Here is a 576,716-nt window from a genome sequence, read left to right on the forward strand (position 1 = left end):
CATGCAGGCCTAGGCTGTAGGGAAGGGACTGTTTGATATGGATTGGGTGGCAGCTGTCATAATGGAGGTACTGTTGCTTGTTGGTGGGTGTGATGTGGACAGACGTGTGAAGCTGGCCATTGGACAGATGGAGGTCAACGTCAAGGAAAGTGGCATGGGATTTGGAGTAGGACCAGGTGAATCTGATGGAACCAAAGGAGTTGAGGTTGGAGAGGAAATTCTGGAGTTCTTCTTCACTGTGAGTCCTAATCATGAAGATGTCATCAATAAATATGTACCAAACTTTGGGTTGGCAGGCCTGGGTAACCAAGAAAGCTTCCTCTAAGTGACCCATAAATAGGTTGGCATACGAGGGGGCCATCCTGGTACCCATGGTTGTTCCCTTTAATTGTTGGTATGTCTGGCCTTCAAAAGTGAAGAAGTTGTGAGTCAGGATGAAGCTGGCTAAGGTGATGAGGAAAGAGGTTTTAGGTAGGGTGGCAGGTGATCGGCATGAAAGGAAGTGCTCCATTGCAGCGAGGCCCTGGATGTGCGGGATATTTGTGTATAGTGAAGTGGCATCAATGGTTACAAGGATGGTTTCCTTGGGTAACAGACTGGGTAAGGATTCCAGGCATTGGAGAAAGTGGTTGGTGTCTTTGAGGAAGGATGTGAGACTGCATGTAATGGGTTGAAGGTGTTGATCTATGTAGGTAGAGATACGTTCTGTGGGGGCTTGGTAACCAGCTACAATGGGGAGGCCGGGATGTTTGGGTTTGTGAATTTTAGGAAGTAGGTAGAAGGTGGGAGTGCAAGGTGTCAGTGGGGTCAGGAGGTTGATGGAGTCAGGTGAAAGGTTTTGTAGGGGGCCTAAGGTTCTGAGGATTCCTTGAAGCTCCGCCTGGACATCAGGAATGGGCCAAGTATCCTGTCACAAATGGGGCACTTATTGTTGATAATTCTGATTGCTTAGTGGCCTGTGTCAGTCATCGTTTCGTTACATAATTTACCATGTGTTGAACTTTGTTACTCTACAGAATGCTGTTAAACAGGAAAACATAAAATTTTTATTAAATTCTACACTACTGTTCCTCCACATCCCATTGCTGAAAGTGGGATTGTGCAGACTGACGTACATCTGAACACACTCTAGGGCATCAAATACTCCTGTAATTGTAGGTCGCCTTTGTCATTCGTTGTTAGCCAAGTAATCTTGCTTACCACTATTAATCTAAACCTCTCATGCTCCAATCTACAAATAGCAATATGTTCTCACTGAACAATCATATCATTGAAATATTCTCAGTTGTTGAACAACTATAAACTCACAACCTTGCATTGAGACCAAGGTACTATCACAACTCTTGCCAAGGGCATAATTCCACATACTACAAAATCCATCCCTAAATGCTCTGTCAGCACAGACGAGAAACAGGAACATGTACATAACATTACCTACCAGCTAAAAGACAACCTAAATAATCTTCAAAATATGATACCTGCTTATTAAGGATCAGTATCCAATCTCCTATTCATTAGTCAGTCTTACACAGGGTGTATACAGGGACAAGGAAAAAAAAATCCCGGATTATTCCCGGATTTCTCCCGGATATCCCATTTAAAAAATATGCTTTTTCCCGGGCGAAAATACACTTTTTCTGTGCTAAGTGACAGTAGTTTTTCCGTAGATTTTCCCTCGGAACTGTAAAACTTATCAATCCTTTGAATGGTCAACGTTTTATACAATCGCATAGAACTTCCCAGAAAAAAAAAGAAAAGACGGGACAGAGAAGTTTTGGAGAGACTTTTAATAAAAAAGGAGAGAAGTTTTGGAAAGACCTATGATTTGCTGCAACATATACGCTCCATATTTTCGTATTACAAAAGTATAAATTCGAATTGCACCAAACAAAGCGCGTTAGTTTCCGGAGCATTGAAACCATGGAGGTAAGAATAGAGGGAGACGCCGTGACGTCACAGCTGTGAAGCTATGTGAAGCCGAGGGTAGCCATCTCAATCCGACCAAAACATTGCTGCTGTAAGCTTGTGTGCATAGGCTTGTTTCTCGCTTTTGGAACGATTTTGCGCTATTATGGTGACTTGTGTGGTGTTCGGATGTACGAATCGTTCTGATTGTGATGCAAAATCGAAGGGAATAACATTTCATGTTTAAGTTGTCTCGTTAAGTGTGATTTTACAACTTCATTGTGAATGAACGTGTGCTACATCGGTACTTTTACTATAACGTGTTTTTCTCCTGTATGATTTTAGATTTCCTAAAAATGAAATTCAGAAAGCTCTGTGGGAGAATGCCGTGAGGAGGAAGAATTGGCGTGCGTCTAAATGGAGCACTATATGTTCTCAGCATTTCCGAGAAGAGGACATAGACCGAACTTCCCTTTCAACAGTAAGGCTCTGAGAAAATGCTGTACCATCAGTTTTCCCTACACACCCAAAACATTTGCAAAAGGTATGTTAATTCAAAGAATTAAATTCTTACTTTTCAAGTCCACGTTTCAGTATAATACGTACGTATCGTCGATAATCGAAGTGTTGAGTAACTCACTTTGTCTTCATCATGTACCAAATTAAAAGCTAACACTACATTATCTGGCGTAAAGTATAGGCCTAAACAGGACACTGTGTAGATTTGCCATTCTATGTACCGTATTTCAGTAAATATTGGTGGTAATGAACAGTGTTTCCCAGTAGTGTAACGTAACTGAAATGTCCCAGTACGTATTACAAACAAGATGTATTTATGGGGCTTTGGAGGGAGGGTATAGCTAACTTAGTTTTCAGTTTCTATTATTTAGTTTGTGATACACGTTTATTACTGAATTAACAAAATTGTATCGTTTACATTGAAGGTTAGCTATTTGTAATATTACATTAAAAACCATTTTTAATCAGAAGAAACACGGAATTTCGCTTTTACAAGATTTTATTTTAAACAAAAACTTTGAAACAACCAATCTGATGACGTTACATGCGTATATGGTGCAATTAGCGACTGTAATACACGCAGCGCTATAGCACACTGGCAATGTTTTGGTCAGAGTGTCATGGCAGCGAGCCACGCCCCCATGGCTTCAAAACATAGTATGGCTGGGATACGTAGAGCCATCTCCCCTTATTCTTACCTCCATGGTTGAAACCGAGGTTGCGATGTCCTTTTGTAAGCGAGTCATATCTCAAGCCACGAGATCTCGCCAGCCGATGGCAGCAGCTATTCAGAGCATAGGACACGTGTTACAGTCAGCCAATACCAAGATCACTGGGTATATGCGAACACACAAGAGGAACAGTTAACGGTTTACATTAATGTACACAGTACCATATATCTACATAAAAAGCTAAGCTTTCACTTATAATATTGGTCTCTAAGATTAACACTCTGCAACAGAAGCTAAGCTTTCATATCTAATATTGATCTTTTTTGCGTGTGTTATTCTTTAAGATACATCACACAAATGTGCCAGTAAATTTAAAATTATGACATAAATGTCTCGGCTCGAAATTCTTGTAAGTGGCTCGTCCTCAAAAAGTTCAGTTTCGAATGCTCTGTGATTTAGAAATCCATCCCACTTTCTCACACGTAACATAATTCACCTTGCGTAAAAAGAAATGTACTTTGAAAGTAACGCTTTTCTAACCACCATTCGCAATACTATCCGGAGACTTAGAAATAGGTTCGATTTACCAGTTGCCAGAGAGCGCCAGGAAACAGGCATTATTGTGCGTGTGCAACTACAGTGGTGCAGGAAGCCCGCATATTCGTGTGTATAAAGCACTAAGAGAGCTTACATTACACAATAAAAGAAACAGGGCATCAGAGGATACTCCAAAGAGCATCGGAATTTCGTAAACCACACTAAAATGCATAATTCGGCTTGAAGCGCAAATTGGCTTTTTCCAGATTCACAATGAAGTAAGTCCCATCTGATATTAAGCTTTTCAGTGTGGTTTTTGGGATGTAAATTTTCTTGGAGTACCAGTACCCTACGATCTCATTTTTGGTTCTTTATTACGGCATAATGCAATATATGGCAGAAGATGGTACCGTGCACTTGAAATTCAGCGAACAGTTGGAACTAGCCAATACTGTAGAATGAAACACTTCGTTTCAAATAAAATGATTGCCTCAGCGGAAAGATTAATAAAGCCAAATTTCTTTAGCAAACTTGCAAAAATAACTTCACTGTTCTGTAAATGCTTGACTGCTACTAACTTGGAAACAAAATAAAATCAGGAAACTGAAATTAATAATATATTTTTGCCCTCCGTAATTATGTGAATGTATTTTAATTCGCTTGATAGCTCCCGGCCACAGAAATCCGTTTTGTTTTCATTTCACATGGGAGCTGTACACGAAGAGAAGCAGCGAAATCACTTAACGTTAACACGGCTAACGTGGAGGTTAACTCCCTCCCCACAACTCTGTGCAAGCGTGAATCTGGCAGCTAGGGCGCGCGACAAAAATTTTTCTCGTTTGCATCTGGCTGCTTACCGATACAGCTAACAGCCAAACTTAAAGTAGCGGGAGAAGGTACTGCTTAATACGCGAGTCAAATGCGCATGCGCAACAGACCGCTGGCAACTGGTCAAACGAACCTAATGTGAACAGTTGTGACGCCATGCTCATAGCAAGCAGTTTATTGTTACGAAGAATTACAGTCTGCGCCCTACGGCCTTTGACATATTTCTGCTATTTGCAGACGCTTGTGCATGCACGGTGTTTTGTTGTTGTAAATTGCACATTTCCTTTGCCACTAAAGTTTTATTTTTTTCCCTCTCGTTTATATATTGCTGCAGTATCATTCTCCAGTAGCAGGATACAATAACATTCTTTGCTAGAGAATCAATTCTGCAATCACAACTACAAAAATTTAACTGAAAGTTAAAACAATGAAAAATTCCCGAAATTCCGAAAAATTCCCGGGTTTTCCCGGTTTTCTCCCGGATGAAAAAATTCCCGGGTTTTTCCCGGATTTCCCGGTTGTCCCGGGTCGTATACACCCTGCTTACACGATGTACAAATCCCATTCATAATCTGACCCTAGTATCACTACATCCAGGGAATCACATTCCCGTGATATCCAAGATATATATACACATACGTGCCTGACATCAGTGCATCTCATCACACTTGTGTAACTCTCTCTAGATCAGACCTAAATCTTTATTTTAAGAACAACAGCACACTGAGTGTGGACAAACATATTTCCCACAGGGTCCCATCATAGATGCATACAATGGATTAAAGTTATGTAAACCTCTGTTCGAGCTTCTGTACAGTAGAACAATATTGTCTTCATAAATACTTCCTTTGCATTTTGCTGCTCCATCTGATTTTATAGCTATTTTATTTATTATAAAAGGAATTTGAGGGGAGTAATATGGTGCATACCAACAGATCTCTTTGACCTGATGGTCTCCAACTCAAATGCATTTGCATGCACAACTCTTGTTACTCTTAATGGCCTGGTGTGCATTGAAAAGAATTTGTGGTACAATTTCTTCTGCTTATTCAAAAGCCAGAAGGTCTTTCTTGCCAACTTCGTAGCCTCTCACTCCCATCTTCTCATCACCCTTTCCTATCCCTTTGCCCCTGCTTCTCATATTCTGTGCAACACCACATCAACCAGTTCATAATGCTGTACTCTCATCCTGGGTGGATAATCAACTACTTCCCACTGGCCATTGTGGCCGAGCGGTTCTAGGCGCTTCGGTCTGGAACCGCGCTGCTGCTACAGTCGCAGGTTCGAATCCTGCCTTGGGCATGGATGTGTGTGATGTCCTTAGGTTAGTTAGGTTTAAGTAGTTCGAAGTCTAGGACTGATGACCTCAGATGTTAAGTCCTATAGTGTTTAGAGCCATTTGAACTACTTCCGTCAATGTTCCTAGCAGCTTATGATTCTTCAATAGAGTTAATGGAAGCAGTACCATTGAACTCTGTGGGAGACTGTTTATCACATCTTCGAACTCCCTCAAAAATAAGTCCCTTATGGCATGCTAGTATTACAGTATATTCTACACAGATTACCGAGATTTTCCATGATGTGTTTCATGGGGTTCGACTTATGGTGGTATGTCGAGATATATATAGGCTATATCCTGCCTCTTCTGTGCAGCGATGCAATGTTCTGATTTGAATTGTGGCCTGTTAATGGTGATGGTATTGTCAATGCGAATAACTTGTGTGAGGAAATCTTTGCACAAATCCCTAGATACAGTCAGCACTGTAGCTTTGCTCAATGATGCGAGGCTCATGAACTTTGACATGTGTTCTACTACTAATAACCCAAAACAAAAACTGTGCCATGTTATTGAGAGAACCCATTATGTCAACTGCTCCAAGATGTCGCAGTTTAATATAAAGTTTTCAGCTTTAGGAGACACTTTCTTCACCCAAAATATGCGTAACTCAAGCGGATATAACAAATAATCTTGTTTGTTAACCCCTTTGGTATACATAGAGGTCACAGTGAGTTGGTAACACATCTGCAATGAAAAAGGATTCCCTTTCCCAATAAGTTGTATTTCCTAATTGTCATCTGACTTCAATCTCTCCACTTGTCTATTAACTGATTGAGTGCTGGATCCTTGTTCTGTATCTTCTTGAGCTCTCTCACTGAAATTGCAATGTAGTTTTTAAAGGCCATATTTCTTAAATGTCATAGGCTGAAGTCATTATCCTCTAAATCTTCACCTATTTCTACTTCTGATCTCAATGGCAGACGAGACTGTGCATCTGAGATGATATTCATCTTGCCTGGCACATAGGTCACAGAATAACCAAATTCTTGGAGAAATAACCCCCATCTCGTTAACCTTTCATTCATTAGTTTAGTAGACACACACTGGTCTGCAAAGTGTTTAGTTTTGCACCCAGATAGGAAATATCGAAACTTCTTGAATCCCTTTAATATATCCAAGGCTTTGTGCTCCACCACAGAATAATTCCTCTCACTTTTGGACAGAATGTTACTTCCAAATGCTACAGTCCTTCTTACACATTTTCCATTCTCCTCAAATTCTTGGAAAATCATAACCCCTAACCCTCTCTTGGCACTGTCAGTGGCCTTACAAAAACCTTTCATCAAGTCGGATGTGGTAGTATAGGAGCTCCATGGTCATTAGTGTATGAAGCTCGCTCTCAGTTTCAGCATCCCTCACCCACTGTGTTTTCTTGCCCATCTGTGCACAATAATGGCGTTTCATTAACTGCATGGCTGATATCTTGTTTTATTGCCCCATCATCTTCTTCTTATTGTCTTTCTTGTTTCCTGTACCTGTTCACTCTTATTTCTACACCTTCCTCTTGTTCAGCCCATAGCTTCGAGCAACTCATGGAGATTTAAGCTTGTTCATCAAAACGAATCTTTGCTGACTTTTTTAGAATCACCACTTCTCATTGTCCGGTAGGCACTGAAAAAGTCCATCCCAAAAATTAAATTTGTGGTTAGCTTGGGCACCACCAGGAAGTTGCCTGTCAGAATATGTCCTTAATGAACCAATTCAACACCTCTAAATTTGCCCACTATGCCTCCCTTTGTTCTTGTTTTCCTTACAATAATACTGACCAACTGGAATTTTCTGTGAACCTCTCAAATGCTGTCTCAGCCATGGTCAAAATCTGGCTTCTACGGTCCAGAATTACTCCAGTTTTATGTTCATATCATGAATTTAACTACTGGATGGATGAAACTTCCTGGCAGATTGAAACTGTGTGTCGGACCGAGACTCGAACTCGGGATCTTTGCCTTTTGCGGGCAAGTGCTCTACCAACTGAGCTACCCAAGCACGACTCACGCCCCGTCCTCACAGCTTTAAATGCGCCAGTACCTCGTCTTCTACCTTCCAAACTTCACAGAAGCCCTCCTGCGAACCTTGCTGAACTAGCGCTTCTGTGAAGTTTGGAAGGTTGGAGACGAGGTACTGGCGGATTTAAAGCTGTGAGGACGGGGCGTGAGTCGTGAATGTGTAGCTCGGACGCCGGCACGATAGCTCAGCGTGTTCGGTCAGTGGGTTAGCTGCCCTCTGCAATAAAAAAAAAAAAACTGAGTTAATCGATCAATAACGAACTTAAACGGATGTCTTACGACGTCCGCCCTGGCAGATGCAACGAACAAAAGCGAACAAAATGAGATTAAAAAAAAAAAAAAGTTGGTAGAGCACTTGCCCGCGAAAGGCAAAGGTCCCGAGTTCGAGTCTTGGTCCAGCACACAGTTTTAATCTGCCAGGAAGTTTCATATCAGCGCACTCTCCGCTGTAGAGTGAAAATTTCATTCTACTGGATGGATGACCTTTAGTGTTGTTGTCTCTTTCTCATCTAGTAGCATTTTGGATACGTTTTCGTGGTTTAGTACGTTTATTTGGCTGGTTCTGACTTATATCATGGATGTAGTGACGGCTTCTCCCACATCTTCACATAGTCAGTGCTATTCCTGTGATTCTCAAATCGTGGATTTGGCGATGTAATTTCCACAATTTGCACATGTTCTTTGTATCTATCGCCTGCTGCTCCATTTTACATGAACTACTGACCATCGTTGTTGCTCTGGTGATTGTTCCAGCTGCCTCGCTATGGTCCACAATAATTGTGGCATTATTTTGCTCCTCTTGATACATCATGGAAAAAATTACCACCGCCACAGGTCCATTGTTATTAATGTACCTGCTATTGTTAGGATGACGCTGACGTGTGTTGAAGTGCTCTTATGGTCTCGTCTGCTTTCTCTACTACTGTGTTCCTTGAAGACAAACTCCAGTTCATGAAGTGTGTTTCGAAAAGTTTCTGCATCTTCGTTACATTGCCCCCTCATACGCTTTGCACAGCAGCGCAGTGGGAGCGCACAGAATATCTATAAATCGATTCTTCTTCACCATTGCATCTAGGAACTTCTCTGGTCTTTTGAAACTGGGACCAGCATAATCTTTGCATACAATCATCACATGATTTATCGTCTTGTCTCCTGTGACCAGTGCTTGGACAAGAACGTGTCTCTAAACTTCTTGTATGATATACAAGTGGCAGCGATTCCCATCATGGCCGGCCGGAGCGGCCGAGCGGTTCTAGGCGCTTCAGTCTGGAACCGCGCGACCGCTACGGTCGCAGGTTCGAATCCTGCCTCGGGCATGGATGTGTGTGATGTCCTTAGGTTAGTTAGGTTTAAGTAGTTCTACGTTCTAGGGGACTGATGACCTCAGAAGTTAAGTCCTATAGTGCTCAGAGCCATTTTTTGATTCCTATCATGTTCTCTGCTTCTGTTCCTTTGAGGTGTCTGCACATGAGTTCTATTGTGTGTAGCTACTAATGGCCATGATTGAGGCATCGACAAAGCAAATTGTGAAATACAAGTCTTGAGATGAAGTGTGTATTTATACAGTAATTCTGAAACTCCTGTACTTGCATGAAATGCCTGAAATCAAACGGTTCCACTCCGTTTGCACATGCCCTGACAGTTGATTCTGTAGTTCTCCTTGTCCTTATCTATCTGGGCTTGCTGTGAGTGTTATCACTATTGAACGTTTCCAAAAATTGCTGCAACCAGTCAAATTTTGCTTTATTCTTCAATTTTTATTTTCCGTTGCCAGTTTTAAATAGCCTAGTTATTCATCATAAGATGGTACATATTTACTGGGTGTTTGCAGCAGTGTGGTTGTGTAGAGTTATTATGACATGTTGGTTTGTTGTTGGAAAATATAAAGTGCGTTTTCCAGCGACATTAATTATACAGCACTTCAGAAATTTAGCCACATACTTTAGAAAACCTAAGTAAACCAAAGAGATTTTGTATAGTGGTTCAAAATTAACGTCAATAGAAAACATACATTGTTTTCCAAAACAATGCGTGCACTAAGAACAAGCCAACAGATACTAATAATTCTGCACAACTCTCACAATGCTACAAACACAATAACTGTGTACCATCTGATAATAAATTGCTAGGCGATTCTAAACGTAGTGGAAAATAACAGTTGATGAATAAAACAAAAGGCGAATGGCTTCAGTAATTTCTGAAACCCTTCAGTCATAGCCGCAGTATTTTATTATCACTATTGCTTTGACCATAATAGCGCTCCCTCCCACCGTGTGTGTGATTACTGTGTCGTGCCACACTAAATTCTGATTCCTTGCCTAACGCAACTCTGACTTTACATTGCAGATTGCTGTGATTATTATTTGCCTCTTCATTTCTTTTCCACTGCTGCTTGTTGATACTTTCTTGTTGGTTCTTGAGTACAAGAAGTGTCTGTACCTCTTGCGTTTCTGCGATTCGTATCAGAGTCATCACATCAGACCTTACACCAAGTATGCGAATTGCATGTTCTGTTTTCTCATGATCCTGATCTTGTTATTGGGTTTGTTGTTCTTTTAACCTTTTATCAGAATGCTCTTCAACCTACCCAATGGGTCCTCGTATTATTAACCCATTTCTTTATCTTTTCCTGACACTACTGCAGCTTCAACTGGCTCAGCTGCACATCCGAAAGTTTTCCCTTTTCCCCTGTCCATGCTCCACGTTTCCAGCTCTACTGGGTATTATCTTTTTATCTCATGACTTTCCCTTACTGCTTCCTTGCAGTTTTTTTTTTCGCTTCTTGAGCTACTTTTTTGACTTTTTGTGCCCCATTCTTTGACTCCTGAGCTGGTTTCTTCAGTTCTTCCGTTAATTACCTACTTTCTTTTGTCTCTCCATTTACCTCCTTTATTTCGTTTTGTACCTTTTCTTCCCTTTCCCTGGAATCTTTCCCCATTTCTGGTGTTTCTTTTCCCATTTTCCAAAAATTCTATGATGTCAAAACTATCATCTGCAGCCTCACTATGACTGTCTGGTGAAGATGTGTGTGGACGCAATGGAGTATCATGTGTCACTGGCATGTTTGGACACTCATTTTCTTTTTCTTCACAAAAACGAATCCTTACTATTGCTTTTACAAGTCGTGGAAAGGTCTGGCCTGACCTTTTATCGTCACTAGTGCTCACTTTATTTTACAGATTTCCTACCTGTGTACGTTACACTACCTACGTTATTGCTACCAATGGGACTTGATTATTCCTTGGGATATGTTATGTTCCTTTCCTGAATCACAATCACCCATAACTTGATCCTGTTCCAAGATGCAAACTGTTTTGCTTTTACACTGCTGTAGTTCAAGTTGTATTTAACTTCTAGTACTCATTCAAAACTGGATACTGTCTGCAATGTGAAAACCAACCAACTGAAGCTTATTACAGTTAATATCTTTTCTCATCATAACCTATCACAAATCACAGCAGTATAACACTTAGCCCCTTCCAAAATTTTACAACACTGAATTAACAACTCCGATAATCAGAGGTGGAACAAAATAACGAAACCATAGACATGATAACTACACATCTTATTTATTCGCAACCGCAAATTACTATAAACAATAAGGGATCTAAGTATTTACCCCTGCCAAGTCATTTACAAAAAACACGAAAGGTAATGCCTGACTACGTCACAGAATATCCTATATTGATATGATCTAGGCAAGGTCTGTCAATTTATTCACAAAACCATGCGTGTTGAATGTAAAAAAAAACCTGAGCCAGAAAATTAATTGTGAAGCAGTCACACACTCATAAGTGATGATGATGTGGTCCCATACACCGAGGAGGGCAGGGGACGATGCGGAAGACCCTCATCACTGTACTAGGCAACGTCCTAGCGGAGGTTTGCCATTGCCTTCCTCCGACCGTAATGGGGATGAATGATGATGAAGACGACACAACAACACCCTGTCATCTCGAGGCAGGAAAAATCCCTGACCCCGCCGGGAATCGAACCCGAGACCGCGTGCGCGGGAAGCGAGAACGCTTCCGCAAGACCACGATCTGCGGACACACTCATAAGTGTCCAGCTAAATTACTGTATGCAAACGGATTCCTAAACGCAATGGGATGTTAAGCCCTATCTGTGGACCTTAAAGTGGCAGTTGCCTACTCAATATTTATTTATATTATGAAAGTGAGTGTATAATGAGCGTGACGTTAAAACTCAGAAACGAGTCCCGGTACGATCAAGGTAATTATATGGTTTGGTAGACCTCTATCCTCCATCCATGAAGAATGTTCCCGCTTTTACCTGAAGGGCGTGCTTTTGAAGATATAAAGGCTGAGACGTTTCGCTCTCTAGAAATCTGTAGAACATTCGAGAGTACCTGAGGACATTGCAGAACAGTTGACAGTATTCGAAAGCATTCCACAACATTCCACAATGTTCCGGAATGTTCGCGAATAGTCTGGAACATTCGGGAAGGTTCCAGAATGTTTGGGAACATCACAGATCATTGTGGAACATTTCAGAACACTCTAGAATGCTGTGGAATGTTCTGGAACACTATGGACCATTCGAAGCCCTTTTGGTATGTTCTGGAATTCGCCGGTGATGGGGCTACCTATTGGTAGCTGTATATAAAGCAAAACCCGTCGTGGATTGAAACATCAGTTTCCTAACAGTGACGAAGAGAGGAACCGAAAAAGTAGTGCAATGAGTGAATAAAAACTAACAGTGAAATTTAAGTGGTCAGAGTGATACAATGACTTCATATAATTAGAAAATAAAGTGTGTAAAGTGTACTTAGGGTATTTTTTAATAAAACGTTGATTTGATTTATATTTTAGACACTGATGAAACGTAAAGGAGGAGGAGCTCTTGCAGTTCTGAAGCAAAACGGCGAAAAAAAAAAAAACACCGAAAAAACGAAACAGACGAAGAGTGCACGTCGAAGTTTCCAACGGACGAGAATGAGCACTGTGAGAAGCAGAGAAACCGAAGATCAACGAAATGAACGGACTGAAGGATCAAGAATCTCGACACAATCTTGTAATAAAAGACTACGAGCTCGAGCCAGCTATGAAAATATGACCTATGAGAAGTGCGGACGAGGATAAGTAAACAGTACAACCTAACAAATGAAGCCTTCCACTACGACCCGACGAAAGAATATAACAAACGCAAACAATCGTAATAGGAAAAATGGATAGCATCTGCCAATTTTGCAACGTGAAAAAATTCAGTAGAGAAACATCAGGCTTCTATTGCATGAATGGAAAAATTCGAATACCATCACTGGAAGCACCTCCGCAGGCATTTTTACATTGCATGAGCAGGGAAACTATAGAATCAAAACACTTTCTCCAAAATGCAACAGCGAACAGCGACTGCTTCCAAATGACTTTTTTATGTGTCGCTTCGATCAACACTACCAGAGATGAAATCGATTATGTTTTTCCCATCCAAGGATAAATCTGTCACAACATGGGATAATTACTACCACTGTACATCGAAGACCATAAATTTCTGCACGTATATTTCATCGGACATGAAGAAACAGAAAGTGATCAACGATGCACAAATATCAATGGATTGGGATGAGAGTTAGATGTACAAAGGATCTTACACGAATACAATCAGTTGAGTCACATATCCAAAACAGCACGAGACCGAATGATTTCTGATGACTATAAAGTTATAATTCGAGCCGAGAAAGGATCACATGGAGAACACAAACGTCGATTTAGTGCACCTCAGACAGACGAAACCGCCATCGTAGCTGTGAACAAAGAAAACACAACCTGTGACATAACTGTACAACGAAGAAGAGAAGGACTACAGCGCACTGCAGAGACACACCATCCATATGATGCCCTCCAGTATCCATTAATATTTCTGCACGGAGAGGACGGATATTATTCGAATGTGAAACAAATAAACCTGAAAGAGGCGGAGAAACAAAACAAAAAACTCACTTCCAAGGAGTTATATGCTTACCGCTTAATGATCAGAGATAGTGAAACATACGATCACATTCTCAAATCTCGCCGTTTATTCCAACGAATTCTTGTAGATATGCATGCAAGAATAGAAGCAGAACGGATGCTTTTCATAAGACTGAATCACGAACACAATCATAAAAGACGCAAACACTGACGAGATTGGAACAATGATAATCTTACCCTTATCATACATAGGAAAGTTCGAGACATATGCACGAATACACTCAAGATGCCATGACCTATATAAGAAAATGTGGGCGACCTGACTTCTTTATAACGTTCACATGCAACTTAACTGGCCGTGGCCGGAAATCAAAGAATCACCTAAAATACGGACAAGCCCGCATGCACCGACGCGGCATAATAGTCCGAGTTTTCCATCAAGAACAAATGAGATTTATCGAAGTCATCACAATTTTGAAACGTCCCCTTAGAACAATTTCAGAATTACTGTGCTGATAAACCTCTTACATTGTTTGCTTTTCAAACAGCTGCGCAAAACTGAACGTACTCAAACATTGACTAAAGTGACACACAGTATTTTTAGCGCAACGCAATCTGACTTTCAAAAATCCCTACAAAAGAATGGCCCTGACTAACATTAACCTATACCTTTCACAAATCACTTACCTCACAAAAATCTTCGTTATTCAAGCTACAGCAATACAGCGAGCGCCACTACTGCCAGCTAAATAACAGATTCAAACTACGGAAGGCACTAACTACTAGTAGGCATAGTTAGCAAATGAAAGATTTTAATAGAGAACAAACAATGTATTTACCTTAATAGTCATCAAAAGTCATAATATATACAGCAGTTCATGACATCCAGTCTTACAAATTTCAAAATTCCGCCATTTCTCTCCCCCATCCACCACTGCTGGCGGCTCACCTCCAATGCAAACTAGCCACAGACTGCACACAGCACAGCCAGTGATTTTCATACAGAGCGCTACGTGGCGTTACCAATAAGAAAACCTAAACAGCCTACTTACACAATATACCACATCTTTGGAACCGTTATATGATGGATGTACACAGTCGAACGGCAAAAACAAGGACTGCTCCACTCACATAATGTCTTAAGGCTACACGACAGAATTGATCCCGCGTTTAGGCCTATCGACAAAATCATACAACCTAAATTTCCCAATCCACAAGAAGATAGTAGTGAAACACATTATTCACGGTCTTTGCGGGCCGTTAAACCCCAATTCGCCATGTATGAGTAATGTAAAACGTACAAAAAAAATACTCAGAACCGTACTTGGCACACAAACAGAAGTTGATGGCTATTCCAAATTCAGAAGACAATCGCCCAAAAACGGTGGCTTCACAGCAAAAATACGAATACGAGGCAGCAACTAACTGGAAATAGATAATCAGTGAGTAGTACCACAGTAACACACTACTTTCCAGAATGTTCCAAGCACACGTAAATGTAGAACACTCCAAATCAGTGAAATCCATCGAATATGTCTGTAAGTATGTGAACAAAGGGAGTGAAATGGCAGTATTTGACGTAGCCAAAGACAGCGAACACCAAAACAGAACGACAGATCTTCATGTATCAGAGGGGAAGATATATCAACAATAACGAAGCAGTTTGTTGGATTTTCGGTTTTCTCATACACGAACGCGAACCAGCTGTGCAATATCTAGCAGTACATTTGGAGAGTGGTCAGGGGGTTTACTTCACTAAAGACATCGCTAGAAAAATGGCAAACAAACCACATCAGAACACAAGAAACACAACATTAACTGCTTTTTACCAATTGTGCCAAATGGATCCATTTGTGAAAACATTACTGTATGTCGACGGCCTTACCTTTTATACGTGGAACACAACAAGAAAAATCGTTCAACGAGGAAAACAAGGAATTGCTGTAGAAGATCGCCCACGAATCCTGAAAACTGACGCCCTGGGCCGAATATACGTCGTACATCCGAACAATGGCGAATGTTTCTATCTCCGGATGTTTCTACACGAAATACGGGAACCAACAAGTTTCACAGATCTCAAGACTGTTGACGGGTACCTATGCCAGACGTACCTAGAAGCATGCCAACGCTTAGGACTGCTGGGAAACGACAATCACTGGAAATTAACACCACAAGAAGCCTCAGCTGAACAAATTAGAGACTTATTCGCCATAATTCTGACAACATGTAACCCACGGAATCCAAAACAGCTATGGGGCTCCGTCAAAGAGAGGATGAGTGATGACATACGAGGTGTATTCAAGTTCTAAGGCCTCCGATTTTTTTTCTAATTAACTACTCTCCCGAAATCGATGAAACTGGCGGTACTTCTCGACGTAATCGCCCTGCAGACGTACACATTTTTCACAACGCTGACGCCATGATTCCATGGCAGCGGCGAAGGCTTCTTTAGGAGTCTGTTTTGACCACTGGAAAATCGCTGAGGCAATAGCAGCACGGCTGGTGAATGTGCGGCCACGGAGAGTGTCTTTCATTGTTGGAAAAAGCCAAAAGTCACTAGGAGCCAGGTCAGGTGAGTAGGGAGCATGAGGAATCACTTCAAAGCTGTTATCACGAAGAAACTGTTGCGTAACGTTAGCTCGATGTGCGGGTGCGTTGTCTTGGTGAAACAGCACACGCGCAGCCCTTCCCGGACGTTTTTGTTGCAGTGCAGGAAGGAATTTGTTCTTCAAAACATTTTCGTAGGATGAACCTGTTACCGTAGTGCCCTTTGGAACGCAATGGGTAAGGATTACGCCCTCGCTGTCCCAGAACATGGACACCATCATTTTTTCAGCACTGGCGGTTACCCGAAATTTTTTTGGTGGCGGTAAATCTGTGTGCTTCCATTGAGCTGACTGGCGCTTTGTTTCTGGATTGAAAAATGGCATCCACGTCTCATCCATTGTCACAACCGACGAAAAGAAAGTCCCATTCATGCTGTCATTGTGCGTCAACATTGCTTGGCAACATGCCACACGGGCAGCCGTGTGGTCGTCCGTCAGCATTTGTGGCACCCACCTGGATGACACTTTTCGCATTTTCAGGTCGTCATGCAGGATTGTGTGCACAGAACCCACAGAAATGCCAACTCTGGAGGCGATCTGTTCAACAGTCATTCGGCGATCTCCCAAAACAATTCTCTCCACTTTCTCGATCATATCGTCTGACCGGCTTGTGTGAGCCCGAGGTTGTTTCGGTTTGTCGTCACATGATGTTCTGCCTTCATTAAACTGTTGCACCCGCAAACGCACTTTCGACACATCCATAACTCCATCACCACATGCCTCCTTCAACTGTCAATGAATTTCAATTGGTTTCACACCACGCAAATTCAGAAAACGAATGATTGCACGCTGTTCAAGTAAGGAAAACGTCGCCATTTTAAGTACTTAAAACAGTCCTCATTCTCTCCGCTGGCGGTAAAATTCCATCTGCCGTATGGTGCTGCCATCTCTGGGACATATTGGCAATGAACGCGGCCTCATTTTAAAACAATGCACATGTTTCTATCTCTTTCCAGTCCCGAGAAAAAAAAATCGGAGGCCTTAGAACTTGAATGCACCTCGTACTGTACCAAATCCGACAAATTCATCCTGAAATTACCTTCAGATTCAACGACGACACCGTCTATGAAACACTCATTCGACTAGAAGATAAATGTCTAGCAATAAACAACTAGACCTTAGTACAACTTGGGATGCAAGCACCACGATAAGATGCTATCAGTGAGCTAAACTTCAAAATTACAAAGGAAAAAAGCTACAACATCAACGAACTACAATATATTGCTTAAAACAAACCACTCCTCAAAGACAATCAAAAGCAAGTTTACAATGCTGTCATGGATCGGATCGACAACAACTCTGGCAGCACTGGGAAAACGTTTCAAATAAATCTGTCGCTGGCGGAAACACGCGAAACAACACGTCGCTCTTGCACTAGCATTATCCTACATTGTAACCACGCTAATGGAAGGAACCAATTGCTCATTCCGCCCTACAAATACGTTCCCAGTATGTAAAATCTCAAGGGCATCTGGACGGGGTGAACTTCTAAAGCAAGCTAAAACTATCGTCTGGGGAAAATGCACAATGACACATAAAAAAATCATTCGAAGCCCTGGACAGAACGGTATAAGACTTGAAAGGAAACTTTGAAGTATGGGAGAAGCTCTATTCATGCTCTCAGGAGATTTTCGACAAATACTTCCAGCCATCCCCAAGTCAACACCAGCAGTCGAGATGAATGCATGCTTGAAAAAAAAAAAATCACATCTCTCCCCACACATACTGCGACTAACAAAAAATATGAGAGAAAACTAGCGAAAGGCGAAACAACAGCACATTTTTCTCAACAGCGTTTACAAATAGGAGAAGGCACATATCCTACTGACCAAACGACCGGCCGCATTAAACTCAAAAGTGATTTCTGTGACATAGGCACTGCTGAAAACGAATTCGTCGACCAAATTTATCCAAATATTATTCACAGTTATGTCAATCCGGACTGGCTAATTGAAAGAGCAATTTCGGCAACTAAAAATAATATTATCGACGAAATCAACTTTAATATTCAAAAGAAAACACTCGGTGAAGAGATAATTTACAAATCGATCGACACGATGGTAAACGTTGAAGAAAGTGTGAACTTCCTACACAATTTCTGAACTCTTTGGAATACCAGGAATGCCACTACACTGCCTACGACTTAAAACTGGATCTCACACCGTACTACTGAGAAATCTCAACTCACCAAAACTATGTAATGGAACAAGTATGATCGTCAAACAGCTATCGAATAACTTAATCGAAACCGAACTTATCACTGGGAAGCACAAAGAACACACACTATTTATCCCCAGAATACCACCGATCTCTACTTGACCGCTATTCCGATTAAAAAGACTGCAATTTCCAATCAAATTCGCCAACAGTTTTACAGTTAACGATGCGCAAGTATAAACTTTAAAATATTCCGGCATTAACCTCAAACACTTCTGCTTCTCTCACGGTCAACTGTACAGAGCTTGCTCTCGAGTCGAGTAAGAAATTCAAAAAAAATTTCCATATAAAATGGCTCTGAGCACTATGGGACTTAACATCTGTGGTCATCAGTCCCCTAGAAATTAGACCTACTTAATCCTAACCAACCTAAGGACATCACAGACATCTATGCCCGAGGCAGGATTGGAACCTGCGACAGTAGCAGTCGCGCGGTTCCGGACTGAAGCGCCTAGAATGCATATAGGGTGTTTCACTAAATGTGTTTGCCTGTGTCAGTTACGAAGTAATAGGCGACGGAAATATTTATTGCGGAAGGTCACCATAAGAAACGTTACACTGTTTGCGGAGCTATGAACATAGTTTATTGTGAAACTTCCTGGCAGATTAAAACTGTGTGCCCGACCGAGACTCGAACTCGGGACCTTTGCCTTCCGCGGGCAAGTGCTCTACCATCTGAGCTACCGAAGCACGACTGACGCCCGGTACTCACAGCCTTACTTCTGCCAGTATCTCGTCTCCTACCTTCCAAACTTTACAGAAGCTCACCTGCGAACCACGCAGAACTAGCACCCCTGAAAGAAAGAATATTGCGGAGACATGGCTTAGCCACAGCCTGGGGGATGTAAAGCTGTGAGGACCGGGCGAGAAACGACCACGTCGCCACTATGCCACTATCACTGCACTCCTTTCCTGTTGCGTTCGTTAATACCGGGTGCTCCAAAAAGATACAAAGAATTCAGTTGTTGAAACTTCCAGGCAGATTAAAACTGTGTGCCCGACCGAGACTCGAACTCAGGACCTTTGCCTTTCGCGCGCATGTGCTCTACCAAATGAGCTACCGAAGCACGTCTCACAGCCCGTCCTCACAGCCTTACTTCTGCCAGCACCTCGTCTCCTACCTTCCAAACTTTACAGAAGCTCTCCTGCGAACCTTGCAGGACTAGCACTCCTGAAAGAAAGGATATAGCGGAGACATGGCTCAGCCACAGCCTGGGGGATGTTTCCAGAATGAGATTTTCACTCTGCAGCGGAGTGTGCGCTGATATGAAACTTCCTGGCAGATTAAAACTGGAGAGCTTATGTAAAGTTTGGAAGGTAAGAGACGAGATACTGGCAGAAGTAAGGCTGTGAGTAATGTGCGTGAGTCGTGCTTCGGTAGCTCAGATGGTAGAGCACTTGCCCGCGAAAGGCAAAGGTCCCGAGTTCGAGTCTCGGTCGCGCACACAGTTTTAATCTGCCAGGAAGTTTCATATCAGCGCGCACTCCGCTGTAGAGTGAAAATCTCATTCTGGAAATAGTTTATTGTGTTATTATCCAAAGAGTTACAGCAAAGTATACAATTTTTTAAATGGAACAATAGTTGTTTCTATCATGCACTAGAATCAGTAACACCAGTTGTGTATATATGAATTTAAATTACAATTTTATCACTATTGGCTTGGGAGCTGCAAACCTTCAAAGTTTCAGGGGCAGATACCTCACACGCTGTGCATAAGTAATGCGCCTTCTAAATGTGGTGCGGCCGTGTTGTAACATCGCCGGTGTCACGGAGCGAGAAGCTTCCTCGATGCGCTGTTAAGACTGCCGACAGTTGCCGCACACGGCCGTCTACCCGACAGCTCGAGCCACGAAAACAAACGGGGCTCAATGTACCACAGATACTGACATCGGATGAAGATGGCATACACGAACAACGAGTACGATGACCTGCTCATGCTCGGCGAGTGCCGACTCGATGCCACTGAAGCAGCCATGGCGTACGCCGTGAGATATCCTAGGCGAAGGGCTCCGGCAGCCATTACGTTCTTATGTGCCGAACAGCGACTTCGGGTAATAGGCGTCGCAGGAACAAGCGAAGAACTGTAAGAAGTGAGGAGACGGAGGTGTTTGTTTTAGCTGCAGTACACCTCGATCCTCATGTCAGCTTACGAGCCGTTGCTGCAGTCGCTGGTGTCAGTCTCACAGCTGTGTGGCGTATACTAAGAGGGTTGTTTTTTAAGTAAGGGCCGTTCGCGCGTATAGTCCCGTAGTTCGCGCGGACGCCGCAACAAGCCACCGCGCCACTTGCCGGCATCCTTCCCGTTCACACTGATGCAAGTTGCAGCTCTGTAGCTGACGTGTACGCATCGCTGCGCTACTTCATAATCTTTACGATTATTGAATCGCCCGCCGCGTGCGGGATACGGTCAGCGATACGTTTTTTGACCGCGAGAAGCCTATCAGCTGCAGAAATTCATCGTCAGTTAACAGAAGTTTATGGCTCGAATGCAGCGAGTGAAGGTAAAGTGCGTCAATGGGTTAGAGAGTTTAAAAATGGCCGTCAAAACGTCCATGACGAAGACCGCTCAGGCCGGCCCTCTGTGATCACTGATGATTTGGTGGCTGCAGTCGAAACAAAGATTCGTGAGGACAGAAGATTCACAATTTCCACTCTTTCTTTGGAATTTCCACAAGTTTCAAGATCGGTTTTGTACAAAATTGTGTCTGAAAACCTAAACTTTAAGAAACTGTGTTCTCGGTGGGTACCCAGACTCCTCACAGAGGACCACACAGGGAAGAGATTTGCCACTTCATTGGACTTTTTGATTCGTTACGAGGAAGAAGGGGATGACATGTTGAGTCAAATTGTCACTGGAGATGAAACATGGGTATCCCATATCATTCCCGAAAAATCGATGGAATGGCGACACACAATCTCACCTCTCAAGGCCAAAGCCAAACAGACGCTGTCAAAGCGCAAGATTTGGCAACTGTGTTCTGGGACGGGCGCAGTGTTTTGCTAGTGGACTTTATGCCACGAGGAACGACAATCAACTCAGATGCCTACTGTGCAACTCTAAAGAAGCTCCGCAGAGCAATTCAAAACAAAAGGCGCGGCATGCTGACAAAAGGAGTTTTGCTCCTGCACGATAACGCTAGGGTTCACACCTCTCAGAAGACTCGGGATTTGATTGATTCTTTTGGCTGGGAAATTTTGGACCGTGCACCATACAGCCTCGACCTTGCTCCTAGCAATTTTCACCTTTTCCGGTACCTGAAACACCATCTTGGCGGGCAGCGTTTCAATGACGACGATGAAGTGAAAGCCGCCGTGAATTCTTGGCTGTCGGAGCAGGCGGCCGAATTCTTTGAAGATGGAGTTAAAAACTTAGTTGTACGGTATGACAAGTGCTTAAATAAACAAGGCAACTATGTAAAAAAATAGGTAAAAGTGTGTAGAATCAGAAAATAAAAGTTTTTTTATAAAAGTATTTGTATTTTTTTAAATAAAAACGGCCCTTACTTAAAAAACAACCCTCGTACACGGCCACAGGTTTCACCCGTACCACCTGTCACTGACCCAGGAGCTGCATGGGAACGATTTCCGTGCGAGAGTTACATTCTGTGAATGGGCCATGCGTAATTTCACGCTGGAGTCTCTACAAGGTGTTATGTTCTCTGATGAGTCCACGTTCACAAATTATGGTGCAGTGAATCGCCATAACTTACACTACAGGGCCACAGTCAATCCTCGATGGGTACGATCTGTCGACCGTCTACGCAGGTGGTCTATTAATGTATGGTTTGGAATCCTTGGGGGTGAAATCATCGGTCCACTCTACTTCCCAGGTCCACTGACGGGTGAGTTATATCACGCGTTTATAGTCGACAGTTTGGGTGGTCTCCTTGAACTTGTGTGTCCACACACGAGAGTCCATATGTGGATGCAGCACGAAGGTCACCCTGCCCATTCTGCACATGCTGTTGTGGAAGAACTAAACAACAGGTCTGTAGGAAGGTGATTGGGGCGCCATGGTCCCCATTCACGGCCCGCAAGGTCGCCCGATTTAACACCATTAGATTTCTTTTTGTGGGGATGTCTAAAGGGTCGTCTTTATGTCACTGAGCCCCCATCCCCAGATGAGATAAAACTGCGCATCAAGGACGCATGTTGCTCCGTCACACCGGCGATGTTACATCTCGTCCGCAGATCCTTTAGAAGACACATTACATTGCGCATTCAGGAACATGGACACACATTTGAACATCTCATTTAAATCAATTTCCCACCGCCAGAACATCCATCACCCACCGCACAGCCATGTATTATGTACAGCGTGTGGTATCTTCCTCTGAAATTTTGAATGGTTGTAGTTCCCAAACTAAAAGTGATACGAATGTAATTTAAATTGATGTATACACAGCTGGTGTTACTGATTCCAGTGCACGATAGAAAAAACTATTGTTCCATTTAAAAAATTGTATGTTTTTGCTGCAACTCTTTGGATAATAACACAATAAACTATGTTCATAGCTCCGCAGACAGTGTAACGTTTCTTATGGTGACATACCGCAATAAATATTTCCATCACCTATTACTTCGTATCTTACAGAGGCAAACACATTTAGTGAAACACCCTGTATATACTGTATATCCCGGATAACAAAATGAAAAATGTTATTTATAAACAAGTGTTGTAAATGGTTATCACAATATGTTTGCAATAATTTTTTCACCTCTTATACTGTAAGTTTATCCTTTTATTCCAGCTACTACGCAATCTCATATCAACTCTCTGAACGAAGACGAGTACCCCAGCTGCAATCAACATGAAAATATTTAAGGTGTCAATAAAAATACGATTTGAATGGTCATATTAATTTATTCAAACAAAGCACAAATATGGAAACGCATCTGACTGTCAACGAACGAAGTGACAAACATAAAATACACTGAGAGGAAAAAATCTCAGCACCAAAAGATAATTAATCTAGAGTAATGAAATTTCTGTAATGCATTTGTCTAGGTAATATATTTAAGTGATTAACATTGCAAGGTCACAAGTTAACGTTGAGATAAGCCACTGCAAATGTAAAATGCTGGTACATTAATAATCGATGTAACTGCAATCACAATTATATCAATCCGGACTGGCTAATTGAAAGAACAATTTCAGCAACTAAAAATAATATTAAACTTCCTGGTAGATTAAAACTGTGTGCCTGAACGAGATTCGAACTCGGGACCTTTGCCTTTCACGAGCACGTGCTCTAATAACTCTTTTTTTTTCTTTTAGGTCTCATTTTGCTCTATATTGTTCGTTGAATTTGTTCGTGGCGGACGTCCGATGACACTCGTTCAGGTTCTTTGTTGATCCGTTCACTCAGTTTTTTATTACAGGGGGCAGCTAAACCCTCTGACCGAACACGCTGAGCTACCGTGCCGGCTTCCAACTGAGCTACCGAAGCATACTGGCAGAAGTAAAGTTGTGAGGACCGGGGTTAGTCGTGCTTGGGTAGCTCAGTTGGTAGAGCACTTGCCCGCAAAAGGCAAAGGTCCCGAGTTCGAGTCTCGGTCGGGCACACAGTTTTAATCTGCCAGGAAGTACCATATCAGCGCACACTCCGCTGCAGAGAGAAAATTTCATTCTAAAAAGAATATTGTCGAAGAAATCAACTTTAATATTAAAAAAAACTCGGTGAGGAGAGAATCTACAAATCGATCGATACGATGGTACCGAATGCAAGCATGCAGACTCTGGAGTTTTCGTCCGATGATGTCCTATATGTGCTCGATTGGAGGCAGATCTAGTGTTCAGATAGGCGAAAGCATTTCGACACTCGGTAGAGAGTGTTGGGTTACAACAGTGGTATGTGTGCGAGCGTTATCCTGTTTGAAAACACCCACTGTGATGCTGGTCATGTTTGGCAGCAGAACAAGTCGAATCACCAGACTGATTACAATTCTGGAGTAAGAGTGCGTGGGATAACCTCGATAGTGCTCCTGTTGTAGTATGAAATCGCACCCCACACCAGAACTCTAGGTGTAGGTCCAGTGTGTCTACCACGCGGACAGGTTGGGTGCAGACCCTCAACTTGCCTGCTTCTAACAAACACACGACCATCACTGGCAACGAAGAGGTATCAGGTTTCATCAGAAAACACGTCAGACCTCCACCCTGCCCTCCAATGAGCTCTCACTTGACTACACTGATGTCGCAAATGGTAGTGGTTTGGGGTCTGTGGAATAAAACACGCTACAGGGCGTCTGGCTCGGAGCTGTCCTTGAAGTAATAGATTCATAACAGTTTGTCATGTCACTATGGTGCCAAGTCCTGGTCAAATTGCTGCTATAGATGCAATATGATGCTACGGAGATACGCGCTGGACACGATGGTCTTCCTTCTCAGTAGTGTCAGCTGCCTGTCCGGAGCCCGGTCTTCTTGCGACCGTACATTCCCGTGACCACCACTGTCAGCAATCGTGTCCAGTGGCTACATTCTTGCCAAGTCATTCTGCAAAGTTGCAGAAGGAATATCCAGCTTCTCGCAGCCCTATTACACGACGTCGTTCAAACTCGTTGGGCTGTTGATAATGGCGTCTTTGTCGCCTTAAAGATGTTCTTGACTGACATGAACTCAGCACGTCCAATCTCAAAGATAACTAGCGCTCACGGCCGTTACAGCGCATATTTAAAGCACACCCGATTTGCATCCTGATAGTGGCGCTACTAGCGCAACTCTTATGCGACTGGCGCGAAACTGCAACAGATATCATCTTTCAGATGTCGTCTACAAACTTTCGTTTATGTCGCACAACTCTTTCTTGGTGCTGTAAATTTTTTCCGTTCTCCAAACAAAATGAATCTTCCTGTTGTCAAAGTCACTTAGAAAATTAAAAGGAGCAACTATAAGTGCAACTGACGTTTAAAAATAACTGACAATTTGCTACCGCTCGCTTACAGTAACTGCTCGGCTGAATGTTAAACTGAAAAAGACTCACGCATCTACCGACTCGTGAGCGTACTACTGCTGCTATAAATAATAAACTATCAAACAGGGTGCTGGCTCAGGCTCTGGCTTCTCAAGCGCGATGACAGGATCTCGCTGCTGCAAACTGGAACACAGGAGCCCCGATTTGCTGCTACAGTGAGGATTGCAGCCTACAGAGATGGTTCAAATGGCTCCGAGCACTATGGGACTTAACGTCTGAGGTCATCAGTCCCCTAGAACTTAGAACTACTTAAGGGGCTCCGGAAAGGCTCAAAATCAGGAAAAGTTCAATTTTTACTTTTTTGCGTTTTCTGAATCTGCAGACTATTACCTTTTAATATATATATAATTTATTCAATTCCGAAGACTACAACTATTTTTAAATTTTTTTTGAAATGTGTTCTACATGGGCGTGACCCACTGTGGCGCTGTTAAACTGCTGTCAAATGGTGTTATTATTAACGTCCGTGTTCATCAGGTACATTTTAGTGATGTGAGATAAAGTATGTGTTGTGGCTAACCTGTGATGGTTCAGTATATATCGCTGGTGTGATTGTCGATTGTTTCATGTTTATTTACTCTGTCGTTATCTCGAAAATATTCGTAATTAATTCTGTTTCTTGAGTCTCTGTTTTGTTGAAGTATAATAATGAGTAAAAGTAAAGTTATTAGAAATCCTCTGAAGGCCTTTAAGAAAAGGAGAAATGTTGGAAAGCCAAAGGTATGTGTTATTACTGTAAATAATAACATTCTAACATGGTACGAGCGATGCTTGCTTTAGACAAGGAACGCCTTCGGGCTGCAGACAGGGCTGTAAAGAGTCTAGAAATACAAGCAAGAGTAAACAGGAGGAGGAACAAGAGGAAGCTGGAGAAGGAGTTTGCAGAGGTTGAAGATAATCCATCCTATGGACCTGGAATGCACTAAAAAGTTAATCCAATCTTTGTCGCTCGATTCCCAAAACCTTTATTTTCTCATACTAATTACATGTTTTCTAAGGATCTTCCAAACATATTTGTTTCAAACTTTCAGTAAATGTTAAACAGTACCTTCTGCATAATTTAACACAGCCTTTTTCCAAAAAATTGTATATTTTCGAATATATAAATAAAAAATTGCAAAAAAATGTTGTGAATTTTCATTACAATTGAAAAAAATCATCTTTAATAACTGAACTAAAATTTTGTAAGATCCCTGTGTTAAGTTGTAGCCCGTATTCCAATAAATAATCTGTAAAAAGTTCAACTTCCTGCCTCAAATACTTTGTGAGGAAAGATGTAATTTATAAGCGTTATTTTAACATTGCAAGTATAGGGCGTTCCGGAGCCCCTTAAACCCAACTAACCTAAGGACATCACACACATCAATGCCCGAGTCAGGATTCGAACCTGCGACCGTAGCTGTCGCGCGGTTCCAGACTGAAGCGCCTAGAACCGCTCGGCCACAGCGGTCGGCCTCACACAGTAACAGCAGCCTTTTTTTTTTCTAGATCCTGCCTCCTCACTACTCTCTAGTTGATATTTATCATCATATTACGTATAAGGAGACCAACCGAATGGCTTGGCCTCTTTCAGTCTCGTATATTCGTAAAACTTGTCTGGTTATTCCAGCAACTGAGGAAAGAATGTATAGTACGTGCCGTGTTCTTTTCGAGACAGTTAAAGCTCACTGACATGCAGTCAATATCTTTTTAATAGCAAAATTCGCAATGCAGCATTCGCCCACAAGCATTGATTGTCGTGGCTTCCATCCCGCCCGAGGAAGTTGATACAAAAGATTCTAACCTAACGTAATCTATCTCCCTTGATACCGTCAATAACCTACAAAGGAGATCGAAAGCTTTGTGACCAAGCTGTCGGCCGATGTCATCGGGACCTCAGGAGACATGTCTGCCAACCTGTCGTCGGTGCCACTGTGAACACGGTCTTAACCCTCTATCGCATGGCATTGTCATTCCGCAGCGAACCGTAAATTTGCGTATAACGTCAAGGCAACCACTCGTATATGAATGTTGTTGCCGTCTGGTAACACACAGTATGGCTGCGTCCAGCTAGACTGTGTTTAGTATTATTGAGTCGGAGAAACAGTTCAAAGTCGATCATCTTTGCTGAAGGACGAGTGTACCTAAACACATGCGAAAACAGCTGAAAGTGTGAATTTCTTCTGCCACTTAGGTCACGTCTAGTTAGATTTTCAAGGCATGTAAAATGATGCTTAATGATAGCATACATTATTTTCCGTGTCTCTGTAACTGAACGAATAATAATTAATCAATATTTTAGGCTTGTTTCCGTAGGGCAACAAACTTAAAATATTGAAGAAATCAAAATTAAATTAAAATTCCAGTGTTCAGCCAGCCTGTTACATAATATATTTTGTATGTCAACCCTACCGCCAGAAATTTTTTTCACTGAAACTGGTTTCGCTTAGCAAAAGTCAGGCAACAGCGAGATAAGGACCCCGTACACAATGAAACAATTTGCCAAACTTTACTATGTTTGCCTAAATATTTCATGTGTACGTCACTGTTCGAAGACTATGTCAAATGTAAAGCGTGCTTTACGAGTTTGGGAGAAATTTTGACTGATGAAAATTTTTACAAGATGGCGGACAGTGTTTGTGTTGATGTTCCGCTGCATATGTTTAGTGAAAAAGCGATTTATTATTCTTTATCTCCCTGTATCGTCAGTTTCCACAGCTATGGAATTATGATCAAGAATAAAAGCAAAATAGCACTGACAGCTATCAAATTGTAGAGACGTCGCATCTTTCCCATCCACATATTACGTAGGAAGAGATTATGAAGAAAACTTAGACCATAAATATAATAGACTGGCCCTGACGTCATTTTCGTGGCTCCAACATCTCTGGGCTGAAGTCACGTGAATGTTGGCAAAACATGGTTGTTTCGTGTAGCGCTTATGGTTGTACTCAGCGGTTTGTCGGGGAAATGGCATTACATTTCACGTGTAATTGTGTCTAAGATAGTGCAGATGCGTTTATTGAAATCTGCTGAAGTGACTTTTATATGTTTTTTACACTTGAAATAGAGTATCACGTAAATTAAAGTGTTGAAAGTGATGCCTGTAAAGTCAGACTCATATTACATTTTGGAAAGTATCTGTGATAATTCGGTTTCAGAAGTAAGTATAATCGTTTCTCGTTCCTACTCATAGGTTCCGTAAGGATGAAAACCGAAGGCAGCTTTGGATACAGGCCCTGAAACGGAAAAACTTTAAGCCGACTGCACATACGCGCCTTTGGTCGAAGCACTTCGCGGAGAAGTGTTTTGATAGGTTAGTTATTATTTACATTGTAAATCTATAATTTGTATTTACAGTGTCTGTCATTTTTAAACCTAGGCTCCAAAATTATTTTCTGAAACTGCAAAGTCTCATCTTTCATCTAAAATATTTTTTTGAAACTGATAGTTTAAACTTTAGTAAAAATAGTGGGAACTGAACCTTTGAAGTGCACCTAAAATTGATACTCTAAAATTGACCTGCTCCTAAAGTAAACAAATTTGACACCTATAGTTGACATAATTCCCATGGCCCATTTTCTTTTATAAGTCACTAAAGCTCGAAACGTGGCGAATACAATGTTTAAAGTTTTGACACGAGCCCACTCTTACTGTTTAAAAGAATTTTAACGACATTTTACTATAATTGATAGTTTATAGTAATTTCGTCCCGCTGCCCACCAGAGTGGCGTTCGATGTATTTGTTAGATTTTATAAATAGTACTTTGAACAAATACAGGTCAAATGTAGTTCTGGCATAATTTTTCACAAATAAAAAAGTAGTTTTTGTTGGAAGCGTTTGGCAGTCAATTGAGAAATGTGGGGAAAATCCGATACAAACATAGGATGGCAGACCGCTGATTTGAAATCCCGCCACGTTTTGCCAACAGTCACGTGGTTTACGTTGGAGCCACACTAGCCCCATAGCTTCTGCACAGCAAGGCCAGTCTACTAGTATCTGTGGTCGAAGGAAGAAAATCAGTATCGTATGAACAACATACAAGCAAGAGTGCAATAAAATAAACTAACCGAAGTTATCCGGCGCTTCTGCATATGATGTAAGGTGTATGTTTCCACGTTGTTGCCGAATCGGCTGATATTCTCACACAAGAAATATTGACTGTGGGAAATTGACAGTTCAGTCCAAGAAAAAAGGGGTTTCTGGCATCCTGGGGATAAAAAATATCATAATCAGGATATAGCTCGGAATCTACGAACTGAAACCGCAGCTTAATAGGAACCCACAACCAGGCAAATTCTTTTTCAGAAATTTTAGGCGTAAATTAGAACCTCAAAAAAGTAATTAGTTCACGAAGTATAGCGTATAATATGCTTAAAGTTACTGTAGCGAACTTTTTTGGATTGTAGGAGGGCATTAGCTGTCTGAGAATTATTATTATTACATGTGTTTTTATGCCAGTAGAGTGGTGTTTTCATGGCTTTAAAGTTTGTTTGGAAGTAGTGGTACATCAGATACTATACTATCGTTCCTTTTTGCTATCAGTTGGTATTTTTTATCACGTAGTTTGAATCTTTGTAAGGATTCTGGTTCATCTTTAAATGTCATTATATGAAAGAGATAACTTCGTCTTTTACGTCGGTAAATACATGTCGTCATTTCAGACAGTACAGAGAGTATTGTTATTCAAGTTACGAACGTTACTCTTTGCTTAATGGTGTAATTTACTGATACCATTTCTGACGAGGTTACTAGTTTGGCTACCGTGTTGAGTATAAAGTGCAGGGATCTATACCATAGGAAAAGAATTCCACTCTTCATATCATGTATTCGTAAAACCTGTCTAGTTATTGCAGTAACTGAGGAAAGAGTATACAGTATTCGCTGTGTTCTCGCCGAGACGGATATAGCTCATTCACTTGCATTCTGTGTCTTTGTAATAGCAAAAGTTGTAATGCAGCACTCGCTTTAAAGCATGGAATTCGCTCCACTCGAGGAGGTTAAAATAGATGCTAACAACCTTTAGACAAAAGATTTTAATCCAACGTAATCTCCTTGATACTGCCAAAAGGTGAGGGATGAGAACGGATCCACTGCGACCAAGCTGTCGCCTCATGTTAGCGAGCAGCTTGTAGCGGTTTTGTGCGCAGTCCATTGTCAGTATCACTCTAAATACAGCCTACTTGCTCCGTGGCAATGTTCGATCGAATGTTCGGCAGCCGAATATCCTATCTGGCATATAGGGTGGCCGGACATGCGGTATCCGGTCAAACAGGTATCCGTTTCATCTCTATAGTCCGATTCACGAAATATGGCCATTCGCGCAGGTCGAGCCACAGACAGGGACTGCATTGTTGCCGGTTCCAAGCGACAGTCGTGTTATGCGCCTGCACATGCCTTGCGCTTGGAGAAAGCTTGTATTCTGTAAATCATGCCCTCACTTGTTTGAGTAGAATCTGTCGCTTACCACTACCATAAGCGCTGAAAATCACAACAAATACACACATCAAAAAGTTTTCCGTCTCCCCGGTTTCCAGAACTCCTGAAGATAGACATTGACTGTGGATATTGTATCACAAACACAGTCCCTTTGACTGTTCAGAGATGTCACTAAGCACGACCAAAGATGTAAACAACCATACATGAGCAGCGCCTATTAGACGGAGGGGGACCGACAGACGATCAGTTCCAGTCATTCCACCAGGAAGGAGGTACACGACTCTTGTTGTCTGTAGTTCAACCATGCGTAGATGGTAAATACGGCGGTTCGATCGCTTCCGCATTGTTACTTTGTGCCAGGAAGGGCTCTCGACAAGGGAAATGTCCAGGCGTCTCGGAGTGAACCATAGCGATGTTTTCCGGACATGGAGGAGATACAGAGAGACAGGAAATGTCGATGACATGCCTCGCTCACACCGCCCAGGATGACCGCTACCTACTGATTATGGCTCGGAGGAACCCTGGCAGCAATGCCACCATGTTGAATAATGCTTTTCGTGCAACCACAGGACGTCGTGTTGGGACTCAAACTGTGCGCTATAGACTGCATGATGCCCAACTTCACTCCCGACGTGCATGGCGAGATCCATCTTTGCAACCGCGACACCATGCAGCGCGGTACAAATGGGCCCAGCAACATTCCGAATGGGCCGCTCAGGATTGGCATCACGTTCTCTTCACCGATGAGTGTCACATATGCCTTCAACCAGACAATCGTCGGAGACGTGTTTGGGGGCAACCCGGTCAGGCTGAACGCCTTAGACACACTGTCCAGCTAGTGCAGCAAGGTGGAGGTTCCCTGCTGTTTTGGGGTGGCATTATGTGAGGCCGACGTACGCCGCTGGTGGTCATGGAAGGCGCTGTAACGGCTGTACGATACGTGAATGTCATCATCCGACCGATAGTGCAACCATATCGACAGCATATTGACGAGGCATTCGTCTTCATGGACGACAATTCGCGCCGCCATCGTGCACATCTTGTGAATGACTTCCTTCAGGATAACGACATCGCTCGACTAGAGAGGCCAGCATGTTCTCCAGACATGAACCCTATCGAATACGCCTGTGATAGATTGAAAAGGGCTGTTTATGAACGACGTGACCCACCAACCACTCTCAGGGATTTACGCCGAATCGCCGTTGAGGAGTGGGACAATCTGGACCAACAGTGCCTTGATGAAATTGTGAATAGTATGCCACGACGAACACAGGCATGCACTTAATGCAAGAGGACGTGCTACTGGGTATTAGATGTACCGGTGTGTACAGCAATCTGGACCACCACCTGTGTAGGTCTCGCTGTATGGTGGTACAACATGCAATGTGGGGTTTCCATGCGCAATAAAAAGAGCGGAAATTATGTTAATGTTGATCTCTATTCCAATTTTCTGTACAGGTTCCGGAACTCTCTGAACCGAGGTGATGCAAAACATTTTTTGACGTGTGTATAATATAAATTCACTAAATAGCTCGCTACGATCATGCTTTCATTTGCTGTAACATTCACAGCAGTGCAGTGTGCGATTTGCAGGGGGGGATGGGGGGGATTTCCCCCCCTCTGCATCAGACCATCCCCTCCTCTGGTTTTATTTTATGCATCCCAGCCTGGGATGTTTATTTCCCATGCACTGGAGTAAAACTTTACATATAATTTTATTTGTGGAGCCGAACACTGAAAGTTTTTAATAAGTCTTAGTATTAATACTATCAATATGTTTCAGTTTTCTGTCATCAGAATAAGTACAACTTTTCACAAATGTGCCTCTACTTTTTTAATTCCCCTCGTATATCTGTACCCGTATGTAGATGGTTTTGTAAATAAGCTTTACCAATAATGTACTTTTAAAGATATAACAAGGGATGGCTTTTCTGATAGTGCATACGCGTCAATAGTGAGATTCGGCATTAACATCTATTTATAAATAGCTGTTTAACCATGTGTAACGCCATGGTCCAAGCTAGTAACATATATAATTCTACTAACCCCCCTAAGACATCCCCCCCCACTGGCAAAAGCACAAATCGCACCCTGCAGCAGTGCGCCCAGGCACTACTGAACGCTCATTGGCTGTCGAAGAATGCTTGACGCAGGTGCGCAGAACAAGCCTAAACTTGACCGCCATCGTTCCTGACTCTGACTGTAGTATGTATGTAGATATAGATGTGGAAGGAGCTCGGTGGTATATGATTAGCTGGCGACGCCACTATCTGCTGTTTCTGTGCATTCACTGTCTTCAGCTTACTCAGGATTGCAAAATTTGTTGATCATTGACATCACTTACCCCCTTGCGTTGTGTTCGGCCGCTGATTTTCACGCAGGCACGTGGTCTGCATGCACCACGAGTGGTTGATTTTGACCGGGAAATCGCTCGCGTAAAACGTTCTTAAACGAAGCAGTTGCCTGTGGCGAGCACGTGTGGTGGAGTGTTGTCAGAACGCGTGTAAAGTCTGGCTGAGAGTCAGTAGCCAATGGAGTGCGGCCGGCAGCGAAGGGTGGGGGGGGGGGCGTGGTGGGGAGAGGGCGTCGCGCCTGACAGGCAGTCAGTACCGCTCCGGCTGCGCGTGCGAGCGGTCGGGGGCGACGTGTTGCGTGTCGTGTGCAAAGTGTCTGCAGACGGCAGCGCGCAGACCGCGCGCCCGCTGCCATGGCAACGGTGCTGCTACTGCTGCTCGCCGCTGCAGCGTCGGGTAAGCGTGGCCAGCTACCGTGTCTGCGGCCTGATAACGTTACTTGAACAGTGTCATTGCTTAAAGTAGTCTATTTCACGGTTATACTTGTTGTTATGATGCGTTCTATCGTGTGCGTTAAACTGTCGCCCTAGCTTGTATAGGAGTGTGTTTGTATGTAATGTATGTGATACATTGAAGATACACTTAACAATCGACTGAAGTAATTGAACTATGGATTACTAAGGATGTTTAATTGTAACGTCTTGTGGCTACTACTTCTGCACTGACAAAAATTAATCACGTAACTACACGAAATTTTTCTCGTTTATTATCCAAGGACTAAACTAATGTAGCATGCCCTAATGTATCTGTATTATATCGTCAAAGCCTCGAAAAACGCAAGCATTAATCGCGATGTCTTCGCCAAAACGGCGTGATGTACTGTACTGAAATAACATTATGACTTGCCAATTATAGTACAACTGCAGTTTTGGAAACTCGTCGATAACGTAGTGTAGAAGCAGCCGCCGAATATCTCCAGTCGCCTGTGAATTTCCTGTTCATAAATAGGGACTTATATAGAATCCTCGGATACGGTGCTATTTAGTGCGCATTGCATAATATGATGCACAGTCGTAAAGCAGATTTCTCTTAATTGCAGGAAAACCCTTCACGAATTTCCGTGACCGTGCTTGCAGATTCACCAGCAAATGTCACCGACCAAATGTTCGAAGGTTCTTGTATAGAAGCTTAGCACACATTCACTTTCCAACAAACCTCTGGAAATATTTTAGACTCTTAGAATTATCGTTTAACATATCAGTATATTCTTCCGAAAATTAACACCAATGTCTTCTTTATATCTTTCTATACTCGTCAAATAATTCAGTTCCAATCTGTTTTGCAAATGGGGTCCAGCCAAAGATAGTTATTAGCAGCAGTATCATACACATATACAGGCTAGCGTCTCTTGTAACAAGAGTACCCATTGATCGCTAATTTTTCACCTAAGTGGTCCGCTCACACCGGAGAAACTGTGTGTCACAGAGTAAACGCATTTCTCTCGCAGGCGAAATGTGCCAACTTGCTATATTTAATAAATTTTCAATTACAAGTTGACTCGTCAGTTGATCAGTTTAGTATTTAAACAGTATAGTAGCATAGGCTGGGGCTGGCATCCATTAAGAAGCAAATGCTCACGAATGTTCCAGGATCCGTCTCGAACGATACATATAGCGAACTAACAGAGGCCAGGGCTGCGGTCTATTACGAGAGTGACTATTCCTTAATGTCTAATCAAATTCGTAATTCCCTAATATCTAGTCAGCGCTTCCCTCCTCACAGTCAATTTCTGACATAAATTTATATTTTCTCCGATTCGGTTCAGAACCTGCTCATTAGCTACCCGAGATTCACATCTGCGTTACTACTCTGCAATTCACGTTTTAGCGCGTGGATGGGGGTTCATTGAATCACCGTCAGACTTTTTTTCCATCGTTCCACTCTAGAAGAGCATGAGGGAAAATCGAACACTTACCCTTTCCCGTGGGAGTTAAGATTTCTCTGAACACGCCTAGTGCAGGAAATCCTTCGTCTCCCTCCGCAGCCTTCACCCTTCATACCTCCAACCATTACCAACGTGACTATTCCTTAATGTCTCTGGATCTGCCTACTCAACGTGTCCTACCTTTTAGTCAAATTATGCCTTATGTCTCTTTCTCCAGATCCGGTTCAGAACGTATTCATTAGATACTCTAGATCCATATATACATGACTACTCTGCAATTCACATTTAAGTGCGTGGATGGGGGTTCATCGAACCACCGTCAGACCATTTGTCTGTCGTTTCACTCTGGAAGAGCACGCGGAAAAATGGAACACTTAATCTTTCCGTGCAATTCCTGATTTCTCATATTTTATTACGATGACAGTTTCTCCCTATGTACGTAGACGCCAAACAAATATTTTCACATTCGGGGGAGAAAAGTTGCTGATTGAAATTTCGTGAAAAGATCTTGCTGCAAAGAGAAACTCCTTTATTTTAATTTCTGCCACCCCAATTCGCTTACGATACCCGTGACACTCTCTCCCTTATTTCCCGACAATACAAAACGAGTTGCCTTTCTTTTAAGTTTTTCGATGTCCCCCGTCAGTGCTATCCGTTAAGGAGCTCATACCTACATCTACATCTACATTTATACTCCTCAAGCTGCCCAGCGGTGTGTGGCGGAGGGCTCTTTACGTGCCACTGTCATTACCTCCCTTTCCTGTTCCAGTCGCGTATGGTTCGCGGGAAGAACGACTGCCGGAAAGCCTCCGTGCGCGCTCGAATCTCTCTAATTTTACATTAGTGACCTCCTCGGGAGGTATAAGTAGGGGAAGCAATATATTCGATACCTCATCCAGAAACGCACCCTCTCGAAACCTGGACAGCAAGCTACACCGCGATGCAGAGCGCCTCTCTTGCAGAGTCTGCCACTTGAGTTTGCTAAACATCTCCGTAACGCTATCACGCTTACCGAATAACCCTGTGACGAAACGCACCGCTCTTCTTTGGATCTTCTCTATCTCCTCTGTCAACCCGACTGGTACGGATCCCACACTGATGAGCAATACTCAAGTATAGGCCGAACGAGTGTTTGGAAGCCACCTCCTTTGTTGATGAAATACATTTTCTAAGGACTCTCCCAACGAATCTCAACCTGGCACCCACCTTACCAACAATTAATTTTATATGATCATTCCACTTCAAATCTCAGATATTTTACAGAAATAACTGCTACCAGCGTTTGTCCCGCTATCATATAACCATACAATAAAGGATCCTTCTTTCTGTGCATTCGCAATACCTTACATTTGTCTATGTTTAGGGCCAGTTGCAACTCCCTGCACCAAGTGCCTATCCGCTACAGATCTTCCTGCATTTCGCTACAATTTTCTAATGCTGCAACTTCTCTGTATACTACAGCATCATCCGCGAAAAGCCGCATGGAACTTCCGACACTATCTACTAGGTCATTTATATATATTGTGAAAAGCAATGGTCCCATAACACTCCCCTATGGCACGCCTGAGGTTACTTTAACGTCTGTAAACGTCTCTCCATTGAGAACAACATGTTGTGTTCTGTTTGCTAAAAACTCTTCAATCCGGCCACACAGCTGGTCTGATATTCCGTAGGCTCTTACTTTGTTTATAAGGCGACAGTGCGGAACTATATCGAACGCCTTCCGGAAGTCAAAGAAAATGCATCTACCTGGGAGCCTGTATCTAATATTTTCTGGGTCTCATGAACAAATAAAGCGAGTTGAGTCTCACACGATCGCTGTTTCCGGAATCCATGTTGATTCCTACATAGTAGATTCTGAGTTTCCAAAAACGACATGATAGTCGAGCAAAAAACATGTTCTAAAATTCTACAACAGATCGAATAGATATAGGTCTATAGTTTTGCGCATCTACTCGACGACCCTTCTTGAAGACTGGGACTACCTGCGCTCTTTTCCAATCATTTGGAACCTTCCGTTCCTCTAGAGACTTGCGGTACACGGCTGTTAGAAGGGGGGCAAGTTCTTTCGCGTACTCTGTGTGGAATCGAATTGGTATCCCGTCAGGTCCAGTGGACTTTCCTCTGTTGAGTGATTCCAGTTGCTTTTCTATTCCTTGGACACTTATTTCGATGTCAGCTATTTTTTCGTGTGTGCTAGGATGTAGAGAAGGAGAGTGCGGTCTTCCTCTGTGAAACAGCTTTGGAAAAAGGTGTTTAGTATTTCAGCTTTACGCGTGTCATACCAAGCAGCAATACTCCTGATGATGGACAAGCGTTAAGTAGGCAGACTCTATAGTAGATCTGTTGCCGTCTTGTAAATGTTCTGCCAATAAAACGCAGTCTTTTGTTCTCCTTCCTCACAACATTACCTATACGATAGTTTCCAGTTATGTTGTTAGTAAACTAGGTATTTAGCAGAACATTACAGCCCTTATATTTGTGTGATTTATCGTGTAACCAAAATTTAACGTATGACCTTACACTTTTTATTGTTAGAGTCAACAGCCATTTTAATCAAATCCTTTTACAAATGGTTTTGATTTTCTGGTGATTCATAAAACGGTAAATGACAGCATCATCTGCAAACAGTCTAGGAAGGCTATAATACCTCGTTGCCGAACGCCAGGTATCACTTCAGTTTTACTCTATGACTTTGTCAGCTACTACGAAATGTGGCCTTCCTGACAGGACGTCACGAATCCAATCGCACGACTGAGACAATACTCCTTAGAAAAGCAACTTGATTAGAAGCTGCTTGTGAGGAACGCTGACAAAAGCCTTCTGGAAATCTAGAAATATGGAACATTCATCTAATCTTCAGCATTTCTCTTTGACATTCCGAAAGGTTCTGTTCTCTCCTTGTGTGTAATCTTTGTGGTACACGTTCACTTACCATACCAATATTTTCACGAAAGAGTTTCTAAAACTTAAAGTTCTACATCTACATCTACATCCATACTCCGCAAGCCACCTGACGGTGTGTGGCGGAGGGTACTTTGAGTACCTCTATCGGTTCTCCCTTCTATTCCAGTCTCGTATTGTTCGTGGAAAGAAGGATTGTCGGTATGCCTCTGTGTGGGCTCTAATCTCTCTGATTTTATCCTCATGGTCTCTTCGCGAGATATACGTAGGAGGGAGCAATATACTGCTTGACTCTTCGGTGAAGGTATGTTCTCGAAACTTTGACAAAAGCCCGTACCGAGCTACTGAGCGTCTCTCCTGCAGAGTCTTCCACTGGAGTTTATCTATCATCTCCGTAACGCTTTCGCGATTACTAAACGATCCTGTAACGAAGCGCGCTGCTCTCCGTTGGATCTTCTCTATATCTTTTATCAACCCTATCTGGTACGGATCCCACACTGCTGAGCAGTATTCAAGCAGTGGGCGAACAAGCGTACTGTAACCTACTTCCTTTGTTTTCGGATTGCATTTCCTTAGGATTCTTCCAATGAATCTCAGTCTGGCACCTGCTTCACCGACGATCATCATTATATGATCATTCCATTTTAAATCACTCCTAATGCGTACTCCCAGATAATTTATGGAATTGACTGCTTCCAGTTGCTGACCTGCTATTTTGTAGCTAAATGATAAAGGATCTATCTTTCTGTGTATTCGCAGCACATTACACTTGTCTATTATTCTCATTGGTAACACATTTCTTTTTCTTTTTTTCTTCAGGAATGGTTTCTTATCTTTTTACTTCCTCTGTCGTATACTATTTTGTTGCCAAAATAAAAAAGAAACTATTCAACTACTTTCATCGCATCGTTTTCTCATCTGGTTTCCGCAGCATCACTTAACCCGACAACATTACATTACTCATGTTTTACGTTTATCCGTGTCCACATTGTAACCTTTTTTCGAAACAGTACCCTTTTTCTTCAGCCAACTTTCCTAGTCAACGACCACCACTGCCGGAATTAACAGTTCATGGGGAAATCTTCGTTTCCCTATTTCTCCTTCCTGTACTTCAGTTCATGTTCCAGTTTCCGCTTGGTTTCCAGCATTCAAAATGGTTCAAATGGCTCTGAGCCCTATGGGACTCAACATCTGTGGTCATCAGTCCCATAGAACTTAGAACTACTTAAACCTAACTAACCTAAGCACATCACACACATCCATGCCCGAGGCAGGATTCGAACCTGCGACCGTAGCGGTCACGCGGTTCCAGACTGAAGCGCCTTTAACCGCACGGCCACACCGGCCGGCTTTCCAGCATTGCTTGCTCAATGTACAGATTGAATAACAGTGCGGATGCGCTAAAACTGTGTCTGACTCCGTTCTCGGCTAAGTCTCCCTTTCGTGTTTTTGACTCATAATCATAGTCAGCTTCCTGTGCAAGTGTAGACAACCGTTCACTCCTTGTATTTTAAGTGTCATATTCACGGTAAACGTTATCATTTCGAACATGTCAATAGAACAACCCTTGTTTTTAGTAGTAGTAGTAGTAGTAGTAGTATGGTATTCTGCCTTGTTCCAGTGATTTACCGCACATTCCTCTATCATTTCGTTTACAGTCACCGAATGTACGCTGCAGTCTTCCAAGTAAGAAACAGGCAGCTTGCAGCGGAGCATTATGAATCAACACTCCAGCCCAAAACTGGACTGTTAAATCACGGCCTCTGTTTTACGCAGTCAAAGAGGCCGGTTCTAGCGAAATTTGTGTGTCTGTCTTAAGGAAAAAAAAGGGGCTGCCCCCATTCTCTATCGACAAACTTTCAGGTGAAGATCGGAGTTGTTTGCTGAGGAATTTGGTAATAACGACCTCTCGTCTACCAAACAATGCGATTTGATATGTTTAGGGCGTTTGCAGTTTTTCTGTTTGTATCTTTCCGTTGTGTTGTAACAAATATCGTGTAGTTGACGTTTGTGGTACGTCGATCGTTTGATATCGTGGCAGCAACGAGTCACAATCGAGTTGAGTACGTGTCACTTAAGAAACATGTGGCACATTAACCTCGCGAAGTGTTTCAGTAAGTAATGGTACTTCTTGATAGGTTTAACTATGTAAACTGTTTCGAGCTCGAAAGTACCAGAGTCATGATATGGATCTACGTACAATATGTTGCAAGAGGGCAGCATGGCTATATTTCTCCTTAGGAATGATTCCGCATTTATAATTTGCATCTAGCGTATTTCAAAATAGCATGAAATCGAAATTGTATAATTGTACTGACAATAAACCAAGAAGCTGACACATGTACGTGGTTATGGAGTCAGGTGAAAAATATTTCTAATGTATGCTGTAGGTTCAAGCCTTGCTTATTCCTACATTTTCCTGGAACTGTTATAGTCATCAGATATGTTTTGGATCGACATATAACTGTTGCAGGAAGAGACCCGACTACCACCAAGTAGTTGCTGCTATTAAGTTGCCTTATTCCCACGCGGCAACTACAGGGCTATTACAAATGATTGAAGCGATTTCATAAATTCACCGTAGCTCCATTGATTGACATATGGTCACGACACACTGCAGATACGTAGAAAAACTCATAAAGTTTTGTCCGGCTGAAACCGCACTTCAGGTTTCTGCCGCCAGAACGCTCGAGAGCGCAGTGAGACAAAATGGCGACAGGAGCCGAGAAAGCGTATGTCGTGCTTGAAATGCACTCACATCAGTCAGTCATAACAGTGCAACGACACTTCAGGACGAAGTTCAACAAAGATCCACCAACTGCTAACTCCATTCGGCGATGGTATGCGCAGTTTAAAGCTTCTGGATGTCTCTGTAAGGGGAAATCAACGGGTCGGCCTGCAGTGAGCGAAGAAACGGTTGAACGCGTGCGGGCAAGTTTCACGCGTAGCCCGCGGAAGTCGACGAATAAAGCAAGCAGGGAGCTAAACGTACCACAGCCGACGGTTTGGAAAATCTTACGGAAAAGGCTTAAGCAGAAGCCTTGCCGTTTACAATTGCTACAAGCCCTGACACCCGATGACAAAGTCAAACGCTTTGAATTTTCGGCGCGGTTGCAACAGCTCATGGAAGAGGATGCGTTCAGTGCGAAACTTGTTTTCAGTGATGAAGCAACATTTTTTCTTAATGGTGAAGTGAACAGACACAATGTGCGAATCTGGGCGGTAGAGAATCCTCAGGCATTCGTGCAGCAAATTCGCAATTCACCAGAAGTTAACGTGTTTTGTGCAATCTCAAGGTTTAAAGTTTACGGCCCCTTTTTCTTCTGCGAAAAAAACGTTATAGGACACGTGTATCTGGACATGCTGGAAAATCGGCTCATGCCATAACTGGAGACCGACAGCGCCGACTTCATCTTTCAACAGGATGGTGCTCCACCGCACTTCCATCATGATGTTCGGCATTTCTTAAACAGGAAATTGTAATTGGATCGGTCGTGGTGGAGATCATGATCAGCAATTCATGTCATGGCCTCCACGCTCTCCCGACTTAACCCCATGTGATTTCTTTCTGTGGGGTTATGTGAAAGATTCAGTGTTTAAACCAAACCTCCTCTACCAAGAAACGTGCCAGAACTGCGAGCTCGCATCAACGATGCTTTCGAACTTATTGATGGGGACATGCTGCGCCGAGTGTGGGAGGAACTTGATTATCGGCTTGATGTCTGCCGAATCACTAAATGGGCACATATCGAACATTTGTGAATGCCTAAAAAAACTTTTTGAGTTTTTGTATGTGTGTGCAAAGCATTGTGAAAATATCTCAAATAATAAAGTTATTGTAGAGCTGTGAAATCGCTTCAATCATTTGTAATAACCCTGTATATATAACTTACAGATCTGTCACAGAGACAAACAGGATTTGGCAACAGCTATTGCAAAGCTAGGTAGCGACACAGATGAGCAACACTTTACAATGATTCACTGATAAAAGTTCTACATTACTTAACTAGAGTATGAAGACTGGCAATACAGATCAATGTTCACTTGCAATGGCACCCCCGTATTTTGAGAAAAATTGGACGATTATTCAAGGCTAAGTGCTTCACAAATTGATCAACTCAATAACGCTTTGGTGCACGTCTGGCCGTTACGCAAGCAGTTATTCGCCTTGGCACTGACTGACAGAGTTGTTGGAGGTTTGCCTGAAGGATATCGTGCCCAATTCTGCTCAAGTGGCACGTTAGAGCGTCAAAATCCCGACCTGACTGGAGGGTTTTGCCCATAATGCTTCAAAAGTCCTCAATTGGGAGGAGATCCGACGACCTTACTGGTGAAGATAGGGTTTGGCAGGCGCGAAGACAAGGAGTGGGAACACTCGCCCTGTGGGGGTCGGGCATTATCTTGCTGCGACGTAGACCCAGGGTGGCTTGACACGAAGGGCAACAAAACGGGGCGTAGAATATCGACGACGTACCGCTTGTTGTGAGGATGCCTCGGATGGCAACCAAAGTGCTCCTGCTATGAAACAAAATGGCACCCTAGACCAGGGTCGGGCAAACTTTGCACGCGGCTCACGAGCGCACAGCGCTGCACGTGTGCTGCTCGCGTGCAGGCGTCGACCGGGGCTGTGGCGACAGCCGGCAGGTTGCGGCAGTGTAGTGCCAGGCTAAGCTGCGGACGTTGATGCGAAGCGAGCACTATGTAGTGAACGTTGTATTTCAAGAAACGGAGAAGTGGAGATTTGCTATCTTTTAAAAAAGTAATGGGAGAATCATTTTTTCTTTGTGCAAAAACGTGAAAATTCGAAATGTTTAATATGTGGCAGTATTTTCGCTGGTCAACGGAAGTTTAGTATTGAAGTCCATTATAATAAATTTCACAAGGACGAGTACAATTTATTGTCGGATTCTGAGCGGATGGGGAATTGACTGAGCTTAAGAAGAGCGATCTGACGATACCAGATGAATCTGTCGTAGTTGGCCGGCCGGAGTGGCCGAGCGGTTCTAGGCACTACAGTCTGGAACCGCGCGACCGCTATGGTCACAGGTTCGAATCCTGCCTCGGGCATGGATGTGTGTGATGTCCTTAGGTTAGTTAGGTTTAAGTAGTTCTAAGTTCTAGGGGACTGATGACCACAGCAGTTAAGTCCCATAGTGCTCAGAGCCATTTGAATTTGTCGTAGTTGCTTTTGTCACGAGAGATCTGCGACTTTCTCTCGTCATCTCTCTCATCTAACTGATTCAACATTTTATGGAGCACTGTTTTCAAGTTTTCAGGAAGACACAAATAATAGCCCAGCGGTATGTGCAAGTTATAAGACTGCGCTTAATATAGCGAGAGATGGAAAAGCATTTGCTGAATTAATAAGTCTCGGTTAAGAGCAAACATCAGTGATGAAAATACGTAACTGTTTTTGTTTGTCTGTATGTAGAAATTTTGTTCCAGATATTAAACGTATTGTAAACTCCACCTGCGATAATTAAATAAAACGTATCGTAGGTAAAAGGTACTCTTTCAAACCATGATTCCTTTCAAGCACTCCTACTAACCTTATTCATTCACTCAATAAAGCAAGCTAGGAAACAAAACGCATTACAGAGGAAGGAGCGGACAGAAGGTATGGTGGGGATGGGAGTTTAGCGGGTGGCCAGCTTGCCCCTGTGTGCACGCGGAATACCTGTTAACTGCACGCGTGCAAGTGCACCGCACACGTGCAGGATTCCTGCCTGCCCCTGCCCTAGACCATCACACTTGGCTGTCGGGCCGTATGGCGGGCGAGAGTCAGGTTGGTATTCCACTGCTGTTCGGGGTATTTCCAGATAAGTCTTCGCCGGCCATCGGGGCTCAGTTCGAAGCGGGCCTTATCGCTTAAGACAGTTCTACTTCAGTCAGTAAGATTCCAGACCGCAGATATGTCTGGAGACGCCCCAGACAGCACTGGGATTCCTGATGTGTTGGCAGATGTGCCAACACCTTGTAGTTAGAGGAGGCCGAAATGCACGCGTCAACTCACGCCGGCTTGCGTTAAGTCTGAAACAGGATACGTAATGAATGCTATAAAGAAAAGTACGTAGCTTCTGGAATACTTAACTTTAATCCATCATTTGTATACAGCATTCTTGATGATACAAGTGAGACTCTCTCTAGATATGGTTAATGGCGCCTTGCTAGGTCGTAGCCATGGACTTAGCTGAAGGCTATTCTAACTGTCTCTCGGCAAATAGAGAAAGGCTTCGTCAGTGTAGTCGCTAGCAAAGTCGTCGTACAACTGGGACGACTCCTAGTACGTCTCTCTAGACCTGCCGTGTGGTGGCGCTCGGTCTGCGATCACTGACAGTGGCGACACGCGGGTCCGACATGTACTAATGGACCGCGGCCGATTTAAAGCTACCACCTAGCAAGTGTGGTGTCTGGCGGTGACACCACAATTCCAACCTCACTGTCACTCACCATACGGCCCGAGAGCCAAGTGTGATGGTCTGGGGTGCCAATTTATTTCATAGCAGGACCGCTTTGGTTGTCATTCGCGACCCCCTCACAGCACGGCGGTTCGTCGACGATATTCTGCGGCCCCTTTTTGTTGCCCTTCGTGGCAAGCCGTCCTGCGCTTCCATTTTCAGCAAGATAATGCCCGCTCGCACACGGCAGGAGTTTCTGCTGCTTATCTTCGTGCTTGCGAAACCGCATCCTGGCCAGCAGGGTCACCGGATCCCTCCCCATCTGAGAACTTTTGGAACATTACGGGCAGGGCCCTCCAATTGGACAGAATTCGGTGCCATGTCCTTCAGAACATCCAAAACATCCAACGATTCTGTCAGTCGATGGCAAGCCGAATAAATGCTTGGGGCCAGAGCTGGACCAGCGCCTCATAAACTTGCTGAATTTGTAAATCTCCTTCTCCTGAATAAAGGATCCAATTTTCCTGAAACTGTAATCATTTTTTCGTTTGTACATGTACATCACATTTGCTCATTTCCATCCCATCCGGATAATTCATTCGGGATGCGCTTTTTTTTTTCCTTTGAGTGCATAATGACCAGTTTGGCTCTTCCTGGGAGCGATAGTAGATAAGTCCTTAGGTACTATCCTATGGTACTATCTTGAGGTATTATACTGTGGTACTGTCTAATTAGTTGCTAATTGCCGTACCACAGTGTGTAGTGGAACGAGGTCTGGGTTACTGAAGTGCAGAACGAAAGTTAAAAAATATATTAATTAAATACATACAGTTTGATAATAAAAATTATTTAAGAAACAAAGCTTATTTACGAAGGTATCGAGTAAATCAATCTACATAAATATAATAATACAACGAGCAGCCCAGGTTGCTACCTAGATATAGGCTGCTTCCGTAGGGTATAAGTCGTAATTACTAGGCGCTTCAGTCTGGAACCGCGCGACCGCTACTGTCGCAGGTTCGAATCCTGCCTCGCTCATGGATGTGTGTGACGTCCTTAGGTTAGTTAGGTTTAAGTAGTTCTAAGTTCTAGGGGACTGATGACCTCAGACGTGAAGTCCCATAGTGCTCAGAGCCATTTGAACCATTTTGAAGTTTCATACTGGCCACTCAGTAACTCCGTCGTCAGGCCACGAGTGGCGTAACGGGACCATCCGACTGCCGTGTCATCCTCAGTGGAGGATGCGGATAGGACGGGCGTGGGGGCTGCACATCGCTCTCCCAGTCGTTATGCTGGTTGTCTTGAGCGAAGTCGCTACTGTTCGGTCGAGTAGCTCCTCAGTTGGCATCACGAGGCTGAGTGCACCCCGAAAAATGGCAACAGCGCATGGCGGCTTGAATGGTTACCCATCCAAGTGCCGACCACGCCCGACAGCGCTTAACTTCGGTGATCTCACGGGAACCGCTGTATCCACTGCGGCGAGGCGGCAGGTTATATAATTATTACAAGCAGGAGAATATGCCTCAACACGTAACTCATGCAGATCAAGACTCAACATTTTACAAGCATATGGATAATATAACTTAAAACAACACTGCGTTACATTACTTTCACGAGATGCCCCGCTTACATTCTAATACCCAAGATATAAAATAACTCATGAGACGGAATTACTAACCACTACAAGACCGAGTGAGGTGGCGCAGAGGTTAGCACATTGGTCTCTCAGTCCGAAGGACGACGGTTCAAACCCGCGTCTGGTCATCCTGATTTAGGTTTCCCGTGATTTCCCTAAATCGATCCAGGCAAATGCCGGGATGGTTCCTTTGAAAGGGCACGGCCGACTTCCTTACCCGTCCTTCCCTAATCCGATGGGACCGATCACCTCGCTGTTTGGTCCCCTCCCCCAAATCAACCAACCAACCACTGCAAGATACTTCTCAAAATATTCTACATAAAATTTTCCCATCACACTCCTTGGCCACCTCAGTGGTCCAGAATGTTAATACAGCAAGTATTAGGGTAAACCGTTTGTCAAGATAACACTCCTCACAGTTTGACAGCACAACATTAACGTCCAGCACCCGCAGTGGTAACAACTTCGTAAACACAAGCCCCAATGTCTGGTTAGGCACGTCAGTAACGGCCACCGCTAAACTGGCGACGCCGCCTGCGAGCTCTGAACACATTTCCTTGTTTAAACCAAACCACATGTGTTCGGAAACGAAACCTCAAATCATCCAGCATGATATCCAGAATTCTGGAGAGGGAATACACTCAAACACAGTCTAGATTAAGAAGGCAACTTTACGTAACAACAGGAAAGTATCACTCGTATTTAACATTTCTTGGAATGCCGTTTACCCATTCACAAGAGATTTCCCCTCCTGGGAGTTCAGCTGTACTCGTAAATACTACTTCAGAGTATCGCAGATAATTACAGTTCACATAGTGCTGGGTGCTAAACCGGATTCTGGTACAAATGCAACCCAACAACCCAGTGCAGAGAACGTGGCCAGAGGCCAGACCACTACCTCGGCACACTTCACTTCCCGTAGCTCCGCCAGCTGACCGCAGCCGGCAGTTTGTAAGTACGGCCTGTATTTTCCTATTCGTAGGCCCACAACAGGCTGTCCGCCCTTGTCCCCTACCACTACTCTTCACAGTAGGCCAGTGATACACTATCAAATTTCTTTGTCAAAGATTCGATCAAAGATGTGATCAAATATTCGTCAAATATATTTGACAAAGATCTTTGACGTGGCGCTAAAAAGGGGTATTACACTGTCATCAATTTTTTTGTCAAAGTTCAAGATGGCTGACAACGACAACTTGTTATTAACCGCAGCAGTTGCATGTACCACAATTATTGCTCTGTGTGCACATGCGGAAGAGAAGCAGGGTAAAAAAAGGAAACGTACCTGGGTTAAGTCGTGGGTTTTACGACAACACGATAAAAGCATTCAACAAAACTTGTTACGTGAGCTTACAGTGGAGGACGTCAAGTCGTACATCAGTTGCTTAAGAATGGATGAGCTTACATTTCTGTATGTGCTTAGTGAAGCGTATCCTCATATCACAAAGCACAATACTCACTTAAGAACTGCTATGTCTGCAGAAGACAGGCTCACTGTAACACTCCGATTCCTTGCTACAGGAGAGAGTTAGGTTAGGTTAGGTCAGGTTTCCAATCTTCTTAATCTATTTTTGTATTCCGGGTGCCTCAAGTTGTTAAGCACCTCATCAGCTTCATACATTTCTATTAATGTTGTAGTTGTCGGTACTCACCAATTGCATTTACTGGCAATGTTTATAAAAACACTGCAGATGACAGAACGCTCCACGTAGTAACATGTCACATTGCAGTGAACAGAAGACAAGTGACTTCTTTGATCAAATCTACAGCGAGGCCCTAGATTTGATCAAAAATTTGACGACATTTGACAAAGTTCCCTATTACACCATCGAATTTCTTTGACAAAGATAATGGACAAAGAAATTTGATAGTGTAATACCGGCCGTAACCGCTTACAGGTAGCGCCACAGCACGGGGCCAGAAACCCCCATGACATCTAACATATGTTGTCAAGTCCCTCACTGCTGGGTGCAGCCGCGTGTTTGCCTATGTCCACTTTTGCTGGAACTACTTGTGTGACGTAGGGCGGAAGTGTAGCATAGTCCCTTTGTGCGCGCCCTGTCTTGGAGCTTTAACTAAGTTGCGCCTGATCGTAGGCAGTTTGGCGGTCTTCTATGTAGGCTGTTACATATTATTTTGTAAAGAGGGCAGCCGCAGCTAAAAGAGTAAAGTGTTATTATTTCAAAACCTTCAAACCGTTTTTTACTAAAAAAGTTCTTATGATTTGATGGGATTCACAGTGAATGAAGACTCCTCAGGCCACGTTAGTTGTTTTGCAGCCCTTTCTTGGAATCGCTACCGGTTACGCACTATTACAGGTGCAGTAGGTACTGGGAGATGAAGAAGCTTGCACAGGATAGAGTAGCATGGAGAGCTGCATCAAACCAGTCTCTGGACTGAAGATCACAACAAACAGGTGCATCATGAGGTGATCCACTGTCAGTTAAAACGCAGTTTTTTGGAATAGGATTCTATGAAAGGGGAACATTTTGTTATAAAAATTTTGAAAGATATAGTACTGATGCTTAATGCTAGTTTTGCCACTGACAACAGCATACAACGGATCAAAATTTTCGATTTGCAGCTGAGCTATAGGACATCGTAGTCTCCCGATTGTTTGAGGACTAATCATGTGAACATTTTTTTTTTTTTTAAAAAGTCACAATTTTCCAGCTAATGCACGTTTGACAAATATTTTTAAGAATTTAATGTTCCCAGTAAAGGACTACACGACGACTGAAGCTGTTTGAAGAGTCTTCATTCACTGTGAAAAAGACGGTTTGAAGATTATTAAGTATTAACTGTGTAGACTGTGTTTCATGTCTTCTGGAAGACAGCAGGAACCAAGTTGATGTTCCCCCAGGCCGACTTATATCAGTCGTTCCATTTTTCTCCAGATTGTTGATGTTAATATGTTATTCCATGTCTTATTAAACGATGGTTCTGTAATAAACCTATCAGCATCCATCCTCTTTGGTTTTGTGGATTACTACATTCTTCTTGTAGTCTTTCAGGGGGAACCCGCCATAGAGAACGCTCTCTGATGCAGTCGAAACTTGTGTTGAGAGCAGGGTGAAAGTAATTTCGGCTTAGGTGCCAACATTTTGCCGGATTCCTGATTTTCACGGTACACTTGGTTCAAATGACTCTGAGCACTATGGGACTTAACATCTATGGTCATCAGTCCCCTAGAACTTAGAACTACTTAAACCTAACTAACCTAAGGACAGCACACAACACCCAGCCATCACGAGGCAGAGAAAATCCCTGACCCCGCCGGGAATCGAACCCGGGCGTGGGAAGCGAGAACGCTACCGCACGACCACGAGATGCGCGCATGGTACACTTGTTACATGGTCAAGTCCCCACTTCATCGTTACCTCGGAGATGCTGCGTACTATCGCTCATGTGCCGAATATAACACCACGTTCAAACTCACTTAAATCTTGATAACCTGCCATTGTAGCATCAGCAACCGATCTAACAAATGCGCCAGCCACTTGTTGTCTTACATAGGCATTACCCACCGCAGCGCCGTATTCTGCCTGTTTACGTATCTCCGTATTTGAATACGCATGGCTGTACCAGTTTCTTTGGCGCTTCAGTGTATAATGTTAACACTCAGTTTATACGATTTATTTAGATTCGTTTCATATGATGCAGTTAACTTGAAAGGGTCTCCTAGGTGAGGCGTACAAACGATGAAACTTGCCTCATATTCCTGGTTAATCTTCGCTTTGTATTTGGTTTGTCTCCAGTTCGTTGTGCGTTTCTGAAGACCCCATTTTGTTGAGTTAGTTAGTTGCATGTTCCGTATATCATTTGAAAGATTTGAACGATGATTTAGAACGCGTCATTTTACAAGACATGTATATGTGATTATTATTGGCAACAATGAACATCTAATTTTTTAGTCCCAATCATGTAACTATATTTAAAAAGAAGGTTGTTTTACAGGCTACCAGTTTGTAAATAAAAATTCGTCCCTGTAATAGAAGGAATTATCCAGGGAAAATGATTTTAGCGTGGATTTAAAACTTGCTTTGCTACCTGTCAGATATTTTGTGATACTGAGCAAATGATGAAAAATTTTTGTAGCTACACATTGAACTCCTTCTGAGCCACTGCCAGCTTTAATAATGGGTAATAAAGATCATTTTACTCTCTAGTGTTTTGGATGTGCACATCAATACTCTTCTCAAACTGCGAAGAATTATTTATGACGAATTTCGTAAGCGAATACATGTCTTGCGGTGGTGCAGTTAAAATGCCTAACTTCTTGAAGAGGTTCCTATGTGATGACTGCAGGTGAACATCACATATTATTCCTACTGCTCGCTTTTGTGCAATCAGTGCTTTCTTTGTAAGTGATAAATTACCGCAGAAAATTATTCCATAATACCTTATTCACTGGAAATATCTGGAGGGTGGAATGTCTGGAGGCTGATTGGTTTTCTTCCAGGACTAGCAATTATACGAAAAGCAAAAGTAACTTAACTTAATTGTTTGAGGTGCTCAGTAATAACCTTTTTCCAGTTCAAATTTTCATCAACATGTACTTCCAAAAATTGGGAGTATTCTTCGCTGTTTCGTGACTCTTGTTCATGTGTTACATAAATTGTTGGTACGTCTGCATTTGTTGTATAGAGTGTGTTTCTCAAAATTAAGGGAATATCCATTTTTAGAGAAACACTTAATAATTATTTTTTTTGCAAAATATCGTCAACAGTCTCTTCACTTGATTTTTCTTATGGAATTTATTATAACACTAGTATCGTCTGCAAAAAGTACTATCGGCTGGATCGCTGTTAAGTGGAATGTCGTTCATGTATACACTGATGGAAAAAGAAATCACAGCACCAGGAAGCTGTGCGACATAAGCGAAAGTTGTAGGCGTGTTTCTACATTTACAGTATAAAGAACTTGTACGACATAAACGGACTTTGAGGCGTGTTTCTACATCTGAAAGATGATGTCCGTTCAGATTTCATAGCACTCGCATAAGAGCAGCGCCAGTAGCACCGCTATGAGGATGCAAGTCAGATTGGCTTTAAATACATGCTGTAATGCAAAATGCCGCCCTTGAATGTGTGAGAGGATGGAATCATTTTAATTAGTACTGACGTGAGTGAGAAAAGTAAACAGTTTCTCTAGCTCTGTCTATAGTTGGAAGGTGATAACAGTGAATTCTCAATCATACCACTGGAGCAACTTAATACTTTGGACCTCCACCATTCACAAGCACGAAGACGAGTGAAAACTAGAAAATTTCAATCACAGTTAATGAAAGTTTAAGTAATAACCTAGCTGCTCCATATGATGAGATACTCAACTTTGGTATCCATGAGGGTTGTTGCTTCAGGAAGTCCCAGAATTCGGCGTCAATGTTGCGCTAATTTTTAAATAAAACACAGAGTATATCACTTTCTTGTCTTATATTGTGACGGATTATCATGTACATTGGTGGTATATACATTGGCCGTCTGATGGCCTCCGAAAGACAGTAATGCAGACTGACTTCGTGGCTCATGCGCCACTTCCTTTCATATAAAACTAAACAATCGAATACATTGATAAATGTAAGATTTACAAAATAACAATTAAAAGTCATGAGATGACTTTAGTTACAACAAAACATGGACGACACATTGCCCTACATGTTCTAAAAATCAGTTTCGAAAAGTTTACTTAATTTCATATAGAGTGTCAATTAATTTTGCAGTACAACAATTTAAATTACATTTTATTTAATTATAAACAAATCACTTTGTAACGTTGTTACTTTATTTTATTCTGCAAGCGGTGCTGCTATTCAAGACCATAAAAGTGGGTTAAAAGCTGTGAGCTGACTGGGGAAGTTAACCTTGCATTACTGCGCAAATGTTTCACCAGGTATCCAGTCCAGCTTACCAAATTCCCAACCAGACTAACATTAATTATAATCTTTTAGTACTCATCTTACGATAACCGGTGATATATATATAAAAAGACGATTTAAATAAAAAGAAATAAATCAGTTTATATTTGGACATTTATTTTAACATTGATCATTGTTCCGTTAAAATTTCAGCATATCAAACTTGATTCATAACTAAACTGGTGCCTTATTTAGGATTGTGAAAATGTGAGTTTGTAATCTTACGGAACACATCAAATATGGAGCCAAGATTGGGAGACTGCATACAACACTGCATTCATAAAATAACATACGAAGAAAGTTGAAACATATGCAAGAGGAAATTAACCACAACCAACCGATTCAATTTTCACCCAAAGAAGTTACGTTCGTAGCGCAATCCTGTCCGTCATGTAATTACCACACACTGGTATACTAAATTCATACTAACTCTCTGTGAAATCTTCCCAAACAGAATAGCTGAGGGCTACTTTGATGATTACACCACATGCTTCACGTGGTCAACTTGGTTTACACAAAGAGTGTAACTCCACAATAATTTTGATAATTAAAATAAATTAGATCGAAAAGCAATTTACAAAAGAAAAACCTCGAACTGGTTGCTACTGTCTTACTATTAACCTGATGGGTCAAACAATTGTATAAGCACGTGGTACTGGTCTCACAAAGTACACACCACATGGGTTGAACATAAAGAAAAGTTGCTATATTGAAAAATATTGTTAAGACGAGACGTTATAATCTCACGCACATTCGCATTTAAGATTGATGATCTTAGTTAGAGTTACTGGTCAACACGTGGTTCCACTTTACTCACAAAGTAGTGACAAAGCAACTACTGGAAGATATTCTGAACTTCACACTCGAAATACACTGCGTTGCAATTTAAGATAACATTAGATATTTTAGAGCTAAACCTGAAATAAAGGTGATTAAATTTTCAGTTAGGCTGAACTTAAGAAATCCATTGTGCTACGGACTTAGCATACATGCGCTTAACCGGAGATCTTACCACTTCAGACGCTCGCCGTGGACAGACTGACCTGGTCCCTTCCTGATGGTGCCTCACAGATACAAACGGAAGTGACCAGAGAGGCAGCTTCCTATACCAACATGACAAGGGACGGACAGAACCATACTAAGAATAGAAACCTCTCTGCTTGTAGAAAGCGTAGCTACCTGTTCCGACGTTGGTCCCACTGTTCTCTAGCAGACAGGCTTGTCTGCTACCCTCAAGCATGCAACTAGAAATACATTTGCTCATTCATCCTCTCACACAGAAAGGAAGGGGGATGACAGTATCTTACCATATACAGTATATAAAAGAAAGCGCATGTAGGTTCCGTATGAGACTGTGTGACATGAATTACATATAAACTGTGTTTTAAAGTGTAGTAGTGTGGCAGATCGTTCTTGTTTATGTGTAAAAGTGACACGTTCCACTGCTCAGTCTCCTCCCAGATAGTCAGAAACACCACAGTAAATTTAGAAGAGGAATTTATGCCGCAAATGACAACATATTTAAGAAATTAACATGTAAGGAATCCAACAGAGACCTTTCAACTTTGAATAAAATATTGTTATCTGTTTATTGGTTTGCTCTCAAGTAGAGCTATTATTTTAAATAATCATAGTGAATAAGTATCGCAGCTTTTCAGAAACAGAAGAGAAGTAAATTTTCAAGAATATGTGGTGCCATATGACTGCACAGTTCATATCGCGAAATTTCAAAGTTGTATTATTAACAAACGGCTTACTCGCCTAATTTGCCAATATAAATCGGGCGGCATATTAAGGGGACATTGTATGTCCTATGCCACCAATGTTAAATTATCGAGTTTTGTGACCCATTGCCGCGTGGGGTAGCCGTGCGGTCTTGGGCGCCTTGCCACGGTTCGCGCGGCTCCCCCGTCGGAGGTTCGAGTCCTCCCTCGGGCATGGGTGTGTGTGTTGTCCTTAGTGTAAGTTAGTTTAAGTAGAGTGTAAGCGTAGGGACCGATGACCTCAGCAGTTTGGTCCCATAGGAACTTACCACCAAATTGTGGACGACACATTGCCAACTTTTTAAGACACCAACTTACAATTTTCCATAATTATTGAAAGCACTTACCAGATACACTGAACTAGAATTATTACTAAATTTGTATTGTGGGGCATGTTCTCTTTTTTTTTCTTCAAGCACTCAATTTTTTGACAGAATTTTGTAAGTAAATGAACATAAAACCAAAAAACTCGCGATATTTTAATTATTTTAGTTGCATATGTGTTGAACCTCACACTTGGCATGCTGTGAAAATTTCGTATCTCCTCCATCAATACTATTTTAGAAAAGGGTGATTCATTGCAAAAATTGTAGTTCAGAAATACTGAGGTTTAAAACTTTCTTTATTACAAATTCTTATACAGACTTACATTTCTGCGTCTTTTATGCACTAGAATTGCCCTGACCCATAGTCTGTGTCTTCTTCAGTGTCACAACAGACCAGTGCTCGCCGCCTCTTCTTTCTTTCTTCTTTTGCCATTTGCTGAGCAGCTAACTCTGCTTCACATACACAAAGCTCATCCTGTTCCCACAGTCCTTTAGCTGTGTTCTGTCCAAATCTTACCCCTAATTTCTCCAGAACCTTAAGTCTTTCATAGTTCCCACCATTAAAAGTTATTACAGCATCAGACACTGCTAACTTTAGAGCCATAAGAACGACAAGTACATTTTTAGGCACACAGCACCACACAACATTACTGAAGGATTCATTCACATTCTGTGTCTTCCCATGTAAACACTTCTTTAGTGGCTCAGGATTTGTCAGATCTCTGTAGATTAGATTAGATTAGTTTTTCGTTTCATAGATCCGTGCTGAGGAGATCCTCGTGGATGTGGAACATGTCAATTTTTTTTAAAGCTGAAATAACAATACTAATAGTATGAATATATACAATAAATCATTTGTTTCTATTAAAAAATTCGTCAATGGAGTAGAAGGAGTTGGCCACTAGTAAGTCTTCCAGGCTGATCTTTATTTGTAACTAAATTTTTTATGTTTGCTGGCAAATTATTGAAGATGAGTGTTCCTGAGTTGTGGACCCCTTTTTGAACTAAAGTAAGTGCTTTTAAGTCATTGTGCAGATAATTTTTGTTCCTGGTATTGTATGTATGAACTGAGCTGTTTGTTGGAAAAAGAGATATATTATTTAGGACAAATTTCATTAAGGAGTAAATATACTGAGAGGCAATAGTTAGTATACCCAGTTCTTTGAAGAGGTTTCTACAGGATGTCCGTGAATTTACTCCACAAATAATACGTATTACACGCTTTTGGACTCTGAAAACTTTTGTTTGACTTGAAGAGTTACCCCAAAATATTATACCATATGACATTATGGAATGAAAGTAGGCAAAGTATGCAAGCTTTTTCATTTTTATGTCGCCTGTGTCTACTAACACTCGAATTGCAAATACAGATTTGTTAAGGCGTTTCTGCAGTTCTGTGGTGTGGTCCTCCCAACCGAATTTATTATCAAGTTGTAATCCCAGGAATTTAAGACTGCCAACCTCTTCTATCTGCTCTTCTTCATAATTTATGCATATGCTGGGTGGAAACCTCTTATAGGTTCTGAATTGCATATAGTGAGTCTTTTCGAAGTTTAATGTCAGCGAGTTGGCTTTAAACCATTTATTAATATCCATGAAAATATCATTAGCAGATCTTTCTAGAACTACACTCGACATACTATTTATTGCAATACTAGTGTCATCTGCAAACAAAACGAACTCTGTTTCTGGCAGTGTAACTGATGAGAGATCATTAATGTACACAAGAAAAAGCAATGGCCCTAAGATGGATTCTTGTGGGACACCACATGTAATTTCTTGCCATTCTGATGATGACTGATTACTTAATTCACTAATCCCTTGCATTGACACCCTTTGTTTCCTGTTACTGAGGTATGACTTGAACCATTTTGCAGCACTGCCCATGACACCATAGAATTCTAATTTATTTAAAAGGATTTTGTGGTTCACACAATCGAATGCCTTTGACAGATCACAGAAAACACCTGCTGCTTGTAACTTGTTATTTAATGAATTAAGTACATTTTCACTGTAGGTGTAAATAGCCTTCTCGATATCAGAACCCTTCATAAATCTAAACTGTGTTCTTGATAATATGTTATTTGTAGTCAGATGGTTGAGAAGCTGCCTGTACATTACTTTTTCTAAAATTTTTGAGAATGCTGGCAAAAGTGAAATCGGTCTGTAGTTTGATGGTATCTCTTTATCCCCTTTCTTGAATAGAGGCTTAACATCTGCATATTTTAGCCAGTCAGGGAATGTCCCAGTTATAATTGACTGGTTACACAAGCAACTTAGAATTATACTAAACTCACAAGAATATGCCTTAATTAACTTTGTTGATATTTCATCGTAACCACTAGAATGCTTTGTTTTTAAAGATTTTATTATTGAAATTATTTGTTTTGGTGAAGTGAGTGACATATTCATGTACCTGAAGCTATTTGTAAAGGCTAGTTTCAGATATTCAAGGGCATTATTTACTGATCCTGACGTTCCCATTCTGTCAGTAACGGATATAAAGTACTTGTTAAATACATTTGCCACACTATGCCTAGGTTTGATTCCCTCCATTACTGCCAAAGGAAGAGAATGTTTGTGTGTAAATTCATGCAGGGCGCCAGAAAATTCAGCTTGCCCATATTTACACCAAGTGTTTGGTGGAGGTGGACACAAAGCATGAGATGGATTTTCATCAGTTGATATTCGACGAAACAAAGTGCTCCACACAGCTCGTATCATCTTCTCTAAATTGTCACAGCTATGTCTAATGGCCTTCCCATACGTAAAAAAAGCAATAGAAGTTAGCTTACTACAAAAATAGCTGAGAATCACTCTACTTTCAACGAAAACTAATATCCGATCAAAGGACTGATTTGTTTATTCGTAATGCCAACTTGCGAGACGTAGTAGTAGGTGCAAAACAAAGCAATTCACAACCTTTTAGACTGCGTAATTTCCTAGATATGACTGCTCAACCGTGGCAGTATATGCGTAGCCACGAATTTTGACAGTCACACTTCAACATTCAAAATGTTATTTGGTCTCACAATTGTCTGACTTTAATGCATTATACACTCCTGGAAATGGAAAAAAGAACACATTGACACCGGTGTGTCAGACCCACCATACTTGCTCCGGACACTGCGAGAGGGCTGTACAAGCAATGATCACACGCACGGCACAGCGGTGTTGGCCGTCGAATGGCGCTAGCTGCGCAGCATTTGTGCACCGCCGCCGTCAGTGTCAGCCAGTTTGCCGTGGCATACGGAGCTCCATCGCAGTCTTTAACACTGGTAGCATGCCGCGACAGCGTGGACGTGAACCGTATGGGCAGTTGACGGACTTTGAGCGAGGGCGTATAGTGGGCATGCGGGAGGCCGGGTGGACGTACCGCCGAATTGCTCAATACGTGGGGCGTGAGGTCTCCACAGTACATCGATGTTGTCGCCAGTGGTCGGCGGAAGGTGCACGTGCCCGTCGACCTGGGACCGGACCGCAGCGACGCACGGATGCACGCCAAGACCGTAGGATCCTACGCAGTGCCGTAGGGGGCCGCACCGCCACTTCCCAGCAAATTAGGGACACTGTTGCTCCTGGGGTATCGGCGAGGACCATTCGCAACCGTCTCCATGAAGCTGGGCTACGGTCCTGCACACCGTTAGGCCGTCTTCCGCTCACGCCCCAACATCGTGCAGCCCGCCTCCAGTGGTGTCGCGACAGGCGTGAATGGAGGGACGAATGGAGACGTGTCATCTTCAGCGATGAGAGTCGCTTCTGCCTTGGTGCCCATGATGGTCGTATGCGTGTTTGGCGCCGTGCAGGTGAGCGCCACAATCAGGACTGCATGCGACCGAGGCACACAGGGCCAACACCCGGCATCATGGTGTGGGGAGCGATCTCCTACACTGGCCGTACACCACTGGTGATCGTCGAGGGGACACTGAATAGTGCACGGTACATCCAAACCGTCATCGAACCCATCGTTCTACCATTCCTAGACCGGCAAGGGACCTTGCTGTTCCAACAGGACAATGCACGTCCGCATGTATCCCGTGCCACCCAACGTGCTCTAGAAGGTGTAAGTCAACTACCCTGGCCAGCAAGATCTCCGGATCTGTCCCCCATTGAGCATGTTTGGGACTGGATGAAGCGTCGTCTCACGCGGTCTGCACGTCCAGCACGAACGCTGGTCCAACTGAGGCGCCAGGTGGAAATGGCATGGCAAGCCGTTCCACAGGACTACATCCAGCATCTCTACGATCGTCTCCATGGGGAAATAGCAGCCTGCATTGCTGCGAAAGGTGGATATACACTGTACTAGTGCCGACATTGTGCATGCTCTGTTGCCTGTGTCTATGTGCCTGTGGTTCTGTCAGTGTGATCATGTGATGTATCTGACCCCAGGACTGTGTGAATAAAGTTTCCCCTTCCTGGGACAATGAATTCACGGTGTTCTTATTTCAATTTCCAGGAGTGTATATCAATATGTTCAGGAAAGTCCCAAGTATGTTGTGGAGCAGAAAACAGTAAATGTCAGATTTCAACGAATTTTACGTACAGTGCCCTCTTAACATGAAATCTCATTTGTACCAATTTTTTAAAGGGCTGTTTCTGCTGGAACTGGGTATAGACACAACAGTATAAAGTCTAGAAAGTTAAAAATTCGAGCTAAAATGACGTCTTCAGAGAATACTGACACGAGGAATGAATTTCAGATAGGAATGGGAAGGTAGTCCCATTTCAAACGGTCGTCAGCGTTAGTTACCTTTGAGATTAGATGTGGTGAACTGATGTTAGTCAAGAAAGCCTTTAAGGTGACAAAGACGCCATTATCAACACCCACTGAGCTTGAACGATGTTGTGTAATTGGAGTGCGAGAACCTGGATGTCTCTTTCGTGATATTACCGAAAAACTTGGCAGCAATTTAGCCACTGTACATGTTTGCTAGCAGCGAGGGTCACGAAAATGTGCGGCCGCAAGGAAACCGGGACCCAGACGGCCACGTGGCACCACCAACAGGGAAGGTCATCGTACTCGGCGTACGGCTCTGGCGCATCGCACTGCATCTGCAGCAGCAGTTTGAGCAGCAGTTGGCACCACGAAGTGTTACAAATTGGTTACTTCAGTAACAGCTCCGAGCCAGACGCCTTACAGCGTGCATTCCATTGACCCCAAACAGCCATTTGCGAGTTAAGTGGTGTCAAGCGAGAGCTCATTGGGGGGCAGGGTGGAGGTCTCTTGTGTTTTATGATGAAAGCTGATTCTGCCTCGGTGCCAGTGATGGCCCTTTGTTGGTTAGGAGGTCCGGTGACGGCCTGCAACCAAGCAGTCGGCGTGCTACAAACACTGGACCTACACCCGGAGTTATTGTCTGGGGTGCGATTTGGTATGAAAGCAGGAGCACTCTCGTGCTTACCCCATGCAGCTGGCTGAAGATTTGTACGTCAGTCTGGTGACTGGACCTGTCGTGCAGCCATTCATGAACAACATTCGAGGGGGTGTTTTCACTAGGATAACGCTCGGCCATATACCGCTGTTGTAGCCCAACATGCTCTTCAGAATATCGACATGTTGCCTTCGCCTGCTAGAGCATCAGATCTGACACCAGTGGAGCACATATGGGACATCATCGGACGAAAATCCAGTCTCATCCACATACAGCATTAATCGCCCATGTATTTACCGACCAAGTACAGCAGGCATGGAAATCCATCCCACAAACTTACATGTGGCACCTGTACAGAACAATGTATGGAAGTCTGCATGGTTGGACCCTACATTCTGGCTGTTAAACCGGTTAATAACGCACCAGCACTTCACATTTTCAGTGGCTTACATCGCGCTTGCATTAGCCTGTGATCATGTAATATTAATCAGTTAAACTGTACAAATGTATTGGTTCAAATGGCTCTGAGCACTATGGGACTTAACTTCTGAGGTCATCAGTCCCCTAGAACTTAGAACTACTTAAACCTAACTAACCTAAGGACATCACACACATCCGTGCCCAAGGCATTAATTAGATTTTGGAGCTGCGATTTTTTTCCCTTCAGAGTACAAGGAATAACAGTGAACCAGGATTAAACCTTGTGGGACTGCCTTCGTGATTTGTTCCCAGGCACCAAAATTTCCAATATTCTTTGAATTATTCAGCATACCATTTTGCACTCTGACTGTTAAGTATGAGTCAAACTAGTTGGGTGCAAAGCCATGAATTCCAAAAGCTTAAGTTTTTCTGAGAGAGTAAGATGGTCTACACAGTCAAACGCAGTGATGCAATTTCTTTCAACACTTGCACCACTAATTTAAACAGTTTGCTTTACTCAGACTCTAACGAAATATGTATAGATGGTGGCATTCCCCTACTCCCTCTCGCTTCATGCTGATGTCATGCACCCAAGGTAATGTTATAGGCCCTTTGCTGTTCGTTATCTATATAACCTATTTGGGAGACAATCTGAGCAGCCGTATTAGGTTGTCTGCAGATGACGCTGTCGTTTATCGACCAATAAAGTCATCAGAAGATCAAAACAAACTGCAAAACGATTTAGAAAAAATATCTGAATGGTGCGAAAAGTGTCAGTTGACCCTAAATAACGAAAAGTGTGAGGTCATCCACATGAGTGCTAAAAGGAACTCGTTACACTTCGGTTACACGATAAATCAGCCGTAAATTCAACTAAATACCTAGGTATTACAATTACGAACAACTTAAATTGGAAGGAACACACAGAAAATATTGTGGGGAAGGCTAACCAAAGGCTGCGTTTTATTGGCAGGACACTTGGAAAATGTAACAGACCTACTAAAGAGACTGCCTACAATACGCTTGTCCGTCCTCTTTTAGAAAACTGCTGCGCGGTCTGGGATCCTTACCAGATAGGACTGACGGAGTACATCGAAAAAGTTCAAAGAAAGGCAGCACGTTTTGTATTGTCGCGAAATAAGGGAGAGAGTGTCACAGAAATGATACAGGATTTGGGCTGGACATCATTATAAGAAAGGCGTTTTTCGTTGCGACGGAATCTTCTCACGAAATTCCAATCACCAACTTTCTCCTCCGAATGCGAAAATATTTTGTTGACACCGACCTACATAGAGCGGAACGATCACTACTATAAAATAAGGGAAATCAGAGCTCGTACGGAAAGATATAGGTGTTCATTTTTTCCGCGCGCTATACGAGATTGGAATAATAGAGTATTGTGAAGGTGGTTCGATGAACCCTCTTCCAGGCACTTAAATGTGATTTGCAGAGTATCCATGTAGATGTAGATGTAGATGTACATGAACATCGTCTTTTATTTGTCCCTTTTCTCGTAGTGGTAATACGAGGAGTATTTCGTTTTCCTGTGAGCTTTCAATTTCTGTGCCAAATTTGTAGCTTTCTAGCATGCTGCGTGGTGTCTGTTTGTTCTATATCGTGTCTCCCTACCACTTTCGCGCAACGACGCTCTGAGCGTGTTTTTTAGGGAATTGTCTACTTTGATCCTGGGACATGTTGCTAGTAAGGAGACGCCAGACCACACATGACATGTAGAATTCAGAAGAGTTCAGTGAGACTAGCGATGATATAACCAAATACTTAATGATTTCAGCGTCAGCTCCACTGCACTCTCTGGAAAAGAATCTTGAAACTAACTAAATTTAGTGGAAGGTGTTCAAGGCTTTCCTATTTTTAGTTAGCTGGTAAAATAACGTCGAAAAAGCAGTTAAGTTTACCATTGGAAATTTTATTCTACTCACAAAACATTGTTTATAAATTGCACTATTGATAAAAGGAAATGTTTTAATACAGGATGGTAAAAACCAACTGCGTTCAACAAAAATGTGAACGAATATTCCCTGAATGGGTTTCCAAGTTCTACAATGGATCGAAGGATGACCTATGCCATATCACTTCTATAATCTAGGTTTCAATTAAGTTTCACAAAAGAGAAAACTATCAAAATGGTCTACAGTGACCCTCAATTATCTTTAATTACTTATCTAACTTGTCGTAAATTACAGTGGCTGATGTGGCTTCTCAATAATTATATAACAGAAAAATCATGGCGTTTCAGATTTTTACTTCAAGTGGCAAATGTGAACACCATGAGCTTTAATTGACGATCGACACTAGTATTAGGCAAAAAGGGGGTGTAACAGATGAGACTTCTGCAGTTCTGAGTGAAGCTTTATGCGCTGTTATGCGGCATCGCGTGTGTTCATTACCTTGTCGCTGTTCGTCAGGGGGCGGAGGGCAGCACAGCTCTGCTCACCTCGTCATCTCGGAAGCAACTCTCTCCTAACTTCTCCTTACCACAATTTACCGAAGTTGGTTTAAAAAAACTATCTGGCTGTGTTTTCATCTGACCAATCAGGGTCTCAATGTTAACCTTAAGCTCCGCCTACAAAAATTCTGTCTATCCAATGAGAAACGTTATACTTTTCTTGGTGGGGCAATGTTTTTAAAGTTTGCAACGTAACAGAGACGCGAAAAAGTCTCACGCTAAAACTTGCAGCTGGTGTGGTCCTTTTAATGTTATCGTAAGATCTATACTGTTAACATGGGCTGGGGGTGGTCCTGACGTAAACTTGCAGCTGGTGTGGTCCTTTTAATGTTATCGTAAGATCTATACTGTTAACATGGGCTGGGGGTGGTCCTGACGTAACAGAGACGTGAAAAAGTCTCACGCTAAGGCTCTAGCTTTTAACATGGGCTGGGGGGGTGGTCCTAACGGTTAGCTGGCGATGTGGGTGTCCGTCCCTTATCGTAGGGCCTTCTAACTTAACACGGTTCTGCTCTCGGCTTCTGTTCTCGTTTCTCCCCTCGGAACTGCGTCTGTCTCACGGTGGGAAGGTATGACATGCATTTAGGCATTCTTGTGTTAGTCTGTGGTATTCCATTTGCTCACTCGTTACTCGTATTACTTTGGTTAATTTAATGTCACGATTTATTCGGAGCTATGTGACATGCTACTGGATTTGCTTATCATGTCAAGGTTTTCATGGAAGGTGTTGGATTTGCCTGACACCTTACAGCTTGCCACAATAATACACATGATGATGCATCTAGGACAGTTCACTGCAGATACACTCAGAACGAATAATTACACTGTGCAACACAATTAAAGGATCACTTTTTCGAAACCGTGTAATTATCTCCCATAGAGAGGCAGAAGTTCGACACTTGGCACAAGCTGGCCTACAGCTTTTCTGTGCAACGATACAAAAGCGTGGTGCCCTGTAATGGCATCCTCGAGATCGGTGACTCTTTAAACAGCAAGGTGTCGGCGCATGAGATCAGAAGTTGACGTGAGGTGTACGGTGTGTTAATGATGGACCACTGGCACCACACTGCACCACGATTCTGCCCAACGCCGTCGTGGATGCGTCACACGATGGGAAGGTTGCAACATCCCCTCTCTTCCTTACATTCAGCTCTTCTTTTGACGCCTCTGCGATGGAGGTCAGAACCGCGACACCTAGCATTGATACCACGCAGTTCTTTATGGGTTGTCGAGGAAAACGTATCAGATGCACCGCCGCCCAGAATCGACAGGGAAAGGCCTCAGGGCTTAGCAAAAAAGGTGTCAATGAAACCAAACCTTTCCTACGGATGTCGGTTCCCTCACATTTCGTGTCGTTCTTTGACAAAGATTTGATCAAAGATATGATCAAATATTCGTCAAATTTGTTTGACAAAGATATTTGAAGTGGCTCTGAAAAGGGGTATTACTCTGTCGTCATATTTTTCATCACATTTCAAGATGGCGGACAACAACCTATTATTATGCGCTGCAGTTGCTAGTACCACAATTGCACTGTGTATGTGTGTGTGTTTGGAAGAAAAGCGTCAGAAAGTATTACGTCGAGATAATAAAAGCATTTAGGAAAATGTGTTACGTGAGCCGCTTGTGGAGGATGTAACATACTTACGAATGGATGAAAGTGTATCTCAGTATTTGCTCAGTAAAGTGGCTTCTCATATTACAAAAGAGAATACTCTTTTGAGGAATGCTATAAGTGCAGAAGACAGGGAAGCTGTGACACTGGGATTTATTGACACATGAGAGAGCTACTCTAGTTTACAATACAGCACTCGAATATCACATCGCACATTAACCAAAATAATTCCAGAAAGGTGTGATGCGATATATGAAGCACTTAACGGGTAATATGTGGATGTAAATAAATGTTTGGTACACTATCTGGGCGATAAGAACTATTTTTTATTTGAATGATTTAATTAATGGAAGTAGTGTTTCAACAACTACAAAATTAATAGAAAGTACGAAACAGATGAAGCGCTTTTTAACTTGTGGCATCTAGAGCTCAAGAATAAACAAAATAGAATGGACAGTTAAGAAAGAATTTTTTATTTTGTATTCTCTATTCCGGCTTGCTGAAAAGCTGCCTGGATGTTTCCAGATGTAGAGGTGGATGGCTGTAGCTGTGATTGTGGACATGACGTCGCCTGCAGCATATTCCACTTACCTATCAGCACACAATTAATAGCATGCACTGTGCCCTTTGCTTACCCCCACCCTTTTCGAGGCAAGTTTATTAAAAAAAAATGAGTCGAAGGAACACACCAACTTTGAAGCTATATTTACAGACTCATTGCAGAGACGACAAATAGCTGTAGCGACGCCAGCGCTCCAAGCGGTTACATTTCACGTTGCAAAGAACAGAAGACGAACGACTTTTATGATCAAATCTACGACGAGGACCTGGATTTAGTCATATTTATTTGACGACAGGCGACATTTGACAAAGTTCCCTACTACACCATCAAATTTCTTTGACATAAATATTTGACATATCAGCTTTGACAAAGAAATATGATAGTGTAATATCGGCCTAAGGACACCATGTGCCAGAAACCCAAATGAACGTGATCAACGCTTTGCAGGGCATTGCGAGCTCTATTTTTTCTGTGGTGGAACCAGGAAGAAGCGTACAAAACCAATCGACAAAATTTAAACATGATCCAAAGCAGTAAATGGTGCGTATGCTTTTTCTGCCCTTCTGTTCCTCTCCCTCCTGTGGCTTGATCCCGGGCAGGAGGGAGGGGGACAGGGCAGAGCGACATTGACACGTCTGAAGGTGTGAATGAAATGGCACGGTTCGGTGTCATTGACTCCAGTCAGCGAGATTCCAGGCCAAAGACGTATCTGGGGACACCCCAGACAGTGGTGGGATATCAACCCGACCGTCGCCCACCATCAGGTCCGACAGCCAGGACTGATGGTGTGGGGTCCTTTGGTTGTCACCCGCAGCAGGTTTACAGCACAACAGAACGTCGACGTCATTCTACGCCCCGTTCTGTTGCCGTTCGTGGCAAATTATCCTGGCTTCACATTCCAGCAAAATAACACCCGCCCGCACATCTGCTAGCCTAAAGGCCAGAGGAGGACCAAAATGTTATTGACTCGCTCAATTTATAAAAGTTTTTCTCTTGAATAAATCAGCAATTTTTTCTGAAATTGTAGCTGTTTGTTTGTCTGTACTTGTGCATCGCATCTACTGATTTCCGTCCCAAGCAAAGCAAAGCAAAGCAAAGCAACTAAGTAAGCGTTTGCGTTTTGGATGGCTGTGAGCAGATTTTTTTGGGCTTGCACTTAAGTATTATGAAACGTCCCCTTAGAAAAATTATTGAAATACTGTGCTGGTAAACCCCTTACGTTATTTGATTTTCAAACAGCTGAGCAGAACTGAACGTACTCAGACATTTCGCTCTTTACTTACTCTGATCAACACTAAACTGACACACAATACTTTTTAGCGCAACGCAATCTGACTATCAAAAATCCCTACAAAAGAATGGCCCTGACTAACAATAACCTATACCTTTCTCGAATCACTTACCTCACAAAAATCTTCGTTACTTGAACTACTGCAATACAGCGAGCGCCAATACTGCCAGCTAAATAAAGGATTCTAACTACTGATAGGCATAGTTAGCAAATGAAAGATTTTGATAGAGAACAAACAATGTATTTACCTTAATAGTGTTGAAAAGTCATTATATATATATATATATATATATATATATATATATATATATATATATATATATATATATATACTCCTGGAAATTGAAATAAGAACACCGTGAATTCATTGTCCCAGGAAGGAGAAACTTTATTGACACATTCCTGGCGTCAGATACATCACATGATCACACTGACAGAACCACAGGCACATAGACACAGGCAACAGAGCATGCACAATGTCGGCACTAGTACAGTGTATATCCACCTTTCGCAGCAATGCAGGCTGCTATTCTCCCATGGAGACGATCGTAGAGATGCTGGATGTAGTCCTGTGGAACGGCTTGCCATGCCATTTCCACCTGGCGCCTCAGTTGGACCAGCGTTCGTGCTGGACGCACAGACCGCGTGAGACGACGCTTCATCCAGTCCCAAACATGCTCAATGGGGGACAGATCCGGAGATCTTGCTGGCCAGGGTAGTTGACTTACACCTTCTAGAGCACGTTGGGTGGCACGGGATACATGCGGACGTGCATTGTCCTGTTGGAACAGCAAGTTCCCTTGCCGGTCTAGGAATGGTAGAACGATGGGTTCGATGACGGTTTGGATGTACCGTGCACTATTCAGTGTCCCCTCGACGATCACCAGTGGTGTACGGCCAGTGTAGGAGATCGCTCCCCACACCATGATGCCGGGTGTTGGCCCTGTGTGCCTCGGTCGTATGCAGTCCTGATTGTGGCGCTCACCTGCACGGCGCCAAACACGCATACGACCATCATTGGCACCAAGGCAGAAGCGACTCTCATCGCTGAAGACGACACGTCTCCATTCGTCCCTCCATTCACGCCTGTCGCGACACCACTGGAGGCGGGCTGCACGATGTTGGGGCGTGAGCGGAAGACGGCCTAACGGTGTGCGGGACCGTAGCCCAGCTTCATGGAGACGGTTGCGAATGGTCCTCGCCGATACCCCAGGAGCAACAGTGTCCCTAATTTGCTGGGAAGTAGCGGTGCGGTCCCCTACGGCACTGCGTAGGATCCTACGGTCTTGGCGCGCATCCGTGCGTCGCTGCGGTCCGGTCCCAGGTCGACGGGCACGTGCATCTTCCGCCGACCACTGGCGACAACATCGATGTACTGTGGAGACCTCACGCCCCACGTGTTGAGCAATTCGGCGGTACGTCCACCCGGCCTCCCGCATGCCCACTATACGCCCTCGCTCAAAGTCCGTCAACTGCACATACGGTTCACGTCCACGCTGTCGCGGCATGCTACCAGTGTTAAAGACTGCGATGGAGCTCCGTATGCCACGGCAAACTGGCTGACACTGACGGCGGCGGTGCACAAATGCTGCGCAGCTAGCGCCATTCGACGGCCAACACCGCGGTTCCTGGTGTGTCCGCTGTGCCGTGCGTGTGATCGTTGCTTGTACAGCCCTCTCGCAGTGTCCGGAGCAAGTATGGTGGGTCTGACACACCGGTGTCAATGTGTTCTTTTTTCCATTTCCAGGAGTGTATATATCAGTTCACGACATCCAGTCTTACAAATTTACTGTCTTTGATGGAGACACGTCCCGTTCATCCGCTCTCAAAACTCCGCCATCTCTCTCCCCACATCCACCACTGCTGGCGGCTCACCTCCACCTGCGCAACGATAAGCGCTGTTAGCAGCCAACTGCCCAACACTACAATAGCAAATTCCAACAATGCAAACCAGCCACAGACTGCACACAGCACAGTCAGTGATTTTCAAATAGAGCGCTACATGGCGTTACCAAAATAAAAACCTAGACAGCCAACTTACAGTATAACTGAAGCTCATCAGCGTATGAATGGTATTTGTAATGGGAGATAGTAATCTAGTAATCGACACATCATTAACATATTATGAGAAAAGTAATGGGTCCAGAACTGATCCTTGTGGGACCCGTCATACTACATTCTTCTTAAAGGACAGTCATTACGCAGCAGTTCAAGACAATATACCACTGAAACCTCCGTTCCACAAAACAAACTACAGCACCTCCAGTTCAGTGAGGTTGAGGCCAAACCATGGGGATTTTTTAAGCCCTTTGTACTGCCTCGGTCTTCCTGAGGCACGTTATTGTGAGTGCGGAAATGAGGTAGTTGCTGGTGTGAACCACCTCCTGTTTGCGTGTCCCCTTTTAAGGATTCACGAGTAAGAACTACCGAAGACTCTGTTAAGGAAAAATGTACCTCTGCGTGCCTTACCTAACCTAACCTATAGCACTCTCTTAGGATCAGGAGTTGTTGCCAGCTACGACCTATTGATACAACACCTTAACAAAAGTAATTTATATGTATAGTGCAAGTTCACAGTAAGAAAAGTACCTATACAGTGGGTATAGTAAGTAATGGCGTAAACGCATGCAGCTGAAGGTACACGATACTGTACGCAAAAAACTCTCTAAAACACATGCCTTAGAACCATGAGCACTTTTTCGTCTCCTGTGCTGTGAAACAAATCTCTCTATTTCAAGCTCTTAGCTTTCCATATTTTGGGAGGAGGTAGTACGGACGTAGCCAGCGGTTCGAGTTCCCGTCAGATCACTGAAGTTAAGCACCGTTGGGCTTGGTTAGCACTTGGATGGGTCACTGTCCGGATCTACCGAGCGTTGTCGGCGAGCGGGGTGCACTTAGACCCTGTGATGCCAATAATGAGGAGCTACTTGACTGAGAATTAGCGGCACCGGTCACGAAAACTGACAACACCGGGAGAGCAGTGTGCTGACCACATTGAGACGGATTTTTTTTTTTACGTGCGTGCGTGCGTTGCACCAATTGCGACGGATTATACGTTGCTGCTGCAATGCAATTTCTTTTATAATTTTTGTTCACCTACCTCTTTACAGCGGTAGATTTTAGCACGTAAAACTCCTGACTGCAGCTACTTACGAGATCACAGAAAAGCAGTGTTGCGGAAACTAACCTCATAGCTACACGCCGGAGGCCGCTATAAGTAAAATTTGCTGAAAATTGTCTATGTACTTTAAAGAAATGATTCGGAAAGGGGGTGTCACTCGTACTTTAAACATGAAGTTCAAATTTAAACCTTCAATAGATGTTTATTGCCGTTTAGCAAGATCATCAGCCCACATTTACGAAAATTATTTAAGTTTCTGCTCACAGTTATCACCATACCTAAAACAGCCATAACTTTTACCTTCCCAAATTCCGAAACCAATTACTTGTAACGCAGTCAATGATCGACCAATTACTTCTGCACACGATATTCAGTGGTTGTCTTTAGTTAAAGTTTATGCTCACCATAAAATACTGAGTAAGAATATACTCAGTACCGCCACGCTATATAATTCAAAGTTCACTCGCGATTTTCGTCGGAACGAATTATCACAACACTCTAAAGTTTTCATAAACAGTTTCTGGTCACTACCAGATACCATTAACACTGGACCATAACGCGGAAGTCATCCCAAGACTTCATCTTACACGTAATGCGAAAAGTCACATCCAGCATAACCGCCTCCAATCAACGCTAGCTCGCGACTCTCTTCTCAGTCTCCCACCCTCAAAACTATATCTCCTCGCTAGGCGCCCAACCCTCTCGCTTCTCATTGGCTGTCAGCACTTACGACCAATGAGAACTCACTTCTAGGGCGCGGCTCGCGCCAAAATCTAGCAAGCACCAACCACATTCTCTAGGCTCATTGACGTCATCAAATTAAGTAACACAAAACTCTCTAATTAAATAAACAAAACAAATGAACTATAAGCTTTACTCTACATGTGGAAATTTATTACGTAGTCGCGAATGTTCTGGCTGTCTTATACATAAGAATACATACTTGGACATCCGACATTCACTAGTAGGGGAACCACTTGTGGATTCGTTCCCACGTTACAGAGTTGGAACACTTGCCAGTTCCTGTACAGAATTACATGAATGATTTTTAATAATGCCGAACGTCCCACATACTCTCACGCACGCATTCTCATTCACACGCACACACAATACACATATTTACTTAGAATTCTTGAAATTATTATTATAGAAAAGTCACAGAGGTTTTCTGAAACTAAAAACTTTCCAAATTTATATATGAACACTGAAAGTGTTATCAGATCATCGTACATAGTCACTGAAGGTGCACTATTACATCACTGTATTTATTTAAATTCTTGACTGTCGGAAAATTACGTTTTTTTATGGAATTTTACTAACTTCAAAAATACAACTATTTTTGATCTCAGACTTTGACATATTGTTTGTTTTCACAACAGAAGGTTGTACATCAAATATGACGTTCCTCAGGTTATTCATTTATTACTTATTAATATTTTTAGTTTCGTATAATGTAAGTGGCCTGCCACCGCTACTCCACTGCTTTCACTCGCGCAGCTGCAACAGATGGTCGTGACGTCAGTCTGCAGGACACAACTCGTCCGTTACTGACCGTATAATACTCTACCGGCTTATATTGCAGCTTTTAATAGACAAATGGGCGATCGCGCACTACTTGCGACGCCAAATGTGCCTCCATATCCGCATCCAGTGAAATCTGCCAGCAGAGGATGAGACGGCGGTCGGTCGGTACTGTTGGGCCTTATTTGGCCTTTTCGGACAGAGTTGAGTTAGAGTCTAAAGTAATATGTCCGGGAAAATGGGTTCTGAATTGCATACCTTAGGAGCGATGAGCACTTGTTCAGCAGAAGACATTCATGTCCGAAAAGACCAGACACGATACCTGTACAATATATGCACCCGACAGCAAATCGATCTTTCGGTGGAGATGCGCAATAATGTTCGAGCTTTCGCGAGAATACAGTAGGGTTGCAACCGATAAGGAATAACGGACAAGGCGCACTACTCTGCAGTGAGCGGCGTGTTCTGGAGATTTGGGTCGGACGGGAGACGTGCTCGGATAACCGAAGCGTGAAATCCGCGTTCGAATCCCGGTCTGGCACAAATTTTCATATGTCGCCACTGAATTATTTCGGTACCCTAATGCAGCCTAGGACGTTTTAGAGCTCATGTCTAGTGAGTCGTTTTTGCTTCTAATACCATGTACTGTCAAGAGTCTGCCATCATGCAGTTAATTAAGATATACATTGTTCATATTCATAGAAGAAGTAACATCACTTAATAAAAAATTATGATTGCGTTGTTTATGGTTGTTAGCAATATTTATTCTGTTGCTGTTGTAAAACGTGAATCTAAACACTCATTCTTAATACACTTGAAGAGCCAAAGAAACTGGTACATCTGCCTAATATCGTGTAGAGCCCCAGTGAGCATTTAGAAGTGCCACAATACGACTCGATTAATGTATGAAGTAGGGAACTGACGCCATGAATTCTGCAGGGCCGTCCATAAATCCGTAAGAGTACGAAGGGATCGAGATCTCTTCTGAACAGCACGTTGCAAGGCATCCCAGATATCCTCAATAATGTTCATGTCTGGGGTGTTTGGTAGCCACAGGAAGTGTTTAAACTCAGAAGAGTCTTCCTGGAGCCACTCTGTAGCAATTGTGGACGTGTGGGGTGTCGCATTGTCCTGCTGGAATTGTCCAAGTCCGTTGGAATGAACAATGGACATGAATGGATGCAGATGATTAAATTGGATGCTTACATACGTGTCACCTGTCAGAGTCGTATCTAGACGTATCAGGGCCCTCATATCGCTCCGACTGCACATGCCCCACACCATTACAGAGCCTCCAGCAGCTTGAACAGTCCCCTGCTGACATGCAGGGTCCATGGATTCATGAGGTTGTCTCCATACCCCTACACGTCCATCCGCTCGATACAATTTGGAACGAGACTCGTCCGACCAGGCAACATGGTTCCAGTCATCAACAGTCCAATGTCAATGTTGACGGGCCCAGGCGAAGCGTAAAGCTTTGTGTCGTCCGGTCATCAAGGGTGGACGAGTGAGCCTTCTGCTCCGACAGCCCATATCGATGATGTTTCGTTGAATGATTCGCACGCTGACACTTGTTGATGGCCCAGCATTGAAATATGCAGTAATTTGCGGAAGGGTTGCACTTTTGTCACGTTGAACGGTTCTCTTCAATTGTCCAGTGGTCCCGTTCTTGCAGGATATTTTTCCTGCCACAGCGATGTCGGAGATTTGATGCTTTACCGGATTCCTGATATTCACGGTACACTTGTGAAATGGTCGTGCGAGAAAATCTCCACTTCATCGCTACCCCGGAGACGATGTGTCCCATCACTCGTGAGCCGACTATAACACCACATTCAAACTCACTTAAACCTTGATAACCTGCCATTGTAGCATCAGCAACTGATCTTATAACTGTGCCAGACACTTGTTGTCTTACATAGGCGTTGCCGACTGCAGCGTTGTATTCTGCCTGTTTAATATATCTCTGTATCTGAATATGCAATCCGATACCAATTTCTCTGGCATTTCAGTGTATATGACTTGTTCAGCTTCTTAATTTTTATTGATATTCTAGATGTGTGTTTTCTGTAAATGTGCACAAGGAAGATTGCGGTATAGCGAAAAACCGAAAATCAGTGAAGATCCAATAATAACAATAATAATAATACACTACTGGCCATTAAAATTTCTACACCACGTAGATGACGCGCTACAGACGCGAAATTTAACCGACGGGAAGAAGATTCTGTGATATGGAAACGATTAGGTTTTCAGAGCATTCACACAAGATTGGCGCCGGTGGCGGCACCTACAAGGTGCTGACATCAGGAACGTTTCCAACCGATTTCTCGTACACAAACAGCATTTGACCGGCGTTGCCTGGTGAAACGTTGTTGTGATGCCTCGTGTAAGGAGGAGAAATGCGTACCATCACGGTTCCGACTTTGATAAAGGTCGGATAGTAGCCTATCGCGATTGCGGTTTATCGTATCGCGACATTGATGCTCGCGTTGGTCGAGATCCAATGACTGTTAGGAGAATATGGAATCGGTGGGTTCAGGAGGGTGATACGGAACGCCGTGCTGGATCCCAACGGCCTCGTATCACTAGCAGTCGAGATGACAGGCATCTTATGCACATGGCTGTAACGGATCATGCAGCCACGTCTCGATCCCTGAGTCAAGAGATGGGGACGTTTGCAACACAACAACCATCTGCACGAACAGTTCGACGACGTTTGCAGCAGCATGGAGTATTAGCTCGGAGACCGTGGCTGTGGTTACCCTTGACGCTGCACCACAGACAGGAGCGCCTGCGATGGTGTACTCAACGACGAACCTGGGTTCACGAATGGCAAAACGTCATTTTTTCGGATGAATACAGGTTCTGATTACAGCATCACGATGGTCTCATCCGTGTTTCGCGACATCGCGGTGAACGCACATTGGAAGTGTGTATTCGTCATCGCCATACTGGCGTATCACCCGGCGTGATGGTATGGGCTGCCATTGGTTACACGTCTCGGCCACCTGTTGTTCACATTGACGGCACTTTGAACAGTGGACGTTACATTTCAGATGTGTTACGACCCGTGGCTCTACCCTTCATTCGATCTCAGCGAAACCCTACATTTCAGCAGGGTGATGCATGACCGCATGTTGCAAGACCCGTACGGGCGTTTCTGGATACAGAAAATGTTCGACTGCTGCCTTGGCCAGCACATTCTCCAGATCTCTCACGAATTGAAAACGTCTGGTCAATGGTGGCCGAGCAACTGGCTCGTCACAATACGCCAGTCACGACTCTTGTATCGTATTGAAGCTGCATGGGCAGCTGTACCTGTACACGCCATCCAAGCTCTGTGTGACTCACTGCACAGGTATATCAAGGCCGTTATTACGGCCAGAGGTGGTTGCTCTGGGTACTGATTTCTCAGGATCTATGCACCCAAACTGCGTGAAAATGTAATAACATGTCAGTTCTAGTATAATACAGGGTGATTCAAAAAGAATACCACAACTTCAGGAATTTAAAACTCTGCAACGACAAAAGGCAGAGCTAAGCACTATCTGTCGGCGAATTAAGGGAGCTATAAAGTTTCATTTAGTTGTACATTTGTTCGCTTGAGGCGCTGTTGACTAGGCGTCAGCGTCAGTTGATGCTAAGATGGCGACCGCTCAACAGAAAGCTTTTTGTGTTATTGAGTACGGCAGAAGGGAATCGACGACAGTTGTTCAGCGTGCACTTCGAACGAAGTATGGTGTTAAACCTCCTGATAGGTGGTGTATTAAACGTTGGTATAAACAGTTTACAGAGAATGGGTGTTTGTGCAAAGGGAAAAGTTGTGGACGGCCGATAACGAGTGATGAAAATGTAGCACGCATCCAGCAAGCATTTGTTCGCAGCCCAGGAAAATCGACTCGCAGAGCTAGCAGAGAGCTGCAAATTCCACAGTCAACTGTATGGAGAGTCCTACGAAAAAGGTTAGTTATGAAACCTTATCGTCTGAAATTGGTTCAAGCACTGTCTGCAGCTGATAAGATTAAAAGAATCGATTTCTGTGATTTTATCCTTGCTCAAATGGAAACAGATGAATCTTTCGTTTCAAAGATTGTGTTTAGTGATGAAGCAACTTTCCACACTAACGGGAAAGTCAACCGTCACAATGTCTGTATATCGGGCACTGAGAATCCGTGGGAAACAACTCAGTATGAACGTGACTCGCCTAAGGTGAACGTTTTCTGTGCATTTCAGCCAATAAAGTTTTTGGTCCCTTTTTCTTCGAAGGTGCTACTGTAACTGTACTACAGTATCTGGAGATGTTAGAGAATTGGCTGTTCCCTCAGCTCGAACAAGAAGCACAACAATTCATATTTCAGCAGGATGGAGCGCCACCACATTGGCACTTATCTGTCCGTAACTACCTGAACGTCAACTACCCGAGGCGATGGATCGGCCGCCAGGCAGCCGGTGACAGAGCACTTCATCACTGGCCTCCAAGAAGCCCTGATCTTACCCCCTGCGATTTTTTCTTATGGGGGTATGTTAAGGATATGGTGTTTCGGCCACCTCTCCCAGCCACCATTGATGATTTGAAACGAGAAATAACAGCAGCTAACCAAACTGTTACGCCTGATATGCTACAGAGAGTGTGGAACGAGTTGGAGTATCGGGTTGATATTGCTGGAGTGTCTGGAGGGGGCCATATTGAACATCTCTGAACTTGTTTTTGAGTGAAAAAAACCTTTTTAAATACTCTTTGTAATGATGTATAACAGAAGGTTATATTATGTTTCTTTCATTAAATACATACACTCCTGGAAATTGAAATAAGAACACCGTGAATTCATTGTCCCAGGAAGGGGAAACTTTATTGACACATTCCTGGGGTCAGATACATCACATGATCACACTTACAGAACCACAGGCACATAGACACAGGCAACAGAGCATGCACAATGTCGGCACTAGTACAGTGTATATCCACCTTTCGCAGCAATGCAGGCTGCTATTCTCCCATGGAGACGATCGTAGAGATGCTGGATGTAGCCCTGTGGAACGGCTTGCCATGCCATTTCCACCTGGCGCCTCAGTTGGACCAGCGTTCGTGCTGGACGTGCAGACCGCGTGAGACGACGCTTCATCCAGTCCCAAACATGCTCAATGGGGGACAGATCCAGAGATCTTGCTGGCCAGGGTAGTTGACTTACACCTTCTAGAGCACATTGGGTGGCACGGGATACAGGCGGACGTGCATTGTCCTGTTGGAACAGCAAGTTCCCTTGCCGGTCTAGGAATGGTAGAACGATGGGTTCGATGACGGTTTGGATGTACCGTGCACTATTCAGTGTCCCCTCGACGATCACCAGTGGTGTACGGCCAGTGTAGGAGATCGCTCCCCACACCATGATGCCGGGTGTTGGCCCTGTGTGCCTCGGTCGTATGCAGTCCTGATTGTGGCGCTCACCTGCACGGCGCCAAACACGCATACGACCATCATTGGCACCAAGGCAGAAGCGACTCTCATCGCTGAAGACGACACGTCTCCATTCGTCCCTCCATTCACGCCTGTCGCGACACCACTGGAGGCGGGCTGCACGATGTTGGGGCGTGAGCGGATGACGGCCTAACGGTGTGCGGGACCGTAGCCCAGCTTCATGGAGACGGTTGCGAATGGTCCTCGCCAATACCCCAGGAGCAACAGTGTCGCTAATTTGCTGGGAAGTGGCGGTGCGGTCCCCTACGGCACTGCGTAGGATCCTACGGTCTTGGCGTGCATCCGTGCGTCGCTGCGGTCCGGTCCCAGGTCGACGGGCACGTGCACCTTCCGCCGACCACTGGCGACAACATCGATGTACTGTGGAGACCTCACGCCCCACGTGTTGAGCAATTCGGCGGTACGTCCACCCGGCCTCCCGCATGCCCACTATACGCCCTCGCTCAAAGTCCGTCAACTGCACGTACGGTTCACGTCCACGCTGTCGCGGCATGCTACCAGTGTTAAAGACTGCGATGGAGCTCCGTATGCCACGGCAAACTGGCTGACACTGACGGCGGCGGTGCACAAATGCTGCGCAGCTAGCGCCATTCGACGGCCAACACCGCGGTTCCTGGTGTGTCCGCTGTGCCGTGCGTGTGATCATTGCTTGTACAGCCCTCTCGCAGTGTCCGGAGCAAGTATGGTGGGTCTGACACACTGGTGTCAACGTGTTCTTTTTTCCATTTCCAGGCGTGTATTTTTAAAGTTGTGGTATTTTTTTTTGAATCACCCTGTATATTTGTCCAATGAATACCCGTTTATCATCTGCATTTCTTCTTGGTGTAGCAATTTTAATGGCCAGTAGTGTAGTAATAATAATAGTATGTGCCTCAACGTAAAGAGTGAAATCGGACTATGCGACCAGAGCGGATCGGTCGCACAGTGCTACGGCGCTCTACGTGGCGTTGCCAGATCGCGTACAGTCACGACACTCGCGCTGCACACACTGGGACAGCTGTTTCCGCGGTGTGACAGCGGCGGCGCGCGCTGGTCTCCTTGGCCTTGCTACCGAGTAGCGGCCAGCCAGCGCTCTGGCCGCTGCGGACTTTTTAGCCGTCGCGCCGCGGCCGTATACGGCGGACAAGTACTAAGCGCGGGCGCTGTAGTCGGGTTTTAGGCCACGCTAGACCGGCCCGCCATTGTGCGGCGCGCCAAGATACGAGATAAGCCAGACACAATGTGTCATAAGGGGCCCCGTCGTGCTAGGCCCGCCCTACGTTCGATCCGAGTTACTGGCCCATTGTGGCCGCGCGAAACTGTCAAGAGTCCGCCCGTTTGCCTCGAAGCCTGCCAGCCGAATGCGAGGCCAAGTACAGCATGCGGCGGCAAGGCATTAGTAACACCTCGATTATTACACGTGGCACCTTCAAAGCCGCACTTGCAGTTCTTTGTGAGATTCTAGCAAGAGCCTTTGATAAACGTTTAACACACGATCAAATCCCTTACGAATGGAAAAGGCCGTACAGGGTGTCCACAATGAGACTTGTAATGGTGTTTGAATTACGCTACCATTACGGCACCTCACCTGAACCTCTCGATACCAGCAATATTCTACTGTGTTTCTGTAAACTAGTTAACATATTTCTGAGACAACATTCAGATTTGATCTCATTTGTAATACATCGATATGTTTATATTGCAATGATATTATTATTATGTGTATTATTTCTTTTGTCACTCTGATCTTTGACGTACTTGTAACTCTGATTTTTGGGCGCGTAAGCGATTATACAAAAAATGGCTCTGAGCACAATGGGACTTAACTTCTAAGGTCATCAGTCCCCTAGAACTTAGAACTACTTAAACCTAACTAACCTAAGGACATCACAAACATCCATGCCCGAGGCAGGATTCGAACCTGCGACCGTAGTGGTCGCGCGGTTCCAGACTGTAGCGCCTACAACCGCTCGGCCACCGCGGCCGGCTAAGCGATTATTAATTAGTTGTTAGAAAGTCGGACCTTGAGAGGGTCAAGTCTTGGACTTCGTGTTGGAAAGACGCATATTGTAGTTGGCTTATAAAATGTGAGGAAGATGTATTCAAGTATGTTTTGTATTGTGAAGTGATGTTTTGTGTGTTACGTGATATCGCAACAAAAGCAATAAAAAAAGAAGTGTAACTTAAATTCGGAGTGATAATTATTTTTTTTTTACATCACCATTGTGATAACTTTGAAAGGTTTAATCTTCAAGAATGGTTTGTGAAGCGCATCTACAATACTTTTGAATATTGCACAATAAAACCTAGGTCTCTTTGCATCCGAGCTAGGAATCATCACCACCTAGATTTTCGACGATTGAGCCATGATTTTACAACGAGACCAGCTTTGGAAACACGAAAAGATGAGTGCCTAGTTTATTCATTATTACACGAAATGACTTTATTAACTGTGCTCTGATGATACCTGCCACATAATAACGTTGTTGTTGCCCGAAAATGCAGTATTTAGCAGCGTGAGCAACACCACAATCATTATTAAATTTTGACCTTTCTTGTGGTGGGGTTTTTAGAGACTCCAACATTTGAACTCATAAAATCTGAGAGGAAACACAATTTATTGACGAAAAAATACAGGGAAATCATACAGCAGCTCATCAAGTTTTCATACACAGGTGGACGGTTCAGTACATTTGAACATGGGCGCCATGGGTAGTGCGAAGAATGTTGTTGTCGTGGTCTTCAGTCCTGAGACTGGTTTGATGCAGCTCTCCACGCTACTCTATCCTGTGCAAGCTTCTTTATCTCCCAGTACCTACTGCAACCTATATCCCTCTGAATCTGCTTAGTCTATTCATCTCTTGGTGTCCCTCCACGATTTTTACCTTCCACGCTGCCCCCCAATACTAAATTGGTGATCCCTTGATGCCTCAGAACATGTCCGACCAACCGATCTCTTCTTCTAGGCAAGTTGTGCCACAAACTCCTCCCCAATCCTGTTCAATACTTCCTCATTAGTTATGTGGTCTACCCATCTAATCTTCAGCATTCTTCTGTAGCACCACATTTCGAAAGCTTCTATTCTCTTCTTGTCCAAACTAGTTATCGTCCATGTTTCACTTCCATACATGGCTACGCTCCACACAAATACTTTCAGACCACTTTCCTGACACTTAAATCTATACTCGATGTTAACAAATTTCTCTTCTTCAGAAACACTTTCCTTGCCATCGCCGGTCTGCATTTTATATCCTCTCTACTTCGACCATCATAAGTTATTTTGCTCCCCAAATAGCAAAACTCCTTTACTACTTTAAGTGTCTCATTTCCTAATCTAATTCCCTCAGCATCACCCGACTTAATTCGACTACATTCCATTAGCCTCGTTTTGCTTTTGTTGATGTTCATCTCATATCCTCCTTTCAAGACACCATCCATTCCGTTCAACTGCTCTTCCAAGTCCTTTGCTGTCTCTGACAGAAATACAATGTCATCGGCGAAACTCAGAGTTTTTATTTCTTCTCCATGGATTTTAATACCTACTCCGAATTTTTCTTTTGTTTCCTTTACTGCTTGCTCAATATACAGATTAAACAACATCGGGGAGAGGCTACAACCCTGTCTCACTCCCTTCCCAACCGCTGCTTCCCTTTCATGCCCCTCGACCCTTATACCTGCCCTCTGGTTTCTGTACAAATTGTAAATAGCCTTTCGCTCCCTGTATTTTACCCCTGCCACCTTTAGAATTTGAAAGAGAGTATTCCAGTCAACATTGTCAAAAGCTTTCTCTAAGTCTACAAATTCTAGAAACGTAGGTTTGCCTTTTCTTAATCTAGCTTCTAAAATAAGTCGTAGGGTTAGTATTGCCTCACGTGTTCCAACGTTTCTACGGAATCCAAACTGATCTTCCCCGAGGTCGGCTTCTACCAGTTTTTCCATTCGTCTGTAAAGAATTCGCGTTAGTATTTTGCAGCCGTGACTTATTAAACTGATAGTTCGGTAATTATCACATCTGTCAACGCCTGCTTTCTTTGGGATTGGAATTATTATATTCTTCTTTAAGTCTGAGGGTATTTCGCCTGTCTCATACATTTTTCTCACCAGCAAAGCTCAGCGCGAAGAATATCGAGTCTATAATCGATCTCGTGCCATGTGTTGCGGAGCATCTGTTCTGTGACAGAGTTGATGACTATTCTTGTGCTCTGTTTCAAGTCTTGCAGGTCCTTTACTGGTGTAGCGTGTACCCGGTCTTTCACATAACTCCACAAGAAAAAATCGAGGGGGGTTATGTCGGGCGAACATGGCGGCCAAGGAATTGGACCTCCACGGCGAATCCATCGGTGCGGGAATGTGTCATTTAAAAGTTTTCGGACATCAAGGCTCCAATGGGGTGGTGCACCGTCCTGTTGAAACATCACATTTGGCTGTAGGTCTGTTATCTGCGGCACGGCAAATTGTTCCAACATGTCCACGTAGATGGCTCCATCCACAGTCGCCTCCTGAAAGAAAAACGGCCCAACAGTGCGATTTATCATCAAACCACACCACTCATTAACTTCTGGACTGTCGCGCATGTGTTCCCTAGGTGCATGTGGATTTTCGGACCCCCAGACGCCCACATTGTGACGATTGACAGCCCCTGACACGTGAAAGGTTGCCTCGACTGTAAACATCACGCGTGATAAAAATGTCTCGTCCGCGGCAATGCGATCTAACATGACACATCCAAATTCTTCTCGCTTTGGTCTATCATCAGGCTCGATTTCTTGCACAACCTGCACTTTATATGCGTACAAACGTAATCGCTGATGAAGCACTTTGTGCACTGTTGAACGTTTCATACGAAGTTCTCGGGCTGCCTGTCGCACTGACTTCTGAGGTCTTTGTTCGAATGACTGCCGCACTTGTTCCACATGATGTTCGCTGATCCCAGACTTACCACCACCGTGCCCTTTCGCAACACTCCTAGTAGCCAAAAACTGATGACACCATTTCTTTATAGTCTTGAAATACGGGGGCGCTTTGTTGCAAACTCGACGTAAGTTTCTTTGCACTTGGGTCGCCGATTTTGTCTCTGCATACCACCAGACCACTTGTGCACGCTCCTCCATGTCCTCCATTTTGCTAAAACAGTTGACTGCAGCTCCACTAAGGCCACTTGGTGCATCAAATTTGCACACCACAAACTTGTTGAGTTGCTCTGTCTGCCCCTTCAGGATTCACAGGTCCACCATCTGAAATGAGAAAGATATAGGATATTAAAATGTTGGAGTCTCATTGTGGACACCATGTATATTACTTCCATATGCAGTAACGTGAAAAAGACACGTGATACCTCCTAAAATCGTGTCGCATCTCATTTTGCCCGACTTAGGGTAGAAATTCGACGCGGCATGGACTCAACAAGTCGCTGGAAGTCCTCTCCAAAAGTGTTGCCGGTGCTGGATTTTGTGCGGGAACTGACCTCTCGATTATGTTCCCTAAATATTCTATGGGATTCACGTCGGGCAATCTGGGTGGCCAAATCATTCGCTCGAACTATCCAGAATTCTGGATTAGATTATATTAGATTACATTAGATTAGATTAGATTAGATTTACTTTCATTCCAATTGATCCGTAGTGAGGAGGTCCTCCAGGATGTGGAACATGTCAGAAAAACAACAATACATGACAAATATTTACAACTAAAACAAATAAGCTAATGTACCATTCCACAGGTCCGAAGTGGAATGATCGTCATTTTTTAATGATCACTAAGAGTCATTTTACAAATACTAATGCACTGAATTTAAAATAAAAAAGTTTTTTATTTATTTATAAGGTAATAAACATGTAATACAACTACTGTAATACTTATTTACAATGAACACATTGCTGCACTGAAATGGTGCAGAAGTTAGATTATACTTACACACACACACACACACACACACACACACACACACACACACAAATTTTCAGTGAACACATTACTGCACTGAAATTGTGCAGAAGTTATGTTGTACTTATATACAAATCAGTTGGTTTTACTAAGAAATTCATCAATGGAGTAGAAGGAGTTGGCCACCAATAAATCCTTTAGGCTTCTCTTAAACTGAATTTCATTGGTTGTTAAGCTTTTTATGGCTGCTGGCAAGTTATTGAAAATGTGTGTTCCTGAATAATGCACACCTTTTTGTACAAGACTAAGTGACTTTAAATCCTTGTGAAGATTATTCTTATTTCTAGTATTGATTCCATGAATTGAGCTGTTGGTTTGAAAAAGTGATATATTTTTAATGACAAATTTCATTAAGGAATAAATATATTGGGAAGCAGTAGTTAGTATCCCTAGTTCCCTAAACAGGCTTCTGCAGGATGTTCTTGAGTTCACACCACATATAATTCTTACTGCACGTTTTTGTGCCCGGAAAACTTTAGCTTGGCTTGATGAATTACCCCAAAAAATAATCCCATATGACATTATGGAATGAAAGTAAGCATAGTATGCCAGGTTTTTCATTTTTATATCCCCTATGTCTGACAAAATTCGCATTGCAAACAGAGATTTGTTAAGACGCTTCAGCAGTTCTGTGGTGTGCTCCTCCCAGTTGAATTTATTATCAAGCTGTAATCCCAAGAATTTAACACTGTCCACTTCTTCTATCTTCTTGTCATCGTATGTTAGACATATACTCTTGACGCTGACCTACTCAGCGAAAAACCATCGTCACAATAAAATAAGGGAAACCAGAGCTTGCACGGAAAGATACAGGTGTTCGCTTTTCCCGCACGTTGTTAGAGAGTGCAATAACTGCCAGGCAGTTACGTGTGATTTGCAGTGTATCCATGTAGATGTAGATGTACCATGTCACTATCCCTCAATTGTTCGCGACTGGCCTGAAGGACATCCCCCAGGCTGTGGCTAAGCCATGTCTCCGCAGTGTCCTTTCTTTCAGGAGTGCTAGTTCTGCAAGTTTCGCAGGAGAGCTTCTGTAAAGTTTGGAAGGTAGGAGACGAGATACTGGCAGAAGTAAAGCTGTGAGCACCGGGCGTGGGTCGTGCTTCGGTAGCTCAGATGGTAGAGCACTTGCCCGCGAAAGGCAAAGGTCCCGAGTTCGAGTGTCGGTCGGGCACACAGTTTTAATCTGCCGGGAAGTTTCATATCAGCGTACACTCCGCTGCAGAGTGAAAATCTCATTCTTTATCCAGAATGTCCTTCAGGCCAGTCGCGAACAATTGAGGGATAGTGACATGGTACACCTACATCTACATGGATACTCTGCAAATCACACGTAACTGCCTGGCAGTTATTCCACTCTCTAACAACGCGCGGGAAAAGCGAACACCTGTATCTTTCCGTGCGAGCTCTGGTTTCCCTTATTTTGTTATGACGATCGTTTTTCGCTGAGTAGGTCAGCGTCAAAGTTCCAGTACAGCACTCGTGGCTGCCGCATCGCGGTCGCGAAGTGGGGCCGAGGTAGTGCCAGATAAGTTTTACAGTCTGACGATAATTTATGGATTTGTAGTTTTAGCTTGACGATGTCCACTATGGACAAACGGTGGTTACTGTTATTCTGAAGAAGGTTGGGTATCCCGACTGAAACCTAGGTAAATTCTAGGTAAACGGTGCAACTGAGACTGTTCATTATTAAAATTAATATTTATACAGTTGCTGACAGGGCCGCGAAATGTTGAAGATCTTTAAAAGATTTTCGCATTCGGAGGAGAAAGTTAGTGATGGAAATTTATTGAGAAGATTTCGCTGCAACGAAAACACCTTTGCTTTAATGGTGTCCATCCCAAATCCTGTATCATCTCCGTAACACTCTATCCCCTATTTCGCGATAATACAAAACGTGCTGCTCTTCTTTGAAATTTCTCGATGGACTCGTGTAATACTATCTGGTAAGGATCCCAGATCGCGCAGCAGTACTCCTAAAGAGGGCGGACAAGCGTAGCGTAGGTTCATTGCCATCCATAAAAATTCCATCGTTGTTTGGAAACAATGAAGTCCATGAATGGTTGCAGATGGTCTCCAAGTAGCCAACACAGTGATTTACATTCAGTGACCGGTTCAGTTGGACCAGAGGTCCCAGTCCATTCTGTCTGTTGTCTGTTTGTAGCTTTCTGCTCTCTGTCGGAGGCCAGACAGTGTCGTTTAGTTGGCACGGTTGCGGTCTTTTTTCTTCAGAATGTTGTCTGGCGCCACTCGGTACCGCAGGCGTTGCCTGTTGCTAGTGGCGGCTGCAGTGGTTATCGATATGTAGTGACTATTGCCCTGTCTATGGGGCGACGTCGTCGCTTTGCCGGGTCGTGTAAGTGGCGAGTTTGGTTGGCGACCGAGGAGTAGCCAGGTCCGCGCAGTGCCAGAACACGCCAGGACCGCTGGCAGCACACGTCGACTGCCAGATGGAAGAGCTGTGGTCACGAGGACGCACGACTTCCTCGTAAAACGGATCCAGCAAGCTTTAAAATGAGTGCATTTCAATCCAAATAGAGAAACCTCCACCACTGTGATATCCCGCGATTCTCCAGTGACTTGGGTTCGTATTGCTGCTCGTAGTGTCGCCGAGGCGAAAAAAAATTGGAAATTGGTGGTAAGGACTATGGGACCAAACTGCTGAAGTCATCGGTCCCTAGGCTTACACACTAACTAAACTAACTTAAACTAACGCTGGGGCAACAGTCTGGATGATTGACTGACCTGGCCTTGTAACAATAACCAAAACGGCCTTGCTGTGCTGGTACTGCGAACGGCTGAAAGCAAGGGGAAACTACGGCCGTAATTTTTCCCGAGGGCATAAGAAGAGAAATTTGTTAACATCGAGTATAGATTTAAGTGTCAGGAAGTCATTTCTGAAAGTATTTGTATGGAGTGTAGTCATGCATGGAAGTGAAACATGGACGAGAAATAGTTTGGACAAGAAGAGATTAGAAGCTTTCGAAATGTGGTGCTACAGAAGAATGCTGAAGATTAGATGGATAGATCACGTAACTAATGAGGAAGTATTGAATAGGATTGGGGAGAAGAGAACTTTGTGGCACAACTTGACCAGAAGGAGGGATCGGTTGGTAGGACATGTTCTGAGGCATCAAGGGATCACCAATTTAGTATTGGAGGGCAGCGTGGAGGGTAAAAATCGTAGAGGGAGACCAAGAGATGAATACACTAAGCAGATTCAGAAGGATGTAGGTTGCAGTAGGTACTGGGAGATGAAGAAGCTTGCACAGCATAGAGTAGCATGGAGAGCTGCATCAAACCGGTCTCAGGACTGAAGACCACAACAACAACAACAAGGACTACATACACACCCATGTCCGAGGGCGGACTCGAACCTCCGACGGGGGGAGCCATGCGAACCGTGACAAGACGCCTTCAGACCACGCGGCGACCCCGCGCGGCTCGCCGAGGCCAAGAGCAGCGAGTGGAATGCTTGGGGAAGGCGGATCTGATCAGCTTGCCTCGACTTCTTATTACTTTTTACTGCGTACAACTTGTTACAATTTGTTAAGTTCAACCATCAGTAGATTTTCTTGCCTGGTGGCCGCTAACGCCCCAGTTACCTGCCCTGGGGGTTAGTGTATGTACAGGGTGTTTCAAAAATGACCGGTATATTTGAAACGGCAATAAAAACTAAACGAGCAGCGATAGAAATACACCGTTTGTTGCAATATGCTTGGGACAACAGTACAGTTTCAGGCAGACAAACTTTCGAATTTACAGTAGTTACAATTTTCAACAACAGATGGCGCTGCGGTCTCTATAGTACTCTATAGTACGATATTTTCCACATATCCACCATGCGTAGCAATAATATGGCGTAGTCTCTGAATGAAATTACCCGAAACCTTTGACAACATGTCTGGCGGAATGGCTTCACATGCAGATGAGATGTACTGCTTCAGCTGTTCAATTGTTTCTGGATTCTGGCGGTACACCTGGTCTTTCTAGTGTCCCCACAGAAAGAAGTCACAGGGGTTTATATCTGGCGAATAGGGAGGCCAATCCACGCCGCCTCCTGTATGTTTCGGATAGCCCAAAGCAATCACACGATCATCGAAATATTCATTCGGGAAATTAGAGACGTCGGCCGTGCGATGTGGCCGGGCACCATCTTGCATAAACCACGAGGTGTTGGCAGTGTCGTCTAAGGCAGTTTGTACCGCCACAAATTCACGAAGAATGTCCAGATAGCGTGATGCAGTAATCGTTTCGGATCTGAAAAATGGGCCAATGATTCCTTTGGAAGAAATGGCGGCCCAGACCAGTACTTTTTGAGGATGCAGGGACGATGGGACTGCAACATGGGGCTTTTCGGTTCCCCATATGCGCCAGTTCTGTTTATTGACGAAGCCGTCCAGGTAAAAATAAGCTTCGTCAGTAAACCAAATGCTGCCCACATGCGTATCGCCGTCATCAATCCTGTGCACTATATCGTTAGCGAATGTCTCTCGTGCAGCAATGGTAGCGGCGCAGAGGGGTTGCCGCGTTTGAATTTTGTATGGATAGAGGTGTAAACTCTGGCGCACGAGACGATACGTGGACGTTGGCGTCATTTGGACCGCAGCTGCAACACGGCGAACGGAAACCCGAGGCCGCCGTCGGATCACCTGCTGCACTAGCTGCACGTTGCCCTCTGTGGTTGCCGTACGCGGTCGCCCTACCTTTCCAGCACGTTCATCCATCACGTTCCCAGTCCGTTGAAATTTTTCAAACAGATCCTTTATTGTATCGCTTTTCGGTCCTTTGGTTACATTAAACCTCCGTTGAAAACTTCGTGTTGTTGCAACAACACTGTGTTCTAGGCGGTGGAATTCCAACACCAGAAAAATCCTCTGTTCTAAGGAATAAACCATGTTGTCTACAGCACACTTGCACGTTGTGAACAGCACACGCTTACAGCAGAAAGACGACGTACAGAATGGCCCACCCACAGACTGCGTTGTCTTCTATATCTTTCACATCACTTGCAGCGCCATTTGTTGTTGAAAATTGTAACTACTGTAATTTCGAAAGTTTGTCTGCCTGAAAATGTACTGTTGTCCCAAGCATATTGCAACAAACGGTGTATTTCTATCGCCGCTCGTTTAGTTTTTATTGCCGTTTCAAATATACCGGTAATTTTTGAAACACCCTGTAACTGCAGTGCACATTTCCACGTCTTGCCGCTGCTGTCCGTATTCTGGACCTAGTGCAGAACGCCGGTTCCGGCTTTGGCGTATTGTTCCATCGTTCCATTTGGTTTATCAGACGCCAGGTAGCTCCAGCAAGATTATCATTAGTCATTCGTTAGGCTGCCACTAGTCTGAGTTACCATCCTGTGAAGTGAATGCAACAACTCTTGGCTGCCTATCTCGTCGCTCGCGAAAGTGTTTGTTGCCGGACCTTCTCAGAGGTCCCACACCATTTTGGAGCCACCACCAACATGCACAGTGCCTTGTTGAAAACCTAGGTTCAAAATGGTTCAAATGGCTCTGAGCACTATGGGACTCAACATCTTAGGTCATAAGTCCCCTAGAACTTAGAACTACTTAAACCTAACTAACCTAAGGACATCACACACACCCATGCCCGAGGCAGGATTCGAACCTGCGACCGTAGCAGTCCCGCGGTTCCGGACTGCAGCGCCAGGACCGCTAGACCACCGCGGCCGGCAAAACCTAGGTCCATGGCATCTGGGGTCTGCACCACACTCGAACATTACCATTAGCTGTCACCAACTTAAATCTGGACTCACCGGACCAGGCCAGTCTAGGGTTCAACCGACTTGGTCACGGGCCCAGGAGAGGCTTTGCAGCGATGTCGTGCTGTTAACAAAAGCACTCGTGTCGAACGTCTGCTGCCATAGGCCGCTAACGCTGAATCCTAATGAATATTGTTCGTCGTACGTCCCACACTGGTTTCTGCGGCTGTTTCACTCAATGCTGCTTGTCTGTGAGGTGTTAGCACTGACAACTAAGAGCAAACGCCGCTGCTCTCGGTCGTTAAATGGTTCAAATGGCTCTGAGCACTATGGGACTTAACATCTGACGTCATCAGTCCCCTAGTCTTAGAACTACTTAAACCTAACTAACCTAAGGACATCACACACATCAATGCCCCAGACAGGATTCGAACCTGCGACCGTAGCGGTCGTGCGGTTCCAGACTGTAGCGCCTAGAACCGCTCGGCCACACCGGCCGGCTACGTCCCATAGTGCTCAGAGCCATTTGAACCATTTTTTTCCAATTACCATTCTGCACTCAGTCTGTTAATTCCCGTCGTGCGGTCGTAGTTACATTTGAAACCTTATCAGATGAATCACCTGAATACATATGACGGCTACGATAATGCACCGCCATCTGTATGTGCATGTTGCTATCCCATGGCTTCTGTCGCCTCAGTGTATGAAATAGGTGATCGAAGAGAATGTAAAAATCGCAGAAGGTTTAGTGTGTAATGACGCAGTTATCTCTCAGTATTAGTAAGTGTAACCTACTGCGTATAACAAGGCGAAAATCCTCACTAATGTACGAGTACAAAATAAATGCCCAGTCTTTGGAAGTGGTAACTTCCGTCAAGTATCTGTGTGTGACTATTCGAAATGATCTCAAATGGAATGATCAGATTACACAAGTAACGGGCAAGACAAACTCTAGATTGCGGTTTGTTGGTAGAATCCTGAAGCGACGCAGTCCTTCAACAAAGGAAATAGCTTACAATACGTTAGTTCGTCCAGTCTTAGAGTACTGTTCGTCTGTATGGGACCCCTACCAGTTCGGTCTGATTCAAGAGACTGAGAAGGTCCAAAGAAGAGCGGCAAGGTTCGTGACTGGTACATTTAGCCATCGCTAGAGTGTTTCAAGTCTCATAGAAAGTTTGAAGAGGGACACACTTGCAGACAGACGGCACGCTAAACGGAAGGGGCTGCTCACTTAATTTCGAAATCCGATCTTCACCGAGGATGTAGAGCATATATTATAACCACCAACTTTCGAATCGCGTAATAATCATAATTCAAAAATAAGGGAAATAAGAGCCAGTACTGAGGCTTTCAGACAGTCGTTTTTCCCTCGCGCGATCCGCGAGTGGAACAGGGGGGGGGGGGGGGGGGCGGCGTGACTTTGGCACGAATTTTGCCCTCCGCCAGACACCGCTTGGTGGCTTGCTGAGTATATAGTATATATGTATATAGATGTAGAGTGTGATACCTTGAGTAGGTTAATTGTACAGTAGTGTCGTAAAGAAGCGGACAGAGGAACAAGCAGTAGAGGCGGAAGAGCAAGACGTGGTTTAGACCTGGAAGCTCCTGTACTGATTGAACATTTACCGTACGAAATCTAACAGAGAAGAGAATGGCTAGAAATCAGAATACCTATTTGATATTTGAGGATCTAGATGAAGTTTAAACAAGTTGTAGGAGACTGTGTTGAAGAATGGTGGTCTGTAAGATCTACAACGGGCAATCGTGTTTGGCCGTACCCATGGCCACAAGGTGTGTCAAGTTGTTGGATATTTTGGTATTTCGCGGAGGACTGTTCAACCTGTCTACATGCAGTGGTGTCACACACTTGGCCGCGAAACGCAACGTCAGAACAATTGTAGTCGGGAAAGGATCCTGATTGAGAGGGACCGGAGACACGTGCCACGGCTTGTGAATCAAAATCGCTTCCAAACCCGACAGGAATGAAGGTCCATCCCAACCTGTTAGCGAGAGGACATTGCGACGGGAGCTTCATGCAGTGAATATTTGGAGTCGGTCACTTCGCAAGAGGCCAGTGTTCAAGCAGGCATATAGAGCTGCGCGTCTTGAATGGGCCAGAAGCCATTGGACGTGGACAGTTGCTGACTGGCGGAATGTAATCGGGTCTGACGAATCAAATTTCTGCCTATTTTCAAATGACGCACATCGTTGAGTGCACCGAAGACCAAATGAAGCATTTCATCCTGAATGTGTGCAAGGTCAGGCTCAAATCGAAGGTGGGTCTGTGATGTTTTGGGGGTTTGCTTCTTACCATGAACTGGGCCCGCTTACAGAGGTGACCGCTAGAATGAATCAACATGTTTATTTAAAGATTTCGAATGATCAGGTCTTGCCTTTCAGTCAACGTCTGCATGATGAGTGTGCTACTGGTACCCCTACTTGTCAAGGCGAAAACAGCAGAGTTCAGCGGGCTGGAAGGATATGTGACTGATTTTACGAAGACTCTCCCACGCTAGCACAGCTCGATTGCTTGAAATAAGACAGTCTAGGTTGCAAAATCTTTTATATTTACAGAAAAGGACGCGTTTCGCCTTTTTCGGGCTGCATCAGATTGGCGTAAAAATTAATGTAGAAAACTAACATTAGTCCAGTAAAGCCCACATTAATAATTGACGAATGTTTGTTTTTAATTTTTACGCCAGACTGATGGTGGCCCGAAAGGGCGAAACGCGCAATTCCTATAGATAAAAAATATTTTGCCGCCGAATCTGAATTGCAGCATCCAAGAAGAAATGGTGGGAAGACTTTGGAAACAGGTTGGAGACTATGGGTCACGCTGCTGGAAAACCATTCGGGAGTGTAATTATCAGTCTTCGAAAGGGAGGTAAGAAGGAAATGACAAGTATTTTGGACAGGTCAGGAAAACTGCTGGTGAATCCTGTGGATGCCTTGGGCAGATGGAGGGAATATTTTGAAGAGTTGCTCAATGTAGGTGAAAATGCGATCAGTAATGTTTCAGATTTCGAGGTAGAATGGGATAGGAATGATGATGGAAATAGGATCACATTTGAGGAAGTGGAAAAAATGGTCAACAGATTGCAGTGCAATAAAGCGGCTGGGGTGGATGAAATTAAGTCGGAACTCATCAAATACAGTGGAATGTCAGGTCTTAAATGGCTACACAGGATAATTGAAATGGCCTGGGAGTCGGGACACGTTCCATCAGACTGGACAAAAGCAGTAATCACACCAATCTTTAAACATGGAAACAGAAAAGATTGTAACAACTACAGAGGTATCTCTTTAATCAGCGTTGTGGGTAAAATCTTCCCAGGTATTGTTGAAAGGAAAGTGCGAGTATTAGTTGAGGACCAATTGGATGAAAATCAGTGTGGGTTTAGGCCTCTTAGAGGTTGTCAGGACCAGATCTTTAGCTTACGGCAAATAATGGAGAAGTGTTATGAGTGGAACAGGGAATTGTATCTATGTTTTATAGATCTAGAAAAGGCATATGACCGGGTTCCTAGGAGGAAGTTATTGTCTGTTCTACAAGATTATGGAATAGGAGGCAAACTTTTGCAAGCAATTAAAGGTCTTTACATGGATAGTCAGGCAGCAGTTAGAGTTGACGGTAAATTGAGTTCATGGTTCAGAGTAGTTTCAGGGGTAAGACAAGGCTGCAACCTGTCTCCACTGTTGTTCATATTATTTATGAATCATATATTGAAAACAATAGACTGGCTGGGTGAGATTAAGATATGTGAACACAAAATAAGCAGTCTTGCATATGCCGATGACTTAGTTGTGATGGCAGATTCATTGAATGTTTGCAAAGTAATATTTCAGAGCTAGATCAGAAATGTAAGGACTATGGTATGAAGATTAGCATGTCAGTGGGAAAGAAATATAAACGGATTGAGTGCCAAATAGGAGGAACAAAGTTAGAACAGGTGGACGGTTTCAAGTACTTAGGATGCATATTCTCACAGGATGGCAACATAGTGAAAGAACTGGAAGCGAGGTGTAGCAAAGCTAATGCAGTGAGCGCTCAGCTACGATCTACTCTCTTCTGCAAGAAGGAAGTCAGTACCAAGACTAAGTTATCTGTGCACCGTTCAATCTTTCGACCAACTTTGTTGTATGGGAGCGAAAGCTAGGTGGATTCAGGCTACCTTATCAACAAGGTTGAGGTTACGGATATGAAAGTAGCTAGGATGATTGCAGGTACTAGTAGATGGGAACAATGGCAGGAGGGTGTCCACAATGAGGAAATCAAAGAAAAACTGGGAATGAACTCTATAGATGTAGCAGTCAGGGCGAACAGGCTTAGATGGTGGGGTCATGTTACACGCATGGGAGAAGCAAGGTTACCCAAGAGACTCATGGATTCAGCAGTAGAGGGTAGGAGGAGTCGGGGCAGACCGAGGAGAAGATACCTGGATTCGGTTAAGAATGATTTTGAAGTAATAGGTTTAACATCAGAAGAGGCACCAAAGTTAGCACTGAATATGGGATCATGGAGGAACTGTATAAGGGGGGCTATGCTCCAGACTGAACGCTGAAAGGCATAATCAGTCTTAAATGATGATGATGATGATGATGACGAACCTGTCTTAGTTCAAGAAACTCATAACGGGCCGCTGTACCAGGGGCCCTCAATGGAATGGAACAAATTTTACGTCTCCACTGGCCTGCAGAATCACACAACTTGAAGCCCATAGAAAATCTGTGGGACAGTTCTGGAAAAGTGGGTAAAACGCCGACATCAGCACACCCGCAGCTTGGTGGAACTTGGTGATCAGCGAGTGTCTTAACGTGGATGCGACGTACATGCATAACTTTGTGGACTCTCTTCCTAATCAAATACAGGCGGTTACCAAGGCCAGGGGCTGAAATACACAGCACTAAATTATGCTTTTAATGATTTCTCCATGGGTGACCAATTTTTTTGTCTGGTAAGCTTATCTTTACAAGAACGGAAACTTGAATTCTGTGGCATGTGAATTCCAGATCGAACAGATACGTTGTATACACTACCTTTTGCGGACGGCCAAGTGATCTTTGCAGCAAATGCTGAAGGTGTGGAATACATGTCCTGCAAACTCAGAAAACAATGTGGGCAACGGGGTCTTTCAATAAATCTTGCCGAAACTGAATGTATGGCAGTGATAAGAAATGAGGCAATGAATATGAAATTGACGCTGGCAAGATAAAAGGACGTAAAGCTTTTAAATATCTTGGGGTAACGATGTCTGTTAGTGCAGGGAAAAAATAAAAAAAAATTATGTTCGACAAGGCAGGAAGCAATCCGACAGTTAAATTGTGCCTTATGGAATAAAAATTTAACAATCAAACCCAAAAACTAAAATACTATGCAGTTGTGGAGAGTCTTGCAACGTATGGGTCAGGGACCTGGAAAATTAATAAAGGAAATAAACAGAGGCTTCTTGCAATGGAAATGGACTGCTGGAGGAGCGGTAGAGCAATATTAAGATTGGATCACAGAAGAAATGAGGAGATACGGAGGAAAATGGAAGTTTAAATGATTATTATAGACACAATTGAAACAAAGGGGCTAGTTTGTTATGGAATTTTGAAAGGATGGATGGTACAAGGTGATCGAAACGAGTACGGAGTGGACACCCCTTGGAACAAGAAAAAGAGGTAGACGATCAAGAACACGGAAATGGGAATTAGGTGAATCGGTGCAAAGTAGAGATCTGCAGTGTGGAGATTGGATGGACTAGAAGCGGAAGTGAGAAACGGGTACAGCTGGATTAAACTCGTGCCCGCACACACAACCCCCCCCATATTATATATATATATATATATATATATATATATATATATATATATATATATATATATATATATGTGTGTGTGTGTGTGTGTGTCCCAACTATCTTGTCCACCCAAAATATCTCTGGAACAGTAACAGCTATTGGAAAACGACTTTCACCGGTATCAATGTAGGGCTGGGGCCCATGAATGTACATATTTGGAAACATTCTAAAACGAAAGCATATGTGTTTTTTAACACAAACTTATGTTTTTTTTACATGGACCTCCTATATTTTTTCTTCAGCAATCCATAGCATGACAAAGCACATACACAATGGCGTTGACTGCATCGCAATATTCCCATTACATCCCGAGATATTAAGACGCGAAGTTGACGCTTGAAACACCCGACATGCGCTGCTAGCGCACGTCCTGAGGCTCAGGCGTGAACCCCATGCTGCCCGTAATCGCGATGTGATTGACATGCGTAATCACACCTCCATACTTATCAAGAGGTCCGAAACGAATAATACGGTCTGCTGCCATCCTGCATTAACGTCGTACATTCCAGCAGGTATTTATCCCATAGGCTAGGGTTGATACGGTTCTGTAACATATCTGTGTACCGCAACGTTAGTCACAAAGTTAACTTCGCTTATCGTTAATCCGTTACTAAAAAGGTAATGCCGTTCAACGTTAAAACTTTACTTTACTGTAGATCTAGTTAATCATTCACTCTTAATAGTAAAATTCATGTTGATGGTCTTAGTGAAACGAGCAAGTGGACTAAAAGTTCTACCGTTGTTTAGGTAAAAATATTTTGATTTGGGAAGTTCAGGTAGGACATAAAAGATGAATGTAAACATGTTTAACCAATTAGTTTTATTATCACATAATTATCAATGTTATGTTTATCTAATGCGTTAAATGGCAAATTGTTGCAAACAAATGTTTCTTAACATCACTGGGTAAAATGGCCCTTTGTAGAAACTTCCACTGTGATACCAGCACTACATACTAAACATAGCGTTCACATCTCATGCTCAAAGTGATGCCCCATGGCTTGCATACATAGGGTCACTCTGCGGATGAAGGATGCCCTACTTCGTGCTACTGTTTCCTCTTTGATGGCTGTACAAGCATCAATAATGCGTTGCTTCATGTCCTCTGGTGTTGTTGGTTCATGTTGGTAAACAGCATCCTTCACTGCTCCCCAAAGAAAATAATCCAGCGGTGTAAGGTCCGGAGATCGAGCAGGCCACCTAATTGGGCCACCTCGTCCAATCCACCTACCAGGGACCTTACGGTTCAGAAGTCGTCGTGCTCGTAAGGCGTTATGTGCAGGGCATCCGTCATGCTGATACCACATGAACATTCTCCGGTTCAGAGGTACGGTGTCCAAGAGAACAGGAAGATTGTGTCGTATAAATCTGCAGTATTGTCTGCCATTTTGGATGCCATTTATAAAGAAAGGTCCGATAATGGTATCTCCAATAATCCCACACCAAACATTAACTTTCCACGGACGTTGATGCTCTACCTGACGGAGTCATTTTGGATTGTCTGCGGACCAATAATGCATATTCCTCATATTGCCAATTCCTTTGTTGGAGAATGATGCCTCGTCGGTAAAGAGAACATCTGCAAAAAAATTTTGGATTAGTCAGAAGTTTTTGCTGAGCCCACCGACAAAATGTTGCCCTATTGCAGAAGTCATTTCCATGATGATCCTGGTGTAAATGAACATGGTAAGGATGAAATTTATGACGTTTAAGAATACGCTGCGCACTTGATTTCGACACACCAACTTCACGTTCAATTTGACGTGTGCTGATTTGAGGATTCACAGCTATGGTAGCGAGCACAGCAACTTCAGCACGTTCATCTGTGCGTGTTCTAGGACGATGTCGAAGTCTTGGATTTAAGCTTCCCGTTTCACGTAGACGAGATGTGAGACGACCAAACATCCGGCGCGAAGGCGATGGCTTGTCAGGGAATCGTCTTCTGTACAGTCGTTCTGCCTGAACAGCATTTCGTCCACCTACAACAGGGTACAGCACAGGTATGTAGAGTAGGGTAGATAACACATATTAACTTAATAATCATAATGTTCGCTAACAGTACTATCAACAAACAAGCAATCTTATAACGTATTTCCCGTCAACGTACATTCTACATAGAACAGCAGCATTTCTACCATATCTTCATGTGTGTACATTATACTGTACAGTATAAGTTCCACAACACAACGTTTATTCACAATGTGTACTACCTCCGTGCCGTCACTAGATTACTCTGATGCACGACTACACTGGCAAGCGGTGTACTGCACGCCAAAGCAACAACAAATGGGACGCTCGGAGGGAGGTGGAGTACAGGAGTTCTCATGGGTCGCAAATCATAAACAAGGCGAAGTGGTAACTGTGGCAGTAGTGGGAACTACGTTGGACACTTGACTAGGTAGAGCCAGGCCCTGCGCGACAGGCACAATGGGTCATATAACGCATTAGATAAACCTTATTTTGGGTGTGCAGGATAAATAAGACAACCTGACGGGTGTACACGGATCGGTACTGGTTCATATTGTGTACGTAGATACGTAAAAGGTGCAAGAGGGAAACCATTATGTGCTTATGAGAGTTGATGGCAAAAAATGGTTCAAATGGCTCTGACACTATGGGACTTAACATCTGAGGTCATCAGTCCCCTAGAACTTAGAACTACGTAAACCTAACTAACCTAAGGACATCACACACATCCATGCCCGAAGCAGGATTCGAACCTGCGACCGTAGCGGTAGCGGGTCCAGACTGAAGCGCTTAGAACCGCTTGGCTACACCGGCCGGCAGTTGATGGCAGCAGACCGTATTATTCGTTTCGGACCTCTTGATAAGTATGGAGGTGTGATTACACATGTCAATCACATCGCGATTACGGGCAGCATGGAGTTCACGCCTGAGCCTCAGGACGTGCGCTAGCAGCGCATGTCGGGTGTTTCAAGCGTCAACTTCGCGTCTCAATATCTCGGGATGTAATGGGAATATTGCGATGCAATCAACGCCATTGTGTATGTGCTTTGTCATGCTATGGATTGCTGAAGAAAAAATATAGGAGGTCCATTTAAAAAAACATAAGTTTGTGTTAACAAACACATATGCTTTCGTTTAAGAATGTTTCCAAATATGTACATTCATGGGCCCCAGCCCTACATTGATACCGGTGAAAGTCGTTTTCCAATAGCTGTTATTGCTCCAGAGTTATTTTGGGTGGACAAGATAGCTGGGACATCCTGTATATATATAGGGTGTTACAAAAAGGTACGGCCAAACTTTCAGGAAACATTCCTCACACAAAAAGAAATAAAATATATTATGTGGACATGTGTCTGGAAACACTTACTTTCCATGTTAGAGCTCATTTTATTACTTCTCTTCAAATCACATTAATCATGGAATGGAAACACACAGCAACAGAACGTACCAGCGTGACTTCAAACACTTTGTTACAGGAAATGTTCAAAATGTCCTCCGTTAGCGAGGATACATGCATCCACCCTTCGTCGCATGGAATCCCTGATGCGCTGATGCAGCTCTGGAGAATGGCGTATTGTATCACAGCCGTCCACAATACGAGCACGAAGAGTCTCTACATTTAGTACCGGGGTTGCGTAGAGAAGAGCTTTCAAATGCCCCCATAAATGAAAGTCAAGAGGGTTGACGTCAGGAGAGTGTGGAGGCCATGGAATTGGCCCGCCTCTACCAATCCATCGGTCACCGAATCTGTTGTTGAGAAGCGTACGAACACTTCGACTGAAATGTGCAGGAGCTCCATCGTGCATGAACCACATGTTGTGTGGTACTTGTAAAGACACATGTTCTAGCAGCACAGGTAGAGTATCCCGTATGAAATCATGATAACGTGCTCCATTGAGCTTAGGTGGACGAAACTAAAATGAGCTCTGACATGGAAATTAAGCGTTTCCGGACACATGTCCACATAACATTTTTTCTTTATTTGCGTGTGAGGAATGTTTTCTGAAAGTTTGGCCGTACCTTTTTGTAACACCCTGTATATATACTGTATATAGGGTGGTCCACTGTTCGTGACCGGGCCAAATATCTCACGAAATAAGCGTCAAACGTAAAAACTACAAAGAACGAAACTAGTGTAGCTTGAAGGGGGAAACAAGATGACGCTATGATTGGCCCGCTAGATGGCTCTGCCGTAGGTCAAACGGATATTAACTGTGTTTGTTTAAATAGGAAACCCCATGTCTTATTACATATTCGTGTAGTACGTAAAGAAATATGAATGTTTTAGATGGACCACTTTATTCGCTTTGTGATAGATGGCGCTGTAATAGTCACAAACATATGGCTCACAATTTTAGACGAACAGTTGGTAACAGGTAGGTTCTTTAAATTAAAATACAGAACGGAGGTACGTTTGAACATTTTATTTAGGTTGTTCCAATGTGACACATGTGCCTCTGTGAGCTTATCATTTCTAAGAACGCATGCTGTTACAGCGTGATTACTTGTAATACCACATTAATGCAATAAATGCAAAAAATGATGTCCGTCAACCTCAATGCATTTAGCAATACGTGTAACGACATTCCTCTCAACAGCGAGTAGTTCGCCTTCCGTAATGTTCGCACATGCATTGACAACGCGCTGACGCATGTTGTCAGGCGTTGTCGGTGGGTCACGATAGCAAATATCCTTCAACTTTCCCCACAGAAAGAAATCCGGGGACGTCAGATACGGTGAACGTGCGGACCATGGTATGGTGCTTCGACGACCAATCCACCTGTCATGAAATATGCTTTTCAATACCGCTTCAACCGCACGCGAGCTTTGTGGCGGACTGTTTCTGAAAAGTGCATCGCCATTCTGTCATGCAGTGAAACATCTTGTAGTAATATCGGTAGAACATTACGTAGGAAATCAGCATACATTGCACCATTTAGATTTCCATCGATAAAATGGGGACCAATTATCCTTCCTCCCATAATGCCGCACCATACATTAACCCGCCGAGGTCGCCGATGTTCCACTTGTCGCAGCCATAGTGGATTTTCCGTTTCCCAATAGTGCATGTTATGCCGGTTTACGTTACCGCTGTTGGTGATTGACGCTTCGTCGCTAAATAGAACGCGTGCAAAAAATCTGTCATCGTCCCGTAATTTCTCTTGTGCCCAGTGGCAGAACTGTACAGGACGTTCAAAGTCGTCGCCATGCAACTCCTGGGGCATAGAAATATGGTATGGGTGCAATCGATGTTGATGTAGCATTCTCAACACCGACGTTTTAGAGATTCCCGGTTCTCGCGCAGTTTGTCTGCTTCTGATGTGCGGATTAGCCGCGACAGCAGCTGAAACACCTACTTGGGCATCATCATTTGTTGCAGGTGGTGGTTGACGTTTCACATGTGGCTGAACGCTTCCTGTTCCCTTAAATGACGTAACTATCCGGCGAACGGTCCGGACACTTGGATGATGCCGTCCAGGATACCGAGCGGTATACATAGCACACGCCCGTTGGGCATTTTGATCACAATAGCCATACACCAACACGATATCGACGTTTTCCGCAATTGGTAAACGGTCCATTTTAACACGGGTAATGTATCACGAAGCAAATACCGTCCGCACTGGCAGAATGTTACATGATACCACGTACTTATACGTTTGTGACTATTACAGCGCCCTCTATTACAAAGTGAAAAAAGTGGTCTAACTAAAACATTCATATTTGTTTACGTACTACACGAATATGAAATAAAAATGGGGGTTCCTGTTTTTAAAAAAAATGCAGTTGATATCTGTTTGACCTATGGCAGCGCCATCAAGCGGGCCAACCGTAGCGCCATCTGGTTTTCCCCTTCAAGCTAGACGAGTTTCGTTCTTTGTAGTTTTTCCGTTTGATGCTTATTTCGTGAGATATTTGGCCCGGTCACTATCAATGGACCACCCTTACTTTGTGTGGGATGGGATCACATTTCTAGGTGGGGTTACCGAATTATTATCACTTATTGGTTGATACTGGGTAGCCTCATACTAACATTTCTGCTTTGAGGATAATTCCGTACTGGGTCTGACAGGAGGGAGAACAAGCGCCTCCGTAATCTTTGAAAGCGACGCGAGCTGAGGGCTGGAGACACGGCAGTTTTTATGGTTCTGAAAAGACTGGACGATGGGGGCGTTTACTGCCTAGACCTGCCGCCTTGTCGAGAAGTCAGTTGAATTGGCTCCTCATGGCGCCTCTGCTGTTGCTAAGAAAGAGCCCGGGGCGAGGCATCGCTGAAAGATTAAGATCATAGAGATAGCAGCCTACCTGCGCTGGTGTCAGCCTTTTTAGCACAGAGGTACGTGCGAGGATTGCCTGCCACAGAAGCGGGCTAACAGCTGCAGAAGTTCCCGCGCCAGACGCCAGGGCGAATTGGAGTCACAAGGCAGTGAAACGAATCTGGTTGGCTGAATCTCTAGTCGGAGGAGGAATTACGGTTTGTTGTAGAAGTTTCTATCGATCCGAGCTTGAGGCGGTTTGCTGACTGCTTCATAACTCGCAGACTGGAAGGGAGGTATACCGTTTGTAACGGGCGTGGTGATCATCTGCAACGGGGCGAGGTTTGCTCTAAACTGGGCACTGCACATCGAAGAATTCTCTGTGGCAGGAGTCGAACACATCGCTCGATAAGGTTCCGAGATATTGCTGGCGAGGCCCCAGTGACAGTCTCACTATTAGATTTGATAGAGTGCTGATTTCGCCACTAGGAACGGCATCATTAGTTTCTCTGTCACCACAGAAACGAATGGTCCTGGCAGATTAAAACTGTGTGCCGGACCGAGACTCGAACTCGGGACCTTTGCCTTTTCCGGGCAAGTGCTCTACCAAATGAGCTACCCAAGCACGACTCATGCCCCGTCCTCACAGCTTCACTTTCGCCAATACCTCGTCTCCTACCTTCCAAACTTTACAGAAGCTCTCCTGCGAACCTTGCAGAACTAGCACTCCTGAAAGAAAGAATATTGCGGAGACATGGCTTAGAGGACGTGGATTACCGAGTTAAAAGAAATACATAGTGCTACTGGTAAAAGATGTACTGCTGTTTGTATCTTCGTAACGAACAGGGATACAATCGCACAAGTTAATGTCCCACTGGTACTAAACAACATTCACTTGATACATTTTTTATTTCTGCACAGAAAGTTACTTGCGTTCATTTCAGAATGAAATTTTCACTCTGCAGCGAAGTTTACGCTCATATGAAACCTTCTGGCAGATTAAAACTGTTTGCCACACTGGAACTCGAACCCGTGACCTTCTCTTTTGTGGGCAAGTGCTCTACCAAGTGCGCTACACGAGCCCGATTCACGAGCCGTCCTCGCAGGTTTACTTCCGTCGCTACCTCATCTCCTGCCTTCCAACTTTCACGGAAGTTCTCCTACGGAACCTAACGGACTAGCACCCGCGGAAGAAAGGATATTGCGGAGACGGGGCTTAACCACAGCTTGAGGGATTGTTTCCAGAATGAAATTTTCATTCTGCAGTGCAGTGTGCGGTTGTATGGAACTTCCTGCGAGATCAAAACTGTGTGCCGGACGGGCCTCGAACCCAGTACCTTTACTTTTCGCGGGAAAATTCTCTACCAGCTGAGCTACTCGGGCTCAGTCACGACCCATCCTCAGAGCTTTATTTCCCCCAATCCGCAGCTAAACCATCTCTTCGCAATATCCTTTCTCCCAGAAGTGTTATTCCCCCAGGTTTCGCCGGAAAACTTCCTTGAAGTTTGGAAAGTAGCAGATGAGGTACTGGCGGAAAAAAAGCTGTGAGGAGGAGTCGTGAGTCGTGCTTGGGTAGCACAGTTGGTAGAGCATTTTCCCGCGAAACGTCGAGGTTACAGGTTCGAGGACCGCTCTGGAAGACACTTTTTATCTACCAGCAAGGTGTTACAAAAATGGGACATCCTGTATATGTCCTGTATCCTCAAGCTGCGAGCCTATGGGGTATCGTCTCAGTTGTGCGACTGGATTCGAGATTCCCTGTCAGGAAGGTCGCAGTTCGTAGTAATAATCATCGAGTAAAACTGAAGTGATATCAGGTGTTCCCCAGGGAAGCGTCCTGGGACAAAAATAGCTCTGAGCACTATGGGACTTAACATCTGTAGTCATCAGTCCCCTAGAACTTAGAACTACTTAAACCTAACTAACCTAAGGACATCACACACATCCATGCCCGAGGCAGGATTCGAACCTGCGACCGTAGCAATCGCGCGGTTCCGGACTGAGCGCCTAGAACCGCTAGACCACCGCGGCCGGCGATGCGTCCTGGGACCTCTGCTGTTCCTGATCTACATTCCTGGAAATGGAAAAAATAACACATTGACACCGGTGTGTCAGACCCACCATACTTGCTCCGGACACTGCGAGAGGGCTGTACAAGCAATGATCACACGCACGGCACAGCGGACACACCAGGAACCGCGGTGTTGGCCGTCGAATGGCGCTAGCTGCGCAGCATTTGTGCACCGCCGCCGTCAGTGTCAGCCAGTTTGCCGTGGCATACGGAGCTCCATCGCAGTCTTTAACACTGGTAGCATGCCGCGACAGCGTGGACGTGAACCGTATGTGCAGTTGACGGACTTTGAGCGAGGGCGTATAGTGGGCATGCGGGAGGCCGGGTGGACGTACCGCCGAATTGCTCACCACGTGGGGCGTGAGGTCTCCACAGTACATCGATGTTGTCGCCAGTGGTCGGCGGAAGGTGCACGTGCCCGTCGACCTTGGACCGGACCGCAGCGACGCACGGATGCATGCCAAGACCGTAGGATCCTACGCAGTGCCGTAGGGGACCGCACCGCCACTTCCCAGCAAATTAGGGACACTGTTGCTCCTGGGGTATCGGCGAGGACCATTCGCAACCGTCTCCATGAAGCTGGGCTACGGTCCCGCACACCGTTAGGCCGTCTTCCGCTCACGCCCCAACATCGTGCAGCCCGCCTCCAGTGGTGTCGCGACAGGCGTGAATGGAGGGACGAATGGAGACGTGTCGTCTTCAGCGATGAGAGTCGCTTCTGCCTTGGTGCCAATGATGGTCGTATGCGTGTTTGGCGCCGTGCAGGTGAGCGCCACAATCAGGACTGTATACGACCGAGGCACACAGGGCCAACACCCGGTATCATGGTGTGGGGAGCGATCTCCTACACTGGCCGTACACCACTGTTGATCGTCGAGGGGACACTGAATAGTGCACGGTACATCCAAACCGTCATCGAACCCATCGTTCTACCATTCCTAGACCGGCAAGGGAACTTGCTGTTCCAACAGGACAATGCACGCCCGCATGTATCCCGTGCCACCCAACGTGCTCTAGAAGGTGTAAGCCAACTACCCTGGCCAGCAAGATCTCCGGATCTGTACCCCAATGAGCATGTTTGGGACTGAATGAAGCGTCGTCTCACGCGGTCTGCACGTCCAGCACGAACGCTGGTCCAACTGAGGCGCCAGGTGGAAATGGCATGGGAAGCCGTTCCACAGGACTACATCCAGCATCTCTACGATCGTCTCCATGGGAGAATAGCAGCCTGCATTGCTGCGAAAGGTGGATATACACCGTACTATTGCCGACATTGTGCATGCTCTGTTGCCTGTGTTTATGTGCCTGTGGTTCTGTCAGTGTGATCATGTGATGTATCTGACCCCAGGAATGTGTCAATAAAGTTTCCCCTTCCTGGGACAATGAATTCACGGTGTTCTTATTTCAATTTCCAGGAGTGTATATAAATGACCTGGGTGACAATCTGAGCAGTTGTCTTAAGTTGTTCGCAGATGATGCTGTAATTTACCGTCTAGTAAGGTAATCCGAAGACCAGTATCAGTTGCAAAGCGATTTAGAAAAGATTGCTGTATGGTGTGGCAGGTGGCAGTTGACGCTAAATAACGAAAAGTGTGAGGTGATCCACACGAGTTCCAAAAGAAATCCGCTGGAATTCGAGTACTCGATAAATAGTACAATTCTCAAGGATGGCAATTCAACTAAGTAGCTGGGTGTAAAAATTACGAACAACTTCAGTTGGAAAGACCACATATATAATATTGTAGGGAAGGCGAGCCAAAGGTTGGGTTTCATTGGCAGGACACTTAGAAGATGCAACAAGTCTACTAAAGAGACAGCTTACACTACACTCGTTCGTCCTCTGTTAGAATATTGCTGCGCGGTGTGGGATCCTTACCAGGTGAGAGTGACGGAGGGCATCGAAAGGGTGCAAAAAAGGGCAGCTCGTTTTGTATTATCGCGTAATAGGGGAGAGAGTGTGGCAGATATGATACGCGAGTTGGGATGCAAGCCATTAAAGCAAAGACGTTTTTCGTCGCGGCGAGATCTATTTACGAAATTTCAGTCACCAACTTTCTCTTCCGAATGCGAAAATATTTTGTTGAGCACAACCTACATAGGTAGGAATGATCATCAAAATAAAATAAGAGAAATCAGAGCTCGAACAGAAAGGTTTAGGTGTTCGTTCTTCCCGCGCGCTGTTCGGGAGTGGATTGGTAGAGAGATACTATGAGTGTGGTTCGATAAACCCTGTGCCAAGAACTTAAATGTGAATTGCAGAGTAATCACGTAGATGTAGATGTCATAATTGTGGGCAAATACGAGAAAACCAGGAGGTTTCCCCTAAGCGGCGAAGCGAACCCCCTAGTTTGGTTGAGGATGACGGCACCCCGCAACCCTCCGCCGCCAGGTGCGCCGCACGTGTGCCGGCACGCCACGCCCACCTGTTGGCGGTGCTCAGTCCGTGTCTTCGCTTCCGTCCCTTACGCTCCCTGAGTATGCAAAGTTCGGAGAAAATACACTTTGTTACAGCTTTGTAGCACCGAGCAAAGGTCGATAAAACAGTAAATGGAGCAGAGGCGGAAGCGTAAGGCCGTCGGCACACTGACCGTGTATTCGGACGTCAACGTACCGAGTTCCTGACAGCCCAGCGTGGAAAAAGCACGTCGAGGTGTTTTCCCGTACGTGCAGAGCAATATATAGATGTCAGAACGTAGATCAGTGAGATAAATAAATGGAAATGTCGTGTGGCTAGGGCCTCCCGTCGGGTAGACCGTTCGCCTGGTGCAGGTCTTTCGATTTGACGCCACTTCGGCGACCTGCGCGTCGATGGGGATGAAATGATGATGATTAGGACAACACAACACCCAGTACCTGAGTGGAGAAAAATCTCCTACCCAGCCGGGAATCGAACCCAGGCCCTTGGGATTGACAGTCTGTCACGCTGACCACTCAGCTACCGGGGCGGACTATCAGTGAGATGAAAGGACGCCACTTACGTGACATGACGTACAGAATCGGGAGACGCAGTGTTGGCTTGCAGTTGAAGTGGATATTTGGTGGATATTATACATTGATCTGTTGTGGGTTGGCAGGAGAGCCAACACCGTATTATTAGAGGAAGCCGAAAGGCACGGGTTTTAGGTCACGCAGGCTGGCGTGAGGTCTGGAACAGGACAAGGAAATTAGACTTTAGAAAAACGGACTTAGCTGGTGGAATACTTAACTTTAATCCATTAATGACGACCGTCGCTCTTGACGGTACATGATTACAGTATCAATAGTAACTGGTACTGGCGCCTTGCTAGATCGTAGCAAATGATGTAGCTGAAGGCTATGCTAACTATCGTCTCGGCAAATGAGAGCGTATTTTGTCAGTGAACCATCGCTAGCGAAGTCGGTTGTACAACTGGGGCGAGTGCTAGGAAGTCTCTCTAGACCTGCCGTGTGGCGGCGCTCGGTCTGCGATCACTGACAGCGGCAACACGCGGGTCCGACGTATACTAACGGACCGCGGCCGATTTAAAGGCTACCACCTAGCAAGTGTGGTGTCTGGCGGTGACACCACTGATCAGTGTGTCAGGAAGCCGTTTCTGAAAGTATTTGTATGGAGTGTAGCCATGTATGGAAGTGAAACATGGACGATAAATAGTTTAGACAAGAAGAGAATAGAAGCTTTTGAAATGTGGTGCTACAGAAGAATGCTGAAGGTTAGATGGGTGGATCACGTAACTAATGAGGAGGTATTGAATAGAATTGGGGAGAAGAGGAGTTTGTGGCACAACTTGACCAGAAGAATGGATCGGTTGGTAGGACATGGAGGAATAAAGGGATCAGCAATTTAGTACTGGAGGGCAGCGTGGAGGGTAAAAATCGTAGAGGGAGACCAAGTGATGAATACACTAAGCAAATTCAGAAGGATGTAGGGTGCAGTAGGTACTGGGAGATGAAGAAGCTTGCACAGGGTAGAGCAGCATGGAGAGCTGCATCAAACCAGTCTCAGGACTTACGAGGTGCATTCACGTTCTAAGACCTCCGATTTCTTTTTCGAATTAACTACTCACCCGAAATCGATGAAACTGGCGTTACTTCTCGACGTAATCGCCCTGCAGACGTACACATTTTTCACAACGCTGACGCCATGATTCCATGGCAGCGGCGAAGGCTTCTTTAGGAGTCTGTTTTGACCACTGGAAAATCGCTGAGGCAATAGCAGCACGGCTGGTGAATGTGCGGCCACGGAGAGTGTCTTTCATTGCTGGAAAAAGCCAAAAGTCACTAGGAGCCAGGTCAGGTGAGTAGGGAACATGAGGAATCACTTCAAAGCTGTTATCAAGAAGAAACTGTTGCGAAACGTTAGCTCGATGTGTGGGTGCGTTGTCTTGGTGAAACAGCACACGCGCAGCCCTTCCCGGACGTTTTTGTTGCAGTGCAGGAAGGAATTTGTTCTTCAAAACATTTTCGTAGGATGCACCTGTTACCGTAGTGCCCTTTGGAACGCAATGGGTAAGGATTACGCCCTCGCTGTCCCAGAACATGGTCACCATCATTTTTTCAGCACTGGCGGTTACCCGAAATGTTTTTGGTGGCGGTGAATCTGTGTGCTTCCATTGAGCTGACTGGCGCTTTGTTTCTGGATTGAAAAATGGCATCCACGTCTCATCCATTGTCACAACCGACGAAAAGAAAGTCCCATTCATGCTGTCGTTGCGCATCAACATTGCTTGGCAACATGCCACACGGGCAGCCGTGTGGTCGTCCGTCAGCATTCGTGGCACCCACCTGGATGACACTTTTCGCATTTTCAGGTCGTCATGCAGGATTGTGTGCACAGAACCCACAGAAATGCCAACTCTGGAGGCGATCTGTTCAACAGTCATTCGGCAATCTCTCAAAACAATTCTCTCCACTTTCTCGATCATGTCGTCAGACCGGCTTGTGCGAGCCCGAGTGTGTTTCGGTTTGTCGTCACATGATGTTCTGCCTTCATTAAATTGTCGCACCCACGAACGCACTTTCGACACATCCATAACTCCATCACCACATGTCTCCTTCAACTGTCGATGAATTTCAATTGGTTTCACACCACGCAAATTCAGAAAACGAATGATTGCACGCTGTTCAAGTAAGGAAAACGTCGCCATTTTAAGTATTTAAAACAGTTCTGATTCTCGCCGCTGGCGGTAAAATTCCATCTGCCGTACGGTGCTGCCACCTCTGGGACGTATTGACAATGAACGCGGCCTCATTTTAAAACAATGCGCATGTTTCTATTTCTTTCCAGTCTGGAGAAAAAAAATCGGAGGCCTTAGAACTTGAATACACCTCGTAAGACCACAACAACAACAACAGCCGAAACATCATGACCACTGCCCACCGCGACGTTGGATGCTGCCTGGTGCTGTTGTGGGGGTGTGGCGCGTTAAGAAAAGTGTGTAAGCAGAACAGACACAGAAGGGGGATCACCCTAGCGAAGCTGTGGGCTGTAAATGGGGAAATCCATTGAGGTGAGCGGCTTCGACGAAGGGCAGATTATTATTACGCAGTGCCTGTGAACGAGATCTAGAAAACGGCGAAGCTGGTCGAATGTTCACGTGCTACTGACGTGAGCATCTACAGAAAGAGGTAGAAGGTCAGTGAAAGTACCGGTAGGTTCTAAATTGTTGTACACCCACGAATCTCCATAGATCGTGGGGTTCAGAGGCTTGTCTGCTCTGCAAAGTAGGATAAATGGTGATATGTGGCATCTCTACCAAAAGAGCACAATTCTTGTGCACACACAGGTGTTTCGGAACACCGTTAATCGTACATTGTTGAACATGGAACTCCGCAGCAGACCACCCTTACATGTTCACATGGGCCGGCCGAAGTGGCCGTGTGGTTAAAGGCGCTGCAGTCTGAAACCGCAAGACCGCTACGGTCGCAGGTTCGAATCCTGCCTCGGGCATGGATGTTTGTGATGTCCTTAGGTTAGTTAGGTTTAACTAGTTCTAAGTTCTAGGGGACTAATGACCTCAGCAGTTGAGTCCCATAGTGCTCAGAGCCATTTGAACCATGTTCACATGATGACCCAATAACATCGTTGATTACTGTTGAAGTGGGCACGAGACCATCGGGATTCGACCGTCGATCATTGGAAAGGTGCGGTTCTTCGGGTGAGTTACATTGTTTCCATGCCAGGTCGATGGTCGTCTCCACAAACAGTCATCGAGGCGAACGGCGGCTCAAAACATGTTGTGTGTCACGGACGAAGGCTGGTGGAAGCAGCATTATGCTACGGGAGACATTCTGATGCGTTTGCATGGGGCTTATGGTAGTAATCGAAGACACACTGACAGCTGCAAACCACCTGCACCCTTTCATGCTTGATATCCTTCCCGACGGCGATGCCATCTTTCGGCTGTATAATTATCCATGAATACAGTGGTTTGAGGAGTATTACACTGAACTCGTGTTGGTGACTCGGGGACCAAATTTGCCTGATATAAATCCTATGGAACCCATCCAGGCCACTTTCAGGTGTCATCACCGCGTACGCAAATCAGCGGCTTGTTATTTACGCGAGTTGCATAACCTGTGGATACACATCCAATGCCACTTACCTCCACAAACGTACCAACAATCTGTCGGACTCTCCGACAGTTTTGCGAACTGTGACCTCTCTGACGGGAAATCACAAATGTGGTTGCCCACCTGAGACAATACGCCACAGGCACGAAATATGATTAGAAGTCGCTTGTAAGGCATGGATTAGGGCAGAACATCAGATATGTTTGTTCCATGTGCCCTTCTCCGCGTTCTGTGCAGTGTACACGTGTATGTACTGGGGTTGGACGAAAATTCGGATATACCACTAGAAATGCATGCTTGACGATAAGTGATAGATGCTACCCAGGCCTGCAGGTAGCGCTTTTGTTTCTTACAATTGACAGCAGCTCTGCAGTGTGCTCAATACGATGCAGTTTCCAGTCAGAACAGTGTTGTGTGTAGTTGCGAGTGCATTGTGTCACAGCTAAGTGAGTTCTAATGTGGGCACAATGCTGGCGCTCGGACGGTGGGTGCTTGCATAACCGAGGTGGCCAATGTGTTCGGTATTTTAAACGGCGCCGTATCGGTGCTCTATACCGCATACAGGGAAAGCGGTAAGAACATCATTCGTTAAGTCATAACGCCTACGAAAGTGTGTGTAGGGTAATCGTGACAGACGGTCATAGAAGATTCAAATGGTTGACATGGCTCTGAGCAGTTTCTACATCTACATCTACATGGATACTCTGCAAATCACATTTAAGTGCCTGGCAGAAGGTTCATCGAACCACCTTCACAATTCTCTATTATTCCAATGTCGTATAGCGCGCGGAAAGAATGAACACCTAAATCTTTCCGTACGAGCTCTGATTTCCCTTATTTTATTGTGGTGATCGTTCCGCCCTATGTAGGTCGGTGTCAACTGTCGGCCGGTGTGGCCGAGCGGTTCTAGGTGCTACAGTCTGGAACCGCGCGACCGCTACGGTCGCAGGTTCGAATTCTGCCTCGGGCATGGATGTGTGTGATGTCCTTAGGTTAGTTAGGTTTAAGTAGTTCTAAGTTCTAGGGGACTGATGACCTCAGACGTTTTCCCATAGTGCTCAGAGCCATTTGAACCATTCGGTGCCGGCAGGGATGGCCGAGAGGTTCTAGGCGCTACAGTGTGGAACCGCGAGACCGCTACGGTCGCAGGTTCGAATTCTGCCTCGGGCAGTTCAAATGGCTCTGAGCACTATGGGATTTAACGTCTGAGGTCATCAGTCCCCTAGAACTTAGAACTACTTAAACCTAACTAACCTAAGGACATCACACACATCCATGCTCGAGGCAGGATTCGAACCTGCGACCGTAGCGGTCGCGCGGTTGCAGACTGTAGCACCTAGAACCGCTCGGCCACACCGGCCGACAGGTCATAGAAGAGGACTGTGACAAAAATAAGAGGACAACCGCTGTGAACGTGACCGCAGTACAAATATTCGCACTCGCAAAGCCCGAAAGCAGCTAAACAACACGAAGGGAGTTCCAGAAGCAGGGAATTTCAGGGCGACCCGGAACTCCAAAGCCATTCATCAGTGATGCAACTGCCTGTAACAGAAAACCGTGGTGCCGAAACCATGAAACCTGAACTATGGAGCAAATGGTTCAAATGGCTCTGAGCACTATGGGACTTAACTTCTAAGGTCATCGGTCCCCTAGAACTTAGAACTATTTAAACCTAACTAACCTAAGGACGTCACACACATCCATGCCCGAGGCAGGATTCGAACCTGCGACCGTAGCGGCCACGCGGTTCCAGACTGTAGCGCCTAGAACCGCTTGTCCACAGCGGCCGGCCCTGGACTATGGAGCAATGGAAGAAGGTCATTTGGTGGGATGTAACTTGTTTCACACTATTTCCAACTTCTAGGTAGTTTACGTAACAAGAGTGAAACACGCTGGTTCAAACCTGCGTCTGGCCATGCAGATTTAGGTTTTCTGTGATTTCCCTAAATCGCTCGAGGCAAATTCCGGGATGGGGTCCTTTGAAACGGCTCGGCCGATTTCCTTCCCCATCCCTGACATCATCCGAGCTTGTGCTCCGTCTCTAATAACCCCGATGTCGACCGGACGTTAAACCCAATCATCCTACCTTCCTTGCTTAAGAGTGAAACATGGCGATTTTACGATGATGATTTCGGCAGCAATATCGTGGTATTCCATTAGCTCTGCCAGGTCTCCTTATTGCAAAAATTGTGTGTCCATTTTGACTCATTAGGCCCATCCTATAGTACAATGTTTGTTCCCTAATGGTTATACTGTGTTCCAAGGCGCTGGGTCCCTGCTCACGCAGCCGACGCCGTCCATGACTGGTTCTGTTAGCATGGGGACCGGTTGTCGCATCCCTCATGGCCAGCTCAATATTATTGAGCTTCTGTGGTTTACTTTAGAGAGAAGTGTCCATCATCGTTTCCTGAACTTGCCACTATTTTGCGGGAAGAATGGTATAGTATTTCGCTAGAAAGCACATACAGGACATGTGTCTATCCATTCCAAGCGATTTTAAGCTGTCATTGCGTTTTCTGCGACGTATTAGGCATGTTAATGCGTTTTGCTTTTGGTATTTCCATATTCCCCCCACCCTCCCGACCCCTTGCAGGCGTACGATGTCTTGGGTTACGAGCCGCTATAGTTTGCAAACGACCTACTCCTTAAACTTATTGCACGGAGTGTTCAAAAAGTCTCTCCGCAGTGCCGTATGATTGTCAGCCACGCGTGCCGTATGCCGCAGTGAGTATACCGAAATGAAACTCAGTGAAATACAAGTTACTAATTTATTGGATATTCATTTTTACTTACAAATTTTCACATTAAGTGGTGAAAGTATTCCCCCTGTTGTTGAATACACAATTCAATTCGTCTAATCATGTCTCCAAACACAAGCTGTAACATTTCTTCTGTAACAGAAGCAGTGAAAGTGGATATTGCAGTTTTCAGTTCATCGATGGATTTTGGACGGTTTTTTATAGACATTTGCTTTCGCTGTACCCCAGAAGAAAAAGTCAGGTGGTGTTAGGTCAGGCGATCGTGGAGGCCAACGTCCCTGTGAAATTATGCGATCACCAAAAACATCAGCAAGCAGTGACATTCAAACGTGAGCTGTACGCGCTGTTGTACCATCTTGTTGAAAATAACCGTTCAGTATTTCACTTAACACAAGTTCTCCTATGAATGGGTACAGAATATCACTGAAGTATCGTTGTGCGTTTATTGTTTCGTTGAAAAATATGGGACCCACAATCCGACGTCTATAAATTGCAATCCAAACTCCTATTTTCACAGAATGAAGTGGTTCCTCATGAATACAAGATGGATTTGCAGTACTCCACATACGAGAATTTTGCGAGTTCATGTACCCAGACAAATGAAACCACGCCTCATCAGTGAAAAACGTTTCATTAACAATATCTCTTCCATTTTGTTGAACGAAATTTTTGAACCATTGACAGTAATGCAGTCTCTTGCCATGATCAGTATTTTTCAGTTCTTGCACGACTGTCGCTTTGTATGGGAAAAGTTCTAATTTTTTTTCCAAACAGCTGTGTGGACCGTTCCGACACTAACATCGACTTCCTGGGCAAATTTTCTTACTGATTTGTTCGGACTCATGGACATTTTATCGGAAATATCGAGCAGTTTATCCTTAGACAAAACGCTAGGACGACCACATCTCGGTGCATCTGTCACTTTTTTTTTGTGGTTTTAGGGCGCACAACTTCAATGGTCATTAGCGCCCTGACTACTCTAAGAATGCACCGCGAGGCACAAGTTGACAACAACAACTAAAAGGGAAAACACGATAAAAGACAGACTGACAGGCATAGGATTAAAAAACAGCATCATCAAATGTCCTTAGTGAGGTTTGTCAAATTGATAAAACGAAGAACACGAGCAGCTGCTCGTGGGTCATCCGCTAAAACGGCATCTAAAGTACATGGCAGGTTAAGATCGAGACGCAGTGCGTTAAAATCCGGACAGGACATTAAAATGTGGCGGACTGTCAGCAATTGCCCACATGGGCAGAAGGGCGCCGGCGCAGCCGTCAGCAGATGGCGATGGCTGAACCGGCAGTGTCCAATGCTTAACCGGGCCAAAACTACCTCCTCCCGCCGAGAAGGGCGTGAGGAGGACGTCCAAGCCACGGGAAGAGGTTTCAAGGCCCGAAGCTTGTTGGCTGTAAGGGCAGCCCAATCGGCATGCCACAGCGATAAAATGCGCCGACAAATAACCCTGCTAAAATCTGACGAAGGGACACAACAAGAAGCTATCCGAGGCTGGAGGACCGCAGCCTTGGCCGCGGCATCTGCAGCTTCGTTCCCAGGGATATCGTCATGGCCAGGGACCCACATAAAGCTAACCGGAGAACCGACGTCCACCAGCTGCCGAAGAGAGCGTTGGATCCGGTGCACGAAAGGGTGAACCGGATACGAATCACTGAGGCTCTGGATGGCGCTCAGGGAATCGGAGCAGATGACATAAGCAGAATGTCGGTGACGGCAGATGTAAAGAACAGCCTGGTAGAGGGCAAAGAGCTCAGCTGTGAAGACCGAACAATGGCCATGGAGCCGGTATTTGAAACTTTGTGCCCTGACAATAAAAGAACACCCGACCCCGTCATTGGTCTTAGAGCCATCTGTATAAATGAAAGTCATATTGATGAACTTCGAACGAAGTTCCACAAAACGGGAGTGGTAGACCGAACCGGGGGTAACCTCCTTTGGCAGCGAGCAGAGGTCAAGGTGAACGCGGATCTGAGCCTGGAGCCAAGGTGGCGTGTGGCTCTCGCCCACTCGAAAGGTTGCAGGGAGTGAAAAATTAAGGTGTTGAAGGAGGCGACGAAAGCGAACTCCAGGGGGTAGCAGGGCAGAGACATACAACCCGTATTGACGGTCGAGAGAGTCGTCAAAAAAGGAACGATAAGACGGATGGTCGGGCATTGACAGTAGCCGACAGGCATACCGACAAAGCAGTATATCGCGCCGGTAGGTGAGTGGCAATTCGCCAGCGTCAGCATGAAGACTCTCTACGGGACTAGTATAAAATGCTCCGATCGCAAGTCGTAAACCCCGATGTTGTATGGAGTTGAGGCGGCGTAAGATGGATGGCCGTGCAGAGGAGTATACGAAGCTCCCATAATCCAGCTTGGAGCGGACGATCGACCGATATAGACGAAGTAGGCACCTGTCATTGAACGCGTACTTCGAAATTTGGTACTCAAATCTCGCACAGTATCGCGATGTGGGAGTGTTGTCTCCGGGAAAACTGAATTAAGTGTTTGACGAACTGAAACTGTGTATTTACCGCCAGCTTTGAACACTTTTTCTACCAAAAACACACGTTCTTCAATGGTTAGCATTTTAACAGTGACACAAACGAAACAAACGAACAAAGGAACTAAACTTAAACGTTCACGTCAACACGTAACGACACACACCAAGGATACTACTGACGGTGACTGAGACAAACGAAACGTGGAATGTTGGGAGAGTCCACTTGAAGGGAAGTAACCCTGGTAGGCGGACAATCATACGGCACGCGCGGCGAACAATCATACGGCACTTCGGAGAGACTTTTTAACACCCTGTACTTGCGTCTGTGTATCCTAGTTTTTGAGCTGTATTTCCTTCACGCGTTCATCCACGGAGCCCCTTTGAGGTACTCGGTTGACACCAGCGACTTGGCGACCTCAGCTGACGTCAATAAGCCAATAATGTCGACTACATTTCACTTAGTGTCAGTGAGCGGAACGACAGCAGCAGAGTCGTAAATTACGCTGTTGGCGCATCCATTGTAGGAAACGAAGGCGACGACCCGCACGGCAGACCCTTGGAGTGAGTACAGCTCCGGGCGGTTGGCAGCCCGGCGCTAACAGTTCGCCGTTTAGCGGCTGCCGCAGCTGCGGCCCTGCTCGTACAGTTGGTCAGCGCCCTCGAGCCGTTCACAGCAGGTCCGCCGAAATCACGTCGGACCGATCCGAGCCTGATCAATATCTACGTAACAAGTATTTCTGTCACTCACAGTACCTTGTTTCAGTCCTATTGTAACCTCCCCCTCACTTATCGACCTTAATGACAGTGAAAAATTAAACCGCGTGCACCTAATGGAAATTTGGGAACAGCAACCGTCACCGAAGTTAATCTGTCGGTAAAGAGGGACGAAAGGGTTACATCTAAATGAAAGGAATAATGCAAATGAAACTGGTGGAAATTAATTTTGAAAAGGGGTAAAGTTAATAAAGAAAGTAAATGTGCGGCCGTTACGTTAACAATCAACTAGCGGTAATTAGATATTTGAGATTTGGGGGAAATTACGGTCGCCAGTCCTATGGACAATTACTATAGTAACTGAAAAAGAAAGGTTATTGCACATATAATTAGCACTAGAAGCGTGGCAACTGAAGGTTGACACGTGCAGTGTGAAAACTGAATGTTTGTCAGAAGTAATAAATTTCGCTACACTCTGACTTAATTTAGCAAAAGAATTAATAAAACCGGAAAACTGAAAGTTAATTTAGTGACTGAAATTAATAGTGAGCTTTGTTTCTGAACCACATCGAAATTCAGTAAAATACGGTTAGTCTTGGGCTACCCCAACAATCATTTCAAAAGCTACTTGAATCTACGCAATTTAGAAATAAGAGATTTAATTTTGAACTTGAATTAAATGATTCTGCACAATTAACAATAATAAAATGTAGTACGTACCAAAGTGAGCTGCAGTCACAGTTAAGCTAAAATACGGTAACAAAACTCGTACTCTTAATTTGTGCTTGTGTAATCTAAATATTGTAGCCAGCTATGAATACCTTAACTGAACTTTGAAATTAAAGCAGTGAAATCGAATGATGCTGGCGTTTGAATTTCAACGACACTCGGGTTCATTCCGGAAAAGGAAGGTACCCTGCTTGCTAATGCAATTGGGACAATGAGCAAGAAAGGTTCATGCTACGTTGCTGTAATTTAGTTATGAAAATGGAACAGTTTGAAAAACTGAGGTCTGCCATACAGTTCTAAAACTTTACGTGCTTCCAGTCTTCCTTGTTGGTTGATTGAAGGTTTGAAGTCGTCGATCGAGGAGGTGGCGACAGTCACTCATTGTCGGCCGTCGCTGTTGCAGAAGCTGGATGTTGGCGCGCCTTCTTCTCGACACGGTCACCAGGCGAAACGGGCTCTTCATGTGCGCCAGCTTTTTCTTCCCATCCGCGACACCGTGTCAGAAACTAACATAGCAAGTCGAGCGCAATTACACGCTGCCAAGCCCCGAAAGCGCGGCAACTCGCGGGAGCGTCACACACACACCTGCTCCGCCGACCTATTCCGGCCAGACTCTCTCTGCCCTGGCCGCGCTCCACGCGACAGAGTTAACACTACCAAAGATCCTAAACACTTTGGTTCTCCACACGACCTATCGATGTATTCGTTCGGTAGCATAGTTTTCCCTAGGCAAGACCCAGCGTAAAAATACAAATAATATTTACAAAACAACCAATTATACATCGACATAAATGCATAAATATATATACAAATAGTAAAACAATTACAATATATAAAGGCACAGAAATGTCATACATTCAGGTAACAAAATAAGGAAAAAAATTTATAGTACAATAGATGGAAATAGGAGGATATGCATTTCCGGTGTTACACTATAACTGATGTTTTATTACTTTTTTTATATACGCTGGCGTGCAGAACGTAACTGCGTAAGTAAATTTCATATGTTGTATCACTGTCAAGTAAAATAGATCGATGAAACTTTGACCATACGTCCAAAGAACTGCTACAGTACAGTGAAAAAAGTAACTGAATGAAATACACAACGAGACCAACAAAAAATGGCTCTGAGCACTATAGGACTTAACAAATGACTGAGTAGTATGGGACTTAACATCTGAGGTCATCAGCCCCTGTGAACTTAGAACTACTTAAGCCTAACTAACCTAAGGACATCACACACATCCATGCCCGAGGCAGGATTCGAACCTGCGACCGTGGCAGTCGCGCGGTTCCGGACTGAAGCGCCTAGAACCGCTCGGCCACTCCGACCGGCTGGGACTTAACATCTGAGGTCATCTGTCCCCTAGAACTTCGAACTAATTAAACCTAACTAACCTAAGGACATCAGACACATCCATGCCCGAGGCAGGATTCGAACCTGCGACCGTGGCAGTCACGCGGTTCCGGACTGAAGCGCCTAGAACCGCTCGGCTACCGCGGCCGGCACGAGACCAACAGAAATGACGCTTGTACTCAAAGGCAATCTTTACATCGAAGTCACCACAAGTTGCGTTGGTGTTCAGGACATCACAAATGGCGGGACGTAGTTCTATGAAGTGTGTGTGACCACCACGGACGACGATGTTCCTGGGTGCATTACTCGTTCCCAGCGTTGTCGAACATGGTCGTTCCCGTGGCCCAGGTGTTTTGGTGTGGCGAGGCATAATGTTTCATGGGCGTACCGGCCTCCAAATCTTTGATCACGGTTCACTCACGAGTCATCGTTATTTTGGTACTGTACTACTTCCACAATAGCGCCTTCAGGGTTACGTTCGGCCCTGACTTCATTTTTAGAGTTCCATACCTCAGCCGATAGAAATGACACCCTCACAGGAGTACTTTTTCTCAGGAACCAGTAGAGGTATCAAATTGAAATGTATGTCAAATACTGCTTACGCTCCCTTAGTTTTGTAAAACATTTAAGCTTCTGAGTTAACGCCATCGAAAGACACTGCCATTTACGTCAGATATTTCGATGCTCGCAAATTCACTCATCAAAACTTATAGGCTACTTCTCGTTTGACATAAATCATGAAGTTGGACAGGAAGCAAGGTTTCACAGAGTAAGTTGAAGAAGAAAATCCCAAAATTGTTGATTTGTATTTATATCACATAAAATATTTTTTTGCCATTTCTTGTTTGTCTGTGTGTCTGTCTGTTCGTCCGTAAGTAAAGACGCCGAGAAAGGGGCAGAGCCCGAATTTATGTCAAATACTAAGGCCTATGGTCCCTTGTCAGTATAAAAAATGTAACGTTCTTAGCTATAGCAGAGTTGGTAAACACAGTTTTTCGAAATTCTTTCACCAAAGAAGACGAACTAAATATTCCAGAATTCGAATGAAGAACAGCTGCCAACATGAGTAACTTACAAGCAGATATCCTCGGTGTAGCAAATCAGTTTAAATCACTTAATAAAGGCAAGGCCTCGGGTCTACATCTACATCTACATCCATACTCCGCAAGCCACCTGATGGTGTGTGGCGGAGGGTACTTTGAGTACCTCTATCGGTTCTCCCTTCCATTCCAGTCTCGTATTGTTCGTGGAAACAAAGATTGTCAGTATGCCTCTATGTGGACTCTAATCTCTCTGATTTTATCCTCATGGTTTCTTGGCGAGATATATGTAGGAGGGAGCAATGTACTGCTTGAGTCCTCGTTGAAGGTATGTTCTCGAAACTTCAACAGGAGCCCGTAACGAGCTACTGAGCGTCTCTCTTGCAGAGTCTTCCACTGGTGTTTATCTATCATCTCCGTAACGCTTTCGCGATTACTAAATGATCCTGTAACGAAGCGCGCTGCTCTCCGTTGGATCTTCTCTATCTCTGCTATCAACCCTATCTGGTACGGATCCCACACTGGTGAGCAGCATTCAACAAGTGGGCGAACAAATGTACTGTAACCTACTTCCTTTGTTTTTGGACTGCATTTCCTTAGGATTCTTCCAACGAATCTCAGTCTGGCATCTGCTTTGCCGACGATTAATTTTCATATGGTCATTCCATTTCAAATCACTCCTAATTCCTACTCCCATATAATTTATGGAATTAACTGATTCCAGTTGCTGACCTGCCATATTGTAGCTAAATGATAGAGGATCTTTCTTTCTATGTATTCGCAGCACCTTACATTTGCCTACTTATAGCAGTCATGTTCCTTTCAGAGTATGCTGATATGATAGCTCCACATTTAGCAGTTATATACAATCGCTCGCTCGTAGAAAGATCCGTAGCTAAATGGTTCAAATGGCTCTGAGCGTAATGGAACATCTGAGGTCATCAGTCCCCTAGAACTTGGAACTACTTAAACCTAACTAACCTAAGGACATCACACACATCCATGCCCGAGGCAGGATTCGAACCTGCGACAGTAGCGGTCGCGCGGTTCCAAACTGAAGCGCCTAGAACCGCTTGGTCACACCGGCCGGCCGTAGCTAAAGATTCGAAAGTTGCGCAAGTCACACAGGTACACAAGAAAAGAAATAGGAATAAACCGCTGAACTACAGACCCGTATCAATGATGTCGATTTGCCGTATGATTTCGGAACATATAATTACCTCGAAGAAAACGGTCTATTGACACACACTGTGCACAGATTTAGAAATTATCGTTCTTGTCAAACACTACTAATTCTTTATTCTCACGAAATAATGAATGCTATTGACAGGAGATGGCAAAAATGATTCCTTACATTTAGATTTCCAGAAGACTTCTGACATACTTTCTCACAAGCTAGTTGTACTCAAATTGCTTGCATATGGGGTATTGCCTAAGTTGTGCGACTGGATTCGTTATTTCCTGTCGGAGAAATCACAGTTCCTACCAACTGACGGACAGTCACGGAGTAAAACAGAAGTTTCGTTGCGACAGGAACTTCTCATGAAATTTCAGTCATCAATTCTCTCCTTTGATTACGAAAATATTTTGTTGGCGCCCACCTACATAAGGAGAGATAATCACTGTAATAACGTAAGAGCAACGAGACCTCGCACAGAAATGCTCGTTTCTCCCGCGCGCCGTTCGAGAGTGGATCGGTAGAGAAATAGTTTGAAGGTGGTCCGATGAACCCTCTGCTAGGCACTTAATTGTGAATTGCATAATAATCATGTAGATGCAGATGAAACACATCGTAACCGCTTCACACACGAGAACAAGTACGAGGTGCATTCAAGTTCTAAGGCCTCCGATTTTTTTTTCTAATTAACTACTCACCCGAAATCAATGAAACTGGCGTTGCTTCTCGACTTAATCGCCCTGCAGACGTACACATTTTTCACAACGCTGACGCCATGATTCCATGGCAGCGGCGAAGGCTTCTTTAGGAGTCTGTTTTGACCACTCGAAAATCGCTGAGGCAATAGCAGCACGGCTGGTGAATGTGCGGCCACGGAGAGTGTCTTTACTTGTTGGAAAAAGCCAAAAGTCACTAGGAGCCAGGTCAGGTGAGTAGGGAGCATGAGGAATCACTTCAAAGTTGTTATCACGAAGAAACTGTTGCGTAACGTTAGCTCGATGTGAGGGTGCGTTGTCTTGGTGAAACAGCACACGCGCAGCCCTTCCCGGACGTTTTTGTTGCAGTGCAGGAAGGAATTTGTTCTTCAAAACATTTTCGTAGGATGCACCTGTTACCATAGTGCCCTTTGGAACGCAATGGGTAAGGTTTACACCCACGCTGTCCCAGGACATGGACACCATCATTTTTTCAGCACTGGCGGTTACCCGAAATTTTTTTTGGTGGCAGTGAATCTGTGTGCTTCCATTGAGCTGACCGGCGCTTTGTTTCTGGATTGAAAAATGGCATCCACGTCTCATCCATTGTCACAACCGACGAAAAGAAAGTCCCATTCATGCTATCGTTGCACGTCAACATTGCTTGGCAACATGCCACACGGGCAGCCCTGTGATCGTCCGTCAGCATTCGTGGCACCCACCTGGATGACACTTTTCGCATTTTCAGGTCGTCATGCAGGATTGTGTGCACAGACCCACAGAAATGCCAACTCTGGAGGCGATCTATTCAACAGTCATTCGGCGATCCCCCAAAACAATTCTCTCCACTTTCTCGATCATGTCGTCAGACTGGCTTGTGCGAGCCCGAGGTTGTTTCGGTTTGTTGTCACACGATGTTCTGCCTTCATTAAACTGTCGCACCCACGAACGCACTTTCGACACATCCATAACTCCATCACCACATGTCTCCTTCAAATGTCGATGAATTTCAATTGGTTTCACATCACGCAAATTCAGAAAACGAATGATTGCACGCTGTTCAAGTAAGGAAAACGTCGCCGTTTTAAATATTTAAAACAGTTCTCATTCTCGCCGCTGGCGGTAAAATTCTATCTGCCGTACGGTGCTGCCATCTCTGGGACGTATTGACAATGAATGCGGCCTCATTTTAAAACAATGCGCATGTTTCTATTTCTTTCCAGTCCAGATAAAAAACATCGGAGGCCTTAGAACTTGAATGCACCTCGTAATGGACTCCCTGCAACATTGTGTCTCATCACAAACCGTTAGTGAGAGACTAGCAGCTGTCGGGCTGTGGAAGTACTGTCTGATGCATAGGCTGCATTTGGAGTGGTACGTTGGCCGGGAAACGTGGACTGCTGATGAATGGCATCTAATTTTGTGTTCAGCGATGAACATTTCTTCACTAACCCAGATCACCATCGTCGGGCAGTACGGCAGCGACTTGGGCAGAGGTCCAATTCTTGCAATGTTTTGGAGGCGCACAACTGTGTTACTCCTGATGTCTTGGTGTGGGGTGTCATCGTATCTGTTACTGACTGAGGAAACTCTCACAGCGGCATGTCATGGACATCCTGCGTCTCACGCATTGCCTTTCATGGCATGTGTGGTGACATTTTCCAACAGGACGTTACTCCGTGGACGTAACCCTGCCCACGGAGGGTTTTAGCTGCTAGGTTGCAGTTTCGAATCCTGCCTCGGGCATGGATGTGTGTGATGTCCTTAGGTTAGTTAGGATTAAGTAGTTCTAAGTTCTAGGGGACTGATGACCTCAGATGTTAAGTCCCATAGAAAAAAAAGAAATCTGCTAGGCAGATCGAGCTTTTGTTTTATTGGAAAAGGAAAAAATCCCATGTTTCTTAATAGAATGCAGGGGAACGATGCGGGAGGTCCGCATCGCCATACTAGGCAAGGTCCTAATGGAGGTGGTTTGCCGTTGCCTTCCTCCGACCGTAATGGGTATGAACGATGATGATAATGAAGACGACACAACAACACCCAGTCATCTTGGGGCAGGTGAAAATCCTCAACCCCGCCGGGAATCGAACCCGGGACCTCATGTTTGGGAAGCGAGAACGCTACCGCGAGACCACGATCGGTGGACTTCGTTTTATCAGTTCCTTGAAATGGCGGGGTGTTGATACGTCAGAAATATCGGTGGTGGTCGAAGATGTTATTGGCAGTATTCCCGTAAGTTATTTGTACTTCATTGGACGTCATCGTGAACCTACGTTTGAGTAAGTGACAGTAAATGTATATCATGAGGTTGGCCGTCTGTTGATCTGAGTTCAGTTTACGTAGAAGAAGGAAAGCATATGCCCAATGGGTCACCGATTTTACTTATCTTTCGCTTGTTTGTGGATCATACCTTGATGCAACAAATACTGCTGTACAATCTGCGTATCCCAAGAGTTTAGATGGAATTTAGTTTCAAAGTTTTACCAATCTGTCAGATACCATACGAGAGTGCCAGCCGTCGCTTAGGGCCTTGCTGCTACGAGCTAAAAGGCGGCAGGTCAGAAATCTGCCTGCACTGCATTCGAGTTCTGTCTTTTTTTCTTTAATCTTAGACCAAACATTTGTATCGTTAAAAGGAGTCATCTTTCTTTCCAAAGAAACAACAACAACAATAATAATAATAACAATGATAATAATAATAATAGTAATAATAATAATAATAGTAGTAATAATAATAATAGTATATAATATAGTATAATATTGTATATATTGTATATTGTATATATTGTATATTATATATTGTATTGTATAGTATAATAGTAATATAATAGTAATATAGTAATATAATAGTAATATAATAATAATACAGGGCTATTACAAATGATTGAAGCTATTTCATAAATTCACTGTAGCTCCATTCATTGACATATGGTCACGACACACTACAGATACGTAGAAAAACTCATAAAGTTTTGTTCGGCTGAAGCCGCACTTCAGGTTTCTGCCGCCAGAGCGTTCGAGAGCGCAGTGAGACAAAATGGCGACAGGAGCCGAGAAAGCGTATGTCGTGCTTGAAATGCACTCACATCAGTCAGTCATAACAGTGCAACGACACTTCAGGACGAAGTTCAACAAAGATCCACCAACTGCTATCTCCATTCGGCGATGGTGTGCGCAGTTTAAAGCTTCTGGATGCCTCTGTAAGGGGAAATCAACGGGTCGGCCTGCAGTGAGCGAAGAAACGGTTGAACGCGTGCGGGCAAGTTTCACGCGTAGCCCGCGGAAGTCGACGAATAAAGCAAGCAGGGAGCTAAACGTACCACAGCCGACGGTTTGGAAAATCTTACGGAAAAGGCTAAAGCAGAAGCCTTACCGTTTACAATTGCTACAAGCCCTGACACCCGATGACAAAGTCAAACGCTTTCAATTTTCGGCGCGGTTGCAACAGCTCATGGAAGAGGATGCGTTCAGTGTGAAACTTGTTTTCAGTGATGAAGCAACATTTTTTCTTAATGGTGAAGTGAACAGACACAATGTGCGAATCTGGGCGGTAGAGAATCCTCACGCATTTGTGCACCAAATTCTCAATTCACCAAAAGTTAACGTGTTTTGTGCAATCTCACGGTTTAAAGTTTACGGCCCCTTTTTCTTCTGCGAAAAAAACGTTACGGGACACGTGTATCTCGACATGCTGGAAAATTGGCTCATGCCAGAACTGGAGACCGACAGCGCCGACTTCATCTTTCAACAGGATGGTGCTCCACCGCACTTCCATCATGATGTTCGGCATTTCTTAAACAGGAGATTGGAAAAACGATGGATCGGTCGTGGTGGAGATCATGATCAGCAATTCATGTCATGGCCTCCACGCTCCTCCCGACTTAACCCCATGCGATTTCTTTCTGTGCGGTTATGTGAAAGATTCAGTGTTTAAACCTCCTCTACCAAGAAACGTGCCAGAACTGCGAGCTCGCATCAACGATGCTTTCGAACTCATTGATGGGGACATGCTGCGCCGAGTGTGGGAGGAACTTGATTATCGGCTTGATGTCTGCCGAATCACTAAAGGGGCACATATCGAACATTTGTGAATGCCTAAAAAAACTTTTTGAGTTTTTATATGTGTGTGCAAAGCATTGTGAAAATATTTCAAATAATAAAGTTATTGTAGAGCTGTGAAATCGCTTCAATCATTTGTAATAACCCTGTAGTAGTAGTAATAATAAAAATGAAAATCATAGCCGTACATTCTTGGCGAAGTACAAGGTACAACAATAAAGTAATGAGACTGATTTTCTTTGCAAGATGTGGCAACTCTGCAGGCTTGCATAGGCACAGTATCTTTGACCATGGTCTATAAGCTACTTCTAGTACAAAGGGCACATCGATGCAACTGCTCAGTCGTGAGTTGTGCTGTAATAAGTTAACACGTGTTTGCGTCTCTCATCACGGAAATGGAACCGCATAATATTGCGCAACTGTAAGCTATTTCTTTTTGCAATAAATTGGGTGAAAACGCGATGACAACTTACGGTAAGCTTCAGAAAGCTTTTGGAGAGGAGGTTATGTCAAGAGCTCAAGTTTTTCGTTGGCATAAAATGTTTAGTGAAGGCAGAAAGAATGTTGAAGCTGAATACCGCAGTGGACGACCATCAACCTCACGGACGGATGTCCACTTGGCCGGGGTGCGTGAACTCGTATGATCTGATCGAAGATTGTCCGTGAAAATGATTGCATAAGAACTGAACATCAGTCGAGAAACGGTTCGTCTAATAATAACTGAAGATCTTGGTATGAGAAAGATTTGTGCAAAAATGGTCCCCAAAAATCTCACACCACAACATCGAGAAACACGGAAAAATGTGGCAGCCGATCTGTTAGAGGAAATGGAAATCAATCCAGAATTGTTGAGCTGTGTTATCACTGGTGATGACAGTTGGTTTTTTCAGTACGATCCAGAGACAAATCGCCACAATCCGCAATGGTGCTCAAAGGGATCACGCAGACCGAAAAAAGCTCGCATGTCAAAGTCAAAAGTGAAATGCATGCTTGTGTGCTTCTTTGATGCGAAGGGAATTGTTCATAAATTGTGGGTGCCTTCTGGACAAACAGTCAACCAATATTACTACAAAGAAATTTTAGAAATACTTCGTAAAAGAGTTCTTTGTGTCCATGCCAAAATTGCTGATAATTGGATTCTGCATCACGATAATGCGCTATCCCATACTGCTCTGTCTGTACAGCAATTTTTAACCTCGAAACAAATTTCAGTACTACCACAGCCCACTTATTCACCAGATATCGCTCCGTGCGACTTTTTTCTATTTCCAAGAGTCAAAACGGCGGTCAAGGGACACCATTTTAAAACATCACAATATGTCCAAAAACTGTGACGAAGGTCTTGGAGGATATTACAGAATATGAGTTCCAGAAATGTTACTATCAATGGCAGAAGCGCTGGAAAAAGTGTGTGCGATCAGAAGGGAACTACTTTGAAGGAGACAACACTAAACATGACTAAAACAGTAAGCAACATTTTTTCACATCAGTCTCATTACTTTATTGTCGCACCTCGTATAATCGTCTTATAACAAGGAATTGTGATGAAGTGAATAGGGGAACCATACCTAAGAGTGTGCAGCTAAGGAAATCAGCGAATATATTACTTCATCAGATTCAGGGGGAGAGCTGAAACTACGGAGGAAAAAGTGGGTCGATGAAAGTAAAGGATCTGAAACAGCAACTGAAGATTCAAAGAACCGTGACAAGCAGTTTTTCCCAAATGTATATGTTTTATTTCAAATATTTGGGACTATTCCTGTCACCGCAAGCACTCCTGGAAGAAGCTTTTCTACTTTGAGACGAATAAAGAATTATTCGTGTAACACAATGTGGCAGGTGAGACTAAATGGATTGGCTCTTGCAAAAATCCATGAAGAAAGAGATATGCACACTGAAAATATCATTGACATATTCAGTAAAAAGAAACAGAGACGAATGAGCCTGACAAATTGGGCAGGAGTCCGAAATAACCAGTGAATTTTCCTACAGCATTTTTCTTACATTCATGTCAAGTTCAAGTTTTTGCATTCATGTCATCTCCAGAAAATTAATGAAAACTTATTTGTTGTAAGTTGGCCTTTTGTATGATTTACGTAATTTATAAAATCTCCAATGTTAAAATAAGTTTCTTTTTACCCTGAACTCCAAAACGTTACCAAAAACTACTTTAAGCAACACCAAATTTTACCAATTGGTGGGTGGACGACTCTCCATTTGTTAAGCGATATTCCATTCCACCAAACCCTCTCCCCCCCCCCCCCCTTTTGACCGACTTCTAGAATCGCCTCTGGCTGTGCCCTAACGAAAACGCACGCACTCTTTGGGGACGTTATTGCGCGCTGTTTCGCATTGAAACAATGATTCCAAGTGAAGTCAATAGGTGGCAGCACACGTCACATTTTCAAAATATCTGGATGCAGTATTGATAGACTAAAACCCAGCCTTTCAAAATACAGTCTAGAATTAAGCGCTGTTGTTGTTGTGGGCTTCAGTCCTGAGACTGGTTTGATGCAGCTCTCCATGCTACTCTATGCTGTAAAAGCTTCTTCATCTCCCAGTACCTACTGCAGCCTACATCCTTCTGAATGTGCTTAGTGTATTCATCTCTTGGTCTCCCTCTACGATTTTTACCCTCCACGCTGCCCTCCAGTACTAAATTGGTGATCCGTTGATGCCTCAGAACATGTGCTACCAAGCGATCTCTTCTTCTAGTCAGGTTGTGCCACAAACTCCTCTTCTCCCCAATTCTATTCAATACCTCCTCATTAGTTATGTGATCTACCCATCTAGTCTTCAGCATTCTTCTATAGCACCACATTTCGAAAGCTTTTATTCTCTTCTTGTCTAAACTATTTATCGTCCATGTTTCACTTCCATACATGGCTACACTCCATACAAATACTTCCTGACACTTAAATGAATACTCGATGTTAACAAATTAATCTTCTTCAGAAACGCTTTCCTTGCCATTGCCAGTCTACATTTTATATCCTCTCTACTTCGGCCATCATCAGTTATTTTGCTCCCCAAATAGCAAAACTCCTTTACTACTCTAAGCATTTCATTACCTAATCTAATTCCCACAGCATCATTCGATTTAATTCGACTACATTCCATTATCCTCGTTTTGCTTTTGTTGATGTTCATCTTATATCCTCCTTTCAAGACATTGTCCATTCCGTTCAACTGCTCTTCCAAGTCCTTTGCTGTCTCTGACAGAATTGCAATGTCATCGGCTAACCTCAAAGTTTTTATATCTTCTCCATGGATTTTAATACCTATTCCGAATTTTCCTTTACTGCTTGCTCAATATACAGAGTGAATAACATCGGGGAGAGGCTCCAACCCTGTCTCACTCCCTTCCCTGTCGGATTAATCAATTACAATATCTACCACGTTTCGCTGTCATACGACAAATAAAGCCCAAATTGTCCTCTGCGAGTGGTTGCACTTAAATTATAACCACCAAGTATGAGACGAATTCTCGTACTTACGTTACCAGTGGAGGGTGACACGCTTGTCTGGTGCCAATTCTACAGTATCTATAGCGCTCCAAAGCGACCACTGTGTCGTTTAAAAGGGATGACTAATATTAATACATGTGGTTTGATCCGTTCTCTAATTACTAGTTTTGCCATGGGCCCTTGAGAGTATGTACACTACCGGCCATTAAAATTGCAACACCAAGAAGAAATGCAGATGATAAACGGGTATTCATTGGACAAATATATTATACTAGAACGGACATGTGATTACATTTTCACGCTATTTGGGTGCATGGATCCTGAGAAATCAGTACCAAGAACAACCACCTCTGGCCGTAATAACGGCCTTGATACGCATGTGCATTGAGTCAAACAGAGCTTGGATGGCGTGTACAGGTACAGCTGTCCATGCAGCTTCAACACGATACCACAGTTCATCAAGAGTAGTGACTGGCGTATTGTGACGAGCCAGTTGCTCGGCCAGCATTGACCAGACGTTTTCAATTGCTGAGAGATCTGGAGAATGTGCCGGCCAGGGCAGCAGTCGAACATTTTCTGTATCCAGACATGTGGTCGTGCATTATCCTGCTGAAATGTAGGGTTTCGCAGGGATCGAATGATGGGTAGAGCCACGGGTCGTAACACATCTGAAATGTAACGTCCACTGTTCAAAGTGCCGTCAATGCGAACAAGAGGTGACCGAGACGTGTAACCAATGGCACCCCACATCATCACGCTGGGTGATACGCCAGTATGGCGATGACGAATACACGTTTCCAATGTGCGTTCACCGTGATGTCGCCAAACAAGGATGCGATCATCATGATGCTGTAAACAGAACCTGGATTCATCCGAAAAAATGACGTTTTGCCATTCGTGCACCCAGGTTCGTCGTTGAGTACACCATGACAGGCGCTCCTGTCTGTGATGCAACGTCAAGGGTAACCGCAGCCACGGTCTCCGAGCTGATAATCATGCTGCTGCGACCGTTGTCGAACTGTTTGTGCAGATGGATGTTGTCTTGCAAACTTCCCCCATCTGTTGACTCATGGATGGAGAGGTGGCTGCACGACCTGTTACATCCATGCGGATAAGATGCCTGTCGTCTCGACTGCTACTGATACGAGACCATTGGGATCCAGCACGGCGTTCCGTATTACCCTCCTGACCCAACCGATTCCATATTCTGCTAATAGTCACAGCATCTCGACCAACGAGAGCAGCACGGTACGGTACGGTACGGTACGGTACGAAAACCCGATATCGCGACAGGCTACAATCCGACCTTTATCAAACTCAGAAGCGTGATGGTACGTATTTCTCCTCCTTACACGAGTTCATCACACCAACGTTTCACCAGGCAACGCCGGTCAACTGCTGTTTGTGTATGAGAAATCGGGTGGAGACTTTGCTCGTGTCAGCACGTTGTAGGCGTCGCCACCGGCGCCAACCTTGTGTGAATGCTCTTAAGGGGCTCCGGAACGCCCTATACTTGCAATGTTAAAATAACGCTTATAAATTACATCTTTCCACACAAAGTATTTGAGGTAGGAAGTTGAACTTTTTACAGATTATGTATAGGAATATGGGCTACAACTTTACACAGGGATTTTACAAAATTTTAGTTCAGTTATTAAAGATGATTTTTTTCAATTGTCATGAAAATTCACAACATTTTTTTGCAATTGTTATTTATATATTCAAAAATATACAGTTTTTTGGAAAAAAGGCTGTGTTAAATTATGCAGAAGGTACTGTGTAACATTTACTGAAAGTTTGAAACAAATATGTTTGGAAGATCCTTAGAAAACATGTAATTAGTATGAGAAAATAAAAGTTTTGGGAATCGAGCGACAAAGATTGGATTAACTTTTTAGTGCATTCCAGGTCCATAGGATGGATTATCTTCATCCTCTGCAAACTCCTCCTCCAGCTTCCTCTTGTTCCTCCTCCTGTTTACTCTTGCTTGTATTTCTAGACTCTTTACAGCCCTGTCTGCAGCCCGAAGGCGTTCCTTGTCGAAAGCAAGCGTCGCTCGTACCATGTTAGAACCTATCTTCAATCCCATATTTCTAAATTCCTTGCTCCTTACAATGTTGCCATCATTGAAAGTCGCAACAGCATCATACACACCAAAGTGAAGTGTTTCTATTCCAACAAATACAGTCTTGGGGATTCTCGACCATATAACACTATTTACACTTTCATTGGGGTTTTGAGTTTTTCCGTGAATACACTTTTTCAACAGTTCAGGTGCTGCTAAGTCTCTGAAAATAGGTTAGCCACAACACATACTTTATCTCACATCACTAAAATGTGCCTGATGAACACGGACGTTAATAATAACACCATTTGACAGCAGTTTAACAGCGCCACAGTGGGTCACGCCCATGTAGAACACATTTCAAAAACAATTTAAAAATAGTTGTAGTCTTCGGAATTGAATAAATTATATATCTATTAAAAGGTAATAGTCTGCAGATTCAGAAAACGCAAAAAAGTAAAAATTGAACTTTTCATGATTTTGAGCCTTTTCGGAGCCCCTTAAAAGCTAATCATTTGCATATCACAGCATCTTCTTCCTGCCGCTAAAATTTAGCGTCTGTAGCACGTCACCTTCGTGGTGTAGCAATTCTAATGGCCAGTAGTGTTGAACAGAATGCACAGCTCGAACAGTTTGCTCACTAAATGGTGACAAAAGCCTCGGGAAAGGTACGCTGCAGCAGAAGCAGCCCTGTTAGCCGACACAGGTGAGTCGCTCTGCCGCCGGCACGTCAGCGGCTGTTTAGCAGTGGGCCGGGGCAGCCCCTCTGCCCGCCGGTCCACTGCGTCGTTCGCGCGCCGGGTCGCGCCTGTGGCGGCCGCCGCTCGCTATGAATAGCGCGGGTTTCGCGCTGCCGCGCCCTCTGCTCGCTGCACGGCGCGCGCGGGACAGAATGCGGCGCCGCTAAGTTTAGGCGGCGCCGCTGCGGCAGTCACGTTGCGTCGCCAGCAGCCCGCTTCCTGCGGAAACACTTGCGCTCTGCAGTAGAGATGGGCAAAACTGTTCTTTTCAGAGATCGGATCAGAACTGTTCACTCCCTGAAATGAACTAGCTCTTTTTCATGACTCACCACTCATTTACAATAGAAAATAAATGGAAGGCACATTGCCCTTTAAACTTGGTTTATTCCAGTACTGTACCTGTATTTTGATCTTATTTGATCCTATTTTGAAGTAACACACATAATGAGTAAGGATTTTGTATTGTTTATTGAAATTTCCACGATATGACAAAGTTTTTGATTATTGATTTATTTTGCACTATCGTGGTTTTTTGGGTGATCGGAAAATGTTGTAACTTGAGATTTACATTAACAATATATTTGGCTATAAAGTATTAAAATTTCATTAACCTCATACAAATACATCACAAGCCATATATTTTTAAAGTGAACGTTTCCTTCCGAAGCCGCCTAAAATCGCAAAATCCGTACCACAATAAGAAAAAAATATATAAATTTGACTGTAAAACGAAAGTGCTGCATATAGCCTTACGCAGAATAAAACAAGGAAAATATTGGTGTATCACATTTTGCGATACGTTTATCGGTTCGCTCGTAATTAAAGCGTAAATTCGAGTGTCCATAATAAAAATCCTATAGTAAGAGGAGTCGTCAGGAACCTAATCTGATCAGTTTAAACAAATAAAAATAAAATAAAAACAAATGATGTATACATAACATAATAATGTAATATACATAGCGGTATTACTACGAAGAACAATATCCAGTAGAGACGAACTCCGATGCAGAAGCACCGAGTCGAGCAGGTCGAGCTGCAAGCTGTATTACTGCGTGAGCTAAGACAGCAGAGACCAGAGTGACACCTGAGTTGCTTTGCTCAACGCTCTGGCTAGAGTCAAGAACGGTGGGGTGAGCGTTGAGCGGGCGAGTTCCGAGGGTGGGGGGAGCGGTGAACCGCCACCAGTCACCCGCTCCGAGACAAATCGTCCGTTCCCTTGCGAGCAGGTTGTTGCAAGTAGTTCCTATGTTCTCCGCTAGGAGGCTCTCTGTCCTGTTGCTCGCATAAACTGCCAAGAGGGCAGGATGTGCGACTGAAACGATCGCCGACAGAGTGCGATGCTAAGTTAAGCTGCGCCAGACACTGCACGCGGCAGACAACGCACAGAGACGGCACGGCATATGTGAAACACAAAATCCAATGGGGCACTGCACAATGCAGGCAGCCAAGGTAGAAGCAGGGCAGAGGCCGGCGCCGACTGTGTTGTGTGGCGTGCACTGTGCTCTGACCAGCAGAGGCGCCGCTGATATGCTCCGTCTCTCTCTCTCTCTCTCTCTCTCTCTCTCTCTCTGCCGTGGGAAACGGTTGGAGCTACCGTTCTTTTTTTCTGAATCACTGATTGTTCACTCCTTTGAAAGATTCAACTCTATGTATCAGTTCAGAAGCGGATCCCCCATCTCTACTCTGCAGTCGGCAGTGGCTCTCCCTGCGTCCCGTGCGACGTAGCCGCAGCTTTCCCACTAGCCGGCTAGCAGGACTGGAGACCTGTCCAGGTTGGAAACACCACCGTCTCGGTTACGTCCGAAGTGTAGTGCAAGCACTTCCACATACCTGTTTCAAATGGAGAGGGAGGGGGGGGGGTTTCGTGAGATCCAGGTAGAAGTCGGAAACTACCTTGTGGCACCAGCAAGTGACTCCACGATAGCCATTACCAGAAGCTTCCTGTACTCTGCTGTGCGTTGTCCGTTGCTTAGTACACTACTGGCAATTAAAATTGCTACACCACGAAGGTGACGTGAAAAGACGCCAAATTTAACCGACAGGAAGAAGATGCTGTGATATGCAAATAATTAGCTTTTCAGAGCATTCACACAAGGTTGGTGCCGGTGGCAACACCTACAACATGCTGGCTCACATGGCTCTGACCACTATGGGACTTAATATCTGTGGTCATCAGTCCCCTAAAACTTAGAACTACCAAAACCTAACTAACCTAAGGACATCACACACATAGATGCCCGAGTCAGGACTCGAACCTGCGACCGCAGTGGTCACGTGGTTCCAGACTGAAGCGCCTAGAACAACGTGCTGACATGAGGAAAATTTCCAACCGACTTCTCATCCACAAAAAGCAATTGACTGGCGTTCCTTGGTGAAACGTTGCTGTGACGCCTCGTGTAAGGAGGAGAAATGCGTACCATCACGTTTCCGACTTTGATAAAGGTCGGACTGTAGCCTATCGCGATTGCGGTTTATCGTATCGCCACATTGCTTCTCGCGTTGGTCGAGATCCAATGACTGTTAGCAGAATATGGAATCGGTGGGTTCAGGAGGCTAATACGGAACGCCGTACCGGATCCCAAGGGCCTCGTATCACTAGCAGTCGAGATGACAGGCATCTTATCCGCATGGATGTAACGGATCGTGCAGCCACGTATCGATCCTTGAGTCAGCAGATGGGCACGTTTGCAACACAACAACCATCTGCACGAACAGTTCGACGACGTTTTCAGCAGCATGGACTATCAGCTCGGAGACCGTGGCTGCGGTTACCCTTGACGCTGCATCACAGACAGGAGCGCCTGTCATGGTGTACTCAACGACGAACCTGGGTGCACGAATGGCAAAACGTCATTTTTTCGGATGAATTCAGGTTCTGTTTACAGCATCATTGTAGGTCGCAACAGTGTTTGGCGACATCGCGGTGAACGCATATTGGAAGCGCGTATTCGTCATCGCTGTACTGGCGTATCACCCGGCATCATGGTATGGGGTGCCATTGGTTACACGTCTCGGTCACCTCTTGTTCGCATTGACGGCACTTTGAACAGTGGACGTTACATTTCAGATGTGTTACTACCCGTGGCTCTACCCTTCATTCGATCCCTGCGAAACCCTACATTTCAGCAGGATAATGCACGATCGCATGTTGCAGGTCCTGTACGGGCCTTTCTGGATACAGAAAACGTTCGACTATCGCCTTGGCCGGTTCTCCAGATCTCTCACCAATTGAAAACGTCTGGTCAATGGTGGCCGAGCAACTGGCTCGTCACAGTACGCCAGTCACTACTCTTAATGAACTGTGGTATCGTGTTGAAGCTGCATGACTAGCTGTAGCTGTAAACGCCATCCAAGCTCTGTTTGACTCAATGGCCAGGCGTATCAAGGCCGTTATTACGGCCAGAAGTGGTTGCTCTGCGTACTGATTTCGCAGGATCTATGCACCCAAATTGCGTGAAAATGTAATCACATGCCAGTTCTAGTATAATATATTTGGCCAATGCATACCCGTTTATCATCTGCATTTCTTCTTGGTGTAGCAATTTTAATAACCAGTAGTGTATTTTTTTTTCTTCTTTTGAACTGAGTGGAAGGAGTAATCCTGATCCATCACAGCGTTGGAATACGACTCTCACAACACCGGAAGGAATCGGCGATACCTCTGAGGAGTGAGTTCTGGTTACGCAGAAGCACAGAAGGCAGACGCAGGCGGACAGTCCAGCGGGGTTCTTCGCCCCCCCCCCCCCCCCTATCCACGCCTTCTCTCGGACGGGCGGAGTTGTCGTTTGTTTACAGACGCTGCCCGTTGCCACGTTCCAGTTCTCTGGAATGTATCGTTGCCACATGCTCTGCCAGTGCCATGGGTACCGGAACAACCTGGCAGTGGCTGGAACCTTTTTTGAAGTTACTTAGCGTGCGCTATCACTTTCTAGTACCCACGGGAAACGGCCAACCCTTGTTAGTTCGAAATCCAGAGGGGTCCAAAAAAAATGTATCCACTGTTTAAAAGTCCATAACTGGCAAACTAATTGACGGAGTTGTCTCATCTTTGGTAGTGTAATAGTTCGTAGTTCCGGCAATCGCCACACAAGCGTTGTTTTGTTTTTTCAGATGACAATCCCCAGATGCTCTGTGTGTTGCTTTTAGTTGCACCTAGTTACTCAAGTTAACACGGCTTTCGCAAGGCTTACATTCGATGAAAGGAAGTCACTTTTGAAGTGGTATTTTAAGTACGAAAACATTAATGAGTTTCAACGGCAATGGCGAAATGAGTGTCAGACAGGGCCACCGACACGTTTAACGATTCGTCGCATTCGAGACAAATCTGGAGCCGAAGGCTGTGTTAAAGATGTACACAAACAACTATCTGGACGACCCTTAACAGTAACAAGTCCAGCTAACTCCCGTCGTGTGTTACAACAATTCACTCGCTCGCCACAGAAGTCTGTGAGACAGTGTGCTCGTGAAGCTGGAGTGAGTCGCTCAGGTATTCGGCGAATTTTGAAGACAGCAAAGTGGAAGTGCTACATCCCACGATTGCTACACGCAATGAACGAGCTCGAACCAGATCGTAGAATGGAGAACTGCGGGTGGTTTACTAACCTGGTGCGCAACGATGAAGAGTTTGCAGAGATGATTGTGTGTTCTGATGAGGCACAGTTGACAACTCAATGCTACAGTAAATCGCCACAACTGCGTCTACTGGGCCGCCGAAAATCCGAACGTCCATGTAGACAAAGCCGTGAATTTGCCAGGAGTAAATGTGTGGTGTTGGTTGTCTTACCGGGGCTTGATTGGGCCATTCTTCTTTGACGGCACAGTTACCGCTGAGGTGTATCTTCAGAAGCTTCAGACATCCATTTTACCTGCCATCCGAGACTTGTATGGAGACGGAAGAGTTTACTTTCAACAAGATGGTGCCACAGCCCACTACCAAAATTGTGTTAGGGCCTGTCTCGACGAAAATCTAACAGGAAAATGGTTAGGCCGTAGAGGTGCTGTGGAGTATCCACCACGTTCCCCAGACCTAATTCCTCTGGACTTTTACCTGTGCGGAACACTAAAGGCTGTCGTTAATCGACAAAAGCCACGCACATTTTGTGAACTTCGAGAATCCATCGTACATTCGTGTGCAAATATCCAACTGAGCACGTTGCAGCCAGTAGTTCGCGCTGCAGTTCGGCGGCATCGTTTGTGTGTGGATGTTAATGGTGACCATTTCGAACACCTACAGTGATATCTTTAAGTTGGACTTTAAGCTACACTTTCACCAAAAATGAGACAACTCCGTCAATTAGTTTGCATGCTATGGAGTTCTAAACAGTGGATACATTTTTTTGGACTCCTCTGTATAATCTGCATCTACATCCATACTCCGCAAGCCACCTGATGGTGTGTGGCGGAGGGTACCCTGAGTACCTCTATCGGTTCTCCCTTCTATTCCAGTCTCGTATTGTTCGTGTTACGAAAGATTGTCGGTATGCCTCTGTGTGGACTCTAATCTCTCTGATTTTATCCCCATGGTCTCTTCGCGAGATATACGTAGGAGGGAGCAATATACTGCTTGACTCTTCGGTGAAGGTATGTTCTCGAAACTTTAAGAAAAGCACGTACCGAGCTACTGAGCGTCTCTCTTGCAGAGTCTTCCACTGAAGTTTATCTATCATCTCCGTAACGCTTTCGCGATTACTAAATGATCCTGTAACGAAGCGCGCTGCTCTCCGTTGGATCTTCTCTATCTCTTCTATCAACCCTATCTGGTACGGATCCCACACTGCTGAGCAGTATTCAAGCAGTGGGCGAACAAGCGTACTGTAACCTACTTCCTATGTTTTCGGATTGCATTTCCTTAGGATTCTTCCAATGAGTCTCAGTCTGGCATCTGCTTTACCGACGATCAACTTTATATGATCATTCCATTTTAAATCACTCCTAATGCGTACTCCCAGATAATTTATGGAATTAACTGCTTCCAGTTGCTGACCTGCTATTTTGTAGCTAAATGATAAGGGATCTATCTTTCTATGTATTCGCAGCACATTACACTTGTCTACATTGAGATTCAATTGCCATTCCCTGCACCATGCGTCAATTCGCTGCAGATCCTCCTGCATTTCAGTACAATTTTCCATTGTTACAACCTCTCGATACACCACAGCATCATCTGCAAAAAGCCTCAGTGAACTTCCGATGTCATCCACAAGGTCATTTATGTATATTGGGAATAGCAACGGTCCTACGACACTCCCCTGCGGCACACCTGAAATCACTCTTACTTCGGAAGACTTCTCTCCATTGAGAATGACATGCTGCGTTCTGTTATCTAGGAACTCCTCAATCCAATCACACAATTGGTCTGATAGTCCATATGCTCTTACTTTGTTCATTAAACGACTGTGGGGAACTGTATCGAACGCCTTGCGGAAGTCAAGAAACACGGCATCTACCTGTGAACCCGTGTCTATGGCCCTCTGAGTCTCGTGGACGAATAAAGGGAAAGGTACGACACGGCAGATACTGGTCGCCTGTGCACTTAAACAGCCAGACAGTTGAGGGCGGCTACATGCACACTCATAATAAACAGTTTCTGTACACCTGTGGCACAATTAACGGTTCATGCACACGGTAGTCAGCGACGGCGCGAATAAGCGTTGAAATTATGAAGTATTTAAAATCCACACTGCACAGTCATAGAGAACACAGGTCTTTCCAGAACACCGTAACTACAATGTCGTCTGTCCGTAACTATACGAGTCCGCCTCCGTAGCGCAGCGGTAGCGTTACCGCCTTCCACGTAAGTGGACCCGGGTTCGATTCTTGGCAGGGACTTTGTTTTGTGTGTTTTTCATCATTATTGACACGCAAGTCGTCAACTAATAAGACTTGCAATACGGCGGCCGAACCTCGAAGAGGATATGCCGGCCAATAAATGCCATACGATCATTTCATTTCACTTATATCGTCGTTGTTACACGACGTAGTTCGTTTAACTGTTTTACACAGTCAAACTTCTCTGTCTGTTTAAACGTTTTTACATTCCATTACACGAAAGAGCAGAAATGTATCTCACCGTTAATCAGTTTCGTTCGCACCGATTGTTTCACGCCAGGACCTAGTCAGCAGATTTCTAACCTCCTTCCGCCTTCTCGGAACGAAACCTGAGTGCAAATCACGCTCTACTCACACTGTTAGACCGTCACAATCGATATTCTGCTCGCTCTCGCTCTGCTTGTACAATACTGCAGTAGACATTTGTATTGTATTGTATTGTATGTTAACCGGGGACCCAGAAACGACGGAGAGGCTGCGTCCCTGCCGCAGCCGCAGTGATCCACAACCCCACGACGACTACCGCAGTCCACTTCACCCCTCCGCCGCCCCACACCGAACCCAGGGATACTGTGCGGTTTGGCCCCCCCGGTGGACCCCCCCAGGGAACGTCTCATACCAGACGAGTGTAACCCCTATGTTGGCGTGGTACAGTAATGATGGTGTACGCGTACGTGGAGAACTTGTTTGTGCAGCAATCGCCGACATAGTGTAACCGAGGCGGAATAAGGGGAACCAGCCTGCATTCGCCGAGTAGACATTTAACTTCACAAAGTCAATCCAATCAAAATTAATGCAATAAATGATGTACGAAGAATCAAAATATTTTACATATTCAATAGACAAGAAAACCTAATTACTAATTACGGCCGGCCGAAGTGGCCTTGCGGTTCTAGGCGCTGCAGTCTGGAACCGCGAGACCACTACGGTCGCCGGTTCGAATCCTGCCTCGGGCATGGATGTGTGTGATGTTCTTAGGTTAGTTAGGTTTAACTAGTTCTAAGTTCTAGGGGACTAATGACCTCAGAAGTTGAGTCCCATAGTGCTCAGAGCCATTTGAACCATTTGAACTAATTACGAAAAGGGAAATAATATCAGTTGCATATTATTGTTTTCAACAAACTGTTACTCATTACTTTATTGAACAACAGGGACACTATGCTTTATCACCAGAAATTTATGTAGAACTACGAAAAAAGAAAGGAAGCAAGAAAGAAAACAGAAAGAAGGTCGTAACCAGCGATGTCTTCACAGGACGAGGCCATCTTTGCTAATCACATGACCCAAAAAGTGCACCTTTGGGCAGAAAACAATTTTTTCAATTTGTAAAGGAGATCATTCCCCAGGAGGCACTGGAAAACCGACTGCAGATTTCGTAAATGCTCCTCTCACACGTAGCCCGTGACCTGGATATCATCGAAGCAGTTGGCACCACAGGGAATGCCCTGAGTCAATGGCTCCAAATATCGTTGATACATTCCCAGCTCAGACGAGATTCCAAAAGGCAGGCGAGTAAACTGGTAAAGACGAAAGGGGGTTGCTGAGCGCTAACAAACACAAAGATGTGGCATCCAGTGGCAGCTGTAAGTGTACGTTGTGCAAGTCGATGAATGAAAAATACTGCCCTACTGACAACTTCGCCAACAACTCCTCTGGCCGTGGGAGTGTATCCAAGTCTGTAACACATTACACGTCAACTCTCTGTTTAAAATCGCCGCACTGTTGTACGGCGCCATTTCACTTCAGAATCACCACCAAAGGTGTGACCCACTGATTCGAGAAAACAAGAGAAATGACGCCGAGGTCCGGCCAACTCTGAAAGTTGGCCTTGACCTTCTCTACATGGCGAAGGGAATGGGTTGGGAGGGGGGGGGGGGTGACATAATTTAGGTACTGCCGACGGCGTAAGGGAGAAGTGTAGCTCAAAATTTGCTGTCTGATCCTAGGTATTCTCAAACAGCTGGTAGTACAGGCACAGGAGAGATTGCTCACTTTGAATGGATACCGACTGAGGCACTAAATGTACTTTGTCAACTGTCAAGCCAAAATGAGACAAGGCGTCTAAACCAAAAACATTTTGAGCCAACGGCGAACTGACGGCTAATAAAACTAGTAGCCATTCCACACTTTTATAACGTCCAGAGATGGAGAATTGCTCCCTCAAAGAAACGAGCTGTTTACAATAAGACACAGCTTGATATAGTGGCCATTGCAACACAGGGCAATTCAAGATCCTCTGTGTGTCTGAGTGAATTAGGTTGACTGTTGCAGCCGTATCCATATGAAACTCAGTCGACCTCCCGTCCAACGTCAGTAGAATATAGTTTTGTGATTAGGTGGGACTTTACAGCTATCAAGCAATTGTGAAACTTCATTGTAGATGACCATCAGCTGTTTTTTTTATGCTGAACGCTACTGGTTTCGGTCAGCAGACCATATTATCAAGACCAGGCAAAGCGTAACCAGCTTGTCAACACAACATTTGAAATTGACTCTGGTTTCACTGTTTACGCTCTGCTTCTGCTTGATAGTGCTCTACTGATCGAAACTGGTAGCACTGAGCATAAAAATAAACAGCTGACGGTCATCCACAATGAAGTTTCACAGTCAGTAGAATACTCTAGGGCGATGCTTGTTGGGTATGAGGAACAACCTTCGAGACACGCGGGCCTCTGACGACAGTCCTGTAAACCGCTGACTATCACAAACTAATGTCCAGTGGCCTACTTTGCAGCATACCGAACCCGTGGCGTCTATATGTGGGCAGTCCTGTCTTATATGAACCACACGAGAATCGGCGAAGTACCGCCGAGTTGCCACTTTGCTGCAAACAAGTGCGGAACGAGAGTGAGCCCGAGAGTCTGAAAACCGTAACGAGTGGGACCACGACTCTTCGACCTGGTGGTCCCCAATGAAGTCTCCGCTAGCGAAGGTGAGCAGCACTGTGACGTTCTCACAGTGGCTCACCAGAACTCAATGTCACTTTGGCGATCCCACAGGGCATCAGAACCTGTTTACTGGGCATATCTAACTTCACCACATGCCACTTGTCAGAAAGTACATCCCGTACCGCCACCATAAGTCCACACGATTCAGCAGTCTGGGTAACGTCGACAAAAGAATGGTTGTGTAACCTCCCCCTCACTTATCGACCTTAATGACAGTGAAAAATGAAACCGTGTGTACCTAATGGGAATTTGGGAAAAGCAATCGTCACCGAAGTGAATTTGTCGGTAAAGAGGGAGGAAAGGGTTACATCTAAATGAAAGGAAAAATGCAAATGAAACTGGTCGAAATTAATTTTGAAAAGGGGTAAAGTTAATAAAGAAAGTAAATGTGTGGCCGTTACGTTAACAGTTAACTAGCGGTAATTAGATATTTGAGATTTGGGGGAAATGACGGTGGCCAGTCCTAAGGACAATTACTATAGTAACTGAAAAAGAAAGGTTGTTACACATATAATTAGCACTAGAAGCGTGGCAACTGAAGGTTGACACGTGTAGTGTGAAAACTGAAAGTTTGTCGGAAGTAATAAATTTCGCTACACTCTGAATTAATTTAGCAAAAGAATTAATAAAACCGGAAAATCGAAAGTTAATTTAGTGACTGAAGTTAATAGTGAGCTTTCTTTCTGAAGCACATCGAAATTCAGTCAAATACAGTTAGTCTTGGACTACCTCAACAATCATTTCAAAAGCTACTTGAATGTACGCAATTTAGAAATAAGAGATTTAACTTTGAACTTGAATTAAATGATTCTGAACAATTAACAAAAGTAAAATTCAGTACGTACCAAGCTGAGCTGCAGTCACAGGTAAGCTAAAATACGGTAACAATACTCGCACTCTTAATTTGTGCTTGTGTAATCTAAATATTATAGCCAGCTATGAATACTTTAACTGAACTTTGAAATTAAAGCAGCGAAATTGAATTATATTACTTTAATGCTGGCGTTTGAATTTCAACGACACTCGGGTTCATTTCGGAAAAGGAAGGGACCCTGCTTGGCGATGCAATTGGGACAATGAGCAACAAAGGTTCATGCTAAGTTGCTGTAATTTTGTGATGCAACAATTTTAAAAGTTTGAAAAGCTGAGGTCTGCCATACAGTTCTAAAACTTTACGTGCTTCCAGTCTTCCTTGGTGGTTGATTGATGGTTTGAAGCCGTCGATCGAGGAAGTGGCGACAGTCACTCATTGTCGGCCGTCGCTGTTGCAGAAGCTGGATGTTGGCGCGCCTTCTTCTCGACACGGTCACCAGGCGAAACGGGCTCTTGATGTGCGCCAGCTAATGCTTCCCGTCCACGACACCATGTCAGAAACTATCATCGCAAGTCGAGCGCAATTACATGCTGCCAAACCCCGAAAGCGCGGCAACTCGCGGGAGCGTCACACAACACACCTGCTCCACTGCACCACCCCAGCCAGGCCCCCTCTGCTCATCCCGCGCTCCACGCGGCCGAGTTAACACTACCAAAGATCCTACACACTTTGATTCTTCACACGACCTATCGATGTAATCGTTCGATAGCAGTTTTCCCTAGGCAAGACCCAGCGTAAAAATACAAATAATATTTACGAAACAAACCAATTATACATCGACATAAATGCATAAATATATATATACAAATAGTAAAACAATTACAATATGTAAAGACACAGAAATGTCATATCTTGAGGTAAAAAAACAAGGAAAAAAATTATAGTACAATAGATGGAAATAGGAGGATATGCATTTCCGGCGTTACAGTTGGACAAGGAAGATGCCCGAGTTTGGACCTCAGATGCTAACTTGGTAATCATGTCCCTAATTAGTAAATCCATGTAAGAGGTAGCACATTGGGGACACACACAAGTCAGCGCTGCCTTCACATGGGTTTGGTGTCCATAATACTGCGTGAGTAGTTGGCCTAAGCTTCTCGGAGTTAGTAGCGGGCTTTAAATTTTACGCCATTTCATTTGATTTTGCGTAGCAGGACAATAAAAAAGCGGCCTTATACTTATCAGCTTGATCGATGATACCCATCACCTGTCAGTGCAAGAGCTGGCACAGGTAATTCTCCAACCTTTCTGCGGACGAAACGCGAATGGCGTTGGGGCGGTTCGAGGAAGGCTTCTCCACAGGTGCCTGGCTGCTACGAGCACAAAGTGGGAGTCATCAAGTCTACATTCTCTCTGCTCCTACTGCAGCTGTCGTTGTTGCTTTGGAGGCACAACCACTTCTGCTAGTACAGCGTGAATGGCGGATGCATGGTGGCCACAAATTAAGGGGAGGTTCACTATCTTTTGGTTCAAAAACTCGATTTTTATAAAATTGAATTTTTGGATCCATAAAACTGTTTAGAATCCACCCCTGAAACGGTTTTTTTCCGAATACGGAACGGAAATGTTCGTTATTCGCGGTTGAACAAAAAAATGCACCTGCCTGAAATCGGCCCTTTTCACGCACCAGTTTTTTTCTTTCGGAGAACGAGTTATTGTACCGGTGCTTGGGAGGAAACACACAAAATTCAAATGAAAGTTTGAACGCTTGTGTTTTGAAGTTAGCCCCCAAGCGTTTGCATTCTGGTGCGAAGTCTGTGGAGATTTTGACTTTCCTGGCAGTGAGCAGATTCAACGAAGGGTATTCAGCAATCCTAAAGACCATGACAACGATGGCCGTCACCCTGGGAACCTATTCGACGCAGTTCGCCAAGCATTCGGACGACGACCGGATTCAAACGGCCGAAAACCGCTAGTCACCGGCCGCACGAGCGGCTCTGGAGCAGCGCAGGATGGCCCAGATCGAGCAAAAAAATGGCTCAAATGCCTCTGAGCACTATGGGACTTAACATCTGAGGTCATCAATCTCCTATAACTTAGAAATACTTAAACCTAACTAACCTAAGGACATCACACACATCCATGCCCGAGGCAGGATTCGAACCTGCGACCGTAGCAGTCGCGCGGTTCCAGACTGAAGCGCCTAGAACCGCTCGGCGACACCGGCAGGCTCCAGATCGAACAGAACGCCTTTTGTGAGGAAGAGGAAGGACTAGTTTATGGACCCAGAATAGTAGATTGAACGTAAGTTGCATAATATTGCATTTACATGTAGTCAAAACTTCAAATGCGTTTTTCTCGAAATGACATTTTTTTGTCGCGCGGTATGGTAACTTCAAATCTACGGAACGGATTGGCATGATTCTTTGTTTCCGACGAAGCTAACTACACTGTCTATTAGTTGTACCACTTTTTTTCCGAACCATCAACTATAAGTATTTTTAGTTGGCCGACGAAGTCGAAAAATCGATGAAAAAACCATATTTTTTCAAATGGCCGCCATTTTGTTCCTATGGTCCAAATAACTTAAGCGAGGTACAACTCCTAAAGAATCTTATATACTTCGCTAAGGTCAACTCAATTTTGATTTCAGACGAGCCGGCTGACCTGTGACATACCGCGCGTGGAGGTCTACATCGAAATTTTGTTTCGTTCCGACGGCACTTCCGCCTTTGCTCTTCGACCGAAAAAGTTCCAGTTTGTAAATATGAATAAACATTTTGACCAAATTTGACACTGACATCTATAACACATCCCGATAAACAAATTCTCAAAGAACATGCTATTTTCAGGCCAGAGATAGTAAACCTCCCTTTAACATTGTGAAAAAAAACAGAAGTGTCAACACTTAAGGACATCGTATGTCGCCACTTTTATGTCTACACGTACATGACAATGCCACCCATTCGTCACTGTCGGTACAAATATAACTGTACGAGCTGTTACCCGATTCTGTGCTGACAGGTCAGTAATTTTGTTATGATGAGTGATGGTAAGTATGCAGCCGGCCGCGGTGGCCGTGCGGTTCTAGGCGCTGCAGTCCGGAACCGCGGGACCGCTACGGTCGCAGGTTCGAATCCTGCCTCGGGCATGGATGTGTGTGATGTCCTTAGGTTAGTTAGGTTTAAGTAGTTCTAAGTTCTAGGGGACTGATGACCTAAGATGTTAAGTCCCATAGTGCTCAGAGCCATTTGAACCATTTGGTAAGCATGCTGTTGTACATGTAATAATGGCAGCTACATGTCTGTCTGTTCGGGTAAGCATAGCTCGTGGTTTCCGCTGAACTGCCGCAATGCACTATGAGGTGGCACGCACAGTGTCCTGCCGATCTGCGCATTTGAGGGGCGTGGGCGGAAGTGTGCATCTATGAATCGTGCTATTAAAATAGCTACACATTTTACAATGTGTACATCGTAAAACAAACCTAATAAATTTTTAATATGGTTTATATTGAGTGATGTAAAAAAAAAAGATGTTCCATTCTCTGCTTCACTGAGTTGGGGGTCCATTTTTCTTTTACCTTATAAAGTAGCCTGTGTTCTACATCAGGGTTCAAGCTATCTCCATACGAAATTTCACTGAAATCGGTTCAGCAGTACGAGCCGGCCGCGGTAGCCGAGCAGTTCTAGGCCCTTCAGTCCGGAACCGCGTGACTGCTACAGTCGCAGGTTCGAATCCTGCCTCGGGCATGGATATGTGTGATGTCCTTAGGTTAGTTAGGTTTCAGTAGTTATAAGTTCTAGGGGACTGATGACCTCAGATGTTAAGTCCCATAGTGGTCAGAGCCATTTCAGCAGTACGAGTATAGCCACGAAAATGTAATAGAAACAGTAATTACTTTCATATTCGTGATATTTGTATGGACTGAACACTCAAGGCAAATAGGCATTGTATTCATTACGTTGAATCGTATTACGCAGAACATATCAACCAATAAAAATATTTTCGCAAATATGATAAACTTTAAAAGTTATGGGAGCCTTTATATTTTATGAAGTAACAGCTTTTTCATGAGATGAGAAAATATTTTATTTTCCAAGCACAGATCAAAAACTAACAAGAATAAACAACTCGTAACCAAGCCGACTACGGCAAAGATAAATATCTATCAGCTGCATCTTATACCCGCTGTTTCTGGCGCAGCGGATAAATGACGTCGCCACATCAGCCCCCCTCCTTTTGAAACCGGGTGCACCAGGTGTGTGGGGAAACTTGCACTTGATTTTTCTACCAGCTCTCGTGAAAACATCTGGTGCAGGCAATGGCTGCTCCTGTTCTGCACTTGCTGCTTCGTTGTCCTCTTCTGAAACCGAGGGCTCGACGAGACTATCTGCTGTTTCTTTGGCCTCCACGTTTGAGGGTGATTTTGCAGACCGAGGAAGGAGTGTACCCTCTTCGGTGTAAACAAGTTTAAGCCGCTCAATTGAGACTGTCTCTTCATTACCATTTTGAAGCTGTGGCTTCCTCTTGTGATTACCCTGTATGGTCCAGAGTAAGGCGAAACAAGCTGCGGGCGCACCGTATCATCCCTAAGCCACACGTGGGACGTTGCTTGCAGGTCTTTATGTACAAACACTCTCCGGTCTCCATGTCTGACAGGGTTAGTGGGTTTGATGTTTCTCATTCTAACACTCAGTTGTCTCGCGAATTGCGTCCATAGCGCAGGGGCGAACGGCTGTGTAGATTCTGGAACGATAAATTCTCCAGGAACCCTCAATTGCTCGCCATAAACCAATTCTGCGGAAGAGCATTGTAAGTCCTCCTTCACGGCCGTTCTCAATCCGAGTAGGACCAGCGGTGGTGCTTCAGGCCATGAAGTGGAACTACACATTAATGCAGCTTTGAGCGTGCGGTGTAGTCGTTCCACCATTCCATTACTAGATGGATGATAGCTTGTGGTGCGTAGGTGGTTGCACCCGCACAGTAGTAAAAGTTCATTGAAAAGTTGGCTTTCAAACTGCCTTCCGCGATCTGTTGTTATGTTTTGCGGAACGCCAAACCTGGAGAACCACGAATGCAACAGTGCTTTTGCAACCGACTCCGCAGAAATGTCTTGTATTACAACTATTTCTGGCCACCTGGTAAAACGATCAATGATTGTGAGCAAATAGCGTTGTTCTGAAGAGCATGATAGCGGGCCCACAATGTCCACATGTATATGTGAAAATCTTGCAGATGGCGTCGGGAAGTCAGCAATAAATGCAAAGACATGTCTGCTGATTTTATTACGCTGGCATGTTAGGCATGCACGTGCCCATGCACGACAATCTTTTTGTATTCCACGCCACACTACTTTGGAGGAAACTAACTTGGCTGTAGCTCGTACTCCTGGATGTGGTAGGTTATGTAGTACACTATAAATCTCGCGACGATATTGTTCTGGTATGTAAGGTCGCTCCTTTCCTTTTGCTACATCACACCAAATTCCGTCTGGAACATTTGGGACAGACACACGTCTGAGCTGCAGCGCAGTTCTCTGTTCCTCTATTAGACGGCGCAAGAAAGGATCTTCTCGTTGTTTAGACGCTAACTCGGTCCAACGAATTGAATTTAAACTGGCACAATTCCTAGACAGGCAATCTGCGACCAGGTTGTCTTTTCCTGAAATGTGACGCACGTCAGTTGTGAACTGTGCAATGTACTCGACTTGCCTGCACTGACGTGGTGAATTGAGCTCTGTGTCTCGTTGAAATACAGCTACTAACGGCTTGTGATCGGTAAAAATCGCAAAGTGCCTCCGTTCGACAGACGTGCGAAAATGCTTTATGGCTAAGTAAATAGCAAGCAACTCACGGTCAATAGCACTCCATTTTTGCTGCTGTCGAGTCAGGTTTGTAGAGAAAAATGCGAGCGGCTGCCATCTGCCATCAACTTCTTGCTGTAGCGCTGCACCCACTGCTGTTTGGCTCGCATCAACCATGAGCGCTAAAGGAGCGCTCAATCTTGGGTGTCCCAGTAGTGTTGCCCGAGAAAGACATTTCTTTAAGTCATGGAAAGCTGTTTCAGTATCTGGACTCCATGGAATTTTACGATTGCCTGTTGTATTTTTACCTGCAAGTAACGTTGTGAGTGGCTCTTGGGCGGCAGCTAATTTAGGTAAGTGACATCTGTAATAGTTGAGCATGCCTAAAAATCTGCGAAGTCCTTTGTAAGTTGTGGGAAGGGGCATCTGTTGCACTGCTTCAACCCGCTCAGGCAAAGGTGACAGGCCTGCTGCTGAAACCAAATATCCTAGGAACTTAACCTCGCGTTTTCCAAACGTGCACTTTGTTTCGTTAATAATTATGCCATACTCTGTCAGACGGCGGAAAAGCTACCGCTGATGTTCGACATGCTGATATACAGAACCAGAGAATGCTAAAATGTCGTCCATATAACAAAATACGAATGGTAATTCTCGAAGCACCTCATGCATGAATCTTTGCCATGTTTGGGCAGCGTTTCTGAGGCCAAATGGCATAAAATTGTACTCAAACAAACCGAATGGTGTGATAACTGCTGTTTTTTTAATGTCAGATGGAGCCATGGGAATCTGGGAAAATGCTTTGGCGCAATCAATCACACTAAATATTTTGGCATTGCTAATCGTACTGTTAAAGTCAGTCACATTGGGTACTGGGTAGCGGTCGGGAATTGTGCGGGCATTGAGCGCCCTGTAGTCTCCACATACTCTCCATGAATTGTCTTTTTTACAGACCATTAGAATTGGAGATGCCCATGAACTATCGGACCTACTTACAATACCTGTTTTTAGAAGTCTGTCGAACTCAGCTCGCGCCGCGAGCAGCTTCTCTGGAGGCAGACGCCGCGGGCGGAAGGCAACGGGTTGACCTTGTGTCGTGCTGATGTGGTGTTGAGTATTGTGTCTGCATTTCCTGGTTGCGTTGACGGGTTCGGTAAGTGCTGCAAAGTCTTGAAGCAGTTTACGGAAAAGTGATTCCTCCGACAGTGCTCTGATGTTGCCCACAGTATACGAATCGTTACGACTGTCGGGTGTCTTCTTGCGTGACGCACACGTGTGCGCCCCGCTTAGTTGCGGGTACGAAATCGTACCACAGTATCCCGACGCGGATGACGCGGTAGAGGAGCCGGAAATCTTCGTGCGGAAAGACACGGACACATCGCACTGCACTTGAACCGACGCGGAAGACGCAGTAGGCAATATCCCTTCTGTGGGAACTGTCACCAAACGACGGTTAACTAGGTCGGGCATAAGTCGGTAGTTCTGTAAAAAGTCCGCTCCAATTATAGGACTCGGCACATCAGCAACCACAAAAGTCCATTTTGGATGGAAGTTGGAATTCAGATGTAATGCCAACTGTTTCTCACCATAGGTAGATATTCTGGAATTGTTTGCCGCAGTCAGCACATGTTGCGTTGTTGTCGTGAGTATATCACCTCTCCTTCTTGGATAAACACTGACTTCTGAACCTGTGTCAATCAGAAACTTTTCACCTGAAGAGAGGTCCAACACGAACAATCGGTGTGATTGGTTGACTGCAGATACCGTGGCGTTTTCACCTCTTTGAATCACGCTATGACTCTGGCGCCTATGTTGTTGTTGACGAACGTTAGCGCCCTTTAACGCCCGCCTTTTAAGTTTGGGTAGCTGCAGGGTTGAGTACATTGACAGGCAGTGTTACCGAAGCGTCTGTGGTACCAGCACCATTGATCTGTCAAATCCTGTTGGATAGCATTTCGCCGGCCGCTGTGGCCGAACGGTTCTAGGCGCTTCAGTCAGGAACAGCGCTGCTGCTACGGTCGCAGGTTCGAATCCTGCCTCGGGCATGGATGTGTATGATATCCTTAGGTTAGTTAGGTTTAAGTAGTTCTAAGATCTGGGGGACTGATGACCTAAGATGTTAAGTCCCATAGTGCTCAGAGCCATTTGAACCATTTGATAGCATTTCTTCGTCTTTCCCAACTGCGGCTTCGTAGCTGCTGGTGGTGTAAAGTTACTTTCACGTTGAGTTTTGCCACTTGTGCTGCCAGTTGCTGTATGGTGGGTTCGGTCGATGAGCACTGCTGTTGGGAAGTATTATTGCATGTTCATGGCTCACTGACGTCAAATTCCATCACATTACACGTTCTTGGGCCTCTATCCTGGCTGTAGTTGAATTCGGAACAGGCGGAAACTTCGGTTATGGTGTTTGCGATGGTGTCTGCCTTTTTTGCTAAGACTTGCAATGGTAAGTCTGTTTCTGCTGCAATGACGGCACGGATGTTGGCAGGAAGTTTACGAAGCCATATTAGACGTAAAGACTCTTCAGGTAGGAGTTCCGGGACGGCTAATGTACGTAAGGCTTTGAGTACTTGTGACGGAGTCTTTGTCGCCCAAATCTGGTGACAACGTATAATGCTGTATGAGAGCTTCCTTTAGCACAAAGTAATTTTGTTGCGACAAGGTTTCTTCTACTTGCTCCATCACTTCTAAATTTAGATGTGAAACCACTATATTAAATTTGTCAATGTTGTTAGACACCCCACGCTGCCGAAATATGCATTCAGCCTGCGTAAACCAAAGCTGGGGGCGCCAGAACGCGGAAAGCTTAACATTTCCGTGTCGCGCGTAGATACTCCCATCTTTTGCGTTAACATCTGTCGTTCCGTTTTGTGGCGAATCAAAAGGCGTGGACCGCGATCCTTGGTCGAACAGACTGTAGTCTTCAACCTTGATTCCACTGCCCCATGCTTTTGTCTCTGAATTCATTATTCTCGTCGGTATATATATTTTCTTTATGCTTCTGCTACGATTTTTTGGGGTCACCATTATGGGAGCCTTTATATTTTATGAAGTAACAGCTTTTTCATGAGATGAGAAAACATTTTATTTTCCAAGCACAGATCAAAAACTAACAAGAATAAACAACTCGTAACTAAGCCGACTACGGCAAAGATAAATGTCTATCAGCTGCAGCTTTCACCCGCTGTTTTTGGCGCAGTGAATAAATGACGTCGCCACAAAGTCAAAGAGTAAATAGTTTTGGCAAAGGGTAAACATATTTACCTAATTCGAGTATATTCTTTAAATCAATAAGTATTTTACACTACACCCACTCTAAAATAGCGTACGTTCTTTCTCAGCACTGAAGCTATCTCCATACCAAATTTCATCAAAATCGGTTCAGCAGTTTAATCGTGAAAAGGTTTCAGACAAACACGCTTTCACATAAACGCGTCCAGTGCGAACGACCGAGCAATTCGCGGACACAGAGCACAACGTGAGCGAAAGCCAGGTCCGAGTTTGCTGAGTGGAGCGTTAAGAACTGAGCTGGTCTGGCCAACTGCTGCCAAGTAAACGCCTGGGTCAGCGGGTTTGTCCATACAACAAACACATCGTGCATGCTCTCCGTGATAGCATTCCCTACTTCTCTCCCGTGATACCCATGGCAGCTCATCAACGTCCATATCGAGGTGCGTTGTCGGGGATATTAAAAGTACTTTTAGAATAAAGTAACCTAAAGCCAGTCTGTGCCGGGTGTCTGCTGCATACAGTCAGTAATTTGTATCACATAACTGTCAAGGTCTGTACTCATCTCTTTATTTGACAAAATTATGTTAGGCCTATGTAATGTTTTTTATGTAACCGTAATTTCCGATTTCGGTCGAATATCTTTAGCATCCGATCTGAAACTACAATGCAGAAGGACGATTGTCGCCTCCGACATCAGATGGTGCAATTGACGCGAGCTGTACTTTAATTTTAGATCTAATACAGGGTTGTGGGAACTAATTCAGAGGCAGAAAGATCGCCTGCTGGCTGTCGAGATGGATTTCTGGAGACGGGGTTGTGGATATTCCAGGCTTGATCGTATTAGAAATGGTAGGATCAGAGAGGATATGAATGTCGAAAGCACAATCCTAGACTACACAGAAAGGAAGTGCCTACTCTGGTATGGCCACTTACAGCGTATTCCAGACTCAAGACGGCCAAAACGTGTATGGCAATGGATAAAGCGCGGTAGACCTGCGAGATGCTGGAAAGACGTCAACGAAGCAATGGCGGCGCAAGGTCTTAATGAGGGAGACTGGAATGACCGTGAACGATGGAGATTGGGATGCGAGAGGCCGCCATCTCACTGCGACATAGTTCTACTGTCAATGGTACAGTAGTTAAAGTTGAATAAAGAGGTGTGTCCTAGGATGTTTTGTTAGTAAAATAATTTTTCTTCTTTAGGACCGGCAGCGTAATATATGTCTGAAAACGACATGATAATTAGAGAACATACAGCAAATACAGGGTGTTTCAAAAATGACCGGTATATTTGAAACGGCAATAAAAACTAAACGAGCAGCGATAGAAATACACCGTTTGTTGCAATATGCTTGGGACAACAGTACATTTTCAGGCAGACAAACTTTCGAAATTACAGCAGTTACAATTTTCAACAACAGATGGCGCTGCGGTCTGGGAAACTCTATAGTACGATATTTTCCCCATATCCACCATGCGTAGCAATAATATGGCGTAGTCTCTGAATGAAATTACCCGAAACCTTTGACAACGTGTCTGGCGGAATGGCTTCACATGCAGATGAGATGTACTGCTTCAGCTGTTCAATTGTTTCTGGATTCTGGCGGTACGCCTGGTCTTTCAAGTGTCCCCACAGAAAGAAGTCACAGGGGTTCATGTCTGGCGAATAGGTAGGCCAATCCACGCCGCCTCCTGTATGTTTCGGATAGCCCAAAGCAATCACACGATCATCGAAATATTCATTCAGGAAATTAAAGACGTCGGCCGTGCGATGTGGCCGGGCACCATCTTGCATAAACCACGAGGTGCTCGCAGTGTCGTCTAAGGCAGTTTGTACCGCCACAAATTGACGAAGAATGTCCAGATAGCGTGATGCAGTAATCGTTTCGGATCTGAAAAATGGGCCAACGATTACTTTGGAAGAAATGGCGGCCCAGACCAGTACTTTTTGAGGATGCAGGGACGACGGGACTGCAACATGGGGCTTTTCGGTTCCCCATATGCGCCAGTTCTGTTTATTGACGAAGCCGTCCAGGTAAAAATAAGCTTCGTCAGTAAACCAAATGCTGCCCACATGCATATCGCCGTCATCAATCCAGTGCACTATATCGTTAGCGAATGTCTCTCGTGGAGCAATGGTAGCGGCGCTGAGGGGTTGCCGCGTTTGAATTTTGTATGGATAGAGGTGTAAACTCTGGCGCATGAGACGATACGTGGACGTTGGCGTCATTTGGACCGCAGCTGCAACATGGCGAACGGAAACCCGAGGCCGCTGTTGGATCACCTGCTGCATTAGCTGTGCGTTGCCCTCTGTGGTTGCTGTACGCGGTCGCCCTACCTTTCCAGCACGTTCATCCATCACGTTCCCAGTCCGTTGAAATTTTTCAAACAGATCCTTTATTGTATCGCTTTTCGGTCCTTTGGTTACATTAAACCTCCGTTGAAAACTTCGTCCTGTTGCAACAACACGGTGTTCTAGGCGGTGGTATTCCAACACCAGAAAAATCTTCTGTTCTAAGGAATAAACCATGTTGTCCACAGTACACTTGCACGTTGTGAACAGCACACGCTTACAGCAGAAAGACGACTTACAGAATGGCGCACCCACAGACGGCGTTGTCTTCCATATCTTTCACATCACTTGCAGCGCCATCTGTTGTTGAAAATTGTAACTACTGTAATTTCGAAAGGTTGTCCGCCTGAAAATGTCCTGTTGTGCCAAGCATACTGCAACAAACGGTGTATTTATATCGCTGCTCGTTTAGTTTTTATTGCCGTTTCAAATATACCGGTCATTTTTGAAACACCCTGTAGCAGCTTATATACTCCGTTCATGATAAGAATAAACCTGATGTAAACAAACTACTACTGCTACTACTACTACAAAGGTGATGATTGGTCAGAAGCCGTAGCACACGTTCATTAGTGTTGTTACACTCTTGAAAGTAGGTCGTACTTATGTATTAGATATAGTAGTGCTAAGTTACCCTGAATGAAACTTTAACATATTCAAATTTGTTAACAGCCATCAACGTTTTGCTAAATCATGCTTTAGCTCGGTAGTTTTTATTTCAAAAATCGTGTACAGTCAGAGACTCCGCACTGTTGTGCTCTGATTGTCTCTCTGTTAACAAGCAGCATGAAAACGGTTGAGGCTGCTTCATATTCCGTAGTGAAACACGCGTGTGGAACACGATTCAAAAGTGCCGAGAAATAGGTAGTTCTTAATGCTTTGTAAAACCTTCCAGAGATAATCGGCAGTTCTTCGAGACATTGTACTACATACAGTGTATATACAAGAAACAGCTGATTGCATATGTTGATAATTTATTGCAGTTCACGGCTCGCGTTCAATTTGAAATACCTACATCTCGTAATTGTAAAATTCATCATCATTTTTATGAATAATGCACGTTTTCTTGTTTCTAATTACATGTTGTTGTTGTGGTCTTCAGTCCTGAGACTGGTTTGATGCAGCTCTCCATGCTACTCTATCCTGTGCAAGCTTCTTCATCTCCCAGTAACTACTGCAACCTACATCCTTCTGAATCTGGTTAGTGTATTCATCTCTTGGTCTCCCTCTACGATTTTTACCCTCCACGCTGCCCTCCAATACTAAATTGGTGATCCCTTGATGCCTCAGAACATGTCCTACCAACCGATCCCTTCTTCTAGTCAAGTTGTGCCACAAATTTCTCTTCTCCCCAATCCTAATCAATACCTCCTCATTAGTTATGTGATCTACCCATCTAATCTTCAGCATTCTTCTGTTGTTGTTGTGGTCTTCAGTCCTGAGACTGGTTTGATGCAGCTCTCCATGCTACTCTATCCTGTGCAAGCTTCTTCATCTCCCAGTACCTACTGCAACCTACATCCTTCTGAATCTGCTTAGTGTATTGATCTCTTGGTCTCCCTCTACGATTTTTACCCTCCACGCTGCCCTCCAATGCTAAATTTGTGATCCCTCGATGCCTCAGAACATGTCCTACCACCCGATCCCTTCTTCTAGTCAAGTTGTGCCACAAACTTCTCTTCTCCCCAATCCTATTCAATACCTCCTCATTAGTTACGTGATCTACCCACCTTATCTTCAGCATTCTTCTGTAGCACCACATTTCGAAAGCTTCTATTCTCCTCTTGTCCAAACTAGTTATCGTCCACGTCTCACTTCCATACATGGCTACACTCCATACAAATACTTTCAGAAACGACTTCCTGACACCTAAATCTATATTCGATGTTAACAAATTTCTCTTCTTGAGAAACGCTTTCCTTGCCATTGCCAGTCTACATTTTATATCCTCTCTACTTCGACCATCATCGGTTATTTTACTCCCTAAATAGCAAAACTCCTTTACTACTTTAAGTGTCTCATTTCCTAATCTAATTCCCTCAGCATCACCCGACTTAATTTGACTACATTCCATTATCCTCGTTTTGCTTTTGTTGATGTTCATCTTATATCCTCCTTTCAAGACACTGCCCATTCCGTTCAACTGCTCTTCCAAGTCCTTTGCTGTCTCTGACAGAATTACTATGTCATCGGCGAACCTCAAAGTTTTTACTTCTTCTCCATGAATTTTAATACCTACTCCGAATTTTTCTTTGGTTTCCTTTACTGCTTGCTCAGTATACAGATTGAATAACATCGGGGAGAGGCTACAACCCTGTCTCACTCCTTTCCCAACCACTGCTTCCCTTTCATGCCCCTCGACTCTTATAACTGCCATCTGGTTTCTGTACAAATTGTAAATAGCCTTTCGCTCCCTGTATTTTACCCCTGCCACCTTCAGAATTTGAAAGAGAGTATTCCAGTCAACATTGTCAAAAGCTTTCTCTAAGTCTACAAATGCTAGAAACGTAGGTTTGCCTTTTCTTAATCTTTCTTCCAAGATAAGTCGTAAGGTCAGTATTGCCTCACGTGTTCCAACATTTCTACGGAATCCAAACTGATCTTCCCCGAGGTCGGCTTCTACCAGTTTTTCCATTCGTCTGTAAAGAATTCGCGTTAGTATTTTGCAGCTGTGACTTATTAAACTGATAGTTCGGTAACTTTCACATCTGTCAACACCTGCTTTCTTTGGGATTGGAATTATTATATTCTTCTTAAAGTCTGAGGGTATTTCGCCTGTCTCATACATCGTGCTCACCAGATGGTAGAGTTTTGTCATGACTGGCTCTCCCAAGGCCATCAGTAGTTCTAATGGAATGTTGTCTACTCCCGGGGCCTTGTTTTGACTCAGGTCTTTCAGTGCTCTGTCAAACTCTTCACGCAGTATCTTATCTCCCATTTCATCTTCATCTACATCCTCTTCCATTTCCATAATATTGTCCTCAAGTACATCGCCCTTGTATAAACCCTCTATATACTCCTTCCACCTTTCTGCTTTCCCTTCTTTGCTTAGAACTGGGTTGCCATCTGAGCTCTTGATATTCATACAAGTGGTTCTCTTCTCTCCGAAGGTCTCTTTAATTTTCCTGTAGGCAGTATCTATCTTACCCCTAGTGAGACAAGCCTCTACATCTTTACATTTGTCCTCTAGCCATCCCTGCTTAGCCATTTTGCACTTCCTGTCGATTTCATTTTTGAGACGTTTATATTCCTTTTTGCCTGCTTCATTTACTGCGCTTTTATATTTTCTCCTTTCATCAATTAAATTCAATATTTCTTCTGTTACCCAAGGATTTCTATTAGCCCGCGTCTTTTTACCTACTTGATCGTCTGCTGCCTTCACCACTTCATCCCTCAGAGCTACCCATTCTTCTTCTACTGTATTTCTTTCCCCCATTCCTGTCAATTGTTCCCTAATGCTCTCCCTGAAACTCTCTACAACCTCCGGTTCTTTCAGTTTATCCCGGTCCCATCTCCTTAAATTCCCACCTTTTTGCAGTTTCTTCAGTTTCAATCTGCAGTTCATAACCAATAGATTGTGGTCAGAATCTACATCTGCCTCAGGAAATGTCTTACAATTTAATACCTGGTTCCTAAATCTCTGTCTTACCATTATATAATCTATCTGAAACCTGTCAGTATCTCCAGGCTTCTTCCATGTATACAGCCTCCTTTCATGATTCTTGAACCAAGTGTTAGCTATGATTAAGTTATGCTCTGTGCAAAATTCTACAAGGCGGCTTCCTCTTTCATTCCTTCCCCCCAATCCATATTCACCTACTATGTTTCCTTCTCTCCCTTTTCCTACTGACGAATTCCAGTCACCCATGACTATTAAATTTTCGTCTCCCTTCACTACCTGAATAATTTCTTTTATCTCGTCATACATTTCATCTATTTCTTCATCATCTGCAGAGGTAGTTGGCATATAAACTTGTACTACTGTAGTAGGCATGGGCTTTGTGTCTATCTTGGCCACAATAATGCGTTCACTATGCTGTTTGTAGTAGCTAACCCGCACTCCTATTTTTTTAATCATTATTAAACCTACTCCTGCATTACCCCTATTTGATTTTGTATTTATAACCCTGTAATCACCTGACCAAAAGTCTTGTTCCTCCTGCCACCGAACTTCACTAATTCCCACTATATCTAACTTTAACCTATCCATCTCCCTTTTTAAATTTTCTAACCTACCTGCCCGATTAAGTGATCTGACATTCCACGCTCCGATCCGTAGAACGCCAGTTTTCTTTCTCCTGATAACGACGTCCTCTTGAGTAGTCCTCGCCCGGAGATCCGAATGGTGGACTATTTTACCTCCGGAATATTTTACCCAAGAGGACGCCATCATCATTTAATCATACAGTAGAGCTGCATGTCCTCGGGAAAAATTACGGCTGTAGTTTCCCCTTGCTTTCAGCCGTTCGCAGTACCAGCACAGCAAGGCCGTTTTGGTTAATGTTACAAGGCCAGATCAGTCAATCATCCAGACTGTTGCCCCTGCAACTACTGAAAAGGCTGCTGCCCCTCTTCAGGAACCACATGTTTGTCTGGCCTCTCAACAGATACCCCTCCGTTGTGGTTGCACCTACGGTACGGCCATCTGTATCGCTGAGGCACGCAAGCCTCCCCACCAACGGCAAGGTCCATGGTTCATGGGGGGAGCATTCTTCTATAGCACCACATTTCAAAAGCTTCTATTCTCTTCTTTTCCAAACTATTTATCGTCCATGTTTCACTTCCATACATGGCTATACTCCATACAAATACTTTCTGAAAAGACTTCCTGACACTTAAATCTATACTCGATGTTAACAAATTTCTCTTCTTCAGAAACGCATTCCTTGCCATTGCCAGTCTACATTTTATATTCTCTCTACTTCGACCATCATCAGTTATTTTGGTCCCCAAATAGCAAAACTCCTTTACTACTTAAAGTGTCTCATTTCCTAATCTAATTCCCTCAGCATCACCCGACTTAATTCGACTACATTCCATTATCCTCGTTTTGCTTTTGTTGATGTTCATCTTATATACTCCTTTCAGGACACTATCCATTCCGTTCAACTGCTCTTCCAAGTCCTTTGCTATCTCTGACAGAATTACAATGTCATCGGCAAACCTCAAAGTTTTTATTTCTTCTCCATGAATTTTAATACCTACTCCGAATTTTTCTTTTGTTTCCTTCACTGCTTGCTCAATATACAGATTGAATAGCATCGGGGAGAGGCTACAACCATGTCTCACTCCCTTCCAATCACTGCTTCCCTTTCGTGCCCCTCGACTCTTATAACTGCCATCTGGTTTCTGTACAAATTGTAAATAGCAATTCGCTCCCTGCATTTTATCCCTGCCACCTTCAGAATTTGAAAGAGTGTATTCCAGTCAACATTGTCAAAAGCTTTCTCTAAGTCTACAAATGCTAGAAACATATGTTTGCCTTTCCTTAATCTAGCTTCTAAGATAAGTCGAAGGGTCAGTATTGCCGCACGTGTTCCAGTGTTTCTACGGAATCCAAACTGATCTTCCCCGAGGTCGGCTTCTACTAGTTTTTCCATTCGTCTGTGAAGAATTCGTGTTAGTATTTTGCAGCCGTGACTTATTAAACTGATAGTTTGGTAACTCTCACATCTGTCAACACCTGCTTTCTTTGGGATTGGAATTATTATATTCTTCTTGAAGTCTGAGGGTATTTCGCCTGTCTCATATATCTTGTTCACCAGATGATAGAGTTTTGTCAGGACTGGCTCTCCCAAGGCTGTCAGTAGTTCTAATAGAATGTTGTCTACCCCCGGGGCCTTGTTTCCACTCAGGTCTTTCAGTGCTCTGTCAAACTCTTCACGCAGTATCATATCTCCCATTTCATCTTCATCTACATCCTCTTCCATTTCCATAATATGTTCTTCAAGTACATCGCCCTTGTATAGACCCTCTATATTCTCTTTCCACCTTTCTGCTTTCCCTTCTTTGCTTAGAACTGGGTTTCCATCTGAGCTCTTGATATTCATAGAAGTGGTTCTCTTTTCTCCAAAGGTCTCTTTAATTTTCCTGTAGGCAGTATCTATCTTACCCCTAGTGAGACAAGCCTCTACATCCTTACATTTGTCCTCTAGCCATCCCTGCTTAGCCATTTTGCACTTCCTGTCGATCTCACTTTTGAGAAGTTTGTATTCCTTTTTGCCTGCTTCATTTACTGCATTTTTATATTTTCTCCTTTCATCAATTAAGTTCAATATTTCTTCTGTTACCCAAGGATTTCTACTAGCCCTCGTCTTTTTACCTACTTTATTCTCTGCTGCATTCACTACTTCATCCCTCAAAGCTACCCATTCTTCTTCTACTGTATTTCTTTCCCCCATTCCTGTCAATTGTTCCCTTATGCTCTCCTTGAAACTCTGCAAAACCTCTGGTTCTTTCAGTTTATCCAGGTCCCATCTCCTCAAATTCCGACCTTTTTTCAGTTTCTTCAGTTTTAATCTACAGTTCATAACCAATAGATTGTGGTCAGAGTCCAAATCTGCCCTAATTACATATTGCACGCTAAACTCCCGTTTTCATTTCAAATATAAATTCTTAATTATGAATATTTTATGAAAGTCTGTTAATAAACGTTGCTTAAATTAAGAAAGCATAAAATTTAATTTTTAAGGCAAATATGGAAAAGCAAATACTCTTTATTTGTTCTATGTCCATTGTTTTATACCACTGATGTTTGTGTCGTAGAACATGAAAAATAACCATTTTCACAGCATCGAGCACACCATCCAAATGCTGCATTTTTATATTTTCCACTGTACCATTACAATATGAACCCAAAAGAACTGATCTGGAACCAATTTAAGGCGTTTGGCCTGCCAGGCGTACTGGAACTAACGCACGCAGCTTTTTCATACGTCACTGCCGAAGCTGGCGGAACAGAACGTCACTTCATAAAAGAAAAGGCGAAAATGCGGCGCCTGATTGGCTTCGTGGATTTTGTTGTTGATCGACTCGTTATCAACGTAGCAGATGACAGTTCCAGAACTGAAATATATTTCTCGGATTCGGAAAAGGAAGGAGCTAGGTGGTTACCAGACGACTCACTGTAATTAATACCTTGAGTGGCTTCAGTGTTCAACACTACGGTGAAATCCCACAGTATGCTTTTGTATCACACATAGCTCGCCCAGAAAAATTATCCTGTGTTTAAGTAAGGAATTTTCATCACTCTTGTTTGTAATTAGAATACTACGTCAGATGAAAGCGAGAGTATTTTATTGTTTCCGTCTGGTCAACTAAGAAGCGCGCGGCAGTGCTAAAGTTTTGCCTAATATTAATTCATTCTCTTTAAAAATTAAATGACATTCGAAGCAATATTTTTCTTTGCTCGTCTCTTTTTACGTCTGAACTGCAAGTGCTGACATCATTGCAGGTTAGTTGGCCCGCTGGCTGGCAGTGCTGTCGAAGTTTGATGCGCCGGTAAAGCAGTTGTCCCGCATTATCGTTCAGTATATGTGCGTGTAACACAGCGTAAAAAGTATTCTTAGGATCGTACTTGACTGTTCTGTTCACAGCTTGGCTTCTGCTCCACGTTCACCAATGAAATTTAAGCAAACACGGAGGAATACATGGCGTAACGTTTACATCAGGTTTATTCTTATGCTGAACAGAGCGTAATAAATAATCTTTATTTACGACAGACTGTTTCGGCCTAATCGCCAAACAGGAATAAATTTTAACGAGGGATAGAAAGAACACATTAGACAGAGCGAATATAATCAGTCGAGCTTCTTTCTAACTTGAAAAATAAAAAGCACACTGCTCATACGATCGAAAATGTACTACAGATTCTGCACAGAATACCAAAAGATTTTGCAATGAACGTTCTTGAGGAATTAGAAATTTATATGTACACGAGAAAATACCCACAAAAATATTAAACGAACATACAGAATTTAGACACCAGTACTTCCTTAAAGCTTTATTGAACTTTTAGAACACGAAAGTGGTTAAATCGGAAGTAACATATGCAACAACCAAAGATAATCGTAACAAGTTTTAGTCAATAAAATAATATCGCTGACCATCTGCACAATCTTTGTAAACATAAAGCGTCGTAAGGGTGGAACTGTCAAACTGCTGCCACGTCGTAATTAACATTTTATTTTCAACATCCTGACATCATTTACGATCTTATTAAAGCAGTGACAGTTACGAAACAGTCCACTGACGACGCAGTCTGGACGTCACATCAGTCTAGACCTGAGTACAAGACAGCTACTTTAATATGAATGACATTGTCATCCATACCTGTTCTCACCAAAATTGTAATTGCAGGTGCTTGAAAATGGCTATTAAGCCGAAACAGTCTGTCGTAAATAAAGGTTACTTGTTATAAGCAGCTATTTGGTGTACATACATACATAAATTAATCCTTGTTCCATAGATCATGACCGAGCGAGGTGGCGCAGTGGTTAGCACACTGGACTCGCATTCGGGAGGACGACGATTCAATCCCGCGTCCGGCCATCCTGATTTAGGTTTTCCGTGATTTCCCTAAATCGCTCCAGGCAAATGCCGGGATGGTTCCTCTGAAAGGGCACGGCCGACTTCCTTCCCTAATCCGATGACACCGATGACCTCGCTGTTTGGTCTCTTCCCCCAAACAATCCAATCCAATCCATAGATCATGAATACGACATTTCGTAATAATGTGGAACGTGTCACTTTAACATAAGTTTTCTTTACACAAAATAAATAATTAATTAATTTCTTTTACAGTGACTACTTCGTATCTAAGAATTCATCTATTGAGTAGAAGGAGTTGTCATTCAGAAGTTCTTTTAATTTGCTTTTAAATGTTGGTTGTCTATCTGTCAGACTTTTAATATTATTTGGCAAATGACCAAAGATTTTTGTGGCAGCATAATTCACCCCTTTCTGTGCCAAAGTGAGATTTAATCCAGAATAGTGAGTATCATCCTTTCTTCTAGTGTTGTAACTATGGACTTCGCTGTTATTTTTGAATTGGGATGGGTTACTAATGACAAATTATATAAGTGAATATATGTATTGCGAAGGCACTGTGAATATCCCGAGTTCCTTAAATAAGTGTCTGCAAGGTGATCTTGGGTGGGCTTCAGCTATTATTCTGATTACACGCTTTTGTGCAATGAATACTTTCTCTCTTAATGACGAATTGCCCCAAAATATGATGCCATATGAAAGCAGTGAATGAAAATAGGCATAGTAGGTTAATTTACTGATATGTTTATCACCAAAATTTGCAATAACCCTAATGGCATAAGTAGCTGAACCTAACAGTTTCAGCAGATCATCGATGTGTTTCTTCCAATTCAATTTCTCATCAATGCACACACCCAGAGATTTTGAATATTCTATCTTAGCAACAGACTTCCGTTTATAGTCTCTTTTTATCAATGGTGTTATGCCATTTACTGTTCAGAATTGTATTAACTGTGTTTTCTCAAAATTTAGTGAGTGTTCATTTGCAGAGAACCACTTCATAATTTTCTGAAAGACATTATTTGCAATTTCCTCAGCTGATGCTTGTTTCTTGGGTGTGATTACTATACTTGTATCATCAGAAAAAAGAACTAACTTGCATCTTCATGAATATAGAGTGGCAAGTCGTTAATATATATTAAGAAAAATAAGGGACCCAAGACTGAACCCTGTGGGACACCATTCTTGATACTTCCCCAGTCAGAGGACTCTGCTGGTTTTTGTAGAATATCTGTACTGTTTATTTCAACCTTCTGCATTCTTCCAGTTAAGTATGAATTAAACTATTTGTGGACTGTCCCACTCATACCGCAATAATTAAGCTTATCTAGAAGAATTTCATGATTCACACAATTAAAAGCCTTTGAGAGATCACAAAATATCCCAATGGGTGATGTTTGGTTATTCATTGCATTTAATATTTGATCAGTATGATGTACTCTAATAATCATGCCGTTATGAGCTAGTAAAATAATAAAACAAGATCATTCCTGCCTCCTCTGACACACCGTCGCCTGATATACGGGGTATTCCGTAATTCGTGTTACACACTTCTAGCAGTTGTAGCGGGAACTTAGTAGATCAAGTTTTACATAGCAACACACGTCCGCAAACGGTTCGTTTTCATGTTACAAGGGAAATAAGAGCTACTCAATCGAGCTAGATGTTTCTTAGTTCGCTTGTTATGCTAGGCTACCCACATTCAAGCATTGTACTATGACCCGATGTTACGTGATGTCCTCTGTTTCCATATGCCTTCTTTTCATGCTTCCTGGTGACGCGTCAGTTGATATTACGGTGACTTGTACTGCACTAATAGGATGCCTGAGAACACGTTGACAGAGTACACTGATATGTTGTTAATTTACGGCTAAGCTCTCCGTAGCTCAACGTCTTACCACGAGTACTTTCCAGATCGTGTCTACTCCATCCCACCCCATGTTTGCCAGTGTAGAAGAACTGCGGGGCAGTGGAAAATTCGCAAGTGATAGAGCAAACTGTGGTGCTTCAAGAAGGCGGCACAGTGTAGTACTGGAAGAAGAAGTACTTCATCAGGTTGAAGAGAACCCATCAGTGAGTACTCGAGCCATCGCACATGACATGGTTGTGTCTTACTCATCTGTCTGGCATGTTGTGCATGAAGAGTAACTCCACCCATATCGCCCTCAGAAGGTACACGCCACGATCTCTGGGTATTTTGTGCCACGTGGCAGTTTCTGTATTTAGTTTTATACCGGTGAGTGGATTTTCCTGAGTTTCCGGGGCGAATTATGTTTACCGACGAACCACATTTAAACAGGCAAGGTGTTTTGAAGGCTCGAAATAGCCACATCTGTGATCAATAAAACCCCAGAGGCCCGCGTAAACGAAGATTTCGTGTACACGAAGATCAGCTTTGGCGTCAATGTCTGGGCAGATATCTGCAATGGTCGTGTGATTGGGCTGTACGTCGTTCCTCCCCACCTAACGTTTACCAGGTACTTGACATTCGTGCAACAAGTGCTGCCGAGTTTTTGGAAGATGTGCCACTGGACATTCGGCACCAATTGTTGTCCCAGCATTACGGCCCAGGAGTACATTTTGCAATTCGCATCCGAAACTATTTGGACTTAGTCTACGGGGAGAGGTCACGGAGGACCATATGCTTGGCTACGGAGATCCCCAAATTTAACCCCTTTGGACTGTTTCTCGTTGAGAGCCTTTTTTACGAGAGCCCTGTCCAGTCGGAGGAAGATCTGATTGCACGGATCATGGCTGTGGCGGAAGTGGTTAACCATACACCACACATGTTGGGTTGGGTTGTTTTGGGGAAGGAGACCAGACAGCGAGGTCATCGGTCTCATCGGATTAGGGAAGGATGGGGAAGGAAGTCGGCCGTGCCCTTTCAGAGGAACCATTCCGGCATTTGCCTGGAGCGATGTAGGGAAATCACAGAAAACCTAAATCAGAATGGCCGGACGCGGGATTGAACCGTCGTCCTCCCGAATCACGCATGTTGGACAGAGTTTATGCGAACTTGCTGTGCAGATAGACTGTGTACACCGAACTTGGTGGTCGTCGTATCGAACAGCTGTAATGATATCACAGTAAACAGGAGTGATATCTGCGGACATGGGTTTGTATGTAAATGCTGATCTACTGAGTTCGCTCTACAACCTCTAGAAATGTGTAAAATGAATTGTGAAGTACTCCGTAATTTTAGGTACCGGTATCAGTGCCAACTATGGTATCAAATCTGATGTGAACGTCGCTAACTACATGTCATCTAATGACGATCGATGAACGCAGTGGGTGGTGAAAATTGCAGAATTTCTTATACAACAGAAAACAGTTTGTTATGGTAAAGTAAAGGAATAGTCCCTCTGTTTTGTTCTAACACTGTAGCAGTATTGAGACAACGTCCCGATTGATGTCTACTGAGATGTTTCTTTATTGCATATGTGTACGTGTGTGTGTGCAGGCGGCGCTGAGCCCTGGGACGTCTCGGAGAGTGCGTGGGAGTGCGCGGGCGTCGACGACAACGCCGAGGCGACTGAAGACTGGCCGTCCAGGCTGGAGGGGCTGTGGGTCTCCCAGGGGTGAGTACCTCGCCCTGACGACGGACGCGCCTGTCGAAACGCCTGACCAGCCGTCCACCGCAGCCCATGTTCAACTTCCGTAGCTTTGAGAGCACTAGGTTGTAGCACTAGTTTTCTTGATTATGCGACCTGTGTCTATATAAATAAAAATCATTTGCCGCATGTATGAAAGATTATCACCTGGGAATGGCGTGATCGATTTGGTTGATTTTTTGTTGTTCTGTTAGTTACTGTCAAAAAAAAGATCTGTATGAAAGAAAATTTTTGGAAAATACGACGCAAAAGTCAGATATTAACATCAGTTGTCGGATGTATGCAATATCATCAATTAAGAACGACTCGACGGATTTGGTTGACTTTTGTCTTTGATGTGTTCATAATTGTCAGAACGATATTTGGATGAAAGAACATTTTTTGGAAAATCCATCGGAAATATTAAAATCAATTGTGGAAGATCATCGCTTGAGAACGGTTTGACCGATTTGGTTGACTTTTTTGTACTGTTCGTTAATTGTGGATTCTAATGGTATTTTTGGTATCAAAACGCAATTAAAAAAAAATAGCTTTCAGTTTGACAGTTCTGCTGCCACATGTCTTCATAAGAAAAAAGAAATTGGCACTTATATATACAATATATAAATAAATATGTGATATATAAAGGGGGAACGTAGCTATCGAAAATAACGGAAAGTTTTTGACCGATTTTCTACAAATTTTTACACGTTACAGATAGGCTATATATTGTTGTAATATATGCAATTTATACCCATATATATATATATATATATATATATAGAGAGAGAGAGAGAGAGAGAGAGAGAGAGAGAGAGAGAGAGGGGGTGGTCTATTGATCGTGACCGGGCCAAACATCTTAAGAAAAAAGCGTCAAACAAACTACAAAGAACGAAACTTGTCTAGCTTGAAGGGGGAAACCAAATGGCGCTATGGTTGGCCCACTAGATGGTGCTGGCATAGGTCAAACGGATATCAACTGCATTTTTTTTATTTTTTTAAAAATAGAAACCCCCATTTCTATTACGTATTCCTGTAGCAGGTAAAGAAATATGAATGTTTTAATTGGACCACTTTTTTCGCTTTGTGATGGATGGCGCTGTAATAGTCACAAAATATGGCTAACAATTTTAGACGAACAATTGGTAACAGGTAGGTTTTCTAAATTAAAACACAGAACGTACCTTTGTGAACTTATCATTTCCGAGAACGCATGATGTTAAAGCGTGATTACCTATAAATACCACATTAATGCAATAAATGTTCAAAATTATGTCCGCCAACCTCAATACTTTTGGCAATACATGTAACGACATTCCTCTCAACAGCGAGTAGTTCGCCTTCCGTAATGTTCGCACATGCATTGACAGTGCCCTGATGCATGTTGTTAGGCGTTGTCGGTGGATCACGATAGCAAATATGCTTCAACTTTCCCCACAGAAAGAAATCTGGGGACGTCAGATCCGGTGAATGTGCGGGTCATGGTATGGTGTTTCGACGACCAATCCACCTGTGATGAAATATGCTATTTCGTACCGCTTCAACCGCACGCAAGCTATGTGCCGGACATCTATCATGTTGGAAGTACATCGCCATCCTGTCATGCAGTGAAACATCTTGTAGTTAAATCGGTAGAACATTACTTAGGAAATCAGCATACATTGCACCATTTAGATTGCCATCGATAATATGGGGGGCAATTATCCATCCTCCCATAATGCGTGTGTCATCTATCATCTCTGTGCGTGTCCACGTGTCTGAACATTTTTATTTTGGACTCTGCGCCCGTGAACGGCTCCGTGTGTTTTACTTTTGTATGTCTACGTTTGTATATCCACCATGTCTGTTCTGCGATTGTCTTCTTTGTATCTTTAGTTTTATCTGTGGCCGAAGAGCGGCGTAGTATGCCGCTGCTAGCCTACCAGTCTGAGGTGCGAAATTAACAATAAAGAGAAAAAAAGGGGAGGGTGGGAGGCGGAAACTGACAGAGAGAGGGTGGAGGAGGTTATGCGCAGAGAGATGAGGGGAGGAGCCGATGTACGGAGAGAGGGGTGAGGGGTGAGAGAGGGGACAAGGAATTTAGGATGCATTTGCGATACCCTCAGACTTCAAGAAGAATATAATAATTCCAATCCCAAAGAAAGCAGGTGTTGACAGATGTGAAAATTACCGAACTATCAGTTCAATAAGTCACGGCTGCAAAATACTAACGCGAATTCTTTACAGATGAATGGAAAAACTGATAGAAGCCGACCCCGGCGAAGATCAGTTTGCATTCCGCAGGAATGTTGGAACACGTGAGGCAATACTGACCCTACGACTTATCTTAGATTAAGGAAAGGCAAACCGACATTTCTAGCATTTGTAGACTTAGAGAAAGCTTTTGACAATGTTGACTGGAATACTCTCTTTCAAATTCTAAGGGTGGCAGGGGTAAAATACCGGGAGCGAAAGGCTATTTGTACAGAAACCAGATGGCAGTTATAAGAGTCGAGGGACGTGAAGGCAAGCAGTGGTCGGGAAGGCAGTGAGACAGGGTTGTAGCCTATCCCCGATGTTATTCAATCTATATATTCAGCAAGCAGTAAAGGAAACAAAAAAACATTCGGAGTAGGTATTATGATCCATGGAAAAGAAATAAAAATTGTAAGGTTCGCCGATGACATTGTAATTCTGTCAGAGACAGCAAAGGACTTGGAAGAGCAGTTGAACGCAATGGACAGTGTCTTGAAAGGAGGATATAAGATGAACATCAACAAAAACAAAACGAGGATAATGGAATGTAGTCGAATTAAGTTGGGCGATGCTGAGGGAATTAGATTAGGAAATGAGACACTTAAAGTAGTAAAGGAGTTTTGCTATTTGGGGACCAAAATAACTGATGTTGGTCGAAGTAGAGAGGATATAAAATGTAGACTGGCAATGGCAAGGAATGCGTTTCTGAAGAAGAGAAATTTGTTAACATCGAGTATAGATTTAAGTGTCAGGAAGCCGTTTCTGAAAGTATTTGTATGGAGTGTAGCCTTGTGTGGAAGTGAAACATGGACGATAAATAGTTTGGACAAGAAGAGAATAGAAGCTTTCGAAATGTGGTGCTACAGAAGAATGCTGAAGATTAGATGTGTAGATCACATAACTAATGAGGAGGTATTGAATAGAATTGGAGAGAAGAGAAATTTGTGGCACACCTTGACTAGAAGAAGGGATCGGCTGGTAGGGCATATTCTGAGGCATCAAGGGATCACAAATTTAGTATTGGAGGGCAGCGTGGAGGGTAAAAATCGTAAAGGGGTAAAAATCGTAGAGGGAGACCAAGAGATGAATACACTAAGCAGATTCAGAAGGATGTAGGTTGCAGTAAGTACTGGGAGATGAAGAAGCTTGCACAGGATAGAGTAGCATGGAGAGCTGCATCAAACCAGTCTCAGGACTGAAGACAACAACAACATACGATTCGCATACATATTTATCAATTTTGAAGCATTGCTGGGTTCTCTAGTCTTTGAATTAAATCCTTTTGTGGCTCTGTAGCGCGTCGTTTTTTAACACACAACTAAAAACCGATGTTTCTATGGTCTTTGCACCGGTACTCTTCAGGACGACAAAACCTGTGTGTCCTGACCTTGGCCTTACCTACATTCCATCTTATTTAGACTGTCGTAATTCTGGGACGTCATTGGGTAGCGCACAGTCAAGATGCCTGTGCATATAACCTGTTGTACGGAAGCTTGTGCCAGTCTGTCAAATAACAGCAAACAACAACGAATCGGCAGCTTTGCACACTACGGACAATATTTTCCCGTGGCAAGACTTGGATGCTGCACGGTTATTTTCTTGTGGCTGTTTGTTTATACAGGTGAACCCGAGTCCTGAGGAGCTGCTGGTAGGCGAACACATACAGCCCGATGGACTGGAATCGCTGGCTGCCAAACCGTTGTCAACTTGTAGCCATCCTCACAGTTTGTGCTGTTGGGGCATTTAATTGTCTCAGTAGTTCAAATGGTTCAAATGGCTCTGAGCACAATGGGACTTCTGAGGTCATCAATGCCCTAGAACTTAGAACTACTTAAACCCAACTAACCTAAGGACATCAAACACATCCATGCCCGAGGCAGGATTCGAACCAGCGACCGTAGCCGTCGCGCGGTTCCAGACTGTAGCGCCTAGAACCGCTCGGCCACTCCGTCTCAGTAGTCTCTGTAAGTTTTCACTGCCACGTAGATGACTGCCGAGCACGCAAACGGACTTCTGCGAAACTGATTGGTTGACTACAGTCTGTGCAGTGTGTGGCTACGGACGATTTACTGCGTCGTCACATTCGGAAGTAGCGATGCGATCAAGCTCCGACAAATGAGCGCCGACATAGAGGTCGCGGCATTCTCACCGAAGTTAGTAATCGGCTATAGCATGGAGAACGCCAACGAAATTATCCATGAGCGACAGCATATCATGAATGTTGTGGTCGTTGTGAGATACGCTTTAATTTCTTCGAGGCGTAGCGGTCGCTGACGACTATGACGTAGGGTGGGCGAGCGGCAGAAAATTGTCCTGTTCCCGCATCCGCTGTATGTTCGCCGCGCCTAGTGTCTTGTTGTAGGTTTCTGTTACTGTATCCTTTCGCAGGGGCTTGTTCGTTGACCTCCCACTGTCACTGCACGCAACACAGCGTTCCTAATCTATATTTACGACTTAGGAGACAATCTGAATGGCCGACTTAGGTTGTTTGCAGATGATGCTGTCATTTACAGTCTTGTAAAGTCATCAGATGATCAAAACGACTTGCAAAATGATTTAGATAAGAAAAGTGGCAGTTCATCCTGAATAAGGAAAAGTGTGAAGTTATTCACATGAGTACTAAAAGAAATCAGCTAAATTTCGATTACACGTTAAGTCACACAAATCTGAAGGCTGTAAATTCAACTAAATACTTGGGGATTACAATTACAAATAAGCTAAATTGGAACGATAACATAGGTAATGTTGTGGGTAGAGCAAACCGAAGACTGAGATTAATTGGCAGAACACTTACAAGGTGCAACAGGTGTACAAAACAGAATGCTTACACCACGCTTGTGAGCCCTATTCTGGAGTACTTCTGTGCTTTGTGGGATCCGCATCAGGTGCGACTGGCGGATGACATCGAAAAAGTACAAATAAGGGCAGCACGTTTTGAATTATCGTGAAATAGGAGAGATAGTGTCACAGTCATGATACGTGGATTGGAGTGGCAATCATTAAAACAAAGGCGTTTTTCGTTGCGACGGGATCTTCTCATGAAATTTCAATCACCAGTTTTCTCCTCAGATTGCGAAAACGTTCTGTTGGCACCCACCTACATAGGGAGAAATGGTCATCACGATAAAATAAGAGAAACCAGGGCTCGCACAGAAAAATTTAAGTGCTCGTTTTTCCCGCGTGCCGTTCGAGAGTGGAACGGTAGAGAGACAGCTTGAAGGTGGTTCACTGAACCCTCTGCCAGGCAATTTATTGTGAATAGCAGAGTAATCACGTAGATGTAGATGATGGTGCGACTGAGTTGCTGTGTGTCGGCTTCCTTTAAGCCTTATGCCCCGGAAGGAAAAAAAAAAAAAAAAAAAAAATGGTTCAAATGGCTCTGAGCAGTATTCGACTTAACTTCTGAGGTCATCAGTCGCCTAGAACTTAGAACTAACCAAACCTAACTAACCTAAGGACATCACACACATCCATGCCCGAGGCAGGATTCGAACCTGGGACTGTAGCGGTCGCTCGGCTCCAGACTGTAGTGCCTAGAACCGCACGGCCACTCCGGCCGGCTCCTGGAATGCAGTTAAGTGTTCTGTATACTCCTGATTCCAGAGACTTATTAGCGCCATTATTCTCTGTTTTCAGCGCGAGCTGTTTGTTTTCATGTGGGCAGTTGAGGTACAGGTGAAACAATCGCAATTTTTCCCGACATGGCCATAGACCACAACCAACAGTATAGACGCAGCCAAGCGTAACTCAGTACGGCTTCTTCTAGTGAACGAGGAGCCTTACCGAGTGAAGTGGCGCAGTGGTTAACACACTGGACTCGTATTCGGAAGGACGACGGCTCAAGCGGGGTAGGTGCGTGGTCTAGGGCGTCTTGCAACGGTTCGCGCGGCTCTGCCTCCTCGGATGTTCGAGTCCTCCCTCGGGCATGAGTGTGTGTGTGTGTGTGTGTGTGTGTGTGTGTGTGTGTGTGTGTGTGTGTGTTGTACTCAGTGTAAGTTAGTCTTAGGTTAAGTAGTGTGTAAGCCTAGGGGCCGATGAACTCAGCAGTTTGGTCCCACAGGTTCAAATGGTTCAAATGGCTCTGAGCACTATGGGACTCAACTGCTGTGGTCATAACTCCCCTAGAACTTAGATCTACTTAAACCTAACTAACCTAAGGACATCACACACATCCATGCCCGAGGCAGGATTCGAACCTGCGACCGTAGCGGTCGTGCGGTTCCAGACCGTGGCGCCTTTAACCGCTCGGCCACTCCGGCCGGCGGTCCCACAGGAACTTACCGGAAAGTTCCAAATTTATCACCACGACGGTTCAAACACGCGTCCGGCCATCATGAGATAGGTTTTACGTGATTTCCCTTAACTGATTTCCCTACATCGCTTCAGGCAAATGCCGGGATGGTTCCTTTGAAAGGGTACGGCCGACTTGCTTCCCCATCCTTCCCTAATCCGATGTGACCGATGACCTCGCTGTTTGGTCAGCCAACCAACCAACCAACAAGAAACCTTTAGATATTCCGTTCGACAGCTCACAGCATTTGCCTTACCACTGAAAAGCGCTTATGACAATCACAACTGCATCAGTTCCAACACAAGTCGGCATTCTATCCTTCAAGATACTTATTGCCTCAGCTGTATGAAGGTTCTTAATCAGAAGCACTATCTACACTACTGGCCATTAAAATTGCTACGCCACGAAGATGACGTGCTACAGACGCGAAATTTAACCGACAGGAAGAAGATGCTGTGATATGCAAATTATTAGCTTTTCACAGCATTCACACAAGGTTGGCGCCGGTAGCGACACCTACAAAGTGCTGACATGAGGAAAGATTCCAATCGATTTATCATACACAAACAGCAGTTGACCGGCGTAGCCTGGTGAAACGTTGTTGGGATGCCTCGTGTAAGGAGGAGAAATGTGTACCATCACGTTTCCGACTTTGACAAAGGTCGGATTGTAGCCTATCCCGATTGCGGTTTATCGTGTCGCCACATTGCTGCTCGCGTTGGTCGAGATCCAATGACTGTTAGCAGAATATGGAATCGGTGGGTTCAGTAGGGTAATACGGAACGCCGTGCTGGATCCCAACGGGCTCGTATCACTAGCAGTGGAGACGACAGGCATCTTATCCGCATGGCTGTAACGGATCGTGTAGCCACGTCTCGATCCCTGAGTCAACAAATGGGGACGTTTGTAAGACAACAACCATCTGCTCGAGCAATTCAACAACGTTTGGAGCAGTATGGACTATCAGCTCGGAGACCACGGCTGGGGTTACACTTGACGCTCCATCACAGACAAGAGCCACTGAGAAGATGTACTCAACGACGAACCTGGGTGCACGAATGGCAAAACGTCATTTTTTCGGATGAATCCAGGTTCTGTTTACAGCATCATGATGGTCGCATCCGTGTTTGGCGACATCGCGCTGAACGCACATTGGAAGCGTGTATTCGTCATCGCCATACTGGCGTATCACACGGCGTGATGGTGTGGGGTGCCATTGGTTACACGTCTCGGTCACCTCTTGTTCGCATTGACTGCACTTTGAACAGTGGACGTTACATTTCAGATGTGTTACGGCACGTGGCTCTACCCTTCATTCCATCCCTGCGAAACCCTACATCTCAGCAGGATAATGCACAACCGCATGTTGCAGGTCCTGTACGGGCCTTTCTGCACACAGAAAATGTTCGACTGCTGCCCTCGCCAGCACATTCTCCAGATCTCTCACCAATTGAAAACGTCTGGTCAATGGTGGCCGAGCAACTGGCTCGTCACAATACGCCAGTCACTACCCTTGATAAAATGTGATATCGTGTTGAAGCTGCATGGGCAGCTGTACCTGTACACGCCATCCAAGCTCTGTTTGACTCAATGGCCAGGCGTATCAATGCCGTTATTACGGCCAGAGGTGGTTGTTCTGGGTACTGATTTCTCAGGATCTATGCACGCAAATTGCGTGAAAATGTAATCACGTGTCAGTTCTAGTATAATATATTTGTCCAATGAATACCCGTTGATCATCTGCGTTTCTTCTTGGTGTTGCCATTTTCATGGCCAGTAGTGTAATCAACAGTAGCCGATCACTCGCATGTGATGCGAATTTGTCGACTCTGTGTCATGTATGGTGGACCTGGCAGGATAAAAGGAGGCGGGGAGTATTGTGCTGTCTGTAAAGAAGCAGTGACAGGAGAACTGGTCGGTCAGCAGAGCTGAGAGGTTTCGAACGTGGTCGCGTCACTGGACGTCACTTGAGCAACAAACAAATCAGGGACATTTCGACGCTTCTAAAGCTGTCCAAGTCGCCCTCTGAAGACAGTCGCGAAGCAAGGACCCCAGCTAAAGCAAGACCGGGCTGACCTTATTTACTGTCGGACAGGGAGCTTCAACCATTGCGGACAGTGGTGTCTGAAGATGGCATGAATCCAGCGGAAGGAATGACTCTGAAGCTCGACAGTGCTACCTGCAGTCCGACTAACAGAATGACTGTGCACAGCCAGTTAAAAAATGTGGTACAATGGTCGAAGAGCTCATCATAAGCATTGATGCATTGTGGGCATGAGACAATTGCAAGTATTTAACAATGAAATTCGCCAACAGCCGTGCAGTTGAAATGTGTTTTATTTTGTTTTCACTGCCAGTTTCAGCATTCCCTTATGCCATCTTCAGGCCCCATATGCATCTCTAAAAAATGAACGATGCTGGCATACTGGGTCCCTATGTTCCTGGATGTCGTGAAATCTGTGGCGTCACCGCCAGACACCACACTTGCTAGGTGGTAGCCTTTAAATCGGCCGCGGTCCGTTAGTATACGTCGGACCCGCGTGTCGCCACTATCAGTGATTGCAGACCGAGCGCCGCCACACGGCAGGTCTAGTCAAGAGAGACTCCCTAGCACTCGCCCCAGTTGTACAGCCACTTTGCTAGCGATGGTTCACTGTCTACAGACACTCTCAATTGCAGAGACGACAGTTTAGCAAAGCCTTCAGCTACTCAATTGCTACGACCTAGCAAGGCGCCATATTCAGTTACTATAAGAATGTATTCTGAACTGATAATATTGTGAATGATGTACCGTCAAGAGCGACGTTCATCATTAATGGATTAAAGTTAAGTATCAAACTAATTTCCCACGCCCGGGATCCCGGTTTCGATTCCCGGCGGGGTCAGGAATTTTCTATGCCTCGTGATGACTGGGTGTTGTGTGCTGTCCTTAGGTTAGTTAGGTTTAAGTAGTTCTAAGTTCTAGGGGACTGATGACCATAGATGTTAAGTCCCATAGTGCTCAGAGCCATTTGAACCATTTTATCAAACTAATTACGTCCGCTTTCTGAATTCTAGTTCCTTGTCATGTTCCAGGCGTCACGTCAGTGTAGTTCTTCCCTCCTCACACCAGCCTGCGTGAGCTAAAACGCGTGCATTTTGGCCTCCACTAGTAACACGGTGTTGGCTCTTCTGCCGACAGAACAAAATCTGAACCGTATCCCAAGAACTTCGTTCGAAGACCAGATTGCAGTCAGGTATTCGAAAGAAGAGCTTGGGACACGGTTTAGAATCCACGACACCCAGGAACATATGGTTCCTGTATGCCAGTACCGTTTATCTTCGAGAGATCGATATGGGGCCTGAAGATGGTGAGCCGTGGCGGCTGGCACTAGGGTGTTCTACTTGCATCGGTCATATCGGTATTCGGCTGTCTTGCTGTCTTTCACTCCTGCCTCCGACGGTTTTCCGGGTGAACGTGTCACGGCAGAGTCCCCGGTCGGCGTTCCCAACTTGTGTTGAGAACAAGCCTGTGTCCCTAACCGTGGTGCATGGTCCTCGCCGAGCTCGCCGCCCTTGTCTTTTGTCGCGCCGGATGTACGGTGCCGATCATGGGGCGCCTTGACGTGGACCGAGCGAGGTGGCGCAGTGGTTAGCACACTGGACTCGCATTCGGGAGGACGACGGTTCAGTCCCGCGTCCGGCCATCCTGATTTAGGTTTTCCGTGATTTCCCTAAATCGCTCCAGGCGAATGCCGGGATGGTTCCTTTGAAAGGGCACGGCCGACTTCCTTCCCTAATCCGCTGAGACCGATGACCTCGCAGTTTGGTCTCTTCCCCCCAAACAACCCAACCCAACCCAACCCTTGACGTGCAAAATTTCGGTGCATACGTCGTCTCACGCTGAACAGCTTTCCAGCTCGTAATTTGCAAGCTCCAAGTCACGTGTGACTTCTATTCTGTGTTTAACTAAGAAGATTGTTGAAACTTATTGTGGCATGGGTAGCTGCCGGAGATGGTTCTGAACTTGGTTCCACAGTGGCTATTTTTAAGGAGGCTGATGTTCCTCATTTCGTTTCTCATCATCCGTGGAGTGTGTGTTTTAAGTAGTTTTCATGCAAGTTTTAACTTGTTTTAGGACATATTGACCGCTTCGGGACTGGCTGCAGTTGTATACATGCCCGGCAGCCGTAGAGTTAATGGTTTAATCATCTGGCACCGCAGCATTTGGTATATTTATTTAATTTTGAAAGTGCCTTATGGCAACTGGAAGTGATCTCTAAGTTTCCTGCTAATTTACTGGGAGACGGGTAATGTTAGCGTATGGCTCCATAAGAATTTGGGGGCATGCTTATTATATATTCCAGTGTGGCTGTGATTCGACCTTGTTTTCATTGTAATCTTTTTGTGCTGCAGGCCATTTGTTAAGTCTGCTCGTTTCCTGGCGTCGGTGCGGTTATGGATTCCTGTGAGGACCGCTCATTGTGGGGCCGGTCGGCCTATATACAAATATACAGAGTGAGTCACCTAACGTTACCGCTGGATATATTTCGTAAACCACGTCAAATACTGACGAATCGATTCCACAGACCGAACGTGAGGAGAGGGGCTGGTGTAATTGGTTAATACAAACCACAAAAAAATGCACGGAAGTATGTTTTTTAACACAAACCTACGTTTTATTAAATGGAACCCCGTTAGTTTTGTTAACACATCTGAACATATAAACAAATACGTAATCAGTGCCGTTTGTTGCATTGTAAAATGTTAATTACATCCGGAGATGTTGTAACCTAATGTTGACGCTTGAAACCTCCGACGTTCAGTTGCGTGTTGTAACAAACACGGGCCACAGTCGGCGAGCAGCATCTGCAGGGACATGTTTACGATGACGACCGTGTTTACGAGTGTGGCTGTAGTGCACTGTTGTGGTTTGGTCTAGCTGTCGCAGTGTCCGCATGTAGCGCTTGCTGCTATTGTTATTCTGCATTCGTCTCCGCACGCAGACCAACTGTAGTACACCGTGTTACCAGACGTCTGTGATAGCGTAGTGTTGTAGGAACTGTGACCATGGTGTATTCGAACTCTAAAAAGGCGGAGATGATACTCATCTATGGCGAGTGTCGACGAAATGCAGTTGAAGCCTGCAGGGTGTATGCGGAACGGTACCCGGACAGAGAGCATCCAACGTGCCGCACATTGCAAAACATATACCGCCAACTGTATGCAACAGCACGCAAACGGGTCCGTAACAGGCCCGTCACAGGAGAAGCGGGTGCAGTTGGTGTGTTAGCTGCTGTTGCCATGAACCCACACATGAGTACACGGGACATTGCGAGAGCCGGTGGACTGAGTCAAAGTAGTGTCATGCGCATACTGCATCGTCACCGCTTTCACCCGTTTCATGTGTCGCTACATCAGCAATTACATGGTGATGACTTTAATCATCGAGTGCAGTTCTGTCAATGGGCATTAACAGAGAATGCACTGCAGTTCTACCTGTTTACCGATGAAGCGGGTTTCACAAACCACGGGGTAGTGAATCTACGGAACATGCATTACTAGTCCGTGGACAATCCTCGCTGGCTCAGACAGGAGAGCGACAGCGACCGTGGACTGTAAATGTATGGTGCGGAATCATTGGCGACCACCTCATTGGTCCTCACTTCATTGCAGGGGCCCAAACAGCTGCAACATACATCGCGTTTCTACAGAATGATCTGCCAACGTTGCTCGAAAATGTCCCACTGGAAACGCGTCGACGTATGTGGTATCAGCATGATGGTGCACCTGCACATTCCGCAATTAACACTAGGCGGACCCTTGACAGGATGTTCGACGGGCGTTTCATAGGACGTGGAGGACGCATAAATTGGCCAGCCCGTTCTCCTGATCTTACACCTCTGGACTTCTTTCTGTGGGGTACGTTAAAGGAGAATGTGTACCGTGATGTGCCTACAACCCCAGAGGATATGAAACAACGTATTGTCGCAGCCTGCGGCGACATTACACCAGATGAACTGCGGCGTGTACGACATTCATTACGCCAGAGATTGCAATTGTGTGTAGCAAATGATGGCCAACACATTGAACATCTATTGGCCTGTCATGTCGGGACACACACTATTCCACTCCGTAATTGAAAACGGAAACCACGTGTGTACGTGTACCTCACCCCTCATGGTAATGTACATGTGCGTCAGTGAAAAAGACCAATAAAAAGGTGTTAGCATGTGGACGTAATGTGGTGTTCCAGTCTCTTCTGTACCTAAGGTCCATCACCGTTCCCTTTGGATCCCTACGTAATTCGGTGCTCTCCGATACACAAGATCGACCAGCGGAGGAGTGGTACTCAAACGTCAACTTTAGGTTACAATATCTCCGGATGTAATCAACATTTTACAATGCAACAAACGGCACTGATTACGTATTTGTTTATATGTTCAGATGTGTTAACAAAACTAACGGGGTTCCATTTAAAAAAACGTAGGTTTGTGTTAAAAAACATACTTCCGTGCATTTTTGTATGATTTGTATTAACCAATTACACTAGCCCCTCTCCTCACGTTCGGTCTGTGGAATCGATTCGTCAGTATTTGATGTGGTTTGCGAAATATATCCAGCGGTAACGTTAGGTGACTCACTCTGTATACTGCCTGCTAGTGATCCTGTGCACAAGCCGTGGGGAGTGAACGCTCGTATTGCCTGCCGGCCGTAGCGTCATTGCTTCCAAATACTGCTGTGGGCCTTAACGCTGTTTCTAAAGTTAACTGAGTCATTATGTCCGTTAGTTAAGTGAGGTCACTTTGTTAGTATTAGCGTTTCTGTAACTCATTTTACTGGTTGAGTTATTACTAGCCATTCTTATTTAACAGTTATGTTAATCATTTGTGTATCTTTAAGGGGCTCCGGAAAGGCTCAAAATCATGAAAAGTTCAATTTTTACTTTTTTGCGTTTTCTGAATCTGCAGACTATTACCTTTTAATAGATATATAATTTATTCAATTCCGAAGACTACAACTATTTTTAAATTTTTTTGAAATGTGTTCTACATGGGCGTGACCCACTGTGGCGCTGTTAAACTGCTGTCAAATGGTGTTATTATTAACGTCCGTGTTCATCAGGTACATTTTAGTGATGTGAGATAAAGTATGTGTTGTGGCTAACCTGTGATGGTTCAATGTATATCGCTGGTGTGATTGTCGATTGTTTCATGTTTATTTACTCTGTCGTTATCTCGAAAATATTCGTAATTAATTCTGTTTCTTGAGTCTCTGTTTTGTTGAAGTATAATAATGAGTAAAAGTAAAGTTGCTGTTGCGACTTTCAATGATGGCAACATTGTAAGGTGCAAGGTATTTAGAAATATGGGAATGGAGATAGGTTCTAACATGGTACGAGCGATGCTTGCTTTAGACAAGGAACGCCTTCGGGCTGCAGACAGGGCTGTAAAGAGTCTAAAATACAAGCAAGAGTAAACAGGAGGAGGAACAAGAGGAAGCTGGAGGAGGAGTTTGCAGAGGATGAAGATAATCCATCCTATGGACCTGGAATGCACTAAAAAGTTAATCCAATCTTTGTCGCTCGATTCCCAAAACTTTTATTTTCTCATACTAATTACATGTTTTCTAAGGATCTTCCAAACATATTTGTTTCAGACTTTCAGTAAATGTTACACAGTACCTTCTGCATAATTTAACACAGCCTTTTTCCAAAAAACTGTATGTTTTTGAATATATAAATAAAAAATTGCAAAAAAATGTTGTGAATTTTCATTACAATTGAAAAAAAATCATCTTTAATAACTGAACTAAAATTTTGTAAAATCCCTGTGTTAAGTTGTAGCCCATATTCCAATAAATAATCTGTAAACAGTTCAACTTCCTACCTCAAATACTTTGTGAGGAAAGATGTAATTTATAAGCGTTATTTTAACATTGCAAGTATAGGGCGTTCCGGAGCCCCTTAATGACTGGGCAAATCGTTATTTTTTCTGAGTGCCAGTTTTGCGACCTTGGTTGGCCCACTGTGCGTTTTTAGGATAAGCATGTTTCACTGTGGACCTTTATGTGGGCAGTTCAGTATTATTAAGCTTTAAGATTTCTGGTTTTTTAATGAAGTTGTGGTATTACGTGGCTGTGTAACTTTTGGTTGGAAGTGTATAGTGTTACTAGTCTTTTGAGATATGGTTAAACAAAAACGATTGTTTACGATTATTCACCGTACCTACTATCTATGATTTTGGTTGCGGACGCAATACATGATTCTTATTCCTGTTTATGTAATTCAGTTAAACTGAAGATTTGTATGTGGCATCAGTAAGAGGGCAAATATCCAAATTGAAGTTTATAATAAAGTCTGTTTTGAGTCAAATTAAAATTGTAAAACAATCACAAGGCTGTCCATCACCAGTGATCCCGGGCTTCCTATTTACTTTAAATAACTGTGGTGAGATAATAATTTTGATTTCCTAAAGAACTGAGTAGAGGTTCAAATGGCTCTGAGCACTATGCGACTCAACTTCTGAGGTCATCAGTCGCCTAGAACTTAAAACTAATTAAACCTAACTAACCTAAGGACATCACACACATCCATGCCCGAGGCAGGATTCGAACCTGCGACCGTAGCGGTCGCTCGGTTCCAGACTGCAGCGCCTAGAACCGCACGGCCACTCCGTCCGGCCAACTGAGTAGTACCACGGTTCATATGGCATAGGGGAATGCTGAAAATGGTAGTAAAAACAATAAAGTAACACCTCAACTGCACGGCTGTTGGCGAATTTCACTGTTAAACACATTTCTGTGGTTGATGGTAAGTGGTGAGATAGTGAAAACGGTGACTGGAAACGAGGGATTTCGCGTGATGGAGCACGCTACACCCTGTTACAATCCGAGGGAAGGATTTGGGTTTGACGAATGCCTGCAGAACGTTACTTGCCATCATGTTTAGAGTCAACAGTGGAGCGTGGAGGAGGGTACGCTATGCGGATGATTTCCAGAGTTAGTCTTTCGTCCACTTATTGTGCTTAAGGAAAAGGTAAACGCGGAAGCATGTGATCACATTTCACATGCATTGGGGACTGCATACAGTAGAGTAGCAGTGCGAAAGCGTTGTAGCCAGTACAGCTTCATCAAGTGCTTTGCCAGTTGCAGTCTTCGTCCTCGACCTCCGTTTGACGTTGAAGTCGCCTGTTTCCACAAGTGCCTGCCGAGACAGACAGCAACAAACAGGGTAGGCATCTGTGTACCGCCATACCATATCGACACCATGTATTTGACATTCGTCATATAAAAGTAGGACTCTCTACGACCAGTCATAGGTATGTTCAAAAATTTGTGATAAAAACTTGATGTCAGTGCTCGTCAGGGTGTTCAAAAAGACACGGAAACTATTTTCATTCCTTATGATAACAATAAGAATCACTTTTAAACAATCAACCGTATTAAGGTGATGTACTGATCGTTGTTCGAAACATGAATTATAAATAACTGATAAAGAAAATTTGCAGCAATAGTCGAACAAAAATTTTGTCGCTATCAAAAAGCAGTCGTAAACTTGTTTCAGTAGTAAATTACAGGATATTAAAGTTATAGTCGTTGATGAAAAGCATGTTTTCTTTTTTCGCACTTAAAACAGACATTCCCTGCAAAACACTGTGAACTTTTAACGTTTCCGGCAATGGTGGTGAATTAGACCTTCCGGCCCGATAAATACAAGTTTTAGTGTTAGTAACATGTAGGCTGGAGATCAGTTCTTTGTCTATTTAAGTTAGCTTCATGGTCACGCTTGACTTCATTAGTAATTTTTTTCATTGTCTATTTAAGTTATCAATAGCTTCATGATCACGCTTGACTTCATTAGTAAAAAGAACGTAGGTTGACGAAGCGTGGCCCGTCCGGTGTGGCCGAGCGGTTCAAGGCGCTTCTGTCTGGAACCCCGCGACCGCTACGGTTGCAGGTTCGAATCCGGCATCGGGCATGGATGTGTGTGATGTACTTAGGTTAGTTAGGTTTAAGTAGTTCTAAGTTCTAGGGGACTGATGACTTCAGATATTAAGTCCCATAGTGCTCAGAGCCATTTGAACCATTTTTTTTAAGAACCGTGTAAGCAAATAAATGATTTACATGTCTTTACTGTGCACGTCCACGTTACTTCACGTTCTGTTTCGCTATCTTCCCGAAATTTAATGCTTCCAGCAACGATCAACTGATGGCCTCTTTCACTTGTCACATTCTTCACAGGAACAGCACAATCCGTTTTTACGTACTAGTCACATGTCCATGCTTCACTTCCTTACGTGCCTGCACTCCATACAAATACTTTCAGAAAAGACTTTCTAACACTTAAATCTATATTCGATATTAACAAATTTCTCTTCTCCAGAAACACTTTTCTTCCAATTGCCAGTCTACATTACGTATCCTCTCTATTTCGGCCCTCGTGAGTTATTTTGCTGCCTAAATAGCAAAGTTCGTCTACTAATTTTAGTGTCTCTTTTCCTAATCTAATTCCCTCAGTCTAAACGGATTTAATTCTACTAAATTCCATTATCGTTGTCTTGCTTTTGTTGGTGCTCGTCTTATATCGTTCTTTGAAGACACTGTCCATTCCGTTCAAGTATTCTTCTACGTGCGGGTAAAAGTCGCAGAGGGAGACCAAAGGATGAATACAGCAAGCACGTTCAAAAGGATGTGGGTTGCAGTAGTTATTCGGAGATGAAGAGGCTTGCACAGAACAGAGTAGCATGAAGGGCTGCATCAAACCAGCCTTCGGACTGAAGACCACAACAACAACAGTCATACACGAGGAATAGGACCTGGCACACACATCAGCAAGCTCCTTTGTACACTCAGAGAAAGTAACTAATGCCAACAGTTTTACCGGCAGTTCAGTGCAAGCATTAGTAAGTAGCACATAAAACACTCGCCCGCAGTAGACCTGCTTGCTGACGTAATGGCGAACCTGCTCCCGTGCAAACAGTGAAGCATTCCGTGCTAAGACGGTACCCACCCGGAAGATCAAATAGTCATTTTGTTTCGTAGTTGATTTTATTCATCGAGATTGTTGTTGTTGTTGTTGTGGTCATCAGTCCTGAGACTGGTTTGATGCAGCTCTCCATGCTACTCTATCCTGTGCAAGCTTCTTCATCTCCCAGTACCTACTGCAACCTACATCCTTCTGAATCTGCTTAGTGTATTCATCTCTTGGTCTCCCCCTACGATTTTTACCCTCCACGCTGCCCTCCAATACTAAATTGGTGATCCCTTGATGCCTCAGAACATGTCCTACCAACCGATCCCTTCTTCTGGTCAAGTTGTGCCACAAACTTCTCTTCTCCCCAATCCTATTCAATACTTCCTCATTAGTTATGTGATCTACCCATCTAATTTTCAGCATTCTTCTGTAGCACCACATTTCGAAAGCTTCTATTCTCTTCCTGTCCAAACTATTTACGGTCCATGTTTCACTTCCATACATGGCTACACTCCATACAAATACTTTCAGAAATGACTTCCTGACACTTAAATCTATACTCGATGTTAACAAATTTCTCTTCTTCAGAAACTCTTTCCTTGCCATTGCCAGTCTACATTTTATATCCTCTATACTTCGACCATCATCAGTTATTTTGGTCCCCAAATAGCAAAACTCGTTTACTACTTTAAGTGTCTCATTTCCTAATCTAATACCCTCAACATCACCCGACTTAATTCGCCTACATTCCATTATCCTCGTTTTGTTTTTGTTGATGTTCATCTTATATCCTCCCTTCAAGACACCATCCATTCCGTTCAACTGCTCTTCCAAGTCCATTGCTGTCTCTGACAGAATTACAATGTCATCGGCGAACCTCAAAGTTTTTATTTCTTCTCCATGGATTTTAATACCTACTCCGAATTTTTCTTTTGTTTCCCTTACTGCTTGCTCAATATACAGATTGAATAACATCGGGGAGAGGCTACAACCCTGTCTTACTCCCTTCCCAACCACTGCTTCCCTTTCATGTCCCTCGACTCTTATAACTGCCATCTGGTTTCTGTACAAATTGTAAATAGCCTTTCGCTCCCTGTATTTTACCCCTGCCACCTTTAGAATTTGAAAGAGAGTATTCCAGTCAACATTGTCAAAAGCTTTCTCTAAGTCTACCAATGCTAGAAATGTAGGTTTGCCTTTCCTTAATCTTTCTTCTAAGGTAATTCGTAAGGTCAGTATTGCCTCACGTGTTCCAGTATTTCTACGGAATCCAAACTGATCTTCCCCGAGGTCGGCTTCTACTAGTTTTTCCATTCGTCTGTAAAGAATTCGTGTTAGTATTTTGCAGCTGTGGCTTATTAAACTGATGGTTCGGTAATTTTCACATCTGTCAACACCTGCTTTCTTTGGGATTGGAATTATTATATTCTTCTTGAAGTCTGAGGGTATTTCGCCTGTTTCATACATCTTGCTAACCAGATGGTAGAGTTTTGTCAGGACTGGCTCTCCCAAGGCCGTCAGTAGTTCCAATGGAATGTTGTCTACTCCGGGGGCCTTGTTTCGACTCAGGTCTTTCAGTGCTCTGTCAAACTCTTCACGCAGTATCGTATCTCCCATTTCATCTTCATCTACATCCTCTTCCATTTCCATAATATTGTCCTCAAGTGCATCACCCTTGTATAGACCCTCTATATACTCCTTCCACCTTTCTGCTTTCCCTTCTTTGCTTAGAACTGGGTTTCCATCTGAGCTCTTGATATTCATACAAGTGGTTCTCTGATCTCCAAAGGTCTATTTAATTTTCCTGTAGGCAGTATCATCGAGATTAGCACTGTGTAATACTCGGAAGGAGTTGCTGAAAGCTGAAATTGACCGTAGAAGCGTAAGCACTTGTATTACGAAAGAGTTTGGAGTTAATTTCGTATTGGCAGAGCTTCGGACGGCGCTTGGGTATTTCGAATCGAAAGGGGGGGGGGGGGGGAATGCGTAAACGTGGGAGGAAAGGTGAGGTGAGGTGAGGTGAGCCGGCCGTTTAAGAAGGCAGGTAAGGAATGGAGAACGCGGCCAGAGCGTCGAACCGCGTGCCGTGCGTGGCAGGGGGCCAGACACGCGCCGCGTGCATGCGTGCCCTGCGCGGCATTCATTCGCACGCCTTGTCGCGTGCCAGAGAGAAAGAGAGAGAGGGAGAGAGGCAGCGATGACAACAGAGCCGCATAGCGTGGAGGTCCGGCAAATACGACGCTCCGAGAAAACAGAGATCTTGTTAGCCCCCTACTACACTTTTTCACTGCTACAGTTCCAAATGTTTAGCTATCGGACTGATTGGCGAATAGCTGTGTTGACACACAGTCAACATGGCTTCGTTCCTGTGAAACACAACTAGCTCTTTACTCGCATGAAGTGTGGAGTGCTGTTGACAAGGCATTTCAGATCGATTCCGTATTTCTGGATTACCGGAAGCCTTTTGACATCTACATCTACATCCATACTCCGCAAGCCACCTGACGGTGTGTGGCGGAGGGTACCTTGAGTACCTCTATAGGTTCTCCCTTCTATTCCAGTCTCGTATTGTTCGTGGAAAGAAGGATTGTCGGTATGCCTCTGTGGGGGCTCTAATCTCTCTGATTTTATCCTCATGGTCTCTTCGCGAGATATACGTAGGAGGGAGCAATATACTGCTTGACTCTTCGGTGAAGGTATGTTCTCGAAACTTGAACAAAAGCCCGTACCGAGGTACTGAGCGTCTCTCCTGCAGAGTCTTCCACTGGAGTTTATCTATCATCTCCGTAACGCTTTCGCGATTACTAAATGATCCTGTAACAAAGCGCACTGCTCTCCGCTGGATTTTCTCTATCTCTTCTATCAACCCAATCTGGTACGGATCTCACACCGGTGAGCAGTATTCAAGCAGTGGGCGAACAAGCGTACTGTAACCTACTTCCTGTACCACACAAGCGGCTTGTAGTGAAATTGCATGCTTATGGAATATCGTCTCAGTTATGTCACCGGATTTACGATTTACTGTCAGAGAGGTCACAGTTCGTAGTAACTGACGGGAAGTCATCCAGTAAAACAGAAGTGACCTGGCTTTCCCCAAGGTATTGTTATAGGCCCTTTGCTGTTCCTCGGCCGGCCAATGTGGCCGAGCGGTTCTAGGCGTTTCAGTCTGGAACCGCGCGACCGCTACGGTCGCAGGTTCGAATCCTGCCTCGGGCATGGATATGTGTGATGTCCTTAGGTTAGTTAGGTTTAAGTAGTTCTAAGTTCTACGGGACTGACGACCTCAGATGTTAAGTCCCATAGTGCTCAGAGCCATTTGAACCATTTTTTTGCTGTTCCTTGTGTATATAAACGATTTGGGAGACGATCTGAGCAGCCGTCTTATGTTGTTTGCAGATGACGCGGTCGTTTATCGACGAATAAAGTCATCAGAAGATGAAAACAAATTGCAAAACGAGTTAGAAAAAAATCTGAATGGTGCGAAAATTGGCAGTTGACCCTAAATAACTAAAACTCTGAGGTCATCCACATGAGTGCTAAAAGGAATTCGTTAAACTTCCGTTACACAATAAATCAGTCTAATCTAAAAGCCGGAAATTCAACTAAATACCTAGGTGCTACAATTAAGAGCAACTTAAACTGGAAGGAACACACAGAAAATGTTGTGGGGAAGACTAACCAAAGACTGGGTTTTATTGGCAGGACAATTAGAAAATGTAACAGATCTACTAAAGAGGCTGCCTACACTACGCTTGTCGTCCTCTCTTAGAATACTGCTGCGCAGTGTCGGATCCTCACCAGATAGGACTGACGGAGTACATCGAAGAAGCTCAAAGAAAGGCAGCATGTTTTGTATTATCGCGAAATTTGGGAGAGAGTGTCACAGAAATGATACAGGATTTGGGGTGGACATCATTAACAGAAAGGCGTTTTTCGTTGCGGAGAAATCTTATCACGAAATTCCAATCACCAACTTTCTCCTGCTAATTCGAAAATATTTTGTTGACACCGATCTACATAGGGAGAAACTATCACCACAGTGAAATAAAGGAAATCAAAGCTCCTACGGAAAGATACAGGTGTTCATTCTTTCCGCGCGCTATACGAGATTGGAATAATAGAGAATTGTGAAGGTGGTTTGGTGAACCCTCTGCCAGCCACTTAAATGTGATTTGCAGAGTATCCTTTTAGATGTAGACGTCGCTGTCTCACATCGTTAGATGGCTTTAGATGCTAACAATGACCATGTCCCCAGATTGAGATTTTCACTCTGCAGCGGAGTGTGCGCTGATATGAAACTTCCTGGCAGATTAAAACTGTGTGCCCGACCGAGACTCGAACTCGGGACCTTTGACTTTCGCGGGCAAGTGCTCTACCAACTGAGCTACCGAAGCACGACTCACGCCCGCTACTCACAGCTTTACTTCTGCCAGGACCTCGTCTCCTACCTTCCAAACTTTACAGAAGCTCTCCTGCGAACCTGGAGAACTAGCACTTCTGAAAGAAGGAGAGCTTCTGTAAAGTTTGGAAGGTAGGAGACGAGGTCCTGGCAGAAGTAAAGCTGTGAGTACCGGGCTTGAGTCGTGCTTCGGTAGCTCAGTTGGTAGAGCACTTGCCCGCGAAAGGCAAAGGTCCCGAGTTCGAGTCTCGGTCGGGCACACAGTTTTAATCTGCCAGGAAGTTTCAATGACCATGTCGCTTAGCAAATACGATCAGGAATATATATCAAGTTTTAAATTCTACAGGATGTAGCTAAATTCCCTGTACAGGCTTTGGAGACAGATTAGTTGCATTAAAACAATAAAAAAAAGTTACTCGTGAAAATGGGCTCCAAAATATATACAATAACGAAACACCATTGCGGGGCAAAGTGCAAAGGCACTCGTGTCGGTCGCCTGCTGCCATAGCCCATTAACGCCACATTTCGCCGCACTGCCCTAAGGGTTACGTTTGTCGTACGTCCCATATTGACTTCTGCAGGTATTTCCCGCAGTGTTGCTTGTCTGTTAGCACTGACAACTGTAAGCAAACGCCGCTGCTCTCGGTCAATAAGTAAGGCATCTCGGTCATGTGTTGTCCGTGGCGAGAGGTAATGCATGAAATTTGGTATTCTCTTCGCACTATTGACATTTTGGATCTCAGAATAGCGAATTACCTAATGTTTTCAGAAATGGAATGTCCCATTCTTCTAGCTCCTACTGCCATTCCGCAGACAAGATCGGTTAATTCCTGTAGTGAGGCCATAATCACGTCGGAAACATTTAACATGAATCACCTGGGAACAATGGGCAGCTCTGCCAATGCACTGTCCTTTTACACTGTGTTTAAACAACACTGCCGCCATCTGTGTATGTCATATCGCGCTATCGCATGGCTTTTGTCACCTCAATGTACATTACGATTCTGTGTTTTACCTCCAATTGCAGGTCTAAAGTACAAGAGGCGAGACTATGGGATCGCTGTATTGTATGGAAATATTTATACAAATTTCACACTTTTCCAGGTTTTTCCTTAATACTTTGGACGAGTAGATTGATTTTTAAAGAAGTTAATCCTATAAATGTCATTTGTTTTAGTTGACCATAAATAGCATTGTAGGAGTGGCGAAAGCTTTCATTTTGCCGCTTGAAAGAACATCATAGCATACCGAGAGATGAGAAGTTAGCTGCATTGTGGTAGTGGTGCCTGAAATTAACGTCTCCTTTAACGTGCTCTGCACGCCACACGATTGGCCTGACGAAAAAAACTTACTTCGTGGGAAATTTTATGCTCTTTATTTTCATAAATAGTTAACTTCGGCGAAAATTCCGAGTTAAAAGCGAAAATCCCAAAACAGTTCAATTTTTTCGTGGTTTTTTTCCCTTTTTGACTCACTTTCAGGTCGAAATATAGGTGGAACTGTGACAGTCCTGATTCAGAACTTTCGAAAACACATAGAAAGCTTGTCAAAGAAACTTCTACAAAACTTTCCTGTAAGAATCACCATCTGATTGGACTATAGCGTCAGTCGAAGGTAAAGCAGGCGGCAGGCTTCGGTTTACTGGCAAAATGTTGGGGAAATGCAGTCACTCTACAAAGGAGATTGCGCTCGTGCGACGCGTCACAGAATATTGCTGTAGTGTGTCGTAACTGTACCAAGCAGGACTAACAGTGACAGTGAACGAACAGAAAGAAGGCAGCACAAATGGTCACAGGTTTGTTTGACCCATGGAAGAGTGTTACAGTGATGCTGAAAAAACTGAACTGGCGGACTCTTGAAGATAGACGCAAAGTATCCCGAGAAACTTACAAAGTTTCAAGGACCGGTTTTAAATAATGCCTTGGGAGGTACAGGGTGTTTCAAAAATGACCGGTATATTTGAAACGGTAATAAAAACTAAACGAGCAGCGATAGAAATACACCGTTTGTTGCAATATGCTTGGGACAACAGTACATTTTCAGGCGGATAAACTTTCGAAATGACAGTAGTTACAATTTTCAACAGCGGATGGCGCTGCAAGTGATGTGAAAGATATAGAAGACAACGCAGTCTGTGGGTGCGCCATTCTGTACGTCGTCTTTCTGCTGTAAGCGTGTGCTGTTCACAACGTGCAAGTGTGCTGTGGACAACATGGTTTATTCCTTAGAACAGAGGATTTTTCTGGTGTTGGAATTCCACCGCCTAGAACACAGTGTTGTTGCAACAAGACGAAGTTTTCAACGGAGGTTTAATGTAACCAAAGGACCGAAAAGAGATACAATAAAGGATCTGTTTGAAAAATTTCAACGGACTGGGAACGTGACGGATGAACGTGCTGGAAAGGTAGGGCGACCGCGTACGGCAACCACAGAGGGCAACGCACAGCTAGTGCAGCAGGTGATCCGACAGCGGCCTCGGGTTTCCGTTCGCCGTGTTGCAGCAGCAGTCCAAATGACGCCAACGTCCACGTATCGTCTCATGCGCCAGAGTTTACACCTCTATCCGTACAAAATTCAAATGCGGCAACCCCTCAGCGCCGCTACCATTGCTGCACGAGAGACATTCGCTAAAGATATACTGCACAGGATTGATGACGGCGACATGCATGTGTACAGCATTTGGTTTACTGACGAAGCTTATTTTTACCTGGATGGCTTCGTCAATAAACAGAACTGGCCCATATGGGGAACCGAAAAGCCCCATGTTGCAGTCCCATCGTCCCTGCATCCTCAAAAAGTACTGGTCTGGGCCGCCATTTCTTCCAAAGGAATCATTGGCCCATTTTTCAGATCCGAAACGATTACTGCATCACGCTATCTGGACATTCTTCGTGAATTTGTGGCGGTACAAACTGCCTTAGACGACACTGCGAACACCTCGTGGTTTATGCAAGATGGTGCCCGGCCACATCGCACGGCCGACGTCTTTAATTTCCTGAATGAATATTTCGATAATCGTGTGATTGCTTTGGGCTATCCGAAACATACAGGAGGCGGCGTGGATTGGCCTCCCTATTCGCCAGACATGAACCCCTGTGACTTTTTTCTGTGGGGATACTTGAAAGACCAGGTGTACCGCCAGAATCCAGAAACAATTGAACAGCTGAAGCAGTACATCTCATCTGCATGTGAAGCCATTCCGCCAGACACGTTGCCAAAGGTTTCGGGTAATTTCATTCAGAGACTACGCCATATTATTGCTACGCATGGTGGATATGTGGAAAATATCGTACTATAGAGTTTCCCAGACCGCAGCGCCATCTGTTGTTGACAATTGTAAGTACTGTAATTTCGAAAGTTTGTCTGCCTGAAAATGTACTGTTGTCCCAAGCATATTGCAACAAACGGTGTATTTCTATCGCTGCTCGTTTAGTTTTTATTACCGTTTCAAATATACCGGTCATTTTTGAAACACCCTGTATGTAGTCTCACCCCCTACTTATCGCTTCCGAAGTGATCGTGAGGGCAAGACTGGATTAATTACAGCACGCCCTGAGGTATTTAAGCACTCATACTTCCTCGCCCTCCATGTGTGAATAGAACGGGAAAAAGCGCCAATAATAGTAGAACGGGTAGGACCCTCTGCAATGCAGTTCACAGTGGATTACAGAGTGTATAATATGTAGACGTAGGCACGTAATTCGAGAGTCCTGTCACTTGTGCAAGAACTGCTGGAGCGCCCATAGCCACGGGCTGTGGCTGCTGGGGACGTAACCTCGCAACCATGTGGGGGGTGGTGTGGGTGGGAAGGGAGGTGGAGAGGGGGGGAGGGTGCTTCCGGGAGGCTGCGCTCCGGGAATCCCCGTCCATCCGTCACTCCCCAGGAGGGAAAAAAAAGGAGAGGAAACACAGCCGAAACGCCGCCCCATAAATCTGACGTCCGGGGAACAATGCGGCGCCGGCGGCTGCGACTGCGGGGGTGGCTGGGGGCCAGGGGGGCGGCGAGGGGGCTCGTTAGCGCGCGCTGTCTCTGCGGGGGCGGCGACGCCGGCTGGTGACGTAAGACGGCGCTTCCTGCTGGCTGGTGTTCAGAACGACCGAGCAGACGGACAGACAGAACTGAAGCGAAACAGATGACAACCACAAAATCCCCGATTTTTTTAAAGAATCGAACTGACAAGTATAAAACAGTTTCAAGCGTCTCATTACTATACAAATGAGTTAGTTAATGTGTTAAGCGACGTTGCAGGTTGGGGCAGAAGGAGAAATCGGCCGTGGCAGAGCGCGCACTGAATAAGACCGACCACGTAATAAAATTCGCCGACACGGAAGTTCTGGCTGTAGAGAAGCACTATCACACGCGCTTGTTCAGAGAAGCTGTAGAAATACAAAAACACGCGAACAGTTTGAACAAGAAAGAGGAAAGCCTTAAGGTAAACGGATCCTGGCTTCCCGTACTGCAGCGAACGACCGTCGCAGGTAGCAAGAGGAGAACCGCACCGGAAATGACGGCGGAGAAGCCCTCGGACGTTGGCGCGCCAGGTACATATAGTCTGCGGCCGCGAGCTCGGCTCCAGTTCACCACCGGCAATGGAGGGCGAAGCTTTGACAATGCCAGCCACTCGTGCTGGCGAAACGTCAGAAAAATCATTATATGAACGTCGGCCGAAGAACCCGAGACAGAAGCCAATAGGCAGTATGTCAATGTGTTAAACGTTTGACTTAAAGCGTGTAAACGAGGAAAAAAGTTTGAAATTATGCTTAAATTTTGTTGCAAGTTGCTAAGTACACTCATTAAGAAACACTGGTTCAATATGTAAGTAGGCTGTTCAGGTTTTTATGTTGGTAACGTCACGTAGCGCTCTGTATGAAAACCACTGGCTGTGCTGTGTGCAGTCTGTGGCTGGTGGGCATTGTTGAAATAGTCGCTATTGTAGTGTTGGGCAGTTGGCTGTTAACAGCGCGTAGCGTTGCGCAGTTGGAGGTGAGCCGCCAGCAGTGGTGGATGTGGGGAGAGAAATGGCGGAGTTTTGAGAGCGGATGATCTGGACGTGTGTCCATCAGAGACAGTAAATTTGTGAGACTGGATGTCATGAACTGCTATATATATATTATGACTTTTCAAGGTTTTGCTGTGTTTGTCTCTGATTTTGTTCCATCGTGTCTAACTTTTGAAGATTTTGCCCCATTTGTTGTATTAATTGTAATAACAATGCACTGGTGTCTGAAACATGTTCCTCAGTGCTTTTCGGCAGTGAATTTGCACCGGCAACATTCACATTTTGACAAGCAGAAAATGTGTCTTGACTTATTTGAGAAAACGGTGAGGACCCAAAACCTGAATCTACCGTATATGCGAGATTGTGTCCTGTCATTTCGGATTCCTGAGGCGAGCTATTGCCGACCGACCGATCGATCGATAATGCTTCCCTTTTCACTAATTATTTCACTGTCTACTCCATTATTTGCAGCCAGCTCCATTTCCCTATGCACAGTTACCAAATTACTACTTTCAACATTAGTTAATTCATTACACGATGGCGCTAACACACTCCTTTAGTCTTCACTGTCGTCTCTCAGTTTACTTTGGAGCCTAGTATTACGTTTTTCACACGCCATTATTGTCACAATATTTCACACGATAACACAGAAAAGCACAATTTGAAGAGCAAAATAAGAAAACACATTAACATAGCATTGAAAATAATATCTCGTTAATTGCAAGCGCAGCTGCGAAATACTTGGTGCAAATCTACATGCATGCCACAACTGTTTTACTGTACAACAATGAAAAACTACAACTACAAAGGAAATTCTCTCTATAATTACGCGCTAGCAATAAACAATAGCTACACTAATTACAGAAACTACAAGAAAAGATCAGAAGATTCCAGTGAGGTATCCTCGGCTAAGGGTCGACATATGAAACGTCCCCTTAGAAAAATTAATGAATTACTGAGCTGATAAACCTCTTACATTATTTGATTTTCAAACAGCTGAGCAGAACTGAACGTACTCAGACATTTCGCTCTTTACCTATTCTGATCAACACTACTGTGCTTAAACTGACACACAATATTTTTAGCGCAACGCAATCTGACTTTCAAAAATCCCTACTAACAATAACCTATACCTTTCATGAATCACTTACCTCACAAAAATCTTCGTTACTCAAACAACTGCAATACAGAGAGCGCCACTACTGCCAGCTAAATAGAACTACTGAAGGCACTAACTACTGATAGACATAGTCAGCAAATGAAAGATTTTGATAGAGAACAAATAATGTATTTACCTTAATAGTGTTCAACAGTCATAATATATATAGCAGTTCATGACATCCAGTCTTACAAATTTACTGTCTCTGATGGACACACGTCCAGATCATCCGCTCTCAAAACTCCGCCATTTCTCTCCCCACATCCACCACTGCTGGCGGCTCACCTCCAACTGCGCAACACTACGAGCTGTTAACAGCCAACTGCCCAACACTACAATAGCGACTATTCCAACAATGCCACCCAGCCACAGACTTCACACAGTACAGCCAGTGGTTTTCATACAGAGCGCTACGTGACGTTACCAACATAAAAACCTAAACAGCCTACTTACAAATATAATGTACGTAAATTGCGTTCATGATGAACAGTTGCTCGCAGCACTTCTGGTGGAATCGTAGCAATTTGTTCCTGTATACTAGCCTTCCGATAAGTCAGAGACAGTAGGTATCGCTGGTAAAGGCGTTCTTTTAGATATCCCGAGATCCAAAAGTCACATGGATTCAGGTTAGGTGTCTCGCAGGCCACGCATCTGGAAAACCTCTAGAGATAACACGTCCGGGAAGGTTACATTAAGCAGATCTTTCGCTGGGTGAGCGACATAAGGTGTTGCTACATCTTGCATGAAGACAGTGATTTCCACACAGTCGCGCTCTTCCAATAAAGGAATCACATGCTGTACCAGGTCGTCTCGATAACGTGCACACGTCACGGTACACCTGTCAGGCCAGCTGGGTGTTTCCTCTTCAAGCAAGAACGAACAGAGAATAAAGGTGTTTGCGAATACACAAATGGTTCAAATGGCTCTGAGCACTATGGGACTTAACTTCAGAGATCATTAGTCCCTCTTTTTTTTTGTCATCAGTCTACTGACTGGTTAGATGATGCGGTACGCCACGAATTCCTTTCCTGTGCTAACCTCTTCATCTCAGAGTAGCACTTGCAACCTACGTCCTCAATTATTTGCTTGACGTATTCCAATCTCTGTCTTCCTCTACAGTTTTTGCCCTCTACAGCTCCCTCTAGTACCATGGAAGTCATTCCCTCATGTCTTAGCAGATGTCCTATCATCCTGTCCCTTCTCCTTATCAGTTTTCCACATATTCCTTTCCTCTCCGATTCTGCGTAGAACCTCCTCATTCCTTACCTTATCAGTCCACCTAATTTTCAACATTCGTCTATAGCACCACATCTCAAATGCTTCGATTCTCTTCTGTTCCGGTTTTCCCACAGTCCATGTCTCACTACCATACAATGCTGTACTCCAGACGTACATCCTCAGAAATTTCTTCCTCAAATTAAGGCCGGTATTTGATATTAGTAGACTTCTCTTGGCCAGAAATGGCTTTTTTGCCATAGCGAGTCTGCTTTTGATGTCCTCCTTGCACCGTTCGTCATTGGTTATTTTACTGCCTAGGTAGCAGAATTCCTTAACTTCATTGACTTCGTGACCATCAATCCTGATGTTAAGTTTCTCGCTGTTCTCATTTCTACTACTTTTCATTACCTTCGTCTTTCTCCGATTTACTCTCAAACCATACTGTGTACTCATTAGACTGTTCATTCCGTTCAGCAGATCATTTAATTCTTCTTCACTTTCACTCAGGATAGCAATGTCATCAGCGAATCGTATCATTGATATCCTATCACCTTGTATTTTAAATCCACTCCTGAACCTTTCTTTTATTTCCATCATTGCTTCCTCGATGTACAGATTGAAGAGTAGGGGTGAAAGGCTTACCCCTACTTTTTTCAGAATCTCGATCAGCTTGCACCATTTTATATTTTCGAACGCTTTTTCCAGGTCGACAAATCCTATGAAAGTGTCTTGATTTTTCTTTAGCCTTGCTTCCATTATTAGCCGTAACGTCAGAATTGCCTCTCTTGTCCCTTTACTTTTGCTAAAGCCAAACTGATCGTCACCTAGCGCATTCTCAATTTTCTTTTCCATTCTTCTGTATATTATTCTTGTAAGCAGCTTCGATGCATGAGCTGTTAAGCTGATTGTGCGATAATTCTCGCACTTGTCAGGTCTTGCCGTCTTCGGAATTGTGTGGATGATCCTTTTCCGAAAGTCAGATGGTATATCGCCAGACTCATATATTCTACACACCAACGTGAATAGTCGTTTTGTTGCCACTTCCCCCAATGATTTTAGAACTTAGAACTACTTAAGCCTAAGGACATCACACACATCTATGCTCGAGGCAGGATTCGAACCTGCGACCGTAGCGGGCACGCGGTTCCAGACTGTAGAGCCTAGAACCGCTCAGCCACTTCGGCCTGCGCGAATACACACCATACCGTCACATATGGTGAGTGCAACGGCTCTTCGTATACAACACGTGGTTCAATAGAACCCCAAATTCGGTAGTCCTGTCAATTCGCTGTACTTTGCAGTGTAAAATGTGCCTCGTCGCTCCGTAGAATATTGACCGGCCACATGTCATCAACTTCCAACCGTGCCGCAATCGAAAGAGCTAATTCAGAGCCTTGCTGTGCATCGTGAGGTTTCAATTGTTGCCGCGTGTGGATCTTTTACGGGTACCGGTGTAGTTTGAAGTGCAAAACTTTCCGTACTGGAGACCATGGGATGAACAATTCTAGTGACAATACACGAGCACTAACACTGCCTGGAGCACTTGCTGCAGGGTCAGTTACAGCAACAGCAACCTCCAACCTCAACAATAGCTTCCATCTGGACAGGACGCCTTCCTCTTCGAGGTGTTACACCAAGCTCACCGGTGTTTTCAAATTTCATTACCATCTTCTTTAAACCGTTTAATGACGTCGGGCCTCTCTCAGATCTTTCAGTCGGTGATACTGTCTGAATGCTGCACTGCAATGACGGCCGTTCTCATAAAACAGTTCCACTAACAGCACACGGTATCTCTTCTCTATAGCCGTACTGTTCACTCACATTATAGCTTGTCAAATCACAACGTGGATGTCGTACCGTCTTACAGCGCCAGATTTGCATCTAGTGGCCACAATCTGAACTTTTGTTTTCCAGAGTAATTTGTTTTCCACAGTAAGTAACGCATTAGCGTATCTACAAAGTTTCGTTGACATACGACAATTACAGCCCACACAGGAGCTTGTAATCTCCCCCCTCCTTCCTGCTTCCATCTGTTGTCCACATTTAACGATGCCCAGTCAAAGTAATTAATAAGCAAAATCTTTTATGAAGATTTGAGATGAGCGAAGACTGCAATAAACTTTCAGGCTTACTTAGGTTGTCATGTTGAGATGGCTCCAGTTCTTCTTGTTTTGGGGACTGGTTCTTGAAGCTAAAATTGTCACATCAGTCCCTCACGATAGGTTTGAACTAAATAAATTTCATGATTTATGTTGCAGCATTTCCTACGTAAATGTATTTTCTCACATTTTAGTATATCGTACAGTATTTTGATTTTTCACGTTAACAAACTCGAAATTACATTGTTCTTACAAAAATACGTCCCATCACATCAGAGGCAAGCTGACGGCTCTCACACTCTGCGGAAGAAGGTAATGTCCCAAAGGGTTTACAATTTTTTTAACCAATGAATTTCCTTTACATGATTAATTTCGATTATTGTTTCATAAATGACTCCAGAAATAAACATAGTGAACAGTACAGGATTGCGTAATTAATAACAGAAATTTCAAGTGTGCCAATAAATAGTAATTTCAAATGTTTCTAAAAAAATTAAATAATTTTCAGAACTGGTACTTATCGATTATAACATTGAGACTAAAATATTTTATAAAGTAATTCCTTTTCATAAATTTTAGCTTGAAATATAACATACTGCGTATAAAATTATATTACAGTTTTCAGAAACGCAACTGAGATAATGTTATGTTAACTGGGGACCTAGAAACGACGGAGAGGCTCCGTCCCTGCTGCAGCCGCAGTGGTCCTCAACCCCACGACGACTACCGCAGTCCACTTCATCCCTCAGCCGCGGTTCGGCCCCCGGTGGACCCCCCCCCCCCCCCCCAGGAAACATGTCACTCCAGGCGGGTGTAAGTCCCATGTTTGCGTGATAGAGTAATGGTGGTGTACGCGTACGTGGAGAACTTGTTTGCTCAGCAATCACCGACATAGTTTAGCTGAGGCGGAATAAGGGGAATCAGCCCGCATTTGCCGAGGCAGATGGAAAACCGCCTAAAAACCATCCACAGACTGGCCGGCTCACCGGACCTCGACACAAATCCGCCGGGCGGATTCGTGCCGGGGACCAGGCGCTCCTTCCCGCCCGGAAAGCCGTGCGTTAGACCGTACGGCCAACCGGGCGGGCTAACTGAGATAATACTGACCTGTCCAAAATTCGAAAAACAATATTGGTATCGATAACTACTGTTGAGGAGAAGTAATGCTAGAGGAGAATGTACCGTTACAACCTCCATGAGTACTTGCGCGTTAATTATAACCACCCGGTATACACCATACATTGCAATAAACACTTATTTAGATTCTATAGATGTCTAAAATCATTGGGGGAAGTGGCAACAAAACGACTATTCACGTTGGTGTGTAGAATTATGAGTCTGGCGAAATACCATCTGACTTTCGGAAAAGCATCATCCACACAATTCCGAAGACGGCAAGAGCTGACAAGTGCGAGAATTATCGCACAATCAGCTTAACAGCTCATGCATCGAAGCTGCTTACAAGAATAATATACAGAAGAATGGAAAAGAAAATTGAGAATGCGCTAGGTGACGATCAGTTTGGCTTTAGGAAAAGTAAAGGGACGAGAGAGGCAATTCTGACGTTACAGCTAATAATGGAAGCAAGGCCAAAGAAAAATCAAGACACTTTCATAGGATTTGTCGACCTGGAAAAAGCGTTCGACAATATAAAATGGTGCAAGCTGTTCGAGATTCTGAAAAAAGTAGGGGTAAGCTATAGGGAGAGACGGGTCATATACAACCAAGAGAGAATAATAAGAGTGGACGATCAAGAACGAAGTGCTCGTATTAAGAAAGGTGTGAGACAAGGCTGTAGCCTTTCGCCCCTACTCTTCAATCTGTACATCGAGGAAGCAATGATGGAAATAAAAGAAAGGTTCAGGAGTGGAATTAAAATACAAGGTGAAAGGAAATCAATGATACGATTCGCTGATGACATTGCTATCCTGAGTGAAAGTGAAGAAGAATTAAATGATCTGCTGAACGGAATGAACAGTCTAATGAGTACACAGTATGGTTTGAGAGTAAATCGGAGAAAGACGAAGGTAATGAGAAGTTGTAGAAATGAGAACAGCGAGAAACTTAACATCAGGATTGATGGTCACGAAGTCAATGAAGTTAAGGAATTCTGCTACCTAGGCAGTAAAATAACCAATGACGGACGGAGCAAGGAGGATATCAAAAGCAGACTCGCTATGGCAAAAAAGGCATTTCTGGCCAAGAGAATTCTACTAATATCAAATACCGGCCTTAATTTGAGGAAGAAATTTCTGAGGATGTACGTCTGGAGTACAGCATTGTATGGTAGTGAAACATGGACTGTGGGAAAACCGGAACAGAAGAGAATCGAAGCATTTGAGATGTGGTGCTATAGACGAGTGTTGAAAATTAGGTGGACCGATAAGGTAAGGAATGAGGAGGTCCTACGCAGAATCGGAGAGGAAAGGAATATGTGGAAAAGACTGATAAGGAGAAGGGACAGGATGATAGGACATCTGCTAAGACATGAGGGAATGACTTCCATGGTACTAGAGGGAGCTGTAGAGGGCAAAAACTGTAGAGGAAGACAGAGATTGGAATACGTCAAGCAAATAATTGAGGACGTAGGTTGCAAGTGCTACTCAGAGATGAAGAGGTTAGCACAGGAAAGGAATTCGTGGCGGGCCGCATCAAACCAGTCAGTAGAGTGATGACCAAAAACAACAACAGATGTCTTTCACTTGCCCCTGACCCAACCGGCATCTCCATCGTTCGTACATTCTTCTCGGCGCCCTCGAACATTTCTAGTCGTGTACCGTGTAGAATTAGTTATCACTGGTGTGAGACGTACCAGACACAGCACTACCAGAAATATAGGGTATAAAGGAACAAGCTTCCTCTGACAGCACGAATAGCAAGCAGCCTTTGTTGAGCGTAAGAGCGACATAGGAAGAGCCAGGGACCACGCTTAAGTTGGACGGGTTGAAGCGAGGCGACAGGAATCCGCCACTGTTAGAGGCGAGAACACCTGGGTGCCAGAATTGTGTGTACACAGTGTTAACGTGGAGCGCTGAGGCCTCATTTGAGGTTCGCCGCGCGGCTGGGCTCTCCGTACCGCCACGCACTCGGTTGCCCGCTAGCCGCGTGTTAACAGTCCACCGCCAACCACAGGACTCATTTCACGTGAGATCCGGAACTTGGTGAGCGCCCAGGGGGGCAGCCGCGGCCAAAGGAATGCGGCCGAAAAACAACCAGCCACCGCTTCAGTTAAAACATGGCGGCCCGTTAAGCAACTGGACTACCTCGTCAATAGCTTAATACCAACTGCTGGCCAATAATGTGCGTATCTCTCTCTTTTTCCAGTTGTGACAAGGCAACGATTTGTATCCGTGATAATGTGCAACTCACATTGCACACAGTTTCATTGTTTTCTTTTTTTTCCTTTTGTCTTACGCCCAAGTCAAAAGAAAAAAAAGGGCAGCAAAATATTTGTTGATGGATGAAGTTGTTTGCAGATGACGCTGTCGTTTATCGACTAATAAAGTCATCAGAGGACCAAAACAAACTGCAAAACGTGTTAGATAAAATATCTGAATGGCGCGAAAAGTGGCAGTTGACCCTTAATAACGAAAAGTGTGAGGTCATCCTCATGAGTGCTAAAAGGAACTCGTTAAACTTCGGTTACACGATAAATCTAAAAGCCGTAAATTCAACTAAATACCTAGGTATTACAATTACGAACAACTTGAATTGGAAAGAACACAGAAAATGTTGTGGGGAAGGCTAACCAAAGGCTGCGTTTTATTGGCAGGATACTTAGAAAATGTGATATACCTACTAAGGAGACTGCCTACACCACGCTTCTCCGTCCTCTTTTAGGATACTGCTGCGCTGTGTGGGATGCTTACCAGATAGGACTGACGGAGTACATCGAAAAAGTTCAAAGAAAGGCAGCACGTTTTGCATTATCGCGAAATATGGGAGAGAGTGTCACAGCACTGATACAGGATTTGGGCTGGAAATCATTAAAAGAAAGGCGTTTTTTGTTGCGACAGAAGCTTCTGACGAAATTCCAATCACCATCTTTCTCCTCCGAATGCGCAAATATTTTGTTGACACCGACCTACATAGGGAGGAACGATCACCACGATAAAATAAGGGAAATCAGAGCTCGTACGGAAAGATGTAGGTGTTCATTCTTTCCGCGCGCTATACGAGATTGGAATAATAGAGAATTGTGAAGGTGGTTCGCTGAACCATCTGCTAGGCATTTAACTGTGATTTGCAGAGTATCCATGTAGATGTAGATGTAGAAGTAAAGAGCGTATAAACTATGGATTGACTGTAGCAAGAAAAGCATTCCTGAAAAACTTTTATTGTTTTTTTCTTGATTTTTTTTCTTATTCCCAAGTCAAAACGAAAAAAAAACTGTAAAATGAGTTTTAATAATTGAGCAGCAAAATAAGTGATGATGGCCGAAGTAGAGAGGATATAAAATGTAGACTGGCCATGGCAGGGAAAGCATTTATGAAGAAGAAAAATTTGTTAACATCGAATACAGATTTAAGTGTTAAGAAGTCTTTTCTGAAAGTATTTGTCTCGAATGTAGCCATGTATGGAAGTGAAACATGGACGATGTACAATTTAGACAGGAAGAGAATAGAAGCTTTCGAAAACTGGCGCTACAGAAGAATCCTCAAGATTATATGGGTATAGCACGTAACTAATGAGGAGGTACTGAATAGAACTAGGGAGAAAAGAAATTTGTGTCACAGCCTGACTAGAAGAAGGGTTCGGTTGGTAGACACATTCTGCGACATCAAGGGATCACCAATTTTGTACTGGAGGGAAGTATTGGGGGAAAAATCATAAAGGAAGGTCAAGAGATGAATACAATAAACAGATTCAGAAGGATGTAAGTTGCAGTAGCTACTCGGAGATGAATAGGCTTGTGCAGAGTAGAGTAGCATGGAGAGCTGCAACAAACCAGTCTTTGGACTGAAGACCACAACAGCAACTTACGCCCAAGTAATGTGTACGAAGAAACTAGAGTTACGGGAGCTTGCTGAAAAGTAATGCCACCTTACTCAAAGTGGCGAAGTGGCACAGAGGTAAAACATCCGGGACGAGGGCAGTTCAGAACCCTGCCCCGCCATCCAGAATTTGTTTTCTGTTTTTCCTCTGACTCGACTAAGTTCATTGCTGGCACTGTTCGTGTTGCAAAGGCTCGGCCGATTACCTTCCCAAACTTTTACCATCTCGAGCTTGTGGGCTATCTCTAATGAGCTTGTTGTCGATGTGTTAAAATCTGGTATCCATTCGTTACGTGTACATTTACATCTACATCTGAAATCCACAAACTGCTTGACGGTGTATGGCGGAGGGCACTTCTGTTGTCTCTATCTCATCCCACCTACCCCTTTTCCACACGCGAATTGCGCCTGAGATGACTGGGTGTCATTAAACTTCCGTATTGGATGTTATTTCCCGAATTTCTCAATTGTGTTCATTTCGCGAGATGAATACGGAAGGAAACAATATGTTGTCCAACTCTTAGCTGAACGTACCTTCTCGGAATTTCGGTAGCAATAACCACTCTGTGATGCACATCGCCCCTCTTGTAGAGTCTGTCATTGTAGCGTGTTGAGCACCTCTGTAACGCCCTCGCCCCGGTTAATCGATCCCGTGACGAAACGTGGCGCTCTTCTTTGGAGCTCTTACACCAGGGCTATCTGACAAGGACCCCAGATCGATGAACAACACTCAAGACTCAATCGAAAAAGCATCTTGAAAGCCACTTCTTTAGCGGATGACTTACATTTCGTTTTAAGATTCTCCCTATAATTCTCAGTCTGCTGTCTGCTTTTGCTACTATATGCATCAAAAAAAGTTCTGCCCCACCCCGGTTCCCAGAACTCCTGAAGATAGACGTTGACTGTGGATATTGTATCATAGACACAGTCCCTTTGGCTGTTCAGACATGTCACTAAACACGATCAAAGATGTAATCAACCATGCATGAGCAGAGCCTATTGGACGGAAAGGGTCCGACAGCCGATCAGTTCCAGTCATTCCAGTAGGAGGGAGGTACATGGTTCGTGTTGTCTGTAGTTCAACCATGCCTAGAAGATCAATACCGCGGTTCGATCGCGTCCGCATTGTTATTTTGTGTCAGGACGGGCTCTCAACAAGTATTCAGGCGTCTCGGAGTGAACCAAAGCGATGTTTTTCGGACATGGAGGAGATACACAGAGGCAGGAACTGTCGATGACATTGCCTCGTTCAGGCCGCCCAAGGGCTGCTACTGCAGTGGATGACCGCTACCTACGGATTATGGCTCGGAGGAACACCGACAGCAACGCCACCATGTTGAATAATGCTTTTCGTGCAGCCACAGGATGTCATGTTACGACTCAAACTACGCGCAATAGGCTGCATGATGTGCAACTTCGCTCTAGACGTCCATGGCGAGGTCCATCTTTGCAACCACGACACCATGCAGCGTGGTACAGATGGGCCCAACAACATGCCGAATGGGCCGCTCAGGATTGGCATCACGTTCTATTCACCGAGGAGTGTCGCATATGTCTTCAACAAGACAGTCGACGGAGACGTGTTTGGAAGCAACCCGTTCCGGCTGAACGCCTTAGACACACTGTCCAGCGAGTGCAGCAAGGTGGAGGTTCCCTGCTGTTTTGGGGTGGAATGGTTCAAATGGTTCAAATGGCTCTGAGCACTATGGGACTTAACATCTATGGTCATCAGTCCCCTAGAACTTAGAACTACTTAAACCTAACTAACCTAAGGACATCACACAACACCCAGTCATCACGAGGCAGAGAAAATCCCTGACCCCGCCGGGAATGGGGTGGAATGGTGTGGGGCCGACGTACGCTGCTGGTGGTCATGGAAAGCGGCATAACGGCTGTACGATAGGCGAATGCCATCCTCCGACTGATAGTGCAACCATATGGGCAGCATATTGGCTAAGCATTCGTCTTAATGGACGACAATTCGCGCCCCCATCGTGCACCTCTTGTGAATGACTTCCTTCAGGATAACGACATCGCTCGACTATAGCGGTCAGCATGTTCTTCAGAAATGAACCCTGTCGAACATGCCTGGGACAGAATGAAAACGGCTGTTTATGGACGACGTGACCCACCAACCGCTCTGAAGGATCTACGCTGCCGGCCGAAGTGGCCGTGCGGTTAAAGGCGCTGCAGTCTGGAACCGCAAGACCGCTACGGTCGCAGGTTCGAATCCTGCCTCGGGCATGGATGTTTGTGATGTCCTTAGGTTAGTTAGGTTTAACTAGTTCTAAGTTCTAGGGGACTAATGACCTCAGCAGTCGAGTCCCATAGTGCTCAGAGCCATTTGAACCATTTTTGATCTACGCTGAATCGCCGTTGAGGATTGGGACAATCTGGACTAACAGTGCCTTGATGAACTTGTGGATAGTATGAAAAGACGAATACAGCCATGCGTCAATGCAGTAGGACGTGCTACTGGGTATTAGAGGTATCGGTGTGTACAGCATTCTGGACCACCACCTCTGAAGGTCTCGCTGTATGGTGGTACAACATGCAATGTGTGGTTTTCATGAGCAATAAAAAGAGTGGAAATGATGTTTATATTGTTCTCTATTCCAATTTTCTGTACAGGTTCCGGAACTCTCGGAACAGAGGTGATACAAAACTTTTTTTTTGTGTGTATATGTTTTATGTGAACATTCCACTTAAGGTTGCTTCGGATGGTTACACCTTGACATTTTACTGTAGTTACTGTTTCCAGTAGTTTATTACCAATATTGTAGTTCTACAGTAGGGAACTTCTTTTTCTATCTGTTACTATAGGTTATCTGTCTTGAGCTGACTGCAATCTGATTAAAAAGCATTAAACCAGACGCGTTTCGCTTTTGTTTACAAAGCATCTTCTGTGGTTATTCTGTAAATTGGATACACATTTTTTTGATTGTTTTAGGTTAAAAACAGCGTTTTCTTTATAAAGTTTGTCTGTAGGCTACTTATGGTGTTTCTTTACATAATCTGCTCCTTCTCCTCTTGCTAGCAGTGGCTGGTGTCGACAGGCTTCATTTCACACCTGCACTTGGCAGTTTTTGGCATTCTGCGTATTTCTTGCGCTGCGCTATTTACAGTTGACTTTCTTATGGGGAGCTGGAACGCCCTGTCCCGACTATTTTAAATTTAGTGACTTTGCTTGCCTGTATTTCAGGAACCACTGTAGCCATTGACATGAACCTTTTACGGGACATTAAACTATATTTTCTGAGTTTACTGAACTACAATAATCGCATTTCAGCCACTGCTTTCGGAAATAAAATTTTTTAATTACAAGCTTAAAATTTTGTGAACTTTTTTGTACGTTATCCTAAATAATTTTAATTACACATAACATTATATTCTTCTTTTAGTTCAGTAGAGTCAGGATATGTTTGTTATTAGTGAAAATTTTGAATACTCTACTCGAAGTGGTTTCTGAGATTTAGGGAAAGATGCAACAGAAAATGTAAATTTTCAGGAACGGCTTCTAAAGTTTCAGAGGACTGTAACTCACTTAATACATGCTTAATTTTTTATTTTTATTCACTCAGAAGCACCCTGCATCATGCTGTATATTATCCTCTTGATCTTTTTCCAAGCTCTTTCCTCTTTACTTCTTTCTGGACTTCTTAGTGACCAACTGTGCTGCATACTCTTCTTTATCAATGCGAACCTTGTCCATCCGTTCAAGTTCACTGATGTAGTTTGCTCCAGGATTAATTCCCATATGCTGCAGCACTTTCATCCTACCAATGTTGTCATCATTAAAAGCAATAATAGCGTCACTGACCGCCCCCCCCCCCCCCCCCGCCACTTTTGCGTCTTCATTTCAAGAAAAACATTTTTTGGTAAGCGAGTCCATATAAGATTATTTTGAAAGACTCATTGAGATTTTGAGTTTGGCCATGCAGACACTTCTTCAGTGATTCTGGATTTGCCAGGTCTCTGTAAATAGGTTTTACGATGTCAAAAAAGAAAAAAAATGGTTCAAATGGCTCTGAGAACTATGGGACTTAACCTCTGAGGTCATCAGTCCCCTAGAACTTAGAACTACTTAAACCTAACTAACCTAAGGACAGCACACACATCGATGCCCGAGGCAGGATTTGAACCTGCGACCGTAGCGGTAGCGCGGTTCCATCCAGACTGTAGCTTCTATAATTGCCCGGTCACACCGGCCGGCTTTTACGATATCCATGACCGCTGCTGGGATGGAATGTTTATGGCTGTATGAACTGTCTGAGTACCGGACATTGCGGTAATTGCTCCGTGAATCAGGTCCACGAGGGCAAAGTCGGTGTACTAGTTTTTCATCAGTTGAAAGTCTGTGGAAGAAGGTAGCCCATACTGCCTGCTTCATTTTCAACAAATCCTCAGTATTATTTCTAATGGCCATCCCATAATACTGCTGCAGTTCGTCAATCATTTTGTCTTTCAGCCTGCCTCTTATGGTTTTACCATCAGAAAGTTTATTGTCTCTCGAACTTCGTTTCAACTTCCTCAGCCTAGTGCCCATCCTCTTCTGGACATGACGTTTATAACACAACAATCCACAACCTTCTATACAAAAAAATTACCGATTTTATTAGATGTTGAAGTAATGCACGTAAAATTTTTAATATCTTCAACCGGTGTAAATTATATTTAAAAAAATAAAATAAAATACTTCCCACGTGAGTTTATAAAATATATTCGAAAAATTGCAAATTTTATAATTAGGTAAAAATCTGAAAATCTGAAAAAAATTTCCGTTCTTACTCTCCTTAACCGTTTCTCATTCTTCACTGCCACAGTGTTTATGCCTATTCGTTTGTCTTCGTTCGTTCACGTTGTGAGTCGTTGTGAGTGTTGCTAGCCTATGAAACGATTTTGTGTGTGTGTGTGTCTGTGTGTCTGTGTGTGTGTGTGTGTGTGTGTGTGTGTAAATAGTGCAGCATAACAAAAAAAACGCAGAATGCCTAAAATAGCCAAGTGCAGACGTAAAATGAAGCCTGTCGACACCAACCACTAGTAGCAAGCAGGGAAGTAGCAGTAGCAGATTATGCAAAGAAACACCGTAAGTAGCTTGCAGACCAAATTTATAAAGACAACGCTGTTTTTAACCTAAAACAATCAAAAATTGTACAAACGTGTGTATCCATTTTACAGACTAACCACAGAAGATGCTTTCTAAATAAAAGCGAAACGCATCTGGCGTAGTTCTTTTTAATCGTACTGCAGTCAGCTCAAGACAGATAACCTATAGTGACAGATGTTAACAGCTGGTGCGGAAGCTGGCCTCGCAAACAAACGGATTTTTTTCTATGTATGTGCAGTACGTTACAGTTCGTGGTCAACTGCCAGTCAGTGCACAATTCATCAATCCTCTGCAGGTCTTCTTGCAAATAAACACAGCTTTCTGACATTGCTGCCATCTTACAGACAACCGCATCATCTGCGAACAGTCTCGTGGGACTTCCGACGCTTTCCAGTGGATCATTTATACACATTGTAGACAGTAACTGTCCTTTCACACTTCCTTTGGGTACCCCAGAAATTACCTTTACATCTGTCGATTTTGTTCTCTTAACAGCGACATACTGTCTTCTGTCTGCAAGGAAGTCTTGAATCCAGTCGCAAATCTGCTCCAATACTCGACAAGCTCGTATTTTTTTTTTCACGAAACGGCAGTGCGGGACAGTGTCGCATGCACTCCTGAAGTTCGAGGAACAGCTGCCTGACCGCCATTGTGTACAGCGCTATCAATCTCATTGAGGAACAAATCGAGCTGAGTCTGTGTTTGTGGAACCCGTGTCGATTTCTGTAAAGCAGATTTTCCTTCTGAAAAAGCGTCATAATTCTTGAACATAAAACATGTTCCATAATTCTACAATAGACTGACGTCAACGATATAGGCCTATAATTGTGTGCATCTGTCCTACGGCCCTTTTTAAAAACGGGAATGGCCTGCGATTTATTTTTCCAGTCACTAGTTACTCGTACCTTTCGTTGCTCCAGCGACCTAACGATATACTGCTCCTACAAGAGGAGCAAATACTTTCGCAAAATATTTGTAGAATCTTACAGGTATCTCGTCTGGTCCAGATGCCTTTCCACTGCTAAGCGACTTTTTTTTCTTTTCTACTTCGCAGTGACTTATCTCACTATCTACGATTTCGGCGTTCGTGCTATGATTTTCTGGTAATAAGATAACTCGTCTGTATATCTACGTCTACATCTACATCCATACTCCGCAAGCCACCTGACGGTGTGTGGCGGAGGGTACTTTGAGTACTTCTATCGGTTCTCCCTTCTATTCCAGTCTCGTATTGTTCGTGTAAAGAAAGATTGTCGGTATGCCTCTGTGTGGGCTCTAATCTCTCTGATTTTATCCTCATGGCCTCTTCGCGAGATATACGTAGGAGGGAGCAATATACTGCTTGACTCCTCGGTGAAGGTATGCTCTCGAAACTTAAACAAAAGCTCGCACCGAGATACTGAGCGTCTTTCTTGCAGAGTCTTCCACTGGAGTTTATCCATCACTTCTGTAACGCTTTCGCGATTACTAAATGATCCTGTAACGAAGCGCGCTGCTCTCCGTTGGATCTTCTCTATCTCTTCTATCAACCCTATCTGGTACGGGTCCCACCCTGCTGAGCAGTATTCAAGCAGTGGGCGAACAAGCGTACTGTAACCTACTTCCTTTGTTTTCGGATTGCATTTCCTTAGGATTCTTCCAATGAATCTCAGTCTGGCATCTGCTTTACCAACGATTAACTTTATATGATCATTCCATTTTAAATCACTCCTAATGCGTACTCCCAGATAATTTATTGAATTAATTGCTTCCAGTTGCTGACCTGCTATTTTGTAACTAAATGATAAGGGATCTATCTTTCTATGTATTCGCACCACATTACACTTGTCTACATTGAGATGCAGATGCCATTCCCTGCACCATGCGCCAATTCTCTGCAGATCCTCCTGCATTTCAGTACAATTTTCCATTGTTACAGCCTCTCGATATACTACAGCATCATCCGCAAAAAGCCTCAGTGAACTTCCGATGTCATCCACAAGGTCATTTATGTATATTGTGAATAGCAACGGTCCTATGACACTCCCCTGCGGCACACCTGAAATCACTCTTACTTCGGAAGACTTCTATCCATTGAGAATGACATTCTGCGTTCTGTTATCTAGGAGCTCTTCAATTCACTGACACAATTGGTCTGATAGTCCATATGCTCTTACTCTGTTCATTAAACGACTGTGGGGAACTGTATCGAACGCCTTGCGGAAGTCAAGAAACACGGCATCTACCTGTGAACCCGTGTCTATGGCCCTCTGAGTCTCGTGGACGAATAGCGCGAGCTGGGTTTCACACGACTGTCTTTTTCGAAACCCATGCTGATTCCTACAGAGTAGATTTCTAGTCTCCAGAAAAGTCATTAAACTCGAACATAATACACGTTCCAAAATTCTACAACTGATAGACGTTAGAGATATAGGTCTATAGTTCTGCACATCTGTTCGACGTCCCTTCTTGAAAACGGGGATGACCTGTGCCCTTCTCCAATCCTTTGGAACGCTACGCTCTTCTAGAGACCTACGGTACACTGCTGCAAGAAGGGGGGCAACTTCCTTCGCGTACTCTGTGTAAAATCGAACTGGCATCCCATCAGGTCCAGCGGCCTTTCCTCTTTTGAGCGATTTTAATTGTTTTTCTACCCCTCTGTCATCTATTTCGATATCTACCATTTTGTCATCTGTGCGAGTACCTAGAGAAGGAACTACAGTGCAGTCTTCCTCTGTGAAACAGCTTTGGAAAAAGACTTTTAATATTTCGGCCTTTAGTCTGTATATGCTTCACTGAATGGACCGAATGTGTGATTTATTGCTCTCTATTCTGTGACAGCACCAAATACCTTTGTTAAAAGTCACGTTTACTGAAAATAAGCACCCCCAGTATTTGCCGTCCCCTCGGTCTGTAGTAGACTGTTTGTCCTCAGATTGCTGCGCTTTCCCCCTGCCGTATACGAGCACACACGCACACGCGGTCTTCCGTCCCCCGAGACGGCTGACACCCGCTAATGGACGTAATGGGGGGACAGGGGGCGCTTCCTCCATAAGTGGATGAAAAACAGGAGCTGTCAACCCAATTACCCCGGGGACATGTGCTGTGCGCCCAGCTCCGCCGCCATATTTCTGTCGCTTCCTCCAGACGCCGGATGGGATTTGGGAGGGGGGGGGGGGGGGAGGACGCACAGAGGAATGTTCCAGGGGTCCCGGCGCCAGCCCTGGGTCGCAGACAACGAAGATGGACGCACCACTCTCGCGCCGCACCGTCACCTCGCCAGCTCATGTCGCTGATTGGCTCGTTCTCGAGACATCGTATCGAGCGAGCGCGCAGATTGATATTTCTGCTGCAGAGAGCGAGCGAAACAATAGCCCTTCTACAGGGTTATTACAAATGATTGAAGCGATTTCACAGCTCTACAATAACTTTATTATTTGAGATATTTTCACAATGCTTTGCACACACATACAAAAACTCGAAAAGTTTTTTTTTAGGCATTCACAAATGTTCGATATGTGACCCTTTAGTGATTCGGCAGACATCAAGCCGATAATCAAGTTCCTCCCACACTCGGCGCAGCATGTCCCCATCAATGAGTTCGAAAGCATCGTTGATGCGAGCTCGCAGCTCTGGCACGTTTCTTGGTAGAGGAGGTTTAAACACTGAATCTTTCACATAACCGCACAGAAAGAAATCGCGTGGGGTTAAGTCGGGAGGGCGTGGAGGCCATGACATGAATTGCTGATCATGATCTCCACCACGACCGATCCATCGGTTTTCGAATCTCCTGTTTAAGAAATGCCGAACATCATGATGGAAGTGCGGTGGAGCACCATCCTGTTGAAAGATGAAGTCGGCGCTGTCGGTCTCTAGTTCTGGCATGAGCCAATTTTCCGCGGGCTACGCGTGAAACTTGCCCGCACGCGTTCAACCGTTTCTTCGCTCACTGCAGGCCGACCCGTTGATTTCCCCTTACAGAGGCATCCAGAAGCTTTAAACTGCGCATACCATCGCCGAATGGAGTTAGCAGTTGGTGGATCTTTGTTGAACTTCGTCCTGAAGTGTCGTTGCACTGTTATGACTGACTGATGTGGATGCATTTCCAGCACGACATACGCTTTCTCGGCTCCTGTCGCCATTTTGTCTCACTGCGCTCTCGAGCGCTCTGACGGCAGAAACCTGAAGTGCAGCTTCAGCCGAACAAAACTTTATGAGTTTTTCTACGTATCTGTAGTGTGTCGTGACCATATGTCAACGAATGGAGCTACAGTGAATTTATGAAATCGCTTCAATCATTTGTAATAGCCCTGTACTTCTGTGACCCACAATGTGTTACGCCAAGGTTTCACGAACTGATGTGTACGTGTTACTAATAATGTCAAACTAGGCGAGTGTTAGTACAATCTGAGTTCTGTACAGCTTCAGTCTAATAATTCGATCATAGTGAATACACTATTGGCCATTAAAATTGCTACACCACGAAGATGACGTGCAACAGACGCTAAATTTAACCGACAGGAAGAAGATGCTGTGATATGCAAATGATTAGCTTTTCAGAGCATTCACACAAGGTTGGCGCCGGTGGCGACACCTACAACGTGCAGACATGAGGAAAGTTTCCAACCGATTTCTCATACACAAACAGCAGTTGACTGGCGTTGCCTGGTCAAACGTCGTTCTGATGCCTTGTGTAAGGAGGAGAAATGCGTACCATCACGTTTCCGACTTTGATAAAGGTCGGATTGTAGCCTATCGCGATTGCGGTCTATCGTATGACGACATTGCTGCTCGCGTTGGTCGAGATCCATTGACTGGTGGCAGAATATCGAATCGGTGGGTTCAGGAGGGTAACGCTCAATGGCCAGGCGTATCAAGGCCGTTATTACGGCCAGAGGTGGTTGTTCTGGGTACCGGTGTAGCAATTTTAATGGCCAGTAGTGTAACTGTCGTAAAATGATTTTCATTTGATTATCCATGGCTAAAAAGCCTGAAAAGTATTATAATTACTTCAGTGTATTGAAATTTGCATTTTTCGTGACAAGTTATTAAACTAACTTTTGAATGAAAATTTTTTAAGTTTTCTTTGACCTATTCCACACACTTGAGAAGCACATCACTTGGAATCTGTGGAATGCGCATTTTCATATTTGTTTTTATTTGTAAATATTTATTATATATTCTTGTTTTCTAACGTGTTCTACATCCTGGAAGAGCTCCTCATTATGGATCTCTTGGAACAGAAAGTACATGTAATTATATGTATCACTTCTCAACGGTTTTTTGTCGGTTCAGTATTATTTAATCAAAATTACTTAATCAAAATTAATGATTAAGAAGTCATTTTAAAGATTTCGTTCACCACTATTCACGAAAAATACACGAATAGTTTAAAGTTATTGTTTTCGTTAAAAAAAAACTATTTTGAAAACAGTTTTATAGAAGTAATTTAGAAAGTGCCATCTACTGAAAAAGTGTTTAACTAACATGCACAACTATTGCAGTTCTGTACCCATTTCGCTCATACACGTCAGTATAAAGAATTCAGAAGCCGCCAGCATTGGACAATCTAATTTTACTATTATGCAGAACAGCGGATGGAGTTGTTTACTTTCTTTGAGCAAGCGTTGTGTATTGGGCGAAAATGATAACGATGTCCAACAAAATAAGCCTCTACTATGGCCACTAATAATACGCAAGGTCAGACGTTTCAAAGGACATTATTGTACTCAGTAGAATCTTCTCTTTTTTTTTGACGAATCCGCATTGTCAGTGATATTGTATGTTTGTGCTAAAGACCTTGATCACAATATAACTGCTAACATTATTTCCGAAGAAGTTTTGAAAAATAGGGAAGTTTAAAAAAATAAAATTAATCTGACAAAGGCGATATCTGCCTTCTATATGTTTCATCGTTGACCATATTGTATATAATGATATCGATTTTTCACAGTGAGACTAATATTTGTTACTGATACTCAAAATATAAAACATTTTGTTAATAAATACTTGCGTTTTCTTATTTACCCATAACTGTATTACCTATCGGAGACTAGTCAGAATAGAACGCGAATTATTCGCGTGGGTCGCTTAGTCTGAACTGATTTACAAACAGAGCTGCAACGTAATCGCCTCGAAATACTTATTAGAATGGATGCAGCTGTTGCTCAGAAACTTGTCAACATGTCCTTGACTTCCGGAGCGCACAGGGTAAACCCGAACTCCACCGATAAAGTTATCGAGTTTGTTCAGGGATATTTTCTGAGTATTTTGGTATCAGGGACCCGTGATTTCCGATGACTCGTTACAGAGCAATAATGCAATTAGAAATTTTTACTATTAAAAACAGTCTTGATGACAATTTATTTAGTATGGTGACCGGTTTCGACCACTACTGTGGTCATCTTCAGACTCATGAGTAAGAACCTCCTCCTGCTAGAGAATCACTAGTGTGTAGCGGTGTGTATCATTGTTAAAGCGCAACTAACACTGCCAGAAAATAAACGCGATACATAACCTAGCATTACTAAGGACAAGCTTGAGGACGAAGAGCAGAGTGGACATTACTGTTGTGAACAGAAAGTACCACAATAGAATGGAACAATTTTGTTTCCAAACAAGATACACAGCGTTTATCGTCGAAATTTGCAATGCTGTACAGATATTTTCTTTGCAGCGCAAAGGGTAAGAAATCGCTCGACATGCGATAATTTTGTAAGGAGTCACTGCAGATCAATTGCCCCTTATACCAAAATAATCAGAAAATATTCCTGACCGAACTCCAAAACTTAGTCGGGAGAGTCTAGGTTGGCCCTATGGACACAGGGTGTTGATATTTTGGTATGTGGTACCGTAATGTGTACACACGTCAGTGTCGAGATCATTTTATCTCGGCGTCGAACTGTGTCACCACAAACACGTCACAAACTTTGCGACCTGATGTTTTCTCCACGGTCGTAACTACACCACAAAGTGGACTACGCCTGTCAGTATAGACTAACCATTTTACGACCATGCACACACGCTACAACACCTGACCTGCTGCCCAGGGGAAAATAAGCATCAACGGCTTGCTCTTGTCACATGTACTTGGGGGTACCATCCAACTTAAAATACATACGATTTCCAGTAGCTATAATTATTAGTATGCAAATGGCGTAAATACTGATGTAATGTTTATCAGTACACCGTCCTCAGTCACCAGTAGAAATATCTGCACTTGTAACCGTTACACCATGTGTATTACACTACTGTCAATTAAAATTACTACACCAAGAAGAAATGCAGATGATAAACGGGTATTCATCGGACAAATATACTAGACCTCACATGTGATTACATTTTCCGTGATGTTTTCTCCATGGTCATGCATAGATCCTTAGAAATCAGTACCCAGAACAACCACCTCTGGCCGTAATAACGGCCATGATACGCCTGGGCATTGAGTCAAACAGAGCTTGGATGGCGTGTACAGGTACAGCTGCCCATGCAGCTTCAACACGATACCACAGTTCATCGAGAGTACTGACTGGCGTATTGTGACGAGCCAGTTGCTCGGCCACCATTGACCAGACGTTTTCTATAGCTAAGAGATCTGGAAAATGTGCTGGCCAGGGCAGCAGTCGGACATCTTCTGTATCCACAAAGGCCCGTACACGACCTGCAACATGCGGTCGTGCATTATCCTGCTGAAATGTAGGGTTTCACAGAGATCGAATGAAGGGTAGAGCCACGGGTCGTGACACATCTGAAATGTAACGTCCACTGTTCAAAGTGCCGTCAATGCGAACAAGAGGTGACCGAGACGTGTAACCAGTGGTACCCGATACCATCATGCCGGATGATACGCCAGTATGGCGATGACGAATACACGCTATCAATGCGCGTTCACCGCAATGTCACCAAACACGGATGCAACCATCATGATGCTGTAAACAGAACCTGGATTTACCCGAAAAAATGACGTTTTGCCATTCGTGCACCCAGGGTCGTCGTTGATTACACCATCGCAGGCGCTCCTGTCTGTGATGCAGCGTCAAGGGTAACCGCAGCCGTGGTCTCCGAGCTGATAGTCCATGCTGCTGCAAACGAACTGTTCGTGTAGATGGTTGTCGTCTTGCAAACGTCCCCATGTGTTGACTCAGGGATCGAGACGTGGCTGCACGATTCGTTCCAGCCATGCGGATAAGATGCCTGTCATCTCGACTGCTAGTGAGTGATACGAGGCCGTTGGGATCCAGCACGGCGTTCCGTATTACCCTCCTGAACCCATCGATTCCATATTCTGCTAACAGTCATTGGATCTCGACCAACGCGAGCAACAATGCCGTCATACGATAAACCGCAATCGCGATGCGATAGGCTACAATCCGACCTTTATCAAAGTCGGAAACGTGATGGTACGCATTTCTCCTCCTTACACGAGGCACCACAACAACGTTTCACCAGGCAACGCCGGTCAACTGCTGTTTGTGTATGAGAAATCGGTTGGAAACTTTCCTCATGTCAGCACGCTGTAGGTGTCGCCACCGGCGCCAACCTTATGTGAATGCTCTGAGAAGCTAATCATTTTCCTATTACAGCATCTTCTTCCTGTCGGTTAAATTTCGCGTCTATAGCACGTCATCTTCGTGGCGTAGCAAATTTAATGGCCCGTAGTGTAAAAAGAATGCAGCGATTTATTTTCACCTAGCTTGTTAATCATTTGTAACTTTCAGAGAAGCGTCAGGAGTAGTGAATTTTGAGTAAATGCTTCACATTTCTTTGGCTGCCACGTCAAAATTTGCTTCTTTTACCAAAACACAGGGGAGTTGACACCGTCTCACCTCACTAATATGTTGTGCAGACAGAATAGCGAGAGTATTCCACAACTGTGGTTTATTAAATTTATTAAGTGAAGAACTGAAGAGAAAAAAGGTCAATAGCTTATGAAAAACCACATCCAAAGTACAAAAAAATGTGTATTGTCCTCTGTTATTTTCTTCCAAACGCATAGCATTTCTCGTTTCACCAGCTATCGATGGCTCTTAAAAATTACATTCCTTCATCGAAAAAATCTGTAGTTAGTGGAATAGCACGGTAGGTAATGAGGCTTTGTATGATAACGATATGGGAAAATGCTCTCTCCTTCCTGTGTTGTCAATTGGCAAAATCTCATTTTTATATCTGAAACTGTTTATGGAATATGGGGAATGTTGTGGATACTTCACTCCGGCTTTATCAAATAGCTCTGAGCACTATGGGACCTAACTGCTGAGGTCATCAGTCCCCTACAATTTAGAACTACTTAAACCTAAGTAACCTAAGGACATCAAACACATCCATGCCCGAGGCAGGATTCGAACCTGCGACCGTAGCGGTCGCGTGGTTCCAGACTGTAGCGCCTAGAACCGCTCGGCCTTCCCAGCCGGCCCGGCTTTATCGCTGGCGCTGAGCGATCACAAGTGAGTCTGCTACGTCAGATCAATTTTCTCGAGATTAGTGAGAGATACCTTTACGCAAGTTTGAAGAAAAATCCAATGTCTTAGTTAAATTTCATACGCAACAATATATTACGTAATATGGACCAAACGCAAAATCATAGAGACCTCTATTTTTTGTTACAAACTTTTCCGAATATAAAGCAGTGTGTTACTTGCTGGTAAGTATCACAATAACTATGAGAATTCACGAAATGATGGGCACATTCATCATGAATCTGACATATAAGGTTATAAGTGAAGGAAAAATGAATTTTTGTACCGCACAGTTTATGTAAGATTGCTTGGGAAAGATTGCAGCGCGTGCGCCTCGATTCTGTCAATTCTGACCGGCTAAAAGGTGCAAAACGCTTGTCGGCCTCCTCCCTTTGTCAACAAATGAAAGAAATCGGGCAGCGCTTGGACGAAAACTGGTCACTACGCGTCGGCCACCGTATCGTGCGCGGACTACACATATGGGCTTCAACTGAAAGCCAGTACGGCGTCTCGCGGCTCTGTAATGAAGAGAGATGGCGTCATGTAGCGTAGGTGGGTTTCTTCCGTCTCTCTGGTCTACATTCAAACCCACGTTCAGCTCAACTGAGATACTAGATATTGATCTCCACTTTCGGAGACACTACTCAATGTGGTTTTTCCGCGCTATGACGTCATAAACTCGACACCGAGGCCCACGAGAAAGACAGGCCGCGGCGCGTACGTCACGAAGGTAGTCCTGAACTCGCTCGCTCGCTCAGCTCAGCAGACAAAATGCATTTCTAAACCTGTTAACTCGCAACTGGGCGTGTAAGTACTAACGAGAATTGCATCTTCCACTGGAATCTGATATTATGAAGTCTTAGTGATTAACAGTACTACAACAAAATTTAAGATCAATACTCGATATAAATGGCATAACGGCTTGTTTATAGCATTTAGTTTCGTCTGCTTAACAGTACTCATTACACGCTGCATGTGGTGCCTTATGCAACTGATAATCATTTTAGCATGATTTTATTTTATTGTACAACAGTACAGCTGTAACAAATTATAAGTAGGCCCATGGGCTTCCCATCATTATAGGACTAATAACAGTAAGATTCCATAATAGTACAAGATTCAGTTTCCGTTTGTAAGTACACGCCTAGTTACGAGTTAAAAGGTGTAGAAACGTAGTTTGTCTGCTGGTTCGAGCGAGCGAGGGCAGGACTACCTTCGTGACGCACGCGCCGCGGCCTGTCTTTCTCGTGGGCCTCGCTCGACACGCTCGACGCTCAGCGTCCGAATACCCGGCCGGTGTGCCGCCGGCTGTGGGCTGTGTGCGCTACGTGGGTGCCAGCAGTCGCCGCGCCGCCGTCGGCCGTGCAGAGGAGAGGGTCTGCGGCGGCGTCTGCCACGGCTCATTGACGGCCGCGAGGAAACACCGCGGAGCGCGTTTTTGGGGCGCGGCTGCGGTCTGGGGACGTGAGCGCCCAGCTGCAGCCACATCCTGCCCGCGCGCGTTTCTTGCGGCCCACAGTTTAGGACGGCCGCGCCTACCTCTCTGCGCCGATACTGTTTACATATTGCTCTCTACGAGGTTTTGCTGCTTCGCACCGCCGCGGACAATGCGGCAAGAACACCAATCACCCGGATAGCGGACTGCGGTGTCGGGGTCCCAACCCACCCGTGTGAACGCCTGCCACGGGCTTCCCGAGAGTCTCACAGGTGATTAACGCTACGAAAGACGTATAACCTGTCACTTTGTGCCGGCCGGGGTGGCCGAGCGGTTCTAGGCGCTGCAGTCTGGAACCGCGCGACCGCTACGGTCGCAGGTTCGAATCCTGCCTCGGGCATGGATGTATGTGATGTCCTTAGCTTAGTTAGGTTTAATTAGATCTACGTTCTAGGGGACTGATGACCTCAGAAGTTAAGCCCATAGTGCTCAGAGCCATTTGAACCATTTTGTCACCTTGTGGAGGTTATTTAGTACCTTGAAAGGCGAATACTACACTCTTCGTTCGTTTCTCACTGCAAGTCACTGTACACATTATACACACATTCTTTCATAATTGAACACTACCCACACTATCAGCTGATTGGAGAACCATGGTGTCATTGTTTCATTTTGTGTGCCGTAACTTCCCATCTGAGAGCCTAAAAAACTGTCACCATCTCTTTGTAATGATTGACATTTTGGACTCAGAAAGAGGATAAGGTGGTAGTATTATAGGTTGAATTGCTACAGAAGGTAGTTACGAAAAATGTAGTGTTTTTGGAAATTTCTCTGCTGCTGTAGTTTTCTGGACATGTAGATTTTATGTTAATAAATATGAACCTAAAATGATTTTGTTTTCTTATTGATGATAACCCAAATATTTAAGGTGATTCCTTAACTGCACACTCTTAGGTATGTTTCCCCTATTGACTTCATCACAATTCCTTATTATAATACAATTATACAAGGTGCGACAATATAGTAATGAGGCAGATGTGAAAAAAAAAACGTTTCTTACCGTTTTGGTCAAGTTTAGTGTTGTCTCCTTCAAAGTACTTCCCTTCTGATTGTACACTCTTTCTGCAGCGCTTCTGTCGTTGATAGTAACATTTCTGAAACTCGTCTTCTGTAATATCCTCCAAGACCCTTGTCACAGCTTTTCGGACATCTTGTGTTGTTTGAAGATGGTGTCCCTTGACCGACGTTTTGACTCTTGGAAATAGAAAAAAGTCGCACGGAGCGATATCTGGTGAATAAGGTGGCTGGGGTGGTACTAAAATTTGTTTTGAGTTTAAAAATTGCTGCACTGAGAGAGCAGTATGGGATGGCGCATTATCGTGATGCAGAATCCAATTATCAGCAATGTTGGCACGGACACGAAGAACTCTTTTACGAAGTCTTTCTAAAATTTCTTTGTAGTAATATTGGTTAACTGTTTGTCCAGGAGGCACCCACTCCTTATGAACAATTCCGTTGGCATCAAAAAAGCACACAAGCATGCGTTTCACTTTTGACTTTGACATCCGAGATTTTTTTAGTCTGGGCGATCCCTTTGAGCACCATTGTGAACTTTGGCGTTTTGTCTCTGGATCGCACCGAAAAAAAACAACTTTCATCACCAGTGATACTACGGCTCAAGAATTCTGGATTGATTTCCGTTTGCTCTAACAGATCGGCTGCCACATTTTTCCGTGTTCCTCGCTGTTGTGGTGTGAGATTTTTGGCGACCATTTTTGCACAAATCTTTCTCATACCAAGATCTTCAGTTATTATTAGACGAACCGTTTCTCGATTGAGGTTCAGTTCTTCTGCAAACATTTTCTCGGAAAATCTTCACCGGCCGGAGTGGCCGTGCGGTTATAGGCGTTACAGTCTGGAACCGAGCGACCGCTACGGTCGCAGGTTCGGATCCTGCCTCGTCCATGGATGTGTGTGATGTCCTTAGGTTAGTTAGATTTAATTAGTTCTAAGTTCTAGGCGACTGATGACCTCTGAAGTTAAGTCGCATAGTGCTCAGAGCCATTTGATAATCTTCGATCAGATCGTACGAGTTCACGCACCCAGGCCAAGTTGACGTCCGTCCGTGAGGTTGATGGTCGCCCACTGCGGTCTTCATCTCCAACATTCGTTCTGCCTTCACTAAACATTTTATGCCAACGAAAAACTTGAGCTCTTGACATAACCTCCTCTCCAAAAGCCTTCTGGAGCTTACCGTAAGTTGTCGTCGCGTTTTCACCCAATTTAACACGAAAAGAAATGGCATACCATTGCGCAGTATTGTGCGGTTCCATTTCCGTGACGAGAGACGCAAACACATTACAGCACAACTCACGACTGTGCAGTTGCATCGATGTGCCGCTTGGACTAGAAGCAGCTTATAGACCAAGGTCAAAGATATTGTGCCTACGCAAGCCTGCAGGGTTGCCACATCTTGCAAAGAAAATCAGTCTCTTCATTTTAGTGTCGCACCTCGTAGTGCACTGTCTGATCAGAAGTATGTCGATACCCGTTAGCTGATGTTAAATGGGGTCCGTACACCTTTCGCCTTTATAACGGTTTGAACTCTTCTGGGGCCACTTTGAGCGAGGTGTCAGAAAGTCTGTGGTGGAATGACAGCCCACTCTTCTTCTAGAGCCAGAAGCAGAGAATAACGTCATGTTGGATGCTGGGCTCTGGAACGAAGTCGACGTTCCAACTGATCATGAAGGTGATCCATAGAGCTCAGATCTGAGTTCTAGGCAGGCGTGTCAAGAATGTTACTGTCTTCAAAATGTTGTCTCACAGGTGGTACTTCTTGACAGGATGCTCTGTCACGACCTGTTCCTCTATTGGACCGAGTACACAATGCTGTAAACTTGTTTGTATCCTTTCGCATATGGCGTTTTCTTAACTGGAGTAAGGGGACCGCTGCCTAACCACGAAAAATACCTCCCGTACTGTAACGGCAGCTCCTCCGCACTTCAGTGTTGACACTAGCCAGGGTGACGTGCTCCAGACACTCACCAAATCCAAATCCTTCCATCGGATGAAGCGTGATTTTTCACTTCAGATCTCTCGTTTCCCGTCATCCGCTATCCAGCGGCTTCGTCCGTTACACCACCTCAAGCATCACTTAACACTGACCACAGAAGCGAGTCACCTGAGAGGAAGCTTATCTACCATTGTACTTTAACTTCCTTTAGCTCTCTACGTGCAGTCACTATGCTAACTGGACTGCTGGAAGTACTTTTCAACTCACGACTGATTCCCTCCGCTGATTTCATGTGATTATTTACAACTAGGCTCCACAATGCTCGACGGTCCCTGTTCGTCGGTACACTGAGTCTGCCTGGTACTGATTTAGCTGTGTTTCTTGTTTCGTGTTCCCACTTTAGAATCACAAAGCCAACAGTCAACTTCAACAGCTTTGGCAGGGTTGAAATGCCTTCGATGGATTTCTTACTCCTGTGGCGTCCATGCTTCTGTACTGACAACACAATACTCCCCGCCTCCTTTTATCTGGAGCGTTCGCCTCTTGTGCAATCTAACGATCAATTCCGTATTACATAGGGGTGTCCGGATAACTTTAAGCAGATTGCGTGACGCCGTCAGATACTGCTGATGTAAGTACAGGGTTGTAGCCTACTCACGCCTTATAAAATTCTCATCAGTCTTTCCATTGTGTGCCAGCCTAGTCCGCTGTAACTAGCTCTGACGTCATAAATGTTGCGCAATACTTTAAAAATCAAGTAAATAACCTGAAACGGTTCTAGCATGTCAGGAGTAATACTAAATTAATATGTGTTGAATATCAGTTCGATAAATTTAACCATTTTCGAAATTTGGATGTTTTTCTGTAAAAATCATTGGCGCAACAGAAAAGAGCTAGAAACTTAAAAATTTATATTTAGGTTCCTTTTTCACAATAATTTAATAGAAACAGTACTTTGGATCTCACAAATTAAAATTTTAGTGGAAATTCATGATTTTCTGGTTTTTGTTGTAAAAATTAAGGAAGCAAGATAGATTAAGTAGGCTAATAAATAAGGCTAGGATGTTTATATTTAAGTAGAATGGAGATCCGCTATAATCATAAAGATGTGAGAAGTTTCAATTGAATAACTATATAACTATAGCGATAGCGTAACTCCAAAGGGCAAGTTCAGAGCTCGTCTACTGCGTGTAGTGTAATTAAATTAATTCTCTCGCCCAAAATATTTTACTTAGCCATGTCAGACTTTTATTATGATTACTTACCTGTGTGCTGAATGCACATTTAAATTGAGAGCTTCATCGGCCATCAGCAAAAGGAGCTATGTTTTATTCAATGACTTAAAGTGGTGCATTACTAGCCCAGCGGCTAGTCGGGAGAGCCGATTTGATCAGGCGTTCCCTTAGCCGTCCGCACCGGAGCTTTATATATAAGAACGCTGCGCGAGGAAGGAAGGCCCCAGTTCCCTCCAAACGCAGATTAGCGCACCACCTGTGCCGGGAGTCGCGTCGCGTCGCGTCGGTATCATTTTTATAAACAGCCTCGGGTGCCGTATTAAGTTACTCGGGATACGCGTAACCTTGAAATCGTTTTCGAGTGAAGTGTTTATTCTGGGATGACTTTAATGATCTATCTTCAGTTTGCGTACGTCGTATTTTCACGTGCCGTCGCGGGACAGACATTCTACCATTATTTAGCGTGGCGTTTGATGAACATTATCATCAAATTATGGCGAGCATTCACTTAAACATTTAATTAGGACAGTTATAGTTGCATCAGCGCATTAGACTCTGAACTGCTCTGTTAGTCAGATTGTGAGGATTCTTTTTTTTTCATCTGTGACTTTCAGAATATAACGAAGTTGTTTTCACGATCGTTTTTGATTATGAATCCCAGACAATCTCCTAATTCATCAGAGCTATAAGCTGTAGCTATAAGTATATTTCTCAGATGAAGTGGGCACTAGGAATTCTAATTACAGGCTTCACGTTTTTCTAATCACTTTCTGGTTGCCAATATTGTAGTTAGAGAGCCAGTGTTGAGAACGGCAAAAGACAGCATAAATAATAGGAACATTCAAATAACAGTAATTCTACCAGCCGCCCCACATATGGTTAGACGGCAGGGAAATGCATCTATTCTACATTATATAACAGCAGTAAATTCCACCCGCCGCCCCACAGGGTGTTTCAAAAAGATTTATAAAATTGGACGGGCGTATATCTTGTGCATCAATGAATACGGATACCTTATGTTTTAAATGGACTCTGCTTACTGTTTTAACTTCCAGATGCACAACGCAGCTATGAGGCTACAGTGTGAGACGCAACATCTTCAACTAAATGCATTTTATTCCTTGACCCTGGAAATGATATGAGTTTGTCGCGATTTAGACTCGGCGAAATATAAACAGTTCACATGGACGGTGTAACTCAGGTGCTTAACATCTTCTTATTCGATTTCCTGGAATTCTTCACAAGCTTCCTAGATGAATTAAGTGAAAGATGCGCCCTCACAGATTTGATGACGTTTTATCACTCAATCTGAGACAGGTATTCTGTCGCGAATATCGGATCGACAGTGAACCGTGAACTCTCCATATCGTACCCTTATATTAAGTTCCAAACAGTTACTTCATTTATATGGATATGGCATCTGTTCTTTGGGCGAGATAGTCCCTGCAGTCGCACTATCCTTTGTGCCTTCGGTGGCTCAGATGGTAGAGCGTCTGCCATGTAAACAGGATATACCGATTCGAGTTCCGCTCGGGGGCACGCATTTTCACCTGGTGTACTCAACGACGAACCTGGGTGCACGAATGGCAAAACGTCATTTTTTCGGATGAATCCAGGTTTTGTTTACAGCATCATGATGTCGCATCCGTGTTTGGTGACATCGCGGTCAACGCACATTGGAAGCATGTATTCGTCATCGCCATACTGGCGAATCACCCGGCGTGATGGTATGGGGTGCCATTGGTTACACGTCTCGGTCATCTATTGTTCGGATTGACGACGCTGAACAGTGGACGTTACATTTCAGATGTGTTACGACCCGTGGCTCTACCCTTCATTCGATCCCTCCGAAACCCTTCATTTCAGCACGATAATGCACGACCGCATGTTGCTGGTTCTGTAGGGGCCTTTCTGGATAAAGAAAATGTTCGACTGCTGCCGTGGCCAGGTCATTCTCCAGATCTCTCACCAACTGAAAACGTCTGGTCAATGGTGGCCGAGCAACTGGCTCGTCACAATACGCCAGTCACTACTCTTGTTGAACTGCGGTATCGTGTTGAAGCTGCATGGGCAGCTGTACCTCTACACGCCATCCAAGCTCTGTTTGACTCAGTGCCCAGGCGTATCAAAGCCGTTATTACGGCCGGAGGTGGTTGTTCTGGGAACTGATTTCTCAGGATCTATGCACCCAAATTGCGTGAAAATGTAATCACATGTAGTTCTAGTAAAATATATTTGTCGAATTAATACCCGTTTATCATCTGCATTTCTTCATGCTGTAGCAATTTTAATGGCCAGTAGTGTATTAATATAATTCTAATTTCGTTCTAGATGGCTGCAGGTCGTCAGTGGTGTCTTTTCTTTCGGACATGTCCAAAAGAACTGACACAGTATTCATATAAGTATAAAGTTCTGGCAATACCGGCCATGACCTTCTTCTTCCGAACTCCTACGGGACTTGGTAAGAATGTCTTCCACGAGTTAACGAGTGTGTTGGGGTGCGACACTACGAATGTAGTTTGTGGACATACAAGTTGAGAATGTGGGTCTCGCGGGAGGCGTGCGCGAGATAGTTCCTGTGGTCGCATTATCCTCTGTGCACTTGGTCGCTCAGATGGACAGAGCGTCTGCCACGTAAGCAGGAGATCCCGGATTCGAATCCCGCTCGGGGCACACATTTTCACCTGTCCCCATTGATATATATCAACGCCCGTCAGCAGCTGAAGGTATTAATAGAATTCTAATTTAGTTACTTCATTGTTGATATTACACTTTTTGATGTTACTATTCCAAAATATCACATCAAGTTAATTTGACTTACGTGCAGAAATGATAATCGCTGTTATTCGTTTCATACGTAAAAATCAACCAGAAAACAACGGTATCATATGAATTTACATAAAATATGAAGAAAGAAGAATGACCTTTACTGTCTCACTGATTACACAATAACAGAATGAAGCACAGTCTTGTTACCAAGTTTTCGACAAATCTTGGATAAGACCTTTAGGCCAGTATTAACAGTGATTCTGTCTTTTACACAGAAAGAATCGTTTGACGATTTTGCTCACATGTACTGGTTTTCATTACTTCGCAAAGCCTACAGCAGCTCCTCTTAGCATGGACTCAACAACTCGTTGGAACTTCCCTGCAAAAATGTTGACCCATGCTGCCTGTACAGCCGTCCATAGTTGCGAAATTGTTGCCAGTGCCGGATTTTGTCTAGGAACTGACCTCTCGATTGTGTCCAATAAATGTCGGATGGGATTCATGTCGGGCGATCTGGGTGGCCAAATCATTCGCTCGAATTGTCCAGAATGTTCTTCAAATCAGTCGTGAACAGCTGTGGCCAGGTGACGTGGCACATCGTTGTCTGCAAACATGGCGTCCGTGAATGGCTGCAACTGGTCTTCAGATAGCCGAACGTAACCATTCACAGTCACTGACAGGTTCAGCTCGACCAGAGGACCCCGTCTGCTCCAATTAAACACAGACTAGGCCATTATGGAGCCACGACCAGCTTGCACAGTGTCCAGCCGACAACTTGTGTCCACGGCGCCGTGGGGTCTGCACCACACTCGAACGCTACCATCCCTGACGAGGCCGCGGTTTTTCAGTCGTCTAGGGTTCAACCGATATAGCCACAAGCCCATGAGAGGCGCTACAGGAGATGTCCTGTTAGCAAAGACACTCGCGTGCAAGATTTAACACAACAACCAGAGGAAAAATTCGAGAACTGTTATTTTTTTCCAGAATGAGATTTTCACTCTGCAGCGGAGTGTGCACTGATATGAAACTTCCAGGCAGATTAAACTGTGTGCCGGACCGAGACTCGAACTCGGCAACTTTGCCTTTTGCGGGCAAGTGCTCCACCAACTGAGTTACCCAAGCACGACCCACGCTCCGTCCTCACAGCTTTACTTCTGCCAGTATCTCGTCTCCTGCATTCCAAACTTTACAGAAGCTCTCCTGCGAACCCTGCAGAACTAGCACTCCTGAAAGAAAGGATATTGCGGAGACATGGCTTAGCCACAGCCTGAGGGTGGCTGTGGCTAAGCCATGTCTCCGCAATATCCTTTCTTTCAGGAGTGCTAGTTCTGCAAGGTTCGCAGGAGAGCTTCTGTAAAGTTAGGAAGGTAGGAGACGAGATACTGGCAGAAGTAAAGCTGTGGGTACCGGGCGTGAGTCGTGCTTCGGTAGCTCAGATGGCAGAGCACTTGCCCGCGAAAGGCAAAGGTCCCGAGTTCGAGTCTCGGTAGGGCACACAGTTTCAATCTGCCAGGAAGTGTTATTTTTTTATTACATCTCACGAAAAATTTTTTTGTAATTTTTTATCAAGCTGACTGAGTGTCTATATGTCTGTTAAACCCCCTAAGTAAATGGCAGACGTATAAAGCTGAAATTTATGTCACATACAGATGTCTATAGTCCTTTGATGGTGTATAAATGTTAAACTTTTAAGTGGATGCAATCAAAAGATAGGGCCATTTATGTCACATATTCTGACAGTCGCAAACTCACTCATTAAAACGTGTATGATAATTCCCCTTGACGTAGAATCATTAAATTTGCCAAAAAGGAAGATTTCACGATATAACTAAAGGAAAAATACTGTAATTTTAATTTGTAATTACATCACATGAAAAAATTATTTCCTTTGTCATTTGTTGTCCTTCTTAAAACTTGGAATTAAAGCAGTCTCGAAAGTCTTGCAATTCCTGGGAGCGATATCTCGGCAGTATCTTCGTCGATAACAGCCAAACGTCTTCGAGATCCTAGATTCCCGTAATGTATACATAATTAAGTTTGTACCGAACCCTCAGTGCGCGATTCCTAATCGCACCTGGCCAGTTTTTACACACCTTTCACATTGTGAGTCTTTTCTAACCTATTAACTCCCAACTTCTTTTTTAGGAGATGATAATTTTTTTCTATGTTTACATAATATAGTGTTGTCAAATAACATAAATAAATCCTTTATTTATTTTTTAAAGTAATCAGATCAACAGAATTGCCTGATCTATAAACATATCATTGGGATGATACATTATCTGATGTTTGTATAAACATTTAGATTTTGATATGTCTTTTGAATGTTCATTTTCATAAGAAAATGATTACAGTTTTATTATTTGTAAAGGTAAATAACATATGCTGAACAAAATTACGTTTACTCATCATATTATTCATTGTTATTACTTTTTCGTATTACAAATATCTTTCAGTTTTCGAATGAAGCACTTTGTTATTTTTAAAATTCACATTACGTACACATACCATTGTAAAAACCAATGATTTTCAGTTCTAGTCATCTATTTATGCTTTTACATTGTCCCATGTTGTTTTGTGCGGTAACGTTCAAAGCAGTCGCAGTAAAGGGTGATGTTAAATTTCTTGCAAAATGTCACTCGTCTGCATTTGCAACCAGCATACTGATAATGTCTGTGGGAATTGTGTGTTCACATAAAGCGTTCATTTCCACCACATCGCGCTTAATGGAATGCTCTTCTCGATGTTGATAAGGGACGTCCCACTCTGCGATTGGCAACCATTTTCAGATACTGGCCAGCAAGACGTCTTCGGGACCGTAGTAAATCCAGAGATCCTGCTCCGTGTATCATGCGGTATTTGAGGTAGTTTTCCGACTTGATAGATCACAAGTGTCTCGTATCAAACTGTTCGTCTCAACTTGCTACCTCAATATGCTACCTCAAATTGGCCTACAAAAACTACGTAAGCTACAGCGCAAGCGCGTCGAGCGTGTTTTTCGACATTCTCGCGCCCTCTTCACACAAACCATTAGCTCTAGAGTAAAAAATGAATAGGACCTTTTTTTGTAGGAAATTTAATATAGTTTAATTTTGTACTGCGACACGTTTTCGCTGGAGGGTGCAGTTTTCGAGTTATTCAAGAAAAACGTACAGAAGTGAAATTAAATGTGTTCTATCTCGGAAACCATTCGGAATAGGGCATACGTCCATATCAAGTTTTTTTGTTCAGAGTCACTAAAACTATCACCCCTCAAAGCATGTACCTTTCCTCCTGACTCACACTGTATGATCCAGCCGTCCACAACACCACCACCAGTTACTCTTGCCAAGAAAGCCCAATACCATTTCTTCCGTGTGAAAAAGTGGAATATTATACAACAACTAGTCATGATGGTGTACTCCTTTCATATTTATATTGTAATTCTTTACAAGCTGTGGCTGTTGAATGTTGCTTTTCTGCTTATCTGTTCTATTACACCTATTTGCTGAAGTGAGCGACTTCGCAGCATCAAAATTCCTGCCAATGCAGACGCATTTATAATCATTCCATCATTCCATATGACAAAAAGGTTTCCACCAAAGGCAAAGTCGTAAGTGCCACGAGACAATTTTTCCAATCGCTTTCTTTCTTGAAGAGGGCACTTTTGAGTCCCGCTTTCCCACACTGTACCTGTTGCCTTAAATCCAATGTTTCGGAGGTGCAGCAAGAGACCTCAACTAGTGAAATAGTTGTCGAAGTAAACGATATAACTCTGAGGATTTTCAATACACTCAAACATGTAGCTACAACACCAAGATTAGTATTTTTATTTTATAATTCCTTCCCATTTCCTTTCAAAATTGAAACAGTAACCATTGCAAGCATACAGTGTCCATAGTTTACAGCCAAATCGAATTGGCTTGACTCGATTGAATTGTTTTACTGTGCGATGGTCATAATACTTCACAATCATTTCATCGACACTCAAGTTTTCCGAAAATATACCAAACTGCCGGAAGGTCTCGTTTGTCTTTGTAATTTGTGGCCTAACTTTGAGTCCTCTGTCATATATTTTGCCATGAGCTTGATCATTACTATTGAAGTGGGTTAGAGATTATATCTTCTGCCTGTTTCGCGACATACCTTTCTTGATGATGCACATATGGCCACTTGCTGATTTTCGTGATTTTGGCTCACAGCATGCGGTACCCATGCACTAAATTTTTTTACTTTCCTTATTGTATGGTAATGTCGCACGATGGTGAATTGAGCGCGTTTCATCACATCACTCAGTTCTCGAGTACAATGACGTGGATCATTGTGGAGTAATGCGTTTAAAAGGTCTTCTATGGCAGTATCCCCATATAGTTCTGGTTACGTCCGCTGTTGTCACTCCTCTATCTAACCGAAACAGAAGGATATGTCGGAGATGTTTCGATTTATCCACTTGGCACTCCATGTTCTAGGGTCCACAGCTCCACTCTCTACCATCAAATGACAAAATGACAAGATATAAACGCAGACAGCAACGGTGAACTGCACGTAAAAAAAAGACATTCGATAAGTAAACCCATAGCACCCGGAATACCAAGATGTGAACCAAAAACGCTACGAACTTATGTACCAACCTAGTACAAAACAGTTACACTACTGGCCATTAAAATTGCTACACCACGAAGATGACGTACTACAGACGCGAAATATAACCGACAGGAAGAAGATGCTGTGATATGCAAATGATTAGCTTTTTAGAACATTCACACAAGGTTGGCGCCGGTGGCGACACCTACAGCGTGCTGACATGAGGAAAGTTTCCATCCGATTTCTCATACACGATCAGCAGTGACCGGCGTTGCCTGGTGAAACGTTGTTGTGATGCCTCGTGTAATGAGGAGAAATGCGTACCATCACGTTTCCGATTTTGATAAACGTTGGATTGTAGCCTATCGAGATTGCGGCTTATCGTATCGCAACATTGCTGCTCGCTTTGGTCGAGATCCAATGACTGTTAGCAGAATGTCGAATCGGTGGGTTCAGAAGGGTAATACGGAACGCCGTACTGGATCCCAACGGCCTCGTATCACCAGCAGTCGAGATGACAGGCATCTTATCGGCATGGCTGGAACGGATACTGCAGCCACGTCACGATCTCTGAGTCAACAGATGGGGACGTTTGCAAGACAACAACCATCTACACGAACAGTTCGACGACTTTTGCAGCAGCATGGACTATCAGCTCGGAGACCACGGCTGCGGTTACCCTTGACGCTGCATCACAGACAGGAGCGCCTGCGATGGTGTAATCAACGACGACCCTGGGTGCACGAATGGCAAAACGTCATTTTTTCGGGTAAATCCAGGTTCTGTTTACAGCATCATGATGGTTGCATCCGTGTTTGGTGACATTGCGGTGAACGCGCATTGATAGCGTGTATTCGTCATCGCCATACTGGCGTATCATCCGGCATGATGGTATCGGGTACCACTGGTTACACGTCTCGGTCACCTCTTGTTCGCATTGACGGCACTTTGAACAGTGGACGTTGTTGCGAAACCATACATTTCAGCAGGATAATGCACGACCGCATGTTACGGGCCTTTCTGGATACAGGAAATGTTCGACTGCTGTCCTGGCCAGCACATTCTCCAGATCTCTCACCAACAGAAAACGTCTGGTCAGTGGTGGCCGAGCAACTGGCTCGTGACAATACGCCAGTCACTACTGTTGATGAAGTGTGGTATCACGTTGAAGCTGCATGGGCAGCTGTCCCTGTACACGTCATCCAAGCTCTGTTTGACTCAATGCACAGGCGTATCAAGGTCGTTATTGCCGCCAGAGGTGGTTGTTCTGGGTACTGATTTCTCAGGATCTATGCACCCAAATTGCGTGAAAATGTAATCACGTGTCAGTTCTAGTATAATATATTTGTCCAATGAATACCCGTTTATCATCTGCATTTCTTAGTGTAGCAATTTGAATGGCCGGTAGTGTGATTGAAGGCTGGGGCTGCAGGTGCTAGTCTGAGATGAAGAGGTTCACTAAGGAGATGAATTCGTGACGGGCGATATGAGATCAATCAGATGACCGGCGACACAACCTCTTTAGACTCAACGGGCGATATGAGATCAATCAGATGACCGGTGACCAAAACCTCTTTAGACTCAACGGGCGATATGAGATCAATCAGATGACCGGTGACCAAAACCTCTTTAGACTCAACGGGCGATATGAGATCAATCAGATGACCGGTGATCAAAACCTCTTTAGACTCAACGGGCGATATGAGATCAATCAGATGACCGGTGACCAAAACCTCTTTAGACTCAACGGGCGATATGAGATCAATCAGATGACCGGTGACCAAAACCTCTTTAGACTCAACGGGCGATATGAGATCAATCAGATGACCGGTGACCAAAACCTCTTTAGACTCAACGGGCGATATGAGATCAATCAGATGACCGGTGACCAAAACCTCTTTAGACTCAACGGGCGATATGAGATCAATCAGATGACCGGTGACAAAAACCTCTTTAGACTCAACGGGCGATATGAGATCAATCAGATGACGGGTGACCAAAACCTCTTTAGACTCAACGGGCGATATGAGATCAATCAGATGACCGGTGACCAAAACCTCTTTAGACTCAACAGGGCCGGGGCAGTTGTCACCAGCGCTGCCCTCGCGCGCCTCGTGTCTGGGCATTGATCCTGCTGGCACCGAGCGCCTGTGGCCCCGCAACCCGCAAAACCGCTGCGTTCGGCGCCGTCGCTCGCTGGTATGGGCGTCAGGGTTGGCCCAAGAAGGACCACGGGGCACTCCGGCGTGCCGGGCACGTCTGGCTGCAAGAAGCGGCCCGCAGTTTGGGATGCCGCAGCCGCGACCGCCCAATTACTGTCCGGCGCTGTCTGTCCCGCGGAACGAGGCCCGCCCCGTGGGCCATTGTGTTTGTCGGCGGGCAGCGCGCAACGCCGCCGCAATCCACAAGCGGAGCCCACGGAGACCGCAGGGGGGGGGGGGGCACTGACTCCCGGGCGGGTCCATCCGTAACGCGAGCGGCTTCTCGAGGGGCACCACCCGCTGGCGACGGCCCGCCACCGGAGCAGAGGTCGCTAGAGGCGTCCTCTCACTAGAGAGCCTATACAGGGTGAAAAGTACAAGGTTATTACAAATGATTGAAGCGATTTCACAGCTCTACAATAACTTTATTATTTGAGATATTTTCACAATGTTTTGCATACACATACAAAAACTCAAAAAGTTTTTTTAGGCATTCACAAATTTTCGATATGTGCCCCTTTAGTGATTCGGCAGACATCAAGCCGATAATCAAGTTCCTCCCACACTCGGCGCAGCATGTCCTCATCAATGAGTTCGAAAGCATCGTTGATGCGAGCTCGCAGTTGTGGCACGTTTCTTGGTAGAGGAGGTTTAAACACTGAATCTTTCACGTAACCCCACAGAAAGAAATCGCATGGGGTTAAGTCGGGAGAGTGTGGGTGCCATGACATGAATTGCTGATCATGATCTCCACCACGACCGATCCATCGGTTTTCCAATCTCCTGTTTAAGAAATGCCGAACATCATTATGGAAGTGCGGTGGAGCACTATCCTGTTGAAGGATGAAGTCGGCGCTGTCGGTCTCCAGTTGTGGCATGAGCCAATTTTCCAGCACGTCCAGCTACGCGTGAAACTTGCCCGCACGCGTTCAACCGTTTCTTCGCTCACTGCAGGCCGACCCGTTGATTTCCCCTTACAGAGGCATCCAGAAGCTTTAAACTGCGCATACCATCGCCGAATGGAGTTATCAGTTGGTGGATCTTTGTTGAACTTCGTCCTGAAGTGTCGTTGCACTGTTATGACTGACTGATGTGAGTGCATTTCAAGCACGACATACGCTTTCTCGGCTCCTGTCGCCATTTTGTCTCACTGCGCTCTCGAGCGCTCTGGCGGCAGAAACCTGAAGTGCGGCTTCAGCCGAACAAAACTTTATGAGTTTTTCTACGTATCTGTAGTGTGTTGTGACCATATGTCAATGAATGGAGCTACAGTGAATTTATGAAATCGCTTCAATCATTTGTAATAGGCCTGTATTTAAACCGACAAACTCTGGAAGGTTGTAGGGGACATCAAAACAAATATTTTTCCCTAATGTCATTTCTTCCTATGAGGAGTATTTAAACCGTTGGAGGCCGTATTACGCTCTTCAGTTGATAGAGGCCGTATTACGATCTTCAGTAGTCAGAGGGCGTATTACGCTCTTCAGTTTTAGGCAACTGCTGTCCACCAGTGTAATAGTGCATTGTCTCTGTTTACTAATGGAGCGATACACCTGGAGCGAGTACACTGATATGGTTGGTGCGTACTACATGGCGCACCACAACGGACCAGCTGCACAGCGAGTCTATCAACAACAATATCGTAATCGCCGTATCCCGCATCATACGACATTTGATGCTGTGTACCAACGTCTGCGTGAGACCGGGTCATTTAGCAGATTACCTGGACAGGGATGCCGTCGCACGGTAAGAACGCTGCAATTTGAGGAAGCTGTCTTGCAGCACGTGGAGCGGGATCCTTCAATCACCACTCGTGCAATTGCACGTCACATGGGGGACGAATCAGACGACTGTAAGAACAGTCCTTCGAGAGCAATTGTTGCGTCCATTTCACTTACAGTGTGTCCACAAGCTGGAACCAGTTGATTATCCACCCAGAGCACAGTTTTCGCTGTGGTACCTGGAACAGTGTGAAATGCATCCTACATTTCCATCCTCTGTGTTGTTTACCGATGAAGCAACGTTCGGGCGTGATGGAGTCTTCAACATGCACAGTTCGCATGTTTGGAGTGAGGATAACCCACATGCCACAGTTACTAGCGCTCATCAAGTGCGGTTCTTCGTTAATGATTGGGTCGGTGTTGTTGGAGACTGTTTAATTGGGCCGTATCTGCTACCTAGTTGTTGTCTCTTGGTCATAAAAAATGGAAAAGTGTTTGTTGGTTTAATTAATTTGCCGCCTGAGAAATCTTCCTTTGCCGGTTTAAATACTCCTCATAGGAAAAAATGACATTAAGGAAAAATATTTGTTTTCATCTCCCCTACAACCTCCCAGAGTTTGTCAGTTTAAATACTTTTCACCCTGTATAGAGGGAGACAGTGGCCAATGGTGATAATGTCACTGAGGACGCCATGTTTTTACCAATCTGACGCTGACTTGGTACGAGTATTAAGTAAATACTGTGTGTGATTCTGTACCATTGGTTCTCTTCAACGCTTCGAACGCCAGTTCCATTGTACAATTATGTACAGTTTGTAATACGGTAATATTGAAGGACTTTTGCATGTTCTCTGTCGGTTCTATTTACGTAAATTGCCTTACGGTCACTCTGTTGATCGGATCTATGACGATACTTTTAGAACTTCACAGCAACTTTAGAGGCAAAATTTTTATTTAAAGTGATTTACTGAGCGTCACTGATAATATGAATTACGAAATCATCAAGGACAGTCAAGAGGAATGCCTGGTTGCTCCGCTGTCGGGTGCAAAAACCGAAGTTGAGATGCTCGTTTTCCCAAGAAATGAAGAAACTGTTAGGAAGGTCGTTTGGCTTCTTTGTGTATCGAGCAATCAATTTCTTTCTATATGCTTATAATGCCTACAAAATGGAATTAAAAAATTACAGAACAATGTTTTTACTGATACATACCCTCCACGGAAGTAAAAGTATATGAACACTGCAGTACTACTGACGTGGCGTTGTAGCACAGGGGTAGAGTTTTTAACTTTGCAATCCACATGTCGTGAGTTCGAATCCTGTTCAATCCTAGTTTTTTTGAACGTCATTTTCTAGATTTTTAATGGTTCTAGAGTGACAGTTCATGCTGCACGATGTTGGTTCAAATGGCTCTGAGCACTATGGGACTTAACATCTGAGGTCATCAGTCCCCTAGACTTAGAACTACTTAAACCTAACTAACCTAAGGACGTCACAGAAATCCATGCCCGAGGCAGGATTCGAACCTGCGACCGTAGCAGCAGCGCGGTTCCGGACTTTTCGATTTTCTGTGGTATAGAATTCCTAAAAGTGTGTACACAATGACATGTTTTGCCAGCATAAGAAAATGTTGTAAGATCGACACACATGAAAATGCATTATGTGGGGACGGAAACAGACAAGAGCTTACCCCAATTTCAGCGATGAATATCTGCACGGAAAAATATGAAATAGCATCATGTACTCTGAGATACATTAAATGAAACTTCTTTTTCTCATTAATCAGTTGTAAATGTTTATATAGCATCATAAAATACAGCTATTGAAATTCGGCAGACATACACACTCCTTCACGATACTTCCATTTGCTCACATATTTATTAGGCCTATATAAACTTAGACGAATGGCATTTGTTTTAATCATGTACCGAGTATTAAGCTAGATGATCTGCTTTGGTCTCATGCGTCAAACACATGCCTTAGTTTACTCGTGAAGTTTCTGCTTGCGTCGCTACCTAATTGCACGTCCCGCGCGCCATCTTGTAAAAACAAGGCGGCTACGGGCCGGTTGGCCACTCTCTCCCTATACACGGTGTTACAAAAAGGTACGGCCAAACTTTCAGGAAACATTCCTCACACACAAAGAAAGAAAATATGTTATGTGGACATGTGTCCGGAAACTCTTACTTTCCATGTTAGAGCTCATTTTATTACTTCACTTCAAATCACATTAATCATGGAATGGAAACACACAGCAACAGAACGTACCAGCGTGACTTCAAACACTTTGTTACAGGAAATGTTCAACATGTCCTCCGTTAGCGAGGATACATGCATCCACCCTCCGTCGCATGGAATCCCTGATGCGCTGATGCAGCCCTGGAGAATGGCGTATTGTATCACAGCCGTCCACAATACGAGCACGAAGAGTCTCTACATTTGGTTCCGGGGTTGCGTAGACAAGAGCTTTCAAATGCCCCCATAAATGAAGTCAAGAGGGTTGAGGTCAGGAGAGCGTGGAGGCCATGGAATTGTTCCGCCTCTACCAATCCATCGGTCACCGAATCTGTTGTTGAGAAGCGTACGAACACTTCGACTGAAATGTGCAGGAGCTCCATCGTGCATGAACCACATGTTGTGTCGTACTTGTAAAGGCACATGTTCTAGCAGCACAGGTAGAGTATCCCGTATGTAATCATAATAACGTGCTCCATTGAGGGTAGGTGGAAGAACATGGGGCCCAATCAAGACATCACCAACAATGCCTGCCCAAACATTCACAGAAAATCTGTGTTGATGACGTGATTGCACAATTGCGTGCGGATTCTCGTTTGCCCATACATGTTGATTGTGAAACTTTACAATTTGATCACGTTGGAATGAAGCCTCATCCGTAAAGAGAACATTTGCACTTAATGAGGATTGACACATTGTTGGATGAACCATTCGCAGAAGTGTACCCGTGGAGGCCAATCAGCTGCTGACAGTGCCTGCACACGCTGTACATGGTACGGAAACAATTGGTTCTCCCGTAGCAGTCTCCATACAGTGACGTGGTCAACGTTACCTTGTACAGCAGCAACTTCTCTGACGCTGACATTAGGGTTATCGTCAACCGCACGAAGAATTGCCTCGTCCATTGCAGGTGTCCTCGTCGTTCTAGGTCTTCCCCAGTCGCGAGTCATAGGCTGGAATGTTCCTTGCTCCCTAAGACGTCGATCAATTGCTTCGAACGTCTTCCTGTTGGGACACCTTCGTTCTGGAAATCTGTCTCGATACAAACGTACCGCGCCACGGCTATTGCCCCGTGCTAATCCATACATCAAATGGGCATCTGCCAACTCCGCATTTGTAAACATTGCACTGACTGCAAAACCACGTTCATGATGAACACTAACCTGTTGATGCTACGTTCTGATGTGCTTGAAGCTAGTACTGTAGAGCAATGAGTCGCATGTCAACACAAGTACCGAAGTCAACATTACCTTCCTTCAATTGGGCCAACTGGCGGTGAATCGAGGAAGTACAGTACATACTGACGAAACTAAAATGAGCTCTAACATGGAAATTAAGCGTTTCCGGACACATGCCCACATAACATCTTTTCTTTATTTGTGTGTGAGGAATGTTTCCTGAAAGTTTGGCCGTACCTTTTTGTAACACCCTGTATAGGCTCTCTACCTCTTACGAGACGTGAAACCGTCCTTGGACCAGGAGCTACTCGAGTTACGTGACGTCACAGCGTGGAATTCTGCAGAGTGGGCGAGAAGTCCCCGTAACCTCCAGTGTAAAATGCTAATTAATTTGATTTCTTTTAGCACAGCCGGCCGAAGTGGCCGTGCGGTTAAAGGCGCTGCAGTCTGGAACCGCAAGACCGTTACGGTCGCAGGTTCGAATCCTGCCTCGGGCATGGATGTTTGTGATGTCCTTAGGTTAGTTAGGTTTAAGTAGTTCTAAGTTCCAGGGGACTAATGACCTCAGAAGTTGAGTCCCATAATGCTCAGAGCCAGTCTTTTAGCACAACTACTTAGTTACGTATTAAGTGTCCAGTATATCGATATGTTCCCCATCAAGTAGTAAATAAATTTCCATATGCCTCAGTGTTCTTCTTGACATATTCTTGAGCATGCCCGGTGTTATAGAGCGAAATTCATTGCGCAATTCTTCGCTTGTACCGTTAACGACGTGCAGATACATGCGCCAATATGACTACCACAAATGTTTGTCAGGTACAGGCCTGGGGGTATTTGCCCCGGGCGGCTATTTCAGGGGTTACCAAATTCACAGTCTTGAAGAAAAAAAACCTTGTTTCACAAAGCGCCTTAGCATCCAGAGCACGTTGGTCTATCGATTGTTCATATGATTTTGAAACGCATCCCATTTGGTTTTTGAAAATTTTTGAACACATTCTAAGTTGATTTCCGAACGAATGACAAGTTGATTTTTGAGGGCTTGTATGGCGCACGTGATGTCTCTGCCAGGGAAATCCCCTTCGCGTCTAGAAACAAAAACCTTTCCCGCAGACAAAAGGGGACGAGGCTATACGAGCTGAGCCGAATGAATCCGAACGGGTGAATGCCAATCGCTGTTTGATTATGTGATCAACTGGGTGTGCGTATGATCAACGTTGTTATGATTACTAGCGATATCCATAGATTCAGACTGCCAGAGTGGAAATAAACGACTAACAGGAATAACAGGTAAGAAACATTACATATTATTCTCCTGTCGTATCCAAGAAAACGAGATTCTGACAGAAAATTTTTCAAAAAGGGTTCAAATGGCTCTGAGCACTATGGGACTTAACATCTCTGGTCATCAGTCCCCTAGAACGTAGAACTACTTAAACCTAACTAACCTAAGGACATCACACACATCCATGCGCGAGGCAGGATTCGAACCTGCGACCGCAGCAGTCGCGCGGTTCCGGACTGAGCGCCTAGAACCGCGAGACCACCGCGGCCGGCAGAAAATTTTTACCAGATCGCTACACTACCAATTCTATAGTCCCCGGTTACCAGATGCTTTTAAATTCTATTCTCGCAATAGTGGGGAAAACGCATTTTACGAACATGTAATAACGCCAACCGGAGAATAACCGCGGGATAACTGAAACTGTGTTTCTGGCAGGGTTAGTGAAGTTAACCAGAGTTTAAGTTTTGACAATGGCAGGAATAGTTACATATTAGTGACAAGATTGTTTGTTAGAACGGGGAAGGAGAAGAAATGGGGACATCACACAAATTATATGGAAGAATATGACGATTCCAAATTTATATAAAAATTTCGTACTACTACTTTTCGATCTCATGTTTGAAAAGCTGGAGCGTATGAATGAGATGTGAAACTATTTTCTAATATAAAACTTTTGCTTTTAGTAGGCCTAATAGGCATTTGATATTGGTACTTCGTGAATTATGTTCTGTCATGTTATACAGGGTGTTACAAAAAGGTACGGCCAAACTTTCAGGAAACATTCCTCACACACAAATAAAGAAAAGATGTTATGTGGGCATGTGTCCGGAAACGCTTAATTTCCATGTTAGAGCTCATTTTAGTTTCGTCAGTATGCACTTTACTTCCTCGATTCACCGCCAGTTGGCCCAATTGAAGGAACGTAATGTTGACTTCGGTACTTGTGTTGACATGCGACTCATTGCTCTACAGTACTTAGCATCCAGCACATTTCAGTCGAAGTGTTCGTACGCTTCTCAACAACAGATTCGGTAACCGATGGATTGGTAGAGGCGGACCAATTCCACGGCCTCCACGCTCTCCTGACCTCAACCCTCTTGACTTTCATTTATGGGGGCATTTGAAAGCTCTTGTCTACGCAACCCCGGTACCAAATGTAGAGACTCTTCGTGCTCGTATTGTGGACGGCTGTGATACAATACGCCATTCTCCAGGGCTGCATCAGCGCATCAGGGATTCCATGAGACGGAGGGTGGATGCATGTATCCTCGCTAACGGAGGACATTTTCAACATTTCCTGTAGCAAAGTGTTTGAAGTCACGCTGGTACGTTCTGTTGCTGTGTGTTTTCATTCCATGATTAATGCGATTTGAAGAGAAGTAATAAAATGAGCTCTAACATGGAAAGTAAGCGTTTCCGGACACATGTCCACATAACATATTTTCTTTCTTTTTGTGTGAGGAATGTTTCCTGAAAGTTTGGCCGTACCTTTTTGTAACACCCTGTATATGTAATTGAAGTACATAAAATGACGATTTGCACCGAAACAGTCTCGCTTATTTGGCGTATGTTAAAACTGCTGCAATATTAGAAATGCCTATCTCGTTTTATCTAGCAAACAGTGAGAAAATAGACGTAATCAAATCGAGAAACCATACCAGTATTGGGTACGATTCCTATTAACAGGTTTTTCATTATTAGACATTACGACTTTGATGAGACAATAGATTCTTTCGCAGAAAGGAAAGCGCACTGCGTAAAGCTTTAGCAAGATCAGAGAGAAAAAAATGCTGAGACCTAAGGATTGAAGAAATGTGTACTGTCTTCCTTGTCTCTTATCTTTACTGGTTTTATGTATACTATAGTTAATTTTACGTCACACAAAAGGAAAAGTTATTAGCTGATGGGCAATAAAGAGTGCAAATTTTCTCAAGCTCAAAAATAATTCGACCCAGTACTAAGTGTTTTTTTTTCTTTTCTTTAAAAAAGAAAGGGGTAGGATGTCAAACCGGCCGACTGGGAGCAGGTGTCCTGAATATGATGGCTCCCATTACAAAATATACACGTTTGAATCCTACAGAGCGAAGTACAATGACGTGCGGTAGAAGAACGCTGTGTCAAGAGAGGGTGGCACTGCGTTTTGGTGCCCTTAAGACAGAATAACATGTCTAACATTTCCTCGAATATATATGTTATATATATATGAAACCCTTCAGAAAGATTTGCGCTGCAAAATGAACATATTTTTGATTTTTTTTTGTTTTTAATTTTTGACGTCCTATATCAGAGACACGATGGGGGAGGGGGGGCTCCACTATCAAGTTTTTGCTCTAGTTCGGGATATCGTAGGTCCGGGACTGGTCGGGTATAGTGAGGTCAAGTCTTCTTGGTGGCCATTTCAAGGAGTCTCTGTAACCTCCCGCTCACTTACCGACCTTAATGACATTGAAAAATTAAACCGCGTGTACCTAATGGAAATTTGGGAAAAGCAATCGTCACCGAAGCTAATTTGTCGGTAAAGAGGGAGGAAAGGGTTACATCTAAATGAAAGGAAAAATGCTAATGAAACTGGTGGAAATTAATTTTGAAAAGGGGTAATGTTAATAAAGAAAGTAAATGTGCGGCCGTTACGTTAACAATTAACTAGCGGTAATTAGATATTTGAGATTTGGGGGAAATTGCGGTCGCCAGTCCTAAGGACAATTACTATAGTAACTGAAAAAGAAAGATTATTACACATATAATTAGCACTAGAAGCGTGGCAACCGAAGGTTGGCACGTGTAGTGTGAAAACTGAAAGTTTGTCAGAAGTAATAAATTTCGCTACACTCTGACTTAATTTAGCAAAAGAATTAATAAAACCGGAAAATCGAAAGTTAATTTAGTGACTGAAGTTAATAGTGAGCTTTCTTTCTGAAGCACATCGAAATTCAGTAAAATACGGTTAGTCTTGGACTACCTCAACAATCATTTCAAAAGCTACTTGAATCTACGCAATTTAGAAATAAGAGATTTAACTTTGAACTTGAATTAAATGATTCTGAACAATTAGTAAAATTTAGTCACAGGTAAGCTAAGATACGGTAACAAGACTCGCACTCTTAATTTGTGCTTGTGTAATCTAAATATTGTAGCCAGCTATGTATACCTTAACTGAACTTTGAAATTAAAGTAATGAAATTGAATGATGGTGGCGTTTGAATTTCAACGACACTCGGGTTCATTCCGGAAAAGGAAGGGACCCTGCTCGGTAATGCAATTGGGACAATGAGCAACAAAGGTTCATGCTAAGTTGCTGTAATTTTGGGATGCAACCATTTTAAAAGTATGAAAAGCTGAGGTCTGCCATACAGTTCTAAAACTTTACGTGCTTCCAGTCTTCCTTGTTGGTTGATTGAAGGTTTGAAGTCGTCGGTCGAGGAGGTGGCGACAGTCACTCATTGTCGGCCGTCGCTGTTGCAGAAGCTGGATGTTGGCGCGCCTTCTTCTCGACACGGTCACCAGGCGAAACGGGCTCTTGATGTGCGCCAGCTAATGCTTCCCGCCCGCGACACCGTGTCCGAAACTATCATAGCAATTCGAGCGCAATTACATTCTGCCAAACCCCGAAAGCGCGGCAACTCGCGGGAGCGTCACACAACACACCTGCTCCACTGCACCACCCCAGCCAGACCCCCTCTCTGCCCGCACTCCACGCGACAGAGTTAACACTACCAAAGATCCTAAACACTCTGTTTCTCCACACGACCTATCGACGTATTCGTTCGATAGCATAGTTTTCCCTAGGCAAGACCCAGCGTGAAAATACAAATAATATTTACAAAACAACCAATTATACATCGACATAAATGCGTAAATATATATAAACAAACAGTGAAACAATTACAATATATAAAGAGACAGAAATGTCATATCTTGAGGTAACAAAACAAGGAAAAAAAAATAGTACAATAGATGGAAATAGGAGGATACGCATTTCCGGCGTTCATCTTGCTGATGAACCACGACGTTTCCATTGTCCTGGAAGGTGTTCATTTAGGAACCTGCTCGCTGCGAGAGCGCAGCGGGGAGGCACTTCGTCTTGCTGCAACCGTATACGTTCTGTGAGGCCCCTTCCTTAAGCTGAGGTATTAACCATGTTTCTAACACGTGTAAATAATTTGCGCCGTTGACAGTCCCTTCAAAAAAATACGGTCTAAACGGATGTTGTAATGTCACTGCTGCCCATCGACTGTGTAATTACGATTCTCTTTGGCCCAGTTGACAATATTTCTAACTCGTGAGCTGCGATGAATGGCACATTCATCTGAAAACGTGATCTTGGCGTGGTTCACTGCGTTTGGAAATTGAGTTAACAAAGCACGGTATGCTAAACCGCACTCATTCCGGTCTGTAGCCGATATCTCGTTTGTGAACGTCGGTCAAAAAGTCTGGTTTTAAGGTCTTTCTCCATGAGCTCCAGCACTGTTCTCCTCGGGGTACCGAGTTCCAGAGCACGTACTTCTCGAGGAGATCGTTCAGCCGAAGCAGAAACGCCCGTAAGTGTCCAAGGAATAGAAAAGCAACTGGAATCACTCAACAGAGGAAAGTCCACTTGACCTGACGGGATACCAATTCGATTCTACACAGAGTACGCGAAAGAACTTGCCCCCCTTCTAACAGCCGTGTACCGCAAGTCTCTAGAGGAACGGAAGGTTCCCAATGATTGGAAAAGAGCGCAGGTAGTCCCGGTCTTCAAGAAGAGTCGTCGAGCAGATGCGCAAAACTATAGACCTATATCTCTGACGTCGATCTGTTGTACAATTTTAGAACATGTTTTTTGCTCGAGTATCATGTCGTTTTTGGAAACCCAGAATCTACTATGTAGGAATCAACATGGATTCCGGAAACAGCGATCGTGTGAGACCCAACTCGCTTTATTTGTTCATGAGACCCAGAAAATATTAGATACCGGCTCCCAGGTAGATGCTATTTTTCTTGACTTCCGGAAGGCGTTCGATACAGTTCCGCACTGTCGCCTGATAAACAAAGTAAGAGCCTTCGGAATATCAGACCAGCTGTGTGGCTGGATTGAAGAGTTTTTAGCAAACAGAACACAGCATGTTGTTATCAATGGAGAGACGTCTACAGACGTTAAAGTAACCTCTGGCGTGCCACAGGGGAGTGTTATGGGACCATTGCTTTTCACAATATATATAAATGACCTAGTAGATAGTGTCGGAAGTTCCATGCGGCTTTTCGCGGATGATGCTGTAATATACAGAGAAGTTGCAGCATTAGAAAATTGTACCGAAATGCAGGAAGATCTGCAGCGGATAGGCACTTGGTGCAGGGAGTGGCAACTGACCCTTAACATAGACAAATGTAATGTATTGCGAATACATAGAAAGAAGGATCCTTTATTGTATGATTATATGATAGCAGAACAAACACTGGTAGCAGCTACTTCTGTAAAATATCTGGGAGTATGCGTGCGGAACGATTTGAAGTGGAATGATCATATAAAATTAATTGTTGGTAAGGCGGGTACCAAGTTGAGATTCATTGGAAGAGTCCTTAGAAAATGTAGTCCATCAACAAAGGAGATGGCTTACAAAACACTCGTTCGACCTATAGTTGAGTACTGCTCATCAGTGTGGGATCCGTACCAGATCGGGTTGACGGAGGAGATAGAGAAGATCCAAAGAAGAACGGCGCGTTTCGTCACAGGGTTATTTGGTAACCGTGATAGCGTTACGGAGATGTTTAACAAACTCAAGTGGCAGACTCTGCAAGAGAGGCGCTCTGCATCGCGGTGTAGCTTGCTCGCCAAGTTTCGAGAGGGTGCGTTTCTGGATGAGGTATCGAATATATTGCTTCCACCTACTTATACCTCCCGAGGAGATCTCGAATGTAAAATTAGAGAGATTAGAGCGTGCACGGAGGCTTTCAGACAGTCGTTCTTCCCGCGAACCATACGCGACTCGAACAGGAAAGGGAGGTAATGAGAATGGCACGTTAAGTGCCCTCCGCCACACACCGTTGGGTGGCTTGCGGAGTATAAATGTAGATGTAGATGTACATGTTTCTTCTCGTGTTTCTACTCCGCGACCTGCCTCTAGCGCTGCCAAAGGCAAAAACATGTCTTCCTCAATTCAGAAGTGTTACCTTTCGCAGTAGAGTCTCGTTAAATCATTGTGAAATGCTCCCGTATAATCTGTCTCATTGCCTGCCCTGTGTGTTGTCGTTAGAGCACCAACACACTTGTCGGTAAGCACTCCTCAATAAACTGTTACCGTTCACATTTAACATAACTAAAAATTAAAACGCGACCTCGACTGCGGAAACATGTAAGCATGATCTCCAACAATTGATAAGAATTAACCTAGATACGAACCTGCATAATAACGTTTGACACTAAAAGGGGTGACAGGATTACGGGAACTTTTCGCGCACCCTGTACAATGCGAAGCTTGAAAGGAAGAATTTGCTAGTCAGGTGTTTGCCTCGTGGAGTAACAAGGCCAGTGAAATGCAACATCAGTTTTACGTCACAAACAAAATTTAGGAGACGCATTATTGGATTACATCAAATGAGTCTGAAACCCGTATTTGGTGAGTTCTATGTCATGGCGTACATGCTATGAATATAAACTATTTCAGTGCATTGGCACATTCAAGATCTCTCGAAAACACGCCATTTTGGTACGATTTGTTACAAAGAAGTGGGAAGAAGCTACATTTCAGTAATTAAAGGCATCTCGTATAATTGATGCTTTTCGTATTATAACTTCTGTGCTACAAAAGTATTCCATTTCAATGCTGCGGCGCACCGATGATTTGTCAAAAGTGCTTCGCTTTTGGTACACTTTAGGTTAGGTTAGGTTGGTGTTGTTTAACGTCCCGTCGACAACGAGGTCATTAGAGACGGAGCGCAAGCTCGGGTTAGGGAAGGATGGGGAAGCAAATCGGCCGTGCCCTTTGAAAGGAACCATCCCGGCATTTGCCTGAAACGATTTAGGGAAATCACGGAAAACCTAAAGCAGGATGGCTGGAGACGGGATTGAACCGTCGTCCTCCCGAATGCGAGTCCAGTGTGCTAACCACTGCGCCACCTCGCTCGGTTTTTTGGTACACTTTATTACAGTTAAGTAGCAAATAATGACATACGTGGTTGCAGCTTTTAGACATTTGTGTAGATCGTAGACCATAATTTAGACGCTCGTGGCATGTTTAAGCTGTAACGCAATTGACAGGGTCGTGAACTACTAACGGAAAGGTGCCGAGTTAGTGCCAGACGTATCCGTATTTTTTTTCACCTTATTTTTTCTGAGCGAATCTGGCAGTTTCTTATTTATTTAACAGAAGTGTGATCTGCAATATTCGATGTTACTTATTGTGGAATGTAGACCAATAAATTCCAAGACTGCCGTCTACATCACTGGCTCATACCTTAACGGTTCAGTAGAGTTTTAAAGTACGGTACAAATGGTAAGGGAGTACATAAGTGGCTTAAGACTTAGTCAAGGAGGAGCAGCGCTTACGTAACATTAAAAGTAAGAATTCTCACAACACACATTGTCGAACTGAGGCCATCCCGCGTGTCTGATAAAGTGAAATGCGTCGTGCCGATTCAGAGGAATGCCAAATAAAGTTTTTAGATTTGTCTGTCATGCACAACGTGGAAAACAGGAAAATGAGAGGGGGCAAGAGGAGTGGAGCTAGGGCAGATGATGTTTTGGAATTTTGTGGAAAGGTCTTAAGGGACCAAGTATATAATAATATACCATGGGAGATAGGCGTTGAGGAGAAAAGGCAGGGAACCTGCACCGTTGCTCATGGAAGGTCGTAGTGAAGGTTTTTTGCCGTTCCCTTCCTCCGACCTGTTATGAAATGTTACGTATGTATCTGTGTCGTGTGGATGGCTGTGATGAGCCATTGTACTGTGTAGGGTAAAGTTTGTGTTGTTTTGGGTGAAGGAGGGGTGAACTCCGTTGCCGGCACATAGCCTACTCCTAACCTAGTGGGCCGCAGAGCTTAACGTCCTCCGACGGAAGGGTGTCTCGTGTGCTGACTCCATGAGACACTGTGGAGAGTTTTGGTATCTAAACCAGCCCGTTGGCGCAAAGACCGGTGATCATAAAATTTACGCCACCACCTCTCCTGCCGCTGTCTGCCAAATACTGGCAGCGACAGTTGCTACCATCATCAGGAATCGAACCTGCTTACATCCGAGTCCAACGTCATCGCACAGGCACGCATTAGAATTTTAGTAGTAAGTACGCTATTTTGTCGAAAGTCGACATGTTGAGAAACGTGGCTGTTGTACTAAGGTTTATAATTTATAAAAATTATAAATTAATAATTATAATTATAATTTAATTATAATAAAAAATTATAAATTAATATAAAAATTATAAATTAATTTATATTAATTATAAATTTATAAAAATGTATTAAGCTTGCGCTCGAATACGTAAACGCGCGAATATTTCGTCAGGCAGAACTACATAGCTCGTAAGTACAATAATCTGCACGTTTACTAAGTTTAAAACAGAAAACTATCTCATGAGCAATTAGGTTTTGTAAAAGAAGTAAATCTTTGGTAAAAATACCATTACCGATATGACAACAAAAATATTTCTTTTCTTTCCCAGTGCAGCAAACGAATAACAAAAACAAAACTAGGTCCAACTTAGAATGCTTGTAACTGCCATCTGAAGATGGATTTGTAAAGAAAAATCCGAAACCGGTCATGGTCTGAAGATAATAAACCTTTTTAAACCATACATGTGGCTGGTAGCTGTTTTTTATAAATTATAAACCTTAGTAGTAAGTATTTTAGTATTAGTAGCGTATTTTACGCTCATTTTCAGAAAGAAAACAGAACATCTTGAACGACAAGAGATAGGACGTTCACATTCACAGGGCATGTTCATTAGCAGGAGGTACGATTAGCATTTGAACCATGTCGGCCCGCGGCTTCAAGGTCAACAGCAATATGGCGATGCAGTAGCACCTACCAGTAAAATGACTCTGCGCCTCTTGTTATCGCTACAAATCGAAGGCAATGGATAAGTGTGACTTGAGCAGAAGTACAGGATGCCTCACAGACATACGCGCGAACCGTATCGCCAAATCAGTGAGTTTGAAAGAGGACGCATTAGTGGCATGAGAGGCTCTGATTCATCCATCCGCGAAATTGTGCTCGTATGGGGCGCAGTGTTTCGGCAGCGCAAGGGGTGAGTGCAGAATGGTTCACGAAAGGCCGTATAACATGACGAGATAGGTCAGGTCGCACCCCCCCCCCCCATTCACCCCTCCCCCGAGAAGATAGACACCTCATTCGAATGGCACTGCAGGACAGATTTGCGTCCTCCTCAGCTCTGGCGCAGCAGTGGAACCCTGTAACACATTATACACTACCAGGAAAGACAGTCCTCCGCCGTTTATTGCGGTATAGGTTACGTGCGCTTCATCCACTTCTCCGCCTACCTTTGACGAATGTGCAGAAACACGCTAGACGGCAATGGTGTACGAAACAACGTCGCTGGGGACAGGAATGGCATCAGACAGTGTTTTCAGATGAATCCAGGTTATGTTTGTTTGAAAATGGTGGCCGCATTTTGGTTCGCCGCAGACAGGTGGGGCCACATCACAGTAACTGCTTTCGCACGAGACATACAGCGCCAGCTCAAGGCCTTATGGTGTGGGGTGATATTGGGTACAACCACAAATCACAGCTGATGCGTGAACAGGGCACTGTGACCAGTGTGACCTATGTGAATGACATCCCGCGAGCTGTATCAGTACCATTTCTGCACAACACCGCAGACGCCATTTTTCAGTAAGACAATGCACTACGGCATGTCGCTGCTCGAACACGTACCTTCTTCATGTGACAGGATGTCAGCCTTTTGCCCTGCCCCGGCAGATCACCAGACTTGTCACCAATCGAAAATGTGTCGGATGTGATGAAACGACGGGTGCAGCGCTGTCACCCAACGCCAACCACTACAGATGAACTTTGGAACCAGGTGAACGCAGCATGGATGGCTATACCACAGGACGCCATTCTCGCCTCATACGTGTCGATGCCATCATGGATGTAACAAGTTATCAGGGCTCACGGCGGACCTGTGCCTGCTAGACAAGAGGACACATGCTGAACCGATGTGACTCAAATGCTAATCAGTTCTGCAGAACATGCTAATGTACATGCCCTGTGAACATGAACGTCCTATCGTCAATCGTTCAAGGTCTTGTACGAGGGTGAGTCAAATGAAAACCTTAAATTTGTAAATAACGAATCGAAATTTCGAACTGGTATCCTGTAAGTTGGTAAGCGTGCTACAAACAGCATGCAGAATGCTCTGTAGGTGGTAGCATAGTGCAGATGCACACATACCGTCGCAGTACCACTATAAAGTGGCCGCCCCACTTGCGACTTGCACCAGGGAAGAACAGCGTTCTGTTATTCGGTTTCTGAGTAGTGAAGGTGTGAAACCTATTGAAATTCATCGACGAATGAAGATTCATTACGGTGATGCCTGTTTGTCACAGCAGCAAGTCTACGAATGGAGTAAAGGTTCGCAAATGATGTGACTTCAGTGGACGATGCTCCTCGTCCAGGTCAGGCACAACGAGTTGTGACTCCGCAGAACATCGCAGCAGTCGAAGCCATAGTGAAGGAAAACCGCCGAGTGACACTGAATGACATTGTAGCATGTTTACAGATTAGTCATGGGTCAGCAAACCACATTGTGCATGATATGCTCCAGTTTCACAAATTGTCTGCAAGATGGTTGCCACGGCAGCTGACTCCTGAAACGAGAGAACGACGTGTTGTTGCTTATGAAGAACTTCTTCGGCGCTTTGAACGAGAAGGTGATGGCTTCCTTGCAAGAATCGTTACTGGAGACGAAATCTGGATTCACTTCCACCAACAGGAAACGAAGAGAGCGAGCAAGGAATGGCGCCATTCCTCATCACCAAAACCAAAGAAGTTTCGAACAGAACCATCAGCAGGTTTAATACTTTTTTGTGGTATTCAAAAAATTTAAAAACCTCTCTCACACCGGCCTGATTTGGCTTCACTGATCAGGATAGTAAAAACATGCGTGTGTTAAGGGAATTTTCATTCACAACGCAGGCTTATCACATTCACACAGTTCAATACTGTACTATCCTGATTAAATTGAGCTTAACTTAAATTCCATAAGACAGCGAAGCAATTTCGAAGTCTCGGTGCGACGAAAATTGTCAGTCGATCTCCTAAAAACATTTGTAATAATTATTAACTTTCGGTGATCACATGGGGAAGACCGGAGATCTGCTGCTAAGACCGTGTTAGCCTATTTATTTGATGTAACTGGATATCTTGAGCATACAAAACGGCAGGTTCGTCCAGTGTAAATCAGACGTACCCCACTGATCCCGTGCAACACAGTGTAGTAAGCAGACACTGTCAATAATAATCAGTTATAATACGCGAACACACTTACTTTAGTTTAGTTCATGTATTAAATTCCTTCTCATACAGAATCTCATCAAGATGGCGACTAGCTCAACAATACATACATATGCATCCTCCCGCTTTCACGGCTAATCGGCAAGCCTTCCTCATTCTTTTCACTAGAGAAAACAGATAGCAGAGAAGCTATTCGATGGAGTAAATGGACGCTCCGAGGAATAATAGGGCTTGAAACTACTTTGCATTGATAATCATTGTATATTAAGGTTATGAATCGGTAAGATAAGAAGAGATATTTCGAGATATGTACTGAGTTATATAATTTATAAAATTTCTGAAAATATCGCGGAGAGACCGCCGCAAGAGACATTACATCGCCCCTCGCAGCGAGCAAAGTTGATATGTATCCACTTTGCGAGCTAAATATTGGCTTAGCTAACTCGTTAGAATTTGTGGAACATACGTTCCTACAAATTTTAAGAAGTTAGTAAGATTTTTTGATTACTAGAATTGAAAAAGATTTGGTATAGGTAACACCGATCTTCGTTACCCAGGTACCTAGTTGCTTTCACGTGTACTGGGGCATACCCGAATCCCACGTACACAACCAGGAAAGATGGACTTATATAGTTGTTAATCAGGTCTACCTATTCAGGAACTGGCCTTCACAAGGGAAGCCCCGGAAAACGTGGAGGCTTAGACCCCAACTAAGTATCACAGATGATAGGAAAGACAGAATAATTTAGAAATTTGAGAGATATTCTAGAATTCATAGGAAAGGTAAAATCTGCCTCATAGCAAAAAAAAAAAAAAAATCTTTACACATGCAAATTTTTACAATCTTCTGAAAATTTTTCTTCATCGATGTCTTGCTGAACTGCGGTGAAAGTGATCGAACAGGAGCATGGGACACGGCACGGAGGACAGGCGTCGCATTGGCTTACCGGACAGGACACGTAACGGATTTGAGAGAGCAGAAGGAACCTCAGGAACAAGTACTCAGGATTGTGGCATGAAACAATCGAAATCCGTCTAAGGAATGGTCAACTATTAAAGATTCCTGGAAGAGAAGGGTTAGTCGAATTTCTCCAGATCCATTTTGAACTCAAATATGGACCTGATCCATCCAATCTTTCATCTGAGGAATGGGAAAATCCATTCGTCTCATAATTTCCACACCTAGGTGTCTTTATCGATACTGTAGTTGCACAATATCACAACTCCAGATCGGAAAACAATAACATGGATAATTTCATCTATCTTCTTGAGTAAGCCGAAATTTTTTGGTGTTTCGTTGGCTTTTCCAGGTGGAAGTAGATCTGAATCTTTCCTAATTTGGTTTTCAATGTGCATAGCATGTCAGAATATCAAAAACTTTATTATTTGAGACAATTTCCAAAAAAATATATCTTATTCATACATGATTAAAATGAAAATTTGCTGAAAGAGAACGTTTAATTAAGTCTTGCTGCATGACCTCTCCAGCTGAAATTAATCTTTGTTAGTAGTGATTGACGATCAAATTTTTCTCTTTTATACTCCGATTGCCGCATTTTCTCATGAACATATATGAATGCAATATAACATAAACAAATCCAACTGGAAAATGACACATTATTATAAATTCAATGAAGAACTTTCTTATTAACTCTAATTTTATAAACACACACTAAGCTAGTTAATTAAATTCTCTTCAATAGAATTTAGCTAGCGCCAAAAAAAAACCAGCGAGTCTTTATGTCTGTGGACAGTTGCAATCGATTCTAATTTCCTAACGCGGTTCATTTGTTCTCCTGTGAACTGTCAGTTTACAAACACTAACTTCACACGCAAGCGCCGTATTCGATCATATAGTTTCAGTAAACTTATTGTCACTGGTGATAAACACTCCCTGAATGTATATTATTTCACACGCTCAAGCTTCTTTGGTGATCATCGTGTAGACAGATAATCCGTAGGTCTTCACAGCAGCAATAGCTACAGTTCCACTTACTTTTCTAAATATTCCTATACTATCACAGAAGCAATCGCTTACTGTTCATTAAACTATCACAGATGCTCGGCATGCTGTCATTTAATCTATCACAGTAGCTGAGGCATACTGTCCTTCGCACTTCAATTTCTTTTTTAACACCCAAATACTTCATACAGACTTTTCATTTAATTTGACACGCTTGCCTTAAAAGTACCTCTTTAGGTCTACATGGGGAAATAATCCTTTTATTCTTCCAGAATCCGGATATGCTAATAAATACGCACCAGGATTCGGTACATCAACTATAATATATGGACCTGTATAAATTAGATTCCATTTTCTGATGGTCTTCTTACACCTTGATGACTTGATGTGTCTTCTTAAAAGAATTTTCTGTCCGATATTGAAAGTTTGAATTCGTTTGATGTTTCTATCATGGGTTTCCTTTCGCTGTCTTGCTTTCTCCGTAATATTAATGAGAGCATTGCGAATTTCTTCTTCCCATGACATTTTGGTGTCCTCGAGTTTAGGCAAGTTATCTACCCAAAAGTTTCTTTCGTTATCTCTGAATATCAGTTCATTCGGGGTAAAGTTTGTAGAACTATGTGGTAAATTATTATAAATCTGCTCAAACTCGGTCAAATAGTTTATCCAGGTAATTTGTTTATCATGACAGTACGTTCTCATGAATCTGTTTAGTTCTCGAAAAACCCGTTCAATTAAATTCCCTTGTGGATGGTAGCAAGATGTAAATATCTGTTTTATTCCTAGTTGTGATACTAATTTTCTCCACAAATATCCAGTAAATATCTTCACATTGTCAGAAATTATAGATTTTGGAATCCCTGCATGAGGAATGTAGTCATTTACAAACTTTACTGCGGCAGCTCTTGCAGTTGCTGATTTTATAGGATATAGTTTAACATATTTTGTAAACACATCACAGAATCCAATAATGTACTTAACACCACCTCTGGCTCTAGGAAGTGGTCCACAAATATCCCATGATATAAGTTATCTTGGTGCTTCAGGTATTATTGAGTGCGGCGCAATTTTATTTCCCTTGTTGTCCGGCTTAGCCTTTTGACAGAGAACACATTTCTGTATGACTTTGTGCACTTTTCGCCTTATATTTGGGAAGTAACAATAATATCTAATCTTATTAGCACACTTTACAACACCAACATGACCCCAGGTCAAATGTGTAAACCAAATTAATCGTCCTTCATATTCTTCGGGTATGCAGACACACCACTTTGGATTCTCAGCCTTCCCAGATTTAAAAAACAAAATATTATTCACAAGCCGGTAGTATTCCAAATTGACCGTAGGATTTTGTTGATTGAATTGTCGTATTATAGCATTCCATCGCCGATCATTCTTCTGAAGATGAGCCATAGTCTTACATAAATGAATATAATATAACTTGTAATTATTTTCTTGAAAAAGAAGCACTGGAAATTCTGCCTTATTATTTACATCCATTTCAGGTGTTATTTCTTCTGGAGATCTTGACAACGCGTCAGCTATAATATTTTCTTTTCCGGCGACATGAATAATTTGAAACTGATATTCTTGCAGCGCCAGCGTCCACCTTGACAAGCGGGGATGCAGCAACTTACAAGTTTGTAAAAAGGCTAGTGATTGGTAGTCACAATAAACGGTTATCCTTGAGCCATATACATAATAATTAAACCTTTTCAAAGACCAAATAACTGCTAAAGCTTCCAATTCCGTAGTGGTATAGGCTCTTTCACAGGTGGATAAAACTCTGCTAGCAAATGCAATTGGACAAAAGGTTTTTACACCATCGATGTGCCTAATTTGAAATAAACAAGATCCTCTAATTCCACATCTGATGAATCAGTGGCTAAACAGAATCCGAGATTCATATCAGGGTGGTATAATAACGGAGCATTTATCAGTTGATCCTTAATTTCACAAAAAGCCTTTTCACAGTCATTAGACCATTGCCATGGTGCATCTTTCCTCAGGAACCGGTTTAGTGCTTCAGAGTTCATTGCTTGAGTTTTAATAAATCGACGAAAAAATGAAGCCTTTCAGTTGTCTTCTGTTTCTTGGAGTTGGAAATTTTTTTATCGCACTAATCTTCGCTTCTGTTGGAAGAATCAAAGCGACGTAGATTGCTGTCAGCAGGTGTCCTTTTGCAACATGACCATGCAAGGCCCCACACTGCCCATACAACAGTTGCAACAATCACAGACCTGTATTTTGAGTGTCTTCCTCATCCACCATACTCACCAGATCTTGCCCCAACTGGTTTCCATACGTTTGGACTACTCAAAGACGCAATGGGAGGAAAGAAGTTCCGTTCTGATGAAAAGGTACGCCACGTGGTGCATGAGTGGCTGCGCGGACTACCAAAAGAATTTTTTTCTAAAGGAATTTATGCACTTTGTAAGCTCTGGAGGACTTGCATTGAGCGTGAGGGAGATTATGTTGAAAAGTGATACACCTTTGTACCACTTCTGCACAATAAATAATATTTTAAAAAATATTTAAAGTTTTCATTTTACGCACCCTCGTATAACTTTTAGAATATGCTATTTTTAGCACATTTTCTTTGTTATAGTCAGCTGCAACGTATTATGTAGTGATCCCTACCATTAATTCGCTGTTCGAGCCATGGACGAGTCCAGAATATTCTTCGCCAATTTATCTGCTCTTCTTCGACGACTACTAACAGAGTCACCGCAGCTATTTTTACCCGCCTCCACGTTTACAAACAAACTTTGCGATTTGCTTCCAGATGCAGCCGACAACTGCTCTGGAAAGCGGTGAGGTCGCAAATCACTATTAGGAGCACGTTTCGTGCGTTGTAGGGAGGGCGTTTCAGAGCGTGCAGCAACCACGGCGGGCACAACGCGCCACACCTGGCGTACTTCGTAGTGCGAAACTCGTCCCGTGTAAGGCCAGCTTAATGCACGGTTGTGCGGTTACGCTGGAGTTGTAGGCAGCCGGTTCATATCCACGTGGCTGAAAACATTTTCACCACTAGCATCTGGCCGGGGGGAGGTGAGGTGGCGGTGTAAAGTTGCTGTACACATCAGACTTTGCTCCAGAGTCTCGGATTTAATACCAAAGCTTCCCGTGGTGTCTCATGGAAAGTGGAGATGAAGGTTTCGCTAGTCATATCGTTCTCAAATGTCCCTTTTTTCAGGAAGAGAGAGACTGCAGACAATTAGACTGCCATCTGTAAACAATTTTATGGTACCAAAACTTGCGGACTACAGTCAATATGACAGCACATAGAATATCTAAAAGGCAATTGCTTAACTTTCAGGCTATAAGATTAAGTGGACGCTCTGAATATCAAAATGGTGTCAAAAGGTCACATGGAGATTTTCCTCAGTTATAGATAACGCTGGGTGCATATGAACTTAATTAAGTGAAACTTCGGAGAAAAGCAGAGAATAAAAAGAAAAGGAAGAATGCCATGGCCACCCACAAGGCTATGCGTAGACTCGCGCATTGTTGAGACACGCACATACCAGTGTGGGTGATGGGTGATGTACAATAGTGTAGCAACAACAGGTTTAGAACTACGTATAGCTGTAGTTAGTCGGCAAACCTCGAGTCATTCCGAGGCTGTCAGTAACATATCTTGTAAAGTTAGACGGAAGTTATTCACTTGCAACTTGAGTTAATTCCTTTTATTTGATGTCTACTTTTAATTGATTCTTATTTTTCAAATTTTCTGTTTTGTTTCTGCATTAATATTACCAATGGTTGCTGTTAACATGATTTATTACTACATACAGAACGACAATTATTGAACTATATGAAATAAAAACGTCATGACTTCTTAAAGGTTTGCGTTAGGACGTTCGGACTGCACTGGGCATGATGGAAATTAGTACGTGAATATGGTTTGGTTTGGCGACGAAGCCCACTGTCATTTGGATGGATTCGTTAATAAGCAAAATTGGCACGTGTGATGCGCTGAGAATCCTCATTTCGTGATCGAGAAGTCTCCTCACGCTCAACGGAAGACTGCGTGGTGTGCAAAGTCCAGTCACGGAATAATCAGTCCGATATCCCTTGATGTCACGGTGACTACCGAAAGGTAAGTGAATGTTTTGAAAGATAATTTCATCCCCATTATCCAAACTGACCTTCGTTTCGTCAAGATATGGTTCATGAAAGACAGAGCTCGAACCTATCGAAGCGGGAGGGTGTTTGATGTCCCGGAGGAGTACTTGGGGGACGGCATTCTAGCTCTGGGTTACGCAGGGGCCACTGGCATGAGCCTCGATTGGCCGATATGTTCTCCGGATATGAACACATGCGACTCGTTTTTGTGGAGCTATATTAAAGATAAGGTGTACATCAATAACTCGAAACCACTGACGAGCTGAAAACAGCCATTCAGGAGGTCATCGACAGTGTCGACGTTCCGACACTTCAGCAGGTCATGCAGAATTTCGATATTCGTGAGGTCCACATGATCGCCAAGGATGGCAGGCATATCGAACATGTCATAACCTAAATCCGAATATCTATAGTAACGTATACATGTTGAATAAAGTGTGTGCGCGCTGTAGTTTGTAAATAATTTACATTTTTCTGATACAGTTCAATAATCGCCACCCAGTACATAATATAAAACATTGTATGCCACCATGATTATAGAATTAGTGCGACATGTTTAGAGTTTCCAGATAACAAATCTGAAACTCGTAGTAATAAATTAAACTGAATAGAATTGCCTCATGGATTGAGGGCAAGTGCCACTGTTGTTGGTGATCAAAAGGATTCGGAATACTAAGGCTGAGGAGAATGATACACTACTCGCCATTAAAATTGCTACACCACGAAGATGACGTGCTACAGACGCCAAATTTAACCGACAGGAAGAAGACGCTGTGATATGCAAGTGATTAGCTTTTCAGAGCATTCACACAAAGTTGGCGCCGGTGGGGAAACCTACAACGTGCTGACATGAGGAAAGTTTCCAACCGATTTCTCATACACATACAGCAGTTGACCGGCGTTGCCTGGTGAAACGTTGTTGTGATGTCTGGTGTAATGATAATGGTCGGATTGTAGCCTGTCGCGATTGCGGTTTATCGTGTCGTGACATTGCTGCTCGCGTTGGTCGAGATCCAATTACTGTTAGCAGAATATGGAATCGGTGGGTTCAGGAGGGTAATACGGAACGCCGTGCTGTATCCCAACGGCCTCGTATCACTAGCAATCGAGGTGACAGGCATCTTATTCGCATGGCTGAAACGGATCGTGCAGCCACGCCTCGATCCCTGAGTCCACAGATGGGGACGTTTGCAAGACAAAACAACCATCTGCACGAACAGTTCGACGTCGTTTGCGGTAGCATGGACTATCCTCTCGGAGAACATGGCTGCGGTTACTCTTGAAGCATCACAGACAGGAGCACCTGCAATGGTGCACTCAGCGACGAACCTGGGTGCACGAATGGCAAAACGTGGTTTTTTCGGATCAATCCAGGTTCTGTTTACATCATTTTGATGGTCGCATCCATGTTTGGCGACATCGTGGTGAACGCACATTGGAAGCGTGTATTCGTTATCGCCATACTGGCGTATCACCCGGCGTGATGGTAAGGGGTGCCATTAGTTACACGTCTCGGCCACCTCTTGTGCGCATTGACGGCACTTTGAACAGTGGGCGTTACATTTCAGATGTGTTACGACCCGTAGCTCTACCCTTCATTCGATCCCTCCGAAACCCTTCATTTCAGCCTGCTAATGCACGACCGCATTTTGCAGGTCCTGTACGGGCCTTTCTGGATACAGAAAATGTTTGACTGCTGCCCTGGCCAGCACATTCTCCAGATCTCTCACCAACTGAAAACGTCTGGTCAATGGTGGCCGAGCAACTGGCTCGTTACAATACGCCATTCACACTCTTGATGAACTGTGATATCGTGTTGAAGCTGAATGGGCAGCTGTACCTGTACACGCCAGCCAAGCTCTGTTTGACTCAATGCCCAGGCGTATCAAGGCCCGTATTACGGCCAGAGGTGATTGTTTTTGGTACTGATTTCTCAGGATCTAAGCACCCACATTGCGTGTAAATGTAGTCACATGTCAGTTCTAGTAAAATATATTTGTCCAATGAATACCCGTTTACATCTGCATTTCTTCTTGGTGTAGCAATTTTAATGGGCAGTAGTGTGTTAAATTTCTGAATGGGGACAACAGTAATATCATTCTCCCGGCTGACAAGGGCAGTGCAACAGTACTTATTAATGTGACCAACTCTCACAGTAAGATCAGCGAAGAAAAAGAAGTAGGAGTTCATGAAAATTTTGTTATTAGAGCTACAATAGAGACGGCATGAGCTCTTGTTTTCGAGCTATTCGTGAAGTAATTGAGGAGTTACTGAACTTTTTTAAATTCTTAACCCAATGACGAAGTAGACACTTTAATTTAGAAGGCCTTAGAAAGTAAGTTAGCCAACGGACTTGACGCAGTGTTAACACCGGTTCCCGTCAGAACACCGATGCTAAGCACCATCGTGCTCGGCTAACGCTTGGATGGGTGACCGTCCGGGTCTCAACTGCGGAGTGCACTCTGCTCTTGTGATACCAGTTGACAAGCTACTTGACTGAGAAGTAGCGGCTTTGGTCACGAAAGCTGACGTGGCCTGGGAGAACGGTCTGCTAACCATCTGCCCCTTCATATCCACATCCAGTGGTGTCTATCGGCTGAGGGTGACACGGTGGTCGCCCGGTACCTTTGGGCCTTCCCAGGGATGAATAAAACGTTCTCGGTTTTCCAGCCGAGTCAATTCCAATAAAATCCTCGAGCTTTCGATGGCCATCTCCGCCATCTTCGTCAGTTCACTGACATCCGGGGCTGTTTTTTTTTTTTCCTTTATTGAGTTTCGATTCCCCCTAAAGGGGGCGGGCTGGCAGCAGCTTATTACGCTGCTCTTCAGCCTACAGAATTTGTTTTAAAAAGAGGAAGGTAATAAAAATAATAACAGTTGGCGATAAAATCGGTGACTTAAAGGTAAAATGGCAGAAAATACTGGAGCTTAAAACATAAAAACACAGGGTGGATGATGCTAATAAAAGACACAGGAAGCAGAAAAAATAAGAGACAGACAATTAAAAAACACGGCGACAGTCTGGTTTCTGTTCGCAAGAGATCTAAAATGCACACCCAGCGACAGCATGATTTCTGTTCGCAACACTGTGGAAAGACACACAACACTGATCACTCACTTAAACACTGCACTAAAAATTTGGCACAAAGATGACATACCACACCCGAGAGCAGGTGGGGGGAAACTGGGCAGATGACGGGAAAAAAGGGGGGGGAAGGAGAGGAAAAGTGAAGGGGGAGGGGGGAAAGGAGCCAATTGAAGATGAGGACACATAAGGGGGGGGGGGTACGGAGCAGATGTGCCTGGGAGTGGGGAAGGCAGAGGAGGGGAGTCTAAAAGGACGCGGGGGGGGGGGGGAGAAAGGAGATAGGGAGAGGGTAGGTGGGGAGAAAACACAGGATAGAAGGGGGGAGGAAGAGGGAGCCCAGGGAAAGGACGGAGGAAAGGAGGGGGGCTGGGGATCAGAGTTGATAGGAAGGATAAATGGAGGGAGAGAGGGCATCATCCGGGAGGGGGAGTTGACGGAAGCCGCCTTGGGCAAGGAGATGTAGGGTGTAGAGATGGAGAGTGGGGGGGACACAACTGTGAAGACGTGGCAGGGGGCGGGGATCAGAGAGGAGAGGAGCAACCAGGGGGTGAGGGGGTTCAAGACGGCGGGAGGTGTAGAGGATGCGGATATGTTCGAGGAATAGGAGCAGATGGGGGAAAGGAAAGAGATCATAGAGGATCCGCGTGGGGGACGGGAGGCGTATACGGAAGGCGAGGCGGAGGGCATGACGCTCAAGGATCTGGAGGGACTTATAGAATTTGGGGGGGGGGGGCAGATATCCAGGCAGGACTGGCATCCGGGGCTGCTACGGTTTCTCACTTATATAGGCACGATGACATCATCAGCAGCCAATCAGATTGACCCAATGTGGCGCGCGCGCGTAAGTCGCCCCGGGCAGCTAGCGGAGCTATTGCCCGTGGCAGCACCGGTGACGTCAGGTGTCGCCAGCGGCAGGCGCCACGTTCGAAACTGCCGCTCCCGCGTCGCGCACCTGTCTCTGCTTTCTTTCGATGTCCTACGCCCGTCCCCATGCCCTGCTGAGTGTGCGTCCCTGGTCTCTGTTGAAATTGTTGTTGTTTAAACGAATCTCGGCCGCTTCCTTTATAACGGAGTCCAAATATGTAGACGCATGAGCCAACACTTTTGTATTTTCGAACTGTATTTTACGTCCGTTTTCTAGGCAATGCTTCGCTACGGCCGACTTGTCAAGCTCCCTTTGTTTTATATGGCGCTTGTGCTCAGTACAACGCTCCGCAACCGCGCGAATTGTTTGTCCAATATACACGCTGCCACATTCACAGGGTACACCATACACACCGGACACTCGAAGAGCAATGTCGTCCTTAACAGGGCGCAACATATCTCGTATCTTGGGTGCGGGCCGGAACACTGGTCTTAGCGCACGTTTCTGCAGCAGACGTCCTAACTTACTGCTGGTCGCTCCACAGTATGGCAGGAATACAGTCCGTATGGCCTCTTCTACTGGTTCACCAGGTGTCTTTCGTCGGCGGCCCTTGAGAGCGTTTGCGATGTCTCTTTTGCTGTATTCATTTTCCCCGAAAACGCGTTTTAAGTTCTGCAATTCAGACTGTAGGTGGTCGTCGTCAGAGATAATCTTGGCTGTATGAACCAAAGTGTTTAGGACAGCTTTCTTGCGTACAGGGTGATGCAAACTATTGGCGTTCAAGTACCGATCAGTGTGTGTTGGTTTCCGGTACAATGAATGACCAAGCTGGCCACCTGCCTTCCGCTCATCCAAAACATCCAAGAATGGCAGCTTGCCGTGCTTCTCCATCTCGACAGTAAATTTAATGTTGGGATGGACACCACTCATATGATCGACGAACTGCTGTAGTGTATCTTCACCATGAGGCCATATCAGGAAGGTGTTATCAACGTATCGACCGGGTCGACTTACGCGCGTGCCACATTGGATCGATCTGATTGGCTGCTGATGATGTCATCATGTCTATATAAGCGAGAAACCGTAGCAGCCCCGGCGGTCAGCGAACTCCTGACGACGATGGCGGAGATGGCCATCGAAAGCTTGAGGATTTTATTCGAATTGACGCGGCTGGAATACCGAGAACGTTTTTTTCATGTATGCCGTCGCGAAAGACAATGAGGACACTTCCCAGGCATGTTCGGACGCAATCAGAGAATAAGTCACCTATTCTAGAGCTATAATTGAGGCCCTTATCACTTCATACAGTTTATCTCTCCGAATCCAAATTGCTTAAGAATTGTGAGAATCAGCACCACTGCTATTGATTTAATTTTTGTAGACCCATCGACATTGAAAATATCTACAGAGCACTTCGTACCCAAAACAGGGGCGAAAGACTGCAGCTGTGGTCCTCTCTTTAAGGAATTTACCGGGCGGCTTATAACCCGAGTAATATATAATTAAGAATGGTTAAGCCGTATAGTTCCAGGCGTTACTTCGGGAATTAAACGTAACTGTTGGGAATACCACTATAGCTAGTGACCCTACTAAACTGTCCCACACTTCTGCTTTATTTTACAATAATGTTGCAGGTATGGAGAGGTAAGCTGCTTCGAAAGCTTAGTGTAGTAAAAAGGCCGCCAATTCTGGCCGCAAGACGGAGCGATACCAGAGTTCTGAAAATCCGGCGGCAACGGTGCACAAGACAGTATACGTCCATAGCTTTCGGCAGTGGTATATGGTCCCATCTTTCCAGCATTGAGAGGTAGCTGACCAACGCTTGGGCAAGTTGAGAATCGGGATTGGTTCCTTTCAGGTCACCCCTGCTTGCGGTGGTGGGGGAGCTACCCGACGGAAAAATTCGAACAGCGAAGCTAAGAGCCTGCCCGTGCCTTTTTGTTAAAGTTGAGTTATGCAGTTGAAGTTAAGTTATGCCCCCATAGGCTCCTCCACGCCAATGTGTGAACGATTTTTCCTGGATATGAGCCCGTCATTACTCGTCATTACTTGATGTTAAGTAATCAATGAGTGGAAGGGCTAGGTTGGGGGGTGGGGGAGGGGGGGCAATGTGATACTTTTCTTCAAAAGACATTACATATTTAATTCAAAATCTCCATTCAAAGAAAAACAATAACATTCAACTCCACAACTTTCTCGAAAGTTACAAAATGCAGTTATTACAAAATGCGATTACGATAACGTATGAAAGACACGATAATAAAACAAATTTATAAATCCCCTATTATCCATGCGTGGAAAAATACTGCTATGTCATGAATGACATTAAGCCCCGATAAGATAAAACGTATTTTCCTGTTACGTAAATCAACCATCCACATTTATGAACACAAATAATAAAACTTACTATTAACTACCAAAATGGGAATCACACAGCCAACAGGTTGCAAATAACTGTTTCGACACCTCTAAGGATGTCTTCATCAGAATGAAATTTCGAGAAAGCGTAAAATTACATTGTAAGAGGGTAATGGTAAGAGTTAAGAGCTGACTTGAGCATATCTGCTTTTAATTTTGACCATTGCCCTCTCACAGTGTAATTGTACGGTTTCTCAAAATTTCATTCTGATGAAGACATCCTTAGAGGTGTCGGAACCCAGGTCAGTGTACCAGACAGTAATTTGCAACCGGTTGGCTGTGTTATTCCTATGCTGAATATTATATACGGTTGCTGACAGACTTCCATGTTTAAAACTGAGCTGCGATTTAATATACGAGGGCTATTCGGAAAGTAAGGAACGATGGGTCGCGAAATGGAAACCACAGTGAAAATCAAAACTGTTTTATTTGCAACAGTTAGTTAGAACTTCCAGATACTTATCTCCATAGTCGCCCATCCGACTTAGACGTTTGTCGTAGCGTTGTACCAACTTCCCAATACCCTCGTTATAGAAGGCCGCCGCCAGTGGTTTCCGCCAATTCTCTACGCTGGCCTACAGCTCGTTGTCTGTGCCAAAATGTTGTCTTCAAAGCCAGCGGTTCGTGTGAGCAGAGATGAAACTCAGAGGGAGACAATTACGGGCTGTATTGTGGGTAATCGAACATTTCTAATAGAAAACGATGCAGGAGCATCTTCATTGCCCCTGTATAATTCGGCTGAGAATTGTCTTGAAGAATAAAACGCACGACAGTTATGTAATGTTGGCTACATAGCTTCAGGCGAAATTTCTCACCAGACCCTCGTACTTCGCAGGAGACACTATTGTTCTAGGTATCTATATGTGCTCCCTGTGTGCTCAGAAGTAAAAAGATCGATGTAACACGATCGACGGGCATACAAGAGACACTGCCCAACTCACCTGCTCAAAACTTAATCGGAATTTCACTGTGGTTTCCATTTCGCGACCGATCGTTCCTTACTTTCCGAATAACCCTCGTAGAACCAACAAGACTGCAGCCAACGCAGTCATAAACTTAAGACAGCCAATTTGTCTTCTCCAGTCACGCTAACGCTTTCCTGAACCACGACCAGAGCCTTTGTGGATAACAAATAAGCCACCCAGCATCCCTGCGCAAGCAACGAGGTACACCACGGTTTGACAACCCCCAACGGGCGACGATGAGCATGCTGGACCATCAGATGATGGGGTTCGCCGTTTACGGTACAGATCTAGCAAAGACAAACGTGTCCAGCCAAGACTTCAACGGTGTGGATTCCTCCGAAGGTCGCTGCAGGTTCCTAGCTGGTGGCGGGAGAGAACCCGTGTTCTCTCTCCGCTCCAGAGGTCAGGCAGCTTCGTACGGAGGCGCCACGGTGACTCCTCCCACAGCGTCACCCAACAGCGCTGGCGGCCAGGACTGTTGATATTTTTAATAATATCGGGGATCCGATAAGTCGATATGTAAAAAAATATCATTATCAGCACTCGAAATATTGAAAATGTATCAATATATGGACGGAAAAGATATCGACCTACCGGCCTATAAAAATATCAACTGCACATTGTAAATATACTGCCGGTTTTAGAGGTGTATAGTTAAGTATTGATTTATTGGTTCAAAATTGATCTGAGCACTATGCGACTTAACTTATGAGGTCATCAGTCGCCAAGAACTTAGAACTAATTAAACCTAACTAACCCAAGGACATCACACACATCCATGCCCGAGGCAGGATTCGAACCTGCAACCGTAACGGTCGCTCGGCTCCAGACTGTAGCGCGTAGAACCGCATGGCCACTCCGGCCGGCCTATTGATTTATTACTAGATATTCTGTACATCAAGAAGCTACGAGCCTGCTTATACCCCTCAGAGCAAGAACTGAAAGGCAAACGACGTACGTTCATGCTTGGCGACAACCGCGTTGCTAACAATGGTAACTAGATGTAAGTGGCACAATAAAGGATACCCAAGGGATCCGCCGTTCGGCTTCCTCACATATCGGATTCGTCCGGAACAGTTCATATCAGCCGGCCGCTGTGACTGAGCGGTTATGGCTGAGCGGTTCTACGCGCTTCAGTACGGAACCGATGCTGCTGCGGTCGCAGCTTCGAATCCTGCCTCGGACACGGATGTGTGTGATGACCTTAGGTTAGTTAGGTTTAACTAGTTCTAAGTTCTAGGGGACTGATGACCTCAGATGTTAAGTCTCATAGTGCTTAGAGCCATTTGAACCACTTCATATCGCCTTATCTGATTTTTCATTTCTGCCGACGCTTGCGACCTATACAAGTTGTAGTGTCAAAATTGGGTGCTGAAGGTATACGTTGCACTTTCTGTCGGTACTTCCGAGCGCCGCTTTCGTCAGCATTTTCCCGCAGACGCCTCCTTCCGCCGCAAAGACCAGGCTTGCCATTCGGATTTTTGTTCATTACTTTCAGCAACTGTTTTTGAAGAATGCCGTTGTGAACCGAAACAGCGCATAGTTGCGTTAAAAGTTTTTAATATATTTTTTGTGTTGGATCTAAAATTTAAAACCTCTCTCACAACGGCCTGATTTAGCTTCACTGATCAGGATAGTAAAAACATGCGTATATTAAGGGAATTTTCATTCACAAAGCAGGCTTATCACATTCACACAGTTCAATACTGTTCTATCCTGATTAAATTGAGCTCAACTTAAATTCCATAAGGCAGTGAAGCAATTTCGAAGTCTCGGTGCGACGAAAATTGTCAGTCGATCTCCTGAAAACATTTGTAATAATTATTAACTTTCGGTGATCACACGGGGAAGACCGGAGATCTGCTGGTAAGACCGTGTTAGCCTATTTATTTGAAGTAACTGGATATCACGAGCATACAAAACGGCAGGTTCGTCCAGATTAAATCAGACGTTCCCCACTGATCTCGTGCAACACAGCGTAGTAAGCAGACACTGTCAATAATAATCAGTTAAATAATACGCGAACACACTTACTTTAGTTCATGTATTAAATTCCTTCTCATACAGAATCTCATCAAGATGGCGACTAGCTCAACAATACATACATATACATCCTTCTTTCACGACTAATCGGCAAGAAGTCCCCCATTCTTTTCATAAGAGAAAACATAGATAGCAGAGAAGCTATTCCATGGAGTAAATGGACGCTCCAAGGAATAATTGGGCTTGAAACTACCTTGCATTGATAATCGGTAAGATAAGAAGAGATATTTCGAGATATGTACTGAGTTACATAATTTATAAAATTTCTGAAAATATCGCGGAGAGACCGCTGCAAGAGACATTACAAGTTGTTTCGTAACGAAACTGGTGTGTTATTTCTTCACATCGGAAATCTTATTATTCCATTCACACCGTCACTCCACATTAAAATCGAACTTCTTCTTTTGTGCCACCTAAGAATCCTGGAGATACTAAAAGGTATCAGATAGATTATATAATGGTAAGACAGAGATTTAGGAACCAGGTTTTAAATTGTAAGACATTTCCAGGGGCAGATGTGGACTCTGACCACAATCTATTGGTTATGACCTGTAGATTAAAACTGAAGAAACTGCAAAAAGGTGGGAATTTAAGGAGATGGGACCTGGATAAACTGAAAGAACGAGAGGTTGTAGAGAGTTTCAGGGAGAGCATAAGGGAACAATTGACAGGAATGGGGGAAAGAAATACTGTAGAAGAAGAATGGGTAGCTCTGAGGGATGAAGTAGTGAAGGCAGCAGAGGACCAAGTAGGTAAAAAGACGAGGGCTAATAGAAATCCTTGGGTAACAGAAGAAATATTGAATTTAATTGATGAAAGGAGAAAATATAAAAATGCAGTAAATGAAGCAGGCAAAAAGGAATACAAACGTCTCAAAAATGAGATCGACAGGAAGTGCAAAATGGCTAAGCAGGGATGGCTAGAGGACAAATATAAGGATGTAGAGGCTTGTCTCACTAGGGGTAAGATAGATACTGCCTACAGGAAAATTAAAGAGACCTTTGGAGAGAAGAGAACCACTTGTATGAATATCAAGAGCTCAGATGGCAACCCAGTTCTAAGCAAAGAAGGGAAGGCAGAAAGGTGGAAGGAGTATATAGAGGGTTTATACAAGGGCGATGTACTTGAGGACAATATTATGGAAATGGAAGAGGATGTAGATGAAGATGAAATGGGAGATATCATACTGCGTGAAGAGTTTGACAGAGCACTGAAAGAACTGAGTCGAAACAAGGCCCCGGGAGTAGACAACATTCCATTAGAACTACTGACGGCCTTGGGGGAGCCAGTCCTGACAAAACTCTACCATCTGGTGAGCAAGATGTATGAGACAGGCGAAATACCCTCAGACTTCAAGAAGAATATAATAATTCCAATCCCAAAGAAAGCAGGTATTGACAGATGTGAAAATTACCGAACTATCAGTTTAATACGTCACAGCTGCAAAATACTAACGCGAATTCTTTACAGACGGATGGAAAAACTGGTAGAAGCGGACCTCGGGGAAGATCAGTTTGGGTTCCGTAGAAATGTTGGAACACGTGAGGCAATACTAACCTTACGACTTACCTTAGATGAAAGATTAAGAAAAGGCAAACCTACGTTTCTAGCATTTGTAGACTTAGAGAAAGCTTTTGACAATGTTGACTGGAATACTCTCTTCCACATTATAAAGGTGGCAAGGGTAAAATACAGGGAGCGAAAGGCTATTTACAATTTGTACAGAAACCAGATGGCAGTTATAAGAGTCGAGGGGCATGAAAGGGAAGCAGTGGTTGGGAAAGGAGTGAGACAGGGTTGTAGCCTGTCCCCGTTGTTATTCAATCTGTATATTGAGGAAGCAGTAAAAGAAACAAAAGAAAAGTTCGGAGTAAGTATTAAAATTCATGGAGAAGAAGTAAAAACTTTGAGGTTCGCCGATGACATTGTAATTCTGTCAGAGACAGCAAAGGACTTGAATGGAGTGGACAGTGTCTTGAAAGGAGGATATATGATGAACATCAACAAAAGTAAAACAAGGATAATGGAATGTAGTCGAATTAATTCGGGTGATGCTGAGGGAATTAGATTAGGAAATGAGACACTTAAAGTAGTAAAGGAGTTTTGCTATTTAGGGAGTAAAATAACTGATGATGGTCGAAGTAGAGAGGATATAAAATGTAGACTGGCAATGGCAAGGAAATCGTTTCTGAAGAAGAGAAATTTGTTAACATCGAGTATAGATATAAGTGTCAGGAAGTCGTTTCTGAAAGTATTTGTATGGAGTGTAGCCATGTATGGAAGTGAAACATGGACGATAACTAGTATGGACAAGAAGAGAATAGAAGCTTTCGAAATGTGGTGCTACAGAAGAATGCTGAAGATAAGGTGGGTAGATCACGTAACTAATGAGGAGGTATTGAATAGGATTGGGGAGAAGAGAAGTTTGTGGCACAACTTGACTAGAAGAAGGGATCGGTTGCTAGGACATGTTTTGAGGCATCAAGGGATCACGAATTTAGCATTGGAGGGCAGCGTGGAGGGTAAAAATCGTAGAGGGAGACCAAGAGATGAATACACTAAGCAGATTCAGAAGGATGTAGGTTGCAGTAGGTACTGGGAGATGAAGAAGCTTGCACAGGATAGAGTAGCATGGAGAGCTGCATCAAACCAGTCTCAGGACTGAAGACCACAACGACAACATACTTGCTTCACAGATTCAAGGAGAAAGATTGGACGTGATGAAAGCTCAACAAGTCGTAAGGCTCCTTCACACTGTGAAAGTAAAACTTATGTTCTATTACAATTTCAAAAGAACGACTTCAAATATTTACAGAAAATTGTGAAAAAATATAATATAAAATAAAAATACCAGCGCTGGATATTGCCATTTTCATATTAACATATCATGTGAAGAAACATTGCTGATATATGTCAATATTTTTTATAAAAGTCATCTATATATATCAATATATCGATATTTTTAAAAAATATCTATATATCAATATATCGATATTTTGTCAACAGCCCTACTAGAGGCAGAGGTGGGCGTTGGAGTTGCGATGCACCGGAACTCTGTCCGTTGTGGCACGCTCCATCCTTTCCGCTCTCGTTAGGCCCTTTTTAAGTTCCGCTTGGAGCGAATAGCTGCAATATAGTAGTACTGTTTCTATATTCTCTCTCTCTCTCTCTCTCTCTCTCTCTCTCTCTCTCTCTGTGTGTGTGTGTGTGTGTGTGTGTGTGTGTGTGTGGTCGCTCCATGTACTGTTTCATTTAGTTTGAAGCGCACCCTTTGTTCACAGCTAGATGCTAACTTCGATATAACGAACGTCGTTCTGACAGGCCAACATCGCATACGTTCTCGCTGCTAAAGACACTCATAAACTACTTTTACTTCTTTTTCTCTGATAAATACGATGTTTTATTGTATCGAGTATCAGTGGCTGGAATGAGGTACTTTATCCCTTGCAGGACATGGCAAATAACAAATCCGCCATCAGCAAAATTGCAGGACACGAACTTCCTCTACAGGTACGCAAAAAACTCCAACTTTCTTGTAGAATGGATAAGTTATTTAATCGTCCTCTTACTGTGTGGATTAATCTTATATGCACAACATCATCTTCGGCCTTATCGCGCGTATTATAGCTTCTTGTCGTTAAACTAAGAGGCTAATGAACTGAAATGGAACTGAGCACTTTAAGATGTATTTGCGAAATACATACCAGTACTAGAAAGATTCTGCTACTTTGAGCTCTAAGAAATTAATCTGCGCAAGAAGATTAAATACTCACAAATCCGATTACAAACTCCTCCGTTACATTCTAAGCAAAGTTGACAGAGCATCCAAATATGTTTGTATTTTCAGGAAAAAGTGCATTCGTCTATCAACTAGGAAATTACTGTTCGGAAAGTGATAAAAAGTGAGACGGGATAATGAATAAGGAAAATAAGGAAAGTAGTTTAACTGTCAATAATCAGCATATGAATTACGGCCTAATAATAGCAGAGCCTTTTAGTAAGTTCTTTTCTATAAGTAGTATATGATTTAGATATGAACACAAGAAAAGCTTTCGAAAACAGTTTCGTAAATTTCAGTTCCTTTTTTCTTCCTTTTTTTTCGAGTATTGGTCCACTTAAACAGAACTACTAACGGCGCTTCTAAAAATGGAAAGTTCTTTTTCCGCAACAGATCGTTGCGGCACACTCTGAAGCTGTTTTGTAATTTGCTAGTGTGTGAACGTGTAATCTGTAACAACAAAATTACAATACCTTGTATTATTATCGCTCTTGCCGCCAGTTCCTGGATTCACGTAAAGATGACGTGTCAGAGGAACTGGTGCCACTCCAGATGCAGGTCCCCGTGTCTATACGTACATCGAAGAAGAGCCACGGTGCATGCGCCAAAATCTGTGTCGGTTGCAATATTTCCCGTTTCTGCTGTTCGTCGCATCACCGAAGACTCCGAAGTAACTGCAGGTCATCCGTCCGATCTACATAAAACAAAATCTCTTTTGAATTAGTTTAACTTTTATGAAATATTTTATGCTGTTTCAGTCACTTTCGACTGGCATTTATCAGCACTATACGTTTCGGTAGCACGCTGCCATCAGCTGGTACGTTACAGTTAAGTGTAGGGTGAAACGTCGCCTTAGAACAATTTATATACGACTGTGCTTAAACTGACACACAATATTTTTAGCGCAACGCAATCTGACTTTCAAAAATCCCTACAAAAGAATGGCCCTGACTAACATTAACCTATACCTTTCACAAATCACTTACCTCACAAAAATCTTCATTACTCGAACTATTGCAATACAGCGAGCGCCACTACTGCCAGCTAAATAAAAGATTCAAACTACGGAAGGCACTAACTACTGATAGGGATAGTTAGCAAATGAAAGATTTTAATAGAGAACAAACAATGTATTTACCTTAATAGTCATAATATATATAGCAGTTCATGACATCCAGTCTTACAAATTTCAAAACTCCGCCATCTCTCTCCCCACATCCACCACTGCTGGCGGCTCACCTCCAACTGCGCAACACTACGCGCTGTTAACATCCAGCTGCCCAACACTACAATGGCAGACAACAATGCAAACTAGCCACAGACTGCACACAGCACAGCCAGTGATTTTCATACAGAGCGCTACGTAACGTTGCCAATAAGAAAACATAAACAGCCTACTTACATAACCCCCATGCTCCCCACAAAATATTTTACAAATTGTTTTGGGCAGTGGCCAATACAGATTTGAAAAAGTTTATATAACAAAGATATCAAATGCACGCACTTATTGATACAATGTTGGTCAAAAACTAAAATTTTCTCACAGTCCATAAAGACAGTCCTGATCATTCATCACAGTAAAATTGCAGTGTTTATCTCAAAGTCTGAGCAGTAAAAGAAAATGCACACGGAAGTAGTGGATTTCCATGCAGTCTTGAAGAAGTAGTATTGTCCTTCCAACGGAAAGACAGTGCTGACACTTGACATGCAGACAGGTAATGGGCCACAACAGAGCAAACCCACCGCAGAGTCATTCGAAGTTTTGAAGAATATTGGTAGGTAGGTCATCACAGAGCAGACCACTGTAGTCTTGTTAGAGATTACAGTATTGTAGGGCCACCAGAGGTGCAGACCCACTGCAGTCCTTGTAGAAATAATGGTATTGGTGGGTCATCAAAGATGCAGACCCACTGTAGTCCTTGTAGAGATGGCCAGCAGCCATCTGTTGTGACTGTGCAGGTGCACAATCACCATTGAAGAGTCTTGCAGATAATATAGTAAGTCCATAACCACCACTTGTGCACTCACATTTGGAATTATCCTTAGAACCAGCAATGCTGTTATCCAGTCCCTTGCTGAATTATCAACACATGTGCAAACACTAACAGTCCCTACTTCTCATATATTGTCCATATACTATGACCAACAGAAACGTGTGCAGTGAACAGAGCGCTACGTAACGTTGCCAATAAGAAAACATAAACAGCCTACTTACAAGGGTAAGTCCGAGATAGCTAAACCACTGTTTTCCCTCAGCATAAAATTTGTATGGATCAGCGTACTGATCAGATGGATCAGCGTACTGGGAGAGATGGATCAGATGAAAATGGCTTTACGTGAAGAAGTCAATAGAAATTTCATATTTGAAATATCTAGTAACGAGTACAAAATTACACTATTAAATATTTTACTCGAAAACTTTTTTATCAGTTTATTATAAATCTTGATTCAACTTCGGCTTTCTTAATGAGTTGTTCGATTTGTTCAAGCGGTAGCCTGTTTTCCTCTCACCACAGCAATTAAGCTTATCACCAGCTGTTGAAGAACATTTATGTGGCCATAATGAACATGGAACGCACGGAATCAAATCATCATTTTTATTAGTTTCTCAATAAATTTCACCGCATCCAACACATTCATCTTCACCCAATTCGTCAAAGTTATTTTCGGAATCTTCCACGGTGTCTGTTTCTGCTGAACACGGTAAGCTGTTTGCAGTATTTTTCTTTTTTAGCTTCTTCAGTGCGTTTTTCTCCTCACTAGCACTTCCCTTTGGTAATCTTTGTGCCTTTTTTTCTGTTTCTTTTCATTTCTGATCCTTCTTTTTCCTTAAAATTTCAAAATTTTCTGCAGATTTTACCCCTTTGGATACAGTTGCTTCCTTCCTCTTAAAATTCATGGTTTTATCAATGGAAGGAACAGACGATACTTCTTCCAAGTGTATTGGCTTAGGTGTAGTCAATTCTGAAGTGGTAGTTGTGGAAGTTTTAGGAGTCCGAAATTGTGCCATTGAAGAACTTTAACGTGTGCAGACAACTCTGTTCTTTTGATGTGCTTCGAATCAGCAGGTCTTTTGATGAGCTTTTAAGTTGCTGGTTGGCGTGTGTGTGAGATTCTGCTGAGATTGTTGCTCAGACATATCTTCCGACAAATAAGGAAGGTCTGAGACTGCGGCCATCTTCTGTGGGATTAGTGCACATTCCTTGAAACTAAATTTAATTGTGCTCCATCTCTCTCACTTTAAAATAAGTGGTCCATCTTCCCCTAGAAACACTAGTCCATCTCTCCCGATTGTCTAGGAAAGATGGACGACAGCGTCTTCTGTAGATAGGTAGCCAACTAGGTAGTCATTTTAGGTCAGTTTCAAGCCTAAACATTTTCCAAGCAAGCAGTAAAAAACTGCATCGATATTCTGCAATTTAATATTAATATTAAAATTATGTAGCCACACGGTAAAACTTGTTGGCTCAACAGAAAAGAAAATGTGATTTTTTTCCAGAACCAACTTGAAAATGGCAGCAACACTTTTGCAGCATGTTTCCTCACAAAAGATTGTCCTCGCAAATAGTGGGAGCTGCTCTCTAGTGGCGTAATTGTGACACACGCCACTGGTCCGTCTCACCCAGTGGTCCACCTCTCACGAACTTACCTTACATTCCGTTGATCTCAAGCGTGATAAGGATATTTGCTGGGTGTGCCAGTGAGGTTATGGCAGTATATTTGACCATTTGTGCTGGAAATTTATTTGTCTAGCACACAGAGCCGAGCGGTTCTAGGCGCTACATCCTGCCTCGGGCATGGATGTGTGTGATGTTCTTAGGTTAGTTAGGTTTAAGTAGTTCTACGTTCTAGGGGACTGATGACCTCAGAAGTTAAGTCCCATGGTGCTCAGAGCCATCTGAACTTAGCACTCTCATATTCAGCTTTTTACGTTCCAAAGATTCTTCATTGCTTGAACAAGTGAAGGTGGTAAGTGATGATGGTTATGATGATTATGATATATTTATTACTGTCCTGTGTGTGCCACACAAATAAACGTCCAGAAAAAGTGGTTAAATTTCGGTATATAACCTCACTGTTGCACTCAGCCAAAAATCGTGGTAATACTTGAGATTAACGTAATATACATGTAACTCATGACGGCAGCATGCTGCCGGAACGTGTTACGGTAATAAATATTAGTAAAACATGACTTAAACAATAAAAAGTACATTATAAATATATAATACTTTCGCAGAAGCCGAGGAATTTCGTACAACGTGGATAAATTAAAGTTTAAATAAGTTCAGTGTTCCACTCATTGTTAGTATGCCCAACTTAAATGCCCGAACTAACCAGCATTCCAACGTTTACGCTCAAATAACGGAGTCATCCTAATTTCGCTCACATATAGCAAATGTGTTTAAACTATGCAGCAGTTTTTGAGATTAGAAAATTTTGGAGTCTTGACTCAGTTTGCAGTAGTAGTGCGTATGACACAATACCACTTGTGCACACTCGCTATTTTCACAAATTTCGGCTTGTGAAATATTCACTCACAAATTACGATGCTAATACAAGTGTAGACATTCCAAACTATAACCGGCTTGACGCTAGCGCTAATCTCCTTAATCGAAACGTAACGACAGATGTAAAGATAACTTCGGGAGTATCCCAATGAGATGTTAAATAATGTGAATAATGTAGGAAACGCCACAAGTCTGTTCGTTGATGGTGTTGTCATCTATGGGGAGGGTGTAACGCTAGAACACCGTGACGTATGGCAGGAAGATCTGCTGAGGATGGACGGCTGGTCGACACAGAGGTCGTTAACCCTCAACGTAAATACACTCCTGGAAATTGAAATAAGAACACCGTGAATTCATTGTCCCAGGAAGGGGAAACTTTATTGACACATTCCTGGGGTCAGATACATCACATGATCACACTGACAGAACCACAGGCACATAGACACAGGCAACAGAGCATGCACAATGTCGGCACTAGTACAGTATATCCACCTTTCGCAGCAATGCAGGCTGCTATTCTCCCATGGAGACGATCGTAGAGATGCTGGATGTAGTCTTGTGGAACGGCTTGCCATGCCATTTCCACCTGGCGCCTCAGTTGGACCAGCGTTCGTGCTGGACGTGCAGACCGCGTGAGACGACGCTTCATCCAGTCCCAAACATGCTCAATGGTGGACAGATCCGGAGATCTTGCTGGCCAGGGTAGTTTACTTACACCTTCTAGAGCACCTTGGGTGGCACGGGATACATGCGGACGTTCATTGTGTTGTTGGAACATCAAGTTCCCTTGCCGGTCCAGGAATGGTAGAACGATGGGTTCGATGACGGTTTGGATGTACCGTGCACTATTCAGTGTCCCCTCGACGATCACCAGTGGTGTACGGCCAGTATAGGAGATCGCTCCCCACACCATGATGCCGGGTGTTGGCCCTGTGTGCCTCGGTCGTATGCAGTCCTGATTGTGGCGCTCACCTACACGGCGCCAAACACGCATACGACCATCATTGGCACCAAGGTAGAAGCGACTCTCATCGCTGAAGACGACACGTCTCCATTCGCCCCTCCATTCACGCCTGTCGCGACACCACTGGAGGCGGGCTGCACGATGTTGGGGCGTGAGCGGAAGACGGCCTAACGGTGTGCGGGACCGTAGCCCAGCTTCATGGAGACGGTTGCGAATGGTCCTCGCCGATACCCCAGGAGCAACAGTGTCCCTAATTTGCTGGGAAGTGGTGGTGCGGTCCCCTACGGCACTGCGTAGGATCCTACGGTCTTGGCGTGCATCCGTGCGTCGCTGAGGTCCGGTCCCAGGTCGACGGGTACGTGCACCTTCCGCCGACCACTGGCGACAACATCGATGTATTGTGGAGACCTCACGCCCCACGTGTTGAGCAATTCGGCGGTACGTCCACCCGGCCTCCCGCATGTCCACTATACACCCTCGCTCAAAGTCCGTCAACTGCACATACGGTTCACGTCCACGCTGTCGCGGCATGCTACCAGTGTTAAAGACTGCGATGGAGCTCCGTATGCCACGGCAAACTGGCTGACACTGACGGCGGCGGTGCACAAATGCTGCGCAGCTAGCGCCATTCGACGGCCAACACCGCGGTTCCTGGTGTGTCCGCTGTGCCGTGCGTGTGATCATTGCTTGTACAGCGCTCTCGCAGTGTCCGGAGCAAGTATGGTGGGTCTGACACACCGGTGTCAATGTGTTCCTTTTTTCAATTTCCAGGAGTGTAAATGTAACCTATTGTGCATACGTAGGCCTTCTTTTTCCCGGCGTAGTGCAGCAGCTGGACGTGACGTCGGCTCCAGAAGTCGTTGGAAGTCCAGTACAAAACTACTGAGCCACTCTGCCGCTGTGGCCGTCCGTAATTACCAAAGTGTTGCCGGTGCAAGATTTTGTGCACGAGCGTTCGATGGGATTCATGTCAGGCGATCTGCGTGGCCAATTCATTCGCTCGAATTGTTCACAACGTTCTTCAAAGCAGTCGCGAACAATTGTGGCCGTGTGACATGGCGCGTTGTCATCAATGAAATTCCATTGTTGTTTGTGAACGTGAAGTCAGTGAACGGCTGTAGATGATCTCCAAGTAGCCGAACATAACCATTTCCAGTGAGTGGTCGGTCCATTCTACGTGAGCGCAGCCCACATCGTTACGGAGCCATCACCAGCCTGGACACTGCCTTGTTCACAACACGTGTTCATGGAGTCTGCGCTGCACTCGGACCCTGTCACCAGCTCTTACCAACTGAAATCGGTACTCATCTGACCAGGCTACATTTTCCAGTCGTCTGAGCTCCAATCGACGTGGTCACGATCCCAACAGAGGCGCTACAGGCGGTGTCGTGCTGTTAGCAAACGAACTTGCGTCGGTCGTCTACTGCCATAGCCCCATTAACGCCAAATTTCGCCGTACTGCCCCAAAGGGAGTCCTTCGTTGTACGACCCGCATGGATTTTTGCGGTTATGTGACGTAGTGTTGCTTGTCTGCTAGCACTGACATCTCTTCGAAAACGTCCCTGCTCTCCGTCGCTAAGGAGAGGCACCATAGGACATTTTAACTTACACTGTCTGTACTTTTACAAATAAATTCATAAAACTTTGTTAGCATGACCATGAAGGATTTAGGATTCACACTCATAGCAGAGGATGTTCAAAAACATAACTTTTTTTTTTACATGAGAAATTTCATCATTTTTTCACTTGGTATTGGCTGCATTTGTTGCTGTAGGTACACTTTTCTTCATAAGTAAGAGATTCTTCGATGAATTTTGCACAGCATGCAGACCATACTAACAGGTGTATGAAACTCTAGAATTTCCGAAATCTGTTAAAAACTGTGGTAAAAATTGAGATAATTAACTATAAAATTCGAGTTTTCTCTATACACGAAGTTTAAAACGTAACAGCCCATTCATTTTTCCATACATTAAATAAATTCTAGAGTTTAATAGACCTGTAAGTATGGTTTCTAAGCTGTGCAAAATTCATCGAAGAATCTCTCTTACTTATGAACAAAAGTGTACCTATAGCCACAAATGCAGCCAACACTAAGTGAAAAAAATCATGAAATTTCACATTTAAACAATATTATTTTTTCATGTTTTTGAACTTACACTGCTATGAGTGTGAATCCTGAATCCTTCCTGGTCATGCTGACAAAGTTTTATAAATTTATTTGTAAAAGTATTTTCATCCGATTTTAATGGTTTTTGGTCTCCCTGGAAGCAAATAGAATTCTCTTCAGTTCGTCGTATCTGATTATTTTACTTTGATATTCAGTATTTTTGTTTGGCCAAAAAATATGAGTTTTTTTCAAATATCTATAATAGCATCTTTTTTCTTTTTTCCTTTTTTTTTCAAATGCTTACGATGAACTAAAATTACATCTGTAAGGATCAGGGCGATACGTTAATTTCATGTTCCAGATAACCACAATCGGAGTTAGAGCGACAACCGTCGATCTACCTTCTTTCAGAGCTGCCTCGGGAAAGTCCCAATTACACAGTGAAGATACTAGTATTTTTCAATTAAAAAAACACCAATAAAAACTTCAATGTACGGAGAAAAAAGTGCTGAATTTGAGCAATATTTTCGTCCGTTACCCTGTAGTTCCCCCTTAAATGTATGCATTTTAAAGCCCATATTTGATCGACCATTTTTCTCTTATTTTGGTCCACACTACCTCCTCCCAAAACAAGGAAAGCAAACAGCCTGCAGTACAAGTGATTTACTTCACAGTATAGAACATGTAGAAGTGCTGGTAGTTCTTTAGGTATGGCTTTTAGACACCATATTTATTAGAATTTTTTCTTCGGATGCCTGAGTAATGACCATTACTACTGGTACACCCTGCATATTTAGCAGTGTCACTCTAAGTTGAGTAGAGTCAGAGACAATCAGTGACTGGTAGCCGTGACTACAGAGTCTGCCTGTTAGTCGACTGCAGTGGCGGCGAGGAGAGCGCCGTGTGAGTGAGGTTCCAGCTGGACTTTCCCGTCCGCGCGCTGTGTCGCTCTGTGTGTGTGTGTGTGTGTGTGTGTGTGTGCGCGCTGCACGGGCTCCCGCTGGCCACGTGCCGCTCACTGACAGGTGTGGCTCGTCGCCGCCACGCGAGACGGCGAGGAGTAAACACGCCGGCGGCGGAGCAGAGTGTTTGTGCGGGAGTTAGCGGCCGCCCGCGCCACGCCCACGCGTCTCCTCTTGCAGCGAACAGTCCACAGTAACGAGCCACTGTGCGCCACGACAGCGCTTCAGAAAGGCGCTGCGTTCTGCAGCACGTGGCCGACTACCCACCGATATACGAGCGTACGGAGTACTGTCGCAAAAACAGGGTGTTTCAAAGCGCTTGCAACAAACGTGTGTGTGTGTGTGTGTGTGTGTGTGTGTGTGTGTGTGAAGGGGTCGATTGAAAGGGTGATAGATCACGTCAGTCCGCAGCTCGTGGTCGTGCGGTGGCGTTCTCGCTTCCCACGCCCGGGTTCCCGGGTTCGATTCCCGGCGGGGTCAGGGATTTTCTCTGCCTCGTGATGACTGGGTGTTGTGTGATGTCCTTAGGTTAGTTAGGTTTAAGTAGTTCTAAGTTCTAGGGGACTGATGACCATAGATGTTAAGTCCCATAGTGCTCAGAGCCATTTGAACCATTTTTGAGATCACGTTGTTGTTCTTCATCGCTTTCCATTTTTTTGTTTTGTTTATTGTAATTTCATTTCCCAGCCCCACAAGGGCAGGGGAGGGCTGGCTGCAGCCCAGTCCACCTCTCATCAGCTAAAGGGCTTTACAAATACAGAAGGCGAACTCTTACGTAAAAAGGGGATAAAAAAGGGAACATAAAAAACACTCTAAATGGAGATGATGGGAGTTAAAATACACACTAATACGGGGACATGCACTGGGCGACAGTTAAAAAGTCGACATAAAGTTAAAAAGAACACAGCTGGCAATGTGTAGCGCACTTAAAAAAAAAGCACTGGAAGCAAAAACTAGTTAAAAGTCAGCCACAGTATGAAAAGCGCATGAACAATCATGAATTAAAACCACATCACTTCATGACACTGTATAATGGCACCGAGCAAAACAATAATTCAGTACACTTGATAATGAATAAAAACCTGGGAGGATCTGCCACGGGGGCCTTGCCCGACACATCGGGGCCATTACCGTTATGGACCTTCTTGTCCCGACATCCCGACAGGACCCAAATTGCAAAATACTGTTATAAGCTTGGCTCAAGAAGTGAAGTGACACCGTTTGTTGGCGCAACATGTAAATGCAGCCTCGGTTCGTTACATTTATGTCAACAAGTTTATATTGACAAGGGAGAAGAGAAAGGGTGGCGAGGAGGAGAGGAGGGGTGGGGGCGCAGCGAAGAAGGGCTGGGGAGGGAAGGGACAGGAGAGGAAAACAGCTGAGGAGGGGGTGCGGGGACTCAGGGCGAAGGAGGGAAATCCGCTCTGGGGGAAGGAGGGTAGGAAAAAGGGGGACAATGTGGCAGGTGGCGGGGGGGGGGGGGGGGAGACAAGGACAGGCCATAGTTGGTAGGACGGGTAGATGTCACAGAAAAGTTCAACATCCAGGAGGGGGAGGTGTTCGAAATTGCCCTGATGAAAGAGATCGAGGGTGTGGAGGTGGAGAGAAGGAGGGATACAACAATAGAGGTGCAGCAATGGGTCGGGGGTGGAGAGGGAGGACGAAACCAGGGGGTGGGGTGGGGGTATCAAGCCTGTGGATATTGTAACGGATGCAGAGATGTTGGAGAAAAAGGAGGAGGTGGGGGAGGGGATGCCGTCATACAGGAGTCATGTGGGGGAAGGAAGGCGGATACAGAAAGCAAGGCAGACAACGTGGTGTTCGAGGATTTGGAGGGCCTTATAAAAGCCGGGGGGGGGGGGGAGAGGGGTACAGATCCAGGCAACGCTGGAATCACAGGGGATAGGGTGGATGAGGGATTAGTAGGTGTGGAGGATGGTGGAAGGATGCAATCCCCATGTCTGGCCAGACAGGAGTTTCAGGAGGCGGAGGCACGAATGGGCTTTCTGCTGGATGGTCAGGAGGTGAGGGGTCCAGGTGAGGTGATGGTCTAGGGCAGGTTCAGCCAAGAATTGCGCCCGGCGGGCGCGCGTACCCCGCTGGCGTTAGGCAGTGTAGTTCAGCGCCCCGTCCGCGACCGTGTGTCGCTAGTGTCGCCATAGGAGCGAGAGAGAGAGAGAGAGAGAGAGAGAGAGAGAGAGAGCTGCGGAGCGAGTGAGACCGCACCGCACAGCACTGCTCTGCGCTGGACTGTCCCGCGGTCTCATCCAACGTAAACAAAATATTCTATTTTAGAAATAGTTTTATGTAAGGGATATAGTGTCTCATTCTTACTGTTATTAGTTATTTTTTGTTATACTTCGTGGTACAGCTTTTTGTATCCATTTTCAGAGTTTAGAAATCGGATCCTTAGTTTGCTGTTTTGTACGTAATAATTTTAACTGACCAAGTTCGAAAATTTATTAAAAATAGAATTAAGGTCGTGAAGCTCTTTAATTCTTACAGTCAACATTGTTAAAGAAGACAATTAACATTTTACACGTTTTTCTTTTTCGAGGAAACGATTTTATCAAGGTTTTGTACAATATTCCGTGAGACCGCTAACCTCAAAGAATTAGTCAAATTTTTATCGCCAAGTAATGAACGGTTCTTAGTTTTAGCAAGCTTTACAAGAGAGAAAAAGCGCACACAAATATACGTACAACCTAACATTGAGAGAAATTTGGCCGCGTGCTTGTGCAAAAGAGGATATTTCTCTCATGGAAGACATCTGTAAAAGTCATCCAAAATTTTACACATAAGAAAGCGGTTCTTCAGGCGGATATCGCACTGCAGGTAAATCAGCTCTAGTTGAAGGACTTGTGAGACGTCCTCTGCCCGAAGGGAAAACGGGCGAACAAATATATCTAAGGCCGGTTAAAACTCGCTTAGCTGCCCGGGATTAGCCGAGCGATCTAAGGCGCTGCAGTCGTGGACTGTGCGGCTGGTCCCGGCGGAGGTTCGAGTCCTCCATTGGGCATGGGTGTGTGTGTTTGTCCTTACGATACTTTAGGTTAAGTAGTGAGTAAGCTTAGGGACTGATGACCTTAGCAGTTAAGTCCAATAAGATTTCACATACATTTGTAATTTTGCACAAAGCTCACTTATCTCCAAAAATCTGTTTTCAAGCTGTTCTTGTAATTCGCAAATGGTTTGAACAAAATCTGAAAAATCCACATCTTCTTTAAAACTGTCTAGTGCAGGAAAGCGTCCACAATTCTTCTCGCGCAACTGTTTTCCCCACAAAATAAGTTTTTTTAAATGCTTGAATCGTCTGCACTAAATCAGCAATAGAGTGAAATGTTCAAAGTATTTAAATGACCAGTAAAGCCACTCAAAAAAGCCAAATTCGCCACCCACTTATAGTCACAAAGTAATTCTTCTGGACGTCCTTTCATTTCAAAAAGGAATTTACTTCACCCCTCAAGGAGAAAAACCAATGAGGCACCTTTCCTCTGCTCAGCCATCTTACTTCGGTATGATAGAGGATGTCCGGGTGTAACCTCCCCCTCACTTATCGACCTTAGTGAAAAATTACACTGCGTGCACTTAATGAAAATTTGGGAAAAGCAATCGTCACCGAAGTTAATCTGTCGGTAAAGAGGGAGGAAAGGGTTACATCTAAATGAAAGGAACTGTGCTAATGAAATTGGTGGAAATTAATTTTGAGAAAAGGGTAAAATTAATAAAGAAAGTAAATGTGCGGTCGTCACGTTAACAATTAACTAGCGGTAATTAGATATTTGAGATTTGGGGAAAATTACAATCGCCAGTCCTATGGACAACTACTATAATAACTGAAAAAGAAAGGTTATTACACATATAATTAGCACTAGAAGCATGGCAACTGAAGGTTGACACGTGTTGTGTGAAAACTGAAAGTTTGTCAGAAGTAATAAATTTCTCTACACTCTGACTTAATTTAGCAAAAGAATTAATAAAACCGGAAAATTGAAAGTTAATTTAGTGACTGAAATTAATAGTGAGCTTTGTTTCTGAAGCACTACGAAATTCAATGAAATAAGGTTAGTCTTGGGCTACCTCAACAATCATTTCAAAAGCTACTTGAATCTACGCAATTTAGAAATAAGAGATTTAACTTTGAACTTGAATTTAATGATTCTGAACAATTAACAATAGTAAAATTTAGTACGTACCAAGCTGATCTGTAGTCACAGGTAAGCTAAAATATGGTAACAAAACTCGCACTCTTAATTTGTGCTTGCGTAATCTAAATATTGTAGCCAGCTATGAATACTTTAACTGAACTTTGAAATTAAAGCAGTGAAATGGAATAATATTACTTGAATGCTGGCGTTTGAATTTCAACGACACTCGGGTTCATTCCGGAAAAGAAAGGGACCCTGCTTGGTAATGCAATTGGGACAATGAGCAACAAATGTTCAGGCTAAGTTGCTGTAATTATAGTTACGAAAATGGAACAGTTTGAAAAGCTGAGGTCTGCCATACAGTTCTAAAACTTTACGTGCTTCCAGTCTTCCTTGTTGGTTGATTGAAGGTTTGAAGTCGTCGATCGAGGAGGTGGCGACAGTCACTCATTGTCGGCCGTCGCTGTTGCAGAAGCTGGATGTTGGCGCGCCTTCTTCTCGACACGGTCACCAGGCGAAACGTGCTGTTGATGTGCCCAGCTAATGCTTCCCTTCCGCGACACCGTGTCAGAAACTATCATAGCGAGTCGAGCGCAATTACATGCTGCCAAACCCCGAAAGCGCGGCAACTCGCGGGAGCGTCACACAACACACCTGCTCCACCGCACTACTCCCGCCAGACTCTCTCTGCCCGCGCTCCACGCGGCAGAGTTAACACTACCAAAGATCCTAAACACTTTGGTTCTCCACACGACCTATCGATGTATTCGTTCGATAGCATAGTTTACCCTAGGCCAGACCCAGCGTATAAATACAAATAATATTCACAAAACAAACCAATTATAAATCGACATAAATGCATATATATACAAATAGTAAAACAATTACAATATATAAAGACACAGAATGTCATATCTTGAGGTAACAAAACAAGGAAAAAAATTATAGTACAATAGATGGAAATAGGAGCATATGCATTTCCGGCGTTACACGGGTATTCCGCTTCGATATCAGCCAGTAATTCTTTAAATTGGAGATGTGTGAGTCCATGCGATCGAAGCTAATTAACCATTCGAAGAACTGTGTCCATAACATTTTTTATGCTGACAATCTTCGCACAAAGTGCCTCCTGGTATATCAGACAATGGACTCCCTCCAATAAGGAACAGCCGACTTCAGCCATTTTTGACCTGACGTAACCCAGGAATCCAGTGCGTATCCCCCGTAGCGCAGGGGCTCCATCCGTTGTTACACTGGTCAGGCGTTCCCATTTTAAACTCATTGACTCTAACACGTTTTCACGGCTAGAAAAATATCCAAACCCGTGGTTGTGTCTTATAATGGTATAAGGTCGAGAGGCGCGGCGGGCTGTCGGGCGGTCCGCACCGGGCAGCTGAGCGACAGGGCTCGGCCACTGCGGGGCGCTAGCCGCGGGCGATGGCGGGCGCTAGCGCCCCAGGGGCACAGTGTGGACGAGCCTGGTCTAGGGTGAGGCCAAGGTACCTCAGGGTGGGGGTGAACTGGATGGCATGACGATAAATGGTGAAGTAGAAATAGTGGTGACAGAAGGAGCGGGTACTGCGGCCTATGATGACTGCCTAGGTTTTGGAGGGGTTGATACGAAGGAACCACTGGTTACACCCAGTGGTGAACTGCTCAAGGTGGGTTTGGAGGGTGCACTGGGACTGGGTAGGATAGAGAGCCAGGAAGGCGGTGGCCTCAGAGGTGGTCAGATGGGCATACCTGCGGTGTACAGAAGATAGAGGAGGGGGGAGAGGATGGAGCCCTGGATGACGCCAGCAGTGGGATGAAAGAGACGGGAGTTGGTGTTGTGGAGGGTGGCATAGCAAGGACAGTGTGAGAGGAAGGGACAGGGCATAGATTTGGAGTTTAAAGAGGAGACCGGGATGCCATACGTGATCGTAGGTGTTTTGGAAATTGAGGGAAACAAAAATGGTGGAGTGACGGGAGTTAAGTTGGAAGGAAAGAGGGTGGACAAGTTTAAGGAGTTGGTCATCGGCAGAGAAGGAGGGTCAGAAGCCACACTGGGTAATGGGGAGGAGGTGGTGTTGATCGAGGTGGCAATGGATACGACAGGGCAGGATGGATTTGAAGACCTTACTGAAGACGTTGGTGAGGTAGATGGGACGATAGGAAGATGGAAGGGGGTCTGTTGGTTTTGAGGAATAAGAGGATGTGGGAAGTCTCCACAGGTCGGGGTGGAAGCTGGTAGAGAGGATGACGTTGTGTAGATTGGCAAGGACAGTCAGGAAGGAGAAGGGGCATTCCCTGAGTTGGCGGTAGGCGGCACAGGTGTGACCAAGGGTCGTTTGTGTTTTGACCGGAGGATAAGTGTAATGTCTTGTGCGTCGCTTTCCAACAACGTCAGGCGTTTTATTAAATTTGCTGTCATTGGGACGACGATATTTCACCCAGCTAGCAGGCTCTACTAAGCAGCTGTGCTGCATCTAGGGTTGCCATTCCTCCCGATACATCGGGACCATCACCGTTATGGACCTTCTTGTCCCGACATCCCGACATGACCCGAATTTGTCACGATTTTGCAAAATACTGTTATAAGCTTGGGTCAAGTAGTGAGGTAACGCCATCTGTTAGCGCAACATGTAAATGCAGCCTCGGTTCGTTTCATTTATGTCAAGAAGTTTATATTGACAAGGTCGTCTCACAGCGTTGCGTGTTGCGTATCCTATATCGACTATGAAAGCACCTTCTAGATCTAACGCCGTCATTCGAGAAAACACCAGAAGTATTTAAGTAGCGCTGTTGTGGGACGAATATTTTCGCTTATGACGGCCCAGTGGACTGATGAAAGAAATCGCCTGCTGCCAGGAACTGTGGAATCAGTCTTACAGTGCCAGATTGACTACGAGCTCACTTATAAGGAGTTTTATAAATATGTAAAAGAGAAAAAAGACTTTCCGAAAAAGACGAAATCTTCCGAAAAATATCGTGAACTAACTACTTCCGGCACAACAAGTTCCGTGTAATTGTTCTAAAGAAAAAGTAATCATAATAGATAAATTTTTACTTCATTTCTACACCAATATCTCAGAGTGTTCCGACGAGGTCCCAGGTAGATATGGCAACCTTATCTGCATTTGTGTGTTACCTAGCCCAGTAAATTGATAGAGTGACTTTCAATAAGGAGTGTCTCCAACAATGAGCGAACACCTGTTTCGGCTTATCCGTAGATACCTGACCGTTTCTGAGAAAACGATGTCGATGTTATTCAGGTACTTTTCGTACCTTTTAACGAGTAAATAATTCGAATGGTGGGGTGGCGTAGCGGGTAGCTCGCGCCTTACACTTTTACGTCCCGTTTTCGAAACCCGATTCTTATTTTTATTTTTCCTTTACTTACCCATGTCCGTAGAAGATTACTACACGAATGTTTTCGAATGTGTATTGAAATAACATTGTCCTTATTCGTTTGCTAATTGTTTATTTGGTTAAGGCTGGCTGCCTCTAAATGAAGCTGTTCCCCATGACGTGTTTTATAACCACTTGACCTCTTTCACAAAGACTTTGAAACGACGTGCATATGATTAGCTCGATGGAGATTTGAGTAATAGGACTGGATGGCGAATGTTCTACAGAAATGAAATCAGCATCGTATGTGCCCCCCCGGAAATGTAATATTACCTGTAATGTTCTCACTATACTCTGGTGTGCAAAACTTCAGGACGAAAGCAAGTTATGCGTCATGTGTCACAGCCAAATCACGTAGCTCTATCAAACTTGGACCATACATAGAAGGAATTTTTGCAATAAAGGACAGAAGGTAACTGAAAGAAATACGCAATGACACGAACATAAATGGCACTTTTATTCCAACACAATAATTCCACTAAACCTGCCGCCCTTTACGGCGGTGCCCTGGACATTACAAAAGGCACGACATGATGATCAGGATAGGCGCAATGCGTTCTCTGCATCGTGTTCCCATGCTCGTCATGAGGTTGAGTAGGGGTTCTGGCAGTAGGGCTCTCCCTTCCTCCACCACCTGGGTTGGTAACTGCTGAATGGTCGTGCACATGGTCGTCTTGCAAATACGTGTCGCCAGCGCATTCCACTCGTGGCCGATCGAAGTCGGGGGGAATGGGCAGGGCAGTTCATTCGACGAAGGTCCTCTCGTTCCAAAAGCTCCTTCACATGTTAAGTTCGATAAAGTGGCGCATTCTCACCTATAAAAATGAAGTCAAGTCCGAATGCACCCCAGAAAAAATGCACGCGGGCAAGGAGTACACGGTCACAAGAACGTTGAGACACGTAACGTGTATCCACAGGACATGTGGCCTCTAATTGAAGAAGTGTCATGATGATCTCTCCATTGGCAAAAGATTGCGGAATAGTCCCCCATTCGGATCTCCGGGAGGGGACTGCCAAGGGGGAGCTTACCATGAGAAAAAGATTGAATAATCTACGAAAGCATAACGTTCTACGAGTCGGGGCGTGGAATGTCAGAAGCTTGAACGTAGTAGGGAAACTAGAAAATCTGAAAAGGGAAATGCAAAGGCTCAATCTAGATATAGTAGGGGTCAGTGAAGTGAAGTGGAATGAAGACAAGGATTTCTGGTCAGATGAGTATCGGGTAATATCAACAGCAGCAAAAAATGGTATAACAGGTGTAGGATTCGTTATGAATAGGAAGGTAGGGCAGAGGGTGTGTTACTGTGAACAGTTCAGTGACCGGGTTGTTCAAATCAGAATCGACAGCAGACCAACACCGACAACGATAGTTCAGGTATACATGCCGACGTCGCAAGCTGAAGACGAACAGATAGAGAAAGTGTATGAGGGTATTGAAAGGGTAATGCAGTATGTAAAGGGGGACGAAAATCTAATAGTCATGAGCGACTGGAATGCAGTTGTAGGGGAAGGAGTAGAAGAAAAGGTTACAGGAGAATATGGGCTTGGGACAAGGAATGAAAGAGGAGAAAGACTAATTGAGTTCTGTAACAAGTTTCAGCTAGTAATAGCGAATACCCTGTTCAAGAATCACAAGAGGAGGAGGTATACTTGGAAAAGGCCGGGAGATAAGGGAAGATTTCAATTAGATTACATCATGGTCAGACAGAGATTCCGAAATCAGATACTGGATTATAAGGCGTACCCAGGAGCAGATATAGACTCAGATCACAATATAATAGTGATGAAGAGTAGGCTGAAGTTCAAGACATTAGTCAGGAAGAATCAATACTCAAAGAAGTGGGATACGGAAGTACTAAGGAATGACGAGATACGTTTGAAGTTCTCTAACGCTATAGATTCAGCAATAAGGAATAGCGCAGTAGGCAGTACAGTTGAAGAGGAATGGACATCTCTAAAAAGGACCATCACAGAAGTTGGGAAGGAAAACGTAGGTACAAAGAAGGTAGCTGCGAAGAAACCATGGGTAACAGAAGAAATACTTCACTTGATTGATGAAAGGAGGAAGTACAAACATGTTCCGGGGAAATCAGGAATACAGAAATACAAGTCGCTGAGGAATGAAATAAATAGGAAGTGCAGGGAAGCTAAGACGAAATGGCTGCAGGAAAAATGTGAAGACATCGAAAAAGATATGATTGTCGGAAGGACAGACTCAGCATACAGGAAAGACAAAACAACCTTTGGTGACATTAAAAGCAACGGTGGTAACATTAAGAGTGCAACGGGAATTCCACTGTTAAATGCAGAGGAGAGAGCAGATAGGTGGAAAGAATACATTGAAAGCCTCTATGAGGCTGAAGATTTGTCTGATGTGATAGAAGAAGAAACAGGAGTGGATTTAGAAGAGATAGGGGATACAGTATTAGAATCGGAATTTAAAAGAGCTTTGGAGGACTTACGGTCAAATAAGGCAGAAGGAATAGATAACATTCCATCAGAATTTCTAAAATCATTGGGGGAAGTGGCAAACAATACGACTATTCACGTTGGTGTGTAGAATATATGAGTCTGGCGATATACCATCTGACTATCGGAAAAGCATCATCCACACAATTCCGAAGACGGCAAGAGCTGACAAGTGCGAGAATTATCGCACAATCAGCTTAACAACTCGTGCATCGAAGCTGCTTACAAGAATAATATACAGAAGAATGGAAAAGAAAATTGAGAATGCGCCAGGTGACGATCGGTTTGGCTTTAGGAAAAGTAAAGGGACGAGAGAGGCAATTCTGACGTTACGGCTAATAATGGAAGCAAGACTAAAGAAAAATCAAGACACTTTCATAGGATTTGTCGACCTGGAAAAAGCGTTCGACAATATAAAATGTTGCAAGCTGTTCGAGATTCTGAAAAAAGTAGGGGTAAGCTACAACCAATAGGGAATAATAAGAGTGGACGATCAAGAACGAAGTGCTCGTATTAAGAAGGGTGTAAGACAAGGCTGTAGCCTTTCGCCCCTACTCTTCAATCTGTACATCGAGGAAACAATGATGGAAATGAAAGAAACGTTCAGGAGTGGAGTTAAAATACAAGGTGAAAGGATATCAATGATACGATTCGCTGATGACATTGCTATCCTGAGTGAAAGTGAAGAAGAATTAAATGATTTGCTGAACGGAATGAACAGTCTAATGAGTACACAGTATGGTTTGACAGTAAATCGGAGAAAGGCGAATGTAATGAGAAGTAGTAGAAATGAGAAGAGCGAGAAACTTAACATCAGGATTGATGGTCACGAAGTCAATGAAGTTAAGGAATTGTGCTACCTAGGCAGTAAAATAACCAATGACGGACGGAGCAAGGAGGACATCAAAAGCAGACTCGCTATGGCAAAAAAGGCATTTCTGGCCAAGAGAAGTCTACTAATATCAAATACCGGACTTAATTTGAGGAAGAAATTTCTGAGGATGTACGTCTGGAGTACAGCATTGTATGGTAGTGAAACATGGACTGTGGGAAAACCGGAACAGAAGAGAATCGAAGCATTTGAGATGTGGTGCTATAGACGAATGTTGAAAATTAGGTGGACTGATAAGGTAAGGAATGAGGAGGTTCTACGCAGAATCGGAGAGGAAAGGAATATGTGGAAATCACTGATAAGGAGAAGGGACAGGATGATAGGACATCTGCTAAGACATGAGGGAATGACTTCCACGGTACTAGAGGGAGCTGTAGAGGGCAAAAACTGTAGAGGAAGACAGAGATTGGAATACGTCAAGCAAATAATTGAGGACGTAGGTTGCAAGTGCTACTCTGAGATGAAGAGGAAAGGAATTCGTGGCGGGCTGCATCAAACCAGTCAGTAGACTGATGACCAAAAAAAAAAAAAAAACGATCATGGTCGATAATGCTGGACGTACCCCTCATACGGCTTGGGGTGGAAAAAATCAAGTACACCCGCAACATTGTCAAACTTGATCCTTTTGGTGGAGCAGATGTTATGGTGTAGGGTGGCATAATGTTGCATTGGCATAGTGACCTCCAAATCATTATACGCAATATACTAACTGTCAACATTATTGTGACACTGTATTCCTTCCTCATATGCGTCTCTTCAGGGCTGCATTCGATTCTGGCTTCATTTCTGATGATGACAATGCGCGACCGCGCCGAGCTGCACAGGTAGGAGAGCTTTTGGAACGAGAGGGTATCCGGCGAATGGACTGTCATCCCCATTCTCTCCACTTAAATACTATGGAGAACCTGTGGGATGAGTTGGCGAAGCATACTGCAGCTTGTCCACATCCAACACTTGTCAATAGCGCTGGTGTGGGAATGGAACGCCCTACCACAGTGGATCCTTACTAACCCTCTGGTCAGCATGGGAGCGCGTTGCAGATGTTACACTGCCGTCTGAGGTGATCACACACCCTAGTAACAACCGTGTCTTGCCTTTTATTTAAAAGCAGGGGGACCATCATAAATAGCAGTGGCTCCAGTGTAATTATTGTGTTTCAATAAAAAGGTAATTTCTTTCTCGTATCCTTGGGTATTTCTTTAGGTTATCTTCTGCAATGAACTGTAGCAGTTTCTTCTATGTATACTCCAAGTTTCATCAGGCCATGTTACTCGTCGGTGACAGATTACGTGAAAAGTGCTTTCGTCCCTAAATTACGCGTTCCCATAACCGGTGTACGACATAGGAACAGCAGCACTATGACATTGTTCGCTAACGGTGTTGTTTAGTGCACGAAAGTAACGTCATCGGCGATCATAACGGAACGCACAGAGCTAGACAAACTTTCCACTTCGTGAAATGAATGGCAACTCACTTTAAATGTGAACAAATATTGGGTAAAACTTGTATCCATTGTGAATGAGGAACACTGCGACTGTCATGAATAAAAGTTTCTTGAAATTACTGCATCCAGTCGCCTTTTCTTTTGTTCTTCTGTGCTTTATTTTCGCCATTACCGGTTTCGAACCCCCTAGCGATTCATCATCAGGTGGTACATGTTTACTGATTGTCTGCTGCAGTGTGGGAGTCGTGTACAGTTATAGGTATGCGTTGTTTGGATGTTGGTGTACAGAGTATACTGGAAAACATAATGAATGTTTTCCAGTGACGTTAATTGTATTGCACTATACGCATTTAGCCACAAGTAACACGTTCCACATGACTTACAAATTGTACTGCACTTTAGAAAAGCACATGGAACGAGTGGTCTGTGGCTTAGTCTGTAAAATGCAGTACAGTAAACTTCACTGTAAAACATTCATTACGTGTACACCAACATCCAAACAACGGATACCAATAAGTCTATACGACTCCCGCACCGCTGCAGACAGTTAGTAAACATGTACCATGATGATGAATCTCTAGGAGGTTCGAAACCGGTAATGGCAAAATTAAAGCATTGAAGAGCCAAAGAAAAGGCGACTGGTTGCAGTAATTTCAAGAAACCAATATAGGATAATGCTCATACGAAAGAGACACAACTCGATAGCATCAGATCACAAGATTAGCGGTGAATATTTTGAGCACGTCACATCTTGTAAGAATGGAAGGTAATATTAGCATTCCTGTCTCAAGGTGCAATATCAGGACACATGTCACAAGACTGTGTCGTCCAAGACACTTAGCTAAAAAACTGTTTTCCGCCTTGTAAATGGGTTCATCTGCTTACGTACATAACACAAACTAGTGCTGTTTCCTGAGTAAACGAAAACAAACAAGACGTGTCGGATCAGACACTACCTTGCGGTACGAAGGTTAAGAAGCAATGTTAAATGGGTAGGACAAGTAAAATCATTATTAGGGAAAGTGAACGGATGACGTAGGTTTCTGGGAACGCACAATGCACCTGTAAAGGAAATGGTATACGAGACACTAGAGGGACCATTTCTAGAGTGTTGTTCTACTACTTGCGAAACCTCATTAAGCAAGCCTGACGACAGACTTCGAACAAATTCAGAGTCTCTGTGATTATTGCTAACAGGTCCTGTATAGCCACTTCGCAAGTGTAGCAGAAATTCTGAGGGATCTAACTTGGGGATTGAAACAACGACGGCGTAGTTATCGCGTAACCCCGCTGGGTAAATTTAGACAACCTGTACTCGAACAAGACTGCACGACCATTATGTCTAAGCAATCTAGTATCTCGCGCAGGTGTTATTATGAGATAAGAGAATTAGGCCGCTTACACAGCCATATAGATAAACGTTTTTAGCTCTCTCATTACGTGACCCGAATAGGAAGGGAAATCGATAATATAGATTCTATATATCCTCCGCCATAGACGTTTTAGTAGCCTGCTGAGTATTTATGTGGGTGTATGCACTGTATATAGTGGCTTGCGGAGTGCAGACGTACATTTAGATGTAGACTCAGTCTATTGACCAACTTGAAAGAGTTTGATCTGACTGATGGAAAATTCCCTAGGAAAACTCTGCAAGCATGGATGATGACGTCGAAAATTACTGAGTCCGAAGAATGCAGGTAACTACGAAATTATTCGAAATTGAATCCCCTCTGCCCTAAATGGAAATGCGTCGACGGCGAAATGTGCAGTCTTGAGCAGAGTCATTGACAGCCTATCACCGTCTCGTTTACTTAGGTCCTTAGCCTATCTGACAGAAGCAGCAGAAGAAATGTCTTGGTTCCTAGGAGTTACTGCGGTGTTCCAGATTTCTGTGTAAGATGGGCTCGGAGACATGTCTCTCTCCTGCGGTTTTGTTGCCATACATCCAACACTCTGCCTTCGTCATGGAGCGGGAAGGAATCCTTCGGTTGGCCGTTACTGAAGTCTGTTCGACTTTTCTCTCACACATCTTTCCGCTCCCCGTTTTCCTATAAAGTGCTGCTCCGGTGATTCCAACTATCTCTAGTTCATGATCTCCCGGCTTGGTTTATGCTCTGACTTCCGCCCACCGCAAGCTATTACTCATCAGCTGTTTTGACAGCTTCCAAAGCACGGTTGTAAGTTGTATCTTATGTTTGAGCAGTGACCTGTGGCGGTCATGACACAGAGCGCATGTGTCCATAAAAAGAGGGAATTATTTCTGTATCGTATTTTTACGCAGCTGGTCCCCAACTATCGTTATGCAGAGCACAAGTGCCCATTATCGCTGCTGTTTCGTTCTGTTTTGTTTCATGTCTTACAGTTATTCTTAAACTACCGCAGCGTACATGCCGTTAAGTATTCTAGAACACTTGTCATTGAAAGAAAACTTTTGAGTTCTTTTCTTTTACTAAAGGCCTTGCAACTGATTCAGTTCTTTAGGCGCCAAGTTTGCCTCTGTAAAAGACTTGATTTTCTCATTCGCAAATACTACAGTTCGCTTACAGCAGTCTGTTGGTAGCCTCTGCTTGAGCAACGCAATGGAGATTGCCGTTACTCCCATCTTGTTTTGAGGAACTCTATACCGAAGAGAATACTCCAATGTAGTATGTGCATGCATGTAAAAGATATTCCCTTGTTAAACCTGACTTATTTTGAAAATAAAAATCTTTCTGTCCGATGTCCAAGTTAAAATTTACCCCAAGATTCTGTTTTCGTTCACGTCGAAGTTCGTCGACGTTATTGCTGTTGTTGTTGTGGTCTTCAGACCGAGGACTGGTTTTCTGCGTAAAAATCCATTTAAACCTGCCTAATGTAGTAAAGTCTGGGTCTACTTCTACAATTTTGACACTCTCCCACGCGGTACAGTTTCTTCCAGTACCAAACCGACGAACCCTTGATGTCCCAGGATATGCCCTGCCACCCGATCCATTCTACTCAGCAAAGTTGCGCCATGCATTTCTTTTCGCCCGTATTCTGTTCAGGACCTCATTGGTTACCGGAGTTATACATCTTCAATGCGGCAACTTATTTTAAAAGCTTCTATCCTCTTCTTATGTGAACTGTTTATCGTCCACATTTTACTTCCATAAAACTCCACTAGGCTACACACTACACAAATATTTTCAAAAATGACTTCCTAACACTTAAATTTACATTTGGTGTTGAGAAAGTAAACATTTCCGGGAATTCTCCTTTGTTTTTGCTAGTGTCCATTTTATGTCCTCTCTACTTTGGCTATCATCAGTACTTTTGCTGCCCAAGAAGCAAAACTCACTTGGTACACTTAGTTTCTCATTTACTAAGATAATTTCCTCAGCGTCGCCTTATTTATTTCTACTACGTTCGATTACTCTTGTTTTGCTTTTGTTGATGTTCATCTCTTAATCTCTTTTCAAGAGACTACCCATTCTGTTCAACCACTGTTTGAACTCCTTTTCAGTCTCTGGCTGAATTACAGTGTCATCAGCAAAGCTTAAAGTTTTTATATCTTCTCCCTGAAATTTAATTTGCTTTCCAGATTCCTTCTTGGTTTCCGTTACTGCTTGTTCAGTGTATACACTGACAAGGGAACCTCCCCATCGCACCCCCCTCAGATTTAGTTATAAGTTGACACAGTGGATAGGCCTTGAAAAACTGAACACAGATCAATCGAGAAAACAGGAAGAAGTTGTGTCGAACTATGAAAAAAATAAGCAAAATATACAAACTGAGTAGTCCATGCGCAAGATAGGCAACATCAAGGATAGTGTGAGCTCAGGAGCGCCCCGGTCCCGTGGTTAGCGTGACCAACTGCGAAATCAGAGGTCCTTGGTTCAAGTCTTCACTCGAGTGAAAAGTTTACATTCTTTATTTTCGCAAAGTTATGATCTGTCCGTTCGTTCATTGACGTCTCTGTTCACTGTAATAAGTTTAGTGTCTGTGTTTTGCGACCGCACCGCAAACTTACAGTTCGGAAAATATTCATTGACCTTGTTATTGAGGTCGCGAGCTATATTTTCTGGATTCATATTGCCCACGGAATACATCTCACGTATTTAATGCACTCTCGTCCAAAGTAGCGAACAGTCAACTGCCAGCCAGGGAGCCTCGTTAGCAGGAATACTCTCTCTTCCGTGCGCTGTAGTCGACTGACGTCGTGTGTTTCGATGTTTGTTTAGGTGTAGCGTCCCCATACTACGCCGCAGTTACCTCGCATCGGAAGGACAGATAATAATTGTCTGAAAATAAAAAATTAAAATTTTCATGCAAGGGAAGGCTTGAACCAAGGACCTGTCGTTCTGCAGCTGCTGACGCTAACCACGAGACCACGGCGCTCCTGAGACCCGGGTTATCCCTGTTGTTGCTTATTCTCCGGATGGACTACTCAGTTTGTATATTTTGCTTATTTTTTTCATAGTTCCACACAACTTCTTCCTGTTTTCTCTATTGATCTGTGTTCAGTTTTTCAAGGCTTATCCACTGTGCCAACTTATAACTAAATCTGAGGGGGGTGCGATGGGGAGGTTCCCTTATGAGTACTGGCTTGTCCTTCTGAGCTGCCAGCTCCCTTTAACGTCACTCGAGTCTTGCGAAATTTGATAAACCTTTTTTAAACGGCTTGTAGTTTAGCGTAGTACCAAAGTGCTACTGCTGCGTTACGACCAGTTATTTTCCCGCAAACATATAGGCTACACGGTCCAGTGACACTAATGTGTCCACCGCCTATGTTCGACGTCAACCTGCAATAACCACTCACACACGGCACGTGGCAGTACTAGCAGTGAAGGATATACAAAGTATGCCGGGGGAACGCGGAAAAGATTGCAGTCGTTGTAGTAATTTTATATATATGACCTTGTGGATGACATCGGCAGTCCACTGAGAATTTTTGCGGATGATGCTGTAGTATATCGAGAGGTTGTAACAATGGAAAACTGTACTGAAATGCAGGAGGATCTGCAACGAATTGACGCACGGTGCAGGTAATGGTAATTGAATCTCAATGTAGACAAGTGTAATGTTCTGCGAATACGTAGAAACAAAGATTCTTTATCATTTAGCTACAATATAGCAGGTCGCAACTGGAAACAGTTAATTCCATAAATTATCTGGGAGTACGCATTAGGAGTGATTTAAAATCGAATGATCATATAAAGTTGATCGTCGGTAAAGCAGATGCCAGACTGAGATTCGTTGGAAGAATCCTAAGGAGATGCAGTCCGAAAACAAAGAAAGTAGGTTACAGTACACTTGTTCGCCCAGTGTTTGAATACTGCTCAGCAGTGTGGGATCCGTACCAGATAGGGTTGATATTGAGACAGAGAAGATCCAACGAAGAGCAGATCGCTTCGTTACAGGATCATTTAGTAATCACCAAGGCGTTACGGAGATGATAAACTCCAGTGGAAGACTCTGCAAGAGAGACGCTCAGTAGCTCGGTACGGGCTTTTGTTGAAGTTTCGAGAATACACCTTCACCGAGGAGTCAAGCAGTATATTGCTCCCTCCTACATACACAGGGTGTTTCAAAAATGACCGGTATATTTGAAACGGCAATAAAAACTAAACGAGCAGCGATAGAAATTCACCGTTTGTTGCAATATGCTTGGGACAAGAGTACATTTTCAGGCGGACAAACTTTCGAAATTACAGTAGTTACAATTTTCAACAACAGATGGCGCTGCAAGTGATGTGAACGATATAGAAGACAACGCAGTCTGTGGGTGCGCCATTCTGTACGTCGTCTTTCTGCTGTAAGCGTGTGCTGTTCACAACGTGCAAGTGTGCTGTAGACAACATGGTTTATTCCTTAGAACAGAGGATTTTTCTGGTGTTGGAATTCCACCGCCTAGAACACAGTGTTGTTGCAACAAGACGAAGTTTTCAACGGAGGTTTAATGTAACCAAAGGACCGAAAAGCGATACAATAAAGGATCTGTTTGAAAAATTTCAACGGGCTGGGAACGTGATGGATGAACGTGCTGGAAAGGTAGGGCGACCGCGTACGGCAACCACAGAGGGCAACGTGTTGCTAGTGCAGCAGGTGATCCGACAGCGGCCTCGTGTTTCCGTTCGCCGTGTTGCAGCTGCGGTCCAAATGACGCCAACGTCCACGTATCGTCTCATGCGCCAGAGTTTACACCTCTATCCATACAAAATTCAAACGCGGCAACCCCTCAGCGATACGGCGATATGCATGTGGGCAGCATTTGGTTTACTGACGAAGCTTATTTTTACCTGGACGGCTTCGTCAATAAACAGAACTGGCCCATATGGGGAACCGAAAAGCCCCATGTTGCAGTCCCATCGTCCCTGCATCCTCAAAAAGTACTGGTCTGGGCCGCCATTTCTTCCAAAGGAATCGTTGGCCCATTTTTCAGATCCGAAACGATTACTGCATCACGCTATCTGGACATTCTTCGTGAATTTGTGGCGGTACAAACTGCCTTAGACGACACTGCGAACACCTCGTGGTTTATGCAAGATGGTGCCCGGCCACATCGCACGGCCGACATCTTTAATTTCCTGAATGAATATTTCGATGATCGTGTGATTGCTTTGGGCTATCCGAAACATACAGGAGGCGGCGTGGATTGGCCTCCCTATTCGCCAGACATGAACCCCTGTGACTTCTTTCTGTGGGGACACTTGAAAGACCAGGTGTACCGCCAGAATCCAGAAACAATTGAACAGCTGAAGCAGTACATCTCATCTGCATGTGAAGCCATTCCGCCAGACACGTTGTCAAAGGTTTCGGCTAATTTCATTCAGAGACTACGCCATATTATTGCTACGCATGGTGGATATGTGGAAAATATCGTACTATAGAGTTTCCCAGACCGAAGCGCCATCTGTTGTTGAAAATTGTAACTACTGTAATTTCGAAAGTTTGTCTGCCTGAAAATGTACTGTTGTCCCAAGCATATTGCAACAAACGGTGTATTTCTATCGCTGATCGTTTAGTTTTTATTGCCGTTTCAAATATACCGGTCATTTTTGAAACACCCTGTATCTCGCGAAGAGGTCATGAGGATAAAATCAGAGAGATTAGAGCCCATAGGAAGGCATACCGACAATCTTTCTTTCCACTAACAATACGAGACTGGAATAGAAGGGAGAACCGATAGAGGTACTCAAGGTACCGTCCGCCACACACCGTCAGGTGGCTTGCGGAGTATGGATGTAGATGTAGATGTAATGCGGAAACCGAGCGATTTATCTGACGTCTGAAAGGGCATGATCATTGGCTTTTGGGGCAAGGCTGGAAACGTTTCCGAAACGGCAACGTTTATAATCTGTTGGAGTGCCGCCGTGGTTAAAGTCTACTACGCATGGCAAGATGGCCTTACTGGCGCCGAGGAAACTGGTGCTTAACGGGCCATCTATGACAGTGGCGAACGACAGTTGCAGAGATGTGTGCGAGCGAATAGACGTGCAACTGCTGAGGAACTGACTGCCCACATGAAGCACGGGGCTGTCGGTAGTGTCACCCACAACGACCGCTTAACAAACGTTGCTGCCTATCGAATTCCGCAGCAGGCTCTTCGTTCACGCACCCTTGCCGACTGCTGTTTGGCGGCTACGAAGGCTCGAATTGGCGCACCAATTCCGCACCTGGACGTGTATTGAGTGGCGACATGCGGGCTTTTGATACAAATCACTTTTTGTGCTCCATCAGACCGAAACGTCTGAAAGCAAACACCGTGCAACAGTCGTAATAAGGGACCAGGCTGGACGAGGGAGCGTTAAGGTCCGCGGAATGTTTTAGTGATCCTGGAAGGCAAACTCGATCAACACAAGTATGCAGCTGTCCTTGGCGACCATGTCCACCCCTAAACGCCGTTTGTTTTGCCTCAGCATGATGGCATCTACCAGCACGACAATGCAACGTGTCACACAGCTCTCAGCGCATTTACTCGCTTCTAAGAGCACCGCGATGAGTTTACCTGTCTACCCTGGCCACCAAACTTACCGGATTTAACCCCAATCGAAAATCTGTGAGGTAGTCGCGACATGGATCCTCAACCCAAAAACCTAGCGCAGCTGACCACGGAACTGCTCCACACCCCTGTTTGTACCTTCCAGAACCTCATTGACTCTCAATGTATGTGTCGCAGGGGCCCGTGCTGCCAAAAAGGTGTGAATATTCAGATTTTTTTGGGATGGTGACAATACTGTGTCTGGATAATGTACACAACGGGCCATTAAAATTGCTACACCAAGAAGAAATCCAGATGATAAACGGGTATTCATTGGACAAATATATTATACTTGAACTGACATGTTATTACATTTTCACGCAGTTTGGGTGCATAGATCCTGAGAAATCAGTACCCAGAACAACCACCTCTGGCCGTATTAACGGCCTGAGCATTGAGTCAAACAGAGCTTGGATGGCGCGTACAGGTGCATCTTCAAGACGATACCACAGTTCATCAAGAGTAATGACTGGCGTATTGTGACGAGCCAGTTGCTGGGCCACCACTGACCAGACGTTTTCAATTGGTGAGAGATCTGGAGAATGTGTGTGCAGCAGTCGAACGTTTTCTGTATCCAGAAAGGCTCGTACAGGACCTGCAACATGCGGTCGTGCATTATCCTGCTGAAATGTAGGGTTTCGCAGGGATCGAATGAAGCGTGGAGCCACGGGTCGTAACATGTCTGAACTGTAACGACCACTGTTCAAAGTGACGTCAGTGCGAACAAGAGGTGACCGAGACGTGTAACCAGTGGCACCCCATTCCATCACGCAGGGTGATACGCCAGTATGGTGATGACGAATACACGCTTCTAATGTGCGTTCACCGTGATGTCGCCAAACACGGATGCGACCATCATGATGCTGTAAACAGAACCTGGGTTCATCCTAAAAAATGACGTTTTGCCATTCGTGCACCCAGGTTCGTCGTTGACTACACCATCGCAGGCGCTCCTGTCTGTGTTGCAGCGTCATGGGTAACTGCAGCCACGGTCTCCGAGGTGATAGTCCATGCTGCTGCAAACGTCGTCGAACTCTTCATGCATATGGTTGTTTTCTTGCAAACGTCCCAATCTGTTGACTCAGGGATAGAGAAGTGGCTTCACGATCCGTTACAGTCATGCGGATAAGATGCCTGTCATCTCGACTGCTAGTGATACGAGGCCGTTGGGATCCAGCACGGCCTTCCGTATTACCCTCCTGAACCCTCCGATTCCATGTTCTGCTAACAGTCATTGGATCTCGACCAACGCGAGCAGCAATGTCACGATACGATACACCGCAATCGCGATAGGCTACAATCCGACCTTTATCAAAGTAGGAAACGTAATGGTACGCATTTCTCCTCTTTACACGAGGCAGCACGACAACGTTTCACCAGGCAACGCCGGTCAACTGCTGTTTGTGTATGAGAAATCGGTTGGAAACTTTCCTCATGTCAGCACGTTGTAGGTGTCGCCACCGGCGCCCACATTGTGTGAATGCTCTGAAAAGCTAATCGTTTGCATATCACAGCATCTTCTTCCTGCCGGTTAAATTTCGTGTCTGTAGCACGTCATCTTCGTGGTGTAGCAATTTTAAGGGCCAGTAGTGTATTAATCCAACCAATGGACCATTGACGACTGCGAGTACAACATTTCAATTTTTGTTCGGGGTAATGAAGGACATTATCCCAGAAATAAACTAAAGTAGTTCCAGTCCCCCAAGACCGACCATGGTTTTGGCGAGGTGCGAGTATTACTTCGTTGTCAGGTAAATATCGTAATTGCCAAGGTGTCCTATTTATTCCCAACTATCTTTTAGCCTACCTTTTCGCCCGTGTACATATCTGTCACATATATTTCGAGTGGACAAAAATATAGAAACACCACAAACGTTACACATTAGCACGCCTAATAACATGTAGGAAAACAGTTGGCAATCAAAACAGCTTCCATTCGCTTCGGAAACGGTAAATACAGCCCCTGTACGGTTTGCACTGGAATGTTGCACTGTTCTTCCTGGAATCCTGGAAAACGGTGGCAAGTTAAAAAAAAAAGTTCAAATGGCTCTGAGCACTATGGGACTTAACATCTTAGGTCATCAGTCCCCTAGAACTTAGAACTACTTAAACCTAACTAACCTAAGGACATCACACACATCCATGCCCGAGGCAGGATTCGAACCTGCGACCGTAGCAGTGCCGCGGTTCCGGGCTGCAGCGCCTAGAACCGCACGGCCACTGCGGCGGGCCCCTTCTCTCCAAAGTAGATCACAAAGGTACAGTAATTTGGAGATCTGGTGACTTTGCTGGTCAGCGGAGATGCGACCGTTTTTCCTCGTGCTCACGGAACCAGTACTGCACGATTCGAGCTATGTGAAAAGGGGCCCTGTCATCTTGGAACACAAATATCACTACTGGGGAGCAGACATTGTACCGTAGGATGGACCTGAGACTCGAAATGGTAACATAACTCTGGCGAAATCATCGCCGAAGCGCTGCCATATTTCACTCTTGGGCAGTAAACTTGGCGAGAAGTTGGAAACAGCCTGAAACAAGAGTCGTCGGATTAAATGACATTGTTCTATTTCTCTATACTCCAGGTTTTATGGGTTCGACACCATGTGTTCCTGTTGCAGGCATTTACGTTACGGATGTGTGATTTTGTAATTCCATTTCGCCCTGCAATTCCACTCTTATAGAGCTCCCTTCGTGTCATTTTGGTGCTGTCGTTTGCGACTGTGACGTTCAGTTTTGCGGTGACTTTCGCACCTGTCGCTCTCTTATTTTTCGGCACAGTCCTTTTCAATGACCATCTGACGCGACGACCCAACATACCTGTACACGTCCGTTCGCGTTTGTGACTTCACTGCTGATTTTTCCTCTTTCCTTGTGTGCTCTATAAATCTTCGGTACGTTGTCTCTTGAAACTCTAAAGGTGGAAACGCCCACCATACGAACACCAACAATTTTCCCAGTTTCCAAATCACGTAGCTCCGACGTAATGTGCTCACAATTACACCGAATACTGTTCTGATCACAGCTGAGACTTGAAACGTACTGAGCACACTGCGCAGCTGCCGTTCGTGTTCAGATCTAACAGCACAACTTGCAGGATGGGCTAGCAGGTGTATTTATGTTCAAGCATGCGTTTCTCGCGGTGTTTCCGTGTTTTCGTGTGACCCTCTATGTATCAAGTTTGATTGAAATCAATCCACTGATTCAGGAGAGATACGGAACGTAGATACACCAGCGCAAAATGGTCCTATCGGAGCACGAACAATGCGAATATACACTCCTGGAAATGGAAAAAAGAACACATTGACACCGGTGTGTCAGACCCACCATACTTGCTCCGGACACTGCGAGAGGGCTGTACAAGCAATGATCACACGCACGGCACAGCGGACACACCAGGAACCGCGGTGTTGGCCGTCGAATGGCGCTAGCTGCGCAGCATTTGTGCACCGCCGCCGTCAGTGTCAGCCAGTTTGCCGTGGCATACGGAGCTCCATCGCAGTCTTTAACACTGGTAGCATGCCGCGACAGCGTGGACGTGAACCGTATGTGCAGTTGACGGACTTTGAGCGAGGGCGTATAGTGGGCATGCGGGAGGCCGGGTGGACGTACCGCCGAATTGCTCAACACGTGGGGCGTGAGGTCTCCACAGTACATCGATGTTGTCGCCAGTGGTCGGCGGAAGGTGCACGTGCCCGTCGACCTGGGACCGGACCGCAGCGACGCACGGATGCACGCCAAGACCGTAGGATCCTACGCAGTGCCGTAGGGGACCGCACCGCCACTTCCCAGCAAATTAGGGACACTGTTGCTCCTGGGGTATCGGCGAGGACCATTCGCAACCGTCTCCATGAAGCTGGGCTACGGTCCCGCACACCGATAGGCCGTCTTCCGCTCACGCCCCAACATCGTGCAGCCCGCCTCCAGTGGTGTCGCGACAGGCGTGAATGGAGGGACGAATGGAGACGTGTCGTCTTCAGCGATGAGAGTCGCTTCTGCCTTGGTGCCAATGATGGTCGTATGCGTGTTTGGCGCCGTGCAGGTGAGCGCCACAATCAGGACTGCATACGACCGAGGCACACAGGGCCAACACCCGGCATCATGGTGTGGGGAGCGATCTCCTACACTGGCCGTACACCACTGGTGATCGTCGAGGGGACACTGAATAGTGCACGGTACATCCAAACCGTCATCGAACCCATCGTTCTACCATTCCTAGACCGGCAAGGGAACTTGCTGTTCCAACAGGACAATGCACGTCCGCATGTATCCCGTGCCACCCAACGTGCTCTAGAAGGTGTAAGTCAACTACCCTGGCCAGCAAGATCTCCGGATCTGTCCCCCATTGAGCATGTTTGGGACTGGATGAAGCGTCGTCTCACGCGGTCTGCACGTCCAGCACGAACGCTGGTCCAACTGAGGCGCCAGGTGGAAATGGCATGGCAAGCCGTTCCACAGGACTACATCCAGCATCTCTACGATCGTCTCCATAGGAGAATAGCAGCCTGCCTTGCTGCGAAAGGTGGATATACACTGTACTAGTGCCGACATTGTGCATGCTCTGTTGCCTGTGTCTATGTGCCTGTGGTTCTGTCAGTGTGATCATGTGATGTATCTGACCCCAGGAATGTGTCAATAAAGTTTCCCCTTCCTGGGACAATGAATTCACGGTGTTCTTATTTCAATTTCCAGGAGTGTATTCCTGTTTATTTAAACGGCTCTGACTGAAAAGTGGGATGCCAGCTGCCTCATTCTGCCTTTCTCAGTACCTTTAAAATTTTCCCAAAAAATTTTGGCGTGCGAGCATATTCACGCTTTTTTCAACATACAGTTCACCTGAAACTCCAATGAGCTCCACTGACTCTATCTCACTCACACTCACTAGTCCATTTTTTCAACATACAGTTCACCTCAAACTCCAATGAGCTCCACTGACTCTATCTCACTCACACTCACTAGTCCATTTTTTCAACATACAGTTCACCTCAAACTCCAATGAGCTCCACTGACTCTGTCTCACTCACACTCACTAGTCCATTTTTTCAACATACAGTTCACCTCAAACTCCAATGAGCTCCACTGACTCTATCTCACTCACACTCACTAGTCCATTTTTTCAACATACAGTTCACCTCAAACTCCAATGAGCTCCACTGACTCTATCTCACTCACACTCACTAGTCCATTTTTTCAACATACAGTTCACCTCAAACTCCAATGAGCTCCACTGACTCTATCTCACTCACACTCACTAGTCCATTTTTTCAACATACAGTTCACCTCAAACTCCAATGAGCTCCACTGACTCTATCTCACTCACACTCACTAGTCCATTTTTTCAACATACAGTTCACCTCAAACTCCAGTGAGCTCCACTGACTCTATCTCACTCACACTCACTAGTCCATTTTTTCAACATACAGTTCACCTCAAACTCCAATGAGCTCCACTGACTCTATCTCACTCACACTCACTAGTCCATTTTTTCAACATACACTTCACCTCAAACTCCAGTGAGATCCACTGACTCTATCTCACTCACACTCACTAGTCCCTCGCTGTAAATCACTCACACCCATCTACTCCCAGTTGCACTTTCTCACTCACTCACTCACTCATTCAGCCCAACTCATTGTCATTATCTCTTTGTGTCTCTCATCATTGTCTCCAGTGTCACAGTCGCAGTCGCCTTCGATCTATCCCAGTACTACAATCTTCCTACTACAATCTTCTCTCAGTGTCACTGATTCCCTCTTGCTGTCCTTATTGCTAACATAATTAATCATTCATTCTTTCCTATCGCTGCTGTATCTTCTCACTGGCGCTACCTCTCTTTTTCTCGTTGTCATTGTCATAGTTTCCGTCTCTCACCCACTTCCACTTTCTCTTTCTCCCTCCCCTAGTACTGTTTCCTTCACTCTTTTCCTAGAACTGTTCTTTCGCTGTCAACTGCGTTCCACGACCACTGTGTTCCTCTCCTTCTGTCACACAGCCATTGTCTCCTTTGCTCGTTCTGTAACACTACCTCTGTATAGCATCATGCAGTATTTAGCACTTTTCCGTCTGTTTAGCACAGCCATTTTCTTCTTCTCTCTCAGCATAAAGAAGTTAAAATATATTCGCATAAAAAAAATTGTGAAAATCTTTAACGGTGCTGAGGAAGTTAGAATGAGGCAAGTGGCACACCACTTTTCAGTCAGATTCTTTTAAATAAACAGTAGCGGAGGATTTATCCTCTGGTTCCCTTCTTTTCCCTGTTGCAGCAGGTCGTGTAACACTTACGAAAAGAAATGTGCTGATCAGTAAAAATTAGACAGTACTTATGTGAAGTTCAAATAACGCGAGACCACTTTTACACCTCAGACTGGATTTTACGTGCCAAAAAATTTTTGGATGTGCTACTACTACAACATAGGGTTCCAAGACGATAACGGAGACACTTTAAAGCATATTTGTCCGTGCTACGTCACTTGTTTTGCGTTTTCTCCTCACACCGGATTTTACTTGCGCGGTTAGGCCAACTTTGAACTTCCCAATCTCGGAAACAGTGTAACGATACGAAGAAATATTTCAAGGTTATTCGAGCTCGGGATCTTAGGAGTACATCGTAAAAATTGCAGCCATTTGCTGTACATAGCCGTCTTGGAACTCTCTACTGGAATTTGGTCCGCTGGCGACGGCGAAAATACAGTAGAAAGACTCTTTCTTGTGGGATTTCCCGAGGAACCGTCGGCGAACTAATGTTATCTCTGTAAGTCTCATGAAGCCTACAGTAAACCACTTCAAATGCAAAAAGACTTAACTATTTGCTCCATTTGCCTAAGCAGGAGGAAGTGTGCAATATTCATAGTTTGACTCTCTACTGTAGGATAGAGATGTCAAGACGATCCCTCTGTCCGGTATATAAACGGTCCTTAGCCCAAGGGCTACCAAAAACATTTGACCCTACCTTTGGTCACCAACACGACACGAGGAATGAACACCGGAAAATCCCGTTCTTATGCACGGAGTTTTGGAATGTCTTAAGTAACACGTGGTGTCGCTTGCGTACTGATATATTTTTGTGATTTATGTATAGATTTGGAACACACGTTGACCCGGTGCTGGCACACCTGGTATTGGCTGAACAGAACAACAGCTCTATAATGGGACGGATCTACTCCTAAAATATCCAGCTCTACTCCTTGGAGTGAAGAATGGAAAGCAAAAACAAGAGAAGGCCACCGGGCGTCACACTTTGAGCGTCGTGTATCTCCGGAACTGTGAGCCGGCGGAAGCAGCGAGGTTAGAGGGTGACTGGCGGTGTGTGTGTGTGTGTGTGTGTGTGTGTGTGTCTGGGGGAGGAGCGTTATCGCCCGGCGACCCCTGACACGCCCCCGCACCTCCCTCACTCTGTATCTCCGGCATTTATATCGCCAGAACGGGCGTCATCGTTAGTGGGAAGAATCTATGAGGCTGCAGATATGCCGTCGGACCGTCGGAAGAATATCAGACACGCAATACCGAAGAGAGTAAAGGAAAATTAATTTGAGAATATTATCGCACAGTCAGTTTGATACTTCATGTATCTAAATTGCTCACCAAGAGAAGAATGGAAGAGAAAGTTGAGGATCTGTCAGATGACTATCAGTTTGGCTTTATGAAAGATATAGGCCCCAAAGGCGCAGTTCTACTTCTATATCTACATCTAGATAAAGCCAAGGTGCAGTGCTGTACCACCACTAGTCATATCCTTCCCTGTTCCACTCGCATACAGAGCAAAGGAGAAGGGTTATTACCTATACACCCCGGAACGAGCCCGTACTTCTCTCATTGTACCTTCGCGTTCTTTAGGCGAAAGGTACTTTAGCAGCGTACAATCCATATGCAGTTGGCCTCAAATGCCGGTTCTCTAAATTTCCGCAACAGTGCCTCACGTGAAAGAACGTTGTCTTTCCTCCAGGGATTCCCATTTGAATTCAGGAAGCGTTTCTGTAGCAGTTGGCTGCTGTTTGAACCTATCAGTAACAAATCTAGCAGCACGCCTCTGAATTGCTTCGATCTCTCTTTAATACGACCCAGTGGGAATCCCAAACACTCGAGCAGTACTCAAGAATGGGCCGCAAGAGCGTTCTATACGCCACCTCCTTCACAGATAAACTGCACTTTGCTAAAATTCTCACGATAAAATGAAGTCGAGCATTTACCTTCCCGACTACCAACTTGACGTTCCTATTTCCACTTCATATCGCTTTGCAGTGTTACGCCTAAATATTTAATCGATGTGACTGTGTGAAGCAGCACATCTCTAGTGCTGTATTACAACGTCCCAGAATTGTTTCTTGTACTCATCCGCATTAACTTACATTTTCCAACGTATAGAGCGAGCCTCTACTCATCACACCAACTATTCGTTCTATCTAAGTCATCCTGTATTCTTCTAAACTCACTTGATGACAATCCATTCCCCGCACACCACAGCATCATCAGCAAAGAGCTGCAAAATGTTGCTCACTCTGGCCACCAGATCATTTATTATATAGAGAATAAGAACAGTCATGTCACACTTTCCTGGGGCACTCCAGACGATACCTTTGTCTCTGATCAACACATGCCGCCTACTGGGTTCTATTACTACGAAAGTCTTCGAGTCACATATCTGGGAACCTAAACGGTACGCTCGGACCTTTGTACAGGGTGTTTCAAAAATGACCGGTATATTTGAAACGGCAATAAAAACTAAACGAGCAGCGATAGAAATACACCGTTTGTTGCAATATGCTTGGGACAACAGTACATTTTCAGGCGGACAAACTTTCGAAATTACAGTAGTTACAATTTGCAACAACAGATGGCGCTGCAAGTGATGTGAAAGATATAGAAGACAACGCAGTCTGTGGGTGCGCCATTCTGTACGTCGTCTTTCTGCTGTAAGCGTGTGCTGTTCACAACGTGCAAGTGTGCTGTAGACAACATTGTTTATTCCTTAGAACACAGGATTTTTCTGGTGTTGGAATTCCACCGCCTAGAACACAGTGTTGTTGCAACAAGACGAAGTTTTCAACGGAGGTTTAATGTAACCAAAGGACCGAAAAGCGATACAATAAAGGATCTGTTTGAAAAATTTCAACGGACTGGGAACGTGACGGATGAACGTGCTGGAAAGGTAGGGCGACCGCGTACGGCAACAACAGAGGGCAACGCGCAGCTAGTGCAGCAGGTGATCTGACAGCGGCCTCTGGTTTCCGTTCGCCGTGTTGCAGCTGCGGTCCAAATGACGCCAACGTCCACGTATCGTCTCATGCGCCAGAGTTTACACCTCTATCCGTACAAAATTCAAACGCGGCTACCCCTCAGCGCCGCTACCGTTGCTGCACGAGAGACATTCGCTAACGATATAGTGCACAGGATTGATGACGGCGATATGCATGTGGGCAGCATTTGGTTTACTGACGAAGCTTATTTTTACCTGGACGGCTTCGTCAATAAACAGAACTGGCGCATATGGGGAACCGAAAAGCCCCATGTTGCAGTCCCATCGTCCCTGCATCCTCAAAAAGTACTGGTCTGGGCCGCCATTTCTTCCAAAGGAATCATTGGCCCATTTTTCAGATCCGAAACGATTACTGCATCACGCTATCTGGACATTCTTCGTGAATTTGTGGCGGTACAAACTGCCTTAGACGACACTGCGAACCCCTCGTGGTTTATGCAAGATGGTGCCCGGCCACATCGCACGGCCGACGTCTTTAATTTCCTGAATGAATATTTCGATGATCGTGTGATTGCTTTGGGCTATCCGAAACATACAGGAGGCGGCGTGGATTGGCCTCCCTATTCGCCAGACATGAACCCCTGTGACTTCTTTCTGTGGGGACACTTGAAAGACCAGGTGTACCGCCAGAATCCAGAAACAATTGAACAGCTGAAACAGTACATCTCATCTGCATGTGAAGCCATTCCGCCAGACACGTTGTCAAAGGTTTCGGGTAATTTCATTCAGAGACTACGCCATATTGTTGCTACGCATGGTGGATATGTGGAAAATATCGTACTATAGAGTTTCCCAGACCGCAGCGCCATCTGTTGTTGAAAATTGTAACTACTGTAATTTCGAAAGTTTGTCTGCCTGAAAATGTACTGTTGTCCCAAGCATATTGCAACAAACGGTGTATTTCTATCGCTGCTCGTTTAGTTTTTATTGCCGTTTCAAATATACCGGTCATTTTTGAAACATCCTGTATACAGTCTGCAGTGCCGACCAGTGTGGCCGAGCGGTTCTAGGCGCTTCAGTCTGGAACCGCGCGACCGCTACGGTCGCAGGTTCGAATCCTGCCACGGGCATGGATGTGTGTGATGTCCTTAGGTTAGTTAGGTTTAAGTAGTTCTAAGTTCTAGGGGACTGATGACCTCAGATGTTAAGTCCCATAGTGTTCAGAGCCATTTGAACCATTTTAACAGTTTAGCGATAACAGGATCTGAATTGAGAGTTATCCAAAGGAAGACGGGCATATTAAGGATCGACGGAAATGAGATTAGCATTAGGTTTAACATATACATTGGCAACAAGTAGTAGACAAGAAGTCAATTAACTGTGCTACCTCGGAAGAAAAGAAGATGTTAAATGTAGACCGGCACAGGCGAAGAGAGCATTTCGCGCTGAGAAAAGTCAACTAGTAATATACTCAATCTTCAGTGCAAGACTGAAGTATTTGGCAATGTACGTCCGGATCATAGCATTGTATGGGAAGGAATTATGGACTCTACGTAAACCGGTAATAGAGAGAATTGTAGCGGCAGAGACTGGAAATTAATGGGCCGGTTAAGAGAAGACATGCGGTAGTTCTTTGCAGAACCGGTGAGGAAAGTGATGCGTGGACAACAATAACTGGAAGTAGGGGTAGGATGATAGAACGTGTGTTACGACATCAGAGAATAGCATCCGTAGTATTAGATGGAGCTGTAAGGGCAAGAACTTGCGAAAGAAAATAGAAATTGTAATATATACAACAAACACTTGAGGGAGCCGGATACAGGCGCCACATTGAGATGAAAGGATTAGCAGAGCAGAGGAGAATAAAACAGCCAGAAGATTGACGAGTCAAAAAAACTAGTAAAATAAAATAGTGCGTGTTTTACAAGCTGCCGTTTTATTCCGTCACTGCATACGCACGAATTTAACCGCTGCGCCACTTAACAATGGTCGCTCTCAGGCTGTAGTCACTGTGGTAACGTGTGAGGCCATCGCTGAAGGACAAGCTGAGCAGTGGTTCGTAGCAAAACGTAACATTTCTTCGCTAAGAGTGTCATTGTCACACATGACATCCAATAATCTCTATGGCACGTGGATGTAGAACTCTGGTCCCTGAGCGCAGAACTTTTACGTGTCTTCAGGATCCTCCCGTCTGCACCGCCCGTCAAATTGCAGTTACGAAAAGAGTTTCGATTTACCAGTATGAGATTAAGAAGTATTTCTGCTTGTGAAACTTGTGCCATCGACTGTAACAGAATCTGAAGCAGGGCTTACGAGGGTTCGCCAACTTACAAGGAACCTCTTGAGCGCGAGGTCGCAAGTTAGGTCTGTAGTAAGGCTCATCTCAAAGTGTTGAGTTAACAATTATGATAGGAAAAATATTAGGGGCTCATGACTCACCATGTTATTGCAGCAGTATAAATAACTTTCCATCCAATTTACAACCAGATTAACAGTCGGCATAATTTTGTACGGATGCGGTAAGGCACTGATGTTGGTTGATGTTGATACAACTCTCTTGGTACCTCTAATTTCCAGGGTTCCTTTCATATGCATTTCCTCTTCAAATCACGATTTGCCGGAACTGTAAACAAATTCCTTACCGAACGATAGGATATGTTTGTTTATCTCATCTACAAATTTTCGGGCCGATTCCGCAGTTTGCTCTGCATAGCCAAGCTGACGCTTTTAATTTTCGATATCGTACGTCGAAATTTGCTCATTGTTTTTTAACTATGCTGCGAATGATCTTCCGTGTACGTAATTATGTTTGACACCCGCTCCTTGGACAACAATTGTCCTTTACTGCTCACTGGAGACGGGATTTGCGTGTCCCTGTCCGACAAGCGCTATGAACTACATGGCACAACACCTGTTTCAGTATCACATTCAGTTGTTAAGCAGTTATCGTCGTCATTTTACTCCTCATGCACATTGTTCGCACTGTCGAGCGTATAAGATACCATACATTCCACTGACTCGTCTTGCAGAAACGCTAATATTTCATATCCCAGTTCTTCCCCACTCTGACTAATTCCTTGGGTTCTGTTCTGACGAAGTGTCAACTTCGCTAACTGCTCTCGTAAATATAGTGCAATGTTTCCTTTCTTTATCGTTGCCATTGCTCTGCTTTGTAGCCGGACGTTGTGGCCGAGCGGTTCTAGGCGCTTCAGTCCGGAACCGCGCTGCTGCTACGGTCGCAGGTTCGAGTCCTGCCTCGGGCATGGATGTGTGTGATGTCCTTAGGTTAGTTAGGTTTAAGTAGTTCTGAGTCTAGGGGACTGATGACCTCAGATGTTAAGTCCCATAGTGCTCAGAGCCATTTGAACCATTTTGAGCTCTGCTTTGTATCAACACCACTAGCACTGTAGGAATGTTGTGAGTTACTCGTCGACTAAGCGGTTCAAGTACTCTCTGTAGCCTCATGCTGTGCCTGCTAGTGGAATTCTCCAGTCCCTCCCCCTGTTGCCGTTGGCAACCAATACTGTGGTTGCATGGTAGACAATATTTGGAGCGTCGAATGCCGTAAACATCATTGGCATTTAGTGACCTCGCACTGATTTTGCCCCTTAGGTGGGTTAATTACCAACTGTTTTTTCATAACAAGCAAGATCAAAAGAATTGTATAACGATTGTCCCTCATAAGAACCACCAGACAATTATCGTGTGTTTTGGCAGATACTTGCAATTTCGAATTTACAGTGTGTAGATGGAGTCCACTCAAACATCACGTGTTTCACGCGATGCCCAACGTCGATGGAAAACGTCGTTTTCTTTAGCTTTACAAACAAGTTTTTAAAATGAAATTTCATGGTTCCATTCGACAGAATAGTCACATATTTGTAATTGTGTTACAGGCCGCAAAATACTTGCAATATCAAGTGAATTAAATTGACAGTATCTTGATAATCGTCTATAAGGCGAGCGTCAACGGAAGAAAAACGCTGATACTGGAGTACAGTCGAAAACCATCAGACGCCGCTGAGGAAATTAGATCAAGAAATGAAACTGTGATAGTAGTGAACAAGTTTTGCTGTAAGGGTAGCAAAGTCAATGACGTCGAATACAAACGCAACAGGTGTGATGGTACACTGGAGTACTGAATACTAGGTACACTACTGAACATTAAAACTGCATTACCACGGACGCTCGATTTGGCATGATATGTACTACATGCTTGGATATGCAAATGTTCACATTTTAGCGCTACCACAAGCAGTTGGCTTGGAATAATGCCATCTCCATTATATGCATATTAAGAAAGATTACGCAATGGGTTTCTCTCTCAGAAATCGCATTTGAATGGTGCTTGTTTGTGAAAAGAATGGCCCCATGTGACTAGCGCCTGAGAGGAGAGACGTTTTTCACTCAGTAATTCAGGTTCATCCAGCTACGCCACGTACCTTGGTACTGAAGCTGAGCTTATTTGCACAAGGTATAAACATAAAACTGATAACAGCATTTTCTCCCAATGAATGAAGTGGCCCAAGGGGATTAAAGAGATTACTAAAACAACCTTACTTAAAAACGCAATTAAAATGTACCTGTTGGGCAATGTGCTCTGTATAGTGAAGGACGACTTGGGTAACGCAGAGTAGGAATTTGGTAAAAATGTAACACAAATAAATAATCTTCGTCATTAGCAGGTTAACTCAATGCCGAACGTCATCACCTCGCTTCTTTATTCTTTTCTTAAGTAACTGATTCTTCCAGTAGACGTCTCCATCCACAACGATCTTCAGCTCTTCTTAATATTGTGCGAAGAGGTAGGCTGGTAACATTCCACGCCTGATCCACCCATCTACTGACTTCTTTTTCTCATGGTCTTCTACCTTAGATTTTAAATTTTCTCTCCTCTTATCAAAATGTTTCAAAAGGACTGGAAGTACCTTTGACTGACACTCGAAGAAGGTAAGTTCTTCTATAGAGGAAGCATTGGTTCTTCTTTCCGTCTATAGTGTACGTAACATCTTATAACGATGATAAAACAGCTATAGTTTCGCGTAACACTTTCACACTACTTTTTTTCGTAACTAACTTCTATAGCAATTCAACCTATAATACTACCACCATATCCTCTTTCTGAGCTCAAAATTTCAATCATTACAAAGAGATGGTGACTGTTTCTTTAGGCTCTCAGATGGGTAGTTACGGCACACAAAATGAAAATCAAACAATGTCGCCATGGTTCGCCCATCAGCTGATAGTGTGGATAGTGCTCAATTATGAAAGAATGTGTAAATAATGTGTACAGTGACTTGCAGTGAGAAACGAACGATGAGTGTAGTATTCGCCTTTTAAGGTACTAAATAACTTATCTGGAAAACAGTAATGAACACTAGGGATAATACAAATTAGTTATCTCTGTTTTAAACATACTATTTCAATATTAGATGTATAATGTATAGCTAAAAATAGTCCAGTTACGATTTGAATTACCAAACATAATTGTATTCGAGAGATTGGAGACTCAGTCTTCATCAAGCCATCCTGATTCGGGTTTCCCATGATCTCTCTAAGTCTCCCCAAGTTGGCCACTGTGACCGAGCTGTTCTAGGCGCTTCAGTCTCGAACCGCGCTGCTGCTACGGTCGCAGGTTCGAATCCTGCCTCGGGCATGGATGTGTGTGATGTCCTTAGGTTAGTTAGGTTTAAGTAGTTCTGAGTCTAGGGGACTGATGACCTCAGATGTTAAGTCCCATAGTGCTCAGAGCCATTTGAACCATTTTGAGCTCTGCTTTGTATCAACACCACTAGCACTGTAGGAATGTTGTGAGTTACTCGTCGACTAAGCGGTTCAAGTACTCTCTGTAGCCTCATGCTGTGCCTGCTAGTGGAATTCTCCAGTCCCTCCCCCTGTTGCCGTTGGCAACCAATACTGTGGTTGCATGGTAGACAATATTTGGAGCGTCGAATGCCGTAAACATCATTGGCATTTAGTGACCTCGCACTGATTTTGCCCCTTAGGTGGGTTAATTACCAACTGTTTTTTCATAACAAGCAAGATCAAAAGAATTGTATAACGATTGTCCCTCATAAGAACCACCAGACAATTATCGTGTGTTTTGGCAGATACTTGCAATTTCGAATTTACAGTGTGTAGATGGAGTCCACTCAAACATCACGTGTTTCACGCGATGCCCAACGTCGATGGAAAACGTCGTTTTCTTTAGCTTTACAAACAAGTTTTTAAAATGAAATTTCATGGTTCCATTCGACAGAATAGTCACATATTTGTAATTGTGTTACAGGCCGCAAAATACTTGCAATATCAAGTGAATTAAATTGACAGTATCTTGATAATCGTCTATAAGGCGAGCGTCAACGGAAGAAAAACGCTGATACTGGAGTACAGTCGAAAACCATCAGACGCCGCTGAGGAAATTAGATCAAGAAATGAAACTGTGATAGTAGTGAACAAGTTTTGCTGTAAGGGTAGCAAAGTCAATGACGTCGAATACAAACGCAACAGGTGTGATGGTACACTGGAGTACTGAATACTAGGTACACTACTGAACATTAAAACTGCATTACCACGGACGCTCGATTTGGCATGATATGTACTACATGCTTGGATATGCAAATGTTCACATTTTAGCGCTACCACAAGCAGTTGGCTTGGAATAATGCCATCTCCATTATATGCATATTAAGAAAGATTACGCAATGGGTTTCTCTCTCAGAAATCGCATTTGAATGGTGCTTGTTTGTGAAAAGAATGGCCCCATGTGACTAGCGCCTGAGAGGAGAGACGTTTTTCACTCAGTAATTCAGGTTCATCCAGCTACGCCACGTACCTTGGTACTGAAGCTGAGCTTATTTGCACAAGGTATAAACATAAAACTGATAACAGCATTTTCTCCCAATGAATGAAGTGGCCCAAGGGGATTAAAGAGATTACTAAAACAACCTTACTTAAAAACGCAATTAAAATGTACCTGTTGGGCAATGTGCTCTGTATAGTGAAGGACGACTTGGGTAACGCAGAGTAGGAATTTGGTAAAAATGTAACACAAATAAATAATCTTCGTCATTAGCAGGTTAACTCAATGCTGAACGTCATCACCTCGCTTCTTTATTCTTTTCTTAAGTAACTGATTCTTCCAGTAGACGTCTCCATCCACAACGATCTTCAGCTCTTCTTAATATTGTGCGAAGAGGTAGGCTGGTAACATTCCACGCCTGATCCACCCATCTACTGACTTCTTTTTCTCATGGTCTTCTACCTTAGATTTTAAATTTTCTCTCCTCTTATCAAAATGTTTCAAAAGGACTGGAAGTACCTTTGACTGACACTCGAAGAAGGTAAGTTCTTCTATAGAGGAAGCATTGGTTCTTCTTTCCGTCTATAGTGTACGTAACATCTTATAACGATGATAAAACAGCTATAGTTTCGCGTAACACTTTCACACTACTTTTTTTCGTAACTAACTTCTATAGCAATTCAACCTATAATACTACCACCATATCCTCTTTCTGAGCTCAAAATTTCAATCATTACAAAGAGATGGTGACTGTTTCTTTAGGCTCTCAGATGGGTAGTTACGGCACACAAAATGAAAATCAAACAATGTCGCCATGGTTCGCCCATCAGCTGATAGTGTGGATAGTGCTCAATTATGAAAGAATGTGTAAATAATGTGTACAGTGACTTGCAGTGAGAAACGAACGATGAGTGTAGTATTCGCCTTTTAAGGTACTAAATAACTTATCTGGAAAACAGTAATGAACACTAGGGATAATACAAATTAGTTATCTCTGTTTTAAACATACTATTTCAATATTAGATGTATAATGTATAGCTAAAAATAGTCCAGTTACGATTTGAATTACCAAACATAATTGTATTCGAGAGATTGGAGACTCAGTCTTCATCAAGCCATCCTGATTCGGGTTTCCCATGATCTCTCTAAGTCTCCCCAAGTTGGCCACTGTGACCGAGCTGTTCTAGGCGCTTCAGTCTCGAACCGCGCTGCTGCTACGGTCGCAGGTTCGAATCCTGCCTCGGGCATGGATGTGTGTGATGTCCTTAGGTTAGTTAGGTTTAAGTAGTTCTGAGTCTAGGGGACTGATGACCTCAGATGTTAAGTCCCATAGTGCTCAGAGCCATTTGAACCATTTTGAGCTCTGCTTTGTATCAACACCACTAGCACTGTAGGAATGTTGTGAGTTACTCGTCGACTAAGCGGTTCAAGTACTCTCTGTAGCCTCATGCTGTGCCTGCTAGTGGAATTCTCCAGTCCCTCCCCCTGTTGCCGTTGGCAACCAATACTGTGGTTGCATGGTAGACAATATTTGGAGCGTCGAATGCCGTAAACATCATTGGCATTTAGTGACCTCGCACTGATTTTGCCCCTTAGGTGGGTTAATTACCAACTGTTTTTTCATAACAAGCAAGATCAAAAGAATTGTATAACGATTGTCCCTCATAAGAACCACCAGACAATTATCGTGTGTTTTGGCAGATACTTGCAATTTCGAATTTACAGTGTGTAGATGGAGTCCACTCAAACATCACGTGTTTCACGCGATGCCCAACGTCGATGGAAAACGTCGTTTTCTTTAGCTTTACAAACAAGTTTTTAAAATGAAATTTCATGGTTCCATTCGACAGAATAGTCACATATTTGTAATTGTGTTACAGGCCGCAAAATACTTGCAATATCAAGTGAATTAAATTGACAGTATCTTGATAATCGTCTATAAGGCGAGCGTCAACGGAAGAAAAACGCTGATACTGGAGTACAGTCGAAAACCATCAGACGCCGCTGAGGAAATTAGATCAAGAAATGAAACTGTGATAGTAGTGAACAAGTTTTGCTGTAAGGGTAGCAAAGTCAATGACGTCGAATACAAACGCAACAGGTGTGATGGTACACTGGAGTACTGAATACTAGGTACACTACTGAACATTAAAACTGCATTACCACGGACGCTCGATTTGGCATGATATGTACTACATGCTTGGATATGCAAATGTTCACATTTTAGCGCTACCACAAGCAGTTGGCTTGGAATAATGCCATCTCCATTATATGCATATTAAGAAAGATTACGCAATGGGTTTCTCTCTCAGAAATCGCATTTGAATGGTGCTTGTTTGTGAAAAGAATGGCCCCATGTGACTAGCGCCTGAGAGGAGAGACGTTTTTCACTCAGTAATTCAGGTTCATCCAGCTACGCCACGTACCTTGGTACTGAAGCTGAGCTTATTTGCACAAGGTATAAACATAAAACTGATAACAGCATTTTCTCCCAATGAATGAAGTGGCCCAAGGGGATTAAAGAGATTACTAAAACAACCTTACTTAAAAACGCAATTAAAATGTACCTGTTGGGCAATGTGCTCTGTATAGTGAAGGACGACTTGGGTAACGCAGAGTAGGAATTTGGTAAAAATGTAACACAAATAAATAATCTTCGTCATTAGCAGGTTAACTCAATGCCGAACGTCATCACCTCGCTTCTTTATTCTTTTCTTAAGTAACTGATTCTTCCAGTAGACGTCTCCATCCACAACGATCTTCAGCTCTTCTTAATATTGTGCGAAGAGGTAGGCTGGTAACATTCCACGCCTGATCCACCCATCTACTGACTTCTTTTTCTCATGGTCTTCTACCTTAGATTTTAAATTTTCTCTCCTCTTATCAAAATGTTTCAAAAGGACTGGAAGTACCTTTGACTGACACTCGAAGAAGGTAAGTTCTTCTATAGAGGAAGCATTGGTTCTTCTTTCCGTCTATAGTGTACGTAACATCTTATAACGATGATAAAACAGCTATAGTTTCGCGTAACACTTTCACACTACTTTTTTTCGTAACTAACTTCTATAGCAATTCAACCTATAATACTACCACCATATCCTCTTTCTGAGCTCAAAATTTCAATCATTACAAAGAGATGGTGACTGTTTCTTTAGGCTCTCAGATGGGTAGTTACGGCACACAAAATGAAAATCAAACAATGTCGCCATGGTTCGCCCATCAGCTGATAGTGTGGATAGTGCTCAATTATGAAAGAATGTGTAAATAATGTGTACAGTGACTTGCAGTGAGAAACGAACGATGAGTGTAGTATTCGCCTTTTAAGGTACTAAATAACTTATCTGGAAAACAGTAATGAACACTAGGGATAATACAAATTAGTTATCTCTGTTTTAAACATACTATTTCAATATTAGATGTATAATGTATAGCTAAAAATAGTCCAGTTACGATTTGAATTACCAAACATAATTGTATTCGAGAGATTGGAGACTCAGTCTTCATCAAGCCATCCTGATTCGGGTTTCCCATGATCTCTCTAAGTCTCCCCAAGTTGGCCACTGTGACCGAGCTGTTCTAGGCGCTTCAGTCTCGAACCGCGCTGCTGCTACGGTCGCAGGTTCGAATCCTGCCTCGGGCATGGATGTGTGTGATGTCCTTAGGTTAGTTAGGTTTAAGCAGTTCTAAGTCTTGGGGACTGATGACCTCAGATTTTAAGTCCCATATTGCTTAGAGCAAATCTCAGGATCGTTCGTACCATAAGGCTGCAGCCAACCATCTTCCCATCCTTGTCGAACAAGATTTGTAAGTATGTAAATGCTTTTACATATGAATTATGTCGTTTTTGTTGCTCTTAAACTGTAATACCATGGCATGTCCAAAGCGATCTACAGATGAATAAACCTACTGGTACTACTACAACTATACTACTACTACTACTACTACTACCACCACACAGAGAAATGGCCTTAGGAACAATGTTAATTTGGAGCTACAAGGGCTGTGACCACAGTAACCACTATTCTGGAAGAGGGAAACCACTGGTGCACCTAACGACAACACTACACACAGTTTCTTTTATCAGATGAGTCCATGTTCTGCGTGCAGCACCAAGATGGAGGTGTCTGTGTGTGACTGGTCCTCAGTGAATGGACGTTAGCAGATTCTAATTGTTACCATCACAACGGCCCAGCATCTGGCATAATGGTGTGGGATCCCATTGGGTACACAACAGGATCACTCAGGTTAGCATAGCGTATAATTTCGACAGCTGGTGTCACATTTTTCGCGTTAGAGGCGACATCTGTCTCCCATCATCGAGGTATCCGTGATGTTATCTTTCAACAGGATAGTGCAAGGCTGTATGTTGCCCTTACTTTCTTGATCTACCTCAATATAAATGGTTTTGACAATTAAACCTGGCTAGCGAAGAGGTGAAAAGAGAGGGGGGGGGGGGAAATGTCTTGCCAATAATGTGTCGAATGCATATGTGGGAGAAGCTACAGGAAAAAGGCTAGATGCCGATACTTCGAAGTGTTGCAATTTTTGAAAACATCTCCTCGTGGATTCTCAAGAGACTTCCATGCCACTGTGGTTGATGAATTCTGGCATAGAGCTGAAGCAACATGGAATGATATACCCCCATGTGTCATCAAAGCTCAGTTTGACTCGATTATTAGACAGGTTAGAGCCATTGTTGCTGCCAGAGGTGGCATCTCTGTTTACTAAATTTCACACTCTCTATAATCGCTAATTTCCAACGGCCTTGCCGCAGTGGTATTACCAGTTCCCATCACATCACTGAAGTTATGTGCTGTTTGGCTTGGTTAACACTTTGATGGAGACTGTGTGGATCTGCCTAGCGCTGTTGTCAAGTGGGGTGCACTCAGACCTTGTTAGGACAATTGAGGAGTTACTTGACTGAGGAGTAGCAGCACCATTCACAAAAACTGGCGATGGCCAGAGAGCAGTGTGCTGACCATATGCCCCTCCAAATCAGCATCCAGTGATACCTATCAGCTGAGGATGACACAACTGTCAGTCAGTAACATTTCGTCTTTCGAGGTCTGCTTTCATGGAGGAGGAGGAGGAGGATAATCCATAATCAACTATAAATTTAATCTTCTGTACATCCTACAATACTGTATATGCACAATAAGTGAAATTTCTTTATCTGTTGTATATATAAATCAGGTATTGTGTGTGTGTGTGTGTGTGTGTGTGTGTGTGTGTGTGTGTGTGTGTGTGTGTGCGCCTGGGATATCTTCCCAAACCGCTTGGTTGATTACAATCAAATTTGACACTAAAACACCAAGCCTCACGGGTATCAACACTGTGGTGTAAATAGCCTCCTCGTTCCGATAGAAGTGAATATATGGGCAAAAAATAATTTTTCCCAGCCCTGGAAAATAGGCTGTCCTGCATGACAGGGATAATGTGTAAGGAGAGAATTAGCTGGCTGGCACTTCAGTCTGGAACCGCGCAACTGCTACGGTCGCAGGTTCGAATCCTGCCTTGGGCATGGATGTGTGTGATGTCCTTAGGTTAGTTCGGTTTAAGTAGTTCTAAGTTCTATGGGACTGATGACCTCAGATGTTAAGGCCCATACTGCTCAGAGCCATTTGAACCAATTGGCTGGCTGACCAGTGTGCTTTGCAAGGTAGCCTACATGTGAGGAGTAAGAAACAGTTTTCCAGCTCCCATCATGAAAGGTGCCTTACAAGAAGACATGCAGTATTGGAGTAGTATCTGCCTGCCGTATTGGCCTTCTTTCATGGCAGCCAATTTATCAGTGGCAAGCAACAATCTTCTAGCCCTGAATGTGTAGGCTGCCTGTACAACAGGCATGTTGTGTTGGAGTAGTATCGGCCTGGATGGAGGGACAGATAGGGAGAGAATGGACTACGAGAATGGAGGAGGAGGTTAGGGACAGAGATAGTAGGGAAGAGAGAAGGGCAGAGAGGAGGGCAGAAGACAGACAGAGACTGTGGAAGAGGAGAAGATGGACACTACAGAGAGGGGGTAGAGAAAATGGACAGAGTGAGTGGGAAGAAGAGATGGATAGAGAGAGGAGGAGATAGAAAGAGAGAGGGAGGAAGAAGAGGAGGTGAACAGATGGATAGAATGAGGAGGAGGTACATAGAGACAGGAGAATGCAGTGGCCAGAGTGACAGAGAAAGAGGTACACATAGAGAGAGAGAGGAGGTGTGGGCAACATTGTGTCGAACACATATGGAGGTGAAAAGGTTAAGTAGCTATACTTCCTAGTGTTACAATTTTAATGGCCATTATTGTTGTTGTTGTTGTGGTCTTCAGTCCTGAGACTGGTTTGATGCAGCTCTCCATGCTACTCTATCCTGTGCAAGCTTCTTCATCTCCCAGTACCTACTGCAACCTACATCCTTCTGAATCTGCTTAGTGTATTCATCTCTTGGTCTCCCCCTACGATTTTTACCCTCCACGCTGCCCTCCAATACCAAAATTGGTGATCCCTTGATGCCTCAGAACGTGTCCTACCAACCGATCCCTTCTTCTGGTCAAGTTGTGCCACAAACTTCTCTTCTCCCCAATCCTATTCAATACTTCCTCATTAGTTATGTAATCTACCCATCTAATCTTCAGCATTCTTCTGTAGCACCACATTTCGAAAGCTTCTATTCTCTTCTTGTCCAAACTATTTACCGTCCATGTTTCACTTCCATACAAATACTTTCAGAAATGACTTCCTGACACATAAATGTATACTCGATGTTAACAAATTTCTCTTCTTCAGAAACGCTTTCCTTGCCATTGCCAGTCTACATTTTATATCCTCTCTACTTCGACCATCATCAGTTATTTTGCTCCCCAAATAGCAAAACTCCTTTACTACTTTAAGTGTCTCATTTCCTAATCTAATACCCTCAACATCACCCGACTTAATTCGACTACATTCCATTATCCTCGTTTTGCTTTTGTTGATGTTCATCTGATATCCTCCCTTCAAGACACCATCCATTCCATTCAACTGCTCTTCCAAGTCGTTGCTGTCTGTGACAGAATTACAATGTCATCGGCGAACCTCAAAGTTTTTATTTCTTCTCCATGGATTTTAATACCTACTCCGAATTTTTCTTTTGTTTCCTTTACTGCTTGCTCAATATACAGATTGAATAACATCGGGGAGATGCTACAACCCTGTCTTACTCCCTTCCCAACCACTGCTTCCCTTTCATGTCCCTCGACTCTTATATTGTAAGTGAACCGATTTTCTAACGTTACTGAATGGAACAGAGGAGAAAAGAGGGTTATTCCACAGTTTGACTGAGGGAAGACATATGTTGACAGAATACATCATATGCCTCAAGAAATAGTTATCTGTTAAAGGACAGTAGTGTGTTTGTGGGCAGGAGATGCGGTTTAAAGATTGTAGTGTGAGACCAGCGTTAGAATAACGGTTAGCAGATTCAGATTTATGATACAGTATTTGGGCAGAGAGGAGGAGGAATTGCGCAAGGTACACTAGCGTGTGAGCAACGCTAAACCAGTCGTCTGACTGTACACAAAAGCAACAACGACAACGACACTGACGGCGTAAAGACGCTATCAGAGGTTTTACTTGGTGATGAATATCGCACACGATACGGCTGGGAGAAGCCCTCTCGGCGTGTAGCGCGGTCGGCCAGGCGGGATGTTTGGACGTGCGGCTTAACAGCAACAACAGCTTTACGGCGCGGCTCACCACGTGGGTGGCACCCCCACCCCCCCCTCCCCCTCTTGCTGTAATTTTAGAACAGGCGGTCACCCCGCAGCCAGCGCAGGTCGGGTTTGGCTTCCACCGCAGCAGTCGTCTCCTCGCCGTCTCCATTACCCTCCACCCTTCGCTCTGTGACGTCTGGTGACGTGTACCAGCAACACGAGGGCTCCCAGAAGGATCTGTCGACTCCAGGGGGGAGAGCGCGACGACTCGGATTCTACCTGCCGACACCTGTTTGGAGCCAGCAATTCACAAGGAAGCAAGCGCGTTGTGTGGGGGAAAAAACTGGTGTTCCATTATTGTAGTCCAAAGTTTTGGAGACTCGGAATAGCTAGAATGTATCGGAATGAGTAAAGGAGCGTTCCCATTATTGTGCACAGAATAAGAGAGTGTTTCGTCGCCAGTCATCGACTGCGTAAGAGAACCTTTGACATAAAAGGCGAGAGAAAGTTATAGCAGTGTTGAAAATTAGCCAGTTGTGCGTAAATAGGGTTGTTGTCGAGTAATTCAGTAAACATTCCAACTAACAAAGTTAAAATGTGCTCTGCAGATTTACCGACGGCATTACAGTTGGGCCAGACGTAGCAAAGCATTTGGGGGATCAGTTCAGTGGAATGAAAAATTTAATGAGGAGAGTTTATGAGATAATCTCTATGCGGTGTAGTTGAAGGCCTAGCAGACGTAAAAAAAAGTATATTGCAAAGTCTGGAGATGCTAAAGGAAATGCACTTGGCTGCCAAAGGACTGTGCGTGAAGTATTCCACAACTACAGTAGCAAATTCTCGTGAAGGACGTCTTACATAAACCAAAGAAATTCTGTCGATAGGCACAGGCTGTAATTGGCCCTAAATTTAATATCTAGACGTTCAGGGATGTCACAGAAACTAGTTCAGGTAGCAAAACAAAAAAGCAGAAATGGAGAACTTGGCTTTCAAATGTTCCTGTACAAAAAAAAAGAAAAAAATTATTCATGGCTATTGCCACAGTTTAACTCCTCCACCAGTGCAGAGACAGTGGCACAGATGTTTGTGTAGGTGGCGTTGAGAAATTACTGGATTCGCTATAATTCGACAAGGCCCCAAAGCCTGCTGGAATCCCTGTCAGACATTCTTCTAATATTGTACCGTAGGCCCATTAAACAGTCAAAAAACTATGACCGCTGGTTGGAAGAAAGCACTTGTCCCATTCGCCAAGAACAAGCTTACCAGAAGTGATTCGCAAAACTGTAGAACTATAGTCATCATAGACATCCATCTGTTGCAGGATCTTAGAACATAGTCTGTAACCTCCCCCGTGAATTTTGAAAAGGACAATAACCAAATGTGTTAATGAGAATCGTGTTAAACGTAACCTCCCAGCAAATTCCTACAAGACAATACAAATGTTAATGTGAACAGAGCCAAGTGTGATTTCCCAGCAAAAAATAAAAAGAAAAGTTTATGAAAATGAAAACGTGCCAAAAGTTATTTCCCCACAAGATTACTGAATAATAATGACTCTAATGTTGTTGAGCTCCCACGAAACATCGTTAAATTGAAATAAAAGCGACTGTACCATCGCTACAAAAACATTGAAAAATAATGACCCAATGAAAACTCGACGCAAAAATTGAGAAATGAACATTCAATTGTAAAGATTTTTTTCTTTTTAATAACGATAGCTTTGAAAACAGAATTATTATTGGGGCATTTCTTGAACAAATTAATTACAATTACCATACATTATTAGCTGAGCGCAATGCTGCTTCATTACCTTATTTAATAAATATATACCTCGTCCTGAACCTTGACCAGAGTTCCATGTCGACGCCCGCCGATTCCTCACACACAACTCCGACTGTCTCTCGCGCGCTACTAGCACTGACTGCTTCGCAACAGAACTGCACACTCGCGCGGTCAAGGGCAAACTAGCAACGATAAATAACTCTCTGGTCAGAGATTCTCTGAAGGCTCGCCATCGCTGCTACTGACTACATACGTGTTTCAAGTCTTAGTTCAAACATAATGAAGTTTCTCGAACAGAATGACCTCCTCTATTTCAACCAGCAAGATTTTCGAAAACATCAATCATGTGAAACGTATTTTGCGATTTTCTTATATTTAGTTTTGGAAACCCTAAATAAATGTATGCATTGGACGCATTTTACTCGGCACCAGACCAACGATTGTTACCAAAAGTACAATCATATGGGGTTTCAAACGAAATTTGTGACTGGATCGAGGATATCTTGCTAGGGAGGATGCGGCATGTTATCTTGGATGGAGAGTCATCGGGAGATCCCAGGGAGTACTTTGCGACCCTTGTTGTTACTTTTGTGATTTAATGACCAGTCAGAGATTATTAACAGTGACTTCATACTGTTCAGAGATGATGTAGTTATGTATAATCATGTCATACCCGAAAAAACTGGATAAATATCCAAAAAGCTCTTAATAAGATATCTGACCGTTGGAAAATATTGGCAACTTGCGTTATATCTTCATAAATATAAAATTATGTGTTTCAAAAAATGGATAACAAAGGGGATAATGTCGGTGAGCCAGTATGGGAACCAGTCGACTTGTAGAAATACGTGGCTGTAGCAGTTTATGGCGATATGAAATAATCATATTGGATCAATCGTAGCTAAATCAGGTGGCAGGTCCTTTGCTAGCACATATGGAAAATGCTGTCAGTCTACAAAGAAGAGCACTTACAACCTTCTCTTGCGATCCATTCTAGAACAATGCTCAAATGTATACGGCCTGTAGCAAATAGGGCTAACACAGTGAATACTGAACGCGTACAGAGAAGGGCAGATGGTTGGTCACAAGTTTTCTCGACTCATGGACGGCGTCACAGAGATACTGAAGAGCGTGAAATGGCAGACGCAGACCCCAACTGTCCCGCGGAAGCATATTTGCAAAGTTTAGAGGACCAGTATAACGTGACGAATCAAGGAATATATTACAGCACCCCTACATATAACTACAGGGGAACCTCGTAAACAAGGAAACAAGGTTAGGCTGATTTCAGTGCTCACATCGGCGTTAAAGGGAAAATTTTCATCCGCTCCACACGTTGAGTGGAAGCGGAAGAAGCCTGAATATGTGGAATAATAGGAAATACCCCCTGCCATTCACTATGTAGAGTTTGGCTGAGTGTAGATGTACATGTAGAATTGAATCAGGTGGTAATGAGCGAATAGGTGAGGAAATCAGAGACTAGAAGATGAGTGTTGTTATTTGGGGATCAAAATAAATGGCTTTGGTAGAATTAAAGAGGATATAGAATGTAATAGCGAGAGGAGTCTTTCTTAAAAAGGCAAACGTGTCAACATAGAATATAAACATAAATCATAGGAAGTGTTTCTGAAACTGTGGGGAAGTGATACATAGACAGTAAACAAAACAGTGAAGAAGGGAATAGAAACTTTTGAAATATGGTTGTAACGCCGGAAATGCATATCCTCCTATTTCCATCTATTGTACTATAAATTTTTTTCCTTATTTTGTTACCTGAAGATATGACTTTTCTGTGTCTTTATATATTGTAATTGTTTTACTATTTGTATGTATATATTTATTTATGCATTATGTCGATGTATAATTGGTTTGTTTTGTAAATACTATTTGTATTTTTACGCTGGGTCTTGCCTAGGGAAAACTATGCTATCGAACGAATACATCGATTGGTCGTGTGGAGAACCAAAGTGTTTAGATCTTTGGTAGTGTTAACTCTGCCGCGTGGAGCGTGGGCAGAGCAGAGAGAGTCTGGCGGGAGTAGTGCTGTGGAGCAGGTGTGTTGTGTGACGCTCCCGCGAGTTGCCGCGCTTTCGGGGTTTGGCAGCATGTAATTGCGCTCGACTTGCTATGTTACTTTCTGACACTGTGTTGCGGACGGGAGCGTTAGCTGGTGCACATCAAGAGCCCGTTTCGGCTGGAGACCGTGTCGAGAAGAAGGCGCGCCTACATCCAGCTTCTGCAACAGCGACAGCCGACAATGAGTGACTGTCGCCACCTCCTCGATCGACGGCTTCAAACCTTCAGTCAACCAACAAGGAAGACTGGTAGCACGTAAAGTTTTAGAACTGTATGGCAGACCTCAGGTTTTAAAACTGTTCAAATCACAAAATTACAGCAACGTAGCATGAACCTTTCTTGCTCAGTGTCCCAATTGCTTTACCAAGCAGGGTCCCTTCCTTTTCCGGAATGAACCCGAGTGTCGTTGAAATTCAAACGCCAGCATTAAAGCAATATTATTCTATTTCACTGCTTTAATTTCAAGGTTCAGTTAAAGTATTCATAGCTGGCTACAATATTTAGATTACACAAGCACAAATTAAGAGTGCGAGTTTTGTTACCACATTTTAGCTTACCTGTGACTGCATCTCAGCTTGGTACTTACTAAATTTTACTATTGTTAATTGTTCAGAATCATTTAATTCAAGTTCAAAGTTAAATCTCTTATTTCTAAATTGCTTAGATTCAAGTAGCTTTTGAAATGGTTGTTGAGGTAGTCCAAGACTAACCGTATTTTACTGAATTTCGATGTGCTTCAGAAAGAAAGCTCACTATTAACTTCAGGCACTAAATTAACTTTCGATTTTCCGGTTTTATTAATTCTTTTGCTAAATTAAGTCAGAGTGTAGCGAAATTTATTACTTCTGACAAACTTTCAGTTTTCACACTACACGTGTCAACCTTCAGTTGCCACGCTTCTAGTGCTAATTATATGTGCATTAACCTTTCTTTTTCAGTTATTATAGTAGTTGTCCATAGGACGGGCGACCGTAATTTTCCCCAAATCTGAAATGTCTAATTAACGTCAGTTAATTGTTAACGTAACGGCCGCACATTTACTTTCTTTATTAACTTTACCCTTTTTCAGAATTAATTTCCACTAATTTCATTTGCATTTTTCCTTTCATTTAGGTGTAACCCTTTCCTCCCTCTTTACCGACAGATTAACTTCGGTGAAGATTGCTTTTCCCAAATTTCCATTAGGTACACGCGGTTTAATTTTTCACTGTCATTAAGGTCGATAAGTGAGGAGGAGGTTACATGGTGTTACAAACTTGATGGATGGATTGGAAAACCAGTGGTGCGTAACTGATGCGAAGGGGGGCGATATAGAATAACTCTTGACTGCACCTAAGGCATCAAGAATAGTTGACGTGGTGATGGAGGAGTGTGAGAGGTATGGATTATAGAGGGAAACCAAGGCTCGACTTAGTCACCTTTGTTGATTTCAAGAAGGCCTACAACTCTGTTGACAGAGAAACGCGTAACGAAATACTCCAGGAATTATGACTAGACAACAAAACCCGCAGACTTATTCTAGAAACCTTGAAAAACACTCAATTGAAGGTTAAATTTAGAGGGGAGATCTCAAAAAGTTTCGAGATAAAAACTGGAGTGAGACAAGGGGATCGATCTCCCCTCTTCTCTTCAACTGTGTCCTCGAAAAGGTTGTGACAGAAAGGCGCAAAGAACTGATCAGTTTGGTTGTGCAGAGTGGTGTCTACCTTGGTCGTAAGAACGAAGGACTGATTGTAGATTGCCTGGCTTTTGCAGTCGACATGTCACTGATTGCTGGTTCTCTTGAAATGGCAACAATGCAGGTAAACTGTCTCAGAACACAGGCAGCCAAAGTGGGTCTGCAAGTGTCGCTGGAGAAAACAGAGTTCTTCACCAACATCAAAGAAACTAACAAAGAGATGTTACTAGACCAGGGAAAGATCAAAAGGACTGAGAAATTTAAGTATCTCGGCGAGGGAATTGAACCTAACTTATCAGAAAAAACGTCATTATTCATGAGTGTCAACAAGTTGGAACTAGTCTATCGACTGACTATGGACACCTACATCAAGAAATGCATGTCACGCAACCTGAAACTTAAGCACTACACATCAGTCACACAACCAGAAGCGCTGTCTGCCATGGAATGTCTTTCTATGAACCGGAGAGGTCTGATGGAGAAATTGGAAGTTTGAGAGAGGAGAATCCTCAGGAAGACCCTAGGCCCGGTAGAAGAAGCTGGGGAATTCCGAAGGCGACTTAACTCGGAGCTCTACGAACATATCGAGAGACGCTCTGAATGTGCAAGGAAAAGAAGGGTAGCTTTCTATAGTCCTGCTGCAAGATTGCCTCTAAACAGATTGACCAACCGTCTGTTCACCTTCTAGCAAAACAAGAAGGTTCGCACCACTTGGCTCTTGGCTGACAGAAACCGAGAAGGTCATTAAAGAACTGGGAATAACTGATCTCCAGAACAGACAGTCTGTGAGACACACCCTGAAGGATGGCCGAGGATTTCAGGAAAAGCCCCGAAGGAAAGATACCCCCTGGACAGAAGAAAGGAAGGAGTTGCACCGACAGAGGATGCGACAGTTCTGGGCAAAGATCAAAGCTCAACAGTTGAACAAGCGTGGTACAAAGTAGGCCCATCCGAAACAAGAAGAAGAAAATATGAAGCCTATGTCCACCCGTATGTTCATTAGACTATTGCGTAAAAATTTGAAAGAAATTGATTAAGAACTAATCTAGATTTTTGGTAAAAACGTTTCTCCTTTATATATACGTGTTCATTTATGTATTACATATAGTACAAGATAGGTATATAAAAACACGCGCATATACGAGTACTACGTTTTGTCAAAATGTCAGAGCAACCGGTGAAGAACTTCCGGAAGTTTAAGACTTTGAACAAACGTCTAAAAATCAAACCGCGACCGTCAAAACAAATAGTGCCAGTCCTTCTCCATGTATTCACCCTTCAATGCGACGCTTTTTTCCCGACAGGTGACCTTGATGAAGTCGTTATTGTAGGAGCCTGCATTTCGGCTGTTCAGGAGACGTTTCATTCTGGAAGTGTGTGCCACCTTTTAATCCAAAGAAAGAGCAAGATAGCCCAAGGAAGCAGCATTTGTATCTGTGGCCTGGTCAAAATTGGTTGTTGGTTGGTGACTGGAGGGGGGAGGGGACTGTCACCCCTTTAGATAGCTTCTGGCAAAGCTCCCTATTGACAGCTTTCCGCAGCCTGTCAGCAGATTCCGATAGAGGGTTCCACTGTCTATCGGCCCCTTGCGAGAATGATATGTCTGATATATTTGGAGCTCACTGAGGCAGCCTCAAAAAACGTTCAGCTCCACGTTGCTCGATGGTGACTGACACTTCGCCTTTTATGGCGGTTGTGATTCGACGTGTTTCCACTGCTTGCTTTGCTCCTCGGTGCAATAGTGATAGACTCAACAACCATCCATGGTGATTAGGTGGCGAAAGAGATCATCTGGATTGGTATGACCCAGCTGGATTGTTTCCGCTGCTGTACCAATATTCAAGAATAGGTCTCGCTTAACAACCTTAAGCGCCCCCCCCCCCCCAAGGATCCTGTACCAACTCATCACATTCACGTCTCTCCTCAGTCACACTGAATACCTCAGAACAATCTACACCATCCACTAACTCGACTCCAACAATCCTATTGTATCCCCTCTACATCCCAATCCTCATGTGCTGCCTTGCTTTTAGCAACACATTCCACCAACCCTCCACTTACACATCCTACACATGCTCTTCCAAAGTAACTTCAACCATCTCCCCCTGCCAGATCATGAACTCCATCCTGACATTTACCTGTCCTACTAGCTATAGGTCTGTCCTGCCCAATCCACCTTATCAGAGCTGCCTCTCCCTCCCCTCTTCATATATCCTTACCCCACCTTTTTCTCCTCTCCTTTCTTTCCACACTCCCCCTTTCCCAATAACTATACTGTCACCAGTACCCCCTCTACTCTACCCCGCCTTCTGTGTCACTAGCCACTCCTACCCCATCGCTGCTATACGCCAGTCCTCCATTCTTATACCCCGACACCCTTATCCCCCTAACTGTCCAACGTTCTCCCCTTCAACAATTGACTCCCTATCCCGTGGCAGGTCCTTCCAATTTCTAGTGACAGGAAAGTGCATCTTCTACATATCAGTGTTTCGCCAACATTTTTTAAATATTTTAAATGTGCACTTATTGTGTTTCATTTTACCCTTTATTATTACTGTTTTTTAACTGTGCGTGCAAGGAGTCATTTATCGTACATCTAAAAAAACTCCCATTCTATTTTTCATATTTAAATAGTTTTAAATTCAATGTAACTATCCCTACGTCTGTTTCTTGTTCGTCTCATTTAACATCTCACTGTCAATTGGCTGAAGACCGGGTTGCCTGTACCTCTGACAGCCCACCCCCTGCCCATATGGAGCACAGGGGATTGAAATAATAATAAAGAACAAAAACTTATACATTGCAGCTGATGATAAAAACATAGAAAGCGCAAAATGCTAGCCAGTGAAAGAAACAACAGTGCAGCACAACAAATTTGGACAATACACCAGAAGACGCTACCCCATAGATACGCGTTACGTCTTCTTAGCGAGCCATAAAATGGGGAATGTACATATACAAAGAAAGTGTGCTGGAGTACCATCTGTTCCAAAATGATATTTCCATTGCCTTGCTGCAACTGTCGCATTAGCTAATGCTGCAAAAAAAAAAAAATGGTTCAAATGGCTCTGAGAACTATGGGACTTAACATCTTAGGTCATCAGTCCCCTAGAAATTAGAACTACTTGAAGCTAACTAACCTAATGACATCACACACATCCATGCCCGAGACAGGATTCGAACCTGCGACCGTAGCAGTCGCGCGGTTCCGGACTGAAGCGCCTAGAACCGCTCGGCCACCGCGACCGGCAGCTAATGCTGCAGCTTGTTCAGTTACAACGAAACCAGACGCAGTTTTCTCCGCAAAATAAAATGGTCCATAAACTTTTGTAGGTGACATGGCATAAAAGTCGTTAACTATATGCGAATCATGAGTGTGTTCCACAATCTCATGTGGATGTTCTGCGATTCACGTCGGCAGGCACGTGAAACGTGCTTTAGTCACTGAAATCCAATTTCTTTGAAAAACGTCTTCCTCGAGTAGCCGATGCAAGTCATTGCAAAACTCAGCACGAAGTTCATTGTCGCGAATAGTGAGCCCATGTAACAGCTACAGCTGGTATGGTAATAGGAGCAGACCTTTGCGTGGAATGCGCCAGACAGTTGACTGCGTTATCTGAAATTCTGTGATGGCACGTTGTTGATTTCTCGGGGCTCCTGATGAATGGTTCAAATGGCTCTGAGCACTATGGGACTTTACATCTGAGGTCATCAGTCCCCTAGAACTTAGAACTGCTTAAACCTAACTAACCTAAGGACATCACACACACCCATGCCCGTGGCAGGAGTCGAACCTGCGACCGTAGCAGTCGCGCCGTTCCAGACTGAAGCGCGTAGAACCGCTCGGCTACAACGGCCGGCTCCTGATGAATGATTACCACACACGTTCCACATTCTCTGTTGAGCGTCCAGCCAAGGCTGTTTCCGTCGCTTCCCTTAAGCAGACGCGGAATATGTTTTAACACGCAATTATTGTCTTGTTTATAGGAGCTTTAACTGATGTATGATACGAAGTCGCTGTTGAACCGTCATAGTTGATTTACATTTAGCAAAGGACACAAAACACACGCATCTCTCCATTTTTCGCCATATTCTGACATGACTGCTCCCTGGTAGTCCGCTCTACTACTACACCACAGTGAGGATTGCGAATCTCAAGTTGGTGTCTGGGGTTCGATTCGCGGCCGGGTTGGGGGTTTTCTCCGCCTGGGGACTGGGTGTTTGTATTGTCCTCATCGTTTCATCATCACGAATATTGGAATGAGTGAAGATTGATAATTTGTACGGGCGCTGATAACCGTGCAGTTGAGCATCCCACAAACCAAACATCATCATCATCAATTTGGGAAAATGTTCCGTCCACTGATTTGTGTCAACTTTCTGCAAGTCCAGTAGTTTCCTGAAACTCCCGGCGTGCTTATGAAAGACCCTATATTTTCTCCTCTATTCGATTCATTACCGTTTCATAGGTTTCTCCAGCTACACATCTAATCTTCAGCATTCTTCTGTAGCACCATATTTCAAAAGCTTCTGTTGTCGTCTTGCCTTTACTATTATTTTATTTTCTCATTTCCATTTTCATATACAGGGACTGGCCACAAATCTGGAAACATCGCGAGAGATACATGCTTGAACGTAAATCCAGATGCTAGTCATGCGTGCAGGTTGCATTGTTGTATTTTGCTACGACCGGTACCTGTGCAGCGTCCTACAGCAAGTGTCAGTCTTTGTCACAACAGTGCTCTGTGTAGTTGTAAGTGCGCTACGTCGGGTTATTGCTGCTCTTACGGTGGGTGCTTTTGTAACCAAAGTAGCCGAAGCTTTTGGCGTTTCAAGAGGCTCCGTATCGAAGATGTATACCGCATACATGGAAAGCGGATAAACGTCACCTGCTAAATCACAACTCAGACGAAATTGTGTGTTGAGTGTTAGTGAAGGGTTGTGATGAATAGTAAGACAGTTGCAAAAGTGACTGTTGTTGTTGTTGTTGTTGTGGTCTTCAGTCCTGAGACTGGTTTGATGCAGCTCTCCATGCTACTCTATCCTGTGCAAGCTTCTTCATCTCCCAGTACCTACTGCAACCTACATCCTTCTGAATCTGCTTAGTGTATTCATCTCTTGGTCTCCCCCTACGATTTTTACCCTCCATGCTGCCCTCCAATACTAAATTGGTGATCCCTTGATGCCTCAGAACATGTCCTACCAACCGATCCCTTCTTCTGGTCATGTTGTGCCACAAACTTCTCTTCTCCCCAATCCTGTTCAATACTTCCCCATTAGTTATGTGATCTACCCATCTAATCTTCAGCATTCTTCTGTAGCACCACATTTCGAAAGCTTCTATTCTCTTCTTGTCCAAACTATTTACCGTCCATGTTTCACTTCCATACATGGCTACACTCCATACAAACACTTTCAGAAATGACTTCCTGACACTTAAATCTATACTCGATGTTTACAAATTTCTCTTCTTCAGAAATGATTTCCTTGCCATTGCCAGTCTACATTTTATATCCTCTCTACTTCGACCATCATCAGTTATTTTGCTCCCCAATTAGCAAAACTCCTTTACTACTTTAAGTGTCTCATTTCCTAATCTAATACTCTCGACATCACCCGACTTAATTTGACTACATTCCATTATTCTCGTTTTGTTTTTGTTGATGTTCATCTTATATCCTCCCTTCAAGACACTGTCCATTCCGTTCAACTGCTCTTCCAAGTCCTTTGCTGTCTCTGACAGAATTACAATGTCATCGGCGAACCTCAAAGTTTTTATTTCTTCTCCATGGATTTTAATACCTACTCCGAATTTTTCTTTTGTTTCCTTTACTGCTTGCTCAATATACAGACTGAATAACATCGGGGAGAGGCTACAACCCTGTCTTACTCCCTTCCCAACCACTGCTTCCCTTTCATGTCCCTCGACTCTTATAACTGCCATCTGGTTTCTGTACAAATTGTAAATAGCCTTTCGCTCCCTGTATTTTACCCCTGCCACTTTCAGAATTTGAAAGAGAGTATTCCAGTCAACATTGTCAAAAGCTTTTGTAAGTCTACAAATGCTAGAAACATAGGTTTGCCTTTCCTTAATCTTTCTTCTAAGATAAGTCGTAAGGTCAGTATTGCCTCACGTGTTCCAGTATTTCTACGGAATCCAAACTGATCTTCCCCGAGGTCGGCTTCTACTAGTTTTTCCATTCGTCTGTAAAGAATTCGTGTTAGTATTTTGCAGCTGTGGCTTATTAAACTGATTGTTCGGTAATTTTCACATCTGTCAACACCTGCTTTCTTTGGGATTGGAATTATTATATTCTTCTTGAAGTCTGTGGGTATTTCGCCTGTTTCATACATCTTGCTCACCAGATGGTAGAGTTTTGTCGGCACTGGCTCTCCCAAGGCCGTCAGTAGTTCCAATGGAATGTTGTCTACGCAAAAGTGACTATACAGAACTAAATGTCCCTCTCACGAACCCGGCCATCAACATAACAGCATCATGGGAGCTCCATAAGCAGCGAGCCTCAGGGCTAGCTGGAACTGCAAAACCACTCATCAGTGATGCAAATGACTGTAACAGGAAAACGTGAAGCTGAAGCCGTATCACCTGGACTATGGGGCAATACCAGAATGTCATAATGTCGAACGAGTCTTGTTTCAAACTCTTTCCAATTTGTGGCTGTTTACGTTCCAAGAGCGAAATGTGGCGGAAGCTCGGTGATGATTTGGCAGGCATTCACCGGGGCCCCCATGGCGGCTCTGCAAGATTACATTACTGGCAGGGATTATGTGACCATTTTGGCCTGATCAAGTCCATCTCAAGGTACAGAGTTCGTTCCTTAATGGAAGACGACAGGGCTACTGTTTACAGAGTTCACATCATCCAGGGCTGATTTTGACAATTACACACATCAAAAAAGATTTGCATCACCTCGGTTCCGAGAGTTCCGGAAGCTGTACAGAAAATTGGAATAGAGATCAACATAAACATCATTTCCACCCTTTTTATTGCTCATGAAAACCACACATTGCATGCAGCGAGACCTTCAGAGGTAGTGGTCCAGATTCCTGTACACACCGGTACCTTACCCGGCAATACGTCCCCTTGCATTGTTGCATGCCTGTATTGGTCGTGGCATACTATCCACAAGTTCATAAGGCACTGTTGGTCCAGATTGTCCCACTCTCCAACGGCGACTGGGGGTAGATCCCTCAGAGTGGTTGGTGGGTCACGTTGTCCATAAATAGCCTTACTCCATCTATCCCAGGCATGTTCGATAGGGTTCATGTCTGGAGAACAGGCTCACCACTCTAGTTGAGTGATGTCGTTACCCTGAAGTACGTCACTCACAAGATGTATCCGATGGTGGCGCGAATTGTCGTCCATGAAGACGGATGCCTCGCCAATATTCTGCCGATATGGTGTACTATCGGTCGGAAGATGGCATTCACGTATCGCACAGTCGTTACGGCGCCTTCCATGACCACCAGCGTACGTCGGCCCCACATGATGCCACCCCAAAACAGCAGGGAACTTTCACCTTGCTGCACCCGTTGGACAGTGTGTCTAAGGCTTTATGCCTGGCAGGGTTGCCTCCAAACACGTCTCCGACGACTGTCGGGTTGAAGGCATATGCGACACTCATCGGTGAAGAGAAAGTGATGCCAATCCTGAGCGGTCCATTCGGCATGTCGTTGGGACCGTCTGTATCACGATGCATTGTATCGTGTTTGCAAAGATGGACGTCGGGATTGAAGCTGCAGATCATACAGCCTACTGCGCACAGTTTGAGTCGTAACACGAAGTCCTGTGGCTGCACGAAAAGCGTTGCTGTCAGGGATCCTCCGAGCAATAATCCGTAGGTAGCGTCATCCACTGCAGTAGTAGCCTTTGGGCGGCCTGAGCGAGGCATGTCATCGACAGTTCCTGTCTCTCTGTATCTCCTCCATGTCCGAACAACATCGCTTTGGTTCACTCCGAGACGCCTGGACACTTCCCTTCTTGAGAGCTCTTCCTGGCACAAAGTAACAATGCGGACGCGATCGAACCGCGATATTGACCGTCTAGACATGGTTGAACTACAGACAACGAGAGTTGTGTACCTCCTTCCTGGTGGAATGACTGCAACTGATCGGCTGTCGGACCCCCTCCGTCTAATAGGCTCTGCTTATGCATGGTTGTTTACATCTTTGGTCGTGTTTAGTGACATCTCTGAACAGTCAAAGGGACTGTGTCGGTGATACAATATCCACAGTGAACGTCTATCTTCAGGAGTTCTGGGAACCGGGCTGATGCAAAACTTTTTTTGACGTGTGCATTTGCAGCAAGAATGGTGTAAAATTCCCCGGAAAAGGGTACACGACCTGTCTTTATCTCCTCGAGGCGACTGGAAAATGTTTTGAATGCGAAAGGTTTTCCTACACATTATTGTCTAATTATAACATAGGTTTCCACATTTAGTCCACTCCCTGTAACGTGACCCGCAGGGAAATACTCAGAAAAAATCTTCCTAACATTTAAATTTACTGTCGACGTTGACGTATTTCTCATGCTGTTTTTACGCTGTTGCCTCTTTACCATTTATACGCTGTTTACTTTTGGAGTCATCAGCTATTTTACTGACCAAAGAACAAAACTCACCATTTAGCGACTGATTTGCTAATCTAATGGCCCCAGCATCACCTGACTTATGTTGACAACACACCCCACTATATGTATTTTAGTGATATTTATCTTCATTTAAGACAGTACTCGTTCATTTTAAACGATCCTCTGTGAGCTCGGTTGTCTCTGACAGAATTGCATCGTGTCTGTGAGAGGGTACACGAGAGGAACGAAAGTAGACCGGTTACGGGATCCGAGGTAGTGCTCAGCACAACGAACCGTGGCTCGCTCTTCAAAAACAAGACAACAGTCTTTGAGAACTGGCAGCACAAACTCTTCGTGTTAAGTTTAGCCTATCGCAAAGGTGTTTCTCATACAGTTTCAGGAATATTACGTTTCAAAGTGTGCAGTGGTAGAAAATTGTTCCTTTGAAATTGGAAACATATCAGCGCTACCAGTCTTGCTTAAATACTGCAGAGTGCTCTTTGTCTCTGCAGCACGCTTTTATAAAAGACAGCTGTGTTTTATTAACTCCTGCCCATCAGTTTGTTCATAAAATTAAAGTAAACTGTTCAGCAATATTTCATATATGACTGACTTTGTCATTGTCAATGCTAGTTGACCAAACAGCCAGAATTAACGGGTAAACTGAAAGGACTCTTTGTCAGGAAACTAAATGTTTTATTGTGTACACACAAGGACTTTGTTAAAACGACGAATGTAACTTCTAGGGCTCTTTTTGCCTCTTACGAGATATTGCATAGGGTTGATAAATGCAACTACCGACGATTGCAGAAATTGTGGTTTTACCTGCAGCGATTGATATATTATCAATGTTTTGTTACGCGTTCGCTCAGGAGCTGTGATGTATTCCTGTCTCTAATGACACAGTGCTTAGAGGAATGTTAGATATTTCTGAGCAGTTAATCAATAAATCGCGTAACAATTGTTTTCCACTTCAAGTGGACGGTGCATCTGATGTCCATAAAGATTCTCAGTTGATTGCTTATTTTCGTTTCGTTGATGATTTTAACATTTGAAGGAATTTCTTTTTTGTGAGATACTGAAAACAGTTAAAGCTCAAAGACTTTTTGACATCATCACTGCCTTTTTTAATGAAAACGAGATAGCATGGGAAAGGTCCATTTGTGAATGCACAGGTGGAGGTCGCTCAGTGTCTGCAATTTACGGTGGGTTGCAGGTGGAAGTTCAGAGCTGTGGCTCCTGATGCAGTAGGGACTCACTGCTTGTTACGTCGGGAGGTTCTGGCCGCTAAAGAAGTTAGCCCACCCGTCGATGAAGTGCTGCAGACTGTTATAGAAACTTAAAAAAATTCAGGCTTTTTTAAAGTGCTGTGTGAGGAGATGGGTGCAGAACAGCTTTTAATATCGGTGGATGGCTTTCAAGGGGTAAAGTACTAAAAAGAATGTTTGTTAAAGAAGAAAAATCGCTCTCTGGCAGACTGTTTCAGAAACAGAGATTTTCTATTGAAAATGGCTTACCTCACTGACGTTTTTGAGAAATTAAGTATTCTTAACTCTTCACTTCAAGGTGATCAGGCAACTGCACCATCCTGGAATGAAAATGTGAAGGTGTTCATAAAGAAACTGGAGCTGTGGCAAAACCGAATGGAATGTGGCCTGCTCTAGTGACAGTTTTAGATGACACAGACAATCCGATACTTCCAATGGAGATACGAGTAAAAGGGTGCCTTGTTCATCATCTAACAACGCTAAAAGTTCACTTCGGAAAGTATTTCTTCGATAATTTTGATAACTTTAATTGGATTAAAAATTCACTCAAAATTACTTCGGGACCATCAAGTCTCAATATTAAAAAAGAAGAAGAACAAGGTAGATGCTATTTTTCTTGACTTCCGGAAGGCGTTCGATACAGTTCCGCACTGTCGCCTGATAAACAAAGTAAGAGCCTACGGAATATCAGACCAGCTGTGTGGCTGGATTGAAGAGTTTTTAGCAAACAGAACACAGCATGTTGTTATCAACGGAGAGACGTCTACAGACGTTAAAGTAACCTCTGGCGTGCCACAGGGGAGTGTTATGGGACCATTGCTTTTCACAATATATATAAATGACCTAGTAGATAGTGTCGGAAGTTCCATGCGGCTTTTCGCGGATGATGCTGTAATATACAGAGAAGTTGCAGCATTAGAAAATTGTAGCGAAATGCAGGAAGATCTGCAGCGGATAGGCACTTGGTGCAGGGAGTGGCAACTGACCCTTAACATAGACAAATGTAATGTATTGCGAATACATAGAAAGAAGGATCCTTTATTGTATGATTATATGATAGCAGAACAAACACTGGTAGCAGTTACTTCTGTAAAATATCTGGGAGTATGCGTGCGGAACGATTTGAAGTGGAATGATCATATAAAATTAATTGTTGGTAAGGCGGGTATCAGGTTGAGATTCATTGGGAGAGTCCTTAGAAAATGTAGTCCATCAACAAAGGAGGTGGCTTAAGAAACACTCGTTCGAGCTATACTTGAGTATTGCTCATCAGTGTGGGATCCGTACCAGATCGGGTTGACGGAGGAGATACAGAAGATCCAAAGAAGAGCGGCGCGTTTCGTCACAGGGTTATTTGGTAACCGTGATAGCGTTACGGAGATGTTTAACAAACTCAAGTGGCAGACTCTGCAAGAGAGGCGCTGTTCATCGCGGTGTAGCTTGCTCGCCAGGTTTCGAGAGGGTGCGTTTCTGGATGAGGTATCGAATGTATCGCTTCCCCCTACTTATACCTCCCGAGGAGATCACGAATGTAAAATTAGCGGGATTAGAGCGCGCACGGAGGCTTTCAGACAGTCGTTCTTCCCGCGAACCATACGCGATTGGAACAGGAAAGGGAGGTAATGACAGTGGCACGTAAAGTGCCCTCCGCCACAGACCGTTGGGTGGCTTGCGGAGTATAAATGTAGATGTAGATGTAGAAGTTATTGATCTCAGTTGTGATGTTTCACTGAGGAGTAAATTTAAAGAAGTTCTTTGTTGGAATTTCCGACACATACTGGAAAGGAATTCCCAACGCTGAGCCAAAATGCAATGAAGATCCTGAAACCTTTTGCAACAACATGCTTGTGCGGGACTGGTTTCTCATGTTTGACTACCGTTCAGAGCTAACTGTAAGCAAGGAACTTGGATGTTGCTGCTATTTCACCACGTCTTGAGAAACTCTCTTCTGAAAAGCAACCTCATCCATCACATTGGCCTCTGTAATTCAAAATTTTAATGGTATTGTAATCCGTGGTTGCTGAATTGTATGGCCGAGCCGTTCTAGGCGCTTCAGTCTGGAACGGCGCGACCGCTACGGTCGCAGGTTTGAATCCTGCCTCGGGCATGGATGTGTGTGATGTCCTTAGGTTAGTTAGGTTTAAGTAGTTCTAAGTTCTAGGGGACTGGTGACCTCAGATGTTAAGTCCCATAGTGCTCAGAACCATTCGAACCATTTTTGATGAATTGTAAATATTGTTCATTGCATAGTTTCGGACAAATAAAATTACGATAAACAATTTGTTACTTGTTTTCTCTATAATAATTCATGTATTTTTGGTTTCTGTTGCGTAAAATTCTTCTAAATTTATTTTGGTAAAACAAAGAATAAGGAAATGAAACCACAAAATAATTATTATTTGTATTAATAAAATAGGTTGGGGCGGGCTGATGTTACACCGGCGGAAAAAAGATCGCAGCACCAAAAAAGTAATTAATTTAGAGTATTGAAATTTTGCGAATACATTTGTGTAGGTAACATATTTAAGTGAGTAACATTGCAAGAGCACAGAGTAATGTTAGCGCGAGATAAGCTGATGAAATGTGAAATTCTGGTACATTAGTACCTGGTGTAACCACCAGAATGTTGAATACAGGAACGCAAACGTGCACGCATTGTGGTGTACAGGAGTCGGGTGTCAATTTCTGGGATGGAAATCGGTGCTTGCTACACTTGGCCTGTCAACACAGGGACGGTTATTGCTGGTTGTGGAGGACGCTGGAGTCGTCGTCTGATTATGTCCCATATGTGCTCGACTGGAGACGGATCTGGTAATAGAGTTAGTCAAGACAACATGTCGACACTCTGTAGAGCATATTAGGTTACAACAACTATATTTGGGGGAGCGTTATCCTGTTGGGAAACACTTCCAGACCGTAGCTCCAGGTGTGGGACCAGTGTGTCTAGCACGTAGACGGGTTGGTTCCAGGCGGTCACCTCGCCTCATTCTCCGTCACTGCCACCGAGGCGAACGGGCTTTCATCTGAGAATACAACAGACCTTGTAACGCCGGAAATGCATATCCTCCTATTTCCATCTGCTGCACTATAAATTTTTTTTCCTTATTTTGTTACCTGAAGATATGACATTTCTGTGTCTTTATATATTGTAATTGTTTTACTGTTTGTATATATATATATTATGCATTTATGTTGATTTGTTTTGTGAATATTATTTCTATTTATACGCTGGGTCTGGCCTAGGGAAAACTATGCTATCGAACGAATACATCGATAGGTCGTGTGGAGAAGAAAAGTGTTTAGGATCTTTGGTAGTGTTAACTCTGCCGCGTTGAGCGCGGGCAGAGGGGAGTCTGGATGGAGGAGGGCAGTGGAGCAGGTGTGTTGTGTGACGCTCCCGCGACTTGCCGCGCTTTCGGGGTTGGGCAGCATGTAATTGCGCTCGACTTGCTATGATAATGTCTGACACGGTGTCGCGGACGGGAAGCATTAGCTGGCGCACATCTAGAGCCCGTTTCGCCTGGTGACCGTGTCGAGAAGGAGGCGCGCCAACATCCAGCTTCTGCAACAGCGACGGCCGACAATGAGTGACTGTCGCCACCTCCTCGATCGACGGCTTCAAACCTTCAATCAACCAACAAGGAAGACTGGAAGCACGTAAAGTTTTAGAACTGTATGGCAGACCTCAGCTTTTAAAACTGTTCAAATCAGAAAATTACAGCAACGTAGCATGAACCTTTGTTGCTCATTGTCCCAATTGCATTACCAAGCAGGGTCCCTTCCTTTTCCGGAATGAACCCGAGTGTCGCTGAAATTCAAACGCCAGCATTAAAGTAATATTATTCCACTTCACTGCTTTAATTTCAAAGTTCAGTTAAAGTATTCATAGCTGGCTACAATATTTAGATTACACAAGCACAAATTATGAGTGCGAGTTTTGTTAACATATTTTAGCTTACCTGTGACTACAGCTCAGATTGGTACGTAGTAAATTTTACTATTGTTAATTGTTCAGAATCATTTAATTCAAGTTCAAAGTTAAATCTCTTATTTCTAAATTGCGTAGATTCAAGTAGCTTTAGTCCAAGACTAACCGTATTTTACTGGATTTCGATGTGCTTCAGAAAGAAAGCTCACTATTATCTTCAGTCACTAAATTAACTTTCGATTTTCCGGTTTTATTAATTCTTTTGCTAAATTAAGTCAGAGTGTAGCGAAGTTTATTACTTCTGACAAACGTTCAGTTTTCACACTACACGTGTCAACCTTCAGTTGCCACGCTTCTAGTGCTAATTATATGTGTAATAACCTTTCTTTTTCAGTTACTATAGTAATTGTCCATAGGACTGGCGACCGTAATTTCCCCCAAATCTCAAATATCTAATTACCGCTAGTTAATTGTTAACGTAACGCCTGCACATTTACTTTCTTTATTAACTTTACCCCTTTTCAAAATTAATTTCCACCAGTTTCATTGGCATTTTTCCTTTCATTTAGATGTAACCCTTTCCTCCCTCTTTACCGACAGATTGACTTCGGTGACGATTGCTTTTCCCAAATTTCCATTAGGTACACGCGGTTTAATTTTTCACTGTCATTAAGGTCGATAAGTGAGGTGGAGGTTACATGGTGTTACAAACTTGGTGGATGGATTGGAAAACCAGTGGTGCGTAACTGATGCGAAGGGGGGCGATATAGAATAACTCTTGACTGCAGCTAAGGCACCAAGAGTAGTTGACGTGGTGATGGAGGGGTGTGAGAGGTATGGATTATAGAGGGAAATCAAGGCTCGACTTAGTCACCTTTGTTGATTTCAAGAAGGCCTACGACTCTGTTGACAGAGAAACGCGTAACAAAATACTCCAGGAATTAGGACTAGACAACAAAACCCGCAGACGTATTCTAGAAACCTTGAAAAACACTCAATTGAAGGTTAAATGTAGAGGGGAGATCTCAAAAAGCTTCGAGATGAAAACTGGAGTGAGACAGGGGGATCGATTCTGCCCTGTTCTCTTCAACTGTGTCCTCGAAAAGGTTGTGAGAGAATGGCGCAAAGAACTGACCAATTTGGGTGTGCAGAGTGGTGCCTACCTGGGTCGTAAGAACGAAAGACTGATTGTAGATTGCCTGGCTTTTGCAGTCGACATATCACTGATTGCTGATTCTCTTGAAATGGCAACAATGCAGGTAAACTGCCTCAGAACACAGGCAGCCAAAGTGGGTCTGCAAGTGTCGCTGGAGAAAACAGAGTTCTTCACCAACATCAAAGAAACTAAGAAAGAGATGTTACTAGACCGGGGAAAGATCAAAAGGACTGAGAAATTTAAGTATCTCGGCGAGGGAATTGAACCTAACTTATCAGAAAAAACGTCATTATTCATGAGTGTCAACAAGTTGGAACTAGCCTATCGACTGACTATGGACACCTACAACAAGAAATGCCTGTCACGCAACCTGAAACTTAAGCACTACACATCAGTCCATTAGGTACATGCGGTTTAATTTTTCACTGTCATTAAGGTCGATAAGTGAGGGGGAGGTTACAACCTCCACCCTGCCCTCCAATGAGCTCTCGCTTGACACCACTGAAGTCTCAAATGGAGGTGGTTTGGGTCAGTGTAACGCATGTTACAGAGCGTCTGACTCTGAGCTTTCCTTGAAGTAACCTATTTGTAACAGTTCGTTGTGTAACTGTGGTGCCAACCGCTGCTGCAGTACGATGCCCCAGGGCCACACGCCGAACACTGTGCTCTTCCCTCTCGGTTGCGCCGCGTGTCCGCCTGGAGCCCCCGTCTTCTTGCGACCGTACATTCTCGTCAGCACCGCTGCCACCGTCATGTACAGTGGCTGCATTCCTGCCAAGACCTTCTGCAATATCACTGAAGGAACACCCAGATTCTGGTAGGCCCATTACACCACCTCCTTGAAACTCAGTGAGTTGTTGGTGATTGCGTCTTTGTCGCCTTAAAGGCATTCTTGACTCTCATCAGCTCACCGCATCCAGTCTCAAAGGTAACTAACGCTCACGACCGTTACAGCGTGTACTTAAAGCAAACCTGACTACTGGCGCCAATTTTATGCGACGGGAGCGAAATTTGAACATCGTGTTTCAGATGTACAAACACGCCTACCAACTTTGTTTATGTCGCACAACTCTACATCTACATCTATCTACATCCACATCCATACTCCGCAAGCCACCTGACGGTGTGTGGCGGAGGGTAATCGCCAATTTTGGCCCATATGAACAAGTACTCGTCAGCATTTAATTTCTTCTTCTTCCTAGTAGTCAAGACAAATGGCATACTTGGAACAAGTGTACCATAAGGCTGTTTAGCCAAGAGTCCTGTTGTCCCAGCTATACTCCATGTCTTCCAAGTCAAAATGTTAGCATCTGGAAATGCTTCAAGGCCACCATAATCACAATGATTGCCCCACACTACAGCAAGTGTGAGCCATGTACTACCTCCAAATACAGCCTGTACATCACAGGTGAAGTTCAGGCGTAGTCCTCGAAAGACATTTGGACCTCCAATTAATTGTTGCTTGTTAAACTGTACAGCCAAGTCAATATCAATTGCCTTCAATGCACGGTACACAGGAACGTTGCGCCGCAAGCGACGTCGCCATGCACGTCGCCGAGGCATTGCTGTGGCACATCAACTCCTTGTTGATGTTGCGACTTTTTCGTCAGTGTATTAACAACGCACTTTTTAAAGAGAAATTGATGTGTAACTAAGATCCTGAACCTGGAAATACTGAATATGACATTCATTGTGGAAAGTGACATCACTTAAATTTTTGCGTTAAGTTTAACTCAAAAATTTAAAACATTTATGGAATCTGATAGAAGATTTCAATAAATATTTTCGATCTTCAGTAGTAGGGCATAAAGTAGTCAGCCACCTCCCCAGTGATCTTTTTTTTTTTTTTTTGTTATCAGTCTACTGACTGGTTTGATGCGGCCCGCCACGAATTCCTTTCCTGTGCTAACCTCTTCATCTCAGAGTAGCACTTGCAACCTACGTCCTCAATTATTTGCTCGATGTATTCCAATCTCTGTCTTCTTCCACAGTTTTTGCCCTCTACAGCTCCCTCTGCTACCATGGAAGTCATACCTTCCTGTCTTAACAGATGTCCTATCATCCTGCCCCTTCTCCTTATCAGTGTTTTCCTTTCCTCTCCATTCTGCGTAGAACCTCCTCATTCCTTACCTTATCAGTCCACCTAATTTTCAACATTCGTCTATAGCACCACATCTCAAATGCTTCGATTCTCTTCTGTTCCGGTTTTCCCACAGTCCATGTTTCACTACCATACAATGCTGTACTCCAGACGTACATCCTCAGAAATTTCTTCCTCAAATTAAGGCCGGTATTTGATATTAGTAGACTTCTCTTGGCCAGAAATGCCTTTCCCACCATAGCGAGTCTGCTTTTGAAGTCCTCCTTGCTCCGTCCGTCATTGGTTATTTTACTGCCTAGGTAGCAGAATTCCTTAACTTCATTGACTTCGTGACCATCAATCCTGATGTTAAGTTTCTCGCTGTTCTCATTTCTACTGCTTCTCATTACCTTCGTAATCGTACATATACATGTCGCCAGACTCATAAATTCTACAGACCAACGTCAATAGTCGTTTTGTTGTCACTTCCCCAATGATTTTAGAAAATCTGATGAAATGTTATCTATCCCTTCTGCCTTATTTGATCTTAAGTCGTGCAAAGCTATTTTAAATTCTGATGCTAATACTGGATTCAATTAGTCTTTCTCCTCTCTCATCCCTTGTCTCGAGCCCATATTCTCTTGTAACCTTTTCTTCTACTCCTTCCCCTACAACTGCATTCCAGTCCCCCAAGACTATTAGATTTTCATCCCCCTTTACATACTGTATTACCATTTTAATATCCCCATACACTTTCTCTATCTCTTCATCTTCAGCTTGCGACGTCGGCTTGTATACCTAAACTATCGTTGTCGTTGTCTTCTTAATCTACTCCTGTTTCTTCTTCTATCACATCAGACAAATCTTGACCCTCATAGAGGCTTTCAATGTATTCTTTCCACCTATCTGCTCTCTCCTCTGCATTTAACAGTGGAATTCCCGTTGCACTCGTAATGTTACCACCGTTGCTTTTAAGGTCACCAAAGGTTGTTTTGACTTTCCTGTATGCTGAGTCTGTCCTTCCGACAATCATATCTTTTTCGATGTCTTCACATTTTTCCTGCAGCCATTTCGTCTTAACTTCCCTGAGCTTCCTATTTATTTCATTCGTCAGCGACTTGTATTTCTGTATTCCTGATTTTCCCGGAACATGTTTGTACTTCCTCCTTTCATCAATCAACTGAAGTATTTCTTCTGTTACTCATGGTTTCTTCGCAGCTACCTTCTTTGTACCTACGTTTTCTTTCCCGACTTCTGTGATGGTCCTTTTTAGAGATGTCCATTCCTCTTCAACTGTACTGCCTACTGCGCTATTCCTTATTGCTGGATCTATAGCGTTAGGGAACTTCAAACGTATCTCGTCATTCCTTAGTACTTCCGTATCTCACATCTTTGCGCATTGATTCTTCCTGACTAATGTCTTGAACTTCAGCCTCCTCTTCATCACTACTATATTGTGATCTGAGTCTATATCTGCTCCTGGGTACGCCTTACAATCCAGTATCTGATTTCGGAATCTCTGTCTGACCATGATGTAATCTAATTGAAATCTTCCCGTATCTCCCAGCCTTTTCCAAGTATACCTCCTCCTCTTGTGATTCTTGAACAGGGTATTCGCTATTACTAGCTGAAACTTGTTACAGAACTCAATTAGTCTTTCTCCTCTTTCATTCCTTGTCCCAAGCCCATATTCTCCTGTAACCTTTTCTTCACTCCTTCCCCTACAACTGCATTCCAGTCGCCCATGACTATTAGGTTTTCGTCCCCCTTTACATACTGCATTACCCTTTCAATATCCTCATACACTTTCTCTATCTGTTCATCTTCAGCTTGCGACGTCGGCATGTATACCTGAACTATCGTTGTCAGTGTTGGGCTGCTGTCGATTCTGATTAGAACAACACGGTCACTGAACTGTTCACAGTAACACACCCTCCGCCCTACCTTCCTATTCATAACGAATCCTACACCTGTTATACCATTTTCTGCTGCTGTTGATGTTACCCGATACTCATCTGACCAGAAATCCTTGTCTTCCTTCCACTTCACTTCACTGACCCCTACTATATCTAGATTGAGCCTTTGCATTTCCCTTTTCAGATTTTCTAGTTTTCCTACCACGTTCAAGCTTCTGACATTCCACGCCCCGACTCGTAGAACGTTATCCTTTCGTTGATTATTCAGTCTTTTTCTCATGGTAACCTCCCCCTTGGCAGTCCCCTCCCGGAGATCCGAATGGGGGACTATTCCTGAATCTTTTGCCAATGGAGAGATCATCATGACACTTCTTCATTTACAGGCCACATGTCCTGTGGATACACGTTACGTGTCTTTAATGCAGTGGTTTCCATCGTCTTCTGCATCCTCATGTCGTTGATCATTGCTGATTCTTCCGCCTTTAGGGGCAATTTCCCACCCCTAGGACAAGAGAGTGCCCTGAACCTCTATCCGCTCCTCCGCCCTCTTTGACAAGGCCGTTGGCAGAATGAGGCTGACTTCTTATGCCGGAAGTCTTCGGCCGCCAATGCTGATTATTTATCAAAATTTAGGCAGTGGCGGGGATTGAACCCGGGACTGAAGACGTTTTGATTAATTGGTTATTTTACGTGATATTACAAGGGTTAATAATGCCACATCCAGTAATAACCACGCTGGTCCCATATAATTGTAGGATAAAGGAAAAAGGAAAGGAAAGGAATTTACTATGTACCGAGCGAGGTGGCGCAGTGGTTAGCACACTGGACTCGCATTCGGGAGGACGACGGTTCAATCGCGTCTCCGGCCATCCTGATTTAGGTTTTCCGTGATTTCCCTAAATCGCTTCTGACAAATGCCGGGATGGTTCCTTTGAAAGGGCACGGCCGATTTCCTTCCCCATCCTTCCCTCACCGGAGCTTGCGCTCCGTCTCTAATGACCTCGTTGTCGACGGGACGTTAAACACTAATCTCCCCCCCCCCCCCCCCGAATTTACTATGTGGTTTTCTGCTTATGCGCATAATCTGTTAGCTCCACACTACTCCAAACCCGAAAAAAAAAGTTAGCATTACATTGCCCGATGACGGCTGGGTCTTTGCATTTTTCGGCGGTATTGAATCATGTTTCCACTACTTGTTTTGTTCCTTTATCTTTTACCCTCACCATCCGTCCACATAAGTCATCCCGATAGTCGGGACACGATTGCTGCGTGTGCTCTGCTTCCACTACTGTGCGCCAGGCTTTCTGAGTGGGTCTGACCAGTCGCAGAACCCAGCGGGCGTTGACTTTTGTCATACTGAAAATGTCGCGTAAGACGTTGAAAACTGACCTATGACGGGTTTTCACTTTTTGCAGGATCACCTCATTTATGATACGCTGCTCTCTGAGCACCGGTGCTCCATTTCTCGTGCGATTCCAGTTTCTTCTCAGAGATGTGGAGTGCCACTTCGTTCTTGGTCATTCAGTCTCGTGTGACCAGATTGGAATCGTCTGCGCCACCTAACAACTTTGTCGTATGATAGTGCGTTGTTGGCCTGCACTTTCTCCAACTCAACATCGACTGTTGCAGCGTCGTTGCCCTCCTGACGCAGAAACCGAATTAATGTGCGATTATCCATTTTAACAAAACACGCTACGAACTTCTGGACCAAACCAGTACAAGACAGGCGAAATTGGATTTTCTTTGTGATATTATTTACATCTTTGAATTTCATTGTAGAAATGATAGACACCTTCACGAACGGAAACGTGCTACATACGGTGCAAAATAGGGGACTGACGTTTGATGTTGTTTGTAAGAGGATACCGATATTACTTGCCTATATTTTTCGCGTAAAGTAACTTGTGTTGTTCAACAAGATTTCACAACGCGTTGACAGACATGACATCGCCCCTCCCCCCCTCCCCCTGTTCGTCTTCCGAGGCGTTCAACATCTCGCGGATAGGAGAGTCCGATTTTAAGACTACCGTGCGGTGTACCCGGGTATTGGGCAGCTGCAGTGGGCGGAGCGAGTGACAAGCGATGCGCAGGTGTGTGCAAAAGATGTACATTTAGGTCTTAACTACGTAAGATCAGAATTACGGTGCAGACTTTCGAGGGTGATCGACTGCTAGCTGCTTTTCTCTGCTTAGAGTATGAGGTCAAATTGGTGATGTTCCCGTGTCAAAGAAGACGATAAACAAACAGGCCAATTATTTTAAAACACAGAAAGAATTTACACGATTTACAGCCAAATGGCACACCGGATTTCCTTTCCTTAGACTACCATGACGACTGTAGCGTCAGGAACGGCATGAAGCGACAATGTTAAATAACAAAAAGAAGTTGTAAAATCTTGGAAAAGCGGCCCCCTTAGTAGACGGCATCAACGCTAGAGAAAGAAGAAGAAGAAGAAGAACAAGAACAAGAACACGAAGAAAAATAAGAAGAAGATTCCACGTTAACAATGGGCAGCAGCCGGCCGGAGTGGTCGTGCGGTTCTAGGCGCTACAGTCTGGAACCGAGTGACCGCTACGGTCGCAGGTTCGAATCCTGCGTCGGGCATGGATGTGTGTGATGTCCTTACGTTAGTTAGGTTTAATTAGATCTACGTTCTAGGCGACTGATGACCTCAGAAGTTAAGTCCCATAGTGCTCAGAGCCATTTGAACCATTTTTGAACAATGGGCAGCGCCATTGGCATCTTTAGCGACGTGTTAAGTTACTGTGGCGCAAGAATTATAGAGTTTACTAGGGCTACAGGCATGTACCAGATATCAAACAAAAAATTAATTACATTATTTTATTTTTTCGAGATGATAATTAGCGCTTTAGAAGCGTCCCTCGTAGACGTAGATTTAGATGAACTATCTTTCAGATAGCGTGGCTGGAAGCGAAAAGCCTTCTTTGGTATCGTTACAGGTCAACTAAGGACCGCGCCAAAATAACTGTTTATTTTTGTTTTCCTTCATCTTCATCCAAAATTCTTTCATTTTCTTAGAATAAGCTCTTTTCTCTCATCTGAGCAACTGACAAGAATTCTTTTTCTGTTTCCTTTAGCTTCCTGAAAACCTTCGAATTTGTTGACGTCTAGTCTAAATTTATCTCTTTTCGTAAGTTTTCCTGTTTGCAAAAATGGCTAAATCTTCCTTGTTGCCGGCCACGGTGGTCTAGCGGTTCTGGCGCTAGAGTCCGGAACCGCGGGACTGCTACGGTCGCAGGTTCGAATCCTGCCTCGGGCATGGGAGTGTGTGATGTCCTTAGGTTAGTTAGATTTAAGTAGTTCTAAGTTCTAGGGGACTTATGACCTAAGATGTTGAGTCCCATAGTGCTCAGAGCCATTTGAACCATCTTCCTTGTTATTCTGTCCTTCATTCTCTCTACATGTTCATAGAGTGTAGCACGTCTTTTCCTGATCTGATCAGTTATTTTAGGACACCACGAATGTATATTTCATTATTTGGTCTCAAAACTATTTTTGCATCCTTGTTCTTGATTGGACCAAATATTTTTCGCATGATTCTTCTTTCTTTTTCAAATCTTCCACCACCTTCATGCATCCAGATGGGAGTAGTGTTTAGGTCCATAGAGGACTTCTGGTTTTACCACTGCATTACAAGGCCTTAGTTGTTTAACTTACAGTTTTCTCACTTTCATGTGTGCTCTTTTCATTCCTTCAGTTCCGGTTTTAATTACTTTATGCGACATGTGTCTATCAAAGTTTTCATTTGTTTTTCAAACAACAATACTGTCTCCTTCAAAGTAGTTCCCTTCGGTAGCCATATTCCGCTGAAAGGCTTCAACTGGTAGAGCCTTTAACATATCGGTCACATTCTTTTGAATGTTCTCCAGATTCCCAAAATAATGTTCTTTTAAGACATTTTTCAGTTTCAGGAAAATAAAAAAGCCGCAAGGACGACTCATTGTCAGACGAGGTGAACAATGGGCCGTGGAACAACAGGAATTCATCTTGCGGTCAAACATTCGTGGATTGATGTGGCTTCATGACATGGGGCGTTGTCCTGATGCGCAGTCCACTTGTGTACAATGTCTGATCCCATTCATTTCACATTTTCCCTGAGCCGTTCAGAGATGTCTCCGTAAAACGCTTGGTTGATAGTTTTTTAAACGTCGTCTGATGTCACAAGAGCATGCACAGGTTCGACGTTTTCGTTTGTTTTTTAAGTTGAAGGTCGCCTTGAGCGAGATTCAACTTCAGCGTGTTCTCGGCCTTCCAAAAACTTGTGCTTCTGATAAAGAATATTCCCCATAAGCCTGTTTCAATTTTTCGGCGGTGATACCCGTGTAACACAAAATTTTATGGTATAACGTTTCTGTAAATTCCGCTGTTCCATTTTCGTAATACACAACAAAAACTCAAGTTCACTGATGGCGCAAATTACGTAATGACTATACTGATCTGAAACTCGCACAGTAGGCCCGTCAGGGATGAAGACCTCGGTCCCCACGAGTAGAACAACACGGCGTTGCCAGACCAACTCACAGTGTAATCAGTCTCATTGCTTTTCTCACACACCTCGTATATGTTCTTTATATAAAAATTTTTCTTCTTGTTACCATCATAGCGGGAGGGGGGCTCCTCAGTGTTCACTCATTGAAGAAAAATCATTCCGAAAATTTATTAGACACTATCCAGCTCGCAAGGGTACGAACACAATTGGCTCAAGGTTCGCAGATATATGAAAGTCATTTGATTTTAAAGTCATGACAATAGACTTCAAAAACCTTCCTAGATAGCAAAAAAAATGGATGTTACAAAACATCAAATTGAGACAGTATCAATTTGATTTGGTTCAAATGGCTCTGAGCACTATGGGACTCAACATCTTAGGTCATAAGTCCCCTAGAACGTAGAACTACTTAAACCTAACTAACCTAAGGACATCACACACACCCATGCCCGAGGCAGGATTCGAACCTGCGACCGTAGCAGTCCCGCGGTTCCGGACTGCAGCGCCAGAACCGCTAGACCACCGCGGCCGGCAATTTGATTTGGTCTCCATCTCCTGATACAATTGTAAAGAAATCAAGAACATTAGAATTAAGAGAGGAGTGGAAGTAGTTCATTCGGATCACAAACCAGTTGAGAACAACATGCGATTTATTCCATTTTTTTTTTCGAGGTGATGATCGAGGGGTAACCTTCAAAGAGGACCCATCGGATTAGGCAGAAATCAAAGCGAGGTCCAAGCCACAAACCGATCATAGTTCAATCTGAGTCAGTTTTGTAAATGGCGCAGTCTCTCAAGGAATTTCAGACTCCAGCTGTACTAAAACAGTGATTCAACCCGAACGGCTGCATGGTTGCAAAACTTGGTGTGTCCGGCAAAAAGACTTAAATAACCTTCTTGTTTTCGAACTAAAAGTCTTAAGAAAGACCTATAGTCTATCAAAAGACGAAATCACTGGAGAATGGAGAATCCAGAGTTGTTGTGAGCTGGACGAAGTCTACAATTCAGCAAACGTTGTAGGCCTGATGAGAAGCAAGCGGCTAGTATAGGCAGGACATGCCGCTTGGATGGATAAACACCGACTACATTTCATATCCATTGATTTTACTCTATGCAGGAGAAAACCGGAGAAAAGGTGGTAAGATGGAATGCACGGGGACTCACTGCAGATTGCCATAGTGGGTGACTACCGACAGAAGGCATGACATAGAATCCAGCTTGTGTCTTCGCGAGGTCATCTGGCCCTGATCGCAGTACATAATGTAATTAGAACTTTATGAATATGCCAGACTTCAGGAAGAATGTAATAATTCCAAATGTAAAAAAAAAAAAACAAAAAAAAAACAGTTGCTGACAGACGTGAAAATTACCGAACTATCAGTTTAATAACTCATTCTTGCAAAATACTGACGCGAATTATTCACAGAAGAATCGAAAACCTGGTACAAGCCGAGTTCGGGGAAGATCAGTTTGGATTCATGATTCATGTGAAAAGTACGAACATGCAAGGCAATACTGACCGTACGTATTATTTTAGAAGATAGATTAAGCAAGAACAAGGTTATTTTTATTGTTTTTGTAGACTTGGCTTGGAGAAGGCTTTTGACAGCGTTGACTGGGCTACTCTCTTTGAAGGCAGCAGGGATAAAATACAAGGGGCGGAAGGCTATTTACAACTTGTACTGAAACCAGACGGCAGTTATAGGAGTCGAGGGACACGAAAAGATAGTAGTGGTTGCAAAGGGAGTGAGAGAGGTTTGTAGCCTATCCTCGATGTTGTTCGATCTGTACGCTGAGCAAGCAGTAAAGGAAACCTAAGAAAAATTTGAACTAGAAATTAAAGTTAAGGGAGAGGAAATAAAAGCTTTGACGTCAGAGACAGTAAAGGACTTGGAAGAGCAGTTGAACGAAATAGACAGTGTCTTGAAAGGAGGATATAAAATGAACATCGACAAAAGCAAAACTAGGATAATGGAATGTAGTCGAATTAAGTCGGGTGATGCTGAGGGAATTAGATTGAGAAATGAGACACTTAAAGTAGTAAAGGAGTTTTGCTATTTGGGGAGAAAAATAACTGATGATGGTCGAAGTAGAGAGGATATAAAATCCAGATTGGTAATGGCAAGAAAAGCTTTTGTGAAGGAGAGAATTTCGTTAACATCGAATATAGATTTAAGTGTTAGGGAGTGTTTTCTGAAAGTACTTGTATGGATTGCAGCCATATATGGAAGCGAAATCGTTTGGACAAGGAGAGAATATAAGTTTTGAAAAAGAGGTGCTACAGAAGAATGCTGAAGATTAGATGGCTAGATCGCATAGCCGGTGACGAGGTACTCAGTAGAATTGGGGAGAAAGGAAATTTGTGGCACAGCCTGACTGCAAGAAGGGATCAGTTCATAGGACACATTCTGAGACATCATGGGATCACCAATTTAGCATTGGAGGGAAGTGCGAGGGGTAAAAAACGTAGAGGGAGGCGAAGAAATGAATACAGTAAGCAGATTGTGAAGGATGTAGGTTGCAGTAGTTATTCGGAGATGAAGAGGCTTGCACAGGATAGAGCAACATGGAGGACTGCACCAGTCCAGTCTTGGGACTGAAGATCACCACCACAACAACAACAACAACGTGAACATCTCTCGTCAATGTTGATGCAGGTGAAGAGCTTGCCAGATGGCTCAGCTGGAAGAGAAATGCTCTTCTGATGTTTCGAATCGACACTAGTTTCCGCGTTGGCACTGCGCTACCGATTACTCGGCGGTGGTTCCGGATTTGCTGTCCGAGCGTGGACACACACACACACACACACACACACAGAGAGAGAGAGAGAGAGAGAGAGAGAGAGAGAGAGAGAGACGTCAGCTGGGAGCTCTTCTGCGCTCTTCTCTTCCCGGAAACTCCGCTTTACGGCCTCGTCTCCACGGCGGCCTTCCTGCCCAGACGTATTTGTTTTCGGACGCGTCGGCGGCGTTATAAAAAAGCGCGCTTTATTGTTCATGCCGTGTAAGCAGGCGAGCTCGTAACTAGCCGAGTGTGGGCCGTTCGGTTTAGCGCGGAGCGGCCAGCGCTGTCCGGCGTCTTCCTCCAGCGTGATTTACGGCCAGCCTGCTTCCTGGACTGCTGCGTCCGCGTCTTGGTTCGTGTACTTTCCCTAATAAACCCCCAGTCAGATTCCTAGGACTGTACACAGGGAGAGTGAGGCGCCTAACTATTTCATCTCAAAACGCTTGGATTCCTTACAGATTTTTTTTTTCTGGTCATCAGTCTTGTGACTGGTTTGATGCGGCCCGTCAGAAATACCTCTTCTGTGCTAAACTCTTCATCTCAGAGTAGCACTTGCAACCTACGTCCTCAATTATTTGCTCGATGTATTCCAATCTCTGTCTTCCTCCACAGTTTTTGCCCTCTACAGCTCCCTCTGCTACCATGGAAATCATACCTTCGTGTCTTAACAGATGTCATATCATCCTGCCCCTTCTCCTTATCAGTGTTTTCCTTTCCTCTCCCTTCTGCTTAGAACCTCCTCATTCCTTACCTTATGAGTCCACCTAATTTTCAACATTCGTCTGTAGCACCACATCGCAGATGCGTCGATTCTCTTCTGTTCCGGTTTTCCCACAGTCCATGTTTCACTGCCACACAATGCTGTACTCCAGACGTACGTTCTCAGAAATTTCTTCCTCAGATTAAGGCCGATATTTGATATTAGTATACTTCTATTGGCCAGGAGTGCCCTTTTTGCCATAGCGAGTCTGCTTTTGATCTCCTCCTTGCTCCGTCCGTCATTGGTTATTTTACTTCCTTGGTAACAGAATTCCTTAACTTCATCTACTTCGTGAGCATCAATCCCGATGTTAAGTTTCTCGGTGTTCACATTTCTACTACTTCTCATTACCTTCGTCTTTCTTCGATTTACACTCAGTCCATACTGTGTACTCATTAGACTGTTCATTCCGTTCAGCAGATCATGTAATTCTTCTTCACTTTCACTCAGGATAGCAATGTCATCAGCGAATCGTACCACTGATATCCTTTCACCTAGAATTTTAATTCCACTACTGAACCTTTCTTTCATTTCCGTCATTGCTTCCTCCATGTACAGATTGAACAGTAGGCGCGAAAGGCTACATCCTTGTCTTACACCCTTTTTATTACGAGCACTTCGTTCTAGGTCGTCCACTCTTATTATTCCCTCTTGTTTGTTGCACATATTGTATATGACCCGTTCTAAATATAGCTTACCCCCAGTTTTTTTCAGAAATTGGAACATCTTGCACCACTTAACATTGCCGAACGCTTTTTCGGTCTTGGTTTTCCTTTAGTCTTGCTTTCATTATTAACCGCAACGTCAGAATCGCCTCTCTCGTGTCTTTACTTTTCCTAAAGCCAATCTGATCGTCATCTAGCGCATCCTTAATTTTCTTTTCCATTCTTCTGTATATTATTCTTGTAAGCAGCTTGGATGCATGAGCTGTTAAGCTGATTGTGCGATAATTCTCGCACTTGTTAGTTCTTACCGTCTTTGTAATTGTGTGGATGTTGCTTTTCCGAAAGTCAGATATACATGTCACCAGACTCATAAATTCTACTGACCAACGTGAATAGTCGTTTTGTTGTCACTTCCCCAATGATTTTACAAATTCTGATGGAATGTTATCCATCCCTTCTGCCTTATTTGATCTTAAGTGTTCCAAAGCTCTTTTAAATTCTCATTCTAATACTGGATCCCCCATCTACATCGACTCCTGTTTCTTCCTCTATCACATCAGACAAATTTTTCTCCTCATAGAGGCTTTGAATGTATTCTTTCCGCCTTTCCGCTCTCTCCTCTGCATTTAACAGTGGAATTCCCGTTGTACTCTTAATGTTATCACCCTGCTTTTAATGTCACCGAAGATTGTTTTGACTTTCCTGAATGCTGAGTCTGTCCTTCCGACATTTCTTTTTCGATGTCTTTCACATTTTTCCTGCAGCCATTTCGTCTTAGCTTCCCTGCATTTCCTATTTATTTCACTCCTCAGCGACTTGTATTGCTATATTCCTGATTTTCCCAGAACGTTTTGTACTTCCTCCTTTCACCGATCAATTGAAGTATTTCTTCTGTTACCCATGGTTTCGTTGCAGTGACCTTCTCTGTATGTATGTTTTCCTTCCCAACTTCTGTGACGGCCCTTTTTAGAGTTGTCCATTCCTCTTCAACTGTACTGCCTACTGAGCTATTCCTTATTGTTATATCTATAGCCTTAGAAAACTTCAAGCGAATCTCGTCATTCCTTAGTACTTGTCTATCCCACTTGCGCATTGATTCTTCCTGACTAATGTCTTAAACTTCAGCCTTCTCTTTATCACTACTGTATTGTGATCTGAGTCTATAACTGCTCCTGGGTACTCCTTACAATCCAGTATCTGATTTCGGAATCTCTGTCTGACCATGATGGTTCAAATGGCTCTGACTTAGCTTCTGAGGTCATCAGTCCCCTTGAACGTCGAACTAATTAAACCTAACTAACCTTAGAACATCACACACATCCATGCCCGAGACAGGATTCGAACCTGAGACCGTAGCGATCGCGCAGTTCCAGACTGTAGCGCCTAGAACCGTTCGGCTACCACGGCCGGCTGTCTGACCATGATGTAATGCATCTGAAATCTTCCCATATCACCAGGCATTCTCCAAGTATACCTCTTCCTTTTGTGATTCTTGAACGAGGTATTCGCTATTACTAGCTGAAACGTGTTACAGAACTCAATTAGTCTCTCTCCTCTCTCATCCCTTGTCCCGAGCCCATATTCTCTTGTAACCTTTTCTTCCACTCCTTCCCTTACAACTGCATTCGAGTCCCCCATGACTATTAGATTTTCACCCCCCTTTACATACTGTATTACCCTTTTAATATCCCCATACACTTTCTCTATCTGTCCATCTTCAGCTTGCGACGTCGGCATGTATACCTAAACTATCGTTGTCGGTGTTGGTTTGCTGTCGATTCTGATAAGAACAACCCTGTCACTGAACTCTTCACAGTAACACACTCTCTGCCTTACCTTCCTATTCATAACGAATCCTACTCCCGTTATACCATTTTCTGCTGCTGTTGATATTACCTTATACTCATCTAACCAGAAATCCTTGTCTTCCTTCCACTTGACTTCACTGACCCCTACTATATCTAGATTGATCCTTTGCACTTCCCTTTTCACATTTTTTAGTTTCCCTACCACGTCCAAGCTTCTGACATTCCACGTCTCGACTCGTAGAACATTATCTTTCCGTTGATTATTCAATCTTTTTCTCATGATAACTTCCCCCTTGGCAGTCCCCTCCCGGAGATCCAAATGGAGAGATCATCATGACACTTCTTCAATTACAGGCCACATGTCCTGCGGATACACGTTACGTGTTTTTAATTGCCTTCTACATCCTCATGCCGTTGATCATTGCTGATTCTTCCACCTTTAGGGGAAGTTTCCCACTCCTAGGACAAGAGAATACCCTGAACCTCTGTCCACTCCTCCACTGTCTTTGACTAAGCCGTTGGCGCAAGGAGGGTGACTTCTCATGTCGGAAATCTTCGGCCGCCAATGCTGATTATTAATCAAAATTTAAGCAGTGGTGGAATTTGAACCCGGGACCGGACACATTTTGATTATAAATCAAAGACGATGCTCCTTTTTTTTCTTTTTTTTCTTTTCTTTTTCATTTTGTTCGTTGTTGATCGTTGTGTTTTGTCGTTGCGGACGTCGCAAGACATCCTGTTCAAGTTCGGTGGCGGATCCCTCCACTCAGTTTTTTATTACAGAGGCCATCCGGCTCTCTGACCGAACGAGGACCGCATGAAATACACTCCTGGAAATGGAAAAAAGAACACATTGACACCGGTGTGTCAGACCCACCATACTTGCTCCGGACACTGCGAGAGGGCTGTACAAGCAATGATCACACGCACGGCACAGCGGACACACCAGGAACTGCGGTGTTGGCCGTCGAATGGCGCTAGCTGCGCAGCATTTGTGCACCGCCGCCGTCAGTGTCAGCCAGTTTGCCGTGGCATACGGAGCTCCATCGCAGTCTTTAACACTGGTAGCATGCCGCGACAGCGTGGACGTGAACCGTATGTGCAGTTGACGGACTTTGAGCGAGGGCGTATAGTGGGCATGCGGGAGGCCGGGTGGACGTACCGCCGAATTGCTCAACACGTGGGGCGTGAGGTCTCCACAGTACATCGATGTTGTCGCCAGTGGTCGGCGGAAGGTGCACGTGCCCGTCGACCTGGGACCGGACCGCAGCGACGCACGGATGCACGCCAAGACCGTAGGATCCTAAGCAGTGCCGTAGGGGACCGCACCGCCACTTCCCACCAAATTAGGGACACTGTTGCTCCTGGGGTATCGGCGAGGACCATTCGCAACCGTCTCCATGAAGCTGGGCTACGGTCCCGCACACCGTTAGGCCGTCTTCCGCTCACGCCCCAACATCGTGCAGCCCGCCTCCAGTGGTGTCGCGACAGGCGTGAATGGAGGGACGAATGGAGACGTGTCGTCTTCAACGATGAGATTCGCTTCTGCCTTGGTGCCAATGATGGTCGTATGCGTGTTTGGCGCCGTGCAGGTGAGCGCCACAATCAGGACTGCATACGACCGAGGCACACAGGGCCAACACCCGGCATCATGGTGTGGGGAGCCATCTCCTACACTGGCCGTACACCACTGGTGATCGTCGAGGGGACACTGAATAGTGCACGGTACATCCAAACCGTCATCGAACCCATCGTTCTACCATTCCTAGACCGGCAAGGGAGTTGCTGTTCCAACAGGACAATGCACGTCCGCATGTATCCCGTGCCACCCAACGTGCTCTAGAAGGTGTAAGTCAACTACCCTGGCCAGCAAGATCTCCAGATCTGTCCCCCATTGAGCATGTTTGGGACTGAATGAAGCGTCGTCTCACGCGGTCTGCACGTCCAGCACGAACGCTGGTCCAACTGAGGCGCCAGGTGGAAATGGCATGGCAAGCCGTTCCACAGGACTACATCCAGCATCTCTACGATCGTCTCCATGGGAGAATAGCAGCCTGCATTGCTGCGAAAGGTGGATATACACTGTACTAGTGCCGACATTGTGCATGCTCTGTTGCCTGTGTCTATGTGCCTGTGGTTCTGTCAGTGTGTTCATGTGATGTATCTGACCCCAGGAATGTGTCAATAAAGTTTCCCCTTCCTAGGACAATGAATTCACGGTGTTCTTATTTCAATTTCCAGGAGTGTAGTTGACATTTATGTCACACTCTAAGGTCAGCAGTCCCTTCACGCAGTAAAACGTTTAAGCTTCTAAGTTATTGCAGTCGAAAGCTACAGCCATTTCATACAGCAATTTCAATACTCGCAAACTCACTCATCAAAACCTATGGTGTACTTCTAGATGACTTCGAACTATAAATTTTGACAAGAAGCAAGTTTTCACAGTACAAGTAAAGGAAAAAATACGAAAATTGTTGATTTGTAATTACATCACATGGAAGATATTTTAGGTCATTTATGGTCTGTTTTTCTGTCTGTCTGTTAAGACCCCCTTTTTCTTAAGAAATGGCAGAGGTGGAAGTGAAGTATCAGGGTCTACCGTGTTGGCTGTGTAAATAATTTAAGGTTTAGGTCAATGCAATCAAAGGATACAGTCACGAATGTCATATATTTTGATACAAACTCACTCATCAAAACCTGTATATGAACTACACTGCGTGGTCAGAAACAGTGTGATAAGCTTGTAAGGGTGTTGCTGGGTAGGCTGTGCTGAGGAATAATTATTAAGAAACAAAGTCGATACGTTGCGCCATTTCCAAGTTAATTAGCAATGAAGTTAGCCAAACAGGCCGTTGCGCGTGCCAATTTCAGCGGACACCGGGCGAGGTGGCGCGGTTGTTTAGCACGCTGTACTCGCATTCGGGAAGACGAGGTTCAATACCGTCTCTAGCCATCCTGATTTAGGTTTTCCATGATTTCCCTAAATCGTTTCAGGCAAATGCCGGGATGGTTCCTTTGAAAGGGCACGGCCGATTTCCTTCCCAATCCTTCCCTAACCCGAGCTTGCGGTCCGTCTCTAATGACCTCGTTGTCGACGGGACGTTAAAAACTAACCACCACCACCACCAATTTCAGCGGCCCGCCAGAGATGGTGTCGCCATAGATGTTCTTAATTTGGTTTCCTAAAATCGAACAAAAGAGCGTTACACAAATAGGACCTGTGACGGTAGTAAGGATCAAACCCGAGCCAAAGTCTGTTCAGTTTCGTGTGCTATTAGCTACGCTGTGAGAACAATTAGCAATAATTTCATCTGGCAGGCCGCTTGGATCTGCGAGCGCAGTGGCCTGATTGGCTAATTGAAACACCAATTAACTATGTAACGGCGCAAGGTATAGAACTTTATTTTTCATAATTATCGTGCAAACACCCTTAGAAGGTCTGCAGGCTGTTCCTGACCACCCTGTATACAGGGTGTTAGGGGTACAGGTACAGATACTGTGATAATTAGTACCTTAATGTGTACAGCTTCATTGTGTTAGTTGATTTCTTTCTGCTTTAACAGTCTTCCCACGAACCCCTCACATAATTTATTAGCAGATGTTTCCTGAATGGAGCCACGAAGTTTAGTTCGCCTGTCAGTATAGACTAAGCGTTTTGCGTCTATGCGCCCACACTCCAATATCTGCCCTAGTGAAAACAAACATCAATCGCTTTCTTAGGTCATGTTTAATTGAAGGTACTAAACAACCTAAAAACGTTCTACTGATAATAGCTACAACTATTAGCCTGCAAATGAAGTAAGTACTGATGTAACGGTGTTCATAACGCTGTCCTCATTCATCAGTAGAAATATCTTCTCTTATACCGCTAATACCATGCTTGCATAAATGTCGGGCCTGGTGGTCTAGCATAAAAGAGAATTCCGAGAAATCGTGGGATCGTATCTCGGTCGGACAGCGGGTTTTTTCAGTCTCCGTTTTAACCCAGCCTTCACCTGACAACGATGTGGGGAGTCAGCAGAAACAACACTTGCATCGAAAACAGTATTAACTTGTTGATCCGCTTTCCCACTTGGGTAAGTGGGATACAGGGACAGGTATTTTGCCAGGCCATTGAGGCACACAAGTTATTACTATTATCTGTATAAACAATTAAGTTTGTACAGAACCCTCACAATGCGAGCCCTACTCGCATTTGTCCGGTTTTTTCTTCCAGCAGTTTTTCATTCTTTCCCTGTGTTGTTCTCTTCGTTCTTCCGGCCGTATCGTGCTTGTGTTTTTCTCTGTTTTCTCCTGAAAACGATTGAAACTTCTTACTTTTACTCTTTACTTTTTCCTTTCTCCGATTTCTTCCTCAGTTATTTCCATATACCTCAGTTCTATTTTAACATATTTGGTCACGTCATTGATGTTTATGGTGGCTTTCGCGCGGTCTTGGGTGCCTTGTCACGGTCCGCGCGGCTCCCCCCTCCTCCCTCCCCCCCCCCTCCCCCCGCGTCGGAGGTTCGAGTCCTCCCTCGGGCATGGGTGTGTGTGTTGTCTCTAGCGTAAGTTAATTTAAGTTAGATTAAGTAGTGGGTAAGGTTAGGGACCGATGACCTCAGCAGTTTGGTCCCGTAAGACATTGCCACAAATTTCCAATTTTTATGGCTTTCTGTCAAAAAAGTTAGAAATTATTTTCGTTGTTCTTTTCTCACCCAGCCTTTTAGGTGTCCATGTAGCTCGTCTCTTCCTCATTGTGCCTAATTTTGGACCTTTTCTTTCGTAAACTTCATTGTTACTTATTAATTTCCAGTTCCCTTCGTCATATTTTATTCTCAACATTTCTTTCACTATATTGGTTTCCTTCTTCCCAATTTCACCTAGCTGATTACCTGTATTTAATGAAGTGCATATTGCAGTATAAAGCCATTATGGTCCTACGACAGTGTGGTAGTGCCGGAGTTTTGCATTCATGTCTAATCATTTCGCCGAACACAGTGGTCTTCCGTCTCGGAGTGCCACGTGGCCGTCCGCAGCCCGGTCTTCTTGCGACCGCGCATTTTCGTGACCACCTTTGTCAGTAATCATGTACAGTTGCTGCATTCCTGTCAGGTCTTTCTGCAGTACGGCAGAAGTAACACCCAGCTTCTCGTGGCCCTGTTAAACGACTTCGTTCAACCTCAGTGAGGTGTAGGTAATGCCGTCTTTGTCGCCTTAAACTCAGGACGTCCAATCTCAAAGATAGCCAACGCTGATTACCATTACAGCTTGTATTTGAAGCAAACCTGATTACCTACCAGCGCCACTCTCATGCGGCTGGCACGACGTTTGAACAGACATCATCTTTCAGATACAGAAACACGCCTAGCAACTTCCGTTTATGTTACACAACTCCTTCTTGGTGCTGCTATTTTTTCTGTCGGCGTGTTTCAACAATCAAATGCACTTTTTCGGTTCAAAATGGTTCAAATGGCTCTGAGCACTGTGGGACTTATCTTCTGAGGTCATCAGTCCCCTAGAACTTAGAACTACTTAAACCTAACTAACCTAAGGACATCACACACAGCCATGCCCGAGTCAGCATTCGAACCTGCGACCGTAGCGGTCACGCGGTTCCAGACTGTGGCGCCTAGAACCGCTCGGCCACACCGGCCGGCATTCGGTAAGAAAGAGCTCTTGTAATTATAGGCAAAGCTGCAGAGTGTCGCAAACATGTCTGTATTACTTGTAAATAATAGATTTCAGCTATCAGTCGTCCTTTTCAAATTTTATTGGTAGATCTAGGTTTCATCTAGAAACTAGCCATTCTCAATGCACTATCATTTTTGATCAACTGTGGGGTTGGGTTGGGTTGTTTTGGGGAAGGAGACCAGACAGCGAGGTCATCGGTCTCAACGGATTACGAAGGACGGGGAAGGAAGTCGGCCGTGCCCTTTGAAAGGAACCATCCCGGCATTTGCCCGGAGCGATTTAGGGAAATCACGGAAAACCTAAATCAGGATGGCCGGACGCGGGATTGAACCGTCGTCCTCCCGAATGCGAGTCCAGTGTCTAACCACTGCGCCACCTCGCTCGGTGATCAACTGTGGATGAAGCCCGACCAACAGGCATTGAATGTATTGATCAAAAATGATAGTGCATTGAGAATGGCTAGTTTCTAGCTGAAATCTAGATCTGCCAATAAAATTTCAAAAGGACGACTGATAGCTGAAATCTATTATTTACAGTCCGCAGCTCGTGGTCGTGCGGTAGCGTTCTCGCTTCCCACGCCCGGGTTCCCGGGTTCGATTCCCGGCGGGGTAAGGGATTTTCTCTGCCTCGTGATGACTGGGTGTTGTGTGATGTCCTTAGGTTAGTTAGGTTTAAGTAGTTCTAAGTTCTAGGGGACTGATGACCATAGATGTTAAGTCCCATAGTGCTCAGAGCCATTTGAACCATCTATTATTTACAAGTCAATATAACAGTCGCTGCGTGCAACAGTCTCTGAATGGAGGGTAACCTGATGTATGTATTACATTTAGAAAATAATAATAATAGTTCAAATGGCTCTGAGCACTATGGGACTTAACGTCTATGGTCATCAGTCCCCCAGAACTTAGGACTACTTAAACCTAACTAACCTAAAGACGTCACACAACACCCAGCCATCACGAGGCAGAGAAAATCCCTGACCCCGCCGGGAATCGAACCCGGGAACCCGGGCGTGGGAAAATAATAAATAATAAAATAATAGTGCTTTGCCGGCCGAAGTGGCCGTGCGGTTAAAGGCGCTGCAGTCTGGAACCGCAAGACCGCTACGGTCGCAGGTTCGAATCCTGCCTCGGGCATGGATGTTTGTGATGTCCTTAGGTTAGTTAGGTTTAACTAGTTCTAAGTTCTAGGGGACTAATGACCTCAGCCGTTGAGTCCCATAGTGCTCAGAGCCAATAGTGCTTTCGCGTCACATAGACTGGAACAGAACGCTGGGGTAAAAAAAGAAAAGAAAAAAAACCACCACCTCTCTCGTTCATTAAGCCTAGTTCGCCTAGCTAGACGTTTTCTGTACACATTTATGATGTGATATGTGTATGACAGTTTGACGTGAGATGGACTGGAATTCCAGCCGAAACCCCGTCAGCGTGCCAGGCAGCAGCGTCAGATCGGCAGCACGTGTTTAGCGACGCAGCCGCCGCCGTAAAGTTCCGCGTTTATTTTGGAGGCGGCGTTTATTTGCAGGCGAAAGCCCGTCGTTTCCCTGCCCCGTTAACGCGCCGCCGTGGATGATGGACGGCCCGCATAATGGCGGACGGTGGCTGGCCCTGCGCGACGTGATCCGCAAGAGGGCGCGTCGCTGCCTGTGTCATCAGCGTCATCCGGCCCGCTGCCGGCAGCGACGTCTCGACTGCAGCGATTCTTCCTGTCCTCGCGCTTATTTCAGAACACACTGAGGCGGCAGAACTCACGGGATATCTCCTAAAATCGTGTTGGACCTCCTTTTGCTCGGCGCACTGCAGTAACTCGACGTGGCGTGGACTAAACAAGTCTGGTGGAGGAATATCAAGCCATGCTGCCTGTATAGCCGTCCATAACTGCGAAAGTGATGCCGATGCAGGATTTTGTCCGTGAACTGGCGTCCCGATTATGTGGGGCATCTGGGTGACGAAATCATTCGCTCGAAATGTCCACAATGTTCCTCACCATCTGCGAACAATTGTGGCCTGATTACATGGCGCATTGTCATCCATAAAAATTCCGTCGGTGCCTGAGGATATGGAGTCCATGAATGGCTGCAAAAAGTCTCCAATTATCCTACCCACAAAAAATACACGCAAAAAATATATACACTCCTGGAAATTGAAATAAGAACACCGTGAATTCATTGTCCCAGGAAGGGGAAACTTTATTGACACATTCCTGGGGTCAGATACATCACATGATCACACTGACAGAACCACAGGCACATAGACACAGGCAACAGAGCATGCACAATGTCGGCACTAGTACAGTGTATATCCACCTTTCGCAGCAATGCAGGCTGCTATTCTCCCATGGAGACGATCGTAGAGATGCTGGATGTAGTCCTGTGGAACGGCTTGCCATGCCATTTCCACCTGGCGCCTCACTTGGACCAGCGTTCGTGCTGGACGTGCAGACCGCATGAGACGAAGCTTCATCCAGTCCCAAACATGCTCAATGGGGGACAGATCCGGAGATCTTGCTGGCCAGGGTAGTTGACTTACACCTTCTAGAGCACGTTGGGTGGCACGGGATACATGCGGACGTACATTGTCCTGTTGGAACAGCAAGTTCCCTTGCCGGTCTAGGAATGGTAGAACGATGGATTCGATGACGGTTTGGATGTACCGTGCACTATTCAGTGTCCCCTCGACGATCACCAGTGGTGTACGGCCAGTGTAGGAGATCGCTCCCCACACCATGATGCCGGGTGTTGGCCCTGTGTGCCTCGGTCGTATGCATTCCTGATTGTGGCGCTGACCTGCACGGCGCCAAACACACATACGACCATCATTGGCACCAAGGCAGAAGCGACTCTCATCGCTGAAGACGACACGTCTCCATTCGTCCCTCCATTCACGCCTGTCGCGACACCACTGGAGGCGGGCTGCACGATGTTGGGGCGTGAGCGGAAGACGGCCTAACGGTGTGCGGGACCGTAGCCCAGCTTCATGGAGACGGTTGCGAATGGTCCTCGCCGATACCCCAGGAGCAACAGTGTCCCTAATTTGCTGGGAAGTGGCGGTGCGGTCCCCTACGGCACTGCGTAGGATCCTACGGTCTTGGCGTGCATCCGTGCGTCGCTGCGGTCCGGTCCCAGGTCGACAGGCACGTGCACCTTCCGCCGACCACTGGCGACAACATCGATGTACTGTGGAGACCTCACGCCCCACGTGTTGAGCAATTGGGCGGTACGTCCACCCGGCCTCCCGCATGCCCACTATACGCCCTCGCTCAAAGTCCGTCAACTGCACATACGGTTCACGTCCACGCTGTCGCGGCATGCTACCAGTGTTAAAGACTGCGATGGAGCTCCGTATGCCACGGCAAACTGGCTGACACTGACGGCGGCGGTGCACAAATGCTGCGCAGCTAGCGCCATTCGACGGCCAACACCGCGGTTCCTGGTGTGTCCGCTGTGCCGTGCGTGTGATCATTGCTTGTACAGCCCTCTCGCAGTGTCCGGAGCAAGTATGGTGGGTCTGACACACCGGTGTCAATGTGTTCTTTTTTCCATTTCCAGGAGTGTATATTTAAAACAGCAGATAAAGATTCGCTTGATGCCTTCCTTAGAGAGAGTCTCCATTCCTTCCAAGCTAACTATGTAAGTGTAGGCCAGATATAATGTTACTTAAAATCCGTCTTGATTGCAAATTTTTTTTTATTATTCATATGACCGGTTTCGGTTCATTCAGAACCATCTTCAGATCTGATATTTCAGTTACAGGAGTAACCCGTCCAAATCCAGCAACTTTCAATGCTACGTCACATCACATGTGACGTAGCATGTGAAAGTTACTCCTGTAACTGAAATATCAGATCTGAAGATGGTTCTGAATGAACCGAAACCGGTCATATGAATAATAAAAAAAAATTGCAATCAATACGGATTTTAAGTAACATTATAAAATCACTGATTGCTGTTATCCCATAAGACATTATGTCTGTTTTTGCATAGGCCAGATATGGCTCAGATTCAAAGATACAGTATTGACAGCAGTAGATACATACCGCATAAGTTAATAAGAGACGGGACTGATCCACCATGGTATACAAAACACGTCAGAACACTGTTGCGGAAGCAACGAAAAAAGCATTCCAAATTCAGAAGAACGCAGCCTCCCCAAGACTGGCTACGTTTCACGGTATCTCGAAATTTAGTGCGGGCGTCAATGCGAGATGCTTTTAACAGTTTCCACAATGAAACATTGTCTCAAAATATGGTAGAAAACCCAAAGAGATTCTGGTCGTATGTGAAGTACACCAGTGGCAAAAAAAACAGTTAATACTGTCACTGCGCGATAGCGATGGAAATGTTATCGATAATGGTGCCACTAAAGCGGAGTTACTAAATACAGTTTTCCGTAATTCCTTCACAAAAGAAAACGAAGTAAATAATCCAGAATTCGAAACCAGAACAGCTGTTAGCATGAGTGACATTAAGGTAGATATCTTAGGTGTTGCGAAACAACTCAAATCACTTAAGAAAGGCAAGTCTTCCGGTCCAGATGGTATACCAATCAGGTTCCTTTCAGAGTATGCAGACACAATAGCGCCTTTCTTAGCAATCATATACAACCGCTCACTTGAGGAAAGGTCTGTTCCTACAGACTGGAAAGTAGCACAGGTCACAACAGGACCATATCACTGACCTCAATTTCCAGTAGGATTTTGGAGTATATACTGTACTCGAGCATTACCAATCACCTTGAAGAAAATGACTTATTAATACATAACCAACACGGATTCAGAAAATATCTTTCTTCTGCAACACAGCTAGCTCTTTATTCCCATGAAGTAATGAGTGCTGTTGACAAGGGATCTCAGATCGATTCCATATTCCTAGATTTCCAGAAGGCTTTTGATAGAGTTCCTCACAAGGGACTATTAATCAAATTGCGTGCATATGGAGTATCGTCCCAGTTGTGTGACTGCACTCGTGGTTTCCTCTCAGAGAGGTCACAGTTCGTAGTAATAGACGGTAAATCATCGAATAGAACAGAAGTGATATCTGGCGTTCCGCAAGGTAGTGCATAGGCCCTCTGCTGTTCCTGATTTACGTAAATGATGTAGGTGATAATCTGAGCAGCCCCCTTAAATTGTTTGCAGATGACGCTGTAATTTACCGTCTAGTAAAATCATCTGACGATCAATTCCAATTACAAAATGATCTAGAGAGAATTTCTGTATGGTGCGAAAAGTGGCAATTGTCACTTAACAAAGAAAAGTGCGAGGTCATCAACATGGCTACTAAAAGAAATCCTATAAATTTTTTGTATGCGACAAATCGCACAAATCTAAGGGCTGTCAATTCGACTAAATACCTAGCAATTACAATTACGAGCAACTTAAATTGGAAAGACCGCATGGATAATATTGTGCGGAAAGCGAAACAAAGACTGCGACTTTTTGGCAGAACACTTAGAAGATGCGACAGTCCCACTAAAGAGACAGCCTACATTACACTTGTCCGTCCTCTGCTAGAATATTGCAGCGCGGTGTGGGATCCTTACCAGGTAGGACTGACGGAGGACATCGAAAAAGTGCGAAGATGGGCAGCTCGTTTCCTGTTATCTCGCAATAGGCGTGAGAGTGTCACTGATATGATACGCGAGTTGGGGTGGCAGTCACTGAAACAGAGGCGATTTTCTTTGCGGCGAGATCTATTTACGAAATTTCAATTACCAACTTTCTCTTCCGAATAGGAAAATATTTTGTTGACACCCACCAACGTAGAGTGAAAAAAAAATGGTTCAAATGGCTCTGAGCACTATGGGACTTAACATCTGAGGTCATCAGTCTCCTCGAACTTAGAACTACTTAAACCTAACTAACCTAAGGACATCACACACATCCATGCCCGATGCAGGATTCGAACCTGCGACCGTAGCGGTCGCGCCGTTCCAGACTGAAGCGCCGAGAACCACACGGCCACGCCGGCCGGCGTAGAGTTAAATAATCATCATAATGAAATAAGAGAAATCAGAGCTCGAACCGAAAGATTTAGGTGTTCCTTTTGTCCCTCGTGCCACTCGAGAGTGGAATTGTAGAGAAGTAGTATGAAAACGGTTCAATTAACTCTCTGCCAGGCACCTAAGTGGGAATTGCAGAGTAACCATATAGATGTAGATGTAGATTTCCTGTCAATTTTCGGTTCAGTTGGACCAGAGGATCCAGTCGCCTCCATATAAACACAGCCCACATTATTACGGCACCAGCTTGCATGCTGCCTCCTTGAACACCTGCAGTCCAAGGATTCGAGGGGTCTGCAACACACTCGAACCCTACCGTCAGCTCTGACCAACTCACATTGGGACTCATCTGGCCACGTGACGGTTTTCCAGTCGTCTAGGATCCAACCGATATGGCCACGAGCCCAAGAGAGGCGCTGCAGGCGATGTGCTGTCGGCAAAGACACTCTCGTCGGTCGTTTGCTGCCATAGCCCATTAACGGTAGATTTCGCTGCCCTGTCTTAACGGATACCTTCGAGACACATCCCACACTGAGTTATGCTGGAATCTGACGCAGTGTTGCTTGTCTGTTTGAACTGGCAATTCGGCGCAAACGGGCTGCTCTCGGTGTCCTTAAGGGGCTCCGAAACGCCCTATACTTGCAATGTTAAAATAACGCTTATAAATTACATCTTTCCTCACAAAGTATTTGAGGTAGGAAGTTGAACATTTTACAGATTATTTATTGGAATATGGGCTACAACTTAACACAGCGATTTTACAAAATTTTAGTTCAGTTATTAAAGATGATTTTTTTTTCAATTGTAATGAAAATTCACAACACTTTTTTTGCAATTTTTTATTTATATATTCAAAAATATACAGTTTTTTGGAAAAAGGCTGTGTTAAATTATGCAGAAGGTACTGTGTAACATTTACTGAAAGTTTGAAACAAATATGTTTGGAAGATCCTTAGAAAACATGTAATTAGTATGAGAAAATAAAAGTTTTGGGAATCGAGATTGGATTAACTTTTTAGTGCATTCCAGGTCCATAGGATGGATTATCTTCATCCTCTGCAAACTCCTCCTCCAGCTTCCTCTTGTTCCTCCTCCTGTTTACTCTTGCTTGTATTTCTAGACTCTTTACAGCCCTGTCTGCAGCCCAAAGGCGTTCCTTGTCTAAAGCAAGCATCGCTCGTACCATGTTAGAACCTATCTTCATTCCCATATTCCTAAATACCTTGCACCTTACAATGTTGCAATCATTGAAAGTCGCAACAGCAACTTCACTTTTACTCATTATTATACTTCAACAAAACAGAGAGTCAAGAAACAGAATTAATTACGAATATTTTCGAGATAACGACAGAGTAAATAAACATGAAACAATCGACAGTCACACCAGCGATATATATTGAACCATCACAGGTTAGCCACAACACATACTTTATCTCACATCACTAAAATGAACCTGATGAACACGGACGTTAATAATAACACCATTTGACAGCAGTTTAACAGCGCCACAGTTGGTCACGCCCATGTAGAACACATTTCAAAAAAAATTTAAAAATAGTTGTAGTCTTCGGAATTGAATAAATTATGCATCTATTAAAAGGTAATAGTCTGCAGATTCAGAAAACGCAAAAAAGTAAAAATTGAACTTTTCATGATTTTGAACCTTTCAGGGGCCCTTTAAGGGGAGCCAGAGGTGGTCAAATCCAAAAAATTACGATTTCTTTTTTTCTTTTTTTTTTTGATACCGAAAATTAATTGGAACATTCCTCTTTAATTTAAACTTTGAATTATTGTTCTACTCGCCCTAGAAGTGGAGTTATTACCATCTTCCCCCACGCCTGCAGAGGAAATGGGCGGCCGCTGAATGCATCTAACACCCTCTCGTGACTTCCTGGCGAACTGCTTGGGATTTTCTCGGCCTTTTACGCATACAGCGCCTTATGTTACGCATACAGCGCTACATTGTTTTCTGTGACAAATGAAGCGCTAAGAGCGCGGAACATCGTCTCTTTGCTGTTTAACGTTTCGGCTTCGAAGGCTCAAACAAACTTTGCGTTCAAGAAAGCTCAGTGGTGGAAAGACAATAGGAGGGAGAGGCAGGCTTACTGATGAGCTGATTGAACGTCTACAGATATACTATGGGTATGCTATAAGGCAAAATACTAGTAATGTTAGTGACATGCGAAAAGCAGTGTGGGCATTGTTCCTTCATACTGCCTCTTCCAATGAATACCCTCAACACAGCCTGTGCCCAAAAGATTCCTGGTGCAAATATAATGCAAAAAAGGACTATGATCACAAACATGGTTTGCCAGCAGCTGTGATAAACGCAATAAAACCAGTTTTTCATGACACGAATTGTTACACAAATGTCTACAGGGAAAGACGCAGAATCCTAATGAGAGTGTAAACAATTTGATTTGGAAAATGATTCCTAAAAGGGTGTTTGTAAGCATAAAAACACTGCACTTTGGCATTTATGATGCAATAGCAACCTACAACCAAGGGAACAGTGTGAAGTTCTGAAGGCATTAGGATTTACAGCTGGGGTGAACACTGTACGAGCACTAAGAAATATTGACAGCGAAAGGATAAGAGGAGCAGAAAGAAGAGAAAGGCATATGATGTATGATGGAACAACAGGCCAGAAAGAAAGACAGAAGAGGAAGCTTTTGGAGGAAGAAGAAGAAGACCCTGATAATCCATCCTATAGTGCAGGAATGTATTGAGAAACTTTGATAGCCATTTCCCGTAAATTGGAATTTTTCGAATATAAGGAACATTTTCTCAAAATCCACTCAAGCTAGAGGGATGAAATTTTTATACAGCACTCCTAGTGGTCAAACGTACATTGTAACACAGCCATTTGGCAATATGTTCAGTAGTTTCATTTCAGTTTAATTATAAAGCAATTATTTGTAAAAAAAATTTGGGTCATTAATAAAAAAAATAATTGGAAGGAAACTAGAAAAGATACTCCAAAATCCCTCTGTCATAACTGCAATACTTAAACCACTCTATATGTGGAAAAAATTCAAATTTTTCTATTTGGTAGTTTATTCATAAATGTTCCTCAAACTTAGTGATTTTAACATGGGCAGCACAGGCACCTCTGGCTACCCTTAAGTGGAGGCCGTCGGCCACTGCGTTGTCCGTAGTGAGAGGGAATGCCTGGAATTTGGTGTTCTCGGCACCCTCTTGACACTGTGGACCTTGGAACATTGAATTTCCTAACTGTTTCCGAAATGGACTACCCCATGCGTGAAGCTCCAACTACCATTCCTCGTTCCAAATCTGTTAATTACCGTCGTGCGGCCATAATCACCTCTGAAACCTTTTTACATGAATCAACTGAGTATAAATGACGACTCCGCCAATATTAAAATGTAGACTTTCACGGCCGGAAATGTCATGTCCATTATAATTATCCGGGCTGTTACGCCGTGGTCGGTTGATGAATTCTGTGTCAATTGCCAACGTTTCGTCCCCGTCTGCGGGGGACATCTTCAAGGGGGTCTGTAGCTCGACGGAAGGTCCAACACACCCATTGGCTCGCTACTGACTGAGCCAGTGGGTGTGTTGGACCTTCAATCGAGTTACAGATCCCCTTGAAGATGTCGCCCGCAGACGGGGACGAGACGTTGGCAATTGACACAGAATTCATCAACCGACCACGGCGTAACAGCCCGGATTATTATAACGGACATGACTCCGCCAATGCACCGCCATTTTATGCCTGGTGAATACAGTGCTGTCTCTATGTGTACACGAGAGTTGTCCAGAAAGTAATGCACCGCATTTTTTTCTCAGCCGAAAACAATGCTACGAGTGCGAAACGGTACGTGTGTATTATTTAAACTCTCCTGAATGAGACCGCCAAATTTCCGTCACTTCCGACAGAGAGCGTAGCTGCAGGGCAGTTTCAAAATGGCGTCTATTGGTGATGTACCTTACAAGCAACGTGCCGTCATAAAGTTTCTCACTGCAGAGAAAGAAACTGTGGGAAATGTTCAAGAACGCTTGTCCAAAGTCTGTGGAGCATCTGCTGTCGACAGACGTGCAGTTAGTCGCTGGGCACGGAGGGTGAGGTCATCAGAAGGCGGTTCAGCGGAGCTCCAAGATTTGCAGCGGTCGGGTCATGGAGGTAAGAATAAGGGGAGATGGCGCTACGTATCCCAGCCGTACTACGTTTTGAAGCCATGGGGGCGTGGCTCGCTGCCATGACACTCTGACCAAAACATTGCCAGTGTGCTATGGCGCTGCGTGTATTACAGTCGCTAATTGCACCATATACGCATGTAACGTCATCAGATTGGTTGTTTCTAAGTTTTTGTTTAAAATAAAATCTCGTAAAGGCGAAATTCCGCGTTTCTTCTGATTAAAAATAGTTTTTAATGTAATATTACGAATAGCTAGCCTTCAATGTAAACGATACAATTTTGTTAATTCAGTAATAAACGTGTATCACAAACTAAATAATAGAAACTGAAAACTAAGTTAGCTATACCCTCCCTCCAAAGCCCCATAAATACATCTTGTTTGTAATACGTACTGGGACATTTCAGTTACGTTACACTACTGGGAAACACTGTTCATTACCACCAATATTTACTGAAATACGGTACATAGAATGGCATATCTACGCAGTGTCCTGTTTAGGCCTATACTTTACGCCAATTAATGTAGTGTTAGCTTTTAATTTGGTACATGATGAAGACAAGTGAGTTACTCAACACTTCGATTATCGACGATACGTACGTATTATACTGAAACGTGAACTTGAAAACTAAGAATTAACATACCTTTTGCAAATGTTTTGGGTGTGTAGGGAAAACTGATGGTACAGCATTTTCTCGGAGCCTTACTGTTGAAAGGGAAGTTCGGTCTATGTCCTCTTCTCGGAAATGTTCCATTTAGACGCACGCCAATTCTTCCTCCTCACGGCATTCTCCCACAGAGCTTTCCGACTTTCATTTTTAGGAAATCTACAATCATACAGGAGAAAAACACGCTGTAGTACAAGTACCGATGTAGCACACGTTCATTCACAATTAAGTTGTAAAATCACACTTAACGAGACAACTTACACATGAAATGTTATTCCCTTCGATTTCACATCACAATCAGAACGATTCGTACATCCGAACACCACACAAGTCACCATAATAGCGTAAAATCCTTCCAAAAGCGAGCGACAAGCCTATGCACACAAGCTTACAGCAGCAATGTTTTGGTCGGATTGAGATGGCTACCCTAGGCTTCACATGGCTTCGCAGCTGTGACGTCACGGCGTCTCCCTCTATTCTTACCTCCATGGGTGATGAAACTGTGGGAAATGTTCAAGAACGCTTGTGCAAAGTCTGTGGAGCATCTGCTGTCGACAGAAGTACAGTTAGTCGCTGGGCACGGAGGGTGAGGTCATCAGAAGGCGGTTCAGCGGAGCTCCAAGATTTGCAGCGGTCGGGGAGACCGTCCACGGCTGTCACACTTGACATGTTGCAGCGAGCTGATGTCATTCGTGAGGACAGACGCGTTACGACTCGGCAGTTCGCGCTGCGTCTGTCAAGGATTCACACAGTGAAGCACTGACTCCGCCACCTGGACAATGATTGGTACCGACAGGGCACACACGCTCGTGTTTCGCGCTGGAGGAAGGCCATAGAGCGGGATTGAGATTACGCGGAAAAATAGACTGTGTAGGTAAAACACTAGTCTTTCGTGTGTGTAATTCTCATTATGACAAACTGCCTATTGCCTTCTGTCTCGGGTTCTTCGGCCGACGTTCATCTAATGATTTTTCTGACGTTTCGCCAGCACGAGTGGCTGGCATTGTCAAAGCCTCACCCTCCATTGCCGGTGGTGAACTGGAGACATGAGCTTAAAACCTGCGAAGATCCCGACACATAGTCCCCGCCCACCCCACTTAAGCTCCACCCCTGATCAGCAAGATGCTCCGCCCAACCGGAGCAAAATGATACACATCGTCGCAGATATGTTACTCCTAGAACGAGAACTACAAAATGAACAATTTCCAAAGTATAATGCAAAGACTTTAAGTTTCAGGTATTAATGTAAACGTTTACAGACACGACTACGATTATAACTGTGTGTTATTGATGAAGTAGAAGTGTCTATAACTTAAAATGGATTTCCGGTACCTAATGGTATTTACAACAAGCGGAACAAAAAATCACGAATGATTTAAAATAATAAATGAAAGCGAAGTACAAACGTGCTATCTGTTAATTATAATGTGAGCCAATTATCATCAAATTAATCGCTTAATATGACGTGATCTTTCGGGAAAACTACACTTCGCAAATAATGTGGTTGGAAATGTTACGTATGTCGGTAATAAAAGCTTACGATGCCGCAGATGGCAACAGAGTTTATTTCTTTTATTCATCCAAAAAAATCTTTCCAGATTATAAGACACAGAACAAACACAAACCAAAACAGCACAGTAAAAATACTGTGTTATGTCAGTAGAAACATAAATGTAAGCTTTATCCACCAAACAGCTTGCACTATTTGCATTAGCTTCACTATCTTGTTTCTAGTCTCTGTTTATAAAATGTAGCTTGACTCATTAGACCTAAAGAAATGAAGGATATAAAAATCATACTGATAACAAAAACGTTATGAAGACAGTCGTATTTTCCATACGCAAATGCAGGTACTGTTTCCGGTCTTCCGTTGTGAGGGAACTGTAGGGGGTGGGGTGAGGTCCCGTTCGTGAGCGAGGTATGAGGGTGGGGTGAGGGCCCGTCGTGGGCGAGCTGAGTGCGGGGTGAGTGTCGCAGGGAGGTAGAGTGGGGGGGATCCTCGCTGGGATCTTCGCAGGTTTTAACGTTTGCTAACTGGAGGCGAGCTCGCGGCCGCAGACTATATGTACCTGGCGCACCAACGTTCGAGGGCTTCTCCGCGGTCATTTCCGGTGCGTTTCTCTTCTTGCTAGCTGCGACGGTCGTTCGCTGCAGTACGGGAAGCCAGGATCCGTTTACTTTAAGGCTTTCTTCTTTCTTGTTGAAACTGTTCGCGTGTTTTTGGATTTCTACAGCTTCTCTGAACAGTTTCAACAAGAAAGAAGAAAGCCTTAAGGTAAACGGATCCTGGCTTCCCGTACTGCAGCGAACGACCGTCGCAGGTAGCAAGAAGAGAAGCGCACCGGAAATGACCGCGGAGAAGCCCTCGGACGTTGGCGCGCCAGGTACATATAGCCTGCGGCCGCGAGCTCGCCTCCAGTTCACCACCGGCAATGGAGGGCGAAGCTTTGACAATGCCAGCCACTCGTGCTGGCGAAACGTCAGAAAAATCATTAGATGAACGTCGGCCGAAGAACCCGAGACAGAAGCCAATAGGCAGTTTGTCAACAAGTGGCCACGAAAGCCTTAACAATTTTGTAATTCTCATTACGTTCAATAAAGAATTGTTGAAGAAAAAAATGCGGTGCATTACTTTCTGGGCAACCCTCGTATACCGGTATTGCGGTCCCGTGACTTTTGTTACCTCATTGTAGATCATGCGTAAATTTAACCATACTCATCTTCTACACTTTAATGATATATGAAAATATCGATTATTGCACGTGGAACAGGTTCAGCCACGGAGTGCAAAACTTCACGCGTGCACAGCGTCGTTCCCGTGTGGTGTGTGACGCTCGGCGTGTTTCGGCTCTACTCGGTTCCACTCGGCCCTGGTCGTGCCTCCTCGGTACAGCGTGAAATTTCATTTAACTGTGCGGTGTGACACTTTCTTTCGGAATTTGGTGCAGCTTATTTAAGGTCGGCACAACTTTCTTCAGATCGACAGAAGCGTCGTGTAAGCACTGTTTATGTTTCGCTGTTTGTTGGTGATGTATAGGGGAGATCGCAGGTGCAGTGGCTTTCTGCGCAACAAGAGTCAGTCTAGCAATCTCTCGCCACAAGCCTTTAGAAACGCCCGAGAATCACGGAGGAGAAGGATCAGAACTCTCAGTATTTATTTCGTAGTCGCGTAATCGACGGGATCCACAAATGTGCTATGAAACGCCATTACGCTACCATGCAGAGAGGAATCAAAGATTTAGTTTACGATGAACGACCAAACAGTTACAACGATCGACGGATTGGATTCTTTGTTCTGTACATGAAGAAGTACTTTTTCCTAAATTTGCAGGCATTGAACACGGTAAAGGATTTTTGGTTCGAATAGTAAATTTTCCGAAGCCGCGCTGCAACAGTTTTTGATAGAATTGAACGAAGAGCATGGGACGTGACGTAATACTGCAGAATAAGTTGGTTAACTCAAAGGACATGCCTGGAACGAGTTTTCGATTTAAGGCCAGCTATTGTTGACTTTCTGAGGGGAAAAAGGAAAGCAGGAACGAAAATTAGAAGTGATACTGTAGTGCATGCATGTCCAAACAGTCACTGCGGCGACTACAGCTGCTATGAAGTACATGGAATGTATCCGCAGATGCAAATATGGACAACCTTCAACTGTATACTGAAATGACGACATTGAGTCGAGTTATAGTGCGGCACAAATTTTGAATGTCGTCATTCCATTATACAGCTGAAGATTGTCGATATTCGCAACTGGATGTATATTTCATGTACTTATATGTCATGGAAAATTAGAACATCCGGAATGGACTACAGACCTTGCATTTTAAAGAGAATTGACTGAAGACTGCCCTCAGTAAGACATTGCGAGGTAACAAGCATGTTATTTTTTATTTCATGTTGAAAGCGGATGTATTTAGGGGAAAAAATAGCATTCTGAGAGAACGTCTGCCAAGGAACACCGTCCATTTCTCTAAGCTCAGTGACGTTAAGAAAAACACGAATTTTGAACAGTCCATTGTGGTATCGAATGACTTTCGTCAACGCCCTTTCTGCAGTGGTAACACCGGCTCCCGTCAGGTCAGCAAAGTTAAGCGTTGTAGGGCTTGGTTAGCGCTTGGACGGGTGACCGTCTCGGTCTGCCAAGCGTTTTCGGCAAGCGACGTGCATCCACCCCATATGAGGCCAATTGAGGAGTTACTTGAGAAGCAGCGCCTCTAGTCACGAAAACTGTCAACGGCTGGGGAAGCGGTGTGCTAGCCACATACCTCCAAAAAAATTGTTCAAATGGCTCTGAGCACTATGGGACTCAACTGCTGTGGTCATAAGTCCCCTAGAACTTAGAACTACTTAAACCTAACTAACCTAAGGACATCACACACATCCATGCCCGAGGCAGGATTCGAACCTGCGACCGTAGCGGTCGTGCGGTTCCAGACTGTAGCGCCTTTAACCGCTCGGCCACTCCGGCCGGCCATGCCTCCAAAACCACATCCTGTGACGCCTGCGGGCAGAGGATGAGACGGCGGTCATTCGGTACCGCTGGGCTGTCCTTGGCCTGTTCGGACGGAGTTGAAAGAATTAGAGGGGTAGCTTCCAAAATGTTAGAGAACGCTGTCAGTCTTACATCTGTTTTTGAGATGATTTTCCATGTCAGCTGAAAGCACCGCTGCGCATCTGTAGATGGAACTGGTCGATATGCAGTGTAATTCCCAGTTACAAGAAAAATTGTTTTCGATTAAAACTGCCCAGGGCTTCCACGTTGTTTTCCTCGCGAAGTATTTCCACATTTTCATGGTGAAGCTGCAAACGTGTTATCAATGTTTTGTTCAACAAATGTGCATATAAGGTATTATCCGACTATAAAACTAAATAATTTATTTTATTATAAATGTTGTTATGGAGCATAAATGTTTGTAAATCAGGCTATTAATTTCGGTCAAAGATGATCGTCTACAGACCTGAGTAAGTGGAGTAGACTACAACTCGTGTCATTGCGTATTTTGATGCTACTGTCACATTAATTAGCGATACAAGCTTCGTCAAAAAATACGAACTTTGCGTACCGTGGACATCATTACGCCACACACGTTGATACTTTAAGGAAAATTAGCCGTACAATCCTCGACAAAAATTGCAAACTTTCAGTACCATGGAAATAAAGAAGCCACATATGTTGACACTTTAAGGAATTACCTTACTGATAAACATTTGTGACCCATAATAAAATAAATAATTGTTGGGATGCTGGACAACCTTACTGCGAGTATGTCACAGCTCATAGAACTAAATAAGTTCAAATGGTTCAAATGGCTCTGAGCACTATGGGACTTAACATCTGAGGTCATCAGTCCCCTAGAATTTAGAACTGCTTAAACCTAACTAACCTAAGGACATCGCACACATCCACGACCTAGGCAGGATTCGAACCTGAGACCGTAGCAGTCGCGTGGTTCCGGACTGAAGTGCCTAGAACCGCTCGGCCACAGCGGCCGGCACTAAATAAGTCACGATTACGTGGCAACCTAAGTGGCGAAAATCTGCGAAACGGTCTGCATGTGTCCGAATGCCAACGGTTTGTGCGAGATATAAATTGTATTGTCTTCAGCGGCAAAAAAAAAAAAAAAAAAAAAAAAAAAAGCACAAATGAATTGTTTTGTTTATGATCTGCGTTGTTGAGGAATACAAGCCGCATGTGGCATTTTCTCAGATTGCCTCCCCCTGTTGCTTCGTCCCGCTCAGGCAGCGTGTTGTTGCAGAGGGGGGAGTGTTGCACTTGGGCAAGAGACATTGTCACGTGTGCACGAACACTGCACACGAGCTGGGTTCTTGGCCATCCCTGACACAGACGGAACAATAGCAACAATATGTAATCACATATGTAGGTGATTTGAGGGCTTGTAGGGGGTGAAATTTATTATACAGGGTGTTTCAAAGGTGATGGTCAATAATTCAAACTTTGAAAATACGGGGCAATAAACACCTGTCCGAAAATCAACCATTGCAGAGGTATCGCATTTATTCGAGTTGGGAACCTGTAAACGCCGCTGGATACCGCGGTGTTTACGTTGGTATCTCAAGGCTAGGGATCGACTATCTGTTTGTTTACGCATGCGCAGGTACTTTCCTTTCCGCCTCCGTGCACTGTGCTATACCGGCCTCACAATCAGCTACGAACGTGAAGGCACCGTGGACAGAGGTTACACCAATGAATATGCTGACATGCACTTCATGAGTGGCAAAATGAATGGCAGGGCCCTTGATTGTGTGAAGTAGCTTCTTCTTTCCGCAGGCAGTCCGACAGACGTACATTTAGCCGGTTACATCAGCACATTAGAGAAACCAGGAGTTCCGAACACCATGTACGAGAAGGTCGACCCAGATCCATAACATCCCATGCTGAGGAAAGAGCGTAACGCATTGTACACGAACGTCCGAGTACTTCATCAAAGAGATTGCTATCGAAGAGCGTGTCCTGAGCCATAGCAGTGTGTGGTAGATTTTACTTCGGCAAGTACTCTATCCACGTCATCTTCAGCGAATGCAAGCCCTCCCTCACGGATGAGGCTGGATTTACCCGTGACAGTATTTTTAACTACCATAACTGTCACGTTTGGGCCGATGTCAGTCCGAATGCAACACACTTATCACATCAGCAGCAAAAAATGGTTCAAATGGCTCTGAGCACTATGGGACTTAATATCTATGGTCATCAGTCCCCTAGAACTTAGAACTACTTAAACCTAACTGACCTAAGGACATCACACAACACCCAGCCATCACGAGGCAGAGAAAATCCCTGACCCCGCCGGGAATCGAACCCGGGAACCCGGGCGTTGGAAGCGAGAACGCTACCGCACGACTACGAGCTGCGGGCCATCAGCAGCATTATTCGTTGAATGTCTGGGCAGGACTGCTCGGAGACCGCGTAATTGGATCACACTTCCTACCACAGAGAGTAACTGGACAGCAGTACGTGTGGTTTCTGCGGACCGTACTTTTAGATGTACATGAAATCGTGTCCTACTGAACCAACACCTGAACACGTGATTCACGCATGATGGCGCTCCAGCACATTTTCATTTACGAGTGCGCCGGTTTCTAACTCGGATGGTATGGTCAGTATTGGATAGATAGGGGGGAGCCTGTGCCATAGCCTCCATGGTCTCTGGATTTGAACCTAAGGATTTCTGGAATCGTGTCAGAAGCCTGGTCTACGCTACCGAGGTCAACTCTCTTGAGGAATTACTCTTGTGGATTGAAGCATCCTTCCAGCATGTACAGAATTCCCGAGGACTGCCTGAGAGGACTCGAAACTCATTTCAGAGACGAGCTCAGTGTCGCATTCAGACCCACAGACAACATTTCGAACACCTGCTCTAACGTTTAGAGATGTCATGTGTTCCTAGACACTGATAAACCGCAACAGAAAATGTGTTGTATCTAGACAGCGGTTGATTTGTGCTCCCACGTTTATTGCAGCTTTTTAGCTACTTATGGTGTGTACTTTCCATGTTTGGATTATTGACCATCACTTCTGAAGCACCCTGCAGAGAGCTTCCACCTCTAACCTGTTTGGGAATCGAGCTGCTGTGTTTTCACTTGCCAGTGTCTCAGCAACCCATGAACAGGCTGCTGTGACGTCCAGAGGTACGGTATACAACCACACACACCATGGCAAGGTCAGCCTCCAGAGAGGCACAGCATAGCTGTGGTAAAACACGATACGGAGGGCGCGCACAATGGTTAGTGTTCCGTTCCGCCTTACATCACACAAACAGTTCCAAGGTCGATATCTGTCTGCCGAACTGGCCGAGCTGTTCTAGGCGCTTCAGTCCGGAACCGCGCTGCTGCTACGGTCGCAGATTCGAACCCTGCCTCGAGCATGGATGTGTGTGATGACCTGAGGTTAGTTACGTTTAAGTAGTTCTAAGTCTAGGAGACTTGTGTGATGATCTCAGATGTTAAGTCCCATAGTGCTTGGAGCCATTTGATTTGGTAACGTGTCGGGGTTTTAGAGCGGCTGAATTGTGGTGTGTGTGATGATCTCAGATATTAAGTCCCATAGTGCGAAGAGCTTTTTTTTTTTTTTCTGCCGAACACAGACGTAAGCAGATGCACAGCACCATTCAGTGTTCATCAGCAGTTAGTTAAGCAGGATCAACACCGAAATTCAAAGCAGTATCAGGAAATATCTACATTACTACCCAGAAGAGCCGCACTGGACGTTGGACTAGTTATGTTAGTCATCATTCATTCAAGGCTAGGCGAGTGCTTAAAGATAGATCAGTGCAGTTGAGCTTTTAACTATACTGCCACACATCATCTTTACACTCAATTTACAGGTACATAATTTATAATTTTTCTTAGCAAATTGTTGCTAACTGCGTTGCCATCATCTCTGCCGACGTTTGCCTGAACCTATTTGGTCCTGTGACAATTCCGTAATCGCAGCCTCCTCAATAGCAGCAACTACTTCCTGCCACATTAACGTTTGACACAGAGTATTTACTGAATACAATGTAGGCGTTTACAGTGGGTGAGAGATCTCGAGAAAGTGCCCGCCAGGGCAACCGTGGAAAACATTCTGTGTAAAGGTGGTACTTGCAACACGCGGTCTTGCGTTATCTTGTTGAAATAAAATTGAGACACACAGCTACACGTCAGAAATGTGATAGTTGCTGTCCAAATTACCTGATAATTGAATCAGACGTGATCGTGTTGTTTAGTCAGTGGCACCCCATGCTGTAAAACTAGGTCACGGGACCGTATGATGATGAGGAATGCAATCTGGAATCGTTGGTTGCCTTGGAATGTTGGCTCACGAATACGTCCATCGTACTCCTATAAGCAGGATGGGGACTCGTCAAAAAAAAGGAACGAGGTGCCTCTCCTGTGTGTATTGTTGTCGTTGGTCACGCTGTTGTCGAAGGGCCTTTTTCTGCTGCTATTGTAAGGAAACATGCAACAATACTAATGATACTTGCAGTACGTTGTTGTAGTCGAGAGGTCATCGCAATGCCCGTTCGTCATTTCCTTACTTCCTTGGTTCTTACCAATCAAAGTTACAAAAATTTAACTGAACACTAAAACAATGAAAAATTCCTGCAATTCTAAAATATTCCCGGGTTTTTTCCGGTTTTCTTCCGAATGAAAAAATTACGAGATTTTTCCCGGATCTCCCGGTTGTCCCGGGTCGTATACACTGTCACCTGACCTACTTCGATTACTCGCAGCTACCCTGCTCTTAATTTTATTTACGCTCACATTATAAACTTCTCTTCGATACACTATTCATTATGTTCAACTAATATTCGAAGCTCTTTCCCATATCTGACTGATTCACCATGTCTTCGAAAAACTTTAAATCGTTTTATTTCTTCGTTTGGTATTTTTTCAACATACAGACTGACCGGTGGTACAGGCTACTAACCTGTCTGACTCCCTTAGCAAATTCTGACTCCCTTTCCAATCGTGCTATTTTTAGAACTGGACTATGGTTTGTGAACTTGTGGGTAATCTAGAGATGTAGACGGTGCCTAAAATATCGGGCAGGTACAACAGACAGTGATAAATCTAAAATGAAACCTTTTCTTTTTCAGTTTCACAGACGAATATTTAATTAGAGACTAGTATCATACATACACTGTCATTAATACTGCAATACCAAGCAGGCCGCGTGAAATAAATGACACATTTTTGTGAAGTGTTCTACGCGTTGGGACACGCAAAATATTAGCAATTCAGCGCAGCCACAGAAGGGGACAGTGTTCTGCTGTCTACATTCTGTAACACGAAAAGGTTGTGCAACAATCCTATCCACCTGAAAGCAGCCTTTGAATGTTTCTTGTTTGTGAGAACGTCTTGTTCCTTCTCGTGTAACAGAGTGAAACGTGTCGGGGTTGCCAAGGGACAGGATCGCACCCTATCGGGACTGCTGTTTACCGTTCCGAGACACTGATGACTGCGTTTGTCAGGAGCCAATGGCTGCCATTGGTAACCGGGATCGCTGGGTGGCTATTCTCAACGTCATACTATATTTCAACGGCCCCTAGCGGCTAGCACTCGAGAGGAGAGACATATTGTTCGAAACGTTTTTGGAAAGTTACTGCCAACAGCCGTTAAGTAATGTGTAAAAAGCAAACATACGAATACTAAATGTATACAGAGCAGTTTCTCTGCATACATTTAGTATTCGCCGGCCGGAGTGGCCGTGCGGTTCTAGGCGCTACAGTCTGGAACCGAGCGACCGCTACGGTCGCAGGTTCGAATCCTGCCTCGGGCATGGATGTGTGTGATGTCCTTAGGTTAGTTAGGTTTAAGTAGTTCTAAGTTCTAGGGGACTGATGACCACAGAAGTTAAGTCGCATAGCGCTCAGAGCCATTTAGTATTCGTATGTTTGCTTTCAAAGTCCGGTGTCATATATTTATATTCATGTAATACACTACATATTTTAAGTAATAACTAATGCGATATGGTGGCTTAAACCATTTTAACCCTTCATCCGTGAACGTGGTCTATATGTTTACGTAATGTGTATACATAAACATACAGTTATAAATGTCCCCGTTCGTAGTCGCTAATTATAACAATATGTTTACTTTTGTGCTGTAACATATAGCTATAATCAGCGGTGGAAACATATTTGCGAACGCCGACCGTGTGCGGCTGTTTCTTGTTTGATCGTCTGATCAGTCGGAAGTTGCATTGCAGAGGAGAGAAAATGCCTATCCAAAATATAATTATTTTTGGATAGCTCAAATGAATTTCCTAAAGGACCATAGTTTATCATGCATTTACCAGTAGAATATGGCGCGGAGAAAATATTTCGCCGCATGCAACTTCCGTCCGAACTCGACGAAAGAATTCGTGACTGTGAACTCTCTATTTGGCAGAAACATAAAGAAAATTAAATAACTTCATGAAGGAGTGAGACATAGATTCTATATTAAACAAATAGTCCATACACCAGTTCCATTTAACTCTGAATTTATGGCAATTCATAGACGAACTTACACTGCAATGAAGGATTTAATATGGATGCCGTTTTGACTGGCACTTCTCGTAATGAAAACAATTCCTTTGACGTTTTCACATACACGTCGCACAATAAATCTACTGCTAGGCACTTTTAGTATTGCACATTTACTTTACACTAAAACAATATTATTTTTAACGATAATAATACGGCGGCAAGACATGCGCGTCCGACACAAGTTACAAGAGACAAGAGAAGAATGAGTAACTGTTCATCGAGAATATCTCGTACATAAAAAAAAAAAAACGTCCTAAAGTGTTCTTCTTCTGCCCGTTTTTCGCGCCGCGGTTTTCAAAGTCAATAACTCACTGCATCTCTGACGGCGCTTCGACAATAAACAAGTTACGTCACAGGTCGTTCACCTTTTACATTCTCGCAACATTATTTGCTAACTGTAGCTGTTGCCGAGCGGCTGCTCGATTAGTGAATGATTTAAAATGATAAGGCAATCACATAATGTTACAGGTCCAAGACCGAAACCGGTAGATGCTTGGTTGTAAAATAAAAACAGCTGATGGTTCAAATATGCATTACATACACATTGTTCGGTCGGCTGCGCAGTATAGTAGAGGCACATTATGAGGCTTCAAAGGATATTACTGTATCTCGCTAATGTAGAATAATAATGTGGCAATAAAACATGAACGAAAGAAAAGAAAACGAAAATAAGACTTGAGTTCCAAAGGAAATGCGCCATGTTCAACATCACAACGCAGTGCTCGTACAAGCTTCCGCCAACAGCAAAATGTGCCAAACGCTTTAGGAAGACTGTGCAGTGCCTCATGACAACAAATTGCCTCCGATGGGCGTGACGTCACAACTGCTTACATTAGATTCGTTTGAGCAGTTGCGAGCGACCTCACGCGCAGTTGAGTCGCATACGAGTAGTGCCTTCTCCAACTTCTGGCTACAGAAGTGTGGCAGTTGGCTGTACAAGCGATAGCAGCGAGCAGCCAGATGCTAGCAGGAAAAATTTTACTGACGCGCCTAAGCTGGCAGATTCGCGCATGCTTAACAGAATTTTAGAACATGTTTTTTGCTCGAGAATCATGTCGTTTTTGGAAACCCAGAATCTACTATGTAGGAATCAACATGGATTCCGGAAACAGCTATCGTGTGAGACCCAACTCGCTTTATTTGTTCATGAGACCCAGAAAATATTAGATACAGGCTCCCAGGTAGATGCTATTTTTCTTGATTTCCGGAAGGCGTTCGATACAGTTCCGCACTGTCGCCTGATAAAGTAAGAGCCTACGGAATATCAGACCAGCTGTGTGGCTGGATTCAAGAGTTTTTAGCAAACAGAACACAGCATATTGTTATCAATGTAGAGACGTCTACAGACGTTAAAGTAACCTCTGGCGTGCCACAGGGGAGTGTTATGGGACCATTGCTTTTCACAATATATATAAATGACCTAGTAGATAGTGCCGGAAGTTCCATGCGGCTTTTCGCGGATGATGCTGTAGTATACAGAGAAGTTGCAGCATTAGAAAATTGTAGCGAAATGCAGGAAGATCTGCAGCGGATAGGCACTTGGTGCAGGGAGTGGCAACTGACCCTTAACATAGACAAATGTAATGTATTGCGAATACATAGAAAGAAGGATCCTTTATTGTATGATTATATGATAGCGGAACAAACACTGGTAGCAGTTACTTCTGTAAAATATCTGGGAGTATGCGTGCGGAACGATTTGAAGTGGAATGATCATATAAAATTAATTGTTGATAAGGCGGGTACCAGGTTCAGATTCATTGGGAGAGTCCTTAGAAAATGTTGTCCATCAACAAAGGAGGTGGCGTACAAAACACTCGTTCGACCTATACTTGAGTATTGCTCACCAGTGTGGGATCCGTACCAGGTCGGGTTGACAGAGGAGCTAGAGAAGATCCAAAGAAGAGCGGCGCGTTTCGTCACAGGGTTATTTGGTAACCGTGATAGCGTTACGGAGATGTTTAACAAACTCAAGTGGCAGACTCTGCAAGAGAGGCACTCTGCACCGCGGTGTAGCTTGGTCGTCAGGTTTCGAGAGGGTGCGTTTCTGGATGAGGTATCGAATATATTGCTTCCCCCTACTTATACCTCCCGAGGAGATCACGAATGTAAAATTAGAGAGATTAGAGCGCGCACGGAGGCTTTCAGACAGTCGTTCTTCCCGCGAACCATACGCGACTGGAACAGGAAAGGGAGGTAATGACAGTGGCACGTAAAGTGCCCTCCGCGACTCACCGTTGGGTGGCTTGCGGAGTATAAATGTAGATGTAGATGTAGATGTAGGGGACGGGTGGCACACCGGGGTATCTGCCCCGGGCGACGAATTTAGAGGGGGAGGGGGGAGCCAAATTCATATTCTCGACGAAAAAGACCTTGTTTCACAAAGCGCCTAGCAACCAGCGCACGTTGGCCTATCGATTGTTCATATGATTTTGAAACGCATCGCTGTAGGATTTTGAACATTTTTTAACAAATTCTAAGTTTTCTGAATGAATCAAAAGTTGGTTTTTGAATACGTGCATAGTGTACATGATGTCTCTGTCAGGGGAATCCCCGTCGCATCTAAAAATAAACTTTCCTGCAGACAAAAGGGGACGGGGCTACACGAGCTGAACGGAACAAAGCCGAACGGGTGAATGCCAATCGCTGTTCATATGGTTGACTGGGATTGCGAATGATCAGCGTTGTTGTAATTACTAGCGAAATCTATAGGTTGAGACTACCAGAGTGGAAATAAACGAGTAAGAGGAATAAAAGGTAAGAAAGATTACGTATTATCTCCGCAGTGTATCCAAGAAAATGAAGTCCGCAGCTCGTGGTCGTGCGGTAGCGTTCTCGCTTCCCACGCCCGGGTTCCCGGGTTCGATTCCCGGCGGGGTCAGGGATTTTCTCTGCCTCGTGATGACTGGGTGTTGTGTGCTGTCCTTAGGTTAGTTAGGTTTAAGTAGTTCTAAGTTCTAGGGGACTGATGACCATAGATGTTAAGTCCCATAGTGCTCAGAGCCATTTGAACCAAGAAAATGAAATTTTGACAGGAAAGTTTTGGCCACACCGTTATACTAGTAACGGCCAGTTGTACAGTCCCTGGATAGCAGCCGCTAAAGTTGTATTAGATTAGATTAGATTAGATTAGATTAGTACTTGTTCCATAGACCATGAATACGACACTTCGTAGTGATGTGGAACGTGTCAGGAGTAGCGCGGAAAACGTGTTGTACGAACACTTAATAACGCCTAACCGGAGAATAAATGTGGGGTAGCTAAACCGGTGATTGCGGCAGGGTTAGTGAAGTTAATCGGAGAACAAGTTTTGACACTGGCATGAATAGTTACAGAATTAGTGATAACAAGGTTGTTTGTTAGGACGAGTAAGAAGAAGAAACGGGGGCTTAACACAAATTATGGAAAAATATGACGATTCCAAATTTGTATAAAAACTTCGTACTACTACTTTTCGATCTCATGCTTGAGATGCTGGAGCGTATGAATGAAATGTGAAACTATTTCCTAACATAAAATTTTTTTGCTTGTAGGTGGCCTAATAGGCATTTGATTTTGGTACTTCGTGAATTATATTCTGAAGTGTTATAAAAACTACCAGAAAAGTCTCGTTTATTTGGCATGTATTACAATTGCTGCAATATTAGGCAGGCCTGTTTCGTTTCATCTAGCAGACAGTGACAAATACATGTAATCAGATCGTGAAACCACACCAGTCTTGGTTACTATTTTTATTAACAGCTTTTTCAGTATTAGGCAACAACATTTCGTTTTTTCATGTAGCAAAACGTTTGACGAACTTTGATGAGGTAATAGTTCTTTCCCAGAAAAGAAAGCACGTCATGTACAGCTGTAACAAGAGAAGAGAGAAAAAAATACTAGGACTTAAGGATCGAAGAAATGCGTACTGTCTTGCTTGTCTCTTGTCTTTACTGGTTTTATGTATCCTATAGTTAATCTTATGTCACAAAACAGCAAGTTATTAGCTAATAAGCAATAAAGAGTGCAAATTTTCTGAAGAGTTCTTGTTCTGCCGGTTACAAATAATCCCATCCAATATTAATTGCGAGTTTTTTTTTTTTTAAAGAGGGGCAGGATGTCAAACCAGCCGACTAGGAGCAGGAGAGGCACCGCAGGACATTTTAATTTCCACTGTCTTGAATATAGTTTGATGGCATCCATTACAAAATATTACACGTTTGAATTCCACAGAGTGAAATACAGCGACGCGCGTTAGAAAAATGCTGTGTGAAGAGGCGTGACACTGCACTTTGGCACACTTACGATAAAATAAAATGTCTCACATTTCCTCGAACATGTGCGCTACAAAATGAACATATTTATTGAAAAGTAAATTTTTTTAAAATTTTTGGCGTCCTACCTAAAACGCTCAAGGGGGAGGAGTTGGGGTGCGGGTGCCAGTATTGGCCCGGTTCAGAAATATCGTAGATGCGGGGCTGTTGCTTGCACAGAGCAGTCTGAGTTGTAGAGGGGAATCTCCACGTGAGCCGTGTTTACGTTTAGTGATTTTGCTGTTTCCTCTTCGTCTATTGCTCTCACTTCAAATGTAAACAAAATGCATTTCTTCTGTGGCCGGGAGTGAATTAAAATACATTCTCATAATTACGGTAGGCTAAAACTTGTTATTAGTTTCAAACTATTTTATTGCCACCTTTCTGACAGTCAAGCATTAATCACCTTGCAGAACAATGAAGTTATTTTTGTCGGTTTGCTAAAAAAAACTTCTAGCACGTTTGGCATTATGCCATAACAAAGAACCAAACATGAGATAAACCAGTACTGGTACTCCAAGAAAATTTACATCTGAATCTGGACATGCGAATGCGCGTTTTAAGCCGAATTATGCATTTTAGTGTGGTTTGAGAAATTCCGATGCTCCTGGAGTATCCTCTCATGTCTAATTTCTTTTGTGACATAATGTAAGATCTTTTAATGTTTTACACATACGAACATCTGGGCTTCCTGCGTCATCGTAGCTGCGCAAGCGCGGTGACACCTGTTATCTGTCGCTCTCTGGCAACTGCTCAAACGAACCTATTTCTAACAGATCGCGGGAAAATATTGCGAATGATTGTTTGAAAAGCGTTACTTTAAAAGTAAATTTCCTTTTACGCAAGATGATCTATGTGCGAGAATGTACGATGTATTTCTTAAATCACAGAGCATTTGATCTCATTTAAAAATCAACTCTTTGAGGACGACCATTTAGAATAATTTCGAGCCCAGAAGATCAGACATTTATGTTAAAAAGTTTACTTGCACATTTGTGTAATGTGTCTTAAAGTGTAATAGCACAAAAAAGACCAACATTATATTTGAAAGTGTTGCTTCTCTTGCAGCTTATTAATCTTCGAGACCAATATGTGAAAGCTTTTCTTTCCATGTAGCAACACTATGTATATTGATTTAAACCATTAACATTTCCTATTTGTGTGTTCACGCTACTTAACAGTGACGTTCCTATTGGCTGACTACATCACGTGTCCTGTGCTCTGAATATCTGCTGTCATTGGTTGGCAAGATCACGTGACATGAGCTATGACTGGCTTACAAAAGCGCATCGCAATCTCGATTTCAATGCTTTGGAAAGTAACATGCGGTGTTTGGTGGAATTTAAATTTATACTTTCATAACACGAAAATATACAGTGTACATATTGGTGCACATCATACATCTTTCCAATGCGTGTTTTTACCCAGAATTTCGTTTCCTAAAATGCCATAAAATTCTACACCGGTGTGTAATGCCATAACCATCCAAAGGGTTGATAAGCTTTACAGTTTCAAGGAATAGTGTACTGACACTTAACATGGAAAAAGTGTATTTTCGCCAGGGAGAAAGTTTATTTTTTATCAGAAAATCCGGGAAAAATCCGGGAATTTGTTTTCCTTGTCCACATATACAACCTGGGACCTGATGTTGGGGGAATTGGATTAGAATATGAGACACTCAAACAAGTTGATGATTTTTGCTAATTGAGCAGCAAAAAACTGATGATGGCGCAAGTTCTATGGTGTGAAATACAGGCCAGTAGTAGCCAGAAACAAGGACGCTTATACACAGGGGCAAAGGGAGGGACCTGCCGACCCGCCCCCACTCTCCCCTAGCTCTCAGGGAGAGGAAAAATATAGTGTCATCCGGTGTTTTTATTTGAAGAGAATCATTTAAATCTATGTGTACTTGCTTCATGACGAAAACTATTGTAAACATTTATTACTGTGAAAATCTTTTTGTACTATGTCGGGCGCAAAAGAGCAAATTACTTTTGTTCAAATTTAGGTATAACTTTCCCACCGTTTATGCCACATAAGTTGATAGTAGTCACTGGCCGAAACTAGTAGCGAATTGCGCAAAATAAATGACAGCAGAAGGTTTCACCATGAATTTTAACAATAGGTTCAGATATTTCCCTCAAGATTGTGAATGGGTTATCTCGCAACCGTCCAGGGGATTTCGAGAATTGTATTTTAGACAATTCTACCAAGCTTCCTGTCAAATGAGCGGAGATTTCAAAACTGCACAATTGGTGACAGTCAAAATTTCTCTAAGAACTTGAAAGTATAAAACTGTAGGTGCCATTTTTATTTTCGAAATATTTTAGTGTTAAAAAGAAACAAAGATAAGAAGTCAGTCGTCAGCTGCACAAGAAAACCTTCACGTTCTTCACCTTATCGATTTCGACAGTTTAAACTGTCATTTTCAGAAATGAAAAAGACTAAAATCGTATCAATAAAGATTTTCTTGTGCAGCTGACGACTGAATTTTTATCTTTGTTAAATATTCTGAAGCTGCTGAACTATAGCTATGAACAATATCAGTAAAATGAAAGTAAAGATGAGTTTTCTCTATTATTAGTTGAATGATGATGATAATCATACTGTTTGATTATATTGCCAGAAAATATCGATGTTACTGATGTATTGGCTAGACACATATCGATTAAAAACGACGAGAATCTGATACCGATATATCGATATTTCCATGTGTCGCTGTTCGATATACCAACGCCAGCAGTGGAATTCGTGATGTGAATGTAAAATGGCTCGTAGCACATGATTACGGTTTGTCGTGTGGGTGGACCATGGAGTGTGAGAGTAACTAACTAACTGAAAGTCAGTACGACTCTTTGACACTCGGGAATTTCACCACACGAGCTACGGTTTCGCAGCTTTGCCCAGTATGGAAACCACCATGGCTCCCTGCATCCTGCATCCTACGGGGGATGCTAAGTTCACCCAATCTGGATATGATGTGACGTCATTATGACGTATATACGCTTTTGTCGATTAACACACCTATCGACTTTTACGAACGTTCGAGATTCTAAACTGTCGTCAGCTAGTGGTTTGTTTTGACACGTGCGACTCTGAAAACAGCTGTGTGGCAGCGTGTATGTATTTCGCCAATAAAAGTAAATATTAATAGAAATATTCCCGACCGTGGCCTTGAAAACACCACGGACAACACGTTTCGTAAAAAAGTGAAGTCTTCTTATGTCCCAACCAGATTAGATTGTGTAATTGTTGTATTGAATGCTTACGCCTAAAATAATATTTATTTATTTATTGTCAACATTTTAGTATGGTTTCATACAATTGGTCTTGTCAGTACATATTAGATTGTAGCATCATACTCTTGCTGACTTCTTTTTCTTAAATAATATAACTGAAAGTGCAAGTTTGTTAGCTAAGTAATTTACATGTCCATCCCAAGATAGTCTTTTATCAACGATAATTCCAAGTAATTTTACACTCGGACCGCAGAAACAGGTACCTTAGTGTCCAGTAATGACTGGTGTGTAGAATGATTGAATTTCGAACTTAAAAAGAAAAATATGAGGCATTGTTGAAGAAAAATCGTCGACCGGAGATGAAATACGAGGGGAAGTGGATTTCTCAATGTAATCTTAACCAAAGGTTAGTGTCTAGTACTGATTGACGTATGAAATGATTGAATGCAGTGTCAAAGCATTCCATGGTGGTATGATAAACCAGACGTACTGTATATTATGTCATGTATACAACCACAATAGTTTTAGCATGTACCTGGCCATGTCAATGTGGTTTATGTCAGCAGTATAATTTGCTAAGACAAGATTATGCAAAATACGAGTTGCATCACAACATGAGCGGATAGCCACAATAATTAGAGACGATCAAACGAAAAACAACGCACAGGACACAAACGCAGTGCAATACACGATTTAAACGCAAGGAACGCAAAACACATTTAAACGAATAGCGCAGAGCACAGCGCTACCCTGTCACAACCTCTCGAAAGTTCACAAAAGTCGAATAGTCGATATACGGTTTCTATCGTTTTCGATGTAGCGTGTATACGTCATAATGACGTCACATCGTATCCAAGTCCGGTGAACTTAGCATCCTCCGCATCCTACATCCATTTGGACCTCCCCACATTCCTGCTCGGCTTTCTTTTAGCCCTTGGGCAGTGTGCAGTTGGAATAGGACGGGAGGCCTTCCCCACGCCTTCCTCGACTACCTGCGCCCCTTTCGCGCAAACTCCGACTCCTCTCGCGTCTGCTGGCGCCTGCGGCTCTCAGCTGGGGCGCGTCACTGTCGGTGTGATTAGCGCCAGCCGCCTGCTTACACGCACGCCTCGCTGCCCTTTTTTCTGGAACTGTGCGCCCGCGCGCGTTTGTTTGTGCTCGGCTTGGCGGCTCCTTGTTTTTTGGACGCCTCCCCGGCAGTTTCTGTTTGGACGTGGAAAAGTCCCGGCAGATGTTCCAGCGCCGCCACGATTTGTTTTCTCGGCGGTTGGCCACTGTGCGGGGGACGCCTAACCACCGAGCGTCACACGTGGGGGCGACTGGGTTCTCTTTCCGGAGGATGAGAGGAAGAGGTCGTCCAGTATTCACACGTCAGCGCCCACTACCACACGATGGCGACATCGTCCCTGATTAGTTGAGGGCGCAGGACGCCACGCTTTTACCCACGTTCAGTTTTCTTCTGCTATTGCATTGCTGCTCACACATTCTAAGACCATTACCCCTGAACAAAAGGTGCCATGTGGTTTTAATACACTCCTGGATATTGAAATAAGAACACCGTGAATTCATTGTCCCAGGAAGGGGAAACTTTATTGACACATTCCTGGGGTCAGATACATCACATGATCACACTGACAGAACCACAGGCACATAGACACAGGCAACAGAGCATGCACAATGTCGGCACTAGTACAGGTTATATCCACCTTTCGCAGCAATGCAGGCTGCTATTCTCCCATGGAGACGATCGTAGAGATGCTGGATGTAGTCCTGTGGAACGGCTTGCCATGCCATTTCCACCTGGCGCCTCAGTTGGACCAGCGTTCGTGCTGGACGTGCAGACCGCGTGAGACGACGCTTCATCCAGTCCCAAACATGCCCAATGGGGGACAGATCCGGAGATCTTGCTGGCCAGGGTAGTTGACTTACACCTTCTAGAGCACGTTGGGTGGCACGGGATACATGCGGACGTGCATTGTCCTGTTGGAACAGCAAGTTCCCTTGCCGGTCTAGGAATGGTAGAACGATGCGTTCGATGACGGTTTGGATGTACCGTGCACTATTCAGTGTCCCCTCGACGATCACCAGTGGTGTACGGCCAGTGTAGGAGATCGCTCCCCACACCACGATGCCGGGTGTTGGCCCTGTGTGCCTCGGTCGTATGCAGTCCTGATTGTGGCGCTCACCTGCACGGCGCCAAACACGCATACGACCATCATTGGCACCAAGGCAGAAGCGACTCTCATCGCTGAAGACGACACGTCTCCATTCGTCCTTCCATTCACGCCCGTCGCGACACCACTGGAGGCGGGCTGCACGATGTTGGGACGTGAGCGGAAGACGGCCTAACGGTGTGCGGGACCGTAGCCCAGCTTCATGGAGACGGTTGCGAATGGTCCTCGCCGATATCCCAGGAGCAACAGTGTCCCTAATTTGCTGGGAAGTGGCGGTGCGGTCCCCTACGGCACTGCGTGGGATCCTACCGTCTTGGCGTGCATCCGTGCGTCGCTGCGGTCCGGTCCCAGGTCGACGGGCACGTGCACCTTCCGCCGACCACTGGCGACAACATCGATGTACTGTGGAGACGTCACGCCCCACGTGTTGAGCAATTCGGCGGTACGTCCACCCGGCCTCCCGCATGCCCACTATACGCCCTCGCTCAAAGTCCGTCAACTGCACATACGGTTCACGTCCACGCTGTCGCGGCATGCTACCAGTGTTAAAGACTGCGATGGAGCTCCGTATGCCACGGCAAACTGGCTGACACTGACGGCGGCGGTGCACAAATGCTGCGCAGCTAGCGCCATTCGACGGCCAACACCGCGGTTCCTGGTGTGTCCGCTGTCCCGTGCGTGTGATCATTGCTTGTACAGCCCTCTCGCAGTGTCCGGAGCAAGTATGGTGCGTCTGACACACCGGTGTCAATGTGTTCTTTTTTCCATTTCCAGGAGTGTACGTTCTCGCTTCCCGCGCCCGGGTTCCCGGGTTCGATTCCCGGCGGGGTCAGGGATTTTTTCTGTCCCGTGATGACTGGGTGTTGTGTGATGTCCTTAGGTTAGTTAGGTTTAAGTAGTTCTAAGTTCTAGGGGGCTGATGACCATAGATGTTAAGTCCCATAGTGCTCAGAGCCATTTGAACCATTTGGTTTTAATACTAAGGAAGGCCCCGAAGTTGGTAACAATGTGGTCAAATCCTCGAGTGTCAGAGGGCCCTGCCATTTTTTCGCCTATTTCCGTTTGGTCTCAAAATACGCATTTTTGGCAATTATTGTGGAATGTACACGTTGCAAAACCTTTCATATGCATCTCTTTGTTGTTGTTGTCCTCAGTCCAAAAACGGGGTTTGATGCAGCTTCAATGCTATTCTATCCAATACAAGCTACTGTATCTCTGTTCAACCATCGCAACCTACATCCATTCGATCGTGCTTATAGTGTCCGAGCATGGCCTCCCTCTACAATCACCGCCCCCCCCCCCCCCCCAATTTCCTTCCATTGCCGAGATGGCACTTCTTTGATAACGCAGTACGTGCCATCAATCGATCCTGTTTTTCAAGTTATGCCGTCATTTTTTTCTCCCATTCAATTCACTACCTCCTCATTTGTTATTCAATGACCACATCGAATCTTCAGCATCTTCAGTAGCAAAATGCATCTCAAGTAACAAAAAGAAACTTGTATCTAGCGCAATTTCTAGATTAATAAACAGCGTTAGCAACTGAAAATAACACACGTTTCGCGCAGTTGTTTCATCTAACCATTCGTGAAACTCTCGCTAGGTGGTGAACCTTATATTATCATATTCCTGTGCATTATAACGGCACTTACAACAGTAACATGCCTTCACTACTATGGGTAGAGCTTTCAACACTAGAAATAGAAAAGTATTTTTAGCACTATCAATGACCATTAAAGCATAATAGAGAGGTACAGAGGCTGGAATTCGATGCTGGATGTTCACTATTCTGTTGCTTCCCATTCGTTGTAAGCAGTGGAATGTGATAATCATGTCGCAGTTGCTACAACTCCCTCCAGATCAGTTGGCTGAGTCTTCTGGAAGCCCGAAATAGCTGCACTACGTAGAAGCCTGAACCATGGACCTTGCCGCTGGGGGGGGGGGGGGGGGGGGGTGGGGGGCTTGCGTGCCTCAGCGATACAGATGGCCATACCGTAGGTGCAAACACAGCGGAGGGGTATCCGTTGAGAGGCCAGTCAAACGTGTGGTTCCTAAAGAGGGGCAGCAGCCTTTTCAGTAGTTGCAGGGGCAACAGTCTGAATGATTGACTGATCTGGCCTTGTAACACTAACCAAAACGGCCTTGCTGTGCTGGTACTGCGAACGGCTGAAGGCAAGGGGAAACTACAGCAGTAATTTCTCCCGAGGGAATGCAGTTTTACTATATGGCGTCCACTTGGGTAAAATATTCCGGAGGTAAAATAGTCCCCCATTCGGATCTCCGGGCGGGGACTACTTAGGAGGATATACTTATATGGATATGGTGTCTGTTCTTTCGGACTCAGACACCATTTCCATATAAGTATATAGTTCTGGCAATAGATGGATAGAGCGTCTGCCATGTAAGTAGGAGATCCCGGGTTCGAGTCCCGCCGGGGGCACACATTTTCACCTGTCCTCGTTGATATATATCAACGCCCGTCAGCAGCTGAAGGTATTAATATATAATTCTAATTACTCAGGAGGACGCCGTTATCAGGAGAAACAAGACTGGCGTTCTACGGATCGGAGCGTGGCATGTCAGATCACCTAATCAGGTATGTAGGCTAGAAAATTTAAAAAAGGAAACGGTACGTTAAAATTAGATGTAGTGGGAATTAGTGAAGTTCGATGGCAAGAGGAACAAGACTTTTGGTCAGGCGAATACAGGGTTATAAATACAAAATCGAATACGGGTAATGCAGGAATAGGTTTAATAATGAATAAAAAATAGTTGTGCGGGTAAGCTACTACGAACAGCATAGTGAACGCATTATTGTAACCCAAATAGACACAAAGCCCACGCCTACCTCTGTAGTACAAGTATGTATGCCAAATAGCTCCGCAAATGACGAAGAGATTGAAGAAATGTATGATGAGTTAAAAGAAATTATTCAGATAGCGAAGGGACACGAAAATTTAAAATTTGATAGTCATGGAGGACTGGAATTTGATAGTAGGAAAAGAAAGAGAAGGAAAAGTACCAGGTGAATGTGGGGGTAAGGAATGAAAGAGGAAGCCGCCCGGTACAATTTTTCACAGAGCATAACTTCATAATAGCCAAAACTTGGCTTAAGAATTATGTAAGAAGATTGTATACGTGGAAGAGGCCTGGAAACACTGGAAGGTTTCAGATAGATTATATAACGGTAAAACAGCGATTTAGAAACCAGGTTTTAAATTGTAAGACATTTCCAAGGGCAGATGTGTACTCTTACCACAATCTATTGGTTATGAACTATAAATTCATCGAACCACTTTCATACTACTTCACTACCATTCCACTCTCTAATGGCGCGTGGGAAAAAGGAACACCTAAATCTTTCCGTTCGAGCTCTGATTTCTCTTACTTTATTACGATGATCATTTATCCCTACGTAGGTGTGTGTCAACAAAATATTTTCGCATTCAGAAGAGAAAGTAGGTGATTGAAATTTCGTAAATAGATCTCGTCGCAAAGATATAGCCTTGATACCTGACGGTGATTGCAGCCGTTTTCGCAGAAGACTTTTCTTACGCGGCTTAGTCCTAGCGGCAAATTTTCAGCGTCTGCAACGACTTAAGCGTGGTGAACGAGGGTGCTCACAACGCCGCGTTTTTGAGCCGGATGGCGGTGGCTAAGAACGTGCAGATATCGATCTGTGTGTGCCGGTTTCCTATAAACACTATGCCTGATATGCGTATTGATTTACCCGCGAACGAGGACGCCAAAGAAGGGCAATGCACCATCTATTTACATCGCAAACCTAATATGGTCGTGAATGGCGTTCTGGTGTTCTAAGAATTCTCCCACTTTTTCGCGTCCGTGGGGACAGATGATAAAAGTGTCGTTGACGTAACGATAAAAGCAACTTGGTTTATCTGGAGCCATGTCCAAAGCGATGCCCTCAAATTCCTCCGTAAAAAATTGGCTGTGGATGGAGCTAACGAACTCCTCATCGCCACGTGGACGCGGGACGGAAACATTACCACATTTAACTCTCTAGGCTTCCAGGTACGCTGCCGAGAGCAGAACATATTCGACGATTGGCCACGGTGAGCCGTCACATCAAGACCTCGGCAGCCAGAAGAATCTATCATCGTGTCAGCTCTGCCCTGCTGTGGGAAAGGTTACATTTTATTAGGCGGAAGTTGGATTCAGACCGTCGCGAGCTACTGGCTGTCCACCTGTAATTGACAGAGATACTCAAATGCCACTGAGCACTATGGGACTTAACTTCTGAGGTCATCAGTCCCCTAGAACTTATAACTATTTAACCTAACTAACCTAAGGACATCACACACGTCCATGCACGAGCCAGGATTCGAACCTGCGACCGTAGTGGTCGCGCGGATCCAGACTAGCGCCTAGAACCACTCGGCCACGACAGACACACTCCCGTAACCAGACTGGGAGTGGATCGACGCAAACACTATACCACAACAGGTGTCATCACAGAATAAGACCACAGAGAAACAGAAAGGGAAATTATCCGGTTCTAACAACAACAACACGATGCAGGATGAAAATCAACGGAACGAACTGTCACCAATATGTCAGAGACATACATCGACGCGGGTGCCATTGCGGCACTTAATAAAGCTCTTAACTTCGCACCAGCGTCTCGCAGTTTCCCTATCTGTGATATTATAAGAGGGGTTGTACAAACAATCCGTAGGATGCCTATTGAGATGCAGATGAAATTCGTCGCGAAACCTGCCGGATTATTTCAAAATCTAAACCACCGGCATCTGACCTGACTAGAGCTGAATGCAAAGGACTTCACACATTCCGCAACGACCCCTCATTGTTGTTCTGCCAGCTGACAATGGGAATGCATTCGTCATTCCGAATAAAGCTGACTACCATGCTAAAATTCAGTTGATTCTCGAGGAGGATACGTACCGGAAACTGCCACAGGACCGAACGTCAAGAATAGTGAGAAAAACATCACAGCTCCTAAAACAGTCATCATTGAAAGAGGCCGTAATTACGAAGTGCATTCAAGTTCTAAGGCCTCCGATTTTTTTTCTCCGGACTGGAAAGAGATAGAAACATGCGCATTGTTTTAAAATGAGGCTGCGTTCATTGTCAATACGTCCCAGAGGTGGCAGCACCGTACGGCAGATGCAATTTTACCGCCAGCGGCGAGAATAAGAACTGTTTTAAATACTTAAAATGGCGACGTTTTCCTTACTTGAACAGCGTGCAATCATTCGTTTTCTGAATTTGTGTGGTGTGAAACCAATTGAAATTCATCGACAGTTGAAGGAGACATGTGGTGATGGAGTTATGGATGTGTCGAAAGTGCGTTCGTGGGTGCGACAGTTTAATGAAGGCAGAACATCGTGTGACAACAAACCGAAACAACCTCGGGCTCGCACACGCCGGTCTGACGACATGATCGAGAAAGTGGAGAGAATTGTTTTGGGGGATCGCCGAATGACTGTTGAACAGATCACCTCCAGAGTAGGCATTTCTGTGGGTTCTGAGCACACAATCCTGCATGACGACCTGAAAATGCGAAAAGTGTCATCCAAATGGGTGCCACGAATGCTGATGGACGACCACATGGCTGCCCGTGTGGCATGTTGCCAAGCAATGTTGACGCACAATGACAGCATTAATGGGACTTTCTTTTCGTCGGTTGTGACAATGGATGAGACGTGGATGCCATTTTTCAATCCAGAAACAAAGCGCCAGTCAGCTCAATGGAAGCACACAGATTCACCGCCACCAAAAAAATTTCGGGTAACCGCCAGTGCTGAAGAAGTGATGGTGTCCATGTTCTGGGACAGCGAGGGCGTAATCCTTACCCATTGCGTTCCAAAGGGCACTACGGTAACAGGTGCATCGTACGAAAATGTTTTGAAAAACAAATTCCTTCCTGCACTGCAACAAAAACGTCCGGGAAGGGCTGCGTGTGTGCTGTTTCACCAAGACAACGCACCCGCACGTCGAGCTAACGTTACGCAACAGTTTCTTCGTGATAACAACTTTGAAGTGATTCCTCATGCTCCCTACTCACCTGACCTGGCTCCTAGTGACTTTTGGCTTTTTCCAACAATGAAAGACACTCTCTGTGGCCGCACATTCACCAGCCGTGCTGCTATTGCCTCAGCGATTTTCCAGTGGTCAAAACAGACTCCTAAAGAAGCCTTCGCCGCTGCCATGGAATCATGGCGTCAGCGTTGTGAAAAATGTGTACTTCTGCAGGGCGATTACGTTGAGAAGTAACGCCAGTTTCATCGATTTCGGGTGAGTAGTTAATTAGAAAAAAAATCGGAGGCCTTAGAACTTGAATGCACCTCGTAAGAATGTCCTCCTCGTAAGAATGTCCTTCCTCAGGCGCCGTGACCACCTACGATTTATGGGCTTCCAAAGACACACAAAACGGGTTCCCTTATTCACCCCATTGTGAACACTACCGAGTCACCAACTTACAGACTCCTTACGCCGCATGCGGATCGCTATGTGTATCACATCAAGAACGCCGAGGATTTTATCAACCGAATTAAACTTCTGTGTACGGGCAAGCTGATATACTGGTCAGCTTTGATGTGGTCTCCCTACTTAAGCGTGTTCCTGTCAAAGTTTGCATATACATCTCCTGTCCCAGTTATTCGATATTACAGTCGTGGAATTGTTTAAGCTCACGTTGACACCATCAAATTTCCTGCATGGAGGCCTATATTTCGACCAGTCTGACGGCGTGGAGATGGTAAGTCCGTTAGCTCCATCAACAGACAACCTCGTTTTGGAGAAATTTAAAGACGTCGCTTTGGACAGAGCTCCAGATAATCCAAGTTGCTTTTATCGTTACGCCGACGACACTTTTACCATCTGGCCCCACGGACGTGAAAAACGGGGAAAATTCTTAGCAACACCTGGAGGACTTTCACGGCCACACTAGGCTCACGATGGAAGTGGAGACAGGTGGTGCGATGCCCTTCCTTGGGGTCTTAGTTCGCTGGAAAACCAGTGGACACCTCAGCCACGCTGTGTACAGGAAACTCTCACACACACGTATCGATATCTGCACGCTCTCAGTCACCGCCACAGGCACAAAGACGTGCCGTTCTGAACACCCTTATTCACGGTGCGTCTGAGACGCTGGAAATCTGCCACTGAAAGTAAGCCACCTCTGAAAAGTCGTCTGGGAAAACGGCTTCAATCACCGCCAGGCATCACGCACTATTGTTGGTGCGACACAGGAAAAACAACGCCGAAGAAGAGAGCAAAACATCTTGCACCTTTGCCGACATAGTGTCGGAAAGATTACCCAGCTCCTGAAGAGACACAACATCACATCAGACCCCCAGAAAAAACACGACGGATAATGAGGCCTGCCTACGACGATGATGATGATGATGATGTTTGGTTTGTGGGGCGCTCAACTGCGTGGTTATCAGCGCCCGTACAATTTCCCAACCTTTGCTCAGTCCAATTTCGCCACTTTCCTGGATGATGATGAAATGATGAGGACAACACAAACACCCAGTCATCTCGAGGCAGGTGAAAATCCCTGACCCCGCCGGGAATCGAACCCGGGACCCCGTGCTCGGGAAGCCTACGACGATCTAGGGCACAGAACGTTTGGAGTATACAAAATACCACGTCACTGTGCCTGCTACTACGTCGAGCAAACAGTACACAATGCGGAGCAGCGCCGGACGGAACAAGAGATGTACTTATGCCCATGCTATCGTGAAAAATCAGTCGTGCTACAACACGCTTGAATGTTGGACGTTCACATCCTTCTTTTATTTATTTATTTTTGAAAGTTTGCTACTGATTCTGCTGCACGCAAACTCTGAGTCTGAGATATTGTTATCCCGAGTTGTATCGAGCGAACAGTTGTTGAGAGAAGTCGAACGCAGAGCGGCATGGAGGGAAGTCGCATCAACAGAGGTCGCAGCCTGCCCTGATCTCTTGCTAGTAGCGCCGGAAGAGATTTTGGTATTAACAGAGGATTTTTGGTAATTTGCCTTTTTTCTTCACATAGTCGTTGGTTGCCTGTACACTAGAGGGATTTTGTCAGGTTTGTTTATGCTTACATTGAAAGTAATATTCGTGTCTTTCTTATGGCCAGATACGTAATTATTGATTAAAATATTGTAGAATAATTAAAATTTTTGGTTACCAGACTGGCCAATGAAAAGAAAAGCCGGCCACGGTGGCCTAGCGGTTCTAGGCGCTTCAGTCTGGAACCGCGCTGCTGCTACAGTCGCAGGTTCGAATCCTGCCTCGGGCATGGATGGGTGTGATGTCCTTAGGTTAGGTAGGTTTAATTAGTTCTCAGTTCTACATCTACATTTATACTCCGCAAGCCACCCAACGGTGTGTGGCGGAGGGCACTTTACGTGCCACTGGCCGGCCGAAGTGGCCGAGCGGTTCTAGGCGCTACAGTCTGGAACCGCGCGACCGCTACGGACGCAGGTTCGAATCCTGCCTCGAGCATAGATGTGTGTGATGTCCTTAGGTTAGTTAGGTTAAAGTAGTTATAAGTCTAGTGGACTGATGACCTCAGATGTTAAGTCCCATAGTGCTTAGAGCCATTATTGAAAGAAAAGAAAGGTATGAATAACCTTTGCCAATGTATGAATCTTCAATTTTAGAATGTAGTAAAGTTTTCTTTGATTCCTCTCATTTTATACAGTGCTTAAGGCTTTTTGACTAAACCCCTGCCGCGCGGGATTAGCCGAGCGGTTTGAGGCGCTGCAGTCATGGACTGTGCGGCTGGTACCGGCGGAGGTTCGAGTCCTCCCTCGGGCATGGGTGTGTGTGTTTGTTCTTAGGGCAATTTAGGTTAAGAAGTGTGTAAGCTTAGGGACGGATGACCTTAGCAGTTAAGTCCCATAAGATTTCACACCGCTCGGCCACACCGGCCGGCTTACAAGACAGTTTCGTACAAAGTAAAATTATTATGAATAATTAACCTAAAGGGTATTGTGAGGTGTTAGATAACTGCATTTTTTTGTGAAGCAAATAACTTATTATTTTTAAGAGTTGGAAGCGTGTTAGTTACTGCAAATTAGGCCATTCATTTCCCATGAAACATGTACTACACCTGGGAGCCTAGACAACATGGGAGATGGACAACATTGGAACCAGCATCTTGATCAGACAATGTGAGAGTACTGCTTGCAGTCGCCTTTTGGGGTAAACGCTAATTTTTTCTTATTCTGATGTTTTCAGCCGAGATACACTTGATTATAATGGTGAACTCTTGTGCAGATACTGACTGCACGAAAATATGTCTGAAAAGAAGTAAAAACTTTGTTCCAAAAGTTGATGACTATACTACGCTATGCAGTAAAGAGTTTTTGAAATTTTGAAAGCTAATGTTGCAGTCGCTTAAAGGTGCAGTCTTATTCCACCTGAAACTACATTTAGTTGATAGCTGGTTTAGTTTGTGTAAAAATACATGACAGGCAAAGTGGGAAGACTTGTTGAATAAAAGCTGTCGCCGGCCGGGGTGGCCGAGCGGTTCTAGGCCCTTCAGTCTGGAACCGCGCGACCGCTACGGTCGCAGGTTCGAATCCTGCCTCGGGCATGGATGTGTGGGATGTCTTTAGGTTAGTTAGTTTTAAGTAGTTCTAAGTTCTAGGGGACTGATGACCTCAGCAGTTAAGTCCCATAGTGCTCAGAGTCATTTGAACCATTTTTTTTTAAAGCTGTCACTATTTGAGCTTCAGTTGTCGCCATACTGGGAAACGAAGAATGTGATGTATATGCTTGTGAGCTGTTTCCATATTTTTGTTGTATTGACAGAATTCTCCGTCGGTGCCTGACGAAACAAGACAACAATATAACAAAAAGGAGAAATTTTATCCTTTTTTTGTATTTAATTTTTGTTACTTTATTCTGAAGATGACTTCAGAACGCTGGGATATATGTTTGACCTCACATCGAGAAACCGAATCACGATTGCTTTCGGCCAACAAAATTTTAATATTATCTGTCTCACTAGAACAGTTTTCTCAGCAACGATTTCCAGATTATTGTGTAGCTCTTCGTAATACTGTTTCAGTATCCGTAGTTATTTTAATGAGTCAAAACCGTATTTTACGGATAAAGAGGATGTCATATCTAATAACAGCGTAAAAACATTTTACACACATTCTAGAGGAATAGTCTGGAAACTATGTGTTTTCCACCACAGTGACACGTTGTCTTCCAGCTAATTGTGAACTGTGAAGATAATACATAGCGTGGAAGAAAGAAGAGTTTACTAACTAAATGTGATCGTGACGCATCTAAAAAGCATGACAGAAAAAAATAAAAAAATACAATGTTTCAACCTATGTCTGTTTCATTTTTGCCTGGGCGAATGTGAAAACGATAATCAACGCATAAATAGTGGTAATGTCGCAGAATTTATATTATTTATAGTACTATATGTAAAATACTTTCATAAGACGTCAAGTCAGTTGATAAAATCAAAGCTTTACCTCAAGAGTAAACAAGATAATATTTGTGTGTCGTCAGCAATTCGCACAGCGTGCAATGAAAGGCACTCGTCTTTATTTCATCCGTCACGTGAGTTTGACGGTTGTTTCGAAGCTCAGCACGGCAGAGATAGGAGCATATGCAGTCTGTGTGATCTGTGGTCTAAGACTGTTAGCAACAGAAGGCGCAACTGTCCTGTGTGTTAGCCGTTTACTCTTTGCTGCTATGTTCGCCACCATCCGAACTGGACAAACGTTCGCGAGTCGCCTCAGCTGCATTTCTAGACTTTGAACGAAGCCTTCAATCTCAGGTGAGTAATAGAAATCGTCGCATTTCCGTGAATAGGCTACCATTTGATTAGCTTTAGTTTATGATTGTGACTCTGATACATATTAAAAATTGTTTCCTAAGTTCTAGAATTCCTATCCAAACGTTTATTAACTGCGGGATAGAAGTGAGATTTCTCGTGTGGGTACTCTTATTCCCTGTCCTTCTTGTTTGGCATATAACTTTTTTTTTATAGGTTCGTAAAGTTACTGCTGCTGTCAGATACTTTTACATTACTTTTTTAGTAAATGAAAGTGTATATATCCTAATTTCTTAGGTATTCGTACCGATAAGAGCGTAAACCGGAAGTAATATGTTACAAATCTTCTTAAACTCATAAAATCTGCAAGTTTTGCATTATAGATAACAGCAACCATTGAAGATGAATCCGTCTGAAAGTTGACTTTTCCTGTCGTATCCAAGGATCGGTGCGCATCTAAGTTTCAAACCTACTGCGAGCAATATATGTCGAACGTTCCACTCTGTCGAGTCACGAAGCGGGAAACACAGCTATTGTTTTAAACTTTGGTTGAGAGCAGTAAATGTTAATGTGATCGAGGTACGTATATGGGGTGAGGCTAGCGTGACGAATGTGTCGGATTCTCTTACGCGGAAAGAGCTGATTCCACATTTGAGCAATACAACGAAATATTTGGCGTTTTGTTAGCAGTATGGACCGCTTCCTACACGCGATCCAAAAAATTGCGCGTACTATGCCACCGCGAATTCAGTTACCGTACCCTATGCAAGAAAGAAGGGAAAGTTAATTATCCTTATCAGCTCAGCTCATTGGTATTGAACATCTGTTTCATTAATGGAAATTGAACATGGGAGTTACAGGTAGACAGAGACTGCCACATGCTCAGAAGTATGCTATCGGACATCACGACAATGTTTTTGACAAACATCGTTATAAATATATTTACTGACGGTTTCAATCGCAGTAATTCAATCTGAACTCTTAGGTTCCTGCATACTCGGATATTATGACACATTCGCAGGAAATGTAAATTGTAGCTTTCCCATTCCGCTTCCATTACTGAATAAAACTTTTATACTCATGCAGTGACGGGTTCTCAATGTACGTCGTGATGTTCAGTAGCTACCAAGTTGTATATTTCTGTTTTCTATACGTTCGCCTTTTGTTGCATCTCTTGTCAACATCTCGAGAGTCTACCGATATATTTCGAAATGGGCCTCAACTTCACACCGTTCCTTGGAAATTACCACTTTTCCTATTTTCCTTCCGCAATATCTTATAGCATGATATTAGGGAGCAACTTTTCATTAAGGTAGAAAATGTTTGTTGCTTTGAAATGACTAATGAGGATAATATGTACTGTCTAATCTGGAACTCCTTGCAGGCAGATCTTAACGCTTTTGAGTTCCATGCTCGAAATATTACATTCTCTTCAGTGCTGGAAACATTGTGATGCCTTTAATATTACGGTACAACGTCTTAGTGAGGACTGCGAACCCCGCAATATTATGGGCATGCCAATTTCTGGTGTTCGTAATATTACGAGAATAGCAGTCTTTTCATCGTTGGAGACCACGTGATATTACGAGCACGGCACTCAAAAGTGTTATAGACAGAAGATTCACAATAAATTTACTCTATAATGAACGTTGTTGTCAACAATCAGCTGCATTTAGGCAGCAATTTTAACATCTACTAAACGCCTAACACCATTCACGTTTCACAGTCGCTGTTGCAGGCTGCCAATATAACGGCTTCCAGGGGCAACAAAAAATTTGATTTTCAGTATTTCACATAACTATTGACCACATTTAAGAATGTAAAATGCTGTCACAATCAATTCATTAAGAGGTAAAATTTTATATTAAAGTAAGATAGTAAAGCAGATATTGCTCTTAGAAAATATATACTGTATATGTCTTGGCGCAGCGAAACTCATCATGCGCAAATACCCAGATTATATAACAGACAGTATTTGAGAGTGAGAGTACTTAGTGACTTCTAATAAATTGATTTCAAATGATTTCAAACCCTTACGAAATTTTTTCTCGCTGATACTCCTACAAAATGAAAGTATGTCGTTACTACATTTTCGCTGTTCATGTAGTAAAACTGCCGCATCGGACACAACGTTTTTATTTATTACTTATTTACTACTAACTCTATTCACAACACATTTTGTAGGCAGTGTTCACTTATAACACTGAATCCAACTGCAAAATTATATCATCATACGACAAATGGTTCAGGACATATGATGTCATAAACATTGAGATATATTAAAACCAGCTTTTGTTGGAAACGGAGAGCATTTAGCGACTTCCAACAAATTTTAAATATAATTCAAACCTTCTTAACATTTTCTCAGTTACATGCGTAACATGAGTTGTTTAACACATTGACAGCAAAGTAATAAAAGGTTGGAAGCTCTTTCATAGGAGTTAGATTCTTTAGAGAAGCGGAGGTTTACTGGTTCATAAATATAACACTTATTTCACAAGGGAACGGTCCAATCCGACGTGTCGAAACCTACCCTGAAATTTTTCATACAGGAAGAATACACTGAAAGAAAAGCGCTGTCAAAATTTTAGCTGCTAAGGCATGTTGCAAGCTCTTTCTTTTTTTTATGTCAAAGCTACTCCGTTTTGCCGCACGAAGAACCGCTTATAACGGTGATTTGTACAGCGCTTCCTGCCTAACGCGCGATCGGCGAATAAACAGACGCAGCTGCTACACGAGAAAGTAGAGCTGCGTAACGCGAAATCCAAAGTATACACACGCGAATTTTAAGCATTAAAACCATACCATATCTCAGTCATTAACTTTTTTGAATAGTTCGTAGTTCATACCGACAGCTAAATCATTGCACATGTATTGTTACATCCGCGACTAGCAGAGGTCACATTGCATACGACTTCCATCAATCGGAACTTTAATTTGTTGACATCAAGTATTTTATAGCACAGTTCTTATGATAATACTGAGTAATGTTTATTTTATTAACAATGGCACACTTCCTTGTTTATTTCCTGTAATCCTCACGAGAATGCGAAGTACCTATTGGATGACGAAAACAAATATTTGCCTTATACCAGGTACACCTGACAAAATAGTAATGCATTCAAGCACTTCACAGTTTTATTTATGTATAACTGGAATGGAGCAAGAAATGGTCGTTCCCGTTGTACTACATATTGTACTATGTACTAGACATACTTGATCAAGTTCTTGAAACCTGATTGTGCAAATTGACAATGCAGAAATAACTAAAATTTAACAATTCAGTTCCGCTAACGAACCTGAAATGATAAAAAACAGTCGGAGATTATATTGTCCGACAGTTTTCTAAAAAATGCTTTACACTGTAGAATAATTTTTTAATCGAGAGTGTTAATCGTACTATTAGTTCGGTATGGAATCCGAATTATATTAAGTCTTTTCGTCATCCTCGTAAAGATAGAGGTGTCGTCATGTGCAGCCCAAGAGTCCTTCAAAAGTAGTGAATTATTTTCTGAAAATGATAAGAAGACGTTATTGAGGTAACATTGAAAATTATCATCTCTCATTTTTCGAGATTTTGCTACGTAGGTTACAAGATTTTTGAAAGTAAACAGTCTTTAATTTTTGGCCTGAAGACAGATATAAAGCTGTGGAAATAATGATCCACTGGTACTAATCACTGTCCTTGCTATGTAAGAATGTGTCATAGCATCCATCGATTGTCTTTTTTCGCTCGAAATAACAAAAATAAAGTGCAGTTTGCAGGCAGTTCTGGCACAAAACCAGACTGATTGATTTTACATACTGTATTTCAGGAGAAAAGAAGAAGCTCTGTTTTCACGTCACCTACGAATTTCTCTGCAATATTACCTCTTAATAACATCTCCTCTACACATTTACTTGAGGTAAACGTAATTTTGCGACTTCGTGTTCGCATAATTTCCTGAATTTGTTCAACCAGGTCGAAGCAGCCTGGAAGTCAGTAATGTTGATCGACCGCCCAGACTCATAGATCTCCCGCAGTAATAGTGCACTGACTCTCACGAACAGTTTACAAAACTTCGGAATAGTTTCTTCTTTCACACTTTTACGAGTTTCATTTGGGCACATATTTTGTACTTTCTTCCATTTATACAATTCATATCCATATTTGTCCATATTTTAGGAAACGAAACCAGCTCTGCACGCTGCTTGAGTTTAAGCGCTTTCTCCCGTCTTCGTTAGACAACAAAATTTGCAGCATTTTCTTTGTCACTGAAAGCTGTTACTGAACATGTTTTAATTTGGTCTTGGAAGATAGCCTATTTTTGTTCTAGACTGTAAGTAGCACAAAAATCTTCGTTCGAACTGCAGTTCATGGAATCGTCATGTTATTACCTGTTTCTTCTAATAGTATTTCCACAATTTCTAAGGAAATGTCGGCGTCTTTCGAATGAATGTCGAAAAAATAACTAATAAATAACCGATGTTTAGGTGTCCAGGAGAAGTAGGATACTTTGATTGCACACCGCGTTCTTCATATTTCATCTTTGCAAGGTTGAAAACATTAATTGGACTCCACATTACTGTGAAATTCTGGAATCGGCACAAAGACAGACCATATTAGCAACCATTGATAATTATTATGGGTATTTAATGAATAGCAAATTTGAGCGAACAGTAACTGTAAACAACTGTGGCAGAGAAACTATCAACGAAAGCTAAAATTCGCTTTTACAAATTACGATCGCGTGTTTACCGATGTGCTGTCAACCAAGGATATGTGCCCGCCGTGTCGTTGCTGCTCTGTTTTCTACAGATACGGTAGGGGGAACTATGAATTTGGCAGTTTCCAACATTTACAAAAAAATACTTGCAGTTTGTCTAAGCAGATAAAATTTTGACATTGTTTTTTCAGTGTTTTCTTCCCGTGTAAAAAAATTCATGGTGGGTTTCGATGTGTTGTATTGGACTTTTTTCTCGTCAGCCATAGTGTAGCACAGAAAGTGAGGTATTCACCCTTGAAAATCTTTGACTACTTATCAGGCAAAGAATATGTAGATAACGTAAGTAAGTAACTTGAACCACAAACTGAAGTGATAAATGCTTGACAATTTATCTTACTCCACTGAGATGGGAAAGGGTCAATACTCGTCAAAGTGACAAATTGGAGCTATGGTCCTTGAAACACACAAACTGTTCTTTACTTTTCATCTCATCTGCTCGTTTCTTTTCCTCCAACATTATTTCATCTTTTCACCATGTGCCTCTTACCTTTCTTCAGACCATTTGAAACTTGTCCCCTTACTGCTTCTACCTTGGATACATAAATTTAACACTTTTATTGTGCGAACATCATTGTGCTGCTTTTTCTACTTCTGTATTGTGTATTTCTAAATCTTTTTTAAGTTGTCAGATTCAACTAGTTCTTCAATCCTTTTCTTAGAAATACTGAAAATCTATTTTATCAGCATATTTTCAATGATCATGTATAAATGCCCAAAAATTTGAGTCTTCTTTTCCTTACTGTTTGATATTATTCCTGTATTTTGTTATGACACCATTGCTCCTTATTTTCTAGCCTTCTTAGTTTCTTATCAAAGCTAAAATTTTCCTCGTGGCTATACTTACCAGTGTTTCTAGTCTGTCTAATTTGTAATTCAGTGCTAGGCATGCACTCATTTTTTGTTGGCCTTTGAGAGGTTTACTATGTAGTCAGCAACAAAGTCAAACTCTATACAGATCATGTTTCAAGCACAGTATGAAAAAATCCAACGCCAAAAAGGAGTTGTGCGACATAAACGAAAGTTGGCAGGCGCGTTTCTACATTTGAAAGATTATGACTATTGAAATTTCGCGCCGGTTTCATAAGAGTGCCGCTAATAGAGCTACTATTATACAATTCAGATATGCTTTAAATACACGCTCGCTTCTGAGATTGGACGTGGTGAGTTGATGCTAGTCGAGAATGTCTTTAAGGCGACACAGACGCCATTGTCAACATGTCGCTGAGTTTCAACGAGGTCGTTTAACAGGGCTGCGAGAGGCTGGGTGTTCCTTCTGCGAAATTGCAGAAAGACTTGGCAGGAATGTAGGCATTGCACAAGAACGCTGGCAGCGGTGATCACGAGAATGTACGGTCGCAAGAAGACCGCGCACACGTGGCGCAACCGAGAGAGGAGGACGTCGTGTTCGGCGCGTGCCTCTGGCGCTTCGCGCTGCGTCTGCAGCAGCAATTTCATCTTCAGTGGACACCACTGTGACAGAACGAGCTGTTAAAAAGACAGCTGTGAGCCAGGCCCCCTGTAGCGTGCATTCCACTGACCCAAATCACCGCCAACTGCGAGTTCAAATGGTTCTGACAAGGGAACCTCCCCATCGCACCCCCCTCAGATTTAGTTATAAGTTGGCACAGTGGATAGGCCTTGAAAAACTGAACACAGATCAATCGAGAAAACAGGAAGAAGTTGTTTGGAACTATGAAAAAATAAGCAAAATATACAAACTGGGTCGTCCATGCGTAAGATAGGCAGTATTAAGGAGAATGTGAGGCGAGGAGCGCCGTGGTCCCGTGGTTAGCGTGAACAGGTGTGGAACGAGAGGTCCTTGGTTCAAATCTGCCCTCGACTGAAAATTTTGTTTTCGCAAAGTTATGATCTGTACGTTCGTTCATTGACGTCTCTGTTCACTGTAATAAGTTTAGTGTCTGTGTTTTGCGACCGCACCGCAAAACTGTGTGATTAGTTACGAAAGGACGTGCCTCTCCAATGGGAACCGAAAACATTTGATCGCAAGGTCATAGGTCAACCGATTCCTCCACAGGAAAACACGTCTGATATTTTGTATACGACACTGGTGACAGCATGTGCGTCACATGACAGGAATATGTTGTCGACCCACCTAACTAGTACACTTGGCGAATGGGTGAAAAGATTCTTCTACCTCGCCCGATTTAGGTTTTCCTGTGGATGTAATAATCACTCCAAAAAAAGTGATGAAAGCATAAGAGTTTTTCACATAAACTGAAAATAAAAAGTTAAAATTTTCGGTCGAGGGCAGATTTGAACCAAGGACCTCTCGTTCCGGAGCTGTTGGCACTCCTCGCTTTACATTGCCCTTAATATTACCTATCTTACGCATGGACGACCCAGTTTGTATATTTTGCTTATTTTTTCATAGTTCCAAACAACTTCTTCCTGTTTTCTCGATTGATCTGTGTTCAGTTTTTCAAGGCCTATCCACTGTGCCAACTTATAACTAAATCTGAGGGGGGTGCGATGGGGATGTTCCCTTGTGAGCACTATGCGACTTAACTTCTGAGGTCATCAGTCGCCTAGTACTTAGAACTAATTAAACCTAACTAACCTAAGGACATCAGACACATCCATGCCCGAGGCAGGATTCGAACCTGCGACCGTAGCGGTAGCCCGGCTCCAGACTGTAGCGCCTAGAACCGCACGGCCACTCCGGCCGGCTAACTGCGAGTTCAATGATGTCAAGAGTGAGCTCATGAGAGGGCGGGGTGGAGGTGTGTTTTATTTTCTGATAAAAGCTTGTTCTGTCTCGATGCCAGTGATGGGCGTGCGTTGGTTAGGATGCGAGTTGAGGGCCTGCAACCAACCAGTCTGCGTGCTAGACACACTGGACTTACAGCTTGAGTTACGATCTGGGGCGCGATTTCGTATGACAGCAGGAGCGTTCTCGTGGTTATCCCACGCATCTTCAGGGTGTTGCCTTCATCAGAATTTCATCCCCACCCGGCGCGCAGGTCGGCCAGCGTGGCGTCGAATGTAATAAGACCTGCACCAAGGCGGCGGCCGGACGTGCCTCGCAAGGGGCCTACCGGCCAATGACGCCATAGCTTATTTATGTTTTTTATTGGTGGAAAGTGACATCTACTGCTAAGACTTAAATCTTTGGGTTAATTTTAACTGAAAAATTTAAAACATTTATGCAATCTGGTAGAAGAATTCATTAAAAGCAAATAATTTTTTCGAAATTTTAAAATGTAAAGTAAGTGGCTAGATCACAACATTTTCAGAATGTTTGCCTTTAGTAGCCCTCTGCCCCTCCCCCCCTCCTGCCTACCCTTAGTATTGCGAGGGCTAAAGGCTACATGGATTCGACGTTTGGCATTTTCATGTTATTCGAATATAAATGCTAAAATGATAGCTAGTTCAAAAATAAAAACTGGACTGTAAACAGTTAACAAATGCATTTTAAGAGACATTTTAACTTGTACAAAAAAGTTAATACATTCCTTTAATTTCAAGTTGTAAGACGACAATTTTGAATTTTGCACTGTCTTTTTTATTTCTAACTTGCTGAGTAGATGCCGTTGCACAGGTATGTAGTTATTCCAGTCTGCTGCTACTCCGTCTCCTACCTCCGCCGTATCTCTCTGTCAGACTTCTCCTGCCCCCTTCTCTCTCCACGTTATCATCTCTACCCCAATAGAAGGCTGCTGGTTTTTACCATCACAGTATCTGCTTCCATACAGTAAGTAATATGTCTGGTTGCAACCAATCTAACGCTCTAGGAGGAGCTTTTTCCCACGGCTTTGCCTGCTTACGCACTTGTCACATATATTTAACGTGTTTCACACATGTCTGTAAACATATTTCTCCTGTGTATCCAGCCAGTTTCGCCCTGCATTTTCATTTTCACGCAGCTCAATGTTTATGACGTCATATCTTCTGAACTGTCTGGTATAATGATTTAGTTTTGCAGCTACTTCCAGTGGTATACGTGGATACTGCCTTAGAAATATTTTTGCACAGAGTTAGTAATAAAGAAATAAGAAGCTGAAACGTTATACTTAATGCGATAGTTTTACTGCAGAGAAAATGTAGTAAGGGATTACATTTTTTACTTTCATCATTTTATAGGGAATGTCAGCGAGATAAAGTCTCGTAAAGGTTTGAAATTATGTCTGAAGGTGATTCTAAGTGAGCAGTTGCTCTCATTGTCAAATACTGGATGAATATACCATTTCACCAGGAGGTTAAGTGTAATGTCGTTTTCTTACTTTGTCGTATTTTAATTTAGTTTTACGTTTTTTAACTGTAATAAACATTGAATGAAACCTGAACCGCGGAGTGTCGTGTCACGTCGCCGCTTTGCATTCATGTAATGCTACACACAGGTCAACTCTAGACAAACGTGACCTAAACCTGACTGAATTACACACATACACACACACAGACAAACACACACACACACACACATACACACATACACACTCTGCAGTCTTTACTGTAGTCATTATCCAAACGATTTTTAAACATCCACTAAAGCACAGGGCTTATATTCCCTACTGGAATGATATTCCGTACACCTTACCCTGTGATTATTCCATCTGAAAAACATACTATTCTCTAAGTACTTCAGTGACCAGTAGTGAAGGTACTATACTGAGATTGGTTTTTGTATCTTCACTCCTGCACAATCTTTCACAAATTTTTCCTGTTTTTGTTACGTTTACGAACGACATTGCTAACATTAGTCAAAGAAAACTTGACTGCTTTATGTCAATTTTGCAAAACCTTAATAGTCAATTAACCATGAACTATAGCAAAGCGACCTCTCCAAGGAATAATTAAAGCTTTAACTTGTTTAAAACTAACTTTTTCTATTATTGTTCAGAATCAACATAGTAGCAATTGCCAACAGGAAATTGGCTAACTACTTTTCATATACTGAAGATAAAGCATCTACATCTACATCTACATCTATGCTCTGCAAACCACCGTGAGGTGCACGGCAGAGGGTACGTCCCACTGTACCAGTTATTAGGGTTTCTTCCCCGTCCATTCACGTATGGAGCTTGGGAAGAATGATTGAATGCTTCTGTGCGTGCAGTTCTTATTCTAATCTTTTCCTCACGATACCTGTGTGAGTGATATGTAGGGGGGGGGGGGTGTAACATATTCCCGGAGTAATCATTTGAAACCGGTTCTTCAAACTATGTTAATGGATTTCTCGGGATAGTTTACGTCTGTGTTCAAGAGTACGCCACCCGAGTTCCTTCAGTATCTCTGTGACACTCTCGCATGGATTAAAGAAACCTGTGACTATTCGTGCTGCCCTTCTCTGTATACGTTCAATATCCCCTATTAATCCTATTTGGTACGGATCCCACACACTTCAGCAATATTCTAGGATGGATCGAATGAATGATTTGTAAGCAATCTCTTTAGTAGACTGATTGCACTTCCCCAGTATTCTACCACTAAACCGAAGTCTACCACCTGTTTTAACCACAACTGAACCTATGAGATCATTCCATTTCATATCCCTACAAAGTATTTGTATGAGTTGGCCGATTCCAACAGTGACTCATTGATATTATAGTCATAGGATAAGACGTTTTTTCGTTTTGTGAAGCGCACAATTTTACATTTCTGAACATTTAGAACAAGCTGCCAATCTCTGCATCATGCTGAAATTTTATCAAGATGTGACTGAAAATGTATGCAGCTTCTCTCAGATAGTACTTCATTATAGATAAACGCATCATGTGCAAAAAACCTTATTTTACCGTTAATATTGTCTGCTAGGTGATTAATACACAAAGTGAACAGCAAGGGACCCTTCCCTGGAGCACACCCGAATTTACTTCTACATCTGACGATGACTCTCCATCCAAGGTAACATGCTGAGTCCTCCCCACGAAAAAGTCCTCAATCCAGTCACAAATTTCACTTGATACCCCATATGATCGTACTTTTGACAATAAGCGTAGGCGTGGTACAGAGTCAAATGCTTTTCGGAAATAAAGAAACACTGCCTCTACCTGGTAGCCTTGATCCATAGCTTTCAGTATGTAACACTAACCCTACTGCACGAACATTCATACGCTACTCTTCCACTAACAATAGGACTCTGCAATGTAATACAGGAGAAAGGTAATGATCGTTCTTTTTTTTAAGTATTACTAACACAACATTATAACTGACCATGCTAATGTATTTTTCATAATATGTGACCGCATTATCAATATATAAAATTCAAGAACATGTTGGCCACACTTGACAGTGACAGTGGCCACAGAAGCCTTCGCTCACATGCTAACGTATTGTTCACAATCGCACAGCAATCATTTTCACTAACGCAACTGATCGTCTTGTTACAGTTCAAATGTGGAATTGAGATATTGTAGCCTTTTAACTGAAGCAGACATGGTTAAGCAGTGAGGAGTTAACACATAAGTGTCTTCATGTCTACTATTGAAAAATAGCTACTGCTCGCCTTGCAGCGCTTGTTGACCACAACTCTCACTGGACTTCAGCATTGATGTATTCTGGAAGAAATGTTGCATCTGAAGAGACTACATAATTGAAATGATGTGTTACTGAAAATATACCAAATCGGCGCCTCCACCCAACATTATGCAGTATCAGTCACTGTTCTCAAATAATTGCTCGGTGTGCACACCAGCTGTCGACTGCACTGCAATTCTGACTCCCTATGACTTACTGCTAGTATAGGGTGTTTCAAAAATGACCGGTATATTTGAAACGGCAATAAAAACTAAACGACCAGCGATAGAAATACACCGTTTGTTGCAATATGCTTGGTACAACAGTACATTTTCAGGCAGACAAACTTTCGAAATTACAGTAGTTACAATCACGTCCCCAGACGGGCGACTCGGCTGGGCTCCACTGGAACTTCGCAGTGCTTTTCGTACTCGAGTGCATCCAACATATGATTCTGACCTGCGGCTTTGCCTATTCCGTGGCTTCCCGCTGGGACTCTGCAGCGCCCGCAGTATACAGGGTGAGTCACCTAACGTTACCGCTGGATATATTTCGTGACGAACCGATTCCACAGACCGAACGTGAGGAGAGGGGCTAGTGTAATTGTTTAATACAAACCATACAAAAATGCACGGAAGTATGTTTTTTAAAACAAACCTACGTTTTTTTAAATGGAACCACGTTAGTTTTGTTAGCACATCTGAACATATGAACAAATACGTAATCAATGACGATTGTTGCATTGCAAAATGTTAATTACATCCGGAGATATTGTAACCTAAAGTTGACGCTTGAGTACCACTCCTCCGCTGTTCGATCGTGTGTATCGGAGAGCACAGCAACATACATCCCGTTTCTACAGAATGATCTGCCAACGTTGCTCGAAAATGTCCCACTGGAAACGCGTCGACGTATGTGGTATCAGCATGATGGTGCACCTGCACATTCCGCAATTAACACTAGGCTGACCCTTGACATGATGTTCGACAGGCGTTTCATAGTACGTGGAGGACGCATAAATTGGCCAGCCCGTTCTCCTGATCTTACACCTCTGGACTTCTTTCTGTGGGGTACGTTAAAGGAGAATGTGTACCGTGATGTGCCTAGAACCCCAGAGGATATGAAACAACGTATTGTGGCAGCCTGCGGCGACATTACACCAGATGTACTGCGGCGTGTACGACATTCATTACGCCAGAGGTTGCAATTGTGTGCAGCAAATGATGGCCACCACATTGAACATCTATTGGCCTGACATGTCGGGACACACTCTATTCCACTCCGTAATTGAAAACGGAAACCACGTGTGTACGTGTAACTCACCCCTCATGGTAATGTACATATGCGTCAGTGAAAAATAAAAATTAAAAGATGTTAGCATGTGGACGTAATGTGCTGTTCCAGTCTCTTCTGTACCTAAGGTCCATCACCGTTCCCTTTGGATCCCTACGTAATTCGGTGCTCTCCGATACACACGATCGAACAGCGGAGGAGTGGTACTCAAGCATCAACTTTAGGTTACAATTTCTCCGGATGTAATTAACATTTTACAATGCAACAAACGGCACTGATTACGTATTTGTTTATATGTTCAGATGTGCTAACAAAACTAACGTGGTTCCATTTAAAAAAACGTAGGTTTGTGATAAAAACATACTTCCGTGCATTTTTTTATGGTTCGTATTAACCAATTACACTAGCCCCTCTCCTCACGTTCGGTCTGTGGAATCGGTTCGTCAGTATTTGATGTGGTTTACGAAATATATCCAGCGGTAACGTTAGGTGACTCACACTGTATATAGAGACAGGCGTGCCGACAGTGGGTCATCCAATGATGATTCAGGACACCGCAGTTGTACCACATCGCCTAAAAAGACGATGTGGTACAAATGCGGTGTCAAATCAGTTATCAGTTTTAGTTGATCATACAGTATCAAATGCAAACATAAAAAACACACCGAATTACTATGCTAATACGGTACAGGAAATTCTTGGGCACTCAAAACAGCTTCCACTAGTCTCGGAATGGATAAATACGGGTTTTGAACGGAATCTCATACCATTTGTGCAGGAAAATAGTGGCAAATTCAGGTAACGATGGTGTACGTGGATAGCGATCACACGCCCTTCTCGCCAAAGTGGATCACAAGGCCTCAATAATATTGAAATGTGGTGATTATGGTGGACGAGGCAGATCCGGCAGTTCATCCTCGTGTTCACAAAACCCGCCCTGAAGGAAAGAACCTGAGTGAATAAGGACCTTGTCGTCTTGGAAAACAGCATCAGTATTGCGGAACAGACGTTGTACCATGGGATGGGCCTGATCAGCCAAAATGCTCACATAATCTTTGGTAGTAATGCGACCTTGGAGAGTAACAATGAAGCCCATGGAATACCACGATATGGCTTCCCAAATCATCCATGAATCCCAGTCATATATCACCCTTCTGACGTAAACTCGGCCAGAAGCTGAAAACAATGTGCAGCAAGATTCATCCGACCAAATCACTTTCTTCCATTGCTCCATAGGCCAGGTTTCGTAGCTTTGGCACCACGTTTTCCTGTTTCGGGTATTTGCATCAATGATGTGTGAGTCTATAATTCAAGTACGACCAGCAATTCCCCCCTTCTGGAGCTCCCTTCGTACTGCTTTCGTGCTGACAACGTTCTCGGGTGCGACATTCAGTACTGCAGTTTCGCCTGCAGCTGTCATCCTCGTCTCTTTCGTCACAATCCTCTTCAGTGACCGTTTGTCACGATCACTCAATACACATTTTCAAGCGCGTTGTAACTTGGCGGAAGATATTCTCCCGGTTTCTCTGTTTGCGGTATAAATCTTTGGTATGGTGCCTCTTGAAACACTAAACACCAAGCTTCGGCTACGGAAGCACCCGCCATACAATCAGGTTCGAATTCGCTTTTTTCCAACATAATGCACTCAAAACTACACAGAACACTGTTCTGACCATGATTGACAATTTCCACGTATTCAGAAAACTGCAGAGGTGCCGTTCGTGGTCCAATACAACAGCGCATCCTGCAAGCTTGGCCATCATCTGCGTTTATGTTCCAGCGTGCATTTCTCGCGGTGTTCTCATATTTTCGTCCAACCCCTGCACGAGCGTTGAAGATCTAAGCAGAATGAAAGTTTCCAGTCGTATTCGTCGCCGCTATACGTGCAGCTCCAGCGCCTCACACTATGTTATGGGGTCCCATTGGCCGCACAACACAGTCGCCTCCTGTCCGCATAACGCCGCGCGGGGTTAGCCGATCGGTCTGAGGCGCTGCAGTCCTGGACTCTGCGGCTGGTCCCGGCAGAGGTTCGAGTCCTCCCTCGGGCATGGGTGTGCGTGTTTGTCCTTAGGATAATTTAGGTTAAGTAGTGTGTAAGCTTAGGGACTGACGATCTTAGCAGTTAAGTCCCATAAGATTTCACACACATTTGTTTTTTTTTTTTTTTTCGCACAACAGCCAATTCACGCGGCAGTCCTTACGTTCCTGACGTGTTTGGGACAGTTTTAGTGCTCTATCTTCGTGGTCTCCACGACATTACCATTCAGAAAGATAACGCAAGATAGCACAATGTCCGTACTGTCCTCAATACATAAGGTGTTCGCCTGCTGCGTGGCCAGCACGAGCACAAGACCTCTCACCCACTGAAAACAATTGGTGATGAGTTACTGGGAGCCTGGTATACCACCACTCGCCGGCCCCTGCAGTTGATGAACACTGCCTCAGAGTTGTCGCAACATGGAATGGTGAGTCCAAAGCTGTCATCGAGGCTCAGTTCAGCTCGTGCCCAACCTGGTTAGAGGGATTACCATTAGACCTAGACTCTTTAAAGAGTCGATCTTCCGTGTTTAAAACAGTTTCAAACGTCTGATTATTTTGAAAATCAGCAAGTGTGTTCAATAGGTGCCTTTGAGCATGTAAGCGGGAAAGAGTTTAGCAAAGGTTTGAAATGATGCTTAAGGGGCTCCGGAACGCCCTATACTTGCAATGTTAAAATAACGCTTATAAATTACATCTTTCCTCACAAAGTATTTGAGGTAGGAAGTTGAACGTTTTACAGATTATTTATTGGAATATGGGCTACAACTTAACACAGGGATTTTACAAAATTTTAGTTCAGTTATTAAAGATGATTTTTTTTCAATTGTAATGAAAATTCACAACATTTTTTTGCAATTTTTTATTTATATATTCAAAAATATACAGTTTTTTGGAAAAAGGCTGTGTTAGATTATGCAGAAGGTACTGTGTAACATTTAGTGAAAGTTTGAAACAAATATGTTTCGAAGATCCTTAGAAAACATGTAATTAGTATGAGAAAATAAAAGTTTTGGGAATCGAGCGACAAAGATTGGATTAACTTTTTAGTGCATTCCAGGTCCATAGGATGGATTATCTTCATCCTCTGCAAACTCCTCCTCCAGCTTCCTCTTGTTCCTCCTCCTGTTTACTCTTGCTTGTATTTCTAGACTCTTTACAGCCCTGTCTGCAGCCCGAAGGCGTTCCTTGTCTAAAGCAAGCATCGCTCGTACCGTGTTAGAACCTATCTTCATTCCCATATTTCTAAATACCTTGCACCTTACAATGTTGCCATCATTGAAAGTTGCAACAGCATCATACACACCAAAGTGAAGTGTTTCTATTCCAACAAATACAGTCATGGGGATTCTTGACCATATAACACTATTTACACTTTCATTGGGGTTTTGAGTTTTTCCGTGAATACACTTTTTCAACAGTTCAGGTGCTGCTAAGTCTCTGAAAATAGGTTAGCCACAACACATACTTTATCTCACATCACTAAAATGTACCTGATCAACACGGACGTTAATAGTAACACCATTCGACAGCAGTTTAACAGCGCCACAGTGGGTCACGCCCATGTAGAACACATTCCAAAAAAATTTAAAAATAGTTGTAGTGTTCGGAATTGAATAAATTATATATGTATTAAAAGGTAATAGTCTGCAGATTCAGAAAACGCAAAAAAGTAAAAATTGAACTTTTCATGATTTTGAGCCTTTCCGGAGCCTTAAAGTTTGCTGCAAGTCGCTGAGTGCACTCATTGTCAGACGCTAGACCAGTCCTCCGTTCCCAACCTTTTTGGGACCATCATCCCTGAACGAGATGAGCTGCCATACTAATTAAACATTAGACTGAAAAAAAACACTTCTATTTTTGAAGTAATAGATAATGTATAGCAATTAGTTCACGGTCAAACTGCTAAAATTCACGCATTCTCTATCTTTTCACTAAATTAAAAAAAAAAATGCGCCAGTGGGATGTCTAGCTGTGTTTATTTCTTACAATTCGTTTTTTCGCACCTGGTTTGGTGCCCGCCATTGCACATCGTTAAGTCATGCTCCCAGCTTCTTACGACTGGTACCAATCTCGAAAACCTGTTTTCACTCCAATAAATTGTAGCAAATGGAAACCCGTTTTATAAAAGAGTTTTTCGACTAATGATAGCAACTAGCCACAGACCTTTCGCTAAAATAGGACCAGTTATCTTTCATGAAAATTTATTTATAGTTTGTTGCCTTATCGTGGTCAAGGAAATTGCTCTTCCATTCGAATTTCGCTATCAGAAAATACTCCTTCATTCACAGAAACTTTTCTTTGTACCCAGTCATTTACTTGTCAGTTTTCCACGTCGGAAAAAGACTTTATGCTAGTATTTATTACCCAAGACGAGCGATAAGTACTACCACAGAACGAACAGCAAAAGAAATAAACATAAGACTAAAAATGGTCTATAGTGCTCCTGGTAAACTAAATGTTTTCAAAATTAAGTTTTCAGTGGGTATGAAGCTGAAAGTTTATGTACAGTTTGTATGACCAGTCTTTACCCATGACATGGAGACCATCCCAAATTTGAGTGTGGCTCATTGATCACTGGAGAGATGCATGTTGCAAATTACCGGGAGAGATAAGGAATGGGCTAGGGAACAGACGAGAATGGATAACTACGATAGTGATGCAAAAACTGGAGGTGTCCTGAATAGCAGACAGAAATATGGGTGATCGATGGCCACAGGAAGTTCTTTTGTGCGTTTTGAGAAATAAGAAAAGCCTGAGACGACAAACTAGGGGAAGGTTGGTAGAGCAGGTTAGAAGACAAGCGGGAGCAACAGTGATTCGTATCGCTGAAGACTGCAATGCATGGAAATTTCCAGAGCACGTTTTTATCCATCAGTGAGTGTCAGCGCTGACGATGATGATGACGATGATCTGTTATGTATTAAACTCTAACGTAATAGTGATAATACTGTAAATTTTAAAAAATAATAATTTATAGTACTTACCAAATCTTAATCCAACCCATTTTAATATTACCCCTCACGAAATTTCATCTTGCCTCCCAAGGAGTAATTACTCGCAATCGGCGAACCACTACACTATATGAATATAAATCGGGTAATTTGCGCACCATTTTAAGGAAAATCTAGTTTTTCACGCACCTAAATGTTTATGACGTAGTATCTCCTGAACTGTGTGTGCTACTGCGATATAATTTTTCAGGTACGCCGATACTGACTGAAAAATGCTTCGTGAATAGCGTCAGTAGTCAAGAGGTAATACATATAAACGTCATGCCTGATGCTGAATTCTGACTGCACGAACAGCGGAAACGTAATAAGCAACCAACTTTTTTTCCTTTCAGCATTTGGTGGGTGTCATCAGCGAGTAGAAGTTTCGTAAAGGTTTGAAATTATCTGCATTCTTTGCTGAGAGTCGCTAAATGCTCTCATTCTCACATAGTGCATGACTGAAGTCATAGTATTTGCACATCGTCATTTAACGCGGCATCAAGACACACACAGTGTCTAACTGTAGTATTTCTCTTAGCGTCTTATACTTTTAACATAAGATTATACCTCTTAATGAGTTGATCCTGGCAGCATTTAATTTTTTTTTTAATTTGGTCAATAATTACACGTAATGCGGAAAATCGAATTTTTGTTGCATCTACGCTGCAGCTTGTATCGCGTTCCGGGTTTCGGAATAGCGTTTTAGTAATATACACGGCCCAATCACCTTAATATGACCACCTATCAAAAGCCTTAATAATCACCTTTCGCAGCGTGAGACGTGCAGGAAGAGATTCATTGAGATTCTGGAAGGCGCAATGAGGTACTGGAATATGCACTGTCAAACATAAAATTCCTCGACGAACATCTCGTGTTGATACATCATTCTCTCAAAGGCTCAGATATAAACAACGCACGTATCACAACCCCCAACGATGCAACAGTCTATCGTAAAATCTTCTAAAGTTAAATGTCAAGTCCTAGTAAATTCTAAAAACTAATACTGGACCCATGTTACAATGTGTGCAGCCATAAAGAATGATTAACAGAAAATATTCAGCTTAACGCCTCTAATTACAGTCTCCTGTCACATTAATGGGACCACGTGTCCGAAGCAGAAAAGATGTATACTTGGGATGATCCACTGTGCCTTCCTGAATGACGATATCATCTATGGAATGCCACCAAAACATTTCCCAGACCATAACGCTCCCTCCTCCGGTCTGGACCCATCGACGATTGTTGCAGGGTGTTTGCTTTCAGACTTCTAACGCCATAAGTGCCAAAGCCCATCTGCTGAGGAAGCACGAAACGTGATTCGTCTGAAAAGACCACCTGTCGCCACTCGATGGGCATCCAGTTGCGGTTGTTGTTGTTGTGGTCTTCAGTCCTGAGACTGGTTTGATGCAGCTCTCCATGCTACCCTATCCTGTGCAAGCTTCTTCATCTCCCAGTACTTACTGCAACCTACGTCCTTCTGAATCTGCTTAGTGTATTCATCTCTTGGTCTCCCTCTATGATTTTTACCCTCCACACTGCCCTCCAATGCTAATTTTGTGATCCCTTGATGCCTCAGAACATGTACTACCAACCGGTCCCTTCTTCTTGTCAAGTTGTGCCACAAACTCCTCTCCTCCCCAATCCTGTTCAGTACCTTCTCATTAGTTATGTGATCTACCTATCCAACCTTCAGCATTCTACTGTAGCACCACATTTCGAAAGCTTCTATTCTCTTCCTGTCCAAACTATTTATCGTCCATGTTTCACTTCCTTACATGGCTACACTCCATACGAATACTTTCAGAAACGACTTCCTGACACTTAAATCTATACTCGATGTTAACAAATTTCTCTTCTTCAGAAACGCTTTCCTTGCCATTACCAGTCTACATTTTATATCTTCTCTACTTCGACCATCATCAGTTATTTTGTTCCCCAAATAGCAAAACTCCTTTACTACTTTAAGTGTCTCATTTCCTAATCTAATTCCCTCAGCATCGCCCGACTTAATCCGACTACATTCCATTATCCTCGTGTTGCTTTTGTTGATGTTCATCTTATATCCTCCTTTCAAGACACTGTCCATTCCGTTCAACTGCTCTTCCAAGTCCTTTGCTGTCTCTGACAGAATTACAGTGTCATCAGCGAACCTCAAAGTTTTTATTTCTTCTCCATGGATTTTAATACCTACACCGAATTTTTCTTTTGTTTCCTTTACTGCTTGCTCAATATACAGATTGAATAACATCGGGGACATGCTACAACCCTGTCTCACTCCCTTCTCAACCACTGCTTCCCTTTAATGCCCCTCGACTCTCATAACTGCCATCTGGTTTCTGTACAAATTGTAAATAGCCTTTCGCTCCTTTTATTTTACTCCTGCCACCTTCAGAATTTGAAAGAGAATATTAGAGTCAACATTGTCAAAAGCTTTGTCTAAGTCTACAAATGCTAGAAACGTAGGTTTGCCTTTCCTAATCTTTCTTCTAAGAGAAGTCGTAGTGTCAGTATTTCCAGTTGCGGTACTTGTGTGCAAATTCCAGCCTTCGTCGATGAAGAGCAGTCAGCATGGGTGAATGAACCAGGCGCCTGCTGCAGATGCCCATCCGCAGCAGTATACGCTGAATGGTCGTTGAGGGGAGTTCGTTGGTGGCTCCTTGGTTCAGCTAACCGGTCAGCTGCTCAACAGCTGCACGTCTATTCACCCGCACAAATATCCACAGCCGCCATTCAGCTCTGTCACCCCTGTCCCATGGTGCTCCACAGTGGCCTCGACGCCGGTTCTGGATAGTGCTATTTTGCCATGCACGGTACACTTTAACCACGACGGAATGCGGACAGTTTACAAACTTAGCTGTTTCGGAAATGCTTTCACCCTTCGCCCGAAAGTCAATGATCACGCATATCTGGGCGTCAGATAAATCGTTCCGTTTCCCCATTAGACGACGACTGCACTGTTTCCTGCGTCCCCCCGACGCCCTTTATATAACCTCCGATGTTGGAAACCAACAGCCGACACATAATGTAGGAAATGCATTTTAACCATCAGGTGTTTTCACCTGCTGGTTTAGTTTACTCTGTACATGCAAAACTATGCTAGTGTTATGTTCGTTTCGTTCTTCTATGGTACTGTTTGGCTTGAAGCACTGTGAGATACATTCGTTAGTATTTCAAGAACGGGTTACAATAGTTGTGTGGGTGGTTTCACTGTGACAACCTTGATGTCGTATCAGCTTAAGAGGGAAATGAGATGTCTTTTTAACTGATCTGTTGTACCTTGTAAGTATACGTATGTGATTGTGCATCCATACTTTTGTTGACTTACGTCATTTTTGTGTACAATGTATTTTTCAAATTTTTTTCAGTTTCGATGTTGACAGATATCCAGTCTGGTGATCTATGACCGAAATCGGTAGATAATACACTACTGGCCATTAAAATCGCTACACCAAAAGATAACGTGCCACAGACGCGAAATTTAACCGACAGGAAGAAGATGCTGTGATATGCCAATTATTATCTTTTCAAAACATTCACACAAGGTTGTGGTGACACCTACAACGTGCTGACATGAGGAAAGTTTCCAACCGATGTCTCATTCCCAAACAGCAGTTGACCGATGTTGCCTGGTGAAACATTGTTGTGATGCCTCGTGTAAGGAGGAGAAACGCGTACCATCACGTTTCCGACTTTGATAAAGGTCGGATTGTAGCCTTTCGCGATTGCGGTTTATCGTATCGCGACATTGCTGCTCGCGTTAACCGAGATCCAATGACTGTTAGCAGAATACGGAATCGGTGGGTTCAGGAGGGTAATACGGAAGTCGTGCTGGATCCCAACGGCCTCGTATCACTAGCAGTCGAGATGACAGGCATCTTATCCGAATGGCTGTAACGGATCGTGCAGCCACGTCTCGATCCCTGAGTCAACAGATGGGGACGTTTGCAAGACAAGAACCATCTGCACGAACAGTTCGACGACTTTTCCAGCAGCATGGACTATCAGCTCGGTGACCATGGCTGCGGTTACCCTTGACGCTGCATTACGGACAGGAGCGCCTGCGATGGTGTAGTCAACGACGAACCTCGGTGCACGAATGGCAAAACGTCATTTTTTTGGATGAATCCATGTTCTGTTTACAGCATCATGGTGGTCGCATCCGTGTTTGGCGACATCGCGGTGAGCGCACATTGGAAGCGTGTATTCGTCATCGCCATACTGGCGTATCACCCGGCGTGATGGTATGGGGTACCATTGGTTACACGTCTCGGTCACCTCTTGTTCGCATTGACGGCACTTTTAACAGTGGACGTTACATTTCAGATGTGTTACGACCCGTGGCTCTACCCTTCATTCAATCCCTGTGAAACCCTACATTTCAGCACGATAATGCACGACCGCATGTTGCAGGTCCTGTAGGGGCCTTTCTGGATACAGAAAATGTTCGACTGTTGCCCCGGCCAGCACATTTTCCAGATCTCTCACCAACTGAAAACGTCTGTTCAATGGTGGCCGAGCAACTGGCTCGTCACAATACGTCAGTCACTACTCTTGATGAACTGTGGTATCGTGTTGAAGCTGCATGGGCAGCTGTACCTGTACACGCCAGCCAAGCTCTGTTTGACTCAATGCCGTGGCATATCAAGGCCGTGATTACGGCCAGAGGTGGTTGTTCTGGGTACTGATTTCTCGGGATCTATGCACCCAAATTGCGTGAAAATGTAATCACATGTCTGTTCTAGTATAATATATTTGTTCAATGAATACCCGTTTATCATCTGCATTTCTTCTTGGTGTAGCAAAATGGTTCAAATGGCTCTGAGGTCATCAACCCCCTAGAACTTAGAACTACTTAACCCTAACTAACCTAAGGACATCACACACGCTCATGCCCGAGGCAGGATGCGAACCTGCGACTGTAGCGGTCGCGCGGTTCCAGACTGTAGCGCCTAGAACCGCTCGGCCACCCCGGCCGGCTTGGTGTAACAATTGTAATGACCAGTAGTGTATACAAGTTAAAGAAACCATCTAATGGTTAGATAGTATTTTTTTCTAAGTTGTGTAATCTCCGATGACAGTGCTGCCACCTGCCGTGTGTGAGTGGTTACTGCACGTTGACGTCGAAATAGGCGGTGGTCACATTAGTATGTATGGACTGTGTAGATTATCGGTACAAGTGGCTGCTCTGTACGCTAAATGTCACACTCTCTGTACCCCTAAATACTTACGAATTTAATTCTACATTGTTCTCTCTGTACTGTGTACGCAGAATCAGTAAATTTTCGTTATTTTGTTAACTTTGGAATTTGATAGCCAGTAGTGTAGTTAAAGTTCATGCCTAGTATAGATAATGTACTTGTTATTTTTACCATAATTTCTTCTTCTTTTTCTTCTTGTTCTTCAACTTCTTTTTATTGCTATTATCACTGACAAAATCAGCAATAGTAAACAGAGGAAATGAGATCACTATTCTACATTTCATATACTTCCACCTATCGGACACTACGTAACTGACTAGGACAGCACGCTGTATCGGCAAATACTGTGTGCAGATCACGGGAAAGTGGCATTATCCAGTTGACAGACTGATATCTCTAGCAGTGATTTCCATACGGCTACTGAGATCTTTCAGAAGTGCATCTCCTTTTCCACTGACCGCTGGGAAAAGTTTCACTGCTGTGTGCCAGAGGTGCTGAATTCCGCTGTTAAGTTTAATAGCAATTTCGTCAGCCCACACTTTCTTTTCAAACACACTTGTAATGCTATACGTATTGTGTTCCAGTATTTCATTAGTCTGTAATCAGGAGTCTCACAGTATAGTGGCTTACTAATTTTGACCAGTTTTATGGCTTATGATCCGCAAGTTATTTGCCACTTGTTATTAATTATTGTTATTAGGATTATCATTTTTATTGCTGACTGTTATAAATATTAAGAAGACGCGTGTCAGTTTCTCTTTCCCTGCATTGGTCACATGCAATCCCATCGCAGTTTGTGTTTGTCCTTGGCAAGGAGACTGTCAACCACCCCTAGAGCCTTTCTCCTACATTTGACAGAGGGTAACCTTAACTTTCTTATGGTATCGCTTGCCGCCCCCTAGAACTTTTCCCATCATTCCCTCTTCATTGGAAGTCAAAACTACACCGAAATGGATGTTCTCATGCATGATGCTTTCATTCCAGAATCAGACTTTGAACTTTTTGAACTTTTTTTATCAACATTTCCTATGCTCTGGTTGGTGGTGCAGCCATCTCCTTCGTGCCTTTCTGTTGCTGTTTCTGTTTTGGAATTACATTTGCTCCAGTTATCGTCTTTGTAGTGCCTTCAACAGAGCCTCCTGTCTGATTTTGTTCAGTTTACTAGTCTTTCATGGTTCGGTACTCTATGCATTCTCATCTCCGAATAAATATTGTCATATGTTACTACTGTTGACGAACTACTGATCATATCACACCTAGCGGAGTTGCTGCATAGCTGCACTGATGTTAATCGCTTTATATTTCATTTATTTATTTGAGAGAGCACGTTTGTAGTTCAGGGACTTCAGATGTCAGAACACTCACACACACACACACACACACACACACACACACACACACACACACACACACAGAGTTATATAGAGGGTGTTTCAAAATTGCATCGACAGACTTCGACGGCATGTAGAAGGTGTCTCGAGGAACAGAATGTGGATTCGGGCCCTTGAGCAGCAACGTCATCCAGCGACACTACAGAGAGTCGAAGTTATCCACGCTCTCACCTGTATATGTAGGTATACAGACGGTGATTCCGTGATAATGTGACAAGCCATCAGAGATCTTCGAGAAGGATAAATCTGGTCCGAAAACGAATGAGTCGAAGGTTATTACCGAAAATCGTTCTGATGTCTCTGACAAAAGGATACACGTACTGGTACTGTCGTTGCTAAGATGACAGCGTAGGCAACTTTCAGACTTGGTAGCACGGACCAAAAAATAAGTCTATTAAACATGGGCTCTAAAATGCATCCATAAGACCTATCGGCACTTATTCCGTAGAGCAAATGTATTTCAGAGTAGCTAAGATGAACAAGTGCTCAGAGATCCTCAGGTAAGCGTTTTGGAGCCCATGTTTACTGGACGTATTTTTATTTTCCTTTTTTCCTCCATAGTACTACCTCTGATAGTTACCTACCACATAATCTCAGCAACAATGGTACCGGTATGTGTATTCTACTGTCTGAGGTATAAGAATGACTTTCGCTTGTAACTTTCGACTCGATCGTTTCCGGAACAGGGCTCCTTACGTCGTATTGATACATTTATACTTCTCCATCATCTCTGAAAGTGTATAACGTCGGCACGGAATCACCGTGTACATCCCATAGATGCCGATAACGTTTTTTAACATGGAGTTTTATGATTTTCACATACGTCTTTTACTAGTGTCCACAGACAACAGCTCTAGCAGTAATTTATAGCTGTGAATTCTGAAAGGAGAGTGGATCGACAGTGACCCCCGTGGGCACACAGCGTCGTTCATTACTGTGAAAGAAGAAGAATAAAAAAAACATGTATTACGCAAATCAGTGTTCATTTATTAGGATTTTGATAATCAGTCTCCATTATTACACGTTATGAAATATTAAGTAATCCTGTTCGATAGGTAAGGAACATAAAACACAATATCACTATGCACGAAACTCTGAAAAACATTTGTCACACAAATTTACGTCACTTTTGCGGAACATTTTGACGGCTTTAGTTTTTAAAAGGGGCCATCTTCTTTAGACCTGAGTGGTGAGAATAATATGTTGGCCCTGTCGGGTCCAAGCAGGGTCGTTATGGACCCTGTTGGGTATATACGGGTTAAAAAGGCACGTACAGGTGGAGGCGCCTGTAACTTCGACACACTGTAGTGCCCTTGGACGACATTTGCGGACACGTGTTCACAGCCTCATTTTGGTCCTCAAGACACGTTTGACACACCCTCGAAATTCGTCAGTGTAATTATGAATCAGCCTGTATATACCGGGTAGTTATAATTAAGCTCTCCATATTTAACATGTTATAACACGGAAACTAATTACCGTACGAGTACCAACTTGGTCTGCCTCGTGATGACTGGGTGTGGTGTTATGTCCTTAGGGTAGTTAGGTTTAAGTAGTTCTAAGTTCTAGTGGACGGACGACCATAGATGTTAAGTCCTATAGTGCTCCGAGCCATTTGAACCATTTGAACCAACCAACTTGGTAGCATTAATATTAAGGACATGGGGAAGAGAAATAATGCAGAATCAATTCAATTGAAACACTTTTAATGTGCTGCTGCAGCACATCATAGCATTACATACCGGTATCATTACTGCTACGAAAGTGGCTCAGTATGCCACCCATCAGTGTCCAGAAAAATCTCAAAGCGCTGGACTGAGCTCTGCACAGGAGAACGAAGCATGTCCATAGGTCTGCTGGCCACCTCTTCTGATATGCTGCGCTTCAGATCAGCACATGTGTAAATGTTCCCCTGGTAAATCCTGTTCTGCAAAAAAAATGGTTGAAATGTCTCTGAGCCCTATGGGACTTACATCGGAGGTCATCAGTCCCCTAGAACTTAAAACTACTTAAACCTAACTTGGCCAAGCGGTTAAAGGCGCTACAGTCTGGAACCACGTGACCGCTACGGTCGCAGGTTCGAATCCTGCCTCGGGCATGGATGTGTGTGATGTCCTTAGGTTAGTTAGGTTTAAGTAGTTCTACGTTCTAGGGGACTGATGACCTTAGAAGTTAAGTCCCATAGTGCTCAGAGCCATTTGAACCATTTTTAAAACTAACTAACCTAACGACATCACACATATCCATGCCTGAGGCAGGATTCGAACCTGCGACCATAGCGGACTGAAGCGCCTGGAACCGTTCAGCCACTCCGGCCGGCCCCTGTCCTTTATGTAGCCCCATAACCAGAAATTGCAGAGAGTGAGATAAGGTGAATGTGCCGGACAAACATTTGGAAACAATCAGCTGATAATTCGATCGTTTTCAAATGTGTTTCAGAGAATCAGGTGAACTTCATGAGCGGTGTGCAGTGGGGCCCCATGTTGCGTCTCTCTCCTGTTGGGCGGGTATGACATACTGGCGAAGCACATCGCAGTAACACTGGCTAGTCACAATGCACGTCTCCGGTCCTTGAGCGCCAACCTGGTCAAAAAAGAATGGGCCAGTGGTGAACGTAGCCATATGAAGCCACACCGTGCGGTGACACGTTCACGATCCAGAGGAACTTCATACACAGTGACTGGAGGTGAATATCCGCACACTCGGCAATTTTGTGCCTTTATTTCACCCGTCAGAGAAAAATGAGCTTTGTCTGTCCATAGGCTGGTCCAAGTGGCAGCCTTTGTCAATTTCAATCCTTACGAGAAAGTAGAGAGCGAAGTCAACGCGTCGTTATGCGTCCGGCTGCTTTACGATATGGATCTTGTACGGATACAATTGTAGATTGGTTAGAAGCACCTTTCGTACAGTGGACCACGTGATGTTCAACTGTTTGACACAGCATGCGCACTGCCTGACGATCGGGAATTGCTTTCAGCATTGTCTGCCGTAGCCACAGCGAATTGCCGGCCGGAGTGGCCGAGCGGTTGTAGGCGCTCCAGTCTGGAGCCGCGCGACCGCTACGGTCGCAGGTTCGAATCCTGCCTCGGGCATGGATGTGTGTGATGTCCTTAGGTTAGGTAGGTTCAAGTAGTTCTAAGTTCTGGGGGACTGATGACCTCAGAAGTTAAGTCCCATAGTGCTCAGAGCCAACAGCGAATTCATCAGCCACGTGTCGTGCAAGCGATCGCCGGCTCTCTTCCCGAAGCGACGCCCAGTTCTCCAGTTGATTCTCCCAGCTTCTTCATCATGCTTTGCAGAGCAGGTGGAGAAAGAAGATCCTTCCGTAATGCTTTCAGCCAGCAATATTCTTGAAGTGCAGCTGCAGCATTACTGTTTTTTTTTGTTTTTTATAATACAAAAAATGGTTGAAATGGCTCTGAGCACTATGAGACTTAACTTCTGAGGTCATCAGTCCCCTAGAACTTAGAACCTAATTAACCTAAGGACGTTACGCACACTCATGCGTGAGGCAGGATTCGAACCTGCGACGTAGCAGCAGTGTGGTTCAGACTGTAGCACCTCGAACCGCTGGGTCACCTCGGCCGGCGATAATATAGCTTCACCGATAATTCCGTGCTCCTTTTGTTTGCTCATGTTCAAAAAATGGTTCAAATGGCTCTGGGCAGTATGCGACTTAACTTCTGAGGTCATCAGTCGCCTAGAACTTAGAACTAATTAAACATAACTAACCTAAGGACATCACACACATCCATGCCCGAGGCAGGATTCGAACCTGCGACCGTAGCGGTCGCTCGGTTCCAGACTGTAGCGCCCAGAACCGCACGGCCAATCCGACCGGCGTTTGCTCATGTTGACATGTCAACAAGTGCACTGTGACTGGTCAGGCGTACGAGACTAGGAATCTCGATGCCTGATCACGGTACCTGGTCACCGTAGTTGGAACTGGACGATGGTGCTGTAACGCACGGAAATCGTGCACCCCATACTCTGGACGTTAATGCCATCATGTTTGGTACTCGTACAGGAATTAATTTCCGTGTTATAACGTGTTAAATAGGGAAAGTTTAATTATAAACACCCGGATATATTCTGGTAAGAAGGACACTCAGATTAACGCATATCTCGTAGAATACTTGCAAATCGTATGTGGCTTATTGTCTGCGCAGTGCACCTGTTTCTGGCACCGTGCGGCATGGTCCTGCAACCGATCCCGAAATTGCAAGGACAGGTGAAGAGAGTGAAAACCAAAGTACCGCCGAAGCGGGTCAAAAATGTGCCAGAGATCCCGACCAGATCCGCCTTCCTGAGGGTGTCGTGTGAAGGTGTCAAGAGGCTGGGCGGCATCCACGTGCCTGAGGTGCGCAGCGGAAAGGGGAACAAGTACAGGCTGGGGGACGCGCTTACCAGGTACGTCAGCCAGCGAGCAGAGGTGTCCAGGGCGCCGGCCGGCGGCAAGGGCGGCGACTCGAAGCCAGCCGCGAGGGTGGCTGCCGGGGCCGACGCCAGGAAGCAGAAGCCTCAGCCGCCGCTGCAGCTGCCAGGGGGGCGCAGTGCGCCGCCGCAGGCGGGGGCCGTCCGCAGGAAGCCGTCGGCGCCGCCAGCGCGACCGCCGGCGACGAAGGCGCAGGCGCAGCGGAAGGGCCGCGCGGAGGAGACCGCCGGCAGGGCGCCCGGGGCCGCCCCCGCCCCGAGCAGCGCCCGCAAGCGCCGGAAAGGAGTCGCGAGGCGCCGACACAAGCCGGCAGAGCCCAAGTCTGCGGGCGCGGCTGCCTCGCGCTCGGACACCGCTCCGGCGGGAGAAGGGGAGGGGCCCGGGTCCGGGGCTGCGCAGCAGCCGGTGGCGGGGGCGGACCGCAGGCCGGCCAGAAACATGGAGCTGCTGCGGAAGATGCCTCCGCCGCTCAAGATGAGCGGCGGCCGCTCCACCCGCCCCCTGCCCTGGCGCCTCTGACGTTCCCTCTGTGTAATCAGCTGATCTAATAAAGGGGCGCTTCTCTCCAACAACCACATTATTTTCTTCTTTCAGTTCTGTCCATACACTACGTGTTTCAAAGCCCTTGCGACGAACGTCCAGGGGTTACAGATCACCTTACAGGGAACCATTTTCGTGAGAGATAAAATGGTCGCTGGCACTTCCTGGCGACGACAGGTGTTTTATTGAATTCGCTGGCCCTGGAACGCCGATGTTTTACCTAACTGGCAGGGTCTACCGACCAGTGTGTTGCATCCGCTACATTGAATTTCCACGAACACCTAAGGCTAACAGCAGACAAAGCAGAAAAAATACTACACAAACTGGTGAGGCTAAATTCAAAACAGTACAGACTACCTCTACAAGTCATACGGACGTACCACTGTGCGCTCTTCGAATCGGTACTCAGCTTCGCAGCTAGCACATGGGCACATAGGCTGAACGTGGTCAGCCACAAAGCATCGGTCAGACGAAGGCAGAGAAGTGTCCTATTTAGGCTACCTGGAGCCTTTGGTACCACCTCAGCGGATGCACTGTGTGTGGTGCTCGGAATATGCCCCATAGATATCACGATCAAATACAGAGCTGCAAGGTACTGGTTAAAGGTGGGGAGACTAGATAAGGTACACACAATAACCGGTGTGCCGATAGAGGCGATACGTCACCTTAAAAGATGGCGTTTGGACATATGGCAAGGTGAGCGGGATGTAAGTGATAAGGGAAGTAGACTGCACGACTTCTCCCTGACATAATGGAGCGGATGAGAACCCAGCCGCGGTATGATACATTCCTTAACCGGACACGGACCTTATCCCACGCACGTAAACCGCATGAGTCTGAGGCAGACACCTACATGCACATGCGGGGAAGAAGGTTCCCCAGAACACACTGTCTTTTTCTGCGAGCAATACGCGAACAATAGACATACACTACACTTAGACTACGCAGGTACAGACATAGATATATACACTCAGCAATAAAGGACGAAGAACAGTGGGTACAATTATACGCACTGACAAACAGTATTTCAAAAACAACACATGAAGAGTATATGCGGACACGACATCACAGACATGCCTATGTGCAGCATAACAGAAATATCCAGAGGGTGGACAGCGATACCCACAGTGACAGCGAAAATAGTGACAATGAGGAGGAATAGGTGGAGGAAGCTGAGATGTGACAGTAAATAACCATAAGGTGCTGGCGATCTGGCCAATATATTACCAAATACTGTAAATGGATGGGCATCTACAGTAGTTAATACATAGGATTAGTAATAAATAGGATAAGCAATATTATTTCTCTACTAATAACCATTTGTGTGTGTGTGTGTGTGTATGTGTGTGTGTTTCTGTGTGTGTGCGACTGGCGGTCAACGGCTCGAAGATACCATTCCGAGGTATTCACCGTCAGTCACACTCGGTGATGGTACTAACAAATCTCTCCTCTGTCCTATCATCTTTTATATTCTTCTTAAAAAACAACAAAATTTTATTTATATTTCAACCTTAAATTATTATTATTTTGAAAAGTATCATTCTTTGTACATGTAGATAAAACAAAAGAAAAGAAAACAGTAAAAAGATGAAAAACGAAAATTGTAAGATGTACGACCTGTTTTAAACACCAGGTAACAGGTCTATAATTTGGCAATAAATAAATAAATAAAAATAAAATCCGCTACCTACCCATCCCAAGAAATAGGCTTGGTGAGAAAACCTTTAGAAAGAGTGTGTCTACGTGGTGAACCGCCTTTCATTAGGACGGTTCACGGCTTATAGGCAACACACATTGCATATGAACGCCGCGGAGTGTCTTACCCTCTCATGAGCATAATCAATTATTAAAGACGGCTAACGTCGCAGGGAATCGTCGGCAAACATTTTATCTCTAACAAAAGTTGTAATCTATCGGTCCTACACGGTTGTGAGAAAAACTTCAAACACACTGTGTATACGGGGGCATGCTTGAAACTAAGGTATTCGAATTTTTTTATTCTGTTCTCAGTATCGGTTGAGGTGTTAACGTCACGCGTATTACTCGATCGACTTTTCCGCTTCGCTGGCGCTAGAATATTCCGAACTGTAGAGTATAACATGGCAGTAGGTGCCAGAATGAGATTTTCACTCTGCAGCGGAGTGTGCACTGATATGAAACTTCCTGGCAGATTAAAACTGTGTGCTGGACCAAGACTCAAACTCGGAACCTTTGCCTTTCGCGGGCAAGTGCTCTACCATCTGAGCTACCCAAGCACGACTCACGCCCCGTCGTCACAACTTTACTTCTGCCAGTATCTCGTCACCTACCTTCCAAGATACCGTCCGAGGTACTGGCAGAAGTAAAGCTGTGACGATGGGGCGTGAGTTGTGCTTGGGTACCTCAGCTGGTAGAGCACTTGCCCGCGAAAGGCAAAGGTTCCGAGTTCGAGTCTCGGTCCGGCACACAGTTTTAATCTGCCAGGAAGTTTCATATCAGCACACACTCCGATGCAGAGTGAAAATCTCATTCTGGAAACACCCCCGGGCTGTGGCTAAGCCATGTCTCCGCAATATCGTTTCTTCCAGGAGTGGCTAGTTCTGCAAGGTTCGCAGGCGTGCTTCTGTGAAGTTTGGAAGGTAGGAGACGAGGTACTTGCGGAAGTAAAGCTGTGAGGACGGTGCGTGACTCGTGCTTGGGTAGCTCAGACGGTAGAGCACTTGCCCACGAAAGGCAAAGGTCGCGAGTTCGAGTCTCGGTCCGGCACACAGTTTTAATCTGCCAGGAAGTTTCATGGCACTAGGGGATTTAACTACGTTGGTGCGTGATAAACAGCGTGCTGTAACCGAATTTCGAATTACAAGAGTTTGTCCTCACGTGGAGCGCCCTCTCCTTCGACGTGACAACGCCAGACCACACACGAGCGCTGCGTCATCTGCAACAACCGACGCCTCGGGTCCACTGTCATCGATCATCCTCCATACAGTCCCGACGTGGCTCCATCCGATTTTCATCTGTTTCCCAAACGTAAAGAAGACCTTCGAGAACTTCACTTCGATAGTGATGAAGCGATGCAAGCATCGGTGAGTTTGCGGCTCTGCAACCAAAGTCAAACATTCTACATGCAAGGTATCTACAAACTGGTTCCTCGTTGGGAGAAGTGTGTTCGTCACCAGGGTGACTATGTTGAGAAATGAAGATGTAGACATGAAGAATAAAGATGTAATAAGTTAATGAAGTTCGTTTTGTTTAAAAATACGGAGGAATTTCTTTTCATCGTACCGTTGCATACTCTGAAGGGATTTTTTCAATTACGATGACGTATACAGCTTCGGATGAAGTCTGCTTGAATGTATTTTTGTTCGCTATATTTAATGTAATCTTGTGGTAGTGGTCTCTGTGGGATGGATACGTAGGTCGCTAAAATATATTTCTGTGTTCCTCGCTTAATACTAGTTAGTTCTTTGTCGTGGGCTGAGTGGCATCTCACTTATAGCGTCTGCCTGTTAACGTTTTTCAGCACTTGAGTGAAGCTCTTTAGCGAGTCAATCTTTCCCCCACCCATTGAAAGTATTGTAATGTAGCTGGGTACTTTACATTTTAAAATCTAAAAAAAATTATTTCAATGGTGCCTTGTACCAGACACTATAAGTGTTTTATTTAAACGTTATCCGCAAATTTAAAACCTTGCAGTAGATGTGACTTTTCATAAATGTCATTTTCATTATTTTATGGTTCAGGACCCTACTTCAATATCAATATCCCTTTGAAAAGTATGTTGTGAGTAAAAATCTACAATAAATAACAAAATTTGTAGTTTTTAAAATCGTTTTCGGTTGTCATAAATTTCCAAACGAGTGTCCATTTTCCTGAATGCACAACTCAGTTCGCCTACTAAACGACTTTCTTCTTCGATGCGCTTTTCGAAGTCGTATTCGGTTAGGCTGTACCATATATTCTGACATTCCCGTATACAAGACAGATCGCAATGCATAAACAAACGAGATTTGGTCCGGCACGGATACTGACGTGGAATACAGATGATTGCACATCCGACGAGTACGTTGACATGCTGGAGACGCTCGGCAAAAGCAAGACAGTGCTAATGAGGCAGCCATGGCTCACACTGTGAGATATTCTGGTCGCAGGTCTCCATCAGTTACTATGCTATTACCTGCTGAACATTGACTTAAGAAGCGAATACTTTGAGAAAGCTTGACGCTGATGGATGCAGACCAGCATCGAGAAGTGCCAATACGGAAGTGATTTGTTTTAGCTGCAATACAGCACGATTCGCGTGTTGGCTCACGAGAGACTGCTGCGATAATTCTGCTGTTGCTGCGCAGCATAATTGAATTTTGCTGGAGTTGGTTTGGGTAAATGTGCACTTCGGGTAAAAGTGCACGCACGTGCGACTTTTGCGTTGCGTGCAGATGTTGGTGAAAACTTGCGTGATGAACGATGGCAGCTAAATACGGCGAAACGTAAGTTCTTGGTAGCCAATCAGAACACTCTTCATTGTTTTCTAAGGTCGGTAAATAAAGTTAGCTGATATTTTCTTGCATTACGTTGGAACTCAACCACATCATCGGTAGTTTTCGGACAAATCCGGAAATAAGGTATAAAAGTGGGTTATTTCAATGGCGAAGGTACAGCTCGGACTACGCTACACACCTATCTTCTACGGTATGGTATATTCATGTTGAGATTCGTTGACTTCGCCAACTGACAGGCAGTCTGTCACATCCTGACGTAAGTTAGGCTTTTGGCTACGCTAAAGGTCAATCTGTCAGCACATCTCCCAATCACCATATCCAAAACAACTCTAATGGCGAAAGAAATCATTAGATTTGGCTATTCTTATTGACTACGACTAACAGCACTGAGCTGCAAACATCCGCCACAACACAAGAACTGCAGATACCGTAAGTACACTTTAGCAACTAGTTTGCACAGGCGACTAATATAAATAATCCCAGCGAGTCTAATTCTTCTATATTACTCACCTTTTATTAACATTACAAAATGACTCACATTATATTAACAAACCTAATGAAACCCCGCACAATAACATCTGCTTTCGATAAAGTCTGGAAACAGACAGACACTATTTCTTGTAATTTTCAAACGTCTTCTTGACCTTGATCGACAGTTTAAGCCGAGGTGTTTCAAAATATATAAGCACGCAAGCGCACAACAATTGCAAAAGCACTCCAAAAGAACATAAATTCTGATGTGAATCAAGTATCGAAACTGAATAATTTAGTCACAGATGCTGCCGATGTAGTACAACACGAGACCTACTGTAAAACAGGTAAGACCTTTAGCTACAAAATTTGTAAAAATATTGCTTATCTGACTTTGTTTCACTTAAATAGCAATGGATGGGCAAGGTAATTTTCGTAGTATATACGTTTCTGATGTGCATGCCTTTGAATGAGATGATGTTACTTCCGAATCTTGTTACTTCCGAATCTTACCATAAGATCTCCCTGTCTACATGAAGGACGTTGCTACTATCTTCCTGCATTTTCTTTACTTTGTTCATCGAACGTACAGCCAAAAAGTAAACAAATGCAAGGTCAGTCGTTGGTCGTCAGTTGCCATGCACACCCACCGGCGGTTGTTACACTAGTGGAGACAGGCCCTTCTAAAGCAAGAGGCCTGTATCTAGCGAGAGGCAGAAGTACACTGCCCCCTCTCCCCCCCCCCCCCCACCATTAAAAAAAATCCTCACAAACAAAACTCGTATCTTACAGGGTGTTTCAAAAATGACCAGTATATTTGAAACGGCAATACAAACTAAACGAGCAGCGATAGAAATACACCGTTTGTTGCAATATGCTTGGGACAACAGTACATTTTCAGGCAGACAAACTTTCGAAATTACAGTAGTTACAATTTTCAACAACAGATGGCGCTGCGGTCTGGGAAACTCTATAGTACGATATTTTCCACATATCCACGATGCGTAGCAATAATGTGGCGTAGTCTCTGAATGAAATTACCCGAAACCTTTGACCACGTGTCTGGCGGAATGGCTTCACATGCAGATGAGATGTACTGCTTCAGCTGTTCAATTGTTTCTGGATTCTGGCGGTACACCTGGTCTTTCAAGTTTCCCCACAGAAAGAAGTCACAGGGGTTCATGTCTGGCGAATAGGGAGGCCAATCCAGGCCGCCTCCTGTATGTTTCGGATAGCCCAAAGCAATCACACGATCATCGAAATATTCATTCAGGAAATTAAAGACGTCGGCCGTGCGATGTGGCCGGGCACCATCTTGCATAACCACGAGGTGTTCGCAGTGTCGTCTAAGGCAGTTTGTACCGCCACAAATTCACGAAGAATGTCCAGATAGCGTGATGCAGTAATCGTTTCGGATCTGAAAAATGGGCCAATGATTCCTTTGGAAGAAATGGCGGCCCAGACCAGTACTTTTTGAGGATGCAGGGACGATGGGACTGCAACATGGGGCTTTTCGGTTCCCCATATGCGGCAGTTCTGTTTATTGACGAAGCCGTCCAGGTAAAAATAAGCTTCGTCAGTAAACCAAATGCTGCCCACATGCATATCGCCGTCATCAATCCTGTGCACTATATCGTTAGCGAATGTCTCTCGTGCAGCAATGGTAGCGGCGCTGAGGGGTTGCCGCATTTGAAGTTTGTACGGATAGAGGTGTAAACTCTGGCGCATGAGACAATACGTGGACGTTGGCGTCATTTGGACCGCAGCTGCAACACGGCGAACGGAAACCCGAGGCCGCTGTCGGATCACCCGCTGCACTAGCTGCGCGTTGCCCTCTGTGGTTGCCGTACGCGGTCGCCCTACCTTTCCAGCACGTTCATCCGTCACGTTCCCAGTCCGTTGAAATTTTTCAAACAGATCCTTTATTGTATCGCTTTTCGGTCCTTTGGTTACATTAAACCTCCGTTGAAAACTTCGTCTTGTTGCAACAACACTGTGTTCTAGGCGGTGGAATTCCAACACCAGAAAAATCCTCTGTTCTAAGGAATAAACCATGTTGTCCACAGCACACTCGCACGTTGTGAACAGCACCAGCTTACAGCAGAAAGACGACGTACAGAATGGCGCACCCACAGACTGCATTGTCTTTTATATCTTTCACATCACTTGCAGCGCCATCTGTTGTTGAAAATTGTAACTACTGTAATTTCGAAAGTTTGTCCGCCTGAAAATGTACTGTTGTCCCAAGCATATTGCAACAAACGGTGTATTTCTATCGCTGCTCGTTTAGTTTTTATTGCCGTTTCAAATATACCGGTCATTTTTGAAACACCCTGTAAACAGACGAATTAATAGCGAGTCGAGGGTGCAATAATCGCTACGGAGGAGTGAAGTAGCCGTTCTTCTGTAGGTCAGAACGGCAATGGCCCCGCTACCTAGGACATTCGAAGAGTTTACAAGGACTACAGGACTCCATCGGAGGTGAAAGTGGTTGCAGCAAGACAAACGGCATGAACATGAACTCGTCACTGCTCCAACATGCTGTAGCAGTCACGTGTGCTCCTCTTCATCCAGTGATGCGGCCCGTTGTCGACCCACGACGTCCATGCTCCACAGGGGGATCAAGCGTCGACGTCGGAGCTCGTGAAGGCGGGAAGTGGTGTCAAGAGGACGGCGGTATTGGCTGCCTCAGTAGCGCCAGTACCTTCCACATAGGGATGGGCTATGATCGCGCACGAGAAACGCGCGACGCGAAGGCAACTTCTCGAGAATGTCTCGAGAAGTTGACAGTGCTGCGCTCTCTGAGAAATTGCGCAAACCTTCAGTACACGAAGCACTGAGCCGCAGCGGTCGTACTCGTCGTACGTACGTGCTCGGAAAACTTTGAAATTCTATTATTGATATCAACTGTACTACCGTTATTAATGTGTACTGAAGTATTAGTATATGTCTCATAAGACAAAAATAATAGAATTGTTGTTTAAAAATGGTTCAAATGGCTCTGAGCACTATGGGACTTAACATCTGAGGTCATCAGTCCCCTAGAACTTAGAACTACTTAAACCTAACTAACCTAAGGACATCCATGCCCGAGGCAGGATTCGAACCTGCGACTGTAGGGGTCACGCGGTTCCAGACAGAAGCGCCTAGAACCGCTCGGCCACGCCGACCGGTTGTTGTTTAAAACAAAGCACAGAATTCGCATAAGACAGAAGCTTTATTCTTACAAAATAAATTACCTTGTACATTCTGCATGTATGTATGCATGCTTAAACGTAAAAGAGAAGTGCTATAGCCTTTTATATACAGAAACTGCGTACATGCGTTTACTTACTGAAGAAACAAAGGAAACAAAATTTGTTCAGCAGAAGGCATTTTTACATCCCATCGCTACACTGCCGTCGATTTTTGTTTAGAGATATGATTTTATTAACCAATTGGCCTTTTCGTCTGCTTCTTTGTTTGTTTATAAGTAGTCCTGTTTTCGAAAATATTCTTTCACTGGGAACAGAAGTTGGAGGTGTTGCAAGATATTTTTTGCCACGAAAGCTAGACCTGGGTATCTGTTTTCATTTTTTTTCAGTAGTGTAAAGGATTGTCTGTGCGTTGTAGGTACGGTTCATCCAAATATCGTTGAACCTCCAGGTCTATGCTATCACAACCGCTTTTCATTAGATTTTTATTGGAAACCTCTTCATCGAAAGAAGCCCATAAGGAACTATTGGCATTTTGTACGAAATGCTACTCGTGGCTAGTGTCGTTAGCAGCCGAATGAGTAGATCGTACGGTCTCTACCACGTTTGTGCACTCTGCAATTAGGCTTGCAACGGCATGTTTTGAATGAATGGGATTCGTAAGTGGTAACGTTTTGAATCTTGGGTCGAGAACTGTGGCTTGTTTGTTTCTATTAATCCTAGCCGGGCTATTAGTGAGTTGTGCAGATGTTGCTGCAGCTCTTGCGCTGTCGTGGTAGCCCACTTCCCATGGCATACGGTTATGATTAGTTTTCTGATTACTGGAATAGCTTTCGAAACAGAGGTATACTTTTCAGTTGAGATTTCACTTGTCACCACTTCAAATGGCTGCAGTACACACAAACATTCGCTCAAAATTCGCCACTCGTCAGCTGTGAGGTTCTCTACACCTGAATACAAAGTTGATAAACAGGCTGCAATGCATTCCTTTTGCTCCACTAGACGCTGTAGCATATAAAACGTACTGTTCCATCGGGTTTCGGTTTCCTGAATCAATTTATGAACAGGTTTTTCATTAGGTCCTGGATCTCATGGAGTTTTTCATTAGCATTGCAACTAGTTTTAAAATAGCTAACAATTTTTCTGGTCATTTCCCGCATGATGCAGAGCTCGCTGTTGCTGTTCAAAGAACTTTTCACAACTAAATTGATGGTTGTGCTAAACAAGGCACATGTTGCATATCTGTGTTGCCACTGTGAATAAGTTGTACGGCTGCCGTCATGTTACTGGCGTTGTCAGTTGTGATGCTTACAACTTTGTTTTCAATGTTCCATTTTGACATCACGTTATCTAACGCCTCACTAATATTTAGCGCTGTAAGCTTTTCCGGGAAACGGAATGTCTCGAGAGCTAAAGCTTTCAGGCACCAATTAGTGTTAATGAAATGACCAGTTACAGCAATATATGCCTCACTATTGAGGGAGGTCCAAATATCCGTCGTTAAAGAAACACAAGTAGTCTTCCACGGCCAGGTTTACAGCCTCTTTCTGTTTATGGTAATCGTCCTCAATCATGAGGCGGCCGGCCGGAGTGGCCGAGCGGTTCTAGGCGCTACAGTCTGGAACCGCGCGACCGCTACGGTCGCAGGTACGAATCCTGCCTCGGGCATGGATGTGTGTGCTGTCCTTAGGTTACTTAGGTTCAAGTAGTTCTAAGTTCTAGGGGACTGATGACCTCAGAAGATAAGTCACATAGTGCTCAGAGCCATTTGAGCCAATCATGAGGCGCAACTTTTTTCGATTTGGTATCGAGTATTGTGGGTCCAACAGTGAAACAAAACGTCGAAAACCAGTGCCCTCGACGATTGAAAGCGGTTGAAAATCGTATGATATCATGGCCACTAGGGCTTCATCTAGCTGTTGTTGCCGTTTACTTCTCTCTATGAAGAGAAACGTAAGATTTAAATCAGTGCTCCTGCGAGGGGATACGTTATGCTCGACAACTAGTCCAATAAAATTACATATCGTATCGTGCAAAAGCTAGGATAGTATAGGTTTGATTTTGGGGTATGTTGTAGATTATCGGAGTACGATTAAAAAATTGTGTACATAGTTCCGCGTAGTCAGCGTGTACACAACATTCCCACTAGAGCGCGTCCCGCTAAGCACAACAGCGCAGGCGCAGCGCTCGTCCGTCTCCGCACTACGAGATGGCGCTGTCTTAGAGATGGACCAAATTCTGCTTCCGCCGATCCGCGTATTAATATGTAACGCAGCCAATGAGATTGCTGCTAACGTAGAACCTTTTCTCCTCGCAGATCACACTCGTGCAATGATACCTAAACGCGCGCGGTATTATAACGAGTGTACAGACCTCCGATTAGTCAGTCTGCATTAATCTGTACTCAAGTTTCAGTCTGCGCGTAATAAGATTATCATATTCCTGTACATAGCCATGAAGATAAATGTATAGACACTTTTGGCAAGTATCAGAGATATATGTGAAAATAAGATTAACGTACCAATACCAAAGGAACTTCAGATTGTCAGTTGTAAACAGCATCCAGAACCAAGTTAAGTAATGTCTATGCTTTTTATTATTTTAATAAATGTGTGTGAAAGTTAATCAAGTTCTGTTTAAAGTTGGTCACCGTCAATCTGCTACTCTAAGCGTGCAAGTGGCATTTCTATCGTCTGACCTAACGGCAGAAGATAAACACGCCACGATAAGACCACGAGACATATTCTTGACACTCGCCTAGAGCGACAAGTCAAATAATCTGATGGTGTGTGTACCGAAGGTCTTACAGTATGCACATCACAAAAATCAATGTTTTTAAGCGTGGCGGACCGCTTCGGACACTATCCGAACTTTTGCACGGAATTCACCTTTTGACCATACGTACCTGGATATTTTGTCTGCCTCGCACTATTGGAAGAATGAGCCTCTGTATCCACGGACGTCGCTGTTTTATTGCTCGATAAATTGTGCAGTTTAAGATGTCTAATCATGCCCGTTGTATTTTTTGATACATTACGGAGATTTTTACGACAAATGTTGCAAGTAACGTTATCTCCATCCTCCGTAAAGTATTGCCAGCACCATGACGTTCGTTTTCGAGTGTCCATATTGATCTGAATAAAAACTTTACTCAAATGAAACCTGAGACAGCCGGCCGCGGTGGTCTCGCGGTTCTAGGCGCTCAGTCCGGAACCGCGCGACTGCTACGGTCGCAGGTTCGAATCCTGCCTCGGGCATGGATGTGTGTGCTGTCCTTAGGTTAGTTAGGTTTAAGTAGTTCTAAGTTCTAGGGGACTGATGACCACAGCTGTTAAGTCCCATAGTGCTCAGAGCCATTTTTGAAACCTGAGACATACTAGTTGTGAGCACAGCGAGCGTGTTTGTCTAGCGGCGGCATTCAGTTCATAAAACAACAGCGCCGCGGCGTATGTTGTCGCAGCCAACTGGCGCGCAGCGGCACACGCCGCCGAGCCGTTTCTCGTGAGCTTCTCGAGAATTGCTTGAGAACTAGAGGCTCGAGAAATTCTCGGTGCGCTCGAGTCGCCGCGCCTCGCCATCACATCACTACAGGTCCACAGTGGGCGTACTTCAGCAGTGCCGTCTCAGATTCAGCAGCTTCACGGTGTTGTTTCGCAGCTGGAATTGTCTCTCCCAGCTGAGGCGGCTGCTGGGCGCCGGTAGACACTCTGCGCCTAGTAGGAAACTGGTTCGACCCTCTCGCCGCCCAGCGGAGCAGCCAGCAGGAAGAACACCGGCGGTATTTCGGCAGCAGCCAACACGCAGCGGACGCCGGTTCAAAGAATGGCTGTGTCGACATCTGAGCGTGGCCGGTGGCCAGCTTCTGTACTGTGACGCCCCTTCCCTCCTTTTCCACTCGCCGGGAGGAGACGCGACTCGTGACGATGTTCGCTCCCGTCGGTGTGACGTGTAACTCCACCTGTAACTCTCGTAAGAACTCAACTCCTCGCGTGGTTTAGAAATATTGCCATCTGTCCGCAACAGTCTTCTCAGTTTGTGCGAACTGGTAAACTGCAGTCTTTTATTCTTATGCCCGGTTATTTCCGTGATGAAATAAAATCCTGATTTTTGATTTCATCATTATGGTCGTTTTTCACATCATACATAGAGAGGATGAAATTTTTCTGTCTACTATTCCGTTGCTATGCCGTTGCTACGTCCAGTTATGAACAACCTTCCGACGTAATACCAGAGATAACTTATTTTGGAGTAACTGTTTTTTTTAATAAGCCGTAATACTGATTTAAACTAATCACTCTTCACTGTCCATTATTCATGTACTCACTTAGTCACTTAAAATGTTTAAGGGTATACAAATGAGTTTTTCGATGAAAAAATAGATTTTTGGGTAAATGCATTTTCGAAATATTTAGATTCTCCCGTTTAATACCATGTATAAAATATTTGGATGACGTGAATAGAACACACGATGTTCCGCACCTTGTATATGAGACGGGAAATATATCTGATGTAGACAGCCTTGCCAGAGATATAACTGAGCACAAGAGAGTTAGCTTTTCTGTTGTATACACTGCTAGACAGTTGACAATAGATTCTGCACCATTTGTATTGTTTCTTTTGTGAGTACATCCATGTCACTGTTGTGAAAGTCGTATGTGGAGAAGTCATTGAGTTTTCTTTCCTTCAACATGCCAAGACCTAGTCTGAAGGTATTTAGAAAGCGTTTACATTGGCGCAAGAAAGTAAAGTGTACTAAAAACTCGTCTGATTCATCTTCATCAGTATCTGATGTCCCAGTAGCGACCAACCTCAACACTGGTAGTGATATATTGAGTGATGCTGCTGCCACTACACCGGAAAGTGCTTCAAGAAGAAAACTAGCTGGAATTGAATAAGAATACAAGAAACTAAATGCTGGGACTACAAAATATGAGGTAATTAGCGTCTACAAATCTTTAACATATTGCAGCGTGTCAGCAACTGTGAAATGTACAGCAAATAAACAATGTTTTCAGCCTTCAGTTGCAAGGTAATTTTACTCGTTTACCTAGGTTTCGATTCCAGTAATGGAATCTTCTTCAGAACCTATAAATTAAACCACATATGGACATATATTACTCACTAAAATGCATTATCAGTCTAATGATTGAATAATGAAGAAATTACTGGAATCGAAACCTAGGTAAACGAGTAAAATTACCTTGCAACTGAAGGCTGAAAACATTGTTTATTTGCTGTAATTAGCGTCTCTTTATTATCAGACGTTTTGGAGAACAATGTGTGCTGCAAACAATGTGGAAAATGTGGTGTTTCATTGAAAACAAACTTACATGTAGGCCTTGCTTGTGAATTAGAGTTGATGTGCAGTTATTGCAAACACAGTGTTACTTTCTTCAATTCCTCACATGTTACTGCAGATACAGGTAAACTATACGATATAAACATTAGACTGGTTTATGAATTAAGGTGTATAGGAAAGGGCAGGGCTGTAGGTGCCATGTTGTGATGAACCTCCGTCCTCCACCTTCAAAATTTAACAAACACATAATTGCAATAGGCTCTGCTGTAGAAGATGTGGCACAGGAAAACATGAAAGATGCTGTTGAGGAAGCACTTGTTGAAAATAATAATAGCAGGTACTTGTCCATAGCTTTTCATGGAAGCTGGCAGAAGAGAGGCCACACATCTCTGAATGGTGTAGTAACAGCTACAAGTGTGGACACTGGTAAGGTAGTTCATGTGGCAATACTTTCCAAGCATTGCAGATGCAAGAAGAAAATGAAAAATAAACATGAAGAGGAGTGCATGGCAAATTACTATGGGTCAAGTGGTGGTATGGAAGTTGCTGGTGTAAGAAGTATTTATCAAAGCTCAGTAAAATGGTACAACGTTAGATACATAAATTATCTTGGAGATGGTGACTCAAAGGCTTTCAAAGAAATTGAGAAACTGAGACCCTATGGTAACGATGTGAAAATTTCCAAACTGGAGTGTGTCGGCCATGTTCAGAAAAGGATGGGATCAAGACTTCGACGACTCAAGGCTAGCATGAAAGGCAAGAAATCGAGCGATGGAAAAACTTTAGATAGGAAAAATAGACTGACAGATGCTACAATAGATCATATTCAGACGTGCTATGGTCTAGCAATAAGACAGAATACAGCAGATGCAGAATTAATGAGAAGAGCAGTCTGGGCTCTGTTTTTTCATACAGATTAAAACAATGAGAATCCCGAACATGGGCTATGTCCAAAAGGAGACGATAGTTGGTGCAAGTACAACAGAGGCAAGGTAACTAAGAAACAATACAATCACCCTCATCACCTGCCACCTGCCATAATGGACGAAATAAAATCAATATTGCGAGACCTCGCAGATATTAGTCTACTAAAGAAATGTCTTCATGGCCGGACTCAAAATCCAAATGAGTGTGTGAACCATGTGATATGGAATAGACTACCTAAAACTGTGTTTGTGGGTATAAACACACTTCACTTTGGCGTTTATGATGCTGTTTCATCATTCAATCAGGGCAATATAACAAAGTGCAAAGTTCTGCAGAAGTTGGAGCTCTGTGTAGGACTACGAACTGCCGCAGCTATGCTTTGTTTGGACAAGGAACGGCTCAGGCCTTCAGATAATGCCATAAAAGTATATTCAAAGATGGCTAGACAGCATAGCAGAGCCATCAAGAGGAAGCTGTTGGACGATTCTGATGATACAAGCTATGGAGCACGCTTGTACTGAAGTAAAAACTTCGAAGCTAATTTCCCGTAACTTTAGTTTTTTTGTGTATAAGGTACATTTTCTCAGGGCCTATATATAGTAGAAAGATGAAATTTTCTGTAGTTGATCCTTAAGACCTTCTAATATATCTGAATTGAAAGATATGTGGAATTATTGTATATTAATGGATGTAAATTTTAAAATACTTGTTAAAATGTATTACTTTTTTTAACATTTACAAAAAGTAAAATATCTGAAAAACTATACATTATTTTTTCAAAATTAATAATTCAGCATAAAAGCAGAACATATCTCTGCGTTCTTTGAAAAAATCAAGAGTATCGTCCAAATAACAAATGAGAAAAGTTCCTAACTTTTAGCTCAATTTAACATTGTAAGCATAGGGCGTTCCGTATACCCTTAAAGAATTAGGCGACACGTAAGATTTACCTTTTGACTCAGATTTTATTGTTCTTTCTGTAACTGTTTGTCCCTGCAACACACGCACACAGATATGTCATTCAAGATTAAATTCTGTTCAGTTCAGTCCTCGTGGCGCTGACAACTTTTGACTAGTCGACGTACTTGTCTTCTTCGTGTCTTCGTTTTATTGTGTCCTACTCAAGACTACGAATTGTTTTTCTGTCGTTGATCCATTGCTCTCAAGGTTTGTAACTGTTCATCGGTACGAAGGCTAAGTCAGTTCGATAAACCAATATGAGTCAATCGAAGTCTAACACTCGTCTTACTATACCGTCGCGTTGAGAACTGTAAAGATCAACTTTCATCAGTCGAATGACTGAGCAATACTTCCGTCTCTACCTCACGAATTATCAAACTTCCAAAACTGAAACAATCTAATATCCAGACAACCATCGCAAAAGTACTCTAGAGCGACTCAAGAGCAACTAAGTAACTGAACATTTTCATATCCGAGTTGCATTGTAGTCGTATTGAATTTCCTTTTCGATGCGGCTACAACTCTCTTCCATGGTAAATGTTATCTTTGAATTACTTTCTTGGATTTAACCTTCGTTCATATGAATTTGAATTTATTCTATAGATGTTTGATAAAGAATCTATGATAATCCTTTCCTTTTATCTCCCCTTTTTGTATGCTATTCTCAGCATTTGAATAATATAGGTGTTAATCAAAACATTACCAGTGTAGATTTTCTCGTTAATAGTTGCCGTCACTGTCAAGATGACTAACTTCCCTACGTTAAGTTTCCACAAAGTTTTTTAATTGGGGTTTTCTGACCTTGGGGCGTTACACAACGCAGGTCATGTTGCGGTTGAGGTCACGTACTCCGTCGAAGTGTCTCGAAACGCCAGTTAATACTCCCTGCGACCGGCACGTTACAAGTAACGCGCGGCACTTTGGCAAGTTGGCTGTGTCGTCAACTGCTTGCCTATGTGACGGCACATACTCCGAAAGGCACCGTGCAATGCGTGGTGCAGTGTACCCTGTATCACTACCAGTCATTTCCTTTCCTGTTCCATTCGCAAATAGAGAGAGGGAAAAACGACTATCTATATGCCTCCGTATGAGCCCTAACATCTCGTATCTTCGTGGTTCCTACGCGCAATGTATGTTGGCGGCTGTAGGATCGTTCTGCAGTCAGCCGCCGGCCGGTGTGGCCGAGCGGTTCCAGGCGCTTCAGTCTGGAACCGCCCGACCACTACGGTCGCAGGTTCGAATCCTGCCTCGGGCATGGATGTGTGTGATGTCCTTAGGTTAGTTAGGTTTAAGTAGTTCTAAGTTCTAGGGTACTGATGACCTAAGATGTTAAGTCCCATAGTGCTCAGAGCCATTTGAACCACTTGCAGTCAGCCTCAAGTGACAGTTCTCAAAAGCTTTTCAGTAGAACGTCACACTCCCTCCAGGGATTCCCACTTGAATTCCTAAAGCATCACCGTAACACCTGCGTGCCGTTCGAACCAACCAGTAACAAATCCAGCAGCCCGCTCTGAATTGCTTCGATATCTTCCGTTAAGCTGGCCTGGTGCGGTTCTCAAACACTCGAACAGTACTCAAGAATGGGTCACACTAACGTCCTGTAAGCGGCCTCCTCTACAGATGAACCACATTTTCTTAAAATTCTCCCAATAAACCGAAGTCGATCATTCGCCTTCTCCACCAGAATTCTTGCATGCTCGTTCCATTTCATATCGCTTTGCAACGTCACACCCAGATATTTCAACGACGGGACTGTGTCAAGCATGACTTGACCAATGCTGTAACCGAATATTAGGGGTTTGTTCTTCCTACTCATCCGCATTAACGTACATTTTTCTGCATTTACAGCCAGCTGCCATTCATCACACCAACTAAAAATTTCGTCGAAGTGATCTTGTATCATCCTACAGTCACTTATCTTCGACACCTTCATTTATGTGTACAGAAAGTAATAGCGGTCCTGCCACACATCCTTGGGAAACTCCTGACGATAGCCTTATCTTTAATGAACACTCGCCGTCGAGGACATCATACTGGGTTCTACAACTTAGGAATTTTTCTAGCCATGCTCGTATCTGGGAACCTATTCCGTATGCTCGCATCTTCGTTAAGAATCTGCAGTGGGATATTGTGTCAAACGCTTTTCGGAAATCTAGAAATATGGAATCTGCCTGTTGCCCTTCTCCATAGTTCGCAGTATATCACGTGAGAAAAAGGAAAGTTCAAGTTCACACGAACGATGCTATCCAAAATCGTGATGCTTCGCGCACATAAGCTTTTCGGTCTGTAGGAAATTTTTTATAGTAACAGGAACACTCGTGAATTTCGTTGACGTCGTGTGGTGAGGAAACAGCTTGAAGAACGCCAAAATATGTAATGGATGTTGGCTAGAAAGGTGTTCCTAGAGCCTTTGGTCGTGAAACGGCAGATATTGAGATATACGATTGCAGAATAGGAACCGAATACAATCGCTTAGTAATAGAAAGACATCAGCCAGATTAGATACCTATAAGGTACTACAAACATAATGCGAAAAAACTTCCTCACCTTCTAGCAGCAGTTGATTGTAGTTCGGTGGAGCAACGAACGGAACTTAGCGACTGGAAAAAAACGTATGTCATTCCCGGTTTCAAGAAAGCCCGCAGGACAGACGCACACCATTATAGATCTATATCGTTGACGTCAATCTATTGTAGAAATACAGAACATGTTTTATGCTCAAGAATTATGGCGCTTTTGGGCAATCAAAATCTGCTGTGTAAAAATCAACATGGATTCCACAAACAGAGATTTTGCGTAACTCATAGCTCTGTTCCTCCCTGAGAACCATAGCAACGTAAACAACAGTGCTCAGGTTGATGCCCTGTTCCTTGGCTTCAGTAAAGCACTTGACACCGTCCCGCACTGCCGAAGAGTGAAAAAACACTAGCTTATCGAGTATCGGACAAGATCTGCGGCTGGATTCAAGGCTTTCTTACAAACAGAACTCAACACGTCGCTCTTAACGTAACAAAATCGACAAATGTAAATGTAATTTCTGGAGCACCCCAAGGAAATGTAAGAAAGTGTGAGAGGACCATTACTGTTTAGAATGTATATATATGACCTAGTAATGGATCGGAACCAGAAGACGATATCGATTTGCAGAATGACGTGCAGAGGATTGATGAATACTGCAGGCTCTGGCAGTTGACCCCGAACGTAGGTAACGTAACGTGCATACATAGGAAAAGAAGTCCACTACTGTACGACAATATTATTGACGACCAGTTGCTGGAAACTGTATCTACCGCAAAACATCTAGGAGTACTTATCCAGATCGACATTAAGTGGAAACAGCACATAAATAATTGGAAAAGATTGGAAAAGTGATTGCCAGACTGAGATTCATAGGAAGAATCTTAAAGGAAATGTAACTCATCCACGAAAGAAGTGGCTTATCAGGCGCTTCTTCGACCGATTCTTGAGTACTCTTCACCTATCTGGGATCCATATCTGGCAGGACTGTTAGAAAAGATGTAGAAGATCCAAATAAGGGCGGCGCGTTTCGTGACGGCAGCGTTTAGTCGGTGCGAAAACGTGACAGAGATGCTCGACAAGCTCCATTGGCAGATGTTACAAGGGAGTCGTTGTGCGTCACGGAGTGGTTTACTGTCGAAATTTCGAGAGAGCACTTCCCGGGAAGAGTCGAACAACATATGACTTACTCCTCCCTCCCTCACCCCCCCTACCCCCCGCCCCCGTATGTCTCACGTAATGACCAAGAAGAGAAAATATGAGAAATTAGAACCAATACAGAGGCTTATCGATAATTATTCTTCCCACGCGCGATTCGCGAGTGAAGTAGAGAGGGGGGAACAGATAATTGTACCAGAAGTGCCCTCCGCCATACACCATTAGGTTGCTTTCAGAGTGTGATTCAGATTCAGATTTAGATGTTGATGTAGGTGAAATCTCAAAGCTATTTCGTCGCTTACTGTGAAACTAACATAAGCTGCCCACATATGCCCTGACTCACTCTTGCCACTGTATTATTTATTTCGTTGAAATTCTAGCGCAAATTATGTACTGAGAACAGTGAAACTAACATAAGCTGCCCACATATGCCCTAACTCACTCTTAGCACTGTATTATGTATTTCGTTGAAATTCCGGCGCAAATTATGTACTGACAACAGTAAAGGATGGTAAATCTTCAGCATTTTTGCTAATCACCGGGAAATGTTGTTGTAGTTGTTGTTGTTGTTGTTATTGTTGTGGTCTTCAGTCCAGAGACTGGTTTGATGCAGCTCTCCATGCAACTCTGTCCTGTTCAAGCCTCTTCATCTCCCAGTACTTACTGCAACCTACATCCTTCTGAATCTGCTTAGTGTATTCATCTCTTGGTCTCCCTCTACGATTTTTACCCTCCACGCTGCCCTCCAGTGCTAAATTGGTGATCCCTTGATGCCTCAGAACATGTCCTACCAACCGATCCCTTCTTCTTGTCAAGTTGTGCCACAAACTCCTTTTCTCCCCAATCCTATTCAACACCTCCTCATTAGTTATGTGATCTACCCATCTAATCTTCAGCATTCTTCTGTAGCACCACATTTCGAAAGCTTCTATTCTCTTCTTGTCCACAGTATTTATCGTCCACGTTTCACTTCCATACAAGGCTACACTTCATACAAATACTTTCAGAAACGACTTCCTGACACTTATACTCGATGTTAACAAATTTCTCTTCTTCAGAAACCCTTTCCTTGCCATTGCCAGTCTACATTTTATATCCTCTCTACTTCGACCATCATCAGTTATTTTGCTCCCCAAATAGCAAAACTCCTTTACTACTTTAAGTGTCTCATTTCCTAATCTAATTCCGACAGAATCACCCGATTTAATTCGACTACATTCCATTATCCTCCATTATCACCGGGAAAAATAGTACTAAAATCCTTCTGGGATCTGTCGCGTCGTTTTATAAAACAGCGGAGGTTGGGACTACTTGTTACACAGGGCAACTTGTTACACGCGAATTTTGCGTTAAACGCTGGAACAACGCCATTCCCTTCGAGTAGGTGGTATCATCGTATAGTACAGCCGTGCTGCTGTCCGCTGGACGGCGTGCTGTCAGTATTAGAGCGCCTCCGGAAGAAAACTTTGTTTCTCTGTGTAATTCTTTGTTCTACGAGTATGTTTTTTAATAGAAACGTATAATTCCTGTATATCAGAGTAAGTGCTGTATGACATGAAAGCCTTTAGCTTAAGGTGGATGATAAAAAGTTTCAAAATTTGTCTACAATAGAGAATTATGCTTATATGTAACCACACATGAAATGGCTATGTACGGAGCAGTTCGCTACAGTTTCGTTTGGGCTAGTTGTTACGATGTAGCAACCTGCTCCACGTCACATGCAGTTTCTTTTTACGTACTTTCCTTGTGAAGGCAACATGAGAAATAACAAATGTTCAAATGTGTGTGAATTCTTAAGAAAGCAAACCAAAAAGGAGACAGGCACAACTCCAAAAGAAACATATAGCCAAGTGGGAAAACGAGTAATGTCAGACTACCAGTAATGTCTAAAACGACAACAGAGTTTCCTGCCGGCCGATGCGGCCGAGCGGTTCTAGGCGCTTCAGTCTGTAACCGCGTGACCGCAGGTTCGAATCCTGCCTCTGGCATAGATGTGTGTGATGTCCTTAGGTTGGTTAGGTTTAAGTAGTTCTAAGTTCTAGGGGACTGCTGACCTCAGATGTTAAGTCCCATAGTGCTCAGAGCCATTTGAACCATTTTAGACTTTCCTGTAATATTGATAACAAAATCACATGTAAGAAAAAAAAACAATGAAAAACACAAAACTACAAGTCAAGTCAAAAAATAAAGGGACTTTGGCAATTTCTCGCCTTAGGGCTAGGTAACTGTGGTGTCACCGCCAGACACCACACTTGCTAGGTGGTAGCTTTAAATCGGCCGCGGTCCATTAGTACACGTTGGACCCGCGTGTCGCCACTGTCAGTAATTGCAGACCGAGCGCCACCACACGGCAGGTCTAGAGAGACGTACTAGCACTCGGCCCCAGTTGTACGGACGACTTTGCTAGCGACTACACTGACGAAGCCTTTCTCTCATTTGCCGAGAGACAGAATAGCCTTCAGCTAAGTCCATGGCTAAGACCTAGCAAGGCGCCATTAACCATATCTAGAGAGAGTCTCACTTGTATAATCAAGAATGCTGTATACAAATGATGGATTAAAGTTAAGTTTCCAGAAGCTACGTACTTTTCTTTATAGCATTCATTGCATGTTTCAGACATAACGCCAGCCGGCGTGTGTAAACGCGTGCCTTTCGGTTACCCGTCACTGTGGACTGGCTGTCTTGTCAGTCCACAACAGTAACATTGCTAGTATCCAGGACTGACGCCTCCTCTTCTGCATCAATTCTATACAACATGTCACTCTTATTCCCGCGTAGGTCGTTATGTTGTAGCACACTGTGAATCATGGCAGGTCTGTTGACGATGTGCACCAAGAAGGAAATGAGGAGAGTGATTCGCTTTTTGTTAGTGGAAGGTGTTAGGGCTGCTGAAATTATTCGTCGAATGCAGGTGGAGTATGATGACAGCTGTTTATCGGCGAAGCAAGATCTGCGAATGGGCAGAGCGCTTCAAACAGGGAAGGACTTCTCTATGTGAAAAAGAAAGATCGGACACACCATTGACGTCAACAGCTGAGAACAATTTGGAAGTCGTTGAGGGTACGGTGATATAAAACAGACAATTCACAGTGGACGAAGTCGCCAATACTTTACGTATCAGTCACGGTTCAGCGCATTCCGCCCTACACGACAGGCAAAATTTTCGGAAAATGTGTGCAAGGTGGGTACCGAAAGAATTGTCAGCGCAGCATAAGCCACAAGGTATGGACGTCCCTCGTAAACATTTGACTCATTGTCATCGCGCGCGAAATGGATTTTTACGGCAAATCGGTACTGTAGATGAAACGTGGATGCGTCATCACGAACTGGAAAGTAAGGCTGCGAGCATGGTTTGGAAACATCCGTCATCACTAAAAGTTAAGAAATTTCAACGTCAGTCATCAGCAGGTGAGATTATGCTGAAACGTCCCCTTAGAAAAATTGTACACGACTGTGCTTAAACTGACACACAATATTTTTTTTTAGCGCAACGCAATCTGACTTTCAGAAATCCCTACAAAGGAATGGCCCTGACTAACATTAACCTATACGTTTCACAAATCACTTACAAATCACTTACCTCACAAAAATCTTCGTTACTCAAGCTACTGCAATACAGCGAGCGCCACTACTGCCAGCTAAATAAAAGATTCAAACTACGGAAGCCACTAACTACAGATAGGGATAGTTAGCAAATGAAAGATATTAATAGAGAACGAACAATGTATTTACCTTAATAGTCATAATATATATAGCAGTTCATGACAAATTACAAAACTCCGCCATCTCTCTCCCCACATCCACCACTGCTGGCGGCTCACCTCCAACTGCGCAACGCTACGCGCTGTTCACATCCAGCTGCCGCTGCCTAACACTACAATGGCAGACAACAATGCAAACTAGCCACAGACTGCACACAGCACAGCCAGTGATTTTCATATAGAGCGCTACGTAACGTTGCCAATAAGAAAACATAAACAGCCTACTTACATAAAGGAAACATAAACAGCCTACTTACAATGCTAACAGTATTCTAGGACATGAAAGGTGTGACAGACGTTCATTTCAGCCCAAGAGGAGAAACTGTGAACAGTGAGAAATATTGTGATGTGTTTCGAACTAGACTGAAACCTGCAATCAGAGCCAAACGTTGCGTAATACTGCTAAAAGATGTCATCCTGCAGCAAGACAACGCTCGGCCACCTTCTGCCAGACGGACGGCCGAAACAATAAAGGAAGTGGGATTCGAACTGATGGAACACCCGCCGTACAGTGCAGACCTGTCTCCAAGCGATTTCAGTATGTCTGGACCACTGAAGGAAGCGCTCAGGGGAAGGAGGTTTGCAACCGATGCAGAAATCATTGATGCGGTCCAACATTGGTTGCAGATGCAACCAAAAAACTTTTTTCCGACGGAATCGAAAAACTTGTGGAACATTGGACAAAGTGATTGAATTGCAGGGAAGCTATGTAGAAAAATAATGTGTGTTTCAGTTTTCTGTCGTTAGAATAAATATTTCTTTTCTCAACAGTCCCTTTGACTTTTGACCTCATCTCTTATAATATCTTTGGTAAATGCTTAATAGACTCCACTATGTTAACAGCTTACATCACCACTGTAAGAACTTGCTCGATTGTGGGGTAAATTCTTATAATGTGCACGCACGACTGGAATTAATGTCAAGTCTGTGGTATTCCTGACACTTGAGCATAAGGAAAAGAACGCGCAGAGAATCTGAAGCAGTTGTTGCTACAGTGTAAACTAGCTCTAAAACCTCTGTGTACAAAAATTATTGAAAAATTGTAACAATTCACTCTTACTTAAAGTATTAAAATGCTAAGATAAGGCAACGTTTCAGTTGTGTTGCAGTAGTCTTTCTCAGGGAAAATAGTAACTAGCTGGGAAGTAAGTGTTTCCGTATACCGCCTTTCTAACGGTGTCATAAGACCAAAAGCGGTATTTGCAAGCACACACTTCCCAGCTGATTACTCTTTTTCCCTGAGGAAGGCCGCTACAACACAATTTAAAAGACTGTTTATTTTTGCATTTTAGTGTTGTAAGTATTTTATAAGATGTCACGGACAATACACCAGAACGATGTTAATGAGGCTGTCACTAGGCATGCAAGCCCACGCATTTAAGACTGTGATAAGTGTTTGTATCAAGTTAGTTCTTGCTTCGTGCCTCTGTGGACATCATGCCTCTTTGAACAGTCTTTCTCTGTAAAGACAGTGAATGTATTGGCACATCCGTGTAAGGATGCCAACGTTCTGCAAAGCCCCGTCCCACTACTAAATGTACAATTTCATGAGTGTAAAAATCCCAACGCCCGTGAAGACGCTCTTGTAAGACATACCGGATGATCAAAAAGTCAGTATAAATTTGAAAACTGAATAAATCACGCAGTAATGTAGATAGAGAGGTACGAATTGACAGATGCTTGGAATGACATGGGGTTTTATTAGAACCAAAAAATACAAAAGTTCAAAAAATGTCCGACAGATGGCGTTTCATCTGATCAGAATAGCAATAATTAGTATAACAAAGTAAGACAAAGCAAAGATGATGTTCTTTACAGAAAATAATATGTCCACCATCATTCCTCAACAATAGCTGTATTCGAGGAATAGTATTGTGAACAGCACTGTAAAGCATGACCGGAGTTATGGTGAGGCATTGGCGTCGGATGTTGTCTTTCAGCATCCCTAGAGATGCCGGTCAATCACGATACACTTGCGACTTCAGTTAACCCCAAAGCCAATAATCGCACGAACTGAGGTCTGGGGACCTGGGAGGCCAAGCATGACGAAAGTGGCGGCTGAACACACGATCATCACCAAACGACGAGCGCAAGAGATGTTTCACGCGTCTAGCAATATGGGTGGAGCGCCATCCTGCATTTTGGTTCTAATAAAACCCCATGTCATTCCAAGCATGTGTGTCAATTTTTACCTCTCTATCTACATTATTCCGTGGTTTATTAAGTTTTCAAATTTATACAGATTTTTTGATCACCTGGTACATAATATATTTACTAGTCGCTTCTGTAGAGTAGGTACTTTTTTGACGATGGCTGCATTGATCCAATTTGAGTAGACCATCGGAGTGGCAGTATGCTATCAGTTCCGCCTGCAGCTCAACTCAGTGATAATGACTTCGAATTGGGAGGAAATTTCCCCCCCCCCTCTCTCTTATATATATATATATATATATATATATATATATATATATATATATATATATATATATATATATATATATATATATCCAACTAACTATATCAGAGTGTGGAACGCTGTAGCTATTGCTGTTGATCTAGAAGAGTTAGGTCTGCTGGGAAGCAAAACATCACAGCTTCAAACATTGTTGATGATGTACCATGGAAGCCAGTGTGAAGGTGGCGGTGGTGGAGTGCTGGTGGGTGACGTTGGATGGCGGTGGTGGTCGGTGGAAGAATGGAGGCGGCGTTGATGTGTGTGACTCGGTACCAAATTATAGTTTGTGTGCTAACCGTTGTGTCAAGTATTTACGTGAATCTTCTTCGTCTTCAAAAGTTGGTTAAGTAATACACTCCAGATTGCTGATATTCATTTTGTTTCTCTAATTTCAGTTTGCATTGTTGGGGTAAACAGATATCCATGTAATTTTTGGCCTACATCAGATAGTGACGAAGCACGATTCATACTTTTCACATAAACATAACACCCATCGAAACTCTTCACAATAACGTCCTCTGAGGTGTTCTGTAAGAACAGACCGTGCACTTTCTAGCGATGTGTTCGCTTGGAGGAGAGATTGGGACCATATCGAGGATGTGTTCAGGCGTCCCAGCGAAACTTTTGCAGCGTAGTCGATACTCGTGAGCCCGCTTGCATGTCGCCGAGGTTGTCTAAGGTGCGGTACAGAAGTTTCAGTAGGAAGGCGGCACGCATTCTCCGTGCAGTCTAGATCTCTCCCGAAGCTATTTCCATTTTTTTGGAGCCCCGAAGGAAGAAATTCGTGGCCGTCGATTTGCTTCGATCGGAGAGGTGGCGGGGCCGACGACAACCGAAAAACCTTTTCCTGTGAAGGCACTGACAGTTTTGTCTCACAGTGGGATGAGTGTATTAACAGTTATGGCCACTAGTATTGGAATAATAAACGGCTTCTTTACGTTTTTCCATCTGCCTCGATTTCACCTGACTCCCCCTTATACAACTGTACCGTCAAGTTCCGTCTCCGATAACGGGAGACATCTCCAAAGGTAAAATGGCAACTGCATCAAGCAGGAAATAAAATTCAGTGAGACTAACGTTTATCAAAGAAAACACATTACCATGGGTGCGTGTTAAAAGAGAGCATAGAAAGTTACAAATACCGTGACATATTTGGAAAAAACGACATTCCGTTTAAGTCGACGGTGCTCGACTTATTACAACTTATGTTATGTTCCGTCTCTCCAACTATATGAAAGGCAGTTTGTTTCTGGCCATAGGCGTTTCGCTTCTTTTATTATGAAGTTTTTTCAGTGGCCCCTTTACACATGTTTCTTTTATATATGTAACAAGTGCATCAAATAGTACCTCCAAGTATGCTAATATGTTACGTTTTCCCATTTTACTCTTGTGTTTTTTAGGTTAGAAACAACTTTTGCAGCACCAGTTTCGTGAGGTTATATTATCGTTTGGTGTTACTTGATGATTTGCCATGCTTTTAGTCCAAGTGTGTCATCCTGGATATGTGTTTACTCAACTCTCCATACTCCAGACGACCAATTTTCGGCGCTTTTACGTCAACATTTATTAAACAGTTCACTTGCACTTTTTTCCGTGTGTTCATCGTGTATGTGTTTACAATGTGGAATGTTACCAGCTGCCACTTTGTGCCTTTCATTTAGCTGCAAAAACGAAACATACCTCCATATATTTTGAAACAACTACGGAACGAAGGAGAAAAGAAAAAATGACATTTGTTATTTTTGATATAATCACTTTTTATGCCACAAACGTAACCGATTTAGGCCTGCAGTGGTCATCTTCTATGTAATGGGCGGAATTTGGTGAATAAATGTTCATGAAAACGCATGAATATTTGTTCACAAAAGGCTGCCAGTGGCGTCTAAAGGTGGCCATTCTAGGCCGAAACGGGTCGTGATTGTGTCATAAGAAAGTGATTGTGTCCAATTTAAAAAAAGGATTGTATCGTAATAATTTAAAAAAATAAAGGAGTTGTTAAGTTAAATAAAGTGTTGATATGAACTTTGTACCAATACAATAGCGAGTGATTACCTTTAATAGAGAGCTATGAAGCCGGCCAAAGATAATCACGCACTCGACATTATGTGGCGAATGGTGGTGCTCTCTAAACAGCTCTACAATTTTGGAGATCTTTAAAGCCCTTGATAAAGTCGGCGTTTTATCTCTGAAGATGTCTGCTGCAATCGGAGACGAATCGTCAGTTTATGTATCGATCACAGCCATTCAGTGAGGAAGTTTTGACTGAAGTGAACAATGGACCTTAAAAATTACCAGGGGCGTTCAATAAGTAAAGCAACTCATTTTTTCTGTAAGCACGTTGGTTTTATTCAGGATTGCAGTACACTATATTACACTACTGGCCATTAAAATTGCTACACCACGAAGATGACGTGCTACAGACGCGACATTTAACCGACAGGAAGAATATGCTGTGATATGCAAATGATTAGCTTTTCAGAGCATTCACACAAGGTTGGCGCCGGTGGCGACGCCTACAACGTGCTCACATGAGGAAAGTTTCCAACCCATTTCTCATACACAAACATCAGTTGACCGGCGTTGCCTGGTGAAACGTTGTTGTAATGCCTCGTATAAAGAGGAGAAATGCGTACCATCACGTTTCCGACTTTGATAAAGGTCGGATTGTAGCCTATCGCGATTGCGGTTTATCGTATCGTGACATTGCTGTTCGCGTTAGTCGAGATCCAATGACTGTTAGCAGAATATGGAATCGGTGAATTCAGGAGGGTAATACGGAACGCCGTGCTGGATCCCAACGGCCTCATATCACTAGCAGTCGAGGTGACAGGTATCTTATCCGCATGGCTGTAACGGATCGTGCAGCCATGTCTCGATCCCTGAGTCAATAGATAGGGACGTTTGCAAGACAACAACCATCTTGACGAACAGTTCGACGACGCTTGCAGCAGCACGGACTATCAGCTCGGAGACCATGGCTGCGGTTACCCTTGATGCTGCATCAGAGACGGGAGCGCCTGCGATGGTGTACTCAACGACGAACGTGGGTGCACGAATGGCAAAACGTAATTTTTTCGGATGAATCCAGGTTCTGTTTACAGCATCATGATGGTCGCATCCGTGTTTGGCGACATCGCGGTGAACGCACATTGGAAGCGTGTATTCGTCATCGCCATACTGGCGTATCACCCGGCGTGTTGGTATGGGGTGCCATTGGTTACACATGTCGGTTTCCTCTTGTTCGCACTGACAGTACTTTCAACAGTGGACGTTACGTTTCAGATGTGTTACGACCCGTAGCTCTACCCTTCATTCGATCCCTGTGAAACCCTACATTTCAGCAGGATAATGCTCGACCGCATGTTGCAGGTCCTGTACGGGCCTTTCTGGATACAGAAAATGTTCGACTGCTGCCCTGGCCAGCACATTGTCCAGATCTCTCACCAACTGAAAACGTCTGGCCTGTGGTGGCCGAGCAACTGGCACGTCACAATACGCCAGTCACTACTCTTGATGAACTGTGGTACCGTGTTGAAGCTGCATGGGCAGCTGTACCTGTACACGCCATCCAAGCTCTGTTCGACTCAATGCCCAGGTGTATCAAGGCCGTTATTTCGGCCAGAGGTGGTTGTTCTGGCTACTGATTTCTCAGGATCTATGCACCCAAACTGCGTGAAAATGTGATCACATGTCAGTTCTAGTATATTTGTCCAACGAATACCCGTTTATCATCTGCATTTCTTCTTGGTGTAGCAATTTTAATGGCCAGTAGTGTATTCCCCACTCTATTCGCTCCAAAATTCTATTTTTCAACATACATCACCGCTCAATGTAATGATCTTAAGCAGTCTTAATTGTGCTGGAGGGGACGGGGCGGTGGTGCGGGGGAATGGGGGGGGGGGAGGGGAAGAAGGTTGTCTGTCAGCATGGTACTACTATCAATAACCTCTCCATCATCCAAGTACTGCTTCCCGTGGAGTGTGCATCCTTCATTGCGACAAAATATGGAAGTCGCAAGGTGCGAGATCCCGGCTGTAGCCAGGATGAGAAAGAACGGTCCAGTCGTGGTTTATGAGCTCCTCATCGATGCACAGACTTGTGTGGGGCTTTGCGTTGTCATGGAGGAGAAGTTCGTTCGCACTGTTGTGGCGACCAACACTTTGAAGTCGTTTCTTCAATTTCCTGAGGGTGGCTCAGTACACTTCAGAGTTGACTGTTGCACCCTGAGAGAGTGTATCAAGCAGAATAATCCCTTCAGAGTCGGCAAGACTTTACCGGCTGAAGGTGCGGCTTTGAACGTTTTCATCGGAGGAGAACTGGTGTGGCGCCACTCCTTGAATTGTCGTTTTCTCTCCTGTTCGAAGTGCTGAATCCACGTTCCTTCACCTGTGACGACGTTAGACAAAAAATTCTCACGATCAGCCTCGTAGCTAGCAGGCAACTCGCGGAGGTGGTCCTTTGTTGCTCTTTATAGTCTTCTGTTAGGCGGCAAGGAACCAAGCGGGTACACACCTTTCGCTGCTCCAGCTAGTGGACGAGCGTGTCAGTACTACCAACAGAAATGTCTATCTTTGCAGCGAGATGTTTAACTGTGATGAGAGTGTCCGCATGTTCCAACACTGCAGGAGCCACAGGTGTGTGCGGGCGGCCGGCAAGAGGGTGATCGGACGGGTCTCTGCGACCTTGTTGCAGTGGTGACAGAAACCTCGCACGACGACTCGCCGTGTTTTTGTTCACTGCCAGGTCTCCATAGACATTCTGGAAACGATCTTGTGGTTTTCCGCCGAAAGAAACGCAGTGACAGCTCTTTGTTTGTAGCTGATCTCCTTTACAGACGCCATTTCGAAGACTACTTGGAGCGTGTAACAGAACATATTTAAGGCTTTACTGTACCGAAGTATGCGATATCCTCCAAATTCAACCAGTTTAACGAGTATTTATGATTATAGAAAAGGTATTGTGTATGTTAACAATGATTGCATAACATGTCTCCATAAACAGTCAACCCATTAAATTATACTGAATAACTGACCCACACAAAAGTTAATATCACTTGATCACTGATACAGCAAATGTCATCATGTAAAAACACTAAGTTCATCTTAAATAATTAATATGAAGTACGAAAAATAGTGGCCAACTTAGGTATTTTGGATCTACTTAAATAAAAATCACCCAGTGAAACCTATTTCTTCACTAGGAGCGTTTTCACTCAGTATTCACGAAATCAATCCTATTTTAGACGAAAACCAATGTAATTCTTAATAATTCATGTTATTTACTTATTTATGCAAATTAGAGAAGTCAATTGACAAACTTCTAAAAAACGGCCTTTTTGTAACAAAGAATTATTCTGTCAAGTCAACAAATCTGTCTGTCATTTTAATAACATGTTAAATTATGTCACTCGATGCAAATTAATAACTTTTCTGCACAAATTATGATAACAGATGTACATGTGACTTATAAACTATATCTCTTTTTAGTAGTTCTTTGACAATGTTATAAATACAAGCAGCAAGAACGGTCGGGGGGCAGTCGGAATGTCACTTTGGTAAAGTGTGTTTGTGTGTTCTTGTTTGAGGTGGATAAACAACGCAAAGAACATGTAACGGAAGTACTACTTGGTGTTGAGTCATGGTCTTTGGTGGACAGTGGAATTAAGATGGCCACCAGAATAATAAATATTTGAAGTTTACATATTTATTGGTTTCGCTCGTTCTTTATCATCAAAAGCACATAAAAAACACGGGACCTCATGTTTTTAACCCTAGACAACCAGATGTAGAGCCAGCATCAGCATCGAGAGACAGCAGCGATCCAGCAAGTAGCAGCGATTACTACAACACAATGCATTTTAATGGCGCCAACCTAACATCAAGTGCTAACAAGCTCCGTAAATGGGAGTGAAATAGTGCGATTATAGCAATTAGCAATATCTACAATCAGGCGACCATTACAAGCGCCTCTTCCGATCAGAACTTCATTAAACTACGAGGTGCGACAATAAAGTAATGAGACTGATGTGAAAAAAATGTTGCTTACCGTTTTAGTCAAGTTTAATGTTGTCTCCTTCAAAGTAGTTCCCTTCTGATTGCACAGACTTTTTCCAGTGCTTCTGCCATTGACGGTAACATTTGTGGAACTCATCTTCTGTAATATCGTCCAAGACCCTCTTCAGAGGTTTGTGGACATCTTGTGTTGTTTTGAAAATGGTGTCCCTTGACGGCTGTTTTGACTCTTGGAAATAGAAAAAAGTCGCACGGAGCGATATCTGGCGAATAAGGTGGCTGTGTTAGTACTAAAATTTGTTTTGAGGTTAAAAATTGCTGTACTGACAGACCAGTATGGGATGGCCCATTATCGTGATGCAGAATCCAGTTATTAGTAATGTTGGCACGGACACGAAGAACTCATTTACAAAGTCTTTCTAAAATTTATTTGTAGTAATATTGATTAACTGTTTGTCCAGCAGGCACCCACTCTTTATGAACAACTCCCTTGAAATCAAAGAAGCACACAGGCATGCATTTCACTTTTGACTTTGACATGCGAGCTTCTTTTGGTCTGGGTGATCCCTTTGAGCACGATTGCGAACTTTGGCGTTTTGTCTCTGTATCGTACTGAAAAAAACAACTTTCATCACCAGTGATAACACGGCTCAACAATTCTGGATTGATTTCCGTTTGCTCTAACAGATTGGCTGCCACATTTTTCCGTGTTTCTCGCTGTTGTGGTGCGAGATTTTTGGGGACCATTTTTGCACAATCTTTCTCATGCCAAGATCTTCAGTTATTATTAGATGAATCGTTTCTCGATTTATGTTCAGTTCTTCTGCAACATTTTCACGGATAGTCTTCGATCAGATCGTACGAGTTCACGCACCGTGGCCAAGTTGACATCCGTCTGTGAGGTTGATGGTCGTCCACTGCGGTCTTCATCTTCAACATTCGTTCTGCCTTCACTAAACATTTTATACCAACGAAAAACTTGAGCTCTTGACATAACCTCGTCTCCAAAAGCCTTCTGAAGCTTACTGTAAGTTGATTGGTTAGTTATTTTGGGGAAGGAGACCAGACAGCGAGGTCATCGGTCTCATCGGATTAGGGAAGGACGGGGAAGGAAGTCGGCCGTGCCCTTTCAAAGGAACCATCCCGGCATTTGCCTGGAGTGATTTAGGGAAATCACGGAAAACCTAAATCAGGATGGCCGGACGCGGAATCGAACCATCGTCCTCCCGAATGCGAGTCCAGTGTCTAACCACTGCGCCACCTCGCTCGGTCCCGTAAGTTGTCCTCGGCTTTTCACCCAATTTAAAGCAAAAATAAATGGCATACCGTTGCGCGATATTATGCGGTTCCATTTCCGTGACGAGAGACACAAACACGTGTTAACTTATTACAGCACTACTCACGACTGAGCAGTTGCATCGACGTGCCGCTTGGACTAGAAGCAGCTTGTAAACCAAGGTCAAAGATAATGTGCCTAAGCAATCCCTAGGGGTTGCCACATCTTGCAAAGAAAATCAATCCCGGTTCACCCTTTCGTGCACCGGATCCAACACTCTCTTCAGCAGCTGGTGAACGTCGGTTCTCCGGTTAGCTTTATGTGGGTTCCTGGCCGTGTCGGTATCCCTGGGAACGAAGCTGCAGATGCAGCGGCCAAGGCTGCGGTCCTCCAGCCTCGGACAGCTTCTTGTTGTGTCCCTTCGTCAGATTGTAGCAGGGTCATTTGTCGGCGCATTTTATCGCTGTGGCATGCCGATTGGGCTGCACTTACAGACAACAAGCTTCGGGCCTTGAAACCTCTTCCCGTGGCTTGGACGTCCTCCTCCCGCCCTTCTCGGCGGGAGGAGGTCGTTTTGGCCCGGTTACGGATTGGACACTGCCGGTTCAGCCATCGCCATCTGCTGACGGCTGCGCCGGCGCCGTTCTGCCCATGTGGGCAATTGCTGACAGTCCACCACATTTTAACGTCCTGCCCGGATTTTAACACACTGCGTCTTGATCGTGGCCTGCCCTGTAGTCTAGATGCCATTTTAGCGGATGACCCACGAGCAGCTGCTCGCGTTCTTCATTTTATCAACTTGACCAACCTCTCTAAGGACCTTTGATTATGCTGTTTTTTTTTTAATCCTATGCCTGTCAGTCTGTCTTTTATCGTGTTTTCCCTTTTAGTTGCTGTTTTAAACTTGTGCCTGGCGGTGCATTCCTAACGTAGTCTGGGCGCTAATGACCATTGAAGTTTTGCGCCCTAAACCGCTAAAAAAAAAACATTACTTCATTGTCGCACCTCGTATAGGGGCTGAACCAAGAATACTCCAAGATATCCCACAACAAAGTCGGGATTTTTTCAAGTGAAACTCGCCGAGAAGCATAAAATGTGTTGCATTACTTATTAAATACCACTGGTAATTTGATGTTTGTTGCGCGGTGTTGCAATTGTAGTGGCCAGCACTGTATGTGTAGATGTAGATGTAGATTTGGGATGCTGAGCAGGGCGCCCCGTGTGCCTGCAGGTGCGAGCCGCCGCAGGAGTGGGGCGGGCCGTGGTCGCTGCGCAGCCTGCTGCTGGAGCCGCAGCCCGCAGCTGGAGACGGCGCTGGAGCTGGAGCTGGAGCTGGAGCGTCGGTGCGCGCCACGCTGGTGACGCACGTGTACGCGGACGACTGGTGCGCGCTGCCCCTCTACTCGGTCGCCGTGGTCGCCACGCTGCTCCACGAGCGCCGCCAGGGTGAGCCGCGGGTCCCGGAGTCGTTGCTCGCTAGTCCTGTGTGGTGTGCGTACTGTAAGACCCTCGATACACACACCATCAGGTTATTTGACTTGTCGCTCTAAAAGTAGGCGAGTGTCAGCAACATGTCTCGTGGTCTTATCGTCGCGTGTTCATCTTCTGCCGTTAGGTTGCAACCTCCCCCTCACTTATCGACCTTAATGACAGTGAAAAATTAAACCGCATGTACCTAATTGAAATTTGGGAAAAGCTATCGTCACCGAAGTTAATTAGTCGGTAAAGATGGAGGAAAGGGTTACGTCTAAATGAAAGGAAAAATGCAAATGAAACTGGTGGACATTAATTTTGAAAAGGGGTAAAGTTAATAGAGAAAGTAAATGTGCGGCCATTACGTCAACAATTAACTAGCGGTAATTAGATATTTGAGATTTGGGGGAAATTACGGTCGCCAGTCCTAAGGACAATTACTATAGTAACTGAAAAAGAAAGGTTATTACACATATAATTAGCACTAGAAGCGTGGCAACTGAAGGTTGACACGTGCAGTGTGAAAACTGAAAGTTTGTCAGAAGTAATAAATTTCGCTACACTCTGACTTAATTTAGCAAAAGAATTAATAAAACAGGAAAATCGAAAGTTAATTTAGTGACTGAAGTTAACAGTGAGCTTTCTTTCAGAAGCACATCGAAATTCAGTAAAATACAGTTAGTCTTGGATTACCTCAACAATCATTTCAAAAGCTACTTGAATCTACGCAATTTAGAAATAAGAGATTTAACTTTGAACTTGAATTAAATGATTCTGAACAATTAACAATAGTAAAATTTAGTACGTACCAAGCTGAGCTGCAGTCACAGGTAAGCTGAAATACGGTAACAAAACTCGCACTCTTAATTTGTGCTTGTGTAATCTAGATATCGTAGCCAGCTATGAATACCTTAACTGAACTTTGAAATTAAAGCAGCGAAATCGAATGTGGCTGGCGTTTGAATTTCAACGACACTCGGGTTCATTCCGGAAAACGAAGGGACCCTGCTTGGTAATGCAATTGGGACAATGAGCAACAAAGATTCACGCTAAGTTGCTGTAATTTTGTGATGCAACAATTTTAAAAGTTTGAAAAGCTGAGGTCTGCCATACAGTTCTAAAAATTTACGTGCTTCCAGTCTTCCTTGTTGGTTGATTGAAGGTTTGAAGCCGTCGATCGAGGAGGTGGCGACAGTCACTCATTGTCGGCCGTTGCTGTTGCAGAAGCTGGATGTTGGCGCGCCTTCTTCTCGACACGGTCACCAGACGAAACGGGCTCTTGATGTGCGCCAGCTAATGCTTCCCGTCCGCGACACCGTGTCAGAAACTAACGTAGCAAGTCGAGCGCAATTACATTCTGCCAAACCCCGAAAGCGCGGCAACTCGCGGCAGCGTCACACAACACACCTGCTCCACTGCACCACCCCAGCCAGACTTCCTCTGCTCAGCCCATGCTCCACGCGACAGAGTTAACACTACCAAAGATCCTAAACACTTTCGTTCTTCACACGACCTATCGATGTAATCGTTCGATAGCAGTTTTCCCTATGCAAAACCCAGCGTAAAAATACAAATAATATTTACGAAACAAACAAATTATACATCGACATAAATGCATAAATATATATATACAAATAGTAAAACAATTCCAATATGTAAAGACACAGAAATGTCATATATTCAGGTAACAAAAATAAGGAAAACAAATTTATAGTACAATAGATGGAAATAGGAGGATATGCATTTCCGGTGTTACAAGGTCAGACGATAGAAATTCCACTTGCACGCTTAGAGTAGCAGATTGATGGTGACCAACTTTAAACAGAACTTGATTAATTTTCACACACATTTATTAAAAATAATAACAAGCATAAAATTACTTAACTTGGTTCTGGATGGTATTTACAATTGCAAACTGAAGTTCCTTTGGTATTGGTACGTTAATCTTATTTTCACATATATCTCTGATACTTGCCAAAAATGTCTATACATTTATCTTCATGGCTATATACAGGAATATGGTAATCTTATTAGCCACAGACTGAAACTTGACTATAGACTGGTACAGACAAATGTAGAATTCATACAGACTGGTACAGACTAATGCAGACTTGTACCGACTGGTGCAGACAAATGCAGACTGACTGATCGGAGGTCTGTACACTCGTTATAATACCTCGCGCATTCATGTATCAGTGCGCGAGTGTGATCTGTGAGGAGAAAAGGTTCTACGTTAGCAGAAATCTCCGTGGCTGCGTTATATATTAATACGCAGTTAGGCAGAAGCAGAATTTGGTCCGTCTCTATGGCAGCGCCATCTCGTAGTGCGGAGACGGACGAGCACTGCGCTTGCGCTGTTGTGCTTAGCGGGGCGCGCTCTAGTGGGAAAGTTGTGTACGCGCTGACTACGCGGACCTATGTACACAACATTTTGCGTGTCATCCCAGTCGAGTGTTAAAGGGCATACAGTAGTACTCGGTCTCTAGCGGTGCAGATGTCGCGGTGCGGGAGGGGACAAAGGTAGTGATGTGGGCTCCCATGCCGACGTGGGAGCACGGTAAGAGAGATACAGTGTGTAGCGACCAGGCAAAACTATTTTCGTTCAGCCACCACTGTGCATTGTTTCATCACTCTGGCACGACGCTCATCAAATTAGAACACATGAAATATTACTGCACTTTATTACAGTCAGTTCCACAAGTAAGTGTACGCTGTTATCTGTCTGAAATAAAAGGCACTATTATAAATAGCTTGGCATCTTAGCCGTTTCTCCGGTAAATCATCCACGTTTCCAGCCCCTAAATATCGTTTGACCCACTTTGCAACGATTGTATTCGACTTTCTAAGAATTTTAGCAGCAGCTCCATATGAAAGCTTTGGTCCCTGTGGATGATTTACGTGGAGCACTGTCTCGTTACACTTCAGATACTCGTATTTTGCACTTATTGTAAACTGAAACCGACAAAAAAGTGGAAATGAGCGTTTGGCGTCATTGTCCGGGAGGAGCCTTGTGGGGCAGGTCCGGCCACCTCGGTGCAGGTCTTACTACATTCGACGCCACATTGGGCGACCTGCGCTTCGGATGGGGATGAAATGATAATGAAGACAACACAACACCCAGTCCCTGACCGGAGAAAATCTCCGAGGCAGCCGGGAATCGAACCTGGGCCCGTAGGACGGCAATCCATCACGCTGACCACTCAGGTATCAGGGCGGAATAACCAACAAAACAAAACAGTCAATTCTCACAGTGTTCATCTATACACTGTGCGAAATCGCACTGATTACAGATTCGGGAGCACTACCAGAGATGTCACTCCAGATGTTACATTGAAAATTATGGCGTTCACTTTCTTGTGGATCTGACTGTACATAAATACATAGAAGATTTATTTGACATTGATATACTTTTTCTCCACTGGAGTACCGGATAACTGACAAATGTCATGGATTAGCAAAGCATCACTTGATGCACTAACTAACTAACAGTTCTGTTGCAGTACGACATTCCATATTTGACTAAACAATTCCAACGGAAACTTTAACTATCACGTTGGTCATATGTTAAGATGCTGACTCCTTCAGATGAGACCACGAACTGGGGCAGAGCTCTCACTGACTCATCTCTATATTGGCCTCAGTGTGAGGATGCCGCTATGGTGTATTCAAGTGCCCTCTCGTATGTCGTTGTGGACTGCAGCGAGATCACGCTAATGTCTGTGGTACGGTTTGCGTTGCCAACTTTAGTGTGGCAAAGCGATGTCAGTACGATACAACACGGCGCTAGAGCAGTGGTCGCCAAACTTAGGAAACTTCTGAGCTACCGTATCGTTCTTATATCCCACTTTGAGCTGCCACAATATACTAGGACAGGGACAAGAACTTAAAAAAAATTAACATTTGTTTGTTGCCTAGAAACTTACATTTGTAGTCGGTGTTCTGGACAAACGCTTCTGAATCGCACGTTCACTACTTTTATGACTCTTTTCATTGCATCGTTCGTACTTAAAACTTCCCACACAGAGAATGCTAGTGTATTGCAAAATGGCAAGACGGAAATTTCATACAGCTGTTTGCCTTTACGACCCAGGGCTAACAATCCCTTCTCTCCTCCTGTCATAGCCAGAGCTCCATCAGTTGCTAAGCCCACGAACTCTTTACAGAAATTTTTTCAGAGTTTACAAGATCTTTAAATACTGAAAAAAATGGGCTGCCCCGTAGACGCTTCTGTTAGTTGTATAATCTTTACCAGCTCCTCTTTTATTTCTAATTTTTCTTGGAAAACGGCAAACTGAGCCGCATTAACTGTATCAGTCGATTAGTCCAGTTGGAGAGAAAAAACAGCTGCAGCGATCGGAATCAGTTTTATGTTGTGAAATAACGTCAGAACTGGTAACCTCAACCATACTCATTATTGTATTCGCAGAAAGCTGTACAGTTTCAATAGCAAACATTACCTCAGTTTCATTTTTGAAACTATCAACTGAAGCAGTTTTGATTAATTCACCGTCTTTGTAAGATTTCTTATTCTGTGCAGTAATTTTTGAAGCTCTAAATGATGCCTTAGTTGCTGCTTTATTCTTGTCTGGCAGTTTAAAAAAAAATCGATTACAGAGTATTAAGTTTGGATTTTAGCTGCCTCAGCTTTTTTCTCTACAGCAGGATCGAGTGGGAAATCCTGTTCAATCCTTGATGAACACTTCAAAAGTTACATTCTACGTTCCCTTTGTTCCCATCTGATCCACTTGCACAGCAGAGGCAGTACATTTGTCCTTTACCTGGGTGAAGAAGTAATCAGTTTCCCACTCTAAATGAAAGTGACAAGTTTTTTGGTGTTTTGCGTGAAAGTTCCATCGTTAGAACAAACCTAACTTAATAACAATGCGTAAATCAAACGATGCACGTTATCAAATGTCTGATATAAACTCGAGAAACATAACATACACAACTTCACACGTATACAGTCAATTACTAGGCTGAGAAAGTAGCATCCTATGACTATAATATCAAAGAATCACTCATACAAATACCTGTGTGTAACAATTTGTAGGGATATGAAATTGAATGATCACATAGGTTCAGTTGTGGGTAAAGCAGTTGGTAGACTTCGGTTTATTGGTAGAATGCTGGGGAAATGCACTCAGTCTACTAAAGACATTCCTTACAAATCACTCGTGCAACCCCTCCTAACATATTGCTCAAGTGTGTGGGACCGATAGCAGGGGATATTGAACGTATACAGAGGAGGACAGCACGAATGGTGACAGGTATGTTTAATCCATGGGAAAGTGTCACAGAGATACTGAAGGAAGTCAAGTGGCAGACTCTTGAAGACAGACGTAAACTACCCCTAAAAAGTCTGTCAACAAAGTTTCAATAATCGGCTTTAAATAATCACTCTACGGATATGCTACATCCTCCTACGTGTCTGTCACACAGGGTTCGTGAAGATAGAATTTGAATAATTACTGCACGCACACGGGCACTCAAACAATCATTCTTCCCACGCCAAGAAACCCTAATAACTGGTGCAGTGGTACGTTCCCTCTGCCATGCACCTCAAACTGGTTTGCAGGGCATCGGTGGAAATGAAGATGTAGAATCTTGATTGACAATGGCAGGTCTGCGGGAGAAACAAACAGTTGCCGTCGTGACAACGGTCTGGCGTCTGAGCCCAGCGGAGCAATCCAGAATGACCAACCTGGGCGTCACCGCTATTTACCGAAAGTCTCCCCGTAAACTAGCAGTAGATCTTGTTCTACAACTTAAGCCTCCACACGAACCCCTGTCTCACAGAACTTCTATGCCACAGCTAGCGATTCTTTAAATGATCGTAATAACAGGTTATTACAGGACAACCAATAATTCGACAAGTCAACCATTTATTATTAAAAACACAATGAGTTACAGGATTATGCTGAAATTACAGAAGAAAGAGCGATTTATTTTCACCTGACTTTATTTATTCCTCTTGTTGTTGTGTTAAAATTAGCTTCTTTGATAATAACACAGCGGGGTTTACGAAATTTAATTACATTGACATTCTAATGCAGTTGCAACTACGACAGAATCCCGAAACAGTCCGTCATTAAGCAAGCAATTGAGAACAAGTCAGGTCAGTAGTTTATGCTCAGTACAAAAATTAATGCGTGATTCCTTCACTTATCTTGCCTCAAACCCATACTAAGTCTCATTTGATCGTCCATCGATGGACCTTAAGATAATTACATTATTTCATTGAAAACTCTGTAGTTGTTCTTATATCACAGTAGATAAGAAAGTTTTGCATGTTAACTCTATGGCAGAATACTCTCTGCTTTGCCTGGTACCATGAGCCAAAGACTCATTTCGATGTCTTGATCCTTTCATGAGATATGAGAGATGTTGCGAATATTTCACTTTCACTCGATCCTTTGCACACGCGAGTGGAAGTGAATGCACTACATACACTGTATTTCCTAGTGACTGAAGATAGACAGATATCGTCTCAAGTTTAAAAAAAATCAATATGGTGTGTACATTTTGTGTACAGCAATGTGTAGCCTAAGTCTACCAAACGTAAAATTATACTGACCCCTATTTTTCATTACAAACTATTCGAATTTTGTGCAGAGCTGTTACTACGTATAGAAATATCAGTCACTATGACCACTATTGAAATTATAAGTTGCAGTGCAGCCAGCAGGTGCAAGCCTGCATTCCCACAGTGTGGCCGACCGAGGTGGAAAGAGAATCTTTCGGTCATAACAGACGGAACTCACAACTCGGTGGGCGACAATGAACTGAGAATGCCGTCCCTTCGCAACAGAGGGCTGCAATTGAGCAGTGATAGGGTGACTAGATGCAGACATAAAAAAGAGGACAAATAGCTTCAAAAATGGAAGACAAAATTAGAAAAAAGGGCACACACGAAAACATACGCTCAAATATAATAAATGAATGAATTAATAGACATAACATGCACTCCTTAACTTTTATTGGTACTTCTCTGCAGATCCAATTTTCTGTAGAAGTGTAGGCTTGCTTAGCAAATAGTATAAAAAGATACACAGTAAATTTCTTTTAAATTATGCTGGACCATGAACGTGCCTTTAACAGATTCAAGATTCAACCTATTCCCGTCATTAGTCCACTGTGTTGTAATGAGCGAAAACACTCTTCCTGCATTTGCATTGGTCTTGATACATTGAAAATATATTCGGCAAGTCTTAATAATTCTTAATGAAAATCAACACACTCACTTTCAGAAAAATACTTGGCCCATTTTTTTACTACTAGATAACCGACTAAGTTCAGGATCATTACTATTTTGTTTTAGAAATTGCCTAAAATTACAGAATTGTTCAAAACATTTTACATCCTCAGTTTCAAAAGCTGCAAATTCATCTCGCAAATGCAAAAGGCTATTTGCAGCATCACTGTAGTTAACATCTTTTTTAATAAACACGCATGTGAAACAAGAAAAGTAGTCAAACACATAGAGCCATCGTTTTAAATGTTCATGGCACGATTTATACAGCAACATAGCTTCCTCCATTAAAAGCTTAACTTCTTTATCAAAGTCACACACCGAATCAACGGAAAGACTGTCAACAAACAGCAAATCACACTCATACATGAGTACTAAGTGCACGACATGGTATCTAAAATCCGAAGCCAAGACAATGTGAATTTGGAACTGGAAATAATGAAAGGAAATTTTAAATAACCGATACATGCACTGGCTTATGGATCGATCTATGATCTGTAGTGAAAAATCGATAAAATCGACTATCCTACTGCCATCTGTAGATAAGGTATATAAGAAATGAGCAATAGAACGGGAATGATTGCAAATATAATGTTATTACGCTCAACTTTGCGTCAACATTGCATCAACGTTACGGACGCCTTCTGACAGCAATGTCCGCAACTCGTGGTCTTGCGGTAGTGTTATCGCTTCCCGCGCAAAGGGTCCCGGGTTCGATTCCCGGCGGGGTTAGGGTCCCCTGCATTGTCTCCTACGCTTCTCGGAGTATGGGACCTCATGATCATCATCTGGCAGTAATACGTGTCACATGTAGGACGTGTTGAGTAGCGCTTATCTCGGCTGACTCCGGCTTCACATTGCGAGAAGGAGAATAACCTAAAAATAGACCCGGACCCCAGACAAACAGATAAAAAGGACAACATGTCTGGATTTATCCTGACGTCTGGTCACCGTACCCGGTGCTGAGGACGAGGATGTGTTTCTGTACAGTCAGTTAGTCACGTGTTCCATTGATCAATCGTACGGTAACCGTTATGATGTGGAATGTATGAAGCGCATAAGAAATGCACACATGAATTAAGGGCTTTCTTTTAAGCTTAAAATTTTTATTATCTAACCCATTCCTTTAATGACACAAAATGGATACATTATACCTATAGATTTATTTATTCCTGTGCGAGAAGTCATCTATGATATAGAAGGAGTTGTCGAGGAGATATGATTTCAATTTATTTTAAACTATTACTGCTATCTGTCAGACATTTTATTTCATATGGTAATTTATGGAAAAGTTTCACAGCAGCACATTTTATCCCTTTCCGTGCCAAAGATAGGTTAAGTAGAGTATAGTGAGAGTCTTCCTTTCTTGTGGTAATATAATCATGAATATCACTGTTGTTTTTAAACTGGTCCATGTTGTTGAGAACAACTTTCTTTACTGAGTAAACGTACTGTGAAGCTGTTGTAAGAATTCCTAACCTTTTAAACAGATGCCTGTAAGATGTGTGACAATGAGCCCCACACATTATTCTAATCACTTTCTTTTAAGCAGTGAATACTTTTTGCCTAAGTGTTGAGTTACCCCTAAATATTAATATGTATGACATCAGAGAGTGAAAATATGCAAAATATGTTAGTCTGCTAATTTCTATATCCTCAAAATTAGCAGTTATTCTGAGTGCAAATGCTGCTGAAACTATTCGCTTTAGGAGATCCAAAATATGAGTTTTCCAGTTACAATTTTCATCTACATGTACACACAAAAACTTAGTATGCTCTACCCTGACTACTGACTTCTGTTGATGTGTTATATTTATTGAAGGAACTGTACTGCTTGCAGTAGAAAATTGGATGTACTGTGATTTTTCAAAGTCCAGAGCAAGTCCATTCACAAAAACCCAATCAATAACTTTTCCAAAGGCATTATTTGGATCGCTTTTTATTGGAGTTTCTTTTACTGAATTAATGACGATGCTTGTATCATCAGCAAACAGTGTCAGTTTAGCTTCTTATTTCAGATAAGAATGGAGGTCATTCATATATATATCAATAACAGAAGGGGACCCATGATCGAGCCCTGTGGAACACCTAACGTAATTTCACCCCAGTTAGTTGAAGTGGGAAACTGCCTTAAATCACATAAACCATGTAAAGAAACTGTTCTGTAGATATGACTTAAACCACTCGTATGCTTTTCCATTTATACCATAGAATTGTAATCTCTGTAATGTAATGTCATGGTCCACACAATCAAACGCTTTGGATGAGTCACAGAAAATTCCTGTTTTTGACACTTTACTATTTAAAGGCACTATTATGTTGGCAGTGAAATTGTATATTGCTGCCGGCCGGAGTGGCCGAGTGGTTCTAGGCGCTACAGTCCGGAACCGCGCGACCGCTACGGTCGTAGGTTCGAATCCTGCCTCGGGCATGGAGTGTGTGTTGTCCTTAGGTTAATTAGGTTTAAGTAGTTCTAAGTACTAGGGCACTGATGACCTTAGCAGTTAAGTCCCATAGTGCTCACAGCCATTTTTTGTATATTGCTGTCTCAGTGGAAGAGCATGTTTGAAATCCAAACTGTGATTTACTAAGTATCCCATTACTGCTGAGATGGCTAACCACTCTTGAGTACAATACTTTGTCGATGATTTTTTGAAAATGCTTTAAGCAGAGGTCAAGTTATCTTGGATAAGCTCAACAGGGAAGTTATTGTTTCCAAACTATAATAACAATGTGGTGGCTCACACTGTAGGCATCATGTGGCTTTTTGCAGATGACGATTGCAGCATTTTTTGCTCTAGGAACCAGTCTTTATTCCTACAGAATACCGGTCATTTTCCGTGTTCCACTGTCCGTGTTAGACTCTGATAAAACATATACCGCACTAGACTAATTTGAGACTGCTCTGTGGATTGAGCACGTAAAATTCCACTTTAAATATCATTTTCTTTGGGATGGGAAACAAACTGACGCCTTCTGCCAGTACTACATGTCACGTGAAGGACGTATGGAGTAGTATATATCTGGGCTGACTCCAGCTAAGGATTGCAAAAACGAAATTGCAAATATCTGCTGAAACACCAGAGAAAATGCGACCGACGGCTCTTATGACGAATACCCAGTATTTTTAAATTAATTAAAAGATTGGAAGAATACATTCATTACTTTCTAAATAAATTACCTTGCCAAATAATATTCTATATTTATACACACAAATCGAATTCTTTATTTTGACAGTTATAAAGATAACATTTCATTCAATATCTGTTATGGTATCTTTATGGTGACTTCTGTTTTATATGTTCTACCGACTGTATCGTTATTTCAGCCTTCTTATACACCATATTATAAATGTGTATGTATGACATCTTGTGTTCGTGATGGGAGCACTTCATGATTTAATGAATCTGTTTACGATCAATGCAAATATTGTATGCGAATCTTGGGTCTTTGTGCATGTGTATGATTGTGTATCAAATATTGCATGGTTCCTGAGTGGGTCGTTTGCAAATACCACAAAGAAATCGAAATAAAAGGAAACAAAACATGCGTGATCTTGATGTACAGCCCATGACAGCAGTCGTATTGTAAAGATTAGTCTGCAGTGATTCATTGTTGAGACTCATTGCCACAGTTTTCTTTATTGTGAACCCTTTTTGGCAGTCTTTTTCAGAGTCTTGTACAAAGAATCCCGTCTGAATCTGGGTTTGATTCAAGATAAATATAAAGCTGAAAGTTGGGCCATCTGCTGTGTTGCTGTAAAACTTGATTTATGTGGACCAAGCAAAGCTGCACCTGTGCTAAAGTAAAAACTAAAACTAAACTAAACTGCACCTGAACAGGCCATAAAAGCCCAACGGTACCGACCGGCTACCGTGTCATCCTCAGCCTACAGGAATCACTGGATGTGGATATGGAGGTGCGTGATGTCAGCGCACCAGTCTCCTGGCCGTACTTAAGTTTACGAGACAAGAGTCACTACTTCTCAGTCAAGTAGCTCCTCAGTTTGCCTCACAAGGGCTGAGTGTACCCCACTTGCCAGTAGCTCCTAGCAGGCGGGATGGTCACTCAACCAAGTGCTAGACCAAGGCATAGATTTTGGAATCACATGTTTTTTACCTATGCAGTTGTTCTCAAATGATTGCAAGAAACTACCTCGTAAAAGTCTAAAAGTCTTTGACCCTTTCAAATTTTGTAGTCTCACCTCGCAGTTTGATGATGTAGTGGTTATATTTTCATTATTTGTCATATTTATTACAATATTTCAAAGTTAAGTACCTCACTGCCTATTGTTTGGGGACTCTGCAGTGAAAGAAGACTGAAGTGCAATCTCAGGGAACCGAAAACTGGTAATCTGTAATTGTCAATTTCTGTTTTAAATTCATCCTTCAAAACTCCACAGAAGTATTTGAAAAAGGTATAAAGACATTTCTGAATCCCTTTCCATCCTTTATTTTCAAAGTTTCAAGAAGATTGTGCCAGTTTCTGTTTCTTTCTTTAAGAAGCTCAAGCATCCATCAATGTTCATCAGCATTGCTGCTACTTTTCGATTGGTGCACTTTAAGTTATACATTGCTCCACACAGAATGTAACTAACACACCAAAACACTTTTTTATTGTATAAGGCCTATATCTCTTTCTCAGCGGTAGATATTCGTTTACCAGTGCTGTGTATAATTTCAGAGTGTCCAAACAAATAATATCTCTAAAACATTAAGATGTGTCCAAACTGGGCATGCTATGCCAAACACATTCCACCTATTGTCGATATATCAAAGGAAGGGAACATTTGCATACACCCAGTTTAAGTAGGCTTGTGTCACACGGTGCAGAACTGTGCTTCAAAAGAATGCTGCCATTCACCCCTTAACCCTAGACAGCAATGGCATAGTTTTCACAGTTGCAGTGAATCTCAATTCATCATTGTTCAACTAATTTGCATGCAATATTTCTAAATTACCAGGTGATTATAATTAAATTTTCCCTATTTGACATGTTATAACACAAAAACTAGTTACTGCACAAGTACCAAACTTGGTAGCATTAGCGTCCAGAGTATGGTGTGCATGATCTCCGTGCATCACAGTGCCACCATCCAGTTCCAACTATGGCCACCAGGTGACATGACCAGTCATCATGATTCACGGTCTCACCCACCTGACAGTCGCAGTGCACTTGTTGACGTGTCAACATGAGCTTGGACAAAAGGAGCAGGGCATTATTGGTGCAGCTCTATTATCAAAACAACAGTAATACTGCAGCTGTACTTCAAGAATTTTACTGGCTGAATGGATTACAGAAGGGCCCTCTTTCTCCACCTGCTGTGCAGAGCATGATGAAGAAGTTTGAATCAACTGGTGAACTCGGCTCGCTCTGGGAGGAGGCCAATGACCAGCTGCGCCACAGGTGGTTGGTGAAATCGCTGTTGCTATGGCATACAACACTGTGTGCAATTCCCGATCGTCAGGTGATGCACATGCTGTGTCACAACATTTGAACATCCCATGGTCCACTGTATAGGAAGTGCTTCTCAAACAGTATCTGTACGAGATCCATGCCGTACAGCAGCTTGTACCACAGGATGCGCAATTACATACTGACTTTGTTCTCCACATTCTCGCAAGGACTGAAGTTGATGACGGCAGACAAAACTCATTTTTCTCCGACATGTGAGGTGAACACACAGTATTGCTGAGTGTGGGGATCTTCACCTCCAGTCACTGTGCGTGAAGTTCCTTTGTATGGTGAACATATCACCATACGGTGTGGCTTTACGGCTACATTCATCATTGGCCCATTCTTTTTTGAACAGATTGGCGCTGAAGGACAAAAGACGTGCAGTGTGACTGGTCAGTGTTACTGTGATATGTTTTGGCAGCATGGCATACCTGCCCTACAGGAGAGAGATTCATTGAAGTGAACAGTTTTCATGCAAGATAGGGCCTCGCCACACATTGGTTGTGAAGTTCACCTGCATCTCTGTAACATATTTGGAAATGATCGAACTATCAGCCGATCGTTTCCAAATGCTTGGCCAGCATGATCACCTGATCTCAGTCCCTGTGATTTCCGGTTGTGGGGCTACCTGAAGGACAGGGTTTACCAGGGGAACATTCACGCATGTGCTGATCTGAAGTGCAGCATATCAATAGAGATAGCAAGCATACCTATGGACATGCTTTGTTCTGCTGCACAGAATGGAATCCTATGCTTTCAGACTCTTGTAGACACTGATGGGTTCCATATTGAGCCCCTTTCTGTAGCAGTAATGGTACTGGTATGTAATGGTACGATGTATCGAAGCAGCACATTAATAGTGCTTCATCTGAATTGAGTCTGCACTATTTCTGTTCGCCATGTCCTTGACATTAATGCTACCAAGATTGGTTCTCATACAGTAATTAGTTTCCGTGTTGTAATGTGCTATATAGGGAAAGTTTAATTACACTCCTGGAAATTGAAATAAGAACACCGTGAATTCATTGTCCCAGGAAGGGGAAACTTTATTGACACATTCCTGGGGTCAGATACATCACATGATCACACTGACAGAACCACAGGCTCATAGACACAGGCAACAGAGCATGCACAATGTCGGCACTAGTACGGTGTATATCCACCTTTCGCAGCAATGCAGGCTGCTGTTCTCCCATGGAGACGATCGTAGAGATGCTGGATGTATTCCTGTGGAACGGCTTGCCATGCCATTTCCACCTGGCGCCTCAGTTGGACCAGCGTTCGTGCTGGACGTGCAGACCGCGTGAGACGACGCTTCATCCAGTCCCAAACATGCTCAATGGGGGACAGATCCGGAGATCTTGCTGGCTAGGGTAGTTGACTTACACCTTCTAGAGCACGTTGGGTGGCACGGGATACATGCGGACGTGCATTGTCCTGTTGGAACAGCAAGTTCCCTTGCCGGTCTAGGAATGGTAGAAAGATGGGTTCGATGACGGTTTGGATGTACCGTGCACTATTCAGTGTCCCCTCGACGATCACCAGTGGTGTACGGCCAGTGTAGGAGATCGCTCCCCACACCATGATGCCAGGTGTTGGCCCTGTGTGCCTCGGTCGTATGCAGTCCTGATTGTGGCGCTCACCTGCACGGCGCCAAACACGCATACGACCATCATTGGCACCAAGGCAGAAGCGACTCTCATCGCTGAAGACGACACGTCTCCATTCGTCCCTCCATTCACGCCTGTCGCGACACCACTGGAGGCGGGCTGCACGATGTTGGGGAGTGAGCGGAAGACGGCCTAACGGTGTGCGGGACCGTAGCCCAGCTTCATGGAGACGGTTGCAAATCGTCCTCGCCGATACCCCAGGAGCAACAGTGTCCCTAATTTGCTGGGAAGTGGCGGTGCGGTCCCCTACCGCACTGCGTAGGATCCTACGGTCTTGGCGTGCATCCGTGCGTCGCTGCGGTCCGGTCCCAGGTCGACGGGCACGTGCACCTTCCGCCGACCACTGGCAACAACATCGATGTACTGTGGAGACCTCACGCCCCACGTGTTGAGCAATTCGGCGGTACGTCCACCCGGCCTCCCTCATGCCCACTATACGCCCTCGCTCAAAGTCCGTCAACTGCACATACGGTTCACGTCCACGCTGTCGCGGCATGCTACCAGTGTTAAAGACTGCGATGGAGCTCCGTATGCCACGGCAAACTGGCTGACACTGACGGCGGCGGTGCACAAATGCTGCGCAGCTAGCGCCATTCGACGGCCAACACCGTGGTTCCTGGTGTGTCCGCTGTGCCGTGCGTGTGATCATTGCTTGTACAGCCCTCTCGCAGTGTCCGGAGCAAGTATGGTGGGTCTGACACACCGGTGTCAATGTGTTCTTTTTTCTATTTCCAGGAGTGTATAACCACCTGGTATATACACAAACGTTCCTCATCAGTCCCTGTATTAGTGAAACTTTTTTCATGGAACTGTAGTGGATGACTTCAATTTAGCAATGGATAGAAGAAAGTGTCTGTGTGTGTGTGTGAGAGAGAGGGGGGGAGAGAGAGAGAGGGATAGAGAGAGAGAGAGAGAGATAGAGAGAGAAGAGAGAGAGAGAGAGAGAGAGAGAGAGAGAGAGAGAGTATGCATCCATGTTAAATTATCGACATTCTATACAAGGTGTTACAAAAAGGTTCGGCCAAACTTTCAGGAAACATTCCTCACACACAAATAAAGAAAAGATGTTATGTGGACATGTGTCCGGAAACGCTTAATTTCCATGTTAGAGCTCATTTTAGTTTCGTCCACCTACGCTCAATGGAGCACGTTATCATGATTTCATACGGGATACTCTACCTGTGCTGCTAGAACATGTGCCTTTACAAGTATGACACAACATGTGGTTCATGCACGATTGAGCTCCTGCACATTTCAGTCGAAGTGTTCGTACGCTTCTCAACAACAGATTTGATGACCGATGGATTGGTAGAGGCGGACCAATTCCATGGCCTCCACGCTCTCCTGACCTCAACCCTCTTGACTTTCATTTATGGGGGCATTTGTAAGCTCTTGTCCCGGTACCAAATGTAGAGACTGTTCGTGCTCCCATTGTGGACGGCTGTGACACAATACGCCATTCTCCAGGGCTGCATCAGCGCATCAGGGATTCCATGCGACAGAGGGTGGATGCATGTATCCTCGCTAACGGAGGACATTTTGAACATTTCCTGTAACAAAGTGTTTGAAGTCACGCTGGTACGTTCTGTTGCTGTGTGTTTCCATTCCATGATTAATGCGGTTTGAAGAGAAGTAATAAAATGAGCTCTAACATGTAAAGTAAGCATTTCCGGACACATGTCCACATAACATATTTTCTTTCTTTGTGTGTGAGGAATGTTCAAATGGTTCAAATGGCTCTGAGCACTATGGGACTTAACATCTATGGCCATCAGTCCCCTAAAACTTAGAACTACTTAAACCTAACTAACCTAAGGACAGCACACAACACCCAGCCATCACGAGGCAGAGAAAATCCCTGACCCCGCCGGGAATCGAACCCGGGGACCCGGGAGTGGGAAGCGAGAACGCTACCGCACGACCACGAAATGCGGGCTGTGAGGAATGTTTCCTGAAAGTTTGGCCGTACCTTTTTGTAACACCCTGTATATCTCTATATCACTAGCCATATTACTGTACTGTACAAAACCATCAACAGGTGACTAATTGTTATAACGATGCGTTGCAGGAGATGAGGGAGATGGCGAGTGGTCCGTGCGCATAGACGGCGCCACCGGCTGCGGCCACAGCTGGGAGGGCGTGCGGCGCGTCCTGGGGCTGTGCTGCGCATGCGCTTTCGGCAGGCACGCCAAGCCGCATCGCGAGCTGTCCCTCTACTCCAGGGGGCAGCAGCAGCGTGGCCAGGGCGGCGGCGAGCGCGACAACGTCGCCTCCAGGAGGCACGCGGGTCAGTAGCGCGCTGCAGTGCGGCACTCACCACTTTTGTCTCGCATTTATTTGACCTGCAGCTGTCCTGATATTCAGACGATCACCTATATTCTACATTGCTGGCCATTAAAATTGCTACACCAAGAAGAAATGCAGACGAAAAACGGCTTTTCATTGGACAAATATACTAGAACTGACATTTGACGACGTTTTCACGCGATTTGGGTGCATAGGTCCTGAGAAATCAGTACCCAGAACAACCACCTCTAGCCGCAATAACTGCCTTGATACGCCTGGGCATTGAGTCAAACAGAGCTTGGATGGCGTGTACAGGTACAGCTGCCCATGCAGCTTCAACACGATACCACAGTTAATCAAGAGTAGTGACTGGCGTATTGTGACGAGCCAGTTGCTCGGCCACCATTGACCAGACGTTTTCAATTGGTGAGAGATCTGGAGAATGTGCTGGCCAGGACAGCAGTAGAACATTTTCTGTATCCAGAAAGCCCCATACAGGACCTGCAACATGCCGTCATGCATTATCCTGCTGAAATGTAGAGTTTTGCAGGGATCGAATGAAGGGTAGAACCTCGGGTCGTGACACATCTGAAATGTAACGTCCACTGTTCAAAGTGCCGTCAATGCGAACAAGAGGTGACCGAGAGGTGTAACCAATGGCACCCCATACCATCAAGCCGGGTGATACGCCAGTATGGCGATGACGAATACGTGCTTCCAATCTACGTTCACCGCGATGTCGCCAAACACGGATGCGACCATCATGATGCTGTAAACAGAACCTGGATTCATCTGAAAAAATGACGTTTTACCATTCGTGCACCCAGATTCGTCGTTGAGTACACCATCGCAGGCGCTCCTGTCTGTGATGCATCGTCAAGGGTAACCGCAGCCATGGTCTCCAAGCTGATAGTCTGTGCTGCTGCAAACGTCGTCGAACTGTTCGTGCAGATGGCTGTTGTCTTGCAAACGTCTCCATCTGATGACTCAAGGAGCGAGACGTGGCTGCACGATCCGTTACAGCCATGCAGATAAGTTGCCTGTCATCTCGACTGCTAGTGATGCGAGGCCGTTGGGATCCAGCACGGCGTTCCGTATTACCCTCCTGAACCCATCGATTCCATATTCTGCTAACAGTCATTGGATCTCGACCAACGCGAGCAGCAATGTCATACGATAAACCGCAATCGCGATAGGCTACAATCCGACATTTATCAAAGTCGGAAACATGATGGTACGCATTTCTCCTCCTTACACGAGGCATCACAATAACGTTTCTCCAGGCAACGCCGGTCAACTCCTGTTTGTGTATGAGAAATCGGTTGGAAACTTTCCTCATGTTAGCACGTTGTAGGTGTCGCCACTGGCGCCAAACTTGTGTGAATGCTCTGAAAAGCTAATCATTTGCATATCACAGCATCTTCTTCTTGTGGGTTAAATTTCGCGTCTGTAGCACGTCATCTCCGTGGTGTAGCAATTTTAATGGCCAATAGTGTATATGGCTTCAAATTGTGTATACATTTGATGTCAACTGAAACTACTACAAGTTTGTTGTTACTTAAGTTGGCCATCAGACCAGCTTAGTTTTTTAGTTCAGTCACGATTTTTGTACCTCTGTCCCGATTTTTCTCAAAGGGAATTCCAGACGCTTATTTCCATCAGATTTAACAATTATCAACTCTTTTACCCGAAGTATGAGGGGTGTTCAATAAGTAATGAAACACTTTTTTTCTGAAAGCAGATTGGATTTTTCGAGGATTCCAGTATGCCATATAAATACTCACTCTTCTGGCTATACGACCCTATTTCTCAATATAATCTCCATTCAGTATGACGGCCTTTTGGCATCTAATTGGGAGGCCTAATGTAAGTCTGCTGGTCGACATTGGAGCCAACGTATTGCTCCTTCAGTAATGTCCCCACGATCCACAAAAAACTGTCAGTATCTGCTCATAACAGCCAAGCGATTCTGTGCAGATGGTCTTTCCATTGCTTTTTACAGTCGTCTGTTACGTGGTGAGGAACATAGACAGGACACCCTCTGAGTACCTCAGCTAGTAGGTGTGTGCGTGTGTCAACACTACAAACAGAGATGTCCAGTTGAGCAGCGGGGTGTTTGATTGTGAGCCATCGATCACCGCGAATGAGAGTGTCCACACGTTCCAACAGTCCAGGAATCACAGCTGTGTGCAGCTGGCTGGCACACAGGAGATCAGACTGGTTTGTGTGACTTTGTTGCGACGATGACAGACGCCTCTTCCAACAACTAATTGTGTTTTTGTTTTCACTGCCAGGTCGTTGTAGACAATCTGCAAGCGCCTATGAATATCTGCATTGCTCTGGTTCTCAGTGACAGCTCCATGCTTGAAACAAACCTCCATTACAGACATCATTTTGAAGGCTATGTATAGGGTCGCCACCTAATGGAACTTCATGAAACTATAGGGACTGTAGTGGGAATACTCCACAATGTCCCAAAATAAATTCCTTATTTTTCCAACCGAAATAAGCCAAGAAAAAAAATGTGCTGCATTCGTTGTTCAACTCCCCTTGTAGATGTTCATTTCTCCTGCATTTGTATGTTTCATTATTACTTCTAGTTAAATTGGTGACAGTAGTTGACAAGGAGATTCTGCTCTTACTAAAGACTACCCACTTACATTGTTGTGTAAAAGGCGCAAAGGTGGCTTTACCACTATATGTTATCTCTAAAGTCGACATTGTACCACATGTATTGTGTGCCCCTTCAGCGAACAACTGCAAAAATAATTTCCATTCGTCAAAGACAGATCTTCATATTCAAAAGGAAAAAATAAGATGCAGCATGTGTGCTTCTAGTTTCTCAATAAGACAATGGATGTGTAGACTAAATTATCCTGTACTGTTGGGCGTGTGTAGAAATTAAAACCCAGGGTAAACAATGCATAACAGATTTATTGGTGTATTCATTAACGCAAATCTCCTTGCTGGAGTTCGATTCACGCAAAGCAAATTAAAGTGACTTGCTAGTTCTGGTCTTAACAAGAGAGACAACAGATGATTAACTTGTACAAGGCCAAAACTTAAATAATCGAAAATTCAAGCATGGATTCACTGGGAATCTCTTAAAGTTAATAACACAATACAGCGAGAGCCCAAATACTAATGTCGATAATAGTTCACTGTGTGGACGCCAAGTCTCGTCATAGCTCGAAGATGGACACTGGCAACCCCTTGTAATGACGAGTCCTGCAGTTTAGCAGCGGATTACGACTGGGCAGCACAGTGATTCCAGGAAAGTCTGTGAATTGAAAAACCATGGTAGCAGTCGGTGCATTTGCCCAGAGAGCTGATCAGGAATGAACTCGCCTGGCACCATGGGGCACGATCATAAATGGAGGTTCCATGATATTGATGGAACTCTTTGTGCACATGTGACCCTGCATAAGCAAATAGGTCTGTGAGACTGGCAAACTCTTATGCCGATCTTGCTGCCATCTCTTGGCCAGGTGGGCACTTGACGTTTCTGCACTAGCGCTTGTTGCAGTGACCCCTGCAACTCGTGGTGTACGCACCCGCGAAGTGCTGGTGTAATGTGGGAGGGTGAAGAACTCCTACACGTGTCTCATTTTTGGGCAGCCGACCTACACACAGCATTCGTTTCTCCGCCGCCCCCCCCCCCCCTCCCTCATGGAAAAGACAGCGATGTTATCTTTGTGGAAATTGATGACGCAGGCTTCTTCTTTCCTAAACGATACCACGCCATTGGGAGGTGTAGGGTGAGTAGTTGTCGCTGCATATGTCTGGGTGATGCAGCCCAGGTTGTCACAGTTGTGGTCCAGTGGCCGTGTTCATAGGACGGAATCCTGGAACCACCCTGAGGCTGGTGTCAGCAGACCCAAAGTGGTTGGGGCAGGTGAGGAGTGAACTGTTGAGAAGGAACCTGCAAGGATAACAAAATCAGTAACAGATATACAGGGTGTTTCAAAAATGACCGGTATATTTGAAACGGCAATAAAAACTAAACGAGCAGCGATAGAAATACACCGTTTGTTGCAATATGCTTGGGACAACAATACATTTTCAGGCAGACAAACTTTCGAAATTACAGTAATTACAATTTTCAACAACAGATGGCGCTGCGGTCTGGGAAACTCTATAGTACGATATTTTCCACATATCCACCATGCGTAGCAATAATATGGCGTAGTCTCTGAATGAAATTACCCGAAACCTTTGACAACGTGTCTGGCGGAATGGCTTCACATGCAGATGAGATGTACTGCTTCAGCTGTTCAATTGTTTCTGGATTCTGGCGGTACACCTGGTCTTTCAAGAGTCCCCACAGAAAGAAGTCACAGGGGTTCATGTCTGGCGAATAGGGAGGCCAATCCACGCCGCCTCCTGTATGTTTCGGATAGCCCAAAGCAATCACACAATCATCGAAATATTCATTCAGGAAATTAAAGACGTCTGCCGTGCGATGTGGCCGGGCACCATCTTGCATAAACCACGAGGTGTTCGCAGTGTCGTCTAAGGCAGTTTGTACCGCCACAAATTCACGAAGAATGTCCAGATAGCGTGATGCAGTAATCGTTTCGGATCTGAAAAATGGACCAATGATTCCTTTGGAAGAAATGGCGGCCCAGACCAGTACTTTTTGAGGATGCAGGGACGATGGGACTGCAACATGGGGCTTTTCGGTTCCCCATATGCGCTAGTTCTGTTTATTGACGAAGCCGTCCAGGTAAAAATAAGCTTCGTCAGTAAACCAAATGCTGCCCACATGCATATCGCCGTCATCAATCCTGTGCACTATATCGTTAGCGAATGTCTCTCGTGCAGCAATGGTAGCGGCGCTGAGGGGTTGCCGCGTTTCAATTTTGTATGGATAGAGGTGTAAACTCTGGCGCATGAGACGATACGTGGACGTTGGCGTCATTTGGACCGCAGCTGCAACATGGCAAACGGAAACCCGAGGCCGCTGTCGGATCACCTGCTGCACTAGCTGCGCTTTGCCCTCTGTGGTTGCCGTACGCGGTCGCCCTACCTTTCCAGCACGTTCATCCATCACGTTCCCAGTCCGTTGAAATTTTTCAAACAGATCCTTTATTGTATCGCTTTTCGGTTCTTTGGTTATATTAAACCTCCGTTGAAAACTTCGTCTTGTTGCAACAACACTGTGTTCTAGGCGGTGAATTCCAACACCAGAAAAATCCTCTGTTCTAAGGAATAAACCATGTTGTCTACAGCACACTTGCACGTTGTGAACAGCACACGCTTACAGCAGAAAGACGACGTACAGAATGGCGCACCCACAGACTGCGTTGTCTTCTATATCTTTCACATCACTTGCAGCGCCATCTGTTGTTGAAAATTGTAACTACTGTAATTTCGAAAGTTTGTCCGCCTGAAAATGTACTGTTGTCCCAAGCATATTGCAACAAACGGTGTATTTCTATCGCTGCTCGTTTAGTTTTTATTGCCGTTTCAAATATACCGGTCATTTTTGAAACACCCTGTATCATGGCCATAGGGCTGATACTGGTTCGAGAGAACCTGAGTATATATAGAGGCCATCTGGATGGGAAATGGTGCGACAGCACATTGAGAAAGATAGAGTAATTTGCATCTGGAGAAGGGGGAGATGAATACAAAAGCACCTGAAATGTAAAAAAGGTTGCTTCAGCATGGTATCGATAAGAGAACTTGAAAAAGAAAGTCATTTCACCTGTAGAGCGTAGAAGAGCGCAAGAGCACTTGAAAAATAAAAATAGTGCACGTGTAGGGCGAAAATGAGTGTGCAGGCAGTTGAGAAACCGGAATGTTGCTCCCAAATGGTGTATTTGAGTGCAGGAACGCTTGAGAAAGAGATCTAAACGTGTTTATCAGGCACAGGAAGTGCATTGCCAGTACATGCGCTTCCAGTAGATAAGAGAAGGGTATCCACAAAACGTATGCATTGAATGTGTACAGAAAGGAGAGTCGTGAAAGCTGTTTGTGGAGAAATCACCCCTGACCAGGACTGTGAAGAAAGGTGACAGGATGGCAGGACCAGCAAGGAGTCCCAGCACGTCATTAGCGATGCCTCGAATGTCTGTGGATGTGGAAAAGCACAAGAAATGCAGCAAGAAGATTAGGCATGAGGTTGGATCATGGGAAAGGGAAGAGGCTCGACCACTGCAGTCAGTTGGTGGGAGCTGGTCCATCCTTGAAGAAGTATTGGGCTGAAGTTTCTGGCACTGTACCAGAAGAGTGGAGCAGCGACAGCGCTGTCCAGAGAGGTTGGCCCTGGAGGTATGTCGGGGTTGGTGGCTGGTACCTCTGGCATAGTGGTGACATGAGCAGCTTTTCCAAAATCCATTATTACATGCATCTCTGCATAAGAGGCATATTATGCAATAAAGATAGGACTTGGAGAATCACTTCTGAATCAACAGCGAACATACCAAAATGAGAATGGGAGGCGAGCCCACCATGGAAATGTAAAACACAAATAAGACACTGTCTGCTGGAAGGGAAGCCAGAGTGGAAACGGACTCTACAAAAAACAAATACCTTGAGCCAGAGTGGCACTGGAGCTGGTAAAAATGTTTTATCCTCGTCATCAAATGATGTCCCACACCAGTGTTGCAGAAAGAAATTGAAGCCTAAGGTAAACAATACATAACAAGTTTATTGAAATACTCATTGACACAACCCTTCTTCCTAGAGTTTGATTCAAAACAAAAAAGAACCATTCTCCATCTGTACAGGCCTTGAAGCCCCAATGGCGTCACTGGATGTGGATATGGAGGAACATGTGGTCACCACACTGCTCTTCTGGCCATTGCCGGTTGTTGTGACTGGAGCTGCTACTATTTAGCAGTCAAGTAGCTCCTCAATAGGCCTCACAAGGGCTGAATACACCCTCCTCCTCAACAGTGCTGAGCAGACCTAGAGGTCACTCATCCACGTGCCAGGCAAGCCCCGACAGGAACCAGTGTTACCACTTCGCCAAGGCCATTGTCGATTAACACAGCACAAATAAAATTTCACTTGGTATTTCAGATACCAGTGAGAGAAAAAATAAATGATTAACTGGAAGAAGGCCAAAACTGGAATAACCAAATCTTCAAGGCTGGATTCACTAAGAATATTTTAATGTTAATAACATAATACGATAAAATAAATGTCGTGTGACTAGGACCTCCCGTCAAGTAGACCGTTCGCCTGGTCTTTCGATTTGACGCCACCTCGGCGACTTGCGTGTCGAAGGGGATGAAATGATCATGATTAGGAAAACAAAACAATCAGGTCGGAGAAGAGTCCTCCCCAGCCGGGAAACGAACCCGGGCCCTTAGGATTGACATTCTGTCGCGCTGACCACTCAGCTAGCGGGGGCGGACTGACATAATACAATGATTTCCCAAACAACAATGTCCACAGTAGTCCACACTGAGGTCAAAGACGGACCCTAGCTGCTCCAGGCAGCGAAGAGTCTTGGCAGGGGAGAGGGCGACGGTTGTAAGGTACTGTGACAGCTCCAGGCGAATCTCTGTTGAACCATAGCAGCGACTGGCACATTTGCCCAGAGAAATCATTAGGAATGAACTGGCCTGGCGCAGCTGGAGGCCAGCCTAAATATGGTGGAGACGCCAGGATACTGTCGGAACTGCTTGCAAATACGTTATTCCATGGAAGCAAATAGGTCGCCGGCCGGAATGGCCGAGCGGTTCTAGGCGCTACAGTCTGGAACCGCGCGACCGCTACGGTCGCAGGTTCGAATCCTGCCTCGGGCATGGATGTGTGTGATGTCCTTAGGTTAGTTAGGTTTAAGTAGTTCTAAGTTCTAGGGGACTGATGACCGAAGATGTTAAGTCCCATAGTGCTCAGAGCCGTTTGAACCATTTTGCAAATAGGTCCACGAAATCGTCTGGCGTTAGGAACTTCCTTATTCTGTATAAGAAATAGTAGTAAATAATAATAGTGATGCTATAACTCTTGGTTGGTAATATTTACTGACAAAATGCAACCTAACGCTAGACTGCATACTTACGGGTATCATGTGTGGCCGTTTTTTAGTACGACTTACAAAGAGAGAGAGATTATTAACTAATCACCAATGCGTCGGTTCTCGATTGTGTTCAGGAGACGTACGGATTGATTACACGAAGGGGTTTTCTTAATTGACGTTTTGTGCCGGATTGCCTTCACGCAATCAGAATCTTCGATGACCGGATTGCCTTCACGCAATCAGAATCTTCGATGAAAATACCTAAGGGACCTATTTGAATTCAAAAATGGAAATGAAAGCAAATCAGTGGAATTTCGTAAGAGAACGATTAACAGATCAGAGGTTGAACACATTAGTGGTCTCCCAAATACAATCGAGACACCGCGATAAAGAGCGAACCTGTAACAAAGCTCATATACAATTTTAGCATCATTTTTGGTTAGTGAAAGAAAAGAATGAGAAGAAAATTACTGCATCGTAAAATATTAATATATTTTGAACAAATTGGCTTTAAACTTCTAGGCATTGACAAACACACAATAAATGCATTATTTACATCTTATATTTGTTTTGTACATGGCGCAGTCCTTTCCTTCTTAAAATAAAATGTCCTTGCGCGTGCGTAATAATTACATTGTATCCTCACCCGAGTCCCCGAAATGTTTGTTCGTCGTTTCTCATAGTTTTTACACAAAATAAAAATACAACTTGTAGCAATGCTATGAAGTACGTCTTAACATGTCGGCGACCAAAAGTACCGGATGATCAAAAAGTCAGTATAAATTTGAAGACTTAATAAACCACGTAATAATGTAGATAGAGAGGTAAAAATTGACACACATGCTTGGAATGACATGGGGTTTTATCAGAACCAAAAAAAAGTTCACAAGATGTCCGACAGATCTCTTGCGCGCGTCGTTTGGTGATTATCGTGTGCTCAGCCGCCACTTTCGTCATACTTGGCCTCTCAGGTCCCCAGAGCTCAGTCCGTGCGATTATTGGCTTTGGGGTTACCTGAAGTCGGAAGTGTATCGTGATCGACCGAAATATCTAGGGATGCTGAAAGACAAAATCCGACGCTTTACAGTGCTGTTCACAACATTGTTCCTCGACTACAGCTATTGTTGAGGAATGACGGTGGACGTATTGAGCATTTCCTGTAAAGATCATCATCTTTGCTTTGTCTTACTTTGTTATGCTAATTATTGCTATTCTGATCAGATGAAGCGCCATCTGTCGGACATTTTTTGAAATTTTGCATTTTTTTGGTTCTAATAAATCCCCAGGTCATTCCAAGCATGTGTGTCAATTTGTACCTCTCTATCTACATTATTCCGTGATTTATTCAGTTTTCAAATTTATACTGACTTTTTGATCACCCGGTACAAGGCATAATGAAGTCTCTAGAATATTTCTTAACAAAAGATAGATTGTTCTTTCTTCTGTTTCGGAGCTTCTTGCTACCAACCGCTGAGGCAATGATTTTAAATATCTGCGCCCAGCGGGTCATAGTGTTTATTTAGAGTATTTAAACGCTGGACGCGTGTCTTGGTATAGGCGCACATTAAAGAAATATATTTCGTCTCTTACTCTCGCTCAGTGATGCTTAGCATTTTTACGAACTACAGCTCGTTGGCTGTCCTTTTCTTTTATGAAAAATACCTCATATGCAAAGTATCTGAAATCTAATAATATTACAGTCGAGAATCTCTTGTGGTGCTCTTGTTGCTGGCTGCTGGCGGGCGGGCTCTCAACACATCTGTGCTGGCGCCTGCTGCGGTGGTCCCTACTGCTTCCAGCGTAGGCAACCCGCGAGGCGCTGGTGTAATGCGGGAGGAGGGAGAGCCCCAAGATACACTGATAAGCCAGAACATTGTGACTACCGCCCACCGCTACGTTGGATGCCGCCGGGTGGCATTGTGGGAACTTAACGCGGTAAGAAATGTATGTACGTGGAACAGAGACGAAAGGGGACTCATTCTGGTGACTACACACGCAACAAATAGGAAATCCACTGACAGCGAAATAAACAAAGGCCACACTAGTATTCCGTGGAGTCTGTGAACGAGTGCCTTGAAAACGACAATGCTGGTCGAGTATTCACGTGCTACTGTCTTGAGCATCTATGGAAAGAGGTAGAAGGGCAGTGAAACTACCACAAGGCACTAAATGGTTGAACGTCCACGATTCTACACAGAACATGGAGTTCTGACGATTGCCTGCTCTGTAAAGTTGGACAGGCGACAATTTATGACATATCTGGAGGAAAGGCACAATAGTGGTTCACTCACATGTGTTTCGGATCACACCTTTTAGCACACATTACTGAACACTGGGCTCCGCAGTAGACGAGGCCTACGTGTTCCCATATTGATCCAGCGACACCGTCAATTACGATTGAAGTGGGCACGGGATCAATGGTATTGGACAATTGGTTAATAGAAACTTACCATCTGGGCAAATGAATCACGTTCATTGCTACACCGCGTCGATGATCATCTCCATAAAGGCCATCATCGAGGTGAACGACGGCTCGAAACGTGCATCGCGCTACAAGCGCAGGCCGGTGGGAGTAGTATTATGCTACAGGAGACGTTCTCACGCTCTTTCATGAGGCCTGTGGTGGTAATCTTGCAGCTGCGGACCACCTGCATCCGTTCATGCTAGATGTCTTCCCCAACGGCGACTTCATCTTTCACCAGTATAATTGTCCGTGCCCCAGAGCCAGAACCATAATACAAGGGTTCGAGGAGCATCATAGCGAATTCACGTTGATGTCCTGGCCACAAAATTAGCTTGATGTGAAATGCTATGGAACCCATCTGCGTCGTTGTCGGGTGCCATCACCACATACACAAATCAGTGGCCCGTTATTTACAGGAATTATCTGACTTGTGCATAGATATCTGGTCCCACATACCTTCACAAAACTGCTAACAAACTGTCGCATCCGTGATATCTAGAACTGGCGAAGTCTTTCATTCCAAAGGTGGACCAACAACCTGTTAAGCAGGGATCATAACATTTTGGATCATCATCTGGTTGGCGAGCAGCTTAGACACAGCAGAGATATAAAGCGCCATTTACAAAGAGACGTACGCTGAAGAACAGTCTCCACAGCAGCGTCTAGTGTAACATTAAAGTCATTCTTTAAATGTGGGAAACTTTGTGGTAAGTGGGAGATGTTAGTTGCAATGGAGGAAGTCTTTGCATGTCTTACAAGCCAATAGTCAGAGTTTCTAATCTATGTATGGATTCTACATCTAGATAGTGGCTAGAGTGAATTATGATGACAGTTGTATTCAATATTTTCTTGTAAGTCTGAAGAATACAGACATGCTGAAGAAATTTCTCAGTACCGATAAATGGAGTTTGTCTGCTCGCAATTCTTCATCTTCAAAGGCACTAATAAAGTGGAAATTAATCGAATTATTGTAACAGATTTATTGCATTTCATTAAGATCCTTTTAATTTTTTTGTAGTGTCAATATTTGTAACGTGTTCTGAATTTGGTACTCTGGTCACCATCAGCTACCAGCCACAACTCATTTTATTTTATTTCAACTACGCTTTTCTGAGGCTTAAACCTTCATGATAGAACTTTCCTTCTGTATTACTCTCGTTGTTTATCGTCTCGCATCTTTCGTCTTTCTCTCGTGTCCTAAGGCTGGATGCAAAACAGGTCGGAAAACTGAAGGTAATTGTCTTACACTTAGGTCCTGATTGATAATAACAATTTATGGTTGCTGACAGCTCTCTCCGCTATAGCCAAATTTAACAGATTACTATATCCCATTGCTTTTTACTGAGCTACCCCGTGTGGTCTGAGGCTCCTTGTCACAGTCCACGTGGCTTCTTCCGTCGGAGGTTCGAGTCCTCCCTCGGGCATGGGTGTGTGTGTGTGTGTTGTCCTTAGCGTAAGTTAGTTTAAGTTAGATAAAGTAGTGTGTAGGCTTAGGGACCGATGACCTCAGCAGTTTGGTCCCCTAGGCTCTTACCACAAATTTCCAAAAATTTGAGTTTCCTGATTAATAAAGTAATTAAACCTCGAGCCATTAATTTTTTTGTCATACGCAGGCAAATCATGTCAAAGTTAAAGTCTCGCGACCGACCAGTACGATCACTCACTAAGAACGCTGGCCAACAACCTTCCTGACTGACTGCAAAGTGCCACATGGGCTAAACGGCACAACCAGTAGGTAGCAGGGGCAGATAATCACGATAAGCATCCAAGTTGCTAAGAAGAGTAATATACAAAAGAATGGAAAAGAAAACTGAGGATTTCTAAGATTTTCGGAAAGGTAAAGGGCGAGAGAGGCACTGCTGAAGGTTTGGTTGATACTGGAAGCAAGACTTACGGGAAATCAACATGCGTTGATACGATCTGTTGATCTAGAAAAAGTGTTCGACTATGTAAAATGATGGAACATTTCGAAATTCTGATTAAAAAGCAGGAGTCAGATGTAGGAAAGACTCGTAATACGAAATGTGTACAAGAACCAAGAGGGGACAATGAGAATGGAAGAGCAATGAGGTGCTGGGATGCAAAAAATGTTCAAGAGTGGGAAAAAAATTCCGGCTGCAAAGGATATAAATGATAAAATTCGCTGACGACATTGCTATCCTCAGTTAAAGTGAAGAAGAATTAGATGACCTGAAGATGAAGAGTCTAATGAGTACAGAACACGGAATGGGAGTAAGCAGAAAAACACGAAAGTGATGAGGAAGTGCAGAAACAATATGAGGAATAAAATTAATATGGAAAGTGGGGACCAATAATTACTCGAAGTGAAAGAGTTATGCTATCTTGGAAGCGAAATAACAAAAACGGACGAAGCAAGGACATACAAATGAGGCTAGCGCAGGTTAACAGGGCACTCCTGGTCAGAAATTTTTACTAGCAGCAAAATAGTCTTCAGTTTGGGGAGGAAATTTCTGAGAATGTGTGAGGGCGCGCTGAAAAGTGATGCCTGCAAATTTTTCATGTCAAATCTCTTTAAGCTTATTAAATAAAACAAACGTTGAAACTTCCTGGCAGATTAAAACTGTGTGCCCGACCGAGACTCGAACTCAGATGGTAGAGCACTTGCCCGCGAAGGGCGAGGGTCCCGAGTTCGAGTCTCGGTCGGGCACACAGTTTTAATCTGCCAGGAAGTTTCATATCAGCGCACACTCCGCTGCAGAGTGAAAATCTCATTCTGGAAACATCCCCCAGGCTGTGGCTGAGCCATGTCTCCGCTATGTCCTTTCTTTCAGGAGTGCTAGTTCTGCAAGGTTCGCAGGAGAGCTTCTGTAAAGTTTGGAAGGTAGGAGACGAGATACTGGCAGAAGTAAAGCTGTGAGTACCGGGCGTGAGTCGTGCTTCGGTAGCTCAGATGGTAGAGCACTTGCCCGCGAAGGGCGAGGGTCCCGAGTTCGAGTCTCGGTCCGGCACACAGTTTTAATCTGCCAGGAAGTTTCATATCAGCGCACACTCCGCTGCAGAGTGAAAATCTCATTCTGAAAACAAACGTTATTAAAATTCTACATCTTCATTCTTCATGTCAATATATTTGTAGCCTTCTGCCACTAGAAAGCTCTGAAGTTTAGCGTGCAAGGCCCGATTCACACAGAAATAGAGCAGCGAGTCACGGACGTGGGCGAGGATGGGAGGTGAGCAGTCCACACTTTTCGTAAAGTGGTGCTTTCAGAGGGACGCAAGATGGTCGTGCTATGAACGGATTACAACATGTTGCCTTCATGAGACAAACAGATTGATGCACTGGATCTTTTGTAACCTGTAAATGTTGAGCAACGAAGAAGATATTGGATACATCCCTTAAAGATGAGAAAAGGGAAGGAATTGGCACCTTCGACATAAATAAAAACCTGAACAAGTGTTCCAAACTTTTCCAGCATTTTTGCAGACTGTCTCAATCTGTTTCTATATTGTGTTACACAAAGTGAAGAACAGCATTCAGAGGAAATCATCGCAATTGGAATGTTATGTTCATAATTCCAATTTGTCATACTATTTTTATTTTAACATAAGTCTAAACATTGCTAATATTGTGAGACGTTCAAAATATTTCGACACTTTTCCAAAATTTGATCATCCATAAATATTTCACAGCTGTAGAACAGAAATTCTTCGTTACAGCGCATGGTTTCCTACCATGTGATAGAGTTGCAAACTTTACCACAAATCTGACATCCCTCCTCCCATGTGATAGATATTTTGCCTTATAGAGAGAAACAAAATATCCTTTCATCCAAAAAACTGGTTTCCAGACATTGCCAATACCAAGGACAACAGATTACTTCAGGGCAAGGAGGAACCACAGGATTTCAAGGATCTTGGTGCACTAGACCATGGGATGCACAGAAGCTCATTCAAAATGAGTACGTCTGGCTACACATCTCATAACATCCAGCAACCATGGATGTGTCAAAGCATTGGAAAGAAGCCAAGAGGTCCTGGTAAGAAAAATCTGCCGCTGGATAACATTAAAGATTTCCCTATCTTCAGTGATAAAATTATGCCAGCTAAAAGAGCCAAGAAGGAATCCTTACTTGACATGAGATAGCATCTCCCAGCTGAAAAACGGAATTTCTATGAGCAAGTACTAAGTGAATAGTGGACTTGTTTCTCTGTCTAGCAAAACACGTTAACTGAGGACAGAAGATGTAATGCTGACTGTACATACTGACTGTAACTGCAAGAGGAATAGTGTCGCATTTTTGCATATCTTCTGGTGATGCTTGTGCAAGTTTGTATTTCAGTGAACATTACGTGTTTGGCCTGTGTACTGTCTTAAATTAAGATTTCTCTTTGTGCAGTAAATAAGTAACAGAGAAAAACCAAAATGTTTCAGCAGCACAACACTGTAATTTCACAGATTCAACCTTCTTCCTCCAGAAAAGTACAAAAGAGAGTGCTATTTTTTCCAAATAGACATAAGTAATTGTACAATTTTCGTTTTTTCTTTTTTCGTATAAAAAAAGAAGACTGAACCCCAACAAACCACAGTACTTTTCCAATGTATATATAAAAAACGTAAGTTTTACAATAAAATACATAGAAAATTAATATAAATGAAAAGAGGGTAATTTTTCCTTACGTTCCCTTCAATAGAAAAGAAATCGAGTTTAAGAAAGTAAGAGTAGCGGATTTCTTTTTTAAAAATGGTATTTTAGGTATAATATTATCACACAAACTAGAAACTGTAGATCATGAAATTATTAAAGATTTTAAGTTTCTTCATTCTCTTGTATTTCAGCTTCATATTTCCTTCCTCAAAAAACTGAAAATCCCAACCAGTAATTAATTTATGGTATCTATTTGGCAAAATAATTTTCAAATTATTATCAATCTCCATATAAATGTTTTCACCATATCTATAGTTTACAAATATTCACACCCAGTGGCGTTGTAGATCAATAATTTTTTAAGAATGTCACTTCATTTTACTTTTTGGCTACAAAAAATTATGCCTTCCACTTCACGGTCAACGGGTTCTACACAACGTTGGTGACTATTTTGAAGGAATATGTAACTTCTTTGAATCGGTTGTGAATAAATAGTTGCCACTATTTAAGTTACAACCCTTGTATGTAAAGAATGTATAAGGGGATACCAGAAAATTAAAGTTACATGTGAATGTGATAGAATTGTAGCCAAGTGTACATTCAAATAATAGGTAGAATCAACAGATCAATGTCTGCTTTAAATAAAAAAGAAACTTTAGGTAAGCAATGAAACATATAAAAATGTTTTTTTTTTATAACAAGAGGAATTCGTTTCCCTTATTTCCTTAAATTCGATTTTTTCCTATAAAAGACAAAGTGAGAAAAAAATAGCTTCCTCTTTTCATTTCCCTTGATTTTCTATGTATTTTATAGTAAATGTTATGTTTTTATACGAAGATAATTGAGCTACAATTAAAATTATGGGATAGAAGGGCGATTCAGGTTCAGGCTAACTTTTTATAAGGAAAAAGAAAAACTCAAAGGCTTTTTCCTACCCTCTTATAAAAAAGGCAGCATGAAGGTACTGAATGACCCTACTATTGAAGATTTTTTCCTTTTTTCTTACAAAAAAGTGAGTCTGAACCTACTGAACCACCGTACTTATGTAATAACTAGTAACAGTTACAAGAGTATGTAAAACGGCCTTTTACCTCTTGTACACTGCTTGCGCCAAGAAAGCCTAAAAATGTAAGCATAAAACGGGTAAGCATAATGATCCAGAACATGGAATACTTTAGTTACAGCAACAGTAAAATACCGTTTCTCATTCCTGCTCACTGAAACGAAATAGATACTGAATGTTTCGTGAATGAAACTGTTAGTGCAGACAAGAAAAATTTATGCATAAAGTGTGGAGCTAGTTCTGCCACTGTAACTACGATTGTCTACCTGCAGTTTCAAATGAAAATAACTCTTAAAGCAATATTAACGTAAAGGGTGATTATAACTGACTTCATAAACCACATACAAAAGAAAAACGCGACCACAAATCCAATGGCGTCTAGCATTGCGCAACTTAGCTCGTCGTGGTCAAACGTGAAAATATATCACGTATTTACTCAGGACTGGATAGAAGTAATGCTCTCCTTCCGCTGCTAAAGACACTTTCGATATGTAACCACATTTCGTATGCAGCACCCTATGTTCTGAATGCCTGCAAAAGTAAACTGCTCAGTGACTACATTCTTCAGTGGAAATTTTTCAAAATGCACCCGATGGTTTTGTTATTTGGAAGGTATAAAAATGGTTCAAATGGCTCTGAGCACTATGCGACTTAACTTCTGAGGTCATCAGTCGCCTAGAACTTAGAACTAATTAAACCTAACCAACCTAAGGACATGACACACATCCATGCCCGAGGCAGGACTCGAACCTGCGACCGTAGCGGTCGCTCGGTTCCAGACTGTAGCGCCTAGAGCCGCACGGCCACTCCGGCCGGCATTTGGAAGGTATCACAATAACCATTCGCAATAACGAAAATAAAACCAGTTCACTATCAAGCTCAGATTTCAGGCTGTAAGACGTCGACCTTTTTTTTACCTGATCGTTTCCTCAAATTCGAATGAGAAATTCTGCACAGTGGACAAACCGCGAAATGTAAAAGTTTTACTAATAAACTATCTACTGACACAAATGTAGCTTTGCTTCATCTACATGCAACGTTTTCTCTGAGGCACATCGGATGACTTCAGATTAATGAAAACAGCAGCAAGCCACTTTCACATCGCCACCACGTATCTGTGCTGGTGACTTCTGGCACCAAATGTATCAGGATGACCAAATGTAGCGGGAGGACGCCAAACGTAGTGGATCGTTGGCAGGACGTGCCATATTAAAACTCGGCGAGAACTTTCCAAATGATTTATTGTTTTTTAGCTACAGTGCCCTCGTTCATCTTGGTCTGTGCCACAGGGTCCCACAATGCTGAGGGAACGCCCCAGCAGCCCGTGTAATGCAATGCCGTGTTGTGGCAGGCTTGTGCGGCCTGCTGAGTTCCAGTGATGTCAGGATGGCAGTGCCAGCAGCCGACTCAGCAGCCACCATCCTCGTTGCCTCAGCGCTGCTCCGCTGGGAGCCATAGGCCAGCCCCGCAATGCTTCTTCATCACTGGCGTAGCTGAGATCGCGGTGGCAACAAGGGCCCGCTATCCGGCGTCCGAATCTGCAGCCCTCACCTCGGAAAGTCTCTGATGTGTGTAGGGAGCTGAGACGACTGCCTGAAGTAGTGAGCCGAAAAGTGGCCTGCCACTGGCTGGGTGTGGAACCCGCATCGACCTCAGTAGATCGAACCAATGGCCCGCCGTGGACTGGGACGCTGGCACCCCATCTGTTGCTGTGTGTAGCCCGGTGGTGTGATATGCCCGACAGTCCAGGAGAGCTGCCACACTCGAATGAATCTTGTTAGAGAACAGCACCTATTTATACGCATCTGTGCGCCTCTGTTTTGCTAACGCTCCATCCAAGTCACGTACTCACCACACCCCAGTTGCGCCAGTGGGCCCCTTCTGTCTGTAGTTTGCGCCTTGCGAAACGCTGAGTTTACGCTTTTCAGTGGTTCGACAGGCCTGTGGCCTCCATTCTACTTCGCAACCGTTGGTATGCGTAACTCACTGCAATCCAGCCTGCACCTGGCTGTAACTTGTGCTCAGAATGTCGCACAAAATTAACTTTCCCTATCCTAAATGGTGGTGCCGTTTGATGCCATTCATACAACAAACGGATGTGTTGCGGACCATGAAGTGACGCATCCCCAACAGGCCATCTCTGTGTAATTTCCGCATTAGTTAACACGGAGTTGGCGTGAAACAGTGCACATGCCCCCATGCCCCCCCCCCACCCCACCCCACCCCCAGACATCCACGGAACGCCACTTCTGTATGAATTGGGCCTAACATGACATTGTGTCATATAACTCATACAACTATGTCAGTGTATGAGGAACAGTGGGCTGTAATTGAGTTTTGAATTCGAAGAGTCCGTCCGCACATGGAGCAGTCTCTCCTATAGGATGACAATAGCAGATCACACAGAAGCACTGTGACATCTACAACAATCCGACACCTTGGGAGCACTGTCTTCGATCATCCACCATACAGCCCCGACTTGATCCCATCAGCTATTCATCTGCTTCCAAAAGTTAAAGAATGCCTACAAACTCTCCACTTTTATAGTAATGAAGTGGTGCAATCAGAGGTGAGGTTGTCGCTCTGTCAACACAGTCAAACCTTCTACAGTGGTGGTATCAACAAACTGGCCTCTCACTGGGAGAAATGTCTTCGTTGCCATGGTGAATACGTTGAGAAATAAGTATGTAGACATGATGAATAAAGATGTAGAATGTTAATAATGTTCGCTTTATCTGAAAACCTTTAAGAGTTTTGACGTAAAAATTGGGAGACATTATTTCTCAACATGCTCTTGTACATGTGGAATAATCAGGTCTGATGCCAGATGTTTGTGTCGCTCTGGCACAATATTTCGGCCACATAACTCGTTGCCTTCTTCAGGTGCTACCTGAGACTGCCGTATTGGAGGATCTCGTCCAGTATTTTTGCCCAGAGGGCGCTGGGTGCTCTCTTTGCCGTCCACGCCCGCCTGGCGCTGCTTCTAAGGTGTTGTCTCTTCCCCGGTGCTCCCTCGGACGTCCGCTCCCGACTTGGTCGCCATCTGTGGCCGCTCTCTGAGGCTCGTCCCTCGTTTGGCGTTCCGTTCGCGGTCCGCGCCCGCCTGCCGCTGCTCCTGAGATGTTGGCACTTCCCTGGTGCTCCAATACGGCAGTCTCAGGTAGCACCTGAAGAAGGCAACGAGTTACGTGGCTGAAATACTGTGCCAGAGCGACACAAACATCCGACAGTAGACCGATTATTCCACACGTCACGATCTCGCCGGGAAAGCCCGAACAGTTACATCAGAAGACTCTACGGGGAGGAGATGTACCGTATGCTCTTGTACGTTTGGAGCACACCATTGTATGGTAGTGTTCCGTGGACTGTGGGATAATCGGAAAACAAGAGAATCTAAGCGTTTGAAATGTGGTGCTATAGAACGATGTTGACAACTTGATGGACTGGTAGAAAAAGGAATGAGAAAGTTCTCTGCAAAATCAGCGAAGAAAGGGACAAATGGACAAGAACTAGAAAATGATAGGACACGTGTTAAGATATCAATAAGTAACTTTTATGGTACTACAGGGAGCTGTAGAGGGCAAAAGCTGTAAGAAAATATACTGCATTGAACAAATAATTGAGGCTATAGGGTGAAAATGTAATTCCGAGATGAAGAGGTTGGCGCAAGAGGGGAACTCGTGATGGGTCATATCAAATCAGTGAGAAGCCTGATGACTCAAAAAAAGTGGGAGTCTTGATATCAATAAATTATTTTGTTGTTGTTGTTGTTGTTGTTGTGGTCTTCAGTCCTGAGACTGGTTTGATGGAGCTTTCCATGCTACTCTATCGTCTGCAAGCTTCTTCATCTCCCAGTACTTACTGCAACTTACATCCTTCTGGATCTGCTTAGTGTATTCATCTCTTGGTCTCCCTCTACGATTTTTACCCTCCACGCTGCCCTCCAATACTAAATTGGTGATCCCTCGATGTCTCAGAACATGTCCTACCAACCGATCCCTTCTTCTAGTCAAGTTGTGCCACAAACTCCTCTTCTCTCCAATTCTATTCAATACCTCCTCATTAATTATGTGATCTACCCATCTAATCTTCAGCATTTTTCTGTAGCACCACATTTCGAAAGCTTCTATTCTCTTCGTGTCCAAACTATTTATCGTCTATGTTTCACTTCCATACATGGCTACACTCCACACAAATACTTTCAGAAACGACTTCCTGACACTTAAATCTATACTCGATGTTAACAAATTTCTCTTCTTCAGAAACGCTTTCCTTGCCATTGCCAGTCTACATTTTATATCCTCTCTGCTTCGACCATCATCAGTTATTTTGCTCCCCAAGTAGCAAAACTCCTTTACTACTTTAAGTGTGTCAATTCCTAATCTAATTCCCTCATCACGACTCGACGTAATTCGACTACATTCCATTATCCTCGTTTTGCTTTTGTTGATGTTCATCTTATATCCTCCTTTCAAGACGCTATCCATTCCGTTCAACTGCTCTTCCAAGTCCTTTGCAGTCTCTGACAGAATTACAATGTCGTCAGCGAACCTCAAAGTTTTTATTTCTTCTCCATGAATTTTAATACCTACTCTGAACTTTTCTTTTGTTTCCTTTACTGCTTGCCCAATATACAGACTGAATAACATCACGGAGAGGCAAGAATTATTTTAGGAGGAATATATTTTTCTGTCCATTATAAAGAGAAAGAGGGAGGGGGGGAGAGATTCGTTTTCTGTTTGTAGACCTCTGCCCGCACGTATTACTGTAGTTGTAGTCATGTTGAAAAACCTGACTGTATGCCCTCTAGCACAAAAGCCACCCTGAAAATTGTGTAACTACGAATTTTGGTTACCTGTACGGAAACACTTACAGGCATCGATGGTGGAGGATTCATGCACAGATTTTCGTTAGCTGTGGGAACGCTGCTTTACTACCTCTTCTATTTGATGTCACTGATCCTAACACATTCTAGCGATAAGACAGTCAACCGACAGCTTTCACGAACAACCGCCAGATGTCTTCAGTAATATTGCGTTTCGTGGCGTCCTGCCACTGTTTCAGAACTACTCTAAAGGCACAGATATTGTTTCTCTGACGCCGCGCTCCCGCGTCCGCCCGCAGGGCCGGCGCCGCCGTCGCCGCCGCAGCCCGCCGCGGAGGAGTGCGCGTCGCGGCTGTGGCCGGCGCTTCAGCTGCGGCGGCTGCCGCGCGCCCGCGTACAGACCACGGCGCACCGGCTGGGCCCGCGGCGCGCGCTGCTGCTGCCGCAGCCGGACAGCGGCTCTGGCTGGGGGAGGGCGCCGCCGCTGCTGCACGCCGCGCAGGTAGGTAGCACAGGGTTGCCTACCTCCGCACACCAGGCGACCACCTACCTCACCACACACGTGCGACTGCGTCGATCAATTTCGATTTATACACTACTGGCCATTAAAAATGCTACACCACAAAGAAATGGAGATGATAAACGGGTATTCATTGGACAAATACACTCCTGGAAATTGAAATAAGAACACCGTGAATTCATTGTCCCAGGAAGGGGAAACTTTATTGACACATTCCTGGGGTCAGATAGATTACATGATCACACTGACAGAACCACAGGCACATAGACACAGGCAACAGAGCATGCACAATGTCGGCACTAGTACAGTGTATATCCACCTTTCGCAGTAATGCAGGCTGCTATTCTCCCATGGAGACGATCGTAGAGATGCTGGATGTAGTCCTGTGGAACGGCTTGCCATGCCATTTCCACCTGGCGCCTCAGTTGGACCAGCGTTCGTGCTGGACGTGCAGACCGCGTGAGACGACGCTTCATCCAGTCCCCAACATGCTCAATGGGGGACAGATCCGGAGATCTTGCTGGCCAGGGTAGTTGACTTACACCTTCTAGAGCACGTTGGGTGGCACGGGATATATGTGGACGTGCATTGTCCTGTTGGAACAGCAAGTTCCCTTGCCGGTCTAGGAATGGTAGAACGATGGGTTCGATGACGGGTTGGATGTACCGTGCACTATTCAGTGTCCCCTCGACGATCACCAGTGGTGTACGGCCAGTGTAGGAGATCGCTCCCCACACCATGATGCCGGGTGTTGGCCCTGTGTGCCTCGGTCGTATGCAGTCCTGATTGTGGCGCTCACCTGCACGGCGCCAAACACGCATACGACCATCATTGGCACCAAGGCAGAAGCGACTCTCATCGCAGAAGACGACACGTCTCCATTCGTCCCTCCATTCACGCCTGTCGCGACACCACTGGAGGCGGGCTGCACGATGTTGGGGCGTGAGCGGAAGATGGCCTAACGGTGTGCGGGACCGTAGCCCAGCTTCATGGAGACGGTTGCGAATGGTCCTCGCCGATACCCCAGGAGCAACAGTGTCCCTAATTTGCTGGGAAGTGGCGGTGCGGTCCCCTACGGCACTGCGTAGGATCCTACGGCCTTGGCGTGCATCCGTGCGTTGCTGTGGTCCGGTCCCAGGTCGACGGGCACGTGCACTTTCTGCCGACCACTGGCGACAACATCGATGTACTGTGGAGACCTCACGCCCCACGTGTTGAGCAATTCGGCGGTACGTCCACCAGTCCTCCCGCATGCCCACTATACGCCCTCGCTCAAAGTCCGTCAACTGCACATACGGTTCACGTCCACGCTGTCGCGGCATGCTACCAGTGTTAAAGACTGCGATGGAGCTCCGTATGCCACGGCAAACTGGCTGAACTGACGGCGGCGGTGCACAAATGCTGCACAGCTGGCGCCATTCGACGGCCAACACCGCGGTTCCTGGTGTGTCCGCTGTGCCGTGCGTGTGATCATTGCTTGTACAGCCCTCTCGCAGTGTCCGGAGCAAGTGTGGTGGGTCTGACACACCGGTGTCAATGTGTTCTTTTTTCCATTTCCAGGAGTGTATATTATACTAGAACTGACATGTGATTACATTTTCACGCAATCTGGGTGCATAGATCCTTAGAAATCAGTACCCAGAACAAACACCTCTGGCCGTAATAACGGCCTTGATACGCCTGGGCATTGAGTCAAACAGAGCTTGGGTGTCGTGTATAGGTACTGCTGACCATGCAGCTTCAACACGAAACCACAGTTCATCGAGAGAAGTGACTGGCGTTTTGTGACGAGCCAGTTGTTCGACCACCATTGACCAGACGTTTTCAATTGGCGAGAGATCTGGAGAATGTGCTGGCTAGGGAAGCAGTCGAACATTTTCTGTATCCAGAGAGACCCGTACAGGACCTGCAACATGCGGTCGTGCATTATCCTGCTGAAATGTAGGGTTCTGCAGGGATCGGATGAAGGGTAGAGCCAAGGGTCGTAACACATCTGAAATGTAACGTCCACTGTTCAAAGTGCCGTCAATGCGAACAAGAGGTGACCGAGACGTGTAACCAATGGTAATCCATAGCATCACGCCGGATGATACGCCTGTATGGCGATGACGAATACGCGTTTCCTGGATTCGCCCGAAAAAATGAGGTTTTGCCATTCGTGCACCTAGGTTCGTCGTTGAGTACACCACCGCAGGCACTCCTGTCTGCGATACAGCGTCAAGGGTAACCGCAGCCATGGTCTCCGAGCTGATAGTCCATGCTGCTGCAAACGTCGTCGAACTGTTTGTGCAGATGGTTGTTGTCTTGCAGACGTCCCCATCTATTGACTCAGGGATCGAGACGTGGCTGCACGATGCGTTACAGCCTTCCAGATAAGATGCTTGTCATCTCGACTGCTACTGGTACGAGGCCGCTGGGATCCAGCACGGCGTTCCGTATTACCCTGCTGAACGCACCGATTCCATATTCCGCTAGCAGTCGTTGGATCTCGACCAACGCGAGCAGCAATGTCGCGATACGATAAATCGAAATCGCTGTAGGCTATAATGCGACTTTTATCAAAGTCGGAAACGTGTTGGTACGCATTTCTCCTCCTTACACGAGGCATCACAACAACGTTTCACCAGGCAACGCCGGTCAACTGCTGTGTATGTGTGAGAAATCGGTTGGAAACTTTGCTCATGTCAGCACGTTGTAGGTGTCGCCACCGGCGCCAACCTTGTGTGAATGCTCTGAAATGCTAATCATTTACATATCACAGCATATTTTTTCCTGTCGGTTAAATTTCCCGTCTGTAGCACGTCATCTTCGTGGTGTAACAATTTTAATGGCCAGTAGTGTACTTTAAATTGATAATACTGTGTCTGAGATTCGCCTTGAAGTTGCTAACCCATCCATAATGCTCCTTTGCATTGACTGCAAAAGAGCTACAAACACTGTACAATTAAATATATATCCTTGCGTTTGAAACTACGTGGAACTTAACATGCTGTCATTCCTCTGAAGACAGCCCACGGTTTGCACTTCCCCCGCACTCCGAAATGACTCCTGACAGCCATATTTTACCGCGAGCGCATATGTTCGCTTAGCCGTATCCTTACTAGATCTGCCTTAAGCAAGAATAGCTTCTAAATTAATACAACGAAAGGTCGTCCTCACCGGGGGAAAGCGTCTAATACCAACGTAATAATAATTCCTACATCTCAAAGATGAGCACAGTGTCTGTATAGCAGAGTAACACTGACATAGGCCAGTGTTCGTACAATCCGATGCACTAGCGATGTCTCAGAAGGTTGGATGCGATATGCGAGGAAGTAGGACCAGAATGCGGTGCGCTGCACTCTGACGAATGTGCGGTGTGCCCTTGACCTAGAGAACGCCACCTGATAACTCCCAATGTTGACTGACTAGAGAGCGGCGGGTCGACGTCCCTTAAAGCCGTTCTGCGGATGAATACTGTGAAACCTTTCCAGTGTCACAGAGACGAGCTGGCGCCGTCAGTATGCAGCGCATGTGGCGCCGCCAGTTGCCGGTACGGCTGCTGCGCTCTCGATGTGCTGTGGTGAGTTGCAAGCGCCTAGGTGGGACGGCAACCACGGCACACCGCTGGACGGCTGGTGGCGGTATCGAAAGGCGCTAGCAACGGATGCTGTGAGGGAAGCAGCGGGCGCTAGTGTGGTTAATAAAGTACTGATTTTTCACAATAGCTCGACAGAGGTGGAGCAGAACTTAGCAGCGATGAACCGCTAACAAAGAGATTTCGTAGTATACCTAGGTAAAATTAAATGTTTCGGTGCTGTCTTAAGACATGGTGAGATTATGTAAGACTATGAAAAGGTTAAATATTGTGAATCTTGACATGATTCGCTAATTAATTACTATAAAAATGCACTTTTTGAATAATTATTTTGGATTTAGATGCAGTTTATAACATAAATACAGGTAGAAGTTTTCATGAAGCTACCTGATCTACTTTTTTAAGTATTAAGAAGTAAACAGTTTCTGTAACTAAATTTTGTAAAACGAGTTACAGTCACTAATCTTTGTTGTTGAGCTACAGAGCCTAGATGACAGCACTATATTTATTATATGTAACAATGAAGCTGCACCAAGTTTCAAGATATGGTAAATTTACAAAGGGACAGAAATTAAAATAGAAACAGATCAGAGGCCACTATCCACCCTCAGTTCCATCTGAAAAATTCTAGAGTTCCAAATTTGAGAATTAACAGCGAAAGGATTTTATAGAACATAAATAACGTACATACGTACTTAGAAACAACTGGTATCGTTGTTAATCTTCATCTAATAAGGATTTAAATAATTTTGGAATCATAATGGATATTGAGCGGACTCTGCTGCCTAAGGTGGAAGCAACTTTGGAGCAAGTTTTTCTTTCGCCATCTACACCATGCATATGTAAATTCAATTGTCGTTCGTCGTACGTGTTTTATCTTCCAACGATACATAATGTGATGTGAATCTTTCCGTGGCCATGTCCGTTTAAGCCGTAGATGACGTTAACAATGACATGCAGGGATTGTTGTTTGTTCGAATGAAATATCGAGCTTATATAATGCAAATACGTAAAAGTGAAGTTTCTTGGATTTAGTAATGTAGCTGGAAAGCTCGTGTTTCGTTTTCGATGTTTCGTTTTGTGTGCTACCCGCCACAGAAAATCTCGTGGCAAGTGTCTGACATCATTCTCCACTTTCAATGTGGGTAGTTAACTTTACGTAACTACGAACAAGGAGCAGAAATAGTGTTTGCGGTGTTTCGAGGCTGCCAACGACAGGATAAGCATTGACGAATCTGTGACTTGTAACTTGTTCATTGGAACCATTACCAGAATTTACTGATCCGTTGAACAACAGTACACTTTTATTTATCGTCGTGGTAGCTGTCTCCTGTGCAAAATTCTTAGAGTGTCAGAATATTTTATTTCAGTTCCAGCCGGCTGGAGTGTGGACCTGTGGACTGAAGATTATTGAACAGCACGGTCTCCTTCACTTTCTGGCTGTTTGCACAAATAATTTTCAGGCCCTTGTAAAAGGTTTTGGTATCCAGAAAACTCACAAGACTAGCAAAGATTTCAACTTAGAAACTAAATAACGAACTATATGTAATTTTACCCGCCGCCCCACAATACCACATTCATCTTCTCAACAGACGAGATGGCCAAGCCACCTCGTTGCGTAGTCGGTGGCTGTGACATGGGTGACAACCGAGGACGCAGAATTCAAATGAATTTCTACATCTACATCTACGTGATTGCTCTGCTATTCACAATAAAGTGCCTGGCAGAGAGTTCAATGAACCACCTCCAAGCTGTCTCTCTACCGTTCCACTCTCGAACGGCACGTGGGAAAAACGAGCTCTTAAATTTTTCTATGCGAGCCCTGATTTCTCTTATTTTATCGTGATGATCGTTTCTCTCTATGTAGGTGGGTGGCAACAGAATGTTTTCGCAATCGGAGGAGAAAACTGGTGATTGAAATTTCACAAGAAGATACCGTCGCAACGAAAAACGCCTTTGTTTTAATGATTGCCAATCCAATTCACGTATCATGTCTGTGACACTATCTCCCCTATTTCGCGATAATACAAAACGAGCTGCCCTTCTTTGTACTGTTTCGATGTCATCCGTCAGTCCCCCCTGATGCGGATCCCACACCGCACAGCAATACTCCAGAATAGGGAGGGAAAGCGTGGTGTAAGCAGTCTCTCTAGTAGACCTGTTGCACCTTCTAAGTGTTCTGCCAATGAATCGCAGTCTTTGGTTTGCTCTACCCACAATATTATCTATGTGATCGTTCCAATTTAGGTTATTTGTAATTGTAATCTCTAATTATTTAGTTGAATTTACAGCCTTCAGATTTGTGTGACTTATCGCGTAATCGAAATTTAGATGATTTCTTTCAATACTCATGTGAATAATTTCACACTTTTCTTTATTCAGGGTGAATTGCCACTTTTCGCATCATAAAGATATCTTGTCTAAATCATTTTGCAAGCCGTTTTGATCATCTGATGACTTTTCCAAGACGGTAAATGACAGTATCATTTGCAAACAATCTAAGACGGCTACTCAGATTGTCACCTATCTCGTTAATATACAGGATGAAAAGTATTTAAACCGACAAACTCTGGGAGATTGTAGGGGACACCAAAACAAATATTTTTCCCTAATTTTATTTTTGCTATGAGGAGTATTTAAACCGGTAGAGGAAGATTTCTCTGGCGGCAAATTAATTAAACCAACAAACACTTTTCCAATTTTTTATGACCAAGAGACAACACATTAACACAACCCAATTTCAATTACAGTAGATTTTCAAAAATGCCTTCAGTGACACGTAAACAAAGGTTACATCGTCGGATCATGTTCTGTCTGACACGGGCAAAAACCCCAGGAGTAACCTGTATTGTTCCTGCTGCTGCTACTCTCCGGGCAACCAGATCATCTTCTGATGCAACAGGAGTTGCGTAAACAAGGTTGTGCATCTCTCCCCACACAAAAAAATCCAGAGGGGACATATCTGGGCCGCGCGGGATTAGCCGAGCGGTCTCAGGCGCTACAGCCATGGACTGTGCGGCTGGTCCCGGCGGAGGTTCGAGTCCTCCCTCGGCCATGGGTATGTGTGTGTCTGTCCTTAGGATAATTTAGGTTAAGTTGTGATTAAGCTTAGGGACTGATGACCTTATCAGTTAAGTCCCATAAGATTTCACACACATTTGAACATTTTGACATATCTGGGGATCGAGCAGGCCATGGTACAGGACCACCTTTGCCAATCCACGTTTCTGGGAACCGTCGGACCAGGAATCGACGCCCACGACGACTGAAATGTGCCGGCGCCTCGTCATGTTGGAACCACATGCGTTGTCTTGTAGGGAGCGGGACGTCATCCACCAATTCTGGCAATGCTCTGGCGAGAAAATTGTAATAGTGCCTGCCATTTAATGGCCTAGGTATCAGATACGACCTAATTAAACAGTCCCCAACAACACCGACCCACACATTAACGAAGAACCGCACTTGATGAGCGCTAGTAACTGTGGCATGTGGGTTATCCTCACTCCAAACATGCGAATTGTACATGTTGAAGACTCCATCTTGCCCGAATGTTGCTTTATCCGTAAACAACACAGAGGGTGGAAATTTAGGATGCATTTCACACTGTTCCAGGTACCACTGCGAAAACTGTGCCCTGGGTGGATAATCAACTGCTTCCAGGTTGTGGACACGATGTAAGTGAAATGGACGTAAGAATTGCTCTCGAAGGACTGTTCTTACATTCGTCTGATTCGTCCCCGTGTTACGTGCAATTGCACCCGAGTGCTGATTGAAGGATCCCGCTCCACGTGCTGCAAGACGGCTTCCTCAAATTGCAGCCTTCTTACCGTGCGACGGCGTCCCTGTCCAGGTAATCTGCTAACTGAACCGGTCTCACGCAGACGTTGGTACACAGCAGCAAAGGTCGCATGATGCGGGATACGGCGATTAGGATATTTTTGTTGATAAACCCGCTGTGCAGCTCGTCCATTGTGGTGCGCTACGTAGTACGCACCAACCATATCAGTGTACTCACTCCAGGTGTAGCGCTCCATTAGTAAACAGAGACAATGCACTACTACACTGGTGGACAGCAGTTGCCTACAACTGAAGAGCGTAATACGGCCTCTAACAACTGAAGAGCGTAATAAGGCCTCCACTGGTTTAAATAATCCTCATAGGAAAAAATGACATTAGGGAAAAATATTTGTTTTGATGTCCACTACAACCTCCCAGAGTTTGTCGGTTTAAATACTTTTCATCCTGTAGATCAGGAACAATAGAGGGCCTATAACACTTCCTTGGGGAACGCCGGATATTACTTCTGTTCAACTCGATGACTTTCCGTCTATTTCTACGAACTGTGACCTTTCTGACAGGAAATCACGAATCCAGTCGCACAGCTGAGGCGATACTCCGTAGGCACGCACTTTGGTTAGAAGACGCTTGTGAGGAACGGTGTCGAAAGCCTTCTGGAAATCTAAGAATATGGAATTAACTTGACATCCCCTGTCGATAGCACTTATTACTTCATGAGTATAAAGAGCTAGTTGTGTTTCACAAGAACGATATTTTCTGAATCCGTGTTGTCTATGTGACAATAAATCGTTTTCTTTCATTTGTTTCCGTACAAATCTGAGGGTGATATTTTTGTGTGACACTTTCCCCCTGTGGATTTCGAGTGACATCCCTGTTTTGCTGTTGGGTAGCAGCCATTTGTAGGTGGTAAATAACTGTTATCTGTGTTTATATTCTTGGAATCTTTCGTGAAAGTTGTTACACAGTTATAGGGCTTTTAATTCTTGACTTTGGAGTTGTATGAAGTTTGACCCCGTCTCGCAACTCAAAGCGTGACGGGTGACCCTTATTCAGCACAACTTTGAAACATAGGAAGGTCTTGATAGTACAATTCTTCATTAAGCGATTAATAAAGTTTTGTGCGATCAAGATCTTCCTATGTATATTTCAAAACTGTGCGAAATCTGAATGGCCGCTTGCCTCAACCGTGAAAGTATTTCTACATCAAGTAATCGACCCTTATTCATACTGATGGAATAGTGTAGCAGTGCTGACGGTAAATTCAGGTCCGCCAAAGTTAACGACGCCAATTAAATCCTCAGAGCAGTACGTCGCGTAATTTCTCTTGGGCGCGGCACGAGGCCGAGACAGCGTGCTTGTGTCCGCCTCCCCGTGTGTGTGTGTTCTAGGGGACTGATGACCTTAGTGTTCAGAGCCATTTGAACCATTTTGTGTGTGTGTGTGTGTGTGTGTGTGTGTGTATGACTTCGCGATGGAAGCTGCGAGGAACAGACGGAAGGAACGTTTGAAACCTTCTTTAGTGGTGCAGATGAAGTTTCTTATGATACCTCTAATGGTTTCCATTGCCATTTCACTCGTGAGCAGGTGCCCGTATTGCCATCACCAGCAGACTAAATCCTTGCTCCACCAGTGGCGACCTGCATTTCGATATCTTTTCCAAATTCATCGACGTCAGGAGGGCGAAAGCGGACGCTACAGCTAGAGGTACGACACTGGACCGCAGTAAGATTGCGGCACCAAAACTGGTGGCTCACCTGTTTCGTAGGCGTTGTGGCGGATTTTTGCGTAGCATCAACATGGACAAATGCAATGAGTATGGATGATACGATACTCTATGGTATTCTGCGGTTTGAATTCACTTTGTTTTTTTTAGCAGTTGCATTGATTTGATTTTGTAAATGATACTGACAATATTATACACATGTATAATGCATTCTTCATACTAAAACTTCTCCCGGATAATTATTTTGTTCAAATTGCACAAGAATTCCACCTGACGTAGTGTAATAATGTTGACTGTAAGTTGTGTTCATATCACTAAAATTATAGATCGTACATCAGAGCTTTTATAATTTTTGTCTTCGATGGATTTAATTATTCTTAGCAAATTGATCATGAAAACGAGCCGTAGAATACCACCCGCACACAACACTGCCGTATGCTACCAGGAATATTTTTCTCCGTGATTCGTGCGTAGTTTAATTTTGGCCTCATACATCATCAGTGTAATCTTGTTCAACAATAAATACCATCAGCACTGTTTTTAGAAAATGCAGTCTGATTCGATTAATTTTTTTTCTTTTGTAAATAGAGTTCAGTACCGCCGGTGCACATTTATTTCTTACACATCGGAATATTGTTTGCAGTTTCAAGCAATTTAAATTTGCCGCTGTGATAAAAGTTAAGATGGCGGCCGACAAAAGATAGAGGATTTCTTTTTTAATTAAGATTTTCATTTGCTCAATAAATAATTTATCATTTAAATTGATGCCACCAATAAAAAAATTATTAAATTGTTTTGCAAATTAGTTTAACAGAAACCCATGCTATTTTCAACTGGAAGTACAGACGAAGTTGCTATATAATCGCAACTAACAATGGCTGCGCTTCTTGCAGCTATGATACAACAATTAATACAAAATTATAATTAAAAGAGGAACTGGTTTTTCAATAATTAATCATAAATAGTTTTAACGCATTTGGCTCTATTTGATTTTTCTATTACCAGCAAATGTACATAAAAGTACAATAATTTTACATTAAATGTTTTTCATTCAACATACCTCAAATCGATTCGCGTCTTGCGTCGGCGATGTACATCAGAAGAAGACGACGAAAGGGTACAAAAGAAAAGACAAGAATGACATAGATTAACAAAGAATGTGAGACAAATATTGTCTCTGTTTTACATAATTATCATATTTTTAAGAAATAATTACATAATTGAATGAATATTATTGAGTGACCTAATCTTCCACACGTTCATATTCCACTCCTAATATATATATATATATATATATATATATATATATATATATATATACATCGTGGCTGTTTTAGTGTTTGGTGCAGTGTACCGCTCTGTGTAAATAAAAATTTAGGTGTTCGTTTTTCCCGCTCGCTCTTAGATAGTAGAACGGTAAAGAAATATTGTAAAGGTGGTTCGATACATCCTCTGCCTGCGACTTAAGTGTGAATTGCAGAGTGGTCGTGTAGATTATAGATGTAGATGTAAATGATATAAACGATGATTTTAATATAGTGCTCCAAAATTGCTTTAAATGTTGTTTCGCGGCTTAGTTGTCGCAAAGTTTCCCCTTACTAGGTCCGGCACTACAGGTTTAGGCTGGGGGTCTACTGATCCTAAATAGCGCCCCGTGTACCAGTTTGTGCCTGGGCCCGCAGTAGCTACGAAGGAGACCGCATCTCGGCGTGCTTCACGCCGAGAAACACGTGCGGTGTGAGGGCGACCGCTACAGGGCGCGCGGCGGCGTGTTGCAGCGCCGCGGCTGTTCGGCGTGCGCCGCCGTGTCGCGAGGGGCGCTGCTGTCGCCGCCGCAGCTGTCGGCGCGCCCCCGGCTGCCCGCCTCCGCGGCCGCCGCCCCCGCCGCCGCCGCCGCCTGGGCCGCCCCCGGCTCCTGCCGCCCCCCGAGCCCCGCCGTCGCGCTGCGCCTCGACGCCGCCGCCGCCACGTGGCAACTGCAGGTGAGCCGCCGCTCCTGCCGCTACCGCAGCACTCCGGCACGTCCGCGACACGCTCCTTCGCCTAAAACTCCGATCCCCCAAAGTAGTCTATGTCGACCTCCATCGATAGACTAAAACTTGCAGGGCAGACATGTGAGCGGAAAAACCCATACAGGCAGGCCGGAACAAGGTTTTAAGGGGAGTCGTAACGCCCTATCTCACCAATGTCAAATTCGCCAACTTTGTGTACCTTAACCAACTTTGATTCCCTCAAGAACCTTTGTGCACGGCGACCGTAGTACGTAAGGAAGGACAGGCACACAGTAGTCTGTAGGAATCCCACTAGTTTTTATCACTCCTGCAAATATAGATTTCGACTATAAATAGCCATTTTCTGTCCATTTACGTTACAATTCAACATACTTGCGGCGTTCAAAAACATGGTTCAAATGGCTGTCGGCACTATGGGACTTAACATCTGAGGTCATCAGTCCCCTAGAACTTAGACCTACACTACTGGCCATTAAAATTGCTACACCACCAAGATGACGTGCTACAGACGCGAAATTTAACCGACAGCAAGAAGATGCTCTGATATGCAAATGATTAGCTTTTCAGAGCATTCACACAAGGTTAGCGCAGGTGGCGACACCTACAACGTGCTGACATGAGGAAACTTTCCAACCGATTTCTCATACACAAGCAGCAGTTGGCCGGCGTTGCCTGGTGAAACGTTGTTGTGATGCCTCGTGTAAGGAGGAGAAACGCGTACCATCACGTTTCCGACTTTGATAAAGGGCGGATTGTAGCCTATCGCGATTGCGGTTTATCGTATCGCGACATTGCTGCTCGCGTTGGTCGAGATCCAATGACTATTAGCAGAATATGGAATCGGTGGGTTCAGGAGGGTAATACGGTACGCCGTGCTGGATCCCAACGGCCTCGTATCACTACCAGTCGAGATGACAGGCATTTTATCCGCATGGCTGTAACGGATCGTGCAGCCACGTCTCGATCCCTGAGTCAACAGATGGGGACGTTTGCAAGAAAACAACCATCTGCACGAACAGTTCGACGACGTTTGCAGCAGCATGGACTATCAGCTCGGAGACCGTGGCTGCGGTTACCGTTGACGCTGCATCACAGACAGGAGCGCCTGCGATGGTGTACTCAACGACGAACCTGGGTGCACGAATGGCAAAACGTCATTTTTTCGGACGAATCCAGGTTCTGTTTACAGCATCATGATGGTCGCATCCGTGTTTGGCGACATCGCGGTGAACGCACATTGGAAGCTTGTATTCGTCATCGCCATACTGGCGTATCACCCGGCGTGATGGTATGGGGTGCCATTGGTTACACGTCTCGGTCACCACTTATTTCCAGTGACGGTACTTTGAACAGTGGACATTATATTTCAGATGTGTTACGACCCGTGGCTCTACCCTTCATTCGATCCCTGCGAAACCCTACATTTCAGCAGGATAATGCACGATCGCATGTTGCAGGTCCTGTACAGGCCTTTCTGGATACAGAAAATGTTCGACTGCTGCCCTGGCCAGCACATTCTCCAGATCTCTCACCAATTGAAAACATTTGGTCAATGGTGGCCGTGCAACTGGCTCGTCACAATACGCCAGTCACTACTCTTGATGAACTGTGGTATTGTGTTGAAGCTGCATAGGTAGCTGTACCTGCACTCGCCATCCAAGCTCTGTTTGACTCAATGGCCTGGTGTATCAAGTCCGTTATTACGGCCAGAGGCGGTTGTTCTGGGTACTGATTTCTCAGGATCTATGCACCCAAACTGCGTGAAAATGTAATCACATGTCAGTTGTAGTATAATATATTTGTCCAATGCATACCCGTTTATCATCTGCACTTCTTCTTGGTGTAGCAATTTTAATGGCCAGTAGTGGACTTAAACCTAACTAACCTAAGGACATCACACACATCCACGCCTGATGCAGGATTCGAACCTGCGACCGTAGCGGTCACGCGGTTCCAGACTGAAGCGCCTAGAACCGCTCGGCCAAAGCGGCCGGCCGGCGGTTCTTTCAGGTGAACTTGTATAGGTAGAACGGCACTCAGGTGTTCTTCTGCCTATACACCTGTAAGAACATATGGTGACATGAACTGTCGCAAGTCTGTTGAATTTTATCGAAAATGCCCTGAAGATGGCTACTTATAGCCGAAACTTGGATTTGCAAGCGTGTTAAGAACCAGTGGGATTGAGACTGACTGCTGTGTGCCTCTCTTTCCTTTAAACACCTTTCTCTCTGCCTTATACCGAGAACTCTAAAATTTTGACAGCTGATTTCATCATGTATTATTAGTTCACTGAACTAAAATCAGTGTTTATTTTTTGTTAATTTAGTATTAATGAACTGTTTACCCTTCAAGCCACTTTTAATTGGGGAAAATTCCATACAAATCCCCCTAACTCAGAGAATAAGCCAGTTCTTATCATTCTAGTTCAGTCGTACCTCTTATACTATTTTGTAGTATTTGTGGAAATTTGAACGTCATTAGTTTAGTGATTTCTGAAATAAAGGTACACATAACAATCAACATTTCAAATGCTACAAAATGCGACTCAAGTAATTTATTTTGAAAATTCTCAGATATCTCTAATTTTGTCAACACAAGTGTCCAGTAGCGCAATCAGTGTCATCCTTTGTTTCTTCTTCTTCTTCTTCTTCTTCTTCTTCTTCTTCCTCACCTGGAAGCTTTCATCTTCTTGGTGCCCTTACTTTCTTTGTATTAAATCCAGCTGCATAGTGAGCTTTACTTACTCGCACATTGTCCAGAAGCTAAAGACCTTTGTCGTGTTAATATCACAAAAAATGTCAAGCCTTTTCATGATCTCTGATCTACCAAAACTGAAAGAAATAAGAGCATCACTGATTCCCTATTCCAGTTTTTATCCCAAAACATGTATTCTTATGTACGCTAGTCCATATGAGATTGATGAACGACATCTTTGGTTCTGGGCACAACCTGGAAGACATTTACTGAGATCATCGGGGTACCTCAAGCCTCTATTGATCAGCTTAATTGGTTCTATAACAGCCACTAGGAAATAATTTTTATGGTGATAAGGAACTTTAGTGCCAACAGCCTTGCCCCAGTGGTAACACCGGTTCCCGTCAGATCACCGAAGTTAAGCGCTGGCGGGCTTGGCTAGCACCTGGATGGGTGACCATCTGGTCTGCCTAGCGCTGTTGGCAAGCGGGGTGCTCTAGCCCTTGTGAGGCAAATTGAGGAGCTGTACTTCATTGGTTCAGTGACGGCTCTGGGCTTGGGATGACACGGCGGTCGGTCATTACCGTTCTGGCCTTCCGAGACCTGTTCGGACGGAGTTTAGTTTTTAAGGAACGACAGTCGGCTATTATTATGGAGACGTATCTATACTGCCAGAGCGATAAGATATTCCTACAGAATCACTTCCACAAAAGCTGTCTGTAAATCGATTCACGTGAAATCTGCGCTTTTTAAATAATTATACACTTAGAAGCATCTAAGAAATTATGTCACTCAACACAGAATATAACAAGAAGATGAATAACAAGATCTGGACTATGTGGAAACGAAACTGAAAACTCTGGACACTAACTCACAGATCAAAAACTGAACTGTAAACACAACAGGTTGCTATGGCAATGACACCAACCGAAAGACCAAAGTTTCTACAACAGACGAGTAAAATGCACATACTTCTGTATATAATGTTTTCGGACATGCGAAGGTTTGAATAAGAAACCCATCACAAGTTGGGTAACTTTCCTGGACCGCATAACATTTTGAAAAATGAAATAAAAATATTTCTAATTAGAATTTCGTAACAATTTTTGCACAGTTTTAATCAGAAAATTACAAATTATTTTAAAGGTTTAAAAACTGAAAATGTGGTTCTTTACCATTTTACGGCATTCCAACTCAGCATCAATTGCGCTATGAAATCGTCCAAGCTGCAGGTTGATCTGAGAAAGTATCACCCTGATAAAATAGGTGATTTGAAATACTTACAAATACTTAAAAAATACTTCAAAAGGACTCATGGTAGACAGATTGTTCACTTCGACGTCACAGAAAGATGTGGTTTGCAGGAATGTTATTATGTCTCACTACTTACAGCAAAATCTAGAAATCCGCGTACAGTTGGGGAACAATTAATTTTGCCACCCGCTGAACAGGATTTAAAAACATTCTCTCCACCGACCTACTTATGATATACTCAGAAGAATTCCTTTGAACAATAACACAGTTCATATACGTATTGATGAAATGAGTTACGATACTGAAATCTCTTGTATAATTATCTCCAAACAACCAATTTATACATGCAATTGGACGAATCAACTTTACCTGGTAATTAATCATTGTTACTGTCGTATGTTTGTTTCCTTATGGACCATGAAACCCAAGAAGAATTTCTCTTCGTAAGAACTGTGGCAACAGACGCTAAAGGTGAACCAATATTTAAAGCTCTGGAAGATTATTTGATGGAAAAAACGATCCCTTCACCAAATATAATATCAGCAACAGGAGATGAAGGTCCTGTCATATTTCGGCGCGGTCATGGATTTACAAGCCCCCTAGAACAAAATGTACCCGGGGTCTGGAATACACTGCGTCATACAACAGTAACATTCAGTTGCTAAAAATCTTGGTCTTCGTACATTCATATTTAAACTGGATGAAGGTGGGACACAGCTGGTATGATTTTTATTAAAAATGAAATTCCTCCAACTAGAGGAATTTCATTTTTAATAAAAAATCTTGGTGGTTAATTAAATAAATTTCTTCAATTTGTCATTAATGCAGTGAACATAATTCGAAACAGTGCGTTGAATTCTGAGCAATTGGTGCAGTAATGCGAAAAAGTTGTCGAGAGCTTTGATCGGTTACCCCTTCACACTGAAGTACGCTAGTTTCAAAAGGTTTATGTTTGACGAGAGTTGTCTAACTTTTTGAGACCATTTTAGTGTTTTTAAATACTAAAGATACAATTTAAAAAATTTTAATCGAGTGAAACCCAGAAACTCCTTATTTAACAGATATGTTAACTAAATTTAATGAGGCTAACTTGCAGTTATAAGGTGACATCCTCAGCTTCGGCAAAACATAGTTCATCATTTCAGCTTCTCTTGCCAGAGAAAGTAATGAAACAAATCAATGGAACGTGCAAATTTTCCCAGTTTTCCAATTTGTCCCAGTCAAACTGCAGGACAGTCACATTTCAACCTATGGTCAAGACTAAAAGTCCTTTACAGAGACTTTAAACTCAGAATTGAGGTTGTTTTAACTGAATAAATAGCACTGCGGATTATCGATCCATACAGTGCTATTGAAGAAAGGGATGCCGTATTTAAAGAAGAACTGATCAGTATAAGCACTAAAGAAGTACTTAAGATACACTTTAAAAGCGATATTGGCAATTCTGGCTTCAGACAAACATACGTGTTGTTTACCCTGTGTTGTGGATCACTGCGAGAAAGTTTTCGATAGCTTCCCCACCTTCTAACCTCTTGTAATGGGGTTTTGGCACAGTTGCCAATATTCATGAAAAGAGGAACAAATTGGTAATCACTGACCGGGGAGGTTTGGGGTTAAACCTAATTAAAAAGAAGGCAAATATTCGAAATTTGCTAATGTCCATCTTGCTTATCGCTACCATTACAAGTATTTACCAATTAACTTTACGATATTTGCGTGTTGTGTAGTTTAAATTAATAAATGTATAATTCTCGCATGCTTTTTAAGTTTTTCGCCATGCACTACTACGATTAAAATCTCTCAAAGTGAGCACTGTATCAGCTGTCAGAAACACAATTGAAGTCGTGACTTCGTAAAAATTCAGTATATGAATGGCAGGTGGTTTACCCAAAGCAGAAAAAACTGGAACGTGGTCTACGAGAGAAAGAAGTTCGGGAGCTCTGGCCTAAAATATCTATAGTCTGACCAAAACACCTAGAGGATTTATGTTTTGGTAAGAGTGTGTGGAGGCGCAAAGTTGTTTCCACGTCTAGCACACGACTTCTAACATTTCATTCAGCTCGCTTAGATTCGAAAATTATTGACTGCACGCTAATGGAACCGACATCAGTGTTTTCTGGCAGAGCTGCACTGGAAAGCTTACAAAAATTCATTTTCTGGTTATTTCACCAAATTTTCGACACGTGGCAGACTTCTTTTTATTGAATTCAGGTAAACACGTCGTGCGAACGAAAGCTCAAGAATACATGATATTTTCATCTGCTCCAACCGGAACTCTACCGGATATGCCTAACACGAGATAAATTAAATGTCACACATGATGCTGTTCCCACGTTTCAAAACCTGGGAGAGAAACATAGCCCCAGGTTTATAATGAACCTTTTACTATATTTTCTGATCAAACTTTTAACTACACTAGTGGCCATTGAAATTGCTACACGACGAAGATGACGAGCTACAGACGCGAAATTTAACCGACAGCAAGAAGATGCTGTGATATGCAAATGATTAGCTTCTCAGAGCATTCACACAAGGTTGGCGCCGGTGGCGACACCTACAACGTGCTGACTTGAGGAAAGTTTCCAACCGATTTCTCATACACAAACAGCAGTTGACCGGCGTTGCCTGGTGAAACGTTGTTGTGATGCCTCGTGTAAGGAGGAGAAATGCGTACCATCACATTTCCGACTTTGATAGAGGTCGGATTGTAGCCTATCGCGATTGCAGTTTATCGTATCTCGACATTGCTGCTCGCATTGGTCGAGATCCAATGACTATTAGCAGAATATGGAATCGGTGGGTTCAGGAGGGTAATACGGTACGCCGTGCTGGATCCCAACGGGCTCGTATCACTAGCAGTGGAAATGACAGGCATCTTATCCGCATGGCTGTAACGGGTCGTACAGCCACGTCTCGATCCCTAAGTCAACAGATGGGGACGTTTGCAAGACAACAACCATCTGCACGGACAGTTCGACGACGTTTGCAGCAGCATGGACTATCAGCTCGGAGACCATGGCTGTGGCTACCCTTCACGCTGCATCACAGACAGGAGCGCCTGCGATGGTGTACTCAACGACGAACCTGGGTGCACGAATGGCAAAACGTCATTTTTCGGATGAATCCAGGTTCTGTTTACAGCATCATGATGGTCTAATCCGTGTTTGGCGACATCCCGGTGAACGCACATTCGTAGCGTGTATTCGTCATCGTCATACTAGCCTATCATCCGGCGTGATGGTATGGCTTGCCATTGGTTACACGTCTCGGTCACCTATTGTTCACATTGACAGCACTTTGAACAGTGGACGTTACATTTCAAATGTGTTACGACCCGTGGCTCTCCCCTTCATTCGATCCCTGCGAAACCCTACATTTCAGCAGGATAATGCATGACCGCATGTTGCAGGTCCTGTACAGGCCTTTCTGGATACAGAAAGTGTTCGACCGCTGCCCTGGCCAGCACATTCTCCAGATCTCTCACGAATTGAAAACGTCTGGTCAATGGTGGCCGAGCAACTGTCTCGTCACAATACGCCAGTCATACTCTTGATGAACTGTGGTATCGCGTTGAAGCTGCATGGGCAGCTGTACATGTACACGTCATCCAAGCTCTGTTTGTCTCAATGCCCAGGCGTATGAAGGCCGTTATCACGGTCTGAAGTGGTTGTTCTGGGTACTGATTTCTGAAGGATCTATGCACCCAAATTGCGTGAAAATGTAATCACATGTCAGTTCTAGTATAATATATTTGTCCAATGAATACGCGTTTATCATCTGCATTTCTTCTTGGTGTAGCAGTTTTAATGGCCAGTAGTGTAATTGGTAACATAACAAAGAAACGTGCCTATTAATCAAAGCAAGGAAACCCACCTTATTTTTCAGGAATTGTGCATATCTGTTAGCAAAAGCTGTATGACAATCCCTAAAGTAATCTCTGAGATGAGCCTTCACAAACTGACTGAAATATGTGGCTGGCGGATCTTCATTTATAATAACCTCACTGGACGAAAATTAGTGACCCGTAGAAAAATCATTACACGCGTAGTTTAATACCGTGTAAATCCGCCCCTGGACTTGATAACCGCCTAGATTCGGTTAGTAAGTGATTCCACAACGTTTTTCAGGTACGTCGCATCCAGGTTAAGCCACTCGCTGAGGACTTAATTGCGCAGTTCCACAAAATCGTGGGGGTTCTGAGGACGACGTTTCACCTGCTGTTCCAACGTATCCCACAGATTTTCTGTGGGGTTTAAGCCGTGTGAGTTTGCAGGCCAGTCGAGATGTGACAAGGGGGTGAGTGTTCAGGAAATCAGTCACATATTCTTCCAGCCTGGTGGACCTTTCTGTTGTCGTCTCGAAAAATAGGACTATCAATGGCCTCGTGCGAGATGTTCATCACATGTAGTTTCCGTCGCAGTATTCTCTCGCTAACTGGCGGGGATGGACCTTCATTAACTGCCTGCAGCAGTTCCTGTCGGATTTCGGAGTGATTTTGATTCATAGTCCGTGAAATGCCTCTCCTGCCCCTCTGTCAGGCACCTTTTCCGATCACAATTCCGACGCCATGTTTCACCGCCACGTATGTTACACCACTGTTTGTAGACACGTTGAAAATTCCGCCGCGAAACACCATGAAAGCCAGTAACTTCAGACGTTGTATGAACATGGGCAAACACGATTGCTCCTATTTGCCACTCTGTCACGTCCTTACATTTACCCATGTTTACGTACAACGTTCACTTGAAATATACAATCGCACCAAAAAGTATTGGCACACGTGCGTATTTATCGTTGCTGGTTACAAACGCCGCACCTTCCGGTACACGGCGCATGTACATGCTACCTCACATACCAGACATTACAATTCTGCCCACAGTGCCTATCATTAACAAAGAAATGTATTGTTAAGGGCAAACATGTATCTTGTCTGCACACAAAAAGCATTGGCACGGAACGTGGCTTCTCGATATATTGCTGGGTTTTCAGGTACCGGAACGCCATCTGCTGACGCGATAGACACTGCGTGTTGTTGACGGCCCAGTCGCTAGTGTGTTGCTGCAGTGCGCGATAGTGGTCAGCGTGGGGCCGGAGAAGAAGGAGCATTCAGTGGCGTTGCGTGAGAGAGTGGTATTGCTCCATTCACAAGGGAGAAGCTATCGAAAAAATCGGAGCAGAGGTGTCTGTTAGCTACACCACGGTACGAGGCATCATTCATAAATATAAAGAGACTGGAACAACAGTGAATAAGTGTCGTCCTGGACGTCCAAAAGTGCTTACAAACCGAGAGCGTCGCCGCATCGTCGCACTTGCTCGGAAGGAACCTGCTACAAGTGCAGCAACTATTGCTGAGGTTGTTCAGACAACGTCCTACAAGACGGTTAGTGTTCGAACTATACGAAATGTGTTAAATGAGGCTGACATGCATGGACATTCTCCCAGGAAAAAGCCATACATATCGGAAATTAACCTGCAGAAACTCCTGCAGTTTGCCAAGGCCTACATCAGCAAGCCGATAGAGTTTTGGAACACTGTGATATTTAGCGACGAACCGAAGTTGAATGTGTTCGGATTTGATGCAAGAAAGAAAGTTTGGCGCAAGCCACCTCGACATCAAACACATGCATCCCACAATCAAACACGATGGGGGCGGTATCATGGTCTGGGGCTGTATGGCGGCGTCAGGCGTTGGAAATCTGGCTGCAATCCACGGTACAATGGACCATATGAGATACATCGACGTGTTGCGAGGTAATTTACACGCTAGTGCACAGACATTGGGCCTTACTGGGGTGTTTCATTCCCAGCAAGACAACGACCCAAAACATAGCGCCATGGTTACTGTACAATGCCCCCAAAAGGGTTCTAACAACACCTCAGAGCCCTGATTTGAACCCCATTAAGAATCTTTGGGCTCATCTTGACACCCAACTCACAAAAAGGCGTCGTCTGGTAAAAACGACTTGGAGAAAGTGCTCCTGGAGGAATGATCGAAAATTACCCCTGATATCACCCGGAATTTAATACAAAGCATTCCTGGGCGTTTCTTTGCTGTTATAGATGCTAAAGGGATGCACACTAGCTATTAGAAGGTGATCATCAATGAAGAAAACGAACTCACTGTCCGATTCATACGTGTGTGCCATTGCTTTTGTGAATGGAGAAGTGCGATGTTCATTTTCATAACACTGTATGTTACTTTACGGACAGGTGATTTGGACATATTTGTAACCTATGTAATGTAAGGTGGCACGTGTGTGGGTTCTGTTCTGAAATATATGTTTCGTTTTACCTTCAACCACTAAAATGTAACTGTGCCAATACTTTTTGGAGCGATTGCAAATGGCCTCTAGCTGCCAGCCACTACCTTATGTTCACGTCCAGGCAGTGCGCGCGCGCTATTGAGCACGTGACTCGATTGCTGTGCCTATCTTAAAGGGCTTAACGATTCATCCGTGTGTGCGCACTGGACTGACTAATATTTTATGCAGTGGGTTTATATTACACACTCAATAATGCTGTGAACAGTGAGTTATATACACTAACATTTCTCGTGAATCAGTCTATGTTATCAGTGAAATCCCTGCAGTCGTTCCTGTGGTTCACCTTCACATACAGAAAGAAACACGCCGCGATTCTCACGGGGAACAATAATTTGGTTTTCAGTATTTTACATTATTACTGGCCAAATTTAAAATCAGAAACGTTATCATAATCTACGCATTAAGAAATGTAATCTTACGTTACAGGTTTATGTCAGTAATACAAGTATAACTGTTAGAAATTCTGCTTATGTATTGGGGCAGTGTACCTGATGGCGCGCAAATACCCGGACCTCATGAACGCAGTATTTGAGAATAAGAGCACTCAGCGACTTGCAATAAAGTTTGGTTCAAAAATGGCTCTGAGCACTATGCGACTTAACATCTGAGGTCATCAGTCCCCTAGAACTGAGAACTACTAAAACCTAACGAACCTAAGGACATCACACACATCCATGCCCGAGGCAGGATTCAAACCTGCGACCGTAGCGGTCGCGCGGTTCCAAACTGAAGCGCCTAGAACCGCTCGGCCACTACGGCCGGCTCCAACAAACTTTAGATATAATTTCCAACCTTTATGAAACTTTTCCTAGCTGACGCCCGCTGTTTGTCGTTTACTACACTTTCGCTGTTCATGCAATAAAAATGCCACATCAGGCAGGACTTTTTCATTTATTCCTCCTTTAGTGCCAACTCTATTCGCAACGTACATTGCATACGATATCGACATATATCACGGAATACACCTATGAGCCAAAACATTACGACCACCTGCTTAATAGCTTGTTTGTCCGTCTTTGGAACGAAATACATAACTGACTCTGTGTATAAGGGATCCGACAGTTCCTTTTAGAATTGTGGAGATGTGCAGCATTACACGTCTACGCAGAAGTCACGAAATTCGCCTAAATAACGGACCGCTGATCTGCGTACGTGCTGATGGTGCCCGATGGTGACCCAGATAGGTTACATAGGATTTACATCAGGCGGTTTTAGTCGCCGAGATATCAACGTGACATCACTGTAATGCTGCTCAAACCACTGCCATACGTTTCTGGCTCCGAGATCTACATCTACATCTACATCCATACTCCACTAGCCACCTGACGGTGTGTGGCGGAGGGTATCAACGTGACATCACTGTAATGCTGCTCAAACCACTGCCATACGTTTCTGGCACCGAGATCTACATCTACATCTACATCCATACTCCGCAAGCCACCTGACGGTGTGTGGCGGAGGGTATCAACGTGACATCACTGTAATGCTGCTCAAACCACTGCCATACGTTTCTGGCTCCGAGATCTACATCTACATCTACATCCATACTCCACAAGCCACCTGACGGTGTGTGGCGTAGGGTATCAACGTGACATCACTGTAATGCTGCTCAAACCACTGCCATACGTTTCTGGCTCCGAGATCTACATCTACATCTACATCCATACTCCACAAGCCACCTGACGGTGTGTGGCGGAGGGTATCAACGTGACATCACTGTAATGCTGCTCAAACCACTGTCATATGTTTCTGGCTCCGAGATGTACATCTACATCTACATCCATACTCCACAAGCCACCTGACGGTGTGTGGCGGAGGGTATCAACGTGACATCACTGTAATGCTGCTCAAACCACTGCCATACGTTTCTGGCCCCGAGATCTACATCTAGATCTACATCCATACTCCACAAGCCACCTGACGGTATGTGGCGGAGGGTATCAACGTGACATCACTGTAATGCTGCTCAAACCACTGCCATACGTTTCTGGCTCCGAGATCTACATCTACATCTACATCCATACTCCGCAAGCCACCTGACGGTGTGTGGCGGAGGGTATCAACGTGACATCACTGTAATGCTGCTCAAACCACTGCCATACGTTTCTGGCTCCGAGATCTACATCTACATCTACATCCATACTCCGCAAGCCACCTGACGGTGTGTGGCGGAGGGTATCAACGTGACATCACTGTAATGCTGCTCAAACCACTGCCATACGTTTCTGGCTCCGAGATCTACATCTACATCTACATCCATACTCCACAAGCCACCTGACGGTGTGTGGCGGAGGGTATCAACGTGACATCACTGTAATGCTGCTCAAACCACTGTCATACGTTTCTGGCTCCGAGACCTACATCTACATTTATACTCCACAAGCCACCTGACGGTGTGTGGCGGAGGGTATGAACGTGACATCACTGTAATGCTGCTCAAACCACTGCCATACGTTTCTGGCTCCGAGATCTACATCTACATCCATACTCCACAAGCCACCTGACGGTGTGTGGCGGAGGGTATCAACGTGACATCACTGTAATGCTGCTCAAACCACTGCCATACGTTTCTGGCTCCGAGATCTACATCTACATCTACATCCATACTCCACAAGCCACCTGACGGTGTGTGGCGGAGGGTATCAACGTGACATCACTGTAATGCTGCTCAAACCACTGCCATACGTTTCTGGCTCCGAGATCTACATCTACATCTACATCCATACTCCACAAGCCAGCTGACGGTGTGTGGCGGAGGGTATCAACGTGACATCACTGTAATGCTGCTCAAACCACTGTCATACGTTTCTGGCTACGAGATCTACATCTACATCTACATCCATACTCCACAAGCCACCTGACGGTGTGTGGCGGAGGGTATCAACGTGACATCACTGTAATGCTGCTCAAACCACTGCCATACGTTTCTGGCCCCGAGATCTACATCTACATCTACATCCATAGTCCGCAAGCCACCTGACGGTGTGTGGCGGATGGTACCTTGAGTACATCTATCGGTTCTCCCTTCTATTCAGGTCTCATATTGTTCGTGGAAAGGAGGATTGTCGGTATGCCTCTGTGTGGGCTCTAACCTCTCTGATTTTATCCTCATGTCCTTCGATGCGATTCATAATGTTCGAGCTTAGTATGTGTTCCAAAATCATATTGCTGATCGACGTGAGTGATGCGGATCTGTAATTCAGCGGATTTCTCCTGTTTACTTTCTTGGGTATTGCTGTAACTTGTGCAACTTTCCAGTCTTTGCGTACGGATCCTTTTACGAGCGAGCGGTTCCACACCTTTGCTAAATATGGAGCTATTGCAGCAACATACTCTGAAAGGAACCTGACTGGTATACAGTCTCGACTGGAAGCCTTCCCTGTCTCATCTCAACACAACGCCATTGGTTGGAGACTACCAGCAGCAAGCCACCGAATCGCCATCCCGTGCACAGATTGCCGTTAACATGACAGCACAGATGGATGCAATTGCAATAGCGCCGTACCTGAGTAGCATGGAAGATGAGGGAGTGGCTCTAATCAAACAATGATACTCTGTTCTGTACTACCAGTAATTGCACGATTCTGTACAGAACTGAAATCCCATGTATGACACCGCTTGAAACCTCTGATGCCTTCAGAAATGAGTCAACGTGTTAAATATATGACGTTTATCGCTTAAACGAGAAAAATTTGACAAAAGGTTTGAAATTACGTTTAAAGATTGTTGGAAGTCACAATTACTCACATTACTGAACCCAGGCGTCGTATAGGCTGGGTGATTTACGCTCTGTTTTATTCAAAAGGTAGTTTTCACACATCTCTATATCTACATCTACATATACATCTATACTCCGCAAGCCACCTGACGGTGTGTGGCGGAGGGTACCTTGAATACCTCTATCGGTTCTCCCTTCTATTCCAGTCTCGTATTGTTCGTGGAAAGAAAGATTGTCGGTAGGCCTCTGTGTGGTTTCTAATCTCTCTGATTTTTATCCTCATGGTCTTTTCGCGAGATATACGTAGGAGGGAGCAATATACTGCTTGACTCCTCGGTGAAGGTATGTTCTGGAAACTTCAACAAAAGCCCGTACCTAGCTACTGAGCGTCTCTCCTGCAGAATCTTCCACTGGAGTTTATCTATCATCTTCGTAACGCTTTCGCGATTACTAAATGATCCTATAACGAAGCGCGCTGCTCTCCGTTGGATCTTCTCTATATCTTCTATCAACCCTATCTGGTACGGATCCCACACTGCTGAGCACTATTCAAGCAGTGGGCGAACAAGTGTTCTGTAACCTACTTCCTTTGTTTTCGGATTGCATTTCCTTAGGATTCTTCCGATGAATCTCAGTCTGACATTTGCTTTACCGACGATCAACTTTATATGATCATTCCATTTTAAATCACTCCTAATGCCTACTCCCAGATAATTTATGGAATTAACTACTTCCAGTTGCTGACCTGCTATATTGTAGCTGAATGATAAGAGTTTTTCTTTCTGTGTATTCGCAGCACATTACACTTGTCTACATTGAGATTCGATTGCACAGATACGCACAATTATACTGCTGGAAGATAACGTCGCCGTCGGGAAAGACATCAAGCATGAAGGGATGCAGGTGGTTCGCAACTGTCAACGTGTCTTCGATTACTACCACCCCCCCATGCAAGCGCAGGAAATTGTCGCCCAAAGGGTAATGTTGCTCCCGCCAGCCTGTGTCCGTGGCACGCTGCACGTTTAAAGCAGCCGTTCGCCTCGATGACGGCGTTTGTGGAGACGACATTCGATGTAGTGCAGCAAAAATTGGATTCACCCGAAGAGCCGACACGTCTCCATTGATCGACGGTCGAATCCCGATTCTCTCGTGCCCACTGCCATCGTAATTGACGATGTCGTTGGATCAACATGTGAACACGTAGGAGCGGTTTGCTGCGGAGCTCCATGTTCAACGATGTGCGATGTGCTACGAAACATTTGTGCGCGTTGTGCTCTTTCGGCACAGTTGCCACAGATCACCACCTGTCGTACTTCGCGGAGCAGGCAGGACGCTGAACCCCCCTTTATGTGAAGGAGTCGTGGACGTCCAAACATTCAGCGCCTAGTGGTAGTTTAAGTGCCTTTCTACCTCTTTCTGTAGTTGCTCACGAAACTAGCACGTGAACATTTGACCAGCTTCGGCGTTTCCGAGATACTCGTTCAGAGGTACTGTATAATATAATAATAATCTTCCCTTTGTCAAAGTCGCTTATCTCAATGTATTTCCCCATTTGCAGCCCATATCTTCGCTAGGGCGATTTCCCGTCTGCGTCTGCTCCGCTTACACCCATTTGTTACCGCATCACGTGCCCGCAACGTCACCAGGCGACATCCAACATCACTGTGGGCAGTGGTCATAATGTTTCGGCTGATCAGTGTATGTCTGCAAAGTTGTATCATTGTATGACACATGACACGTGATGTGAAATAATTTGGGTCAAGGTCACGGTTAAAGCAGGCTCAGACATGGTAATTGGATGTCTCTATAGGCCCCCTGGTTCAGCAGCTGTTGTGGCTGAGCACCTGAAGGATAATTTGGAAAATATTTCGAGTAGATTTCCCCACCATGTTATAGTTCTGGATGGAGATTTTAATTTGCCGGATATAAACTGGGAGACTCAGACGTTCATAACGGGTGGCAGGGACAAAGAATCCAGTGAAATTCTTTTAAGTGCTTTATCTGAAAATTACCTTGAGCAGTTAAACAGAGAACCGACTCGTGGCGATAACATATTAGACCTTCTGGTGACAAACAGACCCGAACTATTTGAAACAGTTAACGCAGAACAGGGAATCAGCGATCATAAAGCGGTTACTGCATCGATGATTTCAGAAATATTAAAAAAGGTAGGAAGATTTTTCTGTTTAGCAAAAGTGACAAAAAACAGATTTCAGAGTACCTGAGGGCTCAACACAAGAGTTTTGTCTCAAGTACAGATAGTGTTGAGGATCAGTGGTCAAAGTTCAAAACCATCGTACAATATGTGTTAGATGAGTATGTGCCAAGCAAGATCGTAAGAGATGGTAAGGAGCCACCGTGGTACACCAACAGAGTTAGAAAACTGCTGCGGAAGCAAAGGGAACTTCACAGCAAACATAAATATAGCCAAAGCCTTGCAGACAAACAAAATTTACGCGAAGCGAAATGTAGTGTGAGGAGGACTATGCGAGAGGTGTTCAGTGAATTCGAAAGTTCTATCTACTGACTTGGCAGAAAATCCTAAAAAATTTTAGTCTTATGTCAAAGCGGTAGGTGGATCAAAAAAAATGTCCAGACACTCTGTGACCAATATGGTACTGAAACAGAGGATGACAGACTAAAGGCCGAAATACTAAATGTCTTTTTCCAAAGCTGTTTCACAGAGGAAGACTGCACTGTAGTTCCTTCTCTAGATTGTCGCACAGATGACAAAATGGTAGATATCGAAATAGCCGACAGAGGGATAGAGAAACAATTAAAATCGCTCAAAAGAGGATAGGCCGCTGGATCTGATGGGAAACCAGTACGATTTTACACAGAGTACGCGAAGGAACTTGCCCCCCTTCTTGCAGCGGTGTACCGTAGGTCTCTATAAGAGCGTAGCGTTCCAAAGGATTGGAAAAGGGCACAGGTCATCCCCGTTTTCAAGAAGGGACGTCGAACAGATGTGCAGACCTATAGACCTATATCTCTAACGTCTATAAGTTGTAGAATTTTGGAACACGTATTATGTTCGAGTATAATGACTTTTCTGGAGACTAGAAATCTACTCTGTAGGAATCAGCATGGGTATCGAAAAAGACGATCGTATGAAACCCATTCGCGAGACTCAGAGGGCCATAGACACGGGTTCCCAGGTAGATGCGTTTCTTGACTTCCGCAAGGCGTTCGATACAGTTCCCCACAGTCGTTTAATGAACAAAGTAAGAGCATATGGTCTGTCAGACCAATTGTGTGATTGGATTGAAGAGCTCCTAGATAACAGAACGGAGCAAGTCATTCTCAATCGAGAGAAGTCTTCCGAAGTAAGAGTGATTTCAGTTGTCCCGCAGGGGAGTGTTGTAGGACCCTTGCTATTCACAATATAAATAAATGACCTTGTGGATGACATCGAAGGTTAGCTGAGGCTTTTTGCGGATGATGTTGTGGTATATCGAGAGGTTGTAACAATGGAAAATTGTACTGAAATGCAGGAGGATCTGCAGTGAATTGACGCATGGTGCAGGGAATGGCAATTGAATCTCAATGTAGAGAAGTGTAATGTGCTGCGAATACATAGAAAGAAAGATCCCTTATAATTTAGCTACAATATAGAAGGTCAGCAACTGGAAGCAGTTAATTCCATAAATTATCTGGGAGTACGCATTAGGAGTGATTTAAAATGGAATGAATATATAAAGTTGATCGTCGGTAAAGCAGATGCCAGACTGAGATTCATTGGAAGAATCCTAAGGAAATGCAATCCGAAAACAAAGGAAGTAGATTACAGTACGCTTCTTCGTCCACTGCTTGAATACTGCTCAGCAGTGTGGGATCCGTACCAGATAGGGTTGATAGAAGAGTAGAGAAGATCCAACGGAGAGCAGCGCGCTTCGTTACAGGATCATTTAGTAATCGCGAAAGCGTTACGGAGATGATAGATAAACTCCAGTGGAAGACTCTGCAGGAGAGACGCTCAGTAGCTTGGTACGTGCTTTTGTTAAAGTTTCGAGAACATACCTTCGCCGAGGAGTCAAGCAGTATATTGTTCCCTCCTACGTATATCTCGCGAAGAGACCATGAGGATAAAATCAGAGAGATTAGAGCCCACACAGAGGCCTACCGACAATCTTTCTTTCCACGAACAATACGAGACTGGAATAGAAGGGAGAACCGATAGAGGTACTCAAGGTACCCTGCGCCACACACCGTCAGGTGGCTTGCGGAGTATAGAGGTATAGGTAGATGTAGATGTAGAGATGTGTGAAAACTACCTTTTGAATTAAACAGAGCGTAAATCACCCAGCCTATACGACGCCAGTGTTCAGTAATGTGAGTAATTGGTGACTTCCAACTAACTTTAAACGTAATTTCAAACCTTTTGTCAAATTTTCTCGTTTACGCGATAAACGTCATATATTTAACACGTTGACTCATTTCTGAAGGCATCAGAGGTTTCAAGCGGTGTCATACATGGGATTTCAGTTCTGTACAGAATCGTGGAATTACTGGTAGTGCAGAACAGAGTATCATTGTTTGATAAGAGCCACTCCCTCATCTTCCATGCTACTCAGGTACGGCGCTATTGCAATTGCATCCATCTGTGCTGTCATGTTAACGGCAATCTGTGCACGGGATGGCGATTCGGTGGCTTGCTGCTGGTAGTCTCCAACCAATGGCGTTGTGTTGAGATGAGACAGGGAAGGCTTCCAGTCGAGACTGTATACCAGTCAGGTTCCTTTCAGAGTATGTTGCTGCAATAGCTCCATATTTAGCTAAGGTGTGGAACCGCTCGCTCGTAAAAAGATCCGTACGCAAACACTGGAAAGTTGCACAAGTTACAGCAATACCCAAGAAAGTAAACAGGATAAATCCGCTGAATTACAGATCCGCATCACTCACGTCGATCAGCAATACGATTTTTGAACACATACTAAGCTCGAACATTATGAATCGCATCGAAGGAAACGATTTATTAAAAAGTAGAAAACACGGATTCAGAAAATACCGTTCTTGTGAAACACAACTAGTTCTTTAGACTGACGAAGTAATGAGTGCTATCAACAGGGGATTTCCAGAAGACTTTTGACATTGTTCCTCACAAGCGACTTCTGATTAAATCGCGTGCATATGGAGTCTCAATTGTGCGAATCGGTTCGTGATTTCCTTCCATAAAGGTCACAGTTCATAATAACAGACGGAAAGTCATTGATTAAAAGAGCAGTAATATCTGGCGTTCGTAATAATTAACGGAAAGTCGTAGACTAAAACAGAAGTAATATCGGACGTTCCCCAAGGAAGTGTTATAGCTCCCTGTTGTTCATGATCTATATAAACGATTTAGGAGACACTCTGATCAGCCCTCTTAGATTGTTTCGAGATGATGCTGTCATTTACCGTTATGTAAAGGCATTAGATGAGCAAAATTAATTGAAAAATCATTTAGATATCTGTTGTTGTTGTTGTTGTGGTCTTCAGTCCTGAGACTGGTTTGATGCAGCTCTACATGCTACTCTATCATGTGCAAGCTTCTTCATCTCGCCGTACCTACTGCAACCTACATCCTTCTGAATCTGCTTGGTGTATTCATCTCTTGGTCTCCCTCTACGATTTTTACCCTCCACGCTGCCCTCCAATACTAAATTGGTGATCCCTTGATGCCTCAGAACATGTCCTACCAACCGATCCCTTCTTCTAGTCAAGTTGTGCCACAAACTTCTCTTCTCCTCATTAGTTATGTGATCTACCCATCTAATCTTCAGCATTCTTCTGTAGCACCACATTTCCAAAGCTTCTAGTCTCTTCTTGTCTAAACTATTTATCGTCCATGTTTCACTTCCATACATGGCTACACTCCATACAAATACTTTCAGAAACGACTTCCTAACACTTAAATCAATACTCGATGTTAACAAATTTCTCTTCTTCAGAAACGCTTTTCCTTGCCATTGCCAGTCTACATTTTATATCCTCTCTACCGCTACCATCATCAGTTATTTTGCTCCCCAAATAGCAAAACTCCTTTACTACTTTAAGTGTCTCATTTCCTAATCTAATTCCCTCAGCATCATCCGACTTAATTCGCCTACATTTTGCTTTTGTTGATGTTCATCTTATATCCTCCTTTCAAGACACTGTCCATTCCGTTCAACTGCTATTCCAAGTCCTTTGCTGTCTCTGACAGAATTACAATGTCATCGGCGAACCTCAAAGTTTTTATTTCTTCTCCATGGATTTTAATACCTACACCGAATTTTTCTTTTGTTTCCTTTACTGCTTGCTCAATATACAGATTAAATAACATCGGTGAGAGGCTACAACGCTGTCTCACTCCCTTCCCAACCACTGCTTCCCTTTCATGCCCCTCAACTCTTATAACTGCCATTTGGTTTCTATACAAATTGTAAATAGCCTTTCGCCCCCTATATGTTACCCCTGCCACCTTCAGAATGTGAAAGAGAGTATTCCAGTCAACATTGTCAAAAGCTTTCTCTAAGTCTACAAATGCTAGAAACGTAGGTTTGCCTTTCCTAATCTAGCTTCTAAGATAATCCGTAGGGTCAGTATTGTCTCACGTATTCCAATATTTCTACGGAATCCAAACTGATCTTCCCCAAGGTAGGCTTCTACTAGTTTTTCTATTCGTCTGTAAAGAATTCGCGTTAGTATTTTGCAGCCATGACTTATTAAACTGATAGTTCGGTAATTTTCACATCTGTCAACACCTGCTTTCTTTGTCATTGGGATTATTATATTCTTCTTGAAGTCTGAGGGTATTTCGCCTGTCTCATACATCTCGCTCACTAGATGGTAGAGTTTTGTCAGGACTGGCTCTCCCAAGGCCGTCAGTAGTTCTAATGGAATGTTGTCTACTCCCTGGGCCTTGTTTTGGCTCAGGTCTTTCAGTGCTGTGTCGAACTCTTCACGCAGTATCATATCTCCCATGTCATCTTCATCTACTTCTCTTCCATTTCCATAATATTGTCCTCAAGTGCATCGCCCTTGTATAGACCCTCTATATACTCCTTCCATCTTTCTGCTTTCCCTTCTTTGCTTAGAACTGGGTTTCCATCTGAGCTCTTGATATTCATACAAGTGGTTCTCTTTTCTCCAAAGGTCTCTTTAATTTTCTTGTAGGCAGTATCTATCTTACCCCTAGTGAGATAAGCCTCTACATACTTACATTTATCCTCCACCCACCCCTGCTTAGCCATTTTGCACTTCCTGTCGATCTCATTTTTGAGACGTTTGTATTCCTTTTTGCCTGCTTCATTTACTGCATTTTTATATTTTATCCTTTCATCAATTAAATTCAGTATTTCTTCTGTTACCTAAGGATTTCTATTAGCCCTCGTCTTTTTACCTACTTGATCCTCTGCTGCCTTCACTACTTCGTCCCTCAAAGCTACCCATTCTTCTTCTACTGTATTTCTTTCCCCCATTCCTGCCATTTGTTCCCTTACGCTCTCCTTGAAACTCTGTACAACCTCTGGTCTAGTCAGTTTATCCAGGTCCCATCTCCTTAAATTCCCACCTTTCTGCAGTTTCTTCAGTTTTAATCTACAGTTCATAACCAATAGATTGTGGTCAGAGTCTACATCTGCCCCAGGAAATGTCTTACAATTTAAAACCTGGTTCCTAAATCTCTGTCTTACCATTATATAATCTATCTGATACCTTTTAGTATCTCCAGAGTTCTTCCATGTATACAACCTTCTTTCATGATTCTTGAACCAAGTGTTAGCTATGATTAAGTTATGCTCTGCACAAAATTCTACCAGACGGCTTCCTCTTTCATTTCTTACCCCCAATCCATATTCAACTACTACATTTCCTTCTCTCCCTTTTCCTACTACCGAATGCCAGTCATCCATGACTATTAAATTTTCGTCTCCCTTCACTATCTGAATAATTTCTTTTATTTCATCATACATTTCTTCAATTTCTTCGTCATCTGCAGAGCTAGTTGGCATATAAACTTGTACTACTGTAATAGGCGTGGGCTTCGTGTCTATCTTGGCCACAATAATGCGTTCACTATGCTGTTTGTAGTAGCTTACCCACATTCCTATTTTTTTTATTCATTATTAAACCTACTCCTGCATTACCCCTATTTGACTTTGTATTTATAACCCTGTATTCGCCTGACCAAAAGTCTTGTTCCTCCTGCCACCGAACTTCACTAATTCCCACTACATCTAACTTTAACCTATCCACTTCCCTTTTTAAATTTTCTAACCTACCTGCCCGATTAAGGGATCTGACATTCCACGCTCCGACCCGTAGAACGCCAGTTTTCTTTCTCCTGATAACGACGTCCTCTTGAGTAGTCCCCGCCCGGAGATCCGAATGGGGGACTATTTTACCTCCGGAATATCTTACCCAAGAGGACGGCATCATCATTAACTATACAGTAAAGCTGCATGCCCTCGGGAAAAATTACGGCTGTAGTTTCCCCTTGCTTTCAACCGTTCGCAGTACCAGCACAGCAAGGCCGTTTTGGTTATTGTTACAAGGCCAGATCAGTCAATCATCCAGACTGTTGCCCCTGCAATTACTGAAAAGGCTGCTGCCCCTCTTCAGGAACCACGCGTTTGGCTGGCCTCTCAACAGATACCCCTCCGTTGTGGTTGCACCTACAGTACAGCTATCTGTATCGCTGAGGCACGCAAGCCTCCCCACCAACGGCAAGGTCCATGGTTCATGGGGGTGTTTTAGATATCTATATGATGCGAAAAGTGGCAGTTGACACTACATGAAGAAAAGTGTGAAGTCATCCACATCATCTCTAAAAAGACGCCGTTAAATTTCAGTTACACCATGTACCATACAAATCTAAGGGCTGAAAACTCAACTAAGCTCTTAGGGATTACAATTACGAGTAACATTGGAAATGTAACAGATTTACTGAAGTCGTCTTACACTGCGCTTGTCCACCCTCTTCTGGAGTACTGCTGTGCGCTGTGGGGTCCCCACGAGATTGAATTGATGGAGGTCACCGAAGAAGTTCAAAGAAGGGCAGCTCGTTTTCTGTTACCCCGAAATAGGGGAAACAGTGCGACGTATATGATACGCAAATGGGGATGGCAATCATTAAACCAAAGGCGTTTTTCGTTGAGGCTGGCTCTTCTCATGACATTCAAATCACCAAGTATCTCCCTCCAGCTGTACTTAAGATTTTATATTTATTTGGCTACTACTTTCGACGTTGCGTCAACGCCATCTTCAGGCCCGTACACTTTGATGAAATCAGTTGTGTGTGGCTCAGTACTAGAAGTCCGCGGTGAGTAACTGCCCGCCATCCATGTGGAGCGCATGTTGGACTCACCGCGGACTTCTAGTACTCAGCCACACACAACTGATTTCATCAAAGTGTACGGGCCTGAAGATGGCGTTGACGCAACGTCGAAACTAGTATGAACCGTGATTTATTTTCAAAGAATTTTCTTGAGAATCTATTCTACTTACTAGCGATTCATCAAGAACATTAACACATTTAATCACACTATGTGAGCGTGGAAGTAGTTGCCAGGGAGTAACTGATGAAATCATAAGCAAATTCCTTTTTAACAAATGGTAATTTATTCACTATAATGGTGCCTAACGCATTTTTTAAAAGAAACAGATTTAAAATTATAATCAGGAAACACCCTCTAAATATCAAAATTACAATTTATTCAGAGGCAGAAAGAAACAAGTTTTGCCTGTATGAGCTTTTGGGCAGAGAACCTTGCCGCTCCCTTTTGACACGGTCGTAGTTACGACCGCTCACAACAACCTCTGAAAGACTACACTGGTGCAAATCTGCAACACACCAGATTACTTTAAACTAAAAGTTTCAACAATCCACACAAGCACACAAACTATGCACCCCGTAGCAGGGATGGAAATGGTAGAAAACACTAAAATTATAATATTAACTTTGCCACCGAAGGTGCAACTTGATTTTAACTTCTAAGAAAAGTCTTACTGTGGAAGGGTGGCAACTTTATATACTAGAAAGACCATTTAAATAAAAGCCCATGAAATGCAATCTTATATACAATTATACAAGGTTGGCCAAATAAGTTAACATGCTCTACAGTACACAGATACCGGCTGTCAAGATGATAGGCAAAATCAAAACATATTTCAGGGATTAGGCCGTTAAACTACAAGCAATAAATTCGTTAACACACCGAATCCGACAAACATGACAGAGGCAGCTATTAACGTACGGCAGATTGATAGGGAGATTACCAGACAAGCCGAACCGCAGGTTGCTCTAACCCGCCCCTACTCCACAAGGGAAAAACGGACCATCCTGTTCATAAATAACCACCTTCCCGCAGGTGGGCAAATGGAGAAGAATGGTGGGACGATCCCAAAACAAAGCGGCTGGTGACCTCACCAAGAAAACAAGTAGAATTTAACAAGTAAATGAAACAACATATCACCAATCACTTAACTTCTAACAAACTGCAATTTCTGGAGAAGACCTGGCGCAGCACCCCCAACGGACGCAGGAAGGCGCGCCGATCTCCCGTCTCACGGCGTCGCAACTCGCACCGGCCAGACCGATGTCGTGGGTTGACTCCTGTTGCTCTCGTGTCGATCGCGAAGCCACTACCCCTCGCTATGCGGCGCGGCCCACTGGACTCACGTGGCGACCTCAGATGCGCCGACGCTCAAGACGGACAAGTCATCTTGTGTCTCGCCGGCCAGGGTGGCCGAGCTATTCTAGGCGCTACAGTCCGGAACCGCGCGACCGCTACGGTCGCAGGTTCGAATCCTGCCTCGGGCATGGGTGTGTGTGATGTCCTTAGATTAATTAGGTTTGAGTAGTTCTAAGTTAAAGGGGACTGAGGACCTCAGCAGTTACGTCCCATAGTGCTCAGAGCCATTTGAACAATCTTGTGTCTCAGTGCACGACCGACCAACCGATCGATCCAACCGCCAATGACCATTGCCTGAGCAAACTCGAGCAGACTGGCGGCCTAACGCGCAGACTCAGATGCAGGAACTAAGCCCCGACCGGGCGACCACTCGCTGCGTTCTCTTACTGGCGGAGTGGAAAGACTCTCATTTTGCCGGCTTTAAAGGTTGATCCGAACGCCAGGCATACTAGCACTCCGAACGACAGACAGACGCTAACTGCCTAACAAATGCGGACGAGAGACAGACTAGCAAACTGGGGGACGAGGGACTGACCCAGACTGCGCGACTGGCTCTGCTGCTGCTGCTGCTGCCTGACAGGGACAGAAGAGCACCTGTGGGTCGGTGAAGTCTAAGCCGGAAGGCTATTCCTGCAAACTGACATAGCGTGTGATGTGTCCTGACTTCGTGTTTGATGTCCCGTCAGTCTGCTGGGACGGTGTTCTGGACGTGCTGGCAACTCAGTGGTCGCGAAGCAGGTGGGGCCATCTGGTTGCGTGAAGACGCTGCAGCCGGCGGCCCAGCGCTCGAAGGAGCGGATTTGCGGACCGCGCGTTCTTCTCGTAAAAGAGCCGTGGGGCCTGACGAAACCTGTCTGGTCAGTTGGAGACTCGGTTAAGGTCGTCCGACAGGAAGTCCCGAGGGAGGTGCAATGCCAGACGTAGGATCCGGTTCTGAAGTCTATGGTGTCGGTCGACGTGGGTCGCTGCAGCATTGCCCCAAACCACAGTGGCGTAGTCGATGAGCGGGCGTATGAGTGTAAGATAGAGCCCAACACCCAGTTCTGGTGGGAGCGCAGGTGTCGGATTTAGGAAGGGGGAGAGTTGAGTCATTCTACCCCTGACCTTTTTGGCGATGTCGTCGATATGGCGTCGCCAAGTGAGCCCCCCAACCAGCCTCACACCCAGGTACTTGGCGGTAGTGCCCCAAGGTACGGCGGTTCCCCTGATGGTGATCTGCGGTAGGTCGGCTGGGATATGCTTCTTGGTGATGAGGAGGGCTTGCGTCTTAGCCCCATTGAAGCTGAGGCGCCACCTCCTGGCCCACTGACTAAGTGTGTCAGCCGCTGCCTGCAAGTGTGGTTGGAGCAGAGCTGCATTCATGCTGCGCATGTACATCGCCGTATCATTCGTGTGGAGGGTGAGGTGGACCCTGTCCACTCGCGGCATGTCTGCGGTATACAGGACGTACAGTATGGGGCCGAGGACGGAGCCTTGGGGAACTCCAGCCCTGACCTAACCCGACTGGCGAGCCCATAGCGCCCCTTAAATGCACGTGAACAGGCAACCTTTCCCCTTTCCCACCAGAGGGAGACACCAAAGCTGCGACTGCCATAGTGGCGCCTCCGCCAGAAACGGAGGCGACTGCTTCACACTACGCGCTGCGGCGCGCTCTTCAAAGCAGCAATTTTTACCACGGGTCATAGTAGCCAAATAAATATAAAATATAAGTACAGCTGGAGTAGTTTCATTTTTAACAAAAATTCTTAGGAAGAAGTCACCATCGCAATAAAGTAACAGAAATCAAAGCTGACACCGAAAGATTTAAGTGCTCGTTTCTCCTGCACTCTGTTCGACAATGGAACGGTAGAGAAATAGCTCGAAGGTGCTTCGATGAACCCTGCCCCATCCTCACCTACCTTGGCCACACCATTGACCGTCACCTCACCTCTGCTCCATCCAATCCAAAGCCCACAACCGCCTCCAACTCCTCAAACTCCTCTCTGGCCGGACATGGGGGTTGCACCCCTCTACCATCCTCCACACCTACAAATCCTTAATCCGTCCCATCCTCTGTTATGCCAGTCCCGCCTGGGTATCTGCCCCACCCCACCCCCCCCCAGTTCTATAAGTCCCTCCAGATCCTGGAGCATCATGCACTCTCCCTCGCCTTCCGTATACACCTCCCGTCCCCCACGCGGATCCTCTATGACCTCATTCATTTCCCCCATCTGCTGCTATTCCTCGAACATATGCGCATACTCTACCCCTCCTGCCGCCGTGATCCCCCTCACCCCCTGGTTGCTCCTCTCCTCTCCCATCCCCACCCCCTGCCACGTCTTCACTGTTGTGTCCCCCCCTACCCTCCATCTCCACACCCTTCATCTCCTTTCCCAAGGTGGCTTCCATCAACTCCCCCTCCTGGATGATGCCCTCTCTCCCTCCATTTATCCCTGCTATCAACTCTGATCCTCACTCCCCCTCCTTTCCTCTATCCTTTTCCTGGGCTCCCTCTCCGCCCCTTGCATCCTCTTTTTTTTTTCTCTTCCTCACCTACACTCTCTCTGCCCCCCTTCTTTCCCCCTAGTCCTTTTGCATTTCCCTATTTTGCCTTTTCCCATTCCCTCTTGCCTGTGCCCTGCCCCTCTCCCCCATTATGTGTCCTCTCCCTCCTTTGGTTCCCTCCCCCTTTCGCTTTTTCCTCTCCTCCCTCCTTGTTTTCCCTCTCATCCAGGCGCCCCCCCCCCCCACCCATCTGCCCTTGGTTTGGGAGTGTCGTCTTTGTGCCGACATTTTCGTGCAGTGTTTTACAGTGAGTGTTCAGTGTTGTGTGTCTTTTGGGAAGTGTTGCAAACGGCCATCATACTGTTACTGGGTGTGATTTTTTTTATCTCTTGCGAACAGAAACCAGACTGTCGCCATGTTTTTTTTTGTGTGTGTGTCTACTATATTACTTGTCTAATTCCTGCGTATTTTATTAACATTGCCAACCCCTTTGCTTATGTTTTAACTTTCCATGATTTTCCGCCGTTTTACAATTGAAGTCACCGTTTTATCGCCTCTTTTTCTTGTTTCTTTTTCTTCTTACGTTTTTAAAAAGTCTGTAGGCTGTAGAGCAGCGTACTAAGCTGCTGCCAGCCCGCCCCCTTCGGGGGGAATCGAAATTCAATAAAGGAAAAAAATGAACCCTCTGCTGGTCACTTCACTGTGAATTGCAGAGTAGTCGTGTAGCTGTAGATGTAGTACGCATTGGAGAGAGCCGGCCTGAGTGGCCGTGCGGTTCCAGGCGCTTCAGTCTGGAACCGCGTGACCGCTACGGTCGCAGGTTCGAATCCTGCCTCGGGCATGGATGTGTGTGATGTCCTTACGTTAGTTAGGTTTAAGTAGTTCTAAGTTCTAGTGGACTGATGACCTCAGAAGTTGAGTCCCATAGTGCTCAGAGCCATTTGAACAATTGGAGAGAGGCAGCTACGTGGCGTTGTCGTTGTTTGCAGCTGGAGGTGCGATGCCCGGCGCCGGGTCCCTCGTGGCGCGCGGTGGCGACCGGCCGCTACGTGGCGGAAGGCGCAGCGCTGCGGCTGCGGCGCGCCAGGCTGACGCTGGAGGGGGCGGCGGGGGCGGCGGGCTGCCCGCCCGACCCGCGCCTCGCGCTGCTCGACGTGGACGCCGAGGGCGAGCCGGCGCTGCTGGCGTGGGCGGCGGGCTGCGGCCCGGGGGCGGCGCCGCGGCTGCTGCTGCTGCCGCCGCTGCGCCTGCGCCGCTGCCGCCCCCGAGCAGCCGCCGCCGCCGCCCACGTGGCCGCCGCCGCCCCCGCTACAGCCGCCTCCCTGCTGCCGCTGGGGCTTGCGGCGCTGCGGCTCGCCGCCCGGCCTTGGAGGTAGCGCCGCCTCAGCGCTGGAGAACCAGCCGGCACTCTGCTCCTGTCTGCGAGTGACGGGCAAAGTGGATCCCAGCTGTGGCCGGCGGCCTCGCGTGGTCACAGTCTTCCGAGCGGCGCCGTTTAACCACTGTGCCCTGGCAGTGGGGAACTGGGCTGAAATTACTCGGCCCCAATACTTGCACACGTTCCTTATAATACAGACGTAATAGATGTTCCACGCATTAGTCACTCAAGTGTGTATGGCACGGAGAAGTTGACGGGGTGGCTCACTGACGGAGATTCTCCCATTCACCAAGAAACCACCTACTGTTGGAACCATCCACAGTCCATATTCACGAACTAGTGGAGCGCCGCAATCGTGCGACGAGTTCACCCGTTTGAGTTCCCTTGTGCAGACGTTTTCGAATGCCACTGTAATACTGCTGACTGAAGGAGCCAACTCGCTCTCACGACAGTTGCTACAGGAGTGATCACCGGGGCTAAGACGTGCTACGGGTGTGGATTTCGACCCCGTGGTGCAGGGTTCTGCCTTCCGACTTCAGCGCGCAATAACTTCATCTCCAGGCGATCAGTTCCTGCGCCGACTTAGAAAAAGTTCCTGCGTGCGTTTCAGATAAGTAGAGTTGCGTGCAGCGGCGCCATCACAATAGACAGCGCAGTGTGTGAAGTGCTACCGTGAAGACTGTATTACCGCCGCCTGTCCGTGTTAGCTTGCCGGACCGGCAAACAAAACTGCTCTGCTTACAACGCGGACTGAAGAACTTTCTTATTACTGGCAGAGGTAATTAGCCGCAGTATTACTAATAGCATTGATGGCGAATCCGATAGAAGATGTTGCGGATGGAGTTGAGACTAAACAGTACTCAGCAACGTACTTCCAGGAGCATCACGTACAGTTAGACTGCAGCTTTACAGACATAAGTGGCAGCCGCCTGAAGTGCCTACAGAGTAAGGAATATTAACGTAATCTCAAGTGCCAGTAATCGGTTCCTTAACGCTCTCTCGCTTTGTCACTGGGCGGGAGCAGTGTCTGAGCGATGTCCGAAGGCGAAACTTGAAAGTAAATGTGGAGCCCGTAATGATGCGAGAGCGAACGATAAACTGGACTAAACGTCAATTGGCAAAGATACACGCTGTACAGATTAGCTGCACGCGGAAATCTGAAAAGCCTTTATAGTCTCAGCATAGCCAGACATCTGACAGCGTTGAGGTATTGACGTCTTAAATGTAGTCTCGACAGATCCTAACGAAACGCCAGATGTGGGAGGTATTACTTTTCACTACGGGCGGTAAACTAGGCGCCAGAAACTCTGCTACTAGGTCAGTAGCGGCCCCGAGAAAGTGAAAAGCTTTCTCACGTCCCCACTTCACAACATTCTGGCTCGACAATAGTTTTCATGAGGCCTGTACCCTGTTTCGGGCGACAAGATAGTTAACAGAGGGAGTTCATTAAAGGTCAACCATCTTAATAAAATTACTGCCTTCTATTTCTGGAATATAATCTCAAAGTGAGAAATAGCCGAGCGCCAAAGGGATTCAATAATTAATCTCTCACTTCTCGATTCATTAGAGAATACACAGGAAACCAGTATTAAAATCCAAAGACATGTTAAATATCAAATTAATATGAAATTCACGCATCATACAATATTCCTCAAGATAGTGTCTGTACGGAGTGTAATCTTACTAAATTAGGCACGTCGGTACAAACACAGTTTTCCACACAGTACGTCGAAGATGCAAGTTCAGAACCTCAACATGTAGCTGACCCAGAAACGCCAGATAATATGGATGCAAAACATTGTACTTAATGGCTTAGAATAAACCAGAAAGACATCAAATGCGCATGAATGAATTTTCAGCTTTCTCCACCGAGGCCTGTTCGAAATGAGCCGCGGGAAATGCGAGTCTTCCTTCCTATAGACATGGTGTGTAATAAAATCTGTCCGTCGGCTAGTGACTAGAAACAATGAAGTCCGATTTTATAGTGACATCAGTGCAGTATCCTCATGATATTCTTCTGTGAATATTGCCATAGCAATGGGACGATTTCACAGCATATGGATAACGGAAAAACGCAAAGAGCGCATCGGTATTGTGCAGGAGAAAATCAACATTGCATCTACAGGGAGTTCAAAAAGTAACAACATCCTAAGGGGAAAACTTGATATATTACAAAACTTCTAGAAATGGCCGCCATTTTGCAACTCACATCATTGAATACGACTTTGCCAGTTCTTAAACATGTATTGCAACATTTAATGAGGAATCGCAATAGCACAACGCTGAATTTCTTTCTTCAAGTCGGGAGTGGTTTAAGTTTGACTTCTGCCAGCAGTTTCCTTAAGATATCCTCACAAAAAAAAAACTAGTTGAGGACCAATCGAAGGACCGAGGGGAAGACAACCACTCCGAAATCCCGTGAACCCCATGTCCATGAAAACACTAATCTAAGAAAGTCACTGCACAGCCGGACGTATATGTTGCAGCGTAGGAACCAAGTGTCCTGCACCTAACCTTCTGGTGTAATGTTTGGAAATTGTTGTAGCATCTCTACGTAGCGCTCGCTGTTCGCCCTGAACTTTGTAAGAGGCTATTCAGTTGTATATCAGAGGTCATTGAACTTACAGGAAACGACGATTCAGCATGCTGACGTAACAAACAAGTACGCCACACAATTAAGCCGTCTGGCTCTGACACTGCATTTACGCACGCGTGTGATCTTACGAACGTAATTATTTGGGTCTGTGGAGGGTATCCAGTGGTCTCAGGCTGTTGTCACTCATTGTGATCCCACCACACGACTAGGTGGGTACTGCGTGCTCGAGCGCATGTGTGTGTGTGTGTGTGTGTGTGTGTGTGTGTGTGTGTGTGTGTGTTTGTGGATTCTTGACTCTGTGTTACTGCCTGTTAGTGATACACTATTCACAACATGTCGCAAAATTACAGACATCATCCTTTTTAGATGTATTTTCACATGTGACAACGTGATGTGACACTGTTGTTGTGATGCTTCTGTTGCTGCAAATCAACATTTAATAGAAGCAGCTACAATTAACTGTAAACTAGAAATTATTTATCAGAGTTTTAAACCTATGTGACATTTCCACAACGGAAACTGAAAGAGACTGCAAAAGCAATCGTTATTTTGTTTGATCACTATAATTGTTGCAGAAAATATGTTTCACTTTATGTCAGAAATATATCTTTGTTACGGAAACTGTCATTTTTGTTTATTTCATTCGAACCTCATGAACTGTTGCATTCCTCTATAGCTTGTTTCCCCAAACAGATCACAGGTTCACATTCGGATTTTCCTTTCTAGCCAGCCATGTAACAGAAGTTTAATATATTTTCTTACTCCACTTTGAAATGATACCATTCACTTTACGTGTGCTGCAGTCTTTTTCTGAAATTCTAAAAATAGCTCCAGAAAAATGAGTTTTTCGCATTTGTGAGACACTCTTCCAAGGTACAATTTGTGTACCTAAGAACGAATATTCTATTCAAATTTAAAAGTGTTGCAATCGAGGAGATCTTGTGAACAGTGTATTTAACAATCTGCGTGTCGTGTTATTACTCCACTATACACAAATAATCAGTAAGTGAAATCAAATTAGGAAGTATCGTCAAAATAAATAACATTTACAACTTAAAACATTTTGAAATAGAAACTATTGGCAACTAACACAAATTTACGGTTTCGAGAGAGGGAAAACTGTTAAGTCATTAAAGAAACTCAGTCCATTTGTAAACACCAAGTGTTTGATGGTAGGATACCTCCTTCCATTTAAAAGTACAAGTCGGTGCACAACTGACAAATTATGACTTAAACGTCCATACATTATGTATTAGGTCTGAAAGGATACAGCACTTTGCTCGCAATAAAACTTTATAACTGAAGAGTTTACAATACGTTTCAAATACTCGTAGCTTTAATATATTATACAGAACTTAAATATGCAGAACTCGTCATACAAGTATTTATAAACGCTGTACATAATACGACCTCAAGCCCCGCAACAAAAAGAGTAGAAAAGGCGGGAAAGTGCTAATGGCGGTTCCTCATGTGATAATAAAATCAGTCACTAGATTGAAAAATCGGCCAGGAAACATATCTTCATAGATATACTCGTACTCTCCTCCAGCCACAACACTTTCCCATACTTATTTCGAAGCCACGTACTTTCGAAATTGCTTAATGGACGCGGTTACTGGTGCTGGATATTCTTCAGGACATAAACATGTAATGTGGCATTGTAAGCAGCACTCACGTACTCAAAGAGTTTCTCTGTATTCATTGTTTTCTGTATTGAATAATCTCACCATGTTTCTGTTTAACTTTGAATGCCACAACTCAGTGATAATGTAGGTGAGGAACTTCAGTCTGTGTCCCAATATATGAGCATTGTTAAATTCAGTTAACACGCTAAAGTAGGCATTATCATCGTAACGCTTGACTTCATAGCACATTTATTCATATAGAGTTCTAGAAAATATGCCGCAACGTTTCATATCATTATGGGGAAAGCACAAATATGTGGAATAACGTGAAACCATTAAATGGCAGCTTCTACAGCACACTTGGAAAGGAATATTTCTGTGGAAACGAAGGCACCGCATGCAACACGTGTGGGGACGCTATTGGAAAAATGGACTCGACCAAAGAGACAGTCAAAGAGAAGGTAAGGAAATAATGCATGGCTTTGAAAAACTGTTAAATCAGTGCATCAGTTTATCGCTGCATCTATGTGATCACACCAGACACCATATTGTTCAACCTCAACAGATACCACGCTAATGCCGTGTATCATCACGTCTAGACTTAATAATCACCTTAATTCGAAAATGCTTTATCATACAGATAAGAAAAATTTCGCCTTTTACAACTGAATTTATTTGTGGTACCAAACGTGTTTTGTTTATTCATGCTAGTCATCTTTATTTCTCTATAACACAAAGAAAATTACTTAATTATACTTGATTTATTGTGAGATCTATAATGATTCACTTAAATCTTAACTGTTTCTCTATCTCTCTCATATATATATATATATATGGTCCATTGATCGTGACTGGGCCAAATATCTCACGAAATAAGCATCAAACGAAAAAACTTCAAAGAACGAAACTCGTCTAGCTTGAAAGGTGCTATGGTTGGCCCGCTAGATGGCTCTGCCGTACGTCAAGAAACGGATATCCACTGCGTTTTTTTGAAATAGAAACCCACATTTTTATTACATATTCGTGTAGTACGTAAAGAAATATGAATGTTTTAGAAGGACCACTTTTTTCGCTTTATGATAGATGGCGCTGTAATAGTCACAAACTTATAAGTACGTGGTATCACGTAACATTCCGCCAGTGCGGAAGGTATTTGCTTGGTGATACATTACCCATATTAAAATGGACAGTCATATTTCTTTATGTACTACACGAATATGTAATAAAAAATGGGGGTTCCTATTTTAAAAAAACGCAGTTGATATCCATTTGACCTTTGGCAGCGCCCTCTAGCGGGCCAACCATAGCGTCATCTGGTTTCTCCCTTCAAGCTAGACAAGTTTCGTTCTTTTTAGGTTTTTCGTTTGATGCTTATTTCGTGAGATATTTGGCCCGGGCACGATCAGTGGACCACCCTGTATGCACAGTTGCAAGAAGACTGGACTCTGGACGGCCACATGGCACTACCGATAGGAAGCCCATCATGTTCAGCATATGGCTCTGCCTCAGTGTACTCTATTTGCAGCAGTAATTTGATGAACTGTTGGCACCACTGGACACAACTAACTGTTACAAATCGGTTACTTCAAGGGCACCTCCGAGCCAGATATCCTATAGTGTGTTACTTCAGCTCCATGCCAGGTGCCCTGCAGCGTACGTTCCACTGACCCCAAATCACTGTCAATTGCGACTTCAGTGGTACGAAGAGAGAGTTCATGCGAGTGAAGGGTGGAGGCCTACTGTGTTTTCTGATCAAGGATGGTTCTACCTCGGTTCCAGGGATGACCTTGTGTTGGTTCGAAGGCGACCAGTTGACAGCCTGCAACCGACCTGTCTGCCTGCTAGACACTTTGGACCTACACCTGGAGTTACGGTCTAGGGCACGATTTTGTATGACAGCAGGAACACTCTCGTGGTTAACCCGCACACCCTGGCTGCAAAATTGTATGTCAGTTTGGTGATTCGACGTGCTGCATTTCATGAACTGCATTCCAAAGAGTATTTTCCAACAGGATACCACTCGCCCACATGCCGCTCTTGTAACCCAACACGTTCTACAGAGTGTCAATATGTTGCCTTGGCCTGCCCAGTCACCAGATCCGTCTCCTATCGAGCACATGTATAACCTCGTCGGATGACAACTCCAGTATCATTCACAACCAGCACTAAACCAAGGCGCATTTGTGACAGTATCATTTGTAATGCACTCCCTGCACGATTGCAATGCATTGTTTACCTTTGCTCCGTGGTGTGTCATTGCACGTGTGGGACGCCAGACAACTGCGTCTGCTCCATTCTGCCTTCCAAGTGTTGAGTGGTACTTAAGTAAATAAATTAGTGAAATCAAAGTGAAGTAGAAATTAGAATATAAATGAAAAACTTGATTTAGTTTAGAGAGTTACATACTGGCATTCAGCGGGCAGAACAGCAGAACAGAAGAGACAATGACCGTGAAGTCAGCAAGTTCCACATAAGCGGGCGCTGTCGATTCAGCCGTCAGGGCATCGCCCGACCGGCTCACGTGTTTCTCAGTTGTCGCATGTGAGCAAAGGCCCTCGCCTACATCCCAAGAGCCAATGACCGACGTTAAGAAGATTCTTCGAGAAGCTTTTCAACGTGACAGAAGAGGCAATGACCGGCTCACGTGTTTCTCAGTTGTCGCATGTGAGCAAAGGCCCTCGCCTACATCCCAAGAGCCAATGACCGACGTTAAGAAGATTCTTCGAGAAGCTTTTCAACGTGACAGAAGAGGCAATGGCCGTGAAGTCGTTCACCTCCAGTGAACTGAAGTGAATAAATACGCGAGACGCAGTGGGCCCGAGAGAGGAAGACGAAGACGGAAGACGAAGACGGAGACGGAGACGAAGACGGAGACGAGCGACGAAGAAGACGAAGAAGTGAAGAAGCGTAGCAGTTGTTTTAAGTCAGTTTCGGTGCTGAAGACCGTCATGCAAGAAGAGACTACATCATGCACAGACGCAGCAAGTCCGCCGCTGTAATGGAATAGCAAGCAGCAGCCTCGGCGCCAGAAGACAGAAGTTAAAAGGTATTTGAAGTCTGATTTTACGCACCCGGGTGACTCGTGAGGACGGGAAGGAGACGGCCTCACATCAGCAGTCACCTGTGAGCTGGGATGAAGACCTGACAGCCGAAGACTGGCAAGCGGGAGTCCGTGGTTCGAGTCCGGGACACTGGCCTTCCCCCGCCGCGCCGCTCCGCTGGTCGACGCACAACACACGCGGCCGCGTAGAGAAGAGAAACACTGGGGCGCCACATTCAAGGTATCACCATCCGATGCACGACGTCGCTCGCAATAATTAAACGGGCCACCTCGCGCTGCGCGTCTCCGGTCAGCTGGGCGAGACGGCGACACGAGATACACACCGCTACGCGTAATCAGACGCCGCCGCCGCCGCCGCCGCTGCCGCAGCAGAAGGCTACGCAAACGACACGGCTGCCGCTCTCCGAACCAGAACGTCCCAGTAAGATACAGTTGTACGAAACTTCCAATAAAAGTTATCGTATGTAAAAATGCTGTTTCATTCTACCTCATACCCGAGCCAAGGAAGAACCCACCCTGCCCACATGTTGTTAACAGAGAAAAGTTTCAGATGAAAAACAGCCGACCAGTTGCAAAGGATAAAGTAATCTTTACCTAGGTTTCAATAGGTTTAAACCTATCTTCTTCAGAAGACGGCCTGAGGAAAATGAACATCATGTTTTATATGAAAGGTATACACATAGGTCAAGTTTTTTTTTTTTCCTTTATTGTAATTTAAACACCTATACAGGTGGGCTGGCAGCAGCATGGTACGCTGCTCTTCAGCCTTTAGTTGCACAATAAACATGATAGAGCGGTGACATACAAAAAAAAAAGACGGCGGGCAAAAACATGGAGATACAAAAAAAAAAAACAAGAGACAAGAAGCCGTTCACGTTGGACGAAAAAACACTAACACTTGGAAACATGGCGCACAAAACACGGCGAACGGCGACGGCACATGTGAACAGTTGAGTCGGAACTGCACGAAACACAAAACGATGCACACACACTGAACACTGGTGGCGATGGTCTCCGGCGCGCGAATGTTCACTGAGCGTGTACGAGTCCGGGGACCTGCCAAGAGGGGGGTGGAGGAGGAGGAAGGGGAGATGGGAGAGGGGAGAGCAGAGATGCCATGGGCAAAGGAGAGAGGGGGAGGGAGGAAGGGGGAGGGGAAGCCCAGAGGAGAGGGTAGGAGGGAGGGGGAAAGGAAAGAGAAGGGAAGGGAAAGGGGGGGAGGGAGGGTGCCGAAAGGAAAGGACACAGGAGGGGGGGGGGAGGATCAAAGTTGATAGGAGGGGTAGATGCAGGGGAGGAGGACATCATCAGGGAGGGGGAGCTGGCGGAAGCCACCTTGGGAGAGGGTATGGAGGGTGGAGAGATGGAGACCAGGTGGGACATGGGAGTACAGGCGCGGCAGCGGGCGGGGGTGGGAGAGGATCGGGGAGACGAGCGGGTGAGGAGGATCGAGTTTACGGGAGGTGTATAGGATTCGTATCCTTTCGAGGAAGAGGAGGAGGTGGGGGAAGGGGATAAGGTCATACAGGATCCGCGTGGGGGAAGGGAGACGGATGCGATAGGCAAGGCGGAGAGCATGGCGTTCAAGGATTTGGAGGGATTTATAAAAGGAAGGGGGGGCGGAGATCCAGGCGGGATGGGCGTAACAGAGGATAGGGCGGATGAGGGACTTATAGGTGTGGAGGATGGTGGAGGGGTCCAGACCCCACGTTCGGCCGGAAAGGAGCTTGAGGAGACGGAGTCGGGAACGTGCCTTGGCTTGGATTGTCTGGAGATGGGGAGTCCAGGAGAGGCGACGGTCGAGGGTGACGCCAAGGTACTTAAGGGTGGGGGTGAGAGCGATGGGACGGCCATAAACGGTGAGATAGAAATCAAGGAGGCGGAAGGAGGGAGTGGTTTTGCCTACAATGATCGCCTGGGTTTTGGAAGGATTGACCTTGAGCAACCACTGGTTGCACCAAGCGGTGAACCGGTCAAGATGGGATTGGAGAAGGTGTTGGGAGCGTCGCAGGGTGGGGGCAAGGGCAAGGAAGGCGGTGTCATCGGCAGTCCGGCAGTGTATACCTTCAGCCAATTCCCCTTCTCTTTCCTGGCCTTATGCCGTATCGTCAGGGCGTCAGCTCGTTAATTACTGGATTTAGAAATGTTAATGGTAGGGGGAGGGCTGATGGCCTTTCTGTTGGCACCCCTTTCTTCTCCGGGGCAGAATTCATGTATCCCAACTGTCTGCATGTAGTTTAATCCCATGTGAAAGTGTGCTAACATTTTCTAAACGTTAGTGGGATGTGTAACTGAGCAGAACTTGGGTTCCAACTCGGTAATCACCCTGTCTGATGTGGGGAACCGCCTAAAAGCCGCATCCAGGCCTGCCAGCACAACAGCCCTCGCCGTCAATCCACTGGCTGGATTTTATCTGGAACAGGCACGCGTCGCCAAATCCCAGAAACAGAATGCTACACCTGCGTAGGCATATCTTCATCCAACTGAAATATTTTTTTCTTGGACTTCTCGGGAACTACTAGACTGTAGGCCTGATATCTATGTCTATACTAAGAATAAAACTGTAAAACCATCGTGTCTGCTAACCTTTGGAGTACAAGACTCGTGGGGTTTCACCGGTAACTTGAGGAAAAGCATGGGGTTTATTTAATCAAAATCACATGACGAAAAAGAAAGATATTGTAATTTAAAGTTTTTTCCTCCTTTGAGAAACGTAATGCGTCATAGGGAAACACACATGCATACTCTTCGAAAACGCTTGTTATCTTTGACGTTAGAATTATATCATATTTGTGAAAGTACTTTCATTGATTAATATATACTATAAGGTTCAACGTAATGAATCTATCTATATCCGGATCCCGCTCCAGCTACTGCCGGGTCTGGGTGCTGACGAGTCCTCTCCATTTGGCTCGCTCCTCCCACCACTTTTCCTCCTCCACTTGCTGCCAGGTCATACCTCTCCTTTCCACAAATATTCTCACTCCCATTTTCCACCGTGTTCTTGGGCGCCCTCTATGTCTTTTCCCATCCATATTTAGTTCTTCCATAATTCTGGGGAGTCTCTGCCGATGCATCCTCTTAAGATGCCCATACCATCTTAATCTCTTTTTCTTTTCAATGTCTTCTCTCATACTTTCTTGTTTAAGGTCCTTTCTAATCTTTACATTCCTTACTCTGTCCATTCTCGTTTTTCCCTTAACTGCTCTGAGAAATTTCATTTCCCCTGCTTGCAGTCTGCTCCGAATAATGAACATAATGCTTATATAATCCTCAAGGTATTTACTCCATGCTAATATTATTAAATGTGAAAGTAAGTCAGTTTGTTAGGTTTCCACAACTAAACCGCTGAACCGATTTGGATGAAATTTGGTATGGAGATAGCTTGATCCCTAAGGAAGAACTTAGGCTACTGCAGAAAGAAAGGAAAAAAAATTACATCCCTAACAGTGTAAAATAAGCGATGGAATATCTTTTTATATCAGTGAGCATAAACTATGTTAAACATAAATAAATTTTTTGCATAACGTCTACATTGTACGGCGTATTCTTACTTCGGTAGCGCAATGCATAGATGCCCACGTCCCACCAGCAGTAACACTGTGCACTTAGGCCCATCCTGCACCGGGGCAGTGGAGCAGCTAGGGGGTGACAAACGTCTGAGGGCAGCTGATGCTATTGCATATACGACACAGTACATACTCATCATCACGATCATAACAAAACTACTGATGTACGAATGCAGAATAAAATTTCCTGACTGTTTCTCTTTCACTCCGATTTTGTCGAACCAGAGGCCTCCACAGAAAATATTTCCGTGTGGCATTCGACTAGTATAGCTAAGATCGTCGAAGTTGGTGAGACGCTATGTCTTGCTTATCCTTGTGAGTCCTCTCTGACAGTGACTACAAAAATTCTGGTATTGTTTTACCGACAGTAATTGTGTTTGATGACGTCCAGCTCACTCTGATATGTTGTGTGACTAAAGCGATGCCGTTTAGCTGTGTACCAGTAAAGGGATCTTACTCAGCTGCCGTTCCCGAACGCGATGATTTCCTTCCTGGTTGCCAGGCACAACTTACAGGAAGAGTTGTAAAAGTAGTACCTGTACTAGTAAAAGTGGACAGTAAATGCACAGTAGCGCGCCCCAAAAGCTGAAAATAAATAACAGTACAATATCTAAAGTAGGTTGTTTAATTGCATAAAGCTTATTTCTTAACACATGAGGAAAATCATCCATAACGTCGAAATCGTAAAGTGACCGTTCTTTCTCAGTTTTTCGTCTTGTTTCTGTACCACATCGTCAGTAATGACTGAAGGTTGCCCACTTTGTTCCTCACCACGCAGATTCGTACAGCCATCTTTGAAAAGCGCTCGCCCATTTCCGTACCGTCCCATCGCTCTTAAGTGTCAAGAAGTGTGCTATATGCAATTGTTACAGAACCTTTCAATTATTGAAATTTCTGCTAACGTGGCAGATTTCTACGAGGATGGTATTCAAAGCTGGCTTGGTGGGAATTATGTAGAGAAGAAAATCAAAACACAGGCTTTCACGTAAAAATAACATTGCTAAGGGAAGCCTAGTTGGAGAATGGATATGAAACAACTTGAAGAGAAAGACAGCTATGTAGACTGAAACACACAAAATGGAGAGGGCCTATCAAATAATAAGAAAAATCTATTTTTAAAAATCTTCATCCTCCAACATAAAAGTGAAATACTGAGAAACAGCTGGTCACACCAGAAATTCTTCATGCAACAAAACCTCTTAAACTAACTACGAAGGGAGAGCTCGAGAAATTAGAAAGAATTTGAAAGAACAATCATAATAAAGATACTAGGCCCCGGAAGCAGCAATGAATCAGAATAGAGTCTAAGATCTAATAGAGAACGATATCTGGAAGTCGAAATGGTAGCAGATTTGAGAAAATGAAATTGTATGGATACATATGCAGTGTGAATAATGACAGGATTACTCGACAAATCTTTGACGTACTCAGTAGCGGATTTACATATAGGCCCACTAGGCACGGGCCTAGGGGCGGCACGTTGAGGTGGAAGGCAATTTTTGCCCTGTACTTATTTTAACCTTTTACGTTTTAAAATAACTGCGCTTACAAACGACAAAAATTTTTAATATTAATAAACAACTTGCTAGTTTAAATAAGCCGTAAGAACGAAATTCGACAATAAAAGCTTGGAAATATACATAGTTTACTTGGTGACTGAATGGAAATTTAACATTGGGTTTCTGACTGCTATCATCTTCATGATTGTTCAAAATATTTTGAAGTAAACTGTCAGGACGGCAATCTACAATACAACGTTTGAAACAATATTCTTCCGAGAATGTTGTCGGGTTCTACTTAACCCTATTATATTTTCCCCATGAAAATACCGGGCCCCAGAAAAGTTGTGATAAACTAATCAGCAGTTTCTTAAATACTGTAACATGTGTGGGCCTCAGTATGTAAAACTCGACTGTATTTACATTTCTATAAGAAATTACGGGGAAGTGTCAAGTCAACCCTCCATTACTGTTATTAATGTGAAAGCTCTGTGGTCTTCAATATCTGAGCTTCGGTTTAATGACACTCGTTTAACAAAACATGTTGATACTGGGAATGTTTTACACATTTAAATACACGTCTATATTAAAAGAGCATAAGCAGAATATCGAATAACGTGTGAAATACACTTCACAGCAGTTTAAAAATTTTATTTATTTCTTTACTTAGATACTCTTTTTGGCGAAAATAGAAGAAGAAAACAACTTTCGTTTGTCTCATTTATTGTGCTGCAGCCTGCACGACATCCATGTCCCCACTCTGCGCAATGGAACAGTACGTGGCATCGCAAATTTTATATTAAACTTCTTAACGAAGCTTTTTTTCCTCTAGAAAAGGTTATTTTTATTTTATGTAGGAACAAAAGGTGCATTTGCTTGTAGACATAATAGCAGTGTTCACACAAACAGTAACCTACCACGTCAACTGCCAACAATGTTATAAGAATAATTCAGATAAGAGTCGATCCAGCGCACCTCACTGCAAGAAATTGCAAAAAATTATTTGCTTGTTAAAGTAGAAAGACAGTGTCAAGAATATTCAGAAGATATTTGCGTCCCAGCTAAAATTCCGGTGACGAGGGAAACAAAAGCCAAAATAGGGACTGCCCCGTTTTCTTTGCTAGACGAATTCCAGTCGGCAGGTGTGTTTCTACTATTCGCTAACAACAGAGAAACAGGCGACAATGAATTTAAATTATTCTGCATTGTCGTTCTTTCATAGTACAGTTACGTCGAGTAATCCGAGTTGCACAGTTCATCGCTGCGTGTTTAAAGGAAAAATCTTTGTGCTCGTGTGCCGTGTTTAAAGTAAAAAGCTATGTGCTCATGAGCGGTGTAGTACGATTGGAACTGGATACAGTCTTTCTTTCTTTCCTTTAAAATTTTTCTTTTGTTTTGACTGTTGGTTGACAATTTTGTAAGTGGCATAACATGAACAACAGTGAAAAAAGCAGACGTGTAAAATTAAATGTGGCGCAATTTCGGAAATTATCGAAGGAAAGGCGAGAACGAGAAGCCAATATTCTAAAAACACTTGGCAGGGTGGATACATTTTTCCCAAAAAATGTTGCTGGTTGAACTTCGAGTTCAAGTATTACAGATGATATTTCTGACACTGCAGCTGTTGTAAAAGAAATAGGTACATATGAAACAAAAGTTAAAAATGAGGACAAGCAAATTGTTCCTGACTTCGAGTTTCACGAAAAACTAAGTGTCGAGTCAGACATTACAAAAAGAAATAACCTCGTAGGTGATGATCCTGCAGTATGGTGTGTCAATGAATCAACAATCGTCATTCTCTTACAACGTGGCATTAATCAAAATTGTATCTGTGATTTTTCTAATTCACGAAGATCAATAAGTGATAAAACCAGATATTTTACCGTAAACTTTTAAATGGTGAATCAACTTTGTGTGATTTTCTAGTATACTTCTGTAGCGCCGTTGCTGTTTTCTGTGCAACATGTAAATTGTTCGGAGGTAAGGCCGTGATTGCTACCAATGGTATTGCAGATTGGAAAAATATTTCTAACGTTTTATCTCATCACGAGAATTCACTTGATCACAAAAATACTGACAGAAAAATGTACTGGCGCAGTGTATTTAAAAGAGTGTTTGCAGTAGTGAAGAAGCTACCAAGTCGTGGACTTCCCCTACGTGGACACTTTGGAGGATTCCATTCATTACATAATGGTCAATTTTCCATGTCTCTGGAACTTATAGCCGAGTTTGATCCTTTCCTCGCAGAGCGCACTGAACGATACGGAAATCCAGGGCACGGACATACAAGTTATGTTTCGTCAACAATCTGTGATGAAATAATAGAGCTTCTTTCTGAACGAATAAAAAAGAATTATCGTAAGTGAAGTAAAACAGGCGAATTATTTCTCTATAATAGTAGAAACTACTGCGGACATTTCACATATTGATCAATTATCTTTCATTTTAAGATAGGTGAACGAGAATGGTGAACTTGTTGAACATTTCCTTCTGTTTTTACAAAACCCGGGACACAAGTCCGAAAACTTAGCTGAGGTCGTACTAGAAGTCCTGTCTACAAATTCCATTGATATATATAATTGTAGAACCAAGTCATATGACAACGCAAGCAATACATCAGGTACCTACACTGGTTTTCAGGCACGCATTAAAGAACGAAATCCGAAAGCGCATTATGTGCCTTGTGCAGCACATTCTTTGAATTTAGTCTGCACTACTGCGGCAAGCTGTTGTCGCTAAGCATGTTCATTTTTCAGTGTAGTGCAAAACCTTTATAATTTTTTCTCTGCTTCTACACAGCGCTGGGATGAACTTCTTTCTTTCATGAAACCAGGAAACAAAACGGTAAAAACTTTATCAAAAACAAAATGGCTCTGAGCACTATGCGACTTAAGTTCTGAGGTCATCAGTCGCCTAGAACTTAGAACTAATTAAACCTAACTAACCTAAGGACATCACACACATCCATGCCCGAGGCAGGATTCGAACCTGCGACCGTAGCGGTCGCTCGGCTCCAGACTGTAGCGCCTAGAACCGCACGGCCACTCCGGCCGGCTATCAAAAACACGTTGGTCAGCAAGAGAGAAAGCGTGTGTAAGTCTATATGAAAACTGACCGGGGGGGAGGGGCTTATAAAGGTCCTCACACGTATTGTCATAATACGTTTGAAAAACCACTATTGCGAAATGAGCCTTCAGCTTTATTGAATCAACTCAGCAGACTAGAAACAGTATTCATGATGACAGTTTGGGCGGACATACTCCATAGATTCGATAGTGTAAATCTGAAATTGCAAGGTGTAAATATTGATACTAAAATAGTGCATGAATTATGTGAATCACTTGTAGGATTTACTGCATCTATTCGTGGCATGTTCGATTATTATAAAAATGAATCCATGGAGATTGTGACTGATATAGGCTATGAATACACCTATAAAAGATCAAAAAAACGCAAACTTCACGATGACGAAGAGGCAGACTCTGAAGAAGTTTTACTGACTGGAAGGGAAAAATTTAGAGTCGAAACATTTTTCCAATTTTTCCCAGTACTCTAAAACTTGTACACAGAATTAGTGAGGAGGAAGGAAAACTATGGAACACTGTTGGACTCCATCACAGTTTTCAGTAACCTTAAGAACTGTTCACCTGACGATATTGCTGAATGTGCAGCAAAACTCCAAGCATAATACGACACAGATTTAAAGCCTTCCTTCCCTAGTGAATGTGTACATTTCGCGGAAACTTTGAAATCTTCTGAGATTAGCGATATACCAGTCGAAATGAATGAATTTTTACGAAAATAGAGGTTACAGTTCGTGTTTCCGAATGTTGACATTGCTCTTAAAATATTTCTATGCACGGCACTTACAAATTGTTTAGCAGAACGCTCGTTTTCGGCTCTTAAAAGACTGAAATCGTACCTACGTTCTACGTTGTCTGAGGAGAGATTGAAGGCCTTGTCCATTCTTTTCATCGAAGCCGACCTCCGAACTGATAATCGTCTGAACTACGAAGATATCATCGACGAGTTTTCTGCCGTCAAAGCCACGCGCAAACCTTGCCGACTAGTCAGTTTTTTTATTTATTCATATTAGTTTTAAAAATTTAAATTTATAATGTGATTTTTAGTATAACTGAGAGCACATTCTTTGGATTTACAATTGGATTTACAAAGTACACTACTGGCCATTAAAACTGCTACACCAAGAAGAAATGCAGATGATAAACGGGTATTCATTAAACAAATATATTATACTAGAACTGACATGTGACTACATTTTTACGCAGTTTGGGTACATAGATCCTGAGAAACCAGTACCCAGAACAACTACCTCTGGCCGTAATAACGGCCTTGATAAGCCTGGGCATTGAGTCAAACAGAGCTTGGATCGCGTGTACAGGAGCAGCAGCCCATGCAGCTTCTACACGATACCACAGTTCATCAAGAGTACTAACTGGCGTATTGTGACGAGCCAGTTGCTCGGCCACCATTGACCAGACGTTTTCAGTTGGTGACAGATCTGGAGAATGTGCTGGCCAGGGCAGAAGTCGAACATTTTCTGTATCCAGAAAGGCCCGTAAAGGACCTGCAACATGCGGTCGTGCATTATCCTGCTGAAATTTGGGGTACCGCAGGAATCGAATGAAGGGTAGAACCACGGGTCGTAACACACCTGAAATATAACGTCCACTGTTCAAAGTGCCGTCAATGCGAACAAGAGGTGACCGAGACGTGTAACCAATTGCACCCCATACCATCACACCGGGTGATACGCCAGTATGGCGATGACGAATACACGCTTCCAATGTGCGTTCACCGTGATGTCACCAAACACGGATGCGATCATCATGATGCTGTAAACAGAACCTGGATTCATCCGAAAAAATGAAGTTTTGCCATTCGTGCACCCTGGTTCGTCGTTGAGTACACCGTCGCAGGCGCTCCTGTCTGTGATGACGCGTCAACAGTAACCGCAGCCATGGTCTCCGAGCTGATCATCCATGCTGCTGCAAACGTTGTCGAACTGTTCGTGCAGATGGTTGTTGTCTTGCAAACGTCCCCATCTGTTGACTCAGGGATCGAGACGTGGCTGCACGATCCGTTACAGCATGCGGATAAAATGCCAGTCATCTCGACTGCTAGTGATACGAGGCCGTTGGGATCCAGCACGGCGATCCGTATTACCCTCCTGAAACCACCGATTCCATATTCTGCTAACAGTCATTGGATCTCGACCAACGGGAGCAGCAATATCGCGATGCGATAAACCGCAATCGCGATAGGCTACAATCCGACCTTTATCAAAGTCGGAAAAGTGATGGTACGCATCTCTCCTCCTTACACGAGGCATCACAACAACGTTTCACCAGGCAACGCCGGTCAACTGCTGTTTGTGTATGAGAAATTGGTTGGAAACTTTCCTCAAGTCAGCACGTTGTAGGTGTCGCCACCGGCGCCAAACTTGTGTGAATGCTCTGAGAAGCTAATCATTTGCATATCACAGCATCTTCTTCATGTCGGGTAAATTTCGTGTCTGAAGCACGTCATCTTCGTGGTGTAGCAATTTGAATGGCCAGTAGTGTATGTATTACATATTTATATTACAATTTATGATGGCAGAACGCGGATCTAAACCTTGTTTACATGCAGACGTGACCAAATGCGCCCGACAATACTAAACAATACCAGAATGACCCAGGCCGCTCGGCGCTGTGCAGTCAAGTCATACGCATACCCATCTAATCTTCAGCATTCTTCTGCAGCACCATATTTCGAAAGCTTTTATTCTCTTCTTGTCCAAACTATTTATCGTCCATGTTTCACTTCCAAACATGGCTACACTCCATACAAATACTTTCAGAAATGTCTTCCTAACACTTAAATCTATAATCGATGTTAACAAATTTCCCTTCTTCAGAAACGCTTTCCTTGCCATTGCCAGTCTACATTTTATATCTTCTCTACTTCGACCATCATAAGTTATTTTGCTCCCCAAACAGCAAAACTCCTTTACTACTTTAAGTGTCTCATTTCCTAATCTAATTCCCTCAGCATCAACCGATTTAATTCGACTACATTCCATTATCCTCGTTTTGCTTTTGTTGATGCTCATCTTATAACCACCTTTCAAGACACTGTCCATTCCGTTCAACTGCTCTTCCAAGTCGTTTGCTGTCTCTGACAGAATTACATTGTCATCGGCGAACCTCAAAGTTTTTATTTCTTCTCCGTGGATATTAATTCCTTCTCCGAATTTTTCTTTTGTTTTCTTTACTGCTTGCTCAATATACAGATTGAATAACATCGGGGAGAGGCTACAACCCTGTCTCACTCCCTTCCCAGCCACTGCTTCCCTTTCATGCCCATCTACTCTTATGACTGCCATCTGGTTTTTGTACAAATTGTAAATAGCCTTTCGCTCTCTGTATTTTACCCCTGCCACTTTCAGAATTTGAAAGAGAGTATTCCAGTCAACATTGTCAAAAGCTTTCTCTGAGTCTACAAATACTAGAAACATAGGTTTGCCTTTCCTTAATCTATTGTCTAAGATAAGTCGTAGGGTCAGTATTGCCTCACGTTTCCCAATATTTCTACGGAATCCAAACTGACCTTCTCTGAGGTCGGCTTCTACTAGTTTTTCCATTCGTCTGTAAAGAATTCGCGTTAGTATTTTGCAGCCGTGACTCATTAAACTGATAGTTCGGCAATTTTCACACCTGTCAACACCTGCTTTCTTTGGAATCGGGTAATAGTTATTATTTAAAACAAGTTTTTTTCTGGAGGGTACATACAATATGGTGCGCCTAGGGGCGCAAAATTTTAAAATCCGCCACTGGACTTACTAAACAATTACAAATCCAAAACCTTATGGCTGAAAGAAGTAGAAAGAAATGTTGAAAATTTAAGAGTCGATATGCACGCAACAAGAAACACGACACTTCTAAAAGAAGCAATAAAAAAGGGCAGGTCTCAGGACAGAAAAAATTCAAGAACTGGAGGATATTGGGTACTAGAAGAGAAGGAACAACATTCTCGGAGATTAAATGCGTGCCCAAATAAAACTGCAGTTGAAACACAAACAGAACCAATGTTGATCTATCAAATCCTACGAAAGGTTTATCCGAAATTTTAAAAAAATTTCTCTGATGTAAATGGGATGTGTTACATCTGGAACACTATCACCGAACCCTATCACACTGGTACTCTTGTATTTCTATGCCTGTGGCTTACGTTGACTGAAATTTGATCCTTATATGAGCTTGTTTTCTGTACAGAGAAAAGCCATTTCTACAGATGAATTACAGTTTGAGTGCATTATGGCTACCCGTTGTGTCTCACGTTACTGGAACTTTCAGGAGGAAACCGGACGACAGGATGCACAGAGGACGCTCGTATAGGTGCTGCTCATCGGCATTTTGAGACTACGAGAAAGATCCAGTCAGTGGCACGATGAACGTGGGAGCTCGGCTATGATCCAATGACCGCAGAACGACGGCTGACGAGATGGAATCGAGAACACCGAGAGTAGGCACGGTGTGGGGCGGAGGCTAATAATCTTGTGGTCGTTACTTCGCTATGAAGAGAAACTTAAATTGTCTGCGCACCCCTTATGCCTATCTTCAGAGTTTAAAAGAGCCTGAAAACTATTTTTGCGCTTAGCCAGAAAGCGATGGAGACCGTGCTGACCACGATTTCCAGTCTGCAACCCACATTACTCTTTGTACTCATTGAAAGAAAATGTTCCTACTTGTTGTTTGCACAGCTGGATCGTGAACTTTGACGACAAATAAATGTTTTGAGTTTTTAATTGATTAATATATTCTGTAAAGGAAGTATCCTGGACTTTGAATGCTTCCACAACGAAGATGTAGTTTATTCTCTATATTTAAGAGCACAATGAGTTGACAGTCACAAACAAGTAACAAACTTTGTAACTAGTTCCTAGCTGCGCGGGATTAGCCGAGCGGTCTCAGGCGCTGCAGTCATGGACTGTTCGGCTGGTCCCGTCGGGTGTTCGAGTCCTCCATCGAGCATGGGTGTGTGTGTGTTTGTCCTTGGGATAATTTAGGTTAAGTAGTGTGTACGCTTAGGGACTGATGACGTTAGCAGTTAAGTCCCATAAGATTTCACACACAAAAAACTAGTTCCTAACAGGAAAATAAATTCGCAGCTAAACGCAAATTCTTGGAGTGCAAGTCTTGGTTGAGGATGCAACACAATGAAAGGTTCTACAGTCCACTAGTTTGACTACACGATGTTTAAGTGCTTGTTCTCTTTGAGCGGAGCCGTTGGAACAGAGTAACAGGTAAGTTACGATCTGTACGAGTCCACAGTCTCTACAGTCTTGCCAAATGAGTCTGGAAGAACACCAGCAGGCTTGAGAGCACGCTGCCGAGGTCCATTGGCGGTGAAGGCGCTGTGCGGTCGAGGCGGCGCTGAATCCGGACCAGACTTCTTCTCGTGTCTGGCTACGTCGCAAAATACCGTGATCGGCGCAGGCTCGGTCCTAAATGCCCGCACGGCGGAAGTACATTTCCTCCTGAGTGACTTTATGTGCTATTGGCGGATGCAGCAAAAAGTACATGGCCGGAGGGACCTCTCTCGTAGATTTACACGCACTCTGTGCTGCGGTACGGTGTATATGAAGGCCCTCTGCAGGTCGCGCTGCAAATGGCGGAGTCGGAACGCCGTGCAGTCGCAGGGGCTGAGCAGGCAAACAACCTGACGGCGGCGGGTTGCAGCGTGGCGTCGGCGCCTGACTGTTTGTGCGACGCACCAGTAAAGTCCACCACGCACAGCATACACTACTGGCCATTAAAATTGCTACACCACGAAGATGACGTGCTACAGGCGCAAAATTTAACCGACAGGAAGAAGATGCTGTGATATGCAAATGACTAGCTTTTCAGAGCATTCACACAGGGTTGGCGCCGGTGGCGACACCTACAACGTGCTGACATGAGGACAGTTTCCAACCCATGTCTCATACACAAACAGCAGTTAACCGGCGTTGCCTGCTGAAACGCTGTTGTGATGCCTCGTGTAAGGAGGACAAATGCGTACCATCACGTTTCCGACTTTGATAAAGGTCGGATTGTAGCCTATCGCGATTGCGGTTTATCGCATCGCGACACTGCTGCTCGCGTTGGTCGAGATCCAATGACTGTACCACAATATGGAGTAGGAGGGTAATACGGAACGCCGTGCTGGATCCCAACGGCCTCGTATCACTAGCAGTCGAAATGACAGGCATCTTATCCGCATGGCTGTAGTGGATCGTGCAGCCACGTCTCGATCCCTGAGTCAACAGATGGGGACTTTTGCAATACAACAACCATCTGCACGAACAGTTCGACGACGTTTGCAGCAGCACGGACTATCAGCTCGAAGACCATGGCTGCGGTTACGATTGACACTACATCACAGATAGGAGCGCCTGTAATGGTGTACTCAAAGACAAACCAGGGTGCACGAATGGCAAAACGTCATTTTTTCATATGATTCCAGGTTCTGTTTACAGCATCATGATGGTCACATCCGTGTTTGGCGACATCGCGGTGAACGTATAATGGAAGCGTGTATTCGTCATCGCCATACTGGCGTATCACCTGGAGCGATGGTATGGGGTGCCATTGGTTACACGTCTCGGTCACCACTTGTTCGCATTGACGGCACTTTGAACAGTGGACGTTACATTTCAGATGTGTTAGGACCCGTGGCTCTACCCTTCATTCGATTCCTGCGAAACCCTACATTTCAGCAGGATAATGCACGAACGCATGTTGCAGGTCCTGTACGGGCCTTTCTGGATACAGAAAATGTTCGACTTCTGCCCTGGCCAGCACATTCTCCAGATCTCTAACCAATTGAAAACGTCTGGTCAATGGTGGCCGAGCAACTGGCTCGTCACAATACGCCAGTCACTACTCTTGACGAACTGTGGTATCGTGTTGAAGCTGCATGGGCAGCTGTACCTGTACACGCCATCCAAACTCTGTTTGACTTAATGCGCAGGCGTATCAAGGCCATTATTACGGCCAGAGGTAGTTGTTCTGGGTACTGATTTCTCAGGATCTATGCACCCAAATTGCTTGAAAATGTAATCACATGTCACTTCTAGTATAATATATTTGTCCAATGAATAATCGTATTCCGATGAATAATAGTAATCACAAACTCCTTTTTTATTGATAAGAACATTCACCGGTATACTTGGGAAGGCAGGGGAACCAGATCTGTCATTGCCCGCATCTCGTGGTCGTGCGGTAGCGTTCTCGCTTCCCACGCCCGGGTTCCCGGGTTCGATTCCCGGCGGGGTCAGGGATTTTCTCTACCTCGTGATGGCTGGGTGTTGTGTGATGTCCTTAGGTTAGTTAGGTTTAAGTAGTTCTAAGTTCTAGGGGACTGATGACCATAGATGTTAAGTCGCATAGTGCTCAGAGCCATTTGAACTAGATCTGTCACTGACTATATAATATCAGGAATTCAGGAAGGCTGTGAGGGACACACGTATGTTCAGGGGATTCTTTGATGACACTGATCATTATTTAATCTGCAGTGAAATTGGGATTGTGAGGCCAAAAGTACAGGAGGTCAGGTCCATATGTAGGAGGATAAGAGTGGAGAAACTTCAGGATAAGGAAATCAGGCACAAGTACATAACAGCGATCTCAGAAAGGTACCAGTTAGTTGAATGTAGTCAATAACAGTCATTGTAAAAGGAATGGGCAAAGTACAGGGACACAGTACTAGAAGTGGCTAAAGAATGTCTTGTAACAGTAGTGTGTAAAAGTAGGATGAAGCAAACAGCTTGGTGGAATGACACAGTCAAGGCAGCCTGTAAAAGGAAAAAGAAGGCGTATCAAAAATGGCTACATACTAGAAGTCAGGTAGACAGAGATAGTTATGTTGAAGAAAGAAACAAAGACAAACAGATAATTGCAGCATCCAAGGAGAAATCTTGGGAAGACTTTGGAAACAGGTAGGAGACTATGGGTCAAGCTGCTGGAAAACCATTCTGGAGTGTAATTAGCAGTCTTCGAAAGGGAGGTAAGAAGGAAATGACAAGTATTTTGGACAGGTCAGGAAAACTGCTGGTGAATCCTGTGGATGCCTTGGGCAGATGGAGGGAATATTTTGAAGAGTTGAAACTTCCTGGCAGATTAAAACTGTGTGCCCGACCGAGACTCGAACTCGGGACCTTTGCCTTTCGCGGGCAAGTGCTCTACCACTGAGCTACCGAAGCACGACTCACGCCCGGTACTCACAGCTTTACTTCTGCCAGTACCTCGTCTCCTTTTGAAGAGTTGCTCAGTGTAGGTGAAAATACGATCAGCAATGTTTCAGATTTCGAGGTAGAGTGGGATAGGAATGATGATGGAAATAGGATCACATTTGAGGAAGTGGAGAAAATGGTCAATAGATTGCAGTGCAATAAAGCAGCTGGTGTGGATGAAATTAAGTCGGAACTCATCAAATACAGTGGAATGTCAGGTCTTAAATGGGTACACAGGATAATTGAAATGGCCTGTGAGTCGGGACAGGTCCCATCAGACTGGACAAAAGCAGTAATCACACCAATCTTTAAACATGGAAACAGAAAAGATTGTAACAACCACAGAAGTATCTCTTTAATCAGCGTTGTGGGTAAAATCTTCTCAGGTATTGTTGAAAGGAAAGTGCGAGTATTAGTTGAGGACCAATTGGATGAAAATCAGTGTGGGTTTAGGCCTCTTAGAGGTTGTCAGGACCAGATCTTTAGCTTACGGCAAATAATGGAGAAGTGTTATGAGAGGAACAGGGAACTGTATCTATGCTTTATAGATCTAGAAAAGGCATATGACCGGGTTCCTAGGAGGAAGTTATTGTCTGTTCTACGAGATTATGGAATAGGAGGCAAACTTTTGCAAGCAATTAAAGGTCTTTACATAGATAGTCAGGCAGCAGTTAGAGTTGACAGTAAATTGAGTTCATGGTTCAGAGTAGTTTCAGGGGTAAGACAAGGCTGCAACTTGTCTCCACTGTTGTTCATATTATTTATGGACCATATGTTGAAAACAATAGACTGGGTGGGTGAGATCAAGATATGTGAACACAAAATAAGTATTTTTGCATATGCGGATGATTTAGTTGTGATGGCAGATTCGATTGAAAGCTTGCAAAGTAATATTTCAGAGCTAGATCAGAAATGTAAGGACTATGGTATGAAGATTAGCATCTCCAAAACGAAAGTAATGTCAGTGGGAAAGAAATATAAACGGATTGAGTGCCAAATAGGAGGAACAAAGTTAGAACAGGTGGACGGTTTCAAGTACTTAGGATGCATATTCTCACAGGATGGCAACATAGTGAAAGAACTGGAAGCGAGGTGTAGCAAAGCTAATGCAGTGAGCGCTCAGCTACGATCTACTCTCTTCTGCAAGAAGGAAGTCAGTACCAAGACTAAGTTATATGTGCACCGTTCAATCTTTCGACCAACTTTGTTGTATGGGAGCGAAAGCGGGGTGGGTTCAGGTTACCTTATCAGCAAGGTTGAGGTTACGGATATGAAAGTAGCTAGGATGATTGCAGGTACTAGTAGATGGGAACAATGGCAGGAGGGTGTCCACAATGAGGAAATCAAAGAAAAATTGAGAATGAACTCTATAGATGTAGCAGTCAGGACGAACAGGCTTAGATAGTGGAGTCATGTTACACGCATGGGAGAAGCAAGGTTACCCAAGAGACTCATGGGTTCAGCAGTAGAGGGTGGGAGGAGTGGGGTCAGACCAAGGAGAAGGTACCTAGATTCGGTTAAGAATGATTTTGAAGTAATATGTTTAACATCTGAAGAGGCACCAATGTTAGCACTGAATAGGGGAGCGTGGAGGAATTTTATAAGGGGGCTATGCTCCAGACTGAACGCTGAAAGGCATAATCAGTCTTAAATGATGATGATGATGATGATGATGAATAATCGTTTACCATCTCCATTTCTTCTTGGTGTAGCAATTTTAATGGCCAGTAGTGTACAATAATATCCCTGATGATGATAATACTAATAATAATAATAATCCTCTCGGAGATAGCAGTGTTATCAGTTCAGAGGCGACCTCTGTGGGAAGTTCAAAGTAAAATGGTCTGTCGCCCTGACTTCTGATGACCAATAGTTAATAGCTCGCTTTTGTCAATACTACTGGCGGCACATAAACAGTTACTTCCGTGAAATGAAAGCGATCCAGGACGATGTAGAGTCCTCGCGTGTTGATTCTCTATTCTTATGGAAAACGCATTCAAGTCTGCCCCGCTTTGACGTCATCCGAGGCACAACGCACAGAGTCGTTTGACTGATGCGAACAGATTGATACCTCGGTGCGAATTTTTCTCCCCACTGCCTCGCTGGCTGTATTTATATTAGGGTGCAGCGGACCGCCAAACGGAATGTGTGCTATCAAGCGCCCTTGTTACAGGTAGGAACATCTAAAGGGTGACTTTCTCGGACACGTATTAATTAAATGCTCTTTCCTTTAGAAATTCACAATCTTCTTAATTTTTATATAAAGAGAGTTAAGTTTGCTTTAGTTACTGACAACGCTTTAACTCGACTCCATTTATACTTTGCTAGTTGGAATTTTTATAACGGACTGACAGTAGAATATGATCTCTGAACTGCCTTTTTAAGATTCCTTGTAACGACTGTTATTTACAGTACGCTCTTGAAACTTCGTGTAATCGTAATATTGCATGAATGTAATCAAGTGGTTTAATTATAACTTTCGGTTACAAATACAAATGATACTTAATCTACCACGAATAAGGACGTTTTCGTTCCAAATTTGGTTTTTGGTAAATAACTTAAAAACTAATACAGGAAGCTTAGTTGTGTCGCATATTTGACGTTTTTGCATGAAACTGAGTCTACATAAAAATTTTGAGCAATCTGAGTCTAATATTTAGCGGCTTCAGTTTCTTGTAAAACGCCGATTTTAACCAAAATACTGCTCTGATCATGTTGAGTCTTGTAACTTTTAATTGTGACATACATTTAGCATACTCCGAACAATTTTTAATTTTGTAGTTTTAGACCTGTTATTCAGCGCCGCTTCTGTTTTTTTCTTAAGATCGTATATTTTGCCTAACATATAAATTCGATCATTCTAGACCTTCCAATGTTAACAATATACTTAAGCCTACAGTGTCGAATTTTGGAAAAGTTATTTTAATTTTTAATTTCACTCTTAAATTATGGTGCAGTCCTTTTTATGTTAAGCACAGGTACGTTAGGATGACGTGGCGCTGGTGGTAGTGAACTGGGGTAAACGCTGGCACACTTGCTCGTCTCTGTACCTCTTACAGCGATACAGCGCTTGTTTCGCCGCAACAGGCGCTCGCAGAAGGCGAAGACCAATAGACGGTTGATGACCATTGGAATCGGGCCAGAGTGTGGCCTGAACAGTTGAGAAAAGACTACTAGAAAGTGGGTTGAAGTCCTGAACAGTTGAGAAAGGCTACTGGAAAGTGGGTTGAGATTGCGACGTGTAACCCCTGTACTCAGCTACCTCAATAAAAGTAAATGCTCTCAGCTGCCTTTAACATCAATCCTCGGTACGCTGATAACTGTAAATGCACATTCGGAAAAATATTGCATCGCTAAGGAGTTGTGCGTCATAAACGAAAGGTGGTAGCGTGTTTCTACATTTGAAAGATGATGTCTATTCAAATTTCACTCCAGTCGGCCGGCCCGGGTGGGTGGCCGTGCGGTTCTAGGCGCTACAGTCTGGAGCCGAGCGACCGCTGTAGTCGCAGGTTCCAATTCTGCCTCGGGCATGGATGTGTGTGATATCCTTAGGTTACTTTGGTTTAATTATTTCTAAGTTCTAGGCGACTGACGACCTCAGGAGTTAAGTCGCATAGTACACAGAGCCATTTTTAATTCCAGTCGCATAAGACTGGCGCTAGTAGCATCACTATGAGATTGAAAAACCAGATTAGCTTTAAATACAGGTTGCAACAGTCATGAACGTTACGTATCTTTGAGATTGGACGCGGTACGTTGATGTCAGTTAAGAATGCCTTTAAAGGAGACAAAGACCCTATTATCAACACCTCACTGAGTTTGAACGACGTGATGTAATAGGTCTACGAGAAGCTGATGTTCCTTCTGCGATACTGCAGAAAGAGTTGGCAGGAAAGTAGCCATTGTACATGACTGTTGTCGGCGGTGGTCAGGAGAATGTACGGTCGCAACATGACTGTTGTCAGTGGTGGTCAGGAGAATGTACGGTCGCAAAATGACTGTTGTCAGCGGTGGTCAGGAGAATGTACGGTCGCAAGATGACTGTTGTCAGCGGTGGTCAGGAGAATGTACGGTCGCAAGATGACTATTGTCAGTGGTGGTCAGGAGAATGTACGGTCGCAAGATGACTGTTGTCAGCGGTGGTCAGGAGAATATATGGTCGCAAGATGACTGTTGTCAGCGGAGGTCAGGAGAATGTACAGTCGCAAGATGACCGTTGTCAGCGGTGGTCAGGAGAATGTACGGTCGCAAGATGACTGTTGTCAGCGGTGGTCAGGAGAATATATGGTCGCAAGATGACTGTTGTCAGCGGAGGTCAGGAAAATGTACAGTCGCAAGATGACTGTTGTCAGCGGTGGTCAGGAGAATGTACGGTCGCAAGATGACTATTGTCAGTGGTGGTCAGGAGAATGTACAGTCGCAAGATGACTGTTGTCAGCGGTGGTCAGGAGAATGTACGGTCGCAAGATGACTGTTGTCAGCGGTGGTCAGGAGAATATACGGTCGCAAGATGACTGTTGTCGGCGGTGGTCAAGAGAATGTACGGTCGCAAGATGACTGTTGTCAGCGGTGGTCAGGAGAATGTACGGTCGCAAGATGACTGTTGTCAGCAGTGGTCAGGAGAATGTACGGTCGCAAGATGACTGTTGTCAGTGGTGGTCAGGAGAATGTACGGTCGCAAGATGACTGTTGTCAGCAGTGGTCAGGAGAATGTACGGTCGCAAGATGACTGTTGTCAGTGGTGGTCAGGAGAATGTACGGTCGCAACATGACTGTTGTCAGCGGTGGTCAGGAGAATGTACGGTCACAAGATGACTGTTGTCAGCAGTGGTCAGGAGAATGTACGGTCGCAAGATGACTATTGTCAGTGGTGGTCAGGAGAATGTACGGTCGCAAGATGACTGTTGTCAGCGGGGGTCAGGAGAATGTACGGTCGCAAGATGACTGTTGTCAGCAGTGGTCAGGAGAATGTACGGTCGCAAGATGACTGTTGTCAGCGGTGGTCAGGAGAATGTACGGTCGCAAGATGACTGTTGTCAGCGGTGGTCAGGAGAATGTACGGTCACAAGATGACTGTTGTCAGCGGTGGTCAGGAAAATGTACGGTCGCAAGATGACTGTTGTCAGCGGTGGTCAGGAGAATATATGGTCGCAAGATGACTGTTGTCAGCGGAGGTCAGGAAAATGTACAGTCGCAAGATGACTGTTGTTAGCGGTGGTCAGGAGAATGTACGGTCTCAAGATGACTATTGTCAGTGGTGGTCAGGAGAATGTACAGTCGCAAGATGACTGTTGTCAGCGGTGGTCAGGAGAATGTACGGTCGCAAGATGACTGTTGTCAGCGGTGGTCAGGAGAATGTACGGTCGCAAGATGACTGTTGTCAGCGGTGGTCAGGAGAATGTACGGTCGCAAGATGACTGTTGTCAACGGTGGTCAGGAGAATGTACGGTCGCAAGATGACTGTTGTCAGCAGTGGTCAGGAGAATGTACGGTCTAAGATGACTGTTGTCAGCGGTGGTCAGGAGAATGTACGGTCGCAAGATGACTGTTGTCAGCGGTGGTCAGGAGAATGTATGGTCGCAAGATGACTATTGTCAGCGGTGGTCAGGAGAATGTACGGTCGCAAGATGACTGTTGTCAGCAGTGGTCAGGAGAATGTACGGTCTAAGATGACTGTTGTCAGCGGTGGTCAGGAGAATGTACGGTCGCAAGATGACTGTTGTCAGCGGTGGTCAGGAGAATGTATGGTCGCAAGATGACTATTGTCAGCGGTGGTCAGGAGAATGTACGGTCGCAAGATGACTGTTATCAGCAGTGGTCAGGAGAATGTACGGTCGCAGGATGACTATTGTCAGTGGTGGTCAGGAGAATGTACGGTCGCAAGATGACTGTTGTCAGCGGTGGTCAGAAGAATGTACGATCGCAAGATGACTGTTGTCAGCGATGGTCAGGAGAATGTACGGTCGCAAGATGTCTGTTGTCAGCGGTGGTCAGGAGAATGTATGGTCGCAAGATGACTATTGTCAGCGGTGGTCAGGAGAATGTACGGTCGCAAGATGACTGTTGTCAGCAGTGGTCAGGAGAATGTACGGTCTAAGATGACTGTTGTCAGCGGTGGTCAGGAGAATGTACGGTCGCAAGATGACTGTTGTCAGCGGTGGTCAGGAGAATGTATGGTCGCAAGATGACTATTGTCAGCGGTGGTCAGGAGAATGGACGGTCGCAAGATGACTGTTGTCAGCAGTGGTCAGGAGAATGTACGGTCGCAGGATGACTATTGTCAGTGGTGGTCAGGAGAATGTACGGTCGCAAGATGACTGTTGTCAGCGGTGGTCAGGAGAATGTACGATCGCAAGATGACTGTTGTCAGCGATGGTCAGGAGAATGTACGGTCGCAAGATGACTGTTGTCAGCGGTGGTCAGGAGAATGTACGGTCGTAAGATGACTGGGCTCCAGACGGCCATGCGGCACTACCGAGAGGTACTCAGAGTGCGGCTCTGGAGCATAGTACTGCATCTGCAGCAGCAATTTGAGCAGCAGTTGGCACAGCAGTGACCAGACGAACTTTTACAAATCAGAATGTGGAATCACAACACCTTTCAGCCGTCTCAATTTTCAATTGTTATTATATTGAGCAACCAGTTTCGGCGATATATTACGCCATCTTTAGGACCCTGTGTACAGACATAAAGGTAACAGTATTAAATACATAACAAAAGGGGATTTCGCAGGACCTTGTGTTGACCATGTTTGAAGTTAATATTGTAGGATATGAGGTCTGCCACTTACGCAAAACACCATTTTTTCTCAGTACCCAAACATGTTTCAGCACCACTGTGCCATCATCTGTGGGTTTCCGTTTTATTTATTCTGTGATGTGAACATTTTTATTAAATTATTACATAATTATGTGGATGTTTAGCTCAAACAATAGTTCGTTTCTTTTTGTTAATACCTTTACACATGGTGTGCATGTTTTTTCGGATCACTTGTGTATTATTTACTACAGGTAGCTTGTCATCTGCAGCCAAACGATAGTACGTTTTGGCGGATTGTAGTGTATCCATTTTTCGTATGTGTGTGTGTGTGTGTGTATGTGTGTGTGTGTGTGTGGTTCAAAAATTGTTCAAATGGCTCTGAGCACTATGGGACTTAACATCTGTGGTCATCAGTCCCCTAGAACTTAGAGCTACTTAAACCTAACTAACCTCAGGACATCACACACATCCATGCCCGAGGCAGGATTCGAACCTGTGACTGTAGCGGCCACGCGGTTCCAGACTGAAGCGCCTAAACCGCACGGCCACACCGGCCGGCGTGTGTGTGTGTGTGTGTGTGTGTGTGTATGTTTGTGTTTGTGTGTGTGTGTGTGTGTATGTGTGTGTGCGTGTGTGTGGTTGTCTGTGTGTGTGTGTCTATGTGGGTGGGTAGACTTGATCTGTTTGTGTTGTCTTTTTTGTAAATTTCCTTTAATGTGTTGAATATTGTGCTCTTGCAGAGTGTAGTGTATTCAGAGACTCACCATTTACACACAAAAGGAACACCATGTAAAAAACAACACAAACAGCTAAGAAGTATACATAAAACACACACACAAAGATAAAATGTCAACAAAATTGAAATTCCGCACCGAACTCACTGGTGATCAAAGGAACACTGACTGTGCTGAGACACACAACAACCACAATTACACTGTGTTTTGGTGAAGTGAAAAGTGCTTTTACGACCTTATTTGTGGAAAATAAGTGTTATATTTACGTGTGCATCATGACACCTCACCATGACGCGGGGAATAAATGGGCTTGCCACACGAAAACTTAAGTAAAAACTAATATAGGTGCGAAATATCGCGAAAAACTAAATTACATTTTAGTTGATAGGTTAACTCCCAGCAAAATTTCTCATCAACATCGTTTGGCTGCAGATGACAAGCTATCTGCAGTAAATAATACGCAAGTGATCCGGAAAAATCTTGCACACCTTGTGCAAAGGTATTAACAAAAAGAAACGAACTATTGTTTGATCTAAACATCCACATAATTTTGTAATCATTTAATAAAGATTTTCACATTACAGAATAAATAAAACGGAAACCCACTGATGATGGCACAGTGGTGCTGAAACACATTTGGGTACTGAGAAAAAACGGTGTTTTGCGTAACTGGCAGACCTCACATCCTATAATCCTTATATACAGTGTTAATATGTAGTAACATAACAATATCAAACTGTACCTGTAGTAACATCAAAGTAAAATTTATTTTAAGGAATAAAATAACAGAACAGTTGTACACTGTATCAATATAAACTTGTGAACAGAATATATTGCCACATAACTGTAAAAAAGAACCTACTAAACGGAGGTCAATATTGCATGATAGGGGCAGATAATCACAGCGTAATGCTAATGTCAATGCTTGTGAAACATCTGGAGCAAAACAATTGCAATCATACACTGATGAGTACAAACTGAAGGTTAAATATTTATTTATATATTGTCATATAATGGTAAAATATAAATCACTTACTGGAGGTCAACTCCACAACATGTTCCATATATTGGTAATAACTAATTAAACAAGAATATAAAGTTGTATCAATGTAATCTATCAATCACAGATTCATAAGGTGTCACTTATTTAATAAAACACTTTCAATGAACCAAACTGTAAATCTAATGTAATATACTGTAACTAATTCCCACTAAGCAGTAAGTGCTGAAATATATGGAAGAGGTCATAACCAACGTTGTCATGAATGTGAAAAGCCTGCTGGTAAGAAGGCGTGTGGCTGGGTGATATACCAAACCATAAACTCTGAAGTAAGTCTAAAAAAAGAGTACTGCAATACATACGCAGTTTATTAGAATGACATTCATTTCAGTACGAACACTCAAAGACACGTAGCTCTATGTCACGTAGCCCTTAAGCAGGGGCAGACGAAGGAAAGTATGACCGACAACAGAAAAACAAATAGGAAACATACTCGTATCTCAGTTGGTACCTTCAGTGTGTAATTGAGAATATGGATGTCAAGGAATAAATCAGAACACTGTGTCTGGTGATTATCACGACATTGTAGGTACAGGTGTGCAGTCAGACATGTATCCATGTCAACTGATAAAAATTATAGACGCATGAAACGAACATCCGTCATGTACCAACAAAATAATGTAAAGAGTGGAGAACTCACAACACTAAAACCATAATGCCAACAAATGGAGTGTAGCAACCACCGTGGTTACATGTCGAAGAATGAAGGTAAGAAAAGGAGAAGGTCGAGGCAACGTTAATCTGCAACACACAGAACTTATGAAAAACTAGAAAGGTACTAAAACCCAAAAACATCTACGTTATCTCAAGAAGAGTAATTGCAAGATTGTAGTGCAGCCTAGAAAAACGACGTTACAAACCAAGAAAGAAATATGTGCAATGAAATATTCCTATACATGCTGAAGATCAGTAAAACAATATCACGTGTAGTTACATGTCTACTGCACGAAATTGCTAGCGAGAAGTACAACAATCACAGCGTACAGTTACAGATACCTCGTATATAAAGTGGTGTCTCATTATACAATACACATGGAAGTGGTGCAATCAGTACTCAGTCATAGCCAGGAAACTTTGTTAATGTATTCTGATATACAGGCACACACAGGTGTAAAGTAGAACCCCACTGTAATGAACAGAAATTTAAAACTTCCAATCTGCTGTAGTTTAGTCAACAACC

At 44.1% G+C, this 576,716-nt stretch overlaps 1 protein-coding gene and 1 pseudogene across 1 annotated transcript; both read left to right on the top strand.

Annotated features, from left to right (window-relative positions):
• Positions 1 to 33,659: 33,659 nt before the first annotated feature.
• Positions 33,660 to 482,297, top strand: LOC126141640 (uncharacterized). The gene is made up of 4 exons (XM_049915277.1): positions 33,660 to 33,702; positions 163,612 to 163,729; positions 465,385 to 465,599; positions 482,071 to 482,297. The coding sequence occupies exons 1-4, from the start codon at positions 33,660 to 33,662 to the stop codon at positions 482,295 to 482,297; spliced, it is 603 nt and encodes a 200-aa protein (XP_049771234.1).
• Positions 482,298 to 517,910: 35,613 nt separating this feature from the next.
• On the top strand, positions 517,911 to 518,028 carry LOC126141642 (5S ribosomal RNA; annotated as a pseudogene).
• The last annotated feature ends 58,688 nt before the right edge of the window (positions 518,029 to 576,716 follow it).

This window comes from Schistocerca cancellata, unplaced genomic scaffold, assembly GCF_023864275.1.
Source record: "Schistocerca cancellata isolate TAMUIC-IGC-003103 unplaced genomic scaffold, iqSchCanc2.1 HiC_scaffold_732, whole genome shotgun sequence".
NCBI lineage: Eukaryota > Metazoa > Arthropoda > Insecta > Orthoptera > Acrididae > Schistocerca > Schistocerca cancellata.

Excerpts from the sequence above, each read along its gene's own strand:
- LOC126141640 (XM_049915277.1), top strand. The coding sequence starts at position 33,660 with ATGGCAACGGTGCTGCTACTGCTGCTCGCCGCTGCAGCGTCGG. Across the intron at positions 163,730-465,384 it reads GGGCTGTGGGTCTCCCAGGG|GTGCGAGCCGCCGCAGGAGT; the intron begins GTGAGTACCTCG and ends GTGTGCCTGCAG. Across the intron at positions 465,600-482,070 it reads GCTCCACGAGCGCCGCCAGG|GAGATGAGGGAGATGGCGAG; the intron begins GTGAGCCGCGGG and ends GATGCGTTGCAG.